Source organism: Solanum verrucosum, unplaced genomic scaffold (assembly GCF_900185275.1).
Source record: "Solanum verrucosum unplaced genomic scaffold, falcon-dt-bn FXZP01000230.1, whole genome shotgun sequence".
Lineage (NCBI taxonomy): Eukaryota > Viridiplantae > Streptophyta > Magnoliopsida > Solanales > Solanaceae > Solanum > Solanum verrucosum.
In genome coordinates this window covers 1,296,159-1,789,233 of record NW_026019954.1, presented here as the reverse complement: position 1 = coordinate 1,789,233, position 493,075 = coordinate 1,296,159, and the positions used below count along the sequence as shown (strand labels likewise).

Here is a 493,075-nt window from a genome sequence, read left to right as displayed (position 1 = left end):
GGTCTGTGCACACTCTATCCTTCCCAGATTCCACTTTGTGAGATTTCATTGGACATGTTGTTGTTGTTGTAAAGTAGATGGAAACTGGGAAGGATAGTATTTCTCATAAATCATTTTGCAATATTCATGTCTCTCTTCCTATTAACAAAAACACAACCTCCACATCTCTACTCCTTTTTTCCTTTTTTGGGTACAATGGAAAACTAAATACATTTCTTAATATCTTTCATAAGCTATATGGCTTAAAGTTTGTGAGTTGGGTTAACTCCATATCCTTGAGCACGTCTTCTTCATGTTTGTGACCTTCATTCGTCAGAAAATCTGCCCATTGATTTGCCTCCCTCTCTCATCCTTGAGCGCGTCTTCTTCATGTTTGTGACCTTCATTTGTCAGAAAATCTGCACATTGATTTGCCTCTCTCTCTCATCCTTGAGTGATTTTCTTCATGTTTGTGACCTCTGTCCGTCAGAAAATCTGCACATTGATTTGCCTCCCTCCGTCATTCGTGAGTGATATTCTTCATGTTTGTGACCTTTGTTCATCAGAAAATCTGCACATTGATTTGCCTCCCTCCGTCATCCTTGAGTGATCTTCTTCATGTTTGTAACTTTCGTTCGTCAAAAAATCTACATATTGATTTGTCTCCCTCCCTCCATGTGTGTATATGATAGTGATTTGTTCATTTTGTAATACATATTTGCAATCTTTAATAATAGCCCTAAGAGGATGACACTATTATCAAATTATGCTCAGCTGTGAAAGTCATTAGTAGACAACTTCAAAAACAAATTAGAGTGGATTACCTATCTACTAGGATCCTAATGTCTGTATATTGAAAGTGGCTTAAAATATAAAGAAATAAATAGATGAAAAAATATTAAATCAACCTATGGTAGGTATATCGATTGTGGGTGGAACTTTAATTATATATATATATATACATAAAATTGGAACGAAAAGTGTGCAACTCTCAATGGTATCATGCACAAATTAGGATAGAAGGTTTATAGGTTGCAAATGCATTGTCTTGTTATTGTCCATTTATCTTAGTAGTCTTAATATTGTAGTTTCTTAACCTTCGATTTTCTATTTGTTATTTCTTATACCACAATTATCATATTGTTTTATTATAGTTTTTGTTTTGTTGTTATGAGTTGTTTTTCTTGTTAATTTAAGCGTAATTGAGTTTAAATTTTTCGAGAAGAAAAAAAAGAAGATCGCCAATAATTTCTAAAAACTAATGAGATAGAGAATATCTCCCACGAAAAATATTTTTTTAGAAACTATTTTCTTAAAACAAGTTGATTTCTTATTTATTATCCAATGTTTGGTAAATATTTACTTATTTTTGATAAAATATTTTTCAAAAATTTTATACAACCAAACGTGGAATGAGAAATGTTTTTCTTCCATGCCAAACACACATAATTACAAAGTGATGGGCCTTTCTAACATAATAGAAACTTGAGGTAGTATTTTGCTATTATAATCAACAACAAGGCCTTTTTCATCAAAGGTGATTCATAAGAAAACCCTAGCCCCACCCCTTATAAATAATGGCCTCTGTATTCTGTTAAAACGAAAGAGAGAAAGCAGCTTCCACCAATGAAATCGATTGTTAATCTTAGAGTTTATAGTTTTATAAATTATTTATTTTTTATTTGTTATTAAAAATGCCTCTTCTTTCAGCTACAAGGGCAGAGATCTGAGATCGATTTCTTGTAGCTTTGTTCTGGAGGCATATATTTATTTCAATTCGAAGGTTTATTTATCCCCAGATTTTGTTTTTCTGGGTTACTTCGTCTTGGTACATTTTTTCTTTGAACTATTAACATTTTTATTTGATTGGCTTTTTTTGCTATTTCTAAGCTACCGCCGTAGATAATAATTTAAATAGATTGGTATTTTTTTATCATGAACGTTTTTTTTCATGGAATTAACAGTTTATACTGTCGACTGAATATGGTGTAAACCAATGCAAATATACAATATTTATGTTTGCATTTAACTTATGGCCATTTATTCTTGTGTTATATCGAATTTGAATTAGTCAGACTTCAAATAAAAATCAAAAGCTTAAATTGTAATGGCATAATCGTGTTCAAATTTCAGTAACAATATCATTTATCAAGTCTTAGTAATCAATTTGAAACAATAACTAAAAAAAAGTTCTCCAGTTTTTATTCTCAACAAAAACTTGTGATCTAGAATATCTATTAAACTATTATGATTCAAACCCAGAATTTATAAAGGGATAATGGTAAAAAAAATATACTTTCTTGGACTATTTGAGGGGTATTTTATTTTATTTTATTTTAAATTGAGGATATTTGCAATTAGGTGAATTGGTACTTTTGGTCTTTTTTGACTTATAAATATTTGTTTTCTATCTTCTAAACCTATTTCTCATCTTAAACATTTGGGTTTGGTTGAATGTATTATATATTGGAATTGGAATAAAAGAAAAAACTGATTAATTTTAAAGATTATGGAATTACACGTCCTAATGTGTGTATAATGTTCATTCTGTGCTAAAACAAAAATTAAGAGATACTAGTACCTCCATAAAAATAAAGTGTCACTAAACTTCAATTATAGCTCAAAAGATATCTATAGCTTTTCCCTTAATTCAATCATAGCTTTTTTTAACTTAAATTCATCTAGCATGTCATGACTCTATAAATATTTATCGGAACCTTTTTGTTGTTTTTTATTATTTGGTGTTTGATATTCGTACTAAAATATTTCTAGTTATTGGAGAAACAATTTCATCTATTGTACCACATCTTTGTTAATATAGGGAGAAACAATCTCATCTATTGCATCACATCTTTGTAAATGTAGGAAGAAATAATTTCATCTATTGTACCACATCTTCGTTAATATAGGGATAAACAATTTCATCTATTTTACCACATCTTCGTTAATATAGGTTGAGTAGAACGGTTGTTAACGAAATATTTCCACCATATGGCTTTTTTAGTCCTATTTAACTATTGTTTCCCGTTAGATTACAACAAAAAATAACACGTTAAACTAATTATACAATTAAAGTGTGAAAAAATATATATATAACGATTGACTTAACTTATATAGAATTCAAATAGTGATACCTGATTAGGGTGGGACATAAAATATCGAAAATCATATTATCATGTCGAACTGAAGTTTTTGAAGTTGATATTTGGTATGGTATTTGAGAGTAAAATTTTAATATTATGGTATTCGAGAAGTTGATATTTGGTATGGTATTTGAGAGTAAAATTTTAATATTATGGTATTCGAATTTGGGTTTGATATAAGACATTAGTAATATTTAACATTTATTATTTCTTAAAAATTATTTACTTAAAGGTCATATATCAACATGTCTATTACTCATGAGAATAAGTTCATAGCTAAAGTTAAAAGACTTTTTTCTATTATTATTGTTAAAACTAAACATAAACAACTCAATTACATGTTTTTTAGTTATGTTAATTTATTTTTTAAAATGTCATTTTACTTGTTGATCTTTAATCATATCATACCTCTATATTAAAAAAAAATAAAAAAAATAAAGCAACAATAATAACCTTGTGATACAATTGACTTCAACTTTAACACAACATTATCAAATGTCGTATCGAATCGAAATTTAAAAATCTGATATTTGATATCAACTTTAACTAACAACTACCAAATTACAAATCCAAAATTTAAAAATTTCGAACTGAATATAGAATGTCCACCCCTAATGATCTATTCCGCATAAAGAAACTGTGCTTTTAATTCATTTGACTTTTTCGCCGTCATTTAGGTTTCGAAACGGCACTTTGTTGACAAGTGACAATCTATAATGGCATGGCCATGAACAACTTCTCTACCTAACATCGTTTGAGTAATGTTTATGATGTATGAATTTATGTGTTGCTCAGTGGCGGAGCTAAATATTTTAATAAGAGAGTTCAAAATTTAAAAAAGTAAACACACTAACTAATTGAATGAATTCGATATCTACTAAATATACATAAAAAAAAATTAATCATATATAAATAGTAATACTTTTCATCGAAGGAAGGGGGTTCGGATGAACCCCTAATTATATGCTGACTCCGCTCCGCTCCTCATATTGCTAATTAAAACTTTATTAACTAAATTAATTTTATTAATTATATTTTAAAATCTAAATTTAACTATTGATACTTTATGTAGCTATTCAATAGTAAGATAAACTATCTTATAAAAAAATAGAAGAATTTTAATTACAAATCCTATCATATTTTTTACCTTAGATACATGTATCTATCGCGTCTAGATAAATGTATCTGAGATTCATGTTAGTTAGATACTCAGATACATATCATTAAACATATCTAATTAAGGATTGTATAGCCATAAATTAAGAAGGAATTCATGCTTAATTGTAACTGGAATATTTTGGGTTATTGCAACTTCTAAAAAGTGTAAATTTCATATATGACATATATTATATTAATATTTTTGAGTTATTGCAGTAGATTTAGACTTTCAAGTTATAACATTAAAAAAATTCAGGTTCTAACAAATTATGAAAAAAAAATGTTTTTAATAATTGAAAAAAGTTGTTTAAAAAAAATAAAAGAAAAATTAAAAAGAAAAATGGAAGTGATGGTAAAAACATAAAAAAAATTGAAATTGTGGTATTAATTTAATTTGAATTTAGTGTAGATAATTAATAATTGGCACGAAATAAGGGATCCAAACTAATTAAGATTATTCAGTATCCTTAATTCACTCAAATTAGTTAAAATCAAATAAAAATCAGATTTTATCTCTCTTTTTTTCAACGTTTCTCTCTCTTCATTGTTTCTTAATTGTTCTGCCAGAAAAAATTCCCAGTATCAAGTAATTGAAGTTTATTTTTAATATTTGAAAAAAATTGATTTTGTTGTGATGGACAACAACGTATCAATATTAATTAAACATGGGGGAAGATGGGATCCTTCAGGTTAGTAGTTATTATTGTTTATTGTTTGTTTTTAAATTACAGTGAAATGAAAAAAAAATGATAAAACTGTAAATCGTCAATATATTTAAGGTGATATCACTTTTTGTTAGCTGTTGTGAAATTTATAGTATTAGTGATTTTTTGTTTTTGTGGTTGTTTTGAATACTGTTTTTCTTCTTCTTAAAGTATAAATTAAATGTATATTTTTGAATGAATTTGAAAGAATAAATGGAAAGAAATTTGTATGAAAGTGTGTTCAGTAATCTATAAAAAAAAAGTTATTTAGAATTTTGACGAATTGTATGAAAAGTGATTTAAGTTGATAATGAATTTGATAGAATAAATGAATTGAAATTTGTATGAAAGTGTGTTCAGTAATCTGTAAAAAAAAATTATTTGAAATTTTGACGAATTATATGACAAGTGTTTTAAGTTGGTATTAAATTTGTAATTTTAGTGTTTATATTAGTTTTGTCATTTCTGTTTAAAGTTGTTTGATAGTAATGAAGTATTTGGTACGAGCGAAATGTATGTATTTTAGAATGAATGATGATTGTTGTATGAAATGTGTATTAACTGAGTATGAAATGTGTATTTAGTGAGTTTGAAATGTGTATTTAGTGAGTATGAAAAGTGTTTTGTAATGTACTGTCTGAATGATATTTGTATGAAAAAATAAAGATAAGTGGGTATAATTTTATTGTTATTATAATGATTTTTATATATGAACATCTCCCTTGCGATAGTCCAAAGAGAACGGTAGGAAGACCGCAACTTGAACGTTGGAAGCGGTTTGTTGAGTGAAATTTAAAAGGTCTAAAGTTACCTGCAGTAAATGTCGTCAAGTTGGCCACAACAGGAAGACATGTTCAAATTATCCTGTGCAAAACTAATGACTGGTTATTTTATTGGTTATATTAATATTTTGTTTTGATATGAAACATAATTGGTTTGAAGTGCATTATAGCTTAGTGTTTAATATATTGTTCATTCTTTATACACTGTTCATTCAGTAACCATACAGAATGCATACTGTTACAAATAAAATTTATTCTAGTTTAAAGATATTGTATATATTAGTGATAATTATAAGAAGGTAATTATGGAGTTCATTTGGTATCCGGAGTATTTAATGTAAGTTATCATGAATATTAATTTGATTTTCAATTGGTGTCATATTATAAATAAAATTGTAACAAACTGCATGCGAATTGTATTCATGTTTCATTCCAACTCTAGCTTAAGTTATGGTCATACACATATTAATCAAATTTAATTCAGTTTTCATTCAAACAACATGTGTAGAATAGAAAATAATCAAATGTGAAAACACAATTCATAACATTTGTATATAAAAATCATATCACGATTCATACAATATCCAAGATTTAATATTAAAGTCATAGTTATATACATATAAATTAGATTTCATTCATGTTTCATCCAATGAGTGTACAACTTAGAAACATACTGATACTTTAAAATAGTGTATCCGAAATGTACGAAGTCTATATAATACTGGTGTCCTGAAATTATAATAGTCAAACATTATAACAAACTGCATGATATCATTTTTAGAAAATATCACTAGTTTGACAATTGATATCATTTTCATACCAATTTAATCATTCATACCATATAAATATTCAAAAGAAAATCAGACAAATGTGAAAACACAATTCATAACATCTGTATATAAAAATCATATCACGATTCATACAATATTCAACCCATTATATTAAAATCATATTTATATACGTATAAATCAGTTTTCATACACGTTTCATCCAATGAGTTTACTACTTAGAAACACAATGATACTTTAAAATAGTGAATCCAATTTGTATGAAGTCTGTATAATACCAGTGTTCTGAAATTATAATAGCCAAATATTAATTCATGTGTAGATGGTATCTGAATAGAAGATAACATATGGTATTATATATCATCAAATACTTAAACAGAAAAAAATTATCCAAAAGTTAAAAAAAATAATATGTAATTCTTAAAAAGTAGAAGCTGCAATGAACTATTTCAAATTTCTTGTCGGTGGTCTTGGTGTAGGATAATTGGTGGTATCCAAAACATGTTCTTTTGCTATGTGAGGTCCACCAAATTTGCTAGCAACCGTACCAGTAGTGATAGTGTCATCCTCATTCTTTGTTTTTCCATAATGCCACAGGATTGTGGCATACCTTTCACGATGGTACTTTGCATCGATTTCAACAGCTCCCATGTCAAAAACACCATTATTGATAATTCATATGTTTATACACAATTAAGTTACAATAACATTAATGTTAATACATAATTCATATCATTTTATAGTCAAATTCATAAAACATTTTTTTCATAATTCATACAAAATACATCACCCAAATTTTATAGTCAAATCCATAAACATTTTTTTCAGATTTGGAACAAATTTCACACAAACAATTGTTTTGAAAACAATAATAAGAATAATGTGATATAAAAAAATAACTATTTTGAGTAATGTGAAAATAAATTAAATAAAGTACTTACCCTTACAATTTTTTTGGGGTTTTTGTATTTTGGTAATTCCGATTCCTTCTTCTTTGTTTTTCTTCTTGTAGATGGTTTTGATGTTTGAGCAACTTCAACATTTGTTGACTAACAAAATCCGAATCGAAATCGGAATCAGAATCAGAATCAGGAGGGGTTTCAACAAGTGTTTTCCCCTTCCTCTTCTTCCCTTTTTGATTTGCCGGAATCGCACTTTCCTTTGTTTCATTATTTTTATCTTTTTGATTCTTCAATCGAGAGGAATCACCAGTCGCCGAAATTTCAACAGTTTTAGGCGGGGGTATTTGGGATAACATATTGAACGATGGAGCATGAACATCATCAATTGAAGTTCCATCAAATCTGGGACTCTTTCGAGGAGTTTCAATGAGTTTCTTAAACATGATGATGAATAATCGTGGGGGAGGGGGTGGACTATTTTGAAGTTAGACTTGATGAGAAACAATGGTGAAAGTGGGATAGTGGGTTGTGGCATGTAGGAGTGAATAAGTGTGGGGGAGGGGAGTGGGATTGACGAATGGGGATGGTAACGGTAAACAAGGAAAGAAAATGTGTATGGAGAAAATCCCTAAAATTGAGTAACTGAAAATTTTAGTTCTAAAAAAAGGAAGTGAAATCAAATTAATTACCTATTATTAATTAATAATAAAAACCTTTAAATAGATTAATAATTTATTAAATAAATATACTTTGATTTTAGAATTAAATTAAATTTAATTGATATGTCATAACCCGTAAATAATCTGTTATAAGCAAGAATTTTTTAAAAGTAGATTTAAAAATCGTAATATTTACTCTTAAATGAGTATATGGGGTGATAATTAAAATGCAACCTGAAGGGAAGAGAGGTAATTATGTACTAAACTAGTGGGATTTGTGTTGTTTACCCTTAAAAAGAAATAAGAATGGTATTGAAATAAAATAATATTCTATGTATTTTAATTCATTTGTCCTATTTTAACTAGAAAAGTAATTTAAAAAATTAAATAGTATAATCTTAAATTAATATGTCGATCTATATATCTCGTAAAATATGCACGTAATTTATTACACAATAAATTTTTTAAAAGGAGAAAGCATGGAGCTCCACGAAGACACGATTCACATTAAAGTAAGCATGGACCATCTTTAATGTTTATTTATTTATAAAAATATCATAAAAAATACTCCTTTCATCACGTATTACTTCAATATTTCGTTCATAAAATATTTATTTTAAATTATTTATCAATTTATAAATCAAGCTAGAATTAATTAAAAAATCAATTTACCTTTTACATTGTTATTTTTAAAAGTATAAATATTACAAAGTTTTCAAAAAGTACCTAGTTGAGTAGTTGTTATATCTTGATATCAATGAATAGTATCCTTCTTATTTGTAATTGCTTAAAAGAGGTTCGAAAAGTGAAAAATGACAAATAATATGAGATCGGGGAAATATGTAGATGTAGTTTTGTTCTCCTTTAACGACAGCCACTCACTGAACCCATATCCGATTCCTTGCCCTTTCTTTAATTTTGTTTTCTTTCGTTTTTATTGCATTAAAATACTGAAAATTTTCTGCAACAATTATGTTGACATGATGATAACACTAAACTGTTTTTCTATTCCAAGTTGGAACAGCTGGTAAAACTTTGTTCTGAATAATCATATAAGTAACACTAATACTAGTAGAAAATATAAAATTAGATATGAAAGGTGTCGATAATTCTCAACTAATCTATTATTAAAAAATTCTGAATTTAATTGAATTGCTAATAGCTTATTACTAATCCATAATTAAATGAAATTAGCATAAGATTTTACCATGTAGCTATAAAATTTTGTCCGTTATTAATTTTTTAATTTTGTAGAGGTGTAAGTAACCAAACATTTAAAGATGGAAATTATGTGGCTGACGTGCCGACGCTTTTAATGCTTGAAAAATTCCCATCTGTTTTTCTCCGCACATTGGTATTATCAAATTAAAAATATGGTAACCTAATTGTTGTAACAAACTAAAATTTTACATTACAAGATTGCTCATCAACTTTTGTAACCAAAGATCAAAAGAAAAATATAGAATGACATAACTCTAAATCTCTAATGAGATGGTTTATATATAGGCATTTTTAGTGCACATCTTTATTTCTTTAATCAGGATATTAAATGTAATTATTTGATAGCATATTAATTGGGTTCTTCGTTGTGGATGGATAACAATTGTCATTTTTTTTATGAAAAAAAGAAATTTAAATATGATAAAAAAATCGAAACAAAATTAACATATATTGAAAGACGTATAAGTTTATCCACACCCAATATATTACCATGAACTAATTGCAAATGACTTTTACACATCATATAATAGAAAAACAATCATTTTACGAGGAAAAACAAGAAATTATAAAAAAAATATTTATCTCAATAGAACTAGTAAGATAAAATCTAACATCCGCTGCTTATATATTTCTTATTATTATTATATAAATAAAATAAGTTAGCCCCTAGACACCTAGCCTAGCAAGTGGATTTTTCTTAAGAAAAAAAAAACGAAGATATAAAAGTCCACGAAAAGAATTCAAATCAAAACACAAGAATATTCTTATGATGAAGACGTTAGATTACCATTGGAAAATGGAGAATTATTTTACGAAATAACTCCTTATAATTTCCACATTAAAAGTAAAAAGAATATGGTGCTCTATTTGTAATATCATTTTATATTTTTAATGACTTGTCAAGTCTTCAAGAAGTTTCGAATGCTAAACCACTTTATTCTAATACTTTTGAAAAGCCAAATTAGCTCAACAACATTGAATTGTATTCTATAATAATCCAATGCAATACTATAAAACGTGTAAAAGATAATATTTAAAAATTATTTTATGCCCAACTGAGAATTACTTTTCTCAGGTTTATTATCATTTCGAAGTCAATTAGATAGCTTTGGCCATGAAAGAGTTTTTTTTTTCTCCATCCAGTGTCCGGTGTCCACATTGGAACTCTGATTAATTTTGATAATTAATTTTGTTGTCCTTTTGGATTTTTCGAAAAAATTTATTACCCTTTTGACTCCAGACTCCTTAAAATACAACTTTAAGTTTGATTTGAAATTTTTATAGTCAAACACTAAGTTTTAAATAAAATAAAAAATTAATAACTTTATAATCAAACGGATATATATAATAATTAATAAGTATCACTTGATGTACTCTAACCAATTTGCATAGTATTTGTTTAGACACTCTTATATAGAAATTGCTTTTCGATGTCATTTTCTTATAATGATATTTTTAAAGTTAATGTTAAAAAAAATGAGAGAAAAAAAACAAAATTTCCTAAGAAAACAACTTGGTACCAAATTATTTGTCAACAAAGATTTCTAGAGCACTTATTTGGAGGAAACTTTTTATTGGTATAAGTTCATATTAAGTAAATTATTTAATGAGGTTGTTAATTATTTTAAATTTTTTATAAAATAGTTCAAAAAAAATAGCCTTTAATTTTTTTTCTTAAATATTTTTTTTAAAATTGTGTGTCAAATTCTAATAATTTACTTAATATTGACAAAATCTAATAATTTACTAATATTGACTAGAAGAACAATAATTAACATGATTATTTATCATTAAGCTGTGTTAAGCATTGGAAATGATTAGAAAAATAACTAATTAATACTAACGGTTTAACATGAAAAAAAAATACTCTTTCCATCCTATATTAGTTGATCATTTTTCATTTTGCATGATGCTTAAGAAATTATAAATGAGAAGACAAATTTATTAATTCACCCCTTAAAAAAATTTCTTGAGAATTTTACAAATAAACGTGAACACTTTAAAAAAAAAATTACTTGCAAGGGTAATATAAGAAAAATGTAATTAATGTTTTCTTAATTTAATAAAGTGGATAACTATTTTAGTATACTGATCAATTAATATGAGACGGAAGAAGTAAATTTCTTAATATGTTAAAATATCAAGAGTATCAAATTTTGTTTTAATAATAGAGTGAGAGAAATTAATTGATTTCCCCAAAATATTCATGCTTAAGACATGAAGAGGAGCCAACAACAAAAGAAATTTACTTATTCAATAGTATTCAAAACAAAAACACACATTCATCTATGTTTTTGACCATTCCTTTTGACCTCAAAATAATTCATATAAATATAGAAAATTCTTCATCCATTTTCCTTTTTCTTCATAACAATTCCCCATAAACCTCTAATTTTTCTTCTCAAACTCTGAAAACACACACAAAACTTTGTAATTTGCATTTTTCAGTGATGCCCAAGTGCTTTAGCTTCACCGCAACTCAAAACCGGTGCCTCAAATCCACTTTCAGCAGCCGTGGACTCCGATCTACTTTCACTGACCTCAAAGATGGTACCATCATGCATTGCTGGGTACCCAAATCCAAAAAACCGACCCGACCCGATTTGGTCCTAATCCACGGTTTCGGAGCCAATTCCATGTGGCAATGGAGCGAAACGGTTCGGATCCTTTCCCGTCACTTCAACGTCTACGTCCCTGACTTACTCTTCTTCGGCGACTCGTACACCACTCGGCCGGAACGGACTGAGTCGTTTCAAGCTCAGTGTGTGAAGCGAGTTATGGAGGCGAACTCGGTGACGAAGATGAGCGTTGTAGGGCTGAGCTACGGCGGATTTGTGGCGTATGATTTCGCGGCGCAATTTGGGGATTGTGTTGAGAAAGTGGTGATTTGCTGCGCCGGAGTTTGTCTGGAGGAGAAGGATTTGAAAGAAGGATTGTTTGCGGTGAGTAGTGTGGAGGATGCGGCCAATATTCTGCTGCCGCAGACGCCGGAGCAAATGAGAGAGCTTATGGGTTACACGTTTGTTAAAGCTCCGGCCAAAGTGTTGCCGTCTTGCTTGCTTACTGACTTCATTGATGTAAGTCTCTTCTTCTTTTTCTTTTTTTTTATTTACTTTCCTTTTTAGTCGTTTAAAAAATATATCCCTTTCACTTTTAGTGTTTAAAAGTTTACGAAATTAAAAAGATATTTTGATATTTTTCGCAAATCACATCAAAATCCCACAGTAAATTGAAATGATAAGAATGGTAACTTTGTGTTAATTATGATTTAGCACCACTTCATCCCTCCATTATTGGAGAATTAAAAATTGATTTTTCATTTTTAAAATAAATGTTGTCTGAATTAACGAAAATTTTGAATTATAATATTTTATATAATTAGGATATACTAATTTTACTTTAAAAATTGTATGCTCTAGTTCACGTAATATGGAGGGAGTAGTATTTTCTTCTTCTTAAATTCAACTGTATGTTGTTGAGAAGCAAAGACAGTGAATGCGTTCTGACGGGCCGTTGAAATAGATATACCAATTTAATGTTACAATAACTATTTGATCTAATTACAATTTTAAAAAAATACTGTATTAATTTATATAATAGGTGAAATCTTATAATAAGAAAGGATTATTTCACATCCGGAATTTATATTTACAACATGAATCAAGAAAGCAAATTATATACTAGCGTAAAATACAAGTATGGAATAAAAACTTTTTTTTTTCCTTGAGATAGGTTACATAAGGATCTTCTTCAATATTATTTTAATAAGGGATAATTTCAAAGATATATAGTAAGTTAGATTCTATTTGGATCGGCTTACTTTAGGCTTTTTAAAATATTTTTAAAATGTTTGGGTAAGATAATAAAAATTAAAATATTTATTCTAAGTTAAAATAATAAAAATAAATCAAAACTATAACTTATACTCCCTCTGTCTATAATTGACTTAAATGATAGGGGTAATTTTATCAAATCACATTTATTAAATATTACTCATCTAAATATTGAAAAATGAACAATATTTAATAGCAAAAGTAAAATAGATACGAAATAATAAATTATTCATTAATTTTATAAATTTGATAAGTATTATTACTATTAGATATCTCAAAAACAATAGAGTGGACAAATAAAAATAGACAAAAAATATTGTATATTACTATTAATACTAGACTCTTCTTGCATTTTCCAAAAAGTATCGAGGAAATTAAAGTGAATCATCCACTTGTGCAAAATGCCAAATCCTCACTTAATTAGGTTCTTTAATTTTTTTTCACGCCCTCAAGATCCTACCATGCGTAAATTAATGAAAAAAAATCAATTATGCCCACTAATAATTGCAATAGACAAAAATAATTTTATAAAAATCATTCATTTTTCATTTATTTATTTCATGTGTTAGTTTTACCATCTTTTATGAAATAGGTCATATAACTAAAATAATATTTAATTATTTAAAGGACTACAAAATTAAATTCCCCACGTCAATTTATGGTCGCTACGTAGCTCAAATTTTGTGTATAAAAATTAGGATTTAACCTATATTGTGTATAAACATCTTTTATATACCATTATACAGTTTGTTTCTCCCTCCGTCTCATTTTATATGTCATCCCTTTCTATAAATAGCTGGACCACAATACTTGTCATTTTATAAAGTTTCTGCATAAATTACCATATTTTGCCTATTATACCATTGATAGAATAATTAATTAATCTTGTCATTTATTAATAAAGTTGACTTAAGAAAACATTAAATAAGGGTAGAAGGGTAAAGTTACATCATTTCTTAATGCAAATACAAAGTAAAAAGATGACATATAAAATGGGACGGATGGAGTATATTATATATAATAATTTTTCCCAAGTATAATATTGGACTACTTAACGTAAATTTTTCAAAAGCAGTAAATACTTTTTAATATTTCCCTTTCCTGTTGGCCCTGCTATCGCAATTTCTGGCCGACTAGGTGCCTCCAATGAAACGTTTCATGTGTTGTTTACCTAAACCAATTTATGTTATATTATTGTTGATGAAAGATCTGAGTTTATTAAACAGGGAAACCAAATGAGGTTAAAGACATTGACGTCTTTTATCAAAAATAAATAAAAAATCGAAGATTAAACTAATGTATTAGAGGATAATAATAACTAACAATTCACAAGTGACGTATTAATAATGTGTTCCTCAATCCATATATTTATGTATCTTTATGGGTTTTAGGCACCCCTTACGAAAGATACTCATGTAATAGTCTCAATCATAGAGTATTAATCCGTAATTAATACTCCACTAATTGAGTATGCATATCTAAACACCATTACTTGTCTCTATCATCTTAATTGAATACTCCAACTTACAAAAATGATCATTTAAACCCATCCAACATTTATGTCATTATGTGTCACGTCAGCATTAAAATAGTGAGGAAAAATTAAGTAAATTTGATATATAAAAATCCCTTGTTTGTTTCTTCTTATACTGCTCCATATTGTAATGAAATAGTAAATGAGTATTTTGGGTGTGTTATATATGAGCAGGAAATGTTTACACAATATGTAGAGGAGAAGAAAGAATTGCTTCTTGCAATTGCAAAAGACAGAAAGCTTTCTGATCTACCTAAGATCACTCAGGTTTTTTCCCTTTTCCTTGTCTTCATTCGCTAGACATAAGTTTATATTTTCATCATAATATCCCACAAGTTATGTATCAAGAATTTTTCCTAATATTGCTCTTTATTTTGCAGCCAACATTAATAGTCTGGGGAGATCAAGACAAAATATTTCCTTTAGAACTAGGCCACAGATTGAAAAGGTTCATTTCCCCAACTGGGTTAGTTGAAATTTTGATTTGCACTTTGTCAAAATATTTACATCCCCTAGCTCGATAGACATAATTATACATGTTTACGCTCATACATCTCGATTAATTTTGTTGGATATATTGTGTGATAGAATCATGCTTGGTGACTGACTTTTTGAATATTTTTGGGCAGGCATTTAGGGGAGAATGCTCAGATGGTAGTCATTAAGAATGCAGGCCATGGTTTTCTTTATGAGAAACCAAAAGATTTCCATAAGCCTTTGAAAGCATTTCTCTTGGGTACCACAAAAACTGCTCCTTCTCAGGACCAAACATGATTCACATGCTACCTACCATAATGTAACTTGGTCATAATGTATCATCTCCATTTTTTGCTATTTTATTCATGTATTATTGCTCTACCACCATCCTAAGAAACATTTTAACTACTATTATAAAAGAATTTTAACAACTACCATAGTTGTTCTCAAATCTCGATTTCTTTCTGGGTTTCGTAAAATGAAAGGCCATTCAAAGCCACCACACTGTGACATGAAAATGTCACGATCCCTTGACGTATAGTAATCATTTGTCTGAATCACAAGCATTTCTGCAAATGAAATTTCAAATACCTGATGGATAGCCCTGTTTGGACTTTGGACCCAACCTGCTCAATTTCCACCTCTAAATTTAGCTATATTTCGAATAGAGCATTCACATCATGCAACAATAGCAGCAATTTTTTTTTACTGAAAATGAAAAGAACTCTGGGAATGTCTATGTATATGGAAGAAGAAAGTACAAAGCCAATAGGCATGAATCCCTGAACATTATATGAAAAACAAAGACTTTCCACAAGCAAACATGTCTCTGAGGAGCCAGCATCACAATGATTCGCCGACACCTCTTGAACTTCAACTAGTTCTGTAAACATGAAAAAGAAAAAGGCGATTAACGTGACAAGACAGGCTTCAATTGTCCAAGCTATACCTAGTTGTATATGGATCATTTCAACAAGAATATAACAGTGATATTGAAGTTGAACCAACGGTTAGAAATCATACCTCTCCCTGGAGCTCATCACCCTTAGAATGCTCACCTGACAAAATGATCACATATCAACGTCATTTCAATCGGTAACTATTTACTTCTTTATGTTTAATTTCAATAGATCCTATTCGTTGGTATGGATTCAAAATCAGCTCTTTGTTTTCTCTCGTCATATATCCCTTGTAAGTCGGGATCAATATATATTACAGTCAACAGAAATTAATTTTATGGAGCTATGCAGCATAAAAAGGCAAAAATTAATTGCAAAAGCAACACCTTTTCCCATATTTACCAAATGTAACAGGCATTTGAACCTAGCTCATAATTGTCCACAACCATAAGAAAGCGAATTAACTTAGAAAACATTGAAGCATCCCATAAGAAGTACGTACCTCCCTCTTCAAGATCTGATGTCCACAAAGTGAGATTATCCCTTAGAAGCTGCATGATAAGGGTGCTGTCCTTGTAGGATTCTTCACTTAGGCTATCAAGTTCGGCAATAGCTTCATCAAATGCCTGCTTGGCCAAGTGGCATGCCCTGGTAGGAGGTGGATTAAACAAAAGAGAAACAAATTAGGTAAGGGAAGTATTCTTGATAAAAGCAGATCACAAGTTAAATTACCTTCCCGAGGCACGATCACATGTACAAAGAAAAAGAAGAAATGTCAAATACTCAATACAACAACAACAAGGACATACCCAGTGTAGTCCTACAAGTGGGGTCTGGACAGAGTAGGATGTACGTAAACCTTACCCCTACCTTTGTGGGGTAGAGAGGTTGCGCCCGATAGACTCTCAACTCAAGAAGAAAAGATTTCAAAGCAGGAAGACAAATATGTCAAATACTCATAGATTACCAAAATTATCCGTTGAAACTCTGTGTAAATATATTTGAAAAGGCAACAGCTCAATATCATCAAATGATTCACAATTTCACAGTTTGATGAGAAAATCATTTTCAAAAGTTCCCCAGTTAGTATCTCCAAGCTCGTTTCATTATGAAATGGGGAACAAGAAACAAGGGGTGTACTTGATGGACAATGATAAGTTAAAATATCTTTTGTCTAGTCATAACATATTTAGCTTCTGTCCATACAGTTGTTATCTAACCTCTCGGGTGAATTTAGAATCTCATAGTAGAAAACTGAGAAGTTCAACGCGAGTCCAAGTCTGATTGGATGAGTAGGAGCAAGATCTGTACTAGCAGCGTTAGTAGCAGCCTACAAAAATAGAGCAATAACCTAAATTAGGAACAAGACATAAAACCAAAGAAAATATAAAAATAATGTGCAATCATGAACAACAAATATAAGAAACAAATGCTGCAGATCTTTTATATAGACGTAGAAGAACATCTGAGCCAAATTTGAAAGCGGTTGAACAAAAGAAACCTGATAAGCTTTAAGTGACTGTTCAGACGCCTCTTTACGATCATCCCCTGCTTTGAACTCTGCTAAATAGCGATAGTAATCTCCCTTCCTGGATGTGAAGTAAAAGGAGGTAAACTTGTAAGTTCATCAATCAATTTTTGGGGATAAAAGGGAAGAAAGACATCTAACTCAGATAAATTAAAAACAGGGTCACACGGGAAACAAAATGTATTAATCTCCATCACAAATAAGAGAAGAAAGCAAGTAAAAAGGTCAGCAACTTACATCTTATAGTAGAAGACAGTAGATTCTCCAGTAGTGGACGAAGGAACAAGGTGCTCATCGATCACTGACAAAATGTCGCTGCATATTTTTGTAAGCTCGTCTTCAACCCTCTGCCTGTAAGTCTTTATTCTCTTAACATTCTGCTCATGACCCTTACTCTCCTCCTTCTGTTCAATCGAAGACAGTATCCGCCATGAAGCCCTTCTTGCTCCAATTACATTCTTATACCCAACCGACACCAAATTCCTCTCTTCAACAGTCAGTTCGACATCCATCTTAGCAATCGCCTTCATTGCTTCAACCATTTCTGGGACAACAAATAGAAAATGCACGATCACATATTTATCAAACTTTAAGAAAACCGAACAGTAGTAGTAAGTTAAAGATTGCACAAACTTATTAATTATGAATAGTAAAGCTTCAAGTCTTCTCTCATTTGTATTGCCTGCCTGTATGCTCAACATCACTTCTTATCATCAATTTGAAAGCTTCAAGCTTTCTCTCTTTTATACTATTTGGCTCTACACACAATAGTTCTTTCGCCTCTAAAAAAAAGATTAGATAAGATAGACTAAAACCAACGGGATCAAGCCAAATGACCCTTTATCCACTCATCACTTTACGTTATAATGTTCATCCGAGATCATAATCAGAATGACTTTCATCTCTCAACATGACATCCGGTACCTTGAAACTTTGCCTTCTGTTATACTACCATATATCAATCATAAGATGTGTTTCTACCTCATATAATATTACCCCATTTGTCGCAAAACGACAGTGCATTCACATTAGCTTCCACGGTATTTTCCACCGCAGTACTACATACAACCTAACAAATATATGTCCGTCCTGCTGTGTAAAAAACTAGATTAACCTAGACAACAAATTATAAAGGCGAGTGATTTTCCTCCAAGTTCACTTTAGTTGACATCTGTGCTCATAGATATCTCAAATAAAAGCCAAATTATTCATCAATAGGTTTCATGTTCACTACACCTTGGTAAAAACTCTCTCAATTGATCTCAAGAAGTAACCACTACTCTTAGAGAAAATCATTCTCCTCTAAAGGGCATTTTAATTCAGTCCATATCTAGCGGAGATAAAAACACAAGGTGATTTCTTCCTATGTGTCCAAACTTCATGGATAGAATTACCCGGTATCAGTGTTGGTGGATCGTATAAACTACCCCATTGAATTAGTCGAGATGTCCGCAAACTGACTAGACACCATGGTTATAAAGAAGAAAAAAAACATCTTTTATAGAACATCAACAACTGTTCAAGGCAATTTCCAGTCTAATTTGTTAAAAAAGACAATCTAGCATAACAATCAGCAACTACATACTAAAGGGGTATAGAGAAACAAAGCAAATGAGCAAAAAAGATCACAACTTTATGAAATCCCAAAAGAACAAAAATCTAGAGACAAAAACAATAATTTTTTGCAACTAAAAAAATTAATTAAACCCCAAAAGAAATAAATCTAGAGATTTTGCAACCAAAAAACACCCAGTATTTTTTTCAAGATTTTGCAACCAAAAAAAATAATTAAAAAACCCCTTTTGAAATCAAAGAAAAAAACAAAGAACTGATACTAAATTTCTACAGCAGCATCAACAACAACAAAAATGAAAGAAATTTAAAATGAAAAATGTATACCATCATATCTCTCAGCTTGCTCAGCCAGCCTAGCCAAGTAAACCTGTTTCTCTCTTTCCTTCTCCATTTCTGCTCTCTCTCTCTCTCTCTCTCTCTCTCTCTCTCTTCTCTCTTTGCCTATTTTCTTTTGTTGAATTGAATTATATGATGATTCTCTTCTATATGTGAAGACTTTCACCTTTTCTTTGGACTATTCTTTTCCCCTTTTATTTGTCTTTAACACACAAAAAAATGACTAAATTAAGGCCCTCTTTTAACTTATTAAAATATTACTATCATGTTTTAATCCAACACTCCAATTCCTAATCAAGTTTTTTCAGTTTTAAAACAAAACTCACATATTAAACTGTTAAGTTAATCACAAAAACTATATCATCTCATATAATTATACGTATCACTCTCAAATAAAAAATATCTAGAATTTATGACTTATTAAAACAAGGATATAACTAAATGACGTATTTTATCTAATTAACTTAACTATCTATCAGAAAAATAAAAAGATATATAATATTTTTTAAATTGTGAGTCAAAAGTGTGAAAAACTAGAACACATTATTAGAATTAACAATTATAATCAATACCTTAATAAGTTGAAAATGTTGTTCAACTATTAAATAATTAAGTTATTTACCTAAAACATATTATTTCCTTAGTTATATCATATATGCATTAACCTTCATATGATTAATTTTTTTTACATACTTTATATAATTATATTAATTTAACTACCTATTAGACATACGAGAATATATATCATATTTTTATAATTAAGTGTATAGTTAAAACACTTTTTTAGAATTAAAGTTTATAATTGGAATTTTTTTTTCTTTTTAGATTATGCGGCATTTGGTAACTGCTTTCAAAGGGGATGTACTTGATACTGGTTTTAGTAGGAACAGTGGGCGCTTAAAACTACCTTGGATTTCTCAAATCGCCGGCGATCAAATCTGGACCGTTGATGATGGGGTTAGAGAGAATCTCAGCCGTTGATTGATCGTGCAGAGCACGATGTTAACAGGAAGCTGTCGGTCACATGGCTGTCGGATTGACTAAGATTTTACTGTAACTGTTTTGAATTTTGTCGGATGATAAAAAATAAAAATAACGCAAAAAAATTATTTATTTACTTATATAAAATATTTTTCAGTTTTTTTTTAAAATAAATAAATTATAGTTCTACGAAATTTAACTAAAATATTTTATATGGACTAACACCAATATTAAAACGGAAAGATGTTCAAAATTTTATACTAATATCTGTGATGCTTATAGAGTATATACATGTCTTTCTTAAAATCGAATCAAAATCAATAATTCAACTACAAAATCAATTCATAACTTATTAATATTGGACTATTGAATTATCCATTAGTAAACAGATTAAAATTTACAATTAACGACTTAACGATGCACAATACATATTACTCAACTTTTTTTATTAGACAAATCGCTTACACGTTAGGAATAATTATATTATGTTTATACCTTTTATATATATATAAAATTGGAATTTATATAAAGTTATAACGTAAGAGGGGTTCTGCTTAATTTGTTTGGAGTGTCTTTTCTAGTTTTTTTTTCATCTGGTGTCTGATATCTATATTGAAGCTCGATTGATTCGCATTGAAAGTCCCTCGTTGGGGGTAAAGTGTTTCCTAACAAAAAAAACTTCATGTTTAGGAGAATTCAAACTCAAAATCTCTGATTAAAGATAAATGAGTAACTATTACTCTACCACAATTCTTGTTGGTTCGTTATCTAGTTATAATGGTGGTCTTAGTAATATTGTTGTGTGCCTATTTGGTGAGAATAATTAGGTACGTTGTTAGTTTTGTTTTCTTTCGTTTAATAATGTTGGTACTCATGAAGTAAATGTTTGTGATAAATGGGTGTGATATGTTTTGAATAGTTTTTTTTTAACTAGGCATTGTGTTCGTCCTTCATAACTCTACCTTGATCTTTTGAATTTTGTTTTCTAAGATTTTGTGTTTGCTACTGTGTGTTCTTATTTAGCAATTGGCATAGAAGTAATAAATTTGACAGTCATATTTTTTTTACTTAATTTGCTTCACACTATTCATCGATAAACCTTTTGAATTTTACCTTTTCTTATCAGTTATTATTGATAAACAAATAAGTCAATCGAGAACTAATTAAATCAATCAATATCTTATCGATTAAATTATTCAATATATTTAAAAATCGACAAGTGAAATGTTAAGGGTAAATATTCAACTGAATAGCACCTGCCCTAAGCTATATTATTATATTTTGCTTTTAAAAATCTCTTGAACAATTAATAAAATATCAAATGTAGATCTTGCATAAACAATGGAAGTCACATCAAGGAAGATTTGAACTTAACATTTAGACATTTTTTATTGCTCAAGACGATACTTCAATTATTACATAATATTTACTTGACTTACAACATAGCTATTGGTAAATATCAAAAAGTACATGCTACAAATTTGATGTTAGCCTATCAAATCTCCCTAAAATAAAATTGTCTCTAATAAGATTAAAGTGATAGGATTTGAGACAGATCATAAAGTAAATGAATTTGATTTAGCATATGTTTTGTCCTAATTGTATGCATATACGTTATAATAATTAATTTGACCTAAGCACGATGAATAAAAAATAGCAAAGTGAGTGGTATAGAAGAACACTACAATTAGGAAAAGGACACGTTCAAATTTACTATAAAACTTGTTAAATGATTCAATTTGTTTTTTGTTAATGGTTGGGTCAACTATAGTATAATTATTATATTTTTATTTATTAAGGACTGAAGCTTTTCAATATATAATTTTTTTTAATAAGAAAAAAGGATCAAAATTATCATTCAACTATGTAAATTGTCTAAATTATCCCTTAAAAAGTGTTGTTGTTACTCAAGAGAAATATTTAGACTTCTTTTTAATTGTTTAGAATGCAAGACCTATCTTAACCGCAAGTGCATTCGTCATTTGATTCTATCCTAAATCCCACCAATTTCAAAATATGTATCGCTTATTTACTTTTAAGTAATAACTAATAAGGAGAGCGACAAAGGGTATATTTTCTTTTCTATATCGTCGTCTCATCAATGCGTGTAAATTAATAGACAAATCTATCCTTTTACGCTTGTTAATCTGTATCTCATTCTTCAGATATACAATAATAAAATAAAATATAACAGTATCAATAAATTAACAAAGAACGTATATAAGATAAATAACAAATATTACGAATATTTTTGAACCAAGTGGATCAAAAAATAGGTTTTCAGAAGACTAATTAGTGCCTTTAACCAAAAGCTAATCCTAAGACAGAATAATTTTTTTGAAAAGATCTCTTAATAAATCTTGTCCAAAAACTAAATCAAAAGTCAAAACTAATCTTTATCTCCTCAGTCCTCACATGCCCTTCTTCAGCAATCAGCACTAGTGCTTCTAAAGTACTTTGTCCATAAAGTTATGTATCTCGTTAGCACTGATGTTTGTTGCATTTGAGCGGAGAATAGTTTTTTGATCTTTATGAGGTAAGGATAAAATTTATATATACTCTATTTTCTCTAAATTTAACTTATGAAATATTACACTGAAATGTCGTTGTTGTTGTCACCAATGGTACAGCATCAAAGTTTTTTTTTTTGGGTGCATCAATATAACATTAAAGTACATGGGTGAATTAGAATCATAGCATTCAGGACACATATGTGTCCGTGACATATTACGAATTAGTTCGAGCGTATTTTATGCAAATTGTCATATAGGACATGTGTTTCTACTTATTCAATTTTATACAAATTTAAGCTAGCGTTTGGCCATAAATTCCCAAATATTTTTGGCAAATATTATTGGGGTGAAAGTTTGGATGAAATTTGGCTATAGTATTTGGAAACATATTTCATTTTTTTAAGAAATATGATTTATATACCCATAAGTTTAAAAACTATCATTACTTCCACAATAAATCTATTGGATCTTCGTTGCAACAAATAACAAGTAGTATCCATGACACTGGACCAATGTGGTAGTTCGGAGTGAGTGCAACAAGCATCATTCCATATATCGTGAAGTAGACGAAACACATGACTTTGTTACCCTGAACCGATTGTTCATCATTTTCATCAACAACCATATCATCACTTTCATATTCACTGAATATTTCATCACTGCTTTGGAGTTCACGTAAAAAATTATATAATATAACGTAAACAACTACTATAGAGAATGTTTTTGTAAAAGATAAAATTAGTTTGGTGTAGAATTTGAATTTTTAAAAGAAATAATGACAAATTGTATGGACAAACACAATGAAATCTATGACCAAACAGGTCCTAAGCAGCGGCGGAGCCATGATTTTCAATAAGGGGTTCAAAATCTGAAAATTTAGGCACACAAAGTAGTCAAAGGGGTTTTGACATCTACTATATCTACCTAAAAAATTATTCTAACCATGTATAAATCATATAATTTTCCGCCGAAGCCCTAATTGTAAGGTGGCTCTGCCACTGATCCTAAGTGTCTATTTGTACACACCCAAAGTTGAAGATTAACATAGACGACTTCAATTTTATATTATTATTATTATTTTTTTTATTTTTTTTTAATAGACGACTTCAATTAAGATCAAGTTAAAAAGCATATTTATATATTACTATATGTTTTCAAAAACTATGACCAACCACACGTTAAGCCTTGATTCCCAAAAATATTTGAGAATCTATAGCTAAATGATGTAACACTTGCTTGTAGATTCCAAAAGCAAAACCCGAAAAAGAAGCAAGTTGATTGCCAAAAATTGAATGATGAAAGAAGCAAGTTGATTGAATTGAAGGATGATGGTCCCAACTACCATTGAATGACCATTTCTTTCAAATTAGCTAAGACTAACGTGGTAGGTTGGCCCAGTCAAGTCATCAATTAGTATATGTTTGGTTGCCACTCAAATAACTGCTTTGTCAACGTCAACTTTTTCCTTATTTAACATCTTTCAATTGCAATCTCGACTTTGTCGTATGGTACATCATATAAGGATAATAGTTTCAAAATTTAATTGATCATGATTAACTCTATTCATGTTTGATTTAAGACATTAACAAATCCAATGTATCAAAAGATCCTTGAAGGTTGCTTTTCCTACTTCATTAGTTCGCAACTCACCACATTTTTGTAATTTTCACTTACAAAAAGTATGTGATATATATCAAAATCAGGAAGATCACTTTCTAAGAAAACTTAAAATTTTAGAGTAAAATGTTATTATAAAAGGATCTGATTACATATAATAAGCTTGTTAATCCATATGGGAATGAGGATTACCTAATCACGCCCTATTGTCGCACCTATCGATATATAAATATTGTAATACGCCTTAATGATCAATCATTAACAATGGATGTGATGAGTGATTTTGCTAGAATAAATGTTAACGAGATTATTGTTTTAATTTGGTAAATAATTCGGAGAAGGATATTAGAAATATTGATTCTCAAGAAGCAAAATAAATTCTTGAAATAGCGAAAGCTAATATGATAAAAGTTAGAAAGAGAAAGAGGCAAATCTAGCTCTAGAACGAAATAGAACACAACCTATATATTTGGTACACGTCCTAAACAAAACTATAGTAAATGTGATAATAATTGTTTTTGAGTGGATAAATCTTCATTTTTATTTTTCGCAGGTGGAAATTCATGTACTTGGCTACTACCTCAATTCAAGAAAAATAGGCCAAGTTTAGACAAATTTGTTCTTCTGATAGGGAAGTTTTTAATAACAATAACGAGGATTGTGTTGGAGTGATAAGTATTCTTTCATTCTTAATCAAGGTCTCACGTGGAAGTCTTCCTGGGAACATAATCATCTTTATTAGGGATTGTTCTACCCCTCAACATGGGAACTTTGAGACGAGAATTCATTTTAGCAGACTTTAATGTGACTATTGGACATCGGATAAAAAGTCAAAATAAATATATAAAAATAATAGTAATGGTAATAAAAATGGGGTCTTTATACATTGTCTTGAATGTTGAGGGAGAACTTTCCAGTTAAATGAAAAGGCCAACCTTTTAGAAGACCAAAACCAAAAGTGGGTCAAGTTTACTACCAATTGATAAAAAGAGTACTTGTTCTAACACACTAAGACCTTCTTTTTTATATTGATAAATCTAATTTATATTTATGCAACTTTCAAGAATTAAAAACTACTATATTAGACTAATCAAATTTAAGCTGTGATCTATATTTTTCTTTACACCAAATTTCATCGTAATATTTAACCGAGAAAATGATCATTAATGTAGTGGTTGAATGATTTTAGTTCTTTTATATATACCATGTATCTCAAATGGAGTGTAGGAGAAAATGATTATTTTAGTTCTTCTGTGCAAATTTAGAAAGACTTTTGGTTACTTGACATATATGAAGAACTAAAATGATTACCTCTTCTATTAGTAAGGACTATTTTGATATCATTTTTTCTATATACTTGGATCATTTTGGCTACGTGAATTGACTCTTGATTAGCGAAAAGTGACAATTTGAATATAAAGAACTATTATTATGAGCTTTATCTCTAAACAACCGTGTGCATTTACAAAGCCACTTCCATCAAACGCAAACGCTGACTAGATCAAATGTGTGCTTGATAAGAGCTTATGCCTTTTGGTGTTTTGATGATCTCCTCACAAGTGCAGGGACCTGGTCCTCTGCAGAGTATGCTCATCCAGTGTCAAAGTGCGGTACAGCTGTAAAAGTTGTCTGCGTCAGAAAGTTGGTGAAGCTGCAGAGTACTTCACCAATCAGAAGCAAGGAGGTTGCTTGTACGTTTGGTAATAACTTTTTATGGTATATACTAAACCAAATACAACAACATCATTCATTCATTAAAAGAGAGAAATATTTCAAGCTTCAAGAACAGCAAGGGATCTGATCGATTACTTCAAGAGCTTCAAGAACAACAAGGGATCTGATCGATTACTTCAAAAGCTCTTGTGCCAGCTGTTACTTTGTTTGCTTGTAATAGTGCTTACATTGTAGGATTCGTTTTGTGAAAAAAACGTTTTAAATTTGTGTGAATCATTGTAAGAACTAGGTTAAGGGTAACTTAGGGTCTTACTCTAAAGTCTATATTAATCGGTCGGGATTAGTATAGTGGGCGGTGTTGTACCCGCTTAGCAAAGTCTAAGTTATCTAGGGGTGATAGCTTAGTGGGCAGTGTTGTATCTGCTCTGGCTCATCTAAGTAATAGGAGGTATTGCTTAGAGTTGGGATTAGTAGGCTAATCTCGATTTGTAAACTTGTTTTTACTTTTGCTTGGAGAGGATTAGTGAAAGAAGTTTGAAAAGTGGTCAGGTCGTGGTTTTACTCCCTTGAGCAAGGAGGTTTCCACGTAAAGTTGTTGTGCATTCTTTACTTTCAGCACTTTGTTTATTTTCTGTTATTGTAACTATGCTGAGGACCTGGTCCCATAGAAAACGTGGACGCATACATTCCAACAAGTGGTATCAGAGCGGTACTTTTCGTTTTGGTTAACACCAAGAAAAGAAAAGATCCAAAAGGAATGGCTGCTCCACCTAATATGGAAGAAGGTCAGTCTTCTACTAGGCCACCGCGTTTTAATGGTCAATAATATGGCTGGTGGAAGAATCGAATGCATGACTACATCAACGCTGAGGACACTGAGTTGTGGGACATCATTCTTGATGGACCATATATTCCTACAAAGGAAGTGAAGGATGGAGAGCTCACCACTACAGTTGTCAAAACTAGAAAGGAGTACAATGAGATGGATAGGAAAAAGATAGAGAAGAACTATAAAGCAAAAAAGATTCTAGTGTGTGGGATTGGATCCGATGAGTACAACAGAATTTCTGCCTGTGAATCAGCCAAAGAGATATGGGACTGTCTCCAAACAGCCCATGAGGGAACACAACGAGTAAAAGAGTCTAAGGTCGATATGCTTACGACTCAATACGAGAATTTTTGTATGAAGGAAGGTGAAACTATCTTTGAAATGAACTCAAGATTCACTTCCATCACCAATGAACTAAGATGCTTAGGTGAGCCCATTCCCTTAAGTAAACAAGTTCGCAAGATTCTCAAGATTCTTCCCAAGTCATGGGAAAGCAAAGTTGATGCTATAACAGAGGCAAAAGATCTTAAGACACTTTCCATGGATGAGCTGATTGGAAATCTCCAGACCTACGAGTTGAACAAAAAGCAGGGGACAAACATGAAGGAGGGAAAGAAGGAGAAATTCATTGCTCTAAAAAACTCACAAAATGATGCGACTCAGGAGGAGGATGAAATGGCCTATGTTACTAAAAGGTTTTAGAAAATCATCAAGAAACATGACGTCTTTCAAAAGAAGGCTTCAACCAGCAGAGCAGCAAACGCAAATGACCTTTGTCATAAATATGGCAAACCTGGTCATTTTATGAGGGACTGTCCCAGCCAGAAGCAGGAAACTCAGAACTTCAAACCTCGTAAGAGGGACCTGGTCCCAGACAGTGCTCTGAGAAAGGCTCATGCTAATCAGTTGGTGAGAAAAGCCTTTGCTGTATGGGGAAATGATTCAAGTGAGTCAGAAGAAGATGCAGAAAGTTATGAAGATGTTTCAATGATGGCTATTAAAGAAGATGAAAATGTCTTCAATTTCATCTTCTCATTAATGGCAAATTCTGATTATGAAGAGGATTCAGATAAGGTAACTCTTTTTTATCTTAAAGATGATCTAGATAATCTGCCTATTGAAAATTTGAGGAAACTTGCTGCTCTGCTTATTGATTGTGTTGATGAACGAACCACTGAAAACTTAATGTGGAATAAAAAATTAAGTTTGTGTGAAGATAAGAATTCTGCTCTCATGTCTAAACTGAGTATCAGGATAGGCATCCTCGAGAATGATAGTCTGGAACCCAGTGAGGGACCTGGTACCTCAGTAGGTGGAAAGAGAAAGCTTAGCATCCTTGAGGAAGAACTGGAAGAAAAGCTCAAAATCCTTGAGTCCAAGTTAGTTGCTCTCTTGAAACAAATTCTCAACAGAGAAAGGATCTGAGTAAGGTCAAGGAGGAGTTAAGCCACTCTCTAAAATGGACTAACTCTTCTAAGATACTCTCTAATCTGTCTAATCATAGTTTCAATGGAAAGAAAAGGTTGGGACGTAGACCAATAGAACCTCCTTATAATCCTCATAGCAAATATGTGTATGTATCTGACAATCTGTTGTGCACTCACTGTGGGCGTAATGGTCATCTAAAAGAAAAGTGTGTGACTCTGAGAAAAGCAAAAGAAAAGCATGAGAAATTTGTCAGATCTAAAAACAATGATAAAAGGGAACTCAAGGGACCTGGTCCCCGTTATCGTTTCCGTAAGAACACTTTGCCCCCTGGACAGGAAGGTTTCTTATTAAGCCTTTTGATAGTTATTGGGAACTCCGTCTGAAGTGGGTTCCCAAGTCTAATAAGTGATTTTTGTGCAGAAGAGAGGGAGCAGTCGATGTTGGTACATGGATAGTGGATGCTCAAGGCATATGACTGGAAATACTCTAAACTTCCTCTCTTTGGAAGCACACCAAGGTGGTAGTGTGTCATTTGGCGGTGGAAAGAAAGGTTTTATTCTTGGTATTGGCAAGATAGGAAGAACTCCAGATCATTCCATAGACAGTGTACACTATGTGGACAGTTTGAAGTTTAATCTCTAAAGTGTGTATCATATTTGCGACAAGGAAAAATGAAGTCAAGTTCATATCTGAAGGGTGTGTGGTTACAAACTGTGCAATTAAGAAAATTGTAATGTCTGCAAAAAAAGTCAAGAATGTGTATGTTGTTGATCTTGATTCTACTGAAGAAGACAACTTGTCATGTCTAAGTTCTCAAACTGATGATGCAAATCTTTGGCATAGGCGACTGGGTCATGTAAGTACCTCTTTACTTAACAAGCTTGTTGCAGGGGACCTGGTCCGCGGACTACCAAAGCTGATGTTCTCAAATGACAAAATCTGTGATGCCTGTGCAAAAGGCAAACAAACAAGATTTTCTTTCAAGGCAAAGAAGGGTGTGAGCACTACCAGACCTTTGGAACTTCTCCACATGAATCTGTGTGAACCTGTTAGAATTCAAAGCTGAGGAGGAGTGATGAAGGGATACCATGAGATGGAGGAGCTGATCAAGGAAAGGGAAGACAAGGATATCCTAAATCCTGGAAACAAACAGGTTGCAAAGGAAATTGCTGCAGATCTCACAGGAACACCTGGTCCCTCTGATACTACCCAGAAGGTTCCATCTCAAAATCATGAAGCTGATGATGTTGAATCTGATGCTGAAATCGAAGAAGAGTTGATCATAAAGTCCGGATGGAAACATCAATTCTCATATCCATTGGACAATCTCATCTCTCCACTTGACTCTGGAATTCAAACTAGATCCAGGACAAGAAATCTAGTTGCATATTCAGCCTTTATGTCAAGAGAAATACATCAAGGAACTGCTTTGAAAGTTCAATTCGATTGAGACAAAAGTTCTTGACACTCCCATGAGCACAAGTGTGAAGCTTGACTTAGATGAAGATGGAGTTGAGGAATGAGTGCAAGATTTCAAGCAGCACCAAAGGAATCCCATCTAAAGATAGCTAAACGTATCCTGAGATACTTGAAGGGAACTCAGGACCTGGTCCTCCTCTACCTAACAGGTGACTCACTTGATCTAATTGGTTTTGCAGATGCTGACTATGCAGGCTTTCTTGTAGATCGAAAGAGTACATCAGGCATGACACATTTTCCTGGATCATCACTGATTTCCTGAGGGACAATGTTGAGAAGCAAAATGTGGTGATGAAGTTCTGTAAGACTGAGGACCAACTGACTGATATCTTTACAAAGTCATTGAGTAAAGAGTGTTTCATTAAAAGCAAGATAAGGCTGGGGATGCACAAAATTACCTGATTCCGTGACAAGTTTGCACAAAAATCTTCTATTTAGATTATGTTACGGAGGCCAGGTATCTATACTTGTTTTAATGCTTGTCACTTAAGAATTCACTTCTGGTACCTTAATGTAGGTATACACTCATGGTGTGTCTAGTTGAAGGGAAGATTAAATCATACTGACAGGGTTGCAAACTGAAAAAGGGACCTGGTCCTGCTGAGGTTAGTATCACTTAGACTACACTGTCTGTATGTCAACATCACTGCCACATGTCCCTCGCCCATTCATCGCGTCAGTTTCAGATGTCTTTTCGCTTTTAAACCAAAGGTTGCTACTGTTGAAGACTCGATATCTTTTTGGTTTTATATACTACTTCTCTTAGTGAATCAAATTACAAAATCTTATCAAACAATTCTTGTTGAAATTCACTAATCCCCTTTCCAAAAGCTTTTCTCTCTTTCTCAAAATGTCTAACTCTAATTCTTCTTCAAAGATCCCTATCTCCCAAGAAGTTGAAAATCTTAGTTCATTCAACTTCTCTTTTTTTACTCCAGAAGGCTGTAAAGAAATCTCATGTGAAAAGGGAGAAAGTTAGAAAACAGGTGGCTGAAAATTAAAACTCATAAAGGGACCAGGTTCTAGGGTGCAAAATCAAAGTGAAGAAAAGAAAATGACAAGGGAGAAGCGGATAACGGCAATGGAGAACCAAAAGGTTTTGAATGGCAGAGTCTTTGACCCTGACATTCTAACCAAATTTGGAATATCAAATCTTTTTTATGCACTTGCCACAAAACGTTGAGATGTCAAGAATGCAGGGTTATCGAAAAGGTTTCTCAAAGGGAAATATCAATTGCTTTTTGAGTTCATCAATAAGGTGTTAGTGCCCAAAACAAAAAAATAGTGGCATCTGCTGCTGATCTGTTTCTCATAGAGAAACTTGATGAACTTGAAGAGATCAATCTCTCTGCCATTATGCTGGAATGTTAGTGTGTTGAAGGAAAAACTAAGTGCAGATCTCAAATGACAGATGTTCTAGAGCAGCAGGCTACTCTTAAACGGGAAGTGACTGATCTTACTGAGATTCTGAATAAAAAAGAGATTGAAATTGCTTCATTGAGGTCTGAATTATAGAAGGCAGTTTCGAAGGGACCTGGTACCAGCGATGGAAATGAGCAGGTGTTGCAAAAGTTGAGGGATGAAAATGAAAGGTTACTGAAGACAAATGCATCACCCAGTGAGGAAGTTAAGACTCTCAACATGCAGCTTATCAAAGGCTCATGAGGATGCAAATGAGCATCTGTCTCTATTTATGTGCACCCTCAATCCCTTTCCCCTTCTGTCCTAAAAGTGTCTTGTTTCCTTAGTTTCCCTTTTTGTTCTTCAATCCTGATTAAAACTCTTGTGGCTTTGTGTTTGTTTTGCTTGACTACAGTGGTCAGTATTTGTGATCTAATGCTATTTATGTTTCTCCCCTGTTCATGTGTGGCTTAATATTCGCTTTATGCTTACATACACATGTTCTGTGTGGCCCAAGGTCCTGGATTCTTTATTGCCTTGCATTTAACTTGAATATGTTTACTGCTTCACCTTTTCAATGATGTCAAAAGGGGGAAGTTTTGTTGTAAAGTTGGTTGTGGAATAGGGGCACTGAACTAAAGAATAGGGGCATTGAACTAAGGGGGAACGAACTGTGGTTGTTAGGGGAATTGAACTAAGGGGGAACGAATTGTGGTTGTTAGGGGCATTGAACTAAGGGGGAACGAACTGTGGTTGTTACTGGTGCACTAACAAAGGGGGAATTTGTTATGTATTTGAATGAATGCTTGTTCCCTCACGTGAGGAGTTATGCAGGTTGTTTGTCATCATCAAAAAGGGGGGAAATGATAAGTGCTAATGCTCCTAGATGTTTTGATGATCTCCTCACAAGTGCAGGGACCTGGTCCTCTGCAGAGTATACTCGTCCAGTGTCAATATGTTGTACAACTGTAAAAGTTGTCTGCGTCAGAAAGTTGGTGACGCTTCAAAACACTTCACCAATCAGAAGCGACGAGGTTGCTTGTTCAATTAAGGGGGAAACTTGAGTCAATTGAATGAATGTCTGTTCACTCATGTGAGGAGTTATGCAGGTTGTTTGTCATCATCAAAAAGGGGGAAATTGATAAGAGCTTATGCCTTTTGGTGTTTTGATGATCTCCTCACAAGTGCAGGGACCTGGTCCTCTGCAGAGTATGCTCGTCCAGTGTCAAAGTGCGGTACAGCTGTAAAAGTTGTCTGCGTCAGAAAGTTGGTGAAGCTGCAGAGTACTTCACCAATCAGAATCAAGGAGGTTGCTTGTACGTTTGGTAATAACTTTTTATGGTATATACTAAACCAAATACAACAACATCATTCATTCATTAAAAGAGAGAAATATTTCAAGCTTCAAGAACAGCAAGGGATCTGATCGATTACTTCAAGAGCTTCAAGAACAACAAGGGATCTAATCGATTACTTCAAAAGCTTCTTGTACCAGCTGTTACTTTGTTTGCTTGTAATAGTGCTTACATTGTAGGATTCGTTTTGTGAAAAAAACGTTTCAAATTTGTGTGAATCATTGTAAGAACTAGGTTAAGGGTAACTTAGGGTCTTACTCTAAAGTCTATATTAATCGGTCGGGATTAGTATAGTGGGCGGTGTTGTACCCCCTTAGCAAAGTCTAAGTTATCTAGGGGTGATAGCTTAGTGGGCAGTGTTGTATCTGCTCTGGCTCATCTAAGTAATAGGAGGTATTACTTAGAGTTGGGATTAGTAGGCTAATCTCGATTTGTAAACTTGCTTTTACTTTTGCTTGGAGAGGATTAGTGAAAGAAGTTTGAAAAGTGGTCAGGTCGTGATTTTACTCCCTTGAGCAAGGAGGTTTCCACGTAAAGTTGTTGTGCATTCTTTACTTTCAGCACTTTGTTTATTTTCTGTTATTGTAACTATGCTGAGGACCTGGTCTCATAGAAAACGTGGACGCATACATTCCAACAGTGCTATTGGATTCTTTTTGCATATCTCAACTATTCAACCATACCTGTTACTGATGGGAAGTAGCATGCATAGTACTAGATTCTAAGCCATTAGGTGAGAATCACAAAAACTCGGCATTTCACCAACTAACACAATCAGATTGTGAAGCAAGACAAGGAGCACGGCGAGCAACAACTACCAGTGAATATAACTACATGAATCATCGCTGCTTCATTTAAGCTCAATCCGTGTCATCATCATAATAGTTTTTTTTTTACAGGACACACCTAAACTCTTCAAGTTAACGAGGGATTCGAGTGCCCAGAAAAGTGAACAAGGATTTTGCGAGGTGAAATCAAAGATAAGACAGCCTTATTCATGATTAAGATGCATACACTTTCTTTTTCATATTTTCTTTGATAAGGACCTTATTTTCACCTAATACTATGGTACAAGGTCAAAAGTGCATAGTTAGTGTGTCAATAATTCAAAAGTGACACAGTAAAGCAACAACCAAAAGGCAGAGTACCTAGTGATTTAAAAAAATCACTATTTGTCAGTTGCCAACCACTTTGAATGCCTAAAATAGGAAAAGGGGACAGTCTAATTATGTTTTATGCCTTACGAAATATGATCCTCTAGTTATTTTAACTATCCTAGAGTAAAACATGAGGCCGATTGCAGAGACTAACCATATCACATACAAAAGCTTCAACACTCAGTATAATAGGAAACGAGAATCCTCGAGTACGAGGCAGACCTCAGAACTTTGTTTAATTCAACAACTTTAAAAGTTAAAGCATTTCATGCTCACCATTTCTTGGGACCAACCGAACTCTTCCTGGATTGTGTATCGTTTCCCAGCAATTCATCAAAACAGATTTAATCACTTCTGCACTTTTTCTCATTAGACGCAGAGTGTTTAGAAATAGAAAGCAAAAACATGTGTACTGAGTTTCGATGAGTTACCTGAATTTTGTTTCACAAAGGATCTAAATCAAGACAACTTAGCATACAAAAGGAACTAGACAGTGTCTTGATTTAATTAAATAAACACGGATCTGAATTCAAAAGCTCTGCCTATTAGTTAAAGCTATATACAATGTGGTACATTATTTCTCTGACGGTGAGAAAAAAATTCTAATCTACATTACATCAAATTGAAGCAGATCGTTTCAAAAGCTTGATATTGCATAGCGCTGTGCCAATCAGATAAAACCAGCACCAATTATGGTGGCTAAAACAATTATAAAAGAGCACTATGATTTTAGATATGGCCATCAAAGCAATTAGTGAGTTGAACTTACTGGTTCCACCCGGCTAGCGCTAGACTCTCCAAATGAGACAGACGCTAAAGACTTAGAAGCCCATGCCTTGGCGTTCATAGCTCCTTCCTGCAAGTTGCTTCTTTTGCATGGCTCCTTCAGTGAATTACATAATTGTACAGCTCGGTTCAGATATAGCAGAGGAAGCTCCCACAAGCTTCTTATTCTTATTTGTAAAATGCAACCTCCCAAGCCAATTTGAGCAATCTTACGTAAAGCTGGAAATATCATATAAAGTACTTTCATTAGCACAAATGCAGTGGCCAAGGCCAAATATGTCTCTTGCTGAAAAAGGTTTTCAGGAGATCTGGCCCAGGAGAATGGACAGTTTTCCTGGTCACTTCCATGCAGTTTCAAAAGATTTGAGGAGCATCCCATTTTGCCAAGAGAAGTGGCATCCACCGAAGCACTATGAAAACCTGTTTCATATTTAAAAGAGGCTTAAGATAAAGAGGCAACTTAAGCAAGAGTCTTCCCATAGTAGTGGATGTCACACAAGAAACAACTTCGGAATACTTTGATAGCAGTAGAAAAGTCAAACAGCAGGGAGAAGAAGATCTGAACGATGGCCGAGCATAATAAGCTACATTCCTAAAAGATAAATAAATGGACACCATACTTCACAATTCTGATGTAACATGCATTAGCTTGAAACCTACTCGGAGCTACAAAATACAGTTAACTGCACATGCGCATGTATATCAAATAGATTAGACAGGCAATTTATGAGAGGGAAATGGAAGTTCTGAAAAGAAAAGGCAAGGCATAGAAAATGTAAAAATGCATGTGCATTATGCAAAACCACCTTAGCAAAAGCGAAAAAGTTACCACCAATGTCAATTCATTCTTACTTTCAAAACTCTCAGGATCCATCAGGCAATTCTCTTTTTGGAGAATTTGGGGGGTTGAATTGGGTAAGGTTTACTTAAATCTATACGGATTTTGTTTTTAGGGGCACTGAATTCAAACACCATAATACAATCTAACAGACACGCTTACCAGTAGTGCCACCATAGAATTCAATCACTGAATCAAGGGAGCGAGAGCCATGATACCGCATGCGCATTGTTGAGTTTAAAAGGAAGAGAGTAGGAAACCCGTGAACTCCATACTTTGAGAGAGTGCTGAAAGGACATTCTTAGTTGTCAGCACAATATAGAGAAAGCAATACGACGCATAACATTAGTTTCACACTAACCTTGGCTTAACAGCTGACTCTTCAATTGCGAAATGGGGAATTGAAGGATACAAAGAAGACATGATGGAAAATTTTGGCCTAAAACTTCTAGAGAAAGGACACCAGGATGCATAGAAAAGCAAAGCAACATAATCATGTGTATTTCGGTGAATCATATTTAGTGCCCTCTGCAATGACAGCTCATCTCCCTTCAAAATAAAATGCAGAACCATTAGAATTCCTCAAGAAATAAAAATGAAAAATAAAATCAATCCTCTGTGGGTGAGGGCAGGGGCAGATCCTATGTATGTTGACCTCACATCATAAGAAGACAGGGAAGAAGTTAAATGGAGATGGAGGAGGGCAGCAATTTCAAAAAGAATTTTGATATCTCAACATATGACACAGGGTGTACCCACTGGTAATTCACATTCAACAGCCAAAGTGATTCAACTTGGTGCACTCTAACTTCCCCTACATGTGGAATTTGATAATTGCAAGGCATCGACCTTGTAATGTCTTGACACGATACTCACGTACTCTTACATCTAAAAAGGTTCCATATTGTAACTCTAGATTCATGCGGAGCGGTACATAGATAAAAAAAATTGTAATATTTAGAATAATTGCAAGGTAAGGGCATGAGCAACTTTGCTCTTCATTTTTTTTTTCTTGTTTCACCAGTACAAATTGGGTTTATTGCTTCTCCTTTGGGCACCCTAGGGAAAATGCATGATGATCCAATGGCGTGGGATCCTCCTGCAGTGAATGAATGAAGACCTAAACCCCACACATGTCATGTATCTTTCACTTAGTACGAATCCTCTGGAAAAAATTAATGACCTAGACTAGCTCTTGCGTATCATTGGTCTCAGCTCTAAGCAAGCGCCCATGACACATTAACATTGCAGATGCACGGTTGAGCAAAACCTTGAACAAAAAAAGCATACAAATCTACAAATATATGAAGCATAATAACCACATTAACCACCAATACTAGATAAAGCCAACTTAAAAAATTAGGTGAAGGGCAAGGCTGACGCCAACATGACTATGCAAAATAATCTTCAACGCATTTTGATTTGGGTAGCTCAAGGTGCCACAAAACTGAAACATATCCACAGACTCTGCATTCCAAATATTTGGTTTCTCAAAGCACTACAGTCATTTAACAAAACTAGTAAATTCATTCTACACCGAATAAGATTTAGCTACACAAACCAACACATTTGAAGCTCAGACACACAGCCTAATGCAGCTTTCACTATTTCTTCGAGATTAACAAATAAACACGGCAGAAGCTCAGTTTGTTATATATATGACTTGAATACTCAAACATGAAACCAAGAGGGTTCATGAGTCTCATCTAAAAGCTCAAACTCATCAGAACAAGTTTGGTATAGGCCTTCTATCCTACTCTTGCTTCTTCATATGCTGATCCTACACACGGTCCAATTAGTCGAAATCCCTAACTATAAACAGAACTTAAAAAGTATGCAACAAAGTCACAAATATTTCAAAATTCTGGACTAGTTATCTCCAAGACAATTTTCACTCTCTAGAAACATGCAAATCATCCAAAAATAACGCCATAAAATAACTTACTTATTACTTTGCCATAATTCAACTCAAAAAGACAAGAATCATCACCACCTATTCACTAAACATCCAAAAAAAAACATAAATTTTACTGCATCTGCCAATTTGTACCCCACTAGTTAAGTAATTTTACCTTTTCTCCTTGCTAACAAGGTAAAACACCCAAAATCCAACAGATTCAAACAAAAAGGTGAAAATATTGTACAACATACAATACAAAGAAAAATTATATATACCTGAATAACGTCAGCCACATAAGAAGATTGGATCCCATCTAATGGACAAGTCAAATCTTGAAACCCCATAAAAACCGAATCTTTAACAGATTTCAAGGGGCAAACTGAACGAACCGACACATTAACAGTCTCCGGCGACGCCATCCCTTCAAAGACCATCAATAAAACCACAAACCCAGCTGCAAAAGCACTTAAAAGACCCATTTTTCAAGAACTAAGAGATTTCTCTGTTCTTATAAAATTGGATCAGAAATTTTCCGAAACCCACCAAGAGAGAAACCCTAGATCGACGAATCGACGGTGGCGGTGGCAGCGGCGGTGGAAAAGAGAGCCCAGCGCATGTTAGCGTTAAGGCTCCAGATTTTTGTTTGAGAGGAGAATATAGTAGTAGTAGAGATAGAATTTTTTTAATTTTTTTTTAAAAATTTATTAAACGATAAAAACAGTGTTTTTTTTTTTTTGGCTTTGTTGGGATTTGTTGGAACATCAAAATCCACTCTGTATAAATGGACCAGTGTGTTTCTGTAGTTGTACATTTTGCTGATTTTGTTATACTTTATTGGGAAAAGGGCATGATATATCCCTCAACTTTGTCATTTAGAGCTGATATGCCCCTCGTTATGAAAGTGGTTCATATATACTCTTACCGTTATACAAACGACTCACATATACCCCTACGTTACAAAATGAGCTCACATATACCCTTCATTTAACGGAAGTGAAAAACTTAGTTTTAAATTTATATTTTTGACTTACAATTTTCTTAAAAATTATTTAGGGGTATATATGATTCTTCTACCAAAGTTCAAGGTATATTTTAATTTTTTTCATACATAAATTATTTTTTGACTTCTTTTATTATAATTATTTGAGTTTCTTATTCTTATTTTATTTTTTTCTTTCATTCCTTAGTGTAAAGAAAAAAATTTAAAACTATTTTTTTTGGCTATATTATAATTTAAAACTATTTTTTTTGTCTATATTGTAATTTAACTTTTGTATTTGAAGAAAAAAATTTGGTCATCTATAATAAGTTTTACAAGAATATTAGTGAAATATAAATAAATTTGACCAGCAAAATAATAAATTTAAATAAGTCATTGAAACAAAAAAAAAGTTAAAAAAATATATATGTTTGAGGAGGATTAAATATACTCATACGGGATTATATTTTTAAAAATAAAAAAATAAAAAATTAACCTGAAATTAATTTTTTTCATTTCCGTTAGAGGAAAAGGGTATATGTGAGTCATTTATATATAAGTATGGGTATATATGAGTCACTTTCATAACGAGGAGTATATCAATTCTAAATAACAAAGTTGAAGGATATATCAAACCTTTTTTCCTACTTTGATTTTTTTTTTTTCTTTTTTATTATTATTATTATTATTTGTGATAATGATATGTGAGTCGTATTAGAAATTGAGGAACTGTTTTAGCAGAGTCCACACGTGTTATATCAAATGTAGAGTCAGTCCATACATACATACACCAAAAGAAACTAGAGAAAATTATCAAAATGGTTGTTTGTTTTCATCCAATATTCCATATAATGGTATCTACATAAAAGCTTGATTAAATTTATTTCGTATTAAAAAATCACAAATTAACAAGTAAAGAGCTTCCTAGTAAAAATAATATTTATTACTCTATTACAACTCTTATTGATACCTAAATGATTGTTACTATATAATTTTTAATCAGAATAATATACTAAGACGATAATAATTTTATTCAGTAATACTTCACGAAGTGAGATTTAAAAAAACATAAAGTATATGCAGACTTTATCAACTCAAATCAAAATCCATAGCATTAACTTGAAAAGAGTCGTTAGAACACCTTCAAGGAAGGGTAAATTAAAAGAAAAACTATAATTTTATGGTGCGTATATTTTATATGAAATTAAGCCTAGATATTTTTTATTGTGCTAAGCTGGTTATGCATTAAAATTATCGAAGCTCTCAACTTCTTTTGGACCAAAAAACTAATTATGATTTAATAAATCTTTATTTTAACAAATCCTATATATTTATAATGATAATGTAAATTTTATAGATGAGGTTTATAAAAAATGGTGTGTGTATAACTTTATCTTCTAATTTATGAGGATAAAAGAGATTGTTTATAATAGAAGTTTGACACAAATAAAGCACATCAAAATAGAAGAAAAAGAGAACACAAATAGAAAAACCCATAATTTGTGAAAATAATCCAAACTTCTTGACTCTTATATAATCTTATCGAATGAGCAAATTATAATTCATAAACAAAGTATCGAAATATCTTAAGTCGTCGCATTAGCAAATCATAAGGATGGCAATGAGGCGGATGCAGGGCAGAATGGGTTTAAGGCTATAAGGGATGGGGCGGGTCTAAGATTGTGTGGGGCGGGAGACTTGCGGGGCTAGTTGAAGTGGGTTTTTTAAAAATTATACGAGGCGGTTTGTAGTTTATGCGACTTTATGTGGGTTCAAACTTAATTTTAATTTTTTACATGTTATAGAGTGATAGAACATTATTTAGTAAGATAATTTCTCTAATGCTACTAAAATATTCAATATAGTAAATGAAAATGAATTTATTTTTATGAATTTTATTTTTAGCATCAAATTTAACTAGAAAAAGAAAATATTGAAAAAATTATGCGGGGTGCGTCTATGCAGGCGGGTTGAAAATAAAAAAAATTATGTGAACGGAGCGGGACGGATTAAAAATTTTACAGGTTAAGCTCAACCCGCCCCGCCCTGCACATCACTGCCCCATTGCCATCACATATCTCTATATTACTTTTATAAATAAATGATTGTGATTATATGTTATTACAAATTTTCAAATTCACATCTATTGGTCTAGAAAATCAACAATAGTAATAATTAGTTATTCGTTAATTATAATTATTATTTTTTAAATGGTACAAACAACTTTTTTTTTTTGGTAAGATTTACAATAATGAGCCTTTTTTTGTAAACTATAAATTTATGAATCAAATTTACATTATTTAAAAAAAAATGAACTCACAACTTAGTATTTGAAATCCTACTTTTAAAATAATTTGAGATTTTAAATTATAATTTGAAATTAAAATTAAAAGTAAAATTTTATTCATATTTTGTAAACAAAAGATAATATCAAATCAAACAAATACTATCATATACCTAATAATTCTAACACCAACCACATTCTAAATTCCATGAATCTTTTGCAAAAGAACAAAACAAAAAGGAAGCATATATATTACCTGCTCAATCATGAGATTATAGAGTTAAAAACAGAATGAAGAAATAAATTTAAAACTCAAATTCTAAAAATAAGAAATGTTACACAGCTAATTATTGGCCTACAAGACTATGATTGGTAGTTGACATCAATGATGAGCAACAAGTTGCTTGAGCTATATTATTATTATTAATTTATTGAAATTTTGGCAATAAAAAATACATGCAAGATTTAAAATTAATGGGGTAAAATAAGTGTAATCTTATTACAAATACATATTACTTTTTCAAGTTTATTTTTTTCCATATATATACAAAATATGAATTTAAGTAGTTGAACCTTATAGAATTCATTCAAACGAAGAGAGAAAGTTATTTGTAAATCTAAGCTTTTACTTAAGTTTTAGTGAGAAAATGAGTCACATTCCCAATAGAAAGTTTGGTCCCAAAACTATGTCAACTTGGAGGCCACCTTTAATTTATCTATGCTACACAAAAATAGATATGCAAAACACAATCATGTGCAATATACAAATATCTTTTTCTAACTGAATGAAACTTCATACACTATTTTTTTTTTTGGCCATACATTAACTAATTAGAAGAAGTTGATATAAGTGTTAGAAACTAGATATGAAGTTACGTGTTTAAATAGGAAGTGAAATTTATATTAGGTCATTACTCCATTAGTGTGTTTGATAAAAAGGTGTTGATAAGTACTTTGATGTTAAATCAACTAAAACTTCCTTAGAATTATTTATCAAAAAAATAAACAGAAAATTTATTTTATGTACTATATAGAACGCATCAAACTCCCCCCCCCCCCCTCCCTTTTTTACTCTCTAACTTACAGGAAGCCTATAGTACTTGTTTAATTGAGAGTTAACTGACTAAATTTGTTATTAAGGGGTGTGTTGTTTGGTAGGCCGCATTAAAATAAATAGGCCATGTATTATGTGTGGTATTATTTAAGGGAAAATTGTATAAAATAATAAATTATTAATTCAAATTGAATGTTATAGCCATAGTTTCTTTTATTTGTAATTCGCAACAAACATTTCATGTTTTTTGCCATCCCATTTGTATACCAAAATATACAAATGCAGGACCCATTTGTATACCGAAATATACAAATGCAAGACCCATTTGTATACCAAAATATACAAATAGACCAAAATATACAAATGCGGGACCTATTTGTAGTACCAAAATATACAAATGCAGGACCCATTTGTATATCGAAATATACAAATAGACCCAAATACATATTTTTTATGTATATGTATACCAAAATATACAGATTAATAGCCACAGCAAACATAAAGTTTGTTATGGATTGCAATTATACAAAATATACTTATAACATACAAATATGATTTTTATGTTTGCTAAACCTAAAATTTACTCATTATTAAAATACTATGTTTGGTAGGAAATTGGGCCTATGTATAAATAATCCATGGTTTAATTTTACCTCCTGCATGGTATTATAGGATGTATTACTAATACCTCTCATTTTGGAGGTATTAGTAATACATGTGATAAGTCTATGTAAAGACAAAAATATTCCTCAAATCATTTTATTATTATTTTTATTTTCTTGATTTTATGTTTTATATTTGTACTAGTAAATTTATTTAAATAAATTAGCTTACAAATTATTTAGAGAGAGTTGTTTGTTACTAAATAAATCCAATACAAATTAATACAATATTTGAAATGTGAGTTGTTTAATATTAACTAATTAAAAAGAAAAATATATCACCAAATGACGTTTGTGATCTTAATTAAATGTATAATTTGTTGATATATGTGTGTGTGTGTGTGTGATTTTCTAATTATTTGTGTTTTGAACAATTTATAAAATTGCATACATATTAAAATTACAACTTGCAATTTTTATGTGTAAATGTAGATGGTTTATTCAATTTTACTATTGTTTACCGTCTTTTCAATTTTAAAAGTTGATAGTTTATCTTTTTTAAATTAAAAATTGACATTTTGTAAGTGGATCAATTTACTAAGATGACAATTATTTATCTTCAAATAATTTAAGTGAAAAAAAAGAGGCAAACACGACAACAAAATTGTTCTTCTCATAGCTAGTTAGAAGGCCATAAAAAAATAATATCATCCGGCAATTATTTACCTTAACCCAATTACATAATAATTTAAGGGCATAATTAGAAAGAGTTTTTTTATAAAGTTTTAATCTAAACAAAAGATGAGGTGGAAAACAATGAACCAAACACTTGGTAGAAATAATCTTTGTACTATTAAATCCTGCATTACTAATCCCTACATTATTAATTACTAATCTTTGTACCAAACAAAATGTTAATCCTTGAACTTGACAAGCCAGCTATAAAGCAACCCCCAGCCCCCCACCCCAACACCCAATAAAATAACAAAAAGGGATACGAGTATTAGGCATTTTTAGTTGAAAATCAAAAGATCCACAAAACTTAATGTATTTTTGATTGATCTAAACCTAAAACTAAACCAAAAGTGGAACTTTCAAACCTAATAATATCCAAGCTTGTCAGTCAAGGGAGCATTGTATAGAATCACATTACTTGCTAAGCTGCATTACCTAAACAACTACTGTGTTTGCCTGTCTAATAAGTAAACAAAAGGCAAAAATACAAAACATAGAACACAGCTGCAAAAACCAACTTCTACCAGAAAACTTAAAAATGCCCAAAGTAGTAAACAGTAAGAGAATCACTTGAAAGAAGAATCTCAATGAGATACCGGTAGGGGAGGATATCATTGTCATCTCTGCAAACTGACCTCAAAAATAGCTTCTTCATCCATCCTCCATCATGCTGCTGCTAACCGATCAAAGTTGCTTCTTCATATTCTCCCATCCACAACTCAAATCGGAGACGCATTCAGCAACTACCTAATAATCTAAAAATCGTGAAATGTTTTGGTCCGACTGATGGATCCTGATCCTACCATGTTGTGTATAACAGAAAACTGGGACTACATTGATTCAAAAAAAAAAAAAAAAAAGACTAAAGAAGATAAAAATCTCATTATCTTCTCTAAGACACAGTTGGTGGTTTGACTTATTTCAGTCAAAAGAATAGGGAAGGTTACCTACTAATTTAACTAACATCAATCTGGAGTTTCTAATTGTTTTCCAGTTTTGGATGAGCAAAATACCTCCCTTTAACCTAATCCACTGTCTGAAATCTATGTTCAATAACAAGTGCTACATAAAGCTAAACTGCCCTGCAGTACTCCCACTGCAGGTTGGACACATTGCACCAATTGAACCAGCTTCTAACTGGTTAGAATCTTGATAAAACAGATTTCTGCACCAAACGCATACCATAGTCACCTGATTACTGCCAGCTAAATTTGGCATTAAATTGTCTTTTCCGAGCCAAAATGACGAATTAAATCCTTGTTCTATATCCACATCGTAGGGTAAAACTCGAGGCTCTTCTTGAAGGGAATTTGAACTTTGTGTACTCATGAAACTATATTCCACTGGTCCACTTCTGTCTGAGTTCAACCCATCAAAGCCAGTGTTGCCATCATACTTCTCATTCTCTCCAAAAAGATTGGGAACCTGTCCAAAATAGCAAGTTAAGAAATATATGATAAGTTATCGAATATAATGGTTAAAAAATTCACAACACTCTTCATAACTAAAAAAATATCTGCAAGTCTTTTCTGATCGTTTCTAATAGGAAAATTGGTTAATTAAGAGTATATGCAAAGAGAACTGCAACTACTACTTGACTAATATGCTATAGCATTTTTCTTCAAATGCATGGCAGTATGATATATTTCTCAAACTAAAATAGTCAGACACACATATTATATATATACAGAAAGAAAATTAGTCCAATATATTATATTGCATACCTTATCTGACAAAACATCATAAGTCTGGAAACAATTAGATGACTGCGCTACTGAGGTTGAATTGTCTGCTGAGCCACCTTGCATGACATTTTCTACACCCACTCTCCAAATACTTCCAGCCATGACATCCTCATTAGGTTTGGCATCTCCACAACCAAAACTAGTAATGATCTTCTTTCCAGAGTTATCAACTTCATCTAATTTGTGTTCATTCCACAATTGACTATGAAAATCGGTGTTGAAATTACTTCCAAAATCCCCTGCTTTTTCCTTGAAAGACGAATCCCTTAAATCAATCCCTACTTCTCCATGTTTATCGGTCTCCAATCTTTTCTGGAGATTATCCTGAACGCCATATGTTTCCTCCATGCCAAGTTGGAAAGTTGTGCAGTTCAAATTTACACCTAGATCCACATGAGAATTGTCGAAAACAACATTTAGATCATGATGTCTAGGGTTTTCTAGACAATCAAATTTAGATTCTTTCAAAGAGTTGTTATAGCTCCTGTGCATGGTATATTCCTTGGTAGAAGCTTCTGGTACATTGGTTGTAGAAAACAATGCACTTGCAGACCTTTGCAGATCATTACCTTCCAGTGTGCTTTGGTAAACTTTGGTATAGTCATCTTCTGCACATGATGCCCTTGCATTCATGGCCGGAAAAAGCGGGCAGAATGCAAGACTTTTTTCCTTCTCTATGTCACTGGCAGCAACTTTTTTCACAGCATGATTGTCACTATTACTTCTAACACTCTGCAGCTCACTAATCTTGGGCTCATCTGCACTTGTTTTCAAATCATTAAAAATCAGAGATTCAACCTCACTGTTCTTGTCACATGCCGGAGAAAGCAGACTACTCTCATCACCTTTCTTCTGTCCAAGCTCCTCTAGAACGCAAGCAGAAACATCAACCGCATCTCTTTCAGCTGTATTTACATGTTTATCTGGATGTGGAACAAATGCATAATTGTCCTCTTTCATAATCAGCTTATTGTCATTTGAATCAACAAGACTGCCACACTCCTTATTTTCCATATCAGACATCATGCTACTAGGTTTATGCTCACCTACGCAACCAGAAAGAACTCCGACATAATCTACAGTGGATCCTTCCTTGTCACAAGATGGGGTACCTGTGCTGCTCTTTAAATCTCTGTTTCCTTTAGATGTTTCTGCCAGAAAGGATACACCATTCAGATCATCAATGTTCTTCCCTGAGTGATCTTCAGTATGTGGAATTTGTCTGGCTTTTATCAAACTATTCCCACCCGGCAGACTGGCATTACTGCATAAAACAGTTGTTGACTCAGTATCTACAGACCTACCATCTACTTTGCTCTCATCCACTGTAGGGAAAAAATTGCCATCTTCCATACTAACACCACACGAATCAACAATGTCATTTGAACAAAGTAAACCTTCCTGTTCAGGTTCTTCTATGTTGGAGCCGACAATTACATTGCTTATATCCACACATGTTTTTTCATTCGATGAAATAGGGGAACGGCTCACAGAACTCCCTTCCTGGTTATGACAACCATTACTGGTTCCTTCAGCTGCAATATCAGCAAACAGTTAGTCACGTGGTGTTCCACAATAATTATTATCATTGTTATTGAATGTAAATGCTTCAAAACTTAAACACAAAGTAGTTTTATTACGGGCAGTATCCATAGCCTCACCCAGACCTTCTAGTCTATCGTCAGTCTCCATGTGATCCTCCTCCTGGATTTTACTAGTTGATGCAGGATTGTCACCAGCATCTGTAATTACACCAGCATTTTCTGTCGAGTTCCTTGGCAAAACAACTGAATCCTGCATAATGGGATCCCTCAGCATGGCTCTGCTAGACACCACAGGTTCAACACCCCCTCCCAATTTGATTGGAAGAGATCCATCCACAGTCTTTACCTGCTTCTTAACATGGTTCCCAACATGACCATTGTATCGATGCTTTTCTTCAAATGTCTTATGGCAGAATTGACATTCAAATTTTCCGTCTCTAATTATTACCCCGTCAGTAATGGATTGACCACCATTTCTAGATCTCCTTCTCTGATGGGAAAATAACTGGTGCTGCAATAAATCATCCTTATTATTAAACGTCACATTGCATTTGTCACAGTGCAAGAGATCTCCTACTTGGACCTCCGATAGTTCTCCAAAATTCACTAGAACTTGCAACTCCCCATGACCAACAGCAGGGGATGAGTTATGAAAAACAGAGTTTTCCTTTTTGCCACCATCTTGAATTCTGAGATCTGAAGTCTGAAACATATTTGATGCATCAAAGCTCCATGTAAGGGGAAAATAAAGCAGGACCAGAAAAAATGTATTATTTTTTTAAAAAAATGGTTAAGCTTACACTAACCAAAGCACATGCATTGGTGATCTCAACAGTTCCACTGCCATTCGCATATGTTGGAAGATTTTCCTTCCTTTCACCATGAAGAAAGAGCAAATATGAAGAGACTTCCTTGCATGTGCCAAATTGCCGTCCATTAGGGCTGAGAAATTCAAATGTCTTACGTCATCTAAATTGAACGCATATAAGAGAGAGAGAGGAGTAAACAAATATCACAATACTAATTCCAAATCATGTGTACACTGTTGGATAAGCTTGGGTTTTGTTCAAGCTACAAATGTCAGCAATTGCAAATTATGATAACAAGAAGAACCTATTGGAGAAAATGAAAGGAGATGGCTGGAAAAAGTAACCTTAAGGTGTTATGAATGTATAAACATGATGCAGGTTACCTCTCCTATGTGGTTTGCGAGCTATTGCATAGGAGCGGGGGTTTTACCATGTGCGCACCCAAAGGGTAGCTGGTTTCCCTTGTCATAAAAAAAAATACAATTTTTTGGTAAGGATGCTTTTGCCTCGAATAAGTAAATTTTATGCTTCTACTTTTTACAAGAAGCTGAAGTTTGTAACTTCTCCCACAACACCAAAAAACTACTTTTGCTTTCAAAAGCACTTCTCATTTTTTGCCAAATATCTCCAATCTCCAAAAAGAGTGTTTTCTTTCGGAATAAAAAAAAGGTTTTTAACTTGTCAAAAGCTTGGTCAAATAGGCTATAAATGTGCTTGAGGACATCAAAGAGACCAAACTGAACAAGGTTATTGCAGAAAAGGAAAAAAGCAAAGTCATATATATATATATATACACACACAATTTGCCTCACAAGAACAAGCTCTCTGGAAGGAAACAATAAAGGCTAGGTTTGGTGTGGAGAATTTGTGGATCACCAACCTGTCCACACAACCCTATGGATCTGGAGTATGGAGATCCATCAGAAATTTATGGATCAAATTCTTTAACAAATGCAAAATCAAGGTAGGGAATGGTGGAAGGACTTTGTTTTGGGAAGACAAATGGGTGGATCAGGTGACTTTGAGAAATAGGTTCCCTATTTTGTTCAACATGAGCCTTCATAAAGAGGCTACAATCAGAGAAATGAGAGATAATCAAGGGTGGGATCTAAGGTTTAGAAGACACCTAAATGATTGGGAGGTCAATAGAATAGTTGAGCTACTCAACATTCTAGAGCAATGCAAAGATCTAAACACAAATGAGGACAATCTTTTCTGGAATCCAGATAAGCAAGGCAAATTTTCAGTTGGCTTGGCTTATAGAAGCTCACAAAGACCTGGTACTCATATAGGTGGATGGCCTTGGAAGATGATTTGGAAAGTCAAGATACCATTCAAGATAGCATGTTTCACTTGGTTGTTAGCCAATCAGGCTGCACTCACTCAACACAACCTCATGAAAAGAGGTATGCAAATCTGTTCCAGGTGTTGGTTTTGTGAATGTGAGGTTGAGACAATAAATCATCTCTTTCTACTTTGTAGAGAGACTGCGAAGTTGTGGCAGATTTTCATCAACTCAAGGGGAATCTGTTGGACTATGCCGAGGAACATCAAAGAAGCTCTAGCTTGTTGGAACAAGACACAGGGAGAGATGGAAGATTGTCTCTGCCTGCATTTGGTGGTCTATACGGATGGAGAGGAACCAAAGATGTTTTAAAAACAAGAGCTGCTCTATGCAGAATCTGAAGCAGAATTGCCTGGTTCTTTTCTTTTTTTTGGAGTAAATATGAATATCCTCAAGATGCAGAGGATATTCCTAGTATTTTAGAGTTCTTATGACCTCCATAGGAGTTCTTTGCTTTTTGCAACTTTTGGGTGTAAGTATTACTAGAATACTCCTTATGTATTCTTTTGTTTATAATACAAGTTACCTTTCTCAAAAAATTTACATTCTATTCAAATATATTTGTAAGGACAAATTCTTCCAATAATTTTAACTGTAGTGATCCCCCTTTGGTAAATAAAATTCTTACTTACCAAAAGAATTCTAGAAATAATTTCATTTTTCTAATTTGTATACAAAATAGTAGCATCAACCTTTTTCAAAGCAAATATTCCCACTGTTACATTATACGTGTCTTACTTTCCTTTTTAGTTTGCTTCGTGAAGTACATCAACTTTCTAGGTTTAGTAATTTTTGAATTCCAACACAATCACTTTACCCTTAATGGCACTTCCTTGTAGAAATAATACTGCATGTTTAAAACACAAGATTCAAAGGGCACATTTCATATGTTATACACACCTTTAATTTAAGACCACGAGATTCAAAATCTTCTATACATTCTTTAAACTTTGAGCCTAGGCAAACAAAGACAATGAAATGAGGGAGTAACTTCTATAAAGTTGCAATAGAAACAAGTGAAGAAGTTTTAGGCATACAAACCTATGAATTGTATCGCCAAGAAAATCTAATCCCGATAAATGTGAAAAAGAATGGCCTAGGAAATTGATATGTAGGACTAAATTACCAACCAAAGTAGCTTGCTGCAGAAGAGAGGATTTATTCTTTGCATCAGGTGCTTTTATGTGAGAATGCTAGTGAAACGGTGGATTACATGCTACTATAGTAGCTTTCATGGCAGATTTGATCTATATTTTTATGCATTTTTGGAGTTCATTGGGTAATGTCATCAAATTTAAGAGAGCTACTCATATTTGGCAAACACAAAGAATTGTCAGGAGACAGAAGAAGCTTTGGAGGACAGTCCCCTTGTGCATAGCATGGACTATATAGCTAGAAAGGAATAAAAGATGCTATGGTGGGAATTGGGAATGAGTAGCTGTTACAAAATTTAAATGTATTCATAATTTTTTGTTTCGGAATAGAGGGTCTTTTGCAACTGATGTGTTGGATGTTCTGGACTTGCTAGAGTCTTGTCATAATTTGGACAAGTCCAGTTTGTGTTATCTTTTCAGACCATTTTGTTAGCAAGGACATGACCTTAGATAGAAGGATATGGAGGTCAACAACTGGGGTAGAAGATTAAGAGGTAGTCAAGCTTTGTCTATTTTCCCTCACCAGTTTTGCTATTATTACGCATATGCATGTTTTCCTTCAATTCTATTATTACTTATTGTTCCTCTGCTTCGATTATCGTATTATGTGTTATTGCTACTATTCTTTCTCCATTATCTTTCAGCATGGTTGCTTCACTACTATATTTTCCTTTCCATACTGGTTTTTATTATGCTTTACTTGAGTTGAGGGTTTATCGGAAACAACCTCTCTACATTCACAAGTAGGGGAAAGGTTGTGTACACACCACCACCCCTCCCCAAAGGATAACACTAGGTATGTTGTTGTTGCTGTTATCAAAACAAATAAATATGATAGGAAACAAAACGCTAGTTGTATAACTCAAACTCCCAATGAAAGAGTCACGACCAAATCACTTCATTTATTTCATTATCATCTATGTTAGGCTTTGATGAGAATCATGTCCCTAGAGACATCAAGATCCAGTTGCTTACCATAAATGATCAAAAAAATCAACTATGCATCAATCCTAAATTAGTTAAATTTAGTTCTATGAATCCTCTGTATCATTGCTTTCTGTTCAAGTGCATTTGCTCAATATTTATGGTTAAACTCTAAAGCCAAATTAGAGTTCTCTAATACCCTAACCATAAAACACTCATGGCAAGAAAATCAATAAAGGTAACAAAAGGCAATAAGAGAAACAAAAGCATTTCTAAAAACCTTATGTAGCGTCGACAATGCAACCATGAACGGCCTTCTTTCCTCTTAATAGAAAGCAAAAGCTTCCAACTTTTTGGCAGCACACTCCCAAACTCATCTGCATCCACAATCCTCCTCTTCTTTCGCGTACTCCCCCATTGCCCATTCAATCTCCCCAGAAACCCTAACAACTCCTCTGCACTCCCCAACCCCTCTGTCCTCCGCCTCAGTTCTAGGCCAAACGGATCCACCAATGCTCCTAGAACTGCCAAATCCACTAGTATACCATCCTTATTCATGATCTCTTTATCGCTATCATCCACATTTTGATAAACTACAATGTCCTTCACTACCTCATCCACTTTAACCTCAGCTACCCGGACACCATTCTCATTCTTCCTAGGCCGACCTCGTTTCCTTTTCTGCCCAACTGAACCCACATTGGCCAATTCGAGCCCGGGAACAGGCACATGCGAGGGTACAGATAAGGAATCGGAATAATCAACCCGGATAGGTACCAAATCGGTAGGGTTCTTTTGAGTACCCGAACCAAATAGTTGTTTAAGAAGGGTAACGATTTGGGAACTCTCCGAATTCGCTGGGCCATTGTTTGGAGATGGATTCTGAAGAGGGTGAGGAGAATTACGGAGGTGAGGTGTACGGCTACGGATGGCGGAGGAGGAAGCAGAGGCGGCAGCAGCGGGGGCAAGACGGAGACGGGAATAGGTTTGTTTGCGGGACCCAGCGGATTCATTGAAAACGGAACGGTCGATTTTAGGGATAATGACATCGTCGTCCCGGCAAGGGTTGAAAGCAGCGGTGGAACAGAGAGAGAGGGAGTAAAGTTCAGATTGAGAAAGGAGTCGGAGATCAACGGTTGGGATTGATTCTGCTTGAAGTGCGCCGTCAGGGACGGTGGCGGAAGAAGAATCGACGGTAACGGAAGCCATGAAAAAAGAATTGTATAAGTTTTGGGAGGGAAGATCGATTTGTTTTTACTTTTCAAGGAATTTTTAACTGTTGCTTGGTTTTGTGAACTTCTTTCTATTGGTAGAAGAAGAAGAAGCAGAGTGAGGTAATAGGTTATAGGCCTGTTTTATTTGGTTTGGATCGGTTACTGATCAAAATCCAAACCAAACCAATTTAATCGATTTTAAAATTATTAAAACCAAATCAAATCAAATATAATATATATTTATTGGTTTAGTTGTTATCGGTTTTGGTTCAGATTGATTCTGTTATTAACCATAGACAAAAATGAAAGAAATAACTCAGCAAAAAAGTAACAAAAATCAATTCAAAACAAAAATAGTTAGAATGACTGACATTACATAACTTTCAACCATTGAATTTACTATGACATTTTCAATCTCATAAAAAATTGTTATAGGCACTCATGTACATGAAATCGATAAGATAAATATTATCACCTTGGCATTGTTGCTTTCATAAGTAAATTATAAATAAATCTTGATGAAAACACATATAAGATCTTTAAAATTGTTTGTAAAAATAATATATTATGTATATATAATAATAAAATATATGTATATAATATCGTCGGTTCGGTTCGGTTATTTCTTTGGATTTTTTCGAACAAAACCATAATATCCCCAAATAATATCGATTTTTAAAAGTCTAAAACCAAACCACACCTAACCCAAATAAAATTGATTTATTTAATAAATTTGGTTCGGTTTGAATCGATTTTTATTCAAATCGTGAACACACCTAATCACCATTAAAAAAATTAGCACTCACATTTTTTTTTATTAAGAATTGAACCTAAGAAATTAAGATTGTTAATTTACTTCCTTGATTATAAGTAGATATGTAAAAATTGAATTAACTGATAAATCGAACTGAAAAAAATATTAGAGTATTAATTTATCGGTATTGAATTATTAGGCTAACAATTTTTAAATGGTTTTGTAAGTATTTTTGGAAAAAATGACTAATTAGATGTACAGTTATATCATATCTACTAATTCAATTTAAGCTTTTAAATAATTATTTATTAATGAGAAAAAAGATAAACATACCCTCGAACTATCGTAAATGGTACCCTCCGTCATACTTTAGGGACATTGGTGCCCCTGCCGTTCAAAAACTAGAGCATATATGTCATTCACTCTAACGAAAGACTAAATAGGGACATGTGGCGCAATCTTATCCGTCGATCTGATATTTAATAAATGTTGGGTCAGTGGATAAGATTATGACATGTGTATGCCCGTTAGTATAAATGGTATATATGCTCTGGTTTTTGGACGACAATGGCACAAATATCCCAAAAGTATGACGAAGGGTATCTGCATATCATTTACAATAGTTCGGGAGTATATTTGTCCTTTTCCCATTTATTAATTGTATATATCATATGGATTCAGATACATTAAAATACATCACTTCTTTAAAATAGCCTAAAGTAGAGTTTTTCCCACATAATTATCTCCCTAAAATAAAGTCCTCTCACTTAATTGTTTTTCTAAAATAGAGATTACCACTTAATTATTTTCCTAAAATAGAGTCTTAGCCGCTTAATTATCTTCCTAATTTATTCTTATTTCCATAAAATAAAGTCCTTCGACTTTATTATTTTCCTAAAATAGAATTCTACCACTTAATTATTTCCTAAAATAGAGTCTTACACACTTAATTATCTCCTTAGTTTATTATTTTCACTCAAATCAGCTCAATGTCTCTCCTTAGAGGTGGGTGTTCGGTTTTATCAAACTTCGGTTCGGTTTTTTGGTTTTCGGTTTTAGAAAAGTGTGCACCATATATTAAACCAAACTAAATCGGTTCGGTTTTTTGTACTTCGGTTCGGTTTAGTTCGGTATTTTAAAATCATTTTTTCGGTGTGAATGAAAAATAAAATAAGGATATAGTATAAGATACTTAGAAATTTAAAACTATGTTAAGGAATGATGCATATTACCGTGGAACACTTATTGTGCTAACTAAAAGACTATATTTGTCTTTAGCAAGAACATTGTGCCTCCAACAATTTATCAAGAAAAACAAGTATGAAGATGGTTCCTTTACATAATGTACATTGGTAGAAATATGTTTGAGTTTCTCTTGAAAATTAATAATTCAAGTTAACTATTGAATTGTACATTTGGTGTTACTTTGATTTGTTCATGAATGATTTAATTGTTGATTGAATTTTTAATTTTTAGTTAAGAGAATACCCATTTATATAAATATTTTAATTTTTAATTTTTAAAAAATAAAAGTTCGGTTTTTCGGTGCACCGAAGTTTTGAGACCCTTACACCGAAGAACCGAACTTCTAAAAAAATAACATCGACACCGAACCGAAAAATCAAAGAACCGAATTAGTTCGATTCAGTTCGGTTTTTGATATTTATGCCCACCCTTATCTCTCCTAATCTTTCTCCTCCCATGTTCTGACTCCAATAGGAGTGTGGAAAGGTCTCTTCCCATGTTCTAACTCCAATGTGCAAAAATCAAACCAATAAATCGAACTGAAAAAATGTTATTGGTTTATTATTGCTAGGTTAATGAGTTAATGAATTTTTAATGATTTTTATAATAAAAGTTCAAATTATCATTTGAATTTTGATATTTAATATTAGTTTATTGGGTGAACCGATAACCCATTAAGACTATAGTAATTTACTATTTTATTCCTATATAAATATAAAATATTAATCTTAGTACCTTAACTGATATTGTCTTTGTCCTTTAGCCTATAATTCACACTTCATAGTGACTTTGAGTTTGAGTTCACAACTTTGCATTATACAAAAGGTTAAAACCTAAAGTAAGAACCTTATTCCTCTTAATTTCTCGTGTTATCCTTGATTAGTAATATTCATGGTAGTTATTACTATTCTATTTTATGAGTGGTTGTAAAGTTATATAATTGTTTTGTCATGTCAAATTGTTGGAGGATATATATTTGTTCTATAAACATTTTCTTATTGGTTAAATAAAAAACCAAACCATTAAGGACGAAAATCGATAAATCGAAAACTGATAAAAAATATCTTATTACTTTGATTACTGGTTTATGGTAAAATGAAACGCTAGTTGTATAACTCAAACTCCCAATGAAAAAGTCACTACCAAATCACTCCAGGAACATTGGTGTGAAGGATAATATCAAATAGTCTTGGAATTAAACTTTCACATTCATGCATAATTACATTATTTTTAATAACATGTATAATAACATTCACAATCTTTACTACTCCATAATTTTTGATATTTTTTTATTAAAAAATTACATTATATAAATATAATTTTTATTTATAAATTTAATTGATTAATTCTTATGTTTATTTATATTTTGATTTCTCACCAAACATCTTTTACTTTAACAAACTTAAGGGAAAGTTCTATTTTTAATGTAAATAAAAAGAACGTTGTATTTTTAATTACATACAGTACCATCATAAAATGCAAACAGTAAAATATTTAAGCTAAATAAAATAAAATAAAATTATTTTTAAGAATAAATAACTAAGAGCCTGTTTGGATTGGAAGCTCTAAAGCTTCCCAAGAAAATAAAATAAAAAATAAAGTGAATGATATTTTTTTGTAAAGAAATAACTTAGTTTCAAAATTTACGTCATGTTAAATAGTAATATTCATGGTAGTTATTACTATTCTATTTTATGTGTGTTTGTAAAGTTATATTATTGTTTTGTCGTGTAAAATTGTTGAAGAAAATATATTTGTTCTATAAATATTTTTTTATTGGTTAAATAAAAAATCAAACGATCAAAATCGATAAATCAAAAACTGATAAAAAAATATCTTATTATTTTGATTATTGGTTTATGGTAAAACGAAACGCCAGTTGTATAACTCAAACTCCCAATGAAAAAGTCACTACCAAATCACTCCGGGATCATTTGGTGTGAAGGATAATATCAAATAGTTTTAGGATAAAACTAAAATGTCACTTTTCACATTCATGTATATATTTACATTATTTTTAATATCATATATAACAACATTCACAATCTTAACTACTCCTTATTTTTATGATAATTCTTCATATCTTTCTATTAAAAAATTACTCTATATAAATATAATTTTTATTTATAAATTTAATTGACTAATTCTTATGTTTATTTATATTTTGATTTCTCATAAAACCTCCTTTACTTTAACAAACTTAAGGTGAAAAATTCTATTTTTAATGTAAATAAAAAGAAAAATTTATTTTTAAATACATACATACCATCATGAAATGCACACAAAAAAATATTTAAGCTAAATAAAATTTAAAAAAAATATTTTTAAGAATAAATAACAAAAAGCCGGTTTGATTTGGGGGCTCTAAAGCTTGCCATTAAAAAATTTATATCATGCATATTATTCTGAATACAATCCATATTGGTATAACTTATCTTATTTGTATTCAAACCAAACGAGCCCTTCATTTATTTCATCATCATCATCCCATGCATCAATGATCAAAATCCAGTTGCCTACCATAAATGAACTACATTTTTAAACTACACTCTGCTTCACTACCTTATTCGCCCTGCCATTCTCGCTCTTCCGAGGGCGACCTCGATTCTTTTTCTGCCGAATTGAACCCACATTGGCCAATTCAAGCACATTCGTGGGAGCAGATAAGGAATCGGAATGATCAATCTGATTAGGTACTGAATCGGTAGGATACCCGAATAGCTGTTTAATAAGGTTAACGACTTGAGAATTCTCTGTGCCATTGTTAGGAGATGGAGGATGAGGTGTACGGCTACAGGTGGAGGAAGAGGGGGGAGCATAGGGGATACGGGAATAAGTTTGTTTGCGGGACGCAGCGGATTCATTGAAAACAGAACGGTCGATTTTAGGGATAATGAAATCGTCATCCCGGCAAGGATTGTAATCGGTGGTGGAACAGAGGGAGAGAGAGTAAAGTTCAGATTGAGAAAGGAGGCGGAGATCAACGGTTGGGATTGATTTTGATTGAAGTTCTCCGTCAGCTACGGTGGAGGAAGAAGAATCGTTGGTAACGGAAGCCATGAAAAAGATTTGTATAAGTTTGGGAGGGAAAATGGATTTTTATTTTTTTTACTTTTCAAGCTGTTGTTTGGTTTTGTGAACTTGTTTATATATAGGTTATTTGGTTTTGATTATTTATTAGATTACCATAATATCAGGTAATTGTGTCTACTAAAAAATTCATATTCACATTTCTCTTTTGGAATATCTTTTATTAAGATTTGAATCTAAAAACTCAAGATTGTAAATTTATTTTATTGAACATAATGTAGATATGGAAAATTAATAGATATAATAAAAATCTTACTTAATATATGTGAAATTATGAATATGTCAAAATCATTGTATCTTATTGAATTATGTATCATATTTATTGAATTCATTATACTTTAAGTATAATGTATGTATATGACTCATTGTAATATATTCTTTAGTTAAATGATTAATTGTAAGATGAATTAAACAATTCAATGATTCATTGTACACAGAAATTCATTATACATAATATTTTTTTTTTCTTAATAATCAAATATTATTCATTATTTATTTACTAAAAATATTCAATGTGTGATGGTAAGAGAATAAACTATATAAGCAACATAAGAAATTTCTTGAAACTATATTAAAAAATGGCTTCTCATTTAAAAGGTGTCACAAAATCAATAATGACAAATCAAATATGTAAAACATTATGTGTGTACAAAAGAGATCATTCCACATGCACTCAAAAAGATTTGTAGTCGTGACAATACTAAAACTTTTGAATGTAATGAGAAAAATTAGAGATGATCTTCAATTAGATTTAAATTTTAACAAAAACAAAACACAATTGAATCATATTTCACTAAATAGTCTTAGATATATTTGTACTTTTAAATAATTATTAATTTATAATATTAATGGAATCATATATTTATAGAGGGGTCTTTTGAAAATATATCATCTTATCGAAATGAGTGATTTTTCTCATTGACCTAAGTCGGGACCGATATCTTAGAGAGATTATTAATGTACCGAGTATTAATTTAGTGAGATTTTACTTTATATATGAATAGATGAGAATGTGATAAAGCAAGAATAAATAAATTAGATGAACATTTTTTATCGGTTAAATAAAATATTAAATTGTTAAGGATCAAAAATTGGTAATGGGTATCTTATTTTCTTGGTTATCGATTTAGCATATCTATAACATCGACAAATCGAATCGATAATAGATAAATTCGGACTTAACCAACCAATAAGCATCCAAAACCACTAGGTCACACCCTAAAATTCAAACTTATTGTAATTGTCATTTTTACTCTTTTTTTACGTCTATTAAGAAATAATATTCGAAAATAGTCTCTTTACATTCACGAGCTAATGATAAGATCTGTGTATACTCTACACTCCCCAAAATCAACTTGTGAGATTTTAATAGGTATGTTATTGTTGTATTTATCAGTTTCAAAACTTTTATTCAAATTCATAGTTACTTGTTTATAAGTAAAAAAATATTTTTCAACACTCAATATCAACTATGTTTAATTGGCTAACCTAAACGGGCTCTTACACTATTGAGTGTTTTTTAATTAATTTCTCTCATTGTGTTCGTTATATTCATTGGAATACAATTAAATGTGGATTAACGTCGGAAAAATTCACATTAAGAGGTAAAACTCCCACTAACAAATATGATCTCATACCCAGAAGACTCAAACTCGAATCGTTAATTAAAAATAAAGGAATACTTACTGCTCCATCATAACTCTTATTAGTACACAATTAACATCACTTGTAAGATTAGTCAATTTTATTCATAAACCAGAGAGAAATATTTAATTTTTTATAAGATAACATTTATTCAAAGTTCGCCACATTAATTATTGTGATTTTTTTTTGATTTTTTTTTTTACTTTCAAGGTCAAATGTCAAAACTATAGTCAGTGCGACACATTCATTATCATTTATCTTGTTAAACTTAATGTTTGCCCATAAAAAAATGGATTAAAAAAATTTAATATCTCTCATTTTTAAGTCAATCTTGTAAATCTAGTTTAAAGGGGAGATGTCATTGGGCCCAAGTATAGAGCACAAGCATATGGGCCGCCCTCTTCCAAGCTTTTTCTTTCCAGACCCTCAATTCTAAAGCCCATTGACCTGTTAATTCCGAGTGTGTCTTCTTGAAGAACACTAGGGCCCAAACTTCTTCCTCTTAAATTTGAGGATTCTACTTGTAGTTTCTGATAGCAGAGGCAAAGCAAGAATTTGAAGTTTATGACTCTTGGTTTTATTTCTAGAGTTATTTAGTTCTAAAAAATTATTTTGTATTGAAATAAGTATTGAAAACACCCCTAAACTTGGCGTGAATTATTACTTTAGTCCTCCAACTATTAACAGCCTTAAAAAACACCCTTCTACTTGATTAAGTGAATTTAAAAACACCCATCTTATGTCATATGTCATCCGCCTATGCGTATAGAGAATAGAGAGTTTTTTAGAGTGTGGTTTGTGACCCAATTTTAGGGGTGGGCATAAATACTGAAAAACCGAACCGAACCGAAAAAATTCGGTTCTTCGGTGTTTCGGTTCGGTGTCGGGTTTTTTTCCGGAACTTCGGTTCTTCGGTTCGGAGTTCGGTGTAAGGGTCCCGAAACTACGGTGCACCGAAGAACCAAAGTTTTATTAAATAAATTTAAAAGCATTTATTATATTACTTAATTTTTAACTTTACTTGGCCCATTTCAATTTTTATATTTAGATCCTAAACTTAAATAGCAAAAATCTTAATGACAAATTAGTAAACCCCAAAGACCTAAAGTCTAAACTAAACAAAACTCAATTTAATTCAAGTTTGAGCAGCAACTTGGTGTTTCTACTTTCGACTTTTTTTTATCATTTTATGTTGTCACTTTGAAGTGAGAACAACAAATTGATGTTCTTACCTTTTATTGTTAGACAGTTAGTTGTTACTTTGAAGTTTGAAGTGAATAACAATTGTTACTTTATCATATTCTCTCTTTATTTTTGTTGACACCGAAAAACCGATTTTAAAACACTGAACTAAACCAAACCGAAGTAGAAAAAACCGAACCGAACCGATCTAGTTTGGTTTGAAATATGGTGCACACTTTTCTAAAACCGAATACCAAAGAATCGAACCAAAATTTGATTAAACCGAACCGAAGAACCGAACGCCCACCCCTACCCAATTTAAGGGGAATTTTCGCATACATCCACTAAAAAATAGCTTAATTATGCTCCATAGTTATAGTTTGCTAATTACGATTTGTAGCTACATGTTAGAGGGTGGAGAGAGGCGAGGGAGATCGGGAGAGGGAGGAGAAAGGACAGAGAGTGGAGATAGGCGAATTGTATATGTATATCTGTCAAAATAATTGTATATGTATAACTGGAATACGTATGTATTTGTATATCTGGAAAGTGAGGTTGGGAGAGGGAGGAGAGAGATGAGCGGCTAATTGTATATATGGCATACAATTGTATATTTATATGTATAATTTGTATTTGATAATCTGTATTTGTATTTGTTTAAAAGAGGAGAGAGGTGAGAGAGAGGAAGAAAGGAGAGAGGCGACGAAAATATAGCTAAAAGTAAGTTGCGAGCCACAATTAATTCAAACTATAGGTATGTTAGATAATTAACTAGTTTATATTTGCTTATCCGCGTAATTTCCTATTCTCTATTTCACTTTCCAAATATAAAAAATGTAGGGTAAAATAGAGTGGGTTGGTTTTAGTAAATTGCACCTTTTTAGCGACCGAATTGGATGGTATGGAATGAGAGCCAATGCGGCTAATTATGTAATGAATTATTTTGGCTAATGGGGTTCAAAAGTACCTAAAGTTGGGCCAGGCCATATTTGCCTTTGAAGGGTTGCTAATCTAATCAGTTCACCAAATGTCCCAACTAATTATCATTAAAAGTAACTTTTCAAAATGACTATTATTGGAGATTAATTAAAAATTAATAGATAGTTGACTTAATTATGATTTATAGTTACATATATATTACGGGCGAAATTTGAGAGACATACAAGAGAGAGGTTGAATACATGTTGTATTCATTGTATCAAGTTGTATCACCAATACAATTAATTTATATAAATGAATATAATTGAATCAAAAACTAGGCGAGCGAAATTCAGGAGGAAGCAGAGAAACAAGAGAGATCTAGGAGAAAAAGGTTGAGTATATCAAGTTACATCATACCTATCTAAACTACCATACTTTTTGTATTAAAACATACTTCAATATTAAGTTTACAAATATTTATTTTCAATCAATAACGGACAAGTCTAGATCAAATTCATGTCCCCCGTTATTGTATTACAACATGCATTTTCAAAGTCTTCTTTTCATACCAGGTCAAACAATAGTAGCAACTTTGTGAAACATGAAAATGAATTACTGTTTTAAACAAGACAATGGTAACAAAAGGTGATTGTTTATATCAACGAAAAAAATATTCCCTCCGCCTTATTTTATGAGATATCATTTGATATGGTATGATGTTTTTAAAAAAAAAAGAAATTTTGACACTTATAATCTAAAATAATCATTAGATATTTGTGCGGTTATAAATAATTTCGTTAAGAGTAAATTTTTTTAAAAAAATTAAATTATTTCTAATTATAATAAGGTGACTTTTTTTTGGAACGGATTAAAAAGAACAAAAAGCAAAATGCATGTGGACCTATTCCTTACCTACGACAGACAAAGACCCTATAATAAGACCTTAATGTTTTTTCTTTATTAAAACAAAAAAACATCTTGTGGAAAATTTTCATACAACTTGATTGTTTACTTTTGACTTTTCCTTTATTATATTTAAAAAAGTGAAATCTTTTGACTAAACCAAATTGCACTTCAAAACAAGCACTTGGACGTTGGAAAGGATACCCTATTTCATTATTAAAATTTAAATTATCTGTCATTTCTATTATCTAACTGTTAGAATTTCATACACAGATACACACACTACCACCAGCTGCCTTCTATCGTTACGGTGTTTTGCTAGATTGTTGTTGAGATAATAATTTTTTATTTACTTATTAAATATTAAATAAAAAATAAAAAATTAACTTATTTATAAAAAAAAAAATGTATTATGAAAAATATTCTCGATCGTTCCAAACACACCCTTAAAAGAGGAAAAAATTCAGCAAAAAAAGAGAGATTAAAGGTTCAATTAGAACACGCCAACACGGCATGATTGGCAGGGCGGAAATTTCCAATATATTGAAGCCTTTTATTTGTTGTATTTTTTCTAATTATTTGGCTTGTTATGCCATAAAGTTCTTCATTTCGCGTATAAAAAACCAACAATAAATATATTTAATGTAATTTCACAAGTTTGGTCGCGAAATAATAGAGTGACGCATACCTTATTTCTATTTCTGAGGAGAGGTAGAAATTAAAAATATTATTTTTGATAAAATTTCAGTTCGAGTAACACATACCCCAAATCAAGTATAAAGCAAAATAATTATAAGAAAGTCATTCTGAAAACAATGAAGAAGAGAAACATAATATAATAACCAAAGTTAATGATATTCAATTTCACACAAAATAAAATGTTCCAAATTTGATTTATTATTTAAAAGGCGAACTAACAGTGCATGCTCCATGTGTATATTAATGTTAAAAAAGTTGAGCAAAGAAATCATTCAAATTTCATGCACAATAGTACTATCAATTTCAATTGCACGAAAACTGGTTGGTTATTGGCAGTGGTGGAGCCAGGATTTTCAGTAAGGGGTTCAAAATCTAAAAAAATAGACACACGAAGTAGCCAAAGGGGGTTTGACATCTACTATATATACCTAAAAAAATTATTTTAACCATTTATAAATCATATAATTTTCCGCCGAAGAGGGATCGGACCCCCTCATTGTAACGTGGCTCCGCCACTGGTTATTGGATTGTTTCAAATACTATACTGGAGGGGAAGTTAGAATTTAAATTTTATGGTACTAAATTTTTGAAACAATGATTTGAGTATTAATAATTAGATTCTAAATTTAGTATGAGGATATATTCAATGAATTTTTTTAGATAAATATATTATTTTAGCAAAAATTATTGAGTTCGGTCGAACCAATAATTGAGCTTTTACCTCCTTCACTGATTATATTTAGCATGCTCTATGCGTATATACGTTGTTTAAAGTTTTTTTTTAATATATACTCTCTCTGTAATTTAAAGTGTCTTTTTTCCTTTTTAACAACTCTTCAATACATGAATAATTCGCTTCGTGACAAACCACCAAACAAACTTTAAGATCGAGTATTCTCTTGTGAGGAAAACAAAGTCAAAATTATGTTATTCATCATTCACAAATCACAACATACTGTATTAGAATTCATCCGAATTTATATATTTTTTAAAATCAAACAATTTTAGCAGTCTTGAACAGCCAAAATTGTGGGTAAAAACATATAAATATTTAGCAGAATCTCCAAATTTTTAGTTATTGATTGAATTGTCATGTCTCGCCACTTTGCTATTCAAATTTTGCATCCAGATAGGGATGGAAGATTCTAGAGTTGTGGAGAGGCTTATGGAGAATTCTAGAACCTCTTAGATTTTTCAAGAAGACTATAGAAGATCCTAGAATATATAGAGAATTCTAGAGAGGGATCAAAGTGTAAATACTTTAAAAAATTGTAAAGTAATTTTAAATTACACTTTAGCCCCTAAATTGTAGTATAAATAGATGAGACATTCATTTGCAAGAAATCCAAGAAAGTTGTAAGCAATCTTCCAAGCAATATAAAGCCTTCTTCCAAAGCTTTCCAAATCTTTTAAAGTCTTTCTTTGCATTCTCTTAGCGGTCTAGCTTCAAAGGGCTTACTTGAGCTTACAAGATCGTGAAAGATTCGTGAGTAAGTTGTCAAGTGCCGCACGAAACATTACTGAGACACTAAGTCCGTGACAGATTGCTCCTGAAAAAATAGATAAGAATAAGATTTATAAAACAACTTCTCAAATATTTTAAAAGCTGCTCTTAACCTTTTGTCCCCATAAACGCCGTTTGTTTTTATTGTCATACACCGTTGGATTTTTCTTAATCACCGTACGAAACGGTATTTATTACTGCTAAGTAAATTATCCCACACCAACAGCTATATAAAAGAGTAGACCTTTCCTTTATAACTTCACTAGATTCAATTATATTCACCGAGCCTTGTCACAGAGGTTTGTGACCCGAGTGGGGTAATAAGGTGATGGACCTTTCATGGCGCAACCTCGACTGTTGATGGGGTTTGGACTCTTTCTCATAGTCCAAGATCGATCAATGTTGGCTAGCCATTGATTAAACTATCAATCTTTTTATTATTCACGATTTTTTTAATTACCTCTTTTAATTTTTTTGACGTACTCTACTCTACATTTGACAACTTATCATACCTCATCGTCAGTGACATTTTATCATACACAAAACAAAAGGTTTCAAAAAATTTAGATATTAAATTTTTTAAATGATGTTTTAAACATCAGTTATTAGATTCTAAATTTAATATGAGAATATATTCAATGAAATTTTCTAGATAAATATATTATTTGAACAAAAATTATTAAATTCGGCTGAACCCCTAATTTATATTTTTTTTAAAAAGCAAACCATTTTAGCAGTGTTGAACAGCTAAAATTATGGGTGAAAAAACATTATAATCTTATAAAGATTTAGCAGAATCTTCAAATTTTTAGTTATTGATTGATTGCTCCTAAAAAAATTGATAAGAATAAGATTTATAAAATAGTTCCTCAAATATGTTAAAAGCTGCTTTTGTCCTCATAAACGCCGTTTGTTTTTGTTGTTATACACTGTTGGATTTTTCTTAATCACACGAAACAATATTTATTACTACTAAGTAAATTATCCTACACCGGCAACTAAAAAAGTAAAACTTTCCTTTATAACTTCACTATATTGAATTATATTCACCGAGCCTTGTCACGGAGGTTTATGACCCAAGTGGGGTAATAAGGTAATGGACCTTTCATAGCGCAGCCTCGACTGTAGATGGGGTTTGGACTCTTCCTCATAATCCAAGATCGATCAATGTTGGCTAGCCATTGATTAAGCTATCAATCTTTTTATTATTCGCGACTTTTTTAATCATTTTTTAAAAATTCTTTTGACCTACAAGACTCCACCATTGACAACTTATCGTAACTTTTCTCAAATTTAAGGAAAATGACTTCCCTTAAAAAAAAAGGTAAGAAAAATTTAAGGAAAAATATTTTCATGTTTGGTTGACTTAAATGCTTTGAAAAATATTTTCTAATTCGACTTACATTTCTCAAATTTAAGGAAAATGACTTCCCTTAAAAAAATGATAAGAAAAACAATTTCCAAAATCATTTTGAATCTCACCAACCATACATTAGAAAATATTTTTCACTCACAACCAAGCATTAAAAAATAAGTTAGAAACTTACTTATTTTTCAAAAAAATATTTTCTTGGAAAAAATTTTCATACAAAAAATAGCGTGTTAATTCCAGCGCAAGTTTAGTCAATCGTACTATATTATCTATAAATAACATAGACCATATCACCTCATCCTAATGTAACCCCTGCACAATCTTATCTTGTGTCTTGAATTAGTGGTAGAAGTCCATAATTAATTGTCTTTAGTGGCGGATCCGAAATTTCCATTAAGAGGGTTAGGAAAAAAGAGTAGAGCTTAAGATTTGAAATTGGAACCTCTACGTGAGTTTTGAATCCTTCAACCACTAAGTCAACCTCTAATTTTACATTCAAGAGGTTCAAAATCAATATAAAGACATAAAAGTTATTAAAAATACCTTATATATAAAATGTAATATTTTTCCGATGGTGTTCATGAATCCCTTACTATCTCTAGGTCCGCCCCTGATTGCCTTGGTTTATGCCATGGGTACGCCTCTAGTTTCCGAGCACCTTTATAGAACCTTTCTTGAAACTTTATCATAATCTTTTTTTTAGGTCAAACACCATATGTAAATCTCTCTCCTATATATATCGATCCCCACCATTTTCCAAGTGACTTCTATATTAAAATGTTCCAACATAAATCTAAATTTGCTCATGAAAATAGACACTCTTCCTCACTATCATCTCCATCTTTGCCAAACTTTTATGGACAAATTACTTAACTACACTCATTTACTTACCTTAATATCCATTTATCCCTACTTATTTCAAAATTTTCAAAAATCCCTTATTTTACCTATGTATCCCGCATGTATCTCATGCATAACCCTATGTATCCCGCTATGTGGAATGTATCAAACGCTATGTATCCCGCTATGTGGAATGTATCAAACCTAATGTATCCTGTGCACAACGCTATGTATCCCGCTATGTGGAATGTATCAAACCTAATGTATCCCGTGCACAACGCTATGTATCCCGCTATGTGGAATGTATCAAACCTAATGTATCCCGTGCACAACGCTATGTATCCCGCAAACATCATTTTTAAGGGATTTTTGGTAAATAGAAAATTAGAAGGGATAGGATGTTATTTAGTACTTATAATATGTGGTTCCTATAATTTATACAACTTTTATTGCGTGGCTTAACAACCTGATTCTTATCACCCTTTTAATTGTATTATGTAGGAAGCTAAAAGGCACAAAGTTTAGTTTTCTCCCCTTCATTTTCATTTAAAGTTATTTGTAATTTGTAAACATGAAATAAACTCTTGTGTGGAGAAAATAGGATTATACATTTTGCAACAACAAAAAAGAAGAAGTATACGTGCTAAGTGGAAATTCATCTTTAATCTCCTATAAATAAAATTCGAACGAATAGGAAAAATCAAGGTATTCAATTACTATTTTGTTCATTACTTCCCAATAGTATAGTAAATGTAGCCCACAGGCCACATATACAAATAAATATAAGAAGTTAAAGATCCCTTTTCTTCTTATTTCTCAAAAAAATAATATTCTTACACAAAATAATATTAAACCCAGTATTTATATGTACTAGTACTCATTCAATTATATATATATTTTAACTATTTCATCTTCTACTAAACATAAAATAATCGACTTATAATTTATACACATTTAATTATATAAAATTGTAAATCAATAACCAAATATCATATAAAATACTATGATACATGAATAATTCGTTTCTTGACTAACCACCAAACGACCTCTATTAGACCATTCTCTTGTTATAAAAACACAGTCAAAATTATTTTATTCATCATTCACAAATAAATTGTATTAAATTCAACCTAAATTTAATGAAAACAAAAAACAAACAGCCAAATTGTTAGTTAAAAAACATGAGAATCAAATAAAGATTTAGCGGAATGTGTAGCTATCTCCAAATTTAATTATCAATAAGAATACGATTTAAAATGGCTCCTCAAATCTACTAAAAGCTGCTTTTAAAATTTGATCCTATTAAACGTCTTTTTATTTGGATTTTTCGCTATGTGTCAGATATTGAAATTCGATTATTTTAAATTAGTGTTATGTAAAGCTTTATTCGGGAAAACACTCTACTAACAATATTTTTATACCCTGGCTTGAATTTAAAATTTTTAACTAAGATAAAAACATCTTCATCTATTGTACCACATCCTTCACAGTGACGTTTTTTATTTTAATTTTGTTGTCGTACACCGTACGGAACGACACCGTTTCTGTTTTTCATGACATTAACGTTTTCAGCCGTGGGCACGTGGAACAGTAATGGAGTTGTTATTGTCAACTTGGTCCCAAAAACCGTACTACTTCGCCACGTGGTTATGGGACCCATTAAAAGTATTCTCATTAAAAGTTTTAAAGTGGAGTATTTGTTTCTAATTAATTAAAATAATAATAATAATAATTGTGATCTTTATTTTATTTCCTTTTTTGGGTTAGCTTCCGGAAGTATTGTCACCTTCTACATTGCACTATATTTTGCCTCTTTTTAATTTGTTTATTTTAAGAAATAAATGTCATTTAAAAAAAATTAAAATTCTTCTTTTATAATTATATAAATGGTTAAACGGAATTTAAATCTTTTTTTTAATGTTAAGTCAAACACGAAATTGAGATAGGGAGAATAATATTTTAGCTAATTTCATGAAAGTACTTTTCAATTTCACTAAAGTTTCTCATTTTTTTTTTACGTTAAATCAAACAGTTTCACAAAATTGAGATACGGAGAATAATATTTTAACTAATTTCATGAAAGTATCTTCTTCTTTTTTCCTGGTTTTTCGCCGGTGTCTGGAGCCCATATTGGAGCTCTGATTATATTCAGATCACACTCTGCAGGGCCCATTTAGGGATGACGCTCCCAACAAGATTTTCTCCATACCCAGAGCTCAAACCCGAGATATCTGATGAAGGATGAAGCACCCCTACCAGTACACCACAACCCATATTGGTCATGAAAGTACTTTCCAATTTCACTAAAGTTTGTCTTACTTCGAATTATATGAAAAGTTGAACAATATTGCTAGCATGCACCATGTGGACAGGGCGGATGTAAGGTAAAGGTTGAAACTTGAATCGAATCCGATATTTTTTTAGTGGGACTTTTTGTATGTGTATGTAAAATTATTAAAAAATTAATAAATATTGAATTCATAGTTTTTGACATGTTTTTGATTGAATTATTTAAAAGTCGAATTATATAAGTAGCATGCAACGTACCATCCATCAACTCAATTACATATATCGGTTTTTTAAAAATAAATAGAACTTTCATTAATAACTAATGAATTTTGAATTTATAATTTTTAAAATACAATAAATATTCAATGATACATCAAGGTCAAATTAAACCATCAAACTAACTATGCTTATGAATGTATGCAAATAATAAAAAATAAAATAATATATATATATATTACTACTTATTAGAAGTGAGAGTTGAGGTGTACCAACATTGCACTATTAAATTGTACAAAAGGGATCATGAATTGTACTATATATGTTTGGCCTACTTTATTGTTGAATCAACATATGGATTGCATGTGTTTCAATATTTTAGATACAAATAATTCCCTACAATTTTCAATGTCTTCACTATTCCAATTCTCTTTTTTTTTTTTTTTTTTTACTCCTATTTAGAAATGGGAGTTTGGGAGGACCAATATTGCACTAAAGAGTTGGACTAAAAGCTATAGAAATTGTACATTGAGTCCCACCAAAAAGATGAACTATTCTTTTTTTCTACTTTCCATTCTCCCCTTTTACTCTCTTTAGTTTATCTTTCATCTTAAATTTTTCATACATCTTTAAAATATTTTGAATTATTAATTATTATGAATTATAATGTTTTGATTTTTGCGTAGTTTACAAATATATAAATTTCATTTTTAAAAAATTGAAGATATCATATGCAAATTTATGGTCAAACTTAAACTATTTGATTCTTGAGAAATAAAAAGTGTCACATAAAATGGGACAGACGAAGGATAACTCTCAATTAAATTTATTTCACTTTTTAGTTTCCATTTTTAACATAATTTTTGAAGTTGGATTTGTAGGAATTCTATAGTAGACCCATTTAAATTTGACTTTTTTGTTTTAAATTAGAGAACTTGGCCGCACTTCGCACGATCATTAAAATTAAATATTTTTGATTAATTTTATATTTACTCTATTGTTTAATCGTAATATTATTATTTGTTTTAATAATATGAATATTGTGAAAAAAATAAAGCTTCACAAATTTTACATCTATTAAATGAGGAAGAATATATTTTTTATCAAATAAGTTAAAATATATTTGCTAATAACAAATTCTTCCATTGCATGAAGTTGATCCTTTAATATATAATATATAATATATAATCCGGTGTACCATTCTCCTTAAATGTCTAAGAAATATCTCATAATGTCAAATAGCATTGTAATACTCCCTCTGTCCCTAATTACTTGTCCACTTTTAAATTGACACATTTATTAAGAAATCAATTAATGACATAGTGAGTTTATCATTTTACCCCTATTAATTATGAAGTAGATGAAAAGTTCTGCAATTTTCAAAGTAATTAGTCATTTAATTGAGGGTATAATAGGTAAAAAAAATGTTCTTTCTTGATTTGTCAAAATGGACAAGTAATTAGAGACAACTATAAAAGGAAAAGTGAACAAGTAATTAGGGACAGAGGGAGTACTAAACAAATGCATCAGCAAATGAAATTTATATTAAAAATATATTGAATGATGACGTAATGATACCTTAATAGAATTTCCTATCCATTTAAAAAAAAAAAAAAAACTTCACCCTTTCAATTTTGTTATATCTTCTTATTTAGTAGAAGAATCATCATTTATTATATTCTACTCCACCTTAATTGTACCATCAGAGTTTTAAGAATAAACATTAAATTTTAAATCGAAATAAAAAATCATTGAAAAATGACAGAAAAATTAATAATAGTATATGAAAATTAAAATAAGGTGCAAGAAAAGCCTTTTCACGATAATTTTTTAAAATATATTGATAACAATTAAAATGAAGCTGTTATTTTATCTTTAAAATTAAGTTTGATTGAATTGAATTATTACAATGAGAAAAAAATATTAAACTAATAACTTTTTAATGTTATTAAATGCATTTTCTTTTTAATTGAGTAGTAGATTAAAAGTTCCGAATTAGGATATTAAAATAATATCTTACTCTCTCCTTAATTATTATGGTATTGCAAACATTTATTTTCCTTAAATGGTGATTCATTTTTCATTTACAGTTATATCCAATTAATTTCTAATGTATTGAATGTGGTTATGGGATATTGAAATAATATCTTTATCTTTCCTTAATCATAATAAAATTATAATTTAACATTTATTTTCTGAAATGATAATTTTGTTTTAATTCCTAGAACATATTGTTTACTATATTGAATGTAATTATAATAAAACATATTGTATTTAGTATGACAAAATAACTAAAAAATTTGAGAAATTAGATAAATAGTAATCTTAGCTTCTAAGAAATGTCACATCATCATTTACATATCCAACTTCATATATATAAAAGAGTTAAAATAAATAAATAAGTGATTTAAGAAAATTATATAAATAACATTAGTGATCAGATGAAGATTAAGAAAAAACGTCAAATAAATTAGTAGTATTGATGATGATAAAAGTTAAATAAATCATTTTTTCTATTATTTAAATTTTTAACATAAATTTTCCAATCTTTTAAAATTAAAAATTTTAAAAAAAAATCGAGGCAATAATTATTTTAAAGAAAAATATAACCAAAATTGTCAGAAAAAATTGATAAAAATAAATAAGTATCTATTACTAAGAATGGTGTCACTACATTTTCTATTTTAACTTTATTGTTACATATGGATAGAAACTTTTAGAAGAAGAAATGATTCAAAAATTTTTAAAAAATGATTCCTTAAATGGTGATTCCTTTTCCATTTACAGCTTTTCAATTAATTTTTAATGTATTATATATGGTTATGGATATTGGAATAATAATTTTAGCTTTCCTTAATCATAATAAATTATATTTTAACCTTTGTTTTTGTGAAATGATAATTTTCTTTTCATTCGTACAACATATTCATTAATATATTAAATGTAATTACAATAAAACATGTTGTATTTAGTATGACAAAAGAGTTCAAAATTTTAAAAAATTAAATAAATAATAATCCTAACTTCTAAGAAATGTCACAAATATATATCTAAGAAAATGATATAAATTACATTAATGATGAAATGAAGATTAAGAAAAGAAGTAAAACAAATTAATAATAATATTGATGATGATAGGAGTTAAATAAATCATTTTTTATTTTTTGTAAATTTTCAATATAAATTTTCCAGCCTTTTAAAATTAGAAAATGCTAAAAAAGAAGAAGCTAAAACTAAAAATCGAGGCAACAATTATTTTAAGGAAAAAATAACAAAAAATGTCAGAAACATTGATAAGAATAAATAAGTATCTATTGCTAAGAAGGTGTCATCCCACATTTTCTATTTTAGCTTTATGATTACATATGGATAGAAACTTTAAGATGAAGAATGATCCAAAAAAATTTAAAATAACAAATCAATTATGTAAAAATACATGTGTAATTCTTATAAAGTTATAATAACTAATTTCTTCAAATGAATAATTAAATGAAAGAAAAAAAGTAAATAAGAAAATAATATAAATAACACTAATTATGAGATTAATAGCATTGATGAGGAAATGAACTAAATATGATCATCTTTTTAAATTCTTTTTTAAGAAAATATATATAAACTTTAATTAAAGATAAATAAGAAAAAAAAACTTTAAAGATACAAAAAATCAAGACAAAATAAAAGAAGAAAGAAATTTGAAGAATAATGAGGTTGAAAGAAATAATATCTAATTTTCTCTCTTTTCAAATCACAAAATCAATTTTTGCTTGTTCTCCTCCTAATTTGATACGAATTTCATAAATAGAATGATTTTTTCTCCAAATAATTTTTCTTACCCTTTGAAACACTAATCAGCCTTCTTATAAATTTGTCAACCACAATGAATTTTCTCTCCTTGTAGGAGGAATAAACATTTTTTCAAAAAGTCTTTTATTTTGAAAAGAACTTTTTGTTACATAATCTCTTTCTTTACATCAATGTCTTCACAAGAATCATGAGATATTCTCTCTTTCTCTTATGTTAAAAAAGTCACATGACCTAGAAATTTAATGGACATCTTAACGACAGAAGTTGATACCATATATTGATCATCATCATCGTCAGAAGAAGAAGAGCCAAAGTGAAGAAATTTGTTCTTATTTGTTACAAATGGTCAACTATTTTTTTTATTTTATAGGCTAAATAATTATAAGCAGTTATGAAAAATGAATAGTTTTTATCTTTTCATCTTCCATTTTCATTTACTTAAATCTATATTAGTGTATTGGATGTTATAAAGGGCATAATTAATCGGGTATGATTTAAATATTTTTTTTAAAAAATACAAATAAGAAATACAAAACAAAGATAAAATGTCAAAAAAAGGAGAAAAAAGATGAATAGAAATACTGATCATAGAGAGATGCCACATCAGATTGTCTATATTCAGCTTTATATATACATATATAGGTTCATGCCCTTAGATATTATTTTATTACTTTAGCTGGCATCGACATTTTTGTAAATCTGATATCTACTTTGGAACATTTTATAATGTGACATAGGCTGACAATTGAGATCATAAATTTAAAAATAATAAAATTTAATTTAATATAATACTAATATCAATATCATAAAGATATATATATCATTTAAAAAATATATAAAAAGTATTATAAATTGTAATAATTAACCGCTTTATTTTTTAAAATCACATAACTAATCTGATTTACACTCCAAAATTCATAGGTGTCACATAATTTAGACATTAATTCTTCATTACTCAATATATGTAATTATATCAATGACATATAAATTGAAATTAAAAAATTACATATTTTATTTGAAAATCACATAATAGTACTATAAGGTATAATAATTAACAACTTAACATATTTTAAAAGTTTAGTTGACTCTCCAAATTCCATATGTCTCATGTAATTGAGACAGAGAAAAAACATATATTGGTTTAAAATTAATAAAAATATTATAAATTATAATAATTAACAACTTAAAATTTATAAAAAAAATCCTTTAAAAAAATTTAGTTGGCTCTCCAAATTCAATCGATATTACAATAATTAAAACATAGAAATTAACATAGATTGGACTCCTTCTAACATTTATGTTTCCTTTTTTAAAATTCTTTCTTTTATACTTTATATAAATAAATTTTTTATGTAAAAAGTATTATAAATTATAATAATTAATAGCTTAAAATATTTGAAAACATATAAAAAGTTTTTGTTAACTTTCAAAATTTCATCTATACTACATAAATTGGGAGAAATATAGATATATAGATATTTTAAGTTGCTAATTATTGTGAGTTATAGTACGTTTTATGTCATTTTCATATATATTACTCGCTTTGTCCTGATTTATGTGATACAAATGAAATTTCAAAAGTCAATGAATTTTTTATAATTTTTTTTAAAAATTAACTTGTTATTTATTGTGATTTATAATATATTTACGTAAAACATACTCTAAATAAAAATAATTAGCAACTTAAAATATATAAAAACATACTAAAAAATTGATTAACTTCAAAGTTCATATGTACCACATAAATTAAAACAGAAACAGTAACATATATTGGGCCCCATGCTGATACGGGTTCCCATATCTAGTATATATATATATATATATGACTATTTTAAAGTTGAGCTATTAATTATAAGTGCATGATCCATGTGTTATACTACATGTTAAAAGAAGTCAAAGAAAGAAATCATCTGGATTTTTGCACAAAAAAGTCATTAAATATTAGACTTTGAATTTATATTGCCACGTAAATAAAATAGTATACTCCTCTTACAATTAAATATTAAACAAACTGAATATTCTACTAATTTAATTATTAGATTAGTTCTACAAGACTACAACTAACAATATTTATTCAAATGTAACAACTTGTGCTGATTAACTAACAAAATTTACTGATGTTAATAACTAATAAGGGTGGTTGGATACAATTGAATAAAGTAGGTAATATTTGAGGAGGGTGGGACAAACATAATTAAAGATTTACGTTATCATTTGCCAGCAGATAACAAATTTAAGAAATCATTATGTTATTAAAAACATTGGACCACAATTTAATATTTTGTCTATAGATTAAATTATATACGAGACTTTGAATTTAACAATACATTAAGCAAATATATTTTTATATTATATTTAAAGCAATAATTATTTTAGGATATTTTTTTAAATATTAAAACTACTCTTATTTTAGAACGGCTGGAATACTTTTTAAAAACAATATTTCCAAGGTAAATGTTTTCCTCTTTTAAGGAAAAAGAAACGATTTTTAATGAAAGTCATTTTTCATCTATCCTGAACACAAATGAAAAATAAAAATAAAAATCCAAAATATATTATTTTTCTACTTTTGACTTGATATAGTGTTTAAAAAAAGAGTTTTAAAACTTGCAATTTATAATAATTCTTGGATATTTGTGTAGTTGAGATTCATTTATTAAGAATAAAAGAGGAATTTTAATATTAAATTATTTCTAATTATAGTAAGATGACTTTCTTTTTAAGACCGACTAAAAAAGAAATGATGTCACATAAAATAGGATAAAAGGAATATGAAATTTAAGAAATTAAAAAATTAAAAAAAATGAAATCTTAATTCTAAGATATGTTAAATATATTAAAATAATTTTAAATTTTAAATTTTATTATCTTAGATATATCATATATATATATAAATGAATTAAAAACAAAAATATGACAATAAATTAAAATTAACAGGATTATTTTATTTAAAGAACCTTTTTTTAAAAAAAAAAATTCTATCTCAAATCGGACACAAAATCCATTAAAATGACAATTCCCATTTGATATTCATAGCCTTCACTAAAGCTTTGATTATATTCAAATCAGACACAAAATCCATTAAAATGACAATTTCTATCCGATATTCATAGCCTTTATGGAAGCTCTGATTATATTCAAATTGGACACAAAATACATTAAAATGACATTCCGAATAGAATTTTCACCGTATTTAGGATTCGAACCCGATTTAAAGAAGTACTCAGCATGTTGTGTGGCGCAGGTGATGGTTGCCTCAGTCCGTGTATTTTGCGCGTACATATATATCGCTCTTTTGTAATAAAATTTATATTGCTATTTCTAGTCTCTTCTAACATCGCTTTTCCTTCTCTAATCTCACCTCTTCACAAAATACCGCTATTCCCTTCTTGACTTTCTTTTATCAAACAACAAAGACTCATTCTTTACTGCCAAAATTGAACCCCATTTCTTGATTCTTCTCGGATTTATCAGCAGCAGATATTCTGTTCTGTTTTTTCTTCTCTCAAAGTCACAGCCTGGCTTACTCTTTCTTTTCAGAGGTACAATTTTGATTGACAACACCTATGTATTCTGCTTGTAATGTACGCAAAAGTTTCTGAACTTTATAAAGATTCCAGCTTTTTTGTATTTACTTTCAGATTTCCAAGATTGTGGTAAGGATCTGTAGTTAGTTTGGAATTCTAATGGGTGTTTGTTTTGATTTTTGTGTGAGCAGGGGATTGATTTTTGGTGAGGCTTCTGGAGAGAAGCAGCAGTAGTTAACACTCTGGCCAACACTCCAGTGAAGGGCTCAACCCCTTGTGAATGGGATAGGGTTGAGGCTAGGAGGAGGATACTTCTTGGAGTTTCACTTTTAACTTACCTTTCTTCATCTCCATATTTGTCAAATTGGGCTCTTTCATTGCTTTGGCGTTTGCCTATTGATTACGGCTAATTTGACATCAAGATTTAATCTTTTTGAGATTTTTTGCTTGTTTGTTTGATATGTGAATTGGGAAGCTTCAAAGATCAAAACTTTTTTTTGTGGGGGTGGAGAGATTTGTTGGAAAGGAGTAGCTAACAGATTGAAGGAAAGAATTTGATTTGTAGCAGTGAAAGATATGGCAATTTGCAATTGCTTTTGTGGTCCAGTAGGGAGAAGAAGCAAGAAAGATAAGGTAGGTGTTTCAATTTTTAATACTGCCCTGCCTTTCTTTAGTTTGAACATGCATGTCAAAGTTCAGTAATTTTTTAGCTTATCTGTATGTTTTGTTGATTTAGGGGAGAAGGGAGCTCAAAAAACTACTGATGTGGCTGTACTAGTTGAAGGTTCTGTAAACTCTAGTGCTAAAACAGATGACTCCAAATTGTCTTCCTTTGTTGTTCCTTTACCTTTTGGGAGTTCTAGGAGCAATGTTAAGGTGATGAATCATGACAGTCCTGTTAAGGGAGATACAGAAGAGGTGGCTAATCATGAAAGTCCTGTTAAGGGAGATCTAGAAGAGGTGGCTTATGAAGGGGAAGATGAGCATGATGAAAGCTTGTCAATGAAAAGGGATAACTCTGATTTTGATCTTCAAGCACGTGTTCATAGCTCAGGGGGAGAATATGATCAATCATTCAATGAAGGAATTCGTCGTAATTGCTCATTTGAAAGTGAAATGAATGAACAGGATCATAACAAATCTGAGAAAGATGCAGAGGCTGTGGAGGTTGTGAAAAGTGGACACATTAGTGATCCGGGGTTTGGTAAAGTAGAATCTTGGGCTTCTCCGAAGCTGCAACGCTCTTGCTCCGATTTAGCAATGAGGGATATGGTTAATAAATTGAGTGAGCAGCTATCACTCTCTAAGTCCAAATCTTTTGATGAAATGCGGAGATTAGCTGAGAAAATGACTTTAGGAAGTCCGGCTTCTGTGTTGACGCATTGCAGTGCTGACAAAGTTATGTTGAAGAAACATTCTTCAAGCCAACTCCTACCATCCAGAAACCGAAAATTGTGGTGGAAACTGTTCCTATGGAGCCATAGGAATGTACAAGGAACAGGTGGTATCCAACAACTACCAATCCTTGCTAATACTGCTCTAAACCAGCAGGGTGGGTATTCCTCGGACACACTAGAACTAGGGAAAGGCATGGACTTGAGCAACTTGGGATCTCCTGGTTCGTTCACAGCAGAATCCTTGAACAAAGGGCGGAATGACAAGGGCAAGGAGGTTTTGGATGAATTCCGAGGAGTAAGCGGATTTTGGCCACAGAACCAGTGGGTTGCTTTCCCTGAAGAATCCTCTAGGTTTATGAGAATCAGTGAATGGGTGAATGAACTTCCCAGTCATCCACCATGCTTAATTGATGAACATGATCATGTTGAAGATGAGGTTAATATCTCGCCTTCGCCCGATGCTGGTAAATCACCTCTCATCAGCCCATATCCAAATATGAATGTCCCAGAAGAGGTTGCACATGCTAATACAGTCATCCGATCTCTCAATTCTTCCTCAACGGTTGCTCACATCGCGGGCGCTGGTCTGAAAGTTATCCCTGCTATATCACACTTATGTAGCCTTCGATCTGTCAATTTATCAGGCAACTTTATAGGTATGTAATCGAAGGACAACTAGTACTAAACTAATTTAGACTAAAGGAAATGGTCATAGAAAGCCCCATTAACATAATTTATGTTTCCTTGGACAATGCAGTTCAAATAACTCCGGGATCACTACCAAAGGGTCTTCATGTTCTCAATTTATCAAGGAACAAGATCCACACAATTGAAGGACTCAGGGAGTTGACACGTCTGCGCGTGCTTGACCTAAGTTACAACAGAATCTCTCGAATTGGACAAGGTATGTGGCTTCCTTTGACCTTCCACCAAAGATAAACTGTATTGTCTAGTGACTCACAAATATCCGAGTTTTACGTCCTTAAACAACCTCCTGAATATGTGAATTTGTCTTCAAATTGCATCAGGTTTGTCGAATTGTACTCTCATCAAAGAGCTCTACCTCGCTGGTAACAAAATAAGTGATATTGAAGGGCTGCACAGACTTCTGAAATTGACTGTTCTAGACTTGAGCTTCAACAAGATAACTACTACTAAAGCGCTTGGTCAGCTTGTGGCAAACTACAACTCTCTTCTGGCTCTAAATCTATTGGGAAATCCAATTCAGATCAATATAAGTGATGACCAGCTGCGAAAGGCAGCTTGCAGCCTGCTCCCAAAACTAGCCTACTTGAACAAACAGCCAATTAATTCCCAAAAGGCACGGGATGTAGGAACAGAAGCAGTTGCAAAAGCAGCACTGGGCAGTAGCACTCGGGGCACTCATAGAAGAGCAACCAGGAAGGTAACCACCGGAGCTTCTTCATCTGCAAGCGTGCATAGGAGCAGCACGAGTGTTTCTCAAAAGAGCAGGCATAGGCTAAGAAGCCGAACTCAACTTCAGTCTTCCAAGGCCAAGTGATCTATCTGCTCTAGTATCTCCTTGTTCCAAAATGCTTCATGCTTTTGGACAGTGTAATCCGAGAAAGCATGTTTTTTCAGTGTGTTTCGATTTTGTTTATCTGTTTTTAATTTGTTCATCAAAAGAGAGGAGTGATTTAGACATTCATGTTAAAAGTTGTGGAGGTTCTTCCTCATTCTGCATTTCATTCTGAAAAGTCTGTTTGAAAGCAAGGTAGTTATGGCTTTGTATGATTGTTCAATTTGGCATGTTTTCCAACATTGATTTGCACCTTTATAAATGAACTCCTATTCTGCTTCTGATTGATATTGAATTTTGTATTAGATCTTTTTAGTTTTCTATGAAGTAATACAACTATCAATAACCTGCTTTTTTCACTCATTCGCAAGTAAAGTACACTTCTGAGGAGTATCTTGCTGACAGATTGTGTAATATCTATGTTAGAAATGCATATCATAGACATAAGCTGTCCAAAGCAAATTGTGGTGTTTTGCTCCTTAAAGGATTGGTTGTAATTGGAAAGGCAATGGAAATGTGAAGTTAAATTTTTTGACTAATCCATTCCAATTTCTTTTTTCAGTTTAACCATGTCATTACTCGAATTTCTTGCATTCTTAGAGATCAAGTAAAGACTGTTTTCCTTGTTTCATACCTAGAGTTTAAACTTGAGACGCTCATTCATCCCCATCACATTTCTTGTAGTTAGTCATCCAATTTATCAAAGGTGAAATGACCGAAAAATCTTCAGTACAATTTAGGATAACAATAACATTAACATCCAATCTATAACAGTATAACATTCTTTTTTCTGTAGAATAACAAACAAGGTCCAAGGATGAATCTAACAATTTAGGAGGCCGCACCATCAGGTGGCCCCTGACCACAAGGTCAACAACCGTGGAGGACCCCACAAGGTCGCTATAACATTCTTTTTTGACACGATAACAAGGTCCAACGACGATGAGGCTTAGATGGCCCCTGACCACTTCTTATAGAGGGTGACTTTTCTCCCATTAAGTAAGCTGACCAGGAGATAGAAAACACTATATACCAAACAGTAGTAAATTTGAGGTTTAGCAGCTGAAGTTCAATACATTCATTTACTTTATAATAAAAAAAGGGGAAAAAAAAATATGTAAAAGGAGAGAAGAATCTTTGACTTAAAGAGGAGAGACAATCCAAAATATGCATTGTAAAAGGCGTAAATTACGTCAAAATCTCAAGGGTCGATATTTTATTTAATTTAGAGCCACAGAAGCATGATTCTTGGAGTCATTAAATTTCCAACTTTTTGTGGACTGTTTATTTCAACTATAACCACTAAAAAGAAGACGTATTAGATTGGAAAGTATAACAACTTTTTGACAAAATTGACCACTCATTAATAGTGCGGAAAGCATCAACAAACTAATAAATCATATGTTTTAAACTTTAAAGATGTGTTTTGTTTAAGACCACACCTTCTGTTTTTAGAATATTTAAGAGCGCTAAGCAGCTCACAGTGTTAATTCTGTCTATTTGGGCTATCCTTTTCCATTGAAAGAACGAATTGAACAAGTAATACCCACTAATTTTGACAGGTAAATAACCAGAAATCTTTCTTTAATACATATCGGCTATCGCCATTTCCTTGTGCTGGACCAATTGATTTTGTAGTCCTTTACAAATCCGTATTTAATTTTACACATAAGAAATCTGAAAGTAACACACGATATCTGGAAAAAAATCACGTCTTTCCTATTCAAATTGGCATGGAAGACTGTTTCCTCAAGCCTATGCTCTGGCTTCATAGCAATAACAAGGGCACTGAATTCCAGAGAAAAAGTTGGTTGTCACTGAAGTATATTTTTGTAAAAAAAGTGAAATTATTACCTTAGCAGCTAGTATGTTGTTTGGACTCTACGCAAATGTTGCTATCGGATCTCCAAGAATCTAATAGTTTTAGAGGATTTGACACGAACCCATCTACATTTTTGAAAAGCCTGAGTAGCATAGGTTAGATGTGTTGATAATTTATGAAAAGGGATATGATAAATTGATTGAACCACCATAATACTAAGACAAAGGAGGTCAATCCTAGGCTTGTCATCAAAGGTTAGGTAGGCCTAATAAAGGACAGTTTTATTTTCCTTGATGCATGTCTCTTCAAATAATGGTAGTGTCAAAACTAACTTGTGCACAAGTTCAATGTATGCATGTCTTCACAAAATATGCATATCATACCAGCTCAGAGCACCAGCATGTCAATGAAGATATTGCAATTGAATGACAATACAAGATAAACTGTGGAAGTTGGGCTATGCAAGGTTGTAACTTTCATGCAGATAGAGAGAACTAAAAAGAGATTTTACTCATAGAGTCATGGTTAAACTAAGGCTTAATACATAGCTAGCCCCTTAAGTAGAATACTGGATATTATCTTATAAAATCAAATGCAATGGTTGGCAACAAAGAATTTCTTCTTCTGATAAGTAAGATTTTACATTGTGAATGCAATAGTGCTCTACATTTTGTAGATGATAGAGTACAGGCATGATTACAATTTACAGCTGAAACAATAGGCAGCAGGAAAATGCTAAACAAGAGTTTGAAACAACTCTAGATACCTCAAGATTTATGTTGCTTTGATATATAATATAGGTGGATGAGGTCCACCATAATTCTTCTTTTGCATTCTTCGTGTAAATTCTGCTCTATGAAACTCCGGCATCACCATAAGTTACACTAGAAGTAAAAGCTACTTCAACCTTTTATGCCTCATAGACATCACTGCTTGGCTTCATTACTTTCATGTCTGCGTATCTATAATTGAACAGCACCTGCGGATCCTTATTTAGCAAAACCCCGCCTTCTCCATACACATCCTCCATGTAAATTCTGCTCTATGATGCTCCATCATCACCATAAGTTACACTAGACATCAAAAGCTAATTCAACCTTTCATGTTTCATAGACATCACTGCTTGGCTTCAATACTTTCATGTCTGCATATTTATAAAGTTTCTCATTGAACAGCACCTGTGGATCCTTATTTAGCAAAACCCCATCTTCCCCATAAGCATCCTTAAGAAACACAGACCAATTCATTTCGGTACCAGCCAAGTAAAACGTCCGAGGCTGTTTCAAGAGCATCTGATAAGTATGCTTCGTAAGACAAAACTCCTCCTTGAACTCCACAATGTTGTGTATATAAGCTCTCTTCTCCAATGTCAAGCTCAAGAACTCATGAATCAATCCCACCCTAAACTTCTCCGCCTCCACTGTCCACAAATCCAGCTTACTCCCATCAGAATAAGGCGAAACCAATGGCAATGTATACAACAAATTCAACTTCCTCTCATCACCTTCATCCAAATCCAATGCCTTCCCATGTTTTATTGGAAACTTAAACGCCTTCTTCACCTTATCCTCATCAACCATATACTCCTTCTCCAACGCGCTCACCGCCAATGTAGGATCCCATTTCAGAAGCTCAATTACCCTTTTCCCATCTTCCTCAACAACCACCTTAAAATAATCCTCATACTTCCTTATCCTATCCCTAAAATCTTCAGGTATACCAAATAAAAGCCTATTATGATAAATTTTACTCAAAGCAATCCTCTTATCTTTCGACATCATTAACAATTTCCTAACAACACTAACTCTATCACTTTCCATTTCATTCATTACTTTACCCTCCTCATCCAACAATTTTTCCATGAAATCAGTAAAACCAATCCACATCTTACCATCATTATGCCGATAAATTTCGAAGATTGAAGGGTGTCGTTGGAGGGATCGAACAACCTTTCTTCCACGTGGGAACCCCAGCTGCTGGTGGAGTTTTCCGGCATCGTCAAGGGGAAGTACATGATGGGGTTGTTTGGAGAGGAATTCTTTGGTTTTAGTGAGAAATCTGAAATGGGTATCACCAAAAAGAATGTTTTCGAAATGGGGATTGATGTTTGGTTGAGTTTGAACCAATTTGGTACGTGGGGATTCCTTTTTCTTTCGTTTCTTGCGGAATTTCTTTGGGATTTTGGTGACGAGGAAGGAGGTGGAAAATTGTCTGAAGTGGGAAGTGAATTGAGAGAAAGTTGAGTTAGGGTTTAAGGAGAAATGTGAAGTTTTTGAATTGGAAGAAATAGAGATGGATTTGGTACAAAAGAGACGCCAAATTGTCATTTGAGTATTGTTAGTTTCTGGTTTTTCAATGGTGGAATTAGGGTTTAAGAATGAAGAAGAAAGAGATAAAAAAAAAATTGAAGAAGAAAGAGATGAGTTTTAAAAAATAATAATCCGACCTGCCGGATTCGAACCAGCGACCTTAGGATTGCTATGAACACACTACAGTCCTCCGCTCTACCAACTGAGCTAAGGTCGGTTGTTGTTTTAGAGTGGAGGCATCACTAACTTGGGTAAAATATTTTGACTCACGCAATTAATATTGGTTACCAAAACTTTATTTTCAAGTGTTCTAATGAAATTTTTTTAGTATTGAATTGCGAAATCTGCAGTACTACAACCAATCTATAAAGATGATCCTTTTGGTGATCGAACAAGTTTAATAATAGTTTCTCACTTACTTGTTATGTTAATTTTGAACATTGTGAATCATGAGAAAGTCAATTATCCGTAAAGATGACTTTATATCATCATTCATATCTGAGTAATTGAAATTCTGCATATCTACCGTTAAAAATGCAACTTAAGGTTGTATCCCATTACTAAGACAATTTCCGGTTAATGATAGAAAAAACATTTGTATATAGTTTAGAACAAGTACTATGACTCTATGAGGTGTTGGAAGATGAAAAAGACAATTGGTGTAGAGCGTTTTTTGTTTTTCTAGTCATTTTCTTCATTTTTAAGGAACTTGTTTTTGTCGAGGAGAATATTTTCCGTAAAATATCACCAACAAAATATGAGAAAATGAACTGGAATCACTTGCCAGAGTATCAAGGATGAACTATCAAAAAAGGAAAAATGTGGAGGTAAAGGAGTCAAAAACAATTGAGATATGCTACAGCAGCTAGGATTGCCCTTATTCTATAATACCTTCACAATTTCAATCAACATATGGTTTTTGCTTGTATAGTTATAATAAAATGAGACATCACAAGGAAAAAACTATAGCCCTAAAACAATTCCCATTTGCACTGTGCCTCAAATGTGTAATTACATGGCCCTACGTACACCTTACGGCTACATAGGAGTTGTGGTTTTGGTCCCTTTGCAGAACCATTCTGTTGTCTTCTCTTCTTGTGCTCTCTTGCTTTTCTGACTGTCCAAAAAATTTCGTTACCGCCCTTTCTGTGTGAAATTTTTGCTGTTTAATAATATGATCCAACAAACAAATGACTATTATCATCTACAATCTTGAGATCCTTGCCAATTTTTAGCTAGCTTGTCTTCTTGAAAATGGTTTCTGGCAAATTAGTAGCTTCTCATCACTGCTTTCTACCTCTATAACTCTCGCGTCCCATTTCAACCGTGCTGCATGAGATCTTGCTAATTCAATAAGAGGGACAGTGTCGCGTAAAATCACCCAGCCCTGCAGCATGCAAATAGTGGTTAGCAGACAGAGAAAAAACCAGTCAAGAGTATGTTGATGTTGCTCAGCATTCAGGTACATTAAAAACAGCTGAAAGTGGGTGAACGTGTTTTGGCATACAAGATCAAAGGGTAAATGGCATGTTCAGGTAGAAATTATAGATATGCCATAAGTACGCATAGTATTCAGGTCGCAAAGAGCGAATACCATAATAACCTGTACGGCCTCATTCAAAGTTGCAATACAGTGCTTATGAGTGGGAGGAAGAAAAGGATGCTTATAACAAAAGACGAGAGGGAAAAGGGAGGAATAACTAGTGATAGGAAAGGATAAACTAAGAAAAAGAGCTGCTATTGGAGGGGGCATTATATGCTGCATCATCACACCACTATGTTCTGTACTCTTATGGAGCCCACTTCAATGCCTCTCTAGCTAAGAAAAAGACTTCCAGTGTAGCCACTTATGCGAGTGGAAAACAGGAGCTGAATCATACAACTCCTTTTGCAACCCAAATCCCACTAAGACTTTAAAGACCTCCCTCTGATTCCGAGAACCACATTTCGGTTGCTTGTAAAAAAGAAGTGGATGAATCATATGATAGAGTTATCTTAATTCTAGTCTTATTGCACCATTATATACATTAGAGCTTGACAAGTCACTACTTGTTGACTATCAAGAACTCCATCTAAGTGATGCATAATTACAAAATAAGAACTAGCAAAGTGTAGCAACAAATATACATACCTCCGGACGAAGAACACGATCCATCTCAATAAACAGGTCAAACATCAGACATCTGCTATGTTGGCCAAATTCCATTGACAGAAGTCCATTAGCATGTACCAGATCGTAAGTTCTTGGATATGTTGGAAATGCCTCACACCTGCAAAGGAAATAGAAAGCAAAATTAGTCACAGAATCCACCCAAAAGATATTAAATAAACAAATAAAACGAAGTTGTTTTTGATAAAGTTTATGAATCAAGATGAACTGCTTTTATGTGACTTGCAATCGACCTTGTTTCTTTAAGTCAACATTTTCATTACTGAAAACAAGTCGATGTTGAAAGCATTTAGAAGTTGGTCTAAGTGTGTTAACACGAGTCATCTACAAGCATGTATGATTCCTGCCAACTATCTATACAATACAGTATTCCCTTAACACCAGAAATACAATTGATCAAGCACAAACCAGTACCTACAAGTTCTTTCGAGTGGATAAAATGAAAGTCCCAGAAAGTCAATAGAAGTGCAAGAGTTTAGACTGGCAAACATGTTACTCAGTCATCAGTACTTTGCTCCTTATTTATGATATACATGCTCCCTCTTCATCTCAATCACAAAAAATGAGTTACTAGTGAGCATAAACTTCTCCAGCTTGTAAGTGTTTAAATCCAAAGCTAAAAATTATTTTCATGTAAATAGGGGCAAAGAAACTCTGCGGAAAGATGCTGTCTTGGAGAAGGAAATTTAGTCACTGAACCTAGTTACAACTTACAACCATATAGATCGTGGAACCAACGAGTAGTCATGGATCTAGAACACAATATATGGGTTCACGGAAACACAATAGCTTTTGCACAAAACCATGGATATATATTAAGAAATCCATTAAATATTTATAAATATTTGACTGTGAACTCAATTATACTGTATATTAATTTGAGATCATTATAAGAACCCACAAACTTCAAATTTTGGATCCACATCTGCCAACGGGTTGTGAAAAGTGATAAGTGTTGTTCAACCAAATAATATGAATTGTGAGGTATGGCAATTATTAGGAAACATAAAGAGTTAGGGCGATCAGAAGCTATCATCCAAATTCAATTTACAGACAGATTTATGCATCTAGAGTTCTTTATCATGTAACTAGAAAATGTTGCATGTATTAAGACTAGATATTTATCCAGTGGATTCCTTCACTAGAGAAAGAGAAGAGAAATTACCAATCATGCAAAACACCAACGAATCCCCTGTCGATAATTAGGGGAAGATAGTTAGACCCACTAGTGGGAATAACATTCATGACCCACACTGACTTTCTAGCATCCAGCAGAGCAGCATTCAAACCACCAAAATGGGCATTCATGTCTAGCACATTTCTAAGCATATTATAGGGAGGAGAAGGATCATCATCACCAGGTCGCTTCGGGTGATCGGAAAATATTAAAGGTGAAAGAAGTGACCAATAATTGTTAACTGCTGAATTCCAGTTAAGGGAATCCTCAGCAAGAGCTTCAGATAACAAACCTAATAAAACACAGAGCACTATCAATAGATGTTCAGAGGAAACTAAATAACATCATGTAACAAAGTGTTCCACATTTATAACTTTTGAAAATGAGGATACCCCATTACCATGAATCTTAAGTTCGCTGGAGTTTAATTTGGCCCTAGAAGGCCACTTTGTCCTTTCTTCAATAGGAATCCACCGGCGGCTTTGGGTTCCAGCAATGCATGCTTGTAGAGGTCGATAATATGGGGATTCAATGTCCTGTCCTTTACTGCAGATAGAAGGCCCAACACCTGGTCTCCTGTAAACAGAGGCAACTCTTTATAGTCCCACAATCATTGCTTACATGCCACTTGATCAAAGATATGACCTATTGAGGGTTGGGAAATAAAAATTGAAATGAAGATATGTGGACATGGTCTGCACACCTTGCAAAATAGCATTTCTTTAAACTTGTCTTTTTCCATACAACAGTTTCATCTTGTTGTGGTAACAGCTCCCAGCACATACTTTCAGCAAAATTCCGGACAAAGTTCCATTTTTTCAGGTTCACTTTGTTGCGGACGGAGCGCTGAGTATTCGTAACAGTTGAAGTCCAGACAAAATATCCACCAGGCCTTAACAATCGATCAACTTCAACAAGAAAAATACCATCTGCACCACAATTCAGTTATTATTAAGGCCTTAATAAATGATAGTATACAAGATTTAACTTGTACATTAGTAATACGAAGCAGAATTACAATAATGGTGAACTTACGGAAAACATCCCAATAGGAAGAACTAGTTATTAGCCGATCCTAATAGGAAAGAAGTGTTGCACCCAAGGGCCAAGGGTATGAACCGGTGGTCAATGAAGTGGGAGGAGAACCATGAACTCTTGGGTTCAAATTAAAGCAGAGGGCAAAAAAAAAACACTAGGTGATTTCAATTCTTACCATCAAGTAATAGTTATTAGCAGTTCCAAAGAGGGAAGAGAAGTGTTGCACCCAAGGGCCAAGGGTATGAACTGGTGGTCAATGAAGTGGGAGAAGAACCATGAGGTCGTGGGTTCAAATCAAAGCGGAGGCAAAAAAATACACTAGGTGATTTCATTTCTTACCATCGATCTAAGCCTTGGTTGGCAGACTTAGCTGATACCTGTGCTGGGAGGTCACAGGTATACAGTACAACAATAGAGGTGTGGCAAGTTGACCAGGACATCGGTCATAAAAAAGAAACAACCATTTAAAGGAAGCACCAACTTTCCTCCCCTTAGATTTGTTAGTCTTCAGTGAATAGTGATGTAACATTTGAAAGAACCTGTATAAACTCAGTTCTTCCCGAACTTTTGTTACAAATGGAAGTATGAGAACATACTGGACATCAAGATTACTTGCTATATGCTGATGTCTATGAACTTATGTCAGATACCTTTTCTTCAGGATACAAGCAGCGAAACCAAGGGAATGGCCTTGGAACTGCATCACAACTGATTTAAATAATTCAAGTATAGGAGCACAGTCATGTTGAGAAAAAAGACTACTTGTCAAGTTTTCACTTGTTCCAATTAAAATCCCCTGATGCAATGTCTTGTATGTTCCTAAATCCATGCATGAATTATGAAACATCACTTGGTAACTAGTTCATATGAAAGTGAGACCTAAACAAGGTTCTACCCATTTGCATATACAAAATTTTCCAGATAAAGAGAACTAAGAATATTAACAAAGTACATAATTCTGAAGAGTACCTTTCTGATCCCAGTCAACATGACATTCCGCACAATGTATCATATCAAAGGAAAGAGATGGATACGGCAATTGCTTTGAATTAAATGATCCAATCATTGCGGGAAGACCTCTTTCAAGTGTCAGCTGAACTTGACTGCCTGAAGCTTCATAGTTTGCAACACACATGGTCAATAGTTGGCTAGAAAAGAGATGTGCCCCAAAACTGCCATAACCACATCCAATATCCAAGATAGTTCGGACCTGAAAAGGAAGCAAGAGTATCAAGTAGTTAGAGTTTGATACAACTTTAATGGCACCGGACAAAAAGGAAAATAGAACTAACATTTCCAAATCTGACAGAAGCAGTCCTTCAAGAGCGGAAGAGAAATCTAAACGAAAATTCAATGAGATCTAGTTGTTGTAGAAGCTTTCTTAAGGACTACAGCAAAAATATACGGAAATAATATAAGTATACTATCCAGATATGCATATAGTAAGCAAAGGGAAACCGTATTTCACTGGTCAATGGAATTTTAGCACAAGATGGTTTTTTTAATCAAGTAGTAGGAAGTGATAAGGAATTCTGAATACAAGGATGAACTACGGAGCACAAGTGGAAGTACACCAGAAACCAGTCCCAACAATTAGAATCCACTTACCCCGGCTCGTACAAAGTTTGATTCATTCCGTAGCCCAATCATTTCTGCTATTTGATGTGAGTAGTCTTCAATGCTGTCAAACATGGCAGAGTCTGACCGAAAGGAAATCTGCTCTTCTTCCAACATCATCAACCTAACATTGCATGTTTTGAGGAGACAAATAAGCAAAGGAGCAGATAATACAATCATAGTTAAGCAAAAGAAACTTGCATTTTGCACTCACCTTTTTGTCATACTTCCAGAGGAGAGTACCTCTTGAGCAGTAATATTAACATTTGCATGCCAAATGACATCTCTACCGGTAGGCCACCTAAGAGGAATCTTGTAATTAACAGGGGGAAGTACCAAGCAATTTTGTCTTGAACCAGGTCCACAATGGCGGTCAACCTCCTCGCCTTTAGAAAGGCCCAAATCAAGATTTTCTGACACATTGAAACATGGAATAAAGTTCTCAGATTCAGGAGGACAGTATTCTATATCCTTCACATTTGCAGCACCAAGAGAGAGCTGTCCAATGTCTCTCAAATCCGATACTACTTGCTCCTGAAGCTGCCTGTATCCATGGTATATATGACCTCTCGACGAGGAGGTTATCGAAACTGTCCACCAAAAGGATCCAGTAAGGGCAAGAAGTACTATGCCAACTAAGCTCAGCCTGATCCAACCCAAAGCATACTTAAGTCTATTTCTTCCAGTTCCAGGGCTAAATGGATCAGAAAGTAAGCCATTTTCACCCAAATTATGTTTTGAAGGAGAATTATCTGGAAACAGAATCCGGCAAAGGAATTTGGTAGGTGAATAAGTCTGATCACCAGGCGAGCGATTACGCTCCAAATCTTCCTTTTCTATTTTATCTTTCATCTGAGAGTCATCCCAGAAATCAGGGCCATTAACTGATAACCTCCCCCCACCTGACACACCTCTATGGAGTGGCCTTGACATATTCCAACCTGATAATCCCCAAGCAGAACAAATTATAAAAAAGATATACCAAGAACAAAACTTTATTCACATAAATAAACAATAACATGAATAAATAAACTCTATCTCTAAGAACAAGATCAAATCACACTTTCCAACTAGATCCATGGACCCCCAAATGAACATCACAACAGTATTACTTACAAAAACAATCAAATGCTAAGAAACAGTAGAACAAAAGCAGATACATTCTACTAAAATATTAAATGCTTATGCCACTATAAACATTATGAACAAGTTCTTTCCTTATCCACCAAGTAAAATATGAGATTTAGTTGAGTAGAAATGGAAGTAAAGTCAGTTCAGTATACTACACAAACACGGAAATAAAAAACTAAAAAAACCCAAAACACCCCATTTCCCATTTTAGATCAATTCAATAAGTAGAAGCCAAAAATGGAATCTTTTTGCAAAACCCACCAAGGAAAAAAAAGAAAAAAAACCAGAAATAGTTACAATTTGCTAAGAAAGAAAGGTTTTGAATACCTTAAACCAAAAAATAAATGAAACCCAGTTTCTTAATAGCAAAAAAGCTTTCAACTTTCTATCAAATTCCCACAAATCAAGAATTCCCAGTCTTCTTCCTGAACTTGAGCTCCCACTCTTCTCTCACATTCGAAACAAATTTTGGATTGTTTAGAGAGAGAAAGAACAAAAAAATAGAGAGAGAAAGAAAAGGGGTTGAGAATATAATGCAGTAGAAGTATGGATCCAATCACTACAGGTGCTCACCCGTGAAAACGAAAGAAAAAAAAAAAGCACTCTTTCAATCTACTCTTCTTGGGAAGGCGTTTCATATATATGAGGTCTATGAAATAATTATTTTTTTTAATTAATACGTTGTAGTAGTTAATAGTACTACTAATTAAATAATTAATCAAGAAGCTATATGTTGTGAAATAGGTATACACAGTTCAGAATATAGTTAAAAGTAGAGAGAGAAAGTGATTAGTAGAGTAGAGAGTTCAAATAGCAACTGTAATTCTTAATTATTTAAAGATTTGTTGAAAGTGACGCAATTAGTAGGAACCGACTCACTCACTTACTCGTCTTAATTTCAACTGGTGGGTGAAGACCATTAGATCAATTATCACTAACTAATTTTTTTTCTTAATCCCTCAGTCCATTTTTATTTGTCCGATTTAACACAACATTTAAAAAGTAAATAATAAAATAATGAATTTACGAAATTAAATTTGATTGATAATAAGGGTGAATTCAGAATTATAATAAATTAGGGGAGTAAGAATTACGACTACATCTATTTTATTTTACATGATTCTTATATCAAAAATAGTACTCCTTTTAATTTACTTTTACTTGTCCATTTAAGTTTCACATGTGAAAAAATATGATTAATAAGAGTGTTTTACTATAATATACATATTAATTGATGTATAATCTTAGATCTTAAAAATAATTTGGGGAATAAATAATTAGTGTTGAGCGTAAAATAAAAATAAAATAAAAAATCTTGTTATATCAAAAGTGACAAGTAAAAAATGAATCTAATTTTGAAATAATGGACAATGAAAGTGAATGGAAAGAGAGTAAGTAAACACATTTATAATTCAAAAATATCTTTAATAAAATACATATTTAATTAAAAAATTCTTAAAGAATGTGTCAAAATAAGTAGTGTTTTTAATTTTGACACACTCACTCCTTAATAAACTATGTAAATTGAGAAGTATTTTACTTGATAAAAAATGTTAAGTACTCATTTATAACAAGTTAAAAATAGTAGTACCTAATTTGTAATACAAATAAAATTATATTTATAATGTAAAATAAATTATTGTACAACTTAAATTCTATAATTAACCATTATCAAAAGACTTTTGGGTATGAGAATTTAAGAGTAGATCTGGATTTTGATAGCAACTTGCGCCGGATTTGCAGCTTCCTATTGTCTCTTTACTTGCCTATCTATTTTTTATTTTTTGTCTATGCATAGATAATATGGGAGTAGAATGGACCATTTAGATACAATAATATTATAGATTATATGACATTAATTGATAAAAATTTCACCACAAAAGAAAAAAAGACAATAGTGTGTAGTTTATAAGGAGTAAGTTGTGGTACAGTATAAGCATGGTGACTCTAGGGTAAGATCACCGTACATCAATTTCTAATATCTATATTAAATTTCAATTTAATTTAAATTCGTGTCACGTAAGACTCATTTAAAAAAGTGATCTTTATAAAAAAAATATTCATATCTATAACTCAAAACTGAGACGTCTAATTAAGAAAAGAAACAACTCTAGCCACGGCAAAACATCTTTTGATGATGATAAAGGAACTACAAAAGTTTCATTTTGTTCTTATTGACATTTAAGAAATTTATTTGGATGAATATTTAAAGAATTGACTTTAAAAAAAAAAAAAAAAAAACATCCCTCTATAATTTATTTTCTTTTAGTTCTAGAATGTCTGAAGCCTACATTGGAGTCCTTACTAAATTTGGATCACACACTGCAAGGCTCAGCTACGCATTGCAGGGTTCATTTGGGGTGACGCACGAACATCATTCGGATCGCACACTGCAAGGCCTTGCACACTGCAGGGCTCATTTGGAAGTGACGCAAAATTTAAACCTGAGACCTGTTATAAAGAATAAAACAGTCTCACAAGTGCACTACGACTCAAGTTGATCTTCCTCTCTAAATTTACTAAAGCATGATAGCTATGAAGATGGGATGGAAGGAGGCAGTAGGCTCCACAAAATTAATGTTAAAATCGAGAAGATGATGAATATATATATAACAGCAGACTTTTTTGGTAAATACAAATTCCTATCCCCTTTGATAGGTAAGCAGATCAAATATCTTGTACTATATAAAAAAAAAAATGCACTTTTAAATCTTGAAGGGCTTTACTACCACTATATATTTATATTCTTGTACAACTATATATCCGTGAATCCTAGTCATACATGTCCCACCCCTTTTGTATCTTTTGTCATTTTAAGGTATGTTTCACCGCAAAATAATGATTAATATAAATATTTTTATCATAATATTTATATTAATTGATATATATTGATATTAAATTTTGAAATAAATAATTAATGTTAAGAGTGAAATAAAAATAATTTTTTTCCTTGATTTATTAAAAAATTATTTTTAAAATATTAAACTAGTAAAAATGAACACGGACGATATGATTTCATTTCAACCCAAAAAAGAGCCAAGAATTAAATTGATATAGATTGTAGTGTATATATTATAGAGACAATTAAGGGATTTACTTATTGCTGTCTATATCAAAAGAGTAAATTAGGAATAATTAGTTTAAAATGCTTATTTCTCTAACAAGATTGTCTTTTGTTGTACTTAATTAATCACAGCTAGCTGAATTTATGACGGTCGATTTAGTTCAATTTTATTGGCCGACAAACTTCTCCACATCTTAGCTAGGACTGGTTCATAAGTTTCCTCTAACTTGTTTTGGGGGAAAAAGGAAGAAATGGAAATATATATCAACGATTTGATGTAGCAAATGAAACTATTGTTGTCTATTATAAATCTTAATAACGAGTTTTAAATAAGAAAAAAAAATATTAGTAGGAATTTGAGTGCTTCCCCACATTATGCAATGCAAATACCAAACACCAGATAAATATAAAAAATAAAAAATAAAAAGAAAGGAAATATAATTAAAAGTGAAAAATTTGATTGTCGATTCAACAAAATAAACAACCAATTGAGATATACTTTGTTTGATTATTTTTACTTGTCTACTATATCATTACTATCGATAGTTCATAACAATTAAATTTTTAAGCCCTTTTACAATGTTCAAAATAAATTAATAGTGTAATAGGTGTACATTGCCTTGCAAATTTAATTATTATGAACTAAAGAGAATAAAATTTATATTTTAACTTTTACCTACAAATCACTTTTAGAATATCAAAAGTTTTTTTTTTATGTTTTACCTTAACGTTAATCTTTTTTCTCTAATTATTTTTAAAGATTGAATCAATTAATATGAATATTATGATAAAAATTCATAAGTACTAATCATTTTTTTCAAAGAACGTAAATTACAAAATGAACAACTAAAAATAAAGAAAGAAAATATTTTAAAAAAGGTTCCAACATCTTGGATATTAAATAATGATGCAGTATAATTTTTATTTTTCATCATGAAAAGCCAAAGAATTCAGTGGGACTAGTGAAAAAATATGCAAAATTAAAAGTGACCCCAATTTGCGGTCACATGAATGAACCATCTGATGGTCTTATTAGTGACATTAAATGGGAGAAAGAAAAGATAGGAGGTTAAAATAGAATAGTCGATCTCAAAGAGTTAAAAGGGAATTGATTGACCACTATGGTTGTACACTTTTCAATTTTATATTAGTTGTTCATTATGTTAAAAAATAGTATTCTAAATTATTTATAAGATAAAAAAAAGAATTAATTAAACTTTTCATTTTATTCTTATTATTAATTCATACATGTGTAAAGTTTCATAAAAAAATTGTCAAGAGAGGTAAACTAATAAAATTATACCCTTATTATTTAAATTACTCTGAACTGTGTAAACGAAAAAAAAAGACAATTAATATACTATAGTCAGAACATAGTAAGGCCTATTGTTACACTACATATAATTCACTTGAATGCTCGTAATATATACGATAACAATATATTCAATGTAATCTCAAATCTTAGGTACATTTTAACCAAATTGTGTGTTGTTTACATTTTAACCAAATTAAGCGAATATGTTGTTTTGCCCTGAAATTTAAACTTTAAGGCGCAATTATTGGAACTTTTAATAAGGAGGCTACAAGAGTATAATTCCCACCAGATTTTATTCTATTTTATTATATATTTAGACAAGATTAGTATTGAGAAGTGATTATTTTAACAAATAAGTACTACGTTTTCACAGTATTTTTTTATAAGGTAAGAAAAGAAAAAATTCAGATCAGAGATGTGTAGAAACAAAAGAATTTATTCAGTGGAGAAAATTTAATAATTAATTTATTCAGAAAAGTCACATGCATTCATAGAGAGACGGAATTTTCATATTTAATTCATAAATTCGTTGGTGGGGTCCATTTAAGCCAGCCGCGTTTGTTGTGTCGGTGACGCGCCGTAGCTAACGTGTCGGTTGGCTCTACAAAAAAGTTACAGTGGGGCGCGTCGTAGGTTATCAGCGCTCATTATTGAAATTTAAACTGACAATATAATTCACGGGTTTTAATTCTAATTAAAATCTTAGTTTATCGATAATCGAACTTGTTTAACTAATCTTCATTTCATTTTGTTGTTAATTCTTAGTATTCTAATATCTCGAAAATTGAACGATCGACAAAAGTAAAATTCCTTTTTGTACTACTCCATTTAATTATATAAACATTGTCGGTATTTTCACTTTCTTTGAATTTGAAAATAAATTAGTTGAATTTCTCTCCCCCAATCAAGGTTAACTGATTGATTGAATTAAATATTGGTAGCAAAGTGAGGGCCTAAACTAGATATGTTGCTTTCGGAAGATTTTTAAAAAATGATAAGGTAAGTGAATATTGAAATTAGAGGTGTCAAATAAATGAGTTGAACTAAATTTGGGTTGAGTCAAATGGACTGAGTTAATAAGTAGATGAGTTATTGATCTCGCCCAAAAATTACTTAGGTTGAAATGAGCTAAAATACAGATTTGGTTGAACGGGTAGGATTTGAAACCCCCCCCCCCCACCCAAATTGAAAACAAGTAAACTGAGAGTCGACCTCAAGCACCACTATGAAATTATGGAGCATCAAATAAGGACTAAAATTAGCAAGAGAATTGGATATAGAGATTTAGAAATGGAGTGAGACGGATTTCTTTATATTAGACTTATAAAAGAGGGGGATTTTACCCCTCTTAGGTCTATTATCAAAGATTATAAGTAAGTATTTGCAAGAAATCATTATTAGACACGACTCGAGAGAGATAAACAATTTTGCAGACTTACCAACAAATAAAGACCATAAACATTAAGAAGAGTTAATACGGAATGAAGCAATTTCTCATATAAATTTCTTGCTCTTTTGAAGAATGTCACATCAGATGAAAAAGAAATGAATGATTTCCTTATATGAACTTGAACAATCTTTATTCTTGTCGTAAACTAGTTTTGAGATTAAATTAGGCCAAGATCTATTTCTTTTTACCTGTTCTTGCATTTAAACAAGGGAAAGGGCCTGACATACCCCTTAACTTTTTCATTTGGAGTTGATATGCCCCTCGTTATGAAAGTGGCTCATATATACCCTTACCGTTATACAAACGACTCACATATACCCCTACCGTTAAAAAATGAGCTCACATATACCCTTCATTTAACGGAAGTGAAAAAAATAGTTTTAAATTTATATTTTTACTTTTAATTTTCTGAAAAATTATTTAGGGGTATATATGATTCTTCTAGCAAAGTTAAAGGTATATTTTAATCTTTTTCATACATAAGTTATTTTTTTACTTCTTTGATTATAATTGTTTGAGTTTCTTATTCTTATTTTATTTTTTTCTTTCATTCCTTAGTGTAAAAAAAATAAATTTAAAACTATTTTTTTTGTCTATATTATAATTTAAAACTATTTTTTTTTTGTCTTTATTGTAATTTAATTTTTGTATTTGAAGAAAAAAATTTGGTCATCTATAATAAGTTTTACAAGAATATTAGTGAAACATAAATAAATTTGACTATCAAAATAATAAATCTAAATTAATCTTTGAAACGAAAAAAAAGTCGAAAAAATATGTTTGAGGAGAATTAGATATACTCATATGGGGTTTTATTTTTTTAAAATAAAAAAATAAAAAATTAAACTAATTTTTTTTTTCCATTTCCGTTAAAGGAAAAGGGTATATGTGAGTCATTTGTATATAAGTAGGGGTATATATGAACCACTTTCATAACGAGGGATATATCAGCTCTAAATGACAAAGTTGAGGGGTATATCAGACTCTTTTCCCAATATAATAGCTCTTAGGAAAGATTTTTATTTTTATTTTTATTTTTAACAAGTTGGAGTAGTTGAATCTATATGTTTAATGAGGGAAATTTGATGGTCCTTTCACTCTTTCCATTAATGGAAAATAATAGGACACTTACAAAGTGTCCAGTAAATGTACTTTCGTTTTCATTCTTAACTTTTCAATATCAATGATAGAAATTGTGTTGCTACATTTTACCTAACATGAAGAGTCGTTATTTGTATTTCTCAAAGATATTGTTTGTGGCAATACGAATTAAATTAATTAAAAGGATAATTAGCAACTACAATTTACAACAAATATTAATACTAATAATATGTCTAAAAGCTTCCTCAAGATATTGTCAAATTTTGTCTAGATTGTCTACGTTAAATGAGGGGTCAACGTACGTAATTAAGACAAATAGTGTGAATTATGATTAAACCTATTATATTTTTTTGGGTGTGCAAAAATATTAAAAGACATGTATGATATGGACTTGAGATAACACGTTATTGAGTTCAAAAAAATTTGATGAGCTTCATTGACCAATAGGTGTGTATTCTATGACTTGCCATTAGGTGTGTTTTTTGGTTTGAAAAATCCAAGTCAAACTAGGCTTTGGAATGGTAGGACATACACCAATAATTAATGAATCTCATCAAAAATAGGAGTATAATTAATCTATATTAATGAAAAAATTACTCCATCCGTCCATCTTTTCTTATCCACTATACAATTTTGGGATATCCAACAATAATTGTCCAGTTTATAAAATTAATAAATAACTTATCACGTTGTGTCTATTTTACCATTACTATTAAATAATGTTGATGTAATATACCATAAATATAATAAATTACAGTTAAAAATAAAATGACAAAAAAAATAAAAAATATTCGACATGAATATCTCACTCTCTTTAAAATTTAACAAGTAAAAAATAGACGTAAAAAGTAAATAAATCTTCATTTTCGATAAGTATCTTTCTTGTATGTGAATAATCACCCTTTTATTTAATTGCGTTTAATGTCCACTGATCAACAAACTCGATTTATCACCGCGTCCATTAATTATACTGGACACTCAATTCTTGATGTTTCCTTGTTTCACTTTACATTACTATGTTATTATTTGGAAAGTCAAATAATTTATTTTTACTATAATTTTCTCAAATACATTTTAAATATATTTAATGGTTAAATAACTTTGATTTATTCCACTTTTTATATAGTTACCTCCGCACTTCTTTTTCTTGGTTTTCATTTTACATGCCCTTTGCACACCATTACCACTTTAAATATATAGAATTCACACCGAAAATGATTTAGTTTGACCTTCATATTCAGAATCGATAACTTCATTACTTAAAAAAGTTAGTAAAAGGAAAAAAAGAAGATGAAAGAACTCATTATGAATATTATTCTTTAACCAATGAAATAGTACTACTCAGGGTCATATAAATTGTTCCCATAAATGACATTTGGTGTAAATGAGCTTCATTAAAAACGGTAAACTAAAAAATAATAATTTTTTAAAAACTAATAGTATATGTACACCGACAAAAGTGGCCTACATTTCTAGTTTGGCAATGGAATGATATAAATTGTACAAATTCCATATCCAGACTGCAAGTTGTGGAGTACAATTTTCTTGTTGAAGAAAAAAAAATAGAGTATAATTTTCAGTTTATTGTTGAAAGGACTCGAACCAAATTATTAAAATAATGCACACATAAGTTGTATCCTATCTTCATTTTTTTATTTATCGTTTTCCCACATTCATAGCAATTTATTATGTACAAATTACATTGACATTTTATGGTCATTTGTCCATTCAAAAGTATAAATAGATGATAATTACAAATTCAAGAATTGAAAAAATTAACCAAAAATAAGACCCAAAAATAGTTAGTCTTGTAGGTCGCTTACATTTTCTTTTTTTAGTTTTACAGTTTTATTTTTTTTATCAGAAATGATCATTTTTACTCGATATAAAAGATTATCTTCTTCTATTTATTTTGTGAATTACCAAGAAATATCATTTCTTCCCAAAAATTAGTAAAGACAAAACAAACCTTTGGCCTCTGGGCTGTTATAATATCCCCTTCTTTTTTTTTCAATTACTAGTGGCTCTTTAATTAGTATACTGTCCACAATTGTTTGTCAGGATAAGGTCATGCACATCCCTCAAGGAAAATTTAATATAATGTGTAAATTGACTAATATAACCCTACTTTATCAAGAATACCAAAAGTCTACATAACTTTTCAATTGAACTACACAATCATTAAGGGCAGAATTGGAAAAAAGTGACTAATTATTTCTTGATTGTTTAAATTGACAATTAATCTTGGACATCTATTTTTAGTATAGCTGCCAAACAATTGTGGACGGAGGGAGTAAGTTTTAAAATATTTTTAGGTAGCCCAAGATTAAAAAGATTAAGTTTAGAAATAGAATGATTAAAAGAGACATAATAATTTTTAAAAATAGTGGAAAGTCAACAGTGAACTTTCAAGTGGATTTTTTTTTGCCACTCTGTATCTTTGACTGTTGAGGGAACATTTTATTTTTATAACAATCAAATCTAAGAAATTTAAAAATATTATTAGTAGGGAGCAAGATGGACAACCTAAGTATGGGTTTTCTTGTTTTGTAGTGATTAACTTAAAGTTTTTACGCGTCATTTCTCTCCTAATTATTTGCTTCTTTCATATGCATTTGAACTAAAAAATTAACACTCAATTATAAATATAATAATATTAATTATGAAAATAAAATCTTATCGAAGGGATAAATCTAATTGGATTAGTAGTACTAGTCAAGTCATTAAATTTGAATTGATCAGTATATTATATAGTTTAAATTGTGACCTCTTAATTAGTCGACAAACTATTTCACATGTACTGTAGGATCATTTCTTAATCGACAACTAATTTGAAATTTCTATTTGACATGATGTACGTACCAAAATCTACATGACATAAAATGGTACATTGGGGCAACTCATGTGTTTTGGTTTCGTTATGTTATGTAACATCGAAATGTTTACGAGTTGATTTTGATCGGTTATTGATCGAAATTAAAATTAATTTTTACATTATTAAAATCAAACTAAATATTCCATACATTTATTGATATGGTTGTTATCAATTTCAATTTGGTTCAATTTAATCATATACAAAAATAAAAAAAAATGATTCATTCAAACAAGAGAAAAAAAAAAATAATTCATTTCAAAAAGGAAATGAATTATCTACGTGCCATTTTGCATCTTATAATTCATACTACCAGAACTTCAATTATGTCTGCTTATATTGTTAGCGAATCCAATATACTAATCAACATTAGTCAACAATGCATAAGCTACCGATATCACTACACAAATAAATGATGCATCATATCTTTGCTCCTTTTCATTAAAGTGTTACATTTTTCGCATAAAAAAATATTCTTAAAAATAATATAATATGTATATATAATTATAAAAAATATGTATAAAATATTCAATATTTTTTGAACAAAATCAAAACAAATCAAACATTATCTATTTTTTAAAATGTAAAATTAAAAAAAAATCAATTTATTTAATAATTTTTTTTTATTTTATTTAAATCTATATTTATCAAAGTCGTCGATACCCCTAGTAACAACATTAGAAAGCTAAGTCGAGTACTTTACAAATACTTACTTTACTATATATAGAAAAACAAGATGTATGTCCTCCTTTAATGCTAACATGGCCAAGTTGTAAAATAAGTAAAAGAAAAAGGAACAAATCAATGTTTTCTTTATAAATAAATAATATATTTCTGATATATTATTATTATTATTATATATGCATGAAAAAGGACAAAATTAGTTACGTAAAAGTCAGCCATGATAACATTAGAATCATCGAAAGAATTGCTTTAATTTGTACGCGGTTTTACATATGCTATTTTGTCATTTCAACTATTTTTATTTTTAATTTTTCCTCATAAGAACTATGTAAACTTGTCTATCTGTATAGCACTAAATAAGAATCTTGGATCAATTTGTGACTTTTTAAAATATCTAAAAATAAAATAAATAATAAACCCCATTTGTTTTAATGTGATGAAATTATGGATCAACCATATATATAATGATTGTGCATTGGACCTAACCCTTGAAGCATGTTGAAACAATAATTCAGAAAGAGACCTTTAATTTGTGCTTTGTCGGTCCTATGGCTTTACGATTTTGAATTGCCAATTTTCTACAATTCACACAGCCAAAAATTATCGAATCGAAAATTTCAATATCGCACGTATTATTATTATGCACATCCCTATTCCCTACAAACTGGGGTGGTGATAATTGTGGGTAGTAGCTTAGCTTGTGGTTAATGACAATAGTTGACGGTTATAGTAATAACTAATAGTGATGATGAAAGATATAGCAATAATTGATGATTATAATGGTGATTGACAGTGATGATGGTGATTAATATTATTATAAATAATAGATGTTATGACTAACTGTGAATTGTGATGTTTGATAATAATAGTTGTCTCTGGTGGTAACTGATAATAATGAATGACAACGGTGACAGTTAACAACAGTGGGTGGTGACAAACAATTAGTAACAAAGTAATTACAGATTAGTCATTGTGAAATATCATTGATCATTACAGAAATCCTGAACGGGTAACAAATAAATGGTTTTAAAATTTTATTATAAGCCTTAACCTTATATATCTATTCAAATCTATTAAATGAGTGTGACATAAAAAAGCTACTCAATAATAAAATATAAAATCATTAAGATTTAAATCTAAAAGTAATCATACATAATAATTGAAATTTGACGAAGCCTAAGTCTTTCTAAGGAAAGAAGTAGCTAAGTAGGTCTTTAAAAAAAAATCAAGAAGAGATAAAAAAGTTAGTTAATTAATAAAAAGGCCATGTGAATGGTATTATGAGAAGGTTGAATCAACATCTATTTTGTTAGCAATGTGCCAATAACATTTAAGCATTATATTATATAGTAGAAGGGATGGAGATTCATCAAGTGATTTTGACTCGCACAACACCCATTACCACTCACTACTCATTTTATTTATTTTTATTTAAAAATGAGACATATTCTTGACTTTCTCATTTGGCCAATTCGTTAAAGACACTAATTAATAAGCTCTATCTATTTAGGAATGTGATGTTTCTGGCAACATTTTAAATTTATCTAAAATTTAAACCTCGACGATTTTGGTTTTACGAAACATTTAAAGAAGAAAGGGTAGGTGGGGTGGAAGGGACGTTACGCTACATCTAGCCCTAAAAGTGTGTATACTATGTGAACTTGAGTTATGTTTTATAAAACTCTTTACTTTCCTCTCTCATTCCGATGTGAGATTCATTTAAAATGTCACATGCACCTCGATTATCCAACCTAGAAGTGTGTCAGTCCTATTCGACCCGTCCTCCGTTAGAGGATTCATACATTATTGTTAGTTTTTTTAGTTACGTACCGACCTTTAGAATTTGTTCCTTTCACTCCCACTTGGAGATTTAATCAATCAAGTTACCTTTGGTTGAAAGAAGAATAACAATTGAGCCATAAGCTACAAGTACATTTTAATGATGCTTGATTTTCTATTTCTATCAAATTTAATTTAATTAAGTTTATAGTTCATAGTCATACTGAAGTTTCTACTCCATAAAAAAAATATGAGAAGTAGAGAATTTATGGTAATTTGTGTACTTCAAGTTACGTTCATAGTTCAAACTTCAAAGCATACTTTATTGACAAACATTACTCATTTATATTTTAGGTTATGAATTAATGTATTCCCTAATTGATGAAGATTTCTAACAGGTTATGCCAGTTATTGAACCTTTTTTTTTCTTTCTTAAAACGAAAGAATTTTATTTATATATTAAGGTTTGACCATAGACGTAAAAAAAACTGATTTAAACGAAATAGTTTCACAAGTATTTTTATCGATAGCATACGTTACCAAAAAAAAGGAAATGCTTAAAAAATACAAGGATATACAATATGTCTACTTACTTCTTGTGAATTTTCATAACCATATAGTGCAAAAGTGAAATTAAAATCGTAAATGATTTTTTTTAGGGATATTTGAATCCTAACTTCATTCTTTTACGATATCATGACATGTAAGCTAAGGTCTTTGTATTTCAACAAATCCAAATAGCCATTACTAAAAGTTCAACTTCTATGTACTCATAGTATCAGATAATTTTTACAATACTATTACGGTCTCCCCCCCCCCCCCCCCCCACCTCATTCAAAAACAAAAAAGTTTGAAATATGTCTTGCAATTACTAGTGACAATTACATTTTAACATTCTTTATAAATACCGCTAAAGCTTGTAAAGACATTGGATTAAATGACTATTAATTATACTGGTAAAGTCTTTAACATTTTTTTTATTAATGTGCATATTTATTGCTGTAGGTTTTTTTTCTCTTTTAGTGTAATAGTGTACTAATCCTTAAATATTATTAGTACATGTAAGTTAAAATTCATATGATTGAGAAATATGTAATGTCTTTCATGAATGAAACGTAGACATGGAAATAAAGGCCCATTGTCCACCCTATCATAGCCTCAAGGTCTGTTGCATGTGCAGTGTTTAATTTACAAGGCAAATTGTTTTCTTAGTGACAAAGAAGCTTGTGTATGTGTAGGCATGGGGGTCCCTAAAGGGTCTTAATTCCTATCCTTTTTTTAGTCATAGAAAACAATAATTCAAGTATACTACCCATGTGGTTTCTTTCTTTTGCATCATATATATCATATGTGTGACGTCTAATTAATGTAATAGAAATTAATTTTATGTGTACATTGAATAATATGGGCATTAACAAGCATGAGATCTTGACACTTTCCTCAAGAAATTAAACATGGTAAGTGATTGTTACATTTACTCTTTCCTCAACCAAGGACATGAAATTGATGAATCAAAATCATTATTTTGTATCGAAGATAATATTCTAACTTGTCATATGAGGTCACCATGAAAATTAGCAAATAAGCATGTCAATTATCTTTAAAATGGATTGGTCTTTAACTTTTGCCCCTCATATTTTATGTTTTTACATTTTTCCCTTTAGCGACTTAAGTTCTGCCTAATGGGATATACGTTCTTTAAAAATTGAAGTCATGCAAGACATAACCGTCCTGCGAAAAAATATTTTTTTTTGAATGGGTGATAAGTTAAAAGACCAACAAAAAACAAGGGCATAAGTGTCAATGACCCAAAAATTAGATGTGTCAAATTGATGAGTTGACTTGATTTAAGTAGGCCAAAATTGGTTTGACTCACCCAAAAGTTACTTGGGTTGAAATAAGATGTACCAAATAGTTTAGGTTCTTTGTTTGTTCTTTTATATTGTTTAGTATCTAATAAAACTATATTTTTTTCTTTATTATAACTATATATAACATATTAAACTTAAACAATTGTCTTTTTGAAATATTTGACAAGATTTTTCATGAATTAATTTAAGGTGCATATCAACCCAAATTTTAAAAGAATTTGACTAAAATAAGTGAGATTATCGACCCACCCAAACTTAAACAGGATGGAGCAGTCATGTTTTCGTGAACTAATTTTGCCACCCATAAAAAAATGTTCATTTTATTCACACCTTTGGTAGAGCAGAGTGGGATCGATTAACTAATAGTCTTGTTTCCATGTGCTTTTTATTCTTCATGACCAACATTCAATGTGTTTAGTTTAGCCCACAATGGTAAGTAGTCTTTGTCACATGATCAAACGGGTCATTACGTCTTTCTTTAAGGGTGTCTTGAAAATGTTTTTCAATTTTTTCATATTTGGTTGGCTAAATATTATAGAAAGTATTTTTTTTAGGAAAATAAGTTCCTTCAAAATGAGAAAAATGTATTTCCTAATGAAATTGTACATATTGCTTCGTCTATTAGATAGTTAATTAGTTAACCAAATGAAATACGTCATCTGCTTTAATTATACACATCGACCTCAAGTAGAACAAGCCTTGAGTTTTAAAACTAATTGAGGCAAATATGTGTAATTAATTGAGATAACATATTTTATGTGGTTAACTTAACAATATGAACGACACCACACACAAAAATAGTTTCAAAATTATCTAGTTGAAACACTTTATTAGTAGTTGATTAAATGTTCAATTGGAACAATGCTTAATTTGGATAGCTAAATAAAATATTCTCATCCGGTATTCGGTACCTATATTGGTGCGTGAATAAATTCGAATTTACGTCGGAAACTGGGAAGCCGCCCCACATTTGGAGGAAAGCGCTCCCTAACAAAAGCTACTCTATACTTGGAAACTCAAACTCGAGATCTCTGTTTAAGAATGAAGAAATACTTACCACTCCACCACAATCTTTGTTGGTTGAATATTTGATTTAATAATGAATCAAACCAAACGAATCCTAGGTTTTGACTTTGAGCATATATTGTAAGATCCTAAATATACTAACTAATCAATTCACTTCTCTCGAAGTTGATGATTATAAACAGACATGGGAAGTAATAAGTACTCAAAATCATGGGAGTTTAAAATATGAAAAAACAGGCAAAACATTTAAGAATACACCAACCAATATCAGATGGAACTCATAAAGAAACACAAGTAATTATAATAGTTACCATATTTGGAAAATGCCTGATGTCAAGGCTAAGGATAATGGATGAATTGTAGTCTTGCTCATCATATGCATGCAAGTACGCACTTATATGGGTGGAAAAAGTTATTTAGACGGGGCCGAGCTAGAGTATATCTTACGAGTAAAGCAGGACTTAATAAGTTAAGATCAAAAAGTTGTATGTGTTTGAAGAAATCTATTAAAATATATATCAATTATTAATTTAGAATTCAGTAACTTAAAAAAACTAGAAATCAAAATTCATAAAGTTCAAATTATTTTTTCCTCCTTGAAATCGTAGTATATATTTAAATCTCTTGTACAATAAAAAGGCCGGTTGGATTCATAGAGTGGATGGAACAAAATTTTGTAGTTGTTGTAACAAAAGTTGAGGAGATTTAATTTATAGCCAATTACAAATGTTACTTTAGTTATAAGAGAAAAAATGGTCTTCTAGGATCACTTACAATTTTAAATAGAAGAGATCTTTTCAAATTCCTTATTATTTTAGATATGGATACTAATGATTTCTCTAACGAGAATGGAACATTCAGCAACAAAAAATAGCTCACGATAACACTCAACCATCCGCTCATCTGCAATAACAATATCGTCACCGATGAATTACAGATCTTCCGGCCCACTGAAAATGGGAAAAAAAAGCTTGATGGGGTGAGAGAGGCTCGAACTCTCGACCTCAGGATTACTCAGAAGCTATGAGACCTACGCGCTAGCCAACTGCGCCACCACCCCTTTGTGATATTAATTAATAATATTATGTACTTAACCGGAAAAGGAAGCTATATGTTATTCTGTGAGATGGAGTAGTTATAATTCATTCTTGAACTTTTTAACTACAGATTGCACTATCATTTTAAGTAGACATAATGTTTATGTTGTATATAATATTCACAATCTAGATTATTAAATCCACTTGATGAAAATAGTCAAGTTATATATGCAGCAGCCAGCAACTGAAACTTATCTTATCATTTCGAGGTAAACAAAGTTGTTAAAAGAATTTCATCCTAATGAACAACATTTATATGAGGATTAACATGTAACATAATAAGTATAATCCTTTCATATTTTACGTCTAGTTACTTTTTTTGGCCTTGATAGTACTCAACTAATCCTTTTCTTTGGAAGATTACCACACAGATTGCATATAATGTCTACATGGAAGTGGAAAATGATTTTACAACTTCATATTGTAGTAACCAACAGGGAATGAAAATTTTAGCTCAATCTGCTCTAATTAATGTCAAATTGCGATATTCATTGAGCGATCATTATACCATATAACTAGGATATATATATATATATATATATATATATATATTCAACAATTTTATGGTTCAATCAACTGTACAAATGTAGTAACTAATGTGAGAGACAATAGAGTATTTAGAAGTACAAATATGAAATTCTGAAGAAATACAAGTGAAGTTGATCCTTGTTGGCAAAGTTACGTTGTGACATCTTACTTGTTGTCCAATAAAGTAGATTTTACCCAAACACTACAAAAGTGCTTCAGAACAGAAATCATCAACTTATCAATTGAAAAGGTACAACACAAAGCCTTCTCAAACAGAAAATTAATGAGAACATCGATGGCAACACTACATCTAGCATTAAAAGTGTGTATACCATGTGAAACTTGAGTTATGTTTTACAAAACTCTTTACTTTCTTCTCTTATTCCGATGTGAGATTTTTCTAAAACGTCATATGCACCTCAGTTTACCAACCTAGAAGTCTGTTAGTCCTACTCGACCTGTCCTCCGTCAGATGTTTCATATATACATTATTGTTAGTTTTTTCAATTACCGACCTTTACTCCCACTTGATCTATTTAATCAATCAAGTTAAAATGTTCTATATAATGTTACGTTGCGTGTTCCGTTTGGCTGAAAGAAGAATAACAATTGAGCCATAAGCTACAAGTACATTTTAATGATGCTTGGTTTTCTGTTTCTGTTTAATTTAATTTAATTAAGTTTATATTTCATAGTCATACTGAAGTTTCTACTCCATAACTTTTTTTTCTTTTTGAGAAATTAAGAATTTATGGTAATTTGTGTACTTCAAAATTACGTTCATAGTTCAAACTTCAAAGCATACTTTATTGACAAACATTACTCATTTTATATTTTTGGTTATGAATATTATTCTCTAATTGATGAAGATTTTCAACAGATCCTGCTAGTCACTGAATTATTTTTTTTTCTTCTTAAAACGAAATAATTTTATTTATATATTAAGGTTCATCCATGGACGTACAAAAAAAGAATTGATCTAAACAAAAACAGTATTTCTATCGATGGCATAAGTTACAAAAAAAAAGGAAATGGTTAAACAATACAAAAATAAACAATCTGTCTACTTACTTCTCGTGTGGATTTCATAACCTTACTATGCAAACGTGAAATTGAAATTTATTACACCTAACGAAAAGAGATTAATAATTGAGAAGCATGCTTAGGTGATGAAATAATCGTTACTTTGTCGACTTGGAAAAGTGATTCATATCTTATACGAAGGCATTTTACCTAATAAGATCGGTACTTCGGGTCATATCTTATACGAAGGGATTTTACCTATAAGGTTGGTTCACCATGAATAAGCTTTCTGTCACGGCAAACCTGCTCATATGTAGTTCAGATTACTCTCATTTCTGACCCTCTTCTGCATTTATATATTTGGTTTATTTGATTAGCTGTAAGCGATGCTTCAAATGCAATTTTGGATAAATAAGCACTCTAGATTAAAATGGATTGTCTCGTCAAATCAGGTAATATGATCGATACAATCGTTTTGCTAGAAAAAAATGATAATTCCAACTAAATGAAATAGCGAAAAACTAACTTGATGCCCAACACTCAGTGGCGGAGCCAGGAATCTTATCGAGGGGTTCAAAAAAAAATTAATCACACTAATAATAGCCATAAATAAACGGGTCGGGTCAGATCATATATGAACGGATTGAATAACAAACGGGTTGACAAAAAAATCCTTAGTTCAAATAATTTCTTACAATTCCAACTTATCATAAGAAATAAATTTAAAGTACATAGCTATAAAATGATAATAAAGTAGCACAACTCATTCAAAAATTCTACAAGTTCTTCAATTCCTTTAGAATTGTCTCTGGCTCCTGAAAGTGCAAATGGAGAGCAAGCACAATTTTAACATTAGAAAGACTGACAATAAACACAAATCAAAGCAAAAACTCACAAAAAATCTTTTTGGCACATTGCACATATAGAATTTTGATTTTTTTAAAATAAAAAATAAAAAATACAAGAACTTACAGAGGTTGCCATCAATGGTCGAATCACAAATGGAGGATAGAATGAAATGATCTGCGGAGATCGGAGGACCACCGCGGCAGCGAGCAGCGACAGCAAGCAGGAGCAGGCATCAGGCGAGCAGCAAAACGAGAGGCAGTATTCTAGTTGAAAGAGAAGACTAGGAGGAAAAAATAGAATATTGAAATCCCTAGAAAAGAGAGGGCTTTTTATTTGTTGACTTTTCAATTAAAGATTTAAAATATAAAATTTTAGTCATTAATGAAACACCGTTCTATTTATTTTTAATAAAAACACTTAAAATTTAAGCCATCAAAAACGCTTCAAAATTAGAAAAAAAAGGTTGCTGCTCGCTAGATTCGAACCCGCGACCAAGCCCACAAAACGCGCTTTCTTGAACCCAGTTTACCATTGAGCTACTCCTTTGACGTATGTTCAGGGGGTTCAATTTTAAATATATACACGTAAACAGAAAAATCAATAGTGTAATTTTTTTATCGATGAACCCCCTCGGCACACTGTACAACCCCCCTGCCAGCACTGTATATCATTCTAGACAAGAAGACTCATCACTATCTTCCGAGCAGCTTCAAGAAGTTTGTTGCGCACAATGAAAGTGAGATTAAGCTTTTAATGTTGCATCAACATGAAACATAATAAGCATGATCCTTCCATTTTCTACGTCTAGTTACTTTTTTGGGACTTGATAGTACTCAACTAATCTTTTTCTATGGAAGATTACCACACATAGATTGCACATAAAGTGTCTACAGACTACACGGAAGAGGAAGATGAGTGTAGAGCGAGCAGTTCAACTTAACCAACATGCTTTCTAGGAGTAGCCAGGGAACTGAATGAGCATTTTAGCTCTTCATGCTCTAATTAGTGTCAAGCAGAGATATTCATTGAGCAACAATATGATCATTATGCAATGTAACTAGGATATATCTAACAGTTTTGTGGTTCAATGAACTGTTAACATACTTTTTGCACCTTTTTTTCACCAGACCGCAAGAACAAATTTAACGCCAAAAGGAATCGTTTGTAACCTCAACATCAACTAATATTCTCTACTTCATTTTTATTACAGACAATTTGTAAATGGGATGTGAATTAAGATCCTTCTAAACCTCACTTCTTGCTCTCCTCCCCAAAGTTGCTCCCCATGTACTAATTAGTCTAGTTCTCTCATCTGCCCCCTTTGAGGCTAGCAGTAGCATTAGCTTCCACTGTACCTTCTATCCGATCAGCAGGAGCATCAACTTCCACTTTGCCTTCTTTCCGATCAGCAGCATCATCAACTTCCACTTTGCCTTCTTTCCAATCAGCAGTAGCATCAAATTACACTTTGCCTTCTTTTCGATCAGCAGCAGCAGTATCAACTTCCACTTTGCCTTCTTTCCGATCAGCAGCAGTATCAACTTTCACTTTGCCTTCTTCCTGATTGTTGGAAATAAACCCGCAACAGAAATAATATTTGCGGTAATAAAAGCAATAAAAGCGGAACACAACAATACGGTTAATCAACAAGAATAAAAACAGCAATAATGACACCAAAATTTTACGTGGAAACCCTCCTGAATAAGGGAAAAATCACGTCCCGAGAGGAGAAACTAATATCACTATAGTAAGAATTTTACACTTGTAGGTCTGAGTAAAAACTCCAAAGACTACTACACACTCAACAGAAATAATCCTTTTTTAATTTTCCCACCTCATTACTATATTGCTCACACTCTCTATTTTTCCTCACAGACTATTTTTCTCTGTGATGCCTCACTCTTCTTTTCTCTCCTTTGTTTTTTTGGTGCATTTTAGAATGAAGAATGACCCTCCCTTTTATAGAGAACAAATGCAGTAGCCTCCAAATATGCTACAGAAGAAAAACAATTTTTTTTCTTCTTCACATGTTACCAACATTCGACTTTTGAGGAAAGCTGAAAAATAAATCAACACATGTATATCCAAATCTGTCAACCTTTGAAATTGTGAGAATTGTTCAAAGTTTGGCACATGGGGATGGACCCCATAATCTCCCCCTCCAGACCCATTCACCTGAAGGAGGTAGCTCTAAGTTTCTAGCTTGAGTGCATGCCGACAAGTTCTTTGCATAGCTCGAACTTGTCTCTTGATACCACCTTGGTCAGCATATCTGAAGGGTATTCACTAGTAGGGATCTTCATGACCTGTAAGATCCGTCCTTTATCTTTTCACGAATCCAGTGATATCTCACGTCGATATGCTTTGTCCTTGCATGATACATGGTGTTCTTGCTCAAGTCTATTGCACTTTGACTGTCACAATAGACGACATACTCCTTCTGATGCAATCCAAGTTCTTGAAGAAATCGTTTCAGCCATACTATCTCTTTGCCAGCTTCAGTAGCTGCAATATACTCTACCTCGATTGTAGAGAGTGCGACACACTTCTGCAACTTTAATTACCATGATATAGCTCCCCCTGAAAATGTAAACAAATATCTAGTAGTGGATTTTCTGTTATGAGGTCACCTGCCATATCAGCATCTGTATAGCCCTTCAAGATTGGATCAGATCCTTCAAAACACAAGCAATCTTTTGTGGTACCTCTTAGGTACCTGAGTATCCACTTAACTACCTCCCAGTGTTCTTTTCCAGGATTTTCAAGGAATATGCTAACAACACCAACTGCATGAGCAGTATCAGGTCTTGTACACACCATTGCATACATCAAACTCCCCACTGTTGAAGAATAAGGAACTTTTGTAGGACACATCTATTTGCTCAACTTCAGATGACTCGCAAGAGGCGTGCTAACATGTTTAACACTCTTCATGTTAAAGCGTTCCAGTACACGTTCAATGTACTTCTCTTGAGATATCCACAACTTTCTTTTTGTTTGTTCTCGAACAATTTTCATCCCTAGAATTTGTTGTGCTGGGCCCAAGTCCTTCATGTCAAATGACTTGGACAAATCTCTCTTCATCCTTGCAATCAACTCTTTGTCTTGTCCTACAATTAACATGTCATCCACATACAACAATAAAATAATAAAATTATTGTCAAAAAATCTTTTGAAGTATACAAATGGATCAAAATAGGTTTTTGTGTACGTTTGACTTTTCATGAAAGAGTCAAACTTTTTGTACCATTGCCTTGATGCCTGTTTCAACCCATAAAGACTCTTATTCAATTTGCACACCATGTGTTTCTTTCCAGATACTTCAAATCCCTCTGGTTGATCCATATAAATCTCCTCTTCCAAATCTCCATGAAGAAATGCAGTTTCCACGTCCAATTGCTCCACTTCAAGATCTAGGCTAGCTGCTAGGCTCAAAATAGTTCGAATAGAAGTCATTTTGACAACAGGTGAAAAGCTTTCATCAAAATCAATACCTTTCTTTTATTCGAAGCCTTTTACAACCAATCAAGCTTTGTACCTGACCAACTTGCCATTTCCATCTTTCTTGAGTTTAAAGACCCATTGCACTTAAGCGGTCTTTTGCCTTTTGGAAGTTCAACTAGCTGGTATGTGCCATTTTTCTGTAGAGATTCCATCTCTTCTTACATGGCTTTCATCCATTGACTCTTTTCTGGATGAGACAATATCTTTTTAAGACTTTCTGGCTCCCCTCCATCATTGATGAGGACATACTCTGAGGAAGGGTACTTGGATGACTCTACCCTTTGTCTTTCTAATCTCCTCAGAGGTTGAGATTGCTCTTCTTCTTCCGAGTACTCCACTTGCTCGGTATTATCACCAAGTTGTTCCCCCTGCTCAACAATCTCATTAGGTTGTTCTTCATGTTCAGTAACTTCATCGATCGTACTTTCTGCACTTATGGGATGGTTAGAAGTAAAAGGAATGGTAACAAGATTAGGGACTGTACCATTCTTTTTCTTGACCTTCTTAGATAGATCATCAACAATTCCAACTTCACTTTCTCGGAAAATTACATCTCTGCTTCTGATGACTTTCTTCTTTACAGGATCCCACAGTTTGTACCCAAACTCTTCTTCTCCATATCCGATGAATATGCAGGGAACTAATTTATCTTCTAGCTTGGTTCTCTGCTCCTTCAGTACATGTGCAAAAGCTTTGCAGCCAAACACCTTTAGATGTGAGTATGACACCTCCTTATTGGTCTAAACTCTCTCTAGAATGTCAAACTCCAATGAAACTGATGGACTACGATTGATAAGATAACATGCTGTCCGAACTACTTCACCCCAGAATGACTTAAGTAATTTAGCCATTCTGAGCATGTTTCTCACCTTCTCAACAATGATGCGATTCATTCTCTCAGCTACACCATTGTGTTGTGGGGTTGTAGGAACTGTCTTTTCATGTCTGATTCTATGGTTTGAACAATACTCTTCAAATTCTCTTGAAGTGTACGCACCTTCATTGTCAGTTCAGAGACGTTTTAGTTTCTGACCCGTCTCTCTTTCTACCAGAGCATGAAACTTTTGAAATACTTGAAACACCTGATCTTTAGTTTTCAAGATATAAACCTACAATTTTTGTGAAACATTGTCACGCCCCGAGCCTACACCCTCGACGTGGCTGGCATTCGGAGACCATTGTTGGCTCCAAGAAAACCCTTGGCCTGGCTACTTAACTCAGCGGAAGACTTAATTCAACACAATATAAGTTCATAAAACAACTTAACTGATCAAATCTGGCCAAAATGACAACTTATGTCTCAAAATAGAATATCTGTAAATACAAAGATGAGAGACTTTACCTTCCAATTTTACAACTGTCTATGTTGCAGTAGCGTTAATAATGAGTTGCTTGATCTCATCAGTGCAATAATTATCCCACCAATGTTTCAACATTCCTGTGAAACCTACAATGATCATATTAGCAGCATCTCTGTCTGCTGACCCACACATTTTATATGCAGTAATAGCAACACCCATTTCATGGAGTTTATTGTAAACTTGATGCTCGGCCAGGCCATCAATATTCTATTCAGTGATGTTTCTTTCTTCGTAAGAGGAAGTGGATAAAAAGGCATTTTCCTCATACTGTAAGTCTGGAAAAGATGGTTTATTATGGTAGTTTTTCATATTGTGAAAACGACTACTGGCAAGCTTTTGGAGAAGATTGGATTTCTCTTAGGCTTTGGAATTGGGTTCTTCTTGGAGGGTAGAAACCTTTTTTGATGTTTTATCCTCCTTTACAGAGATGTTGAAGTTGTTGAGTTGTGCATTGATTTTCTCAATGATGTTTCCGGTTACTTCAAAAGTATCAGAAAGCTTTGGGAACTTTTCTTTGGAAAATCCAGGGATTTTGAATCCTGGATAGGTTTCTATACTATGGTTGGAAGAGGTAGAAGTCGGGGTTGGTCTTCCACTGAAGCTAGGTTTAGTATCTTCTATTTGTCTAGAGATAATATGAAGAATTTGGTTGGAGTAATTGTTTTGTTCAACTACCCGGTCAATGTTTGCAGATGTGAGTATTCCACCTGTCTTATCACTTTTCTCTTTAAAGGGAGAAACTTTGATTACTGTACCTGCAATAGGAATGTTAATTCCTTCTAGAGGAGGGGTGATAGATTCAACAACTTTATTAGAAGCAGTGTACCATTTGTTAATGATAACTTGTAATGACTCAGTACAATTTTCAATCATACCAGTCATTTCAAACCATTTGAAGAATTCAATTTCACAACCAATTCTTCTCATGTCCTTTATCCATAAATCTCTAAAGGATTCTCTTTGCTTAAGAGTATAAGAAGAAACATACCATTTTCTCTTTACTTGATTGTCAGGATGAGTCCATTGTTCTTGCAGGATGTCTGGGTTGGGTTCAAAGGTTTTATTTACCTTGAGCATTCCTAACCAAGATGGCTTTTCCTTAGGAGGTTCCATCTCACTTGCAGTAGGACTACCTGGAATATCTTGGTAAAATACTTTGGGTACATTACCTGAAAAGTCTACTCCTGTGACTTTACCTTTAATGTTGTCAGCAACAGAAATAATCTCATCATCATCTGCTTCTGCTTCCTTCGGGGTTTTTGAAGAAGAAGGTGGTTTGGGAACGGGTCTTGAGGTACACGAAGTAGAAGGGGACCAGGACGACCTTCGATTCGAAGAAGATCTTCTTGTCGGATTGTCTAAGAATTTGAGTTCTATTGACCCTTGTGGAAACTGAATAACTCTTTCGATCTGTGATCGCTCAGAGTGTGAAGCAAAGGGTTGAGTTATGTTTTCAAAACGCCAATCATTACTGGAGAGTATATCTTTCCATTGTAAAGTTCAAGGAACAAAGATGGAACTATGTTCATGGTTGGCTTCCATAAGCATAGTCTCACCTCTTATACTCGTATGACGAGCCTTAGGAGCAAGGTGAGTTTTCATGAGACGATAATAAACTCGGTAAATAATAGCTATTTCACGAGTATTGATTTTGTTGTTCAAGTTTTTGGTTTTGACATTGAGGGTCAAGGAATCCATGACATTAGGATCATTAATGTCAACTGAGAAGTTAGGATAACAATTAAAGTAAACTGGTCCATCAGCAAGATTACTCAGAAAACTCCTAACATAGAGTCATCAAAATTCAAAAACCTGCCATCTCTAAGGATGACACAAATAGGAATATCAAGACCTTTTCTAAAGAGAGGCTTAACTGCAACTTGCACTAAACCAATATGCAAATAATTGTAATCAGATTTATAATGATTTATATCATTATCTTTAAGGAAACGAATAATTTCTAAAGAATTATTAATGGCAATAGTAGACTCACAAGTCTTAATATTACGACGAGTAAGATAACTAAAATTACCTAAGTGGTAAATCTTTTTAATATGTTCTTCTGGTATGCTCCAGTTTTATAAATCATTTTCTAATTTAGCAATCTTTGTAGATTGCGAAGATAAGTTTATACTATTCAAAATATTTTGGTTATTTTCCATATGATTAAAAATACTGTCTAATGGACTTATAGAACAAAATGTATTCTAATAAGTATAGAAATAATAAAAGACATGGCTGCAAGTATATAAGGAATATTAAAATACATATCAAAGATCCAAATAGAGTTTCTAAGGGAGGTTCTCTTGGTTTTACAATAGTTCTTTTCCTACAGTCATCTTAGCTACGGGACCACCATCAAACATGTCTAAATGCCCTCCTAGCTACAACGACCTTACAGAATATGGCTGACCAACGTATGTTTCGGATATTAATCGGATACCTCATACACTTAGGAAAGAACGAATACCTCACACCAATTATAGAAACAATATATAGGAATATGATAAATATAAAAATAGACAATACATATACGAACAGTATGCCTAAAATTATTAAAATACAACATTAAAATAATTTTGCCATGCCTTAGACAGTATATGTAATTAGCTGCTCATAATACTAAATACGTATACTCTTAACAAAAATCCAATATCAATAATGATCATTTAGTTGAACCTTTTGTTACCAATACAGGTAATGACACTTCTACTTCTGCAGCACCAGGAGTAATGGTAATTTCTTCTATTAGACCTCAGAGTCATCATATACCTGTAAAAATAGTCGTTAGTAAACATTTTGTGATTAACAAAATTGCTTTGCTTGACAGTGGTGCAGATAGGAATTGCATTGTAAAAGGTATTGTTCCAACCAAGTATTTACAAAAAAGTACTTCAAAATTATACTCCGCTACAGGAGAACCTTTGAAAATAAATTATAAGCTTTCTAACGCTCATATTTGCAATAATAGCATTTGTCTAACAAATGATTTTGTTATTACTGAACATATCAATGAAGATATCATTCTTGGAATACCTTTTATCACTCAGATAAAACCTTATTTTACTAACCTTGATGGTATTAGTACTACTATTCTTGGAAAAGATTTACATTTGCCTTTTGTTAAAACCCTTTCACATGATGAAAGTAATTTTGTAAGAGAAAACACTGTTTTCAGAATTAATAACCTTTCACAACATATCACCTTTTTAAAGGATGAAATTCGTGTTAAGAGAATCGAACAGATTTAAAAAACCCCGGAGATAGTTACTAAGATAGCTAATCTTCAAGAAAAATTAGAAAAAGAAATATGTTTTGATTTTCCTAATGCTTTTGGGAACGTAAAAAACATATTGTTGATTTACCATACATTGAAGGATTTAATGAATAAACTATTTCCACTAAGGTGAGACCTATTCAGACAATGGACTTTTTGGTGATCTGGAATTCTGACCTCATTTTCGCCAAATTTTTCGTGGACGTCCATTAAGACCTTAGTTATGGAGCCAGTTGGCCCTCACGGCCAAAACGTCCCATTTTCAAGGTCCAACGGTCTCCGGATTAGGTAAACCCCCCATTTTGCCAATTTTCGTGTTCTAAAGTCCATGGATTTTATGGTGATCTGGAATTTCGACCTCATTTTTGACAACCTTTTTCGTACACATCCGTTAAGACCTTAGCTATGGAGCCAAAACGTCCCATTTTCAAAGTCAAACGGTCCCCGGAACAGGTAAACCCCCTATTTTGAAAATTTTTTAGTGTTATAGTCCATGGACTTTTTGGTGATCTGGAATTCCGACCTCATTTTTGCCAAATTTTTTCGTGGACGTCCGTTTAGACCTTTGCTATGGAGCCAAAAGGCCCTCAAGGCCAAAATGTCCCATTTTGAAGGTCAAACGAACACCAGAGCAGGTAAACCCCCTATTTTGCCGATTTTCGTGTACTATACTCCATGCACATTTTGGTGATCTGGAATTACGACCTCATTTTTACCAAAAATTTTTTTACTTCCGTTAAGACCTTAGGTATGGATCCAGTTGGCCCTCACCGCCAAAATGACCCATTTTCAAAGTCAAACGATGACCAATCAGCTAAACCCCCCATTTTGCCAATTTTCGTGTGTTATAGTGCATGGACTTTTTGGTGATCTGGAATTTCGATCTCATTTTTGCAAAAAATTTCGTGGACGTCCGTTAAAACCTTAGCTACGGAGCCAGTTGGCCCTCATGGCCAAAATGTCCCATTTTCAAGGTCAAACGATCCCCGAATTAGGTAAACCCCCTATTTTGTGAATTTTCGTGTGTTATAGTCTATGGACTTTTTGGTGATCTGGAATTTCGAGCTCATTTTTGCCAAATTTTTTTGTGGACGTCTGTTAAGACCTTAGATATGGAGCAAATTGGACCTCATGGCCAAAACGTCCCATTTTCAAAGTTAAACGGGCCTCGGAGCAGGTAAACCCCCCATTTTGCCAATTTTCGTGTGCTATAGTCCATAGACTTTTTAATGAACTGGAATTCGGACCTCATTTTTGCCAAACTTTTTCGTGGACATCCGTTTAGACCTTAGCTATAGAGCCAATTGGCCCTCAAGGCCAAAACGTCCCATTTTGAAGGTCAAACGAACACCAGAGCAGGTAAACCCCCCATTTTGCCAATTTTCGTGTGCTATAGTCCATGTACTTTTTGGTGATTTGGAATTCAGACATCATTTTTGCCAAAAAAAATTTGGACGTCCATTAAGACCTTAGGTATGGAGCCAGTTGGCCCTCACGGCCAAAACGTCCCATTTTCAAGGTCAAACGGTCCCCAATCAGGTAAACCCCCCTATTTTCTCAATTTTCGTATGCTATAGTCCATGGACCTTTTGGTCATCTGAAATTTTGACCTCATTTTTGCCAAATTTTTCTTGGACGTCCGTTAAGACCTTAGCTATGGAGCCAGTTGGCCTTCACGGCCAAAATGTCCCATTTTCAAGGTGAAACAGTCCACGGATTAGGTAAACCCCCCATTTTGCCGATTTTCGTGTTCTAAAGTCCAAGGACTTTTTGGTTATCTGGAATTTCGAGCTTATTTTTGCCAAATTTTTTGTGGACATCCGATAAGACTTTAGTTATGGATTCAGTTAACCCTCACGGACAAAACATCCCATTTTCTAGGTCAAACGACCCCCAGAGCAGGTAAACCCCCCATTTTGCCAATTTTCGGTTGCTATAGTCCATGGACATTTTGGTGATCTGGAATTCCGCGCTCATTCTTGCCAAAAATTTTCGTGGACGTCCGTTAAGATCTAACATGTGGAGCCAATTGGCCCTCACGACCAAAATATCCCATTTTCAAGGTCAAACAGTCCCCGGATCAGGGAAACCCCCCATTTTGCCGATTTTCATGTTCTAAAGTCCATGCACTTTTTGGTTATCTGGAATTCCGAGCTCATTTTTGCCAAATTTTTTTGTAGACGTCCGTTAAGTCCTTAGCTATGGAGCCAATAGGACCTCACGACCAAAACGTCCCAGTTTCAGAGTCAAACGGGCCCCGGAGAAGGTAAATCCCCCATTTAGCCAATTTCGTATGCTATAGTCCATGGACTTTTTGGTGATCTGGAATTCCGACCTAATTTTTGCCAAATATTTTCGTGGACGTTAGTTCAGACCTTAGCTATGGATCCAATTGGCCCTCAAGGCCAAAACATCCCTGTTTGAAGGTCAAACGAACACCAGAGCAGGTAAACCCCCCATTTTGCCGATTTTCGTATGGTATAGTCCATGGACTTTTTGGTGATCTGGAATTCCGACCTCATTTTTGCCAAAAAAATTTTGGACGTCCGTTAAGACCTTAGGTATGGAGCCAGTTGGCCCTCACCGCCAAAACATCCCATTTTCAAGGTCAAACAGTCCCCAATCAGGTAAACCACCCATTTTACCAATTTTCGTGTGCTATAGTCCATGGACTTTTAGGTGAACTGGAATTTTGACCTCTTTTTTGCAAATTTTTCTATGGACGTCCGTTTAGACCTTAGCTTTGGAGCCAATTGGCACTCAATGCCAAAACGTCCCATTTTGAAGGTTAAACGGTCCCCGGATCAGGTAAACCCCCAATTTTACCGATTTTTGTATTGTAAAGTCCATGAACTTTTTGGTGATGTCGAATTTCGAGCTCATTTTTGACAAAAATTTTCGTGGACGTCCGTTAAGACCTTAGCTATGGATTCAATTAGCCCTCACGGCCAAAACATCCCATTTTCAAGATCAAACAAGCCCCGGAGCAGGTAAACCCTCAATTTTGCCAATTTTCGTATGCTATAGTCTATGAACTTTTTCGTAATCTGGAATTCTGAGCTTATTTTTGCCAAAATTTGTCATGGATGTCCGTTTACACCCTAGCTATGGAGCCAATTGGCCCTCAAGGCAAAAACGTCCCATTTTGAAGGTCAAACGAACACCAGAGCAGGTTAACCCCCCATTTTGCCGTTTTTCGTGTGTTATAGTCAATGGTCTTTTTGGTAATCTGGAATTTCGACCTCATTTTTGTTAAAAAATTTTTGGACGTCCGTTAAGACCTTAGGTATGGAGCCAGTTGGCCCTCACGGCCAAAACGTCCCATTTTCAAGGTCAAACTGTCCCCAAGCAGGTAAACCCCCCATTTTCCTAAATTTTGTGTGCTATAGTCCATGGACTTTTTGGTGATCTGGAATTCCGACCTCATTTTTGCCAAATTTTTCGTGGACGTCCGTTAAGACTTTAATTATGGATTCAGTTAGCCCTCACGGCTAAAACATCCTATTTTCAAGGTTAAACGAGCCTCGAAGCAGGTAAACCACCCGTTTAGCCAATTTTCGTGTGCTATAGTCCATGGACTTTTTGGTGATCTGGAATTCTGCGCTCATATTTGCAAAAAAAATTCATGAACGTCCGTTAAGACATTAACTATGGAGCCAATTGGACCTCACGGCCAAAAGGTCCCTTTTTCAAAGTCAAACGGTCCCCGGAGCAGGTAAACCCCCCATTTTGCCAATTTTCGTGTGCTATAGTCCATGGACTTTTTGGTGATCTGAAATTCCGAGTTCATTTTTGCCAAATTTTTTCGTGGATGTCCATTTAGACCTTAGTTATGGAGCCAGTAGGCCCTAAAGGCCAAAACGTCCAATTTTGAAGGTCAAACGAACACCAGAGTAGGTAAACCACCCATTTTGCCGATTTTTGTGTGCTATAGTCCATTGATTTTTTGGTGATCTGGAATTCCGACCTCATTTTTGTCAAATTTTTCGTGACCGTCCATTAATACCTTAGCTATGGAGCCAGTTGACTCTCACGGCCAAAACGTTCCATTTTTATTGTCAAATGAACCCCGAAGCAGGTAAACCCCCAATTTTGCCAATATTCGTGTGCGATAGTCAATGGACTTTTTGGTGATCTAGAATTACGACCTCATTTTTGCCAATTTTTCATCGACGTCCGTTAAGACTTTAGCTATGGAGCCAGTTGGCTTTCACGGCCAAAACGTCCAATTTTCAAGGTCAAACGGTCCCCGGATCAGGTAAACCCCCCATTTTGCCGATTTTCGTGTTCTAAAGTCCATGGACATTTTGATGATCTGGAATTCCGAGCTCATTTTTGCCAAAAATTTTCGTGGACGTCCGTTAAGACCTTAGGTATGGAGTCAATTGGACCTCACAGCCAAAACGTCCCATTTTTAAAGTCAAACGGTCCCGAATCAGGTAAATCCCTCATTTTGCCATTTTTAGTGTGCTATAGTCCATGAACTTTTTGGTGATCTGAAATTCCACGCTCATATTTGCCAAAAAAATTCGTCGACTTCCGTTAAGACCTTAGTTATGGAGACAATTAGACCTCACGGCCAAAACGTCCCATTTTCAAGGCCAAATGGGCCCCGGAGCAGGTAAACCCCCCATTTTTCCAATTTTCGTGTGCTATAGTCCATAGACTTTTTGGTGATCTTGAATTTCGACCTCATTTTTTCCCAAATTTTTTGTGAACTTCCGTTAAGACCTTAACTATGGAGCCAGTTGGCCCTCACGGCCAAAGCGTCCCATTTTCAAGGTCAAACTAACCTCGGAGCAGGTAAACCCCCCATTTTTCCAATTTTCGTGTGCTATAGTCCATGGACATTTTTGTGATTTGGAATTCTAACCTCACTTTTGCCAAAAAAATTTGTGGACGTCCGCTAAGACCTTAACTATGGAGCCAGTTGACCCTCACGGCCAAAACGTCCCAAGTTCAAGGTCAATCGTCCCCCGGATCAGGTAAACCCCTCATTTTGCCGATTTTCATGCTATGGTCCATGAACTTTTTGGTGATCTGGAATTTCGAGCTAATTTTTGCCGAAATTTTTCGTGGACATCTGTTAAGACTTAGCTATGGATTCAATTAGCCCTCATGGCCAAAACATCACATTTTGAAGGTCAAATGAGCCCTAGAGCAGGTAAACCCTCCACTTTGCCAATTTTGATGAGCTATAGTTCACCATCTTTTTTGGTGATCTGGAATTTCGACCTCATTTTTGCCAAAATATTTTCGTGGTCGTCTGCTAAGACCTTAGCTATAGAGATAGTTTGCCCTCACGGCTAAAACGGCCATTTTCGAGTTCAAACCACCCCTGGAGCAGGTAAACCCCCCATTTTACCGATTTTCATTTGCTATAGTTCACCATCTTTTTTGGTGATCCTGAATTGCGACCTCATTTTTTGCCAATATTTTACATGAACGTCCGTTAAGACGTTATCTATGGAGACAGTTGGCCCTCAAGGCCCAAAAGTTCCATTTACAAGGTTAAACGAACCCTGGAGTAAGTAAACCCCCCATTTTGTCGTTTTTCGTGTGCTATAGTCAATGGTTTTTTTGGTGATCCAGAATTTCGACCTCATTTTTGCCATAATTTTTCGTGGACGCCTGTTAAGACCTTAGCTATGGAGCCAGTTGGCCCTCACGCCGAAACATCCTATTTTGAAGGTCAAATGAGCCCCGAATCAGGTAAACCTCGCATTTTGCCGATTTTCATGTGCTATAGTCCATGAAGTTTTTGGTGATCTGGAATTCCAATCTCATTTTTGCCAAAAAATTTCGTGGACTTCCGTTAAGCCCTTATCTATGGATTCAGTTAGCCTTCACAGCTAAAATATCTAATTTTCAAGGTCAAATGAGCCCCGGAGCAGGTAACCCCCAATTTTACCGATTTTCGTGTGCTATAGTCCATCAACTTTTTGGTGATCTGGAATTTCGACCTCATTTTTCCAAAAAAAATTCGTGCATGTCCGTTAAAACCTAAGCTATGGAGCCAGTTGGCCCTCACAGCTAAAACGTCCCATTTTGAAGGGTAAACAAGCACCAGAGCAGATAAACCCCCCATTTTGCCAATTTTTGTGTGCTAGTCCATGGACTTTTTGATGATTTGAAATTCTGACCTTATTTTTGCCAAATTTTTTTATGGACGTTCGTTATGACCTTAGTTATGGAGCCAGTTGACCCTCACTGTCAGAATGTCCCATTTTTAAGGTCAAACTAACCCCGTAGCTGGTAAACCCCTCATTCTACCAATTTTCGTGTGCTATTGTCCATGGACTTTTTGGTGATCTGGAATTCCGACCTCATTTTCCCCAAAATTTTGCGTGGACATCCGTTAAGACCTTAGCTATGGGCTAGTTGGCCCTTAAGGCCAAAATGTCTCATTTTCAAGGTCAAAAGACCCCCGGATCAGGTAAACCTCCCATTTTGCCAATTTTCGTGTGCTATAGTTCATGGACTTTTTGGTGATCTAGATTCCGATCTCATTTTTGCCAAAAAATTTCCTGGACATCTGTTAAGACTTAGCTATGGTTTCAGTTAGCCCTCACGACCAAATCATCACATTTTGAAGGTCAAATGAGCCCCAGAGCAGGTAAACCCGCCATTTTGCCAATTTTAATGTGTTATAATTCACCATCTTTTTTTGGTGATCTGGAATTCCGACCTCATTTTAGTCAAAATGTTTTCGTGAACGTTCGCTAAGACCTTAGCTATAGAGTCAGTTTACCCTCACGGCCAAAACAACCCATTAGCGAGGTCAAACCACCCCTGGAGCAGGTAAACCCCCCATTTTACCAATTTTCGTATGCTATATTCTATGGATTTTTTGGTGATCCGGAATTATGACCTCATTTTTGCTAAAATTTTACTTGGACGTCCGTAAAGACCTTAGCTATGGAGCCAGTTGTTCCTCACGGCCAAAATGACCCATTTTCAAGGTCAAAAGATCCCTAGAATGCAACCCCCCATTTTGCCGATTTTAGTGTTTAATAGTCCATGGATTTTCTGGTGTCCGAAATACCAACCTCATTTTTGCGGAAATTTTTTATGGACATCCGTTAAGACCTTTGCAATAGAGTCAGTTTTCCCTCACGGCCAAAACGACCCATTTTCAAAGTCAAATAAACCTCGGAGCAAGTAAACCCCCCATTTTATCAATTTTCGTGTGTTATAGTTCACCATCTTTTTTGATGATCTGGAATTCTGACCTCATTTTTTTCAAAATGTTTCTTGGACGTCTGTTAAGACCTTAACTATGGAGCCAGTTGTCCCTCACGGCCAAAATGACCCATTTTCAAAGTCAAACAAGCAGCAGGTAAACCCCACATTTTGCCATTTTCATGTGTTATATAGTCCATAGATTTTTGGTGATCCCACATTTTGCCATTTTCGTGTGTTATATAGTCCATAGCTATGGATCTAGTTGGCCCTCACGGCAAAAACGACCCATTTTCAACGAAAACGAGCCCTTGAGCAGGTAAACCCCCATTTTGGTAATTTTCGTATACTATATTCAATGGAATTTTTGGTAATTCGGATTCCGACCTCATTTTTGCAGAAATTTTTTATCGACATTTCTTAAGACCTTAGCTATGGAGCCAGTTTGCCCTCTCAAACAAAACGACCCATTTTCAAGGTCAAACAAACCCCGTAGCAAGTAAACCCCTCATTTTATCAGTTTTCGTGTGTTATTTCTCAACATCTTTTTTGATGATCCGGAATTTTGACCTCATTTTGCCAAAAATTTTCATGGACGTCTGTTAAAACCTTAGTTGTGGAGCCATTTGACCTTCACGGCCAAAACGGCCCATTTTCAAGGTCAAACGAGCCTCAGAGGTAAACCCCACATTATGTCAATTTTCGTGTGCTATAATCCATGAATTTTATGGTGATCCAGAATTTTGACCTCATTTTTGTCAAAATTTTACATGGACGTTCGTTAAAACCTTAGCTACGGAGCCATTTGGTCTTCACGGTAAAAATGGCCCATTTTCAAGGTCAAACGAGCCCCAGAGCAGGTAAACCCCCCATTTTGCCAATTTTCGTGTGCTATAGTCCATGAATTTTTTGGTGATTCGGAATTTCGACCTCATTTTTGTTGAAATTTTTTATGGACGTCCATTAAGACCTTAGCTATGGAGCCAGTGTTCCCTCACAGCCAAAACTACCCATTTTCAATGTCAAACGAACCCCAGAGCAAGTAAATCCTCCATTTTGTCGATTTTCATGTGCTATAATTCACTATCTTTTTTGGTGATCCGGAATTCCGACCTCATTTTTGTCAAAAATTTTCAGGGACGTCGATTATGAACTTATCTATGGAGCCAGATGGGCATCACGGCAAAAAGGGTCCATTTTCAAGGTCAAACGAATCTCAGTGCAAGTAAACCCCCCATTGTGCCGATTTTCTAGTGTTATAGTCCATTGATTTTTTGGTGATCCTGAATTTCGACCTCATTTTTGCTGAAATTTTTCATGGACGTCCATTAAGAGCTTAACTATGGAGCCAGAGTTCCCTCACGGCCAAAACAACGCATTTTCAAGGTCAAACGAGCTTCAGAGCATGTAAACCCCACATTTTTGCTGATTTTCGTGTGCTATAGTCCATGTATTTTTTGGTGATCCGGAATACCGACCTTATATTTGCCAAAATTTTACGTGGACGTCTGTTAAGACATTATCTATGGAGCCAGTTTGCCATCACGGCCAAAATGGCCCATTTTCTAGTTCAAACAAGCTTCAGAGCAGGAAAACCCCCCATTTTGCCGATTTTCGTGTGCTATATAGTCCATGAATTTTCTGGTGATCCAGAATTCCTATCCTTTTTTTGTCGAAGTTTTTCATGGACGTACGTTAAGACCTTAACTATGGAGTCAGTTGGCCCTCACTGCCAAAATGGCCCATTTTCAAGGTAAAACGATCCCCATAGCAGGTAAACCCCCATTTTGCCAATTTTCGCGTGCTATATTCCATGAATTTTTTGGTGATTCGGAATGCCGACCTCATTTTTGTCGAAATTTTAGATGGACGTCCGTTAAGACCTTAGTTATGGAGCCAGTTGGCCCTCACCGCCAAAATGGCCTATTTTCATGGTCAAACGATCCTCAGAGCAGGAAAACCCCCCATTTTGTCAATTTTCATGTGCTATAGTCTATGAATTTTTTGGTGCTCCGGAATTCCGACCTTATTTTTGCCGAAATTTTTTATGGACGTCCATTAAGTTTTTAGCTATGGAGTCAGTTAGCCCTCAACAAATCGGCAAAAATGAGGTCGATGAATTGTTTATTGGCTTTCTGAAAAGAGAGAGTCGATTTTGGCTTTCTGAAGAGAGAGAGGGGATTTTGGCGCCCAACAGAAAAGTTGAAAGAAAGATACCAGAAGCATCCACTGAAGTCTCTCTGTGTAAGTATGGTTTTTGCAGGGAGTAACTGTAACCGCCTAGCACGTGTATGAATAAGGGCTTGTATCCCACGTGTCAATTTCTAGGCTAAGTTTTAATTCTTATTGTAGGTCAAAAGTCACTAGATAAAGTAGGTGTTTGGGGGTGATATTTTGAAGAAGAAAAAATAGATTACTTTCTTGGACTCAATTTTGTATGACACAATTAGAATTTTAAATTGGTTTTTAGTTATCGTTTGTGATAATCTGTCTTTGTATTGCAATTATTGTAAGCACCAAGGTCATAATGAACGTAGTTGTCATTTGATCTTGAAAAGAAATCAAACTAACAAACAAATTATTGATACTATTAAAGCTGCTTTAAAAGGCATGAGCAATAGTGAAAAATATCAAGGTGATGCGAGGAAAATATTAAGTGAAAAAAAAGGGTTGTAGATGTCTATCAAAGTAAAACTACTATTTTATATCGATAATTCATTGCTGACATTTCTGAGCAAAGTCGTACAAACTCAATGAATGTTGATATAGGTAATAATGGCATCAAACAACTATTGAAAACAAAGGCATTTTAGAGATTTCAAATGATCCAGGATTAGCTCCAAGTCCTAAGTCTGTAGAGATATTACAACAAAAAAATGTAGATGCTACAGGTGATAGCAATAACCAACATGCTGCTATTAATAAGGTGCAATCAAGAAAATTTAGGCTGAATTTGATATCTAATGCAACTAAAAACACAAGGGGAGCAGCAAGAGTTGGGGTTGATGCGTTGCTAGTTGATTCAGGACCAAAACTAATTGATACAACTGTAGGATCATTTTTCAAATTGTGCATCTGACTCTTAACTTCCGAAACTTACAGTCCATTACAAACATGGTCCTTGGACTTGGACAGGAAAATCAGGTTTGTTCTGCAAGTCAAAAAAGAGGTGAAATACACCTATGTTGTCAATGAAAGCAACTGTTTGGAGTAAGAGAAGAGTATAACTCAACTTCAGTAATAAACTCTATGAATTTATTTCCACAAATGGATGTCAGCTCTTATAACGGAAGATAAAAACTACCCATTAGTGAAAAATGAAAAGATTTCAGAGTTGACTCAATGACTGAAATCGGATGTATGATTAAGCACTTAGCAGAAATTGGATCAATGATCTAAGGAAAGTGCTTAATTGATCAAACAGACAACAAGTTGACAGTCATTCCCCTCGAATAATTTGCTGCTGAATCTTGAGCGCAGAAAGTGAACTAGAGAATGATTTTTGCTCTAAGGTTGGTTCACCATGAATAAGCTTTCTGTCACGGCAAACCTGCTCATATGTAGTTCAGATTACTCTCATTTCTGACCCTCTTCTGCATTTATATATTTGGTTAATTTAATTAGCTGTAAGTGATGCTTCAAATGCAATTTTGGATAATAAGCACTCTAGATTAAAATGGATTGTCTCGTCAAATCAGGTAATATGATCGATACAATCATTTTGCTAGAAAAAATGATAATAATTAAATCTGAAATATGCAGGTCCAACTAAATATTGAAATAATGATTTGAATAATTAAATCCGTGTACTAATCAGTGTAGTTCTCTCCTCTGCCCCCTTCTGATCAGCAACAACATCAACTTCCACTTTGCCTTTATTCAACTCTTCAGCACTGTTCAACTGCAGTTTATACTCTTTGAATAACTGAAATATATATATAGTCTTTTAGTTTTATCAGTCAGTTAAAACACATGCTACATTGAAGGAGAATGCAGTGTAAATAAAGTAGACAATCTCGCAATTTCCCTATTTATTACTTGTTTCACTTGCATACAACAAACGAAATCCAACTCCCAATTCCATTCAAACTAATTTATTTCAAAATAGTTTCAATTAGATACCCAAATTTCACTTAATGGAATTGTTATGCTCAAATTTCTGACTGGAACGGAAAATCACCAAACTAACAATTGATAAAGGTAGAACAAAGCCTTCTCAAGCAGAAAATGAGAACATTTATGGTAACATATGAACTATAGAACGTTGCTCTTAGATAGACAAATAAATCAGAAAATCACCAATTACTTATCAATTAGAAAAGTTAGAACAAAGCCTTTTGACGTAGAAAAGCCCTTTCGCACATACATACACACGCAAATAGAAAAGAGAACATCTACGACATCATATGAACTTTAGAACGTCATAAATTGTTACTCAAACAAATAAATCAGAAAATCACCAACTAATCAAATAACAAAGCTTTTTGACGTAGAAAAACCTCTTTGTACATACACATACACGCAAACAGAAAATGAGAAGATATGAACTTTACAAATCCTTTTAAAACGTAGAAAAGCCTATTCGCACATACGAACACAAGCAAACAGAAAATGTAAGATATACCATCAATTTTCCGCCCTATCATCTTTCTGAATTTCAGCATCAGTCTTTGTCTCCCTATTCTCCTCTGAAACTGATAAACCAAAATAAAATTTGAAATATTTATACTTTGATGCCAATTAGTAATACTAAAATTGATACAAACAAACCATACATATTTTATCTTCACATCGCTCATGTGTATCCTTCATTTTCAGAATCTCGCCCAGGTTCTTCTTCATACTTTCAGCAACACCAAAAACGGTTGGATCAAACTTTGTTGTACATCTGGATTTAAGTAAATTGAGTTTAAATTCTAAATTGTTCAATATCCCTCGAAGAAGTTTGCCTTCCTTCGATTCATCATCATTTCGATGATACTGTTTGGATCTTTTTCTAGACAAATCATCCTGACCGATTTCATCATGATACATTTTTGTGACAAAATAACAGAGAATCTAAGCAAATCGATGTTAAAAAGGAATCAATTAAACCAAATTGTCTAAACTAAAGATGAATAATACCTGCAATTGTGTTATCCGCTCTCTAAAGAAAAAAGCGGAAAGAAATATAACAGAAACTCCGACTAAACTCTCTAGAGAAGTGTGATTTTGGAGGACAGTAGTTGTAACTGCGGAGAGTTATCAAGGTAATTGTCCGACTACAATTTAGGAATTTTAGTTTTATGGGTCTTCTATTTTTTTAAATTTTATTTTCGTATTTAATTTAAAGACAAATATGATTTATGTAAGTTATACTTTTTATTATTTAATTTATGAAAATTACCAAGGTAATTGTTTAACTACAAGAATTTTAATTCTATATTGCAAAAAGATAATAATCTTAAGTTCTTAACCATTACTTGAAATTCCAAATTTTTCTCTATAATCTCTTGATATATATATATACACACACGCACATGTGTTTGCTGAATTTATTACTTACGAGTTACTATGTAAGCAAGATTTTCAATCATGACTTCAATCCAGTATGACAATGGTATTAATATTATATTAAAACATGTTTTCAATTTTTCTTAAATTACTTGGTGATGTCTAAATTTTTTTAAAATTAGGTTACTTACATTTTATATAATACAAACAATATTCACACAAACATCATTTTTTATACACTTTTACTTAAAAGAAAATTATTGACAGTAAGCAATTTATATACATTTGTTGAAACCGAAAATATATCAATATCATAGATTGGTTTTATTTTTTAACATCACCGTAGACATTGAAAATTTGTAGGACTCTGCAAGTTGCATGACATGTTCAATTTTAGTTGAATTCTGCAAGATGTATTCAACTCCATTCATGATTCTTAGAGGCTACTCATGTAACACCCAAAAATTTCTAAGTTAAGACTCGAACCATTTTTCATTAGTGAATAAGATCGTACCGAGTGATTCTTAATTGTTCTTAGGTGTTAAGGTGGTCAATTCTTTAGGGTGGGAATGATTTTGGAGGTGAATTAAGGTCACTAGAATTCCCTTGCACAAAGTTGAGTCGAAAGTTTTCTTAACGATTGAGTTTCAATATGAGATATTACTTTAGTCAACTTCAAACGATCATATTTATCAGCACAAAATAAATTAGGTGGTCCATGATCTATCTAATTAAATGTTTTTGAGTCCTGAACATATATCAATACTATATAATTGACTAATTTTATTTTTTAACACTCCATATCATACCAAATTAATATAGAAGACCAGTTTTTCTGAAACCACAAATTAAATCAAAATTATATAGCATATTCCAATTATATACGTTTAATGAAACCTATATATATCAAATTGACGAGAAAGTAATTGAAACATTTGTTTGAAATCAATTAATGAACCAATTATATGCCATAGTTATAAGTACTTGAACCATTTGTTTGAGACCACAATACATTAGTTATGTACAAAATTTGGTGCAAAAAGTATTAAAATGCAAATTGACGGTTAAAAACATCAATACGCATATTTCATTAAAATTAAAGAAGACCAAAAAAATAATTCAATAGTTGGTTTTTTTTTAATAAAAAAAAGAGGACGATCACGGAAAAATGGAAAAGAATGAAATGGTGCAGATCGCAGAAAATAGAAAAAATACTGATTATGGGAAGTAGAAAATAAATTGAGAGACGAATAAAGAAATTAATTATATTGACAGTTACAAATCCTTTAATTATAGAATAAATATATTATCTCTTAATTACTATATTTATTATCTTATATAATCTTTTTTTTTAGGAAGTTGTTATGTTACATATTTTCAAAAGGAACATATTTCACATAGAACATATCTCGAATACGAGTATATAGAAGAGAAACATATCTTGGATACGTGTAACTGGAAGATGAACATATCTTAGATATTGGAAGAGGAAGGTCAATATTCAGAGAAACAAATTTGAATTTTTGAAAAGAAAAGTTACTTTGTTGTTGCTCGAAAATAAATGGAAGAAATTAGATTATATTTTTTTATTTTTTTAGAAGTTGTTAGACTAAATATACTCAAAAATTGTTAAAGAAGTGATTTTCTACTTAAATTAAGCATTTTAGTTACAATCTTAATTAAACATATATCATGCTTTTTCAAATATTACTTCTTGTAATATTTGAAATTATTTTGAATACTAGTAATTAGAACCTAAACTAGTGGATTTATGTTGTTTGCCCTTCAATTGTATTACCGTTACAAATCTTTTAATTTTAGAATATTATCTCTTACTTAGTATTGATTTATTATCTTATATTTTTCTCTGTTTATTTAATTATTTAGGGATAAGACACAAGAATACCTTATACTATGATTGAAATCACATATACACTTTAACTAAATTAAGGTCCTATTATCATTAAATCTATTTTTTAAGTAATTTTATACACTTTTTAACTTATGTGATACAGTCCGTAATTTTTTTAGGCGAAAATAAAGTAATTATAATATGCACAGGCTTTAATTTAGCTTTATAAGCACCAACTGGAATTGAAAGTTGCTTTGCAAAGAATGAGTAAAGGATAAGAGAAAAACCTAATTGTTTTTCTGAGGGGGAGGTTTAATAATTGAAAATGAACTATCAACCCATCATATCATCATATCATATCATATCATATATCATATTACTAAAAATAGAAAGAATTTAAGTCAAAAGTTAAATTACAAAAATATCCTTAAGTATTAATTTATTTTCTTAAAATCATTTTTAAAAATTGCTTTTTCATTTAATAAATAACACAATAATTTACTTTAAAGTAATTTTAAAAAAAATATATTTATATTTGTAACAATATTAAATGGCTCAATAATTAATACTTCACCTTTTCTGATAAAAAATAATAATAGTATAACCATAGGTTACAATAAAATTTAATAACCTGTAACTCTAAATTAATTACCAACGAAGAGTAGTAAATGCAGTAAAGAATTATGATAAATGGGGATAGTGAAGAGTCATAGGTTCATTGCATAAGGAGTCATTTTGTTCAAGATAAAGGTATCAATTTTCTAAAACTTTTGAGTCGCTGGTAGTCCAGCTTCAAAGGACTACGTTCTTCAAAAGATTTTTTTTCCCTATTTATTTTTAATATTTTACAAAAAATGCATGTGTCAATTGCTGCTCTTTTATTTATTTATATTATGTAATATAAAAATTTATTTGTCTTTATTTTCATCATTCACATAAATTTTGATTATCATAACTTCTAAATTATATTAATAGTCATGTTCATAATATCATTTGATATTTTATATTGTTATCCTATAAATAGCGATATTATAAAATTTTATTTAAAAAAATGATCAAATCAATATCTATGATAAAGCTAGGGATTAACTCGGTGAAGCGCACTCAAATTTTGTTGCAAGTGTGATATGCCATGATTTAGCTAAAATAAAGGTGTAAGTATTGCACAATTTAGTTTGACTTTGCTACTTCTCCACTATTTGTTATGAGGGTGACACATATTCCTAACTTGTGATCATTTATATGAGTTGGTTATTGGCAGAATCTAACGGATGAGATAAATTAACTCATTATCAATTTAAATAATTCTTAAGAGAGGTTAATAAATAAATTCAGTTACATAATTAATTTTTTAAGTCATTACTGGTCTCTTCAATCACCAGTCATTGCGATTCTAACTAAACGGCAGTAGAAGATCTAGGGATGGCAATGGAGCGGGGATTTTTTTTAAATTAATGTGAGGCGGGACAGGGTGGATTGCGGGTATATGTGATTTCATGTGAGTTCAAACTAAATTTTAACTTTTACATGTTATAAGAGTGATAGAGCATTATTTATTAAAATAATTTCTTTAAAACTATTAAAATATTCAAGATAGTAAATGAAAATGGTTCAATAAAAAATAATACAATTTCTTACATGTTTACAATTGACCTCTAAAAAGTAAAATTTTAAGTCACTATCCTATTAAATTAATATAACTTAATGAAAAAAATTCTTTTTATGAATTTTATTTGTATTATCAAACTTAACTAGAAAAAGAAAATATTAAAAAGTTATGTGGGGCGGGGTGGGTTGAAAATGAAAAAAAAATTGTTATGCAGGATAGGACGGGAGTACGGGACAAATTAAAAATTATGCGAATTAAGCTCAACCCGCCCCGCATCGCCCCATTGCCATCCGTAAAAAGACCCTTATTTTTTTTGTTAAACATAAGACCCTTGATTTGTCTTGAAATATGTACCATTCAATTGCTCATTTGAATTTGAACAAATGATTTATAAAACAGAATAACTTTAGCTAAATAATTGTAATGGATAAATGAATATAGTGTTTGATAAAATATGATAGTATTTATGCATTGCACGTTTATTTCTATTTTTTATTATAATAAATCATAAAAAGTACTTAAAAAGCTACACAATGTATAAAATTTATGGTCACCAAAGCAAGAATTATTATCAACCATACAAAGACTCAAATTATAAAATTTGAAGTCTTATCGTGTATAATATTTTTTTATTTGTAGTTATTTATTCGTCGAATAGGAATTATACTAGATGCATATTATACTTGTACATATAACCATATATTTGTTATCTCATTACACATAATACCTATTTAGCTAAATTTAATTGTTCAATTTCACAAGTTTACAGTACAATCTCTAATATTTTGTATGAATTGAACAATCAAGTCATTTGTGTAGACTAATTATTTATCAAATTGAACTTGTACTTCTTTCTTCTGATTTATATACTCATTATACACATGTTTTAATATTTTTTTATAATTTTTAAAAAAATCTATACAAATTGGGACACCTGTGCAACGCATGTGCCCAAAAACTAGTATTACTATAAGTGGGAACAACAAAAAAAAGTTAAAAGTTGAATTATGGTTTATCCCTACTATAATCATATCCTATCATATATATTACTATAAGTGGGAACAAAAAAAGTTAAAAGTCTAATTACGATTTTACCCTACTATAATCATATACTCCCTCTGTCCCATTTTATGTGGCACCAACTTATAAGTAATTATTATTAAGAAGACAAAAAGACTCCTAATTAAGTAGGAAACTGATAGACATCTTTTATTTATTTTTCTTTCATCTCCCCTCACCTAAGATTTTCCTATTTAAAGTCACCTAGAAAGGGAAATGAATTTGCAAATCTCATATTTGATCTTCTTACTAAAGTATGTTAATGTCAATTCTCTCTTATAAATTAAGGGTTATTTTCTCATATTTGGTATATCATCTCTTTCTTCTTTTTTGATTTCCTTTTTGGTCATAGTCATAGACCGCAGAAGAAAAGTTGTAATCAATCTTTGTAGAACTGTTAAGGGCAATAACATTATTGTAGTATTTGGATCAAAGACGTTATAATTGATTGATTGATTAATTGTTAAGAATGTTTGAAAGAACATAATTCTTTTTTTTTATTATGTTGTATGAATTACAACAAAATAATGAATTATTTGTACTTTTTTTTTAATGTAAAGTGCTTATAGTGATATGACCATTTGTAAGTGATTTTTGTTTCAGTTTTAAATGTTCTTTTATAATGTATTATTTTATTTTTCCTTTTTAGTTAAATATGTTCTCTGCTTATATAAAGAAATTTGTGTCTAGATTACAATTAAATAGATATTACTTATTTAGACTTTATATAATTATTGGCATGGAACATGTACAATATTATATTTCTTATTTCCAAATGAAATTAAAAATTATCTTAATGAAAGATTAGATATTTTATTATATGCATATCATTTGTGTTTTACATGGATAATATGAAATATTTGGCAAATATGTTAAATGACTATACATGCATTTTTAATCAGTTCATTATCTCATGAATCAATATATTGCCTCTTTAATTAATAATAAAGAGATCTAAAAGTATAAAGTTCATTATCAATGATTCATATAAAATTAGATAACTATTTTAATTTTCAAACAAACACTCTTACTCTAACAATTATATGTGTAACACTAATTGGTAAATATTCTTCCTATATCCACCATCATTTATACTTTTTAGTGCAACATAAATCCTATAAATACTTAATATTTACAAGTCAAACATTATAATAAGATGTCTAAGGACTTATGTGGAGCACGATTGTCAAATACTATAGTAATGAGTACACTTGACTACACGCATACCCAAAAACTAGTCTATATATAAGTGGATCTCCTTAAGGATCAATAATATCTAGTAATTTTACTTTATTTTCTCAAAACAACTCAACCATGGGGCTCTATATATGGCCTATGCTTACACATTTATTTGCAGCCTTCTGAGGGCACTCATTGGTGGGGTTTTAATTACTAGTGGGGGCGGAGGGATTCTCATCCTTTTAAATTGTTGAATTGATCGAAATTGATAATTAATATATATCAAATGAATTTCTTAAGACAAATATAGAATTTCAATCAAAATTACTGAGTTCAGTTGAATCCATATTTTGTCAATAGCAACAGAGAACTTTGTCAACCAAATGTGGATGACAAATGTGCTAGACCCACTAGCCCCCAATCTTGTTCCAAGTTTTCTTCAAACCATTCAAACACTGTGGAACCTACGACATCACCTAGTTCCATACCCAAACATGTACAAGTTAGTGCAAACTCCATTCTTCACTCCTCCGGAGTTGATCAATGCCAATCCACTCCTCTTTTCTTGGCAACCCTTTCATGTCCAGCAAGGGCGTCCAGTGTTTGTCCCTACGATGACACAAAGCATGGCCCCAATGAACTTTCCCCCTTCCCACAACTATGGACCTTCAAGACTCAGGAGAAACTCGGGCCTCGTTCACTGAAATATTAAGCTCACAAACTCAACCCTTATGGATAGTTTAGAGATTCAAACTGTAATTGTATCTCATCAAAGTAACAAGCAAATTCACAAACTAATTAGTATATCATTTCAAATGAACCAAATATGATGAGAGTTGCTCGGAAACTAAGGAGCCTTAGTTCTGACTCGAAGATTATAAACCAAATATCTGTCAATAAATGAACATTAAAAAAAAGGCCATTTTAGGACCATGGCATCTAATGACTTTTTATATTTGTTGAGTTATAATTGTGACACCTTAGGGTTTTTAACCGATTCACTCACAACTAGTTCACATTCTTGATGTCGATATATGTTTTAAAGGATATTCAATTATAAAATAAGAACAAAAAAAATTGAATACCTAATTTTAAGGACTAAACAATGTGAAATATGCCGTTAGGTTTCTAGGATATCTGTGAAAATTAATTTATATAATTGGAGTACAATTCTTCCTATTTTAATGAGGTGGAAAACAATTATATTCTTAGTATACTACTCAAATTAGTAAAAAGCATACTTAATTATTGCTTCTGTATTTTGTGGAAATTACTGGTGCACTTAGGCCACATAGGTGTTATCACGGTCATTATATTTAAGAATGAATATTTTATTCAATCAAATAACTTAATTTTAGAATGTATATTATTTTTAGTACAACAAATTAAATCGTCAATAAAAAATAATATCAATATAATTTGTATTCAAACCAAACGATGCTCTAGTAGACGAGTTAAATTAGGAAAAAGGATACTTATTCCTCAAAATGTCTGGTTTTTAATTAGGGAAAATTGTGCATAATGACAAACTATTAATTGAAAATAAATAATATAGCTACTGTTCCATTTATTTCCTTTGAGTAGCTACAATTTCGCATATCTTGCTACTGACGGGTCCCATAAATTTAGAAAAAAATGGAAGTCATTTCCTTTATACAATTCAGTTCATCTCTTTCCTCTCTCCCATACCCTTCAATTTCTCCTAAATTCTCTCCACAAAATTAGTTTAAATTTCAAATCTTCACTACTATGCGATTTCAAAAATTTCAGGTACCGCCAAAACCTCTAAATCGACTTTTTTTCCCCAATTTTTCCCATAATTCTTTAACTTTCATATGAAATCATAATCCATACATATTTTTCACTTATACAATGGATGAACATTTTCCTTGGGTCTAACTCAGAATTTTGGAGAGGTTGTAGGTTCAATAGACAAATTCAAAGAAATTAAAGACATCAGATCCAAATTTAAGAATGACCCAATCAGATTGGGTGAAATTAGTGCAAAATCGAAGAAATGTTGAAGGAGGTGACAAAGATCAGTACGATACTAGTTCAAGTAAGAAGAGGAAAGGAAAAGCAATTGTATATTAGTCATTAGGTTAATATACAAACTTATTGTATAAAGCAATTGTATATTAAAATTGTTTCTCGCTCATTGGAGCAAGATGAACATGAAGAAGTTCGGGTATTTGTATAATCATTAATTTGTATGTGTTACAATTGTATATTAGTCTCTGTAAAATTTTGCCCTATAGCTGTTTGTTTATACAAACTTATTGTATAAATAGCGGTAGTTATTATAACAATTTTACCATATATACAATATTAACAATTATACAATTGAAATGTTTTGTATAATATATAATATCCACATAAAACATGTTTATGTTATATTCAGATAAAATTAGTGTTATACAGAATGACTATATGTACTTTTTTATATGTTTATTTATACAAATTTGTATTTTTTTAGCCATTAGGTTTAATATACAAACTTTCTCCATTAATAAAAGTACAATAATCTCACTATATATATACAATACAAATGATTATACAATTGAAATGTGTTGTATAATGTATAATCTTATTTATAAAACTTGTATAGGATAAATTGAATTAAATATTATTTTATACAATTCGCTAACTGTATTTGTGTCATATTTATACACAATAAGTCATAGTTATGTATATATGTATATTTGAGTAAAACTGTATATGTATTATTTTTCAGGGTGTTAAATTTCTAGGCAAACGTGTACTGAGGGGTGTGCACTATTTGGATTAAACCGAAAAACCAAACCAAATCAAACCGAATTGTAATTTGGATTGGTTTTTTGGATTTTTGGTTTGGTTTTGGATTTATAAGTTACTTTGTTTGGTTTTTTGGTTTGGTTTCGGATTTAGAAAACTGAAAACCGAAATACCAAAAAAAACCGAATTTTATATATATATATATATATATATATAGACTAATAATTACACTTATACTATTTAGATTTACTATGTAGGCCGTAGAGTACTAGTAATTCAGAATTACCGTAATATTTAGGCCCATATCAAATTACTGCCATCCTATTTCACTAAATTTTAGGCATTATATTTTACATTATAACTATAAATATCACATATTACTTGCACTTTCATGAAAAAAAATTAGCTGAACTAGAATTAGCGGCGCTAGTCAACTTTTTTACTTTTGCAGTTTGCTCTTTTTTCTTGCTTTATTTTATTTGCGTGCTATTTGCTTTTGAAATTTTCATCTACTTCTTTCTAAAAAGTTTTTTCATCATATTTCAGGTTTAAGAGATCTTAATTGAAGACATGAGTTGAATTGCTGGTTCAACCTTGATGCGATTTGTGTTAAGTGATAGTACTTTAGAGTTTAGAGTTAGTTTCATTGAAATTATTGATAGTATTGTGTTTTAATGTTTTACTCGTGATTATAATGGAAAAGATATTTAAGAGATTCAATATTATTACTTTTCCTTACATGGAATTTTTATTTTTTAAGCATGCAAATATAACTTTGATTATGTTCTTAATTAGTTATGAAATAAGTTATAACCAAATAGCCAAACCGAAAAAAACCAAACCGAAAAGAGAAAAACCGAACCAAACCAATTTTTTTGGTTCGGATTGGGTTATACTTTTTCAAAACCAAAAACCGAAAAACCCAAACCGAATAACACAAAACCGAACCGAAAAACGAATGCACACCCCTACGTGTACTTAGTTACAATGGAGTCACTACTGATGAAGAAGTCGCAGAAGGAAAGAGATCTTTTTGCGTGAGTTTAGCGATTGTCTTCCTTTTTTGTAACAGAATTTACAGCCTTTTATTAATTTTATTTAGAAAATAAAATTATATATAGCTTTGAATGAATCCTGGAATATACAGATTAATAGTTTCATAGCAAAGATAAAATTTGCAATGAGACACAATTATGCAAACTATAACTATAAGATACAAATATGATTTTTGTATTTGCTATATGTGAAAGTTGTTCTTTTAATTATTTGGTTACTTTTTGCTAAAAATTGCAAACTATTATGGGCTTGTAGCATCATGGGCCAAACTTGCAGTTCCATATGGACTTGATTTCCCTCAAGCCCATTTTATGAAACCCTAGCTCCCTTATAAACCTAACAATCCGTTTTCTTCATCTTCTCACACACTCTCTCTAAACCCTAGCTGTAAATCTAATACCTTACAATCATGGCGGAGAGAGGAGGAGGGGAGAGAGGAGGATTCGGTCGTGGATTTGGAGGACGTGGTGGTAGAGGTGGAGACCGCGGTGGAAGAGGCCGTGGCGGCCGTCGTCCACGCCGTGAAACAGAGGAGGAGAAATGGGTTCCGGTGACAAAGCTAGGAAGGCTCGTGAAAGATGGAAAAATCAAGTCACTTGAGCAAATCTACCTTCACTCACTCCCAATCAAGGAGTTTCAAATCATTGATACTCTTATCGGACCATCTCTCAAGGATGAGGTGATGAAAATCATGCCAGTTCAGAAGCAGACCCGTGCCGGACAGAGAACCAGGTTTAAGGCGTTTGTTGTCGTCGGTGACGGTAATGGTCACGTTGGTTTGGGTGTTAAGTGCTCGAAGGAAGTGGCTACTGCTATTCGTGGAGGAATTATATTGGCTAAGCTATCAGTGATTCCAGTGAGGAGAGGTTACTGGGGTAACAAGATTGGGAAGCCACACACTGTGCCTTGCAAGGTTACAGGGAAATGTGGGTCTGTTACTGTGAGGATGGTGCCTGCTCCTCGTGGTGCTGGTATTGTTGCTGCTCGTGTCCCCAAGAAGGTCCTTCAGTTTGCTGGTATTGAAGATGTCTTCACATCTTCTCGTGGATCCACCAAAACCCTTGGAAACTTCGTTAAGGTTTGATCTTCTAACAGATCTTGCAAATATCATTATTGTTAATTGTGTCATGATTCTATTACATGTATGTTCTATTACTATAGCATAAGAATTGATGCGTATAACATTATAATTTAACATAAAAGTTAATTTGGCTATACATTTTGTTTAAAATAGCTAATATGGCACTAAATAGAACTTTTTGTAAATAGCCATGAATTTTTATGTTAATAAAAAAAATGGTCTTTTCTATAAGAAAGTTATATCTATATCAATATTTGGCTACAAAGTTCCCAAATATTAGAAAAAATTGCACTGGAACTTTGTAGATTATTACAGAGATAGTCACAATTGTTAGCCTTATAGTTCCAAATCTTGTCATTGTCCAGAACACGATTGTTTAGTTTAGTTCCGAAAGTATTGATGTATTGGTTAAATTGGGACAGTGTGTGTTGTGATTAAATACAGTGTTGAAATTGGGACAGTGTGTTTTGGGTTCAAATACAGTGTTGAGCAAGTCAAATTGTGGGATAGGAGCTGTACCATTATCAATTCTTACCATTTCCTGCAATACTTGTGCTGCAATGTGGGATAAGTACTTTGTTCTTAAAAAGCTATAAAATGACTCTATGTAGAGGGTGTTTGGATTGGCTTATCGTTGATCCAAACACCATCTTAGACCTTGTTTAAATGGAAGGGACTGCAGAATAACTCAACTTTTTGCTGTAACCAGCTAGAGTACTATTTTTATCCAAAACAGGGGTGACCATGCCTGTATATCATAAAACGTATTAGATTTCTTTGTTGCTCATTTACAATATATTTGCTGTTTGTGTGTTTTAGTCTGATGCCACTCATATTATGTATGCAGGCGACATTTGATTGTTTAATGAAGACCTACGGGTTCCTGACCCCAGATTTCTGGAAAGAGACTCGCTTCACCAAATCTCCATTCCAAGAGTACTTTGATATCCTGGCAAAACCTGCCAATAAGGTGATTGTCTACGCCACCGAAGAGGCAGCACCTGAGAGGGTTGAGGCTTGATTCATTAGATGTTATGTGCTCTGTTGTTTTGTTCTAGTAGTCTTCTTTATTATGAAATGTTAGTATTCTAAATTTTGACTTCTGTTCTTGAGGGATATTTTACGCAGATTTTCAAAAACATAATGTTCCTTGTTTTGGTTTGTTTTCAACAATATATATGAAGTTTCTTAATTGATCTCATCTTTTTGCTGGATTTGTTCTCTTATCAGCTGACATGATAGCATGTTTCATTTTATCAGAAGTATGATTATTGTGTGGTTTGTTAAATTCTACTTGAAGAATTTTGAAAACTCAATTTACTTTTTTATTTGTAGTTGAGAATTGGTTATGCTGTTTTGCACTATTGCTAAATATTTTGGATCTTAATGTCACATCATAATTCCATTGCTTATTTGTAATTGCAGGAATGTGATTCATAATTTTTTTCTGTTGTACTAGCTTCTTTTTTACAATTGAAATTTCTGATGTGATTAATAACTCTTTTAATTATGCTAAGTCATGTGTAAATCCCTGTCAGGTTCTATATAACAAATTATCATAAACATAAATTTCATTCCAACTTTAATTATTATGCTATGAATAATATACACGAATTTTAAAGAAGAGTCATATTTGTACTTCTATATTGAAAAAGGCTTAATATTATCTTTGTATTATTGGCTCTAATTATTCATGGAATATTTTTATTTCATTTTCTATTTTATATAGGTTCACTCCTTCCAAGAATAAAATTACTTCCCTTTACTCCATAGGCCTTTCTTGAAAGGAAAAAGCCTTCTATTTCTGTCAAATGACCTGGTTTATTCATTTTGGCGATTTTGATTTTTTTGTATATTGATTTAATATCAGTTGAGATATCTATTGTAATTATTTAGGGGCATCAATGTAGAGGTATATATTTATAATTAATTTATATATTTATGAGACGTTTGCTTAGTTTTCCCTTTATATTTTTAAACATGTTTTCAATCTATTTTAATTTACTCAAGTTATTCATTCGATTTCTAATCTTAGGTATCATTTTTTCTTTCTGCTACACTAATTTATTTTTAAAAATATGGAAGAGTTGTCTCATGAGTCACGTATATATTATTTTTAAATTTTCATTAAAAGAAAATTTGAAGTAATTTACTCACCATTTGTCTGGTCCCAACTTTGATCCTCTTATTGATTGATTTTCTTCTTTAGATTTATAAACTAAAAACATGTCAAAAGGCATCTTTAGTTTTTAACAAATATATTTTTGTATATTCAAAAACAAAATCATCTATAAAAGTGTGACAATGCTTATACACTCGATATATAATAGTGTATAAGAGGTGCTTATAACATTTTTATTCTGTAATACAAATTTATACAAAATTGTGTTACATCAGTAATTTTTCCTTATAAAAATGCAAAATAAAATTTTTTTTGGGGTGAGAGAGGCTCGAACTCTCCACCTCAGGATTACTCAGAAGCTATGAGACCTACGCGCTAGCCAACTGCGCCACCACCCCTTTATGCTAATAAATTGAAGGCTTAAGTCATCTACAGCCTCTTGAAGTTGTCCGTATATTTCACTTAGACACCTCAACTAGGGCTAGTACTTATTTAACACCTAAATTGTTCAAAATGTATACCTATTAAACACAAAATACTGATATGGCAGAAAAAGTGTTTTTCACTTTCCTTTGGCGCGTGAAGATTTCTAAAATCGTATTTTTTTTCAAGAAAACGTCACTTTTTCTTCTTCCATTGATTCTTATCATAGTAAATGACTTGAACGATTTTTTAAAAATATTTTTTAAATCAATAATTTTTTTAATCGCAAAAAGAAAAAGTCTCCCACCTCCGCTTTCAGTCGTCTTGTTCACCTCAAAGACACCTGCATTGGATCTTCAAAAACGAAAGAAGATTTTTTGGACATTGGAGTAAAAAATTTAGCTGATAGGTCCATTTCCGGCCATCTTCAAACAAACTCACCACTCAAAATTAAAATGTAAACCCATTTAACTTATAAAAAATAATATCAAAGAATTCAATAAAATTAATTTGAGCCCTCTTGATTTCTCTTTTGCAATCCATTTTGAAATGATTATCCGTCAACAAACTTCGTTTCTTCATCACTCTTGTATGTGTCTCTCTCTATATATTTCTCTCACGTATTAGGTATGAATTTCTTTTTAAAAAAAAACTGAATCGGTAAATAATTTGATAAGATATTGAGTTTCATTATGGTTTAGAAATGAAATGTTACAGGAATTAGGGAAGAAGATGAAGAAGAAAGGGGGGTGGGGTAGCATGGGGTTGGATAGTATGTGTTATTATTTTCAATATTTTTATATATAAGAAAAAAAGATTGAAATGTATTTGAAATAATTTTTATTTTTTAAACTTTAAAAATCATTTTTTATAATTTTTGGGGCCCACTTGTCACGTGTCATCTTTTCATTAAACATTTTACAATGTCATCGAGAGTGTGTCATACACACTTTACATTTTTTGCTGATTACCGAAAAGTGTCTAATAGGAATAAAGTTTAAATAGATAAAAATATTCAATAGATACTAGCCTCAATTGAGGTGTCTTAAGTGAATTATGCGGACAACTTTAAGGCGTCACAGATCACTTAAGCCTAAATTGAAATTTCGTTACTCTAGCAGTGACTTATATGTTTATCCTGACATGCTACATCCTTTAGTATTTCAATTTTTTTTAAAAAAGTTAATTGAAAAGAACGTAATACTCCAAGCATATTCTTATTTAGTTTCCTTTTAAATAGTTTTTGAATGTAAGGTGTATAAACTGAACTATATCAAATGTGTAGTTAGATACTATAATTTTATCAAATACTTCCAAATAGATGAAAGAGAAATTTGGATTCCTCTTTCAAACTGAAAGATTTACATATTTTAGGAAATGATTTTAGCTGAATTACCATATTTGAAAAGGGTAATGAGAGATTTAAATATTTTAGAGTGTGATTTTAGCTCAATTGCCATATTTGAAAAGATTATGTCACATGATTTACTCAAATTAGTTATTTTGTTTTTATAGTTTCTAGTCATATTTGTTGAAGATATGATTAATACATTATAGGAAAAATTGTATGAAATAACAAACTATTAATTCAAATTAAATGTTATAGCCATAGTTTATTTTATTTGTAATTCGCAGCAAACATCCCATTTTTTTGTCATCTGATTCGATATACAATTAGTCATTTTCGGTATACAATTATCCATTCGGTATACAAATGTATAAAATGTGTTTGTGTTTGTATAAAACGAGAGAAAAGTGTATATACAAATTTTTCGATTATATAGAAATGTGAAGCCCTAGACGACCAAGGGCAGTTTTGTCAATTTAATAAAATTTCAAGCTTAATGTAAGTGTACATTGTGCATTGAGAGTATTGAACATTCCAAAAATACAGCCAAAAGTTATGTAATTTCCAATGTATCCACCATTAAGTTGTGGATTCCAATTGTCACACATGTACCAACACATTGGGAGGAGTAAATGAAATCAATGCAAAGTTAAAACATGGACCCCATTTTTTGATTCACTTCAAAAGTCTATACATTCAAGACCACACATTTTTTTTAAAAAAAAATAATAATTTCTCATTTGATTTTGTATATACGTACTAGAGTGTTACTATTAATTTGAATTCTTATTTATTTTTTAATGTACTTATCACTTTTAATGAGACTTTTTTCATATTCAAAATTTAAATTTGAGGCTTTTTAATCATTTCCTTTTTTAATGTGGTTCGGTCATGAAAATATAATTTTTATTTTATTAAAAAAATATATAGTTAAAGTCATGTTTGGTCAAATTTTATATAAAAAATATAAATATATTTTTTTAAAAGGCATAATACATAAATATGTCATTTAACTTGGTTTCATTTGACATCAATGCCCTCCAATTTTGGATGTTCACAGTAGACGCGTAAATTTGTATAGAATTGAACAAGTAGACACATGTGTCCTACTTGACGTCCTACGCGGAGATATAATTCATGTCCTATGCGACATTCTATGTGGCGTCCTACGTGAATTATGTCTCGTAGTACACATGTGTCTACTTGTTTAACTTTATATAAGTTTAAATACTAACATGTGCACACTGGAAGTTAAATGTCATAGATGTTAAGTGAGGTCAAGTTAAATTATATATCATATCTTTTTAAATATGGTCTACATTCCTCATTTTCTAAAAAATACTTGACTAATTTACCTGAGACATACAACTAAATTGCACAAAAAGAGTAATATATCAAAATAAATAAACGTATAATGTCATAGATTATATCTCATATAAGAACTACTACACACTATTACAAAAAACAAATCCAATTTATTTTTTAAGAAAAATTAAGTTGAATTTGTGTTAAGTTGTTGATTTTGCAAATAATATTTGATTATTTGAATATGTTTTTTCTAAAAATAAAATAAAATATGAAAAAATTAAAATGGAGCCATTTTTATAAAAATTAATAATTTAGGATAAAATTTGATTAAAAAAATATAGTTAAAGTATTAAAAAAGTTTTGAATGTTTTTCAAATTTCATATACAATTTTAAGGTATGTTTGTAATTTTTATAATCCGACATTGATTTTCAAATAAATAAAGTGAAATAAAAAGATTATCTATTTCTTTGTGTTAATTTATTTTTCATATTTATAAAAAATAAATAATCAAATATAATATTTATTATCTTATGAAATAAGATACAATTTAATTTTCTTTTTCATGGTTATACTACTTTAAATGTGAAAAGTGATAATGTGGTTAAGAAAAAGTAGAACACAAATGAGTAAATAAGATTAATTCACTCAAATTGTTTGTTGAATTATTATCATTAGATGAGTAAAAAAACCATTAAATTTAAATTAACTTTTTAAATCGAATGTGTATGTTTGGCATTCTGTTAAAATAACCATTGGATCATATGATATTGTAGTGTTAATTAAAACAATTTAAATAAGTTATATTATTTGATAAAAATAACAATATTTTATTATAAAGTATGATTTTTATTATCATTTTACTAGCGTTTTTATTAAAAAAAATATTGATGACAATTTTTCTTTTCAAAAAACTAATTTAATACTTATAATACATTGGAACCGCTTATATATTGGGTAAATCACTTAGATATGCTATATTAAGAAAATATTTACCATTTATGACTATAATTTCTTTTTAACTAAATCTATCAGTTTCATGGAATTAAAATTGTACAAGTTCGGACCTATTTTCCTTCCTATTTATTCATCTCTTTCTCTACATATGATTTCTCCTTTTTTTTTCTTCTTCTTCTTCTTCAAATTTTTAATTCAAATAACTATCTTTAAATATTCATCTCTTCAAATCGATTTATATCCATGTTGCACGATTTACACCGAAAATATCACGAGGAGAAGAATACAAAGAACCAAAAATTGTACAAAATTGTGTGTGCAAATTGAGATTTCAAATCTCTAAAATTGCAGCAGCAAGCCATTGATGACCATTAAAAAGCTTCAAGCTTTGAATTCATTATTTGGATTTTACGAAAGTGTGATGCGTTTGTATAAGTTGTTCTTCCATATTATTGAAAATAACATTTTGGAGTTTATATCTTAATTTAAGGGAGATTCATTAACTTTAGCATTGATTTTATGAGAAATTTCAAATTAAAACTTGAAGAAGACGAAGAGTTTGGAATTTTCTTGCAACTGTATTAAAGTTGAATTAGATCTATTTCATAATTGTATTAAAATTGAATTAAAATCATGAACAATATATTTATATTACATATTTCAAATATATAATCTTCTTACATAATTCAAAATAATTTATAAGATACATATAATACATGTTTTATTCACGAATAATGATATATGTTCAATTCAGTTTATAGATCATTGTCTTGTCTTTTGTTAGTTACGTTTTCAATTCATTCTTAATTCTCTCTTCTAATTCAACTTTAATACTATGTAATACAATTTTAATTCAAATTTAATTCATTTTGAAGTTTTTTGATTTATTTGTTACTATTGGATACTTATTTAATTCATTATTGATATAACTTATAAGTTTAATTCAGTTTATAGATCATTGTCATGTCTTTCGTTAGTTACGTTTTTCATTCATTCTTAATTCTCTCTTTTAATTCAACTTTAATACTATGTAATACAATTTTAATGCAAATTTAATTCATTTCGCAGTTTTTTTTATTTATTTGGTACTATTGGATACTTCTTTAATTCATTATTGATATAAGTTTAATTAACTCTAGATATCATTGTCTTGTCTTTCGTTAGTTACGTTTTCCATTCATTCTTAATTCTCTCTTCTTATTCAACTTTAATACTGTGTAATACAATTTTAATTCATTTTGCAGTTTTTTTGATTTATTTGTTACTATTGGATACTTGTTTAATTCATTATTGATACAAGTTTAATTTACTAAATAGGTCAATGTCTGGTCTTTCATTAGTTACATGTTTTTATTCATGCGTAATTCTCTCTTCTAACTCAACTTTAATATTTGTGTAATACACTTTTAAATACAAGTTTAATTCATTTTGCAATTAATTGGTTGATTTGTTACGATTGGATTACTTGTTTAATTCATTATTGATACAAGTTTTTTCAATTTATATGCAGATCAAAGAATGCTCTTTTGTTTGCTACATTTTGCATTCATGTTTGATTCTCTTATAATAATTCAACTTTAATATGTTTGTAATATATTTTTAATTCAAGTTTAATTCATTTTGCAGTTTCTTATGTCTCTTTATTTGTTACGATTAAATTACTTGTCTAATTAATTATTGATACAAGTTTTATTCAGTCTAAAATCATTGACTACTCTACGAAAAAAAAGGAAAAAGAGCAATAGTAAGAAAGGGAGAAAGAGCAACAAAAAAGAAAGGAAGGGAGAATGAATAACAGAAAGAAAAAAAAGAAAGAAAGGAAGGGAGAAAGAGCGAGATAGAGAAAAGAGAGAAATTAAAGAAGTTGTTATAAATGGTAATAATTAAAGAGTATGTTTAAAATAAGTAATTATTTTTTAAAAGGAATCCACTCAAGTAATTAATCCTTATATATTTATGATTGTAAATTGTAATATTGGGCCCGTTAACGAGCCTTTTCATATCTAGTATAAATACATATATTTTTGTCCTATACACTTATAATTATACAAATATAAATCTTATTATACAAATTACAATGTATAAATGAATTTATACAAAACTGAATAATTTGTATAAAATTGGATATATCTAGCGAATTATATAAATCAAAAGCTGTATAGCAAACATAAAATTTGTTATGAAGCGCAATTATGCAAAATATAGCTATAACATACATTTATAATTTTTATATTTGCTATATGTGAAAGTTTGTATATCAAACGCAAATTATTGCTAGAGATTGTAAATAGAAAATTTGTCGCTAATGAGGTCTAATAATGGTCAAACGTGAGTTGTTTTTGAAAATTCCTCTATAAGTAATACTACAAGGACAAGTTACATATTTGGCCCATTGGCCAAAATATTTATTTTTCTAGTTAAATATATAAATTTTTATTTTAATTAGAAGTGTATATTTTATGTATATCACATTAGAATATGAATAAGAAAATTTTCAAAATGTCAATATTTTGACATTTAATAGGACCGCTTAGCCACTCTTTCAATATTTATTAAAAATGTCATATATATATATTTGTTGAATATTATTTTGATGGATGACTATACACTACAATAAAAGAGATATATAGTGACTATAGATTTTTCTTTTAGTGCAATTGAGTTAATGTTACAGCGTGTAGAGTCACCTAAGTGTTAAGCGGCATATATATATATAGTGCTAGTTATAAACACTCATATTTACTATTATTACAAAATATAATATAATGGTAATTATATTAGCATTACTAATTAAATACTTACTGCAAAGTTCTTTATTTGTTGTAGTGATATAATATAATTTTCCCCATTTTTTTAAAATTTTATTCAAACAGTGTAGTTTTCCCATACTAAAAGGCCAATGCCAAATAAAAAACGTTCTTGAGAAAAGTATATAGTACAAACAAGAACTATATTGTAGTATTGAACTATGATCTTGAAAACAAAAACAAAAAACTCTGTATTTTGTTGTCTTCATTGAGAGTTGTTTGGTTTTTGCCTAATAAAATATGTCCACATTAAACTTTTTTCCCCTCTCAACTCTAATTATTAATTAGTAACCTCGATAAATTAAAATATTTTTTCACGTTTAATTCATCCGTGACAATATATAGGTAGATTACGCACCTTCTACTCTTTTGTCATATGCATCGCAAGAGAACCTCCTTTATCGAAAAGTTTTAAAGTGAATAAAATAAATTAATCACAACTTTTTCTACATGTATATAATTTCATTTGAATCCCTTAATAAACTCCCTTCTTTTTTGGTATTTCTGAATTCTTTTTGAATCCTGATCTGTCTTGATTCTTATTAGTTACTTTTAATGATTTAGATATTTTTCATATTTATTGTTATGTTACAATATTATGTAAAAAAATGTTAAGAGATTGAATTTGAATATCTTCCATAGTATTTAAAGATAGATACAAAAATTCTCCTCTCTTCTTACTAAGAATAGTTCACATTACATATTATATTCACTTCTAGTCTATAATATATAGACAAATTATCACTACAAGAAAGGGGTGAATTATATGGGATTTTCCTGGGAATTAGTATGAAAATTTGCAGGAAAATAAGTTTCATGCGAATTTTCATACTAATCCCTAGAAAAATTCCCATGTAATTCACATTTTTCTTGTAGTATATGTAACACACGATTTGTTATAAATAAAAGAATCAAAATTCCTCAAACTCTTTTGTTGATATCAAGAGCACTTTCATTTCTTTGTCTGACGCACTATTGAATGGTCTTTTCATGTAATGACTAAATGTGTTGGATATTTCGATCAACGTCAGACATATTCGATGAAATACTACAATTATTTACTTCAATCGACAATAAATAAGCTAATAATTCTTGTTCTCTAGGCACTCTAGCATAATATAGTCAAGTAGCTTTAACGATGTTTCTTTGAGATATATACTACCAAAAATCCAAATCAATAATTAGTTTGAATTTTCTAACTTTAATTTAAATACAGTGTGTCGACAAGTATAGCAAAAAAAAATTGTACGTACCAAAAATGACAACTCAGTACTAATTAGATTGTCGTGGTCCAAAAACACTACAAAAAAACCCTAAATTGCCAACAGATTTTATTAACAACTTAAGTTGGTTAGTATTCTACTAACAAATTACCAACATATTTCTAACTGAATTATAATTTAAAACTTAACAACGAAATTCTCACAGATTACCAACCAAAATCTTACTAACTAAGTATTTTAGTTGGTAAATACGGCGGGAAAAAATGGCGCCAAATTTAGCAACATTTTATCAATGGATTACCAACTGAAATATTACTAATGCACACCTTTTGTTGGTAATATTACCAACGAAGTATATATCGGTTGGTAAATATGACAAAAAAATGTTTATATAATTTATTAACATATTACCAATGAATTACTAACCAAACATTTACCAACGGCAAGATTGTGTTGTTAAATTTACCAACCAAATATAAATGTGTTGGTAAATTAGTAATGAAATGTAATTTGTTGGTAAACTTGCCAACCAATATCCAATTAGTTGAAAATTTTGCCGACGAATAAAGATTGTAGTTAGTAAATTACTAACATCAAAATAGTTGGTAATATACCAACCGATCATTAATCCATTGGTAAAATTTACCAACATATTAATTATTAGTTGATAATATTACATATGAATGTTTAGTTGAATAGTAACTATTACCAACTGTGATAAAATTTATTGGTAAATTATTAATTACTAACTTATATTTGAATAGTTGGTAAATTTATCAATTGAAGTTAAACTTTTTGGTAAATCAACGTCTAGTGTTGATGCTTTCATATTTAGTTTGTGTCATTAGGCGCTTTAACTTTTAAATTTTAGCCAAAATTTGACTTTGGTCGATATTTTTGGTAAACGTGCTCAGATTAGTCTGTCAGTGTCATTAGCTTCGAAAGGTCATTTTTGATCTAACAAGAAGGTTGGTTCAAGTTTTGAGGCTTCCATTTTTTGTTTGTGTCGTTAGGTGTTTTAAATCTTATGTTTTGGTCAAAATTTGACTTTGGTCAATATTTTTGTGAACGTACTCAGATGAGAATTCCGTCAGCGTAATTTACTCCAAAGGTCATTTTTTATCTAATAGGATGGTTGGTTTGGGTTTTGAGACTTTCTTTTTTAGTGTGTGCCGTTAGGTGTTTTGACTTATAAATTTTGGCCAAAATTTAACTTCAGTCAATATATTTGATAAACGTGCTCAGATGAGAATTTCGTCAGTGCAGTTAGTTGCAGAAAGTCATTTTTGATGTAATAAGATAGAGGGCTCGGGTTTTGAGGCTTCCATTTTTAGTTTGTGCCGTTAGGTATTTTAACTTTTAACTTTTGGCCAAAATTTCACTTTAGTCAATATTTTTGGTAATTGTGCTCAAATTGAAATTTTGTCACGCGGTTAGCCATATAAGTTCAGTTTTGGTCTCATAGGATGGTTGGTTCGGGTTTTGAGACTTTTATTTTCAGTTTGTGTCGTTAAGCGTTTTAACTTTTAACTTTTGGCTAAAATTTGAACTAGGTCAATTTTTTTGGGAAACATGTTCAAATTTGAATTTTGTCAGCGCGGTTAGCTCTGGAAGGTCATTTCTCGTCTTATAGGATGGTTGATTTGGATTTTGAGGTTTTCATATTCAGTTTGTACCGTTAGACGTTTTAACTTTTAACTTTTGGTCAAAAATTGACTTTGCTTTACATTTTTTGTAAACGTGCTCTGATGAGAATTTCGTCAGCGCGATTAGCTTTGGAAGGTCATTTTTATATCTAATAGGATGGTTGGTTCAGGTTTTGAGGCTTCCATTTTCAGTTTGTGTTGTTAGACGTTTTAACTTTTAAATTTTGGCCAAAATTTAGATTTGGTCAATATTTTTGGTAAACCTGCTCAAATTAAAAATTTTGATATAATGATACGTGTCATATTGAGATTAATTTAACTCGTTATCATAGATTTTGCATTGTTTCATTCAAATATGATTAATAAAATTGATATTAGTATTTTTGGATTTATATTCGTGCTCTTAGATTTTTAAATGCAATAAATTAAAAAATATTTTGCTATTGGATAATCATTCAGTTAATAATATTTTAAACATATTGTCTTGAATGATATATTATCAACAAACTAACAATTAGTTAGTAAATTTATTAGAAAAACAAATAATCATACTAACGTATTTAAAATTTATTACCAACAAGGGTTGTGGTGGAGTGGTAAGTACTCTTACATCCTTAACCAAGAGGTCTCAGGTTCGATTCCCCTTGGGTACGGAGTCGCCTTGAATGATATATTACCAACAAACTAACAATCAATTATTAAATTTATTAGAAAAACAAATAATCATACTAACGTATTTAAAATTTATTACCAACAAGGGTTGTGGTGTAGTGGTAATTACTGCATCATTCTTAACCAAGAGGTCTCAGGTTCGATTCCCCTTGGGTACGGAGTCGGCTTTGTTAGGGAGCGCTTTACTCCCCAATGTGGGACTTCCCGGCGTGAATCCGGATTTTGTCGGGCTCCGGTGTGGGGTACCGGACACCGGATGGAAAACCAAAAAAAATAAAAGTATTTAAAATTTATTGGTAAATTACCAACAAAAATTTACTATAATTATCAACGTATTACCAATGGATTCGAATAATGAAGAAAAAAATTTACTAACTCCTTTTCAATTCTTTAGTAAAGGTACTAACGATATACTAATAAAAAATTAGTTGGTGAATTTACCAACGGAAATTTCAGGGCCGTGTTTCAAAATTTTGTAACATCTTTGAGTGTTTACCAACTGATTTTTGGTTGGTAAGTTTACCAACAAATTAAAATTGATTGGTAATATTTACCGACGAGCCTTTTAGCAACAAATTAATATAAGTTGGCATTTCGTTGGTAACTCAATTTGTCAACCAATTTGATCAATTTGCCAACCAATTTTTTTGTTGGTAACTGGGGTTCCTTTTGTAGTGAAATAAATAAACATATTTATATATCTTAGTTATTATATAGTACTTATTGTAGTAGTACTTTTGTGGTTTTGGTTTATGGCTTGGAAGTTCAATTAGGTCAGTACGATGGATGATTCTTGCTAGTCTGGAATGCATTAATCATTCACAATTAATGAGATCAAACATTTAATTTCTTTAAATAATAATAATAATAAAAAGACCTAGTACTGCAGGCCACATATTATTATGTGAAATTTAAGAAAATAAGTTTGAAATAGTGAATCAATCTATCACTTCATCTTACACTCTATCTTTTTCTTTATAACGTTAATTTGCTTAATTTACATATTTACATCGAATCTTGCATGTCGAAGTATGTATTTAAAAATTTACGTCGTCGAATAAAATAAATTTTTATTTACTTAATTATATTTTCAACACACCTTATCATTTGCGTTGCTGATTGTTTTTCCAAAAAAAAAAAACATGAGCCAAGTACGTGAAGATTATTTTTTATGATGATTGATGAGTAGCGATGATATTTGATCCTAATGTGCCTCTACCTGCTCTGATTCCATGTAAATAAATGACTTGCAGATAATGTAACTTCTAATTAAGTTTAGGACTCGTGCTTAGAGCTTGAATTCGTTAAGGGTTAAAATTATGTTTGATTAATAACTAAGTTGAGTCTTCAATCGTAATCAATTTAGCATGGACCAAATTGTCAGATAATAAATATGCGACATTAAATTATGTAATTATAGTAAAAAAATCATGTCGGTCTACCAATCCACACATTTTACACGCTTAATTAGTAAGAATGTTTTCCTGTATTAAAAACTGTTTATATAATTAATTAAATAAATAGAGGAAAGGTTTCAATTATACAACTTCATCAATAGTAACTCAAAATTAATATTATTTGATTTGAGTCTAGCTCGCACAATCTCAAAATATGTCAATAAAATCTAAGATTTTCTTATATTTTCAGTATCTTTTTTGTGTTTCAATGATTTGAACTTTGCCCAGAATATTACGTCTACTCACCCCTATTAGAGTTAATCTCTCAATATAAAAAAAATGCATTTTCAAATATTTTTAATTTTTGAAATATCGCATTAAATCTCTAACATATCAACTGTAGAAAGAACGTGCCAATGTTGAGTATCAATATCTTTTCATGAAATCTCTTAATCATTTGACGATTTTAATAAAGATGTTTATCCTAGGAATTACAAAAATCTGGAAACATAAATGATTTTAAAAATTGTAAAAACAGTTAAGTGATTTTGTCAAAAATTAAAAGTTGCTAATAATTAAAAGGCTTTTTCTCAAGTATTGTTAAAGCGTAGCTTAATTGTTAGTGACAACAATAATAACATATTTAGTGTAATTTCACAAGTTCAGTTTAGACATTTTCATTGACGTCGTGTCACATGAGCTAGCCTAACAATTGCACGACTAGGTCAAAACGAGCACGATCGTCATTAAAATTTCTTATTTCGTAGGCATGTTTTAGAACATTTTTGTTCGAAAAATGGCTTTTTAGTACTCAAAATGTTCTGAGAGTACTAAGTACCAACTTTAGAAGAATATATATATATATAGGACATATATAGAAGTTTCTAATGAATTTTAACCAATTAATTAAAGTTGAAGTGACTATAATCCAGTTATTTCGTGCCAACAATTTTATTCATGAACTTTTAATTATAATTTCAAGAAAGTGTTAAAAGTGGAAGACACGATCATTACTTGAGATTTCCATTTTATTTTCTAAATGTAGTCCAGCCAATATTACACCAGATATATAATTAACTACCCACATGGATAGCAATTAATTTATGTTTGGTAGATATATAACATAAATAATAATTGGAGCATTACTATAACAATAACATATTCATTGTAATCGCACAAATAATCAAATCTGACTTGGTAGTTGGTAGAGTGGTGTATATAAGACGATAAATTCAAGTAAAAAAAAAGGAAAATACAATTTTGAAGCAGTCATGTTGAACATAATTAATAATCAAGAAGAGATCAACAGTAGCAATAACACGTAATACAATATTGTATGATCGAAACAAAGAAAATAACATTTACGGATAAAAAAAAAAAAAAAAACCAAGAATATGAGTAATATAACAATATTGACAAGGAAAATTAGATAAGGCCCCACTGATTGTTAACTTTCAATTTTAATCCTTATTGATTGTTATATTCTTCTATCTAGGATTATGTCATCGATAAAAGATAGTTGAAAACATATTAACTATGATGAAGGAAATTAGTTTAGGTTTTTATGGGAGAAGTTTTTTTAGGTGAAAAATGAAGTAATTATAATATGCACAGGCTTTAATTTAGCTTTATAAGCACCAACTGGAATTGAAAGCTGCTTTGCAAAGAATGAGTAAAGATAAGAGAGAAACACAATTGTTTCTTTTGAGGTGGAGAATTAATAATTGAAAATGAAATATCAACCCCATCTATATATAAGTGGATCTCCTTGAGGAACAATAATATCTAGTAATTTTACTTTATTTGCTCAAAACAACTCAACCATGGGGCTCTATATATGGCCAATGCTTACACATTTATTTGCAGCCTTTTGAGGGCATTCATTTGTGGGGTTTTAATTACTACTGGGTATCAGAGGCAAAGTCGACTTTTGAAGTTTATGAATTTAAAACTTTTATCTTTTTAAATTGTTTAACTGATCGAGTATATATTAAATGATTTTTTTAAAACAGAAGTATAGAATTTCAATCAAAATTATTGAGTTCAGCTAAATCATATTTTGAAAGCTAGCTCAGCCCCTATGGGTACCTTTCATTGGCTCCCTTTGCTCGCCAAATTAAAATGTAATTTTAATTTTATACGTTGATAGTTTGTTTACAGTTATATTATGTTTTTTTTTAAAAGTCAGTTATATTAATACTTATATTGATGGTAATTGATTAAGTGGAATAGATACCTTGAAAAATAATAGTCGTTTAATTTTCTTCACAGCAATATTAAACGAAGTGCAGATCGTTTGTGAGAATTGTTATTTATTTCAAACATTTTGCTACTGTCAATGTAGCATGCAAGAATCAATATTCCTTCATTTGTTATGTCAAACTTCACCTCCATAGTCTGATACACGAAATACTATGAGATATCTCAAGTTAATTTTAATTTTAAATTTATACTATGTCAGTTAATGTTATAAATTTATCCAAAGATAAAATTATAATTTTAATTAAACACAGTATAAGTGTTATCCAAACTCAATTCTAAATATATCATTTTATATCATTCAATTTGATATTATTTTATTTCACCTACTGAACAGAGTATATTAATCCAAAAATTATAATCATAAGATAATTTAATATCCGAATCAAACAACCCTTAAGAGACATAAGTATTATACATGATACAAGATAAAACTAAATTATAGAGGAGACGAATGTTGATAGCACGTATTAAGGTCTGTCAGAACCATTTTTAATTATTGGGTAAATATGTCTTGCAGAAAAACAACAATAAATCAGTATTGCTATAGCTAGGGCCTCTGTTATAGTGATTTAGCTACTATTTTCTTTGTTACAATTGGTTTGTCTTTTATTATTTATTTTGTTCATTTAAAATATATATATATATATATATATATATATATTAACTTTTAAAATTTTAATTTTGCATATAGTATCTTTAGACCACTATATTAAACAATATTTTGATATATTTCTATATATCTTTAGACTAAAATTTTATTTTTTCTTAAATTCAATGTTGAATCAAATCAGAAAACAAATTGAAATAGAAAGAGTGTATTTAAATATATTAATTCATCTTTATTCTTAAGGGTACTCAATGTGGTGTATATACTGATAGATTGATATTATAAATTTATCTACACCATCAAATTAAATTGACATATAATAAGCTTAATAAGTTTTGATTATCACACTATTTTATTGTTATTTTTATTTTTTTGTTATAGACTTTGCAATATTTTTTCTTATTAACAACTATGTTCTCTTCATTATTTCCTTTAATCTGTTTTACTATTTGGTTGAGTAATTTTTTTATTTTATTTTTGAAAAAAGATATTGGTATTTAATTTTAGGAGGGAAAAAGAAAGAGGGGTTATTAGGGGTAAAACGGGGAGAAAGGTAGATGAAATCCAGCTCATAGGTGACAGGACCCCACGTGGAGTGACTGCCAGTTCACGGACTCGTACACTTGTCATAAACTATGAAGGACCCTTTAGCTGTCTCCTCGTCTCTAACGCTGGCAACAACCTTGGATTATGACTTCCTTCTCTTCTATCGGGAAGGGAGAAACTGACTAATCGTGTTCGATATTCACATAGAAGTCTGATTAAAGTCGAATTTATACTAAAAAATTTCAAGCGCTCTTTAATAAAGACGAGTTCGTACTTAGGAGGACTTGAACCCGAAAACCTTTCGTTAAAGACTTACCATTCCACCACAAATACCCGTTGGTTATTACATCTTCTTTTCTCTCTCTCTATATATCCATTGATTATTTAAACTAACTTTTCGTTGGGAATGTATGATTCTTTATAATTGAGTTGTTTAGATCATTTGTGTGATATCATTAAAGGAGGATAAATTGATAAGGGCGGATGATTAATAAACTTTCAAATGGGAAAGATTTTAAGGATGCGATTCATACGACACTTTAGATGATTCTTCCATTATAATAGGAGAAAAACGTAAACAATTTTATAAGATATAACTCAAGTTTTATATGCATGATATGCTTGTTTTTGAGATCAATGTGTAACGTAGTGCAAAAATGATAAATCTTGTAAGCGTCTATCTAAATCCAAAATGAACAATGCGTGTTATGAACTTGAAATATGACAATTTGTGCATACTTTAATTCATAGTACGAATAATAATTATCTTTTATCAACAAGCTAGTTGGTATCGAATAATTCTGTCTATCCAAAATAAATGAGATAATAATCAAAAAAGCATAATACAAGGACAAGTGTGTTTTATAGGATTATAAACCATGTAATAAAATGTCTTTTTTTTTAAAAAAAATGCACAGAAGAACAATTGCAAGAGTATACAGCAATAAATTGACAAAAGTATATAATTCCAATGCAGGTGATGAATTCTTCAAAGTCATCATCTACTCGTATTTGATGAATTCACCATATCACTGCGTGCATTTATATATATTATCATATATTATAAGTATGTTATAAAGAAAGAGAGAGAAAGGATGTGGAGAACATTATGGGCATCCATTAACATATTCCAGTAATATTTAAATACATTAACAAAATCAAGATTAGCCTGGTATAAAGATTAACTTTTTCTAAACTAGTTTGACTAATATAACTTTTGACTGTTTTAATCATTATACTAACGGTTTTGTTATACTTGTCTTTTTAAAGTTGAGTCCAGATACTTTCGGTTTTATCGCCAGCCCCTCATTTGGTAACAAATTATATACTCCCGCCGTTTCACTATTTTACGTGACATTCATTCTTTTTTAATTCGTTTTAAAAAATATCTTTTTACTATAACTAGAAACAATTCAATTTTGAAATCATACAAATATTTAAGGATTATTTTTTATCACAAATTTCAAAAATCCTCATTTTTTTCCTTAAATATCGTGTCAAGTCAAATGATGTCACATAAAATAGAACGAAGGGAGTACTATAATGAGAAAAAAGAATGATTTCTTTTCATCTTTTTTCCTCTAGTATGTGGAGTATTATTATACTCTCTCCGTTCTAATTTGTTTATCTTAATTACTACTATCATAAGTAACTTTTAGTACAATTAAAAATTGTATATCTAAGTTCACGTCGAATCAACTCATATAAATTGAAACAGAGCGGGTAATAGAAAAGAAGAAAATAGGCTACTAGGGTCAAAGGGATCTTAACTGGTCTCACGACATGTTTTTTTTTTCTGGGCTGTTAGGACAGTTGGCCATGTAACAGCTTACTATGAATATTGGAATCGTTAAGAGAACGTGGGGTGATGTGTAGGAATATTATTCTCTATTCTTTTTTGATAAGGGTCTTGAACTTTATATTAAATTGAACAATATTTTTATTTTGTGTATATTTATTTTAATAAATTGAACAATAGTCCTGAAGTGATCACGAAAACATCGGACCATTGTCACACAGACAGAATATTTACGTACGATTTCTATATATATGAAATTATACTACAAAGTTAAGATAGCTAGTCCGATCAATCATACTGTGAAGAAATGACTTGTCTGCTCCATAAAAAGCAATATAGAAGAGGCAAAATGTCTTCAAATAGGATTTAAGTTATATATTTATACTAATAATGCTAATACTTTTTAAACTTATAATATCAGGTTAGTTATCGTTTTACTAGATTATTAATTAGTGCAATATTTCGATTTAGCATGAAAATAGTTCGTATCAATCAATCCTATGATAACTTCTCAAAACTATTCTTGACTGAAAAATGACTATGAATATATGAGATATTCAGTTCAAGGGTTTCTAAGCACGAAAACTACTAGTTTCTCGAACTCTAAACCATTCAGAGTGAGGCATTTGATGAATACATGGAAGACTCTTGAATCAAAATATCAATATAGAGAACGATCTCAAAACAATGGCTAAAGGTTTGGTGATCTTTATTATTTTGCTACGATTTTAATATTGTATATCATCAATTAATACATAGGAGTAGTTAAACCGGATCAAAGTAAATGCTCAGAACCAAAAACATGGTAAAATTAATGATGAGGAGGGTGGACCATTGATTGTGAAGGTCTTAATTTAGTTAGTACACAATAAAAACCAAATGTGGGTGGTTCATTAGGGTTTAACTAAATAAGGGAATACGATTCTCCCAACTGGTCTTGCAACTAGTACAACGTCATCAATAATGATACTTAAAAAAAGTTGTATACAATCTTCAAAGTATGTGGACCCCCATTATCAAAATTCCACCTACATATTCAAGAAAATCTTGATTATTATATAGAATAACAACAATTATTATTCAATACAATAATGTAAACTAATGAAAAAATGAGAATGAGTTAGGGGTTAAGACAGTGGCCAAATTATACAAAAGAAAACATAAAGAAGAGAACGATAAAACTATAGGGTTTTGTCCTCATTTTCTTACCGTATTTGAAGTTTATTTTTTTCATTAAAGAAAAGATAAAACATTACAATAAATGTTTTTATTTTTTTCTGAAAGAAAAATATAATTTTCTTTCATATTTGGTTTATTCTTTTCTTAGATGAAAAGTTAGAAGATCTATAAATTGAAGACCCCTCTTCTCATATCAAAGAACACAATAGAATCCACAATGTAGTCGTTTAGAAAATTGTTTATGAGAAGATTTTCTCCTAGACTTATTTATGTTTTTTTCAATATTATATTAGTTTTATAATATATAGGTCGTTTGACCAAACTATATTAATAATATATTTTTAATATACTTTTATTTATCATCTGATTTACCATCATATAATTTACTAAAATTCCATATGACGCCCTAATCATCTTTCATAATCCAACAAAAACAACTTATAGAGATTAGAAAGAACAGAGTAGACTATTGATAGAGAGAAGAGTATTTTTAATGCTTAGACAGAGTGGACAGAGTCAAGTGCTTCTAGTCGCGCAGCTGTCATTCGTTGCCCCGTCCCTCAACATCAATTTATCTGAATTCAATACTTTTAATATTATTATAAAAGTAAAATTAGAATTTTAACAAGTTTTTAATATTATATCTATGATTTCAAGTGTTAATAACTAAATTTTGAAATTGATATTTATATTTTATTAGATAAATTTTTAAATATAAATATATTATTTAAGCATAAGCTACTGAATCGATTGAACAAAAATAATCCGTCAATTTGGTTTTGTGGGCCCAACACCCTATCTGCCTTAAGAGTTTGCAGCTGTCGAATCCCTCTCTCTCCTCCTATTTGTTAAACATCAGCAATAATTTATAAACATTTCCCACTAAGTTATATCTGTTCCTTCCCACCCTTTTTCTCTCTCCATGATCTTTTTCTGCTAGCTACAAGACTGAGAGAAAGGGAGAGAAGAAAAAAAAAAAGTAGACATTACAGGAGAAGAAGAAGAATAAGTACAAACAAGATATGCCATTGTCTATCCATTCCATATTATCGATCTTCTAATTGCTTGAATAACAAGTCTAGTTTAATTGGAAGTTTTTAGATGCATTAATGGCGTATCAACATTATCGATCACCATTTGGGGACACAACTTACACAAAAGTTTTCGTTGGCGGATTAGCATGGGAGACTCCAACGGATGTAATGCGCCGGTATTTCGAGCAATTTGGAGAGATTTTTGAAGCTGTCATTATCACTGATAAAAACACCGGCAAATCTAAAGGATATGGCTTCGTAAGTTGTATTCACATTTTGTTTTTTTAATTAATCGATCATTTACAATTTTGTGTGAATACAAGATGCTTTTGTTTTTGGTACGGCAGGTAACTTATCGTGATCCGGAATCTGCTAGACGGGCTTGTGATAACCCGAATCCGGTAATTGATGGTAGAAGAGCTAACTGTAACATCGCTTCTCTTGGACGGCCTCGTCCTTCACCACCTCGAGGTACTCATCTTTTTCTGTCTGTTTGATTGTCTAATTTGACTAGTCAAACTTCATTCCTCGATTATCCCAACACATTGTACGTATATACAATAACAACAATTATGTCACATGAATTGAAATAGAGAAATACATAGAATCTTAATAGCTTATTGAATCGATAAATAATTTACCGGCCTTCTTAATTCTTATTTTATTTTTAAAAAAAATAAAAAAATGGAGGGAGTAATTACGTTAATTATATTGTTATTATTAAAGGTAGGGGACAAGGAGGGAATCCTTATCAAGGAGGGGGGATTCCACAAGGAGCATCATCATCATCTTATAGTGGGGTGGCAGGAGCAGCAGCAGCACCATTGCCATTACATCCACCACCTGCAGCTCCTATGATATATTCACCATATGGGTAAGTATAATTAATTTGGTTTAATTTTTTTTTTTGGGCAATTATTAGTAAATTAAATGAGAAATAAATAAATATATATATGATGGTCCATGATCTGATAATATACTGCAGAAAGAAAAAGATGTGTGATAAAAATGGGCAGGCATTTGCCAGTGGTATAACAACTGAAAACCTCACATTGATGTTGTGTTGTCGTCATCGTATGTCTTAATTTTTTATAATCATACAAAAGGAAAGAAATAGTATATATATATATATCATGAAGTAATTTTATTGAATGCAGGTTGGTATAGGCAGATCAATAATAAATAAAATTGATAAATGGTGACTGCTATGCAATGAGTTGTCAGTTGCAGACAATGTGCAATGCTTTTCTTTTATGTGTTGAATTTTGGCCAGTCTAAACTTATTATATAATATATTAATTTTAAAATAAGATGATCATATATTTCAATGTTTTTTATAAATTTTAGTTTAAAAAGTTTTATATAGTTTGAAAATTACTACTAATATGAGTGATTGAAAAGAGAGTTTTGGAATTTATAAGGAAACTCCAATTAGCTTACTTTTTTCTTTTTTTTGGAAAAATTAAAGATGAAAATTAGGCTTGACCAGAGCTATTTTGACTTGCAGAAATTTTCTAACCAAATATATATTTTTTCTTCTTATCTGCTTGCTTTTGACTTGCAGAAATTTTCTAACCAAATATATATTTTTTCTTCTTATCTGCTTGCTTTTGACTTGCAGAAATTTTCTAACCAAATATATATTTTTTCTTCTTATTTTGGTATAGTTCGATACCTTTTCCTCTACTACTATTTCAACATTTTCTTGCAATATTTTTTTGTCACTTTTTACTGGCAAAGTATTCATTGTTAAATACTTAACTACTTAGTCCTTTCTTTTTTTGTGTTCCATTTATCTTAAAGCGTGTGACCAATCAGTATGGGTTATGGTGGTTAGAATTGCTTCATATTTAGAAGTTTCAAACTCGAGTTTTTGAGAATGAAATAAAAACTTTATTGGTAGTGGCACTCAAAAAATTGTACCTTACAATATACAAGTTCAAATTTAGTCAGATTTCAATTCAACACCACTCATCCAAAAGGCTATTGGAAAGAGCATATATATTTAATTTAGTGATCCGACCATCTTTACATGCCCACAACGAACTTGTTTTGTTTACTTTTGATAATTCTCTCTCCTCTCTCTTTCTCTCTTTTTTATGTGACACAAAAAAGGCTGAACAAACCTTGTGCTTTAGGTCAATTTTGCTTGTACTTTGATCAAAGGCGTGAATGTTATAGGTAGCACGAGTACTGGAACAAAGTAACTAGCAATATTATACCACTTACCATATGATATCTGACAATGTACATTGCACTCTTTCAATAACCCATTCCAAATAATAATACGTTACCTTGCTTTAATTTTAATCATCACCATGAATTAGCTTTTCATTCACCTTATTTTAATTTCTGTCTCCGTCATTGTCTCGTAAGTGTAAGTATATAATTCGTAAACCATAACTATATTTTGTTTGAAATACGACTACTAAAATATGTCGACTTATACAGTACAGGGTACCGTGTTGCATTTATGTATACGTAATTCCAACGTTTGGTACAGAGAGGTGCTTGTCGCTCCATTAATTGTTTTGTCTCACTTAACTTGTAACATGTTGAGAGTACTTAATACGTGAAAGCTACTTTCCAAGTTTCATTTTTGTACTATATATCTATATATCTTAAACATTTTAATGTAATTTTATGTATGTACGTATAATATGGTTGATTCAATTGTAGAAAATATGCACCTTTGAAGTTGTATTATAAATGGAGTACTTTTATCTCATATATTCCTTTGGTGACTCGAACACATAATCTTAGAGTTGAAATACTCGCCACTTGTAACTAAACATAATCATTTCTTTTAAATATATATTTTGCAGGTATGCAACTTACCCTCCTGATTATTACCATCAAGTAAGTTCCCTTGGTCTATCCAACATACTATCGTTGAGTGTGTCAAACTGGTAATTGAAAATGACAATAGAGTGAAATTGAATTGATGAACAGGCCGCGGGGATGTACAATCCAGGGACGTACCAGCAAGCAGCAGCAGCAGCGCATTATTATCAGCAAATGTATGGAAGTTCATCATCACCATCTCCTGCATATTATTACGGATATTCGATGCAGGGATCAAGGGGAGCATTTTCTGCAGCAGCTACTGGACATCATCATCAACGCTTTCAAGGCCCAACTGCTTCTTATCTTTATTATCCTACTACTACTACTACTGCTGCTACTGCTCATCACTTGCCAGCTGATGCTGCCTCTTTTACTCCGCCGCCTCCACCTCTACTCCAACACCCTCCTCCTCCTCATGCTGCACCTACAAGGCTTCAATTTCCTTCTCCTACTACTGGTTAGTACTCTTTCTCAATTTATATCTAGGTTACTAATCCACTTTAACTTATTATGAATGTTTATCTCTAATTATCTTTTGAGTGACGTGATAGAATAGAAATTCTCTAGTAAGGTGTATATAGGAGTTAAATTATTTAAGAAAACATTTAAATATCAGGAACAATATATTGTGTGTAACTTGATTGTTAAAACTACATAATAAGTTCTCACAATCAAGGGTGAAATTAGATACAGACGAATTTAATAGCTTTTTGCTTAGGCGATCGTATATTTGAATCAGAAAATGTAACATAGTAGTATAATTTATGAATTTAATAGTAATAAATTCAAAACATAAACTTTAAACTCTGAATTCTAACTCATTTACCTAAAGTTGGAGAAGAAACACTAAACAAGATGTGTTACAATTATTATAAATATATAATAAAAAGATGCAAAGTGATTATACTTTTAATCCAGAATAATTGTTGCAGTATGTTATAGTTGTAAACATTATAAAATGTGAAAAGGTATTAGTGTAAAGATAGAGAGGGGCATGTGGGGGAGCCTAAGCATGTGACATATGAGCTGTCTTGGGCAAGGTAGTGATGTATCAATGGGTCAAATGAAAATCATATGCCAGGGAAGCATGTGTGTGTATTTTCTTCTGATGAGTGTAAAATAACAGTAAATGCATGTGATTGGGTTATACAATTATCTAGGACTATATATATATAATGGATGGTTCTCAATAGGCAGTGAATCAAGTGGCTGAATATAATGCATATATATGAATCCCCCCACTATAATGTAAAATTATGCTATTTTAGGTACAACATGTAACTAGTCACCCTCCTCTTCTTTCAGTGTATGTCCTCATTTAGGAGATTCAATGGTTACCACTCTTTTATAATATAGTTTGGACAAGATTGATTATTTAATTTGGAAGGATTTATGCTTTTTTTTTTCTGACTAATAGCCTATTTGATCAAGTTTTTGAACGGTTAAAAGTGTGTTTTCAAAAAGTTAAGTGTTTAGCCAAGCTTTTGAGGAAAAACTATCTGTTTTTGAAGTGTAGTGGAAGTTATTTTTCAAAAGTTAAGCTTTTACCTAAAGAAATATTTTTTAAAAGTATTAAAAAAATATACTTTGAAGCACTTTTAAACAATTTTATCGAACACTGTTAAATTTATTGTTAAAAACGAATTGTTTTAGAACTCTTAATTAGCCGAATAATAGTATGGTGATGATTGATGAACATATATGAATTAAAAGGTTGTGATAATTAGGTAGCAGACTCCAATTAATATGTCACAAGAATTATCAGGTGCACCTATTGACGATTATGTTTAGCAGTTAGCAACTTAGTATAATTGAGATACTCCTTTGTCCATTTTTACCTGTTTTGTATATTAAAAATAAATATATTAAATTAAAAGATAATTTATCAATTTATACATATTTTATTCTTATTATTAGTAAATAATAAGAAATGATAAAAAAAAATTAAAAAATTAGAAATGATATAGTAAAAATATTATTTTATTTTATTATTTTTAAAGAATATGTCAAATAAAATATAGACAAATAAACATGAACGGAGCGAGGGAGAAAAACATAAGTTAAAATTCAAGAGAGTCCTAATTGGAGAAATGAAAAATAAATATTTTATTATACATTGATGGCCAAATAGGGAAGTACATGCTACAAATAGATTGGTGAAATAAATGATACTCCATAGATTATGATTTTAAATTTATTTTCCTATTTAATATTCTTTTTCGTGTATTTTCCAGCTGTAGCTATTAACTCATGAAATTAATACAAAAACAACTTACTCCGTGTAGACTTAGTAAATTACAGCATGATCACTGTTTCTATTTTATCAACTAGTTTTATACGCTAAATAATTTGATATACATAATGTGTAGCTAATGACAACAAGATCAATAAATAGAAAACTAAAGGAAATTATCTCTTATGATTACTTACGAATGATCTCTTTTAAAAAGTTGTACACATCTTTATCTTTACCTTCAACGGGTGGGGCTCGAATTCCAGCGTATCCCCTCCCCCACCCCCTAATTTTTTTTTGAAGATAGAGACAATTTTTTTTATATGTATTGGACTTTGTTAGGTAAATTGTCAAAATTGACTAATCTTTTGAGATATTAACTCTGATATTTTGTGTATAATTGTAAATGGCAGAATCTCAAATTCCTCAGCAAACCACAGCTGAAACAACAGAAGTTGGGGCAGTGACTACTGAGAGTCCAAATACATAAAAAGAGAGTACAATCAAGTTCATCATCATCAAAGCATATCTATCAAGTCATCAAGCATGGTGAAAATAATATTTTAAAAAAACTGTACAATCTTTAACAAAACAAAAAAAAAAAAGAATTAACGAGACTTTACTCTATTTTCAAAAAAGTCTATCCATTAATTTTTCTTAATTGGTCCATGCATCCCACAAGGCAAAATTGATTTCAACAACAAGAAGAAATGGCTGATTGGACTACTCAGAGATATTATTACATGGCCAATTCATCTTTTATTTATTTCTTTAATTTTCAATTGTTGTTCATTTATTTATTTTTCATTTTTACTAAACATGGATCGATCCTTTTATTTACTGTACCAACAGTAGGGCGGAAATATTAAGCTCTCAATAACGAATTTATGACATATTACCCCCTTTTTTATTTAATTTGTCCTATTATATATGTATTCTTTATTTGATGTTTCCTCATTCCTAATCCTATATATGTGTAGTAGGCTATGATCATTTACTGATTTCCTTGTTTATTTACCAAGTTAAAAGGATAGAAATGAAAAAAAAATAGTTTCTTAAAATGGTCTTTTTATTTGTTGAAGTGAAATTTACCTCTCGGGAGCTTTCAGCCTTTTTGTTTTCTTGGTAACTCGAACATAAAATCTTTTGATTGAAAGAGATGTATGCTTACCATCTGAGCAACTCCCTCTCGTTTTAGTATAATTAATAATGAAATTATACTTAACATTTAATAATACTTTGGAATAACGAAAATTGTAGTTGAGATGATCAAAGGCAACTACAACAAATGAGGAACATCATTACTCATATATTTAACATATATCAAGTATACTATTACTTGTAAGGTTCAACACTGCTATAGGTTAGCCAACCAAGTCGTAGATGCTTATCAAAATGGAGTATTACAAACGAGGATTTGAATATTTTTGTACATGCTCATCTTCTATCGATGGTTATTGAACCTTAAAGACTTGATCTCATAGAAATGAAGTCTCTATGACAAAAACAAATGAAAAATTATTTATATATGTATAGAAATAAATCAGTTAAAATGTTAAATTATTATTTTTGTCTATTATGCTAGACTTGTATTAAATTCTTAATTCCGTCATTGCTTACTAATTCTTGATTTCGTCATTGCTTACTAGGGATACAAAAAGTGATAATTTCTCTTGAAAATTAATACACCCCTAATTAAGATTTTCAATATATTAAAGACTTTTTTCCTTTTACTTCTTGTAAGTCAATAGGTCAGTAAATATTTCATATTCTATGAAACTTACATCCAAAAACTAAGAAGTTCAGGTCAATATGTAGCTAAGGGGATGTCACTGATGGACCTAAGTTACTATAATTAACTAAACACAGAGTTATTTCATGGTTGACCTATGTAAGTTTGTTACAACATTAATTAATCTTTCTAGTACTAATTAATTAATGCCTCCTATTTGTGATACCTGCATTTCTCAAAACTTTTCTTACTCACTATCTCTATTTTTGTAAATTCAATTTATTTTGGGACCAATTCTTATGAATCCACATCTAAAAATACAGTTGGTTAGTGTATTAAATTAACTTTAATATACTATAAAATTTATGATTGTCTCCCCGGCACACGCCTATCCCAAAATTGATTTTTCTTTTCAACGTTATTAAGAGAATCACTAATGAAAATGAGGATTAATACATGCATTAGTAAGGAGTTAATATCTCAAAATGTCACTCAACTTTGAGAAATTATTTAGCAAAATCATTAAACTTTGTTTTATATCAATAAAATCACTCAACTTAAAACTTTGTATCAATAAAATCACTCAACTTAGAACTTTGTTTCAAAAAAGCACTCAACTAAATTTATAATTAAAATATTTTTTATGTCATGTTCATTATTAAATAATAATAATAAAAATGTCTCAAAATTAATACTTCATTATAATTAATTTAACTAAGTACCCAAAAAGAATAATAATTAATCTAAATGATTTTATTTATGTAAAGAAATCCTATTATCTATGTAAATTAACTACTGTAATTTGTTCTGATTTTTTTAGATATTATTTATTAGAAGGAAAAAATAGGAGTAGTTAAATTACTAAAAAATAATCCATCAATGTGCGGACTTTCTGTAATGATCCATTTTGTTGGATGGATTTGTTGTACTGTATGAGAAGTTATGGGAAAGAGTATATTACAATATTTTTAATTCGTGAATTTATAATGATCGTCGTGTTCTGCATGCTGAATCTTCTACTATTCTATGTTCTTCCCGAAAGATCAGAGTCCGTAATAGTATATTGAATTATGACTCTGATTTTACGTTTTGAAATGGAAAGGCAAGGGCTTAATTTGTTTTTAATTATTTTTTAATCTTTAAAAGAATTTTTTAAAGTGAAATTAGCATGATATAAAAAATAATTTTGTCATGTCAAATTTATTTTAATACTAAATTTAATTGGATGATTTTAACAAATATACCAATAACAGATCCCACATTATAATAAGACCTATATGTAAGCAATAGTTTATCTTTTGCGTGACCTGATCGATGATATAATTTTTTTTACATTAATGTATATAACTAATTAAACTTTAAATTTAAATAATATTGGTGATTAAGATGTTGCCATAAATCTAAATCCCGCTGCAGTGAACCTCATGCAAATTATAGAAGCCATGGTCCACCACAATTAAGTCTTATTACATTGTATACCAAAAGGAGATAAAATTGACAAGCAGCTAAGATTAACTATCCTTTCCCTTAAAATAAATTACTAATTAATGTTGTTTACATTCAACGACCAACAACGTACCCCATTTTCTCCAGTGTCTTTTTTCTCACAATTTTTCCCTCTAAAAGATAACTTTTAAAATCAAACTTAAAGACAAACATTCTTCCTAGGCCTATAAAAACACCTTGAAATATCATAGGTTACTTCATTCTTTCACTCATACTAGGTTTTATCATTAAAAAAAACACAAAAAATGGAACACTCATATTTTGCTTCATCTTCTAGTACTGTTGAAAATCAAATTGAACCATTTGATTTTTTTGCAGATAAAACACAAAATGCATTTGAATTTCTTAGTTTGTCTCAACCATCTAATCAGAATATTGAAAAAATGTCAAATTATCAAGAAAACCCTAATTGGGAGAATGAAGATGATGTGACTGTTGCCTTACACATCGGTCTTCCAAATTCTAGCAATAATAATATTCCAATTGATCATAACAAAAGTGATGGAAATATTATTGGAGCAGCCACTCAATATTGGATACCAACTCCTTCACAAATTCTTGTTGGCTTCACCCATTTTTCATGTCACATTTGTCACAAAACTTTCAATCGTTACAACAATCTTCAGGTGCATTATTTATTTTTCGCGTATTATTTTTCATTACTATATTCTTTTTCTTTTGTTGAAGGAAAATATGAGGTGTCTGCTAGCATAGTCTAACAAAAGAAGTTCCTAATTTGTCTGTCTCAACTACATAGTAGACAAATATTGAACATCTTCTATACAACGATAAAAAACACATGATACTTAGTTCTCAACATTTCAACGTATATTTCTGAATAATCACAAAACTTTCAATCGTTACAACAATCTTCATGTGCATTATTTATTTTTCGCATATTATTTTTCATTACTATATTCTTTTTCTTTAGCTAAAAGGCAAATATAAGTTGCGTGGTAGCATCAACATTATTTGAATTAAGTCTAACAAAAGAAGTTCCTAATTTGTCTGTCTCAACTACATAGTAGACAAATATTCAACATCTTCTGTACACCAATAAAAAACACATGACTTAGTTCTCAACATTTGAACGTATATTTCTGAATAATCTTTTCAATTATTCAACTATTTCATTTTACAAAGCAGATGCACATGTGGGGTCATGGTTCACAATATCGAAAAGGACCAGAATCACTTAAAGGAACACAACCAAAAGCCATGTTGGGGATTCCATGCTACTGTTGTGAAGAAGGGTGCAAGAACAACATAAATCATTCTAGGGCTAAGCCATTGAAGGATTTTCGAACACTACAAACACATTACAAGAGGAAGCACGGGACAAAGCGATTCGTCTGCAGAAAATGTGGCAAGTGTTTGGCTGTTAAAGGAGACTGGAGAACACACGAAAAAAATTGTGGTAAACGTTGGCTTTGTATTTGTGGTTCTGATTTTAAACACAAGAGATCTTTGAAGGATCATATCGCGTCGTTTGGTCAAGGTCACGGGCCAAATAATTCATTTGATGGAATTGAACTTCAGAGATCAGGAAATTTTTTCGTTTGATATGCACATTGGAGTTTCTTTAGGATTTGAATTAAGAAGAATTATCAATAGGTATATTTGTGCGTTATGAATTGCAACTTATAGCACAAATTAGTAAACGTATCAAAATATATGCCCTTATTTTTGTCTTTTTAAAATAAGAGCCATCAAGGTCTTGTGCATGAAAATCTCCATATAATTCGCGCTTTTGTACGAAAATAGAAGAGATGTACTAATAAAAAAGTAGTCTCTAGACTATGATTTTTTCTAAATTGTTGAGAAGTGCTTCTCTATTTGAATATCTTTGCTATTTATTCAATCATCAAGGATCAACAAAATTGAATCTTGGGAATTAAATCAAATAGAATATATTTATTTTTAATTGAATGTATGTTTTTAAATTTGAATAGTTTTTGAGTTTCTAAATTTTAAAGTTTAACAATTGAATTAAAGTATTTGTTTTTATTTCTAAAAGTTGATCAAATTAACCTTCGATGAGCGAGATTGACATGTAAAAGAGTAAAAATTATTTTCCATTTTAGTTTTATGTAAAAGTTATTTTGGACCGAGTTGCAAACCCTTCTAAACTTTGTATATCACCAGTTTTTCGAATTCCATATACATCTAAAGTAACTTACTATACATAATGATTTTAATGAAGTTTTTCTTTACATTTCCTTAATGATTTTGGTGAGATTTGTTTCTTTTTAAGTTTTGTACTACATATACTTGTTTCAAATGTTTTGAACTGATGTCCCAAATCACTCATCTAATTACCGCTTGAATAAAAAATAGACAAATATATAATATATGTATAATTATATATAATTAGTGTCTAATTTTTGTATATTTATTTAAAAAGTATATAATAAATTTGTCTGATTATTTGTATAAAGATACGCCGTTTCATACATATGTTCCCATGTATTTGTGCTCTTGTGTAGACTATAACAACTTATTGTCCTCCAAAGTAAGTTTTAATGTTCTAACGGACTTTTTTGTTTGGGCTTCGAAAGATTGTAATAGGTTAGTTCGTAGATGATCCTTATAAAGGCCGATTTTGATATTTTGTCTTTCGTAAATAAGTTTTACAAAAATAATCTGTATTTATTTAATTTGATTTTTTGAATAAAAAATTGTTCTTCGAACGTAACAAATTATAGGGAGCCTAATGCTATATCATAATTTGTGTCTTCATAAAATTTCAAAAACAAATTTAATTTATTTCACAGTCAAATATAATACTAATTTTCAAATATAATTTTTTTTTCCATTTTGAAAATAAAAATACATTTTAAAATTCATAATTTTTGCTAAAAATTAAATATTATATCTATCTAAATGATAATAATTTCACATATAAAGGTAAAAAAGTTATTTTTAAAAACGTGAAACCTCTTTCTTTAATATTTTAACTTCTTTTAATTATTTATTTTTCTTGCCACGTTATATTGCCATGACAAAATTTCTAGAAAGTAAAATATATTCGAGCTATTAGATATTAAAAAAAAACGTGGGTTATGACAAATTTTAGGCCAAGTTCTACGGGGTAATATCTCAAAAAACCACTCAACTTTGAAAATTTATTTAGAAAAGTTATTAAACTTTACTTTGTATCAATAAAATAGCTCAACTTAAATCATTGTATCAATAAAATCATTCAACTTAAGTCTTTATATCAATAAAATCATTCAACTAAATATCTCATTAAATAAAATTTGTCATGACAAAATAAATTATTTTTTATCCCTAAAATTGAATGATATTAACTTCTAAAATAAATAAATAAATAAAATAAAATCTGTTTTGCGAATTAAGTTAAATGTTCATATATGAAATTAATTCTCATTTTTCCATTGTGTCCAATGTTTTAAAATCTATTTAATTTGAATTTTGCAAATCAAGATCTTCGTATCTTTTGAATATTGTGTGGCGGTAAGATTCACAACAATCCTCTGCTAACCACTAGGTGATTTTGATTCTGTTAAAAAATGGAGATAACATAGCTTGAGGTTTTCTAGACGTTATGTTATTTAGCATACATATAGGGATGGTAATGGGCGGGGCGGATGCGGGGTGGGGTGGGTTTAAGGCTATGCGGGGCAGGGCAGGTTTAAGGTTGTGTGGGGCGGGTGGAATGCGGGGCGGGTTGAAGTGGGTTTTTTTTAAATTAATGTGGGGTGGGGCGGGTTACGGTATATGTGATTTCATGTGAGTTCAAACTTAATTTTAACTTTTTACATGTTATAAGAGTGATAGAACATTATTTATTAAAATAATTTCTTTAAAACTACTAAAATATTCAAGATAGTAAATGAAAATGGTTCAATAAAAAATATTACAATTTCTTACATGTTTCCAATTGACCTCTAAAAAATAAATTTTAAGTCACTATCATATTAAATTAATACAACTTAATGAAAAAATGAATTTCTTTTTATGAATTCTATTTTTGTTATCAAACTTAACTAGAAAAAGAAAATATTAAAAAAGTTATGTGGGGCGGGTTCATGCGGGGCGGGTTGAAAATGAAAAAAGTTGTTATGCGAGGTGGATTAAAAATTATGCGGGTTAAACTCAATCCGCTCCATTGCCATCCCTACATACATATTTGGTTATAGGTGTGCTAATAAACCTAATTTATACTTCCTTTGTCCCTAATTATTTGTCTACTTTTCCTTTTTTAGTTGTTCCTAATTACTTGTCCATTTTGACAAATCAAGAAATGACAATTTTAATTTTTTAACCTATTATACCCTCAATTAATTGCTCTAAAAAATGTAGATCTTCTTATAATTCTTAAGTTTTTAATTCATCTACTTCATAATTAATAGGAGTAAAATGATAAAGTTACTATGTCAATAATTTTTTTTTTTTTTTACTTTTAACATTCCTTTTCTTCTTTCTCTTTAACGAAGAAACACCAACAACAACATGGGTTCCAGCGGTGGCGATACCATGTGAACTTCACTCATCCACCATCAAGTCTCCGTCTTTATCGGCCTAACATCATTAAGCCCCCTCTTACCTTCAAATCACATACGTCTCGCATTAGCTCAATTAAAAACACACCGAAAATAATTATTATTACTCCACTATGTGAGAACAGACCCATCAACCATCAATTTCGCTGTGAAACACCACTTAAACTAACATTGTCACTTCCTTTGTAGCTTCAAGATTTTTAAAGTAGGAGATGCAGATTCAAGCATAAATACAAAATTTAAATAGTTAGGTATTACATCTACCTTTCTTTTTCAGATCTGATAAAGCTTTGACTATCAAATCTACAATAAATATCGAATAGTACAAAAATCTTACAATATCTTCATTTTAAAGATTTCTACCCAACTAAACTAAACTAACTACATCTAAAAATTTAATCCCCAAAATTGATCGATTTTTTGGAGCATTGAATTGTTAATGATTTTGAATGAAATTTCATAAATATCGGGGAAAAAAGAGAAAATGGTGTAGAAATGGAGATTTTGAAGGGTAATTAGGCGATTATTGAATTTTTTTTGGGAATTTTTGAAGATTGAATCGAGAAAAATTTAGATGAAAATTGATGAAAAATTTTGGTCGATGAGAGAAGACTCCGGCCGGTGACTGATGCCATGCCTAGAGATAAAGAAAACAAAATAGTACTTAATTGATTTTTATACATTAAAAAAATATATATTACGTGGCGAGCGCGTGTCCATCACGATTTAATACTTATATGGGGTGAGTTATTAAGGAGTTATATATTCTACTTTTAAAATGTTCGGGGGTAATAGAACCACCGTAAAGTATGAGTGTATAGTTGCCAATCTAGTTATAGATTGGAAGGGCTTTTGACCATTTTCTCAAAATTAATAGCTTGAAAGGTCATTTAATTTTGAGAATAAATAATAATTTATGTTATCATGTTAAAATTTAGTTAATGATGAATTTAGTTGAATGATTTTTTTGCTATAAAAGTCTAAGTTGAGTGATTTTATTGATACAAAATAAAATTTAATGACTTTTCTAGATACATTCTCAAAGTTGAGTAACCTTTTGAGATGTTAACTCCAAGTTCTTACGACAAAATTCCTAATTTTCCTAACTTTATTTTCCATTAATAAGTAGTATATTGTGCAACCGTCCGTTGGCCCATCAATTTTGTTCTTTCACATACACCTTGGTCTTCGAAATATTCTTTAAATAGGCTGCATAAGACATTTACATAGTTTAAATCCACTTCGATTTTCTCTAATTAATTTCTTATTTTTTAGTAATCTCAATTATGTCAATTCTAATTAGAGTAATTTAAAAACCATTCTGTCATTGTCTAGAGATCATTAATTGTAATTTAGCGTCTTGTTCGTTTGTCGTGTGCAACGAAATGAAAGGACCCGATCCACCAACTTCCATATTTAATTCTCCGTCATCAACTTCAATTATTTTTAACCAACATTTTTAATTCATAATAATAATATCACTCTTTTGTTTTGTTAAGTTGTGCATTTGTAAATAAATTATTCTGACGCCAAGATGATTACGATTAAGGGTGTATTTGGCGTGGTGGAAAGAATTTCAATGGAAAATGTTTTCAGCTCAGTTGGTTGGTAATCGAACTCTTACCTTGTTTCCCGTCTCCCGTTATTCTTTAAAAAATAAAATTTCTTTTTTGAAAAAATAAGTGTTTTCTTTAAATTCTAATATTGATATGTAAACAAAAATATTATCCCAAAAACATATGTAATATATCATATTACGATAAAGGTGGGATAAGATGGGATGTGGGGGTTCACGAGTGATGGGTTGGGTGTTGTTGGGTGGATGGGAGGAAACTATGGACTTGAAATAGCACTTATGGATTAATAGGAAATATGTTCTATTGGAAAAATCATTTTACTCATTTTTTAGGAATTTGTTTTTCTAAAATATTTTAACAAATCAACATGAAAAATTGAAAAAACGTTTTCTCTTACTAGACATATACCAAACACAGCCTTAAGCTCAAACATTGTACAAAAAATTGACTTTTTCTTTGTTTTCCCGTAAAATTCCAAAAGATATGATGGTGGTAGAGTAGGTGGATGATGGAAGGGAGAAAGGGTCAAGAAAAAGGAGAAATAATTTTACTTTTGAAAAAATAGAAGCTTTTCACGTGCCTTGAGTTATTGCAATATATAATATGTCACGTCAATAAAAAATATCAAAATGATACGGGGTATCAATGTCTAACTAAAAATTGATATTAACTTTAAATGATCATCAATAAGTTCAGCTTAAAATAAACTCAGCTGATATGACCTCAAAATATCTTCTTCTTTTCTTTAGCTTGCTTAATATTATGAAAATTATAATATAAAAAGCCAATTTTATGTCATTGGCTATTGGTTCTTATTTTTTACGAACTATACCAGGTAACTTATAAACCTTTTTCAAGTTATCAATATATTGAGTCTAAACAATTTATTTTTTATGGTAATTAGTTTCCGCATAACATGATAGTTTAAAAAGCAATAATTTTAAAGAGGAGAGAGACAAATGAGATCAAGAGAGAGGAGAGAAGCGAGCAAAAGTTTTGAATGAGAGATAAGAGATGCTAGAAATATAGATTAAATATTACATATAATTTGTATCTGAATTTCAATTGAGATACACATATATATACATACACACACATTATCTTTCTCTTCACCAAATTTCACTCGCCTCTCTTTCGAAATCTCCCACATAGATTCAAATATTATTTTTTTGGTAAATAAGAATTTAATAAAAAGTTAAATCAGTGAATACATTACACAGTTAGAAGAGCATTCCCCACGGATAAGAGTATTAGCCGTGGTATGTTCCTTCAGAAATAGTAGGGTTTCTAGCATCTTCGCTACCCTGTTCTCTTTCTAAATACGTGATATAGCATTGCTCCTAGCTGTCGTATCAAAGACCTGCATTCAAAGATTATATTAATTAGCTTAACTCAAGGGGTACTTTGAAACTAAAATATAAATACACAGAGACACAAATATATATTGTATCACCCCTAAAATAGTTGTATCGATTTTTTTTTTGATACACAGATACAATACCATGGTAGTTGTATCAGTTTCTTCTTCTACACAAATACAATATTTTTCTAATACATAGATACATTTTTTCTAATAGAGAAATACAATTAGTTGTATCAATCGAAGAAGTAGAGAAGATTCAAAAGTGAAGAAGAATCTAATATAACTGATACTCTCTCCTAGGGGCGGACCTAGGTGGACTCCAGGGGGTTCACCCGAACGCCCTCATCAAAAAATTACACTATATATATAATGTTAAATTCTGATTTTATAGGTATATATATTAAAATGAACCACCTGAATATAAAGTACAAGCTTGGCTCAGTGGATAAGTGGTTCAAGATGTGCCCCTAAGTCACGGGTTCAAGTCCCTTGGGCAACATTTTCCCCCTATTTTTTTTAATGCTTTGGAAAATGTAACTTTTGGGCTTAGATCTTCTTCTTCTTTTTCATTATTTTTTCCTTTTATTCCATTTCTTCTTTTTAATTTGTTTTTGTTTAAATTTATTAGACACATTCTTTTTATTTTTATTTTTATTTTTTATTATTTTAATATCTATTATTCATGTTGTTTCAACATAACTCTTTTTCATAGACTAACTTGAAATTAAAAATCTTTTAAAAATGATAAATTATATTTAACTAGAAATTGAGATAAAATATATATTTTTTAAAAAAAAGGTAAATTAGATGAAATTTAATGAAGAAACTTAAATATCGTTAACACCCTTTTAAAAATGTTAATTTATAGAATTCATGAAATTATTTTATATTTTTAATTCTATTTTATAGGGATGAAAACTAAACTTATTTGATTTATTCGTTATTTGTCTTTTTACAAATTATGACTAACCTAGTAAATTGAACTATATGAACTAAAAAAATTGACGATGTTATTTATTTATCTTTTGAATATGCATTATATTATTAGTAACTCTATTCTTACACATTTTTAGAGAATCTTGATGATTTTCATAGTAATATGTGATTGAATGGATACAAATTTAAAATTTTTAAAAAGTGAAAACTAAAGTAAAACATTACAAAATAAATGTATAAAAACACAAGAAATTTTAAGAATGCTCGATGGAGCATGATAAAAGTAGAAAGAAATGTTTAATATGGTATAATAAAGTATGTTATATTTAGCATGATAAGGTAAATATCTTTCTTCCTCGTCTCGCTCCCTTTTTCATCAATTAATTTTCACGCATTTTAGGAATTATTTTATGTAATACAATTGATCCGCTAAAATTCTCATCAATGTATCTTTGTCCTCGATATTTTTGATTAGTTTAGTCTTTACTTTTATGAACCAATGAAATATTTATGATTCTTGTACAAAGAGCATGCCGAGGGGCTACTACGCTCACCACACACTTGCGTTACTACCTGAACTTCTTCTTTATACTTTGAACCACTCAGCAAAAATCCTGGGTCCGCCACTGCTCTCTCCGTCTCATTTTATATGTCATTACTTTCTAAAAATAGCTGGACCATAATGTATGTCATTTTATAAAATTTATGCATAAATTACCATATTTTGCCCATTATACCCTTGATAGATTAATTAATTAATCTTGAAAATGTATTTACTTTGACTAACCTAGAAAATCTACAAGTAGTTAATTTCATTGGGAGAGTACTTCATTCATTAATTAACTACTTTCTTTATTCACTACTTATTCTATAAAATTTGATTTTGAAAAAAAATATCAACAAACAAATTAAAAATAAAAGATGAAAAAAAATTCAAAAATAATCTTGAAAGTTGAAGCTTCAACAAATTTTATCAAAGAAGATGACATTTCAAAAAGTTCAAAGGAATTTTGTGATGTTGTCATGTTTGCTTTAAGAATTTATATATAAATATATAAAAAAACATTTTACACAAAATATATAGGAAAATTGAGGTGGGAAAAACTTGATTTTTAAATTTTTTTGGATCAATTGGTGAAAAAATTTGCCTCCAAAAATAAACTCTAAAATTTAAATAGTCAACCAAATGCATTTATATTTTTGAAACGGAAAAGGGCCAAAAATACCCTTGAACTATTGAAAAGGTTCAAATATACCCTTCATCTACCTATTGGGTTAAAAATACCCCTCAATTCACCTTTTTGGTCCATTTTTACCCTTAAAACTAACACCCTTTTATTTTTTAATTATTTTTATTAATGTTTATTATGTGGCATCTTCCTATTGGATAAAACCAAATTCCAACCCATTAGATTTTCCTCTACCCACTGACCCATATCCATAGCCCATAACCCAAAACCCAATTTAAAACCCATTAAAAATAAAGGATATATTAACCTCTCTTTCTCCATTAATCCTAATAGCTTCTTGCAGGAATGAAAATTGTGTACCAAAAAAATTTACATGAAAAACAATATACTACACTTAATATCAATGATCACCCACATGCCCTGCTACATAATTAATCAATTGATAAAAAAAGATTAGCTAACAACTGTATTTGGGCATAATATTATGATAGTTTACTTTCTCCCTGCACCACGGACCACCAAGAACACCACAACATCTTTTAAAAAATTGACAGAGACGTGGATTGCTGATACGTAGTTTTTAAGAAAGAAACATATACATCAAATTAAGGTGCTTGATTCTTTAACTTGGTCCTGAAATAGCTTCTTCTTTTTTTCACAATCTTCAAAAGACAAAATAAGTTGTTATTTCTTAGAAGAGTTATCATAAAGTCACCTTGAAACATTATCATTATAGAAAAGTTAGAAAAATACACAAAAATCAATCCTATTCAACTTCAAGCTTTCACACAGCAGTTGAAGTAGCTGAAAATGCTTCTTCTTGTAGTTGATGGGTGGTTCTGAAATAGCTTTAGTGAGAAAGAGAGATGTTTCTTTTCAATTGAGTTTGGGTCATGGGGCTATAGATATGGGTCGGGGCGGATGAAGGAAAATTTAATGGGTTAGAATTTAGTTTTATCCAATTAGAAGATGCCACGTAATAAATAATAATTAAAAAATAAAAGGGTATTAGTTTTAGGGAAAAGGGTCAAAAATGCCCTTTAACTATGCGAAAGGAACAAAAATGCCCCCGTTTATAGTTTGGCTCAAAAATGCCCTTACCGTCAATACTTTGGTCCAGAAATGCCCCTATAGTTACAAAATGGGTCAAAAATGCCCTTTTCCGAATAAATATTTTTTTTTCTTTTTAAACACACCTTCTTCCTAATTAAAATATTATTAAAGAACACTATTCTTGTTTTCTTTTTTGTAAAATCACTTTAACAAATAAAAATGTAGGAAATATTTTTTTTCTTCTTAATCTCATTATATCAATTAAAATAGAATAACTTCATGTACCATTTGGACATATAAGTTAGCTGTTTGTTGTGATTATCTTTTTTATTTTTTGATAGGACATAGTTAGCCTAAGCAGAGATGACTATACTCGCAAACCAGAGGATTTACTAAGTAAGGGTATGTATGGACCACCTTCAAGATAATAGGTCAAACAAAAAAATGGCAAGACAAAAATAGCATGCACTACCAGATGAGCATCCACAGGTGGTGGGTAATTTCCATCAATTGTGTCTATCCAACTAAATATTAGGTTGTGATAACCATAAGATTTTCCTGCCATGCTTCGTGCATATTCCCAAGCAGCAGTCTCGTTAAACTTGGCTCGGAGATCAGGGTGCAAAGGCAGCACTGCAATATGTGGATTGGTGTCAGCACTGCACCATTCTTTTGACCCTTTTCCCTATATTATATGTCCAAATGGTACATGAAGTTATTCTATTTTAATTGATATAATGAGATTAAGAAGAAAAAAAATATTTACTACATTTTTATTTGTTAAAGTGATTTTACAAAAAAGAAAACAAGAATAGTGTTCTTTAATAATATTTTAATTAGGAAGAAGGTGTGTTTAAAAAGAAAAAAAAATATTTATTCGGAAAAGGGCATTTTTGACCCATTTTGTAACTATAGGGGCATTTCTGGACCAAAGTATTGACGGTAAGGGCATTTTTGAGCTAAACTATAAACGGGGGGCATTTTTGTTCCTTTCACATAGTTAAAGGGCATTTTTGACCCTTTTCCCTTAGTTTTAAGGGTAAAAATGGACCAAAAAGATAAACTGAAGGGCATTTTTAACCCAATAGGTGGATGAGGGATATTTGAACCTTTCAAATAGTTCAAGGGTATTTTTGGCCCTTTTCCGTTTTTGAAATCTAACATATTCATCATTTATTATAAAATTGCCTTAAGAAAACATTAAATAAGGGCATAAGGGTAAAATTACCTCATTTCTTAATGCAAGTGCAAATGAAAAAGGTGACATATAAAATGGGACGGAGAGAGTATATGTTTTTAGTTTATAGATATTCACCCGATGATACAGGTTGATAATAATTGTATCAGCTTTTTTTATACTCAAATAAAAAAAAAAACATTAAGACAATGTTTGAATCATTGTATCACCCCTAAATAAATACATCTATATAATTTTTCTGATAGTCTTTTTCAATACGTAAATATAGTCTAATAATAGATGTATCAATTTTTTCTATTACACACATATATATTTTGATATATAATTATAATTTGCTGTATCAATATGTGTCAATCAAATAAGAAAAGAAGTTTCAAAAAGAGTGACACATTAAATACATATTTTGTGTCTAGTGATATTTTGTTTATACATATGTACAGTTTTAGTGACTATGACAAGATTTTTTTTTTATAGAAAAGTCGGTTTAGATAAATCTTATGTGAAAGAAAAAGGAGAGAGTGAGAGAGAGGAGAGACAGAGAGAGGAAGAGAAGCGAGAGAAAGTAGAGAGCGCGCTATAAAACATTAAGTCTATCTATGTTAGATAATATTGTGTTGAGTAGTCTATATAAGTGAGAAAATATATTCACAATTTCAGTAACAAACAAAAAAAAAACAGGGCAATATGAACCAAACAGAGGAATCCAAATTATCCAAGCCACATGCAGTATGCATTCCATTTCCAGCACAAGGTCATATTAACCCTATGCTCAAATTAGCCAAACTCCTCCATATCCGAGGCTTTCATATCACCTTTGTTAACACCGATTTCAATCACCGTCGATTGCTCAAATCCCGGGGTCTCAATTCCCTCGTTAGCGTACCTTCCTTTCGTTTCGAGTCCATCCCTGATGGACTCCCTCCCTCTAACGAGGATGCCACACAAGACGTTCCTTCTTTGTGTGAGGCATGTAAGAAGTCGTGTTTAGCCCCTTTCAGAGACCTCGTCACCAGACTAAATAATAATTCCAATTTCCCTTCTATTTCTTGCATAGTCTCTGATGCTGCCATGAGCTTCACTCAACAAGTTTCAGAGGAATTAGGTGTTCCTAATGTTGGCTTTTGGACTGCTAGTGGTTGTTCCTTGTGGGCTTTCACACAATATCCTAAACTTGTGGAACAAGGTTACGCTCCACTTAAAGGTATGAAAACCAACGTCTTATATTTATTTTAGACGATTAGGCGTAGTCAGGATTTGAAATTGTTAGATTGAGGATTCTAACTCAACTACCGTCTATAGATTTTTTAAAGTTACCTAAAAGGTTAATAAGTTCGTTGAGTGTCCATTTATAGATATTAAACTGTACTTGGTAACATCCCTAGTTAACCATTCCGAAATTAATTACAATTAACCGGTTGAATTTCAGATGAAAGTTATTTAGACACGATTATAGATTGGATACCGGGCATGGAAGGCATCCGTCTAAAACACTTGCCAAGCTTCATCAGAGCCACAGTTGATGAACCAAGCTATATTATAATCAAATATATAGTGGAAGAAATCATGGACAAAATTCCCAAATTCTCTGCACTCATTTTGAACACATTCGACATGCTAGAGAGTGATGTTTTGCAACAAATTGCAACCAAGTTCCCTGTAGTTAATTATACTATTGGACCATTGCATCGCTTTGTATTGAATAATCCAACTCAAGACGAAGACTTGAAATCAATCGGTTCTAATCTATGGAAAGAAGAAACTCACTGTCTTGAATGGCTGGACACGAAGAAACCAAATTCTGTTGTTTATGTGAATTTTGGAAGTGTTACAGTGATGAGCAATGAACAGTTAATTGAATTTGCGTGGGGACTTGCAAATACTAAAATGGATTTCTTATGGATCGTCAGATCCGATTTAGTCATGGGTGATTCAGCCATTTTGCCACATGAATTTCTCACGGAGACTAAGGAAAGAGGTTTATTAGGTGGTTGGTGTCCTCAAGAACAAGTTTTAAGTCATCCGTCAATTGGAGGATTTTTAACACACTGTGGATGGAATTCTACTTTTGAAAGCATATCATATGGTGTGCCAATGTTGTGTTGGCCTTTCTTTGCGGATCAACAAACAAATAGTTGGTTTAATTGTAATCGTTGGGGTATCGGGATGGAAATTGATAGCAATGTGAAGAGGGAAGTGATTGAGGAACTTGTGAGAGAGTTGATGGTTGGAGAAAAGGGTAAAGAGATGAAAGAAAATGCATTGAAGTGGAAAAAATTAGCAGAAAAAGCTATAAATTCTTCAGATGGATCATCTTACATGAATTTTGACAAGTTGGTTAGCCATGTACTATTAGGAAATTAAAGGGTCTTTCACCTTAAATTTCTTACATCAGATTGACAAGAGGTTCAAAGATTAAGTTTTGTGAATGTCATGTTTCTCCAAGGTTGTATTATGTACTTGCAATAATTGATGAAAATAAACTTTCCCATTCTTGCTAGAAAAACACCATTATTTTGGGTGGAAATGATCTCGTATGACCACTTACAAATTGAAGAGAAAAAGAAAATGACATTTTCATAATTTATACTAAACAAAATTGGCAGACCATGTCATTGTCTTATGAATATTTTTTCAAGCACAGGTGACATGCCTATACACATCCGGATGACATGCAGGCTGAGCAAATGACTTGAAAATACCATTTTCCCTTTTATTGGATCAAATTTTCCGTATCCTCCAAACCCTTTCCACCTATTAGATAAAAAAATATTCTAATGTATTAGAAATGACTCAAACATGCGCTTCTTCCACCTGTTGTCCCTCAATTAAAATACTGAGGCTTTGGGATTCTTGTTAAATTCCACCCAATTCCCAATTCATTGAATGAGGATGGCAACAATACCAATCAACCCAAGACAAACTTAATGTTCTGATATCGGCCTCTAGCTAAAAAAGAGTACTTTGTTGTTATCTTTCAATTATTCATCTATATAAAGCAGCAATCATCACTTAATCTACCCATTTGTTTGCGTGGTGGATTATCTATTAATTCATTTTCGGTGTTTAGGCACCTCAGCATGTGCTTGGAAAAGTCTTCATAAAATATTAACGGGGTGATTTACAAGAATGACCTTGACGGTGGGTGGTCTTGAATTTATGATACGCTCTTACTTCATGGACAAAACTTGAAACTACTGAACGTGACGAAAGTTTGTCCATGGGGGTAAACAGGAGTCTTCACTGGTTGCAATGGTGTCACTAGTATAACTGGACGTTGCCTGTTCCAAAAAAAATTAAGTTTCGTCGACTCTTCACTTTTGATGCCACATGGTGTCGGATTTTTCAAAAATACACTACTTAATACTATTTTTGGAGAATCCAACACACCCATTGACATTTTTGAAATGTTCTAACAACCTAGCCAATAAATCAGACTTTACTTATACATATCGATAAGTTCATGAATCAGGCAAAATTCTTGTAATTTGCAACATAAATACTATTAGAAACATTGTATCACTCCTAAATATATACACATATAGAGTTTTTAAATAATAAGTGTATCAATTTTTTTGATACACAAATATAATCTGATAATAGATGTATCAATTTTTTCAGATACACAATTTTTTTCTGACATATAAATACAATTGGCGGTATCAATAGATATCAATCGAAGAGGAAGAGTAAAAAAAAAAAAAAGAAGAGTTCAAGAATCAAGATCATTATAGAGAATATTATAAACTCTACGATGATCATAGAATACCTAGTTTTCTCTAGTTTTTTTTTTTTCATGCTTGTTAAGTAGTAGAGTTTTATTATTGCAATAAGATCGGTAAGGTAAGGTGTAACCCCCCTTGCTTGTACTCTTCTCTTCGAAGGTTCTTTTATTTATTAATGAAAATTTCTTAGTAAAATAAAAAATAAAAAATAAGTGATACACAAAATCCACACTTGTTCCTTCTCAAAAAAAATAAAAATCTATCTATATATAATAGGAGAAGAAAAACGACACGTGTCAGCACTACAATTTTTCTTGAATTTTATTCTCTTTAGTTAATTTAAATAATAAATTCAATTTAAATAGCTTAATTATATTTTGTTAATTTAAATAATATATTCAATTTAAAATAAAAATAAAAATATAAAACAGTTTTTTTTTTATAAAAAAAAAGCAGTTATATAAAATAGTTTAAAGTTATCGTTTATTAACTTTAAAAGCAATATTTATGCAATGTACAAAATTGTAAATAAATATATTATTATACAAACATAAAATTATAAGAATCTATCTATATATAATAGGAGAAGAAAAAATGACACATGTCAGCACTACATTTTTTCTTGAATTTTATTATCTTTAGTTAATTTAAATAATAAATTCAATTTAAATAGCTTAATTGTCTTTTGTTAATTTAAATAATATATTCAATTTTAAAAAAGAAAACAAAAATATAAAACAGTTTTTTTAAATAAAAAAAAACAGTTATATAAAATAGTTTAAAGTTACCGTTTATTAACTTTAAAAGCAATATTTATGCAATGTACAAAATTGTAAATAAATATATTATTATACAAACATAAAATTATAAGAATTTTTATGTTACCATTTCATTCGTTGAATAGTTTAAAACTTTAATTAATTTTTATTATATAAACATGTACTCTTTAAAAAAAATTCAACATATAAAAAACCTAAGTAACCAATTAGAAATTTTGATGCATTTTCTTATAAAATTATTTTTACTAATTAATAATTAAATTTAAATTTGCGGTTAAAAAACTGTTCAATACACACTCCCACTTCTACACAATCTCTAAATCTATCTAATTATCTATTCGTTTTTTTAAAAAAAATATTTAAAAAATAAAATTTTAACTACAAATAATTGTCCCTAAAATTCCTCACCCACTTGCTTAACTTCCTATTCCCAAAAATATCAACCGTATCATTAAGTAAACTTAACATTATAATTCAGTCAGTATTTTCTTTAGTTTTTCTGGTGAAAAAAAAAATGTAGCTCAATAAAGGAGAGTCAAAGCAATGATAATCCTTATCATTCATTCATGGAAAGGTACGTGTTTGCATAGTTCCTCTATTTTTCTTTTGTTTATGTTGCTACATTAACAATAACTGCACTTTATTTGGAAAGCTCTAGATCTTAAAGATGATCAGTTGATTTTTTTTAAAAAAAATAATCAAAGAAAGAGGATCATTTAATGAAGATGGGATCAAGCAATTTTGGTGTTGAATAGATGTAGTTGAAGAAGGAGAAATTTATATGCAGATGAGTGATGATCGTATTACAGATTGATATTTTTTTCTTATTGTCACCAAACTTGAATTCATTTTCTTCATTCTAATTTTATTCATTTTATTTTTAATATGAATTGAAAGTTTGAATTATAAATTGAAAGGTGATCTACATCGTCATGCAATTTATTTATTTATATAAATCCTTACTAACATTTGTTAAAAAAAATTGTTCTTTTCAATTTAACAAACAAATAAAAGAGAATTAAAGAAAGAAGGATAGAAAAGAAGATAAACAGAAAAAAAGGGAGAAAATAAATGCAGATAACAAATTCATAAGTAAGGAAGAATAACAAACTGATTCATATTTCATAACTTGAATTGTACTTTGTTTAAATTTAGAGAGTTTGATTCTAATTTATGTGTTGTTTTGAATCTTTGATATTGTTTATAATTGATGAGTTGCAATAAAATCTAATGACATATAGTTGGACTTCTTAGAATAAAGAAATATCAATCATATTCAAATTACAATAAAATAGAAAATTATTGAGGAAGAAAATTTGAGGTTGGAGAGGCAAAATTTTATATACTTTTGGCGAAGTTAAGATGAAAATCAGACATTCGAATATACTTCCGTATGTGTAAAGGTACTCATTTTCTTAACAGATTTATAATATTTTATTAATATAGAAAAAAAAAATTCAAATTTTGTAAATGTATAGGTACTCATTTTCTTTGTTTCTCACTCTTCTATATATAATAAAAAAATAATACTGTTTCATTTTCATACAAATATTTTTATTTTTAATAATGCGTAAAAGTTATTATTTTTAAAATCTTAATTAGTTATTATAATAAGTATACTTTTATTTTTTACAGTAAAAAGTATAAAGGAAAAGCATAATATTATTAATTATTAACCATTAAAAGGGAAAGAACGAAAAATTGTAAATAATGGAAACATTTGCCATTCATCCAAATAGTAATACATAATTAGATTAATTAATAATTAGTTATAATTTAAGATTCACAAATTTTTATTTATAAACAATCAATATTAATAATTGTTTTTATTGATTTCAAATGAAATTTAAGATATGTGGGTTGTGCAACGAGATTTTATTATAAAGGTGTTAAATTTTATTTGTCCATCTTGCAGATTTCCTCAACTAGATATTTAAGTTATATACATTTTACATCGTACGGACTCTATTTTGTGGGTAATTATCATTTTTTATATAAAATATTTAAACTAACGTTTCACAGCTAATTATCATTCTTTATAAATTGTTAAATAATAATAATAATAATAATAATAAATAATATATATGTGTGTGTGTGTGTGTGTATGTATGTATAATAGGAGAGGTTATAGAGTGTGTTATTTCTTCTTTTTTGGGGGAAGTTTTCATAGTTATATTAATAATTAATAAGAATTTATTTATTATTTTCAGTAATAAATAAAATTATTATTATTATTTATTAATAAACATGTGAAAACTTCCCAAAAATTATTATTATTAGTTTTTGGCAAATTTTATGTTCTTTATATAGTATATATTTAAATTCAAAGATAAAAATTCAAATTTGGACGTCAACCAATTTTTATACTTATTTTTTGGTATAGTTTTATATTGCAACTATAAAATATAAAAAAAGAATGAAAGATAAAGTTTATTAAAATTATTGTACAAATAAAGATAAATGTTACTAAATATAATTAATTTTTAAAATTTTGAATTTGAATGGGAAGTTACCATTGATCTTTTAAAATTTGAATCGAAAACTAACTCTATACTAGATAAAGCCAAATTTTAATCTATATTTTCCTATATAAACTAATTTTCCATCAAATTTTTTATTTTATTCTCTACATATAAAAATATATAAATTTTTTTTTGAAAGATAAAGTATTTTAAAATTAGTTTACAGGTAAAGATAAATTTTATTATATATAATTAATTTTTTTAATTTTGAAGTTGAATGGGAAGTTACCATTGATTTTTTAAAATTTGAATCGAAAACTAACTCTATATTAGATAAAGCCAAATTTCAATTTATTTTTTCCTTCCATCAAATATTTTAATTTTATTCTCTAAATATAAAAATATATATAAAAAATTGAAACATAAAGTTTATTAAAATTACCTTACTGATAAAGATAAATTTTACTAAATATAATTATTTTTTTGAATTTTGAATTTGAATCGGAAGTTACCATTGATTTTTTAAAATTTGAATCGTAAACTAACTCTATACTAGATAAAGCTAAATTTCAATCTATTTTTTCCTATATAAAGTAATTATCCATCAAATGTTTTTCATAAAAAAATCTAAAACAAAAAAATAACATAAAAAACTGATTTATAATAATTCAAAATACCGTCAAACATGCACAATATAACCAAAATTTTAATTGAAATCATATTGTCAGACTGATCCTAAATATTTGCTCCATTTTGCTCCTCCTTTATAGCAAACACGTTCATGCCTCCCTTTTTATAGCGTATATTATATTAAGAGGAAATAATTATAGGCAACTAAATCAATAGACTCTTTGACTTTCAATTTGAGTATTTCCTCAACCTACTAATAATTAATTATAATTAGTAGTCTTAAAATAAGTTTTAACACTACAATTTAACTATCACTTACTACACACAAAAAATAATTTATCATTGAATTAAAAAAAATTAAATTAAAATATAAAATAAAAATAAAAGAGATAATGTTAGTTCAGTTGAGGATTTTGAGTAGTCAAGTGCCTCCTTATTATTTCAAATTTTACTTTAAATTACTAAATCGATTGAGTGTATTTATTAGTTTTAATTTTGTGTAAAAAGAAAATATATGACTAAGGTTATTTAAGTGGAGTGATACTGAGAAAATGATCAACAAATATTTTATTATTATTTTCATTATATAAATTTTTTAATTTAATATTTTTTAAATGCTATGTTTTTAATTAAATTCCTATCATGCTTAAATTTTTTTATGTAATATTTTTATAATATTAATTTTAGATTTTAAAGTTGATGCATATTCTTTGCAACTTGAGAATTTTATGATAAATTTGTATCATATTTGATCTTTTTTCATAAATTATAAGTGTTTAAGATGTGTCAAGAAGTACAAAAACTTGCTTTGCAAATCATCTCATAAATATGCAATAATAACTCATACGTTAATAGGTTTCACTTATTGATATACTAATTTATATTAAAAAATTTGAACACATGATGTATAACATAATTACTTTCTTTAATATTATCCGCGCAACGCACAGGTACGTATACTAGAACTATATATCTATGCAGAATCAAACATCGCTTAAATTAAATCACAATTTTCATCAACTCTTTTTTCTCTCGAACTATATATCTATGCAGAATCAAACATCGCTTAAATTAAATTGGAAGTGATAGAAATTTTGTGTTTAGTGGTCTATATAAGTGAGCAAACCCCTTACGTCTAATATTCACAATTTCTGAGAGTAAAAAAAGAACAGGGCAATATGAATCAGCCTCATGCAGTATGCATTCCATTTCCAGCACAAGGCCATATATATTAACCCTATGCTCAAATTAGCCAAACTCCTCCATATCCGAGTCTTTGTTAACACAGATTTCAATCACCGTCGATTGCTCAAATCACGGGGTCCCAATTCCCTCGTTAGCCTACCTTCCTTTCGTTTCGAGTCCATCCCTCTAATGAGGATGCCACACAAGACGTTCCGTCTTTGTGTGAGGCATGTAAGAAGACGTGTTTGGCCCCTTTTAGAGACCTCGTCACCAGATCACTAAATCATAATTCCAATTCCCCTTCTATTACTTGCATAGTCTCTGATGTTGGTATGAGCTTCACTCAGCAAGTTTCTGAGGAATTGGGTGTTCCTAATGTTCGCTTTTGGACTGCTTGTGGGCTTTCACACAATATCCTAAACTTGTGGAACAAGGTTACACTCTAATAAAAGGTACGAAAATAACATGTCTTATTTACTATTCTCTCCGGTCCATATTAAATGAATTGTTAGGATATAACATACGGATTAAGAAAAATATTTAAGGAAGACCTAGAAAATGTAAAATAGTTAAGTTGGTAGTCTCATAGTTCTAGCTTAGACCTCTAAGTTCGTTGAGTATAGTTCATAGATATTATTAAGATCCATAAATTTTAGTACTTGGTACTAACGTTCCGAAATTAATTATTATTTCTTTTTACTGGTTGAATTTCAGATGAAAGTTATTTAGACACGATTATAGATTGGATACCTGGCATGGAAGGCATACGTCTAAAAAACATGCCTAAGTCTCACCAGAGCCACACCTGATGAATCAAGCTATACTGCAGTCAAATTTATAATAGAAGAAATCGTGGAAAAAATTTCCCAAATTCTCTGCACTCATTTTGAACACATTTGACACGCTACGTTTTGCAACAAATTGCAACCAAGTTCCCTGTAGTTAATTATACTATTGGACCCTTACATCGCTTTGTGTTGAATAATCCAACTCAAGACGAAGACTTGAAATCAATCGGTTCTAATCTATGGAAAGAAGAAACTCACTGTCTCGAATGGCTGGACACAAAGAAACCAAATTCTGTTGTTTATGTGAATTTTGGAAGTGTTACAGTGATGAGCAATGAACAGTTAATTGAATTTGCGTGGGGACTTGCAAATACTAAAATGGATTTCTTATGGATCGTTAGATCCGATTTAGTCATGGGTGATTCAGCCATTTTGCCACATGAATTTCTTGCGGAGACTAAGGAAAGAGGTTTATTAGGTGGTTGGTGTCCTCAAGAACAAGTTTTAAGTCATCCGTCAATTGGAGGATTTCTAACTCACTGTGGATGAAATTCAACTTTTGAAAGCATATCTTATGGTGTGCCAATGTTGTGTTGGCCTTTCTTTGCGGATCAACATACAAATAGTTGGTTTAATTGTAATCGTTGGGGTGTCGGGATGGAAATTGATAGCAATGTGAAGAGGGAAGTGATTGAGGAACTTGTGAGAGAGTTGATGGTTGGAGAAAAGGGTAAAGAGATGAAAGAAAATGCATTGAAGTGGAAAAAATTAGCAGAAAAAGCTATAAATTCATCAGATGGATCATCTTGTATGAATTTTGACAAGTTGGTTAGCCATGTACTATTAGGAAAAGGTCTTTCACCTTAAATTTCTTACATTTCATTGACATGTTAAGGTCCAATAGTTCGAAATTGTACTTTGCACATGCAATAATGGATGAAAATAAACGTTTCCACTCTTTCTAGAAAAACACTATAATCTCTTATGACCACTTACAAATTGAAAGAGAAAAAAAATGACATTTTCAAATTTTCAGACCAATTCATTGTCTTGTGAAGATTTTTTTCAAGTGCATGTGACATGCCTATATGGATCATGGATATGGAAGCGGAGCAACATAGGTTGAGGCCTAACCGGTAAATATTTCATTTTTAAAAGGGAAAACAATTAAAAATGCCCATAACGTATTAGAAATAACTTTAAAATACCATTGTTCCTTCTATTGGATCAAATCCCCCCCCTCCAACTTCAAAATCAATGGACTATAACACACGAAAAATGAAAAAAATCCATATTTCCCGTGTTTCTTATCTGAGGCTTTGAGATTCTTCTTAAATTCCACCCAATTACCAATTCTGGAAATGAAATTATTTATTGTCATTGAATAAGGTGGGCAACAATACCAATCAACCCCAAACAAACTTAATGCTCTAATGTTGGCCTCAAGCTAAAGAAAAATATATTTGCTGTCATCTTTCAATTATTTCATCTATATAAAGCAGCACTCATCCCTTAATCTACCAATTTGTTTGCGTGGTTGACTACTATCTATTAATTCATTTTTGGTATTTTGGCACCTCAGCACGTGCTTGGAAAAATCTTCATCAAGACATTGAAGGGTAAAGAGTGATTTACAAAATTGACCTTGAAGGTGTGTGGTCTTGAATTTTTGATACTCCCTTGCTTCATGGACAAAACTTTAAACTGACGAGGGTTTGTCAACAATCTTGGTAGATAATCAAAGAGCTTCTGCTGTCGGTGGGTGGTTATTATTCATATATGCCGCCCGTTTGGCCAATAATTATGTTAGCAAAAGTTGGGTCACTGTGTATCTTTCATATCTAATTTGCGTAGCATCGTGCATCTTTATGGTGACTACTCCATGGGACAGGCAGGGGTCAAAAGTTCAACACCAACCACTTTCAAGATCATTGGATTGTAATTTCCAAATGGTCTATATAAAGGGAGTAAGCTTGATTAAAACCTTGTACAGCCCATCCCAATATTCACAATATGAGCCAGGCAGAGGAATCCATATTGTCCAAGCCACATGCAGTATGCATTCCATTTCCAGCACAAGGCCATATAAACCCTATACTGAAATTGGCCAAACTCCTCCATGTCCGAGGCTTTCATATAACCTTTGTTAACACAGAGTTCAATCACCTGAGATTACTCAAATCCCGGGGTCCCAATGCCCTTGATGGCCTATCTTCCTTTCGTTTCGAGTTCATCCCTGATGGACTCCCTCCTCCCTCTAACGAGGATGCCACACAAGACATTCCGTCTTTGTGTGAGGCATGTAAGAAGTCGTGTTTGGTTCCTTTCAGAGACCTCATCACGAGACTAAACGCTAGTTCTAATTTCCCTTCTATTACTTGCATAGTTTCTGATGCTGGTATGAGCTTCACTCATCAAGTTTCTGAGGAATTAGGTATTCCCAATGTTGGATTTTGGACATGTAGTGGTGGTGCTTTGTTGGCTTACATCCAATATCCTAAACTTGTGCTGGAAGGTTATACTCCACTAAAAGGTACCAAATAAAGTTTAATTTCTTTTACAATTTCTAATCTAGTATATACTTACAATTTCTTTTTAACTGTTGAATTTCAGATGAAGGTTATTTGACCAATGGCCATTTAGACACGATTATAGATTGGATACCTGGCATGGAAGGCATCCGTCTAAACAACTTGCCAAGCTTCATCAGAGCCAAAGTCAATGAACCAAACTATATTGTACTCAAATTTATAGTAGAAGAAATCATGGACAAAATTCACAAATTCTCTGCACTCCTTTTGAACACTTTCGACACGTTAGAGAGTGATGTTATGAAACAAATTGCAACCAAGCACCCTGCAGTTAGTTATACTATTGGACCCTTTCACTCTTTGTTGAATAATCTAACTCAAGACAATGATTTGAAATCAATTGGTTCAAATCTGTGGGAAGAAGATACTCACTGTCTCGAATGGCTGGACACAAAGCAGCTAAATTCTGTTGTTTATGTGAATTTCGGAAGTATTACAGTGCTGAGCAATGATCAGTTAGTTGAATTTGCGTGGGGACTTTCAAATTCTAAAATGAATTTCTTGTGGATCGTTAGATCTGATTTAGTCATGGGTGATTCAGCCATTTTTCCACATGAATTTCTCGCAGAGACTAAGGAAAGAGGTTTATTAGGTGGTTGGTGTCCTCAAGAACAAGTTTTAAGTCATCCGTCAATTGGAGGATTTTTAACTCACTGTGGATGGAATTCGACTTTTGAGAGTATATCATATGGTGTGCCTGTTTTATTAGGAAAATATATTTTAAGACTGGTTTAGAGAGTCGCCACTTAATTTTTAAGAAAAAATTAAGAAAACTATTGTTTTCAAAAGACTAAAACAGTAAATCTATTGAAAACTATTAAGGGGGTTCGAGGTTCCTATTAATATTTTAGGAAGGTTTTTAAAGCACCTAGAATATCCGCTAATGCGGTTATCCGACAACTAATTTATTTGACTAAAATAATTTTAACTTAGCTTGACTTGCAAAATTGAACTATTTTGTTAGTTAGGACCATTTAAGGGAGAAAAATAGAATTATGAAATATTATCTAAACAAAATATTTTGTAAACTTATTCGTTAAGTTTTGTTAAGAGATGACCGATTTAGTTAAATTATTAAATCAAAATGAACGTCTCTCGAAATGCAAGGGAAGGAGGATAGGAGTTCATGAAGAACTCGGGCATATTTTGCATGCGAATAAACAAGGTAAAAGAAAACGAATTAGAGTTGGATAGTTTCTTAAATTTTAGTGCAATATTCGAATCATAAGTAAACAAATAAATGGAACAATCAACGTAATAAATACCAAATAATCCAACTTATTTTAGAAGATAGGGCCACTTCAATTAAGAAAAGAACATGGACATTTTTAGTCTATTTTTTTAATTTTATTTTTTAGCTAAACAAAAGCTACTGTATGAACATGCTTGTATGATGGATTTAGTAAAAAAAAAACAGAACTGCAGGCACATGACAAACACTTAATGAATTGAGGATAGACATTACGGGATAATTAATTAACAACACATAACGGGCAGACGACGAGACATAGCAATATCTCTCGTAATTTAGCACCATAAAGCACATCAATAATAACTAAAAAAAAGAAAGAAATAACACTGTCAAGACATTGCCCAAATTAAAAGCACGGATAACTGCTCATTTTATATGGACGACGGAACTAAGATTAAAACAACAAAAATGGGCCAATGTAAACAGAGGGAGCAACATTATATCAAGATGAATATATTCTCATACTTGAGTTATGATCTTAATCATAAATAAATCGCATTTTTAAATAACTACAAAAAAAACCTTTTTCACATCGATTCAACTATTGAAACAAGAAAAGATTTACCAATCCCATAGCACCGAAGCAAGTAATCTTAAATAAATCTACAAATGAAATCAATCTAGAACAGAATAGAGGATTAAACTTATACGAACATTCAAATTCAAAGGCATTGCCAGACCAATTTGTTCATAGTTATTGAAGGGTGGTTTGAGCTACTTCTTAACCGACAAGCATCAACACTTAACAAATTTGAGAAGAAGAGTAATACGGCAAGTTTCAAACAGAGAAACCGATAACCAACAGACGTTAAAATCGACTTGAGAAAATCGCCCAGGTGCGTAGATCGCATTAGAACATTACAAACCCAACTATACCGGACACTAGACAAACTATGGAACGAGACTTTCCGGCATCAGAAATATCACATAAAAAATAAAAGAGACGGGAAGAATGCTATAAAGGAGAGACGTTACCTTTTTTCGGGCAGTGAATCGAGACGAAACGAGCAAGAAGAAGCGCTATCTCCACCACTAGTGAGAAATTCCAACGAAAAATTTGGATTGCAAAGAAATAACCCAGAAACTTCAGCAATACTAACACTAACACTCTATTATGATTTTTCCTATTTATATTTTGTAGTTTCAGTTTTTCTTGCGTCCCTCTCTAACGATTGTCTCTAACACAAATTTTTCCAACTCCCAAAAGAATCCCCTTTACTTGACTGTAATTCTTTTTTTCAACTATAATCTCCTTCAAAATTTTCCCCTCTTTCCGACTCTCTCCCCACTACAGTGAATAAAAAGGAATACATATAGAGATTTTTAGGGCTGATTGGGGGGGAAATTATGGGTCCAAAATTTGGACAGAAAAGGACATATTTCAAAATTCAAACTTCCAAACCTTTCACCAATTTGGAGAGACACCTTTTCTTGCAATTTTCGCCCCATTCCGAAAGAGGAAAGGGGAGAAAATGTGTGCCTCTTTCTCTGCTGCCTGCTGCTGTACGAATTCTGGGTTTACTGATAATGCTGAAGGAAGCATCGTGGTGGATTGTTGTTGTTAACGTTGGAATAGAAAAGAAGAAAAAAAACAAAAAGTGTTGGGTATTGTTGGAGGTTTGGGTCGGTTGGAATGGGCTGGAAAATGATGGGGTTGGGTTGGAATTAATTGGTTGGGCTGATTTGGAGCATAATTTGGGTTGGAATTAAATGGCCCAATTTTAGTCTTTAAAAAGAATTGGATGCAAGGTGGGAAAATGGTTAGAATTATAATAAAATGGCTAGGTTTTGAATTGAGGATTTGGCCAAAAGAATTGTAATTATAACCGATTAGGATTACGAAATTAACCAAATCAGATTTGTTTGGAGAATGTGGCCGAAAAATATAAATAATAAATAAGATGAATTTAATATTAATTAATTAATGAGCTTCTTATTCTTAACGAAATAAAATAATTAACTTGATAATAATATAATTAATTTAAACATGAACTAATTAATTCAAAATCATAATTATGATTTAAATTAAACTAAGTTAGTAAAACACTTAGCTAAAAAGAAATAAAAATCTTTTAATATGATTTTTCAAATATTTATAAAATATACTAATTAGACACATAATTATATAATAATTAACTTAATTATAAACTAGTTAACTCGAAATATAAGTTAATTAATTTAAACCAAATAGCCAAATATTTAAATAAAACTAAAATCGTTTTGAGGCAATTTTCGAACATTCATAAAATATACTAATTAGACACATAACTATATAAAATATCATATTTATTATTTTGAAATTTATAAAAATGACAAAACTACTTAAAATGACTTGAAAATTATTTTGAATTTTATAAAGCCAATTATTTCAAATCGTTTAGAATTTAGAAAGCTCGATGATTAATTTATATTGGGGAGGGTCAAAATTGGGTGTCAACAGTGCCAATGTTGTGTTGGCCTTTCTTTGCAGATCAACAAACAAATAGTTGGTTTAATTGTAATCGTTGGGGTGTCGGGATGGAAATTGATAGCAATGTGAAGAGGGAAGTGATTGAAGAACTTGTGAGAGAGTTGATGATTGGAGAAAAGGGTAAAGAGATGAAAGAAAATGCATTGAAGTGGAAGAAGTTAGCAGAAGAAGCAGTCACTTCTCCAAATGGATCATCTTATATGAATTTTGACAAGTTGGTTAGGGAAGTGCTATCGCCAAAAGGTTCTTCACTTCTTCCAGTAGATTGACATGTTGAAATAATGTTGTACCTTTTTCTTCTCTGGTTTTTTGTGTTCTAAATAAACTTGATCCGGAGTCTCTAGATTAAAGAAAAAAACAACTTGCAGCAGATGGTACTTGGTAAAACATTTGTTGTATAGTTTATACTTTCGAATTTCTTATTTCAGCTTCCATAATCCGTCCCTCTGTAGCACACTTTACACATAGTTCTAGTCAAAGTGGTACAAACATTAGTCCTGTCTCTGGTATAGCTCGGTTGTATAATAGTAACTCGAAAAATAAAACAATAATCTGTTACAATCGATAAAATTATACTAGTGTAAGATCTTTTATAGTATCAACAATATACTGATAGAAGGAAACATACATTATCATATATCTCAACCAAGCTAAACTCAACAACCCATTAATGATGCATAGCGTTGCAATAATACAATATACTGAAAGAAATTGAAAAAACAAACAGTATATCTGTTTGCTAAAGAGAATGTTACTTTACGATCGCGTGTTTAGGAGAGAGAAGAATTTCATTGATCAATTTATCTATATTCACATAAGATGATCCTGCTGGTTTTGCAGCAGCTTCTTCAGCCAATATCTTCCATTCCATTGCCTTTTTCTTCATCTCTTTGCCTTTCTCCCCGGTCAACAGCTCTCTTACAAGGGCTTCAACTTCATCCCTCTTCACATTATTGTTAATCTCCATTCCAATCCCCAACTTGGTACAACAAAACCAACAGTTAGTTGGCTGCTCTGCGAAAAACGGCCAGCAAATCATTGGCACCCCACTGCTAATACTTTCTAGGGTCGAGTTCCATCCACTGTGAGTCAAGAACCCTCCAATTGCGGGGTGGTTAAGGACTTTTTCTTGTTGGCACCAGCTTGCTAGCATCCCTCTTTCTTTAGTTTCCTCCACTAATTCGGGTGGAAGAATTGCTTGTTCTCCTAATACAACATCAGGCCTTATAATCCACAAAAAATCCAGCTGGCTATTGGCAAGTCCCCAGGCGAATTCGATAAGATGGTTCATAGTCATAACAGTAATACTTCCAAAATTAACATAAACAACAGAATTTGGTTTCTTGGAATCCAACCATTCAAGACACTTTGGTTCTTCTTTCCAAAGATTGGATCCCAAATCCGCCAAATCCTTGTCGTCAACATGTTTCACAAGCAAATTTAATGGTCCAATTACATACACCGGAGGAACAAGTGTTTGAAGTGATTCAAGAACTTCCTTCTCTAATGCCTCAAATGAATTGACAACAATAGCAGAAGCATATTTTTTCGATCTCTCCGTTTCCCGTATGACAAAGTTAAGCATGAAATCATCTGGATTTGCAGTCCTAAGAAAACTTGGAAGATCCTTTAAACATACGTCTTTCATACCCGGTATCCAATCCAAAGTCGTCTTCTCTAAGTACCCATTTGTCAAGTAACTTTCATCTGAGGATAAAATAAAACTAAGTCAACAAGAAACAGGGGATACCTTTAAGAAGATAAAATTGAGGCAGAACATTTAAAAACAGGGAATACCTTTAAGTGGAATGTATCCTTTATCAACAAGGTTACAATAATGCATGTAACTTAAAGTCCCACAAGCAGCAAAAGTCCAAAAGAAAACTTGCGGGATACCCAATTCTTGGGCAGCAGTTACAGTGAAACTGATTGAACCATCGGAGATGATGCACGAGACAGGTGGCACCTTAGATGAACAAGTATTATTGAGCTTGGCTAGTAACTCTCTGAAAGGACCTAAACAAGTGGTATCTGTTGATTTACATAAAGCAATAATATCTTGTGTTGCATCAGCATCACATGGTGGAAGGCCATCAGGAATTGCCTCAAAACGGAACGATGGCAAGTTCTTGAGACCGTCAGGGCCTCGAGACTTAAGGAGACGCCTATGATTGTATTCAGTGTTGACAAAAGTGATGTGAAAGCCTTTGTGATTGAGGATTTTGGCTAATTTTAACATTGGGTTAATGTGGCCTTGGGCAGGATATGGTATGCAAACTGCATGAGGCTTATCAAGTTCAGCACCAGTGGAAGCCATTTTTTACCTTATCTTTTGCTTCTCTCAGAGTGATGGAAAACGAAGGCTATATATTGGCTATTTTGTTTTGGAAAGAGGAAGAGTCTGCTGAAACTTATAGATATTTAGTTAAGAAAGAAAACAAGTGCAACTTGTATGCAAGTAAAATCTGTGGTTTCTTATTTATTTTTACTGTTTGATGATTAAGCAAAAATATATATGATGGCCAAGCTAGAAATTTCGTTAGAGATGTTCAAGATTCAATATATATGTATGAGAATTATTTTTTGACATGTATACTTAGTACTAGTCTTTGGGAACATGCGTTGCACGTTTGTCCCAAACAATAATGTATTCATCACATCTTCCACATAATCAATAAATTTTGAGAGTTTAGAAATTGATATTATGCAATCTAAAAATTGTTGTAAAGAAAGAAGAGATTCTTACCAAACAAATATAATGAATCATCAGACTTCTCACATATAATCATAATAATTATATTTTGTCATGCAATTATGAAGTCATGAAATTTGAGAGAGGATAAAAATGAAAAACATAAATATAATTAAATGTGAAAATACATAGATGAAGAAGGACTAAGTTGCTCGGACTCGAGTGCGGATGTTCGATACGGGTGCGGATCTAGAGGTCGGATCCTTCATGATCTAATTTTTAAGATTTGGCGATATGGATCCATGCATGGATACGGATGCAGGGATTCGCCTAAAAATAATTAAAGTATCTAAAAATAGAGTTATAAAATCTAAATTATAAGATATTATATGGAGAACTTGAGGAGAAACATGGAAGGAGATAAAATGAAAAGGAGTGACATAGAAATTTCTATGTAAAAGGTATTCCATTTTCTTCAATTTCACCTTAGCTTTGTATTGATTATAGGAATCATTAAAATTGTCCAAACTTTCCCCATCGATTTTGGCAAAGTACCCAAAATCCGTTGACCAAATCGGACACGGATCCCACACCCACACCCACGCCGTGTTGACACGGTTGCTGCACCAAAAATAAAGAGTCCGAGCAACTTAGAAGAAGGAATCAAATAAAAGAAAGTTTGAAATCAACAATTGAACACTACTATTTCTTATGATTTATCTCATATTGTCCAATGTCTTAATTTATAAGTTTGCAAGACCAATGTTTTTCTTAATTCAATTTGAGAAAATGAAAAGATAAAGAGTTCAAAATTTAATTTTAGAAATGAAGGGTTTTGAAACCATGATTTATTCATTATCATACTTTCTTAATGTCTTTCTCATTTAAAAGTTGATTCAACTTTGGACTTAACACCTTCCCACTTTAAGTATTTAGTATAATATATATGATATTATTTAATATTTAATTAATTAGATATTTTATTTAGAATAGAGGTAAAATGGTAATCTAACTTTGAAGTTGGAAGCTTTCCACTTTTAATATAATATGATAATTTTTCAACCAAGGGTGTTTCGACTAGTCACTCTATACTATATGTGGCTACGCCACTATATATAATCTAACAAAATACTACAAAAATGAGATGGGATGGGAAGTGGGGATTCAAGGATGGCGGGGGTGGGTGAGCGGTCAAGGGTTGAGGGTTGGGATTGTTGGGTGGCTAGAGAGCAGAGACAATAAAACTTAAATATGTTACTTATGAAATTTGTTTCGCTACTTTTAGGAACTTGTTTTCCGAAAAAAATGTTTACCATTGTCGGCACAAAATCATTTATTGAATTGTACCTCCAAGTTACGTTTGTGTTCCTCATCAGTTTGAACATCTCAGTCATGGGTTCAATCAAAGTTTTCATTTATAAAATAAAAAGATATAAAAATGTGAAGTGAAAATTCAAGCATTAAAGTCCTTGAGTTGCCTTCAATATTATCCCTTTCCACAATAAAGAACTTTAGTAAACAAGTCCTGTAATTAGGCAGCTTTATGCTTTCACACAACCTGTTACTAAAAATTGAGTGATCATTCAAGTATTCAAACTTTAAATAAAAGAACATTCAATCTGTTTCATTTTTATTATATTCTTTTCTTTCTGTTATTTATTTCGATAAATATAGTACTATTTTACATTTGAAAATAATTAAATTTTAAACTTCTTATTTCATCATTCCATATCATGTTCAAACTCACAAATTTCATTTTTTTTTAAAAAATGCCGATCAAATATCTTCATATAAATTAAAATAAAAAGAATAAACATGTGTTGACTAGTCTTCTATATATAAGTGAACAAAACTTGCTTAAAGCCAACAAGCTACAATAACCTGTTACGTCCTAATATTCACATTTTCCTTATCTCAAAGTGCTGGGAAACGAAAGATATATATTGACTATTATTTTGGAAAGAGGAAGAGTATGCACAAACTTATAGATAATTATTTATACAATGTCGTGCAAAATATAAATTTATATAATGGGTCATCTGTTATGTAATTAGAGGTATATTTCTTGATAAACATTATATGATAAACTAGTAATAACCTGTTTATAATTACTTCATTTGTTTATTATAAAATTTGATTTTACATAAAAAATTTAAAAAATATAAAAGATTCTTAAATTTTATAGAAATGCCTTTTAATCTTGTGGTCATAGCCATATCATATGACAAATTTAAATTAAAGAATTGTTAAATTTATTAAAGCTCACACAAATAAATTGAAACTGAGGGAGTTCATTATTAAAGCTCACACACAAAAATTGAAGGAAACGTCTCACACAGCCACACATATTCTTTTCGAAAAGGGATAAGACATAAGTACCCTTCTAGACTATGGTCCTATTACACTCCCCCCCTCCCCCTTCTGAATCCTTTTATTTTTTTTTGTAATTTTGTACACCTTATGTAAAGATGGATTTTGGGTCTAACGCAACCTTAAAAGCTAACTTATGAGGAGAGGTTTGTCCAAGTCCATATAAGGAGACCAGTTCATATCATTCTACCGATGTGAGACTTCTTAACACTCGCCTACACGCCCAGACCTCAACTAGAGCGTAAACACTTCTAAATGGGCATGTAAAGATGGATTGGTCCGACTCTGATACCATGTAAAGATGGATCTTGGGCCTAACTCAACCTTGACTTATGTGGCATCTCCCACGCGTCTCAACTACGTGGAGTCATAGAGTGTGCCACGTATGCAAAAAATGTGCAAAACTACAAGAAAATGAGTTAGGAGATAATAAGACCTTAGTTTAATTAAAATATGTCTCTGAAATTTCAGTCTTAATTTAGAAGTTACTTATGTTTTATACCTTTCGAAAATAAATTTAGTTAGTACAATATTTCTGTTGCCTGTTATTTTGATGATTTGGATTTCTGACTTGAAACATGGGCATTATTATCTCCTGCTTATGTTGATAGTTCAGCAAAATTTTGGAATATTTGAAAGTCACAAGTTTTTGACTATTATTTTGGGCATTATCACAAACTAATAATATATGGGCCGATAAAGCATCTGTTGTAGTACAATTAGCTCAATTCAAATTTTTGATGCTAAGTAGGCGTTTCACTATAGAATATCTGATTTGAGATATGAAATTTGCACAAAATTTTAATTTTTTTAAAAAATAAAATTTGATTCATAAATTTATATTTTGCAAAAAAACAGATATTTTAAACTTTGCAAAAGAAAAAAGACTCATGCTTGATGTGAAAAAATTATCCTCATCATGTATAAAATTTATATTAAAGAATAACTAGTTACTAGTATTGTTAAATGATAAATCTTTGTAAGAGATAATAAACCTAAATTAGTTGTTGAATTAAAGAAGACCAAAAAAATTCACGTGTGAGAAAGATTAGTCAAAAATGGTATATATATATGGACTATTTGTGTAAAAATAACTATATATGTGTGTCATCTTTTTTAAAAAATATATCAACTCTAAATCTCAAAGTTGAGGGGACACAATACACGCTTTTAGACAATCGGTATTATATTCTTTGTCATGTCACCTTTTAGAGGTATTAAATTCACTTCAAACAAAATAGAGGGAACTACGTAGATTTTCTCATAGGTTTTCTATTAATTTTGTTAAAAAAACATGGATAAACTTGGCTTTCCCTTGATTTTTTGAGATCGACGGGCCATGCCCGTCGATATTTGCATCGTATTTAGTAGTGTGTATATATATTGTATCTGTTACTACCAAAAATTGAAAAAAGGACATTTTGAGGGTGCAAGAGAGCATTTTTATTTCATTTATTTTGTACAACATAACGAGAAAAAGGAAAACCAACTATTGATTAGTAATACTTTTGTCTAGTGGTTTCGGAGAGTAGAATTTCGTTGATCAATTTGTCTATGTTCACATAAGATGATCCTGTTGTTTTTGCAGCAGCTTCTTCAGCCAATTTCTTCCATTCCATTGCCTTTTTCTTCATATCTTTGCCTTTCTCACCAACCATCAACTCTCTCACAAGACTTTCAACTTCATCCCTTTTCACATTATTGTCAATTTCCATTCCAATTCCCCATTGAGTGCATTTGAACCAACAATTAGTCTGTTGTTCTGCGAAAAACGGCCAGCAGATCATTGGCACACCATTGCCGATACTTTCAAGGGTCGAATTCCATCCACTGTGAGTCAAGAACCCTCCAATAGTAGAGTGGCTAAGGACTTGTTCTTGCGGGCACCAACTTGTTAACATCCCTCTTTCTTTAGTTTCTTCCACGAATTCGGATGGAAGAATTTCTTTTTCCCCTGATACAATATCAGGTCTTATGATCCATAAAAATTCCATCTGACTATTAGCAAGTCCCCAAGCGAATTCAATAAGTTGGTTCGCGGTCATAACAGTGATGCTCCCAAAATTAACATAAACAACAGAATTTGGTTTCTTGGAATCAAGCCATTCTAGACACTTGGTTTCTTCTTTCCATAGATTAGATCCCAAGCCTTCCAAGTTCTTGTCATCGACAACATGTTCCATAAGAAGATTCAAGGGACCAACAACGTAGATTGGAGGAAGAAGTTTTTGAAGTGATTCAGCAACCTCTCCCTCTAATGTCTCGAACGTATTGATAATGATAGCAGAAGCATTTTTTGATCTCTCTGTTTCTTGGATGATGAGCTTGATCATGTATTCTTCGGGATTTGTAGTTCTTAGGAAACTTGGAAGATCCCTCAAACGTACTCCTTTCATGCCTGGTATCCAATCCAAACTTGTATCCAAATATCCATTTGTCAAGTAACTTTCATCTGCAATTCCCAAAGAAGATCAACCAAAGATGATATAAACCAAATTTAAAGCCACAAGATAGTTTAAAGAGTAAATTTTCGCATAGCTCAAGAGCATTTTTTTACTCTTTTCCGTGATACAGGGGATTGGACATGTATACCTTTAAGTGGAGTGTATCCTTTCTCAACAAGATCGCGGTAATACATGTAACATAATAAACCACAAGCACTTGGAGTCCAAAAGAGAACTTGAGGAATACCCAAATCTTGAGCAGCAGAGAGAGTGAAGCTCATTGAACCATCAGACACGATGCACGATACACGTGGTACGTTAGTATTTTTGAGCTTTGCAAGTAACTCTTTGAAAGGACCTAAACATGTAGTGGTTGTAGAATTACAAAGAGAAGAAATGTCTTGAGTGGCATCAGGGTCACATGGTGGGAGGCCATCAGGAATGGTCTCGAATCGAAAAGATGGCAAACCATTGAGGCTATGGGGGCCTCGAGACTTAAGGAGACGCTTATGGTTGTGTTCAGTGTTGACAAAGGTGATATGAAAGCCTTTGTGATTGAGGATTTTGGCCAATTTTAGCATTGGGCTAATGTGGCCTTGAGCAGGGTATGGTAAGCAAACTGCATGAGGTTTGTCTGAATTTTCAGCATTAATGGAACACATTTTTTTTTGGTTTCCTTATTTGAGTGAAATATTTTTGCAAGAGGAAGAGAGTGGGTACATTTTATAGACGACCTAGTTAAAACGAGTCAAAATCTTAGGTCATCGTTTGGTGTAATTAATTCTGCGATAAAATTAGTTATCCCGAGATTGTAAGATGAGATAATAATCATGGAATAACTAATTCCAGGATAATTAATTCCGAGATAACGTATTCCCCAACCTAACAAGCTCTTATTGTATTTTAACACTAGATGTTAACGTACTACCGACGTAATTGCCGGCCTTCTGATTTTATTCAAATATGCATTATATTACTAACGGCGCGGAACAAGGACAAAGTCACATTGAAATTTCTTAATGACATCATCAAAATATGTGGTGCATATGAGGTTGTTTCTTAAATTAATCATCAAAATATGTGGTGCATATGAGGTTGTTTCTTAAATTAATCATCAAATGTTTCGATTTTGAGTCTTGAATATAGAAAAATCTTTGATAGGAGGGCTACTTCCAAATGGCCCCACCTAGCGTGCAAATTTAAATTAGTTGGACTCTAATAATATGAATACCAAACACGAGAAACAAAAAATAAAACCTTAAATGAGGTATAATGCTTGCCAGAATTCGTATAGTATTTGCTAGAGGAAGAGGCTGCATATCTATCTATCTATGCTACCTTAAAAGCATGAATTTCCAAACATAAATGTTGAATTACTATAATACCTCCAATTAAAAATACTGAATTTATTTTATTATGTTATATTAAAAGTTGAAACCTTTTCACATTGATAGATTATGACTTTTGCGATGAGTTGTGACATTTCCAAAGGGTTGTGACTTTTTTGACGGGTTGTGACATTTTCAATGAGTTGTGACTTTTTCAAAGGATTGTGATTTTTTCAAAGGGTTGTGACTTTACCAAAGGGTTGTGCCTTATCCGTTGAGTTGTGACTTTTTCAAAGGGTTATGTCTTTTTCGATGAGCAGGGACTTTTTTGAAGGGTTGTGACTGATCTGATAAGGCACTATGAGAACATATTCATATTACTATTTGTTAGCTATAAACAGAGGAGTTTCCTCTCACTTTTAAACTATAATTCACTTTTAAACTACAATTTTTTTTTAGGTTTTCTATTCTTCTTCTTAAAAATCTCAACTGTTATTTGCAATAGTTGATCAAGTTCGAAAGCCAACAATATTAGAGGTACCACATAAGAAAGAGTCGGTGAACAAATTGAAGCAAATCATTCATCAATTCACACTCATATTTTCCTCTGATGATTTTCATCACATATATACATCAATATTATTTATATCATTTTAGAACATTAATACTCTTTCAATTAACCTACATGTTTTATTAATTAAAAAAACTAATTTCCTACGAATAGTCACAACAATTTCAACATTCATGTTTCTTCGGTCATAAATCACAATCATTCAGTCCTTATAAATTCTTGGGGATCTCTTTTCTATGACAATTTGAAATCATTTAAAATTTTCATAAATGATTCATCCACAATCCATTGATATGTTTCACAGAAGTTCTTAGCATTGGAATTTAGGTACTAACTTTCTATTAAAGAAGAAAAGAAGAGAACAAAGAAATATGCAATTATCCATGAATTTTGCTTCACACAAAAATCTTCTGGAATTTTCATTTATTTTTCTTAGGGATAAGGGTCTGAAGAATACCCCAACTTTGGTCGGATTTGTTGTTGCGATACTAAACTTTCATAAGGACCTATTACCTCCCTAGACTATTTAATACCGTATTTTTTACCCCTTGAACTATTTAATAGTGTATTTTAAATGTATATTTATGCCCACGTGGACACATTACTATTTATAATTTTGCATTATTTTTTATGTCCACATGGGCAAATATATATGTTTAAAATACGGTTTTAAATAGTCTAGGGAGGTAATAGGTCCTCATGAAAGTTTAGTATCGCAACAACAAATCCGACCAAAGTTGGGGTATTTTTCAGACCTTTATCCCTTTTTCTTATTTTGTTTCTTGAATAATTTTCTTTGTGTTTTCATTCGAGAGAGAATTTAAATACACACATTATGGATTATTTTTTTCAATAAATTAAATAGATAAAGATGTGGGAGAGACAATAATAATAAATAAATACAAAAAAGGCACATGATTGTAGTAAGATATTTCTTCGTTGTATTTTCATTTCTTATTCTTTTTACCTCAAATGAAGGAGTTTTCTTCCTAATTTTACTAAAACATCGGGCATCAATGTAGTCCATTGAATTAGTAGTTTTGATGTTAAGTCTACTATTTTAAAAATAGATTTCACTTTTACTTATAGTATGATAATATAACCATGATAATAATTATTTTTTAATAGATATGTAAGTAAAAATTAACGGAGAAAGTAAAATGTTGGTGGCAAGAGATTTCAATCAAATGGAACACTAGGGTGAATATAGCATGCACATATATTTTCGTCTTCCTTCTTCATTGTCTATGAATTGATCCACATATTTTTACTTTTTTATATTTATGTTGAGTATGATTTTTTAAGTATGAATTTCATGTTATTTTGTGTTCATTTTGATCTAAAAAAATGTTATGTCACAACATACACTCTTTGCTAGCTATATAAAATTAACAAGAAAATTGCGATTGATCATAAAATGATCTTAAATCAAATTAAAAATTCTATAAATAATACATTAAATTTTATTCATCTATTAATTTTTTAATTGAAAAAGTTTAATGTTTTATATCACGATACAACATCTATAAAATACTAGATACTCGGATTAGACAACAACTATATGATATGTATGCGGCTAAATAAAGGAGAAGACTACAATTTCGCAAAGATAAGGTAGAAATATAAAGAAATAAAATATTTTTTACCATAGGTGATGTTGTTCATATATTAATATTAAATTATATATATATATATATATATATATATATATATATATATATAACAAAAAATTGATCAAGATAAATATTTGGCATACACTCAAATCTCTATTTAACTATCATTCATTATAATAACATTTCATTGTTACGGCCTAATTTTCTTTAGAACTAATTTTTCACATAATATATTTTTCTCTATAACATTCTACTTATAAAAGTATTGACATTCACTATATAGGTACACTTTTGTTTTTGTAAAATTACATCTATATCATAACCTTACTCAAATATTAATTGAATAATAATATTTTGTAAAAGATATATCACATTTAAAGATAAAATATTAAAATATATATGATAATCATTCTTAGTGTAATGCACATATTAAATTTCAAGTATTAATATCTAAGAGAATAATTGTACTTAAATGGTGTCCATCATTTACAGGCATAGCCTCAAGAGGAAAAGTTATTGCTAGTCATTTTTTATCTTGATATTATTTTTCTGTTTGTTGGTTAAGTTTGTTTACCAAATTGAGTAAAGTAAAGAACAGTAATACTAAGAAATATCACTTTCTCCCCATATTAAATTTTTTTGAATGCATTTTGAAATGTTTCAATGATACTTGGTCATTTTTATCTAAAAAACAATTAACTTTATGAAAATATGTATTAATCATTTAAAGGACTTGTCCAATATTCTTTCATTTATAATTATTTACTAAAAAACTTTAATTTAGTAATATTAATTCTATTTTACAACATAGTATATTATATGATATGATACACACGTGCAACGCATGTACCGTAAAACTAGTATATATATATATAGATCATAGATGGTATTTATCAAAAAGAGTCAAAATCTTGAGATAAATATTTAAACATGAGATGTTAAATTTAGTACTATGACATTATGGCCTTACTATTAGTTTTGTCCAAATCTGCATGTTGCGACATCATAAATTATAATGACATATTACTAACGGATAAAAAAGACAAACTCCTACTGAAATTTCATAATGAGGTATAAAGCTTTTGGCCAGAATCCTTACCCCCCACCACGTGTTGCAAATTACTTGGCATTGTGCATCTCTAATCTTACATTTTATTTTATTCTCCGTATTTAGGAGATAACCATCTCCAACTTCATTCTCTATTTTATTCTTCAAAAAATAATTTTTTTTTCTCTCCTCAATATATATTATTATTTCTATTTTTATTTTATTTTCTTTTCACAATATAAATTCATACTTTCTTTTGTCAAAATAATTCTCTATATAATTTTTGTGTTATATTTTTTTTTTCAAATTATTTATTTCATATAAAATTATATTTATTCTACAATTATAAAGAAAAACTACAAATAATTGAAAAAAGAAACCAACAAGCACAACCGTAATCACAAGCACAATCTCTGGATCATACACTAACTTTTTTTTCGAATATTGTAAAATTTGAAAACGACCTACCGAATTACTAAATTTATTTTTGTGATTTTTAAAATTATTATGTTATGTATTATATTGTTAACTTATATTTAATTTATTATGTTATGTATTGTATCATTTAAAATTATAATTTTCATCTTATCAATTAAATTTTGTGCATTCTTTATAATAAAAATTAATAATAATATCAAATGATCAATTAAACTAACAAAAATTGAAAAAAAATATATTTGAAATATTGTTAATTCGGATGAAAGAAATATATATTAAATAATATTGTATTACATTTAAACAGAATTACGAATATCAGAAATTTAATTAATAGTCTTTTATAAAAAATTATATGTTAATTATAAAATAATAGAAATAATATTAATAAAATGAAAAAGTGAAATAGAGCGGATGAATAGTAGTTCTTCAAATTTGGAGAACTACTATTCAACTCTCTATAAATAGAGAATACAGAGTTTTTTAGAGTGTGGTTGGAGATTCAATTCTCTATTTTACGCTTCAAATATAATTAATGGAGAGTAAAGTAGAGTGGGATTGGAGATGATCTTATGTTGCAAAATTTTGGCCCAATGTTTCCAAAAAAATGTTGAATAATTGTTAGCTTTCAAATAAACATTAAGCTACACATCAACATCTTCTTAATGTCAAACACGGGGTTAAGGTGGCCTGGATCGAAATCATGATCAAACCTCATATTTTTTTGGTCAATTTAGTTAAATGATAAAATTGTGTTTTTGCTATCATTTATAGATTTTGGTATGATGATAAAAATTTGATCATAACAAATAATATCAGAGCTGAGGTTTTAGTTCAATTCTCAAGATCAACATGTTGCATGTGGTAAGTATTGGGTAACACCAACATCTTACCTATGGCAAAACGTATGACTTTGGTTGGAGTCATGATAGAACATAACGTTTGCTTGAGTCATGATAGAACATAACGTTTGCTTGAGTCTTAATAGACTTACTTAAGAAATAAAATTATGTTTTTGCTATCAGCTATAACTTTTGATATAATGATAAACATTTTATCCCTCATCACCATACATCATTATAAAAAAATTTACTTCCTTTTATCACTCTCAACAAATCTCTCTCTTCTTCCTTTTTCTTCTCATATTATCGCACTGTTCAGTCACCAATTTATCCAACCACATTCCAACAAACAGCATATGATGGAGAAGAAGAAAAATTGGGTTTGAGTGAGGGTGTAGAATTATTTTAATTTAATGCATTATATTGTCACATTATGTGCGTGTATATTATACACATTTTTATTTTTGACTGATAATCAGAAAAATATTAAATAAAAATATATTTAATAAAATTGGAGTATCTAATAGCAAAAATATATATTTTATTAAGATGTTAAAGTGAAATATGCCAACAAATATAGGAGTTATTTGTGACTCTAACCGATATATTATTCACAGTTCATCATGGACACACGTACCAATCCATTAACATGGCTGATGGCACGGCCAACCATTACGGTTAACACTACGTCTAGTTTAAGCAAAAAATAATTAAAAACTAGGTTATCATTTAGATTTGTCCTTATTTTTAAATTATGTAAATACGACCTTTGAGAGTTGAGACGGACAAAACATTTTTGTGTTTGTTAATTAAAATTTGGTTGTGTTTGAACGCGTACATCATTGAATAGTTATTGTTAAGACACATGTCTCTCATCTAGATGTGCACTTGACGAAATGGAGGAAAGTGGTAATGGAAGGGAGCCAAATCTTATAACTATGATATGTTCAATATACTATATGTTTGTCAATTATTACCAGACCTACATTGATTTACCAAAACTTCATTTATGATCTATAACTCTAACAAAAAAAGTGGTTTGATTTGATTTTGATTAAAAAATCGAACCAAATCAATTTATTACACCCTTACATACACTAGTCCTACATAAAATTGAAATCTTTTTGACCCAAAACATGTTTAGCAAAAACATATTTAAAAATATTGACATTAATTATGTAGTCAATCTTCTCTTAAAATCATACTGAGCATAATATTGGTTTCCCTAAAAATCACTATATAGGCATAGTAAAAAAAAATGTAATAATGTGGACAGAATCCAAAATTAGTTCGTATGTGATATTAATACATTGTATGATTTTGATGTATTTTGGTATACATAAAATAGTGTTCGTTTAATTAAATTAATAAATTAGGGTATAAAAAGAAATACTACAATATTTTGTATATTTATTTAAAAATAGCTTTACTCTATTTATACATATGTATGTGCGATATTGTATATGTTCATATCATTTGTAGACAAAACTGAAGATGATTCTTGACACAAATATAATATAATGTTTGAGAAAATGATCAAATGAGCCCCCAATCTATTGTCGGATTTCTAACTATACACTTATACTTTACAGGGGCTTTATTACCCCCTTAAACTATTTAAAAATGAAATTATTACCTCCTTAAAAAGTCACAACCACATTTATGTTGGTCAGTGAAATCCACGCGTTTGACACGTGTAATTTTTTATCTTTTTTATTCTCTTACCTTTTTGACTGACATTTCTTTCCTTTTTTTCTTTTCTTTCTCTTCCTCCTTTTCTTTAAATCCTTGAACACATCAATGCCATTTTTCTTTTCTTTTTTCCCTTTTTTAAATTCTTTTTTTTATCAAATCTAAAATTATTATTAAATTCATGGTCATGGAATAGGTGCATAAATGATAAAATTTAATGTCAATTTAATTGACCTAAAAAATAAATTGTCCATGTCAGAATCTTTTCCGATGAGGAAATTTTGAGAACTTTTTTTTTTAGAGATTTCCATCATTATTAAGTTGTTTGAATGGATTTTGTTGACTGAAAGTTTGTTACAATATCTTCAAAATGGTATTTCAATGGAGTTTTAATGACTAATAGTTGATTTTGAAATGGGTGTAAAGTAATTTACTTAATAGTTTTTGATTGTGGAGAGTGGGAAGGAGATTTCTATCTGTGATTTGTGGTGGTGTTGATAGATATTGTAATGGTGGTGATTTCCATATCGTGATGGTGAAATTTGATGGCTGACATTGTAACACCTCGCAATTTGAAATAACTAGGAAGAAGCTAATAATTGGAAATAGTCATTTTTGGAAAGAATGAAAATCTAGAAATTTTGTTAAGTTAGAATAAGTTGAGTTTTGGTCAATTTCAAACGGTCATAACTCCTATCTCAGGACGAGTTAGGTATATTTCCAGATATGGTTGGAAATCTCTTGGAATAACCTTTCCAACGCCGCCGAGTTTGCGCAATTCCGAGTTCATATGAGTGAGTTATGCCCTTTGGAAGTTGGGCTGTTTGAATAAGGAAAGTCCAATCCGGATTTTTAAAGAGTAGATTGGTCTTTTCCTTGCCCAATTGTTTTACTTCGTTTTTGGTAATTTAGTTAGGGTGTAATCAGAATTAGATCAGTTACTCTTTTACCAAAATACGCTAGGGCTTGGAGAAAAGAGAAAAGAAGAGAAGGGAGAAGAGGAAAAGAAAGATTCACCAAGAACGATCGATTTTGGTTGTGGATTTCGCCAAGGAATTAATCCTACAAGGTGTGTGAGTCTTTCATAGCGTTGGGTTCATTCACCCACGCGCCAAACATGTTTAGTTCAGCGAAATTCGTCCTAAAAGAGTTTGAAAGTTGATGTTCTTGATATGTATTCTTGAATTTGAATGTAGTTCTTGAATTGGGCTGAACTGAGGAGTTTCTGAGATCTTTACGTTGAGTTTTAGAGTTGCTTTGAGTTAGGTTCTTGAGTACATATGTTGGGTATCAGAATCTAAAATGAATTTGAGAACAATAATCGAGATTAGGTGAATTGGGGTTGGAAAACGAAGATGGGAGAAGTCGAGTGGGATTTGGCACACAAGTTCACGTCGCGGACTTGCTCCCCCAGTGAACAAAAATTAGCTCCACGTCGCGAACTTGTTCCAAGATGGTGATTTCTTGATCTTTTCTCATGTTTAGCTATCTACAAACACTCCTAAACATCATGAGATCTTTCCTATCACAATCACAATCCTTGAATCCATAATTCAATTCAAGGAAAGTTAAGAGTCAAGTCAAGTAAAGTGAAGAGTCAAGTCAACTTAAGTTATGTTTAGCATTCCAACTCGCATACTCGCACATTCAATGTACTGATGCCAGTTGGCCTGCATCTTATTATGACGCAGACGCAGGTAACTAGGATTAACATCCAGCGCCTCGTTGATCAGGTTCAACATTCAGAGTTAGTTGGTGAGCCTCATTGCTTTCCGGAGGGCTCCTTTTATCATTTGCTTTCTAATTTTCAGTTGTTAGGATGATCGGGGGTCCTGTCCCGACACCTCTGTTTGTTTTAGAGGCTTCATAGACAGTTAGTAGTTCAGTTGTCTTTACATTTTCATTTCATTTGTTAAGGCTTGAGTTGCCATTTTGGCCAAGTTGAATGTTTGACTTTTAAACATTCTTAAGTTATCTTATTATTCAAGTGAGTTTAGTAATTGATCATTATAACTATGCATACAATTTTCCGCTGAGTAAGTAAGCCAGGCCAAGGGTTCGCTTGGGGCCAACAATGGTTCTCGAGTGCCGACCACGTCCAGGGTGTAGGCTCGGGGCGTGACAAACATGAATGCTCAACTAAGTTTCTAAGAAGAAGAAAATAAATTAGAGATGAAATAGTTGTCTTGGATGAAATCTATCCAAACTTTTTGTACTATTTCCATGGCAGATATATGATGATGGGAGTTATATAGCTGACAATTTCATAGGAGTTTCAAGTTTGGTGTGATTGAGGTTGGCTTCAACTCTGTACCTCAATTTTCCAGTATCAATGCGGCGGTGCTCAGGCATCTGACCGTCGCTTGGAGCTCGAGAAAGAAAGGAACTTAGTTTTCAAATTGTTCTGTAGCTTTTTTTTTCATTTGATTTTGTTTGTTTTGATTTTTCAATTAATTTGGGTGTTTTAATTTGGCTTCCTTTTTAAAATTAAAAAAAAAAAGGAAAAAAATGAAAAGAATATTAAAAATGAAGTTTTAATATTTATTTTTGGTTTTCAGAAATACACTCACTCACTTTGCCACATAAGCATTTAGGGAGGTAATCATTTTAATTTTAAATAGTTTGGGGGGGGGGGGGAGGGGGGTAATAGGATCCCCGTAAAATATAAGTGTATAGTTGGAAATTCGATAATAGGTTGGGGGCTCATTTGGCCATTTTCTCTATAATGTTTCAAACAGAACTTTGCCACTAATTGAAACCAAATATCCAATCTCATATTCTTTCAAACCGAAGAAATTTGTATATATGCAACTACGATCACTACAACATTATATGGGAAAAAGAAGTCGACATAAAAAAAACCAAAGAAAACATCTTAAATTTGAAAGAAATTAGTAAACTAATTAATCTATGTTTAAAATATTTTTTAATGAGTTCGATCACTTATTTAATTTAACAATGGATATTATAGAGAATAACAAAAGAAAAGTATAATTGAGGAGACTCTTGCTAGTTAAAGATCGTTAACTAGCAAAGGCGAACCCAGGATTTGAAAACTTCGGGTGCACCAAATATGATCTCTAAGTAAAATTTAAAATAAAAACAATGAAATAGTGCTCTAGCTGGATTCGATATCTCATGGGTGGTTCCTTTGCCTTGTACCAATGGCACAAGAACACTCATATGTTTCTCATGGGTGCACTTAGGGGTGTACAAAATCGAACCGAAAACCGAACCAAATCGTAAATCGAGTCAAATCGGAAAAAAAATCCGACTAGTGGTTTGGTATTGAAAAAAAAAACCCGACTATATTTTGATTGTTTTGGTTTTAACTAGAAAAACCAACCCGACATTATATATATAACTTTGAAATTTTATTTTATACATAAAAATATTTACTTTGATATAATTTTTAAATATTTCTTATACTTTTTTATAGTTTTTATCTTTTAATATATTATTTCAAGTTTGAAACTTAGAATTCTGGATGGTCCAAAGATGTTGGTAATTATAATAAAGCTTAAATCAATATCAAATTAATACTAATGCAAAAAGAAATTCAATTCAACACTATGAATGACAATAATATTGAATATTTGTTATTTAGTTTTACATTGGTTTAGACATTTAAGATACATAATCTAATTTTAATTTCCTATAATATTTAGTCATGTAACTAATACTTATTGAACTTATTTTAGCATGATTTAGTACTTTTAAATTATGATCATTTTCATTATGACTTGTTAATTTGCAATGTTTGTTTTACGCGATTTCATTATTATTATTTTTGTTGGATAGTTTAGTGTAATTAAACATATCATATTTTGTGTTATTTTTTTAAGAAACGCATTAGATAGTTGTATTTTGGTAGGACTAAAGAAATATTTGAACTACAAGTAAATTATATGTTTGTATGAATACTTTACCGGAAAACCCGAAACAACCCAAAAAACCGAAAAACCTGAAAAAATCCGAAAAAACCCGAGGTTGAAAAACCCAACTTTTATTGGTTTGATTTGGTTTATAAATTTAAAAAATCCGACACAAATGGTTTTGTTTGATATTTGAAAAATCCGAACCAACCCGTTCATGAACACCCCTGGGTGAAATGCTAATTATATCCTAGTTTCTGTCAGTTTCTCAAGATAAATATACATATATAGACATGATTTTTTTCGAAGTTAACGAGTGCACGTGCACCCCGACTTATGAAGCTAGGTCCGCCTCTGTTAACTAGGATCTCAAGATTCAAAGAAAGAAGAGAAAACTATATTGGAAGGAAAAGGGAGATTTTGAATATGAGATTATAGAAATTATTTTAGATATATTTATAAGAAAAATCAAGACAATTTTATCTTTAAGCTATCTTAATAAGAATATAGAACTTCTAGATCTATCTGTAAGATACTAGTACAATAGATCATTTCAAAAACTTTCCTAAAAAATCTAATAATTTTTTGTAGTTTCAAAAAGTTTAACTTTTAAGTTTTTCTTTTTTACAAATATATTATTATGCATCAATGAAAGCTATCAATAGTTGTGGGACTCTATTTTGTCACGAGCGGAAATTACAAAGCATATAATAGTGTCACGTGCATGGGGGACCAATAGACATTTGAGGTAGCGAGTGATATTTTTGTTTATCGTTATTAGAATCTTATCATAGTAACAAGTTGCAGAGCCGATCCACGTGACGGAAGGAGTATCGAGCACACCTCTTCCTCCGTAAATTTTATCAAGTATATATATATTAATACTATGTATAAAGAGATATATTAAACAAAATGACCTTAGTTGACAAAAGTTTTCTAAACAAAAATTGAACTCAAGACCTCTTCCAACCTAAAACAAGTTTAAATTAAGGATATAACCTATTTACATTTCTCAAACCCATGAAAGTTAAAAATGAACCACCTATTATTTTTAATTAATTAATGCCTAATGTTTGAAGAAAATTTGGTTTGCCCCTTTAGTGGTAAGATTAGTTTAGTTTTTACTTAATTAAATTAGAGACTAGAGGTAGAGTATTCATTTTAAGAACAGTTTAACAAAACCAAGTATTAAAAAATCTAATGCCTAAGACATTAGTTATAGAAAATAACAAGATATTTTTATTTTTATTTTTGGATCATAGTATTTCTATTACAGTACCAAGTTAAAATATAACAGAAAATGGAAAAACAAGAATTGAAGGATCTGACAAGCTGATATCAACACAAGAAAAAATAGATAATGAACCACCTAATGTTTGAGTAGAATTTCATTGATCAACTTGTCAATGTTCACATAAGATGATCCTGTTGATTTTGCAGCAGCTTCTTCAGCCAATTTCTTCCACTCCATTGCCTTTTTCTTCATATCTTTACCTTTCTCGCCGACCATTAGATCCCTCACAAGACGTTCAACTTCATCCCTTTTCACATTATTGTCAATTTCCATTCCAATTCCCCATTGGGTGCATTTGAACCAACAGTTAGTCTGTTGTTCCGTGAAAAATGGCCAGCAGATCATTGGCACACCATTGCTGATACTTTCAAGGGTCGAATTCCATCCACTGTGAGTCAAGAACCCTCCAATAGCAGGGTGGCTAAGGACTTGTTCTTGTGCGCACCAACTTGTTAACATCCCTCTTTCTTTTGTTTCTTCCATGAATTCGGATGGCAGAGTTGCTTTTTCCCCTGATACAGTATCAGGCCTTATGATCCACAAAAAATCCATCTGACTATTGGCAAGTCCCCATGCGAATTCAGTAAGTTGGTTCGCGGTCATGACAGTGATGCTCCCAAAATTAACATAAACAACAGAATTTGGTTTCTTGGAATCAAGCCATTCTACGGTTTTTGGTTCCTCTTTCCAAAGATTGGATCCCAAGCACTCCAAATTCCTGTCCTCAATATGTTTTAAGAGAAAATGCAAGGGTCCAATTGTGTAGACTGGAGATAGAAGGGCCTGAAGTGTTTCAAGAACTTCCTTCTCTAATGGATCAAATGTATTGATAACAATAGCAGAAGCTAATTTGCTTCTATCTGTTTCTTGGATGAGGTAGTTGAACAAAAAATCATCTGGATTTGTACTTCTCAATAAAGTGGGTAAATCCCTCAGACGTATGCCTTTCATGCCCGGTATCCAATCCAAAGCCGTCTCCAAATACCCATTTGTTAAGTCACTTGCATCTACAATTTCCCCAAGAACAAAGGTTAAAACACAAATATATATAAAAATGGGCCATTTTAAAACAGGACAAATCAAACAGAGTATACCTTTAAGTGGAAAGTATCCTTTTTCAGCAAGGTCGCGGTAATGCATGTAACCTAATAAACCACAAGCACTTGGAGTCCAAAAGAAAATTTCAGGGATGCCCAATTCTTGAGCAGCAGCTAGAGTGAAGCTCATACATCCATCAGAAACGATGCACGAGACAGGTGGCACATTGGATGAACAAGTATTATTGAGCTTTGCAAGCAATTCCTTGAAAGGACCTAAACAAGTATTGGTAGTGGATTTACCAAGAGAAACAATATCTTGAGTTGAATCGGCATCAGATGGTGGAAGGCCATCAGGAATGGTCTCAAATCAAAAAGATGGAAAGCCTTTGAGGGAATCAGGGCCCCGAGACTTAAGTAGACGCCTATGATTGTATTCAGTGTGGACAAAAGTGATGTGAAAGCCTTTGTGATTGAAGATTTTGGCTAATTTTAACATTGGATTAATGTGACCTTGGGCTGGGTATGGGATGCAAACTGCATGAGGCTTGTCAAGTTCATGCATGCTTCTAATGGAATCCATTTCTAAAGGGGAAAGGATATTTTGGTCTGGTTAAGAATGTGCAAGTATTTATAGAGAAAAATAGTGAGATGAACTTGTAAGTTTTGAAAGTTAATGATTAACAAAATGAAGAGTTAATATCTTAAAAGGTCACTCAATTATGAGAATTTATGTGGTAAAGTCATTAAACTTTATTTTGTATCAATAAAATCACTCAACTATGTGAATTTATGTTGTAAAATCATTAAACTTTATCTTGTATCAATAAAATCACTCAACTTATGATTTTTTTTCTTCCAAAATCACTCAACCAAATCAAATAAACAAAATTAAAGAAAACTAATTTCTTTTATCCCATCCACACACTCCCAAATTAAAATAATGTATTTAAGTAGATCAGTAATATTGTATTTAGGTAGATCGGTAAGTAAATATTTTCAGCTAGCATTTTAGCGTGAGATCTGCCATTTTTAGCTCTTTTCTATGATTAATAATTGTAGTTAAATGATACTTACAAATTTATTTTTGAAACACGTATCAATTATCATACCGTATATACCAAATGCGTGTGCAATATTTATTTCTTTTTCGTTGACTTTAAATTTGTTTTATCAATAAGTTATTTATTTGATATCATATTTTAGAATATTTTGACTTTACTGTGATATTTTTTGCCAGGCCAACTTTTTCTTATTACTTTAGTAACAGTAATTTTTCTCTTATTTATAACATTAATAACATTTTCAGAGTTCAATTTCTTGCTAAAATGCGCGTTAAAAATATTTAATCATCTATTTGAATTCGTTATTTAATTTGTCAGTGGATTGGTATAAAAATGAATTTTGTGTATCTGTGGGATCCGTGTATAATATAAAAAGTTAATTATTTTGTCGTGTTAAATTTTTTTAAGTTAAATTAGGGCGAGTGATTTTGTAAGATAAAAGCTCTAAGTTGAATGATTTTGTAAGATAAAAACTCTAACTTGAGTGACTTTACTGATAAAAAATAAAGTTTAATGATTTTACTACATAAATTTTTATAGTTGAGTGACCTTTTGAGATATTAACTCCAAAATGAAGCATGAAATAGTAGAAAATGTCGTAAATGGTCTCTTATTTTTAGGAGTAGATTTGAAATGGTCCCTTAAATATACACTTACTTATCAATTTAGTCCTTTAACTATTTTAAAAACATCAGGTTTGGTCTCTGACTCTTTGCCCAATTTTTATACAAATAGCTTAGACATATCAAGGCAGCACTAGGACTGGTTTTGCTTATGAGTTCTAAGAAACAGGCCCAACTCACTGATTTCTGTGATGCAGACTGGGCTGCGTGCCCCAATACCACGAGGTCAGTCACTGGGTACTTATTGAAGTTTGGAAAGTCACTAATATCTTGGAAATCAAAAAAGCAAAGCTCCGGGAAGATCTCAGCATGAATGTTTTCAGTACATCTAGCTTGAGGGCAGATATTGGAGATAAAGGTTCAAGTAGTTAGTTTGTTAGTTGGTTCAAGAAGTTAGTTAGGCATCAATTAATTAATTGTAAAAGTTTGTTTATCAGTAGGAGTGGCAAATGGTTGGATTGGATCGGATTTGGATCGATTGAATATGGATTGAGCAAAAATGGTTTGGATTACAATCCACCCAAATAAAATATGGGTTAATATGGATTTGGTCAAATATGGTTTGGGTAAAATGGTTCTAACTCATTTTTAAAAATCTGTTTTTCAAAAAAAAAAATTACCTCCCACCCCCACCTTCCACCAACCTATCCCTAATTTTTTTTTGTTTTCCAAAAACAAAAAAAAAAATCTGTTTTTCAAAAAAAATAAAAATAATCTACACCCTCCCACCTTCCACCAATCGACCCCTAAATTTTTTTTGTTTTCAAAAACAAAAAAAAAATTTACCTCCTCCCCCGGGCACCCCCCACACCTTCCACCAACCTACCCCTAATTTTTTTTGTTTTCCAAAAACAAAAACAAATCAGTTTTTTCAAAAATAAAATAAAATTACCCCCTCCCCCGAGAACCCCCCCCCCCCCCCCACCTTCCACCAACCACCTCCTAATTTTTTTTTGTTTTCCAAAAACAAAAGAAAAACTGTTTTTTCAAAAAAAAAAAAAAAATTACCCCCTCCCCCAGGCACCCCCACCCTCCAGGGTGCCCCCCTTCCAGCAGCCTACCCCTAAATAGTTTTTGTTTTCCAAAAACAAAAAAAAAAAACTGTTTTTTCAATTAAGTTTAAAAATTAATATTAATTTTTTTTATTTTTTAGCACAATTAAGAATTTTGAGTGGAAGTGAAAAACTAACTGATCTATTATGGGTCAATATGGACACCCATATTTAATCCATTTTGACCATATTTGTAGAGACTTTTAAAAGGGAAAATCACATAAATCACATACTTTTAAGGTAAAATTACAATTTATCCCTTAAAAGTTTATAATTACAGAAATCCTTCAAACGGATACAATAATATAAGCGTTGATACATTAATCTAATGCGCGAGATACATTAATCGTTAAGTAAGATACATTACATTTTATACATGATATACTAATCTGATGTACATTTTATACATGATACACTAATCTGATGCGCGAGATACACTAATCTGATGCGCGAAATGAGGAATTTTGGATATTTGTAAAACTTATAGGGGATAATGGTAATAAGTAAATTAAAAGGTGAGATTTTTGTATTTTTTCCTTAAATCTATGTGATTCGTAAAATTTATACATTAAAATATGAATGATTCATGTCATTAAATATAGACAAAATGGACTCATTTCATTAATATGGGCTGAAATTGCCACCCCCTACTTATCAGTTAATTACGAGCTGATTAGTTAGTTGTTAGCATTTGTTGATTTGTATAAATAGGAGGTCCCCTGACTCATTGTATAATATGCTTGAGTAATAAAAAATCGAAATTTCCAAATTCCTTACTCAATTTCAACAGTACTATTAGCTGAAGTCAAATTGTTGATGCTAAGTAGGCGTTAAGATATGGGATCCAAATTTTAAGCTTAATTTCAAATCATAGTTTTAATTTTTTTTAATATATAACTTTACTCATAAGTTTATATTTAGGAAAAGACCCAAACATATTCATGCTCGACATGAAAAATTTGTTCACATGTATGTGAAAATATTATATTAAAAAATAACTAGTTACTACTATTATTGACTGATAAATCTTTGTAAGAGATGATAATTCCAAATTAGTCGTTGAATTAAAGAAGGCCAAAAAATTTCAAGGATGAGAATGATCAAATATACTGTTGAATTTTTCTAGAAAGGCCAAATATACCCTTGTATGGAAATTATTTTAATAAAAAATTAATTTTTTTACTTTCGTTAGCCGAAAATGGTAAAATTGGGTTATTTGTGCAACAGTAAGAGTATATGTGTGCCACTTTAAAAAAGAATGTATATCATTTCTAAATCACAAAATTAAGAGGCGTATATAATATGCAATTTAGGCAATTAATATCATATTTTTTGTCCGATCACCTCTTATGGGATATTAAATTCACTTTGACAAAAATAAGAAGGTAAAGAATTACTCATAAAGAGGTAAAAGATTTACTTAGAATATGTAACCGAGTTTTCAGGAAAAGTTTTGGGGAAAACTTATGTATCTTCCCATCATTATTAGATCATATCATGAAAGTTCAAAAAAATTTGGACAAGGACGGACCCATATAGGATATTTCTTGTGCTCGAGCACCCATTAATCTCGTATTGAAACTGTATATATTTAGATAGAAATTTGAAAAAATGGTATAAAATTTAAGGACGGACCCATATAGGATATTTCTTGTGCTCGAGCACCCATTAATCTCGTATTGAAACTGTATATATTTAGATAGAAATTTGAAAAAATGGTATAAAATTTAAGAGTGAGCGTTCAAATAATAAATAGACTGGTGCAGTGGTTGTCTGATTGTGTTTGTTATATCTCAAGATGATTCCCACTAGTTTTTCTTGAAAAAGTTTTTCGTTATTCAAAAAATTTTTTTTGTAGCTTTTCGTATTAAGTTTTCTTCAATTGTATTTAAATATGATTCTCTTTTTTATGACAAGTCATAAGACTGCTTACATATATTTTGTGATTGGTAGCCAAGGAGCATTCATAACCTTAAAATCCTGAATCCGTCAGTTCACCACTGACTTTGGAGTATTTGAAAATCACAAAGTTTTCTAGAGTCAATGGCCATATATTGCCCATAAACCATTTGTCTTTTTAGTTTGTTTCAAAAAGAATGACTACTTTCCTTTTTTGGCAATACTTTAACATTAAACTTTCGAGTAAATGGCACAACATGACATCCTATTTTACTAATGGGATAATACATATATTGGACCTTAAACTTGGCTTCAAATTTTAACTTTGACCTCCAACTTTCAAAGTGCACAAATAGACACTTTAACTATCCAACCTTTTAATAAATAAACATGCGTGTCTTACCTGGCAAAACGCGTGATGTGCACGCATTTGGCGCGAGTGAGAAGTAATTTTTGAGGCACACAACAGTGAAAACAATGCTGAAATGACAACTCTACCTTTAATTAATTTTATTTTTTTTTAGTTCTAAAATGGAGGTGTAAAGTGTTTAATTAGTTGGCAGCCATTGAGTGGCTCAATAATACACATGGCAGCGTGTGCATTTCACGCTCTTGGCTCCAAAAATCGCGTGTTTATTTATTAAAAGGTTGGATAGTTAAAGTGCTTGTTTGTGCACTATGAAAGTTGGAGGTCAAAGTTAAAATTTGAAGCCAAGTTGAAGGTCAAATATATGTATTATGCCTTTACTAATTGGCAACATATAGCCTTCTTTTATTTTTTTGACAAAAAAAAATTAAAAAAATTAAAATTTTCAATTAGTAGCCCACGTATTGGGAAGTTCTTTTTTAATTAAATTAAATAATTTTAGAAGATGGCAACATGGTGTCCTTTTTTATTGGGAAGTGGTTTTTTTCTCCCTTTTTTTTCTCTTCTTTTTCATATACACGATTCTTTTGAATTGTGCTTTTTTTTATTGATTATGTAAAATTCTTCTTCTTCATTACTTTGAATAAAAGATGATTTACTTTCTATTTATTAGTTTTACATATTGAGTTCTATAAAAATATTCGTCCATAGTGTCTATTTTTTCTCTTTCGCTTTTAAATTTTTGATGGTTTGTTGATGTCTACCCGTCAATTTCTCTAACTATTAGCCTATGTTTGACCCCCTCTTGTATTGTCGTTCAATTTTTTTTGGAGTTTTAATTTTTGAAATTGAAGGTTTTTTTTTTCACCCTCCCTAGGAGCTTCCACCCCGTTTGCTCCCTTGGTGACTCGAACTCGCAATCTTTGGGTTGGAAGTGAGGGGTGTTTACCATCCGAGCAACTCCCTCTCATCAAAATTGAATGTTATATCTAATTTAGGCAAAAAGTTATGCAATAGTAATTGATTGTAGGTATTAATTGTCATGTTTAAGAAAGTTATCCCTAGGATTATTCATAAAAAAGGGGATTCTGATTCTAATTTTGTGGATTCTCCATCCATAACTCTAAATTTTAGCCATGCAAATTCTTCTGGTTATTGAAAATATTTTTTAAAACCAAACTTAAATTTTTTTTGGAGGGGGTGGGGTGGGGTGAAAAAATAAAAAATTGGAGGGGGGGTAGGGTCGCAGGTAGGGGAGTGAGGGTGGGGTGGAAAAATAAAAATTTGAAATTGAAAATATTTTTTAAAAACAAACTTTGTTTTGGAGGGGGGTGGGGACTGATGTGAGGGGGGGGGGGGTGATCGCGAGTTGTGGTGAAAAAATAAAAATTTAAAATTTAAAATATTTTTTAAAAACAAACTTTTAAAAAAAAAATTGGAGGTGGGGGGTGGGCTGGTAAGGGGGATGGTCGGGGGGTGGGGTCGAGGGTAGGGTTGGGGGTGGGATGAAAATAAAATTTTGAAATTAGAATTATTTTTAAAAAACAAACTTAATTTTTTTTTTATTTTTTTTTGGGGGGGGGGGGGGGCGTAAAAAAAATTAAAAATTGAAGTTGAAAATATTTTTTTTTAAAAAAAGCTTTAAGTTTATTTTTTCAACAAAAAAAATTTGTAATTTAAAGTTGGAGGGAAGTTTTAGAAAATGTTTTCCTTAATTTTTGAAGGGAAGTCATTTTCCTTAAATTTAAAGAAAATGAGTTGATTTGGAAAACATTTTACCCAATCAAACGTGAGAAAATTGAAAAACATTTTCCGGAAAATATTTTCTTTCATACCAAACACACCATAAAAGTCAATATGATATCTTCATCAGAAGCAACTGCATATATTTTTCACATGTCAATAATAATTGTAAAAGTGTATATTATTGTTGTGACACTGAAAATTATGTAACCTTTACTTCAGGATCTATGGTTATCCAGAGTCTATCATGTATTAGTTATGCTTGCATTAATTATACATAGATTATTATAATGCATTATTTGGTTTGATACATTAAAAATAGTATGTATTGCATTAAGAAAATTATTTATAAAGATACCCTCCACTTTTATTATGGAAAAAATGTAATAAAGATTTTGAGGGGCAATTGGGTCTTTTATCATGTTAATGCATGCATTAAAACCATTGCATTGTTAATACCTAGAAATCCATGATATTGGCAATGCATACCTTAATACACAATAGAGTGTATATCAAACAAGATACTAGTGATTCAAAAGGCTAATAGATGCATTATTTTTGCTAATACACTCTACCAAACGGTCCCTAATAGAGTTTGAAAATTATTATATATAACTTAGGTAGCTATTACATTAGGGATACTACACACAATATATTATTTGTTACTAAAAAAAAAGGACATTTTGAGGGTGCAAGAGAGCATTTTTATTTCATTTATTTTGTACAACATAACGAGAAAAAGGAAAGCCGACCAACTATTGATTAGTACTACTTTTGCCTAGTGGTTTCGGAGGAGAGTAGAATTTCATTGATCAGCTTGTGTATGTTCAAATATGATGATCCTGTTGGTTTTTTAGCAGCTTCTTCAGCCAATCTCTTCCACTCCATTGCCTTTTTCCTCATATCTTTGCCTTTCTCACCAACCATCAACTCTCTCACAAGACTTTCAACTTCATCCCTTTTTACATTATTATCAATTTCCATTCTGATTCCCCATTGGGTGCATTTGAACAAACAATTAGTCTGTTGTTCTGCGAAAAAGGGCCAACACATCATTGGCACCCCATTGCTGATACTTTCAAGGGTCGAATTCCATCCACTGTGAGTCAAAAAACCTCCAATAGCAAGGTGGCTAAGGACTTGTTCTTGTGCGCACCAACTTATCAACATCCCTCTTTCTTTTGTTTCTTCCATGAATTCAGATGGCAGAGTTGCTTTTTCCCCTGATACACAATATCAGGCATTATGATCCACAAAAACTCCATCTGACTATTGGCAAGTTCCCATGCGAATTCAATAAGTTGGTTCGCAGTCATGACAGTGATGCTCCTAAAATTGACATAAACAACAGAATTTGGTTTCTTGGAATCAAGCCATTCTACGCTTTTTGAATCCTCTTTCCAAAGATTGGATCCCAAGCACTCCAAATTCTGGTCCTCAATATGTTTTAAAAGAAAATGCAAGGGTCCAATTGTGTAGACCGGAGGTAGAAGGGCCTGAAGTGATTCAAGAACTTCCTTCTCTAATGGATCAAATGTATTGATAACAATAGCAGAAGCTAATTTGCTTCTATCTGTTTCTTGGATGAAGTAGTTGAACAAAAAATCATCTCGATTTGTAATTTCTCAAGAAAGTTGGTAAATCCCTCAGACGTATGCCTTTCATGCTCGGTATCCAATCCAAAGTTGTCTCCAAATGCCCGTTTGTTAAGTCACTTGCATCTACGATCTCCCCAAAAACATAAAAGAACACAAGTTAAAACACACACACTAATTGAAAAGGGCCATTATAAAACAGGACAAATTAAACAGAGTATACCTTTAAGTGGAAAGTATCCTTTTTCAGCAAGGTCGCGGTAATGCATATAACCTAATAAACCACAAGCACTTGGAGTCCAAAAGAAAACTTGAGCAGCAACTAGAGTGAAGCTCATAAATCCATCAGAAACGATGCACGAGACAGGTGGCACATTGGATGAACACGTATTATTGAGCTTTGCAAGCAATTCCTTGAAAGGACCTAAGCAAGTATTGGTAGTGGATTCACCTAGAGAAGCAATATCTTGAGTTGAATCGGCATCAGATGGTGGAAGGCCATCAGGAATCAGGGAATCAGGGACACGAGACTTAAGTAGACGTCTATGATTGAATTCAGTGTTGACAAAGGTGATGTGAAAACCGTTGTGATTGAGGATTTTGGCTAATTTTAACATTGGATTAATGAGGCCTTGGGCAGGGTATGGTATGCAAACTGCATGAGGCTTGTCAAGTTCATGTGTGCTTCTAGTGGAATCCATATCTAAAGGGGAAAGCATATTGGTCTGATCTTGTCTAGTGGAAGAATGTGCAAGTATTTATAGAGAAAAATAGTGAGATGAACTTGTAAGTTTTGAAAGTTAAGCGATTAACAAAATGAAGATGAAGTAGCAGAAAATGTCATAAATGGTACCTTACCTACAGGTAGGGGTGTGCATCAGTCGGTTCGGTTCAATTTTATGTATTATTGGTTCGGTTTATCGGTTTTCGATTTTTAAATATGTTAAAGCAATAACCAAATCAATAAGATATTTTTTATTGGCTTTGGTCCTTAACAATTCGGTTTTCGATTTAACCAATAAGAAAATACTTATAAAACAAATATATGACTTTTCTAATAAATTTGATGCAAAAACACAATAATGTAACTTTACAAATGCTCAAAAAATAGAAACAATAATAACAAACGTGAAAAAACTATACAAGCGTAACACAAAGAGAAATTAAGAGGAATGAGATTCTTACTTTAGATTTTAGCGTTATTTATAATGTGAAATTGTGAACTCAAAGTCATTGTGAAGTGTGAATTGAAGGCTAAAGGACAAAGATAGTAACTACTAAGGTATTGAGATTAATATATAATATTTATGTACAAGTAAAAGTAGTAAATTACTAGTCTTAATGGGTTATCGATTTACCCAATAACCCAATATTAAAAATTAATACCGAACCGATAACCCAATATCTTTTTTAAAAAACCGTTAACTCAATAACCCAATAACAATAAACCAATAACATTTTATCGGTTCGGTTTTTGGACACCCCTACCTGCGGGAGTAGATCTGAAATAGTCTCTTAAATATACACTTACTTATCGATTTAGTCTTTAACTATTCAAAAAACTTCAGGTTTGACCTCTGACTCTTTGCCCAATTTTTATATAGAAATAGCTTAGTTTTTTATTAACGAATCCAATGCACTCGTGGAATTAAATATTTCACCCATTTTTTCAATTATTTCTCTCTTCCCGTTACTTTTTCTTCAAATTACTCTTATGAAAAGAATCATAATATCAACTATTCAAAATAAAATTAATGAGAAAATAAGATACTAGTCCTAATTTTATTCAATGGAGGATAAAAGGAAGCATTTTATTCGGCGCGAATTTTTTTCATACAAAAGAAAAATAAGAGATATGATTTTATTACTCAAATTCATCTAGGTAAAATAAAATGTACACAATAATAAAGTGGATCTATTTCAAAATAACAAAAATCTTTAAAAGAAGAAAGTTGCAAATCTGTTATTATATAAATTTCAACTTCTAAAAAATTAAACATACATACACGTTAATTTACTGTCTTCACTCCCCAAAACGTCACACACACACTTTATTTCAATGTATCACACTTGTATCTTATGAGATACACTTGTATGATCACTAGAAATCACAAAAAAAACGTGTGTTTCCCTGTATGAGACTTGTATTTCATGAAATACCCAGTTTGTACACGTACAACAAATACACTTTCGTTAAATTATTGCCCAATTAGGTCGGAGAAGAGAAAGAAATCGATGGCAAACAGATCTCGCGTGTATGTATTGATCTGTGTTCATAATGCTGAATTGTATGATTCATTATGAACCTCCCGTGCTGCTTGCAATGTTCCGTAGGGATGAGGTTTCGATGAATCTTGCTCTTACATGTCAAGGAAAATTTTCCCTTCAAATATTGACACAGATTTACCCAATGGACGCTATCTCCTACTTCTCTTGATATATGTATATATTTTAGACTATATATCTCTAATATTTGAGTAATTCAAAAGCTGTACAAGTTGGAAAATTTGCAAGGGACCAAAAGATTTTGATGTAGTAGTAAATGTTGGGAAAATGCGGACTAACACAAAAATATATATGGTCAAATGATAGAAATAAAATGGGAAAATAATGACACCAAGAATTTTACGTGGAAACACTTCTAAATAATGGAAAAACCACGGGCCAAGAGGAGCAACTGATATCACTATAGTAAGAAATTTTACATCGTGTAGTCACAAATACAATACTCAAACTGACTACTACACACTCAAAAGGAATAACACTCTTTTGATTTTTCACCTTACTAAAAATATCGCTCACACTCTATTTTTCTTCACAAACTATTTTCTTGTATAGTCTATGAAAACCTCACAACTCTCTATAGTTTTCTTTCTCTATGAATTAGTATCTTACAAATGAGCTAATAATCTCCTTTTATAGAAGAAATTTGCAACAGCAAATTTCAACACCATACACAATATGTCAAAGTTGCGCCACCGAAAGTTTATAATTATTGTGTTTCTCAACATTTGCTACCACTGCAATTTGCCAACCATTGACAATTGCATGCAACATTTGTTGAAGTCAATAATGGAACAATGGGGTTGGACCCCACAAATCTCCCCCTCCAGTCATTCACTGGAAGGAGGTATCTTCATCTTCTTTAAAGAGAGCTCATACCCACAAATTCTTTGCATAACTCGAACTTGTCTTTCGGTATCGTCTTGGTCAGCATATCTGTAGGATTTTCACTTGTGTGGATCTTTTTTATGTGAAATGATTCACTCTCCACTTCCTCATGAATCCAATGATATCTAACGTCGATGTGTTTTGTTCTTGCATGGTACATAGAGTTTTTGCTCAAGTCTATTGCACTCTGGCTGTCACAATAGACAATATACTCCATCGATGCAAACCAAGCTCTTGAAGAAATCGCTTTAGCCATATCATCTCTTTGCCGGCCCCAGTAGCCGCAATATACTCAGCTTCAGTTGTAGATAGTGCAACACATTTCTGCAACTTTGACTGCCATGATATAGCTCCCCCTGAAAAAGTAAGCAGATATCCAGTAGTGGATTTTCTATTATCAAGGTCACCTGTCATATCAGCATCTGTATAGCCCTTCAAGATTGGATTTGATGCTCCAAAACACAAGCATTCATCTGAGCTTCCTATAAGATACCTGAGTATCCACTTCACAGCTTCCCAATGCTCTTTTCTCGGATTGTCGAGAAATCTGCTGACAACACCAACTGCGTGAGCAATATCAGGTCTAGTGCTTACCATTGTATGCATTAGACTTTCGACGACGGAGGAATATGGAACTTTGGCCATGCTCTCTTTTTCCTCTCTAGCTGTAGGACACATCTTCTTGGTCAACTTCATATGACCAACAAGAGGTGTGCTAACAAGCTTAACATTCTTCATATTGAAACGCTCTAGTACACGTTCAATGTACTTCTTCTGTGACAAATAAATCTTCCTTTCATCTCTGAGACGAGTAATTCTCATGCCCAAAATTTGTTTGGCATGACCCAAGTCTTTCATAGCAAAAAACTTACACAACTCTTTCTTCAACTCATCAATCTTAGAAGTATTCTTGCCCACAATCAACATATCATCCACATACAGCAAAAGGATGATAAAATCATTGTCAGAAATTTTTTGTACAAATACACAATGATCTGAACAAGTTTTCTTATAGCCTTGCTCCCCCATAACAGATTCAAACTTCTTATACCACTGTCTAGGAGCTTGTTTTAAGACATAAAGACTCTTTTTGAGTTTGCACACAAAATTTTCTTTACCTTCTACTTTGAAGCCTTCTGGTTGTTCCATATAAATTTCTTCTTCTAGGTCACCGTGAAGGAAAGCCGTCTTCACATCCATCTGCTCAATCTCTAAATTAAGACTAGCAGTCAAACCCAGAACTGTACGAATCGAGGACATTTTGACAACATGAGAAAATATTTCGTCAAAGTCAATACCCTTCCTTTGACCAAATCCCTTAACAACCAATCTAGTTTTGTACTTGAGCTTCAGGTTGTGTTCTACAACTTTAACTTTGAACACCCACTTGTTCTTCAAAGCTCTCATGTCCTTGGGAAATTTTACCAACTCATAAGTGTAGTTCTCATGCAGAGACTTCATCTTATCTTGCATGGCTTCTATCCATTGATCCTTGTGCTCATCTTCCATGGCCTCATCATAGCATTCAGGTTCTCCCTCATCAGTGAGTAATACATACTCATTGGGTGAATAACGAGAGGAAGGAACCCGTTGTCTTATGGACCTCCTAAGCAGAATATTTGATTCGTCCACAACTTTATGAGCATGAGGATTATCAATAACAATATCATTGTTATTATCAACATCAACATATTGATTCGATACATGATTATGGGCGTCACCATGATCATCAAGCCCAACAACATCATGCATACTTGTGTGAGGAACTTCATCTAGATGAGCTATGCCATCAAAACTTGAAAATTCTAGCTTCTTTGCTTTGTCAATATCTTCAATTGTTTGATTCTTGATGAAAATAATATCACGGCTTCTCACGAGTTTCTTCTCAATTGGATCATATAACTTGTAACCAAATTCATCAAGGCCATATCTAATGAAGATGCATTGCCTTGTCTTGGCATCTAACTTTGACCTCTCATCTTTCGGCACATATACAAAAACTTTGCAACCAAATACTCTCAAATGATCATAGGAAACATCCTTTATATACCAAACACTATTTGGTACATCACTTTTCAAAGCAACAGCAGGAGATATATTAATAATATGTGCAGCGGTCAATAAAGCCTCACCCCAAAATGAGTTCGGCAGCTTTGCTTCAGAAAGCAAACATCTAACTCTTTCCATCAAGGTCCTATTCATCCTCTCAGCCAAACCATTAAGCTGAGGAGTTTTAGGAGAAGTCTTCTGGTGTCTAATACCTTGATGCTTGCAATATTCGTCAAATGGTCCATAATATTCACCACCATTATCAATACGAATACATTTCAGTTTCTTTCCAGTTTCTCATTCAACTGAAGCCTGAAACTGCTTGAAGACACCAAATACTTGGTCTTTAGTCTTCAAGACACAAACCCAAAGTTTTCTCGAGCGGTCGTCAATAAAAGTGACAAAGTAAATTGCACCACTTAATGTCCTTGTCTTCATTGGACCACATAAATCAGAGTGCACCAATTCAACCAACTCTGTCTTTCTTGAATGAGGGTAGGACTTAAAGAAAACTCTATTTTGTTTAGCATCCAAGCAGTGCTCACACTTTTCTAATTTAGGATTTTTGAAAATTGACAGTAATTTCTTCTTGGCTAAAACATTAAGTCCTTTCTCGCTAATATGGCTAAGCCTCTTGTGTCATAACACTGAAGAGTTATCGCTCTCAATCGCAGTTACCATATCAACACAAGCAGAGGTCGTAGTCCAGTATAGACCACGACATTTGTTACCACGAGCCACAACCAAGGAACCCTTAATGAGTTAAAATTTTCCATCGCCGTTGGTACTAACATATCCTCCATCATCCAAAACACCAACAGAAATCAGGTGCAGACGAACATCAGGAGCATGTTTCACTTTGTTTAAAAATAGTTTAGGTCCAACACTAGTTTCCAAACAAATTATACCAATACCAACCACCCAAGAAACAGCCTCATTACCCATACTCAAGGTTCCAAAATCACCAGGAGTATAGGACGATAAAAAGCCTTCTTTGATGTCACGTGCGATGCGGCACCAGTGTCCACAACCCAACTTGACTCATCACAAGCAATATTTATCATATCTGCATCAACGACGGTAATAAGATCTTCGATGGTGACGGTGGCAAGGCAATTTTCATTGCCATCTTCTTTAGTTTCCTCTTTATTTTTGTTCTCCCTCTTCAATTTCCTATAGAACTTCTTTGTGTGCTCTTTCATGCCACAATGATAGCACTCAATATCCTTAAGTCTGCCACTGGATTTGCTCCTATTTGGTTCTCTATTTTGAGAACCATGAGTTTTGTTTCTCCCCCTGGAGCCAGTTATCAAGACATTCGACGAAGAAGAACCTTGAGATTTTCTTCTCATCTCTTCGTTCAAGACACTACTCTTGGCAGAATCCATTGAGATCACACTATCCAGAGCAGAATTTGATAATAAAGTTCTAAATATTTCTCAAGAGTCTGGTAGGGATCTAAGTAGAAGCAAGTCTTGAATTTCTTCATCAAATTTAATGCCCATAGCAGATAACTGGTTCATGATCCCCTGAAAATTATTCAGATTGTCTGTTATCAGAGAACCATCATGATACTTTAAACTCAACATCTGCTTTATTAAGAACATTTTATTATTGCCAGTTTTCCGAGCATACAAACTTTCAAGATGCTCACATAGGGTTCGACCATGTGTTTCCCCAGAAATATGGTTCAACACATTATGGTCAACACATTGCCTAATGAATCCACACACCTGTCTATGCAACAGATTCCACTCTTCATCTGTTTTATTATCAGGTTTTACAGTGATAATAGTGGTTGATAAAATTCTTGACACAAAGCAGATTTTTCATTTTCCCCTTTCAAATGGCATAATTAACACCATTTAAAGTAACTATTCTACTTGTATTAATTTTCATCGTTTCCCCCAAAAAAATATAGTTATTGCAAACCAAAGTAAATCTTTTCTGATGTGGAAGTTCAGAATGTGCTGCAACCACAGAGCTTACTCAGATAAAACATTGGCTCTGATACTAGTTCGTTGGGTAAACGCGGACTAACACAAAAATATATATGGTCAAATGATAGAAATAAAATGGAAAAATAATGATACCAAGAATTTTACATGAAAATCCTTCTAAATAAGGGAAAAACCACGGGCCAAGAGGAGCAACTAATATCACTATAGTAAGGAATTTTACACCGTGTAGTCACGAATACAATACTCAAACTGACTACTACACACTCAAAAGGAATAACACTCTTTTGATTTTCCACCTTACTAAATATATCGCTCACACTCTATTTTTCTTCACAGATTATTTTCTTGTATAGTCTATGGAAACCTCACAACTCTCTATATTTATAGAAGAAATTTGTTGTTGCAAATTTCAACACCATACACAATATGTCAAAGTTGTGTTTTTGAGAGAAAATGAAAGAAGTGTTGGTATTTCCTAAAAGTAGTTAGTCTATAACTAACTCCAAGGTTAGTTAGATAGTAACGGTCATAAAGTACTTTATATAAGAGAGGCTTAGGTGTAATTGCAAAATTAGTTTTTTCCCTTCTCTGATTAAGTTCTTTGGTTAATAAAACAAATACATAATTTCTCTCTTCTTCTTCTTCTTCTCCTCTTCTCTTCTCCTCTCTTTAGTTCTGGAATTTACTTCCAAGAACAATTTCATGGTATCAGAGCGTTAGGCGAGAGTTTCTTGCTAGTTGTTCGATCCTATAGTCGGAGGTTTCAACTGTGGTGTCAAGTGTGATTCAAGATCTGGAGTGTGTAACAATGGTGAGTACAGAAACTGAAGTTACAGGGTCAACTAGCCATGGCAGATCTCAGCCCAGTGTGGTTGACTATAATCATCCTCTGTTTCTTAATCCTTCAGAGGTCAGTGGTGTCCAAATCATATCTTTTCAACTTACATGTATTGAAAATTACTCAGTTTGGTATAGATCCATGCGGGTAGCCCTTTTGGGTAGAAATAAGTTGGGTATGGTAGATGGGACTTGTGCTAAAGATAAGTTTCTAAATGAATTGGGGAACCATTGGGAGAGGGTGAATGCAATAGTATTGGCTTGGATAATGAACTTTGTTGCTAAAGAATTACTTGGGGGTATAATGTATGCCTTGATAGCTAAATCAGTGTGGGATGATCTATATGAAAGATTCCATAAAGTTGATGGTGTGAGAACTTTTAATCTGCACAAGAATATTGCTTCTTTGAGTCAAGAAAATATGTCTGTCTGTGTGAGTATTTCTCAAAACCTAAAGACTTATGAGATGAATTTGAGGCACTAGTTCCAACACCAGGGTGTGATTGTGATAAATCGAAAGACTTTGTGGTACATCTTCAGAAACTGAAGTTGTTTCAATTCTTGATGGGGTTGAATGACTCGTATGTTCAAGCAAGAAGTCAAATCTTGCTCATGAGCCCTTTGCCCTCAGTAAATCAAGCCTATGCCATGATTGTGAGTGATGAAAGTCATAGGGCTAGAGTTTCAAGTGCTGGGGTGTTGGGAGTAAGGCCAACAACTCATTTGAAAGAGTTTGAAGTGGCTTTGTACGCAAGAAGTCAGGGACAAAGGCCTAAGAAAAACTACAATGTTCAGTGTGATTTCTGCAAACTAAGGGGTCATAGTAGAGAGAATTGTTGGAAGTTGAATGGCTATCCTCCTGATTTTAAAACGAAGAGAAAACAAAAGTTGGAAGGAGGAGCTGCCTACAATGTGTTAACTGGTCAGTTTGATGAACAAGACACTCAGGCCAGTTCAAAGACAGGTGATCAAGGAAGGTCTAACGTACATATGTCTATGATAAGTCAAATGGGTAAAGCAGTCTTCACTCAGGAGCAATACAATCAGATTCTGCAGATGATTCACACAAGCAGTGTGTCACCTTCTCAAGAAACTGGTTCAGCAGATGTGGCAAATGTTGCAGGTATTAGCAGTGTTTCCTTCCCGTCTTCTGAGTCAAAACAGTGGATCATAGATACAGGGGCTACACATCACATAGTGTCTAAGTTAAGTTTGCTTGATGAGTCTTCTATAGTACAACCTGAAGTAGTAAAGAAGGCCTGTCTTCCTAATGGTGATACATCTGTAGTGACTAATGTGGGTAGAAGTTATTTGTCTGAGGGAAATAATGTCTCTAATGTTCTTCATATACCTCAGTTTAGTTATAATTTTCTCTCAGTGTCTAAAGTAACCAAAGAATGGCAGTGCTCAGTTAGTTTCTTTCCTGATTTCTGTGTGTTCCAGGATCTTTACACTGGGAAGGTGAGAGCAATTGGAATGATTAATGGTGGGCTATATTTTCTAGCTGATCAGAGTGTTAAGAAGTCCATCAAGGAAGGAGCAAATGAAGCATTAGTTGCAAATACTCTAGAGAAGAAGACTCAAGCAGAAGTGGACTTGTGACATAGAAGGCTTGGACATGTGTCTTCTAGTGTACTAAAAAAAGTTTTATCTATAGAGAAATATGTGGATATAGATAATAGACTAAAAAAGTGTTCTGTGTGTCCTAGTGAAAAACAGACTAGGTTGTATTTTCCTTCTAGCATTATTAAAACTACTTGTTGCTTTGAACTTGTGCACATGGACTTATGGGGTCCCTATAGAGTTCCAACTATGAATGGTAATAGGTACTTTTTCACAGTTGTTGATGATTTTTCGAGAGTAACTTGGGTGTTTTTGTTGAAATTATAGACTGATGTTTTTATCCAAGTTAAGTAGTTTGTCATTTATGTGCAGACACAGTTTCATAAGGTAGTAAAAATGATAAGAATAGATAATGGGTCTGAATTTGTGAATTCACTGTGCAGTAGCCTGTTCAAAAACCTTGGAATTATTCATCAGACAACATGTGCTTACACTCCTCAGCAAAATGAAGTGGCAGAAAGAAAGCACAGACACATTTTAGAAGTAACAAGAGCACTAAGGTTTCAAGGGGAAATTCCAATAGTGTTATGGGGGAATTGTGTGTTAGCAACTGTGTACATCATAAATAGGTTGCCAAGCTCAGTTGTACATTATCAAACTCCATATGAAAGGTTGTATGGGAAGAAGCCAAGCTATGATCATCTGAGAGTAGTGGGGTGTTTGTGTTATGCTAAGGTACTTAATGAGCATGACAAATTGTTGACTAGAACAAAGCCTACTGTGGTTATGGGGTTTTCTGATACTCAAAAAGGGTATGTCTTGTATGACATGAAAAATAAGTCCTTCTGTGTAAGCAGAGATGTCTCCTTTAGAGAAGATATTTTTACTTTTAAGGAACATAATAAGGCTGTTAAAGAGCCTCAGTGTGTGTTTCCTGTGAGTGATCAGTCAAAAAGGCTAAGTGACACAATTACAAATGATGAGACAATTCAAGTTACTCCTGAAATAGATGATGAGAGTCATGAATCTACAGGTTCACAAGATGTAGTCTTAGACTCTCAGAGTAACCAACATGAGGTGACACAAGAGGCTACTGATACAGACATATCTCACAAGGTGCAAGATCAGAGAAAGTCAACTAGAGACAGGAAAACACCAATCTGGATGACTGATTTTGTCTTTTTAAACATTCACAAAGATGTGCCTTATGCTCTGTCTAAGTATGTCTCTTATGAGAGGTTATCAAAAAAGTATTTGGCATGTGTAGCAGCCTATTCATTAGTGTCTGAACCAGCCTCCTACTTAGAGGCAAGTAGAGATTCAAGGTGGGTTCAGGCTATGAAAGAGGAAGTAGATGCCTTGAATCACAATCATACTTGGGATGTGGTTGATTTACCTGAAGGCATGAAACCTATTGGGTGCAGATGGGTGTACAAGGTAAAGTATAATGCCTCAGGTGAGGTAGAAAGATTTAAAGCTAGGCTTGTTGCAAAAGGGTACAATCAAAGAGAATGTATAGATTTTAAAGAGACTTTCTCTCCTGTAGTAAAAATGAAAACTGTAAGAACTGTGTTGGCAACAGCAGCAAGGAAAAAATGGTTTGTTCATCAGATGGATGTTTATAATGCCTTTTTGAATGGTGACCTGACTGATGAGATATATATGGACTTGCCTTAGGGATTTGCAAGCCAGGGCGAGAACAAGGTGTGTAGACTAGTCAAATCCCTATATGGTTTAAAACAGGCTTCTAGACAATGGAATACGAAGTTGTCAGAGGTGTTGTTGAGGTTCAGGTTTGTTCAAAGTCAATATGATCCCTCTTTGTATATTAAGAAGACGCCTGAATGAGTCATACTTGTATTAGTATATGTAGATGATATGTTGGTCACTGGTGATAGTCTGAAGCTGATAGAGGAAACCAAAAATACTTTGCGAAAAGCTTTCAAGATAAAAGATTTAGGAGAATTAAGATTTTTCCTTGGTATTAAGTTTGCAAGATCTGACAAAGGAATACTGATGCATCAGAGAAGATATGTATTAGAGCTATTGGATGACTTGGGGTTAGGAGCAGCGAAGCCAGTTGGAGCTCCCATGGACTATAACCTGAAACTCACCTCAAGACAGTTTGATGAACATGTCAAGCACATGAAATCAAGTAATGATCCTCCTACTGACCAAAGGGCATACCAAAGGTTAATTGGGAAACTGCTCTATCTAACAATGACCAGACCTGATATAGCATTTAGTGTACAAACTCTAAGTCAGTTTCTACAATGTCCTAAAAAGTCACACATGGAAACTGCAGTTAGAGTGGTAAGGTATGTCAAAAATCAGGCAGGGTTAGGAGTTCTTTTGTCTAGCAGTTCAGAAGAAAAGATCAGTGCTTATTGTGATGCTGATTGGGCATCTTGTCCACAGACTATCTAGTCTGTAACTGGTTATTTTGTGAAGCTGGGAAATTCAATAGTATCTTGGAAGTCAAAGAAACAGACTACAGTTTCCAGAAGTTCTGCAGAAGCAGAGTTCAGGAGTCTTGCAGCTATTATAGCGGAACTAGTATGGATACTAGGCTTGATGAAGGAAATTGGAAGTGAGGTAACACTCCCTGTGAGTGTCTTCAGTGATAGCAAGTCTGCAATGCAAATAGCAGCAAATCCTGTTTATCACGAGAGGACAAAATACATAGATGTTGATTGCTATTTCATCAGAGAAAAAATACTTCAAGGAATTATTACTACAAGTTACATTTCAACACAAGAACAACCAGCTGATATGTTGACTAAGGGGCTTACTAGAGTTCAACACAACTATCTTAATTCCAAGCTAGGACTGTGTGATATATTCTCCCCTTCCTAGCTTGAGGGGAAGTGTTGAGAGAAAATGAAAGAAGTGTTGGTATTTCCTAAAAGTAGTTAGTCTATAACTAACTCCAAGGTTAGTTAGATAGTAACGGTCATAAAGTACTTTATATAAGAGAGGCTTAGGTGTAATTGTAAAATTAGCTTTTTCCCTTCTCTGATTAAGTTCTTTGGTTAATAAAACAAATACATAATTTCTCTCTTCTTCTTCTTCTTCTTCTCCTCCTCTCTTTTCCTCTCTTTAGTTCTAGAATTTACTTCCAAGAACAATTTCATGTGCCACCGAAAGTTTATAATTGTTGTGTTTCTCAACATTTGCTGCCACTGCAATTTGCCAACCTTGCCAACCATTGACAATTGCATGCAGCAATTGTTGAAGTCAATAATGGAACAATGGGGCTGGACCCCACAGTATATAACAACAGTTGTTTCTCTTTTATCATTATTAGAACATATTACAACACCAAGTTACAACATAACAAAAAAGCAAAAGGGAAACAAGAATTAAAGGATGATGCCAACATAGGAAATAATGAAAATCAACCACCTAATGTTTGAGGAGAATTTCATTGATCAATTTGTCTATGTTCACATAAGATGATCCTGTTGGTTTTGCAGCCGCTTCTTCAGCCAATTTCTTCCACTCCATTGCCTTTTTCTTCATATCTTTACCTTTCTCGCCGACTGTTAACTCTCTCACAAGACTTTCAACTTCATCCCTTTTTACATTATTGTCAATTTCCATTCCAATTCCCCATTGGGTGCATTTGAACCAACAATTAGTCTGTTGTTCCGCGAAGAACGGCCAGCAGATCATTGGCACACCATTGCCAATACTTTCAAGGGTCGAATTCCATCCACTGTGAGTCAAGAAACCTCCAATAGCAGGGTGGCTAAGGACTTGTTCTTGCGGGCACCAACTTGTCAACATGCCTCTTTCTTTAGTTTCTTCCATGAATTCGGGTGGAAGAATTGCTTCTTCCCCTGATACAATATCAGGTCTTATGATCCATAAAAATTCCATTTGACTATTGGCAAGTCCCCACGCGAATTCAATAAGTTGGTTCGCAGTCATGACAGTAATGCTCCCAAAATTAACATAGACAACAGAATTTGGTTTCTTGGAATCAAGCCATTCTACACTTTTTGGATCCTCTTTCCAAAGATTGGATCCCAAGCGCTCCAAATTCTTGTCCTCAATATGTTTTACAAGAAAATGGAGGGGGCCAATCGTGTAGACCGGAGGAAGAAGTGTCTGAAGTGATTCAAGAACATCCTTCTCTAATGGATCAAATGTGTTGATTACAATAGCAGAAACCGATTTGCTTCTATCTGTTTCTTGGATGAGGAAGTTAAACAAAAAATCATCTGGATTTGTACTTCTCAAGAAACTTGGTAAATCCCTCAGACGTATGTCTTTCATGCCGGGTATCCAATCCAAAGCGGTCTCCAAATAGCCATTCGTTAAGTCACTTGCATCTACAATCTCCCCAAGAACAAAGGTTAAAACACAAACATATATAAAAATGGGGCCATTTTAAAACAGGACAAATGAAACAGAGTATACCTTTAAGTGGAAAGTATCCTTTTTTAGCAAGTTCGTGGTAATGCATGTAACCTAATAAACCACAAGCACTTGGAGTCCAAAAGAAAACTTCAGGAATGCCTAATTCTTGAGCAGCAGCTAGAGTGAAGCTCATAACACCATCGGAAATGATGCACGATACAGGTGGGACGTTAGATGAACAAGTGTCATTGAGCTTTGCAAGCAATTCCTTGAAAGGGCCTAAACAAGTTTTGGTAGTGGATTCACACAGAGCAGGAATATCTTGAGTTGAATCAGCATCACAAGGTGGGAGGCCATCAGGAATGGTCTCGAATTGAAAGGATGGCAAACCTTTGAGGGAATCAGGGCCGCGAGATTTAAGGAGACGTCTATGATTGTATTCATTGTTGACAAAAGTGATGTGAAAGCCTTTGTGATTGAGGATTTTGGCTAATTTTAACATTGGATTAATGTGGCCTTGGGCAGGGTATGGTATGCAAACTGCATGAGGCTTGTTATGATTTCCAATGGAACCCATAATAGCTTATTGTTTGTCTCAGAAGGGGAAATAGATTGGTTTGATTTTGGCTGGTTGAAGAATGTGCAGGTATGTATTTATAGAAGAGGTAGTGAGATGATAATTGTGAAGTGAAAGATCAAGCAAGAAAATTTGAAAGGGGAGAACAGTCAAAGTTGAATTCTAACACCTGGACAGTGAACACAATTAGCAGCACAAGCTTTTAATTTCTCACTGCCAATTAATGAAAAATTAAACCATCGTTTTTCATTCATTTCCTTCCTAACCAAAGATCATGACATATATATATCACAAGATTAAAAGATATTTTGATACATTTGATATATCCTTAATTTAAGATCACAAAATTCAAAAATTTATATTATCTTGTTAAACTCTGTTAAAGTGCGTGATCATCTCATGTAAAAGCTTAAGTTATTAGAGAGAGCACACTTTTATTAGTTAAATAATATTCTCAACACCACAACAAGTCAAAATAGATCAAACAAATAGAGAAGAAAGTACTATATTTTCTTTTCTCACTAACTCTATCAAAATATACATAGAAATAACGTTTAAACATTTTCTAATAAAAATATAGTACTAATATTTTAATAGTGTGTGTTGTTTCCTTCTTTTTCCTCCGTCGCTAGCTCCCAGCTTATTAAACTTACTTTTATTCTTTGCATTTTATTCGTCACTATTCCCACCCACCTACTGCAAAAGGAGATTCTCAAATGAAAAAAATATATATCATACAGTTAGCGTATCATATACACTTTTGAAAAATAATGATAATTATCTTGGTCGTTGCCCTCTGAAATGTATACGTAAAGGTCTTTGTCGATTCTTATCAACTATTAAACCATGACTAAGATAATGTTTATTAAAACAATTTATGCACAAAACTACTTGATTCTCTTGGTGGGATGTATTGATCTTGGAACAACCAAATTCACTAGTTTAAACAGTTATTTAATATATGATCTTATTGATTATTTAATATATATCATAATTTTTATTAAGGGTGTGCTATTTGGGATTTAAATTCGAAACTCCTTCATTCAAATGGACAACCATTATCACAGCATCAAAGGCATAGCTTTTGTCAAGGGTGTCCAACTTTAAATATATATTTTTCAAGTTTAAAATTTAACATATATATATAACGTAATTTTTCGACAAGAGTGTCCAGTTTGAACACCCTTGGTAGCTGTATGGGCTGTAGCTACGCCACTGTTTGCAATATTAATATGGTAAAAAAAAAAAAAAAAACATATTTTAAGTAGCTGTAGTTTTATGACCGGGAAGAAAGGGGTGCTTTTAGTGGTAATAGGCTTTTGTTTATTGATTTGAATCTTGGCACCTTATGAGACAAATGCTGCAAAAAAAAATTGTGATCTGTTAGAATTAATGGGGGAAATAAAGGAATCACAGAGTTTAAATTTTATACCATAATAATGTAAAAATTATTTAAACAAGATTACTTATTAGATAATTATAATTATTTTTCTTATAAATATGGAGTAATTAATAATCTTATAAAAATGTTGACCCGCCTGCCTGATAAAAATTTACTAATTAATAATATACACGACAATAAGAACCTAGAATGTACATTGATATTTCATTTTTCTGTGAAGATAGAAGGTTATTTCAGAGAGATTCTCATCTCAAATGCAGTTATTCCGAATAATATAAAACACTTCAACAAAAAACAGTTAAAAGTCTATTAAAAAAAAAGCAATAACAATAATAAAAGTAGTATACAACAATCAAAAACACATTAAAATTTAATATTCTCTGTCCCTAATTACTTGTCCACTTTTGAATTGACACACCTATTAAGAAAACATTTATTAACATAGTGAGTTTACAATTTTACCCCTATTAATTATGAAGTGCATTAATTAAAAACTTAAGATTTTCAAGAAGTTTTACCTTTTTCAAAGTAATTAATTGAGGGTATAATAGATAAAAAAAAATTATTTTTTCTTGATTTGTCAAAATATACAAGTAATTAGGAACAACTAAAAAAGAAAAAGTGGACAAATAATTAGGAACATAGAGGAGTAGATCAATGTTAAATCATTTTCAAGTTCAACGCAACATGTAATAATTGACATAAGATTATCTCATTTAAATTGATTGTTAATTGGTCCTATCTAGCATGGTTCATGTGACCTCGAGGGAGAGAAGAGTATATTGTGTTCTATATAAATGAATTGATGATATTTATTTTTATAAATTTAAAATAAATAAATTATTTAAATTTTAAGAATATATAAGTATAATAATTTATTTATTAGATTTATCCTTCTTTTTAATAGGGTTTTAATTTATTTTTAAATCTCAAATAGGGATTATCTCAAGTTTTAAGAAAAGTTTGGGAAAAGTCAAAAAGAATAATATTGACAAATTACTCTTCGATTTATGTTTTAAAATATTTATCTATATTAATTAACAAGACTAATTTAATAGCTCCCTCCCCTCCGGAATTTTGATGTTTTAGTTTTTAAAAGTTAATTCAAAATAATTGATGTTTCACAAGATCAAGGTATTTAATTTATTTAAAAAAAAAATATTCTTGACCCATTTCTAATTCAATTTTAATGAGAATTATATCAACTTAAAAAGGAAAAAAAATCTTAATTAAAGTTATTTTAATTTATATCCCTCTAATTTTAAAAAATAAGTGAATTTCTTAATTCATCCATTCAAAACTATGATAGCTAAAGCAAATAAAAAACCATCAATTGATTGAAGAGAAGAATTCAATACAACCAGAAGCCCTAAAACTTTTTAAAAAAAATTCCCCTCGAGAACGGCTAAGGAGGTGTAGGTTAATTAGCTACTACTCAAACTTATTTAAGGGACGGTGATCCGTATCTTTTTTCATGTTTTAGGCAGTGATTTGCTTATTTTTTAATCTAAAAAAATACTTTCTTCGTTCACTTTTATTCATTCAAGATAAAATGTATATTTATAATGATGTCCACTAATGTATAATTTTTAATTAATTTAAAATTAATACGTAATCCTAAGAATATAACAAGAAGGAGAATTATCTTTTATTTGATACGTAAAATTTACAAGTAATAAAATAAAATTTTATTTTAAATATAACGAACAAGTAAATAATATTGACTATAAATCCACCTCTCAATCCTCGACATGTTAATTAGACAATATCTTCCTACCATGCTATGCGTGCAAATCAACAAAATTGTACCATGCTATGCGTGCAAATCGACAAAATTGAAATGCACGAGGATATTATATTATATAGAACGATTTGGAATAAAGTTTAAAAAAATTAATTTTGTAAAGTATTTTTAAATTTTGTAGCCTTAAATCTATTACGTGAAAAACTAAAATTAAAATATTATTAAAAAAATAATTTTTTAAAATAGATTTAAAAAAACTAGATCATTATTTTTTTACGAAAAGAAATACTCCTAGCATATATAAGTATCAGATCCGTGGACCGTGGCATATATTCTCGATTACAGCAATGTAATACTTAGGATTATTATTTTAATTAAAGAAATAATTATTGGTGATTGGTCTCATCAGTCATGACTCATGAATCATGTGATTGCAAGTGGGACAACATTTGAGTTTTTTCTTTTTTTGATATTAACTCCAAATTTTATTCATAGTAAAAAATAAGGTTATAGATGATTTGAGGATTTTCATCTTCTTTTAAAAAAAGAAAGAAAATTACCAACCTGCATTGATCATTGATAAGTAAAAGGTATAGTTTAATTTGAGTTTGGCATACAAATTACATCGTGATCTAAGGGTAGGGTCAAAGTTAGCTTCGCTCTACTAAGTTAACACCAAAAATATAATTTTAGAGCATGTTTGAATTGTCTTTTGATTTTACTTGATTTTCTGAGTTGAAAGTTAGGTAATAGGTACTATCTCTTTTTATAAAGCGATATCAATTTTAATTTAATTTTAATTACAATGTAATTAACCAAATTAAACTCCTACTATGTTAATTAATATGAAAAATTGAAGTTTAGTTCACTGAAATTAGGCTTACTTAGAGTATTTGTGGATATGTACTAGCAATGTTATAGTTCTTCGGATAGATTTGTATGCACAAATTTAGATTCTTTTAATATTTTGTTGGTAGGTAAATGTGTACTAACAAACGAAAAATCAGAAATCTTGTTAAAACTGTTTTTTTTTTAATTTGGAATTTCAAAATAAATTCACAGCCGCTACAATTTCTACCACAACCTCTGCCCTTCGGATAGAGCTGTTAAAATGGGCTTGGCCCGCTAGGCCGGCCCAACTCAACCCATGAATTAAGTGGGGTTGAGCTTAATTTTGTAAGCCCATTTAGGAACGAGGCTTTTTAGCCCAGCCTCATTTGGCCCGTGATGAGTCCACAATTTGGACTCATTTAGGGCTTCATTTTAATATAATTAGTGTCCTCAAATGCATATTTTGTCTCAATAACTGATGTAAATCATTAAGTTTCAGGTATTTGGAGTTTGAGGCAAAGCATGGACACTACTTGGCAAAAAGGAACAAAACGGCTGAAAAGACGAAGAAAAGAAGGTCTGAGAATCGCCTAATGCATTAGGCGAGTCGCCGAATGGCCTCAACCTCGCCCAAAGTTCAAGAGTGTTGAGGCCTGAAGGAAAAGATCAAGTCGGCGATGAAAAAGAGTTGTCGACGCGTCGCCGAACAGTTCCGCGAAGCAGTACTATATCGCCCAATGATCCAGAACGTGAAGATGTTGAAGGCAAAAGCTGAAAGGCGATGAAGCAGACCAAAGGGCAGATCGCCGTGTGCATCGACGATCCCGACTAACTGCGCCGAGTGATCCTTCATAGCACATTTTTTTTACTACTATAAATATTAGTTTGAATTTTTATCGTAGTATGCAAATTCAGATACAACATTTTATTTTTCTAAGTTTTCAAGTAGAGAACATTTTTTCTTAGCCCTTGAAGACTTCCAATACCAAGAAATTGGAAGTGGGTGTTGAAGATTCTTCATCCTAGACTCGTTTAAAGTGAATATAAATCATACCCAGTTGATGTTACTTCGATTTGGTATCATTTTCTTCCTTTTTTTCTATGTCTAGCTAAAACCCCAATTCTTGGGGTGTGATTTTGAGAATATGAGTTAAATTTCATGTTGGGTATTGCTTATTGTTAGTCTATTTGCTGTTTAAATGTAATTTCGTTTAGTAGTTGTGTTTGAACTTAATGGGATTGTTGTTGCAAGTACGATTTCATCTTAGTGTTTTTGGCTTACGAGAGAGAGAGGTTTTAAAACTAAGACTACTAAATCGATAGCCGGTGGTTATTGGGTCGTCGTGGGTTCAGCTCGAGAGAGTGAATCTTAGGCCTTTTCCCACACATTCAGCTCGAGAAAGTGAATGGGCTAAGCGGAGGCTGTGCTTAAAAGCGACAACTCGGTGTTCGAGAGAAATCGAGTTAATTTGGGGTAAGTTGCTCAAGAGAGAATTTACCCCCACTAAAGTCTAGTATAGTTACAGATGTTCAGCAATTGACTATCAATAGCATTTACCCGATTGTGTAGTTTATCTCATATTCCTATCACATCCCAAGAATCCCGTCTCCCTATATTCACATCTTTATATTTTCACTATATTTGTTCACTAGTTAAATGCAAAACCCCCCTTGATAATTGACATTCGTGTCAACCCTTGATTTATCATGTTTTTATGCGATAATGTTTTTAGCTATGGTTAACTCTAGCATATTCACGCTTGACACTTAATTCTCAGAAACCGCTCCCTAGGGACTCGACCCCAAACCATTTGGTTTGGTTATATTACTATTGTACGATCATAGACACTCGAATTGAAAGTTGTGTCTTGATTACGCAAACATAAAAAAATAGCGCCGCTGCCGGGGAGTGGTGTTACTTCAGAATTTCGAGTTGAGTCAAATTTTTCTTTTGTTAGTCATAGTTTACTTTCTTAATTTTAGTTTAGTTTTGTTTGTTTGTGTGAATATTTCCGAAAGTATGAGTGTGAACGGCAGCAATGGCAGCCAAGTAGGCCATCAAGACTGTCACACCCCTATTTTCCCCAAATGAGGTGTTTGAAAAATAGAGTTTCTCCAATTAAAGTGACATTTTGAAAAGGGATTATTTTATTTCAGAGCCGCCACTTGGAATTGAGTTTTGATGTTCTAAGTCACCTAATTTTTACCCCTAATCAAAAGGAAGTTAACTCTAATTTTTAATGGTCTGCGAACTAGAAGTCTGGATAAGAAATTCTATTGACCAAGGGGAAGGTGTAAGGCACCCCTCGAGTCCCGTGTTTCTAGCACAGTTGCTTCATTGACTTATATCTTGGCTTGACTTAGTTTTTGGATATAGTATACTTATTAGCTATACATTTAGTTATGTCCACCTTCTTTGATTTATTGTAACTGTCTTGTTTAGATTTTTTGGAGTCCGGAGAATTTTAGTATTGTCGTTTTAGTGGGAGTCGATATTTGAATTATAATAGGAGGTAAACTTCTACGGGATTTAGGATTAATTTTAGAAAAAGAAAATGTTAAAGAGGTTAAGACCAATTTCTTGGAATTTTTTTTTCTTATTTTTTTCTATTTTTTTTGCACGTTATTTTTTTGTAGCTTTTACTTTCATTTTTTATTTTTTATTTTTTTTAACATTCTGTTTCTTCTTCTTCTTACTTTTATTTTATTTTATTTTTATTTTGTCTAACAAAATGTTTCTCTTCTTTTTTTTTCCATTTAAATAATTTTTGGTTAAGTTTTGTTTTCCCTTTTTTATTTTACCTATTCTTTAATTTTTACTATTATTACTTTTTATTCAATTTCATCTATTGTTTCTTCTGTTTCTGCCTTTTTTATAATAGATGTTTATTTATTTTTATTTTATTTTACTTTTACTCTTCTTTTTTTTACAATCCGTTCCTCTTCTTCTTCTTTTTTTAATCTTCTTTTTTCTCTATTCTACACTATTTTTTCTTTTCTTATTATATTTTTTTTTTTTGCTCACATTTTATTTTTTTAATTCTATATATTATTTTTTAATTAATTTTTTCCCTTTAAACTAATTGAGAGAAAATAATATACGTAGTGATATAATAATTTTCTTCACCAAATGATGATAGTGTGAAATTACTAATAAAAGAACTATCTCACGTTGATGAATTAATGACTCACTCAAATGAATTAATGTTCATCTCCTCCATTTTTAATATTTCGGATACGATAAAAATTATTCTAATAATTAATTGTCTCCATAAGTATGGCAATATTATTTATTTATTAAACTCCAGAAACTCTAAATGATAACTAATACAGAATCTCCAACCAATTTACATGTAATTAAATTAAAGTCATAAACGAAGTTGTCAATTTGTACCATCAAATAAATGTACATAAACATGTTGAAATAAAACTAGGAGTAAACAACAACCATCTTTGGATCAAATTAGTTGATTAAATTAACATCAGGTGTAAAAATAATTCGATGAGCAAATTTAAACAATAGCAATTCATGCAATCAACAATATGATATGCGTCATAAAATAGTGGCATATAACAATACATGTAATTTTAAGGACTACATAACATCATAATCGAATTCAGAACAATTATTTCATTGAACTATATAAGGAATTAGAATTACCTTTTCGTAAAACTTAATTCCAATAAAAGAAACCGCTATAATCTACTGATTTCCAAAGTTAATTATAATTAACTTTAAGGAGCCACGAACTTGAATCCACAAAAAAATCTTTCTGACTTAAACTGTATTGCTTCTTCTTTTTTGTGTATTGTTATTCCGTATAACTGATGATGCTTTATGATGGTGATGTATTGTGATATATTAGGAGTCCTCTTTTTTTTAGATACGTGGGGGTGTGAGTCTTTTTTGTTTTTTTTTTAATTTAATTTTTAGTCGTGTATAGGGGTTGTTAGTTGCTAATAGGTTTTTGTGGGAATATAGTAGTATAGGGGAGAGTATATGGGAGTGGTGGGGTATGGGAGGTTAGATTATTTAGGTTTTTTTTATTTTTCATTTTATTTTTTTAGTTTTAGTTTTACTTTACTCTTAAAAGAATTATAATAACATATCAACTAATTATTTAAAATTAATAAAAAATCTAAGAAAAAGTCAACTAGCTATATATATAAAATCAATTAAATAATACTAGCTTATTTATAAAAACTTAATTTCAAAAATAATATAGATTTTTTGTAATCTTTTATTTCTTTTTAAACAATTGAAAATAAAACTTACCTTAAAAAAAGATTCTATTTTTGTTGTTTTCAAATCTTTTAAAATAAACTTAATAAAATAAGAGAAAAGTCAAAATATTTAATTTATATTTATAAAAATATTTCATCTCTAAAAATGGTGTAAAATTTTAAGTTCGGTCAAAAATACGTGTCTACAGTTTGCCCCTCTTTGACTGGAAACACAAAGAGTTTTCAGACAAAGAAGTAGACAACGTGACAAGTTTTGATCGGACTCTTATTCGAAAAGAAAAATGTGCGACCGAGTCCTAGTTTTGGACATGCTACATATCCCGGGTTATAAGAGAATCAGGTCACGTGTAGTTCAAGGAGATGAAATGATGAGTTGGAAGTCAAGTGAGGTCCCCTTGAGGCTCCAATTCACGACTCATATTGTTACATGAATATAAAAGACGAAAAATTTAATGGAAATACAAGTACACGACCCTATCTATGTAGCTTCTCTTGAACCTTGACTTGAGTCTTCGTGCTTCTTGAGTTATGAGATATTGATTTTCATCTCAAATGAGTTCAAAGGTAAACGTCTTTCTCCAGGTAGGTCCCTTTTACTGGTACTTGGTTATTGACTGTTTTTTTTTTTTTAGAATGAGCTGCTGCTTCTTCAATCGAAATTGATCTTGAAAATTACACTCTTTTCCATCCAAGATCCTGAGCTGGAAATGTGGATTGACCCCATTCTATCACTAGATTCCTGAATTAAAACAAACAAAACTAATAACACAAAATTTTGCCCCAGTTTAATATAAGAAAATTTTGTGAGATAAATAAAAGATGGTGCTTAGCTTTAAATCGAGACTTTGAACGATTTGACTTTGTCGCGATGTACTCTTTAGAGGGCTTATGCGTGTTTACACCAACTCCATTCTTCATGATGAACCGGTTAAATAAAATTATGTTAGTCTAGTCCTATTATCCAGAAGGGTCCTTGCTATACTACGTCCCATTATTCAGGAGGGTCCTTGCTATACTACGTCCCATTATTCAGGAGGGTCCTTGCTATACTACGTCCATTATTCATGAGGGTCCTTGCTACACTACGTCCCATTATTCAGGAGGGTCTTTGCTATACTACGCTCCATTGTTCATGAGGTCCTTGTTATGCTACGTCCCATTATTCATGAGGGTCCTTGCTATACTACGTCCCATTGTTCATGAGGGTCCTGCTATCTACGTCCCATTATTCAGGAGGGTCTTGCTATACTACGTCCCATTGTTCAGGAGGGTCCTTGCTATACTACGTCCCATTGTTCAGGAGGGTCCTTGCTATACTATGTCCCATTATTCAGGAGGGTCCTTGCTATACTACGTCCCATTGTTCAGGAGGGTCATTGCTATACTACGTCCCATTATTCAGGAGGGTCCTTGCTACACTATGTTCCATAGACTAATAAGACAAACAAATACTTACCCAATATAGACTATAATTCTTGTGCAATGTTGCCATTTAGCTCTTCGTAAACTAAATTGAACATCTAGGTTTTTGGATCTTTGATCTCGAAAAAACTTGTGCCCCTGCTTCAACAAAGAAAATTTGTGAGTTTAAAAACGTGGTGATTGGTTTGTGGTTATGCCTTTTGACGAGGATTGCTCAAGTACTTATCGTGTTTTACATTTTTCCAACCGCCCAATGCTCGTTATTGATTGATTGTATTTTCACCCAAATTTGCTCATTTTGAGGGACTTAAATCCAATATCTCCCTTTATGTCACGACACTCATTGTTTACCCTTCATCAAATCATGGACTTCTTCTGAATCCAAAACTTGCCGACAGATGATAACTTATTGGCCTGATGCTTTGCCTTGTACAAATTTAGAGTTTGTAACAAGTCTTGAAATCCTTTCTTACTTTCTTGACATAAACTCGACTCAAGGACATATGAAACAAAGCAATGAAAAGTGGAAGAAAAATATATACTACACGAGAATAGCAGAAAATGATTCGATGAAAACTCTCTTTTGGAAAGAGGAAGAAAGAAAAACTTATCTGAGTGTGGTAGCCGACTCTACTGATCATGACATGCAATTTGAATTGATTACCCGATTTGTCCATCCAATCTATTCATCAACCATTATTAATCATCTAATCTTGATGTGGAGTTCCAACTATTTGACGAAGTCATAACTAATTTCAAACTCTTATTCGCCTTATGATGTCCACGAGGGTTTTTGCCACTAAAACTCTTTCACTTTGAATCATTCTACTCACATTCGCTTCATGGTGCCTGTTAGGGTTTTCACCAGTAAAACTCTCTCATTTTTATTTCTCTCAACTCATATTCGCCTTATGATACCCAGTTAGGGTTTTCACCAATAAAACTCTCTCATTTTTTTATTTTTTTATTTTATTTTTTTTTCACAGCTCACATTCGCCTTATAATGCCGAGTTAGGGTTTTCACCAATAAGACTCTCTCATTTTTGTTTCTCCCAACTCACATTTGCCTTATGGTGCCCAGTTAGGGTTTTCACCAATAAGACTCTCATTTTTGTTTCTCTCAACTCGCATTCGCCTTATAACGCCCAGTTAGGGTTTTCACCAATAAGACTCACTCATTTTTGTTTCTCTCAACTCGCATTCGCCTTATGATGCCCAGTTAGGGTTTTCACCGATAAGACTCTCTCATGGTTTCATCATTTGTACCTTTAACATACTTACTTTTGACACTTCAAAGGTTGATCCAAAGGTCTTTATCCAACTTTTGTACAAGGTTAGAAAGAAATGATAAGATGAAGTCTCAAATACGACTTTAAATGATGGGATCGACTTTAGCTTTGGGATAGAAAGAATAAAAATAAAAAAATAAAAAAATGACCTTTGCCCCAGTTTTTTACAAATATGGAATTTTGGATTTTTTATTTGGTTAGACCGAACCCCATACTAGGGTTGCCTACGTATCTTATCGAAATAAGAATCAGGTCAAATGTAGTTCATATTGATTGATTTTCTTTTTTTTTCATTTTTTTTCCTTCTTTTTTTATGGAAGAGCCAAGGAAGCAGAAGAACCAAGGAAGTAAATTAACTTTCAACAAGGGTGACAACATATGAATTAATACTTAGACGCAGAACCAAGAATTTCCATTACATCAACCTTTGAAATGTCAAGTCCAAACATAAGGGTTTCTAATATCGAAAAATCACATCATATATAATATCTCTTCACAGCATCAGCATTGATGACCATTTCTGTCATCTTGCCTTTATATCTGCTAAGTAAAGAGCATCATTGGATAATACCTTCTTTACAATGAATGGTCCTTTCCAATTCGGAGAAAATTTGCCTTTGACTTCAGCCTGGTGTGGCAGAATACGTCTCAGCACTAATTGACCCTCTTCAAAACGTCTGGGACGCACCTTTTTGTTGTATGCTCATGCCATTCTTCTCTAGTACAATTGTCCATGGCATACTGATGTCAATCGCTTCTCATCAATCAAACTTAATTGCTCCAAGCGTGTTCTGATCCACTCATCATCATCAATTTCAGCCTCTACAACAATTCGCAGGGATGGAATCTCAACCTCTGCAGGTATAACTGCCTTAGTCCCATATACCAACAAATATGGGGTGGCACCCACTGACGTACGAACTGTAGTGCGAAAACCCAACAAAGCAAAAGACAACCTTTCATGCCATTGTCGAGAACTTTGCACCATTTTACGAAGTATCTTTTTTATATTTTTGTTGGCGGCTTCTACAGCCCCATTTGCTTTTGGGCGATAAAGAGTCGAATTTCGATGTTCAATCTTAAATTGACGGCATACCTCTTGCATTAAGTGACTGTTGAGATTTGCAGCATTATCGGTAACACTTGCCTTTGGAATACCAAATCGACAGATGATGTTGAAATGAATGAAATCCACCACGACCTTCTTGGTCACAGACTTGAAAGTTACTGCTTCCACCCAGTTTGTAAAGTAATCAATGGCCACTAGGATGAACCTATGACCATTCGACGCTTTTGGTTCTATTGGTCCAATCACATCCATTCCCCATGCCACGAAAGGTCATGGAGCAGACATCGCATGCAACTCGGAGGGAGGAGAATGTATTAAATCACCGTGTATTTGACATTCATGACATTTACGAACAAACAGTATAGAATCCCGCTCCATGGTGAGCCAATAATAACCTGCTCGGAGCATCTTCTTTGCCAGAACATATCCATTCATGTGAGGTCCACAAACTCCTGAGTGTACTTCAATCATGATTGTTGAAGCCTCTTTAGCATTTACACATCTTAGAAGACCCAAATTAGGTGTTTTCTTGTACAATATGCCTCTGCTTAAGAAAAAACCGCTAGCTAGTCCCCGAATAGTCCTTTTTTGATTACTAGTGGCATTAGTAGGACATTCTCCGGACTGAAGATATGTTTTAATATCATGGAACCAAGGTTTACCGTCAAATTCTTCCTCCACCAAGTTGCAATAAGCATGTTGATCACGAATATGTATGTACAAAGGGTCGATATGAGCTTCGTCAGGATGTTGAAGCATCGAAGATAAAGTTGCCAATGCATCAGCAATCTCATTATGAACTCTGGGAATGTGTCTAAACTTTATTGACACAAACCGTTGACAAAGATCTTGTAAACAATGTTGATATGGTATGAGCTTTGGGTCACGAGTCTCCCATTCTCCTTGGATTTAATGGACCAGTAAGTCTGAGTCTCCTAGCACTAGCAACTCTTGGATACCCATGTCAGCAGCTAATCTCAAACCCAAGATGCAAGCCTCAAACTCTGACATATTATTGGTACAATAGAATCTAAGTTGGGCTGTTATAGGGAAATATTCCCCTGATTCAGACATAAGAACTGCTCCTATCCCAACTCCCTTCTTGTTAGCAGCACCGTCAAAGAACAACTTCCATCTTTGATCCTTATTATGAATAACTTCATCGATACATGATACCTCTTCGTCTGGAAAGTAGGTCTTAAGTGGTTCAGATTCATCATCAATAGGGTTCTCTGCCAAATGATCTGCCAAGGCTTGAGCCTTCATTGCGGTCCGCGTCACATAAATAATGTCAAACTCTATGAGTAATATTTGCCATTTCGCAAGCCTGCCCGTGGGCATGGGCTTTTGAAAAATATATTTTAACGGATCCATACGAGAAATGAGATAAGTAGTATAAGATGAAAGATAGTGCTTCAACTTTTGTGCTACCCAGGTTAGGGCACAACACGTTCTTTCGAGAAGGGTGTACTTCGATTCATAAACGGTAAATTTCTTGATGAGGTAATAAATGGCCTGCTCTTTCTTCCCAGTGCCATCATGCTGCCCCAATACACATCCAAAAGAATTATCCAGTACTGACATATATAATATCAATGGTCTGCCCGGCTCGGGAGGAACCAACACAGGGGGATTCAATAAGTAATTCTTAATCCTTTCAAAAGCCTCTTGACATTCTTTGGTCCATTCGACTGTGACATTCTTTTTTAACAACTTAAAAATGGGCTCGCAAGTTGTTGTGAGTTGAGCAATGAATCTACTGATGTAGTTTAACCTGCCGAGAAGGCTCATAACCTCAGTTCTATTCTTTGGAGGTGGCAGTTCCTGAATGGCTTTTATTTTTGAATGATGTAACTCGATACCTCGTCGACTGACTATAAACCCCAAAAGCTTTCCTGACGGTACCCTAAATACACATTTTGCAGGATTAAGCTTGAGATTATACCTGCGAAGCCTTTCGAAGAATGTTCTTAAATCTTGCACATGATTTGATTGTTTATTTTTATTTAATTATCACATCATCCACATAAACTTCGATTTCTTTATGCATCATGTCATGAAACATGGTTGCCATTGCCCTCATATAAGTTGCTTCCGCATTTTTTAACCCAAATGGCATGACTCAATAACAATATGTACCCCATTGAGTGATAAAAGACATTTTTTCTGCATCTTCATCATCCATAATAATCTGATGATAACCCGCATAGCAATCCACAAAAGATGCAATCTCATGTTTAGCACAATTATCCAACAAAATATGAATGTTGGGCAAAGGAAAATCATCTTTTGGACTTGCTTTGTTCAAATCACGATAATCAACACACATTCGAACTTTGCCGTCTTTCTTAGGGACAGGTACGATGTTTGCTAACCAAGAAGGATATTGAGCGACTCGAATGACTTTGGCCTCAAGTTGCTTTGTGATTTCCTCTTTAATTATTACACTCATGTCAGTTTTAAGCTTTCTCAACTTTTGCTTTACTGGAGGGAACTTAGGATCAATCGGCAACTTGTGAACCACCATGTCAGTGCTTAATCCAGACATGTCATCATAAGATGACGCAAAAACATCCTTGTAATCAAATAGAGCCTAGATTATATCCTTCTTTTGATGTCGAGCATGTACGTTTATCTTAGTCTCTTTAATATTTTCATGATTCCCTAAATTTATCTTCTCAGTTTCACTCATATTTGGGTTTGATTTATTCTCAAAAAATTTGAAATCCCTGCTTACTTCTTCAAATACTTCGTCTTTCTCATATTCGATTTCTTGACTTATTATTACAGGTTTAGGTCGAAGATTAGATTGGATTTTAAGATCCGATAAATAATTCTGCATGCATGTCATATCACTTGAATCGGCATAGAAAGAACTGTAAGAAGAAAACAAAATAAATATATTAGACTGAAATAAAAACACAATTATATCCTATTGAAAAGAAAAATAGAGAGTTTCAAATAAAACGACAAGACAAAATCCGAATTACAACCCTTGAATAAATTGGATGACAAAAGAAAAACAAGACAGACTACCAAGACTCATTCTTAATAGGGAGAGGAGTGGCCTCCCAATTGTTCAGCTGGACATCAAGACCAATGAATTGCACATCTCTGTCGCTAGTGCCTTCTCCGAGTTCAATCATATCAGCCTCGACAAATAAATCTTGAAAATAGTTGATCAATTCTTCGTGAACCTCCAGCACTGGCTCTGGAGTGGTGACTCAGAAGATTCTGTTGTGCGGACTTTGAGGAAAGATTTGTATATGGGTGGTATAGGGTTAGTAAGTGACCATACATCTCTCTTCTGATTCTTGGCCTTCATTTTGTCCTCGACTCTAGGCTTGTATCCTAAGCTAAAAGTACCCAGACTCTTTCGTGGACTCACTGGATAAGCTATCCCTTGCAAGAAGATCCCCAAGCCTTTATCTGGTTCAAACTCATGCTTCATCGTTTCATTTACCATCATCACGGATGCCATGGGTAGTTGTGGTTTTGAAATGAGATTCCCCTCGAGGATATGCTCAACAACCACTACCTCAAAAGCTTGATAAACCAGTGTCTCATTCTCATTATTTGCCTTGATAAAAGGGAGGGAAGAGTCTATGTAGACTGACAGATCCCCCTCACCATGAACGATCACTTCTTGTCGATCGTATCCAAACTTAACCATTTGATTCAACGTAGAGGGGACTGCCCCAACCCTATGCACCCATGGTCTTCCCAACAATAGATTGTAGGATGCATTAATATTTAGCACTTGAAAATTCACGGTGAAATCGACAGGCCCTATTTTTAGTATGAGTTCTAACTCCCCAATGGCATCTGTTTTGGACCCATCAAACGCCCTAACACATACGTTGTTAGGTCGTACCCTTTCAACATTAACATTCAATTTTTGTAGAGTTGACAATGGACAAATATTTGCCCCAGACCCTCCGTCAATTAGAACTCGAGTGACATATGAAAGCTCACACTTTACAGTGATATGGAGGCCTTGGTTATGAACCGTACCTTCCGCGGAAGGTTACCTCAAAGATTCTCCCAGCAATCTTCTCTAACTGACTCACTGTAACTTCATTAGGAACATGTGCCTCATTCAGAATCTTCATTACCGCTTTACGATGTTCATCTGAATGTATTAACACTGACAACAAAGAGATTTGGGCTGGAGTTTTCCTTAACTGTTCCACAATGGAGTAGTCTGACAATTTCATCTTACTTAAGAACTCCTCTGCCTCCCCTTCAGTGACTGGACTGTTAACTTGCATTTGATCATTTTTATTTTTCCTTAATTCAGTCGGGGCATAGCATCTTCCTGAACGAGTCATTCCTCCTATTTCATCTACTTCTTCATTGATTTATTTCCCCTTGTATGTCACGACGGCAGACTCATAATTCCAAGGGACACCCTTGGGATTAGTCATTGGAAGTTGGGACACTGGCCTAATTATCACAGGTGGAATATAGGCTCCTTGCACGATCAAGATAGGCTTGTCTGGCCCTCTTGGAACAACCAATCTTGCCTCTCTATGACTTGCCCAAACATCTTCAAGTGCTCCTGATATAGTTAGGATGGGTGCGCTTGATGGGGTCAACTTTTCAAACGTACTTTTCGCCCCTGAAGGAATCATTTTTGTTAAGTCAATGACATTTGCTGAACTTTCCATGCCAGTTTCAATCTTGAGGATTGGCTTGTATGGGACTGCAACTTCTTCGTGGTCATTCATCATCTCTAATATGTTTGTTTCAGTATGTCTGGGCAGTGGATTTTGATTGATGTTCGATCCATTTGGGCTTTCAACTATAATTCGACGAGTATTGATCGAATCTTGAATTGCCTTTTTCAAGTACCAACATTTTTCTATGTTGTGCCCTGGGGCATCAGAACAATATGCGCAGTGTTGGGAATAATCAAGATTTCTCGAAAGAGGATTCGACATCTTTCTTTCAATAGGACTCAAAACATTCAACGTTCTTAATTTTTGAAACAAGCTAGCATATGATTCTCCAATAGGGGTGAACTCATCCTTAGCTCCATTTCCCTTCTTGTATTCTTTTCTAGGACGAAAAGGAATTCTAGTTTTATTTTGGTGAATTTGTGGGGGTGATGGATGATTTTGAGGAAGTGGCGCACGCCATTGCAGATAAGAAGGGGGAACAATTGGTTGTGCGCTAAAAAGGGGGAACATTAAAACTCTTTCTCTTTCCTTTTTTTTTCTTTTACAAAAAAAACAAGCATGTTAGGGTTTAGTGTTTTGCAAACGATAATCACACGTTGTATGTTATGCACCTAAATTATTTATGTTTCTAAAATGAGTTTCGGAAGGCTTTTATGTTTCATCCCGGCTTTAGACGACTTGATTATGTCTCTTAGTCTTATATTTTACTTATTTGAATAATTTTGAAACGCATTTCGATCGAACCCATTGAGGGTTGCCTACGTATCATGTTGAACATGAATCAGATCATTACGTAGTTCGTGAAAGATAATAATATTATTTTATTTTATATTATATTTTTTATTTATTTATTATTATTATTATTATTTTATTTTTTTTAGAATGATAAATGTACATGAGTTGACCAAAAGTAAATCATTTTCATTCATTTTCAAATATTCTTAACACAATGATTTGAATAAAACATGAGAATAGAAGTAGCTAAGACTAAGATAGACTCAAAATGATTAGCGAAAATATAAATAAATAAAAGCAACAACTAATAACTAAGAAAAGAAAACAGACTCGGAAAGAAACTAAATCCTCAGATCTCAATCATCCCCAAGACCCTAATAAATCCTAGCCAAGGCTTTTGGTAGATGTGGAGCAAGAACATGTGCCTGGCGGCCCAACCTCTCATCATTCTGGTGGAGATAACCACCATAAACATCATTGAGTGCATCCCTGAGTTGAAGTACTCGATCTCTGGCTTCATTTATATTGTCATAACAATTCTGTAACCAATGTCGAGTAGTATTGACTTCATGCGTCAAATTCTCCCTCTGTTCTTGGAGCTCTTCAATTTGAAGGTGGAGTGCATCTCGCTCGGCTATCCTTTGACCTCTCTCAACCTCACATTCTGCCTGATATGCACTAAAACGCCTTGCTATTTCCTTTTCCCGTTCCATAGAAGCCTTAACTTGATTCTGGAGTATAGACTGTGTGCAAATGAGCTAGACCTTTTCTTTTTTATACTCCTCCTCTTGTTGCTCCATAGCGCCTGTGACAATGCCCAAGTCTTCTTGTAAGGTCAGAATGGTAGAACGATGTTTTCTAACTCTCACTTCAAATATCGCATCACGTTGGGCCAACTCCTCTTTAGCATTCTTCAGGTCATTACTCAAGACATCCAGAGTAGATCTATAGCTTCTTTCAACTTCGAGGCAAGCTTGCTTAATCCTAACCTCAATTTCTGCTTCTCGATCTACAGGTCCTTTCACCGATCCTTCTGGCAATACCTTAGGAGGGGGTTGATCATGAACCCATTCTAAGTATGCTTGGTCCACCTCACCCTTGGTGCGATCCTCCACCCTATCGTGGGGACTTGAGAGCATGCATCCCCCCAAATCTTGAATATCTCTGATTTCCTTAAAGGAATCTCGGGATGAAACTCATACATGAATTCCCGCATATCTTCATTAGGTGGTAAAAATTGGCGTCGACCAAGTTGTCGCATAACTCTAAGTGGCATGTAAGGTTGGACACCTCGAAGGCCCATTAGGACGATGAACGATCGAAAGGTAGACATGTATATCACCTCGGCTAATGGAAACTAATGATAATTCCACACAATCTTATCAGCAGTCAGATTATTGAGGTATTTCTTCCAAGCCTCAATACCCTTCGGAAAACTATGATCTTTGATTCTTTCCTCGTGGCCCCCAATGTAATCATTTCATTCTACTTTGAAGTCCACTATATAAGGGTGATGACGAATGTGCTCGATCATTCATAGTTGTAGTAACATATTGCATCCCTCAAAGTAATCTTCTCCATTCTTGCAAATTGTCAAAGCGTGGTAAATGTCTGCTAGAATCATGGGTACGAGGGTGATATTAGGCTTTTTCTCAAAAGCTGTAATGACTTCAGCCAAATTTATATTGATCTTTCCTCCCCTTTTCGGAAACACCATGATCCCCAAAAAAGCTACTGTGAAGGCATCATAACTGTGTGCTTCCCAGGTCAAACAACACCCGTTATTACGAAGTTTCTTTCCATATAACTCAAACCCATCCATTCGCCCATATCTTTTGTACAAAAATTCTAACGGAACCCATCTGTTATCAAGACAACCACCTATTTCATTCTCATTTATGTGCAATAACTCCAAAAACCTCCTACCACTGATATGTTTTGGTATCATAGGTTCTCCTTCGTGAAGAGTTTTACCCCTTCCTATGAATGCGTCTATCTCCTCTAGTGTGGGAGTGAGTTCAAAGTCAGAAAAGTGGAATACATTTTTTATTGGATCCCAAAAATGAACTAGTGCTTCTATCAAGTCCCGTCGTGGCTCAACAAACAAAAGGCTTAGTAGAAATCCCAAGCGTTTGAACACCACTCTTTTCCCATGATTCGTCATATTTTCATACCATGCCTTCAAAAGTGTCGGAGCCTTATCTAATATCATGACGCGAGGTGATTGATCTTCCATTGGCCTCTTAACTCCCTTTCCATATGGATTCATATTTTCCTATATTATGATAATGACAAATTAGGACTTAATAAAACACATTTTTATTTTTTATAAAATTAAAAATAAAGTAAAAATTATTATATATAATAGTAAAACATGATTGGACACTAAGGAAAACAAACCATCACATTTTTTATTTTATTTTATCTTTAAAAAAAATAAAATTTCTCCTATTAAATAATCTGAGTAGAGTTGAAAGGAGAAAACAAAATTAGTATAAATTTCTTATTTTTTCTTTTTTTTACTCTAAATAATTATTATTATAAGAAGAGTGATTGAAAAAATAAATAAAAAAAAAAAAAAAACACATAAGAAAAATAAGCACTCAAATCTTTTTGTTGTAGTCTAAACCCCTCTTATTAGATAATCCTGCTAGACTTTAAAAAAAAAATAGTATAGTTGGTTTTATTTTATTTTTTCTTAATTTATCTTTACCCCTTTTTCAAAATAAAATAAAAATGATAGTAATAATAATAATAAAAAAAATAATCTTATATTTATGAAAGAAGTACAAATTTTGACAAAGTAAAAGTGTTTAATAAAAGAAGGACACTAAGACATTTGAATATTTAGAATTTTCCTTCTCTTTTTTTTAATTAATTCATCCAAAGCCGGTCGACATTTTGTATAGCCTTCCTAATAGTGCAACAAGTAGAACAAAAAATGTACATGATGGTCTTAAGTGGGGATACCTATCCTAGAAGGACTCGACCCTTGTGTCGAGCCCCATTAGTTTAAAAATATGCATGATGCAGATAAATCGAATCCTATTATGGATAATCATCGCTGAGACTTATTTTACTAAGTTAGCAACCTAATGGAATGAGTGTCTAGACTGGTCGTAAAACGAGTGGACTACTCGAGTCGGGAAGGGATAGCTTACCGGTAGCAGGGCTTTCCGGCCTCACTATTAGTCATTCCCATCTTAAGACATGTGTTACTATAGAATCCTTCCCAGAAGTGTTGCCGCATCTCTGGTATCTCATGGCTCGGGAGCGTAATCGCATCTCCGAATAAAGTATCTCAGAAGACTCAGATGGGTGCGCGAGGAGAGACAGATATATAACAATTCACATAATATCAAAGCGATAAACAAGTAGAAAATAACACATTATACTAACAACACAATATCCAAAAAGAATAATAAAAATAAAGATCAAAGTCATACGCAAGTCAATATTTTGAAGCTCGAATTCTGGTTATCCCCAGCAGGAGTCGCCATCTGTCACACCCCTATTTTCCCCAAATGAGGTGTTTGAAAAATAGAGTTTCTCCAATTAAAGTGACATTTTGAAAAGGGATTATTTTATTTCAGAGTCGCCACTTGGAATTGAGTTTTGATGTTCTAAGTCACCTAATTTTTACCCCTAATCAAAAGGAAGTTGACTCTAATTTTTAATGGTCTGCAAACTAGAAGTCTGGATAAGAAATTCTATTGACCAAGGGGAAGGTGTAAGGCACCCCTCGAGTCCCGTGTTTCTAGCACAGTTGCTTCATTGACTTATATCTTGGCTTGACTTAGTTTTTGGATATAGTATACTTATTAGCTATACATTTAGTTATGTCCACCTTCTTTGATTTATTGTAACTATCTTGTTTAGATTTTTTGGAGTCCGGAGAATTTTAGTATTGTCGTTTTAGTGGGAGTCGATATTTGAATTATAATAGGAGGTAAACTTCTACGGGATTTAGGATTAATTTTAGAAAAAGAAAATGTTAAAGAGGTTAAGACCAATTTCTTGGAAATTTTTTTCTTATTTTTTTCAATTTTTTTTGCACGTTATTTTTTTATAGCTTTTACTTTCATTTTTTATTTTTTATTTTTTTTAACATTCTGTTTCTTCTTCTTCTTACTTTTATTTTATTTTATTTTTATTTTGTCTAACAAAATGTTTCTCTTCTTTTTTTTTCCATTTAAATAATTTTTGGTTAAGTTTTGTTTTCCCTTTTTTATTTTACCTATTCTTTAATTTTTACTATTATTACTTTTTATTCAATTTCATCTTTTGTTTCTTCTGTTTCTGCCTTTTTTATAATAGATGTTTATTTATTTTTATTTTACTTTTACTCTTCTTTTTTTTTACAATCCGTTCCTCTTCTTCTTTTTTTAATCTTCTTTTTTCTCTATTCTACACTATTTTTTCTTTTCTTATTATATTATTTTTTTTTGCTCACATTTTATTTTTTTTAATTCTATATATTATTTTTTAATTAATTTTTTCCCTTTAAACTAATTGAGAGAAAATAATATACGTAGTGATATAATAATTTTCTTCACCAAATGATGATAGTGTGAAATTACTAATAAAAGAACTATCTCACGTTGATGAATTAATGACTCACTCAAATGAATTAATGTTCATCTCCTCCATTTTTAATATTTCGGATACGATAAAAATTATTCTAATAATTAATTGTCTCCATAAGTATGGCAATATTATTTATTTATTAAATTCCAGAAACTCTAAATGATAACTAATACAGAATCTCCAACCAATTTACATGTAATTAAATTAAAGTCATAAACGAAGTTGTCAATTTGTACCATCAAATAAATGTACATAAACATGTTGAAATAAAACTAGGAGTAAACAACAACCATCTTTGGATCAAATTAGTTGATTAAATTAACATCAGGTGTAAAAATAATTCGATGAGCAAATTTAAACAGTAGCAATTCATGCAATCAACAATATGATATGCGTCATAAAATAGTGGCATATAACAATACATGTAATTTTAAGGACTAAATAACATCATAATCGAATTCAGAACAATTATTTCATTGAACTATATAAGGAATTAGAATTACCTTTTCGTAAAACTTAATTCCAATAAAAGAAACCGCTATAATCTACTGATTTCCAAAGTTAATTATAATTAACTTTAAGGAGCCACGAACTTGAATCCACAAAAAAATCTTTCTGACTTAAAGTGTATTGCTTCTTCTTTTTTTTGTACTGTTATTCCGTATAACTGATGATGCTTTATGATGGTGATGTATTGTGATATATATAGGAGTCCTCTTTTTTTAGATACGTGGGGGTGTGGCTCTTTTTTTGTTTTTTTTTTAATTTAATTTTTAGTCGTGTATAGGGGTTTGTTAGTTGCTGATAGGTTTTTCTGGGAATATAGTAGTATAGGGGCGAGTATATGGGAGTGGTGGGGTATGGGAGGTTAGATTATTTAGGTTTTTTTTCTTTTTCATTTTATTTTTTTAGTTTTAGTTTTACTTTACTCTTAAAAGAATTATAATAACATATCAACTAATTATTTAAAATTAATAAAAAATCTAAGAAAAAGTCAACTAGCTATATATGTAAAATCAATTAAATAATACTAGCTTATTTATAAAAACTTAATTTCAAAAATAATATAGATTTTTTGTAATCTTTTATTTCTTTTTAAACAATTGAAAATGAAACATACCTTAAAAAAAGATTCTATTTTTGTTGTTTTCAAATCTTTTAAAATAAACTTAATAAAATAAGAGAAAAGTCAAAATATTAATTTATATTTATAAAAATATTTCAGCTCTAAAAATGGTGTAAAATTTTAAGTTCGGTCAAAAATACATGTCTACAAAGACAACATCGAAAATCTTAACGATGTAAATGAGCCTCAATTGGTGCCATTCGCTTGCCTCCGGCCGAAGGGAATGATGTATTCCACATCACGAGTACTATGTCGCAACTCTTGCAACTAAATGGGCTTTTCAGTGGATTGGCTCATAAAGACCCTCATGAGCACATTTGAAATTTCGTGGATGTGTGCGGACCATTCTCCTTCAAAAATATATCCCAAGATTCGGTTCGTTTACGGTTGCTCCCATTCTCTTTGATGGGAGAAGTATGCAAGTGGCTAGCTGAATAGACACGCGACTCAATAACTTCGTGGGAAGAGTTGGTCACTGCATTTAATATGCAATTTTTCCCTCCTTCGAATATAATGACTCTTCGGGACAGTATCTAAAGCTTTAAGCGTTTGAAGGGCGACCCAATTCATGAGACTTGGCTGCGATTTAAGAAGTTGGAGCTCCAATGCCCAACTCATGGCTTGCCTGACAACGTTTTGCTGCAGTATTTCTATCGGAGCCTAAACTCAGTGAACAAGGGTGTTGCTGACTAACTTTCTCCAGGAGGTTTGATGAAACAGTCTTACGTGATAGCAGCTCAGCTATTGGATGGCATGACCACGATAAATTGTGTTTGGTACACCCGTGAAGACCAACTCTCCCCTCTTACATTCAAATTGACCAAGGATTAGATGGAAAAAGATCAAGAGAGAGACCAAAACATGACTAAAATCATGACACAACTTGATATTTTGTCCAAAAATGTCATGGGAGCTGGTGCTCGAGGTGTCAATGCTGTGGATATAGGGTGTGCAAATCCTGAAGAGGAAAAGTTTGATGTTTTGTACAATAAAGAGGTGAACTTCCTAGCCAACCAAGGCGGTGGTTATCATTTAAACTACCCAAGGCAGGGTGGTAACCAAGGTTGGGCTAGAGATGAAAGTTGGAAAGAGCGTGAATGGAGAGACAGTAATCCTAATTGGAAGGATGGGGAAAAGGATAGGTATGTGCCTCCCCACGAGCCCCAAAAGTCAAAGGATTCGGAGGGTGGTAGGTCTGAAGATATGTTTTCTCGTATCCTCAACAAAGTTGAGGAGTCAGATAAGATCTTGAAAGAAATAAAAGAAGACGTGTCGACCCTTAGCCAGACCGTTACCTCCTATTCAGAATCAATCAATCAGCTGGAGACCCAAATGGGTCAGATGTCGTCTCACCTAAATCCGAGACAAAAAGAGGGGTTGCCTAGTGACATTATGGTAAACCCCAAGAATGAAGTTTGAAGGTGGACTTGTATCGTGCCGCGACGTTAATTAAGGCGTTGTTTGGGAGACAACCCAAAACCCCTTTATTACTTTTATTTGTATTTTGGTAAAATAATGATGTGTTATTTGTACAGGTTGAAGTGTGGAAAGTGTTCAAAAATTGCAGGGTGGTGAGCAACAGGTCTAGTCGACGAGCCCGACCTAATCCACTGTTTGACTCAAGACATCTTCAAATTGGAGTCTGTAAAACTCGGCGAGCCTAGGAAATTATTGGCGAGTCGCTGACCATGACAGTAATCCCGACGGATACCGTCGTTGCGACCCCCGCACTAACTGGGGGTCCTGTAAAATTCAGCGAGAAAAATGAACACTCGACGTGTCGCCGAGTGGATAGGCGAGTTCGACTAATGTCGTCGAACGGGCGAAAAACTGGATGATTTTGCAAGTCAAAGGTTTAAAAGTTTCAAACTCATTCACTTTTCCTCACTTTTTATCTTCCCAAACTCACGCACGCACGCTAGTTCCTATACTTTCACATGTTTAGTGTTGATTTGTGCTCGGAGTTGGATTACATTACCGTCTAGCGTTTCAATCTTCTCTTAATCAACACCAAATGTTGCTTTTTTATACACTGAGTTTATTTTCTCAAAAGTTATACTCATTTGCAATAGCCTAATCTTGTTGAAGTATTATGATCCTGCCTGATAGGATTAGATTGTTTACATGCATGATTTAATTTGATAATCTTGCTCGAGTAGTAGTGACTATTGAATTCCCGTAATTGTATGCCTTAAACTGGATTAAAATTCAAGGGGTTGTGCTTAGGTATTATGGGTCCGACCTTAATTGTACTAGTGCATGCTTTGATTTTGTTTTCATGGGTTGCGGGGTTGAATTCGAGAAGTGGATTGAAAATAGGCATGTTCGGTCGTTTGGCGAGCTAGGTCGAGTTCGCCAAACCACTCGGCGGTTCACCTAATGTCCCCATTTCGCCTTTGATTTCATGCTCTATTTGATGATTGATTATGTAATTTTCGACGAGAAGCTTGATGTCGCTGAAAAGCTTCTATTTCGACCTTTGTCTGCACCCCTGAACCTTTGTGCACTGGCTCAAATGTGATTTCGTTTAGTTGTTATGTTTGAACTTAATGGGATTGTTGTTGCAAGTACGATTTCATCTTAGTATTTTTGGCTTGCTCGAGAGAGAGGTTTTAAAACTAAGACTACTAAATCGATAGCCTGTGATTATTGGGTCGTCGTGGGTTCAGCTCGAGAGAGAGTGAATCCTAGGTCTTTTCCCACACATTCAGCTCGAGAGAGTGAATGAGCTAAGGCGGAGGTTGTGCTTAAAAGTGGCAACTAGGTGTTCGAGAGAAACCGAGTTGATTCGGGGTAAGTTGCTCGAGAGAGAATTTACCCCTCACTAATGTCTAGCCTAGTTACAAATGTTCAGCAATTGACTATCAATAGCATTTATCCGATTGAGTAGTTTATCCCATATTCCTGTCACATCCCAAGAATCTCGTCTCCTTATATTCGCATCTTTATATTTTCACTGTTTTTGTTCACTAGTTGAATGCAAAACCCCCCTTGATAATTGACATTCGTGTCAACCCCTTGATTTATCATGTTTTTACTTGATAATATTTTTAGCTATGGTTAACTCTAGCATATTCGCGCTTGACTCTTAATTCTCAGAAACCGTTCCCTTGGGACTCAATCCCAACCCATTCGATTGGGTTATATTACTATTATACGATCGTAAACACTTGAATTGGAAGTTGTGTCTTGATTACGCAAACATCAATCCGCTAGCCTCGTATGCCTAACCCGCAAGCATAAGAGACAAGTCCATGGGCTATGAATTTTAAAAATATTTATTATATATATTTTATGCAATGTTTTATTTGTTAAGATTTTGTCAATAAATATTTTTAAAATATCAATATAAAATCAAGTCTAACTTTTTTGCACGTCTTTTACATTTTAGGGTCGTAAGCCCATTAAATTTTCTTATTAGCCCAAACTCATTACTCCATTATTACTATGAATCTTTGACATCTTCTACTTTTGTTTTTATGCCTTATTTTCCGCTATCCCTTTATTGTCTGGTTTATGAAAATAGTGATCATGTAATGTTTTTTGCTCGGATGAATCTTATTAATGTTGTATCTTGGCAGTTATATTTTTGTTTTGTAAGTATTCACTGAAGTATGTGTAATTCATGAATGAATTTCTGTATATTGATGTCGTGTTCATCAGACATCAACGTTCGATACTCTTTCTAAGAGGCCAATATTTTCCATTTTTTCGTTGAAGGATCAACCCGTCCCAACCCGTGGCCCGTTTAGGGATGAGTTGGACTGCTATTTTATACGCCCTTTAACTAAAAAGGTCAGCCCGTCCTAACTCATTTAATTCTCTAGCCTGTTAGGGTTGGGTTGGGTTGAGTCAACCCATTTTGACAGCTCTACCTTCGGATGAGCACTTTGTGTGCACCGAGTAAACCCAACTGTTTGATATATATGTTAAAAAAGATTGATTGGTATAGTTTTCTCTATATATAATATATACACAAAATCAAATGAAGACGAAAAAATGGCCATTATTTAATATTGATTTAATGAGATAACAAATTTTTCAAAATAATATTTTTTAAAAATCAAATTTTAAGTGTGGAAAAGAAAAAAAATAAGTGGAAAAAAATTAGGACCACTTTCAATAATTAGTTACTCCCTCCATTTGACCAAAGTATTGACTGCAAGTGCATTTCTTAATCAAAATATTATCGGCAAGAGCATTTTTTAGTCAAACTATAAACAAAGGACATTTGTGTTCCTTTCACATAGTTTAAAGACATTTTTGACCCTTTTCCCTTAAAACAATTACTGCTTTTGGCCATTTCCTTTAATTTCTTCATCTAATTTCCTTTACTCGCTTTAGAAGCGTCTATGGAATTATATTCCGATCATTAAATACACAATTCAAATTTGTTTCCCAAACGTGATTTGGTATTAAGAAAAATTAATAAATAACGTATTTAAAAGTTGCTATTACTAATCTTAACACGACTTTCTAGTTTTTGATTTATAACATTAGATTCTAACAATATGTAAAGAATACTAAAAAAATTAATTTAAAAATAAAATTAAAAGTCCTAATAATTAAATAACAAAATATTTTTCCATAAATATAGTAATTCAGTCCCTTGATTTTCTTTCAATTAATTGATTTTTATTTTTATTGTTATTGTTATCCTTCTTCATATTTCTTTCCTCCTCGTTATTCTCAATCATTTGGTAAAGATTTTTAAACTTTCATCACCAAAAGTAAAAGAGTTTATCCAAATCTTGATTCAACATGCAATTTTTAATCTGGTTCAATCAATTAATTATTTATTTACTTTTTCTTATTTTATAAGTTTTTTGTTTTGATCTTGTTTTTTTATTTTCTTAATCATTTTTGAAATTTTAATTTCGTTTTTTACTTTTTTTTATTATGATCTGGAACTTTATTTTTGAGAAATAAAAAATTACTTTTCTGAAAGTTTGATCTCATTTTTTGGTGTGCTTTATTGTATCTAAAATGCGTGTTTTTGTGTGTCAAATAAGTGTATTTATTAATTTTGAAATCTGTTGTAATTGCTTTTTCATTTATATATATTTTAGAATAAAAATCACTACAACACGAAAATATTATTACATAAAATATAAATTTCTCTATATTATATTAAGAAAAGTCCAAATCTTGGAGATGTCATACGCTCTTTTAGAATTATAATCCATTGATTTATTCATCTAATACAATTTAAAATTTCTCTATTATATATTAAGAGAAGTCCAATCTCGGAGATGTCATACACTCGTTTATTATTAAATGCTTTTTTTATAACAAATAAATAATAAAAATTTGAATATAATGACGGATAATTACTATTCTAGTAGAATAAAAAATATTGATTAGCGAGATATTCACAGTTTACATAACTAATTGGAGCTATAATTACATAGTGGACTAAACTTTTATCAGGATAACTTTTTATTTTGAAATGAAGATATATAAAAGTTGATATAAATTACTGGCGCAACAAGTAATAAGGAAAGAAAAGTAAAAATAATAATTAAAAAAAACTATATGATTACAAGCTAATTACTTACGAAGAGATTGTCATTCGAGAAAAAATCTTAAGAAGTTTAAGGAAAAACATAATTGGAATAATTGACTTTGTGATCTTTGCCCCACCTTTATAGATTTCGTTATATTTATATATTTATTTATTTTCGTAAGAGACATATATGAAATCCTAAGAAAATATGTGACTTCATTTTGTGATTTTTTAATCTTAAAGAAAACATGTTTTGTAGTTCTTTTTTTTTTTACATAAAATAATAAAGTAAAACAAATTAAATATTGAAAAGCAAAATAATTGGAAGGGGATGATACCCACAAGGCGTCCACAACATTAGGAATTAGGATCGCTTTGATTGATGGAATGGGGTAGATTAGGATATCCATGGACCATGAGATTAATTATAGGCCCTTAATTATATCACAATTTTATCACGAATGACAAGATAAAATAATTTTGAATTCAACTAACACTCATAACCAAATGCAGGATAAAATTATTCATATTTTATTGTAACATTATTATCCTTAATCTCATTAACCAAAAGAATCAATTTTTAAAAAAAAAAAAAGTAAGAAACTTTTTTTTTTAATTCATCGTTGAAACTTCCCTTACCATAAAATCATAGTTTTGAGATTTTTTCTTTTGTTATTCATTCGGTGTCCAGAGATCCTATTAGAGTCTCGATTAAATCCAGATTGCGCATTGCAAGACTCATTCAGAAATGACGCTCCCAACAAGATTTTCTCTATATCTAGGGCTCAAATTCGTAACTTCTGATTAATGATAAAATATTCTCACCACTAAACCACAATCCATGTTGGTTAGTTTTGAGCAATTGCTTTTTCGTCCTCATCTTCATCTTGATCAAAACCAAATAATATATATTTGGTAGGAGCTAGATAACTCAATATTGCTCATATATTTACTTATGTCATACTACCCTTAAATTGCAAGTGATTTTTTTGAGAATAAAATTGCAAGTGATTTTACACTATAAAGGTAGAGGAAAAAAGTACCCTGTATTTTATAATAGGAAGGTAACAATTCTCTTTTTAATTTCATGTTCCATAATATCTACTCATTAATAATACTCCTAATATAAAATTATCTTCCTTAAAGTTGAGTAAGTCTTCAATAATTCACTACTCTTGGAAATTTATTCAAACACCACCACCCAAGAAAAGAAGTGCAAAGAAAAGTGGGACAGGGCAATGTGAAAAGAGAGATTAGTTCACAAAATATGTATATCAAATAATGTAAATCATGTATATCAAATAATGTATATCTAATACTTTTTAATGTATCACATAAGTATTGCATCATTAGAATGAAATGGTCATATAATATATCACACTTTTCAGTATAACACATTATTAGAGCACAAAAAATCCTATATAGATGAGTATTATTGACTACACTATGTCAAAAATTTAAAAGAAGTTCTGTATTTGGGCTATCTGATGCCCAAAACTAATAAACGTGAGGTGGGAATATAGCCCAAGTTTTATTCTCATGTCCATTAACCAAGGCCAAGTTTTAACTATATATACAAAATTAACTAATTTGCAGCTAATGGGCCAAAACATCCCGGTCACTAATTTACCTGTATATGCAATGTATCTATATTGTATGAATAAAGTATAACTATGTATATGTAATATATAAATAATGTATCTACACTATTATACACAAAATCAAAGAGAGAAGGAAAAATGACCTATGATTCTTATATTAAAAAATTTAAAGGGATAGCCAATTAATCGGAAACAAATATAAAAAATAATAATCAAACTTTAAGAGTGGAAAAGAGAAAAATAAGATTAGAGACCGAAGCTCGGACTTATTTTAATCATTAGTTAAATGAAAAAATAGCCATTTTTGGTAAATTAATGATAATTAAGCCATTTTTAATTAATAACATAACTAAGTAGTCATTCTATTTAATTTTCTAATTTACAATATGCTTCTTCAGCGGCCCACTATTATATTCTCTCTATTTTCGACCTTAAACAATTATGATCATTTTATTAAACTTGTAGCAGGATTGTTTTCAACCATAGACAAAACAACTACATATTAAACAGACTTTTTATAGCCACAAAAATATCATGCCACGTTTATAGCTAACACCATACACCGTCGTATCAAAGGTAACAAAATATATATCAAGTACGACACACAGAAAATTACATTTTCCTAAAAGTAAATGTTAAAAAGCTACATATATAAACAAAATTTACATAACTAAAAGTAAAAATGTAGAGTGCTCAATCTTCGAATAGAATTGTCCTAGACGATAGTTGAACAAGCTGATTTATTTGGATCAAAAAGCCCAGGCAATAGATACTTCCTTCCGTTTGTACCATGTGCATTATAGCTTGCACCCGTTATCGAATCCACAAGCAGCTCACCCGCATAACCCGGATAAGCCCCTTTACCGTACAACCCGGCGCAAGCCGAAGCCGCCTCTAACGGGGCTTCAGCCGGGCCTTGGTAGTAACCGTTCCCATACGGGTTTGTTACTACTCCAGCCAAAAGACTCGCTATATTTACAACCATGCCATCCGCACCAACATCACCGTTTGGTGCACCCAACGGCTTGGCTTGGGGTCCGTAAATAGGTTGGTGAAACGGCCACGCACATTGACCCGGACATTGAGTCGCTGAATTACCCACCCATATGAAAACGGATCTTTTTCCTTGACCCGACCCGTGATACCCGCAATTGCCCATGCAGAAGCCTTCAACTGCAACATCTTGGGCTGTTAGGACCAAAATTAATTCACCTTTTTTCGAGTGAACCAATTCTGATATTTGGGATTTTTTTAGGGTTTTTCCAATTGAACAATTTTCGTCCGTGAATTGATTGGATAGAACTAAACGGGTCTCTTTTTTACCCGCTTTTGTCAAGTAGGTCTGAATAGTTTGCCCCCATTTTGTAACAGTAGGTGTGTCACGTGACCAAATTTTACTAGGAGAATTTAGAGATCGGAGAAAATCAACGATAATAGATTTTTGGGCAGGTGAAAATTTTCCATACCAAAGAATGGATATTTTTATTTCACTTTCTAATAAATCGCCATTATGGTACGTAAGACTCATTGAAGGTGGTTGATATAGTGAAAACAAGTTTCTTGCTCCATAAGTAATATGGAGCAAGCTGAGGAAAACAAGAACAAGAAGTGGATAAGGGGTTTTGGAATAGTCAAAGGAACTCATATTTGAGAAATGTATATAGAGTAAATGAAGTTTTTTTCTTAAAAAAAAGTTGGATTATGAATTTGGATATAGGTATGGGGTGAAGTGATGAGGGTATTTATAGATGATGAGATGCATGAATATGTTTGTAAAGTAGGGGATTCAATCTTCATATGTTGCTTTAATGAGCAGAAAGATTATAAATTGGCTCTCACGGTGTATATAATAATTCAAAATTGGGATGCGATGCAATTTAAACTAATGACTCATTCATTTATTAATTCATTTCATTTTAATCGTTCAAATTCAATTCAATCCAACTCATTTGACACGTTTGAATGGCGGATATAGGAATCTAATCAGATAGATTACATGTTGCAAAGAGGAATTGGTAGTGTGTCAAGTGGGCAATGAGCATGTGTTCTAAGCTCTTCCCAAGAAAAGTCGACGTAATTTTTCAATTTCTTTAGTAGTATCTCAAAAAGATCAATGTTTTGAATAGAGATTTAACATCTTAATTTAATTATTATTCCAAGAAGCTTTTGTTTTTAAATTATGTAGCTTGTGCATGCATGACGCTATGCAAGCAGTATTAAACAATTGTCCTAATTAAGAAACCTAAAATATGTACCATATACTCCCTCTGTTTCAAATTATAGTGATGTTTTTTATTTTCACATGCCCTTTAAAAAAACATTAATCATGAAAAATATTTGAGGATATAAGTTTATAGTCTTCAAGGCATCAATTATGAAAAATTTTGAACTTTTAAAATGACAAATATTTCGAAATGATTATAATTTTTAAAAATTATAACAGATAATTTGAGTCTGGAGTATAATCTTTAGCTAATATAGAGCTACAATTTCTTAATGCACGACTTTAGATTAAGGTTAGCAAGGGGCGGTGGACCTTGGAGTTGCTTATGGTGAAGGGGATATGCGTCTCGAATCTTGATATAATTAGCTTTGGGAAACTTAAAATAACTAATGAAGTTGGACGGATAAATACAATAATGAATTCTGGAAATATATCAGAACGATTCATTATTATTTTTGTGTATTAAAATAAGAATATCATAATCAAGTCATCGAGTGACATAAAACAACATATCGGAATTGAGATCTCTCTGTTCAATTTTACTTGTAGCATTTTGAGTTATGAGAGTCAAATAGGCTAATTTTCAAATCTAAATTGAATGAGATTAATTTACTATTAAAATTTAAAATTTAGCTAGTCGATAACTATACAGAAAATATTAGTATAAGTTAATAATTCTTCTCATATATTAATATAATGGCAAAAATATATCTTAAAATATTAATCAAAGTCTATACAATTATGTAAAAATGAAAAATGAGTATATAGAAGATTTAATTTGTATCAAGCTTTTACTGGATAAATGGAAAAAGATTAACCCACCTTAACGTCAGACAATTTAGAAATTAGGAAGCTCTTGAAAATATATTAGATGAAAAACTTTCACTAACTAAAACAATCAAGTTAAATTAAGTATTTCGCCCTCCATTTTAATGTAAGTGATGTTTTGGACACATCCCTTGAGAAACTAATTGTTCATGGAAAATAAGAATTGTTTTTAGTAACTTACCCTAAAATTAATAAATACTTTTGAAAGAAATGTAACTCTTTAGTAGTTCTTTGGATATATAAAACCCTCTTTATTTCAAATATGATAAAATTGGAAGAGCATTTCTCAATTATCTATACCACCGCTTATTTTAAAACAAAATAAAATACCATTTATTTTGAAACAAAAAAAAAATACTGCACAAAAAGAATCGTTTTATTGGGGGTAGTGGGGTTTTATGAGCCGATTACTTGTGTAAAATGTATGCTATGAGTGCATGCATGCAAAATTAACCTGGAATTGAATTTCTGATTCAATAAATCAAATATATTGTGTGAAATTTCAAATTTGAACTCATAAAGTTCAAATTATAGATTTTTTTATCTACAAATTATAGATAAAAAAACAAATTAGTCCCTCCATCTCTTTTTACTTGTCAAATTTTAACTTGACGGCTATTAAGAAAATAATGATTGGTAATGGTATAGTGTGTATACTATTTTACCCTTATTAATTGATACTCCCTCTGTCCACTTTTAATTGTCATGTTGTACTTTTCGAAAGTCAATTTGACTAATTTTCAAAGTTAAATTAGATTACATTAATTTGATATTTCAAATAAAAAAATTTGATATTAAAAAACTATACGAAAAGTACTATAAATTTCAATTTTTTGCATATCAATATGATGAAAAATACGTCGTAAAATGTAAGTCAAAGTCATTATCATTTGACTCTAAAAAATGAAACTATGACAATTAAAAGTGGACGGAGGTAGTAGTGTTTAAACATATTTAGAGCCCGTTTGGATTGGTTTAAAAAGAGTAGCTTTTAAGACAAAAATAAAAAGTCAAATTAAAATGACTTTTAAGTCAAAAAATAAAAAGTAGAGGGAGACCTACTTTTGGTTTTAACTTAATTAAATCATTTTAAACTTATTTTAAGTTATTTGTAACATTGTCATACACTTTCTAACTTATTTTAAGTCATTTTTGACTTATTTTAAATTATTTTTATATTTGTCAAACATTTTAAGAAGTCGAAAACTGACTTAAAAGTAAGTTTGACCAACTTTTAAGTCAATCCAAAAAACCTCTTACTCACTACATTTCTCAAAGACATTAACTCGATGTTAATAAAATGAGGGTATAATACCTTGATTTGTCAAAAATGAGAAGTAAAAAAAAATCAAATTAGGAAATATTTGACAAGTAAAAGTATTTTTTTGTTGAAAATCCCGAAAATTGAAAAAGGTCTGTTTTCTGTTTCTAAGTTAGAATAGCTATGCAAATGCAGTGAATCTAAGCGCGCATTATGGGCATTCCTGTACTTTGTGGGGAGAATAAATTAAATGAATTATGGGTCGTTGGCAAGGCCATACCACAACAAGTTTCGAAAATTATTGACAATGCATGCATGTACGTTCAACTAATATAGCATCGTGCTAGGTATATAATAAACGCGCAATTTATTTAATTATTTGCAGTAGTACTATTAAAGTAATTGAATTTGTGGTAGCATGTCAATTTAATCTCTCTTTATTTTGTTAATATACATTCATTCACCTGTTCCTAGATTTTGTTTGCTGATGTCGAAAATTAATACATTGGGTGTGTTCGGTTCGAAGGAAAATGTTTTTTTAAGGATAAGAGGTCGATTTTTATTTATTTATTGCGTTTGGTACGCTAGCAAAAATATTATCGTAAAAGTATTGTATCGATCTAGAAAAAATATTATGGGAGGTGATGGTTGGGTTGTGGGACGGGGGCTACCGGGTGATGTGAGATGATGTGTGTTGGAGGATAGATAAGACACAATCAATGCATAATGTCATTTTTAGGGCTTGTTTCGCTATTTCCATAAAGGAGTCATGTTTATTATTTTTAAGCAACTTGTTTTTCTCTATAAAATTTTATTTTCAATTTTTTAATGAATTAATTGAACATACATTTTTCATACGTCGTCACCTTTCTATTTTGCTCCCTTAATAACTCGAACTCATGATAACCTTAGAATTGAAAGTGAAAAATGTTAATCGTCTGAGCAACTCCCTCTTATCTACATAGTATCTTTAATCCATGCATGTATATGTTGAATATTTGAGATGACTAATCAACTTGTTCGGTTCTTATTAATTCTTTTTCAACATTTAATTTCAATAAAGATCCTTGCATGTAGTCAAATTTTTGGATAGGATCATAACTAATTAACTATTCTCTTCAATTCTTGAACGACCTACAGCCTCTACTCGAACTGCCATTGATTGAAGTATACAAAAAAGAAAAAAAAGAAAAGAAATAGAAAATAGAAGAATTTATACGTCAATTTCATGTACAACCAATAATTGCATTTTGCAATAAATTTATATGTAACACGTATTACTAAGGCAGAGGCTCACCTACCTTTAGGGATTTACTAAAACTCAGTATATATTGATTTAGATAGTGATATTTTTGACACTTTTTGATTCGTGGATCTGCCTCAAAATTAAAGGTTGAAGTAAGACTCCTATATAATTATTAAATTTTATATATTTGTATAAGTAAAATAATATTATATTAAGAAGCCCACTCGTGTACTAAATGTACATAAATCGATGTATAAGCCATTTATTATCCACGTTATGTTTGTTAATTGTAAAGGAAACCAGACAGCTTTGATTTGTATACCAACACATAAAAACACTCTTTAGACACTCACTGTGGTTTCTTCGAACTAGAGATTATTATTAGAATTTATAGAACATAATCATTTGTTTTTTCCCAATGTTTATTTGGTTCAAAACCTTTGATCTAATTTATATGGTACTTTTTGTTTCTCATTTGAATATATTTTTTTTAAAATTAACTCCTTAATTTAAAACTAAATGTTAATAAGTTGTAATTATTCTTATGTCAATATGATAAGATACTATATATTTAAAATATTGATGGAAATCTATATAATTTATATTAAAATAGGTGCGATATGTTTTTGTAGCTATAGAAATTTCGCACTCACTCCATCTCAGTTTAATTGTGTTAGTTTTATTGAGTATGAACTTATAAAATTAAATAAGGAGAGACTTTTGAATTTTCTCATTTTAAACTTGTCATATAAGATGTTGGATTTAAAAAACTTACTAAATGTAGGAAAATAAATTCGTTTTGAAATAAATTTTAAAAAATAAGACATTTAAACTGAGACGGAGGAAATAACATGTTGAAATACACCACCAATTTCACTATCCTTTTTTTAATTAAAAAATAATAGAATTCATGTTCACTTAATTAATAATGCTACACAAGTTGAAACAATTGAAGTAATACGTACCCAAGTATCTCGTAGACGAAAAGGTTTAACTACTTTCTAGACATGACCCAAAGCAATAGCCAATTAGAGGGAAAATATGTTAACTGGCAGGGGCAGCTATAGCCTTTAGCACTTGGTCCTATCTTATCTACTTCTCTTATTAATTTAATTTAATATGTAAAAAAGTCAAAATCTACACATGTGGCTAATGTAGTAGATGTGATTAATGAAACTTGAAGTCAAACATATGATATGAGTTATAATAATTTGTTAGCTATTATCTTCCCTTCTATGAACTTTCTCTTAAGATATATACATACATAAATATCAATATGGCTTGTGGTACAGTAATGAAATTACTTTATTTTTAATCTAATATTTTAAATTTGGGTTTCAATTTTAGGTATGTGAAAGTTTTATTGAGACCGTCACTCCAAAATAGGCCTTATAATGCATGCATGATTTAGATTTCATCGGAGCTCCAATATATACCGAGATCAACCACCGAATGTAAAACCAATTATATGAATTTCTTAATATATCACTTGAAAGCCTCATATTCCATCCTATAAAGATAGTGATAAGGTTTTTGTATATCTTAGTCTCTTCGAATTCTATTTGTGAGATTCCACTATATATGTTTATTTTTTAAAAGTTTCATATTACATGTTAGATCCATCTTTAATATATAATCTAAAAAAGGCAGTGTCGTGCAGGGCCTCTTTGCTTAGTCAAAATAAAAAAACATGTTATTAAATGCATGCATATCCAAATCTTACGTAGGAAATGAAGTTTCAAAAATCGACAAGCTGGCCAGTGGCCACTCGTGCAGTCTACATATCTAAGCTATAGAAATGGAGTATATTTCTAAGATAATATGTTTGCTAGGACAAAAGGAAACAGGGGAAATTTTATTTGGACAGAAGAAAAAAAGAAATTTTTATCTTAAGGTAGAGACAGAAACACACATTTAATTTGATTACACCATAGATTTAGCCATTGCAAGTGGAGAGACAACAAGATTTTGACTTCTAAGTTATAACATTAACGACTCATAAGATAAGGCACAACACTGTTGAAGTAATGTTTTAAAATATTTACTAGAGTATGATTTATGGGATGGATGTCTCAATTTATAGTTTAGTTTGAACACAAGTTACGCCAAAATTAGTATATTGAGAAGAGTTATTAAGATATTATTTTTTATTGATGGTGTTATTTGTTATATTAAGGGAAAAAGGTTCATAGGACCTCAAAATGTATTTGTTCTTTTATTTATAGATAATCAATATCAATATTATTATTCCTTGATCCGGCAAATATAAAATATTCCTTACTTTGGTGTTTACTATATACGAGAATTAGTAACCAAATAAGGAATAAAACAGTACTGAAATTTTAAAGTATTAGGCTAAAATCATCCTTGAAGTATCATGGTGTGCACAAAACTATTTGTGTTTATACATGCATCGTACCAAACATTCCATAAGAGTATTGTCATATATAACACAAGGTGCATTTGGTATGAAAGAAAATAATTAATTAATCTCAAAATCAATTTTAGGAAGAGTTTATCCTCTACTTGGTTGAGATAAAATTACCGAATAATTTTATTATGGACAAGTTATTTCGAGATTATAATGTTATTTTTATTCCACATTAAGATTGAGATAACTAATCCAAAATAATTAATTTTGAAATAGCTAATCATAGAATAACTTAGCTTGTTTCACAAACCAAACAAACCCTTACATTTATCTAGTCACTTCAAAGATAATTGAAGGTGGTAATATTTTTTGTAACAAATGGACTTAGCAACTTGAAAAATAAATTAAGTATATAAACTTTCTATCTGACTTTAGCATCTGTCGAACACATTTAAGTGAAACAATAGAAATAATTTTTTTTATCTGAATTTCAATTTTCTTTGTTCTAGTACAAGTCAAGTTAAATTTACAAAAAAAATTCAACAAGTTAAATTATACGTAGAAATAAAATAAAATTTAATTTATAGAAAGTAGTGTTGGTAGAACAATAAAAAAGAAGAGACAAATGGCAGAGATAAAATGTTTGGCAGGTAAGATGTAAGGCAGAGTAAATGATATTCCCTCGCATTGGATCCCTCTATAACTTCAAGCATGCATCAACTGCAAATATTCAATCTCACATTTTCTTGTATTTAATTCAATTAAGATTCTTTAGGGAAAAAAAATATTCAATTCGATTGACCATAGAAGGTCTTGTTCACGTGCTTAACTGGCATATTTAGTTGTATGTACAGTAAATTTTCGTTTGACCTGACCCGACCGCAAAAGCGTATTCAGGATTTTGAGATGATGGGTGCACTATTACGAAAAGGTGGATTTAAGATATAAATTTGATCGGTTTAACATTTAGGTTCTTATCACTAAACAATAGTTAAAATTTTAAAATTATAGGTCCAAAATTATTTTTACCTATCCAAACAGCCACTTAAAGAGGCGTTAAACAATTTTAGAAAGGAAAATAAAACGAGATAAATAAAAATATTCAAATTTCTAACCTCAGTTAGAGAGGTGCACCCAATCATAATCGCACGGTATGATACTTCAACTATGGGTTCACATATCTATATTTAAATATATTTTTAAAAAGTATAACACTACTATACATGATTTCGGGAGGGGAATATGGGTTCACGTGAACCCGATGACCCCCTCCTAGATACGCCCTGCCTGACCGTAGATTTTAAAGTTCAAAATTTGAAAATCGAGAATTTGAGTTTTTAAAAATAATTCCTTTTAAAACTGGTCCTAGTAAGTTTTGGAGAAATCAAAAATATTGTAAAGATAATCTTTTAAGATCGTATAAAAAGTTTATGATCAAACACTCGCTAACAAGCTATTCAACTAAGTTTATAAATTTGATCAACTTATAAACATTTTATAATTATCTACGTGTTCGGCACACATCATAAATGCTTAAAAGTCAAGTATTTATAAATCAATATCAACTAAAAGTCATAAGTCGAATATCTTAAATTATGAATTTTGCGTTTAAATAAGTACTTGTGGTTTGATCAAATCTTTTATTTTTTTGTATTTTTCTCAAATAAATTTTGTTACACCTTTTTTCATCATTAAGTGGTCCTTTTTTTGTGTAAAATTATTTTTATATTTATAATTTTTTAAAAACTACTTTAAGGACATTTTGGTTGTTTAAAATAAAATAATATTTATTAGCATCGTTTTTGTCAAATACACTGGCCGCTGATTATATATATTTAACACTTCTATATAAAATTAAAATACATATATTTTTTATTTATAAATTTTAATTCAACCTCTAAAACTATTTTTAAATATATATTTGATATTTATTTACTTCTTTTAATCAATTACCCCATACAACTAGTAAGTTATACATCTCAAACTAAAACACTTGCAAGGGATCGGAATAGTCTATATGAGGATAAAATATATTAGGAATAACGAAATCCAGTTGTTCACACTTCACACTAAGAAATCAGCTGTTTGGATGGTTATTACTATTGTGTTAGTTTAAATATATATTAATTTTGAATGTTAAGTAAATTTTATGTATTATACTATTAAATTCATCGTTATGTACTAACAGAAAATTATAATGTTGTGAAACGATTATATTATTGTGATCATATAATTACATTATTATTATTTTCATTTTTCTTTTTGCTCTTAATAGTTTTGTTATATACCTCATTTAACTTCTTTTTTATAATAAATATTTCTACGTTTATTTTTTGAATGACTGATATGTAAGTATTATATAACGACAAAAAAATATAAATATATTCAAATTCTATATTTATTTAAATTATGTGTGTTATTACATAATAAAACGCCAATACAATATTGTACCAGCTGCAAACTAACAAGGCGTTAGACCCATATAGTCAGAGTTTTCCAGAAGTTTTTTAAAATTTAGGTACATATAGACAAAAAGTTCCTAAATTGTTGGACCATTTACAGCTAAGATGATGCTGGATATCATAAGTAATTAGTTAAGCTCTAATTCAAAGTAGTACGTTCCTCGTAGACTTTTTAGTTTTTTATAGTTTCTCAACCATATATATAATATATATAATAATACTAAAGAATCTTATAAATAGGATTGTGGTACAATAATATGACTGTCCCGTTCTTAATTAGAGTTTTTTAATTTGAGTTTGAAATGAAAAAAAAAATCTTGTAGGGAGTGCTAACTTGAATGGATTTAAAGTGGATGATTTAAATTTAATCGAGATTCTAATACAGACTCTAAACACATGGTGAACAACATCAAAAAAAAATTAAAAAAAATATCATAGGTTCCCTCGTAATAATTAAAAAAAATAAAAAATAAATATGAGGTAAGCAATGTTTAGGAATAATGAAACATAGGGATTTTAAATAGTACTATTAGGATGGTGTATCCACAGCTGGAAATTATAATTTTGAGAAAAGAATATGAAACATCCGTGAGACACGCTCATTTCTTAGCTCCAAGTCACGGTTACCGGGGTTTTAGGGCATTGCAACTAGACCGCATAATAATAATAACAATAATAATAATAATAATAATAATAATAATAATAATATAGTTTTGCTTTTTAAATCTTTTGTACGGAGTAATACTTTTCGTTCTTGAGTGGACTTTAAAATTTCTGGCGTAACATATTTTTGTGGTTACAGATTTTTTCATTGGAGGCAAAGATTAATACTAAAAATTAGATTATTTTAAATATAGAATAATAGAAAGATAACATTTTCTTTTAAATAGATTAAAAAGAAAAAATTATGTCCCATACTTTATCTATTCTCTCATTTTCTGCTTTTCTGTTTATTTTTACTCATCTATTATACAAAAATAATATATTTTTTAAATTTTATTTTTTATATTAATCATTCATAGTATGAAATAACTTATATCCCAAAAGCTAGTTCAAAAGAAAGAAGATTGTCCAAATTTTATAAGGAGTCAATTCATCTCATTAACCACCAACATGAAATTGTCATTCTTTAACACTCTACCTCACGTCTAATGCTTAGCATCTGGTGCGAATTTTTTTTTGATTTTAGGGCCCCCAATATTGAGTGAGATGGATCCTGTTCTGATATCATGTTAGATTAGGTGTTAGACCTAACATACTCCAAAAGTTAGCTCAAAGGAAGAAGGATTACCCAAGCCTTTTAAAGAGTCCACTCATTTTGTTAATCATCAATGTGAGAGTTTTATCATTTTTTAACACATTGCCCAAATTATTTTTCAAGACTTTTTGAAATACTAATATTCATAAGTATTACTATCAAATATGGCATCAAGGTAACCAAGAGGTGGATGAAGAGGTTGAGAACTCAAAACTCCGAGGATTCTGATATTTTATTGTTGGTAAGAAATGGCAAGAATCTCGTAGAGTTAGTTGAAGTGCACGAAAATTAGCTCGAACACCACAATTATATAAAAAAATAATATTACCATCACATAAGATAAAATATATATACAATTTATATATTTTATTTCTTTAGCGGAGCGCATAAAATACATTCAAAACAAGTAAAAGTAAACACTATTATTAATTTTGGCTCGTGTATTTATGCAGAACTCCCATTCCTACACACCTTAACTATTTAATTCACATGTTCATATATCACTTTATCTTCAAAAATTAAATAACGTATATTTGTGATGTGAAATATTAGTACGTATATCTCTCCCTCTTCACAATTATCGGCTCATCCAATTGCCAAAAAAAAAAAAAAAAAGTTGAAAGGGAGAAAGTTAGCAAATCTTACATTATCCAATTGATATAAATAGTAAGTAATATTTATCTTATGAATTTAAGATTTTAAAAAAAAAATGTCCCGTGAACCTCATTTCTTGAACTTTAAACACTGCACGTGATACCTTTGAAAATGTCTCTAGTTTCCCCATGATGTTTTTTGATAATATGCTTCAAAACTATACATATATAATTGTTCAAACGTAGTGTGATGTCACCAAGGAAATTGCACTATTGTATCCGTGACTAATTTCATTAGCATTGATACTCCCTTAGTTTCGTATTAGTTATCAAGGTAATTAAAAATATTTGTCTCAAATACTTTTTAAATATTAAATATTCTGAAAATAAGATTAGCTTAATTTTATTCTTAAATAAAGTGTAACTTATAATAGTAAAATTTAAAGTTACTTAAGAAACATGGAAAAGAAAAATATAAAATATATGAGACAGAGGAAGTAGTTAATTTTTATCTCATCTAATATAAGCTGTATTTGTTCAATTGCCTAATTATAAGATATACTATCTTAGTGATGGAGTGTCATCTGACATATAGTGTGCAATGTACCGGACAACTAAGAATTGGTAAGTGTGAAAAATTAAAATTAAAATAAATTTAATTAGCATTCTTGATTACTGAGTTCATTGGATGCGCACATTTCTGGATACTCACTTACTGCACAAAAAAATTAACAGCTAGTTTATCCATTTTACATATATATATATATAGATATGCACAATATAATAATCTAATCCAGTTACATTATTGTGGGATTAGAGAATGGTTTCCTTGAGAACATACAATTAACATTATATAATTAATCTGGCAGCATTTTGTAATTCGATGAATAACTTGGGAGTGTTTATTTTCTTTTATGTATAATGAGTTTATTCAAGCAAAATATTTGTAATTATCTCTAGAGTTCATTTTCCTGGAGTTGTTTTTGTATGGAGGGTGGAATAGACAAAATTATTATACTATTCATTTAGATGTCTCATGGAATTACGTATCCCCTCATATATATATATAAAAAAATAACCTACTACAATTTGAGACAAACTTATACCCATAAACAAACACAAAATAAAATAATCATATATTTTATCTCGAAATTACTATCCTTCCTCCGTCGTACCAAACAATCACAAAGAACTAAATGGTTCTGAGTTCTGACTTCCATTAAGTTTTTGTAGTGGTCCTTTAATCTCATTTATTGTTTCAAATAAGATGGACGTGATCATAGGTACAATGTTAATTTCTAGTACTAGTTTTAGTAATTATAACAGAATTCTGAAGTTAATTTTTCATTTTCTCTCACTTCAAAATACTCCACTAATTTGTGAATTACTATATTTCAATTTTCTTATCTTGATCTGTATTGAAAACATATACTGTAATAATTGAAAAAAATTAAAAAGAGAAGTGCTAAAAAGCAAAAGAGCATAAAGCATAAAAGAGAAAGAAAAAGAAAGAAGTGGATAAAAGAAAGTAATTTACAAAATAGGAAATAACAGTTGTCACGTGATAGCTAGATCCAGCTGGATTATTCAATTTCACAGCTCGCTCAGCTCTAACTAGGCTGCTGCACTGCAGTCATATATGCATCTCACGAGACTTTTGTTGTGTCAACTAAACTAGCCAGTAGCCTCACCCAACTCCGATAGACTTTCTCCGTTCATTTTTACTTGTTCAATATATTAATATTGTCATTTAATTTTATATGTTTAACTTGTAAAATATGATGAAAATTTATCATTTTCTATTTATTATCTTGTAAAGAGCGTAATATATCAAATATGAACAAGTAAAAATGAACGGTAAACAAAAATGGTCAGTCACATTTCTCGATACTTCTTTTTTGCCAGCTAGACTCTTTTCCATTTCGTCATATTTCCACACACATTTCCCCATAACAATACCTCTTATTTTCCAGCCTGTGAATACCCTTTTATTCTTTTTCTTTTTTTGCTTAAAGCACCCAGTAGAGTCTCAACGTCTCAAATTCTGTACCTTTTAAATCCCCAATATACCCTTTGCTTTTTATTGTCACTGCTGTTATTCAATTATTATTATCCATATGATCCTGCAGGTTCAGGCACCACTTTTATGGACCAAAAGCAAATGATGTAAACTAAGCTGTATTGCTCTTTTTGATTTGTTCTGATATTATAAGTATTACTATTTTTCGTTTAAAAAAATGGCATCATTTTCTTTTTAGTTAATTTCAAAAAGATTGATATTTTTTTTTTATAACATTTTAATTTCAGCTATTCACGTGATATGATTAAAGACAATTTTATACATTTGACATAATTTTAATTTAAAATTATAAGATTTAAAAGTCTTTTTTATTTCTTAAACTTCGTATCAAGTTAAACTATACCATTCTTTTTAAAACGAGGAAGTATTACTATTATTTACCTATCTAGCTCGAAAACAAGCTAAAGCTAGTTTTTTCCATCCTCACCTAAAAGTGTATAGCGTTTGATTTTAGCAATTGTCACTTTCTTAGCAAGTTCCTCCATGAATTATTTTAATGCTTTCTTTAATTAAATAATTTAAATAATCTCACACCCAAATGACTCAATCTCACTGTTTTATATAAATACCCCTCATTCCTCATAACAATCTCATCTCATTCCACAGCTCCTCTTTTACACTGTTTTAATACTCTTCATAAGCTTCTAATAGAAAACCAGCAATGGCTGCTCATAACATTTTGAAACTCTTTCTTGTTATTTCCTTCTTTAATGTGTGCTTCGCTTCAAGAAAGCTCACTGCTTTAGTGCAAGACCCACAAATGCAGCTCTTGAAATACCACAAGGGTGCACTTCTTTCTGGCAAAATCTCAGTCAATCTGATTTGGTATGGCAAATTCAAGCCATCCCAAAGAGCTATTGTATCTGATTTTATCAACTCCCTTTCTTCTTCAACTCCATCTAAAACCAATCCTTCAGTAGCACAATGGTGGAAAACCACTGAAAAATACTACCATCTCGCTAATTCTAAGAACACTCTTTCCCTTAATTTGGGCAAACAAGTTCTCATAGAAAATTATTCCCTAGGAAAATCACTGACCCAGAAACAAATCGTGCAATTGGCATCAAAGGGTGAACAGAAAGACGCCATTAATGTTGTATTGACCGCCTCTGATGTTGCTGTTGATGGGTTCTGTGTCAATCGGTGTGGAACTCATGGGGCTTCTAAGGGTGCAGTTATTAACGGCAAAACTTACAAATTTGCTTATATTTGGGTGGGTAACTCAGAGACTTTTTGTCCTGGCTACTGTGCCTGGCCATTTCACCAACCCATTTACGGACCACAGAGCCCACCATTGGGTGCACCAAACAACGATGTGGGTGTTGATGGTATGGTGATTAACTTAGCTAGCTTATTAGCTGGAACCGCTACGAACCCATTTGGAAACGGTTACTACCAGGGCGAAGCAGATGCGCCATTGGAAGCTGCATCTGCTTGCCCTGGTGTGTACGCGAAAGGCGCTTACCCAGGCTATGCTGGAGATTTGTTGGTGGATAAAACAACAGGTGCAAGCTACAATGCACATGGTACAAACGGAAGGAAATACTTGGTTCCTGCTTTATATGATCCTGCTACATCTTCATGTTCAACTCTAGTCTAGAAAAAATAATCGTAGTAATGTAGTACCAGTTGTACACGAAGAAGAAGAAGAAGAAGCTAATCTAGCATAGTAAATACTGTAATTTTTGATTCATTTATTTGTTTGAGGTTGAAAATGGAAGAGCAAATTTCTTCGGTTTGCTTTCACAAATACTGTCCAATTCTTCATTACTTTAAGCAATTTTACTGTTTGCTAATATTAGTAATAATTGGTAATTTGTTTGGTAAACAGTAATCCTAAGTGCCATTTAAGATTTTGCCTAAAAGAAGATTATCCAAAGGAAAGTCTAACGGAGTATATTAGGCCCGTCAAATAAAATATAGATAGTTAAGGTGTTTGGATATACCCCATAGGCCATAAGCTAAGTTCTAAATTACACATTTCCCTTTTTTATTTCCACTCTTATTTTATATGCAATGTTAGGCTGAGGAAATAAAATACTATTAAGATTAGATAAATAAAAGAAAATATCGATTTTTTTGAAAAGAAAGATATAGTCACCTTTCCTTGTGACAACCTGGTGGCCTACGCAGAGTAAGTTAAGGGTCATTTGGCAGGTAGAAACTTTAGTAACGTAGAGATTGGTTAAGAAAAAAAAATTATGTATTCATTTATTTATACATGTATTAGTTATTAGTTATGTGTAATTTAGTTACATACTAAAAAAAATTGGACTAATTAGTTGTTGGGTGTTCCACATTGATGAATTTTATGCTTCATTAGTTTTTAGAGATTGAAACCACTTTCTCTGGCACATTAGGAAGTGTTATAATTTGATGAGAACAATATAATTCGGGAATTTTCAAAGATTTAAATATAAAACTTGTGATTTAATAATAGTTTTGATTTTCTTTTAACGATAAGAAAGCTTACTCAAGCAGTGAAGATCCTTCATTTCCAATTGTATAGTTGCGCATTTGATTAAATTAATTAAACTAAATAGGAATAACTATCCGGATACTATTCCTCCTTGAAAAATACTTTTAAGAGGAAAAACGAAAATATCAGGCTAAAAAGTACTCTACCAATTTGGCAACAGATTTTGAAATTTAAAATTTTAAATTGCTGAAGTTATAAATTTTTGGATCTTGAAATTATTCTTAGACAGTGGTGGAGCCACCTTATAGTTAGGGGTCCATCTGAATCTCTTTCAGCGGAAAATTATACTTTATACATAGTTAACATATAATTTTAGGTATAAATAGTAGAAGTCGAACCTCTTTCGGCTACGTCATGTATTTATTTTTTCAGATTTTGAACCTCATTATTGAAAATTCTAGCTACGCCATTGTTTTTGAATATGCATTTTGTTACTAGATTTTTTAAAAAAAAAAAATTTAACGAGTGAAAGTTTGAAAAACTATTCTGAATCCAATTTTTGAAGACAAATTGTCATAGTTTGATTTAAATATGTTACTATCAAATGTTAGCTGTCATGCAGCAATATTGTAATTTCAACTTTCCGAAATTGTTAGTGATAGTTTTGATGGGGTTATCTTTCTTTTGAAACAAGCTACTAGCATATCTACATTGGTTTGTGTTTCTCTTATTTTCTGTTAAGAAAGTTGTTGAGTGACTCAATAGAATAATGAGTCGTTTGATGTGAAGCATAAAATATAATAATCTATCATATGTTTGGTGGAAGGTATTACACAATCCTAAAATTATTTATAACACCATTTATACCATAATTATGAAAAAAGAGTATATCATATACATGTGAAATAACTTATTCCGAGATAACTAATTAATCCCAAGTCAATGATGAGCAGCGACCCGCGAGAGTAGTAATCGATAAGTCAAGAAGTAAAGATTGTATCTTTCTTGTGTTGCGTAGCAGCCAGTTAATGAAAATGACAACGCGCTTTGTTTAATTTCACTTTTCCACCTTTCTCAGCACCTTCATTACATACACAAACACACCCCCTTCTCCCCTCTCCCTCTGTATAAATAACCCTCCTCTATTCCCTTGTATTTCATCCAAACTACAATTCTTTTACTTAGAATTTCAATACAGTCTTCCTAGAGTAATAGTACTAAAAAGAAAAGAAAATGTCTTCTTCCCATTTCATTTTATCACTTTTTGTATTGATTTCTTTCATCAATGTGTGTTTTGCTTCAAGAAAGCTAACTGCATTAGAAGAACAACCTCAGCTGTTGCAGTACCACAAGGGTGCACTTCTTTCTGGCAAAATATCAGTCAATTTGATTTGGTATGGCAAATTCAAGCCATCCCAAAGAGCTATTGTATCCGATTTCATTAACTCCCTTTCTTCTTCAACTCCATCGAAAACCAATCCTTCAGTAGCACAATGGTGGAAAACCACTGAAAAATACTACCATCTTGCCAATTCTAAGAACACCCTTTCCCTCTCTTTGGGCAAACAAGTTCTCATCGAAAATTATTCCCTTGGAAAATCACTGACCCAAAAGCAAATCGTGCAATTAGCATCAAAGGGTGAACAGAAAGACGCTATTAACGTTGTTTTGACCGCTTCTGATGTTGCAGTTGATGGGTTCTGCGTCAATCGGTGTGGAACTCATGGGGCTTCTAAGGGTGCAGTAATTAAGGGCAAAACTTACAAATTTGCTTATATTTGGGTTGGTAACTCAGAGACTCTGTGTCCTGGTTACTGCGCCTGGCCATTCCACCAGCCCATCTACGGACCGCAGACCCCACCATTGGGTGCACCAAACAACGATGTTGGTGTTGACGGTATGGTTATTAACTTAGCTAGCTTATTAGCTGGAACTGCTACGAACCCATTTGGAAACGGTTACTATCAGGGCGAAGCAGATGCGCCATTGGAAGCTGCATCTGCTTGCCCTGGTGTCTACGCTAAGGGCGCTTACCCAGGCTATCCTGGAGATTTATTAGTGGACAAAACAACAGGGGCAAGCTACAATGCACATGGTACAAATGGAAGGAAATACTTGGTTCCTGCTTTGTATGATCCTGCTACATTCACATGCTCCACTTTGGTCTAGAAAATTAGTGCACTAATTTTGTTACTATCGATTCATTCATTCATTGTTCTGTTATGCAATATCCGAAAATTTACAATTACAAGAGTATTATTAACCAATATCCCAAATTTTAGAACAAATAAACATTCAAACTATTTGTTAAGAATTGTTTTTAAGTTACATCAAGATTAAAAGGATTGAATGTCACACTTTACAATTACAAGAGTATTATTAACCATAGATTTTCAAATATTTTTGGCAAATATTATTTGGATGAAATTTCACGATGTGTTTAGCCATAATATTTGAAAAACATATTTTACTTTTTTATAAAAATATGATTTATATCCGTAAGTTTTAAAAACTATCAAAACTAACCATAAGTTTATATTACAAATCAATTGGATCTTCGTTGTAACAAATAAGAAGTAGTGTCAATGACGCTGGAGCAATATGGTAGTTTGGAGTGAGTGCAACAAGCATCATTCCATACATCGTGAAGTAGACATAACACATGATTTTGTTACCCTGAGCCGATTGTTCATCATTTTCATCAATAACCATATCATCACTTTCATATTCATTGAATATTTCATCACTACTTTGGTGTTCACGTAAAAAAATATGTAATACAACGCAAACAACTACTATAGAGGGTGTTTTTGTAAAAGATAAAAGTTTGTGTAAAATTTCAACTTGACCCAAACACTAGAAAAAAACTAGTATTTGAAAATTTGGGACATTTGCCAAAAATATTTGTCAAATAATGACAAATTGTATGGACAAACACTATTTGCAAATTTTTCTCCAAATATTACTTGGGAAATCTATGGCCAAACAGGTCCTAAAGGATAATAATAATCACAAAAGAAGTGGTACATGTATAAACAACTACACATAATTCGCCGAAATTCAGCTCCTAGTTAGATGCTTTACATTATTTGGGAATTGAGCGCGACTGGTAAAGTAGCTGAAGAATTAGTTGCACCTAAGAAAATTATTAAGGAGTTTTAATAGCTCCATTGATTAGCTATTGAAATACTTATCTTGTTAGTTTCCTTTCCTAATCTCGCTATCCCTAACTAAAAAAAATAAAATAAAAAATCCAAGTAAGTTGTAAGGATACCATTTTATATGTAAAATTTGGAAAAAATTGGCGATAAGGCATATATTCCATCGAGAAGCCAATGATTTAGTGGGATCTATTGAAAAGTCGCAAAACAATATAATTACCCTGTTCCAATTACTCTAAATGGAACAACTTAAATAGGAGTACTTCATTCATTTTTATTGGTCCATAGCAGATTTTGCATATTCTTAAAAAGAGATGATAGATGAATTGCATATTTTATTATGATACTCGTTATTGGTGCTTTTTCATTAATAACTTGAAAAAATGATTAAGAATAAGTATTTAACGTAAGATTAAAACCAAAATAAAAAAACTAAACAAGTTAAAGTGATCGACAAAAGTACATAATAAGAGATGAAGAGGTAGTAACTAGAAATCTGGCATATGTCCCTTTTATCCCAACTTATTCTTCGTCCATGACAGTCGTTACTATTAGGTAATGCACAATGATGAGAGATGGGGGATTGTCGCTATTGCAATCAATGCTAATATTAATTCACACCGTACTCATCCCATTTACATTTCAACATGTAATTAAGTTACTCTCCTATGTTCTTAATTACTTGTCCATTTTTAAATTGATACACTTATTAAGAAAATAACTATTGACATCGTGTGTTTACTATTTCACCTTTATTAATTACTCCCTCCATTTCAAATTAATTGAATTGTTGAGGTGTTTCACATCCTTTAATAAAGAAGATTAAAATATAAATTAGGCATAACTTTCTATTTTTACCCTTATTAATTAGTGTCAAATTTATGATTAAAATAACTAAACTGTTATAAAACCATTGAATTGTGGATGTTTCTTTTCATCAACAACATAACGTAATGAACCTATTTAATGTAAAAGTTGTGCTAACGTATTTGATTGAAGGATGTAAAAGGGTGTTTTCTAAATCCTATAAAAGGGTAGTCTTTTCACCCTAATGAAATACATATTTAAAAAGTTCAAAGAATACTTCTACTTAATATTTCTATTTGTCTTACCTCCTTGTTTAGTATTACAGTATTTTTCTCTCATTTTACAACACGTTATCAGCACGAATCTCTAACCAATTAAGACCTAATTCGGAATTATCTTTTTCCCTAAAAAGTTAATCAATTTTCTTTTCGAGTCAGGTATACATTTATATGTTTATAACATATCTAATAGGACTTACATAAGTCTTTGATCAACGATTTAATTACTGCATATATAACTTGCTTTAGGTATTTGTATGATACTTTACTAGGCATAATAATCAATACGTTTCAGGTTTATATTTTTATGTTGTTTATATGCTAGTAACTTATAACTCTAAATTAAATACTAGGATATATGATAACATTCTAGTTAGAATAATCGTAAGTATTTTAATTTCTTGTCATAAATTTATGATAAATATTGGTGTGTCATAAAGAATAATAGTATTATATTAAATATGACTTAAAATCTTACGGTAGCTTTGGCGTTGTTAACTATTGAACTAGTAATAAATATAGTAAAATAATTAGAATATATACCGTTTCATACTTTATGAGTTTACATGCTTTTGTAACATCCCATATTCATGCATATGATATATTTTATACTAATTCTTAATCATTTGAAATATTAATTTATCTTTCATTATAAAGAAATCAAAATCATGCTATTAACTCAACTATTTTATGATAGTTTTCATCATGTCGAATTTATCAAAGCTTGAATTTGTGGCACTTGACATTTCTGGAAAGAACTATTTGTCATGGGTACTTGATGCTGAAATTCACCTTACCGCTAAGGGTCTTGGTGATTGTATAATCGAAAGAAATAAGGCATCAAGTCAGGATAAAGCGAAAGCTATGATTTTCCTTCGTCATCATCTTGATGAAAGCCTGAAGGTTGAATACTTAACAATGAAAGATCCACTTGAATTGTGGATAGGTTTGAAAGGGAGGTATGACCACCTCAAGGCAACGGTATTGCCAAGGGCTCGTTATGAGTGGATGCACTTACGGTTTCAAGATCATAAAACCGTAATTGAGTATAACTCTGCTGTATTTAGAATCACTTCCCAATTAAAATTATGTGGGGAAGTTATAAAAGATGAGGACATGTTGGAAAAGACGCTAACTACTTTCCATGCCTCTAATATGATATTACAGCAGCAATACCGTGAAAAGGGTTTTAAAAAATACTCTGAATTAATCTCATGCCTTCTGGTGGCTGAGCAGCATAATGACCTTTTAATGAAAAATCATGAAGTCCGTCCCACTGGAAGTGCTCCATTACCGGAGGCCCACGGGGTAGAAGCACACGGCCAGTCTGAAATAAGACAAAATAATCGGGGCCATGATAATGTGCGTGGACGTGGCAAAGGCAAAAGACGATATAATAATCGTCGAGGTGGTGGTCATAACAAAAGGGAGAACAATATGGGTTCTCAAAATAATCCTTTAAAAGGCAAGGGCGATCACTGTCATCGTTGTGGCCTTAAAGGTCACTGGAAAAATGAATGTCGGGCACCTGAGCATTTTGTCAGGCTGTATCAAAATTCCTTTAAAAGGAAAGGGAATAAAGGTGGTGCCTCCTCTTATAATGCCCGAGTGGAGTCACATTTGACTCTCAAAGATGATGCTCAGGCAGGGTCTTCTCAAAAATATGATGAGAATGTTGAGGCGAATTTAGCATTGAAAGATGATGCTTTTGATGGGCTCGATGATATTACTCATCTAGAAGCTGAGGACTTCTTCAGGGATCGCAACTGAAGATTGATAATTAAACTGGAAAATGAATAATGTTTTTTTTTTATGTCTTCATTAAAGTTTATGTACTTAAGATTTTTTTTTGTTAAATTTCGTACTTCTTATTATGTATTTTTATTTTTATGAAGATAAATAAATTTTTCCAGTCTTCAGTTGGATTCAATATGAGTAATGAAGATATGTGCCTTCTGGACAGTGCCACAACTCATACGATACTAAGAGAAAAGAAATATTTCTCTCATTTGGTAATGAAAAAGGCATATGTTAATACAATATCTGGTAGTACAAAATTGATTGAGGGTTCTGGAAGAGCAACCTTATTACTACCTGAAGGAACATTATTGGTAATTGATAATGCATTGTATTGTAGTAAGTCTCAAAGAAACTTGTTAAGTTTCAAGGTTATTCGCCAAAATGGCTATCATGTTGAGACTGCGAATGAAGGAAAGGTTGAATACCTTTATATTACTACAATAAATGCAGAGAAGAAAATTGTGCATGAAAAATTGTCTGCACTTTCTTCTGGGTTGTACCATACAAATATTGGTACAGTTGAATCACATGCCGTGGTAAACAAAAAGTTTACTGGTTCTAATGATTTTATCATTTGGCATGACCGGTTAGGCCATCCCGGTTATAATATGATGCGCAGAATAATTGAAAATTCACATGGACATACTTTGAAGAACCAAAATGTTCTCAAATCAAAGGAATTTTCTTGTGCTGCTTGTTCACAAGGAAAGTTGGTTATCAAACCATCAGTGGCTAAGGTTGGGATGGAATCCCCTGCATTTCTGGAACGGATACAGGGTGACATATGTGGACCTATTCACCCTGTTTGTGGACCATTTAAATATTATATGGTCTTGATAGATGCATCTACAAGATGGTCTCATGTATGCTTATTATCAACTCGCAATATGGCTTTTGCGAGGTTGTTGGCTCAAATAATAAGGTTAAAAGCACAATTTCCAGATTATGCAATAAAAACAATTCGTCTTAATAATGCTGGTGAATTTACATCTCAGGCATTTAATGATTATTGTTTGTCCACGGGAATAACAATTGAACATCCTATTGCACATGTTCATACTCAAAATGGTTTAGCAGAGTCATTGATTAAACGTCTTCAATTAATAGCTAGACCATTGTTGATGAGAATAAAGTTGCCCGTTTCTGTTTGGGGGCATGCTATTTTGCATGCAGCGGCACTTGTGCGCATAAGGCCAACCAGTTATCATGATATCTCCCCATTACAATTGGTTTTTGGTCAGGAGCCAAACATTTCCCATCTTAGAATATTTGGTTGTGCGGTATATGTTCCAATTGCTCCACCACAGCGCACAAAGATGGGTCCCCAAAGAAGGTTGGGGATATATGTTGGGTATGAATCTCGTTCTATTATAAAATATTTGGAACCTAGAACTGGAGATTTATTTACGGCAAGGTTTGTTGATTGTCATTTTGATGAATCAGTATACCCAACATTGGGGGGAGAACAAAAGCAGTTGGGAAATGAGATAGATTGGAATTCACTTTCACTGTCTCATTTAGACCCTCGAACAAATCAATGTGAGCTGGAAGTTCAAAAGATAATTTATTTGCAGAATATTGCAAATCAACTGCCGGATGCATTTACTAACCTTCCACGGGTTACTAAATCATATATCCCAGCTGCTAATGCTCAAGTTCGAGTTGATATCCCGATAGGACAAAATGTTAAGGCAAATGAGTCTGGACCACGCTTAAAGCGTGGTAGACCAATTGGTTCCAAGGATAAAAATCCTCGGAAAAGGAAAGGAATAAATGATCAAGATAATCATAATATGGAGGCAATTGCGCATGAAGAGCTCCGAGACATAATAAATGATGACACCAAAGAGGAGGTCCATGTACCAGAAAATAATGAGAATGAGGAAATCTCTATAAGTTATGTCTCGACGAGAAAAATATGGAATCGAAATAATATTGTGGTGGATAATATTTTTGCCTATAATGTTGCAGTTGAAATAATGCAACAAGATGAGGATTTAGAGCCAAGATTTGTCAATGAATGTAGACAGAGAAATGACTGGCCAAAATGGAAGGAAGCAATTCAAACAGAATTGGCTTCACTTGAAAAACGTGAAGTTTTTGGACCAATAGTCCGAACACCTGAAGGTGTCAAGCCAGTGGGGTACAAATGGGTTTTTGTGCGAAAATGCAATGAAAATGGTAAAGTCGTAAGATATAAAGCACGACTTGTGGCACAAGGATTTTTGCAAAGACCTGGCATTGATTATGAGGAGACATATTCTCCTGTGGTAGATGCAATTACCTTCAGGTATCTAATAAATATGACAGTTCATGAAAAGCTTGAAATGCATCTAATGGACGTTGTCACAACCTATTTATATGGCTCACTAGACCACGATATTTTTATGAAAATCCCTGAAGAACTCAAAGTGCCTGAAGCATATGAAAATTCAAAAGAAAGTTGTTCAATAAAGCTTCAGAAATCCTTATATGGATTGAAACAATCAGGGCGAATGTGGTATAATCGTCTTAGCAAATATTTGCTAAAAGAAGGGTATAAGAATGACCCTATTTGTCCTTGTATTTTTATACGAAGGTCAAAATCTGAATTTGTAATAATATCTGTTTATGTTGATGACTTGAACATCATTGGAACTCCGACAGAGCTTTCAGAAGCCGTTGAGTGTTTGAAAAAAGAATTTGAAATGAAAGATCTTGGAAAGACAAAATTTTGTCTTGGCCTTCAGATTGAACATTTGAAAAATGGAATATTTATCCATCAATCAACATATACTGAAAAGGTTTTGAAGCGATTTTACATGGATAAATCACACCCATTGAGTACCCCGATGGTTGTGAGATCTCTCGATATAAATAAAGATCCATTCCGACCTCAAGAAAAGGATGAAGAGATTCTTGGTGATGAAACACCATATCTTAGTGCTACTGGGGCACTAATGTACCTGGCCAACAATACCCGACCAGATATTTGTTTCGCAGTAAGTTTATTGGCGAGATTCAGCTCATGTCCAACAAGAAGACATTGGAAAGGTGTTAAGCATATATTCAGATATCTTCAAGGAACAATTGATATGGGATTGTTGTATTCTAATGCATCCAAGTCAGAATTGATCGGTTATGCAGATGCTGGCTATTTGTCTGATCCACATAAAGCTCGATCTCAGACAGGCTATTTATTCACATATGGAGGTACGGCTATATCATGGCGTTCGATGAAGCAAACAATAGTTGCTACTTCTTCAAATCATGCAGAGATAATTGCCATTCATGAAGCCAGTCGAGAGTGTGTATGGTTGAGATCAATGACTCAACACATTTTGCAATTATGCGGTCTTTCTGTGCAAACAAAGACTCCAACAATATTGTATGAAGATAATGCTGCTTGCATAGCTCAATTAAAGGGAGGATATATCAAAGGAGACCGAACAAAGCATATTTCACCTAAGTTCTTTTTCACACATGATCTTCAACAAAATGGTGAGATAAATGTTCAACAGATTCGTTCGAGTGATAATCTTGCAGATTTATTCACTAAGGCATTGCCAACGTCAACATTTGAGAAGCTAAGATATAAGATTGGAATGCGTCGTCTCCGAGATATCAAATAAAGTTTTCATCAGGGGGAGTAGTTGTACTCTTTTTTCCTTAGCCAAGGTTTTGTCCCATTGGGTTTTCCTGGTAAGGTTTTTAATGAGGCAACACTCAAGGCGTATTACAAGATGTGTGTACTCTTTTTCCTTCACTAGGCTTTTTCCCACTGGGTTTTCCCTAGTAAGGTTTTAACGAGGCACATTATCTATAAACATCCAAGGGGGAGTGTTATAAAACCATTGAATTGTGGATGTTTCTTTTCATCAACAACATAACGTAATGAACCTATTTAATGTAAAAGTTGTGCTAACGTATTTGATTGAAGGATGTAAAAGGGTGTTTTCTAAATCCTATAAAAGGGTAGTCTTTTCACCCTAATGAAATACATATTTAAAAAGTTCAAAGAATACTTCTACTTAATATTTCTATTTGTCTTACCTCCTTGTTTAGTATTATAGTATTTTGCTCTCATTTTACAACATAAACATTAATTAAGTAACTAATTTCAATACTAACTAATGAAGGGTAAAATTGGAAGAACATTCTAAAAGTAGTCTTAAAAATTGAACAATTAAGTTAATTTGAAAAATGAAAAATGTGTCAACAATTCAATTATTTTGAAATGGAGGGAGTATGAAGTGGATGAAAAAATTATTCCTTCTAAATTTGTCAAAATGGACAAGTAATTAGAGACAACTAAAAAAAAAAAAGTGAACAAGTAATTAGAGATATAAAGAGTATTTGCATGTTCGTTTTGTGTTCATAAGAGTTACAGTATTATACTTCCTCTCTTCAAGACTCCAACAATAATTTCACTTGGCACACACCTCAACAAATAATTAATAATAGGATTAATATTATTCGTTATGTCCCTAGTTACTTATCCATTTTGACAAATCAAGAAAATATAATTTTTTCATACACTCAATTAATTACTTTGAAAAAGGTAGAACATCTTAAAAATTTGAAATATTTAATTCATCCATTTCATAATTAATAGAGAAAAAATGGTAAACTCACTATATATGACAATCATTGATTTCTTAATATGTGTGTCAATTAAAAAATGATCAAGTAATAAGAAACAAATGGAGTATTATATTACCTTTTGAATATATTAAATTTAATTCTTTGATTTTTCAAACTCAACAACTATTTTTTGTATGATGAATAAATAAAGAGATGGACACAGAGAGTGTTATCTTTAAAAGATAGTTATAGATAATTATTCATGACAAGTAAAAAGAAGCAACTTTTACGGGAAAAGTATGGTGGAAATTAGAGAATTCTTTACCATGGGCACGTAGAATTTAATTATTTTTGAAATATATTTTATAGAAAATTTGACTACTCCCTATCCATCGTACTTATGATTTGTCATGTGCACATGTCTCATCTGTCTCCATATATATCTACTAATAAATACTAAGGAGAGAGATAGATTATGGTAAGATGGTTCAATTGAATCTCGTTTATGCAAAGACAAAAATAACTCTTTTGTTATACATTAATCAGCTACTGATTAGCCTTGTATACAGAGAAGATATTAGTACTATTATGTCAAAAATGTGATTTAAAAATGACTTAGCAAAGAGAAGCAAAACACAAAAAAGTGGGAGGCAGGAGCAGGTGAAGGTGTAAAGGGGCACCTACCTGCTCCACTAGGCGTTAATATAATGAAAATGGTACATTGTGTTGAGTAGCAACAAGTTGAACTGGCTGTTGTAATAGTGACTTTAGTATCAAGTACCATTAACTTAAGAGTAGAGCATTTATGAGAAAAGGGGCAAAATCTAGAACATCCAAAGTATGTGGCACATGTATAAGGTTGTTAAGTTAGCATTATTGTTTTAACAGAGGCTGAGCTAGGTGGAATTCATGGGTTCGGACGAATCTACTAGCTTTATCATAGACCCTATATTTATATTAGAAAATTAAAATTTTTTATGTATATTAACTTGTGAACCTCCAAACAAATTGAATTAGAATCTCAAACTCTTAATCTTAGCTCCGCCTCTGAATTTGTTTATTATAAAGTTGTGGGTCTAAATTCTAATTAGGTTTGGAAATATTGCATGAGAGAATTTAATAGAAGTTGTCGATAACGTAAAGGTTAAGACGCGCATTGGTTTTATGTGGGCACGGATTGTAGATGCGAGCGCCAGCTGCGACTTCTGCCGCCGAAAGGTTCTCTTCTGTAGTCTTGTCTGCCATACTGTTTCATAGTCCCCACAAAAAACTCCATTTCATTAATTAATGTAACACCTTGTTTACTTTGTCCCATTCTCTTATCCTTTTCTTTTTGGCAGAAACCAATACTATCCGATGTACAAGATAAAGAAGCTCGTGAAGAGCAAAAACAATTAATATATGATGATAAGAAAATGGATGTCGGATCTAACAAATGGTAAGGAGTCGTTTGATTTGAATATAAGTTATGATGAAATAAATTATACTGAGATTATTTATTATAGAGTGTTTGATTTGTTGTATGTATTGTATGAATTTTAAGAACAAGTTATTTATTTATAAAAATACCTTTCATTAATGTGAAAAGTGATGTATATAAAAAGGATTTAAAGGGATATCTTTGTCATTTAACTGCTCGCCTAAAAGGAGAGGTACGAAGTCACTCGACGGAAAGGAGAGGAAGAAAAACCAATGTGGATTTTGGAGTTTTCACTGATCAGATTGCGCTACACCTCGTCTCACCACCCCGAAGCATATAGATCCACCCGATCGATGAACACTCAAATCGAACTCGTCCATCCTTTTGGGGGGATGCGAGAATCAATCCGAGTAATCAACCGTTTTTTTTTTAATCTGCCTCAAGCACCTCAACACAACAACCCTACCATCAAAAAGCCGTCTGTATAGTGAAGGAGGGCTCATTTTTTTGCTTACTCTTTAGGGGCGGGATAACTTATTCTAATATTAATTATTACTCCCGGAATAAGTTATTCCGAACTTGTCAGCCTAACAACAAATTAAGTGACACTAAAATTTAATCTCAGGACTATTTGGTGTTATCCTTAAAAGTCAACTTTAACCAATTGAGAATTGTTAAAGATCCTTCCGTACCTGGTGCAGATCCGACTCGAAACCATTTTTTTATTGAACAAAAGAGGAGTTGAATTTTTTTCAATTGGGTCGGTCTAAAGTTAAAAAAAAATGGATGAGAAAACTTCTTAAAGCCACAAAACATTTTTTGAATTAAAAAAAATCAAAATTAAGATTTTTAAAAAAAATGTTCATTGTAATTATATGTTTGTTTCTCAAAAGGAGGGTATATATGCAATATTTGTTAGATGATTATGGTATGTATAAACCAATTTTTAAATAAAGATTTAACCGCTCTAAAAACAAAGTTACGGGTTATATTTTGGCCCACCCATCCAATGTCCTTCAATACTAACCCTTGACCATTTAACACCTATCACCTTCAATGCCTCACTATTCACTAGATTACATATAAATGTTTTATAGATTACTTTTTTTTCTTATTTATCAAGGGTTGAATCCATCGGTGACCCCCTAAAGTTGACACTAATTTTTACTTAGACATTTTAACTAAGCTTTGTTCATTTTAGACGCTTCATGTTGAGTCCTGCTGTGTCATTTTGACACTTTCTATTGACTTGACACATTGGGTGTGCTGCACCCATTTTGAGCGTGTGAGGAGTGTTTTTTTTTTATTCTTATTTTATTTTTTCCTTCTTCTTCTTCACTTTTTATCCCTACCACTTATTCCACCTTCCACCATGAAAAATCATGATGAAAAACCTTACAAAATATGAAAAAATAAAATAAAATAATTATCACACTAATTTTAAAAACATTTACAAGAACAATTTTTTAACAAATCATCACACTAATTTTGAAAACATTTATTCGAAAAAAATACACATTTTTTTAAAAAAATAAATAAATAGAAGAAGAATGTCATATTTGTCAGAACCTCACCTCACTATCGATAAAATGGTTCTTAAAATCAAATTTAAAATGAAAAAAGAAAAAAAGAATTAAAATCTAATGATTTTTTTTTAATAAAAAATCGAAGAATAACCAAAAATGGTGGGAGGTTTGGGAAAGCAAAAATGACGGAAGTAAGGTTGATGGGATGTGGGCGGGGTGATGTAAGGTGGGGGTGGGAGTGGTGGAAAATAGGTAATTTTATTTATTTGTTTTATTGAAAATTAGTTGTTATTTTTAATAATTTATTTTATAATTATTATATTTTACGGTCAAATGACACATGTCAACTTCTAATTAGTCATCATGTCATGTCATGTCATCCGCAAGTGTATTACACACACTTTGTAATTTGCTGATTGTCAGAAAAGGATCAAAATGAAATAACGGGGCCCTACTTGAGATATTTAAAATGAACAAAGCCTATTTGAGGTGTCTAAGTGAAAATTGGTGCCAATTTTAAGAGTCTGTCGATGAATTCCACGTTTATCAAATACACAAAAAATACATTTATTTTTTATGAAAAATAATTTCCTCAATACCAAACACACCCTTCGTTTCGGCTGATTTTCCAAACAAAAAGTATGTCTGGAAAGTCAAATAGCTTTCTTTCGATTTTATGCAAAATCATGTCTTTTATTAATTCCCTTTTATTATTATTTTTTATTAAATGTCGATACCTGCTTAATTTTTACCATTACATAATGTTGAGTTGCATTACTTTTTTGTTAGAAAAATAAGAACTCTTAAATCAATTGGGGGAGGAAACCAAGAAGATTAACAGGAATATAGAACTAGCAAAGTGTATATATTATCATATCTCAAACAAATGAATGAATCAAGAAATCATATACTAGAATATGTTACTATAACTCTATACTCGATTATAGTATTTCTAAGGTCTAAACCAAAGTGGAACATGAAGATGTAGCAGGATCATATAGAGCAGGAACCAAGTATTTCCTTCCATTTGTACCATGTGCATTGTAGCTTGCACCTGTAGTCTTGTCAACCAATAAATCACCAGCATAGCCTGGGTAAGAGCCCTTGGCGTAGACACCAGGGCAAGCAGATGCAGCTTCTAATGGCGCATCTGCTTCGCCCTGATAGTAACCGTTTCCAAATGGGTTCGTTGCCGTTCCAGCTAATAAGCTAGCTAAGTTGATCACCATACCATCAGCACCCACATCGTTGTTTGGTGCACCCAATGGTGCGCTCTGTGGTCCGTAGATGGGTTGGTGGAATGGCCAGGCACAGTAGCCAGGACACAGAGTCTCTGAGTTACCAACCCAAATATAAGCAAATTTGTAAGTCTTGCCATTAATAACAGCACCTTTAGAAGCACCATGAGTTCCACACCGATTGACACAGAACCCATCAACAGCAACATCAGAGGCGGTCAAAACAACGTTAATGGAGTCTTTCTGTTCACCCTTTGATGCTAATTGCACGATTTGCTTTTGGGTCAGTGATTTTCCAAGGGAATAATTTTCAATGAGAAGTTGTTTACCCAAAGAGAGGGAAAGGGTGTTCTTAGAATTAGCTAGATGGTAGTATTTTTCAGTGACTTTCCACCATTGTGCTACTGAAGGATTAGTTTTAGATGGAACTGAAGAAGAAAGGGAGGTGATGAAATCGGATACAATAGCTCTTTGGGATGGCTTGAATTTGCCATACCAAATCAAATTGACAGATATTTTACCAGAAAGAAGTGCACCCTTGTGGTACTTCAAGAGCTGCATTTGTGGATCTTGGACTAAAGCACTGAGCTTTCTTGAAGCAAAACACACATTGATGAAAGAAATCAATACAAAAAGTGATAAAATGAAATGAGTCGAATTGGAACAGAGAAGAGACATTTTTTTTAATGGTGAGTGAGAAGTAAAAGACTTGAATGAATTAAGTTTGGATAGAATGTAGGAAAAGAGAGGCAGAAGAATGAATATATAAGGGAATGAAGGGTGTAATTATTGGGAAGGTGCTGAGAAAGAAGGTTACAGTGACTTTAACTAAAAACGCGTTGGCAATTAAATTAAGTGGAGCTAGCTGCAAGTGCAACACATGCATAAGGAATAAGAAAAAACTTAACTGTCAACTTATAAGCAGCAGTTACTACTACAGCGGCTCAACTATTCACATCACTATTCCAATTCATGACTTTATTGATCATTCATTAGTGTTTAATTGATATTTTAATTGTTATAATTGGGCAAAACAGAGCAATACCAACTTGTTTCAAAAGAAAGCTAAATCCCCCTCCCCCAACTAAACCTATTACCAATTGCAACCTATTTTTTCCTCCTCATACATGCTAGTAGCCTAGTATTGGGTACGTAAATTCTACGCCTCTTTACTCAGAGCGTCATATCCATGTTTATTAATGCGTAATGAAGTACGTAGCTGCCACTTTTCACAGATTCACTCCATATTCATCTAAATTTCTGTGGAAGATGGAAAAAACAGCAGTATTTGATGAATTACAATTGCAAAAAAGATATGTTCAAGTGTTAAACAGTTTGGGAATACAGGAAATATTGCACCTTACTATTCCCTCTATCTTTCTGTGTGACAATTTTCATTTACTGGGAGTCAAACTTCCTAATTTCGACCTTGACATTGGAAGTACATGAGATCTTTACAAAACTTGAGTTAAAATTTACACAATAATTAGCAATTCAAAAATATTTAAAAAACATGGTCAAAGAAAGTTCCATTTTACTCTCAAAATTTGACATTACGGATCTTATAAATTGGGACGAAGAGCTCTATTTAATTTGAAGTTCATTTCAGTATTTTTTTTTTCTTCATATTGTCAGGACCGCCACTTTGCCAATAAAACCACGGAGCTTTATGTGAGTCTAAGTCCGTGACAATATGCTGTCTTTGTTCTTTTTGTATACAAACTACATATCTAATTTCTAAAAGTAATCCTATGAGCACCAGGCTAATTCAGTGTAAGGGATTTTTTTTTTTTTAATTATGCTGAATAGTAAAAGAAATTTATTATTATTATTTAGTACAACACAACATTCCTCCCAGCTTGTTCATCATTGAGCATTATCAATTCCTATAATGGTTGTCAACTGGTCATGACATCCAAGCCCTACCAAAGAACAAAACAATACAAGTTAGATATGACTGATTTCTAGTCATATCAAACCTCTTGTCTTATGCAATTTGTGTTGATTCATTTATTAAATAAAACTTGGAGACATGCCAGCTATCTATAGTGTTATTTTGCCTAGTCGAAACAGAAAAAGAGACACTAAATTATTGGCTTCTCAATTAGTCTAACATAGAAAATGTATGAATTGATCAATAATCAATTGATCTGAATTCCCAAGATAGTCGTCAAACTGTAGAGGCAAATTTTGCACTATGATACAATTATGGAACAAGGCCTATACACGGAATGTAATTGAGAACAATATTGAAATGACAAATTATAATAGTCTTAGATGAAAATAGGCCTTAGCCAAGCATGACTTACAAATGTATGAATGGTAGAAGTACAAGTTATGCTCATCAAAGGGTGGCTAACAAATGGGAGATATAATGCTTATTATAAAGTTAACTTGTATTAGGTGTTAATAAAGTTTTTCACTATCATCTTTCATTCCGATTTAAGAATAAACTGTTCATTAAGGTTATAAAGCTAAGACCTTAGGAGAGGTTTGTAAGATTATCCATGATAATAAAGAACTACTAAGGCATTTACTCTCCTTGTTTGCCTTTGTATTTTGTTCAATTTGTAGAAAAACATATTATCACAACTCTAGAGAATGCATATCTTGAAATATTTTGTGAGCAAGTTATAATGCTATACGCGATTAGTAAAAGTTAAATATTATCAAATGAACGAATCAATAAATCATATATTACAATGCTATGCTCGATTATAGTATATCCTATTTTGTAAATACTGCTTCTCTCTAGACTAGAGTTGAACATGAAGAAGTAGCAGGATCATATAGAGCAGGAACCAAGTATTTCCTTCCATTTGTACCATGTGCATTGTAGCTTGCACCTGTTGTTTTATCCACCAATAAATCTCCAGCGTAGCCTGGGTAAGCGCCCTTCGCATAGACACCAGGGCAAGCAGATGCAGCTTCCAATGGCGCATCTGCTTCGCCCTGGTAGTAACCGTTTCCAAATGGGTTTGTGGCGGTTCCAGCTAATAAGCTAGCTAAGTTGATCACCATACCGTCAACACCCACATCGTTGTTTGGTGCACCCAATGGTGGGCTTTGTGGTCCGTAGATGGGCTGGTGGAATGGCCAGGCACAGTAGCCAGGACACAGAGTCTCTGAGTTACCAACCCAAATATAAGCAAATTTATAAGTTTTGCCGTTAATAACAGCACCCTTAGAAGCCCCATGAGTTCCACACCGATTAACACAGAACCCATCAACAGCAACATCAGATGCGGTCAATACAACGTTAATGGCGTCTCTCTGTTCACCCTTTGATGCCAATTGAACGATTTGTTTCTGGGTTAGTGATTTTCCTAGGGAATAATTTTCGATGAGAACTTGTTTGCCCAAATTAAGGGAAAGAGTGTTCTTAGAATTAGCGAGATGGTAGTATTTTTCAGTGGTTTTCCACCATTGTGCTACTGAAGGATTGGTTTTAGATGGAGTTGAAGAAGAAAGGGAGGTGATGAAATCAGATACAATAGCTCTTTGAGATGGCTTGAATTTACCATACCAAATCAGATTAACAGAGATTTTTCCAGAAAGAAGTGCACCCTTGGGGTATTTCAAAAGCTGCATTTGTGGGTCTTGTACTAACGCAGTGAGCTTTCTTGAAGCAAAGCACACATTAAAGAAGGAAATAACAAGAAAGAATTTCAAAATGAAATGGGTCGAATTGGAAGTGAGAGAAGACATATTTTGTATTTATTTGTAAGTATTTGATGGAAATTTGAGTGTGTAAGTAGTATGGATGTTGGAGAAGAGAGGCGGATTATATATAGCGCAAGCAATTGAAAGAGTGCGTTTTGCTTGTTACGAATGTGCGAAGAAGGAAAAAAGTTGACTTTAAAATAAAACGCGTTTAGCATTAACGTGCAACATAATGAAGATCAAAATAACTTTAAAGCGATTTCTATTTCCGCGGCCCTACTATGGGCATTGCTCACTGCTATAATTGACTTCATTTGTGTTGCTTTCGTGAAAGTCAAAATATTGGAAGAAATGTGCAAAACAAAGTAAAGTAAATATACTAACCCACATCCCCATTCCCCAAAATAACCTATTACCAACTACTCTGAAAAATTGATAACTACTTCATCTGTTTCCAATTTTAGGTAATTCATTTTATTTTTTTCATTGTTAGTTTATTTGAGGAAGAGCTATTTTAAGTTTTAGATTAATTTTGTAGCTATAATAGGAACTTGCAACTAATTTTCCGGTGACCTTTTAATGAAAACAGAGTTATTTTAGGGTTAGAAAAAACAGTTTGATAAATCTCCTGCATTAATATTAGTCCTTCCATTTCAAAATACTAGTATCGAATTAATCTAATCAAATTAGTCAAATTGATTATCAAAAAATGACACGTCACAACTAGTTTGGAATGGAGGGATCACAAAACATAAATTTGACCACCTTATGTAAAATTATTCCTTAATAGGAATGGAGAGGGTATGTCCAAAATATTGTATAAAAAGTAAGAGAAACCGCTCAGTTAATATTTCTAAATTTTGAATTTGGTAATGATAGTTAACAGTAGATATCAAATATTAAATCTTTAAATATTTATTCGGTAATCGGTAAATCAAACTTATTCGGTAATACCGCATTGAATTTGTAGTCGATTATATCACAAAGTTAATATTATTGCATTTATATTTTTCTATGTGGAGGCACAATATAATAGAAGATCAACAAGTAAAAAGACATAAAAAAAGAGAGTAAATTGACACAACTAAAAGACATGTATTTGGGTCATTTATGTTTAGTATTAAGCTTTCTCTTTAAATTTGTACTAATGAGTTATTAACTACTTGATATATGTCCTTCATTAAGTAACTAATTTGGTATTCGTGGAAATACCGAATACCAAATGATTCTAATGTCTCATACACCCATACTCAAACACCGTAATTCTAAAATTTTACTCCCGAATACCATACTAAATACTGAATTACCAAATACCAAATTTAATTCGGTATTATATGTCCAACCCTACATAATTTGTCAAATGGTGGTGAATTCGATGTTACATACATGCCGCGTCTTAGACATGTTGTAGATTACCACTTTCTGATACCTGCCCTGTCTAGTTAATACTCCTCAATCCTCATACCCTGCCTTGTGAGTGAAGTAATTAATACATACTAGGTACGTACTATTATATTCAGGCACTCACCACTTAAATTATGCGCCGTTTCCATTATAGTTACTTAACGCGTTATGGACCAGATGTCACTTTAGGGACCATTGGTATGAGGGATACAGATAAGTAGTTCTGGAATAATATTTTGGTGTCTTGTTTGGTTGTCAAGTTTGAAATAATTTATTCTACAATTTATACTATAGTGATGGAATTAGTTATTTCATACACATGGTGGGTTAAATTATTTCAGGATAATTAAAACAACCTCTCGTCTTATTCTATTTGGTACTGTCGATACATTTATTTGATAATTGTAACTTGGAAGATATAGATACTTCTTCATCTGCCTTGTCAAAAAGGAAAACAGAGCCTACTAAATAATTGGCTTCTCCATGTTTATGCTTAATCGACCTTCTTCCATGTAATTTTTTTAGGTGCGCAACTAATAAGCCTTGGCCTAATTGAACATCACTAATTAATTAAGCTGAATATTCAAAATATTGTTGAATTGCATTACCTGTCTTTGTTTGTGATGAATTATAGAGTAATGAAATAGTAGACTGAGTATTCAAGATAGAAAGAAGAGAAAGAGGAGGAGAAGAAGAAGAAGCAGAGAAGATGGAGATTGATCCTTTATTGTATTATTCAAGTTACTTCAATAATGAACAAGAGATCCTTTATATAGTAAACTAACTATCTGCCTTAACAACTAACCTACTAACAAAATTAGTAACTAACTTACTATACACATGTATAACAGAATATTCTAGATCATTGTATATCCTCAACACTCCCCCTCAAACTTGGTACTGCAAGGAGATTAGCCAGTCCAAGTTTGGATATCAAATAGACATGTTGAACTCTGTTTAGACTCTTAGTTAGAACATCATCAGATTGATCATGTGTCGATATATACTGAGTCTTTATGAGACCATGTTGAATCTTTTCCCTAATGAAATGACAGCTATTTCTATGTGCTTGGTCCGTTCATGGTACACTGGATTAGCAGTCATTTGAATGGTTGTTGTGCTGTCACTAAATACTGTAACTAGTAGTTGAACTTGAACTCCAAGATCTGTAATAAGGCCTACAATCCAAGTTAACTCAGCTATTGTGGAAGCTAGACTCCTATTTTCTGATTCAGCTAAACTTCTAGATACAGTGGACTGTTTCTTTGACTTCCATGAGATCAATGAGTCCCCAAGCTGAATAGTGAATCCTGAAACAGATTTTCTGAAAAAGGTACAAGCAGCCCAGTCTGCATCACAATAGGCTGTGAGAATATCTTTCTTGTTGCTCAATAGTAACAACCCTTGTACTGGTTTTCCTTTTATATAGTTGACTATTCTAAGTGCTGCATCCATGTGAGTCTGTTTTGGTGTCTGCAAAAACTGACTAAGTGTTTGAACACTATAGGATATGTCTGGTCTGGTTACTGTAAGATATAAAAGTTTTCCAATAAGTCTTTGATATGCCCCTTGATCAGCTAGTGCTTCATTACTTGAACTTGGACCTTCTTTGATATGCTGATTATATATTTAGTGGTAGTTAGTTTTGTAGTTGTGTCCATAGAAGTGGATGATGGTTTTGCTGCACTCAGTCCAGTTTCTGATATAAGCTCAAGGGCATACTTCCTTTGATGCATTATAATACCTTGCAAATTCTATGCCCAAAAAATACTTTAATTCACCAAGATCCTTCATTTTAAAGTTCTTGTGTAATGCTTCCTTGGTTGCTAGGATTTGATCCAAACTATCTCCAGTGACAAGTATGTCATCTACATATACCAACACAACAATTATTCCTTAATTTATTTTCTTGATATATAAGGAGTGATCAAACTGACTTTGTCTGAAACCACAATTGATTAATGTTTTGGATAGCTTTGCATTCCACTGTCTTGGTGCTTGCTTTAATCCATATAAGGATTTTGAGAGTCTACATACACTCTCCCCCTAACTCTGAAATCCTTGAGGAAGGGACATGTAGATTTCATCCTCCAAGTCACCTTGTAAAAAAACATTAAAAACATCTATTTGGTGAACATGCAATGTATGGATACTGCAACAGATAACACCGTCCTTAGTATGACCATTTTAACCACTGGACTTAATGTTTCTTGATAGTCAATGCCCTTCTTTTGGCTATAACCTTTTGCTACAAGCCTTGCTTTGAACCTCTCAACCTCACTAGTGGATTTGTACTTTACTTTGTATATCCACTTACATCCAATTGGCCTCTTGCCTTCAGATAGAGATACCACTGTCCAGGTGTTGTTGCTTTCAAGAGCAGACACTTCAGCTTTCATTGCCTCTACCTACCTAGGATCCTTCACAGCTTCTTCATAGGTTGTAGGTTCCACTATGTTAGAGAACTGAGACAAATAACATTGGTATTTAGTAGAGATATTAACATAGGATAGATAGTTGGATAGTGCATGAGGCACATTCTCACTGATACTTAAGGACACAAAATCATTCATCCATGTATGGGGTTGTTTGCCCCTACATGACTTTCTTCCAGGTACAAGCTGAATATTCCTAGAGGCAGTTACTGTTGCAGGCACAACTGGAATATCATCATTTAGAGGATCTACACCCTGTGAGGTTTCCTCAACAGTCTGATTAGAATGTATAGTAGGAACTTGAAAGGTTTCTAATGCATTGTCTTTAATCAGCTCCTGAGACACTAGAGGAAATAACTGATACTGAGTATCCATAGTAGCTTTGAAAGGGAACATGTCTTCTCTAAAAGTTACTTCCCTATGAACAATTTTTTTTTTTGTTAGTTAGATCAAATAAAATGTAACCTTTCTTTGTTTCTGAATATCCCATATGCACTGTATGCTTAGTTCTAGACATTAGTTTATCTTGTTCATGTAGTATCTTTACATGACATAAACAACCTAGCACTTTTAAGTGTGTAAGAGATGGTTTTCTATTATGAAGCCTTTCATATGGAGACATGTTATGTAATATAGTAGAAGACATTCTATTAATCAAGTAAGTTGCAACTTTTACACAGTAACCCCAAAATTTGAGAGGAATATTAGCTTGCAATCTTATTGCTCTAGTTATTTCTAATATATGTCTGTGTTTTCTTTCAGGAATTCCATTTTGTTGAGGAGTATAAGAGCAAGATGTTTAATGTATGATGCCTAACTTAGCTAGTAACTCAGCACTCAATTGATTCACAAATTCAGTTACATTATCAGTTCTTATCATTTTTATGTATGTGTCAAATTGTGTTTTAACATAAGCAATAAAATGTTGAATAACAACAAGAGTATCAGATTTAAGCTTAAGTAAGAACACCCAAGTCATTCTTGAAAAATCATCCACTATAGTTAAGAACCATTTTTTACCATCACAAGTAGGCACTTTATAAGGCCCCCACACATCAATATGCACAAGATCAAAAGGATTCGTACTAAAACTAGGTGATTTTATTGGAAAAGGCAACCTAGTTTGTCTAGCACATGGACATATAGAACACTTTCCAATAATATCTTCTACGTAAGATTTTTTACTAGGAAACAAATGACACAACACTCTAGATGACACATGACCAAGCCTATTATGCCACAATTTTATAGTAGCTTGATCAGTAGTAGCTTGACTTCTCTTAACAGAAAACACATATGCATTTTTGCTCTGTCCAGTCACATTTTGATGACTCAGTAGATAGTAAAGGCCAGCTCTTTCTCTACCAATCTCCTTCACCTTTCCACTGTAGAGATCCTGAAAAACACAGAAGTTAGGATAAAAGGTAGCTGAACAATTGAGTTGCTTAGTTGCCTTTGAAACAGATAAGAGATTATACTTAAATTGTGGCAGATGATACACATCAAGAATAGTATTGTTAGGTGAGATATGACTAGAACCAGTGTGTGACCACAGCTACATCCCCATTTGGCAATGCCACTCCTTAGGAACTCACAGAATCAAATATAGAGTCTTTATTAAGAAGCTTTATATCTGAAGTCATGTGGTTGGTAGCCCTTGTGTCAATGATCCATTCAGGTGGACCGGAGTTTTTTTCAAGAGTATAATTCATACCTGACATGTTAGCTGCTGACACTGGCTAAGTTTATTGTTCCAGCATTCTGCAAATTTGCTCATATTGCTCAGAAGTGAACATTGGTTCAGAGGTGAACCTTGGAGGCATATGTTGCCCTGTAGAGTCAAGTGTGTCTGATTCTTCAGAAATAGCAGCATTATGTGCACTTGCCCTTCTTGGTTTGTATCTGTTATCATAAGAGTTGTACAACTTATTCTCAACCCCTCCTTTCACTTCACCATGTCTTGGATGCCCTGGTGGATACCCAACCAATCCGTAACAATCCACCTTGAAGTGACCCTTTAACTTACAGTGATCACATACTACATTAGGATTATAATTGGATGTATATGTTTTTTTTTCCTTTCTGGTAACTATTTTGATAGTTTTGATTAGTAGACTTGGAGTACATAGCTACATCAGAATTCCCAGGCATTGCACCCAATAATCCTAAGGCATTAATAGCTTGAGCTACACTCTTCTGACTCTCATCACTCATCACCATTGAGTAGGCTGCATTTACTGATAGTAGAGGTACCATTACCAAGATTTGACTTCTTGCTTGAGAATATGTATCATTCAAGCCCATAAGGAATTGATAGAGCTTTTGCCTCTGTAGGTACATTATAAAATCCTTGGATCGTTCATAATTACATGCAGGGAAGGGAACCATAGACTCAAACTCATCCCATAGTTCATTTAGCTTAGTGAAATAGACTGATACAGAATGAACTCATTGTGACATAGTAGCTATTTCTTGATGGATATTAAACGTTCTAGACCGATCTATCTTATCAAATCTTTCTTTTAAATCTTGCCAAACACCTTGAGCAGTAGTGGCATACACTACCCCACCAAGAAGACTACTTGAGACAGAATTCATCTGCCAAGATAGGACTATGGCATTCACCCTTTCCCATTGACCCCACAGTTCAACAGGGAACCTTTCTTTATTCCAAGATCTATCGACCAAACCCACCTTGTTTCTTCCTAATAGCGCAATCCTAATAGACTTACTCCAAACCCCATAGTTTTCACTTCCTTTTAATTGAAACAAAATGATAGTCATACCTGAAACATCTGAATTGGACAGGTAAAGGGGATGATTGAAGTCTACCGGAGCCTGCAATCCTTGAATCATTGGAGGAACTCCATTTGCAGCTGTTGAGTTCAGTTGATTTGCAGCATCATTGACTGTTGTATTTACCACTTTTTACTGATTTTTTAGTAGATAAATGCAAAAACACTAAGAATCACGATTTAGAGATCACAAATTCACACTTCAGAGTATACAATTCCTTCAAGATCGATTACAGCTTAACTCTGTTGGCTAAGCTCTGATACCATGATGAATCATAGAGTAATGAAATAATAGACTGAGTATTCAAGATAGAAAGAGGAGGAGAAGAAGAATAAGAAGCAGAGAAGATGGAGATTGATCATTTATTGTATTATTCAAGTTACTTCAATATTGATCAAGAGATCCTTTATATAGTAAACTAACTAACTGCCTTAACAACTAACCTACTAACAGAATTAGTAACTAACTTACTATACACATGTATAACAGAATATTCTAGATCATTGTATATCCTCAACAGTTTGAAAACTAAATCAATTGAGCAAGGAAAACAAAATTAGAAGGTAATATAGACATCAAAATAATTTTATCGTATATTATCATAATCTGAAACAAATGAATGAATCAACAAATTGTATCTTACAAATCTATGCTCAATTATATTATAAATATCCTATTATGTAAATTCTGTTTGTCTCTCTAGACCAAAGTGGAGCATGAAGATGTAGCAGGATCATATAGAGCAGGAACCAAATATTTCCTTCCGTTTGTACCATGCGCATTGTAGCTTGCACCTGTTGTTTTATCCACCAATAAATCTCCAGCGTAGCCTGGGTAAGCGCCTTTGGCGTAGACACCAGGGCAAGCAGAGGCAGCTTCCAATGGCGCATCTACTTCGCCCTGGTAGTAACCGTTTCCAAATGGGTTTGTAGCGGTTCCAGCTAATAAGCTAGCTAAGTTAATCACCATACCGTCAACACCCACGTCGTTGTTTGGTGCACCCAATGGTGAGCTTTGTGGACCGTAGATGGGCTGGTGGAAAGGCCAAGCACAATAGCCAGGACAAAAAGTCTCTGAGTTACCAACCCAAATATAAGCAAATTTGTAAGTTTTGCCGTTAATAACAGCACCCTTAGAAGCCCCATGAGTTCCACACCGATTAACACAGAACCCATCAACGGCGACATCAGAGGCGGTCAAAACAACGTTAATGGCGTCTTGCTGTTCACCCTTTGATGCCAATTGCACAATTTGCTTCTGGGTCAGTGATTTTCCTAGGGAATAATTTTCGATGAGAATTTGTTTGCCCAAATTAAGGGAAAGGGTGTTCTTAGAATTAGCGAGATGGTAGTATTTTTCAGTGGTTTTCCACCATTGTGCTACTGAAGGATTGGTTTTAGATGGAGTCGAAGAAGAAAGAGAGGTGATGAAATCAGATACAATAGCTCTTTGAGACGGCTTGAATTTACCATACCAGATCAGATTAACAGAGATTTTGCCAGAAAGAAGTGCACCCTTGTGGTAATTCAAGAGCTGCATTTGTGGGTCTTGTACTAAAGCAGTGAGCTTTCTTGAAGCAAAGCACACATTAAAGAAGGAAATAACAAGAAAGATTTTCAAAATGAAATGGGTCGAATTGGAACTGAAAGAAGACATATTTTGTTCCTTTTGTATTTCTTTGTAAAAATAGAAGCTCTAAGTTTTGATGGAAATTTGAGTGTGTGAGTAGTTTGGATGTTGGAGAAGAGAGGCGGATTATATATAGCGCAAGCAATTGAAAGAGTGCATTTTGCTTGTTACGAAGGTGCGAAGAAGTAGAAAAGTTGACTTTAATATAAAATGCGTTTGGCATTAAGTGTTAGTAGCTGTGTAAAATAAGGAAGAGAACAACTTTACTGCCAACTAATAGCGGTTTCTATTTCCACGGCCCTACTATGGGTATCGCTCACTGCTATAATTGACTTCATTAGTGTTGCTGCACCACCACTTTCGTGATAGTCAAAATATTGAAAGAAATGTGCAAAACATAGCAATGTAAATATACTAACCCACATCCCCACAACTACTTCATACATTTTTATTTTCATTGTTAGTTTATTTGAGGAAAAGATATTTTAAGTTTTAGATCAATTTTGGTAACTATTTTAAGTTTTAGATCAATTTTGGTAACTATTATTCCTTAATAGGAATGGAGAGGGTATGTCCAAAATATGTTTTAAAAAGTAAAGGGAATCAATCCGCTCCTTCGAAGTACACAATTTATCAAATGGTGGTGAATTCGATCTTCATGGATAAGCTTACATACATGCCGCGTCTTAGACATGTTGTAGATTGCCCATTTCTCATACCGCCCTGTCTAGTTAATACTCCCTTGCCCACTCCTCAATCCTCATACCTGCCTTGTGAGTGAAGTAATTAATACATACTAGGTTAGTACTAAAGTCACCATTATATTCACGCACTCACCAGAAAAGAGATATATTGCAAAACATGCTTCTTCTTCTTCTTTTTTAAGAATTTTTTTTTTTGTTGATGATAGTGGAGTTCTTTTGATGAACACTAGCGTGAGAAGCATTTTCACGACCCATTCTTTATCACTGAGCTTTCAATCGGTTTTGTTAAATGTTCACAAATTAGTGTACATGCATATTTATTTAATTTTCTAACAGTGGCGGTTCAACGCAATCGGAAGCCTAAAGCGAAATTTCAACTAGAGGACTAAAATCTAAATAAACTTTATATCCATTATTTTTTTTTAAAAAAAAGTTCTTACATTTTCAAATGCAAAGTATATATACTTAATAATTTTTTTATAAATGATTTATTCGATTTCTTTTTCAATTATTAGCTTTAGACAAGATTTTATCTATTCAACGTTGAAAACATATTTTTACTCATGCAATTATTATATCAATTGCTAACATACTTGTATAAGTAATAAGTTGGCAAATTTCAAGATAAGAGTTAGAACATAGAATTTGATTCAAGAAGTTGATAATTTGTATACTCCATATTTTACTATGTTTGTTATAATGCTTGAAAATCTAAGAAAAAATAGAACAAGAATTTACAATTCGCTTTGTTCAACACTTTTTGACTATTGATTCATATTTTTAACAGAGTACTACTCTAACTTATCAAAAATTTAAAGAAGAGAGTGTAATAGGAGTTAAAAGAATAATGTGAATATTAGTGTAGAGAGTGTAAGAAAATAAAATATTTCTTCTTAATTTCTTCTATTTAAATGGGATTAAAGAGAATAAAATAGTATTTATAATATATATATACATTATAAATAATTATTTTTTTCTATAAAAAAATAAGCACATAATTTATTCTTAGTAAAAATTTAAGTTCCCTAAAATTGGGGGACCTAAGGCAAATGCCTTATTCAAATAAGCATAGAGCTGACCCTGTTTTCTAATACAAATATATAGTCTACGAGAAAGTGGGTTCGTCATTCTCCTAGTTATGTCCCTGCCACCACTTAAATTATATTATGTGCCTCTACTCAAAGCGTCGTGTCCATTATAATTACTAACGCGCTATGGACTAGCTGTCACTTTGCAGTTTACACAGCTTCACTCCAAGTTTTTAGGCATTTGTACATTATTTCAGTTCAACTTGGAAAAGAGTAAAATTTTAAATTACGGTCATACAAAATAATATGTACAGGTTTTAAATTTGTGAAAATAACCGGAAATGCACCTTCAAATCATATTATATTTCAATTGAAACTCATTTCAGTGTATATTTTCATATGGTGTCGTATTTCTTTTTGTTTACCCTTTATACTTGTAATTTCAAAAAGCAAATTATATCCTATAACACCTAGCGGGGGAATAAGTGAAAAATCCTTGAAAACAATTTGCTTGCATATTCCAATTAAATATATTGGCAGCTCCTTCAATTATACATTATTATTAGCATTTAGTAAAACACGAAAACAGAGCCTACTAAATAATTGGCTTCTCCATGTTTATGCTTAATAGACGTTCTTCCAAGTCTTATACAGTATATAAAATGTAAAGCTAATAATTTTCTTAGGTGCGCAACTAATAAGCCTTGGCCTAATTGAACATCTCTAATTAATTAAGCTGAATTCCCAAAATATTGTTGATTTGCATTACCTGTTTTTGTTTGAAAACTAAATCAATTGAGCAAGGAAAACAAAATTAGAAGGTAATATAGACATAGCAAAATAATTTTATCGTATATTATCATAATCTGAAACAAATGAATGAATCAACAAATTGTATCTTACAAATCTATGCTCAACTATATTATAAATATCCTATTATGTAAATACTGTTCGTCTCTCTAGACCAAAGTGGAGCATGAAGATGTAGCAGGATCATATAAAGCAGGAACCAAATATTTCCTTCCGTTTGTACCATGTGCATTGTAGCTTGCACCTGTTGTTTTGTCCACCAATAAATCTCCAGCGTAGCCTGGGTAAGCACCCTTCGCGTAGACACCAGGACAAGCAGATGCAGCTTCCAACGGCGCATCTGCTTCGCCCTGATAATAACCTTTTCCAAATGGGTTTGTGGCGGTTCCAGCTAATAAGCTAGCTAAGTTGATCACCATACCGTCAACACCCACATCGTTGTTTGGTGCACCCAATGGTCGGCTTTGTGGTCCGTAGATAGGCTGGTGGAATGGCCAGGCGCAGTAACCAGGACACAGAGTCTCTGAGTTACCGACCCAGATATAAGCAAATTTGTAAGTTTTGCCCTTAATAACTGCACCCTTAGAAGACCCATGAGTTCCACACCGATTGACACAGAACCCATCAACAGCAACATCAGAGGCGGTCAAAACAACGTTAATGGCGTCTCTCTGTTCACCCTTTGATGCCAATTGCACGATTTGTTTCTGGGTCAGTGATTTTCCAAGGGAATAATTTTCGATGAGAACTTGTTTCCCCAAAGAGAGGGTAAGTGTGTTCTTAGAATTGGCGAGATGGTAGTATTTTTCAGTGGTTTTCCACCATTGTGCTACTGAAGGATTGGTTTTAGATGGAGTTGAAGAAGAAAGAGAGGTGATGAAATCAGATACAATAGCTCTTTGAGATGGTTTGAATTTACCATACCAAATCAGATTAACAGAGATTTTGCCTGATAGAAGTGCACCTTTGTGGTACTCCAGGAGCTGCATTTGTGGGTCTTGGACTAAAGCGCTGAGCTTTCTTGAAGCAAAACACACATTGATGAAAGAAATCAATACAAAAAGTGATAAAATGAAATGGGAAGAAGACATTTTCTTTTTCTCTTCTTAAAAACAATAAGGAGATGTTGAAAACTTTGATGGAAGTTTAGAGTAGTTTACTAGTTTGGATGGAATTTAGGAGAAGAGAAGGGGAATATATATAGTATAGTAGTACTACAATTGAGAGAGAGAGAGAGAGAGAGGAAAAGTGAGTTAAAGTAAAACGCGTTGCCATGATTGATTAACTGGTGCTAGCTGCACAACTTAACAAAACTTTACTCCTATTTAAGTTATAGCGGTTACTACTTCCGCGGCTCAACAGTTCACAATTGACTTCACTGCTACAACTTACAATTAACTTCATTCATTAGTGTTCCTATTCCAGTCTCCTCGGAGTAAAATATACTCAGTCAATTTTAAATTTATTTTGATTTGACATAGAAATCGAAATAGTTGAAAGACTTTTAAATTTTATAATCTTAAATTCAGATGAACCCCTTGCTCCCACTTGGCTCTGTCATAATTGTTGATGGATGAGCTAACATGTATAACATGCAAATGTTAGATCCACCAAACTGTAACTATAAATAATAATTATAACCATGTGTATCAATTGCCACCTATTTTTGTGTTCTAGATTGTACCCTCTTAATACCTGCCCTGTCAAGTTATTACTTTTACAAGTCAAAACTTAAATTCTACCCTTAACGCGTTATGGAGTAGCTAATACTTTACAGCTTCACTTCAAAATCTTTAGTTATTTCGACTATATTTCTGTGGAAATTCACAAAAGAAGTATCTCAAGTTTTCTTTTTCTCTGCATTGAAGTTGGACTAATCCGAATCCGTACCACATAGGGCTCCATTTAGGGGAAGTGCTCCTTGCGCAACCTTATTCACTACACTACAATCATTGGTGGTAAGTATTTGAAGTTCTATTTTCACCAACAAAAAGAGGTTTTTTCCTTACCCAATGGCAAAAGTTCAAGAAAATCTTTGTATAATACATTTCTCTAAATAATTGGATGACTCTTCAATTATTTGCATTTATTAAAATACAACAATATTCCTTCCCATTTTTCATAATAATTGTGCATTATTTAAAAACCATCAATCTTATAATATAGTAGTTGTCATGACAATTGACATCCAAGCCCTACAAAAAAAAGAAAATGATAGAATTAAGTTGGACAAAAAAACCAGAGAGGGCAAAGTAACATATATACTTGCTTGATTTCTAATTCATTGATCCTTTCAGAGAAGTTTGGAAGAATGCCAGAGATGTATATTGTTCTTTTGCCTGGTCGAAACTGGAAACATAGCCCACCAAATTATTGGCTTCTCTAAGGCTATTTTCGTAAAATTTCCACATGTTATTCACCATTACAAGGATAATGCTAAATGGCCAGAAATTAAAAAAATCTTTAATATTTTTTTAATTTTAAAATAAACTGATTTTTTTCCATTTTTTAATAAAAAAGTATTAAAGTTAAAAGGATAAAAATGTTCAAAAAGGTAAAATACCATTCTGGCCAAAAGGACTTTTCCCCATTATAATTTGCTTAGGCGCAACTAATCCTTTAATTTGCCTAGTTAATTGATCTGAATTAATAATGCTAAGATATACACTAAATTAAATTGCCTATCATTGTATTATTGGCCTCTAATTAGTAGAGTTCAACGTAACAAATGTTGGGCATTATTTTCCTCCTTTGTTTGGCTTGGAACTAAAAAGGAGAAGGAAAACGGTTTTACTTCCTCAAAATGGTGGTTAGCTTATTCCTTCATTTGCTTAATAGCAAAACATTAGGACTTTAAGTAAGCAACGTGCCGGAACATGTAGTATGAGATTAATAAATGAATTTTACTTAATTATACTCATTTTATCTCATATTACTTATCCGCTTTTTCTTTGATCAAAACCTTGTATTTGTATAAGAAATTTATTGGACGTACAAATTATTATTCTGATAATTTTTATTTTTATTTTGAAAAAAATGAAATTTCAAACTCATAAACTTTAACTTCTGATTTCGCCTTTGTCCTTAAGAAACCATAATTAAGAACCGCACAGTTAAAATTTCAAGAGTCAATCAATTTTTTATTTATTGATATTTCTGTAAATAACTTTTATTTTAAATTATTATTATGATATATAATACCATAATTTTCAAATATCTAAATTTTATTTGAAATAACTTAAAAATTTCTAAATTCAAATTTAAAATTTCAAAATATCAGTAAATCGAAGCGTAGTACATTCTTAATAAATCTCAATTGTGAGTAGTGAGTACTCTATATTATATTTAAATTTGAAAAAAGAAAACCTGATATAAGCGCGCGATATGCCGTGGTTTGACAGTTATCACTTTTGTCATTTTCGATTCTTTCCACAAAGATGACCGACCAAACACAACTTCATTTTTGTTATTTTGCTGTGACAGTTGGCTCTCTTAAAACCCTCTTCAATCTTAGCTGTAACTTTGCTGTGATCTATGTGCACATTCACTCCTAATCTCTTATTATTAAAATACACTCTTTTCTATTTAATTATATATATTCATCTTCATTAGTTAACCCCTATATATACTTAACACAGTTAACACCCTCTCCTCACTCACTCACTCACACACCAATTCTCAACTATTTTTCCTTCATAATTACCTAAATAAAATGGCTTCTCTCATCAATACAACTCTTTCTTTTTTACTTCAACTTTCAATTGTTCTTTCTTTCTTTCATTTCTGTGTAGCAACCAGGAAACTTGAAGAACAAACTGATCTGTATAAGTTCCATTACCATAATGGCCCTCTTCTTACTGGTAAAATCTCAATTAACCTTATTTGGTATGGCAAGTTCAAGCCCAATCAACGTGCAATTATCTCAGATTTCATCACCTCTTTATCCTCTTCTTCAACAAAAATCTCTCCCAACCAACCATCTGTAGCCACGTGGTGGAAATCGACTGATAAATATTTCAGTTTACTAAAATCCAAAAAATCATCTCCTTTATTTCTATCACTTGGTAATCAAATATTCGACGAGAGTTATTCTCTTGGAAAATCACTTAAAGATGAACATATTAAACAATTAGCAGCTAAAGGCGATCAAAAAAATGCAATTAACATTGTGTTAACGGCGTCTGACGTAGCCGTTGATCGGTTCTGTACCAGCCGATGTGGGACACATGGATCTTCTTTGAGTCCCAACAATACCCCTCCCAAGGGGAAGATTTACAAATTTGCCTATATTTGGGTTGGTAATTCGGAGACGCAATGTCCAGATCAATGCGCATGGCCGTTTCACCAACCCATCTACGGACCACAGGGTCCAGCCCTGGTCGCACCCAACAATGATGTGGGCTCGGATGGGATGGTGATAAACTTGGCTAGCTTATTGGCTGGGACCGTGACGAACCCTTTTGGAAATGGTTACTATCAAGGATTAGCTGACGCGCCACTAGAGGCAGCGTCAGCTTGTCCTGGAGTTTATGGGAGTGGGGCCTACCCGGGATACGCTGGCAATTTGTTGGTGGATCCTACTACTGGTGCTAGCTACAATGCGCATGGTGCTAATGGGAGGAAGTTCTTGCTACCGGCGTTATTTAACCCTTCCACATCCTCATGTTCTACTTTGGTTTGAAGAAATTATGTTTTTAATTAATTAGTGGGTTAGTTATAAAGAGAGTTGTACTAAGGGAAATTTAGTTAATAGGAAATTCTTTGATTCTATGTAATTCATATTCTTTCGTATCGATTGATAAATAAAATTATTCCTGATTTTTTGTTACATGTATTCTACTATTTCATAGCAAATTGGTATTGATTACAAAAGAAGAAAAAAAATTTGTAGTCTTTCTAGAAAAGAAACTCTTTTTGACAAGGATAATAAGAATTTGGGATGTATATTGCAATAGAAAATGACCATTTATTAATTGATGTTGAAAGGTGTGATCATCTCTACTAAAATGTTGTCAGAGAGAACATTTTTATTATTTAATTATATTCTCAGCACGCCACGTGCGGGCCTGATTTTTTTTCATGAGCCAATCACGTGAAAATTCTTTTTAATTTTAGGTAGCGGTGAGATTCGATGTCAGGACTTTTGCCTGCTCTGATACCATGTTGAAATGTGTGACCATCTCATCTAAAAGTTTAAGCTTTTAGAGAAAGTACACTTTTATTATTTAATGATATTCTCAACCATTGATAAAAAAAAAACCAAAAGATTTGCAATCGATTCTAATGGCTTCAACTGAGACATTGTAATAATTAAGACCTGATCACATATAAAAGTAACTTCCTTTTGTAATCACTCTTAGATGTGAATCAAAATTCTGTAGAAAATATGGGTTTATTATTATTTTCGTACAAATCATTGAACTAAAGATTGTGCTCTTATACGTCGTGCTAACTAGTTGGGCCTTTTCATTGAAATTTGCCTAAAATATGTTGATGGCCCAGGCCTGTCACAAGAAAGTATTGTGAAAGGAAAAATTATCTAAATACATATCTTATTTTATCATAATCTTTTTAAAATTCTCTATTATTTAAAAAAAATTCAAATATTCCCTCTATGATACATCACTCCCCTCTCGATGATACATCTCTACCTCTCGAATACATCCCTCCCCTCTTTGATACATTTTTTCCCTCTATGATATATCCCTCCCCTCTCGGATACATCCCTCCCCTATGTATCCAAATGTTCTATCCCCTCTCGGATACATCTCTTCTCTTTCGGATACATCCTTCCCCTATGTATCCAGATGTCTCCTGATGTATGAGATTTATGTATCCGAAATTCCAGTATGGGATTTATGTATTTAGCTCTTAATATTATGTGATTTATGTAAATTATACATTGGCAAATGTTGGCCCTGACTCCTTCTTTCTTAAATATAAGGACCGTTTTGCCATTATTTTTTATTTTTTATTTTTTTTGATAAACTACCTGATTAGACATACATGCATACCGCGTATACTAATCATATATATTCTTTCAAATAATTATGTATCTTACCACTTTTTCAGAGTTTTCTCTCATATATTGAGGAAGATATCTACACATAGATACGTGTATTTTGCTACTAGATACACTAAAATAGAAAAAGAGGCGAGCGAGATAGACATGTATCTCAGATGCATGCGAATCACATTAGATACATATATGCCAGATACAAAGGAGAGTGGCGAGCGAGATGGAAGGGAGATAATCGGCATTTGTTATGTATACCAGATACATGCAAATTCACTTGGCTACAATGTATCTACAATAAATTACACCTAATTTTGATCCCATGTATCTCGATATATATGTATCTAAACGTATTTGAATGCACAAAAATATGAAAAGATTCATAATATTGCAAACTAGTGTGTATCTCAGTAATTAGTTCCTAAACTAGTGGAATTTCTATTAATTTCCCTCCCATCTTTTTTGGGAAAATTACATGGTTAAGTAAACATATACTAGCTAATTAGTCATCATAGCTATAGTTTTAGTTAATTATCACTCGCGACCAACATTCAGTGATAATAATGTAGGTTGAAGTTTCGAGTTTGTATAATTCGTACATTTATATATTTTTGAATTTGTATAATATAATTTGTATAACTTTTGTATAATGTAATTTTGTATAATATAATTTGTATAACTATTTATAGTTCAGATGTTTGAGTTTGTATAAATTCGTTATTTCGAGTTTATACGAAAACAACTTAATTATATAAACGTACCCGTGAATTATACAAACGAGATAGCTTAAACTATAGTTACAGCCCGAAAAAATGCAAACTATAGCTTTGAAGCATAATTAAATTTATTATAGTGACTATTTGCGAAAATTCTTTTTTTTTTTTTTTTTTGAAATATCACTTTATTGAAGAATTAGTAGTCATTTGTCCATATTTTATTGTGAAAAATAAAAAAGTAGCTTTTGTTCTCAAAATAAAAAATTAAATTTGAAAATTGTTGTGTTATGCTATTAATACAATTGTTTTTCAATTCTTGTGAATAATATAAAGTAAACATATTTTTTGATGTTTTTCAAATTCTGAAAATAAATTAAAATTTAACTTCAACTTCAAAATTTTACGATCAAACATATTTTTCGATTCAACCCCTAAAAAGAAAAATCGACATTGTGTTCAACTAATGCACATACGAATCATAATGGAAGTAGACGTAAGTAGTCAACAGATACCAAACCAGTATTTAAATTTTTGGTTGAGAGATTGAAGATTTGATGGAAATGAACGTACAAACAAACGGCTCAATAAGTTTGATGCCTTCTACCCACCGTTTAATTGTGGATGACTGGATGCTACCTTACTTTGTCTCTCTTCTCCGTAACAAAAATTAATAATTTCTCGTTTCAACTTCTTTATCTAATTTTAACTTGACATGTTATTAAGAAATGAAATAAGACTTGTGAAATTTATGGTTTTAAATTAAAATTTTTGGTGTGTTTGGTACGAAGGAAAATATTTTATTGAAAAATAAGTTAATTTCTTACTTATTTTCTAGTGTTAAATTAAAAAATGTCCCAAGAACGTTTATATGTTATCTAGCAAAATATTATAAAAGTAAGATGAGATGGGAATGGGGATAGGGGTATGGTCAAGGGGTGTGAGGGTGAGCTGTATAGTTAAGGGATAGGGGTTGGGTGTGAGGGTGAGCGGGAGGAGACAATAAATTTGGAATGTCACTTATTCAATTAGTTTTTCCTACTTTCATTAGGAAAGTCATTTTCTCATTGTTAAAAAAATTGTTTTCCAGAGTAATATTTGTCAAAATCATACATAGGAATATTGAAGAATATTTTTTGAAAAATATTTTCCTCCATACCAAACACATTGTAACATGTCATGTCTAAAATTAAAACTGAAAATTAACAAAAGAATGAGTTTAACATTCAATTTTAAACGAACCAAAAAAATAAATTAAAACAGAGAGTATATATCATATACTCATGTCTATGTAACTCAATCGAGTTGTTGTCACGACCCAAACTGTCGTGATTGGCACCCACACTAACTCTTCAGTGGGAGAACCACCTACAAATCAAACCAAGCAACTAAACCAAAATTAAGGCATTTAAGTTACGAAAACAAGTTAAATACTAAGGAAATTAATAAGGAGTTCTCATAAACTCCAACAAAAGTCTAACAAGAACTAAACAATGCGGAAGAAATAATCTAGAACCTGAAAGTCAATGTACCAAAACATCTAACAATGAACCAAGTCTAAACAAGAAGGGATGCGATCCCCAACTAATGTACTAATAACTAATAGAACATAGTCTAGGTCTGGAAATGGTGGACATAGACGAAAGAGAACTCATGGTAGCCCGAAAGAATTGACTCACCCTTGAATTCGAAAAGTGCCAAATAAGATCATTTAAGGGTTTATTTATGACTTTAAGTCGCGTCTGGCCCGCTACAGCAGTCACCACCCCGCTACAATGGCCCCGCCAAGGCGGGTTGAACGAAACAGAGAGCTATTTAAAGAATTCCAAAATCTTTATTTCACTACCTCTAACCAACGATGCTCAGAAAATACCTTTTACGCTAAGATCGATTTCGGGAGTTCTACTCGCCCGAATTCAATTCCGTAAAGTCATACGGATTCCTTAACGAGTTATCTAACCACTCATGTAATCAAAATCATAAATAATTCACCCGATTGTTACCAGATTTCCCTACAGCTCAATGACTCCGATTTCGTCCAAATCTGGATAAGGTTGGCAACATCCAAATACTACGAAAAAGTTTTCCGGCCCCAAATTTTTCCCCATTGGCATTTCTATAACGACAGGAACAGGTCGTTACAGTTGTCGACTCAATAGTCATTCAGTGCCTTGATTGGTGTTTGACCAAGCTTTAATTACTCATGAATTATGAATAGCTATCTAGATATACTACAGTATTATTAAGAGAGTTTGTCAATGTCTAATTCAATGTTCGTTTAACCCTCTTCTTAAATATTAAGGCATGCTTGAAAATCTAAGGTACTACTATTAGGTTCTATAATTCCTAGGCTAGTAATTATAATGACTTACTAATTTATTTACCATAACATAATTATATATTTAGTTGCACATCAAGTAATGTTGAATTCAAGAGTGTACTTAAAATTCAATTAGTTGCACATCCAAGTAATGTTGAATTCAGAAATTTGATTAAGGGTGTACTTAAAATTCTATATATATGTATACATAAGATTTTGATTTATATACACGATACAATTTCCTAGATATGCATTATAATGTTTCAAAAAAAATTGCATGCATCTTGCCGTGGATAGATGTCTCATGCCATCTTTTGTGAACAGGTATGCCCGAGAATAAATTATAATGTAACTCTAAATAAGCCACTACTCTTGCTCCAACTAGTAATCCATAAAGGACTTTAACAAATATAAAATCGGAGGCCTATACCATACATCTTGCTGCCTTGAGATGACTGCATCTCAACAACATGACCAAATGGAGGTGGAAAACTCTTATATAAATTGGACGATAACTATCACCTTCTCTATACTGATATACACTCTAAAGAAGTAATAGAGAATATGACACATAATAAAATTTAGGTAACAATTAAAATAAGTATTTTTTTTATCTTTTATTTTATTTTACACCCGGTGTTCAAAACCCATATTGGAGCTCCGACTAAATTCGGATCGCACTCTGCCGTTCCCATTCAAGGGTGGCGCTCCCAACATAATTTTCTCCATACCCAGAATTCGAACCCGAGACCTCTGGTTAAGGGTGAAACACTCCCACCAGTGCATCACAACCCATATTGGTAATTAAAATAAGTATTCTATTTAAAGTAAACATGTAACAATCATCCAAACAAGCTAGGGTAAGTTAATAAAATCACTTCTTTCGTCGTTTTAGAAATGGGTAAATTAAATTTCTTTAGAAATATGGACGTTGCTTCATGCTATCTTCAATTTGTTGCCGGGCCCTCCTCGCTTCCTTTTTGACATTTGTTAACTACTCCCTACTCTTAATTAAGGTTGCAAATTGTATAGTATGAAAACGTGTTGGGTTAATTAATACTTTCTCCGTCCTATTTGATGTGAGTTAGTTTGATTCAGTATAGAATTTAAGAAAGAAAGAAAGCGTTTTAAAATTTGTGATCTAAAATGAGTGACAAAAATTTGTGTGACTATAAATCATTGGGAAAATTGTATATAATAGCAAACTATTAATTCAAATTAAATGCTATAAATATAGTTTGATTTAATTGTACCTCATAGCAAACTGTTACTATTTCACCTCTCTCCTGGTGAATCTCGCTCGCCACTCTCGTTCTCTCCCTCGCCTCTTTCATTTTTTATACAAACGCAAGTGGATAAAGTGCGTTTGTGTTTGTATAAAGCAAGAGAAAATTGTATATATACATATATTTTCATTCCCCTCTCTCCCCTCTCCCAGATCTCGCTTGCCACTCTCCCAGATCTCGCTCTCTCACTCGTCTCTCTCACTTTATACAAAAAACGCAAATTGTATAAAATGCGTTTGTGTTTGTATAAAGTGAGAGAAAATTGTATATATACATATATTTTCGTTTCCGTCTCTCCCCTCTCCCAGATCTCGCTCGCCACTCTCCCAGATCTCGCTCTCTCACTCGCCTCTCTCACTCACCTCTCTCACTTTATACAAAAACGTAAATGTATAAAATGCGTGAAAATTGTATATATATACATATATTTTCGCTCCCCTCTCCCAGATCTCGCTCGCTCACTCGTCTCTCTCACTTTATACAATTAATCTTTTTGTATATGTATACCAAAGCTGATTATACAACTGTTTTTTTTTTGTATATGTATAGCAAAATATACATATTTATGTTTGCTATGGAGCACAATTATGCAAACTTTGCTATAGCATACAAATATGAATTTTGTATTTGCTATATACATGTGAAAGTTGCTCTAAATCATTTCATTAAGGGTAAAATAGATATTTTAAAGTTAAATTGTAACTTAATATAGAAATGTGTCATTCTTTATAGGATGGATTAAAAAGGAAAGTAAGTCACAACCAATTTTACATTAATTAATGCATCTCCTACAATTGGAAGCCACCGAAAGGGATACACTTTATGAGCAACGACTAACTTGATTCATTGCATGGACCAAGCATCATTCATTTTAATTGAGTTTTCTTCAAGAGTTTCGAAGTTTTAATTTTATTTGTTCAGTTTGAACTTTTCACACCTCTAAATAACAATAATGATTGAAATAACTATTAATTTATCATAATAATCATGTTAATAGACGTTTAGTCTTAGATCTTAAAAATTTATTTAAAGAATAAGTAATTAATATTAAGAATATAAAATAAGAAAATATTTTTTTTATTATACTGAAAATAATAAGTAAAAATAAAAATATATTTTTAATATCATAGACGGATAAAAGTAAACGAAAGAGTAATAGATTAATCTTTTTATGTTTTCATCGATCAAGTCAAGATGATCTATCATAATTAATAACATGGAGTATATGCAAAGGCTAATAGCTAGAAACGGTGTAGAGTAGTATATCATATTATCGATTAAATTTAAAATTTATATTATATGAGAGTATATATAATTTAAATGCTTTATTCAAATTGAAATGGGGTGTCAATTATTTACTATAAGCAAAGTGGGAGTAATAAACTCCAGAAGATCAATAGCCTCAAAAGTCAAGCGCTCATCCAGAAAGTTCAGACCACCTTATTTAGTAGCTAGCTAACAGTTTTTAATTAGTACTTAATCAGATGATCAACAACCTAGATTACGCAAACTAAGCTGTACATTTGGATAAACCAAAAGGAGATTAGTGACACTGATCAGGTGAATTTCTATGGATTAATGGATAATCACAGCAGTCTTCTATATCTTCAAATTTAATTTTCCTCAATTTCTCAATTCATACTACGTACCAGGGGCGGATCTACGAGGTCGGGTCGAATTCCGTCAATAAAAAAAATACTATATATATATATATATATGGATTTTGAATCCGATAAACATAAGGCATAATTAAGATTGATTTAGTGATTTAGGGGATTTGAAATTTACTTTGAGATTTCAAAGTTAAAATCTTTGACACTATATTTTTATATTCTAAGTCTCTAAGTTAAAATCCTAGATTGACATATCAGAGTAGACAATATGTTCCTAAATACATTTTTATATATAATATATATAGGAATTGGGGAGAATTGACTAATTAATCTGAAATGTTCTCCCTTACCCAAAAAATACCTTCACCTGTTGCCATTTTTCCAAACTAGCTATTGTATATTTATATTTGTAATTAGTATACTAGCTACTATCCCACGGTTTCAACCTAAAAATATGCAATTTGCTCATTAATATTCTTTAGGTCAACTATTCAATCGTCATTTTTTTTCATACTTATTTCATCAGGCCCCCAACATGCTCATCACCTATTCAACAATACCAAATCTTCCTTTTTTATTTTATCTACTTTCTCAACACTTTCCCAACTATCTTCCCTCATATATATAGAGAGAGACATAATTCAATATAATTGTCAAACTCACAACACAAAACAATTCTCTTACAATATTCTTATCAATGGGATCCACTAAGCCTATGATAACCATTTTCATCTTACTATTTTCACTCTTTGTTCTTGTTCCTATTCCTTCTTTAGCCAATTCAAGAATACTTGCTCTAGTTAAAGAAAAACCCCTTGTCCTAAAATACCATAAAGGGGCTCTATTAAAAGGAAACGTTACGATTAATCTTATATGGTACGGAAAATTTACTCCTGCTCAACGTTTGATTATCGTCGATTTCATCCAATCTCTTAACCCTAAAAGTAAGAAAATTACGTCACCACCTTCTGTCGCTTCGTGGTGGAGCACCACCGAGGCGTACAAAGGTGGTGCTTCGGTTTTATCCCTAGGAAAACAAATTTTCGACGAAAAATATTCCCTTGGAAAATATCTGAAAGACCCTCAACTCGAATCTTTGGCTTCTAAAGCTACTCGGGTCAACTCCATCGCTGTCATATTGACAGCAACGGATGTGGGGGTCGACGACTTCTGCATGAACCGATGTGGCATGCACGGGTCGACCCGGTTGAAGAAAGCGGGTAAATTTGCGTATGCATGGGTGGGTAACTCGGCGAGTCAGTGTCCGGGTCAATGCGCGTGGCCATTCCAAAAGCCGATTGTGGGACCACAGATTACGCCGTTAGTTGCACCAAACGGAGACGTGGGAGTTGACGGAATGATTATTAACTTGGCGACTGTTTTGGCGGGTACCGTTACGAACCCGTTTGATGGCGGGTATTTTCAAGGCCCAGCTAACGCGCCTTTAGAAGCTGTGTCTGCTTGCACCGGGATATTCGGGTCGGGTGCATTTCCTGGATATCCGGGTAAGGTTTTGCTGGATAAAAAAACGGGTGCTAGCTATAATGCGCCGGGTGTGAATGGGAGAAAGTATTTGCTTCCTGCTATGTGGGACCCAAAAACGTCAAAATGCAAGACACTCGTGTGAAATTATATATATTTGCCATAAAAGAAAAAGAAAAGGAAAGATATTGTAATATTATTTTGTAATATTTATTTGTTTATTCGATTTGGAAATTGTTTGTTTTACAATACTATATTGATATAAAATTATAAAATTTTATCGAATATGTTTAAGAAAAAAAGAGAAGTACAAGATAAATGGATATCTTTGGGTACCCAAAATAGAGCATATTGGATCCGTAGGATCTTACCCGTTTGTCTATATATATATATATATATATATTCAAAATAAATAAATTGGAGATTGCTTCGGATATTATTTAAATTTTAAACTTGAAATGTAAAATATGAAATCTGAAATAAGTTGGAGTAAACTTTGATTACATTATTGTGTCTCGTACAATTTCAACCTCTAAATACCTTAATTAATATATGGACCGAAAAAATTATCAACCAATTCATGTCCAGACTCATACTTAAGTCCTATTTGTGTTGAACTTTATTGAGACAATAACCTTCCTATACCATTAAATCTACCCATAAATGAAAACCAAATAGATGATGTAAGGGGGAAAAACAAGAAAAATGAAAAATGTCTGAGCCCGGGTTCGAACCGGGGACCTCTAGTGTGTGAGACTAGCGTGATAACCGACTACACCACCCAGACATCTGTAATAAAATTGGCAAACAACTTTTCAGACTTAACAATCAAGCAAATAAAAAGAAAAGAATGAACTATATGTTAAAACTTATTAAGTAAAAGATTATTCATATTCCAATTTGCTTTGCTTTATATGAGTGGAGTCTATCGAAAACAACTTCTTTACATTCACATAGTAGGAATAAGATTGCATACACATCAATCACCATCATCTTCAGATCACACTTGTAAAATTACACTAAGTATATTATTATATATTCTATTTTTCTCGGTTAATTAGTCATTTAACAATGAATTTACAACTGATACATTCTACCTAATATTAGTTAATCAAATCATATTACTCGAAAAATATACCTATAATGCTATATTATTTTCCAACTATTGAATAAATGCAAACTATTCATGTGGTATTAATTCTAGCTGACCAACCAAACAATCATCTAAAATGACACAAGAGTAAAGTTTGCACAAGTGAAAAAAAATGTGCAAAAAATACTAGTCTTTGTATTAATTTACACAAGAGTCTAATAAATTACACTCTTTATCTCAATTTACATGAGATTATTTCATTTTAAAATTCTTTCTTTTATTCTAATTAAATTCTGAAATCAGTCAAATCTCATCATATAATAATTTGGGATGGAGAGTACTGCCTAGGAAATCAAACAATTTTTTCATATATTGTTTAGATAACAAACAACAATTGACACTTGTATCACAATCATAAATAAGTTGTGATCGACTATATGAATCTTCTCTAATCATTTTTTTATATTTAAATTACAATTATATATTATTTAAATAATTGAAATTAAATACTGTGATTTCTGAAACTTTTGTGGTGATTCTAATTATCTAAACATTATTTTATTAAAAAATAAATCAACCTTCGATTTATGATTAAAAATTGAAAGATTAAGTCATCATAGTTGGAAGTTCATTATTTAAGAACAAAGCGTCAAGTATATGACTTTGGGCTTCGAAATCCCAAAAAGTTCATAACAATGGGCCATAATGGGCATGTCCATTGGACGATTGTCTAAGATCCGGTATTGGGCCATTTCTACTTTTGCTCTTATTTTGTGTGATCTTTAATTTTTGTTTCTCAATGTACAATGTTTTCGCGGGATATAAGTTTATATTTCCATATTATAATATATCACAGGGTATGGATCCACATTCTTAAAGAACATATGTCCACCTAGGCATAAGTTCCATCGCTAAGTAAGGCTGCTTAGACGGACTGGGCGGATAATTTTGCTTAACGGTATGGTCTATATGATATCAGTTTTTAGATTTACTAATCCACTAGCCAATCTATAAGTTATCAGTTGGTTCGATAATGGATTAGCGGTTATCAGGCAGTTATCAGATGGTGTATCGGTCAATCTCTACCCTTTTTTCTCCATGAACGTACCTTAAAAAATGACTTATTTTCACTATTTTAAATGGAATTAAATTATAAAATTCTTCTATATTACAAAAAAATATATAGATTAATAGTAATATAATAGTTGATAATGGAAAAGTAAATAGGCTTTCAAATTTTTGGTTTTAAGACTTTAGGACTAACAGTATATAATTATTTATGGAAAATATTAAATGATGTTAATATACCTAAGTTAGAATTGTAAGAATGGTAACTCTTAACGGGTTAATGGTTTATCCGATAAGGAAATTGAATAATCCGCCCCACACTAATAAGCCATTAAATATAAAATTTTAATCCTTTCATCGACCGTTTATTCAATAATCCAATACCAATAAATCAATAAAATAATTTTGCGATTGACTTATCGATTACGGTTCGATTTTGAGCATCCCTATTGCTAAGGGCGAAAAATAAAGAACAACTTAAAGAGAAAACCATGAATATTAAGTACTAGGAATTAGCTTACGTGAATAGTCGATAATGGGCTTATGCTAGTTGAGATATTGTTTTTCAATTGATCGTTGGTAAGTTTGGTCTAGCACTATAAAATATCTATCGTACTGTTTGTATCTACGGAGCCATTAAAGAGAAAAAGACTTCTTGTTAGCCTTTTTATCTCTGATTTTCAGTCAATCTTGTACTGGACCATCAAAATAGGAATGGTGTTAATTTACATGTTTTTCTTTTTACTTAAAACACATTATACTCTTAAAAGGGAGAATTTTAATAGCTCAATTGATTGCCTGAACTATCACCTTGTTAATGAGAGCTCAATTCACCATGTTCTAATCCCCTTCCCTTATCCGTAAATTTTTTTAAGAAATAAAACCTTAAAACTTTTACATTAACTTTTTCTAGACCTTTCTTTGCGGGAATCCTTTATACCTCTTAACTTGTTAAGATTGAGTATCGCCCTATAATACAACACGACATGCACATATTTTTTTTAAAAAAAAATAATCTAGCACGTGAACAATAAAAAAAACTTGTATTTTCCCTTTCCGGTCACATTTTCAATATTTGCAAATTACAGCGATGGTGTGCACAAAATGTTGGAACTGCTATTGGCCAAATAATGTCAGTTGACATAGTCGCTCATAAATTTTAGTGTAAATAGGTTCGACGCATGACCCCACCCTTTGTGTGATCGATATTTAATATTTATAGTGGAGTCCGGATATTTTGCACACAATATTACTATATATAATAAGTGGGAATATCTACTACTTAGCACATGACAAGTGTTGGATCATATGTGATTGATAGTGTTATACATTCTTCTTTTATGGTTATACTTTTAAAATTTATATTATTGGACAATTTAACATCATTAATTACCTACTACTTTATTAGCCAAAAAGTTTGACCTCATTTGGGCCCATTTATTATTTATATGTTTTCAATTTTCAATATATGTTGTCTATCTAATTATTTTTTTCAACTTTTTATTTTAAACTTCTTGAAATTTAATTATCTATTTATTACTCTCTCTATGCACTTTTATACGGAGAGCGTATATTTTAGCTACAAAATATATTAGAGGTACAACCTTTTTAAAAATTTAAATTTTTATTGCGTTGACTCTTGAAATCTTATCATTGTCATATGAATTTGAACAAATTATATATTATTAAAAGTTACATAAAAGATGCTATAAATCACAATAATTAGCAATTAAAAATATTTTTAAATCAATAAGAAATTTGGTCAACTAATTGGAATAGAATAAGTAACATGTACTATTTGAAAATAACGTCGAAATTTCTAGAATTCACAATAAATTAACTACTGAAAATATTTATGATTATTCACGTGAATTGAAACATGAATAACCTATATTATTCAAAACTAACGCAAAAATACTATAAATGACAACAATTTAATAACTTCAAATATATTTTTAAGAAAACATATAAAAAATTGACTGATCTTCAAATTCCATTTATATCACATAAATTAAAACAAAAAAAATTAATATTAATTGGGCCCGTGCTGGCACGGGCACCAAATATCTATATATATGTGTCACAAATGGAAAAGTCCCAATCAAGGAAACAATATATATCATTTACAAATGACTTAAAAAACATTAAAAATTACAATAATTACCAATTTAAAATATTTAAAAGCTATATAATGAAAAACGTTGACTCTCAGAATTCTATCAGGCCCACATATATTAGGACAGAAAAAATAACAAATATCATTTTAAAATTACCAAAAAAGTATTATAAATAATAATAACTAACAACTTAAAATATCTGAAAGACATTTTAAAAGGGTTAATTTTGTAATTTTATCCATATCACATAAATTAGGACAAAGTGACCAGTAATGTACGTTATTTGAAAGTTACATAAAAATATTATAAATCACAATAATTAATAACTTAAAACATTTTTTAAAAAAATATGAAAATTTGGATGACTCTCCAAATTTCACTTGTGTCACATAAATTGAGACAACAAAAATAACATATATTGGGTCCATTTTAATTTATTTTTCTTATTTTTAATTTTTTTTATATTTAAAAATTGCGTAAAAATACTATAAATCATGATAATTGACAATATAAAATATGTTTTGAAAAAAATACAAAAAACTTCCACTGATTCTTGAAGTGAATCTATCGTAAAAATACTATAAATCATGATAATTAACAACATAAAATATTTCAAAAATGTTGTATGTAGGTAGTCTTATTATGCCTTAAATAGCGTCAAAGAAACTACAGGTTTGTGATAAAAAAAACTTATTCCTTTATCCACGCAAACAATCGCTTCCAAAACTCGATTATTAGCCCCAAAACATATCATTTATAGCACGGGCCACATTATCAAGTATATATATAAAGCAGTATGTTGATACTTTTAATTAGAAACAGAGCTTTTAAAATTAAATAGTTCAATCAATTTTTCAATAAAAATAAGGCAGTCTTTCCTGAACAAAACAAGGAACAGAACTAGTAAAGAGTCTCGTGAGTCGTGGGGCTACAGAATTAAAAGAAGGGAAAAAGGATAAATGTACTCTCGAACTATCGTAAATAGTATGTAGATACCCTCCGTCATATTTTTGGGACATTAATGTCCCTGTCGTCCAAACTAGAGCATATATGTCCTTCACTCTAACAGAAGACTAAATATGGACATGTGGCACAATCTTATTCGTCGATCCGATATTTAATAAATGCCGGATCTGTGAATAAGATTATGGCACGTGTATGTCTGTTAGTATAAATGGTATATATGCTCTAATTTTAGACGGCAGGGGCACCAATGTCCCAAAAGTATGACGAAGGGTATCTGCATACTATTTACGATAGTTTGAGGGTATATTTACCCTTTTTCCCTTAAAAGAATGAGTTTGGTTCTAGCTTCTATTACAATGTTGTTGAAGGGGACGTTTGTCTGTAAATTTTGGATTAAATTTTAAAATTTTATTTTTGAATATCTATTTGATATGAAACTTGATCATATTCTTAAAATATGATCTTCAAATATTTTCAAATTTTCAAAAAATTAGTCCACATAAGTTTTTGCGTTAAATTGATTTCCACCATAAAAACATCAAATTTTCCTCAAGTGAAATACATGTTTAAACGTAAGTTAAAAAATTCAAAGTTTCAATTTCAACTTTAAAATTTATGACGAAACTGGAGCTATCCGTCCACTCTTCTAGGTTTGATGTTACATTCTTAGCACCTTCTTTTGATATTTTTGTTTCTTTTCAATTTTTTAAAAGGAAAAATTGTATGAAATAGCAAACCATTAATTCAAATTAAATGTTATAGTCATAGTTTATTTTAATTGTAATTCGTAGCTAACATCCCCTTTTTTTCCCATATGATTCGGTATACAATTAGTCATTTTATACATTTCGATATAAAATGTACAAAATGTGTTTTGTGTTTGTATAAAGCGAGAGAAAAGTGTATATACAAATACATATATTTTCGTTCTATACACTTATAATTATACAAATACAAATCTTATTATACAAATTATAATGTATAAATGAATTTATACAAAACTGAATAATTTGTATAAAATTGGATGTTTGTAGCGAATTATACAAATCAAAAGCTCCATAGCAAACATAAAATTTGTTATGGAGCGCAATTATACAAACTATAACTATAACATACAAATATAATAATAGTATGGTTATAATTTTTTTTGGGAAAATGCATAAGTACCCCCCCAGTCTATGCCCAACATCCCTGAGACACACCTAACCTTTACTAAGGTCCTACTACCCCCCCAAACTTATTTTTTAATTAATTTTTTACCACTTTTGGCTTACGTGGAAATATAAACCAAATAGGTTGAAAACTTTGTTCAACACGCGCCGGGTCTCATTTTTTCAACTTTCTAAAAAGTAGCTTTTACACTTCCCAAAATTTCAAAAAGTTATCCTATTATTTATAATCTACTTTGTTAATATATTTTTAGTTAGTTTATAGATTTTAATGTTTATATATTTTATTTCAAATTTGGGCATGTAAAATTTTGTAAATATTATATATATAATTTTATTTTATTTATAGATAAAAAAATTTATTTATAATCTACTTTGTTAATATATTTTTAGTTAGTTTATAGTTTTCAATGCTTATATTTTTTATTTTAAATTTGGGCTTGTAAAATTTTGTAAATATTATATATATAATTTTATTTTATTTATAGATAAAAAAATATTACTTATAATCTACTTTGTGAATATATTTTTAGTTAGTTTATAGCTTTCAATGTTTATATATTTTATTTCAAATTTGGGCTTGTAAAATTTTGTAAATATTAAATATATAATTTTATTTTATTTATAGATAGTTACACTTTTCCAACTTTATCATAATTGTAGGATACTTATAAGACTAGAAGGTACTCTCTAATAGTGCATATAATTATTTTGTTTGTTCAAACATGTTTTTATTTGTATGCAACCTCAATTTTTATATCAATTATGTAGAAACTTTAATAGTGAATAATTTCGATCATTATTATTAATAGAACATAAGAAGAATTATTACTCAAAATCTTTACGTTAATAAAAATATAAATTGTTGTAACTATTATTTATAGATGATTAAAAAAATAAAATTGGGAAGAAAATAGTAAGTAAAAATTACACGTTATATTAAATTATCTTTACATTAATAAAAAAAGAAATTGTTGTTAGTATTATTTGTAATATAATTAAACAAAAATAACAATGGGAAGAAAATAATAAGTAAAGATTACATGTTGTATTAAAATAATAAGTATTAAAAATCATGATAAATTTTATAATAGTCATAACAGGAATTTACGCAATAATTACTATATTAGAATACTAGAAAAATTGATAAGTTCCTCGACATCTAATCATTGATTAAAATTTAAATTATTATTTTCTTCTGCGAAAGTTTAAGAGATTAAATTAATGTTTTAAAAAATAATATAACAAACTGATTAATTAATTATTTTCAATGATTAATAAGAAAATGTATATAGCAAGTACATGTGTTATTATTACATTATTTATATCCACTCTATATTAAATCATTTTTCTATTATAGTTTGACGCAAATTTCAGAATGTAAAGAATGTTTTGGATTCGAAAAATAAATATTCAAAATATACTAACATGTCATTTAATCTTATGATATTTTACATTTCATGTGAAAAAAAATTAAATATTTAATATGAAAAATATTAGTTTATTAATACAACATAAAAGTAATAAAGGAAAATATATAAAAATATTTGAAGTATTTGATATTTTATTAAATTAAAATAATTTTAAATTAATATATAGCCGCGCAACGCGTGGGTACGTATACTAGTGAAGAACAATAATAAAGAAGAAGACAATTGAGTTAATATTTATTTTTTCCAAGTTTATTTTAACACATGACCAATTTTTATTGGTCAGTGACGTCTAAAAGCTGCACCCACGCGCTTAACATAGGTGAAATCACGGACTCAGCCACGTAGGCCGAAAAGTGGTAAACAATTAACTAAAAAATAAGTTCAGGGGGGTAATAGGACCTTAGTAAAGGTTATGTGTGTCTCAGGGATTTTGGGCATAGACTGGGGGGGTACTTATGCATTTTCCCATTTTTTTTTACTAAGTATAAATCGACAAAGGCAAAACTAATTATCTTACAAATTTAGAAATACATTATTATTTTTTTAAAACGATTAAAAAGAAAAACATGTCATAATTAAACTAAAAAAACAGAAAGTAATAAGTGCATATGTTGATATTATTATTTTTAGGTGTGTGTAAAAATCAAATCGAACAAAATACTATTGATTCATTGCTATTGAGTTAACAATTTTTAATAATTTTATTAAAAAATTATCAGGTAATCAATTCAATTTTACTTTTTAATAATGAATTATTGGATAAAGTATCTCTAATAGATTCGAACAATTTGAACGGTATGAAAATAGTTTTGTTTCCTTATTTAGTTATAAAAGTCTCACGCCTCAATTTGTAATCGAGTCATGCTCAACATTCAATGATTTAACTTGACCGAGTATTTAATTTTCTCTTGCATCTTAAAATAAATAAATTATGTGCACCCCCCCAATGCAAAAAAAAATTCTTAAAAAAGAAACTTAAATATAATTTGATAAAAGTATAAAATAATTCTAAAACTGCTCAACCTCTCTTTTATGAAATGATAACAATTTATGTCAAGATAAAGTTTTTTTTTTAAAGTAAAATTTAGAAATAGAAAACATAATAGATATAATAAGACTTTATATTTATAGTTTCGATAATTATCCTTCATAGCTATAGGTTCGTTTACTATGGAGGCCCTGATTTGTATATTTCACGCCATTTGTACAAATAGAATAAGTAAATAAATTTCGTATATACATTTAGGGATTTTTCAGAACGTTGTTTGTATATTTCACTTGCCCGTTTGTATATTTTGCTTGTGGATATACAAATTGAATAAGTAAATAAATTCCATATATACATTTAGGAATTTTTCAGAACTATGTTTGTATATTTCGCTTGCCAATATACAAACAAGATAATTTATTGTGATTTTTTCATAAATCCTATACAAATAGCTAGGGTAAGCATATACGAATTAAAATTAGAGATTTATACAATCAGATATCGGATTATACAAAATTCTAATTTATACAATCAGACGAATTGTACAAATTAAACAAATAGCAAAATTTAAGAAAATTATAACTACAAATCATAATTTTCCAAAATAATAGCTATAACATTTAATATCATTTAAATATCTTTCCATTCTTTTTTTTTTTGGGCAAAATTTATTACAAACATGGAAATCATAATTCAATTGGCACTTACCTATAAAGTCTTTAGCAAGAAAATGATAGACACATTAAATACATTATCCGTTGATAATTGTCATGGATCTTTCATATTCAGTTTTTTTAATTATTTTTTAAAAAAAAATTCTCAGCCGATGCTTAGTATTCCCTCTGTTCGAATTTATTTGTTAAATTTTAATTTGATACATCAATTAAGAAATTAATAATTAGTATAGTAAGTTTACCATTTTATCCTTATTAACTAATAGGGCTCCAACATATTTACTTACTATATTTTTCAAATACATTAAATTAATGTAAATAAATTGAGGGTATAATAAGAAAAATAAATATACTTTCTTAATTTGTCAAAAATAACAAATAAAAGTATGAAATCAAATTAGAAAATATTTTACAAGTAAAACTGAACGGAAAGAGTAAACAAAAAATTAGTTACACTAGGGCTCAAGTCCTACATTGTGTGAAAAAATGTTTTTGTACAAAAACAATTTCGTACTCAAAACTCATAACTAAAAAATGATTTTTTTTTTTTATTTCTCATCCAGTGTTCGATACCCACATTGGAGCCCGACTAAATCCAGATTCACTCCGGAATGAAAAAATGTTTACTGCTACCTCAGAACTACCACAACTCTTTTAATTGATAATTCTCTTCTTCATGCCATTGACTAGGAAATTACAAGTGGACGGATATGTCATAGAATATACCAGCTCAAAAAAGTTTTAAGACGATTTTCATTTTTCCACATATCTCTTTCTTTATTTAGCACATAAATGTGGTTCTATTCATTTACAATTCCTAATACTCCACGGTCCAACTTATACAATTCACTTTTCTTTTAATCAATTAAAAAAAATAGTACATTTCTATTGATTTTAAAATATTTATTTTATACTTAATGAAATAATTTATAGTCATATAAATAGTTATAACTTAGTCCATCTGTTTACTTTTACTTGCCTCTTAAATATTTTTTTTCATGTTATATCCTCAACATTAAATACTTATTTTCCAAGACATCATTTAATAGTGAATAATTTGGTAAAATACCTATATCATTAATTATTTTTTAATGGGTGTGTCAAGTCAAATTGTGACAAATAAAAGTGAACGGAAGGAGTATTTAAGATCACAATTTTTTTTTAAAAAATCTTTCTTAATTTTTATGTCAAATCAAACTAAGTCATATAAATTGAAACAAAAAATAAAATAAAATTTCACTGCATATGACAAAAAGGCTTTGCTTATATTGACTTGTACAAGAGGCTTTTGTAACACCTTAACAAATGATACAATTCTCTTTAGGGTAGCTCCCCCACCCCTCACCCCACCCCCATCCACACACTACCTATTTGTAATATCTCTTATTAGACTCTAGAAATCATCTTGGTAATGTCACTTATTATGCATGGCCAAAGCTAGTAGCACACATGCGTCAAGTTCTATAGATTTTGTTCAAATAGCGTATTTGTATTGAAAAATTCATTAAATATGTATAAATATCTAATTTAAAACTCAATTTGAATTGTTTAAACTCATATTTATAAAATTTCAAACCTATAAAATCAAAATTTTAATTCGCCTTTGCTCTTATGCAAAGTTTGGAAACGAGTTCAATATAGTTTTGAAATTTGACCAGTTATTTAATATGGAGAAGATAAGCTATATATCTCATTAGAAAGAGGACCAACAAATGGTTGGTAAAGTTGCCAAAATATAATGGATATTATATATTACTACTCCATTACTTTACTACTAATAATAAGGGAAGATATAATATAATATAAAGAAAATGGGGTTGGTGAATTGAAGACTGTAGATCCTTTTGTTGTTGTTAGTCAAGAGATTCATAAGTTGGTGAAGTTGATGAAGACATTGTGACATCAACAATTTACCAAAATATAATTATGTACAAGAATAGTGACATCGCAAGAAAAATATTTCTTTTCTTTCAAAAATAAAGGGAGGTTCAACGTATATGAGGTTGGTCAAAATTTTCGACTTCCTGTGTCACTTTGGACATTAATATCTTAAGCATAAAACTTTAAAGATCATTATTATAAAAAAGTTTAGGCAAAGCAAAAAAATTTAACTCACTAAATAATAGTCTATATATATAGTGTACACATAAAGTGGAGCACTATGGTGAAAACTAAAAAAATTATAAAAAAAATAACAAACAGGTTTTGGGTATCCTATCCACAAGAAGGAAGAAAAAAGTTGAAAAGTAGAGGAAATACATATAGACTAGAGTTCTAAAAAAAGCTGTATAAAATAGAGTTGGTAAATCATTAAATTACCAACTTTGATTACAATTTTTTTTTGGTAAACAAAGATAATATATTAGTTTAACTTAATATGCGTTATTACATAAAATGAATAAGCACGGCTAGGCGCTAGCTTTGTTCACATTAAATTATCAACTTTAATTACATATGACTAAGTTTCAAATTTTAAGTGCATATTTATATTGCGTGAGTTAGTGCTTATTCACCTAATAAACTCACAATGGGCTCTTATGGTTTTTTAAGTAAATTAAATCATAAGCTGGCATTCAAATATTGATTACTCCTCTAATCCTCTTAGTTAAACATATATGTTAAGGGCCGACAACCCCCACCCCACCCCTTTTAAATTCAAAGGGTGGGACACACACTATACATATATACAAATTATAAACAAAACAAGTAAAGCAAGAAGTATAATATGGTTCATTTGAAATTCATTCGATTAAATGCAAACACCCACTCTCACACAGAGGCAGATCTAGGTGGGTTTATGGGTTCGAACGAACTCACTAGCTTTTCATAGACCCTATATTTGTATTAGAAAATTAAATAAATATATGTATATTAACATGTGAACCTCCCAAAAAAATTAATTTAGAACCTCCAAACTCATAATCTTGGCTCCACCTCTGCTCTCACAAGCACCCACTATCTTTTCTTTTGATTTGCGTAGTTTAATTTGGAGAAAAATTAATATAATTTATATAAAAAGTACTTAAGTCACAATTTTAATATTATAAATATATATTAAAAAATTATAATTTAAAAAATATTTTTTGATCTTCAAATAATAGTAACTAAAACACATTATAGGCAAAAACAAACATAAATATTTGAACTCCTTTAGCTCTTTCATATTTTTAGATTTTCTTATGTATTAACGATTTTTATTGAAAATTCTAGCTCCACATGATGTGATTGGGTTGGGTTGGTGAGCATGGTGTTAAGTTTGCTTCTTTCCTTTTTTTTTTTTTTTTTCTTTGTTTTCACCTTTTTTTTTGTTTTTAGCTTTGGTCAAAATTATTTGACGATTTCAAGTATTCAGAAAGATGGCAATTATTATTGTAGTGCATGTTTTTCTTCTCAAGGTAAATGGTAATTCGAGTTCAGTCTCCTTGGATAGAAGTTTTATATATTTTTTATTTTAATATTTGAATTTATTTTCTCATTTCCTTTCGTTCAGATGTGATTTTAGGTACAGTAAATCCTAAAGTTAGAGCCCTTATTTTTTTAGGATTCCATTTTCTATCAATAGGCTATATTTTTTTATTTATCTTTTTTGGTTAATTATCACTAAAAGAAAATAGTTAACTAATTGATCAGAAAGAATGCCCCTAAATTAGTAAGTAAATTTTAGAACAAATACTGAATCACTTTTTAGTACTTAGATCGAACAAATATTCAATCTACTATCAACTTTTAAAATCATGCTATTTTATTTCAAAATTTAATATTGTTTTTGTTTAAAACCCACTTGTTTAGACATTTTCTACAACGTAATATATGTCTTTTTAACAATTTATTATATAAAATATGTCAACTAAAATATATAAAATTGATTATTCAAAACTCAAAAAGAGAAGAGTTGAAAATTTGATACAATGGTAAAAAAAAAAAAAAAAAACCTCTTGATCATATTAGTGAGACATTCAAATCTTGATCTCATTTATATATATGAAATTTATATATTTTTTCTTTTGACAAAAAAAATAAAATAACCAAGGCTTCTCGTTAAAACTTAACTTTAGACCCCCAATAATATAAGGCTGCCACGCTTCCGCTTGCTCTAAATAAACACTTCTGAATATTTTTAAATTTCTTGTAATTTAAAATTAAAATTTGAATATAAAGAAAAAAACATATTTAGAATAATTTTGAAATCATTTTTCAAAAATTCAAAACCTAAAACAAGAAAACAAAAGATGAGAAATTTTTCACCATCTATTTGTTTGTTTCACCTTTCCTCTCGAAGCAATTGTATTAATATTGCACCTTCTAATATTTTGAGTTTAAAATTCTTCTTTATGTTTTGAGATTTTCTTTGTGAGAACACTCGTTTCATCGATTTTTTTTCTCATTTTTTTGTCTTGAACATTGAAATTTATGCAAAGCACTTTAATTATTGATTAACATCATGAGGAAGGTATCATATTGACTTTTAGTTGTTATGAATTTATTTTTACATCGATTGTGGGCTTCTTTTCTACATTTGAATGATCGTTCCTTGCTATGACGAATGCTCGATCGATCTAGCCAAAACCATCTCGTTAGCTTTTTTAGTCACCCCAAGATCTTTGACATTTTACACTTTGACTTTTTTCTTTTTCCAACATCAGAAACTGGTTGAAGTCCTTTTCTTATGCTGCAACATTCACAATTCCACTTCTCCTCAAATTAGACTAGTCTACATTGTCTTACCTTCATATCTTTGATGCCCTACTAAAATCGAATTTCTTAATTGATTTCATTTTTTGTCATGTTTTAAATTTCAATACAGATAAGTAAATATACTTTTAATTATGGATTGAAACGTAAAAGAGTGAGCATAATTATAGAAAAAGAAAATTTCATCATGAAAAAATAAATCCAAAATAACAAAAGACCGTTAATCAAAAAGAAAACATTCTCTTTCAAGAAATACAATTCAATTTTTCTTTTTTCCATTTCTTTTTTTCATAAAAGTGAAAGAAAAGAAAGCCGGAGCTCTAATCAATTTGAACACATATATAATTGTTTTCATAGAAAGAAATATAAAATTTCGTAAGTAGCTAAGCGAGTGTTTTATAAGAAAGTATTGAAAGAAGAAAATACTTATTTTAAAGGATGGTATTTCACTTTGTTAAGTTTAATTAGTATATTTTAAATGAAAATGAGATTTTTAAGTAGGTGTACATAGACTTTGTAGCAGTCGAAATTGAGTAACATATATTTTTCCTAAAATACCCTTTACCTAACTAATGTCCACTTGTACCATTCTCTCCTTCCTCCTTCCAACCACTTCCCCATACACAAAAACCTCCTTATAAAACCCCATTCCATTTGCTCTCTCTTCTTCAGGTACCCATCCATTCATCTCTCTCCATAACAAAAGGTGCCCAAAAAGAGAAAATTACGCTTCATAAACTCTCACATTTGTATTTTTCACAAAATAGCAATGGCTCTTTCAACTACTAGCACTACCAACTCTCTTCTCCCCAACAAATCTTTGGTTCAAAATCAACCCCTTTTGCCTTCTCCTTTAAAGAATGCATTTTTCTCCAACAACTCAACCAAAACCGTTAGATTTGTTCAACCTATCTCAGCTGTTCATTCATCTGATTCTAACAAAAACCCCATTGTTTCCGATAAGCCCTCCAAGTCTTCTCCACCGGCGGCCACTGCCACCACGGCTCCGGCTCCGGCTGTGACCAAAACTGAATGGGCTGTGGATAGCTGGAAATCTAAGAAGGCGCTTCAACTACCGGAATACCCAAATCAAGAGGAGCTTAGATCTGTTCTTAAGACGATCGATGAGTTCCCTCCTATCGTATTTGCTGGTGAGGCTAGGAGCCTTGAAGAACGCCTTGGTGAGGCTGCTATGGGAAGGGCGTTTTTGTTACAAGGAGGAGATTGTGCTGAGAGTTTCAAGGAATTCAATGCTAATAATATTAGGGATACTTTCAGAATCCTCCTTCAAATGGGTGCTGTTCTTATGTTTGGCGGTCAGATGCCTGTGATCAAGGTTAAATCTTTTTTTCTCTTCTACCATTGTTTTGGCTTTTGTGTCTCTCTCTCTGTGTTTTAATTTGATACCCTATTTAAAATATTTCTATTAGATTCTTGCTTGTTTGTTGTTCCTGTAAGCTTTTAACTTTATATGTACTTTTTAGGCTATTAGATTGCTTAGATTAAGTGGGATTTTGGTAAAATGAATATATATGGTAAGGTACCTTTTACAATTGTACCACATATGGATCTAATTTAAAATCTTGCTGGAAATGAATCTTACTTGATTCCTGGCATGACTGTTTTTATCATACTCTGTTTTAATAGTTTACTTATTTGTCGATTTCCATGTTTTAAAGTGATTTATGTTCAAGTATATGCCTGTATTAAGCAAGATCCTTCCTTGGGAATTTTGGTATAGGTTGGAAGAATGGCTGGGCAATTTGCAAAGCCAAGATCAGATTCATTTGAGGAGAAGGATGGTGTAAAGCTGCCGAGTTACAGGGGAGACAATGTCAACGGTGATGCATTTGATGTCAAGTCCAGGACTCCTGACCCCCAGAGGCTGATCAGGGCCTATTGCCAATCTGCAGCTACTTTGAATCTGTTGAGGGCTTTCGCTACTGGAGGATATGCTGCCATGCAGAGGATCAATCAGTGGAACTTGGATTTCACAGAGCATAGTGAGCAGGGTGATAGGTATGCACCAACTTGTATCACTTCTATTATGCACTTGATTAGGGAATTACTGAATTTTTCCTATCACTTACAAAATACATCATAAATGCGAAGAAGTTTTCTAAAGAGCTTAGTACCATATTGGATATAAAAGGTGCTCTTTTGTGCATGCTATACAGGACTAGCTAATAAGTGATCTCCATTTGCTAACTAAGATAGTTCTTGTTGAGTGGTTAGTTTTGTGGGTTAATAGTGCAACTTTTGACATGGTAGGTACCGTGAACTAGCTAGTAGAGTGGATGAGGCCCTTGGTTTCATGACTGCAGCTGGACTTACAATGGACCATCCTATTATGAAAACCACTGAGTTCTGGACATCTCATGAGTGCTTACTTTTGCCCTATGAGCAGTCACTAACACGTCGGGATTCAACTTCTGGCCTTTACTATGATTGCTCTGCTCATTTCCTTTGGGTTGGAGAGAGAACCAGGCAGTTGGATGGTGCCCATGTTGAGTTCTTGAGAGGAATTGCCAACCCTCTCGGTATTAAGGTGACTGCAGTGCTGTACTTTAAATTTCTCTTTTTTCTTTCTGTGAATGTTGAATTTGGGGGCTTACGAGAATTTGTGTTGCAGGTGAGTGACAAGATGGACCCAAGTGCATTGGTCAAGCTCATTGAGATTTTGAACCCACAAAACAAAGCTGGAAGGATTACAATAATTACCAGAATGGGAGCAGAAAACATGAGGGTTAAACTTCCTCATCTTATCAGGGCAGTCCGAAGAGCAGGACAAATTGTGACTTGGGTATCTGATCCTATGCACGGAAATACCATCAAGGCTCCTTGTGGTCTAAAAACTCGACCTTTTGATTCCATCAGGGTAAGTATTCGCGCCAGGTTCAGAAATACCTTAATTTGTCATATCCTTGTATCAATTTTCTTAAGTAAGCATAGTTTACTAGGCAACTCATATTGGACAACCCTTAAATTCGTAAAATAGTTCTTAAAGTAAATTGCATAGTTTGCCTGCACTGATCAATAATTGCACCCAATAAAGTGATGCACTCTCATAATTCATTGAAAGGGTCACTCAGAAAATCAAAGTATAAGTTCTAGTATGATACATTCATTGCACTTGGGGGTTGCTCAATGGGTCCACTCCCTTGAACTACTCTCATCATTTGATAAGCTGAATGATATGGATCTTCCAACCAATGCAAGACTAGGACTAAAAACTAATAACAACAAACAAAAACTCTATAATCCCACATGTGGGGTCTAGACTAAAAACTAGTAGTCATTTAATAAGGTTTTTTCATTGTGATACAAAATGGACCAGTTGACCATCAATGATGAGAACATGGGTAGCTGTTAGGAAGAAGTGTTGTTATTTCTTGGCAAGATCATGATTAAGAAAGTGAGCATGGTGGGTTGGTGGAGCTTGGAAAGTTTTTCTTCAGTGAATCAGTCAACAGAATATATATATTTTCTATACTGATGGTGGATTTAGAAAATGTATGCAACTACTTTAGTAGGTTTGGTTGTTGTGTGTCCCTTTCGATGAGTTTGATTATCGGGCCCAATTTTTTTTACAATGAAAAGCTTTTTCATTGCTATGTCCCTCCAAAAAATTGATTGGAAGTTTGAGATCCTATGTTACAGTTGCGAATACAGTAAAACAAAGCAGATATCTCACATGACTCTTTCTTGCAACAGGCCGAGGTAAGAGCATTCTTTGATGTTCATGATCAAGAAGGAAGCCACCCAGGAGGAGTTCATCTGGAGATGACAGGCCAAAACGTCACAGAGTGCATCGGTGGATCACGAACTGTGACCTTTGATGATCTGAGCTCACGTTACCACACCCACTGTGATCCTAGGCTCAATGCATCTCAATCCCTTGAGCTCTCATTCATTATCGCAGAACGTTTGAGGAAAAGGAGGCTCGGATCGCAAAGCGTTTTAGGGCAATAGATATTTGGAAATGTTCAAGTACTGCCTTTTTCTATTTACTTCTTCACTTATATTATGAATGTTTGTATTAAAAATTGTATTTTCTTAAATCCTATTTGGAGGATATATGTTATGTTTGCGCTACGTGCATACTGAAATTGTTTTAATGTAATGAGAGTTTGGTGAGACTAAGCAATAAAGCAAGGAAGTTACTCTTATATCTATCTACTAAATTTATTTTTATTTGACAAGTGTGTGCATAGTGTATAGTACCATCAACTTGATATTCTTTTAGTACTTTTTTTTTCTCTAATAAGTGATTTTTTTTTCTATTTTTTGTTGGTGGGTTTGGTTGTTGGCATAGGCAGATCAAATGAGAATATGCCTTTCAATTATATGTTGGATTTGGCCACCTACTACTCAATCAAACATGTTATATATTGAGATATATAGTGGTATTAATCAATTTTATATATTAACCTATAGATTCTTTCCACATATTCCTTACCTGTTTACCAAGTTTGCAAGTCTTAGATTTCAGATGTGAAAATTGAATTTAAGTTTAAGTTTCTTTTTTTACCCCTCCTTAACAACTATCACTCCTTTTATTCTTTTCTTTTGGTGGTTCGAATTCACAATCTCAATGTTAGAGATAAAGTATGAGTTACCATCTAAGCAATCCCTTTGTCAATTTAAATGAGTGGAAAAACACTATTAGAGTACCTATTTTTTTCAATTAGAAGTTAAGGCAAAAAAGTTGACTATAAATTAGGAGCAAGATGTCTTACATCAAATTATCAAATACAAAACACTCGTATAAATAAAGTTGTGAATAATATACATCATTTACAGAAGATGTTATAATTTACTTGTCCGGTATATATGAATAAATTCTCACTATTACTTGTTATTTTTAGCATAATAAGAAAATATAAATTTTTTCTTGTTTTACCTTCAATATTAACAACTTATTGTCTAAATTATTTCTCAAAACGTAAAACTACATATTAATTAATATGTAAATTGTAGTAAAACATTCATATTAATCATTATTTCTTAATAAGAATTTAAAGTGAACAAATAAAAATTAAATAAACATGAGGAATAAAAAACAACATTTATTAGCAGATATCCCAGAATCTATATATATATTTAAGGCTTAAGTCATCGATAGCCACTTAAAGTTGTCCGCAAATTTCACTTAGACACCTCATCTTAGGCTTGTTCCAATTGAACACCTCGACTAATTAAAAATTTTACCCATCGAACACTTTATAGACAATCAGCTGAAATAAGAGAGTGTATGTTATACACTCGCGAATGATGTGGCATAGTAACTAACCAAAAGAAGACACATGGTATTGGGCCTAAAATAACTAATAAAAAATAAATTATAAGGAAAAATTATACGTAGTATTTTTTAGAAAGAAAAGAAAAAAGAAAACCATCCTTATCCCTTTTCTCTTTCGCCTGAACCTTTCCCAAAACACCATACATGGCCATTCTTTAATCGTACTCTTATCCTCAAACATCAATTTAGATTTATTGATATTCTTTCTTCTTCTTGAGTTGTGAGTTTTTTAGAATTTGAATACATTAATAATGTCAAAGAATAATTTCAAATTCGTATTATTCTTGCCGGAAAAAATGGAGTTTCGCCGGAAATAATGAACACTAAAGTAAGATGACGATCGATCACTGATTGCTTGTTATTTTTTTTGTGTGTCTTTATGTAATGACATTTGCTTAACAAACCATGTCAATGAAATGGAATCTCCACTTCATCGTTTTTTTTTTTGTATTTCTTTTGTTTTAAGATTTATATTTAATTTATGTTTGTGTTTAATTTGACAAAAGAGATGAACAAGGGATAAATATTTTTGGTGGCAACAGAGATAACATTTTTTCCAACGAAAAACTTAAGGTGGCCGATTTGAATGTGTGGTTGGCTGTTTGAAAGGCTAAGGTCGTTTGACGATGGTAGACTTGTGGATGGTAACAACCAATTTGGTAAGCTGGTGTATTGGAGAAAGAGAACGGCTGAAAATCGAAAAAGAAGAAGAAAGAATTGTGAGTGGTGATGGCTGCAACTTGCAATGGAAAAATGGTGAGGGCAGCTTTCTCAAAGAAGAAGAAGATATAAAATCTTTTCTTTTTTTTTGCTAAAGAATTATGCTTTCACGCTCCTCTCTTTGTGTGTAGTACAAATACTTTGTCATGTCAGCAAAAAGGGTTTAATAGGTAAAATTTCTTGTTGTCTAGGTGTTCAATAGGTACAGGTCTTAGTTGAAGTGTTCAAGTGAAATATGTGGACAACTTTAAGTAGCTATCGATGACTTAAAGCTATATTTAAGCATTTAAAACACATGAGACACCTACATCCACTCTGCCACACACATGGAATAAATATCTATATGTACCATCTACAAGTATAACAATAATGTCACATGTTTTCTCAATCAATTAAATTCTGAAAAATTCGAATTATTTATTTTCTTAATACTTGAGAAAATAATTAACTAATATATGCTTAAAGTGATTTTTTTTTTCAAATAGAGGGGTAATAATTAATCATCTTTCAACTTACTGTAAATATATGTGTCAAATGCAATACATTGTTTAAGATATACAATTGAGAAAAGAAATAAAGTGACAAATGAAGTTGTTCCAAATTTTCAAAAAAACACGTTAATTATGGGGTGTTTTGTTGCTCTTGTAATTATGGGAGTGTTTTGTTCATATGTCATAGAGAGTGTATGCACTCTTTTAAAGAGCGTGAACAACCTAAACTAATTAATATAATTTTAATTTTACAAGTATTTTGTTATAAAATATATTTTCTTGTTTTTCTTATTATTTTAACCTTTTTTCCCTTATTATTTTCCCTTTTTCTTTCATATTTCTTCTTCAAAAATTCATTGTCATCTCCATTGAAACTCTTCGTTTTTAATGTCAATTTTTACCACAACTTCATCCTCCTTCTTTTACTATTATTAGTTTAACTCTCTTCAATTTTAAAAACTTTATCTAATATTTTTTTTTTACATTTTGAACTATTTGATAAACCCATTAGATTTCAAGATGATTAAAATGTATCATTTATTTTTTTTTATCCGAATTTCAATCAATTAATCACGATACAAAATGAGAATCGTATGGATACGATTTTGCACTTCTCAACAAATATCATCTGGTTTGGTATTCTAAGCGGGTATTCAATTTTGGGTAAGGAAAAACTTGTTATTCTTAACTCTTGGGCTCAGGAATTCCTATATAACTTAAGTGACACAACAAAAGCTTTGTGTCTTCTTCTAGTAACTGAGTTCAAGCTTCTTTCAATTTTTGGAGAATTCACTGATTCTGTCAAAATTATCATTTTCTAATTTTGAAGTTACATGAAAAGGAGATAAATTAATTGATGATAACTTCAAAATTTTAAATTTATTTAGAAAAAATAATTAGATTTGTTATCAATAACTCAACAAGGTCTAGAAAATAGTATTGTATTAAAGAAATAATCTTACTATTAAGAACGGATGTTTGCTAAAGAAAAAGGAAGAAAAAAAAGGGAAAAAATGTGGGAGGGGCTCAGCTTGAATGTGAGTGGAGGTGAGGTTGGTATGTGAAGGAGAAGAAGAAAGAGATAAAGAAAAAGGACGGAGGGGGTCAGCTTGAGCATCGGAGTGGGGGTGGGAGGTGAAGTGAAATTTAAAAATATTTTTTTGAAAAAAATTAAAAAGTAACAAAGAAAAAAATTGATAAAAAAAATTAAAATGAAATATATATATATATATATATATTTTAAATTAAATTAACATGTATCACGTAATAATTGGTGTGTGATAATATTTATTTTTTAAAATTTAAGATTAGTCGAAAAATAATGTAATAATATCAATTCAAATTATTTAAGAATAATAAGACACTTACATAATTAACATGTCTTTTTAAAAATTTTGAACAACTTCAAATGTTACTTTATGTCTTTTCTATATACAATTCCTTTTGAAACAAAACAAGATATCCAATTCAACAGGATGTAAAACACATAAGATACATAAGGTAAAAGAGAAAAAGATATACATTATTAGTTGGTGTGTTCGTGACATGAATATATTATAAGAGAATTTAATGAATTATATACATTGACAAAAAAAACGTAAGAAACTTTTGCATTACCAAATATATTTTAATTTGTTATTATCTTCGTCTATTTTTAATTTTCATAGTTTAAATTTTTTGACTAACATCATATTGATATACAAAAAAATTGCAATTTTTAATACTTTTTGTATAATTTTGAATATCTAAATTTTTTCATTAATATATCGAATTAATGTAATCTAATTTAACTTTGAAAATTAGTAAAATTGACCTTCAAAAAACGTAACATGACAAATAAAAGTGGACGAAGGGAGTATGTCCTTAATTAAAAATAATAACATATTATCAATGCACTGAATTCGTAATTATTTATTTCATTCTGCCAAATCTTATTCAAAAGCTTTATAGGTTGGAATTCTTGCCGTTTCAGAAACTTAAGACAATCCATAAGGCTTTTTTTTTTTTTTTTTTTTATAAAGCATATTGTAAAATTTTCAAATTACTAAAATTGGATAACACAACAATTTTGTTGAATGTGACACGTTTTTGCCACGCCTAAGAAATCTAAAAGAGAGGATAAAATAAATAAATTTAGCAAAAAGGAGAAAGGAATAATCCAACGCGCTCGGCTTGTTGCTTAAGTTTTACGCGGCAGATTTAACAAACTATTGTATCGAATTCTGGAAATCTGAGTAGAAGAAAAATCCCCAATTGCAAATGCGACCAGAGTCATCGCCGATGGAAATTGACCAAACTGATCGGAGGCCGGCGGCTCTCGGTGACCTCCGCATTCTTCCCGACGAAATTCTGTGTTCCATACTGACTTATCTCACTCCTCGCGATGTCGCTCGACTTTCCTGTGTTAGCAGGTTCGTTCAATTCTCCAACTGATATTTTTTGCCAAAAACTTAGTCTTGTGTATTTTTTTTTATGTTTTTGAATGTGCTATTTGTAATATAGTTTTCAATATAGGGTTGCTCAATAACTTTTGGATTAGAGCTCAATTTCTGCTAATTATATATAGATAGGGACGAGTGTTAATTTTGAATTTAGCTAAGCTTTAATTCATTCAATTGCATGATTCGTTGCTTCTTCTAAATTATCGGTTTTTGTTTAGTTTTTATTTGATTCCTCTGAATTAGTGGAATATTGATCTTGTGTGTGCGATTCATTTCTTTTTTGCATACTAAATTAGTTTAGGAGAGAATTTTGGTTATAGCATTAGAGACTTGCTAAATTTAACTAGTAGATGACAAAAAGGACAGGTGTTTTTTCCTTGTTCTTACATAGGTGTGTTCAATATTTATTTGATTTCTATGATATAGTAGAATGTGCATTTTGTGTTGTTTTCGTGCAGCAGCTTAGGCTTCTCGATGTGTTTGTGTGTGCGTATTTCTTTTTCTAGCACAAAATCAGTCCAATAGGGATTGTTGGTAACAAACAGTAGGAAATTTTCAAACTTTAAATAATAGATGATAAATGACTGATTATGCTGTTTCTTTTTTATCGTTTTCGGTTATCACTGGTCTATGGACGGGTAGATGCAAATAGTTTGCTTATTTCTTGTTGTGTGATCAAATTACCGTGGATTTACTTGTAAGCATGTTTGTAGAAATATGATTTAATACTTGGATTATCTGCTTAACAAAGTTGCGGATGATAATGACGAAGTTACTACTTCTAATGGTTGTGCCACCTATACCTGTTAATCACTCTTAGAGTCAATAGGCCGAGCTTTTTGATTGGATATGATTTTCTGAGATACAGCTCCTTATTTGAAGTCAGTGTCTTCCATTTTTCAGAGTAAGCCTAAGGGAAACCTCAGTGCCCACTTTTTCCCATACCTTCTTCAAATACTTACTGTTTTGCAGTGTGATGTATATACTATGCAACGAGGAGCCCCTATGGATGAGCTTATGCATTGATATTGCTGATCGTCAGCTTCAGTATAAAGGCTCCTGGAAAAGAACAGCCCTGGATCAGTATGGTTATTCATAGTATTTTCTTCTGCAATGTAGTTACCCTTCATTGACTAGATTCAAGTTCTCTGACAGTCAGCTCATTGTATTTTCCCCGTTGATGTAGATTGAATGTGACTTTCGAAAATAATGAATCCTGCCAGAAACCGCTACACTTCAATGGTAATATATATTGCTATTGGTTTGTTGGATATTCTTCAACTCCGCAATGCTACTGTACATAATATGCTAATGGAAGCTTAACTTTGCAGGATTCAACTCTTTATTCCTTTATCGTAGATTATACCGGTGCTATACATCATTGAATGGATTTTATTATGATACCGGAAATGTTGAAAGAGCGAAGAACCTTTCTATAGATGAGTTTCGTGATAAGTATGATGGACAGAAACCGGTATGGTGTTTGCAACTTATAAATGCTTTTGAAGCACATGGAGTAGTCGTTAGATTGTTGATAATTTGTTAGATTGTCTTTGTATTTGCTATCTTTGTCAAATAAAAGCTGTGATAAAATTATGTTTCAGTGTGCATCATTTCAAGTCATTTTACCTCCTTCCCTTTATACTGTCTTTGTCAAACTATGTCATATATTCTCTTCTCTAAGTCGCGCCACAATTGTGTCTACTTTGCTTAAAGGGACACCTTTACTCTATTATCTTTAGCACTGATTGAATCTCTTAGTATCAGAAATCAATGTAGTAAACACTCGAAAACTAACTTAGTTTTATGCTAAGTTGCACGGATTCTTCACTTTCGATGCCGCACCCGTGTCGGATTCTCCATAAATACACAAAAAATTTGGAGAATTCAACACGCACCCGTTGGCATTTTTTAAAAGTCCGAGCAACATAGGTTTTATGCCACTTTTGGACCCATTTCTACTTAACTACTTTAACATGTCAAGTGTTACTTATAGTTGTTCCCAAGTCAAAGCAGAGATTTGAATAGATGAAGGTAGAATCTACTGTCTTGTAATTATTAGTTTTACATGTGTACCAGAAAACAAATCACTTGCTTATTCTTACTTATCAAAAGAAAATTATATAGTGATTCTTGCTGCTACTTCTTGTTGTTTTTTCTCTTCTCCTTTATTTTTGCTCCGTCTTTCCCTTCCTTTTCTTTCTTATATACATTGAGTTCATCAACTTATCCCGAGGATTCTTATAGCTAGACGCCAACTAGCTTAGGGTTGAGGGTTAGTTGATTGATTGATATAAACTGGATCTTTCTCTTTAAGTCTACTTGGCATTTCTAGCATTTGACCAATGCTGTTCACGTGTCATTCTTGAAAAAGGGGCAAAGAAATGGCCTTAATCTGTCTGAACCTTTTTTATGTGCTGATAGCTTATGCATGGTTTTCTTGATAGACATGTCATATGAATATGTCATGATCTTTTTCTCAAAAATGAATATGTTATGATCTTCACCAAGCTTATTGCTTACACTATAACAGGTTTTAATTGGTGGATTAGCCGACACTTGGCCTGCAAGGACTACATGGACAACAGAGGAGCTTTTAAAAAAATATGGAGATACAGCATTTAAATTATCTCAAAGAAGTCGTCACAAAATTAGGATGAAACTGAAGGACTATGTGTCATATATGAAAGTTCAGCATGATGAGGATCCTCTTTACATTTTCGACGAGAAGGTTCCTTTCCAATCCTGCTGTCTTCTCTGTACAGTTCTCCGACAACAGTTTGTTCTAATTTGAATTACTTTCTCTCAGTTTGGGGAAGCTGCACCAGAGTTGTTGAAGGAGTACACTGTTCCAAATATGTTCAAAGAGGACTTCTTTGATGTGCTGGACATGGACCAGCGACCTTCCTTCAGATGGCTCATTATGGGACCAGAGAGGTCTGGTGCCTCTTGGCATGTTGATCCATCCCTAACTAGTGCTTGGAATACACTTTTATGTGGCCGTAAAAGGTATGTTATGAGAACCAGTCTATCACTTGCCAGTCATCTTGTCTCAGGATCTTGCTGAATGCTTCACTTGATGCATGCTTTGTGTGATAATTTGACCAATCAAACTCGTACTCATTACTGCCTGAGTGCTTGCTGATAAACTCCCTGATCGATGATGAAGTTGTGGTAGAAAGCAATGGAAGCACTTTTGGTTCACTCAGTTGTGGGTGGAGATAGTTGGGTTGATCAGAAAATTGCTGCCAGAGTGTTGAAGAAAAGAAGTCAAAGATAGAAAAGAAAAACCTAAATAAGAATTTCATTTAGAAAACATACTTTTGAACGACGCTTTCTTAAGCTCTCTCTTCCCTTCTGGGTCTATAAGCAGATTATACTTTCTGCATTTTATGGTAGGTTCATGGGTATATGCAGAAGGGGCAAGTTTTACAGAAAATCTTAGTTAAATCAGCTTTCCACTTTTTTCCTCAAAGTTATTTCATGAAATGTGCACTTGAATATATATATATATATATATATATATATATATGATAGCTTGGAGCGGGAATGAGCTAAAAAGAAACTCACCAAAGAAGTGGATGGTGACAAACTATAGATTTTGGTTTGCTGCTGCTAGTCTTGCTTATAGAACTAGATTGATGTTGTTTGCTCAAAGTTCTCCAATGTTAAGACATGGTGCTAAGTTCTCCACTTCTTGAGTTGTGACGCTCCTTTGTCCTCCCACCAAAGGAGGAAAGCAAAGAAGGAAAAAAATTTGGAGGCTTTTAAATTTCAGAAGTAGATTTGAGCTTGTTTATAGCATGTAATAAATATCATTTGGAGCTTTTGAAATATTTTGGTGTATTCTCATTTTACACTGTCCAAGAATTTTTCTTCTCCTGTAGTTTGAAAGTAGTGGATTAATCACCATTGTGATACTTGTTGGGAGACAAAAAAAAGGCCCTTATTAATATTTATTTTGCAGGTGGGCATTATATCCCCCTGGAAGAGTACCTTTAGGAGTAACAGTGCATGTAAATGAAGAAGATGGTGATGTCAATATTGACAGCCCATCATCTTTGCAGGTATTAATGATTTTGAGATGCAAATAATTTGCTTCTACATTGCCAAATATTGTGATTGGTTTTCATTTACTTGAGCCATGTGTTGTTTTCTGTCGTGTTCATCCAGTGGTGGCTGGACTTCTACCCTCTTCTTGCTGAGGAAGACAAACCAATAGAGTGCACTCAACTGCCTGGGGAAACAATATTTGTCCCAAGTGGATGGTGGCATTGCGTGCTAAATTTAGAGACTACTGTTGCTGTGACACAGAATTTTGTGAACTCCAAGAACTTTGAATTTGTGTGTCTGGATATGGCGCCTGGTTATAGACATAAAGGAGTATGTCGTGCTGGGCTTCTTGCTTTAGATGACATTAGTATTGAGGATGTCAGGAAAAATATGTTGTCCTTAGAAAGTGGTTTGAGCTGCTCTGACCTGTCAAGAAAAGATAAGAGGATTAGAGTTGACCAGCCTAGAAGTTCAGAAGATGGAAGTACTATAGATGGTGTCTCTAAAGGCATAGATTTGACAGAGGTGGAATTTTCTTATGACATAAATTTCCTAGCTATGTTTTTGGATAAAGAGCAAGATCACTACACTTCGTTATGGAGCTCAAGCAACTCTATAGGGCAGCGAGAGATGAGAGAGTGGTTATCAAAGCTCTGGGTTGAAAAAACAGAGACTAGAGACCTTATATGGAAGGTATTTATATGTTCACTTCTCTGCTTGTTTATGGTTAGTGTTTTTTTCTCTTTTTTTAATCAAATCAAACCTTTTGTCTTAACTCATGGCTCTAATTACATGTAAAAGGAAATCCTGTTATTTGTATCAACCATTATATGATGTAGAGCGGGATAGGGATATCAAGAATTATAGTAAAACGATAAGGAATTTAGAATAGACCCAACTAGAAAGCAATTATTAGAACATTCAGTATCAAATAAACACTCTATTATGCAAACAAGAAAAACCTAAACTATAGAGATACTTCAAGTGGAAAATTTTTACTTGGAAGCACCCCTTGCAAGTTCAGATCAACTATGGCATACAACCATCACCTCTAAAGAGAAATCTCATGTTCAGAGTTAGCTACCTAAAAATGGGAAGGAAGGAACTATTTACACTAGGTCTTTTCTTAGTATTATAAATACCTTAAGAGTCCCTAGACATAAGGGTAGAACGGAATTCGGATGAAATTGCAGAAATTGGCCAAATGCAGAATATAACTTATAGGACATGATATTGATCTGGGACCCACGATCGCGGCCTTCATGATGCTGCCTTCTTCATGATTGGGTCTTCACTGTAGCAAAAATCTGCAGCTTCTATGTTTTTGGCCTTCTAATTGCTTTGGTGCTTGGCACCCTTCCTTCAAATATCCACTTGAGCACCACTTGAACATACGTTAGACCTTGAGGCCATGCTTCCTCTAAATCCTCCAATCTCATGGTGGATGGAAGAATGCTCCAAAATCCTTGGATCTACATCATATGAGACATTACGGCTGATGAATTTATATATGCTTATGTAGCTGCATAGCAGGAACCTTGACCTTTTTCATCTGCACAGCTGATCACATGTAGTCGCAGGTTATAAATGTTCTGCATAATGAGGCGTTAGATCAATAATTGGTCATCTCTCATCGGGGTCACCTTTTGTGTAATTTAAGCTTCAGTTATTGCTTATGACCTTAGAATCACTTCTGCTAGGGAGCCTGTCTGGCGCTGAATGCTGATAGATGGTACGCACACGCGACAGAAATTTGTACCTTCCATGGGTTGCCGTTGCCTACAGATGATGAGAGGCTTCCTGTTGGAACAGGCAGCAATCCGGTAAGTCTTTGTGCTTAGTGGATCTTCTACTTATGTGGTTATTTCATTAGTGTCACTTTTTTATCTAGACTGAAGTTGAAGGAAACTTTTAGTTATTATTGGCGCCTGACACCATTACCTTTGTGAAAGTGTTGAAGTTTTTATTCATCAATACTCAAGTAGGCTTTTTTCATCTCAATGAATTAATGCTAAAGTTGAGATGCTTAAGAAAGGGTGGAAGATCAATTTTTCTATTACAAAGATGTTTTGTAACCATTAACCTAACAAGTGGTAATACCTTTGTACAGGTTTATCTAGTTGGGGACAATGTTATAAAAATACTTGTTGAAGAGGGATTAGAAGCTTGTCTTCATTCTTTGGGCACTGAGGTATATCTGTACTTCTGGCAGTTATTTTTCCAGCTGATATATTTCTTTGTACTTTATTCATTCAGTTTGGTTTGATCTTTTGTAGCTCGAGTTTTACAGTTCACTCCAGAAAATGAACTCCCCTTTGAGGAATCACATTCCTAATGTTTTATCCAGTGGGATTCTCTTTATTGAAAATGGCTTGTGTAAGGTTCAGTGTTGGGATGGCAAAGGAATTCCAAAGGTGATTGCTAATTTTAGACCCCTTGTGGAACATGAGCAAGCTGATTATCCATTTGGCTTATGGAGTAAAAGGCAGCTTGATTATAGAAAAGCCGGGATGTCATTAGCCGAACTAGTAAGCACTGGCAGTGGCACAACAATATGTCCATATGTCATAACACAGAGATGCAAAGGGAAAATATATGCTCAAATGTTAGTGAAATCGATTTCTACAGTTGCCTGTATCATTTATATGAAGTACTTGCAGTTGTTTTTTGATGTTCCTCCCCTTTTCATTTAGTTTGTGTTTGCTTGCAGAAGAGATTCCATCTCATGGGAAGACACTCTAAATTTGGCCTCGTTCCTGGGAGAACAAATGCGCAACCTTCATCTTGTGCCGTGCCCAGCTTTGAATGATTTAACATTGTTGGAAACCCAGCAGAAAGCAGTACCCACTGCTAATGGGAATCTCGAGGATGACGAGGACAAGATTTGTGTCCCTGCAGAGTGGAGTTTATTCCTGAAAACACTGAACAGAAAAAAGAAGGATGTTTGTGATCGCTTGACCAAATGGTAAACATTTAACAACAGAATACTTTGTTGATCATAAAGCAGCATTCTAAAGTCTCAATATTATGTAGCAAATGTTCTCCTTATTTTCTTGCTTCTGCTCGCATGGCTTTGTGCCTTTGACTGTGATGCTTGAGACCATGTGTCTCAAGGACCGTTTGGTATGCTGGACAAGCATAGATGGTCCTGGGATAAGTTATATTAGGATTAGTAATTAGTACCAGGATAAGTTATCCCTGCCGCAGGGGAATCTTAGTAGCTCAATTGGTTGAATATTTGAATTTTCACCTTGTTGGTGAGTGTTCTAATCCCCTTCCCCTTCCCCTACCCCCAATTTTGAAAAGAAAAAAAAAGTTATCCCTGCTAGAGGGTGGAATAATAGTACCGGAACTAGTTATGCCAGGATTAAACATTGAAAATGACAAAAATTACCCCTCTGGTCCCTCAAACCTAAATAAGGTGGAGGGTATTTTTGTAAGCAAACAACTTCTTTCTTAGAAATTTTGCAATGCATGTTATTTTTAATACAACAAACCGAACAGTCAATAAGAAATAATACCAACATTACTTGTCTTCAAACCAAACGACTCATTAGAGAATTTCTTGGGTTGATTAGTGTTACATCAGTGTAAATGCTATGTCAGGGATTATATATGATTATTTTTTGTTGGGGGGGGGGGGGGGGGGAGGGGGGTTGTTCTTGGTTGTCTCTTCATTTGGTGTCAGATCAGCCTACATGTTACTGTGTGACCAGAGCCGTAGCTTGAGATCCACTTTTATTTCAGATAATGTTCAAAGTCTCGAAAAAGTCAATTTTCTTTCTTGTTTGACTAATTTTGATTGAAATATAGTAAGTTCCAACTCTATTGATAATACACACACACATATGTATACACTATACACACAAAAATATAATTCAACTCTTCCCTTAATAGTTGTGGTGAAATAATTTATAAAGATGAACTCAATTTGAAATTCCGTGAGATACCTAAATTTGGACAAAGAAAGTACCTTGTAAAGTCATTTCTTGATTTGAGAAATCCTTAACGACTTCTTTACTACTTATATATTGCATCACCAAGATGGTAGAGGAGGCATATTACCGTAGCTTAACTCTCCTCTACACCACATTAAGGACGTGATATATTCAGTTCTTATTTAGAATTGGGAAAGAATTATATTTAGACAAACACTTCCTATTAATTTGTGTGTTGGATTTTGGGCTGCTTGTTTTCTACTGGATTAATGTTCAACTCTCTTGTTAAGCTCCTCAAAAAATTTCTTTGTTCCTTATTAGAACAAATTCTGTTCAGACAGTTCTTTTGCCTGTTAATGTGTATGTGTTGGGTACTGCTGTATTACTCTATTGCAGTGTGAGGTACCTATACATGAGTTTTTTCCTGTGCATTTACATATGCTGGCACAAGCACCGTAGATTTGAGCTGCTACTGCATAGTTGTATCTGAGACTTTTCTATTTCAATCTGTAGGGGTGATCCAATTCCTAGAGAGCTGATTGAGAAAGTCAAGGAATACATCCCTGATGACCTCCAAAAGGTTCTTATATTTAAAGATGAAGTTGATTAGACTTCCTTCAATTGGCTAAGACACTTCATTGTTTCTTGTCCCTTTTTCCTTCCTGCTAGTGACAATGGCACTTATGTTCATTCTCTGATGAAAATGCATTTCTCTGATTCTTGTTTATGGTCTCCTATTTAAGGTTGACATGGGAGTCAGATCTTGTACCTGGATACACTCCGATGTGATGGATGACAATATCCACATGGAACCGTGTTCCCTTACTTCTCGCTCTGGAGGGACTACTGATGATCCCGAGTTAATTGACAATGTTTCTGCAAATGGATCTAATTTGAGTGAGCCTATACGTACATGGAGACCTACTCATATACTCGATTTCAGTGGTCTATCTGTTGGTGAGTTATTGAGCAACTATTAACTTGCTTTTTGGGCTTGGTCTGCTGGTTGTTTTTTATTTCCTTTCCAGATGGATGAACCATGTTCCTATATGTACTGTATTAGTCCTCTACTACTTGTCCCTTAATAATATATAATTTGTAGAAGTTAAGATATGTCTATGAAAGGAACTGTTTTATTATTGTTCATGTCATATGAATCTGGTTAAGTTTATGGTGCATATTAGATTGTCAATGATTATTTAGCACAAAAAGAAATAGCTAAAGAAAAGAAAATGGAAATTAATATGGAACTGAATTGGATCTTAGAGTTTGGCACCAGTTTAAGAGGCAGGTTTTGCCTATTTAAACAAATAAGTAAATAAACAAAAAGAAAAGTTTCAGAGTCATATTCGTAGGTACTCCAAAGTTACTGCTTAGTAAGTATAATTTGTGAACTATTTTCTTTTATTTTAATGTTACCAATTCTCAAAAAAAAAAAAAAAAAAAAAAAACTATTTTCTTTTATTTTCTTGTATGTTTTGGCACACCGATTCTAATGTACAATTGAATATTGCCCTCCTTGAATTTTGAAGATTAGCTTTACTTATTTTAACGTGAGAGCTAATCAACAAATCTCAGTGGGTCTATTTTAAAAAAAGAAAAGGTTTTACCTTATTTTGGGTGGTTTCTCTGACTTTTGACAAGAGAAGCTTTTTGGTGCATATTTAATTGGCAGTTTCGTGTGAAAATACTACACCCGCCATCACTTAACTACAAGTAGATCACTCGAGTTCGCACAGTAATCCTTGCATCACTAAAAACCTCATATGCGAAAAGTTGTAAAATGCTGATTCCTTGCATTTTATTTTTAAACATTTGAGTTTCTGTGATTAGTAACCAGTTATTTTTTCTCAGGGGACCCAATTGCTGACTTAATCCCAATACACCTGGATATCTTTAGAGGAGATCCACATTTACTGAAGCAGTTTCTGGATAGCTATAAACTTCCATTTGTTAAAACAGGAGTGAATGCATCAGCTAAAAGCAATGGATTTCAGAGACTTTCTTACCGAGCCATGTGAGTAATATGTTCTCATGTCATATTTCTTCTATACTGTTGTCATTGGTTTTCATTAAACAATTGGAGACATTTTTTTCTTCAAAGTTAAATTGCACTACCAGAGCTTATACAATATCCGACCATATGAAGATAGTAAGACGTGTTTTGATAACATATAAACCCATGCCTTAGAATTCATAACCCTCGACCTTCACCAAATCAATGCATGATTTGTCATTTTTAGAATTGTTGATTCTCCACCAATATCATATTCTCAATCAGACCCCTAAATCACTTTCAAAGTCATTAGATACGCCGCATTACTGTTTAACATGCTGAATACACTAGAAGTTTGAACTTGACATCATTCAGTGGAGGTTTTAGTCAATTATTAGAACTAGAGTCTCCGGATGTTCTCTATGTTAGCCAACATGAGCTTTGTGGATGAAGATAGAACAGATTGGAACCGCATCCTCCTTGACTCCTTACAACCGTTGTTTCTATCTACTATTATCTAATCAAGTTATTTATGACTGGATGAAACCAAGAAATAACCCCTCACGTGCAATTAATGCAAACAATTAATTGGTAAGTAAGAGGCGTGCTTTTAATGCTCCAAGCTACCAACAAATGAACTATATACCATTTGATCCCTAATTTAGCCAAAAAAATATTAATTGTGATAAAATATGTCATCAATGGGCTTTACTTTTTCATGAATCCATTGATTCTATATGACTTATTACTACTCCCCTGTCGCACATTATTCGTACATGGAGTAGTGGTTTAAACTCACTTTCAATGAATTCTATCTGTACAGGTGTTACTGTATTTTGCATGATGAAAATGTTCTGGGAGCTATTTTCAGTACTTGGAAGAAACTGAAGATGGCAAAATCATGGGAAGAAGTCGAGGAAGCTGTATGGGGAGATCTTAATAGTTATACAGGCTCCTGTTGAACTTCTTTTGTTCTTTTTAATTTTTATCTTTCAGTTTTATTGATGAATGCTGAATAAGTTCAATCGTGTGTACACTAACATTTGTTTGAGGTAATTTATTGATATTTTTTTCCCTTTTTCCTACTGATCATTTCTTCAAAACTTTGCCAAAATTTATTATCTACCATAAACTTGAAACAATGATTGTGGAGTCGGTACACAGGCTTAGGCTTGGTGGTTGACCGGTTGTTCTTACGACCTCTTATTAATTTCATTTGACGTCCTGCTTTCAAAAACAGCTCATCTATGCAACTAAACTGAGAACTGGGTGCTAATAGCAACTTCAGTCAATCCCTCTGTATTCACCTGTATGAATGTTATATACGCTAAAATATCACCCGCTAAAACTCTACATTGTGTAAAAAAAAAATTAAACGATCTAATTCCAGAAATCTAAACAAAACTGTGTAATCTTGGGGTAAAAGTGTGTTTCTAAGATGTCAAAAGTAGTAAACACATTTAGTCAAAAGGAAAAAGAAAAAAAAAACTATCAGCAAATTATAGGGTGAACTCTTGAGTGTCTACTCAGGATATTACAGCAGTTACCAGTTGCTCTTTTCTTTCACCCTAATGGTAATTACAGCATTGTGTAACACATCACAGTAGACCAGCAAAATCAGCACTAGTTTCGATCACATCTTCAATATCAGCTTCATCCAATTCATCAAGTTCCATACTGCCCCCATAAGAATGTGCTCCAACCAGCAAAGGAACTCTAGCCTCTTGTATTATCGCCAAAACTTCTTCCATGCTCTGGGAAGGGTTATTTACATCGGCACATTGGTAACTTCCTCCTTCCATCAGTTCCACTGGTAAGTTCTTTAAAAACCAGGGATGCATTTTAATTTCTGGAATGGTTATTCTCTGCAAAAGTATAATCAGCATGCATTTATGGTTTTCGCACATTATATTCGCAATATAACATGAAACAAGAAACAAGAAAGCTAGTTTATGGAAGGCCTTTGGTGGGAACGAACCTTGCACCTAAGCAGAATACATATATATATCGAGACAATGAGTTAATTACTGATAATGATATTTCACTTGGACACAACGCATGAACTATTCTATGATCCGCAGAAGACCATATGATTTTATTACCTTCTCAGGGTCTGCCACAAAAATCCTGGCTATGAGATGGCGGCATTCAAGGGAAATTTGGATTTGCTCAGGAATTGAGTAGCGAGCGGTGAGTATTTTCTGTCATGGAAACTAGCCAATCATAATGTTGCAGTAAATTTTTCAATGCTTCACACTTGCATGAACAATAAATGCAGCAAACTGATAAACTAAATTCAGAGTAAAGCATGCTTCTTTTTCATCTACTAGAAATCTGATTATGTTGTCATCACTCACAGAAATAGTCTTTGTAAAGTTTTTGGGATCACTTGAATCTTGAAATGGATAAGCTCCAACCAGCATTACATATAAGGTGACTCCACAGGACCAAACATCTGCAAGCTATAGTTTCAAGAATTAACAGGAGGAGACATGAGTGTATACGACAAATATTATGACAAAGAAGAAAGATGTAGCACCTCTCCATCATATTCTTTCCTTGTTAGGACCTCTGGTGCTACATAAGCAGGTGTCCCCACTGTGGACTTAGGTTGAGAATGAAACACGGATGACTGCAAACAAGTGCAGCAATTTTATATGAGCTTAAATCTTGAATAGATGTAAGAATTACTAAAACCTCGAGAAAAGATCAGTAACCTTGGAGTACCCAAAATCACATATTTTGACACGTGGTGCAGCACTTCCGTCAAGTAGTGTGTTTTCCAATTTGAGATCTCTATGACAGATTTGCTGCAACGGAAGACCAAAGATATACTAAGTCCCAAAAGGAGGACTGAAGGAAGTTCACAGCAAGAGAAGTATTGATGTTGTACCATGAAATGGCAGTAGCTAACCCCTGATATCAGTTGTTGAAAAAAGAACCTTGCCTGAGTAAAAAATAAACATAATCAAGCCACTGAGATGATTTAAACTAGAAGAGAGTCTGCTCGGAAGAGCTGACATAAACACAAGGAGATAGTCAAGTGATAACATATTTAAAGGGACACTTCTCATTGCATATCACTCTGTGCTTTCAACTTATAAGATGTCATTCTTGGAAATTAAGAGTTTAGTTTCACTCATCAACAGAGCCCATGACATGGTAGACTACTACCCAGCGGACTTCCCACATCAAAGGACCGTATGAATGTCATGGTAGACTACTACTTTACCATGGATGTGACAGGCATATTACCCAACCCAACCAAGTAAAGAGGCAGCAAAGATCTGACTACCATACGCAAAGGTTATAAAATCAAATGAAAAATACACAGTTTGTTTGTTCTAAGCCAAGACTAATTGCAGTATCTGGTGTAAGTATCGTCCTTACCTCATCTTCATTAAATCTTCCAGCATTACAGATCCTCGCAAAGAGCTCTCCTCCCGCAGCATACTCCATTACTATTGCTAGATGAGTAGGTGTAAGCAAGACCTGGAGATGTTAAGTCCATTCATGTAAAAAAACAAACTATAAACAAAATTGATAAGTCTGTTTGCCATTTAGCTACAATTTTGAACAGCCACTGTAATCCTGGCTATCATCAACAATCCCAAACACAAAATAATATGCAAATCATTGAATTAGAGCTACTATCAAAAAAAGTTGATTGCTTTCAATCCAATCAATAAGATACGATTGCATTTAATTGCGAGCAATAGAGTTCTTCAAAAAGAAATCATATCATAACATAACATAGTTGGTATAGACCAAACAGGAGAGGCCAACCAAAAAGACTAGTCTGATAGGTGGGGAGCTCATTTGGCCTATACACTCATTAGCATTTCTCATTTCTCTTTTATCCGATGAGGGACAATTGGCACATAACAATAAGAATCTTGTTACTGTTATTACCAACCAGATCTTCTGTTCTAGTAATTAGATCCATTACCACTTTTGATCATATCATAATGTGAAGCTATCTCCATTCTTCAAGAAATTTTTTTTAAAAAAGATCTTTAACTTAATGAAAGTTCCTTGTAAGCCTGATGACAGCAATAACCAGAACCCCCATAGGAATCAAAGCAGATTATTAGAAAAAAGATAAAAGAAGATTCATTCCATTAGTAAGAAGCAGAACATATACCTCTTTAAACCTCACTATATTTGGATGTTTCAATGATCTATGATTCATAATTTCCCTTTGCACATGTTCATCTATCTGCAAACAACCTCAAAACACAAACAAACAAATAAATAAAATACCCTAGATGGAGTAAAAACATCAAATTTAAGGTTATAAAAGAGGGGAAACCTTTTGGCCTCTTTCAATAAACTTAACAGCAAAGAGTTCTTTAGTGTTCTTGTCACAAACAAGCTTTGCTACTCCAAAATTACCAGAACCCAACTCCTTCACTATCTCATAACGCTCCATCATCAAGATTAAAAAACAAAAGGGGTTTCAGATTCTTCAGAAAGAATCAAACTTTTTTTCTCCACTACTGTTATTGACTTACAGAATTGACAATATTCAACAGTAAGAGCAAAAGGGGTTCAAAATATTCAGAGGTTTACTAGCTGAGAGTTTATTGGACACACATTCTTGGCAGGTACTACGTTGTTCAACTATTGTCGGATCAAGTGGGTAGGAAGAATTTTTACTTTAATCTTTAATTGGTGAATTTCAATAAGAATTTACCCATAGGAATCTAAAACTTAGTCCAGGTACATATTTTTATTATTATATGTAAAAAAGAGAAGAAAAGTTTGGTCACGTCTGTAAAATCTGCAGAAAAGTTGCCACTAGTTGTGATTAGATTGGTGGATAAATTGATTGGAGTTCTTCATGTTGGTCCTGCTCCTTTGAATTTGGGCTCTTTGATCAAACTGGAACACAATTTTAGACCGTACAACGATATAGGACCTTTAATTACCAATGGTATCTTTTTTTTGGGAAAAAAACATAAGTAGACACTTTTTTATAAATAATTACATATATATGGCCATATTCAGTGAATAACAATTATGACATATTTAATATTTACTTCTATAGCCTTTTTACATTCTGAATAGATCATGGGTAAAATAAAGTAGTGATTCAAGCTACCACAAACTCTTCAGTTCCTTTAATTCTAATACATCGATGATCTCTTCCTTCTACATATAAAGCGAACGAGACTACGAGTTTGTTTTTCTTTCTCAAACTGAAAAATACTCATATTAACCAATCTAAATTTCTGTCATGGAAGAAGAAACTGTAATTTTGGTTCAACACAGCGGTGGATGGGATAATGAACACAATTTCAACAATATCATAGTTGGTGGCTTGACACTAAAAGAGAGTTCGAATTTTGATACCATTCTTGATGAAACAATGAAGATACTTGGTATTTATGCTTTCATGGATACAATTGAAATTAAATATTCCGTGAAGCAGAATTATACTCCAATGAAGATATACAACGATAGGAGTTTGAGATGGTACTTGGATTTGAAGAGAAAAAGTTGCTTCACTGATTTTTCCTCTATGTATAACATTGAAGGAGAAATTGTGACGAAATTTTGTCAAATTCGATTCCTAATAATTCAACTTCAAATTCTAGCCAAGATATGCAATTGGTACAACGTGTTGAACTCACTCAATCACTTATGCCAATACATGGAAACTACTCCCGTGATGAAATAGAAATTAACGAGGATGGTCTAATTGACAACAAATTTCATAAATACATTAGAGAAGGTCAGTTGTATATGAAAAAGGAGATACTCCAAGATTTGTAAATCACATTGCCATCAAGGAGAATTTTCAGTTCAAAGTTAAGCGTTCAAGTTCGACAAGGTAATATATGAACTTCAACTAATGGTAACAAGTGTTTTTATAAGTTGGTGTCAAATTCATATTATAAAATTCCTACCTGAACTATGAGGAAAAACAATAATGTAAGCTTATATCAGAAGAAATGTAAAATTTGATACCCAATAGTGGGAACCAACCGTACAAAATTTGATAACTACCCATTAGTGGGAACCAACCGTACTCTTTTTTATTTAATAATTAATATATCTATATATATATTAATAATAATCATTATTATCTTTTCAACTTCTTTAAACTGCTATATATGTAAAAAAAACCTACATATTTGTAATATTGAAAAAGTACTATTATTTATGTAGTTAAGTCTTAAGGATGGTCTTTCCATGTAATTTTCCCCTTTTTTTTGTATAAATACAATCTTAGAGCCCGTTTGGATTAACTTAAAAAAAGTAACTTTTTAAAGTGCTGGAACTTATTTTTAAAATAAGTAGTTATGTGTTTGGATAAAAGTGTTGCTGTTGGAAAAAAAGTTGTTGATGTGTTTGGCAAATAAGTGCTGGTAAACAATTTTTTTTATCAAAATGTCTGAAATACCCTTTAAGCTGTTAACATGATAAAAAGTTGATTAATTTAAGGTTTTTATACTTTAAAAAAAATTAAAACAAAATTAATTTATGTTTTACATCCATAAGTAATAATATTTTTCTATCATTCACATATTTCTTTACCACCTTATAAGAGGAATATAAATTCATATTTCAGAAATAATAATAATAATAAAATAATAAAATAATAATAATAATAATAATAATAGTAATAGTAATAATAATAAAATAATAATAGTAATAGTAATAGTAATAGTAATAATAATAATAATAATATTTATAATTATAATAATAATAATATAATAATAATAATAAAATAATAATAATATAATAATAATAATAATAGTAATAGTAATAGTAATAGTAATAATAATAATAATAATAGTAATAGTAATAGTAATAATAATTATTATAATAATAATAGACATAATAATAATAATATAATAATAATAATAATTTAATAATAATAATAATAAAAATAATAATAGTAATAGTAATAATAATAATAATAATAATAATAATAATAATTCAATATGGGCAATTTGGAAATTGTATAAAAGAATTAAGGGCAAAAAGGTAATATACTTGGTCAACATAAAAGGGTTTTTAAGTTAAAAAAAAAAAAAGAAGCTCCCCTCCCCTAGCTTTTAGCTTTTGGCTTTTGGCTTAAAATAAGTCATTTTTGACTTAAAATAAGCCACTTTGATAATTGTCAAACACTCTAATAAGTCAAAAACTGGCTTTTAAGCCAGTTTGACTAGCTTAAAAGCCCATCCAAACAGGCTCTTAGTCATTTGTAATCAATCCAAATAAAATGAGAAAATCTCATTCTCCTTTCTAATTTTATTTTCTTTAGTTGAATCTTTCAATCTTGCATAACAATCTTGAGCTAACCGAAAATCTCCCCAATAGCAATTGTCTACTGTAATAATAGTTTGAGTAGTAATTGTATAAGGTGATTTATAAATGGATGGTTGTGGTATTTTCAGGTGGTGATCTAGTGGTAAATTATTAAATATCATATGTATGTCACTATTTATCATATTTATCTTGTGCATATGTCAATTTTATGTCACATGAATTACTGTACAAGTGTACATATAGTAAAATATATATGATATACACATGACATACAAATGATACATGATATATATGTCAATACATATAATTGTATATTCACGTAAAAGAATGCTAAAATTGTCAACCACTTATGAAACTAGTGCAAATTCATTTACAGTCACAATTTTTTCTTGTGGAAAGTTGAGACTAAAGAACTACTCATTATGTAAATGGAAAATGACATTTTTCTTAGATGTACTAAAAATTAAAGTAAACAATAATACTCCATTGAAATGGAGGAGCTACTATTTAGGACCTAAATGAGACCCTCTAAAACATGGGTCAGCCCACCAAAAACAATGGAGGAGGCCCATAATAATGGGCTGATTGAATTAGGATACGAACAAGGAAAAATTACGCGAAATAACAAATATCTAGAGTATATTATGTAATACAACTATGGTTTCAATTATTTCTAATCCTTAAATATAGTACGCAAAATTTTGCTATTCGGTATCCTGATGATTGTATAAATCCATAATTTGTATATGCTTACCCTAGTTATTTGTATACGAAACTAGCGTTTGGCCATAGATTTCCAAATAATTTTGGCAAATATTATTTGGGTGAAATTTCGCCATGTGTTTGGCCATAGTATTTGGGAAACATATTTCACTTTTTTAGAAAAATATGATTTATACCCATAAGTTTTAAAAACTATCAAAACTAACCATAAGTTTGTATTACAAGTCAATTGGATCTTCGTTGCAACAAATAACAAGTAGTGTCCATGACACTGGAGCAATGTGGTAGTTTGGAGTGAGTGCAACAAGCATCATTCCATACATCATGAAGTAAACAAAACACATAACTTTGTTACCATGAGCCGATTGTTCATCATTTTCATCAACAACCATATCATCACTTTCATATTCACTATTTCATCACTACTTTGGTATTCACGTAAAATATTATGTAATACAACGCAAACAACTATATAGAGGGTGTTTTTGTAAAAGATAAAAGTTTGGTGTAAAATTTCAATTTTTAAAAGATCTCAAATAATGAGATTTGGCCCAAATACTAGAAAAAACTAATATTTGGAAATTTGGGATATTTGCCAAAAAAAAATGCCAAATAATGGCAAATTGTATGGACAAACATTATTTGTCAAATTTTTCTCTAAATATTACTTGGGAAATCTATGGCCGAAGTATGAAAAACTCATAATAAATTACTCTTGTTTGTATATTGGCAAGCAAAATATGCAAATAGTGTTCTAAAAAAAATCATAAATGTATAAATACAGAATTTATACATACTTACCTTGTTTGTGTATTCGCAAGCGCAATATACAAACGGGCAAGCAAAATTTACAAACTGCAACCTTCATTTGTAAATATTTATCATGTATATTTGCAAGCGAAATATACAAATGAACAAGTAAAATATACAAGTTGCAGCCTCCATAGCAAATAATATAACTATAACTATGGAGCACAATTATCGAAACTATATCTATAAAGCCTTATTATATCTATTATCTTTGCTATTTCTGAAATTTTTTCGATGAACAATTGAACATATACTAATACGATAGGCATACAATTATTTTGTACAGTGGTACTAACATGGTCATATCACAACAGGGTGGGTGAGAAGCCGGTAAGGTTTCACCTAGGGGTGTACATGGTTGGGTTGATTCGGGTTTTTCAAATATCAAATCAAATTATTTGTGTCGGATTTTTAAATCTATAAACCAAATCAAACCAATAAAACTCGGGTTTTTTGAATTTTTTCGGATTTTTTGAGTTTTCTGGTTTTTTCCGCTAAAGTATTCATACAAACATATAATTTACTTGTACTTCAAATATTTCTTCAGTCATACCAAAATATAACTATCTAAGGTGTTTCTTAAGAATACAACACAAACAATGATATGATTAATGACACTAAAATATTCAAAAAAAAATAATAATAAAGGAATCACGTAAAACAAATATTGCAGATTAACAAGTCACAACGAAAATGATCATAATTTAAAAGTACTAAATCAAAGCTAAAATAAGTTTAATAAGTATTAGTTACATGACTAAATATTAAAGGAAATTAAAATTAAATTATGTACTTTAATTGTCTAAACCAATGTAAAATCAAAGAACAAATATTCAATATTATTGTCATTCTTAGTGTTAAATTGATTTTCTTTTTGCATTAGTATTAATTTGATTTTGATTTAAGTTTTATTATAATTACCAACATCTATGTACTATAATCTTTATGGAACCATTCAAAATTCTAAGTTTCAAACTTGAAATAATATATTAAAAGATAAAAACTATGAAAAAGTATAAGAAATATTTAAAAATTATATCAAAGTAAATATTTTTATATATGAATTAAAATTTTAAAATTATATATATAATGTCGAGTTAGTTTGGTCTCGGGTTGGTTTTTTTTAGTTAAAACCAAACTAACCCAAATATAGTCGGATTTTTTTTCAACACCAAACCAAGTCAAACCAACCACTAGTCCAATTTTTTTTTTTCGATTTTCGATTCGATTTTGTACATCCCTAAACTTTCACCTTATTCGATTAGTGTGGTGTTGGACATGTCTGGAGAGTCTTGCTTAAAAATATCATCTAAGTTCATATGATATGACTATCCTCCATTTGATTTGTGGATTTTCAAAAGCAATTATCCCCATTCTTTCCTAGGCATCTTGTCTAAAGATAAAATTAGGAAGTACACTTTATATATAGCTTTATACTTCTTTTTACTTTTTTTAAAGGGCTGGGAGTGTATCAAAAATTGCTTAAATTGATTGAATTCATTTAGACAATTAAGTATGATTTGACTTTTAGATACACAATAAAATTATTTTTGATTTAAAATTTTTAAATCTATGCCTAAAATATCTCATATTCATATTATATATAATTCAAAAAAAATATTAAAAAAATATAAGACGTAGACAGTTTACCTCAATACATATTAAAATTCAGCAAAAATATAGGAACCGCATGTAGTGGACCACGGTAACGAACAAACTCGCACCGTCCATGCCCATCACCCACTACATTCGCCTAAAATGGCGGGGACCTTTCCATTTGACCCCCCACTCCACTTTTTTTTCTTCTTCTAATATAAAAATATGAAAAGTAAATTCCTACATACTACGTGGGTGCATTATATGCATCATATTAATATATTACTATATATGATTATCACTTAACTAATATTATATAATATATTAAAATAGTAGTGTATAAGATGGATTCTTATGAATGAGGTTTCCGAACTATCTTGATAGCTATTATTTTCCAACAACTTAATATAAAGTAATTTTGTCCATAAAAAATTGAACGTATAAAGCAATGTATAGGATGTATCCTTTTATAGCTGTGGCGTTTGCATTAATTTAAATCAACCCACATACACTCTAATTAATTTCATGTGATATCTTCTATTAACACAATGTAATTTTATCAGACAATGATCTAAAATATAATATATAAATGTGTCATTTACCTTGATTTCATTTCACATATATAATATCCTCCAATTGTGGGTGTGCGTGCACAAGTTGACATTTAAAACTTGTATAAAGTTGATTGACATAATACTCATAGGATGCAAATTGTCATATACAATGTGTGTATCTATTTGTTCAACTTTACACAAGTTTAAATGTTTGCTTGTGCACACCAAAAATTGAAGAATATAAATATAAATTGAGGCAAAGTTAAAAGAAGATATTTATGTATTATGCAAAAATTTAAATATATAAAAAAGAAATCACCTCATTCATGAATGTGTTTTTTTTTAGCAAAGTTATAGTATCACTCAACATAATTTCATGCACGAATAGGCATGTTTCAGGGACACTAACATTCCCCATTTCTTTCTTCAACCCCTTTAATTTTTCTAGTATAGCTATAACAGAGGCGAAACCAATATTAAGAGTTTGGGAGTTCTAAATTTTCTTTCCTTTCCTTATCATTGAGCTGTCGATCAGTTTTTGTTGGGGTTCACAAATTACTCTACTACAAAAAAATTACTAGATTCATCCGAACCCACAAAATTCCACCTAGCTCCGCTCCTGACTATAAGCCTATAAAGCTGGAGGCACATGAATATGATATAAATATTCAATTCGAATAAATATTTATCGAAAATTTGTTGATAACATTGAGAGTAGGCAAACTTGGCCACTTAGAAACAAAAGTTTTATTCCATGCCCTCAATATTCCCGCTGAATAAATTAGAATTTCGTCGGGAACTTCACTAATACTGTTCTAGAAAGCTAGTAGTAGTGTCTACTTCATTTTTGTTTTGTTTTTTTTTTCAATTCAAACTTTAGAATTAGATTTCTAGAATATCTTTTGGAACATACAAAACGAATGAGAATTTCGAATTGCAAGGACTTCATTGGATTACCACTTACAAGGCCGTACACCGATTCCAAATATCTTCATTTTATTTGAACTTTATAAAGTCGATGTTAAAATTGAGTTATGTTTGATTATACTTCTTGTAGTAATATATCGAACGAAATTACATTCATGTTATAAATTGTTTTTAAATTTGAATTTCGTGACCAAACATGAATTTTTAAATAATGTGAAAATTAAATTAAAAAATGAATAATTTTTATTGCCAAAGTGTAGTTAAAAACAACATACACAATTTTGTTTTTTTAAAAAAGTTGTTAAAAGCAACAAAAGCTAAATGTTACAAATGGTGGTAAAAACAATGGGCCAGACGTGATAATCAATGTAAGCCCAATTATGGCCCAAGAACAACTGGCCTAGGCCCAAGCCCAAGTCAGCCCCACTTACGCCTTTAAATACAGCTCAAATCCCTGCTGTCAATCACTTTACCAATTCAACGGTCTAGATTCACTCTAAAAATAAAAGTAAAAACAAAATCCTAAAATCTCTCTACTCCTCTCAATTCAAAAAAAGCCCTCTTTCTCTCAATTTTAAATTCAATTCAGAAAATCGAAAAACTCTCTCATTTCATTCAGATCTCAAAAAACTTATTTCCGAGCACACAGAAAAAAAATCTAAACATGGCGGTGGCACCGACGGCGCGTGAGGAGAACGTATACATGGCAAAGCTGGCGGAGCAGGCCGAGAGGTATGAAGAGATGGTTGAATTCATGGAGAAGGTCTCCAACTCCCTTGGCTCGGAAGAACTAACCGTGGAGGAGAGAAACCTTCTCTCCGTCGCGTATAAGAATGTGATCGGAGCGCGTAGGGCATCGTGGCGTATCATTTCATCGATCGAGCAAAAGGAAGAGTCTAGAGGAAATGAGGAACATGTTAACTCTATCCGCGAGTACAGATCTAAGATTGAGAACGAGCTCTCTAAGATCTGTGATGGCATTCTCAAATTGCTTGATTCTAAGCTTATTCCTTCTGCAACATCTGGTGATTCTAAGGTGTTTTACCTGAAAATGAAAGGAGATTACCACCGCTATTTGGCTGAGTTCAAGACCGGTGCTGAACGTAAGGAGGCTGCTGAGAGTACTCTCACTGCCTACAAAGCTGCTCAGGTTTGTTTTTTAATTTGCTTTATTTAGATAATGTTTGATCTGTTTATCGATTTGATTAGATTTTACGGATCTGCTTGCTGCAGATTTGAGCCTCCTAATTTGTATATTTCTCAGTAGATCTTCTATTTATGAGACTTTTCGCATAACAATAATATTATGACTTATGGTATAATATAATTTGGAGTTAATTAATGAAGGAGCAACATAATATAATGAAATGCTCCTCCATAGTGAGTAATTGACCTATTGCTGATTCACAACTGCAGGGTACTTGTATATAGATAACATTTCAGCCCTTAATATTTTTTTTGCTCGCAGTATATGTTAATTGATGTTGTTTGGGATATGTATGTGGTTATGGATTTTCTCCTCATGTAGACTGGGTTATTAGTTTAAATATGTTTCTGGCAGAGAAAATTGCTGAATTTGTTTGTTTGTGTTTGTGAGTAATTGACCTTTTGCTGATTCGAGAGTTGGAAATAAATTGTGGCCTGATGTTATTTAATTAGCCATGATTTCTTGTTTATGGTATGAACAATCTTGTTTTGTTCATGTTCAGTTTTTCTCATTTTCTACAATGCTTGTAGGATATCGCATCTGCTGAACTTGCCCCAACACATCCCATCCGACTTGGACTGGCTCTTAACTTCTCTGTGTTTTATTATGAGATCTTGAACTCTCCCGACCGTGCTTGCAATCTTGCCAAACAGGTAAGAAAATCTCCATATAGATCAGATGTTTTTAACTTCCAGGTTATCTTAGATTTGTCGATACCTTTTGTTCTCTCAGCAAAAAGCTGCGAAAAAAAGTGTCTTCCTTTTGATATCATGTTCTTCCATTGAAACAGGCCTTTGATGAAGCAATTGCTGAGTTGGACACATTGGGAGAGGAGTCTTACAAGGATAGCACTTTGATCATGCAACTTCTTCGTGACAATCTCACTCTCTGGACCTCCGATATGCAGGTAATAATCATATGATCTTACAAATATTTTTATATCATGCTTGTTTTTTTGACAAGGGGTGTTTGTGGTGTTGATGTTATTCATGATTCTATCTACTTTTGGTTTGCAGGATGATGGAGCTGATGAAATCAAGGAAGATCCCAAACCTGAAGAAAAAATTTGAGGGGAATTGAAACCCTCTAATTTGCTTTTCACTTCTCCCCCAGTTGTTTTAATTGGGAGAAGCTGATTATCATAATTTCCTTGCTAGTATTTTGGTTTTCCATTAAGAGGTTCTCTTATTGGCAACAAACAACTTTTATATTGATGTTTTAAAAGTTCCATCTTTTAATTTAATGTGGTTGTTGAGGTTAAGAGGTTTCTTTTTTTCAATGTGGTTCCATCTTGATGTTTTCCATTAAGAGGTTCTCTTAATGGTAACTAAAGCTTTTGAATTGTTATTGTGTACTTCACATATCAAATACAACAGAAGTGAAACGCAACAATCTGTTTTTGAAAGTAATAAAGCTTTATTTTTGTCTTATCATCCTTTTTCACAAGTAGTTTGCTGTGAAATCAACGGATTTGAGCTTCTGACTGTCGATTTAAACATTAATACAAGCAACAAAATCACTATCAAGAAAAATTCCCAAGAATCATTGGGTAAGTCATGGTTAGGGGTGAAATATCACTTTCAGATCTAAATATCTTCATTAGTGTCATAGTTGACCTTGAGTTATTTTAACAACTAGAGGCACATTTGCACATAGGCCTTAGAAATTTCAATTTTGTTGGTGAAGTTGTTAATTATTTGATCTCCATTTTAGGCTTGGGGATAGGGACGATGTTATTGGAGGTTTAATACCAATGTTGTTGCCAGCAGAACAATTAGGGACACATCTTAGATAATTTCACGTAGTTCAAAAAGCATATCGACCATTTCTCTTAGTAAAGAATAAAGAACAACTTTCACATATAACAAACAAAAAAATCGTATTTGTATGTTATAGCGAAGTTTGCATAATTGCGCTCTATAACAAACATATATATGTATAATTCGCTATACATATACAATTGAAAACTATGTCTATTTCGCTATACATATATACAAAAAGAAGCAGTTGTATAATTCGTTGGCTCCTCTTCAGATTTGTATAATTTCGCTGGTAGACCATTTGTATAAATTGTTGTTAGCCTCTCGTTGGCAGGGGAATATTTTTATTGTATAATTATAAGTGTATATGACGAATATATATGTATTTGCATGTGTATATACAATTTTCTTTTGCTTTATACAAACAGAAACACAATTTATACAATTTTGTTGTATAAAGCGAGAGAGGCGAGCACAGAGGGAGCGAGCGAGAGAGGGAGAGTGGCGAGCGAGAGTTTGAGGGAGAGAGGCGACTGACAAACAGTTTGCTACAGGACACAATTAAATCAAAGTGTGGTTATACCATTTAATTTGAATTAATAGTTTGTCATTATGTACAATTTTCCCAAGAATAAATAAGCCCTTCTGTAGAATAGCTTACACCCATGTGAGCACACATAGGGTGGCGTTTGGTCATGAAATTGTGAGTAATTGAAAAAAAAAATTGTTTTCAAAGTAATTTTTTTTTTTTGTAAATTTTATGGCTATTGGAGTTGTTTGGCGATTACTATAAATTGGAGTTGTTTTCGAATTTTTGTGAATAGTGGAAGTAAAAAATATGCAAACAAACTTTTTAGTATATTTCAAATTTCTGAATGAATTCCAAAATTTCATGGCCAAACATATATTCGAAGAAGAGTTTTTAATCAAACAAAACAGGGCCTAAAGAGTAATTTGTCGTGATGATTAAGTTTTATCTAACATGCAGAATTATATTAGTCCCGGCTCTTGAGTTAAGAACGGATCATTTTCTCTCTTACTGATTTTGGTGTCATAAAATATACAACTTAACAAAGAGTGCCAATATTTATATATACATCATCAAGTAACCATCCAGTAATTACTAATCTGATACTAAATCAACCGATATCTTATCAATTAGCCAGTAAATTTTTCCTTCAGTGATGTATATACTTCTTCAATTAGCTTACTTTATCATCATCCATTTTCCTTGGCTTGAGCTCCATATGCGTTGCCTGCAACAATTATAGTAACATGTATGCCATCAAACTTATGGGTTTTTGTTCTTTTGAACGATGACAATATACAACAAGATGGAATTAACATTATCATCTACGCTAACAACTAATAATAATAAGAGTGTCTCAAATGCTTCTTTGGACTGGCTAGACACACAAAGGGTACAATACCTGATTTACCTTACCTCTCATGTTCTGCCGGAAGTGATATTTTTGCATCATAAGGCTTTGCGGGACGGGGAGGGTTTGAAATATGCAGGGCACGGCATCATATGCGAGGCGAGTTGAAATAGATTTTTGAGAAATTGATGTGGGACGGATTGTGGATTCTTCATACTTAACTTCGCTGAAAAGGCCAAAACAAACTTGTTTTTATTTCTTTTTGCTTATGTGAGAGGCCAAAATAACAAATTCTAACACTCATTAATTAAAAATAGTAGTATATTACCAACAAATGAATTGGATATAGATCTATATTACGATGAGTGGTAATGGGTATACTCGAGAGAAAGGGTTTGGACTCGACCTGGCCCGGTCGCCCTACGCGACTGGCGCTTCAAAAGGCGAAACTCTCGGTCGTAGTTTGGCGACCTATCTTCAGTAGGGGTTGCGGTCTCACACACTAATCCCTACAGGTGCCCGTAGTAGGCCGGCCGCCCTACCTAAACCAATCATCATATCGGTCCCTAGGCCCCATTGCTAGAAAGGCTCGGCTTCAAAACCGTACGTGGTAGCTTGCTTCCAAGCCGGCCCGGCCGCGAGGAATCAAGAGATCTTTGTAAACAAAACATTCTAATAGGGTAGATCCGCCCCTGTCCACTCCCCAATCAATCTCACTCATGGATCCAAAAATTGCTTTCAAAATCAATAACCAAATGGATTCTTTCATTTTTGAGGCATTGCTTAGTTGCATTCAATCTAATTCAAACTTTTATATTTAATTTAAAAAAATCATCTATTTATGATCACAATCAATTTCTATGTAGTAAAGAGATTGTTTCTTCACTTGTGAATTTTCGTAACTAATTGTGTTATTTATAATTTATCAAAATATGTTGCTATGTACTTATGTAAGATTTAGGATAATACATAATCTATCATTTTAAAAATGATAATTTTATGTCAAATTTATAAGTATTTTTTAAAGTTCTCAAAACATACGAGTTTGAAATCAAAAATTATAATTGAACACACATTCTCAAAAGAAATTCAAAATCTATACTCAAATGCTAGCAAAAAGAAGTGTAGTCCAACCTCAATTATACCTCAATCTCAAACTAGTCAAAATCAACTATGTTATATTCTCACTGCTCATTTCGCTCCATTTAAACTCGTCTCGATCTTACACAACTGAGGTCATGAAACTTTTTCCATTAAAAAAATGGCATTTAGATGTGGTTGCTCTTCCTTCTTAAAGCAAAGGTCTAATCCATCGGTGACCCCTTAAAGTTGACACAAAGTTGACACGAAGTTTCACTTAGGCACCTCAAGTGGGCGATGTTCATTTTAGACACTTCATATAGGGTCTTGTTGTGTCATTTTGACACTCTTTTGCCAATCAACAAAAATATATGAGGTGTGTGTTACACTTGCGAATGACGTGTAAAGTGGCGAATTAAATGACGACATTTGTCAAAAACAATTTGTAGATAATGAATTTTGATTAAAAATATAAAGTAACCAATGACTCAATGACACGTGGATTTTTTCCCAAATATTTTTTTTAAAACAAATTAAATCAATAAAATCCCCACATGACCCCCCCCCCCCCCCCAACCCAATTGTCTTCTCCAAAAACCCATACCCATTTGCAGAAACACCTGCCCCCTCCCCCCGCCTTCTCCAAATACCCCTACTCATTTGCAGAAAAATCTGCACATACCCGGTCCCCCACCCCATTGTCTTCTCTAAATACCCCATCTCTTTTTTGCTAAAACATCTGGGCACCTACATACTCTTTCTTTTTTATTAGTGTCTTCTTCAAATATATCTTTTTTCTTTTTTACCCTAATTAGGAGGTTTATAATTCACCAAAAATTAAACTTACTCCTCTTTAAATATTTAATTCTTTCAAGAAAAAGAATATCATGAATAATTTAATATTTAATCTTGAAATGGATCTATTCCTAAATTTCTAAAATAGTTCCTGGAACTATTTTTATTCACCATGTTGGATATTTAAGTTTGCAAAAATGGGAAAGAAGAAGAAAAAATAATTAAAAAATCGACTAAATAGGTTTTTCAGGCGCGCTCAACAAGTATATTACACTCACTAAGTCATATAAGCAAAAAGTGTCAAAATGACATAGTGAAACCCGACCTAAGGTGTCTAAAATGAACCTTGCCCAGTTAAAGTGTCTAAGTGAAAATTAATGTCAACTTTAAAGAGCCACCAATGGGCAATGGGTTAGGCCTAAAGCAGATAATTGATTGAAATTGGCTCATGGGAGTCATTAGTCATAACCTTGAGTGGGAATAGACCATCTGAAGAGCCCCACAACAATGTCTCCAACCACACAAAAAATAAGTTCTCCTTGAAATCAACCAGTCAAAAGGAGGTTCAAAATTAATAGAGCAACACACAGGTCCACATATTCTACTCTTTCCATAAAAAAATCATCAACCAAAAGAACTACTCCAATTTCTCCACGTCACTAACTTTTTATCTTTTCAATTGAACTAGTACTTCAAAAACAACGTTCATGCTACAGGTGATGTTTAATAAAGCTCACCATTACACTTCAAATCACAATCTTTGAAGGGATGGTGATGAAATTTTCTACCGAAAATCCTGTCTACGCCACTCTATACGACTGTCACTCTGTACAACTGGCAGAGAGTCTCAAGTGACCATGATCATCAAGTATGAACTTTCCTTGGAGTAAAATATTGAACTAAACAAAGGAGAAGTAAGTGTGCCTGCCATCTAATTCTATGTTGTAATTTCAAAAAAAACTGCACTGGAATGGGGAGAGTAGCATGAACCAATAAAACACAATTGAGAAACCAAGCAAACATTATCGCTAACCACCATTTTACACCAACCACATCCAACGCCAACAACGAATAGGGTCTATGGCATGAAACAATGCTAGTGATAAACTCACAAACGCTAGAAATAAGGCCTCAATTCCTGCCCCTTAAAGTTGGAAAATGAAATAATCAAGTTCTTAAAAACTTAACCCGTTACTTTAAAAGGCATACCACATTGTAGGCTTAGTAATATGGAAGTATCTGAGTGAAATACCTCAAATAAAGAGAAACAACAAGTACCCTACTAAAGGCAAATCAAAACAACACAGAATCAGTACAGAAGCAAATGTATAATATAATTTGAACTTGTTGCTCTATTAAATACCACTCCCCTGCTCTCCTCCCCTTAATTGAGATAGCTCAGAGAAACTTGGATAAAGAAGTGTTCAAACCAGTTTGCACACACCTTGCCAATGGAAAGAAATACATTTGATAAAGTCCGGATAAGCACGAGCTGCTTGAATACCACGGTATCACAAAGAAAGAATGTCTTTGATAGAGTCAAGACTAACACAAGCTGACCCAAACATCACCATTATATCCCATCGGCAAGTACATACAATTTAGTTCACATTCTAAATCAATGGAACTTAAAGATCGAATTAAGTTGATCACAAAGAATTCAGTATTTTACTATTTTATCAATGAAGATGATAAGAAGAGATGAATGAACAAACAAAAAATTATCTCTTTTAACATTCATGTACAACAAAACAAACCCCTAATTAGCCATTTAATAGCTAGCTACATCATATTTGGGCATAAAAGACTCTACTCTTCAATATAATCCAATGATTCCCCCAAAATGTACAAATTATAAACTATATTCCTATTATAAAAAACAAAACAATTTTTTTTTGAAAAACTCCTAAAAGACTTACCTTTTTAATGTTTCTATGAAATTCCTCAAATACCCTTCCACTTCGGGCTTGCCACTGGAAGTGTCGGCGACAAAGGGAGCTGCTGAAACCCTAGTTGACGGGACGGTGAAAGCAGAAGACCGGGAGATAGCAAACCGTACGGCGACCTTGGCGACGGCAAACACCCAAACGGAAGTGGCGATGAGGGAAAAGCAGGAAACGGTGGTAAAACAAAGGAGGAGTTTGTCGGTGGCGGAGGAATGTTCTGTTGATGCGGCTGAGGAGGCGGAAATGGTGGCTGCTGCTGCGGTGCACCGAAGTTGTTCCACCGCGGAGCTAGTGGTGATAGCCCAGTAGAGAATCGCTTGGAATCGGAATCAGTCGAAGCAGAAGCGATTGAGCTCTGTAGAAACCTCATGTAAGCGGAGATCGGCGATTCCGCCGACGCATGCACCGCCGGAAACGGTGGGAGAGGAGATAACGGCTGTACCTGAACAGGCCGTTGACCGCCAACAAACCCACCGATACCTCCACCAGCAACGGCGTTATTAGAACCATTCACAAACGGAGGTGGGCGGTTGCTTATCTGAGCAAGCGGCGGAGGACGAATCCTCTGCAACCGTGAACTTGCAGCCTTGGGTTGTTGAATAGGCGGAGGAGTCGAAATCCTTTCATGAGCAGGGGAACCCGTAAGCTTCTGAACAACATCCCTAAAATCACTCTTGTTAATATTATACACCGGCGGTTGTTGCTGTGGCTGAGGGTGCAAATTTTGCTGCCCAGCTGGAGGAGGCGGAGGAGGAGGAGGAGGAGGAAGAGGCGGTGGAGCGTGTTGGGTCTGCGCCTGCGGAGGATTCTGGTTTTCAAAAAACATAGGTTTTCTAATGGGTTTCGAGATCTTATGAGAGATTTTGTTTAGGTGCTTCAAATACATATCTCTATTACCACTGCTACTACTACTTGCTGAAGTAGCAGTAGAATCACCCTCACCAGAAGAATTACAGCTTTTATCCATTAAACAATAGAGCAGCAGAGCTTCCCCAAACCACTCTTTCTCTCTCTAGAAATGGGGTTATTATATAAAAACAGAGTATCTATTATTATTTTCCACTAAAAACAGAGCAACAAATTAAAATTATACTATATTCCCTTTTTTTATATTACCAAAAAAGTCGTAGTAATGAAGATTACAAAGATTCAAACTTGATACAGTAAGTAAAGAAAGTGAATGAAAAGAAGAAAAAGATGGAACTAAGGGGGTCGGGGGCAGATTTGTATTGCTTTAACCTTTGGGAAATGGGGATTTTAGCTTAAAAGAAGAGAATGGGGCTTTGTAAATGAAAGGGTTTTAATTAAAGAGTATAAAATGGAGCCTGGTGGGGGAGGGGAGGATACACCGTAGATTCGTGAGTTGCATAGAGGAAGAAGATGATGATGATTGTGATGAGAAAAGATGCGTGTGATATCAGTTTTTGCTAAGATAAGAATGGGCTTTATGTGAGTGATTACGTTTTATTTTTGTCTGCTTCTCTAGTTTAACTTCGCCTGTTTAAACACCTCAACTCGTTTTTTACGTGAAAATATCTTTTTAACACCTTATAAATCATGTGTCGTTATCGTAAGTGTCCATCGAACATAGTAAAAATGAATTAAGATTAAATTAAAATGTTTAAATATACACTTTCAAATTAAAATTAAATTTGAATAATTGTTATGTATTATGTCTATCTAAAACTACCTATGAGCTTGAACATTTTATTTGATGCAAATCAATTTTGCGTTATCTTAATTTTTTTTCTGGACTTGATTATTTGTGGGAGTATCCCCTACAATTTTAATATGGCAAACAGGCAAAAAGCGTAAAAATATAGTCTTTTGTAGATAATTATAAATCGTTAATAGCATAATTACACAAAAATCATTTATTTATTTTAAATATGTATGTTTTACTTGCTTCCTCTTAATAATAAATAATAATAATATATATTTTAACCCCAAATTTGTCGTATTTTATCTCTTTTCTAATTATATAACTACTTATTTTAACTTATTCTATTTTTTCTTTTCTCATACAAACTTTGTAACAAAAAAAGAGAAAAAATTATTGAAACTCCGTTATGTTCTAATGTTAGTCAATACATTTTAAAATGTTACTTCAATTCCATGAATGACTAAACGGGGTCCACCGTTATCATATGGGTGATACTTTGATTAATTTTATCCCCTCATCTTAAACAAAAAAAATTAGTATCTCATACTCATATTGAAGTTCGACTATATTCAGATTGTGTCAAAAAATTTTATATTGTAGTAAAGTATTTTCTAAAAAATGAATGTGTATTCGAAGAGACTCAAATCCAAGACCTCTAAAATAATACTTAAAGTTACAACTACACCATAATCGTTGTTGGTGATTAATTACACAAGTATTTAAGTAGGTACCAAATGTTGTGTTCGTTTTTATGGACGGTTTGGACAAAGCCATATATATCTTATATTATAAAGTTTATATCTTTTTAGAAATTCAAGTGACATGATATATGTCATTATATTCGATTTGAACAGGACATCTAATTATCTTCAAACCAACTTTTCTTTGTTTATCTTCTGTGTAATAGAGATCATTGGGAAAAAAATTATTTACACAACTAGATTAGTTTTATAAAGAAACTGCAGCCAATATTCTTTAAATCATTTTTAAAAAAATAAAATGAACCTTAAAATAATAAATAACTCATTAAATTATAGTATGACTAGTGTAGAAAAAATAATTTGCCGTGTATATAACTTAATTCAATTGAAATTAAATGTAATCAATTCTTACCATCTGAACGGTCTTATTATGCTCATTCGATATTATTGATTTATGGTACAATTTGGTTGGGCTTTAAAGAGCAAAATAAAGTTAATACTTTACTTAATTCCGAGGCAATAAATGGTTTTCCATTATTTTTAGATTAACCGTTGAAATTAATTTTATTTTAGCTTTATGAACGATATTCTCTCTGCTCCATTTTAACTTTCATTTAAGCCTTTTTAATGTCTATTAAAAAATAAAAATACAAATTGTAGTTTACTAACTTATTCCTATGTAATAAAAGTAGATTGATTTTTAAAAAAATATTGTGCATATTTTAATAATATTTTATCAATTTTAAATTTAAAATTTTTAAATAGCACTTTTTTTTTTATAGCTAAAATGATAGTTAAAAAGACGTAGCCAGTAGTAGTTTAGTAATAATAATGACCCTTTGGAGTGGATTTGTTTCCAATACGACATGTAATTACAGAAACCTAATTAAGATTACTTTCATTTGCATTGGTTAATTTACCAAAGGTTACAAGCCCAATGACTCTAATTAGCTATCCTAATTTGATTAGATTCACTATTTTTACATTAAAGCAAGTTTTGACTGAGTCAAATTTATTTTTGACCGAATTATGTTTGACCATTTTCAAAATATTATGGAAACAGCAATAAAGCATAAAAGTATTGTGTTCAAAGGATTTTCATTTCACAATTAATCCTATATCTGTGATATTGAGCAAAAATAATTCTGGTTTATTATTCAAATTATATTTTAACAATCTTTGAGAGACACATCACTAGATGAATTTTCAAGACATGTCAATTTAGTATTTAGTACAATATAGAATGTATTTTCAAAAAATATTTCTGTGATAAAATTGTTTTTCGATGTTTGATCATCTTATATGTTGAATTAACTTTTTCAAAAATACATTTTTAAATAGAAAAATATAATATATTTTTTTGTGCAAGTCGAAATTATTCAATTAGTAATACTTGCTTCAGTTAACACGTAAATATTTGTCTAACATTTTGTGTCTCATTCCCCATATTTTTACTATTAGAATTGTGGTGGAGTCTTTTCCAAATACTATACCATAATAGAATCAATCCTTCATTATAAAAAGAGATGAAACAGTAGTTCCAATGTTATTTATTAAAATTTTCCCTATCAAGTAAAATAATTAAACAACCAGTCAAAATTCAATAATAGAAGTATAGTACTACTAGTAATAATAATGTGACCATACCTTCTTCTTTTTTCCCTCAACACAAATACCAAAACAAGTTTAATATTAATTTCATCAAAATATTAATCAGATGCTTTATTTTGCTTTCTCAAATGATGTTCAATATTGATATAGAGATCCTTGATAAATTCGAATTCACCTGCATTTTCATTTTGATTTTTGAGGGATCAAATCTGAAACTTAAGATTTAAGAGTAGAGGCAATCATATTCAACCTATAAAATCTTCGTGGATATAAACCAATGTGAACTCGAAATTCTGTAATTGTTTAATACAATGCACAAAACCTTTTGTTTTGTGGATTATTTACGACTTCACAAGCACACAACTTTTATAGGGTGACGAATATTATAGGATATTAGGATGGTGGGAATTTAAAAGAGCTAGCACTTTTTTTCTTAATTATCTTTGAGTATTGCTTTTGAATTTGTGTCCTCGATATTTCTTTTAAAATCTATAATGATGAAGTGAAATTTTGTCGGTTTTTCGTTTTTGGGATAACTATATACTCCCTCCGTCCCATTTTATATGTCACTTTTTTACTTTGTTTGCATTAAGAAATGATGTAATTTTACCCTTCTACCCTTAGTTATTTATTTTGGAACTCAAGTTTTCAATCAATAAATATAAATTAATTTATTTTGATTAATTAATTTAACCAATGAACATGAATAATTTACTTAACTTTTCTAAGTTGGTCAAATGTATGTTTTCAATGCTAATAACTCACAAGGGTAAAAAAAGGAACAATATGCTAATTCATGCATTGATTTTATGAAATGACAAGTATTATGGACCAATTATTTATAAAAAGGGATGACATATAAAATGGGACGGAGGGAGTGGTAAATATGATTCTCATTTTATTTCTCTTCCAATTTATGAATATTAGATCATGATCCACAATTTTTTATAACAAATTAAAAATCTTATAAGAAGACATTAGATCACAATTATGAAAAAGTTTTTAAGAAATACTCACTAATTGCAATATATATACTTTTTTTTTTAAAATGGTATATTTAATGTTTGTTATTAATTTAATTTTTGTTGGACGTTTTCAGTTAAAATCAAACCAAATCAATTATGATTGTATTTTTTTCTTTCAACTCCAAATCGAATCAAATCAATTCATAAGTCGTCTCTTTTCCGGTTTAACACTGCTTTGTTAGTTTGGTACTTTGGTATTATTGATTGATTTTGTTTGAACAACTCCTAATTTACACTACTATTTAAATATAAGGACGATATCTACGTGATGATCCAAAAAAATAACATTTCCATAAATGATACAATGATAAAATTTTAATTTCAAGGAACTATAAATCAAGATATAATGGATCATTGAGAAATGTGATGTAGTGGATGAGATTGTTGTTATCTTCATCAGAGGTTTGGAACTCGAGCCTCGAATATCGAAAAATCTTTGATAGGGAGCATTTTCATCCAAATGGGACCTACACAATGCGAATACAAATTAATTAAACTTCAATGCAGATATCGGACACCCAAATAATGGAGAAAAAAACATCAAACGGGTTGCTAAGTCATTGTCAATGGACCAGAAGATTGATTCTTACCTGATTCTTTTAAGATGGTAAAAAAAATATTCACAACTCTTTTAGCGTTGAGGTATAAAAATAAAAAAAAGTTCCATTTAGAAACTTACGTATCTTTTTGTTCTTTTCCCCCCCACTTGTTGTGTATAAGTTATTGAGTCTTTAGACCCCAATAATTGGTATTTAACTGTCAATTTCAATAAAGAATTAACCAATGTTTCCTCAAGGATGTGGCAAGCAACTTTATAAGCTTATTTTCCTTTTGCATATATAATTCATATTCACCCCACTCCCCACCAATTGAGAAATGAAAATTATAAAGAAAAAAACAAACAAAGAAAATAACCAATATGAAAGTGCTTAAGATAACATTTTCATTTTTATAAGAAGAATGCAATATTTATTTGTTCATTTATCACATATTTTTAGTGTATTTTATTTAAAATTTCTTCATAAATATATTTGTCTTTATTTTAGAATAGTTAAAAGGTTTAAAATTATCTATGTCTTGAATATTTGTACGTGAACTAGGGGATAAATGCATAGAAAGAAGTTGTACATGTTTGTCAAGTCTCGAGAGAGGAAGACTCGAGATCTGGATCAAGTAAAGTGCATCATAGACGCGGGAGGCAAAGTGTTGATTAAATGGACACTCACTAAAGAAGATGACAAATATACTTCTATAAACTCTTGAAAAAGCTTATTAGACTTCAATAAACCAATATATGTTACTATTACTATTCAAGGAGTGAAATTGTTTTAATGATCTTTTCATAAAATTTTATGAATGATTAACACTTCAATTTCATTTATAAGTTTGAAATTTCTAATTGAAGTGTTCTAATTCCATTTATAAGTTTGAATTTTCTTGATCTCAACATTGCAAATTCAATTGTTGGGTTAATATTTAGTGTACTGATGAAGACATTAATTATGTTGATAAGCTTGACAAATATGTGATAAAGTTTTATATTGAGACTTAGAGTGGGCTTGAGATGCTTCTATGGAGCCCATACCCAAAATTAGCCCAACAATGTAAGTGACCTTAGCCTCCTTCCATTGGTGTAGATGTCTGGACTCTGGTTCATATCTTTGGTCCCTTATTTTGTAAATGGGTCGTTTGGTAGAGTGTATTAGCAAAAATAATGAATATACTAGCTCTGTGTATAGTAATATATTATCTGGTACTTTATGTTATGTATAACCAATGTTCTAGTGTGTATTACTATTATCATGGATTTTTAGGTAATAGTAATGTAAATGGACTTAATGCATGCATTAGTATGGTTAAAGACCCAATTACACCTTGAAATTCTTTTAACATCTTTTCCATCATAATTGTGTAGGATATTTTTGTAAATAAATATTTGTTAATCAGATTTTATTTTTTTTGTTCAATTTTACTTGTCCAGTATTTTAAAAATGAACTTTTCACTTTTAATACATCAAGAAAAAATAATTAATTGTTTCCCCTATTTATCTTCAACATTAATTACTTATCCTACAAATCAATTTTACCTAAATTACCCATCAATAATATAAATATTATGGTAAAATATTCATATTAATCATCAAATTAACTTACGTTGCTTCATGAGAATTCTTTTATATATATATATATTTAAGAACTTGAAAATTGACTTTTCAGAAAAAAGTTTTTAAATAGATGTGTCTGTTTAATTATTATTTTTTAAAAATATATTAAAAAATTAACACAAACAATATTACTCCACCTATGAATGCATGGTTGAAAATGAAATTCGAATTTTTTTCTAAAACAATGCATAAGGAAGAAAAAGCAGCAAATAGTATAATTTCTCCAAATGTAGTTTGAGGAGGTTAAAATATAGGTAAATTTTATCATTATCTTGGAATAGAAAATTATTTTAAATAGACAGTCAGCTGAAAAATAATCTAAAGCAGTACAAATAAAAAGTTAGCGGAAATAGAGTCAATCATTAAAAACAAAAACACAACAACAAGTTGTGAATATATTCATGTGTTTTTGTCTTGTTTAAAAATGACTCTAAATACTTTCATTATCGAGATTAGAAATTCTTAGTTACTTGATTTATGAGGAAACGTGTCTCACATGATTGATACTATTTTATTAAAGTTAATCATGTAATTGAGATTATAATTTCGATCATTATTTTAAAGGTTGAAGATAAAAATAATATATCTATTCACACTATTTACGGAAAAGTCTTTTTGAAAATATCTTTTACGAATAGATACAAAATTTTGAAAAAATTTAATAGATCACTTTATTAAGTATTTAAACTTTTACTTCATTAGTGAAAAATTAGATTTTCTCCCTTTTCATTTTCTCTTCCTCTACCCCTTTTTTTTTTTTAAGAAACCCTTTTTTTTTTTAAGAAAAAAAAGACAATATCCAATTCAGGATAAGTAAAAGGAATTCAAAACACAATAATTTAAAAAAGATCCTTTATTTACTTAAAAATGGCTTTGTGAAGGAACCCACTAATAACAAAAGAGTGAAGCACTCTAACTTCCAAGAACGTTGCTTTCTTTTTACTATTTTAATCTTATTTATATTCTAAGATATAATCTATAATAATTTAATATGTACTTCACATATGTGCCATCTCTTTCAAATTGAGTTGTTTATTCATTTTTGAAGATGTATCATTTTACAATTAAGGTTAGAATATAAAAATAATAAGTAATTAATTTTGTCATGAATTTTTGAAATGATAAATAGTTTCAAAGAATTATTTTTAAAAATCACGTTACATCATTTGAGATGAAGGAAATATATCTACAAGGACATTGACTTTGAGAGAAATTTTGAAAACACTTTGGATTTGACGCAAATTATTAGTTTCATTTTCGAATTATTGAAAATCTTATTAAAAATCTCAATTTTTTATTGAAAGTTTCTTGCTACTATAAGAATTTGAGATCACTTACTACGTCATATGATGGATCGAACTTTAGAGTGTATCTGAGTTTAGTTAGTCAAGTAATTTTAATAGGGAAAATTACGTATATAATCAAACATATACTAGTTAATTGCTTAACATAGCTATAGTTTGCCTTAATTACAATTTGCGACCTACTTTTAGCTATAATTACGCGTCTCAGCTTTTTAGTTTTGTATAATTCGAAATTTGTATAACTTTTCTATAATGTAATTTTTGTATAATATAATTTGTATAACTGTTTACACTTCAGGTGTTTATAATTGTATAAATTCGTTATTTCTAGTTTATATAAAAATAACTGAATTATACAAATATACTCGTGAATTATACAAATCTGTGAATTATACAAACCCACAAATTATACAAATAAGGTAGCTTAAACTATAATTATAGTCTATAAATATACAAACTATAGTTATGGAGCATAAGTAAATTTATTATAGTAATTATTTGCTAAAATTTCCTTTTTTTAATATTATCAATAATTTTAAAACGAAACTAATAACTTTCACCATATTCAGAAATGTTACTCTCTGTTTTTGACTTTTTGATAAAAAGTAGTGGCAACAGAAAAATTATTTAAGTAATATATAATAAAGAAGTTTGATGAGAACAAGAACATTACTCACAATTATGGGGTCGAATTCTGCATCAGCGACAGCAGGAAAACCCATTAGATGCCAAGGTTTTCTCTTTCTTGTTTTTTTTCTTCGTATTAATTACATACGAATCACGCTTGAATATCATGTTAATGGTCTGTTCTTGAAATAAACAGCTGCAGTGTGCAGAAAAGCAGGGGAACCTCTGATTATTGAAGAAATTGAGGTTGCTCCTCCTACTTCTTGGGAGGTTCGGATTAAGATTCTTTGTACTTCCCTATGCCATAGTGATGTTACTTTTTGGAAATTATCAGCTGTAAGTTTATCAATAATACTTTAAATTAATCTCTATGTTCTTCATAATTTACTGCTAAATTGTAATTAATTTCCCCAGGGACCAGTTTCAGCTTTCCCCAGAATTCTTGGTCATGAAGCAGCTGGGTAATTAGCTTAATTTCTTTATCAAAAATTGCTAATTTTGCTTCTATATATAGTTTCTTTTTTAATTAAATTAGAAATATGATTATGCATATTGTTGAGTAAAATGCTTAATTCCTCTCGTCTCCATTATATTCATACTCTGAACATCTCGTACCCTTATGATTTTCAGTTCATAACCTCATTAGAAATGGTAAGGTAAGCTAAAGTTTAGCCCTCGTTGCTTGTACTTATTCGTATGCAGGATTTTTATTTTATTATTAGTGAAAAACACCGCTAGACAGACTGTCTAATGGTATAAATTCACCCATATGAGTTAAATTTCTTCTTCTTCTTTTTTGTTTAGTGTGGTGGAGAGTGTAGGAGAAAATGTGGAGGAAGTGAAAGAAGGGGACATCGTAATACCAGTATTTCAAAGAAACTGTGGAGAATGTAGAGATTGCAAGTGTCCAAAGGGAAATATTTGTTCAAAATTCCCTGAGGATTTTTACTGTGGAATGCCAAGAGATGGAAGCAGCAGGTTCAAGGACAAAAATGGAGAAAAATTGTACCATACATTATGTGTTTCCAGCTTTACTGAGTATACTGTTGTGGATGTCACACATGTGGTGAAGATGAATCCTGATTTTCCTATTGATAAAGCTTCTTTACTTTCTTGTGGGGTTTCTACAGGTTTGTTTCAATCCATTTCCTTCTAAACAAATATGTTTTTTTAATACTACATATTTGCAAAGTGTGGCCTTTTGATCAATGAAAAGGTCAATCACTTTTTTGTGTATCATAACATATATATAAAAGTGTTGCCCTTAATTAATGAGTTAAACAAAAAGCGTGCATCATCTTAAAGCAAGAGTTATCCATATTTTATGTTGAGTTGTGATTTTAATCAAATATCACACTTAATTTTTTAATAGTTTAGACTATACTTTTCAGGCGCTTATTTTTTTCTATTTTTGTAGGACTGGGAGCTGCATGGAGAGTTGCAGATATTGAAGAAGGTTCCACCGTAGCAATATTTGGACTAGGAGCCGTGGGACTAGCGGTAATTCCATTTATGTGTTGACAATAAAGTTCAACAAATAATTATGCTTTTTCTACATGAATTTTATTTCACTAGGGAAAAAAATTAACTACAGCTAATTTTTATCGCCAAACAATATACTAATATTATTTAACAGTAAGTTTGTAATTAATGATTAAAAATTACTACGACATATTAGCAACGAATAGCTAATTGTTATTTTTGGTGTAGTGGTTTGTTTTTAAGTATATTGTAAGTAAAATTTGAAATTTTTATACTAACTTACTCATGAGGTTGTGTTTCCATAGTAGTAATACAAACGCACCTCTCAGTCATTTTCAATTTAGTTATTAATATACTTTAATTAACGATCATCACATTGTATAGACGATCTCTTTTACAAAATGATTAATCACGTTTTACTACTTTTGGCCCTCTCTTTTTTCTGTCCCCTCTCTCTTTCAAAGACAGATATTAACGCATTATATGTTTGTATTTTTTTTTTCAAATAAGGAATGATTTATATTATATGAGATTACTCAATAAAACAAAGTGAATCCTCTCCTTTTCAAATTTGAGGTCCCATCTAGATGATTTGAGTCAAGAAGGAATCAAATTGGGGTCCATAAGGATAAAATCTTGTAAATCAGGTCTGCTATTTAACTTGCTTTAATTAATTGACTATTCATCGCATATATTAATAGATCCAATAAAATGTCTTTATTTGTTGGATTTGTGTTATATCCAACAAATAAAGAAACATGTAGGTTGTAGCCTATGAAAGTTGTAATTTGATCACCTTATTATAACATTTTGAAGTTAGTAAATTATTCTTGTACGTAATAAACAATTTAACAGGTCGTACAAGGAGCTAAGTTACGTGGAGCTGCAAAAATAATAGGTGTCGATTTAAATCCAGAAAAATTTGAAATTGGTACGTATTATTATTTGCTTAATCATTCTTACAAAAAACTAAAATAAAAATAAAATATTAGTAATTGTTATTGAAAAATGAATTTCAATTTTCAAATGTATGATGACTAGGGAAGAAGTTTGGACTAACAGATTTTATTAACCCTACAACATGTGGTGAGAAATCGACTAGCCAGGTTTGTTTAACTTTTTTGTTTTTTCATTCTTTAATTTCTGCTAGAAAAAAAGAATAATTACCAATTAATTTGAGTTATTAAATTATTAATTAAGTTTAGTGATAACAGATAATAAAAGAGATGAGTGATGGTGGAGCTGACTACTGCTTTGAATGTATTGGATTGGCCTCCTTAATGCAAGAGGCTTTTACTAGTTCTCGCAAGGTTTACTTCCCTTCTTATAATTAATCTTTTTAAGGGTTTGATCGATTTTAATAGTTTTGATTTAAATTAAATTTTGTCTTTGTCTTTGTCTTAAAAATCTATTAAATATTTATGGATTATTAATTTATAATTCAGTAAATTAAAGATTAAAATTCAAAATTCATAAACTTTAAATCATAACTCTGATTCTAAATGTCCTAATTTGAAACAAGTTGATTCATGATATATAAATTAAATCCCCACTAGTCTTATTGTTTTCATCAAGCTTATTTTAAATTTCAATGTTATACAAATATAAATAAAATATTTGTAATTATATTATAATTTGTGCAATTTTCAAAGTTATAATATACAAATTTTGAACATGAACTTTTATACTCTCTATCCTAAAAATAGTGTGATGACCTTTTGAATTCAAAACAAAAATATATTTTTTTCATCTTCATTTTTTTAATAGTGTGCATCACAAAAGATATATATTACTATATCAAACAAGTATAATTTAACAAACTACACATTATATTTATTGATTCCTTTGTTATAAATAGATGTGATTTTTATTAAGATGACACTTATTTTGAGACGAAAGATCGAATTATATATATCTCCTAAACATTCATGTTGATATATAATGGTAGGGTACTGGAAAGACTGTAATTATTGGAATAGAGATGCACGGCACACCGTTAAGCATTAACCCTTATGAATTGGCGGCCGGAAAAACTATCACAGGATCCATGTTTGGTGGTGTCAAAGCTAAAGTTGACATTCCCTTATTTGCTAATCAATATTTGAATAATGTAAGTTTTCTTGTTATTTTATTACACATTTTCAATACAAATAATTCTAAATTTAGTTTATCGTTGTGAATATTATATACTAAAAAGGTCTAACGAACCTAGCTACCACATAAATAATTCCAAAAGGTTCATTGTACTTTTGGTAGTTCGATTATTAATAAACTCTGATTTAATTAATCCTTGTCATGACATTTAATTGATTAACAATATCTAACCTTTTTCAATTAATTGAATGTGCATTTTATCTGTTTGCCGTTTGTGAATATTCACATAAATTTATTTTAATTACCAATGTTTTATATATGTTATGATGGTATTGTAGTCGTCATGTATCATAAGGATCAAAATTTAGAATTTACTAACGAGGGACCAAAAGTATTATTATTCCTATGCCAAATTAATTTATAAGTAGTTGATGCTTTGTTTTTGGGAATATTGGGCAGGAGTTGAACTTGGAGGGATATATAACACATGAAGTTAACTTTGAAGATATTAACAAAGCATTTGACTTACTTGAAGCTGGCAAAACGCTGCGTTGTATCATTTGGATGGGAAAATAATCCTGTTATTTTAATAACCTTTCTATCTTGTTTGTGCTTTGGGATATTTATTAAATTGATGTTTGTTCTACTTATTGCTATTATTTAATTTACTAAAAAGGAGTTAAATACTTTTGTATCTATCTCGTTTCGTTTCAGAGATTTGAATCTGGAAAAAAAGTATCTTTAATTTAATTCTAGTTCTATGAATGAGAGTTATGCTTGTTTGGATGGTTGTTACCTTTTTCTAGTATATTTACTAAGTTCAACAACAATGTATACTTTTCTTTTTTAAAAATATATAAATAAATTAGGATAGATGAGGGAAAATGAAAGAGGGGATTATAGGTGGAATTGAATTCTCACTAATAAAATTAAATTCAGATAGTCAATCAACTGATTTATTGCGATTCTCAACAATAATATACTTGGGGATAGTTTGATATGAGGAATAAACAATAATAATTCAGAGATAAATGAATGATTATTTTATCATGTGCGTGATTAAAGATATTAATTAATCTCAAATTATTTATCTCACTATTTATACTATAATATATATAATATATAATGAGGTATCATAACTTATTAAATACCTTCATTTATTTCATAATCATACCAAACAACTTCCTAATTCGTATTTTATAAAGCTTTTCACTTTTTCTTTCTTTTAAAATATGAAATTCACTTAACATATTAGGTGTACTTTATTTTATTATGGCCAATCACATGAACCTCCCCTACGCCTCACACGCAGATGTTGAATTTTCTATATTTTCTACAAAGATTCTAAATCTTTTATAAAATATAAAATTCCCACGATCAAACCTCATACTTATTTCTTTTAGTTGCCTATAGTACTTTTGAATATGTAAATTTAAATTATAAAATATTGTGTTGAACTTATTCGATTGAACTTTAAAAATTAGTTAAATGACTTTCGAGAAATGAAGTAACAAATGATTTAAAATACCAAATTGTCTTATTTATTGAAGAAGTTGAATTAGAGAAAATCACAAAAAAGTCATGGGCTCAAATTTTGCATCACAAACAGCAGGAAAACCCATAAGATGCAAAGGTTTTCTCTTTCTCAACATTAATTACATCCAATTTGGTACCTAATTAATCTGTAATTATTATATTGTCTAATTGTATGTTTCTTTAATTAAACAGCTGCAGTATGCAGAAAAGCAGGGGAACCTCTGATCATTGAAGAAATTGAGGTTGCTCCTCCCAGTTCTTGGGAGGTTAGGATTAAGATTCTTTGCACATCCCTCTGTCAGTCTGATCTTAGTTTCTGGAAATTATCAACTGTAAGTCCACTTTGGAAAAAGCAAATTATTTTTAATTAGACTAATTAATCTCTATGTTCTTCATAATTTATTGTTAATTAACTTCCTCAGGGACCAGCTTCTGCTTTCCCTAGAATTCTTGGTCATGAAGCAGCTGGGTAATTTACTTTCTCTATCAACAAATGACTCCAAGCTTCCAATTATAGTCAATCAATCACATCGTCGTTCGTTTGGATATTTTTTATTTCGTATAATATTTATATTATTGTAAAGAATATATGATATAATCAACCTAAATCTACTTAAACAATCTAAAGGTTTGGCTGGTCTGAAAGTAATCCGATAGAAAAGCGAATAGAAAAGATAGCCTATGAAAACTAATTAACCCCATATTGGATGAGTGTCAGTTGACTTTGATTAGACCAAACCGCCCAAGAGAGGAACGTGCCTTGTGTTAAAGAACGACAAAAGGTCTCACATTGATAGTTAATGAGATGAGTGAACTCCTTGTAAGGCTTAAACAATCTTCATTCCTTTGAGTTAGCTTTTGAGGTGTGAGTTAAACCCAAAATTTAATTTAACATGGTATCAGAGCAAGGCCCATCTCACCTATGTTGGGGGCCCCAAAATTAAAATTGCCCACGCACCAGATGCTAAGCATTGGGCGTGAGGTGGGGTGTTAAAAAATGACAAAAAGTCTCATATGATAGTTAATGAGATGGGTGGACTCCTTATAAGGCTTGGACAACCCTCCTCCCTTTGAGCTAGCTTTTGGGGTGTGAGTTAGGCTCAAAACCTAATTTAGCACCTTGTTTAACGATTTTCTAATAGTTGATGCATATGAGATTAATTTATTTATTTTCTATGGTTCAGTGTGGTGGAAAGTGTAGGGGAAAATGTAGAGGAAGTGAAAACAGGGGACATAGTGGTGCCAGTATTTAAAAGGAACTGTGGAGAATGCAGAGATTGCAAGTCCCAAAAAGGGAATGGTTGTTCTAAATTTTCAGTTGAATATCCATGTGGGATGCCAAGGGATGGAAGCAGCAGATTCAAAGATAAAAATGGAGAAAATTTGCATCATACACTCAGGGTATCCAGCTTCTCTGAGTATACTGTTGTGGATGTCACACATGTAGTGAAGATGAGCCCTGATCTTCCCATTGATAAAGCTTCTTTACTTTCATGTGGAGTTTCTACGGGTTCGTTTTATTGTTTAGATTTCTTAAAAATGTTTGTTTGACGTGTGTGTCAAATCCTTCTAAAGTAGGTAACTTTGGAAGATCTTATACAAATACAATAACATTTTTAAAGAATCGAAGTAACATAAGGTTCATTAAGGGAAAAACTCTTACTACTAGTAACATTTTTTTTAAAGTGCTCGAATCCAAGATTTTCATACATTTTGTCATATCCATGAGTTATTTTTTCTCAGTTGTATCTATATGTTATTGGTTTTTATCCAAAGATTCTAGGAAATCAACTTTCTACATGTCATGTTTAAAATCATAAGATAAAAGGATATTTTGGTACATTCTACACATCTTTAGGGTAAGATCACATGATTCAGAAGTCTTCTTTACTTTCTTAAACTGTGTATCAAGTCAAAAAATAAACAAATTGAAACGATAGAGTACCTCTATTCACTAACGTGAGTTTCAAATGTATTATGTCGTCATAATTTTAAATTGAAAAAACCGCGATTTCATAAATAAAAATCATCCTTCATAATTTGTTATTAGCAGGACTGGGAGCGGCATGGAAGGTTGCAGAAGTTGAAGAAGGTTCAACTGTGGCAATATTTGGTCTTGGAGCTGTGGGACTAGCGGTAACTATATTAGAATAGTTTAATAGACATCTCTACTTGTTCGATTTCACATCTCGAGACATACAAAATTTCAACCAGACACTTTAACTCAATTAATACCACATGTTATAATGTGTAACAGGTTGCGGAAGGAGCAAGGTTACGTGGAGCTTCAAAAATTATAGGTGTTGATTTAAATCCAGAAAAATTTGAAATTGGTACGTATTATATTACTTGCTTAATCATATATACTTCATATATCCCACATATAAAACTAAAATAAGAAAATAAAAGAAGAGATTGTTAATTGTTATTGAAAGGGATTTCAAATGTATGTATTATAATGATCAGGGAAGAAGTTTGGAGTAACAGATTTTATTAACCCTACAACTTGTGGTGAGAAATCCACTAGCCAGGTTTGTTTAATTATATATTTATATATTCAATAAGTAATTGATTTACGAATTAATTTGTATTATTCAATAATTAATTGATTAATTGTGACAGGTAATAAAAGAGATGACTGATGATGGAGCTGACTATTGCTTTGAGTGTATTGGATTGACCTCCTTAATGCAAGATGCTTTTACTAGTTCTCGCAAGGTTTAATTTTCTTCAAACTTTCGGCTTCACAAAAATTATTTGTCGATTCAAATTATCTCTCGTGTTTTCTAAAATAGTTATCTAAAATTATTTATCATTTTAAAAGTTTGAACAAAAGTCATCATTGATCTTTTTCTCATTTTACCCTTAGTGATAGTTTTTGAAGACTACAAACACATCAATTAAGAGAAGATGACACAGATAGTGTAAATATCAAATAAAGAGAAATTTATCTTTAGACATAAATAAGGCTAATAAAGTCGAAACTCTTCTTAATTACGTAATATTTTATGTGATTTACTTACCTACATATAAATTGATATTTGAGAACACACACAAAAAAAAATTCAAAATTTGAGCGAAAAGTGTTTAGTAAGAACACTTTATCATGTATTCAGGTGAGAATATACCGTATTTCAAGCATTTAAATGAAATATGTACACAATATTGTAGGATACTGGAAAAACTATATTACTTGGAATTGAGATGCATGGTACACCATTAAGCATTAGCCCTCTTGAGCTGGTGGCGGCTGGAAAAACTATCACAGGATCCATGTTTGGTGGTGTCAAAGCTAAAGTTGACATTCCCATCTTTGCTAATCAATATTTGAATAATGTAAGTTTCCTTAATTATGATTGGGCTGGGAGGCCCGAAGTAGACAATCAACATTGGATGTCACTTATGGAACTTGTTTTTTATACTTTACAATGGAAGTTATTTTCTTGATTTTTAAGAAACTTATTTTCTTAGAAAAGATATTTTCTAAAATATTCTAACTAATAAAATTAACATGGAAAATTGAAAAATATTAGTATAAGGTAATATTTTATTCCATACTAGATACGCCCTATGACATGTGATGCTTTTGTTTTTTTGGTATGTTGGGCAGGAATTGAACTTGGATGGATTCATAACGCATGAAGTAAGCTTTGAGGATATTAACAAAGCATTTGACTTACTTGAAACAAGGAAATCACTGCGTTGTATAATTTGGATGGACAAATGATACATGTCATCCTCTATTATATATATAAACTCTTTATTTACTGCAAGGGAAAATTAATAATGTATTCATGGGATATTTTACTGTCCAATTACTGAATATTTGTACAAAAACTCATTTTCTGATTTATGAAGATTCATTACTTATACACTAGTCATACATTCCTTAACAAATGTTACAAATCCTCGGACTAATTAGAAGTTTTTATTTTTCAACATTATAGAGAATTAAACTCTATAGGAATTGAGCTTCAATGAAATTGTTGATATGATTAAAGGTTTGTCCCATGGAGTAAGTGATAGTCAAAAGTTCAATGGGTAAATTTCCTAATTTCTTGAACGAGGGAACAATAGACCTAGTTTTAAATAGAGTTGGATTGAATGATTTACAACAAAATGTCTCATTTTTAAGTCACCATTTGAATTGTATTTTTTTTATTTTAAAAAGTTGTGTAAATATAGTGTTTGAAAAATAACCTTTTTAGACAACATTAGACTAGAAAATTCTATAATATTTGCTCATATATTATTCAGTTTTACAGTAACAATATCAAGAGACTATTGGTCAATTTTTGCATTAATTTACTTTTTTCATAATTGTTTTTAATTTTCAAATAAATTTTAAAAAATTCATAAGTTACTAGCGCGAGAGAGAAAAGGTCATCTACTAAACAGATTTCAGACGAGACAAATTAGGCTGATTTGCTGTGCCCACTCATTGGGTCATACAGCCCAATAACGACAGAGACTTCAAGGCCCATGGGCTTCACCTCGAGATGTGAGCCTTTTCAAACGGCAGATCAGATGCTTCCCCATTTTCTCTCGCCATCGCTCCCATAGACTCAATACTGACGAACTGAACATTCTACCAGAAAACCTACATTAGCTATTGTCTTGGTCTAAGTTTAGCCCATCGGCCGCCGTCGCAGCTGAGTTCAGCCATGGCCGCAGTCGAAACCTCAAATGTTGCATCCTTATCTGAGGTAAATAGCAACTACTACTCCAATTTTCATCTTTCGATTTGGTTTGCGTTTTCTTATTATAATTGATTATCTTTGTTCGTAATTTGTTTTTTGAAATACTTGTGATGTATTTGTATTCATTATGATGTTTTGAATCTGGCAAAAAGAGGATCGCACGAGCTCGATCTTCAATTTGGCTTTAGTTTTGTGAATGAGAATTTATTTATTTATTATTGAATAAAGGCGTCAGTTTTGGAGAAAGAAAATAGGAGAAATATAAGGAAGATGTTATTCTCCAGTATTGTGATTTTACTAGGAGTAGTTCTGATTTATAAGAATTTCATTATGTTGAGAATTGCTTGAGTCGTTTCTTATCTGTTAATGAGATTTTGATTTACACGAGCAGTTGATGGAACTTGAAAGGTGTAAGGAGTTAAAGATCTGTGTGTAACCAATTTGTTTGAGCATATTGTAAGTTAAATTTCCATAATAAAGTTGTGTTTACTTTTGCTTTGAATTTCTTCACCAAAGGATAATTTTGATCAGAAGTGATTGAATTACTATTGAAGTCAAATCCTGAAGTAAAGCATTAGTGAATACATAGGATTGTGCTTAAACTAAGTAATGAACAACCTTATCAGCTCCTGCTTCCTGCTGCGGGGCGTCTAGCTTGCTCTGGTTGGGTTAAGAGGTACACATTGCTTGGTAATATGTATCCTCTACTGCCAGGATGTTGGACCTTAAAAAGGACAACAAGGAGAACTGAAGCATACTAGAGAAGAGTCCTACTAACAAAAAGCAAAAGGACCCATCTTTATCCACATGTTTTCTCTCTTTTCCATCTTTTAATTTAGATTCATAAAATGTGATCCTTCTCGCATGGTTCCCTTAATGGCTCACCCTACAAAGTGCACACCTTTTTGAAATTGCTTGCCCCTCGCGTCATTGTTTTGTTGGAGCAGCTCTTAGCATTGATCCTCAGGTAGAGAAATGTGTTCTAACATCTTTTTTTCACCTAGTTGGGAGCTTGTATTTCTTTAACTCTTCCATATTGACATGAGGATTTAATGCTATAATCACGTCGTTGACTTTCTTATCTAAAAATTTCAGGGCATTATACTAGTCTTTGGATTACTATTTTGCATTGAGTTTTTCTTTGCCTTTGATAGAGTTTTTTTCCTACAAATGACAAATTTTACCCTATTCATGGATTTGCAGCAATACTTACTGAAAGACCACGAAGAGAAATCCCCCATGACTGAAAAACCGGTGGAAGAAACTGAGGTTAAGACCCCTTCAGCTGCTCCAGCTGAAGAAGTTATTTCCAAAACTGAGGAGACTCCAGTGGTTGAGAGCATCAAAATTGCCCCTGCACCTGAGGAAAGCAGTGAAGCTGTAACTGAATCAGCTGAAGCCTCTCCTCCTGTGGAGGCTTCCAGTGAGGAAAGCAGTGAAAGTACTGAAGATGAGACCTCAGGAGATCAGGAGTCTGCTGTTGAAACCCCTGAGATTAAGGTTAGATTTAGTTAACCATCAATCTTGACTCCATCTTACTAGCCAATAGCATATGCATTGACTGTCTTCTGTTGTTTATATTATGATTGGCAATCAGCTTGAGACAGCACCTGCTGACTTCCGCTTTCCTACTACAAATCAGACGAGGCACTGCTTTACAAGATATGTTGAGTATCATCGGTCAGTATTCACAGCTATTTACAATCTATTCCTCTTTTCTGTTTCTTTCTGTGTATTATTTTAATCAAATAAGAAAATCTCACTTACGTATCACTGGTTTGTCTTTCAGGTGCACAGCTGCAAAGGGTGAAGGTGCACCTGAGTGTGACAAGTTTGCCAAGTACTACCGATCCCTTTGCCCTGGTGAATGGGTATGTTTGTTTTAAAGTTTTAGACCATATTTATATGCTTTTGCTAGTATGCTAAGTAATCTTGATTTCCATGTTTTACTAAGCTTTTGGCAAACGTGGGATATATTACATTGTGGACATCCACTAATGAGACGGAATTCATGTTTAGTATTGGATGGATAGATTCAAGAATAATATGGGTTTGAGCCTATGAATTTAAAATTGATAGAAATTATTATCACTGGGGTCGTTTGGCTAATGAACAAGTAATATTGGAATTGTAATGCAGAGGATCATATGATTTTTTAGTGCAAAATACATTACTTTTTAATGCTCGCTTCATCGTATTAAAATTAGATATATGGTGTATAAGTAGAAAGTGTGTTTAGTTTTAAACTGAATAAAATTGTTTACAGTCATATCCTTGGCCTTCTTAATAGTTTGTGTAGCAAATGGATAATGTTACAAGATCCAGTCAGATATACTTACCTAACATGAGTACAAATTTAAATTTCAAAATTAAAAAGAAAATTAGGAAAAGGATTGACATCAGTGTAAGCTGAAGTTCTGTAAATTAACGGCAGAGCCACTACAACATGTGAAAGCGAAGTAATACTCCTAGTTAATAGGAGGGCATGGTAAAGTTGATTGATGCTAGGTTGGTAGCGAGGGAGGGAGTTGACAAAATAAAGAAAAACACGAGAGACAATTGACTTATGCTAAAATTGAGCAAAAGAGATGTCTATCGTGAATTAGAGACAACAAAACAAGTGAATCTGGGGAATAAAGGAGAGCATGATTGACACTTGTTACAGACTGTTGGCAAAATCCAAATTGGGAGGGGGTCGAAAGGAAGGAGGAAGCAGTTATAGACCTGCTCACATTATCTCTGTATAGAGGAAGATGGATACTCTTCTATCTTTGTTATCAAAGGGAGCCAAGCTGTGCCAATATCTGGGTTCATGATTGGAGATTATTTCATATAGCATGAAATGGGAACCTACATCCATTGGCATTTGAGTTTACTCTTACAATCTTTTTGTTTAAACTGTAGGAAAAGACTAGGACTTGTGGATTTGAAATCCCTATGGCCATCCAAAGAGGCCCAATATGTCATCCTAGTTAAAAATGTTAGGAGGCAATCAGGTAATATGCCAGCAAAATGACATCCTAACCACAGCCACACAATATTACTTGAAAAAGACGTTTTTGTCTCGATCAAATATACATTCTGGAAGCTAGTGGTGAAGAGTGGGGATTACATGATGTTAGCAGTGGTTTCTGGTGTTTATTATTGCTGGGGCATTGTTGTCAGCAATTGATAGTCATGAAATTACTAGTAGAACTTGATCTGTCTTGGTTGCTAGTTCGTTTAATGGTTCAACTGCTCAGGGGTAGCAGAGTAGTGAAACAGTATATGATTGTTCCGATCTAGACACACAATGAAGCAGTATTTGGTTGGTTGTTTCCACAACTTTTTCACAAAGGAATCATCTACTACATAATGATAATCCCCTCTTCTGTATACCATCTTGTGGTAAACAAGCACCTTTAGTTGTCACATGTAAGTGAAGTTAGCAATTTGTGTATCCTCCGGGGTAGTGATTGTATTGTGATGGACATGGCTGAAATGTGCTTGAAAAGCTTACAGCTATGATCTTAAGTACAAATCAAATCAGAGCCAGGATCAAATGTTTGAGTGTGGACTAGTAAGGACTAGCCAAAAGAAAAACCAGCTGTGTGTATGTGTGTTTTCCAGGAGACCAAATCAGTCCTTAAGACTGTTTTAATGGTTAGCATGTGATATCTTCGTAACTCATTAACTTTCTGGTGGTGATTCTTTTTTTATTACATGACGTTAACACTTTCATGTTGTCAGCTTCATGTGCTCTTCGTTGCTTTTGAATATGACTGCAGGTTGACAGATGGAATGAGCAGAGAGAGAATGGAACCTTCCCTGGACCATTATAAATTGCAGTACCCAAATTGTTCTCGTCCTTGCTGCATCTGAATTCTCAAATGAATGGGGGCTCCATTTTTGTTACTAATAAAATTTGGCGTTCTTATTGGATCTAGCTCAAGCCTTCAATGAGTTTGCCGTTACAACAAAGTTATTTTGGATCATCACTTGAGTTATCCTCTTCCTAAATACAATTTTATGCATCGAATTTGTGTAGCTTATCAGTGATGAATCATCTAGTGGAATGCTGTTGACATTTTTATAAATGATGTGAACTGATCATTACACAAATAAATGCTTATTTCCCTCCTATTTAGCTCCTTCCAAGGGGCATCTGCAGCCACCTAGCTCATACCAAATATTTGCTCATCGGGTTTATAGTCATTGTCTTCCTGGTTATACGAATAAGTCTATTGTTTCAATGTTTAACCAACGAATGAAACCTGCATTTCTGAACGTGAAGTATGCTCGATTCAGTGTTAAGCTTTTTTACAATTACTTCAGTTATCACCATTAGTACATGCACTCAGTGCTGCTCCCTCGTGATTTTAGAGAACTCTTGAGAATCATTGCGTAAGTACCCTCAACATGATTAGACTCGTGTCTTTCCTTGACGTTTGAGTAGGAGTAGAGAGGATAACAGTACCTCACCAAACGATGTAAACTTACAATAGTTAATTGATTATTGGGTGAGAATGCATGTTAATGAGTCATGTTAAGTATTAAAAGTTTGTGCAAATACATATCATGCATATATCAACTTGGTATAAACACTGAGTATGAGTAAGTTTTACTTGGGATAATTCCCTCGGCAAATAACTGATTGCCCCTGAGCTTTGCCTCTATGGGCAGCAATCTTGGTTTATGCAACACATTAGTCCGCCAAGTCTTCAAGCATTTCGGAATTAGCAAGAACCAGAAAATTCTTAGTGGGTAAACAAAATGATCAAGAATTACCAGGATAGTATCACCAGAGGAACACGTAACTAGCAGAAAAACATGATGAAATTGGGGATACGGTGTGATGATACAGGTTAAAGTAAATGTCATAATTAGACTGAACACACACAGAATAGACAACCAAATTGGTGTGCAAACAGAAGGAACTCAAGATACCAGAACGGCAGGACTTAATGAAGGCATTACATTTCTGAATTCAAAACTAATTAGAATCAGGGACAGCAATTGAAGCAAGAAGGTGCAGGTAGAAGTTTCTCACAAAGATAGTTGCCACTCATTATTTTCAAATTTACTGACGAAGAGGGAGAGAGATGACCATCATCTCTTTCCAGATATATGATCATAGCTTCATTCATTCGTTGAACCTTGAGAATCACCATTAGCATTGAGGTCTATGAATACAAGCTCAATGTCATTTGCGTTTAGAGTTAAACCCTGCCACATCCTTAATTTTACATCAATCTTCATAAAGGGCACCAAGTATTCTTGAATGGAGCCCTGAAGTGCTCTGTGAGTTCAATCTGTTGAACGTGGACCCTCCGTTATAGAACAGAAAGAGAGTGGTATAGAGATCCACTAAGTATGCTCATACTAGAGGACATTGTGGGTTAAATCTATAAAATCCAAGAGATCTTCTAAAAGCCAACTCAAACATAGTCTCCCATAACAGCCTGAATAAGATCTTGCTAAGTTCCACTCCAGAGGTAATTCCTTACCTCTGAGTCGAAGCTACTCTGCACTATTTTTTGCAGATAACATCAAATAACATAGTTAACTCAGGAGGAGCGGTTTGCGCGTCCGACCTAGTTGAAGAAGAGCTACTAAAGGAAAGGAAAATAATCAAGGAACCATAAACTATCTCACCCCAAAACTCAATTCCACCAAATCCTTCCTTTTAAGCTACAAGTCTCAGCAACAGTCCAATGAACTCATAGTAACATGACAGAGGAAGCAGTAAATGCTAACCAATCTTATGGAGCAAGATATTGAAATAAAAAATCCAAAGATGATGATACAAAATAAATTTCCAGTACCTAACATTCATCAAGATCTACTTATCTATATCCTCGTCTCGGAAACAACCAAGATGAAAGAACTTCCTAGTTGCAGTTGCAGAATTCTTTCCATCAAGACTACAGAGTGACAAAGCAGGAACAACCCTATCCCCTCAGCTAGCCAAATGTACATTGGACTTTTGCTCGCAGAGCTAGAATCCTTGAAATTCTTAAAAACAAGCCAGTAAAATACAGTAGCATTTATCAAAAATCTTTGTATGCATTACAATGGCATTTTAGACAACCTCCATTGCTCCAACACTTATTATTACTGTTAAGTGTCTTCACGAAAGTATTTTTTTCCAATTTCCTCCCTCAAGTAAAGAACACTATCTTCTAAGAAACTCTTCTGTTCTAGAAGCAGATTAAAAATCTACAAAGTCTAAGAAACTGATGTGAGGAGGAAAGAACTACATCCAACTAAAGTATTGGTTGAGAGGCTGAGAAAATAGCTACATCCAAATGCTCTAACGGTGTTCTTTTCTGACATCCCTAGTCATACAAGGAAACCAATATGTTTGTGGCCATATTGCACAGAAAGATGCATGGAATTCAACCTTAATAAAACTTCTATACATAAGCTGATCCAAGAAGGAAGTTCACTCAAAGCTAATTCATATATCCTCACATACCAACATATATGACAGCATCAAACTAGAAGCCCTTGAGTAACACCAACTATGATTCTGTTAACCCATGAATCAGCAAACTTAACAGGCAAACATTCAAATGCTAAATAAGCAGCTGTAATTACTAGAGAGTGAGACAAATATGGTTTATATCCAAATAGCAAATCACACATAACAAGCTCCAAAATATGCTACTTGTAAAGACAATGAGCTGAAACTACACAAAATGAGAAATTAACAGAACTACAAGCAGAAACAAACCTAAAAAGGAAGTTTGCCTTAAAATAGTTTACTCTTTCTAGATATCAATCCCAGAAGCATTCATAGCTTTGCGCATCAGCTCCCCCTGCTCAGCAATTAGATTCACCCTCCTCAAGCACAAGCCAGCCTCAGCTACCTGCAAGGATGTCGACTTTTTCTTAATCTCATCCAACTTCTCAATGCTAAGCAACCCAGAATACTCTTCAAGCCACTTCTCCAGAGCAGCAACACTTCCCCCACACGATGTCAAATTCAAATTAGGTGTAACCTCCACAGTCTTCTCCACCTCCGCACTCAGTTTCTCCTCCTTCACTACATCCAAAACCCCATTATCTTCATCTCCACTGTTGCTTCGTCCCTTACTTGCAGTTACATTCTCCACTTTAACAACTTCAACTGGAACTTTGTCAGTTTTCTCTTTACCCCAAACCTTTTGAGACAATTCATAGGCTTTTTGCTCGTGGGGCTTGGAGAAAGTCCTTTCCTTTCCCTTCTTCTCTTTCCCAGCATTGTTTTCATACTTCTTCTTCAATCTCCTAATCTTGTCTTGCAACTGGGCCTTAGACACATCTACGTGCAAAGACTTTTTGATGAATTCATGAAATGCACTCAAATCCGCAACTGGGTCGGCTTTTTTCTTCGACCTGTAATCAGTCATGCCTTTCAGGATAGCAATTTCGTCATCTTCACTCCACAATCGCTGAAACAACTGCCTTTTCACGTCATCAGTGGGTGTTTTCGACACTGGAGTTTCAATCTGTTTCTCTGGTTTCTTCTTAGACCTCTTCGATTCCTTAGCTTCACCGTCATCCACCGGGCGTTTAGCTCCGACAACGGCAGTGGACTTCTTCGGAGAAGTGAGTTTTGCAGTAGCATCTGCTTTCGATTTAGGTTTCTTCTCAACGATAGGCGCAGCTTTTTTCGGCTCATCCATGGGTTTGGAAGCTATGGGTTTAACAACCGGGTTTGGTTTCTGTGTTTCGGGATCCGGTTCGGACTCGGAATCAGATTCCTCTTCAGTAGAAGATGAAGAATCATCCTGAGGTTGTGGCTTCTTTGGAGCGGCAACTGGTGGTTTTTTCGGGGGTTGCTCTTGTTCAGGTTCCGATTCCGATTCTGATTCTGATCCCGATCCCGATCCCGATTCAGTATCCGCGTTCCCCGGCGAAGAAACTTCCATCTCCTCGCCGGATTCTTCTTCTTCTTCTTTCTCGGGACGATTCTTAGCCATTGGAGAGTGTAAGCGATTAGGGCAAAAGAGTGTAGCTGCCTCCCTCTTTTCTATTTTTTCTTTTAAATCAAGTTCAAGTATAAAGATGGTGATAAATTAAAAGTTAAATAATTAATAAGTGGGGAGGCCATTGAGAATTAAACACTTAGGGGTCGTTTGGTACAAAAATGAGTAATGCAGGGATTAGTAACGCAGGGATTAATAATGCAGGGATTAGTAATGCAGGGATTAGCAATGCAGGGATTATTTTTTATCCAGTGTTTGGTTTATTGCTTATTCAAATCTTGTGTTTGGCTTAGAACTCTTAAAAAAGAACTTTTTTCCAATTTTACCCTTGAATTATTATGTTATCTATTTCATGTAATTACCATATTTATTACGTTTAAAACTTGAATACGAAGTGCTTAACAAATTTAATTCACTTGAGGAAGTCTCAAGTCATAAACGAGAAGACGTTATTTTAAGTACCCCGACCAAGGCATACCTCCCTCCTCTCTTAAGAAAACAAGAAAATATAAAATAAAACTAAAGTTCAAGTAGTGTGGACAGCAGCAGAAGTTTCTAATGTTAAAAGAAATATAGTTTGATCACAGCTTCATATAAAGTTAGTAAAATTAAGCAACATGAGCAAGCCACCTTAAGCTTTCCTGCTACATTGTCTCTATCCCAAATATTGAACATTGTAAAACTTCAAACATTTTCTTTGCCAATCTATCATAGACAATGCTGCATAATCCAAAGACGAACCCCTTTATTGCAGGTTTGAGGTTTCTTTCAACTGTTTCAAGCGAATCCAAAGTCTATTTTTAGCTGCTGCCAGTTTTGTCCGAAAGGACTGTATGAACCTACCCCAACTCCTCATTTAAGTTTAAAGTATGAGCTTGAGCAGGAGTTCCTGTCTCATCATCGTACATACTGATATCCTGATTTATGAATGATGCATGTAGGACTTCCGCGACTTCAATAAAGATATAGAGCGATATGGAAATTAAATAACCACACAAAATAAGTGCAGTGAGCAAATACAGAAGGCCAGACAACTCAGTCTCACTTATATCAGCTTGACTTTGAAGTGAAGCACAACAAAGGAAAAGAAGCAAAAGAAAGAATATACGTATCGAAAATCCATTCATTTCACATTTCAGTATATACTGAGAAAAGGAGAAGCGAGAATCATGTACATCAATTGACAAAAGCAAGCCAAATAAACACATTTACATACATCATTTGAGTTTATCACAAGTGACACCACATTCAAGTTTTTCCATAGATTCTAGTTACACAAAAGCTATTGTCCTCGTGTCCGTCTTACGCCAATCATTTTCAATATAGGACATAATCTGAGGTATCAGAAAGTGACACTACACTCAAATATTTAAAGGTCTTCAATTAAGCAAAACTAGCAAAATGAACTTTCCACTTATCTTGCAGTCTACCATACTTTAAAGTTTATCATTGATGATCATAAACATCATAGTTTGACGCTCAAGTTCACCCATGCGTATAAATAATTCCATCTTTTTGACGTCATCACAAAGAACCATTGTTGCTTTGATGCGTTGCTCTGTGGAGTACAAGTCAAATATAGGGGATTCAATGATGGAATAAATTTGATCACGAAGATCAGATTGGTCACGATTTCCAATCTTGTCAATCAAGGCACCCATTCGTTTGTCTTGACTGTCAGTAAAGTTTTTTATAACCTCAACCATACCCTTAAGAAATATCTCAGAATCATTCTCCGGGATCTTTTTTCTTTTCTTGCATTTATCCTTTTCATTGACATTAGACGACCTTTTGGTATACTCACCTTGTTTATTGGTTTGTTGAAATCCAGCTTCTTCAGGTTCAAATGTTCCAGCATTTTCATTTTGAGATGCTTCAGGAAATGTAGCAGCTCCAGTAGCATTTCCAGCTTCTCCCGTAGTCACATTAGGTCTATGACTAGAACCAGCTTCTTCATCGCCATCAAGATCAATAGGAAATTCCAAACTCATATCGTTAAACAGTACTGAGGATTGACTCCTTTGAATTTCCTCAACAGCATCTAATAGGCCTTCTGCAAACTCCCCTGTTGCTCTATCCTTGCCAAAGATTTCCTCCCAATCCACAAACATCGGCCATTTTTTCTTATTCATGTTTTTGGCATTTGGATCAACCTAGTAAATAATCACAAAATAAAATAAAGTGATATAATATTACTCAGTTAATAACTCTTTCAGAGAACACATATATAAATACATAACTATAATCATGAACAACTAAAAAGCTCTCTAAGTTGTGCAATCGATATCTTTGAAATCTAAATTTATTGGACACAACTTTTCAGTATTCAAGCTAAAAGACTTATTAATGCTCACTGTAGCAGCTATGTTTGGGTTGACACTAATTCATATCGAGAAAGGCTTTGGTGGCCCGGGACAGGGTGTGCACTCCCAAAGCAGTAGTTGACTTAAACCTTACCAACATTCAACTCTGGAACAAGACAAATATAGACGAGATTGGTGGTTAGTTATCCCCTATCAATGTTTATAGTTGAGGGCAAATCGAGGATTACCCGCAACTTTTGTCCATAAATTTAGAACACAAGGAACGTAAAGTCTGAAACAAGATCATTCATTTGTTTATCCGTGAGAACACGAGGCTAGTATGATGGATATTATTGAAGTGGATGCAGAAGCACGCTTACTTTTCTAGTGATAGTCGTGGACAGTCCACATGAAACATATTCAACAAATTCACTCCCTAGTGAAGAAGTGCAGATCTAAACAATTAAAAGCATCAGGCAGATAGTGTAAAAAATTATAATAACTTTAATAAAGTATTAATTACCTTTAGGAAGTCATCCCAAAATTTGGGATCATCAACTATTATAGCTCCATCACCGTATTGAAATCCCAATCCACTTCGACTCTTTAGCATAGCTATACTTGCATAACATCTCTTCCAATATCTTATTCTAGATAAGACATGTGGTTCACCTTTCAATCCGTTGTTAGGATGATGTTCACATAAATAACATTTTAATTCCTTTAGGTATCCCGGCTCGAAGGTTCCATTATCACCTCTCCAACCATTAACACATAACTCTTTTAATCCATCTATAAGAGTTTGTTCTTATGCTGCAGTCCATGTCCTTCTAGTCGAAGGAGTTGAATTTCTTGATCTTTTTGATGCGTGGGAAGATGTTTGACTGCTCATTTTGCCTTTATATTCTTGTGGAATAGATTATAAAAATAAATATGAAGAAAATTATAATGATAATAACAATAATGCACACATTAAATAGTTGAATAAATCTATAACCTTATCATGAACTTAAGAACTGATTATAGAAACACTTTATATAAATAAAAAAATGTAGGAGAAACTGATATATTCAGGAAGTAGTTGGCTCTCCAGATTAGTAGCTTAAAAGATATTGCATTCAACAGGTGGTCGTGCAAACATTCACAAGTGGAATTATGTCAAGAAACTGACTAGCTTCATGTGGATACATTGTCTACAATACATAGGTAAATTCCTTTCTCTATATCCTTTTATGTAGACGTTATCAATTTGTTCCTTTCTCTAATGACCATCTTCATGGTTGCTGGAAATCAAATATATGAAGAGCAATACTAATTCCTTTCTCTCTATATGCATACTTATCATTTAGTTTTCTTTTCCTCTATCAACTTTCAAAAATTATAATCTGCACTAGTGTTGCAGGGTTCTTTTAGTTTTAGGAGATTGGAGTTGTAAAATAAAGTCAAAATTTACTAGTGATGAAGAGTAATAATTATAACATATTAAGAAAACCACAAATTTCATAATAACATATGCCAAAAGTTACAAAAAGGATTCAAGACTCCCAATTAACTTGTATAAGATCACTAGATCACTGAAACAGAGGAGAGATTCTAACTTTTGATATAAGGCTGACCTTAAAAGCCCAAGTTAGCTAAATTCATCGCAAAAAAAAAAACTTAACATGTCATCACTGATTAGATCTTGCATTCCACATTGATTGAGCCAACTCATCCCTCCAAGTGGTCCACTCTTCAGACGATTCAACAACATCAATATGTTCAGGTTGATTCTCAACCTGTTCTTCCATATCCATGTCTAAAGGATCCACATCCATCTCTCTACGGATATAGTTGTGAATCAAACAACAAGCACTTATTATTCTGTTATGAACTTTAACAGAGTACCACGAAAAGCTCCTAAGAATTCCCCAACGTCCTTTCAAGAGACCAAACGCCCTTTCGATAACATTACGAGCCCTAGCATGCTTCATATTAAAAAGTTCTTCTCGACATCGAGGTGGGGGGTTGTCACCTTGCCAATCCCTTAACCAATATCTATACCCTCGGTAAGGTGAAAGAAAACCTTTTCCATTTGTATATCCTCCATCACATAAATAATAATTACCTATAATATAAACATAAAATTTAGTTACCTTTCTATTCTTTTCATGTACAGTTACCTTTTCAAAAAAATAAATACATCATTCTTTTTGTGTTCTTATATGCATATATACATGGCATACCCTCAGGAATTTTTAAACCATTGCGCCGCACTACAGCGTCTCGTAATACACGACCATCAGCAGCTGATCCTTCCCAACCAGGTAACACATAAGTAAAATTGAGATTTCTATCACAAACTCCCAATACATTAGTAGTTATATCTCCCTTCCTTGTCCTGTATCTTGGTTTGTACTCAGATGGAACTCTAATGTGAATGTAAGTACCATCTAGTGCACCTAAACAACCCTATAAAAAATATAGAGTTATCTCGCACTAAAACGAAGTCTTAGTAAAATTACCTTATTTAGTCATATACAAATGCTAAAATTAAAAATCTCACCTACCTTAAACCATTTCCATCGATCTTCAATCTCATCTTCAAGGATCGGTTTAGGATTGACAAGGAACAATGAAGTTAGTTTGAGTATAGCTCTCAAGCATTCATTAAAAGCTTGACTTACGCTCCATCCAGATCTAATATAATCGACCTTGATAGATCTATTCTTCTCGTGATGAGCCAAGATGTTTAAGAACATTGCTAGCTTTTCACTACTTGACATATATTTACCATCAGTCAAACCTCCGACATCCTTAGTAAATAGAACTAAATTAGGAAAGGCATTTCTATCCATTCTTAACTTGTCGATACATACAATGTCACTATCATTTATGATACAATTTAAGTGAGAAATAACTTTTGGTATTCGGACACTCATACGGTACCTAATCTCATGCACATTTCTGTATTGCCTTCTTAGTGAATGACCATGAATAGCCATAAAAAGGCAAATAAGGACTACAAGAAATTGTTGGCACATTATCTCCTCAAGAATAATATAATCAGTACTCGAAAGATGTTGAAGATCCATAATAACACCTAAGTTTTTCATAAAAATTAGACAAAATCAATACACACAATATGAACAGAAATCTATAAATTTTAAGCATAAATACTAATAGTGACGATGTTGTTCAGAAACTTTCAACCCACAAAATACTAATTAATTTGCAAGCACATTTCAATTCACCTATTTACAACCATTTGGGAACAAGAACGAAAGAAAAGAAGAAAAGAAAAAAGTTCAAACCTGTATAAACCCTACACGGCTAATAGTGACGATGTTGTTCAGAAATTAACCCTACACGCTACGCCTTCTCCATAGCCATAGAAGAGAAAAGACCGCGAGAGAAAAAGGAAAGGCGCCAAAAAGCAGAATAGCGTGAATTCTTTACCAATTCTGAAGGATGTATATAGAAATTGAGGGGCAATTCAGTCATTTCGTTTCCTTGTCCAAGTATTAGTAAACCTGGGATTAGTAATCCCTAGATATCCTTGGTATTAGATAAGACCACATATGATGTATTAAGTTATCCATGTATTAGGTATGTTTGAGTTGAATTGTGTAACCAAACATTGTATTAGGGGGATTAAATTTTAATCCAAGGACTATTTTAATTAATACATCCTACCAAACGGCTCCTTAGGGCCTGTTTGGAAGGACACCCTGGTAATTGGATTTGGTGTAATTGGTGTAATTACACTGTCTTGTCCTATTTGGAAGGATAGGTAATTACTTGGTCAGGTAATTGATGTAATTGGCAGGGGGTAATTACACTCTACAATTCACAAGCAGATGCTGTGAATTACTGGTAATTACATGGTGTAATTACCACCTGATTACTTTTTCATTTTTTTTAATTTCTACTTTTATTTTTTTACTTCTATTATTTTTATTTTTATTATTCTAAAAATTTGTAAAAGTCTATTTTTTTATTTTGTATTATTATATTTCATTTTATTCTTGTTCTCAACCTTACTTTACGTGACTCAATGTAATTTTCTCGTATTATCTATTTCTTTATGTCATGTTTATTTTCTCATTAGCATAATTTTATTAGTATTCTAATTTTAAATTAAAATATAATTTATTGTTAAGTAAGGTTATAGACTTACGTTTTCTTTATTATGAAGAAATAAAAACAAATCATATTTATTGTTATGTTGAAATTTGTTATAAGAGTATTATGTTAAGTTTTTTGTTTTGAATTTATTACTTATGTTATATTTTCAGTTTCATTTGTTTTAGTAATATTGAATTTACATTGCACGTCATTTTTTAATTAGACTTGATAGATTATATTTTTGTCAAACATTTAATAATTTATGATATTTTATTTATATATTACTATTCTTTTTATCAAATATGCATTTCACAATGTTCATAGAAACTTCATACTTTTAGTTGTTACGATCAATTCAATTGAAATATATTAATTTGAAAAAATATAAATCAATTATTTTTTCATAATATTAGTTACAATAAATATGTTTATTAATTAATATATTTTCAAAAAAGAATATGTATCTTAAATGTTTAATTTAATGTCATTTAGAAACCTTCTTATTTGTCTAGTATAAATTTTAAATGATTAATTTTTATTTTAAAATTTTATTATAATTTTATTATTGCAATTGTGTATCCAAACAGAACATGTGTAATTACAGTGTAATTACACTGTGGCAACCAAACATGTCAGTGTAATTACTAGACTGTGTAATTACTAGGCTGATAATTACTACCCTAGTAATTACACCAATTCAAATTACCTGGTGACTTTCCAAACAGACCCTTATATTTTCAAGGTTAGTCAAATTAAAATTAGTTCAAAATTTAAAAAAATACTATTCCCTCCATCCAAACCTTTTTTTATAAGAGATGTACCCATTCCATTCATTTTATTTGTCATATGTTTTTCACAATCCTTGAAGATAGGGGAAATTAAGTCAATACCTCATAAAAGTAAAATAATTACAAACATATACTCATTTATATTCATATCCCACTAAATAATTATATTATATACCCCTAACGGATTTCGCTTAACTGAATCAGTATCATATATTGTATTGGTATCATTAGGACTGATAATTTTGTTTAACTGGTACTAAATCAATATCATATAATGTATTGATATTATTAAGGATAATAATTTCACTTAATTGATACTAAAGCAGTATATATATATATATATATATATATATATATTGTATTGAAATCATTAAGGAATTTCTCATTCAGAAATTTCTCATTTATAGTATCATTGACTAATGAGCAATTTTTGAACAAGAAACCTTAATGATACCTAAAATATATGTATACTCTTATAGTATCATTGATGAATGAGTAATTTCTGAAGAAGAAACTTTAATGATACCACAACAATATATATATATATATATATATATATATATATGATATTGAGTATCAGTCAAGCGAAAATTATCAATTTTAATGAATGAGGGGTATGGGTTGTAGTTATTTATGAGATAATAGGTATTTCATAAATTACTTTGGATTTGGGTATGAACTTGTAACTATTTTAGACTTTATGACTCATTTATGTAGTTTTTCCTTGAAAATATGCTTCCTCTTTTTCATAGTAGTTGATTATTATATTAACCATAAATATCTCATAATAAGTTGACCACCTTATTAAATCAAAGAATCATTAGTTATTTTTTTGCCTATATTATCCTTATAATTAATTTTTTTTAAAGTGTATTTGTAAAATTCTCAAAAAGTTTTTTATTATTTGTGATTTCTTAAGTACCATGTCAAATGGAAAATGATCAACTAATATGGGACCAGAGGAAGTAGTTTCTTTTATTCAAATTTTAGTCATGTTTCTTTTACCTGTTTATCAAAAAAATATTAGCTATGAGATTATTTTATCGTTAATTATATTTAAAATATTTTTTTTATCATTGAATATTTGTTTTATTTGAATAAGAGGTGCTTGTAGTACAAAAATAATTACTCCAGAGGATAAAATAAAAATAATAATTAACTTTATCTTAAATTTTGTAAGTGATAACTAATTTGAGATAATTATTACTTAAAGATCACAATAGACAATTTGAGCGAAAATAAAATTACTTAAAGGAATAATTTGACTAAATTATCCTTTGATCTCAAATTAATATTATTGCTATCTTTTCCACACTTATCGATTAAAAAGATAGGAAAAATAGTAATGTTGGTCCTCGAATAATTATCTTATTGTGATTTTGATCCTTCTATTATACAACTTAACAAATTTGACCTTCAACTAATAATTGCTAAAGTTTATAGATTTGATGATAACTGTCTAAAGCAACATATATATGTTCATTCTCACCTATCCTTTTACTTCTACCACTACTCAAGTGTTATCTTTAAGGACTGAATATTTAATTTACTTTCACAATTGTTTTATTGATGACTGGCAATGTCGTAATGTACCTATTTTACATCTTCTTTGTACACGTCTATTTAACTCTTCGTTTATGAATCTGTTAAATACTTTGTATTCCTAATCAAAAAATTTAACATTCATTAGCTTTAAAGACCAATTAACATATTTTAATTAATTAAAAGCTAAATGCGCTAAGTCATGTAATAAGAAGATTCAAATCACAATAATATGCCAATATTTAAGGACTAAAATTGTTATTCCCCCCCAAGTATAATACTTAGTGAATACAAAGAGTAATTATATTTAATTTTCCAAAATGACTATTTTAGACCACGTATCTTCAATAGGGCAGTTCTGTTGACTAGTTGAATTACTCCTATTTATTTAGGATTGATGGACGAACTAAAATAATTAAGGACTGTACGAATCATAAAATTTCAAATAAGCCATCATTCAATTAAAAAACACGATTAAATTACATGTTTTTAGTATTGACTAGCATAACTTTTTTGTTATTTATTCCAACCACAAAACAATTCAAATCCGTTTGGTTTTCCCAAGAGTAGAACAGATAAGATGTAATTTTTTATTTTTCAGACTCGTTAATCGATAACGTTTTGAACATTTCAAATTTTAACAAGTCTCGATTAGCTTTAGAAGTGCTCATCTCGCAACAACTTTTGGCATTCTCAATTAAAAAAAAGTTGTAATTAACAAAACAGTCAATTTAAGAAGCGTTCGATTGAACAGTGCTTGGAAAAAAAGTTAAAGGGGTACGACACCAGAAAATCAAGCACAATAAGCAAACCCTAGAGCATAGCATCAACAAAGCGGAGTAATTGAAAGGTTCTAATGACATCAAATTGATATCCCAAAACAGAAATCCATCGAGCATTGCTATTATAGCCGGTAGGGTTTCATGCAACTTGCTGAAACCATAATCAGGAGGAACATTGAATGTATATTGACAAGAGAAATACGAATAAAAAGGACCATATATTGTCAAATAGCCAGTAATCCACAACCATCCATATCTATTAACCTATCAAATACGAATATCCTAAAGAACAAAGAAAAAAAAAACAGAATTGCAAAAGAGGCTTTAGCAATCTAAGCAACGACAAAGCAGGGCATTCTAAGCCCTTTCTCCCCTAATCCTTCTGGCAAGCTGGATGTCCTTGGGCATGATTGTAACACGCTTGGCGTGAATGGCACACAGATTTGTATCTTCAAAGAGCCCAACAAGGTAAGCCTCAGCTGCCTCTTGCAAGGCCAACACAGCATGGCTCTGGAAACGCAAATCAGTCTTGAAGTCTTGAGCAATTTCACGAACAAGCCTCTGGAATGGCAATTTCCTGATCAAAAGCTCAGTACTCTTCTGGTACTTGCGGATTTCACGAAGAGCAACGGTTCCAGGCCTGTATCTGTGAGGCTTCTTGACTCCTCCAGTGGTTGGGGCAGATTTCCTAGCGGCCTTGGTGGCAAGTTGCTTCCTTGGAGCCTTTCCTCCAGTAGATTTACGGGCAGTTTGCTTCGTACGAGCCATCTGATTTTCTGCAAATAATAATTATCTTCGGTTAATATTCATGAATTTGAGCATATGAAATTAAATCACGAATCCTAGGGTTCCTGTGCTCTAGATTTGGATCGACATACAAATTCAACACACAAAAAGAGAACAATTCATCATAATTTCAGATCTTAGAAGAACAAGAAAAAAGAAACCCAGTTATACGAAGCGGTAGTCCCAAGAATCCCCAAATCAAAACCCTAGGATTTCAAACTTAAAATAAAAAAGAAAAGAGAGAAATTATCGCAATCGAAACGAAGAAATCATGACTAAAATTCAAAATTAAACTAACTTTGATGAATAAAGAAGAGAAACAAGAACTCGAACCTTAAATTTGCTTGAAGTTGAAGGCTTCTAAAAAGCTTGAAAATTCTGGTAGACGAAGAACTTTTCTGTTTAGAGCAAACGTGGATTGAGATCTATTGTGTTGATGGTATTTATAGAACGTGTGAAAGCCGGGGTTGGTTAGGATTTCTTTCACCGTGTGTGCTTTTTAGAAGTACGGTTCGACGGTTGATAGTAGCTCTTTTTGTGTTTTCTTAGTATCAAATGAACGGTTGCGATCTGGAGTTACTTTTCTACACGATCCGCGAGGACATATACTCGCTCTCTGATTGGTTCTTATTGTGTCACGAGGATTGAAGGTTCATTAAGTCGGTAAATTTTCTCATTTCGTTTTACAAACATCCGGATCCGGACCTTTTGGAGTATCGGGTCTACAGCATTATTTTTAGTAAAACTATGCAAATCACATAGTGTAAAACAAAAATTACCTCTTATCCCTATTCTTTCACAAATTACAAAAATCTCATCTTTTTAATAAGTATCGGATACATCATTACGCCGTGTGATACATTATATTGGATGTATGATTATCAGTTTGTTGCGTGAGGTAAGGAATTAGAAACTGAAAATTTAATTACATCCCCCAAATACACTACCGTTATTAAGTCCCTCAAAATATGGCTAAATTTATTTGTTTCAAACATTCAGTTTCAGTCTATATGAAACACTAAAATAATTAGAAAATACAAGTTTTGAATTGTTTATCTCTGTTCGTCCAAAAAAAGCTTCAGAAATGTGGTGCATAATTTTTCAGTCACAAAATTTCATTAATGTAATTATTATCATACTTATCAGATAAAAAATGTCATTATCATCACACGTAACAGATAGATAATTTCTGAAGTCCTAACTGAACTAAACATAAAATTAAAAGCGAAAATAAACATTTTTAAACCTCAAAACTCTTCCAAAATCAAAACTATATTATTATAAGGGCAATAAATACTCCAAAACACTAATTAATATATCTTAAAAAACAAAAAGCATTGCATATGTCTGTGAACAATAACATAGAAAACTAACTAGCCTACATTAACAAGTTCATTTTCTGCTACTGGGTTTAAGACACTCTTCAACCTTGGAGGGTCATCATTGTCGATAACATATCCAGCATTGGCCTTGTCGAGACCATACTTCATAACAGCGTTGCATATTTTTGCGAAGATAATCACTTCGAAAGCTATCATATGACATGTTGATTTTGTCACTCAAGAATTCAGCAAATGCAACTACGAACATTCCTCAATCACTAAAAAAAGAAGATACATAATGATGTTGATACTTAATAGAAACAAGGGTGCCCTGGAAACAATAAGCTTACAGATGATACATAAGAATGTAAAAGTGTACTTGATACGTAATTCTAACTACAGATTATAAATATGATGTTGATACTTAATAAAAACAATAAGCTTTCAGATGATACATAGGAAGGTAAAATTGTACTTGAAACATAATTCTAACTACAAATTATGAATTAGTCAACTTGATACTTAATAGAAATAATAAGCTTTCAGATGATACATAAGAATGTAAAATTGTACTTGATACATAATATTAACTACAGATTATGAATTAGTCAACTTGATACTTTATAGAAACAATAAGCTTTCAGATGATACATAAAAATGTAAAATTATACTTGATACATAATACTAACTACGGATTATGAATTAGTCAACTTGATACTTAATAGAAACAATAAACCAAATTATGAAACATTATGTTGTTCTGCAACATACATGTAATCCTCTAATTTGAACTTTAAACTTTCATACACTTTTGAAAACAAAAAAAATGACCAATAATGCCTTTTCTGGTAAAATGAATAAATGACACACAAAACAACCATTTGATAAATTAATAATAACTATCAACAGTTCTATCTCATTATTTGAATTTTAACTTTTTGATACATTAGTCGTAATAAATAAACAAATATATCAAAAATTAGGGTTTTGTGTAACAAATGAAGAATTTAATCAATATACATAATAATTTTTAATTAACAATAATGTATTTACTCTTACACAAAACTCATTACATGTTAATACAAAAAATTACAAAAAAAAATAAAAAAAATTAAAATACATACCGTTGGTAGTGCAGATCTGGATATGGCAAAGGCGACCTTTCTACCCCTTTTCTTGAGCCTTTTTGCATGTGCCTCCTTTTTAGTTTTTGACTATTTAGGTAATCCCCAAACTAAAATACGGATGATCCATGAATTATTAGAAAATTAAAAAAAACGAAAGAAAAAAGTTGAAGATGAAGAGACTGCCTATTTCAAATTCTGAAATTAGTTGAATGGAGTGCGAAATAGTTTGAAATTCAAACTTGGAATATGAATCTGTTGAGAAGATGGAGGAGAATCTTTTGGAAGGGAAGTGTTTGTGAACAGTAAAGTGGGAGAAATTAGAGGAGAGTAAATTTAGGGGTGGTAACTAATGGTTTGGAATTTTTAATAATAATATATCTACTGTAGTTTAGTTTTTGGGAAAATAGGGATTTTTGAAATTTTTTAAAATAGTAGAGAGTTATTGTGAATATATTAACTAAGGTTGTGTATTCTAGTTATTTTTCCTTATATTTATGATTAATAATAATAATTTAGTTTGTCTTGAATATTACATAATTAATCTAGGTAACTATAGCTAATTTGACCTGAATTAATAATCATGCACTATGAAGAAAATTTCACTCATAAAGAGTAGAAAAAATTGTATGAAATAACAAATTATTAATTCAAATTAAATGTTATAGTCATAGTTTATTTTAATTGTAATTCGCAACAAACATCCCCTTTTTTGTCATCTGATTTGATATATAATTAGTCATTTTCGGTATACAATTAGCCATTTTATACATTTCAATATAAATGTATAAAATGCGTTTGTGTTTGTATAAAGCGAGAGAAAAGTGTATATACAAATACAAATACACATATTTTCATCTATACACTTATAATTATACAAATACAGATCTTATTATACACATTACAATGTATAAATTCATTTATACAAAACTGAACAATTTGTATAAAATTGGATGTTTGTAGCGAATTATACAAATCAAAAGCTCCATAACAAACATAAAATTTGCTACAAAGCGCAATTATGCAAACTATAGCTATAACATACAAATAAGATTTTTATGTTTGTTATATGTGAAAGTTGCTCTAAAGAGTATTTGAATGGATTATGGATTCATTCATTTATTGTATACTTCTACATAGGGTGTTTACGATTTGGATAAATATCGATCCAAACCGAAAAATCGAACCAAATTGATAAAATAAATCGATTTTATTTGGGTTGGGTTTGGTTTGATTTGATTTTAGATTTTTGAAAATCGATAGTATTTGGCTTGGTTATGATTTTATTCAAAAAAATTCTAAGGAATAACTGAACTGAACCGACAAATTATATACATATATTTTATTATTATACATACATAATTTATTATTTTTATGATCAACTTTGAAGATGTTATATATGTTTTTATCAAAATTTCTTTATAATTTACTTATGAAAGTAAAAATATCTAAGGTGAGAACATCTATCTTATTGGTTTCATGTATATGAGTGTCTATGATACTTTATTTGTAAGATTGAAAATGTCACTATCTCTTCAATCTAGGTCAAAATAATGAATTTTGAAGCTTTATTCATAGTAAATTTAATGATCAAAAGTTATGTAATGTCAGTCTTTCTAACTATTTTTCGTTTTGAATGAATTATTGTCATTTTTTTACGTTTTGACTTAATTGTTTCTTTTATTTTTGTCTATGATTAATAACCGAATAAAATCAAACCGAAACCGATAACAAATATATAGAGAATTATATTGGATTTGGATAATTTTAAAACCGATTAAATTGATTTGATTTTAATTTTCACTAATAACCAATTCAAATCGACCCGTGAACACCCCTACTCCTAAACATATAATTCATTAATTAGTCTTGATATGTGACATTCACATGAGATTAAAAAGATAATCCTGACACGATTATGCATGTATATACAAATTTAAAATTTAAAATGATTTGAAATGGCGAAAGATAATTAAAATATATCAGATGATTTGTCTTGCACGTCAACAACGATTACATATTTGGGCGATATCACTTGAATGTTACATTACGTGTATAATGTATCTTGAAATTTATTCAAATTTAAATGTTTAATTAGTGATTCAGTGAATCCTACAAATAGTGTTGATTTGTCCAAAATTACATGTCTATAAGATGTATGTTGTATAGACAAAGATAATAAGGTGGATGTATGGTTATACTAGGAATGATAAGATTAGAAAAAAGATAGTTGTAATAAGATGGGAGTAGCGTTTGTGGTGGACAAAATGATTGAGAAAAGTGAGTGTAAGATGATTTAGACATATGAAGAAGAGATGTGTAGACGCTTCAGTGCGAGAGGTTGGTTATAAGTGTATGAGGAGAGGCTGAGGTATGTTGAAGAAATATTTGGGAGAGGTGATAAGAAATAATATGACCCGGGTTCAAGTTATCATGGACATAACCTTAAATAGGATAGAGGACACGTATTAGGACAAATTATTAGTAGGTAGTGTAGTGTTGTCTTGCTTAGGGTGGTTGGTGTTTGTCATTGTACTAGTTATATTATTGTAGTTACAATAATCTATCTTAGTATGTTATTTAGTGAGCTTCGGTTATCGCACTATTTTATTGTTACTTTCTATATTTTCTTCGCTGTCACTTTTTTCTTTGTACTTGAATTTGTTGCACTTGAGCCGATTACCTTTCAAAAACAATCTTTATACCTTTACGAGATAGTGATAATATTTGCATATATTTTATCCTCCGCAAGTTTTGTTTATGAGATTTCAGTAGGTATTGTTATTGTTGAACCCTACAAATAGTGCTTGAAAATGGATTATTTGGTAATTAAAAATGATAAATAAGTAATGAATTGACAAATTTACCGTTTTGACTTGCTAAAATTGCTCTTGAATTTTGAAAAGGGTGGTCATTATTCTGATAAATAATACTACCGTATTCTTCAAAATCAAGAATCTTTACCAATTACCATTAATATATGCATCTATCCTCTTAAGCTCAAATTAAGTAATTCCTAAGCCTTAAATCATCTCAAATAGAGTTGAATTTTCACTTCCACTGATCTTTTATCCACACAACTTCATTTTCAATCCTTCTCAAACCATCAATAATAATGTCAAAACTTCATAATTAAAGGAACGTTATTTAAGGATGTTGAAACCAATCTTAAAAATATTATTTATTTTTTAAATTGTTTGCATCAATATTTTCATAATTAAAGGAACGTTATTTAAGGATGACTGTTTTATCTATGATAGAGATAATGAGAATATATAAAATAATATATTAGAAATCATTCAAATGATAGCTTTTTGATGAAATTCTAATGTGTCTTTTCGTGAGTAGTGTCATAATGGTAAAGTGGTGACACAGTAACAATAATTTTCAACTAGTGTTTTTGAAAGTGAGAACAAATAATTGTTAACAATAATGATTGATTTAGAGCAATGTTGGATGGTAGTTGAGAAAATGAACCCGACACAGTTTGAAAAAATTCATGGTGTGAGAGGCACAAGTATGACTTGGTATGTGAGGCATTATTTTTGAATTAAAAAATACATGGATCCAATCACTCCTATCCTTCTCATTCTATATTGTTATTTCTCTCTCCAACCTTTACTTCTCACCCCTCCTTTTTCTCATTTCTTTCCTTTCACCTTTTTATTTTTCTAATTTCTTAATCAGTTTTTTCAGTGGTTAATTTTATTTATCCAATTTTCTTATATCATTTTATATTTATATATGTTCTCCATTTGATAAATATCACGTTGATTATTTTAAAAATATATATATACTTGAGAATACAAGAAAAAAATATGGGAGGAAATTGCAAATAAAAATTAGAATTTTCATCTATGAAATGAATATTTAGATAGTTAATCAACTAAGCTATTAAAATAGTTTATTTGATATGTATATATACATTTGATTGGTTAGTTTTTTTTTCACTGTCAAATCACAATGAATCAATAAAATCAAGTTTTTCAATTTTCTCAGTTTTTTTTTAAGTTCTATTTGAAACATGTTACACTGAAATTAAATTATTTTTTATGAAATATGACACAAATGTCACACTATTTCATACAATTATATCTACTTCAATTTATTATATAAACACTATCAGCTTTAACGCATGAAAAAGGAAAACAATATTTTGTATATACAAATATTAATATATATAATATATTTCCCCTTTTTGTGGCATTATGGTTGATAGTTTTTTATATAACGGTTTACAATGAGTTATATTAAATAAATAATAATGGTACAAAATAGTATGATATTTACATTATATTTCATAAAAATAAAACTCATTTTATTGTAAGATGTTTCAAATCAAGATAAAAATAATTAAGAAAATCGAAAAATCTAATTTCATTAATTTGGTATGGTTTATTAATATAAAAATTGATGAAATAATTCAATTTGATAAGTGAAAAATTAATCAATCATGCTTAAATACATGTACCAAATGAGAGATATTAATAGTTTAGTTGATTGACTATCTAGACTTTTATTTCGTAAATGAAGGTTTTATTCTTCATTTTGTAATTTTCTCCACCATTTTTTATTCTCATATTTTTATGTAATTTAATTTTTTTTAAATAATATATTTGTTAATTATCAAATATGAAAAAAAAAAATATACAAATGATATAAAAAAATTGACTAAATAAAATTCATACCTTAAAATTGATCTGAAATATTAGAGGAAAGAAGAATAAAAGATTTTTTTTATAAAAAAAAAGGGGCAAAGAAAAGAAAATGGACAAGTGAACGAATGTGGAGTAAAATGTATGGGAAAAAGAATAACAATGTCAAATAAAACGAATAGGATCCACATAATTTTTTATTCATAAATTAAGTAAGACAGGAGAGAGAAGCAATAATATTAAATAGGAAAAGTGAGACCTACAAATTTTTTAATTCAAAAATAATACCTCACATACCAAGTCATACTTGTGCCTCTCCCACCATACAATTTTTCGACACAGTTTAACAAATTTTACTAGCGTATTTGGATCATTTCAGACCGTTTAACGACAAATATCTTTTTTTCATTGAATAGTTGGACATGTGTTAAAAATTATTTGTCGTTACAGCAAGTACGTCGTATTTGAACATACTCAATAGGGACAAACATATATTTAACCTCAATTACTAATGATTTCAAATTCAAGCCATTTCACAATATTGTTTTTTCCTTCTTTTTTTTTTTATAATAGTAAAAAAAATAAAAAAACAAACAACTATAATTTGGAGCATAATTATCCTTAGTAGCCATACTTTTTAAAATTATGACTTATAGCTAATGGCTTAAAACTATATCTGGTGCATAAATTTATTGTTCTGTTGCTCAAATTTCTCGTATTTGTTCACTTAATTTTGATATACATATTCACTCAATTATATTGATCGCTTAATTCCATTAGATATTATTTTCTGCTCAAACCAAATTGTAAAACATATAATTTTGTTAGATGCACTGAATTTGTACTTTAATCAATGAATGTGATTTTTAGTGTAGTGCATTGTGTATGTATCGTAAACAGATTTGTGGTACATGTATATACCATTCATGTACATTGTTGGATGCATACATCTTTTCGTTTTAACTATATTTCATTGAGTATATCATTATTGATGTAAAGACATATTTTATGTACACTTTTGACTGTATACATTTTTTTTTAACTTTATTTCAATAAATATATCACTATTAACTGTTGATATCAACACATGACCCAATTAAGGCAAAATATAAAAATATAATAGATACATGTATCGATAGTTGAACTCATATATAAAAATATGAAATGTGTGTTACGCATCACTATATTCACGACATCTGATCGATTGTATTTTGTATCAATGCATTCATTACTATATTTCCAATTATATAAAGCAACATAAAGTGGTAAAGAGAAAATTCGCAACATTATTGCCGTTAGTTGTGATTTCAAGATACAAGAACATAAGTATGTTTTTAAGCTCATGAGTACAGGTTGATTGTTGATAGAGTTTCGTTGGACAACTTCAATTGTTCATCTTCAATCTTGTTTTTTTTTTTTAAAAAAAAAATCACATTCAACTAAAATTTACGTCAATCCTCAAATCTGAAATATGAATTTATCGTGATAAACCCAATCTTTTAAAAGAACACTTATTAATCACTAATAACAATTTTAAAATCGTTAAATGTGAAACTTAACTTCAAATTTTAGGATTTTAAAACTTTCTCTTTGCCAATTGATGAGTTTCCTTTACAAGTTTCTCATAGAATAATTCCAATCTTTATATCATGATTCCAAGTTCATACTCCAATTCTGAAATCTCAATTTTATCTATTTTCCTTCAGTTGGGCTATTCCCAAATCTCTCTAAAAAAAACAACAAAAAACATTTTTAACTATAACAAAAATGACACAAACAAACTCAAAAGACATCAATGAAATCTAGGATAAATTATTTATATACACACCTTTTTTCCCCCCATAATTTCCATTATTTCCTATCAGTTGTAAAAAATTTCAAAATCTCTTATTTTTCTCCCAAACCCCCAAACGTTGGATACATAAATCCTAACTCCCAAAACCAACATTTATCCCTTCTTTATTTCACTTCACAAATCTCTCCTTATTTTTAGTCACGGAATCTTGGTAGTTATTTTCTCATTCACGTTTGAAATTCAAAATCAGTCTCTTTTCTGTAGGTTAAGGATATTTTTAGAAAAAAAAGTTTCAAAAAGATATTTATGAGTCTTTTACCTATTTTTTAAAATACTCCAAAATTTGTAATAAAATAAACTATGTCAACTTCAATTTTTTTACACTAAAACGTAAATTAGGAAAAAAAAAAAGTAGTACTCCGTAGTTGTTATTATTTGTTAATAATTAATATAATATTTGTAGAAGTTCGTGCCTTTTCTGTCATCTTTTCTTTTTATTTTGTCTTTTTCATTCTTTTTCCTTTTTTGATTTAGTAGTTGTTTTGTTTTTCTATTATTTCCAAATCACTGTTGGGTTTGGTATTTGTATTTGGTTTCTTTATTTTTGGTTAGTAAAACTCACCTCGGGTGTTTGATTAAAAAAAGAATATAATATTTATTATTTTTTCATTTGAGTTGGTTACGGACTCTAACAACTAATTATTCATTAAAACGGATTATGATTCTTATATTATTACTTAATCTTCTAATTTTCCCATAATAATATTAGTTTCAATTTCACCAAAATTTCATACAATCTAATATTTTCCTCTTTTTTCTGGTGTTTTTCATAATCAAATTTCTTTAATGGATTGTGTTTGTTCATGTATTTAATTGATAACTTAATTTTTATTTATTGTGATACATTTATAGATACACTTTATTTCAGCTTACATACATCCTTATTTCACAACCTTATTATATCATATACATTATTATCATCTACAAAATGATACATTACGTTATAAATATCTTTCAAGGCAAAAAATACAATACTTATCAATTTAAACGAGATACATAAATAGTAATGTATCATGCACTAATTTTTTAGCTATGATACGTAAATTCGAAGTTATACTAAATGTATCAATTACATAGCAACTACCACACGGTAATGTATCGATCTCAAATCTAACATCTTATGGACAATAATTACTTATTTAATGTATCTAGTATAAATATAATACTTATCAATTTAAGCGAGATACATAAATAGTAATGTATCATGCACTAATTTTTTTTAGATATGATACGTAAATTTGAATTTATACTAAATGTATCAATTACATAGCAACTACCACACATTAATGTATTGATTTCAAATCTAACATCTTATGGGCAATAATTATTTATTTAATGTATCTAGTATAAATGCAATACTTATCAATTTAAACAAGATACACAAATAGTAAACTGCTAAGTAGCAAAGATATTCATGATGTATCTTCTCAATTTTTTCGACAATTTTGAATCAAAATTGAAAGGATCTTCAATAAACTAGAAGAAGAGTTTTGAATCTCAAAATTGAAAGGATCTTCGCTGAACTGGGAGAAGAAAGAATCTTGAATCAAAATTGAAAGGATCTTCGATGAACTTGAAGATTCAAAAGGATATTGTTTGTCCAACAACAATTTCATCACTTTTGTATCCTTTATAACTCACATTGCTTACCCAAAATTTCGACAAAAGTTTTTGAATCAAATCTGAAAGGTTTATTCATTGAACGGGGGAGCAATTTGAAATTTTGAATTTCTTTGTTCTATTAGGATTTTCCTCTGTCTGATTGAGGGTAAGAAGAAACATAAGCGTAATTTATAAGATTTAATTAATTTTCAGATTTTATTCCTTTTTAGTGCAACAAAAAGAATTTTCTTGTATTAGAATTAATGTATCCGGATGGTGAGTTAATGTCCGGATGGTGACTTATGTATTCGGAAGGTACAAAATTTAAGGGATTATTGTAATTAAAAAAAATTAAGGATAAAATGTAATTTACTCTTTACACTATGAGATTTATGTAAGTTATACTAAAATCTATATGCCATGAATTTTTTGACCAAGAACCAAAGTGAGTGATAAAATATGACAAATATAGACGTGGTCCAAACTTGAAATAAAAAGCATGCTTATATTTATCACTAAACTAAAAATATAATACATATTATGATTTTGATAAACAATAGCTATGTATATTGATACATATGTTTGCAATTTATTCATCAATATTCTTCTATATGAATATATTTGTTACTCCATTAAACTAAAAATATAATACATATTGTGATTTTGATAAATAATAGATATGTATATTGATTTATGAGACACAAAGCCAATTTTTTTTTTAATTAGAAATGTATAAAACACAAAACTAAAAATAAAAATGTATGAGACACAAAGCTAGTTTTTTATTTGAAAATTCTTTTTTTTTTTCGCTCATATAATATTTAACTAGAATTTATAATATAAACGAGTATTTCAACATAAAATTCTGCTCGACACAAACACATTTCTTGATTTTTCTTTTCCAGAAACCTTCTTCTCCACATCTCTTGTTATTTATTCATATTATTAAAATTTTTATCTTAAATTATTTCTTAATTTATAAAATTAAGATAGATTTTTTTAAAACTTTATATATATATATATATTTAAAAAATACAAATATTGTAAAGTTTTTAAAAAGTTTTTCTATTTTTAATTTTGATATGCCATATAAAACATGTATTAAAAAAGAGTTAAATAATAAATTAATAATTATGATATTTTTTCTTCAAAAATAGTAGGATAAGTAGAATATAATTTTGAAAAAGAAAAGAAAAAAAGGGATGATAAATTAGCGAAAGAAAACCAGTCACACCTTTCCCCTTACCAGGACCAACGAAGCAGACAGCGGGAGCTATGGTACTGCACTGCTGCTTCACCGGAACTACCCTCCACTCCCTCAAACTTGCTGCAATTCCTTACTTCTCCAGAACCCTAACCTCTCGTCTAACGCCCTACTATCCAAGGCCGCTGTTCCCTCTTGCCGTTAGATCCCTTTCTGCCGCCGTCGTCCAAACTGCCTCCTCCTCCGCCGCCACCTCCACAGACGAGTATCAAGGTAATTTTATATTGACGTTTTTTTAGTTTAGTTTAGTTTTATTAAAATACTAAATTTTGCGGCGGTGAATATAGTTGTGAAGCCCCAATGGAAAGCTGCAATTGATTTCAAGTGGATAAGAGATAATAAGGAGTCAGTTGCGGTTAATATTAAGAATAGGAACTCCAATGCTAATCTGGAGATTGTTCTCGAGCTCTACGAGAAGTTGCTCAGTGTTCAGAAGGTCAATTTTCTATCTCAGTTGTTCACTCTTTTGAAGATAATGTCTCAACCTTTCGATATTTTGCATTTATATTCAAAATTCATAATTCAGTTGTGCTGTTAGTGAAACTTGTTAACTTGAGCAGTAGCTACTGCATCACTGTATAATCTTCGTGAACATTTAACATTTTACGGACATATATACATACTGTAATGGAATTAATGGAAAATGGGATTCAGAAGAAGACACCTGTATGTGACTCTATAATGTGGATAACCAGAGACATGATATAAGTTTGAAAATCCTTTATGAGGAGTATGAACATTTCTCTTATGTTTCTCTCCTGTTTTCTTATGGCTGGTCTGGGAAAGTTCCAGCCTCCCTCCTGCTAACTGTCTAAATTGTGTTTCAAAGAAGTTCAGAATTAGTTTTTCTCCCTCTCGCCAACTGTGTAAATTGCATGATAAAGAAGTTTAGAATTAGTGTTTCTCTCTCATGGCAACTGTAATTGCATTTTAAAGAAGTTCAGCGTTAGTGTTTCGTACTTTTGGCAAAAATGATTGCGGATATAGGTATCAGGTGGCTGTTAATTGATTAATGGATGTGTTCTGCTGTGTACTTCTTGTTTTTTTTTTTTTTTTTTTTTTTTAAAGTTTAAGCCATCACCTTAGGTTGTGGGGGGTTTGGCTTGGACCCCTACCATGTTAGTTAAGTAGCAAAAATATGTATAATGACAAGAGGGGGACATGGAACCTTGCCTCAAGTCTACAAAAAAAGATTGCACAAAAATCTTGCTAGGAAAGGAAGTAGCCCATGGACAATCCTTTCCAAATATCCAAAAAGAACTTTAACTAACAAAGAAGTTACATTTTTCATATCTTCTCCTAAAAGTAGGAGTTTGCCATTTATCAAGTTGAAGTAGACCCTTTGCCTCTCTATGAAGTTCTTTAAGTGAGTGATATAAGGTTCTAGTTCCACTTGTAGAGGCCATTTTAGCAAGGTGGTCTGCAGTTTGATTTGTTTCCCTGTAGCAATGAGAAATGGCATACTGGATACCAGTGAGATGATTTACGATGCCACTCACAATGTGTTTGAGCTTTAGATTGTTGGTATCCTTGTTGATCAACATGTTGGAGATGACGAGAGAGTCCAATTCGATGTCTAATAATGTGAATTGCTGTTGCATGCACCATTGTACACCAAACTTGACTGCTAAAGCTTCAGTCTGGTTGTTGCTTTGACTGTGAACCGGGACAGAATAAGTCATGATGAAATCTCCTCTTTCATTCCTTACCACACCCGCTATACCAGCCTTGTTTGTATCCTTGTAGAAACTGCCATCAGTATTGAGCTTTATCCTTCCAGCAATTGGTTTCTTCCGGCTAACAACAGTGCTTCTAACAAGTGGTCTAATCTTTTCCACATTATTGCAAATATTGACCCAGCTTTCTTCAATAGCTATGTCGGGAAAGGCTTCATTAATTACAGCTTTCATATTCCAAATGCACTGTTTGATCATTTGATATAGATAGAATTTACCATTCTCTCCATATCTACAACTAGCCCAAGATTTCCATATTTCCCAACATATCATAATGGGTGTTGCTTGTAAAATCATCTTGTGCACCATATTTCTTGGTTTAAGGCTCCACCATTTGTTGAATACTCCTCTAATTGGCATTGTATCATGTCTAATAGCCAGAGGCGCACCCATTATTTTCCACACATGTTCAGCAACCTTACCTTCGACAAATGTATGTTGTATACTATCATTTTGTGGTACCAAACAACACACACAATCCGCATCTTCATTGTTCCCAAACCTTGATAAAGCTCCTCTAAAAGGCAAATGTCCAAAAAATATCCTCCAACTGATAAAAGAGTGTTTGAAAGGAATTGATTTGTGCCACAGATTAGAGACTAAAGTGTTGATCTGTCTGTGGTTCCTAATCAAGTTCCAAGCAGAGCTATTAGAATAGTGACCATCTTCTGTATCATTCCAGATAGCATAATCTTTATTTTCATCATTTCCAAGTCCAGTAGATGTGATATGTAAAGCTACATGACTAGGAAATGTGTTATAGAGCTTCTGGACATTCCACCTGTTATTTCTCAAGAAGTCTTTTACGTCTGCTTTAGCATTGTCTCTTGTCATAAAGTTTGGACAGATGTTGGCAAGAGCACCCATTTCTGTCCAGTTATCCCACCATAAACTGCATTTACCATTGTTAATTTTTCACCGAATGCATTTTCACTCATATCTCTTGCTCAGTGTTGTGAAAGGCGCTCGCCTTTCGCCAAAGGCGATAAGGCGAGGCCCTCACGCCTTTTCACAGTGTGGCGAGGCGAAGTCAGAAAGGCGACGTAAGGCGCCAATATGGCGATGGTGATGGCGAGGCGGCGCCTTTTTTTAAATTTTTTTAAATAAGGTCTGACTTGATAATATTAGTCAAAATTAGGGTTTTTTTCAAACTTTCATCAGTCTCCTGTAGCGACTTCTTCTCCTCTTCTCCAGTCGAGCGTCTTCTTCTCCTTCGCGCGAGTCTGCTGCCAGGTATGACCTGTTTTTTTTCTTCTTCTTTTTAGTTTTTCTCGAATCTCGACCTCTTCTTCTTCTTCAGTTCTCTTCTCGACTTCTTCTTCTTCTCTTCTTTTCTTCTTTTCTTCTCTTCAGTTCTCTTTTTTTCTTCTTTTCTTCAGTTTCTTGTTGCTGAACCCAGGATTGTGAATCGAGCTGAAACTGCTGCTCACTGCTCTGTTTTTTATGCTCTGTTTTGTTCACTGTCACTGCTGACTGCTGTCTCTATTTAAAAAAAATAAAAATTTAATCCTTCTATAATTATTTCTTCCCTACTTAATTTAGTTTTATAGTAATTAATATAGTATTTATTTGTCCATAAATAAGTGAATTCAATTGTCTTTTGAATTATTGGGTCTTTAAAGCTCTAGACTTTTAGTATCTAGCCGTAATAGTTTTTGAATTGAATTATTTGCTAATATATGTTATTGCTATTGAGATTTTAGATATTTATATATGCAATTAAATATTTTTAATTTTTGGTATTAATTGGCGCCTCATTTCAAAAAGGCGAGCGCCTCAAGGCAGGCCCTTGTCGCCTTTCGTCGTCCAAAGCACTGCTCTTGCTAGCAGAAGGTGTTTCCAAGCTTGTGAGTTGCCAGCATACCAGTTTTTTGCCCACGACATGGATTATAGAACAATATTTAGAGATTTCAAATAGAAAATATAAAGGAAAATCTCTAGAAGTGTTGTCTTATATTTTCTATCATGTCCCTTATATGTTGTATACTCAATAATATCAAATTATATAAAAAAAGTTGTTGTGAGAATTTTTTGCTTCAAGTAATTTCTTTCTTCATGTGGTCTATTGAACTCTACAATTTTCTAGAAATAAACTACCACAAATGTATGAAGCTTATCTTCTAGCAATATACTACTACCATTTTTTTTGCATAAAAATAATGCTAAATTTTTTATAATTAACTATACAAGACAAAGAATAGAAATAAATAAAAAAAAAGACTTATTAAAATTGTGTAATGCAACTTGATATTCTAATTGAATTGTGTGGGCCACTCAACCTAAAATTGTTTCAGTGTCATTTGAGAAAAAAGAACATGGTAGGGTCAAAATAACATTAACAAAAACATGGTGGCTTATTAAAAATTATCAATGCGCCTTTCAAGAAATAAAAAATGAAATAATTTTTTTTAATGTAGCCGCAAAATGCAGATTTAGTGCGCCTTACAAGGCGCAACCGCCATGCGCCTTGCAAGGCTCTGACAGCCTACGCCTTGTAAGGCGCATTGAAACCTGCGCTTTGCGGCTGCCACCCTAATTTAGACGATGTTAATTTGATCGTTAGAAAGTTTCCCTTTTGGAATTTTTGACAAATTTTCTTGCCCTTTCGGTTCCAGACTCTGATTTTAGCCATACTCGGCCTAGTACGCCCATTAGTGGCAGCATCCAGAGTAGGAGGAGTTCCAACAAAGTTCAATAATTGTTTAATATAATGCCAAGTATGTAAGTGAAAGGGCAAACCTGGTAAAAGAACCCATGCTGGAGCTATTGGTAGATCTTCTTCTGGTTTGAAGTCAGGAGACCATTTTTGTAACCACATTTGTGCCTCATCAATCTCAGTTACACACTTAAACCAAACTGATTTGAAGTCCTCTTCATTTGTCAGGTCAATGAAAACATTGTACTTGTCGTAAACACCAATTTTTGAAGAACCCTTAATTATAATCTTCTCCTTAAATTGGGATCTGATTTGTCAATTTGGGGTCGGGTTTTGGAGAATCTACCCACAATTTTGTATCGACACTCATCAGCCATTACTCCATAATCCTCAGAAGCTTTGAAGATCACAACCGGCATTCCATCATGGACGGAGTGTCGAGCTTGGACCTTTTCCCTTTCCTGTCGAATTGAAGTCGAAGGATGAGTAGGATTTGTTGCTGGAGCAGGAATTGTACAAGCATATGATGGTTTCTCTGAGATTCCTTCTGTCATAGCATTTACCCCACAAATATGGTGATTCCCTCCTTGCGGATGTGCCGGAAGATGGCCTCCCGGAGGCTCCATCAAAGGTGGACCGTGTTAGGACACACTTCTATTAGCCGTTAATGAACGTTAGAAAAGAGGAGCGAGAAGAGAGGATTGATTGATATATCTTACGCAATGAAGTCAATAGATGTGATATGTAAAGCTACATGTCTAGGAAAGGTGTTATAGAGCTACTTCTTGTAAATTGCATTTATATTCCAGATATGACCCTGTACTCTGTAGAGATTCCTTCCTCCTGTCATCTTTCCCTCTCCTTTGCATTATAGGATAATGATACATGACAAAAGGAACAGGATTTCTGCTCATTACCATCGTCTTGATTATTACAAAGTTTTTTAGTGCTTTGTGTTGCATTCTTAGAGCTTCGATTTGTTCATAGAAGTAACACATTTACATGTTTGAATGATTTTTTGTAGAACTGGTTGTTCTCAATATTAGCTAATTGTTACTCACAGATAACAGGAGGTTGAAAAGTTACGAGCAGAGAGAAATGCAGTTGCAAACAAGATGAAAGGAAAACTAGAACCCTCAGAACGCCAGAAGCTCATTGAAGAAGGTTCATTTCTTATTTTATGTCCACCTTGAAGTTTTTGGTGGCTAGGTTATTCATTGTGTGAATTGTATTTTTCATCAGGAAAGAATCTGAAGGAAGAACTTGTTACTTTGGAAGAAGACCTACTAAAACTTACAGATGAGCTGCAGCAAGAAGCCCAATCCATACCTAATATGACACATCCAGATGTTCCATTAGGAGGGGAAGATTCTTCAACAGTCAGGAAAATGGTACTTCTTATTTGATATACACAGGTGTGCAGACCACATTGTTTTGGTCCTTCTCAAGCCTCATTTACATTCCTTGTATTTCAGGTTGGTAAGCCTGCTGAGTTTAGCTTTGCTGTTAAGGACCACGTCCAGCTGGGAAAAGAGCTAGATCTGTTTGATTTTGATGCTGCAGCTGAGGTATTCTTTCTCACCCAAGGCATTTGTTTTGTAACCTAGAACTAACTTAGTGGCTGTATATATTATCAATACAATCCATTTGTTTTGAAAGAAAAACCAGTCTCTTCCTCACCATGTTACCTTTTGCATACTGGACCATGTTCTTCCCAAACTCTTTCTGCTATCAAGTTATCAAACCTAATGTTGTAGCCGCCATTGGCTTTCATACAGTTACGCCAAGCTGGTAGTAAATTGTGTTTGCTGGTTGAACGTTGGTCTTCCACTACTTTGTTTTTTAGCAGAGTGCTTGCATCCAAAGATCGTTGGACACGATTAAGTTTGTATACCACATAGGCAAATTGACCTGCTACCACTGCTTACTTTCAGAAGATGAGTTGGTTATAGGAAATCTTGATTTAGCTTGCTTATGGTTAAGTTAAATTTGTTTTTCAGGTCAGTGGGTCGAAATTCTATTACTTGAAGAATGAAGCAGTTATTTTAGAGATGGGTCTTGTAAACTGGGCAGTTTCCGAGGCCATGAAAAGAGGTTTTACACCTCTGACAACTCCTGAGATTGTACGGTCATCTGTGGTGGAAAAATGCGGATTTCAACCCCGTGGAACAAACACTCAGGTTTGTCTTTCATTAATGTTGATGCCATTTGGATGATTTTGTCCACAATCTGTGATGTGTCCTTTTCAACTTCTGTTTGTGAACATTGCCATTGTGTCTGTAGATAGGTGTTATTACTTTGCTTGAAAATCAGATTGAGAGATAACCACAACAGCCAATTTATGGTTTATCTTGTATTTTTTTTTGAAGAGCATAATATCTTCTCTTTTTTGAACTGATTTTTGATGGTGACGTGAAGTTTTTACTCGAACCAAACCTTTAGCTACCAAGGTAACCCTGGTTTACTGAAAGAAGAGTTTAATGATCTTGACATTGTTATTTGAAGCTAGAGACTTATTTTCCTCCATAGTTTGGGTTTTTAACTTCATATGCAGATTTATTAATTGATAATAGAGCAAGCTCTTTACATGAATCATAGTCATATTCTGGACCTCTTACTTGCGACATGTTAGTCTTTAGTTAAATGTATAACTATGTATATTTTACTTTTCTTTTTCATTCTTGGCATGTTTGTCATTGTTTTGGGTAGGCTTTGTGATTTTTTCACTTTTTTTTTTTTGGGGTGGGGGAAGGAGAAGCTGAAGCAATATCATTCATTGAAATGAATTGGTTAAATTGATTTAGCTGATGAGTGATATTTTACTAAATGACTGGTAGGTGTACTCCATCGAAAATAGTGATCAGTGCCTGATTGGCACCGCTGAAATTCCAGTAGGCGGAATACATATGGACTCCATTCTGTCTGAGTCTTCATTACCATTGAAATATGTGGCGTTCTCGCATTGCTTCCGGACGGAGGCTGGTGCTGCAGGAGCTGCAACTAGGTTTCTTGTGATTTCTTATCTTCCTGTCATTCTTTTCTTTTCCTGTCTTCCTTTTTAAAAAAATACTTTCTTTCTTCACATAATATATGATGACATATGCTATAAAGAGATAATACATATCCACGTTTTGCAACTTTCATACTTAAACTACGGGGTGTTGTATTACCCCCTAAACTACTATGTTTCCAATTTAAACCCCCCCTGGAATGCCAAGTGGCATCGAAGAATGATTTTACTCTCTTTGTGACATGTGAGAACTAAAATTAGGCAAAAAACTGCAGCCACATTGCATTTTCCCTCCACTTTTCGTATTAATTAGTCTTATTCCCCATTTGTTCCTTTTTCGTATTCAACTTTCTTGGTTTCTTTTTTCTTAAGCTGAAATGTGTATGGCGCGAGAAATGCACACATTAACTTAGTTTCATTCAAGATGTTATTTCGGAGGAAACATTGTAGTACAGGGGGTAATAATGACATCCAACAATTTAAGTATGGAAGTTGCTAAATATTGAAAAGTTCAGGTTCTATTAATTTATTATCTCATATATAAATTCCATGAGCCCACTAAATGTATTATTTACTTTAATATCTGGTTGTTCTGTGACCGTTTGTACTTTAAGTTCCTAGTTTCATCACTGAGTGTCCATCAAAAATGGAAAATCTGCTGAAAATTATATATGTGAGCACATACACAGTCATACATATATTTTTTTTCTGCATCAAGTAATTAATTACAGTGATTGGCTGCAGGGGACTTTATCGAGTTCACCAGTTCAGCAAGGTGGAGATGTTCATACTATGCCGGCCAGATGAAAGTGATTCATACCATGAAGAACTCATTGAAATTGAAGAAGAGCTCTTCTCATCGCTTGGATTTCATTTCAAGTGCGAATCTTAATTTCATATATACGAGGACCAATTTATGCATGTTTAGTTAATTAGTTGATCAGTTTTGTGCACCACACATACAGTTGTTTTTCTTTCTCCATTTCTTATAAGCAAAGCATACTGTGTGCAGGACACTGGACATGGCATCTGAGGATCTAGGTGCACCAGCATATCGTAAATTTGATGTGGAGGCGTGGATGCCAGGATTGGGCCGTTATGGTGAGGTAGGCAATGACACCATGTCTATTTTTTTCCAGATGTACAATTATCACATATTTAACGTGGAGCTGCACTGTCCATAATTTCTGCAACTATTGGATCGTTTGGATGAGCGGTTCGACAAAGCTAGTACAACTGAATCACTGCTCTACCTTAACTTGATTCTTTATTTTCTTTTAACAATATTCTAATCTGCTACATTCTTTGTTCAACAGATATCAAGTGCATCAAATTGTACAGATTATCAAAGCCGGCGGCTGGGAATAAGATATCGCCCCGAATCATCATCAGCAAGTCCTAAAAAGGGCAAAAATGCAGCTCCGACACAGTTCGTTCACACACTAAATGCTACAGCATGTGCAGTTCCTCGAATGATAGTTTCCTTGCTTGAGAATTTCCAGCAAGAAGATGGCTCAGTTATTATTCCAGAGCCACTGAGACCATTCATGGGTGGGCTTCAGATTATTAAACCAAAACATATACAGAACTGAAACAGGAAGCACATTTAATATTAGATTCTGTATCTTTCATCATACTTTTTTCCCATCATCTTTTTCAGTAGTTTTCATGTTCAATTCGGCAGTAGATTGGACAGACGTTTAAGATGAGTTTAAGTTTATATAAAAGTTGAATATTTATCGTCATTGGAAATTGCAGATTCGCTGTTTGCTTTGAGGTTATGGCATTCTGACATAAGGTGTTTGTTTATATATCATTTTCTACTTAGATACTAGACTTGTTTACAAAAGGATTTGAACCCATGCGCGTCTATTTTTTCAGTAAAGATTGATAGCATGTTTCGTCAAGCTTTGGGAGGTCAAAAATACTTGTTTTTAAAAAGTGAGGTGTTTGGCCAAACTTTTGAAAATAAATAAGTGTTTATGTGAGTATAGAAAATTGTTTTTCATAAGTTAAATATGTAGCTTTTTCCTAAAAGCACTTGTGGAAAAAATACATTTTAGAAGATTGGCCAGGTTGTGAGTCATGTTGTATTCGATACTTGTCTTCGACCCCTTAATCTCTTGTTTTCACTTGCGCTGTAAGGCATTGAAAAGAAACACGAAAGAATAAACAGACACTACATATTATGCTCTTCTAATGAAATATGCTGTTGATTAAAGCATGAATTATCTTGAAAGATAATCCTGTGGACAATAATAATCCTGTTCCTGCTGGGGGACAATATGTATAGAGGCTCTACATATACAACATATATTAATGTGACTGAAAGATCTTATTGTAAATATAGTTCAAACTAAACAGTTCCTATCCCCTCTTGTGAGAAAAAAAATAATTCTCAAACCTCTCAGTTACTAATCTGCCAGTAAGCATATTTATCTCTGTTGTGCGCGGTGCATTCATAGTGCAAAAACTGCAGCTTCCACCTTTCTACAACTTGAGTTTGGTAACATCAATTTTCCTGGGAGGATAAGTATATGCCTCATAGTTTATTACTTGTCCCAAACTGCTTAATTTTGTAACAGTAGTAATCAAGTCAACCTGAAATTAAACAGATTTGCTGTTAAGGTTTAGCATTAAGCATGTATTATTTTAACATTATACAATCAATAACGTGTGACTAATCACGTGTACGGAAACCAAAGGGAAAGAGAGATAATGAAGAGGAGGCAATGGCACGTCTTTGTGCAAATATTCCAGGTAGTTAGTTGCTTTAATATGAGTTGTTGAACTGTTATGATGGTGGTGCATTCACACGAATAGATAGCCTCTTATTATTTATCCTTGATTTGATTATCCATAGATATTGTAAAGGTCTTTTATAAATTTAAGTAGGGAGAATCTACTAGCCTCATAATCAGTTCGAGACACTGTTTCCCTGCTCCTTTGGTACTTCTGAATCCAAGGAAGAACTTCTGGATCACTGGCGAGTAGGGTCTCTGTTGCAGCTTGATCAGGACCCAAGAATGCAGACATTACTGCTAACTGCAGACATTGAAATTATAGTTAGTTACTCTTATTCATTCACTATAAAGATATTATAACGGGAAGAGAAAACATTACCAATTGATCTTGTTGGTAAATGCAAAACTACTTATTGACAACTGACAAAAGACATGCATAGAAAATATAATGCATTTGTAAATTGTTTAGCTCTTTGTTCAGACTTCAGAGTATCATTAGCTAAATGCTGGAATGATGGATTGAACCTTAATGTTTTGTTTTTCGGTTACTTCAGGTGGAAACATTACAAATAGATATCGTACCTTTTGCCAAAACTAAGAAGGAAAATATGTCAATTACCAAATTGATTTTTTTCAATAAGTTGCAGAACTATTTTTTGGCACCTAACAAGGACACACATAAAAGTAATGTTTTTTTTTTCTGTAAATTGTTCTACAGTTTGTCTAGAGTATCAGCTATATTATCTTTGTAATTGTGGATGAACATTAATGTTTTTATTTTCTTTAAGCAAGCAGGACGTGCATGCCCGGAGACTTTTTAACTTTCAGTTGATACATCATTCTTATCTGGTTATGAAAAATTAGGGGAACATGTTTTTTCTGTCCTTGCTTTTGAAATTTGGCAGTCTACTGACTGCACATAGACACAAAGTTCAATGTGGATTACAAGCTAATGGAGGAATGCTTATGGCAGTATTCTGCAGCAGTAGCAAAGCTGAGGGTCTACTCCATCTAGTCAAGGTCATTCCTCCTATCTTTCCCATTTTTAGTATTTACATGGAAGTGATACTACTTGAAAGAATTGCTAAAGGGATCCCAATTATTTATCCTCCAAAAGGAGATGTTACCATAACTAGGTCCAAAATGTACAAATATGCTGTCCCAAGTAGTAACTACTCTTTTACCTGACGAGGGCCCAAGCCAACAGCTTTGAACTTGTCTTTCATTTCCTGCACACTTGCTTTATCCCACTGAGGCACCCTTCCCTCTGGATCAGGCTCCTGGGCATCTGACCTCCCAAATATCCTATCAAATTGGCCCCACTGTGGACAGAGAAAAATACACAATCAATCTTAAGCGACAACTTCCTTTTTTGGAGATAAATAACCTGAAGGAACTACTTAATCGAATAACCATACAGGTACTAAATGATCGACATTTCTCTTCATTTTGCTCAAAGTGTTTTTACAAGTGAAGTTTCACAAGTCATGATATATAATTGACGTTTCTATTGTAACTTTAAGAATCAGAAACTGAGGTTATATTATACTGTGCATTATTCAGATGTGGAAAGAACATAAATTAGTTTGAGCACCCTTTTAATTGCCTCTCCTCTACTGTGTTCATGGCCTCTCTCTCACGACATTTTCTGTTATCTTGTTTTATCAGTTCAGAATAGGATCTTCAAGACATTAAGTAATATAAAGGGGAAATCCATGGAGTTCAAAGATAACAATGTTTCTGCACTAATCAGGGAAATTAAATACATCCAAAGAAAGCTAACCTGTCCATTAGAACCATATGCAGAGTACAACAAAGTTCCCTTCTCTACATTACCACCACATTTGCTAATTGCAGAAGCGATAAAGGTCGATTTGACTGCACTTTGTGCTGCATCAAGCAAAAAAAACGTAAGTGACAAAATTTGCCAGCTAGGTGCTAAAATTAACTGAGGGAATTATGACATTCAAAAGAATCCTAAAGTTATCTATCTAGGCTTATGATATTCATTAGTTTTTCTTATCAGTGCAATTTTAGCTTGGGACTATATGTGGACACTAAATAACGCTATACTTGGAAATGCAGCAGAAAACAGGTAGGATAGAAGAGATTGTAGAAGATAACAGTCAATGCTAGATTTCGGTAATTGTTATATTTGAGAGGCTGCTTATAGGTGGGTACATGAGTAAATCCATCAGACCACCTCCCATCAATTTTATAAATTAAGCAAGAACATGAATTTGTTGGTAAAACTCCTCTAACGTGTATTCATATTAATGATGCTTGTTTAACAGAAGCATAAAGCTAAACATATAACAAAACTAGCATCGATCTAAAATCACTTACCGGCAAATTGGATGAGATCTGCATATGAGATTGGTCCACCTTTGGAAACTGAATCTATAACCTTCTTTGATTCCTCCAATAAATTCAAAGCAGCAACAAGCCCCTTATTTTCTGGTCTGCTGATCTCTGAGCTTCACATAGGGAATAAGGGTACAAGAAAGATGAATAAAAGGCAAGGTAATATCTCAATGGTCAATCAACTTTCAGCAAAAAGTGAGATCTCATCCTATAACATGACACTTGATGCAGATAATTAGCCAAGCTAATGAACACAGTTCATATATCCATAACATTTCCATCAAGTTTGAGTCTATGAGAGTAGAAGTCCTGAAACCTAACAGAGAACTTAAATGCATTTGGATTGAAGAAAACATGACCAGACAATGGCGAAAGCAAGATTTTCATTGAGAGATTCATAAAGTAAATAAAATAGACACACGAAATTCAACATCTAGTATACATATATAAATTTTCTTTGGCGAAGGGTATTCGATGAACCCCCTTCTAGAGACGGATTCATGATTTTTTATGAGTTCCTACAACGACCTCAAGTTAATACTCAATAAGAACTGTTTTAACAGTCAAATATTTACGATTATTTAATAGATTTCATTATATATATATATATATATGTGTGTGTGTGTGTGTGTGTGTGTGTGTGAGCAAAAATACTGGGTTCACATGAACCCATAGTTAGGCCTCTACATCCGCCCCTACCCCCTTCCACCCCCTAGCTCCGCCACTGTGACCAGAGTCTTTTTTATCCAGTTTCAACTTAAAAAACAGGAGATACAAAAATGGTACATCTGACTTCATGGGAGTATAACACTTTATCCAAGGCAATAGGTTGATGAAAAGAAAGTACCTGAAACGTATGGATCCATTGGGACCCCCGGTTTTTGTTGCCTGCAAAATATTCCTCAATTACACAAGTCTTTTATTTTCTCAGTCAAGATAAAGGAGATAATGGTCTCTGACCTTATCATATGTTATGGCATCGTTAAGTGCTAAAGTTAGTAAGGATGGAATTATATCCGGATTTGCCTGGAAGAAAACAAAGACAAATAAGGTATAGAAAACTTTTAGAATTTGTATGTTCAACTTGAGTTATTAGCATCTGTTATTAAAGATTCACCTTTATAGCATCATAAAGAGTCAGTTTGATCTTTGCTGTAAATAACGAAAAAAGGAATCTCAGTTCACTAAAATGAAGCATGCCAGATTTGCTTGTGAGAAGAAAATGAAGACTTTGCCAAGCTTACATTGAAAATCTGACCGCTGTCTGCGTTGTATCAAATCAGCAGCATTAGCTACTTCGATGAATGTACTGGATCTTGCTATCAAGTCCTAACAGAAATTACAGCTGAAAGTAATCATCACCTCAACACTCTTATATTGTTAGATGAGATAGCAGTCCATAATGTAAATTTGTAAAATTTATAACTGCATATACATTTGACCACAATATAAATTTGTTAATTTATAGCTACATATGCATTTGAATAGTTTTTTCAACAATCACTTTATCTCTAGTTGTACAATTTTCCATCTATCTTACGTAGACTACTTTGAGTTTATCTGCATGTAAGCACTTTCTTTTTTCTTCCAAAAGATAACTTGTACTAAAATGATAAGTTCTTAAAAAAAAAGGTGCTGGAGAAGTTTGTGCCTCCTTGAATTCTGAAAATAGAGAAGAAACTAGTATAGTTACCTTCAGTCAGAGAAAGAAAAGCAGACAAGTATAACCTGTTAGTACTAATAGTTACTCACTCCGTCCTAATTTATATGATGTAGTTTGAATTTTTCTGTTGGAGGGTTGAGAGAGCGAATGACCTTAGAGCCTTTGACAGTAATCATGTGTTACAGAATTTGGATCTTTAATAGGATGCATATAAGCAAAGATCCTAGATAGTAGTGAACATTATTTTTCAGCACTAAGTTAGTTGGTTTTTAATTGGAAATTAGACATTTTTACTCATTGTTAGACACAACGTACGTGCTCACAGTGCATATTGGATTGCACTACATGACAACATGTTGAAGTTCAACTCATTTCTTCTGTTGAAAGTTAATGTTAACATGTTAGACACAATTAATGTGTTCAAGATGCACATTGGATGATCACAATACACTACATTGTTGAAGTTTAACTCATTTCTTTCAACAAAGAAATCCTGCTTAAATGGAAATAAGGGACTCACCATGCCTACTGCTGCTCCAACAGATTGAAGAATATCACGTCTATGAAAGCGATCCTCATTATTAAGCTCTGATCCAAACTTGCAACAAATCATACCCTGCATTGCTCACAAACAAAAAAAGAAAATAAAAAACAGTCAATACCACTTTGGAGAAAAAATTAAATTCACTTAGTACAATGGGGGTTGATTTCTTAGACCACTCAATTAATAGTTATTATCTCAGAAAATCATCATTCTTCTTGATTTCAATTTTCTTCAACAACAACAAATATAAAAAGAGTGATCATCTAAGAAATCAACTCGTACAATGGGCAACATTCATCCCAACCTCTCAACTTTCCATCCATTCCATGACTTGTACTAACAAAATAACTCATAAAGTTACAATCTTTATTATGTTAGTGGCAAGAGAAACAAATGTAAGTGATCATGAATAGAATAGCATGCAAGTAAAGATTTTAAAAAAACCCAATAGCAATAATTTCAAGAAAACATGAGGTAAAGCACATAGAAGTTCAGCATTACAAAGAAGTATGAAAAAGAGAGAGGATTACAGGTTGAGGAGGGTGTCTTGAGGCATTGCTAATGGAAGATGGTGAAGGAATCAATGAAATCAAAGAGGGAAGTGTTGAAGCAAAAGAGACCATTCCTTCTGTGTTGCTATTAATTTCAAGATTCTGTGTGTGCAGCACAGGGGAGAAGAAGAAATTGAAAGATAGAAATGGTTGGAAGGAGTAGTGAAGGAGAGAGGATAGTGATGAGTGAGTAGGGCCTTCAAAATCTTTAGTTGTGTTGTGTTGAAGACAATTGTGTTATCCTATCCAAACTCCAAGTTAGATTCTAAATTTAAAAATACTTATAATGTCTTTTTTTAACCCTTTCTTTATAATTTAAATAAAATACTTTTTCCTTTTCTTTGCAAAAATATATAACTAAACATAATTCCTTCTTAAAAAATTTCAAATAAAATGCGAATATATTTTATTTCTATGACCAATTGCCTACTAAAAAGAAAAATATCAATTTATAACATGTTTTGCCAAATTTATGGGAGACCCAAAAATATTTATTTATGGTAATAGAAACAACTTTCGCCGAAATTTGCCCTTTTTTTTCCGTCTCTCTCAAATTCACTATTGATAATAATTTGATATCTTGAGCCATTTATCTTTGTTCGTCATCTCCGCCTGCTTGATCTTCAGGTCAGTATTATATCTCTCTGCTCTATTTACCTTTTTTTTTTTCTTCAGTTCGGAGTATTTGATTTGGACCTAGGGTTATAAACTGGTGAATTTGTGTATTTTCCAATTTGTACTTATGGTAATTGAACATAACTTCTTATAGGGTTCTTTCTGATATATCGAAGGAGTAGGGCTTCAATTTAGTTTGTTTTGATCTTTCGAGCAACCTCTCTGCATTCAATGGTTGGTTAAATGATTTGATTTGTTGGAGCTGCAGCATCATAAGCAAATTATATTGTTAGATTTTGGATTTCAGACTGCAAACAGATAGTTTGTTGTTTGAGTTTGATGTCTACCTTTCGGCTACATTTTGGTATTTATACCGTTCTATAGTAGCATAAAGAGGGAAGAATAACGTCTTTCATTTACTACATTTTCTTAGCTAAAAAGACTGGAATTTTACAATATTCTTACTCTTCTTTGCTTCATGATTAACGACTCCAAGCATTAGTTATATGGTGTAGTTGTTACAAATTACCAACTTCTTACTACAGCTGAATGTTTCACAAAACACTTCTTATTTTGATTAATAAATGAACAGATATTGAAGCTGTGCAAGTTGCTCAAAAGAGTTCGGTTACTCTGTGTTTTACCTGTCTGAATTTTATTTGTGATTTGTAGATGATTTGGGAAATTTAGGAAATCTTATGGCGGATGGGGCTTATGAAAGGCACTCAGCTGACTAATGTCTGTGTGTGTTAAAAAGGGTATTTCACGGTTGTACCTCCAGTTTGTGCAACTTCTATGTTTGTTGAACTTGAGTCTGTGGTTGTGGGTAGCCTTAGAGATTATGAAGAATGAAAAGAATTGGAGGAGGGACAGAAGGTAGGGTCTATTGTTGCGGAGTAGAGAGGCCTGACGACTAAGTACATTAACCTTAAAGATGACTGAACCTAATACTAAAAGTTTTCAAACAATCATACAGCCTCACCTAATCTTCAAAATAAAGCTTGCAATTGCTTAATAATGAGGTGGATAGTTAATACAGGATCAGCATACCTATATTGTGGAACTTGGAACAAACAGTCAGGAACTTGACTGGCAAGACAAATAAAGCAAGCTGGCAAGACCAATTAAAGCGTGTTGCTTGTGAACTGATAGAGTCTCGCATTTCTTTTTCTCCTATCAGAAAAACTTATTATACTTCAAATAGTCCAAGAAAAGTTGAGTTGTGAGACAATTGGTGCAGAACCAATGAATGTACATGCTTCATGTGCTGAGTTCATTTCCCTAGCCTGTGGAAATGCAATCTGCTTTATAGAAACAGATATATAGATTTTCTAATTTGTTAATATTAGTTGCTTCATATTCAATTTGTTGCTGCGGCTTCATATATTGTATTCTGGCCACAAAGTAACACAAAAATTTAAAAGGAAAAATAAAGACTAAAGCTTTGATGGTAAACTGGAGTAATATATATATAATAGCTGCACAAATCTAACTACTAGGTCCTATCCTGCGGGGAATACGAGCAATTAGTTGGTGATTTGAGACAGATAGTTGAAATATTGATGCCTTCTCATGTGGAATCAGTCAAACCTAAGGTCCAGTCCTTCCTAGCAATCCCGTAAGATATTAATGGGTCTAAATCAAAAAGGTAACAATGTTAAATGAAGAGACAGCTTAGAGTATTTGCATACACCTTGTAGTTATTCTTATCCAACAATATATCAAAAGATATCAGGATATAAAAGACAAGCCCTTCACACTTTTTCCACAATGTTGTAGAGTTGAGAGTGGTATAGATGTCAAAGTGATAATTAGGATATTAATTCGGGGATCCAAAATAAGCAAATAATATTCTGGAGATTCTCTTTAATGATGAATTGGAAAACAGTTTGAGTCCATGCTGCCTTGGTACACACAAGGCGTTTCTTTTTGTTAGAACTATTTTACTTAAGAGATATATCACATAATCAAAAAGGTAAGATAGGAACCCTATTTTGAAGAGGAGTCCTACTGTGAATGCTAGGAAACTTGGTAGACGAAAGAATTGCTAACATATATGTAAAGCACATGACTCTCAAAACTTTTTATATATCAAAACACTTTTTTTTTGAGACAGCAACAATAGACCACTTACTTCTTTTTGATCAGGTAAAAGATTTTGTTAACAATAGCAGGGCCAACTTGGCCATATACATGAGGTATACCCAAAAAAAAAAAAGGGAAACGTACAAAATATGGTTCTCTCCAATAGACACCCAATTCTTTATACAAACAGGAACTTCATTGGTGCACCAAAAGAAAATAAGGGATTGGAGAGTACTCCTCAAATGAGCAAAGCTCGTCTCCACCCCTTCAAAAGCTCCCCTATTTCTCTCCCTCCAAACGACCCACATAAAAACTAGAGGAGTAACATTCCAATCCTTGTGTCTTCTTCTCCTAGCTCCACTCTTCCAGCTGAACATCAACATCTCCACGGATCTTGGCAGTACCCAAGAACACCAAACCATCTAAAGATATCCTCCCATAACCTTGTAGCGAATTTGCAATGTAACAGAATGTGGTCCGCATCCTCACCCGCCTCCATTCAAAGAAAACACTAGCTCGTAAATGCAACCTTCTGTTTCCTAAGATTCTGTGCTAGAAAAATCGTCCCTCTAGTATCTAAGCGAAGAAGCACACGTTTCTGGGCATCTTAGGACCCAGCCCGAGGCATGTGGAAAACTAACCTCTGCCCTGACCAGAAGCTTCTCATAGAAGGACTTAACTGAGAGCGAATTGTTATTCCCAACTCCAACTCCCAGTATCGGGTCTGTCAATCAGCTGGAAGACCTTTAATGATACAAGTTAAAGTAAAGTTTCAGTGGGATATTGCGTATTCAGTTGAATGTATACAAAGATATATTATTACAATATACGTTTGTATGCATTTCTTTGCTTTCCAGGACTATCTACATAATATGGTTCTTCGTTTTTAAGAGTTCAAGAAATTTGCTACTTCATCAAAAATATATTTTTTTGGGATCCGATGCGGACACAGTTGAGATTCAGACATGTTGCATATTATTCTAGTTTATGTTTTGTTTTCAGCATTTCTATAGATTATTCTAACCAACAGTTAATACACATTATTAGCAGCATATAGTTACTTATTGCTTTTATTTTTGAGAAAATAGCCAAAATCCCCCTCAACCTATTAGCCAATTCTCAACTACACACTTATTCTATTACCTCCCTAAACTTTTTAAATATGGAATAATCACCTCCCTAAAAAGTCAAAATCAGTTTTATGTCAAAGGTGTGCAGCACACGCGATAAATCACTGTACATTCATTTTTTTTTATTCTTTTTCTTTTTTTTCTTGTAAAATATAAACCTAATCAAAATATTAATTTAATCATCCCCTGTAAGATTATGTAAAGTTTCCATTTTTATCAAAGGTAGAAATTAAAATTTACAAAAAATGCTTTCAAATAGAGATTGTTTTTCCAAAATACTAATGATTTCTTTAGAGAATAATAAGAGAAAATGAGGAAAAAAATCTCTACACCAAATTAAAGAAGAAGAACAACTCCATAGCTAGTCTACATAAACTTTCAATTTGAAATCGAACCCAAAAACAAAAATCCACAAATAAGAATTCACAAATGTGAGAGTGAAAAACAAATTTGGTAGAATGGAATTAGAAAGTGAAATTTCAAATTCACCATTGTTGGTTCATTTTGGTTAGACTTCTTTTTATTATTTTATTTTTTTGCTGAAATTATGAGGGGTTTAAGAAAAAACTTGAACTCCATTTTATTTTTTTTGATAACCGAGAAATCCGTCTGTGACCCGCCCTTTGGACCAATCACAGCCTTCTAAACTCGGTGGATAATGGGCCCGCCCCTCTACCCTTCTCCACTTAACTTGAACTCCATTTTTGAGCTTCATATATGAAAGTTTCTTATGAGTTAGGTGATTGTTGTTGCTAAAACGGTTGATGTATGATTAACTAAGCATAAATCAGTAGCTACAAACTGATTTGGAGTTCCTAGAGGCAAAATTTAGAAGACCACCATTGAAGGACTTTGAGAAAACTTGAAGAAATCATGAAATGGGTATAACAATTTTTTGATATAAGAAAAGGGAAAGAATTAAAAAGAAATGAATTAATTAGATAATCTCCAATGAGAGACTGCCAAATGGCCTATTTAATTCAATTTTAGTCATTTTATGTCTTTTTGTTGAACCCTTACGCGCGCGCCTACAAGAGGTGTATTCACCTTCTTGGACAGGTCAGCGTTTAAGGGTCACAAAATATCGAAAATAAAAAGTTCAGGGGGGTAATAGGACCCCCGTGAAATATAAGTGTGTAGTTGAAAATTGGTCCATAGGTTAGGGAGGCATTTGGCTATTTTCTCTTTATTTTTAGATATACTAGACCATATGCACTATCCTTGTGGAAGTAAAAGTTGTCATATCATATTTGTTTTTATTTTACTCCATTACTCGACTAATATTCAAATTGTTTCATCTATTTCTTCAAATAATGATGTTGCAAAAGTTCTTTTTCAATTTACTCTAAATTCGAACTTTAAATAGTTTTAACCATATCAATTGGCCATCTGATAATCACCACCTCCTGTTAGCATATGTATAGTTGAACCTCTGTGAAAGAGTGAGAAGTTGCTACTAACTTTGAAATCATGTATTTTACTAGATTGGTTATTTCAAGTATACTAATGCAGACTTGAGTGTATTACGTTGTGTAAGAATATTTAAACTAACTTTTTTGGCGCTCTAAAAGGAAAATGGTTATAGTGATACAACGACCACTACCTTTACCATAATAATCAGGTTTTGAGATCTGTGACTTTGTGCCAAAATTTGCTTTACACTTCCTTGCATCCGGTATGATTGCATGAAAGCAGATGAGCCACACAATCACTTGTTAAGTGCCTCTGCTGGTAAGAGCTGTTTTAATCTGGCTTTTGACTCTGTGTACTTGAACTTCAAAAACTAATTAAAATTTAGAACACTATGATAAACGTGTTTATCTGGTAATGTTCATTTTCAAAACAGAAAACTATGATAAACTAGCATATTATCTACATGTTTAATTTTTGTTAATTTATATGGATTTTTCTTTAACGAAGTTGGTGAGAATATCTCAATCATGCCCCTCAATTGGTAACACTACTTAGTGATTGTCGAGTGCTGGTAACTGTGCTACCTCTATGTCTTTCTTTCCCTTGTAATGGACTTTGCTGATACTTTTTATTCTTCTTGTTTGTTAGCTTTCTGACTGGATTAATTACTTTTGCAGGAAGTTGTGGATACCTTACCATACGACAAAACTATTGATTTTCTGAGGTTTCTCATAGAACTCAACCAACTTACGGATATCAAGAAACTTGTAAAGCAAAGCAACGTAGAGAAAACCTTGCTTTGCAGTCTTTAATGTGGATTAAATCCTAAACCTTTGACGTCCTCATTTTTTAAAGATATAAACAGGGAGATTTCACACACCGTTCAGAAATAATGGCTTCGTTTGGATCTCTTAAGCAGGCTATCTTTGATAGACAAACAAGAAAACAGCAATACCAAGATCACATACGAGGCCTGAATGCTTATGATCGCCACAAGAAATTCCTCAATGATTATGTTGGATTTTATGGAAGAGAGAGATCCACACAAGAAAAGTTGCCTGTTAGAACAGATCAGGATACTCTTAAAGAAGGATACCGATTCATACGAACTGAGGAAGATGATATGAATCCATCTTGGGAGCAAAGGCTGGTGAAGCGCTACTATGACAAGCTATTCAAAGAATATTGTATAGCTGATATGACACACTATAAGAGTGGCAAGATTGGTCTGAGATGGAGGACCGAAAAGGAAGTGACATCTGGTAAAGGGCATTTTGTCTGTGGTAACAAACACTGCAATGAGAGAGATGGTCTAGCAAGTTACGAGGTGAATTTTTCATATGTTGAAGCAGAAGAAAACAAACAAGCCCTGGTGAAATTGGTAGCCTGTGAGAGATGTGCAGAAAAGCTTCTTTATAAAAAGAGGAAAGAGAAGGATCAATCTAGAGAAGACCTGAAAGATAAGCATCGAAGGAAAAGGGGAAGATCTGTGAGTGATGATGAACATAAGGATGATAATTACGAACGAAGGAAAATGGGAAGATCTGTGAGTGATGATGAAAATAAGGATGATAATTACAAACGAAGGAAAAATGAAAGATCTGTAAGTGATGATGATACTGAGGATGATAATTACGAACGAAGGAAAGGAAGGAGTAGAGGGTCAAAGGCTCCAACTTCATCTGATAATCCGGATAATGAGAATATGGATGAGTATCTGGAGGGAATGTTTCCTTGACAGGAGGCTACTGATGTTTTTGTAGAGATTTTGAAGTTTTCATTAAATTTGTTTAGATTGCAACTAGGTATTTTTGTTTGGACAATGGAGAGGAAATTTGGTTGGAAAAGCTGGAGTAAGGTCGTATTTTTGAAAGGCTAGACTGGTTAAGAAATACATGAAGGAACCTGGAAACGCTGGAAGTGGGGAGCTCAAGTTTTCTATTGGGTTGTCTGATCATCCATGTAAAATCAAGAAGTGTAGCAAGTGATGTTTCTACTTAGTTTTCAACAGTTTTTTTGCTAATAAGTAGCTCCTCGGAATGTAAATATATGATCCATGTACACTTATGTTGGTTATGAAGTTCACTCCTTTGACCTAATGGATGTCTCATCTTCAATATTGTAGATCAATTCAACGCACAAGTTCATTGAAAACGTAAGCCTGTATTGTTTGTGTAATTTTAGTAGGCAGTGAAATTCATGATAGTTTGCTGCTTGTCAAGTACCCGCTGGGCTTCATTGGTTATCAAAAAGGATGAAAATGGACTTCACCTTTGGTATTTGTGAAAATAGTTATTCAGTTAAATATGCACTGCTATTTTAATGGACTGCTATTTCAATCATGTGTTTCAACTCTTGAGTAACTGTATTTAAGCCAAAAGTAGCAGTCATAAATTGCTCAATTCCAAGTACCATGTACAAAGAGACTAATTAGGGGGAGAGTTGAATTGATTAACTTTCTTTTGTTGAGAATGTTAAGAATAAACAGATACACCCAAAAAAGAAGGAAATAAAGAGCTAAATGTAAATAAGAAAACAGACATCTCCATAATGAGACCCTCCATCTGTACAAGTGTGACAATTTATACTCTTAATTTTGACTTGATCAACTTCCCCCTCATGGAAAGCCTCATCTCAATCAAACTCCTGTCTCTGCTGAATGGAGACACCTATTTTCTTCAATCATCTACACCAATAAAGTCACTTGGAACAATCTCTTCTCATTGTATATGTACATTTCGCATGCTAATCAGCTCATTGCCTGCTCCAGCGTCAATAAAATAAGACTGAAACAGCAGCACTAATGCAACACATGGATCTTGTGTTGTCATCTTAACTACCTGATACTTTGAGAATTATTCATGTATGACGATTCCTTTCGACATAAACAGTCTGGTAGAGGATTTACATAGAATGCCTCCTCTGAACGAAACCTATCCGTCCCCTTTGTACCTGAAATTGGCCCTTTCCTCTTTCTTGGCGATCCTTGCCTGCACAATCAAAAATAATAATTAAAAAAAAAATAGATCAGATACCATTGTATAGTTTCTTGGCAAAAGTTCTCATATCTTCAATCTAATGACCATAAGAAAAATGAGTTTATGCAATGCAGATGGAACAACATACTTGCACCGAGATCCAACAGGCACTCTAATTGTCACAAGATTTCAAAGATCTACTGAAGAAGTAGTAAAGAGCAAACAATACTCAAAATTGTAATTTCAGTTTTCATCTCTACAAATGGAAACGAAAAAGATAACACTCATTACTGGCCAGGGCAAGGAAAAAACTTCTACATCCAGTTGCAAGCCTTTCCCAAACACACAACAAAGAATACATCATCAGACTCCGGAAAGATAGGACAAGAATAATTGCAAGCAGATAACTGTTAGAATTCATATAGAAATATAACCACTACATCGGCAGGACCATCATCAGCACCTTGATTATATTTCACAAACAGAAAAATATCTCTACATTTGACATACCGCCTCCTGTGGGTTTCAATAATGCGATTGGACAGATTTTTTCCTTCTTTCATCGTACCCTGGTCAATTTTGTCAAAAAGCCGGACAAGAGTTCTCCTGGTGATTACAATGAAAGTATTAGCAGGAGATAGTTATAATCCTCCAAGCAGACTAAATACTAAGTGGGAACTAAAAGATACTGATATAGCATGTGTAGAAAGGAGGTCTTGCCTATCAGGAGATATTGTTTTCCTATGCCCCAGAAATCGACGATGCCCCTCAACTGCTCTTGCCATATTTCCCGAGTACGTTGGAATGAATATGTCACTCTCAACAGACACGATATAGTCTAGGGCAGCCAATTGAGATGCATGATTGACAAATGGCTCAAGCTCCTCAATAGAAGCCAACTTTTCCTGCAAGAAAGATGCAAATCACTCTTTAAGTAAGCGGAGCCTATCACATAGATCAGAAGTACTTTGTTTTGAGATTATATGGCTTCCATGGAAATCTGCTACATACATAGGGGATCGAGAACAGAAGGAACACGCCTTGGCAGATTGAAATCACGATATCGATATTCAATTAAACTTCATAAGCGAAAAAAGGTAAATAAACAATTGGTTCATGCCAATATTGATGCTGCAGGTTCAGCACCTGAACAGACTAACCAAATAAGTTCTCTTTGGGATCTCAAGAAGCATCAAACAAGAAGATGGACTCCCTGACTGAAAAACAATGAATTTAATTTGGTCCGGATAGCTGAAGTTTTTTAGAGACTTCGCTCATCTCAATGGGGACACCACAATTGCCATTTCAAATATTGACAGAGCTTGAAATGGATAACCAAGTGACCCGATTTCTTTATGACAGATTACGGTTAAAATTTTACGAATCTTTCAAAAGATCCAAAACAAATTCTATTATCTTTTCCCTGTTCTGTTCTATTCACTTGCTGATGAGCACAAACTGTTTTTGCATAACACAAAAACAAAGATCCACACATACTGCTATAAAGAATGACAATATCAATATTTAGCAAAATTGTTGGATGCTTCTATTCTAATTCACTCTAAGGAAATGTTCAGATTATTATGCTGACTGGACCAACTTAAGTTGTACTAGCTATGTTTTTCAAATGCATATACAGACATTGAGGCCAAGAATTGAGCACATCGAGTTTTTGAATTAGTTTCATGTGATCCCCCCACTAGTCTACGTGGAACTATTTTTATCTTTTATTTTAGTTTAATTTGAATGTAAAATAACTCTAGAGTTGTGTACTAAATGGACTTGACTCAATGTACTTACAGTTAAGTCTTGGTTATTGTTTTCATCATCATGTTTAAGTTGTTGAGACACTATTGCTTGTTTAAACATATTAAGTATTGCCTTGAGATTCATGAACGAGTCCATCAGGTTCTGGGTCATGTGCCCAATTTTGCGTGTTTCTTTTTTTTTTTTGGATCAATTCGGGTGGTGATATGATGTGTTCGATAGCACCCACAATAAAATTATTTCATCGTGTTGAAACTATCTACAGGCTCATTTCAAATTCTTCAATTTTTTACCACTTATCATAACTTTTGAGTTCATGGGCATGACATTCATAAAATCCACAATCATGTGAGATATCTAACTAACAAAAATCATCCAAGACATTTTAAGCAACAATGCAAGGAAGGTTTGCATACCTTATTCATTAATAAGGGGTAGCGCAACAACAGATCAGACATATGGGAATCACCCCCATATATCTCTCCAGCAGCAATATATATAGGAGTGTTTGATGGAAATCCAAGACCGGAAAGGAATAGTCCAACTTCTCTTGGAGTTAATGGACAATAGCCTTTACTTCTCTGTTCTACAGGATCAATTTCTTTCACCTTCCACCATGTAGTGTTTTCCCTACAAATGATCAAGATAATGAAATGACCATCATCGGATTACAAATTCAAACAATCTAGTCAATGGCATGCTACTAATTCAAATAAAAGGAGAGAACATTTCTAAAAGCTTGGTGGATGTGACAGGGGAAGGGCCCCAATTCAGGCCAATCACTACACATAGAAACAAACAAGCACCAACATCATAGATTTCTTTTTAGAAGAAATGTACCAATCAGTATTGCATCCAGAGATCCTTTTCTTTGTGAATGTACCTTTTTCTTTTAACTAACTTATTGAAATTGGTGATTTTAAAGTTTGTATACTATACAGTTGAACCCCACAGGAACCAAAATAGGAGGCCAGTGAGCTAGGCATCTCACACGTGTCTAATAACCAAGCAAAATGAAAGCATATGGTTGATGTTCAACCTGTTAAAAACTGTTCTTGCTTCTTAGCAGACAAACTTTTGTTTGCAGAGGTCAGATTTTACCCAACAATTAATCACAAGCACATGCTCTGTCTATCAAATAACTATACGTCATAACAATCTACCTAATTGCCTTCAGTTCCTCGGCTTCTTCTGGGGATAGATCATGCGTGCATCCACTAAAAGCAAGCATGTCCTTTTCAAATCGCAAATGTAAAGCAATGTACGGGCCATATGATCTCATCCGATCAACCAACATCTGTAAATAGAAGTTGAATCAATGAAATAGATCAGGCAAAGAAACACTTGAACATGTTTTTGAACTAAGCATCAATAAGTGGTGACCTTTCCCATTGCTTCAATCTTGGGAGCAAATCGAAGGGCTTCATAACAAGCTCGACACCGCAGCTTCTGAATATCAGGAGGCAGGTTATTATTCGCCAATCTTGAATCAGACTTGGCGGCTCGAATGATCTAAAGAGATTAGACTGCATCCATTAGTTACAAATGAACATTATTGCTTGCTTGGTACACAGATTAGTTTTATGTACCTGGTATTCATCCCACAGTCGTGCAATCTCTTCCTCATAGTAATCCACACCAGACCAACTCCTAAAATGTTTAACTGCTTTAGTTGCAGATGCCAGTTCCTTCGGTAGCTTTTTGACAACATTTACATCGTTTTTCAAAGAATTAATAAAATAGTCTTCATCAAAGACATCGGAGAAGTTGCTGCAATTCAGGCATAGAAGATTAAATTTTCCCAGTTTATGCAGCAAGTATAATACACTCAATCCTTAAGGATGAAAAGGATGTTGATCCCCTTGCAACTAACAGTTCAAAATGAGCATGAAACCACAAAAAGAAATTGCTAACTAAGGACATTACGCACCTAGAGTCCTGCCAAAATGAGCGCTTATCAAGCTCAGGGATCACAAGGGTAGCATTTATGATACGAGCAACAGCAACCATGTCACATATCTGCAACATAACAACCTTTTCTTTCAGCAGAAAGCCACGAAACAATGACAATTAAATGTTTTATGCATACATTGTGTGAACTTTACACAGACGACATAATTTTCATGAATCCACAAATCCACAAATCCACAAAAAAAATATTCATTAACGACCAATCACCTTATAAAGAAACGAATTAACATGTATACTGGTTTAGGGGAGATGAATTGTCTTCTAGAAGATTTGAAATGTAAACCAAATGCTAGAAATAAGGGACACAAGACATATCCATTGAAGAAACTCATACTGAGTTAGAGTATGAGTAATTAAAGATGCATATTTGACATAACAGACTTCCACTCATCCTCCTCCCACCAAAACACAACTTCATTTTCTCAGAGTAAAAGTAATCCCTGGTGATAGATGGCTTGGGTTATGATCACCAGTCATCAGTTATTCAAAAAAAAATGAATGAAATAAGTTAACTCATAGCACTAAACTTTTTGAGTAAGTTCTTTCCTTCAAAAGACCAAATCCTAACTTCTAATAATTAGTAAAGGATTAATTCCAAAACTTATGTTTTAGTCATTTGGATCTTTAAATAAAGAGAGACCTCAACAGTCTGAAACATACTTCAAATTTAGTATATTGTCCAACAACATAAATATTCCAGTGGAGCATGATACTGAAAGAAAAAAAGGAAATAATAATCCTGAAATTTAAGAGAAACAGACATCATTTATATGTGAAAAGGAAAAGAGATGCAAAGAATACAGACCCCAGCTCTCATCTGATTGAGCCCACCATTGGCATGAACCAGCAGGTAGCCTCGAGACTCTGGAGGAGCTGGAGGTAAATTGCAAATAAAGATAAGCAACATAGAAAAATCATATACAATTGATTCAAGAAAGCACAAAGCTACTCTCTAATATTGGATTGTATCCTGTTACTTTTATCAAAAAAAAAATATTGGATTGTATGGGAACAAGGAATTGCTTACGTGTATATAATGGACTTGCAGCAACACAAGGAACATGGTCGCGATTTGGGGGTGGTTTCCATAACTTTTCCAAACTCCCATTCCGACTTGCAACATCTAACTGTCAAATCTAAAGGAGTGAACATGAAATATGCATAACTACATATTTACATAGTCCTATGTCGAATGTCTACAAACATATGTCAAATCATACCAGACCAAACACTAATGCCATCATAAACTCAATTTACTTAAAGAAAGAATATTTTTTCCCTAACCCCATAAAGTGGGATTACACAGGGTAAGCTGTTGAAAGATAAATCGAAATATTTTTTTTTGAGGGAGTATAAAACCTTGCGAGCAGCGAGAGGAGCCTTTGGCAAATGGGGTGGGGCAAGTTCTTGAATCCAGCTTCGTTCTCTACTCAGCTTTTGGGATGAAAATTCATGTTGCTATAACAATAAAACACCCCAGATCAGTACCTAAACCTTGAAGGACAACCATAACCACGAACAAATGTCAAAATGAAAGAAATACTGAAAAAGTATTTTCAGCATCAACCATCACCACAAAACAGGAAAAAATTGACAAAATCGGGAAAATTAATGATACAATTGAATTTCTAGTTAGCATTGATAGTTACAGCTTATTTTAGATCAACAAATAAACCCACTTGAAATCCCTTATCTATCTTTTAAAAATTGAAATAGCCCTAGTTTCTAGCTTAGCTCATAATTTCACCCTGTTTTCGCCTTCCCTGCATTATGTTTTCTTCAAGTTCAGTTAAGTTCCGTTAACATATTGCATCAATTAATCAACAATTTAGTCAAATAAACCTAAAAAAATACAAATTTTATCAGACCCAATATTATAAATCATAACAAGAAATTACACCTCAACACCAACTCAGCTGATTTCAGGTATATGAATCTTCAATATCCATTTCGTTCTATGTGACACCGTTTCCATTAGTAAAAGAAAGAAAGTCATAACGAGCAAAAATAGAGAAAACCCAATATAGTTCAAGAAATGTACCGTGGGAAGTTTATCAGGCAACTTGGTAACTTCTGAAGCAGGAAATTCGATATGAACATATAGAAGAGCCATAAGGGCTATTGCAGCGATTGCAAAAGTTAACATCTTGCGCACAATAGACACTTTTCTCCATCTTTTCTTCTGCATCTTCAACAACACTACCCTTTTCTTTCAAGAACCCAAAATACACAAAATCCCAGACACCCTTTTGCTATGTATGGCTGATTTTGATTCTTTGTTGCGTGGAATTCGTAACTGTGTTTGATTCTTGAAAGTTGAAATCTCTGAGCTTGGTGGGGGTTAAGCTTTTGGCTTTTTTAATGGCATTTATATGCAGTAATTAGTTTCCATTATTATTCATAGTTGGGGGTTTTGGGTACTAAGCAAAGAGTGAGAATAAAATATCCGGATTGAGGTGGATCAGTAAGTACTACTATTTCATCCTTAATTAATTTTCGAGTTCAAGCCTCCTAAGTTACGAATTCACCTTTGTTAGAAAGCCCTATGTTGGACTTTCGTGTATAAATTTAAATTTAATCGAAATATAAATACAGGATAACGAATCAAAAAATTAAAAAAGAAAAAAGAGTGAGATAGGGATGAGAATAATGGACCCATTACAATGAGACACACCAAGTAAAAAGGGTCAAAACAGGATTAGTAGATCTCTTTGTAACCTAATCATTCATGTTTATTCATCACTAAAAATCAAACACTTTAAATTTCAAAATCCTAATTACATATTTAGTAGGTGTTTGACTTGGCATAATATCACTTTTAATTATTATAAATCATTTAAATGTTAAGAAATAAAAGGAGTAATATTTAAAAATAGACATTTGTTTTAAGTAAAATAAACAATTAAAACTGAACGAGAAATAGTAATTTACTACTAATACTACTATTTAGATTGAATCGATCAGCTCTAAGAAAATCAAAATCCAATTTTAAGAAATTAATAAATAAGGATATGCGTAAACTAAATTTCTTTTCCTTCCAATGTAAATAGTTGAGAATTAGCAAGCTGTCAAATTTGAAAATTTTACACAAAATATAACAAATAAACGTGCCAATTTTAAGATAAATTTCCACAGAAAATCTTGATTATAAGTTTTCTAAGTTAAGAAAATCTTGATTATACTTAGATCCAGAGGTGTAGAAATTAACATACGTGAAATGTACAATTATTTGAATTAACGATGATAATATTTTGCGTAATTCATTATATACGCAAGTAAAATCATATTAAAAATTGATGAATATGAAATACTATCACATAATTAGATTAGTTACACTTTGCCGTTGTAATAGATAAAAGTTTAGTGATTCTATGTTAAATCAACTTGTGACATTCATAATCTATTTAAAAAAAGTCGCATTTAAAACTTTCATTTGTTTCATCTATTTTTTTTTACGTCTAAATAAAAATTAGAATGCTTAAAGCCAAATTACAATAAGAGTCATTAAATATAAACACATGCACACAATATCAATCATAATTTAGAGTTGCTTGTTTCTGTCTTTGACTTTCTATAAGTATTTTTATATTAGCCTCCCTCAAATGGTAATAAAATATTTGAAAATAAAAACGAATATTTAAGGGGGGGCAGAATAAAAACAGATCTCAAGATGACCTAAGCTATTAGTTGCATTTAATATCCATCTTAGTAATTGACATGATGTATGCCTTAGAATACGTCTATGTTTTCACAAGAAAAATTGGCATTATCCTTTCTATTTTATATCCAACAAGGAAACTATATATGTGTATATATATATTTAAAAAAAATCCACTAGTAATGGAACTATGTAAGAAGTTATTTTACACCTATAAGAGGTAAGAATCCTGTAAATATTTTGTATGAAATAATACACAAGTTGTAAAGTCTTTCCAAAAATATAGACACATAACGGAATCATGACACACAATAATATTTTCTTTTTATTTATTTATCTTCGTGGTGAATATATAAGAATGACATAGAAATGTTTATAATTAATATATATGTTGTTATTAAGGAATTGAAGTTAGATAGGGACCAAAAAACTGAAAATCTTAAAAATTAATAGCATGATATAATTATAAATATTAGCTATATCAAAGCTATTGCGTCTAAATGCGCTCATACATACGTAATATTTTGCGTGAGTCATTATCAATAATTAGAATTTATATAAAAAGAGCAATAACGTAGATTTATCGTTTTGGTGTGTATATATATTTTTTTCATTATATTATGTGCAAAATGTGAAGTCCAAAAGCAATGTATGTACTAAGCATGGGAAGCCTATGTGCACTAGACTTGCTATTTGTTTTCACATATGCTTATAATTATGATTTTTGTATAATGGTATGGACCATTTATCAATTTTAATATCTATCTATCTAATGTCATCAAAGTTGGACTATTATTAATAATAAAAACAATTGTTTACATACTTGCAGGATTTTTCTCCTTTATTTGTAAGAAACCATTAATGCCTCTAAATTTGTAATTAATTACGTACCTGTAATCTCATAATTGGTTTTGCTTGGCTTGATCTGTCACCATTATCATTTAGATCAATTCCAAGTATGGACTCAGCTTTAGCTATAGCTATAACAGCCTAAAAACATCTTTTTTCAGTTCGAATATTATTATTTTTAATTTAAGGAGTAAGTATTTTGTGAAAGTTTATTTTATAATACGAATTAATTAGAAGCAGTGTAACTGTTTCTAAATATATATTAAACTCACACCTATTATGTGGAAGACTCGTACTGATATTATTTATTAGAAGAAAAAAAGGTGGTATTACATAGTTGCATCTTTTCACAAGAGAGTACAAAATAGCAAGGAAAAAAGCAACCTTCTTTGCATTCTTTACTTCAACTATTCTCTTTGAGTTCCCGTGACTCTTGGGCCCTCTTTTAAAAAAAAAAAAAAAAAAAAATACTTTATACCTTTTCATCTGCAAGACGTCAAAGCTTGAGTGACCTTGTTGTGGAAATAAAATTATTTGTATTTTGCGTTTGTATTAAATAATTAATGTGACGTTCATGATAGAGGAGGACCAACGAGGGTAGCGAGTTAAGAGGAAGGACTAACAAGTTTTTAGGCTAATATATTTTTGAAGAAACTGGAGAACATATGATGATACTTTAGACGAATCTCACATCATAATATAAAAGAAAATGTGAAAGGCTTTATAAAAAATAACGAAGTTTAAAAGATATTATTGATGATCTAGAGAAATGCGAATATGAAGCAAAATCATATTTTTTCATTTTCTATTTACACTTTGTAGCTCCAACATTATGCCAAAGCACATGCATAGCCGTGTCTCGCACTCTCAAACATAGAGAAGCACAATAAATTTATTGATCGCATGTTTTTTTAAAAATAATTCATGTGATATCATAATCATCTTGTGTATATCTCGACTAATTCAATAAATTACTTGTTATTTTTTACTAGCACGTGTATCAGATAATTATTATCTGAGCTTGGTGGGGGTTAAGCTTTTGGCTTTTTGAATGGCATTTATATGCTGTAATTAGTTTCCATTATTATTAATAGTTGGGGGTTTTGGGTACTAAGCTCTAGCAATACTAGTCCCGTATCCAAAGAAAAAAAAAGGAGAAGAAAGGACAGAGAAAACCACAAAACTTTAATACTAATATATAGGGATAAGGGTCTGAAAAATATCCCAACTTTGGTCAAATTAACTGTTGCGATACTAAACTTTCATGAGCACCTATTACCTCCCTAGACTATTTAATACCGTATTTTTTACCCCCTGAACTATTTAATAGTGTATTTTAAAGGTATATATGTGCCCACGTAGACACATTACTATTTATAATTTTGCATTATTTTTTATGTCCACGTGGGCAAATATATATGTTTAAAATACGGTATTAAATAGTCTAGAGAGGTAATAAGTCCTCATGAAAGTTTAGTATCGCAACAACAAATTCGACCAAAGTTAGAGTATTTTTCAGACCCTTACCCCTTATATTAATACTTCCCTCAATAGTGCCAGTATAAGTGAGCTACGTGTCTCCCATTATTACAGAAGAAATTTAATTCGACATATGGTACTCATTTATGCCTAAGTTTTAACAAATCTTGAAATTAGTAAAGAACATGAAGTAATAAAACTAATAAAGGAAATGACAACCACTACAAGGGAATATAATTAGCACCACTGTGTGATATTGTTTGGTTTTTTTCATACTATCAATACAAGACTTCTTTGAGAAGAATCTTGAAGCAACAATAAAGTTATCTTTGTGTGACCTATAGTCTTCAATTTGTGAAAGTAATTACTAATCACTAATGTCTGAATTGGGTAGACGGTCTACATCACATTCCTTAAAATACGGCCATTCTTTAAATTTTGCTAACACAAAATGCTTTATTCATCGAAATGCTCTTTACCATCCATGTGAGACCTTGTTCTCATAGTTAACATAAACTACTTTAATTCATTAAATAACATTTTGATTTAATAAGCACCAATAAATTTATATATTGATAATTTAGTTTGTATCTTGCATTTTGTTTTGATAATTTATATATACTGATCAGAGTTAGTTTCTATATACAGTAATTAATACTCAATAAAAACCTACTAGGCACAAGTCATTGCTCACATAAGGACGTTGGGGATAATATGGCACATCATATTGTATTACTTGTCAAATTAAGTTTTAAGGCATAATTCACGTTCTAAAAGCTAGTTAAAAAATAAATAAAAAAATTGTCCAAATCTTATAATTAAAGATTAAAGAGCCCATGATTCTTGCCTCAATCCGGACATTCTTTATTCGGAGTTTCACTATATGGTATGGAGTGTGACATTCAAGGACCGGGCATATACTTACAACCCCCACATGGTCCAAGGCCCCACATACCGGACCTAATGTGTTTGACTTTGATATCATGTATTAAATTAAATCTTGAGTCTAACTCGCTTTTTAAAAACTAACTCAAAGGGTTTTGAATTGTCCAAATATTATAAAGAGCACAGGATTCTCATCCTGATCCAATATAAGATCATTTTCATCAACAATATCCTTTGATTCATTAAAATCAACGAACTACATATTGTAGCTAGATGTTGCATTTCAAATAAATAATACATAAAAAACAAGTCTTTGACATTCAAAATTAACTTTAATAATTAAGGAGAAATAGATAGATAATTAAGGAACATAATAATCAAAATACAAATTGAAGATTTACTCTAAACGTGGGTAAGGGGAAAAACTCAAAAGCATATTGTCTACTAAATTGTGAAGAAAAGAACAAATGCACATGGGGAAATTAAGACCCTTGTCTAAGATTTCTTGTACTTCGCTTCAATGAGAGATTCATTAAGTAGTGTCTTTAATTTCATGTGATCAGTGAGTGTAACAATTAAATTTGCCTCAAATTTAGCTGCTTAATTTAAGGCACAAGCAATGAAATTAAGTTCGTTCATCGATATTAATCTCTAGCTATAATACCAAATATAATAGCACAACCTAGCTATGATATTGATCTCTTTAATTCTGTGTCTAGACTTGTATAATTTTAAAATGTGTCACTACGATCTAAATTTTATGCCTTCTAAGTTTAAATACCATACATATCTTCCATGTTTTGCCAATATTATACATGTTATTTGTCTAAAGTACTGTAGTTGATAAGAGCATTAAAATATACCTAATTACATAAGAATTTTAATAGGAACAATATGTTGAATTATTGTTTTTACAAACAAAAAAAAAACTAAAAACTAAAAAAATACTACCTATCTAGAATGTTGAACTAGTAAAAAGTCAATGAAACCTCTATCGTGACATTCCATTAGTCGTTGAAACGTGATAAAAACTTCTAAACTCTACCATCTATTTTGTAATGGATATTACTGGTGCTATTCTTGTAATGGGTTATTAAACATTTGATTTGACCGAAACGGATTGTGGTGTTGGTTAGACTGCTTCCTTCTTAATTAGAGATCTCGAATTTCAAGGGAGAAAATCTTATTGGGAGAGTCACCCATTTGAATAGACCTTGCAGACTGCAGTGCGCGATTAGTTGGGGTTCCAATACGGACTTCAAACATCAAGTGGAAAATAGAAAAAACATTTTATTTGTCTAGCACACACATTTTCATTTTCCGGTCCCAAAAAAAAGAACTATTTGTTTAATTAAAAATAAAAAATTGAGAAGTCTTTTGATATGCAAATTGTTTTATTATACGTAATGAATTACGTTATTTCAATTGTCGTGGGGAGGAAAAATGAATGTCATGGGCTAAAATTAGTAATAAAAAAAGAGGGATATACACATTATATTATTCGTGTGTTGCCAAGTTTATCAAAGAAGATGACATACAATATTATTTTCTTAGAGTACTAATTGAACAATTTAAATATTTATTAGAAGCAAATAAAACCTAACATTAAACATATTTGGATAGAGACGAATCAATATTCAGATTTTCTAGGTCCCAACCACGATAATGATTTGCTAATCCAGGAGAATGTACTAAAATAAATGAAATTTCTTCTAGCTCATATGTGTTGTGTGGCTTAAAAAGAAATTAAGATTTTTATTTAGTTATTTTCCAAATATAAAGAGTAATTATCCCCAATTAACTGTTTTTTTTTTCAGACCCACCAAAAATTATACGTTTTTTAGAATTTTTCTTGAGATTTACTCAGTCTCAACTTAAAATATCCAAAAAAAAGAGAGTGTATTTTTGGTTTACCGTGTGTTTAAGACTTCAATTAATTCAAAAGTCAATTGCAAATTAGACAATTACTCATAAAGAATCTATTGACTTGGCTAAAGGTAATATTTTCTAAGCCTTACATGACTTGGTAAAATTATGATATAATTAGGTGGAGTAGAAATTGGGGAACAAACTGAGTCAATAAACATGTAAATTATTGCATACGATCTTTATAGAAATATCAGGATTTACCTTTTACTTTTTTTAAAAACCGATATACATAAATTATATATTGTTTATATATAATTATACACATATTATATATGAATTATAAATATATTACACCCTTCTAATATTTTTTAGACAGTTATTTACATTAATTCTTCTTTTTTAAGGACAAAAAAGAAAGAGAACCCTTCTTCATTTTTTCTTAATTGGCATCATTAGTGCTTGTTTGGAAGGTAGAATAACACTAAAATCTCCAAATGACCTAACTAGGAAAAGCACCAAAATTGAAAAATAATGTGATAGCACCAAATGGAACTTAGTCTATTGAGTGACAATTAATTGTGTGCAGAGGCGAAGCCAATATTTTAATTTTATGAATTTTGAATTTTATAATTACAATTTCAAGTGTTAATAAATGGGTTCCAAACTTAATATTTGTACATGTTTAATAAACTTCTTGATACAAATATACTATTTGATCAAAAGTTATTGAGTTCTAAAAAGTCGTACTCGGACTTCTAGCTCTGTCCTTGATTGTGGGGCGAGTAGTTTGTTCTTTTTCCACTAAAAACTTTCACAATATTGAATTGACTAATCCAAAAGAAAACAAAAATTTTCCATATTGGATTTGCTTAGAGGAGATGTCTTTTTCACTCTATAATGGTTGAGAATTAGTTGACTTACACCAAAATATGGAACCAATCCTTTTATTTCTGTTGGACCATAAATATATAAATAAATCTAGTAATTGTATTAGGCTGCTAAATATAAGTATAAGTTTCTTTGTCTAGTTGATTAGGTATAAACAAACAACATTATCAAGTAACTATGCAAGAAGGAAATAAACAATAATGTCATTTTTCTAAGAACTGTTAGGCAGGTTGATCACTTAACATAACCATTTGATTAAATTACTACCCAAGGTTTATTAAATAGGAAATATTTTAAGAGCGTCATAAAACAAAATCTATTTAAATTTTATTGCTATCTCATAAATAAGATTTTGATCTGAACAATATAAAGTTGGTCCTACATTTTTCATTTGGGCTATTACAAAACTTAAAAGAGCAGGCATTCCCAAGAAATGACCCATTTTGAGGCTACTATTTAAATTATGTCCATGTTAGCTTAGTGGATTAAATTCAATAATTTGAAACTTAAGCCCACTGTGTAACGGACACAAAAAATAAAGAGTGGCCCTACACAGGTCATACTTTACGGTAAAGGACAAAAATTAAGGGTAATTACAAAAATCACATATTTTTAAGGCAAAATTACAATCTATCCCTTAAAAGTTTATAATTACAAAAATCCCTCAAACGGATACAATAATATAAGCGTTGATACATTGATCTGATGCGCGAGATACATTAATCGTTAAGTAAGATACATTACATTTTATACATGATACACTAATATGATGTACATTTTTATAAATGATACACTAATTTGATGCGCTGATACATTAATCTGATTCGCGAGATACACTAATCTGATGCGTGAAAATGAGGGATTTTGGAGATTTGTAAAACTTATAGGGGATAATGGTAATAAGTAAACTAAAAGGTGAGATTTCTGTAATTAATCCAAAAATTAAAAACCAAAAAATATAAAAATAATTTAGTTCCTATAAACTTATGTCATTTTAGAACCCATAAAGCTATGCCTTAATTCCTACAAAAGTTTTCCTGGACAAAACAAAATTTCTGTAAACTTATGCCTTGTGAATTAGATATTACACAGCTTATGTCGGATGAGGTAACAATTCTCTGAGTTTATGTTTTTCGAATTAGATAGATATTACATAATTTATGTCGGACAAAAAAGTTTCATAAGCCTTGGTCTTGCAAAATTAGGTCATATAGTTTAAATATACTTTGACCCACAATTATTTGTTAAAAAAGAAGAAGAAATAAGAACAAAAATAAAAGACTAATAAATGGCACAGCATGACAACCTATAGACTAAATTGGCAAAAAATAGTCCATTTATAATTTATTGGCAAAAAAAGGACTTTCTTTTATTTATTTGGCATTCAATAGTTATTTTGCTTTTTCTTAAAAAATGTATTTTTATTTCCCTTATTTTTCTCTAAACACGTTTGATTGCTCCTTTTTTTTTCTTGAAAAGGTAAAATTTATTGTTTTATTATTCCTTTTTTATCTCTCCTTTTTGTTTGTCAACCGTTTTAAAATAGATTTCTTCTCTTTTTTATCTCCTTTATTTTCTTTCTAGAATTCTTTTTATACGTATATTTGTTTCTCTCCCAAATTTTCTATTATTCTCCTTAATTCACTTTGTTTATGAAAATCAAATATAACAATATATTTATTCATGGATACTTCTAATAAGAATCTTTTATATATAATTTTGTTCTTGTCCAATTAATTGTTGAATTTCATGATTTGTGAAATTGAAGTTTTTTCAATTTTGTTTTTGTGAAAATTAGGGTTATTAATCCTTTTTTTTATTATTTTCATTGTAAAATCTTTTTCATATGTATATTTGTTGTTCTTCTAATTTTTTTCTTATTCTCCTTAATTTACTTTGTTTATGCAAATCGGATGTATGTTTATCCATTGATCCTCCCAAAATCTTCTTTTAATATATAATTATGTAGTGTTTTTTTCCACTTAATTTTGAAATTTTGTGATTTGTGAAATTAAAAAAAAATTAACTTTTTTTGGTAAAAGTTCAAGTTATAGTATTTGGAATTTTTGTTTTCAATTTCATGGGTAATAAATGTTCTCATAAGATCCTCGTAAAAAAATAAAATGTTGATTTTGATAAATACAAACCAATGTATATCAATAAATGTCAATCTCAATTTGAATAAATGTATATAAATTTATTAGGTGAATACAGACCAATGAATACATAGATGAATACAAACCAATGTATACATAGTGCAGTTACCATATACATAACAAAAATCACATGTACAATTTATGAATAAAATTTAATTTGTACATTTATCATATCAACTTCGTTCTTGTATTCATTATAGTTATAACCTATAATTGTTGGTAACATTCTTTTGTATACATTATAAGTTTATGTATACATGCTACAGTTATGGTATACATCAATAAAATTTACACTCCTATTTTTATGAATGATTTTTTGTGTTTACATATGGATTTTTTTTATGTATACATTATGTAATTGCAACTTTAATTATTGTATTATTTTTGCATACGTGTTATTACAGTTTCTAATAAAAACAATTGCCTCTTATATTATTTGATTAATTATTGTCAATTATTTGATAATTATACACGTTAATTGAACACTAATAATATTTTTTTTACCTTAAAAGTAGTCTTCGTCTTTTGATAAGTTAATTAAAGAATTTAAAAAATCCTTCCTTAAAAGTTGATATAACCTTTTTTTTGGGTTAATTAATAATATTATTTTTTTCATTTCTTAAAAATAGGCAACCGTTTTTTCATAAACTAATTACTATCGGTTGATAAAAAAATAAATTATAAAATTACAATCAAATATATATTTATGTTGTTGTAAACTATGTTTAGTATTTTTTTTGAAAAATAGAGTGATAAAAAGTTGAGTTTGAGAATTTAAAGAAACTGAAAAGCTAATTTCCTTAATTATAGGAGTTAAAAATAAGGAAGAAAAAATAATCCCACATCTTTTTAACTAATGCTAGTTGGCTGCACATAGTTAAAAAAAACTATAAAAAGTTGTTATATTCCTTTTAGGCTATTACGTGCTTCCTTTTTTTGGACTATTAATTGCTAATTAATATTAGGCTATATGTTGCCAATTGTATATAGTAGTTGTATGTCTGTGTCAATTCCTCAAATTTAAAATACAAAAATAAAAAACATTCAATTAGACCCAGCCATTTGCTTCTCCCAGAAACATTTAAACAAGAGCAGGGGCAAGGCCCAAAACAAGTAATTACATGTTCTTACACCTAATCAATTAATATAAAAATATGTATTTTTCATATACAAATTTATAATTTAATTATAATTAACAATATAAAATTTTAAACAACACATATATTATTACTTCAATTTTTAATTAGCTAAGGTTAAAATGATTCAAACACGTGCAAGTATATACCAAACAAGTAGTATTGAAATATACACTTATTATTGAGTTATTAAAGGAGCTTAAATAGTACTGTTTGATGTGATTTATTCAATTATTTAAAAGTTTAAAGGTGATAATTAAACTCATTGACTAAATACTTTGAGGATATTTCTAGTTAATGACCTGAAGTCTTCTGAGTAAGTTTCATCATAATTATATTCCAAAGAGAAAATACATTTTTCTAGCTTGTCCCATCAATGAAAAGTTGAATTGAATTAGTCTAATTGTAGACTAATATGAGGCCCAATTAGAACAAGATCCTCAGTCAACCAAACAAATCTAGTTTTTTCACTTAGTTACATTCAAAGTCCTCCTTTGTGATGTGTTGAGTGATTCATTTGAATTCTAAGCAAATAGTACCTGAGCTAAAAAATTTAATTTATAAATTTTAAATCATAAATATGAAGTTCAAATTAACGTTACTGAGTTTTATCGAACTTGTATTCATTATTGTGGCTTCGCCTCGTCTACAAAACCACTCCCTAACTCCCAATTTTTTATTTAATACATTAATAAAGTCATTGTATGAGCTGGCATAATTGTAATAGTTTCAATGCAAATAAATCTTTTCCATGGAAAATATAGTGTAAATGTCGACAGAAAAAAAATGGGGTGGACCAAACTTGGCCTTACCTAAGTAGTTGGCATGGCAATTATGGTCCTTTTTCTTTGGACACAAGATAAAGTAAAGTAAAAGAGACAAAGGAAGAAGACCAGGGCGGATTCAACAAGATTAGGGCCTAAAGCCAAATCTTAAAAAAGGGACCCTAATATTTTATTTTATTTTTTTCAAAAAAAATAATAATAATGTATATATCTATTTAAAATCTATTTTTCTTGCCTTTTTAGATGTGAAATCATTAATTACTATTTTCTAATCGATTTGTTTTAGTAATTCCTTTTCAATTGATTATATAGCTATTGCATTCAATCTCACATTGTTGATCTCAGATAAGATTTTATCAATTTTAGTTTCGAAAAACTTCTTTCGACCGAGGCAATAGTTACATGAATTGTTAACATTATTCTATAAACAATATACACATTAGGAAAAGAATCAAGTCTTTTTATTTAATTGAGTATTTTCATTAAATCATAATCTTCTACTTGTATTATTTCTCTTAATAATAACTAAAACGAGAATATATATACTTACTAACTAAGAATATTAACAAAATCAAAAGTTCAAGAAAAATAATAAAATAAAGTTAGAATAATAAAACATGGCTCACGAATTCGATAAGTTGATATAATAATGTTGAAATAGTGTCGCGTTCTTTCAATATAATGATTGCTTGTTGCACTTTTTAAGATATTGGAGAAGACACTCAAAAGTAAATTTTGTTCTTTTTTAACTTGTAAGCAACAATAAATCATTTTTTTTAGGAGAGAGTTCAATATTGAGAATAAAAATAATAAAATGGAGAATAAAAAAGATGAGTATAAAATAAATAATAATATAAGGTCAAATTTTTAGGAGATAAATAAGGAAACACAATTTCCCACTTAAGGAAATTATTTTCAAAAAATGTTTCATTCCTTAGAATGAGGAAAATTTACAACTATTTTGTTGTTTTTCTATACTTTTTACATGTTTTTTTTTTAAATTTAAAAATACATATAATTTTAAGTAATATGTATAAGTATATTTATTTAAATTGGGGCCCCAAAAATATGAGGCCCCAAGCGATGGCTTTAGTGGCCTAGTGGTTAAGACGACCCTGAAGAAGACTATGTGCTAACTTACGACTGTGATGAAGTTAGAAATTTAAATAAGTTATTTAAGAAGAAAATAAAAAAAAATCATGATTTAAATTTATGTCAAGAGAAATAAAAAATAATTATATACACATTTATTCAATTTTTTAATACAATGTAATTTTTCGATTAACAAAATTTCATCTGCTAATTAAAAAGGTAGCTACATACGTAACGTTCTTAGACACAAGATCAGAAAGCAAATTTGCCAACTATAAACCTGCCCTATTTGTTTCTTTATGTTCCCATTTAGTTTTTGTATACAGGATAATTCTATAAAATTGGAATATACGATTATAATATAATATACTTTAATACATTTTCTCAACAACTTTAAAAAGAAAACATATTATATATATTTAAACGTGTAAAAATATTATGTATGAAACTAAGCAACTTTACTGCGCACTCAAATTCTTTAATCTTCCGTTCAGTATATTATATAATATTCAACTTTTAATAAATAAAAAATGTAGAGGAAATTGCTGAGAACTTTACAGTAGCTAGGGTTCATAATATCTCTCTCTTAGCTGTCATGGAAAATGTTAAAACTTTTGATTAATTTTAAATTTACAAGAAAAAGTAATATATAAGTGATGAAAAAGGGAAAAATAAAAATTAACTTTCTTGTCAACTAACCCATTCAGATGATTTATTTAAATAGTGTTAGCTTTTATATTCTATTACGCTAACAATATTTTATATGCTACGATGTATCTTATATTTTAATTATCGTTTAATATTTATATATACTGTTTATGTACGTATTTTTCTTTTATCATAGTTTTTACTCTTGCATTTTCCCCTTCACTTCTAAAAAACGATTTCGCAGGGTCTATCGAAAACAAGCTCCTATCCTACAAAGGCAATGGTAATTAGGATATGTGTCCCAACTTATAAATCACTATTTTCCTATTGAAATTTGAATATTTTTTTATTGAATTAATGAGAAGGAAAAATAGTAGTGTTTTCACATGGAAAAATTAGAAAGCTTTCCGGTATCTCAATAATAATTTGTTTTCCATTATGTGTTTTCCTAGTGATCTGGTTCATGAGAAATGAGTGGAAAAATTATATTTTGTAACATAAACTTCTCACTTATTTGTGGTGGGAGAAAATCTCTATTTCTAGTAGTACATGTATACCCAACCCTCTGTCTTAACTTTATTTGTGAAATTATACTGAATATGTTATCGTTGTTTTATTATTGCAGTGGTAGCTTTTATAATTAGGATGAAGTTTCTTGGAGAGATCTTTTTGACACATTCACCAGCATGATAACAGCCTAGCAACAGTACATACAAGCTAAGTTTGGACTTTGGTGTTATGTGAGGAATATTGTGTCTCATCATTAACCTCATATATAATAAAAATGTATTCTACTAATTTACTGATCTGAACTACATAACTACAAATGTATAAGATCTCTATAATGATCTGGCTAATTAATTTTTGGGTTAAGTACAATGATTTGCCAATCTTTTTTTTCCCATTTTTCTACTGCTACTTGCATGTGTCTAGCTAGCTAGCTCCATTGTGTACTGTAATTTAGAGGTGGCAAAATCAGTGGATTAATTAAATTCTTAATTATAAAAGGGACACGTCTCGTAATTAATATTTATTTTTCTACTATAAATAAATATTGGAGTTCATTTCGAATAACTAGATGCATGAATTGAGTAGTTTAAGAGGTCAAGTTTCCCCAACATACATGCATTGATATCGAAAACAAATTACGTAAAACTTTAAATTTAGAAACTGTGTGCAGCTGTACTTTATGGGCTCGAGAAAGAAATAAAAAAAAGGTTGAACAGAAAGATTTGGTTTTGTGATCTTTTAGTTTACTTTATAGCTAGCTAGTTGTTCGCTGATTTTAGTACAAGAGAATTTTGAAATGAATAATTTCTCATATGGATAGGCTATATTATATGGTAGTGAATGCATGCTGGTTTGTTAAAGTCCAATAAATATATTATAATACGAGTGTTGTGAAGATGCTAAAATAAATGTGTGGACATATTAAGTTAGATAAATATTAAAAATGATTATATTCGTAGAAGGTTTAAGTGTAGCTAGTACACATTGAGAATAAAATGTGAGAAAGTCGTTACGTTGGAGATGATTTGAACATATTTTTTATCAATCTATCGAGGTATCGATCCGTAAGTATGAAACTATGGTACTAAGTGAAGGTGCTGAAAATTGGGGATGGGATAGTCGATAAACTTAAAATTACATAGAAGGAAATAGTCTTAAAAGACCTGGAATTGTGTGGTATCTGTTAAAGATGATTCTCAATTGTATTCAATTCATCGCCTGAATACATCAATATATATACATGAGTTTCTTGAAGAATAAGACTTCAAAGTTGTCACGGCTCAGGACTCATAATCTGAATACAATTACACGACTTCTTCTAAATTAATTCCTAATAATCAGTAAATAAATACAAATAGACTTCCACTCAAACTCCTACGTGACATTATCTTTACACTTCCCCTCAAGTTGAGCAGAGAGTGGAACGACTGTCAACTTGCTCTTCAACTCCAGAAATCGGACCTTGGACAAAGGCTTGGTAAGAGCATTGGCCACTTGATCATGGGAACTCACATATCTGACTGATAAGGTCTTCGCACGAACCTTGTCATAGACAAAATGAAAATCTATTTCCATATGTTTCGTTCGGGAATGAAAAATGGGATTAGTCGTTAAGTAGGTAGCACTGAGATTATCACACCAGAGAATGGGAAGAGAGGTGCTGTAGCAACCAATCTCTCGAAGGAGATGTTCGACCCATGTCATTTCAGAGGTAGCAACAACTAATGCACGATATTCTGCCTCTGTGCTCGACCGTGATACAACTCTTTGCTTGCGAGAAGCCCATGAAATCAAATGAGAACCAAGAAAAATAGTGAATCCAATGGTAGACTTGCAATCATCAACATCACATCCCCAATCCGAATCACTATAACCATGAAGTAAGGTGGATGACCCATGAGAAAAAAAATAAACCATGAGATGTTGTAGCCTTGACATAACGGAGAATATGTTTGACGGCAACCCAATAAGAATCCATAGGATAATGCATAAATTGTGATACTTTATTTACCGCATACGCTATATCAGGACTAGTAAACGTCAAGTATTGTAGAGCTCCAACAGTACTTCTATATAGAGTTTGATCATGGAATGGACATCCACCGGTATTGGAGAGTTTAGATGAAGATGAAGCTGGTGTGGAGACAGGACCACACGACCCCATTTGCACACGATTAAGGAGGTCTGTGACATACTTACCTTGTGATAAATGCAATCCTTCAGGTTTCCAGTTGGCTTGAATTCCCAAGAAATAAGACAATTTTCCCAAGTCTCTAACAACAAAATGAGTTTTTAAATTCGTAATTAGAGCTGCAATATGATCAGAATTAGATCCCACAACTAGAATATCGTCAACATAGACTAAACAAAACAACTTTACATTGGCATTCAGCAAATATAACAGAGAAGAATCAGTTTTGGATCCCACAAAGCCTAGAGAAAGAAGCATATCAGCTAAACATTTGTTCCACATACGCGGAGCTTGTTTGGGACGACAGAGAGATCGTTTAAGTAAACAAACATGATCCGGACGAGTAGGATCAACAAACCCGAGAGGTTGAGACATGTATACAATCTCATCTAATTTCCCATGAAGAAATGCATTGGATACATCTAGTTGAGTGACATGCCATTGATGAGACACTGCCAAGGACAACAACAATCGTATGGTAGCCGGCTTAACCATTGGACTAAACGTATCATCAAAGTCGAGACCCGATCGTTGATGATATCCTTTAGCCACAAGCCTTGCTTTATAGCGATCCAATGAACCATCTGACTTTAATTTCCTCTTAAACACCCATTTACAACCAATTATATTTTGAGACAGGGATGGTGGAACTAGTTCCCAAGTACCATTTTGAATAAGTGCATTATACTCCTCCGACATGGCGTGACGCCAATGAACATCCTTAATAGCCTGTGAATGGCAAGAAGGTTCCACTATTGCCGATGTTGGTGTCGTAGTGGACATGGAGAATGGTTTCTTTGGCTTCAAGAAGCCTGTTTGTGTTCGTGTGACCATTTTTTGCAAAGAAGGGGCTGCTGGACAGACCATACCGACGACAGAAGTGTTTCCAAAATCAGCAGAGTGACTCGTATTAGAAGAATGAGGATTTTCTGCAACTACACTTGGTGAAATCAAGGCTACACCATGAGAAACGTCATCTTGTGAAGGAGGGTCAATAGCATGTGTGTGTCCAGTAATAGGATCAACATATGTCAAATATCTGGGATTTGTCAAGGATTCTATAGATGGAGAGGGAGAAGGCTGATTTGATGTGCACGTTGGTACTGAAGATTGTGGCATCATTGGTGGAACATTGGAAGGAGAAACAAAATTTTGAAATGGCAAGGTAACATTGAGAGGGTCTGATTTAGCATTGGTTATAGATGGAGGCACCACAACATCCTGTGAAACAAAAGGAAAAATATTTTCATCAAAGATGACATGACGAGAAACATAAAATTTTGAGGAAACAGGGTCAAAACATTTGTATCTTTTGTGTAACTTACTCTAGCCCAAAAACACACATGATTTAGATCGATGAGACAATTTATCCTTTGTATAAGGACGCAACCACGGAAAACAAAGGCAACCAAAAACACGCAACAAAGAGTAATCTGGATCAGTGTTGAATAACATATGAAATAGAGTTTTATTGTTTAAGCGTGGGGTTGGTAAACGATTTATAGTATATACAGCGGTATCAAATGCATTTTTCCAGAATTTATGTGGGACATTGGCATGATGTAGCAATGTTCGACCAGTTTCAACAATATGCCTATGTTTTCTTTCGGCACAACCATTTTGTTCAGGGGTGTATGGACAAGAGGAACGCTGCACAATTCCATTATCTCTCAAGTAATTTATCAATACTTGATATTCTCCTACCCAATCTGCTTGAAAATTTTTAATGGGACGACCAAGATATTTTTCCTCAATTGTACGAAATTGCATAAGTATTGAAAGGACTTAAGATTTAAGACGAAGGAATAAATCCATGTATATTTGCTAAAGTGATCAAAGAAAATCACATAATATTGATACCCTTCGTTTGAAACAACTGGAGCAGGACCCCAAACATCTGAACAAACTAGGTCTAAAGGCCCGGAGGCTTGAAAACTAGAATCACGAAAAGGAACTTTATGACTTTTACTGACAACACATGTAGAACATAAACTAGAAGATTTAAAGGAAGGGACAATGACGCTAGACGACAATGCTTGATGAACGGTAAGAAGTGATGTATGAGCCAAATGAGCATGCCAACCCCTAGAGATGCAGCATAAGATGCAGGTGTAGATGACTTCAACACATGAAGAGAATACAATCCATCTTCACTCGGGCCTGTGTGCAGTATGTCCCTCGTCGCCAAGTCCTTAATCAAAAAATGGTAAGGAAAAAATTCAATTGAAACTTGGTTAAACTTAGCAAAAGAACTAATAGACAATAAATTTTGAGCAGCAGTTGGAACATGTAGGATATCATCAAGATCGAAACTTTTTCCAGATATAACAACTGAACTCTTACTAATGTGTGAAATAGGAATTTTAGAACCATTACCTATAGTAACTTCCTCAGGACCTTGGTATTCAGAATGAATACCCAAGTTTTCAAGATCAACTGTAAGATGATGTGTGGTGCCGCTATCCATTAACCAATTTTAAGGAGAAGAAGTTCGTGCTAAATTGGAAATTGGTTGTCCAGAAACTTTATTGCTAGTGTTACCCCTAGGAGATGGACACACACATGCAATATGACCTTTACATTCACAGTTATGACAAATAATTGCAGACATATCTGAAGCTTGAGATGATGTAGAATTGGTATGTGCATAGTTATGAGACCCACGATTTTGAGACGGTTGGAAGATGTGATTGGAGGAACCCCCACGACCTCGGCCTCTACCACGTCTACGGGTGGTAGAAAAGGAACTCTGAGTATATTGTGCCGTAGGCGCAATGACTGTAAGAGCTTCATCCCTTTTCAATTGTAGTTCTTCGTTCAACAACAATCTATATAATGCATCAAAAGTAATTTTCTCGTGACATGATTCAAGCTAAGTGACCTGGAAAAAGGACAATAGGAAGGTCCAAGTCCAGCAAGAACGAATTCTACCAGATCATCATTCGAAATCGAATGCTGCAGTGCAACCAACTTATCTGTTATTCCCTTTGCCTTTTGTACATATAACTCAATATTGACATTGTCACAACGCAAAGTGTGCAACTGCGATTTGAGTTCACGAATGTATAGCATTAATCCAGATGCATATGCAGCAACAAGTTTGTCCCAAACTGCACGAGCAGTCGTCGCTCCGAGCAACTGAGGTAAAATACTTTCTAAAACAGAAACAACAATCCAACTTAGAACAAGCTGGTCTTCACGTAACCAAACCGTGTATGCTGGATTGGATTTGGTATTGGTAACGTCCAAAAATTGTGTTGGCATTTGAGTAGTACCATCAATATGATGATTCAAGCCACATGCGAATATCATAGGCATAAACTATGTCTTCCACAGTAAATAGTTCGAAGATGTGAGTTTCATAGGCAATTGATGTGCGAGGTTTGGAGAAGACGAGGGCATCATGGAAGAGCTGTTGGTTTCACCCATGAAATCTATTTTCCTCGATGAAAAAAAAATATAAAAAAAAATAGTGGGTTGGTTTAACCTTTAATGGCTCTTGATACTATGTTAAAGATGATTTTCAATTGTATTCAATTCTTCGCCTGAATACATCAATATATATACATGAGTTTCTTGAAGAATAGGACTTCAAAGTTGTCACGGCTAAGGACTCCTAATCTGAATACAATTACACGACTTCTTCTAAATTGATTCCTAATAATCAGTAAATAAATACAAATAGACTTCCACTCAAACTCCTACGTGACATTATCTTTACAGTATCAATATATACTTAACTAAAAATAAGATACAATGAATTAAAGAAAATTTTCATCGTGATCGCGATTATTATTGTGAAACTTTAATTCATTGTATCTTATTTAAATAATCTATATAGCTAGGGAATTGCTTTTAACATACTTTTATTATTAATGATGATAATAATATGATACCTGCTTAAATATCGAAATAAGAATTTAGCCGATCCTAATTTATTTGAAACGATCAAGACATAGTTGTTGTAATAGTTTCCCACATGATCACTACATCAAAATCATTTCTCTTTTGCTTTGCAAATACACGAACAAGAAACATCTCGTTTTGATGAAAAATAACCTTTTTTTTTCATTTACTTGGTGAAGTTACAAATTATCGTAGCACACCAATGAATTCCAATAGTATCATACATATGTATACTTCATATATATTTTTCTTAATTTTGTGTAATTAATCTACCTAGCTAAACTAGAATTAAAAAAACAACAGATCTCATAAAAAAAAAATTAAATATAAAAATATCATGCTGCAGTAATTCTAAATCTTGTTATTACCCTTTCTCTCATTGTTCTTGAATGTGTCAATCCTTCATCCTTTCTATTTCTCTTAGGATTTAATAATTTTGACAAAAACCCTTCTTTTTTCTTCTTCTTCCCAATACTATTATCTTCCAATATAATTCCACCTTCTTTTCTTCTCATAATCAAAGCCAATGATCTACTCTTCATGAGCACATTAGTGTTTGGAGATGAACATGAGGACACGTCTGAAGATGAAGACAAAGAAGATAAGGAAGAAGAAGAAGAACATGAAGAAGTAAGAGTTGTCGTGTTACTTCTTGATGTTTTTGAAAGCAGAGAGAGTTTTTCATTAAGACAGACAGAACAAACCCCGGGATTTTGCTTGTGCTTAGGATGCTTCTTGCATAATATAATAGAATTCGATTTTGATTTGCTTTTGTTGATTTGCATTTGATTATCTCTAAAGTTCTTGAAAAATCTCCTTCTATTATTTTCCATTTTTTTTAGTTAGATGTTCTTCGAAATGAAGGGGCTGTGTGGGTATTTATAATAATGTTAAATAGGATGAGAAAGGTTGGCAAATGAGGCTTCTATGATATTTCATGTGAGGTTCCTAATGAGGTTCATTAAAATGACTTTTTTGACCTGTTATATGACATTTTTTTTTTTTTTTGAAAAGTCTGGTTCATGGCCCAATATGCACGGCTGGAAAATTTGTAACTAGTTGAAAATTAGGAAAATGTGTAAGAGAAGTGTTTGATTCCGTTCAACTCATTTCATTAACTATTAATACACACCCTTATAGACACATACATTAATGTTATAACTGATTAAATTACGATAACATTGCACAGACAAAGTCAAAATTTTTATCTTATAAATTTTGAATTTTATAACGATGATTTCAAGTGTTATGAGTATTTAATATACTATTTTTTAATATATATACGCTATTTGAACAAAAGCTAATATTGGATGCTTCTAACTCCACCCCCTACACAATCTAAAAAATTCTAACTTAAATTCACAAAATAATATTTTATTAAATTAGTTAAAAGATTATTACTAATAATTATTCGAATATTAGTAACTTAAAAAACAAAATATATTATTATTATTATTATTATTATAATACATTAAAATGCATTGATCGAAATAGTAAGAAATTATACTACCATCAATGCCGGATGAATATAAATCACCTAAAATTGAATTATCGAGTCAAATCGAGAATTTAAATACTCGATTCAACACCCAATTCTTACAACGAGTATACAACTTTGTAAGTAAATCCATAACTGACGGGGGATTTGATGAGTCGGTGACTAAAAGACATAAATCCATGAAGCTTTCTTACGTGGGACAAGCGTGGAAATTGACTCTCTTAATTCTACTTTGATTTTAGTAATAGTTAATACTATAGTCTATAGTACTAGTAATAAATTATATTTAGACGATTATCCTTCTTGTACGACCATAATAACAGACTACCAAAATTCCTCAACTTGTTATGCTAGTATATCTTTTAATCATATTTTTATTTTGATTTCATAATTACTAGTATGATATATGATTTTTTTTAAATTTTGCACGTTTAATCATGTCTTCTGTTATTGTTGTTGTTGTCATTTTTTGTTTTAAAAATATTTTAGAATTCAAATTGTTAATCATCATTTACTGGGCCAGATATGATTCGAGATTTTAAATCCGTTGGTTATATATTTTTATTTCATTCTTATTAGCAAATTATCTCATATTTGACCTAGTTCATAGCTTTCCGAATGAAATGGATGACCTCCACGTGTCCATATTTTTGGATAAAACATGTCCAAATTTGCAAGTGCCTTTGTCTATATTTCAAGAAAATATATACATTGAGGATTTCAGATTAAAACTCATACTATTTCATTCTCTAGTGTTATTTTCAATAAAATAATACATTGGTTTAAATGGAATATTTGTAAAAGAAGAGCACAAGACAGTTAGTGCACCTACCATATCACGCCTTGTATCTTTTTTTTGCAGAAAAGGTTGTGCCTTTAAGTATCTTATTTGATGTAATCTAATCAGCAAAGATACTTTTGTTTAAACTTAAGCTTTGAAGCTGCAAAAATTATTCCCATCCTAACAACCTCGCCGTTTTCTGGTCCAAGGGGGTATTAGTTAATCTACAAAGGCATCAAACAAGAGTGATCATGTCACCCATGACATGTTTAGATGAAAAAGATGAGTACCTAAAAAGGGAAAAGGAAAAAGACAACTTTTTTATCCCAACAAAAGTAGACGTTGTAACGGATCAAACAAGTCGTTATCTTCATGTTAAGCTAGAAAATGAACACAGAAAACCTAAATATCCTTGAAGTGTTCATCATTTTTCTCCTTTCTTTCTTATTTTGCAGTTTTGTTTGCCTCCGTACTTGCACTTGTAGTTCCTATCGGGCATTGGGATACATATGGCTTCAGCTGAAAAAGAAAGAGAAAAGAGAGGGATTATTCAATCGCGAGGTTTTATCAACTTCACAGAAATCAAGTAAATGAAAAAGTCACGATCTAGTGAACACTTGAAACTTTTTCCAACACTCTAGATAGAGTGAGTAGTTTCTTTTACCTAAATTATAGACTATGTTTTTTTCTTTATGGGATTCTGTATATTCAACTATAATTTCCAGAGAAGCTGAGACGAGGAGCACTATCTTGGAAAATAGTGGAAAGTGAACTCCCTCCAATATTGAATGCTAAGAGGAGAGAAAGCAGCTGCACCACAGAACACAACAAAGTGCAATCTGATCACTGAAAATTAAGCTCATTTTGGGGTATGCTGAAAAGTCCATGCCCTAATCCATTGGCTAGAAATTGCTAGTTCTAACCTACCTCAAGCACTATCTGTTTCAAAATTTTAAAAGACTTGGAGGAAAAGATCAACGTGATGGAATTACCCAAAGAATGTATAAATATTTGATACTTTTTGGACAAAAAGAAAGTGCATGGATGTAAATACAAATCAGAAGAAGGTGGTGATCTAAGCAAGTGCTGGGCTGGTGGGCCCAACGGAAATCACAAGTATTTCCTGGAAGAGACTGAAAGTTATATACAACTTTCTTTAGATAAATCAAAAAGAGTTCATTAATAATACACCAAGATAGTGTTATCTTAACAGAGTGTCTTGTAAAACTGGCAACCTCTAGCTGACCAATGTATTTAGCATTTATATCATTATCTACTCTTTTAAGGCTCTTGGCTCATCTAAGATACGACAAAAGAATAAAGGTAGAATGAATGAAATAGAACAGCTGTTACTTTATAACCTGATTCCCTATTGACTATAATCTAGCTCCAAATTTATATACTTCCCTTAATCATCGCTTGGATAGAAATAAAGTTGGAAGTGAGTGATTTCGGTCACTATGTGAACAATAGAAATTATAATTAGTAAAACATCTATATCATATCTACTCTGTAAGGCTTTTAGCTCATCCAAGATGCATCATGGAAAAAGAATAAAGGTAGGAACGAGTGAAATAACACATCTATTGCTTTGATAACCAGATTCCAAATTGACTACAATCAAGTTTTAACTTCATATACTTTTCTTAATCATCTCTTGGATAGAAATAAAGCTCAAAATGAGTGATTCCAGTACTGTGTGAACAACAGAAATGATAATTAGTTCTTATACATGACTGATCTTTTATATACTGGTTTGTATAATATCACTAAGGCCTTCTGTGCAGAAACAAGATAATTGCTTCTCCAAAATTTTAAAAATAAAAAAAGGAAGGAAAACTAGACGAGCAATGAACGAAATTGCAACATACAGGTCCAGCATAACATAAAGGATTGTTTACACACAGAGATATTCTACACAAGATGTTTTGAGGATAGGAGGAGTTTAGTACAGGATATTAAGCTAAAATGCATTTTGCTTTTCTGTTTTTGGTGCGCTAAACTGTATTCTAGTGACACTGAATCAATCCTAGATGTCCTAGGCACCATTTAGGATTGGTTTCATATCTGGTATATTCTGTACCTATTCCATTTGTAAATTGTTTTTTCAGTACACCTATGTACTGGTTTTAATACAAAGTTACCTTACTCTAAAAAAAGATATTCTACACAATTCCATCTCATCACCATAAACAGAACAAGCTGCAAGAATTAGGATATCACCCATCCAAAAGTTCGAGACTAAGAGACATAAGAACTCCTAGGTGTCCTAAGAAGAAACACAGTTTGTGGCACTGTCAGTAGAATGTAGCAGTACTTACAGAAGTTGTTATCCTTCAGAATATATATTTATGCTACATAACAACCTTTTACCTTTCTCTCTCCCACAAATTGAAAAGAACAAAAGAAGGTGAGTAAAGTTTCTACATGACATCTTTTAGATTATGAAAGACACGATAAAACTAGGTTTGAGCCTGATAGAAACATATGTTTAATATAGCAAGTATTTGGGAAAATTACTGATAGCACTTTTTTTTCATTGGCAAAGGCAGATCTTGATCCCCGCAAAGTAGGGGTAAGGTCTGCGAGAGCACACACACCCTTCCCATTTGAGACCCCATTTGTGGGATCACACTAGGTATGCTATTGTTGATGTAAAGGAAGATCATAATCCAGGAGGTACAGTCAGTGTATTCGGAGTGTTAGCTGGGTTGGGAGAAAATACACTGGGTAAATGCTTACCCGCACCGAGTGTTTACACCAAACCAATAAATGCAAGACGCATGTCTTTCACATACATATTTAACACTTAACCATGTTTAATGTATTTTCCCTTAATTGTTAACTGATAAGATTAACTTTATTGGTTTGATGTAAACACCCGACACGGATAAATTTTTACCAATACACCGCACCCATTGCTCCCAAAATGATTGGCGCTCTGCCCCTACTTGTGGGCTGCACTTTTAAGACCTATTACAACTCATAGGAGTAGTTTGGTAGATAACAAGTTATCTCGGAATAATAATATGGAGATTAAATAATACAGGATTATTCAGTGGGTATACTTCTATTGTTGGATGTTTAGTTCATTGGAATAAAAATGGGATATTGGGGAGGTGCAGTCTGTGTATTCGGAGTGTTCGTTGGGTTGGGAGAAAACCCAGTGGTATATACTTACCTGCACCAAGTGTTTACACCAAATCAATAAATGCAAGACACATGTCTTTCACATACATATTTAACACTTAACCATGGTTAAGTGAATGTATTTTCCCTTAATTGTTAACTGATAAGGTTAACTTTATTGATTTGATGTAAACATTCGACGCGGATAAATTTTTACCAATACACTGCACACATTGCTCCCTGCAAGCATAGGTTCTCCAGATACTTGTATAGACTTAGCACCAGCTTGTTGTTGGAAAATTTCTCCTTTCAATATACTAGCTACTTACATTGTCCAAAAAAAGTACTATTATCATTATCATAAACAGCCTTTTCAAACTATAGACTATTTTAAGCTAGGTGGTCTGATAGCCAATTACTAATTTAAGACAGCATTGGAACAAAATATAATTAATAGAATTCAGGCATAGTTACGAAAGAATTGGGAGGAATCCGACTTGTTGGACCCCAAAACTTTGAATAGGACTTGAAGTCCATTAAAGGGAGATAGGACTTATGTACAAACCTATTCCAGTTGGTTCTGCAAGGATGAAACTTGATGCTGTACATTTGGGCAAGCATTGAATTGAAAGAAATAAGGGGAAAGAAAAGCACATTGGACCCATTTCTCTTCAGTTTCCTAGATCTTTTATTTGTCAAGAACTACTTAAACTATAGATGATCAAATCCAAAAGCAAGACATCCTAAGAACATATGAACACAGAGGCAACTGCTTTCAAATACTAAAATCAGAGATTCCCTCCTTAAACAAGGGTGGGAATGGGATGAGGAGGAAAGCGGTTTGTTTGCTCTCTTTCTGTCTGCTTGATTTCCCTTGCAGAAGAAAGAATCTTGGAATGGCAAAAAGGATAAAGAGATCAAAAGAATACAATCAACTTGCTAAGTTCTAGCAGAACTGTCTAACGTAAAATGGGCTAAGACCAGAGGTGGAAACACGGGTAAAAAAAGAAATGAAAGCACATGGCCCTCTTTTAATTTTAGCAAATTATTTACAGAAAACTCCAAACATGTTTGGATTGGCTTAAAAGTTGGTCAAACCTACTTTTAAGTCATTTTTAGTTTTTGAGAGTGTTTGACAAGGTTAAAAATAACTTAAAATAAGTTTAAAATGACTTAAAAAAGTTAAAAACCAAAAGTACGACTTTCCCTACTTTTTATTTTTTGACTTAAAAAGTCATTTAAGTTTGACTTTTTATTTTTTGACTTAAAAACTACTTTTTTTTAAAGCCAATCCAAACGGGCTCTCACTCTTGATCAGTGTTATCAAAAGTGAAAAGCACAAAAAAGCTACAAGGTCCTTTGGGGATTTAAACAAAAATGAGTGTGGCCTCTGATGAAAAAATGCACAAATGGAGAAAAACTTCAAATCTGTATGCCTCGTCCAAGGTTAATAATCATAAGCATGAAATAACAAGTATATGGACTAAAAATTTGGAAGAAAATATGATGAAGTGAAATATCAGTTGTTTAGTGTCCCATCTTCAAGATTACACTCATTATCAAGGTAAAGTATGTCTTCGAGCCTTGATGACGACAACAAAGTGCCCATAAAGTGAGGTGAACCGCTCAACATGTAGTGAGACTCACTTTATGGCTTAAGTGCGCCTTTGACAACACTGCTCTTTATGAATGTAAATGGGAACAGTGAATTATTATAATTTTAAATTTGATTGCCCTTCATCAAGCTGAAAGGCTAGAAGGTGAGCAATCGAAAAGTACATTGATCAGAGAAAATATGATTAGTCAAGAGTTCAGTCAATGTTAAGTACCTTGAAGTCGGTCAAATCTGGAACTACGTAGTTAGGCAGCTTCTCTTGCACAATAACATAACCACCTGGAACAAGAAAGAACGATCTAATATTATTAATAAACTTAGATGTCTGTGTGTTTCTATGTGACTTAATTGTTGATTTTCAGCGTCAAAAAATGCTGGAATATTTAGCTTTCAAAGAGAAGGAATTCGGTAATTCTACTTCTTTATCATGGGTAAATTATGAACTTAGACAAACATGGTCTGGGCCAAGCGAACAAGAAATATAAATCCCCTAAGCTGTAGCCTAATAACTTGTCAGATGTTAATACTACAACCACATAATCTTTTTACATAAAGCTATAGAAAACCTGTTTCAAACAGGGAGAAAAGACAAAAGAATAGCACTCCTAGTTCACAATACTTGAATAGAGATGTCAAACCTTTGCGAGTGTGAAAACCAGTAGGCTTGCAATTTTTTCCCTTGTAGAAGCCCCGAGGAACCTTTTTTGTAGTAAGAATATCAAGAGATGAAGTACGCTTTCTTCTGAAAGATCTCCCTAAACCTAATAACAGTCCCAGCGGCATTGTATGGTCTTCCAATTAAAAGAATTGTGCCTAGAGACAACAAAATACAAAGAAAAAAGGATATTATATATTTGCATAAGATCAAGATTTAATCTTTGAAGTTATAAGCAACTTTTGCTTTTTAACCCTTAATCACTGGTTTTCTAAATTTATTTATTATTGTGGAAAAAGGACATTCTATCTTTAAATATGATCAAGATTTAATTTCGAAGTCGTGATCAACATTGACTTTTTAACCCATTAGTACCGTCACAGCAATCTATTCCTCCAATGATCACCCCAATATCCTAAGGCAAAGATAATTAGCATGTCACGAGGATATATGGAAACAAGGCAAATCCAGAGGCAATGCCAGGAATTCTAACAAAGGGATTAAAAAAAATTTGTATACCTAGAAGCTTCTCTTTTGTTAAGGGTATAAATTTGTTTTTGCCCTACTTATACCATGTATTTTCGGATGAAGGGGATATAATTGACCCCCCTTACTTATCTTTAGCTCCTTCAGTGGGAAAATCCCTGGTGCTAAACACACCGCTTAGAAAAAAATGTGAAACCAAACCAAATTGAAATAAATTCGGTTCAGTTCGGTTATTACAATTTCGGTTTGGTTTACCAAATTTAATAAATAATGGTACATTTTCCAATATGTGGAAAATCGAGTCTGCCAACCAAACCTAGGTAACTGCTTCACGATTACGCCCATTCACAGTAGTAGACAACTTAGAATCAGAAAGATTCATCCTTTCACTCTATGCACATATTCATTACAAATACACAGCCCTTTCTTTCCTTTTCTTAAGTGCAGTTGGAGGATCATTTTTCTGCTATACTAGACATTGGCAGAACAATACTACACCCCTTCATGTACCGGTAACTCATAGTGGACACCGAAAAAAACGTCGTGCTCACTCAAGAATAAATTAGGTAGACCAATACAAATACAAGTTTGAAGGAGAGCAGTGGTCAGTGGTCACTGGTCATTAGGGGAATAAAAACATGCATGTGATAAAAAGAGTTACAAACTAAAGTCCAGCTGCCAGCAGGAAGCATTGCAATTTGCAGCAACCAGCAGGCACTGGCAGCATTGCAAATTGAATTTGCATTAACCAGTGTCCATGAGACAGCAGCAGAAAGAAACAAATTTGAGATTCCATGAAGTTTCAAATATGATCTGGTTTTAAATGTCTTGTGGTCTGTATTTTAAGGTATGAGGTTGACTAATTCAATATAAGTATTCAACATGAGAGTTGGGACGCGATGAGCACTGACCTTCGAGGCGCGACTCGCGAGCGAGCACTAAGCAGTGGCCAATGAGAAGCGGCTTGCAGTTGCGGGCTGCGAGCACTCAGCCAAGACGACTGAGCAGTGGGCAACGGCTGGCCTGAACTTAAGAGACGACGGACGACGAGCTGAGAGATGAGAGTTGAGAGACAACTGATGAGAGTTAGGGATTTCAATTCTGATTGGAATTTGGGCCACGTTTCTGGGCTATGGGTAATGGGCCGGCTGGAGCATGGTCTAAAGACTGAAGTAATTATATCTAATTTAATTAAGATTTAATCGAGTTTCCTTAGCTAAAAATCGAAAATCGAACCGAATAACAAAAATATTGAAATTTGAAACCAAAACCAACCGAAAAAACTGAAACCGAAATTTCATAAAATTCGGTTCAGTCGATTTTTTCGATTTTAACGTTTTATTCTAATAGAACTAATTTTAACTATTTAGTATCCTTCAAACAATACTATGAACATCGCTATATTTTGCGCATTACACAGACCGCATATCTTGAGTTTTCTAAGTTAGACTCCTTACTTCAAAAGAAAAATACATAAACCTAAACAAACCGTATAGAATTTGACGAAAAAAGAAAAAATCCAGACATTTCTTGCTTACAAAACACTATATATATCAGTAATCAACCATTATTTCAAGCACAACAGCATATAAAAATGGAAACCAAGTAAAATAATTACCAGTATCTGCTGAGGATGCTTGCCCAGTGGAAGAACCGAGAGGAAGACAGCTCCAAAGGGATTGAAGTAGGCGCTATCGGGCTTTAAAACTGTGGGCTATTGAGAGAAAAAAGCCCAAAAATGGGAATGTCACATGTTTTGTTTTGAGTGTAAGCGAATTATACAAACGTAACTGCAAATTATATAGATGAGCTGCAAATTATACAAACGAGTAAGCTATAACTATAACCCAAAAATATGCAAATTGTAGCTAAAAATCATAATTAAGTTTATTATAGTGGTTATTTATGAAATTTCCCATAAAAGGACCTAGTAGAGAGGCCCAACAGAAATAATGCCAGCCCAGTAACACTTTTACTTGGGCCGTTGAGGCCCTGTACATTATCATGTGTGATGTCTTAGAAAATATTTTGTGTCTTAAAATTTAGAATTTTTTGTGCAAAAACTCTTCAACTTTTTTTGGAAAACTACCTAATTATAATTGAAGTATTTAAATGTGTTTGAATCATGCTGCTAAGGGCTTGTTTGGTAGGTATAGTTAGAGTTATGCAGGTA

At 32.0% G+C, this 493,075-nt stretch overlaps 40 protein-coding genes, 4 non-coding genes and 3 pseudogenes across 47 annotated transcripts; 21 read left to right on the top strand and 26 right to left on the bottom strand.

The window, feature by feature from the left end:
* Positions 1-11,753: 11,753 nt before the first annotated feature.
* LOC125814181 (uncharacterized) lies at positions 11,754-15,611 on the top strand. Of its 2 annotated transcripts, none has more exons than XM_049493637.1 (4): positions 11,754-12,413; positions 14,878-14,970; positions 15,084-15,151; positions 15,333-15,611. In XM_049493637.1, the coding sequence occupies exons 1-4, from the start codon at positions 11,787-11,789 to the stop codon at positions 15,475-15,477; spliced, it is 933 nt and encodes a 310-aa protein (XP_049349594.1). In that variant the 5' UTR covers positions 11,754-11,786; the 3' UTR covers positions 15,478-15,611. The 2 variants fall into 2 exon arrangements, with proteins under 2 accessions (XP_049349594.1, XP_049349593.1); XM_049493636.1 differs by having other exon boundaries at positions 15,084-15,169.
* A 249-nt stretch (positions 15,612-15,860) lies between these two features.
* LOC125814193 (14-3-3 protein 7) lies at positions 15,861-346,857 on the bottom strand. Its single transcript, XM_049493648.1, has 8 exons — positions 346,852-346,857; positions 19,507-19,588; positions 17,845-18,151; positions 17,581-17,668; positions 17,300-17,409; positions 16,582-16,727; positions 16,204-16,238; positions 15,861-16,063 (listed from the first exon to the last, which is right to left on the bottom strand). Exons 2-8 carry the CDS (start codon positions 19,571-19,573, stop codon positions 16,058-16,060), a joined length of 759 nt encoding a protein of 252 aa, XP_049349605.1. The 5' UTR covers positions 19,574-19,588; positions 346,852-346,857; the 3' UTR covers positions 15,861-16,057.
* On the top strand, positions 27,151-29,626 carry LOC125814108 (uncharacterized). Its single transcript, XM_049493562.1, has 4 exons — positions 27,151-27,827; positions 27,954-28,511; positions 28,637-28,899; positions 29,205-29,626. Exons 1-4 carry the CDS (start codon positions 27,151-27,153, stop codon positions 29,624-29,626), a joined length of 1,920 nt encoding a protein of 639 aa, XP_049349519.1.
* Positions 34,428-38,160, bottom strand: LOC125814178 (5'-adenylylsulfate reductase-like 4). The gene is made up of 4 exons (XM_049493632.1): positions 37,752-38,160; positions 35,938-36,125; positions 35,739-35,863; positions 34,428-35,158 (listed from the first exon to the last, which is right to left on the bottom strand). The coding sequence occupies exons 1-4, from the start codon at positions 37,953-37,955 to the stop codon at positions 34,704-34,706; spliced, it is 972 nt and encodes a 323-aa protein (XP_049349589.1). The 5' UTR covers positions 37,956-38,160; the 3' UTR covers positions 34,428-34,703.
* Positions 43,529-51,970, bottom strand: LOC125814169 (uncharacterized). Its single transcript, XM_049493624.1, has 5 exons — positions 50,932-51,970; positions 47,226-47,361; positions 46,537-47,122; positions 44,855-46,410; positions 43,529-44,555 (listed from the first exon to the last, which is right to left on the bottom strand). The coding sequence occupies exons 1-5, from the start codon at positions 51,858-51,860 to the stop codon at positions 44,193-44,195; spliced, it is 3,570 nt and encodes a 1,189-aa protein (XP_049349581.1). The 5' UTR covers positions 51,861-51,970; the 3' UTR covers positions 43,529-44,192.
* Positions 76,014-78,990, top strand: LOC125814194 (uncharacterized). Its single transcript, XM_049493649.1, has 4 exons — positions 76,014-76,492; positions 76,592-77,908; positions 78,010-78,156; positions 78,281-78,990. Exons 1-4 carry the CDS (start codon positions 76,432-76,434, stop codon positions 78,772-78,774), a joined length of 2,019 nt encoding a protein of 672 aa, XP_049349606.1. The 5' UTR covers positions 76,014-76,431; the 3' UTR covers positions 78,775-78,990.
* LOC125814192 (protein WHAT'S THIS FACTOR 1 homolog, chloroplastic) lies at positions 81,241-83,114 on the bottom strand. The gene is made up of 2 exons (XM_049493647.1): positions 81,645-83,114; positions 81,241-81,455 (listed from the first exon to the last, which is right to left on the bottom strand). The coding sequence occupies exon 1, from the start codon at positions 82,939-82,941 to the stop codon at positions 81,715-81,717; it is 1,227 nt and encodes a 408-aa protein (XP_049349604.1). The 5' UTR covers positions 82,942-83,114; the 3' UTR covers positions 81,241-81,455; positions 81,645-81,714.
* Positions 83,055-83,140, bottom strand: TRNAY-GUA (transfer RNA tyrosine (anticodon GUA)). Its single transcript is given in 2 exon segments — positions 83,055-83,090; positions 83,104-83,140. It is a non-coding gene; the product is annotated as a tRNA-Tyr (tRNA).
* LOC125814170 (probable pectin methyltransferase QUA2) lies at positions 83,727-90,669 on the bottom strand. Its single transcript, XM_049493626.1, has 9 exons — positions 90,384-90,669; positions 89,140-89,866; positions 88,917-89,049; positions 88,278-88,518; positions 86,974-87,199; positions 86,671-86,846; positions 86,259-86,562; positions 85,055-85,193; positions 83,727-84,310 (listed from the first exon to the last, which is right to left on the bottom strand). Exons 2-9 carry the CDS (start codon positions 89,856-89,858, stop codon positions 84,155-84,157), a joined length of 2,094 nt encoding a protein of 697 aa, XP_049349583.1. The 5' UTR covers positions 89,859-89,866; positions 90,384-90,669; the 3' UTR covers positions 83,727-84,154.
* TRNAM-CAU (transfer RNA methionine (anticodon CAU)) lies at positions 106,194-106,278 on the bottom strand. The gene is given in 2 exon segments: positions 106,194-106,229; positions 106,241-106,278. It is a non-coding gene; the product is annotated as a tRNA-Met (tRNA).
* LOC125814189 (40S ribosomal protein S2-3-like) lies at positions 139,361-141,327 on the top strand. The gene is made up of 2 exons (XM_049493644.1): positions 139,361-140,119; positions 140,970-141,327. The coding sequence occupies exons 1-2, from the start codon at positions 139,451-139,453 to the stop codon at positions 141,141-141,143; spliced, it is 843 nt and encodes a 280-aa protein (XP_049349601.1). The 5' UTR covers positions 139,361-139,450; the 3' UTR covers positions 141,144-141,327.
* TRNAM-CAU (transfer RNA methionine (anticodon CAU)) lies at positions 142,558-142,642 on the bottom strand. The gene is given in 2 exon segments: positions 142,558-142,593; positions 142,605-142,642. It is a non-coding gene; the product is annotated as a tRNA-Met (tRNA).
* On the top strand, positions 161,265-167,436 carry LOC125814188 (uncharacterized). Its single transcript, XM_049493643.1, has 6 exons — positions 161,265-161,708; positions 161,798-161,921; positions 162,177-162,324; positions 164,276-164,309; positions 164,403-164,754; positions 166,944-167,436. The coding sequence occupies exons 1-6, from the start codon at positions 161,526-161,528 to the stop codon at positions 167,018-167,020; spliced, it is 918 nt and encodes a 305-aa protein (XP_049349600.1). The 5' UTR covers positions 161,265-161,525; the 3' UTR covers positions 167,021-167,436.
* LOC125814191 (protein TRANSPARENT TESTA 1-like) lies at positions 170,014-171,331 on the top strand. The gene is made up of 2 exons (XM_049493646.1): positions 170,014-170,394; positions 170,915-171,331. The coding sequence occupies exons 1-2, from the start codon at positions 170,014-170,016 to the stop codon at positions 171,329-171,331; spliced, it is 798 nt and encodes a 265-aa protein (XP_049349603.1).
* LOC125814174 (7-deoxyloganetin glucosyltransferase-like) lies at positions 182,284-184,103 on the top strand. Its single transcript, XM_049493630.1, has 2 exons — positions 182,284-182,812; positions 183,038-184,103. The coding sequence occupies exons 1-2, from the start codon at positions 182,296-182,298 to the stop codon at positions 183,970-183,972; spliced, it is 1,452 nt and encodes a 483-aa protein (XP_049349587.1). The 5' UTR covers positions 182,284-182,295; the 3' UTR covers positions 183,973-184,103.
* On the top strand, positions 193,175-198,032 carry LOC125814172 (7-deoxyloganetin glucosyltransferase-like). Its single transcript, XM_049493628.1, has 3 exons — positions 193,175-193,710; positions 193,791-194,465; positions 197,464-198,032. Exons 1-3 carry the CDS (start codon positions 193,191-193,193, stop codon positions 197,757-197,759), a joined length of 1,491 nt encoding a protein of 496 aa, XP_049349585.1. The 5' UTR covers positions 193,175-193,190; the 3' UTR covers positions 197,760-198,032.
* On the bottom strand, positions 198,031-199,855 carry LOC125814173 (7-deoxyloganetin glucosyltransferase-like). The gene is made up of 2 exons (XM_049493629.1): positions 199,288-199,855; positions 198,031-199,197 (listed from the first exon to the last, which is right to left on the bottom strand). The coding sequence occupies exons 1-2, from the start codon at positions 199,805-199,807 to the stop codon at positions 198,242-198,244; spliced, it is 1,476 nt and encodes a 491-aa protein (XP_049349586.1). The 5' UTR covers positions 199,808-199,855; the 3' UTR covers positions 198,031-198,241.
* LOC125814107 (7-deoxyloganetin glucosyltransferase-like) lies at positions 204,049-205,694 on the bottom strand. Its single transcript, XM_049493561.1, has 2 exons — positions 205,145-205,694; positions 204,049-205,004 (listed from the first exon to the last, which is right to left on the bottom strand). Exons 1-2 carry the CDS (start codon positions 205,656-205,658, stop codon positions 204,049-204,051), a joined length of 1,470 nt encoding a protein of 489 aa, XP_049349518.1. The 5' UTR covers positions 205,659-205,694.
* On the bottom strand, positions 217,770-219,314 carry LOC125814176 (7-deoxyloganetin glucosyltransferase-like; annotated as a pseudogene).
* On the bottom strand, positions 226,248-227,775 carry LOC125814106 (7-deoxyloganetin glucosyltransferase-like; annotated as a pseudogene).
* Positions 239,973-241,597, bottom strand: LOC125814175 (7-deoxyloganetin glucosyltransferase-like). Its single transcript, XM_049493631.1, has 2 exons — positions 241,081-241,597; positions 239,973-240,992 (listed from the first exon to the last, which is right to left on the bottom strand). Exons 1-2 carry the CDS (start codon positions 241,595-241,597, stop codon positions 240,061-240,063), a joined length of 1,449 nt encoding a protein of 482 aa, XP_049349588.1. The 3' UTR covers positions 239,973-240,060.
* LOC125814168 (uncharacterized) lies at positions 253,007-258,329 on the bottom strand (annotated as a pseudogene).
* On the bottom strand, positions 272,541-273,481 carry LOC125814187 (protein PHOSPHATE-INDUCED 1-like). Its single transcript, XM_049493642.1, has one exon. The coding sequence runs from the start codon at positions 273,479-273,481 to the stop codon at positions 272,552-272,554; it is 930 nt and encodes a 309-aa protein (XP_049349599.1). The 3' UTR covers positions 272,541-272,551.
* Positions 286,770-287,909, top strand: LOC125814183 (protein PHOSPHATE-INDUCED 1-like). Its single transcript, XM_049493639.1, has one exon. The coding sequence runs from the start codon at positions 286,821-286,823 to the stop codon at positions 287,757-287,759; it is 939 nt and encodes a 312-aa protein (XP_049349596.1). The 5' UTR covers positions 286,770-286,820; the 3' UTR covers positions 287,760-287,909.
* Positions 289,754-290,854, top strand: LOC125814184 (protein PHOSPHATE-INDUCED 1-like). Its single transcript, XM_049493640.1, has one exon. The coding sequence runs from the start codon at positions 289,812-289,814 to the stop codon at positions 290,745-290,747; it is 936 nt and encodes a 311-aa protein (XP_049349597.1). The 5' UTR covers positions 289,754-289,811; the 3' UTR covers positions 290,748-290,854.
* LOC125814104 (uncharacterized) lies at positions 293,530-294,594 on the top strand. The gene has a single exon (XM_049493559.1). The coding sequence runs from the start codon at positions 293,530-293,532 to the stop codon at positions 294,592-294,594; it is 1,065 nt and encodes a 354-aa protein (XP_049349516.1).
* LOC125814103 (protein PHOSPHATE-INDUCED 1) lies at positions 303,055-315,208 on the bottom strand. The gene is made up of 2 exons (XM_049493558.1): positions 314,464-315,208; positions 303,055-303,187 (listed from the first exon to the last, which is right to left on the bottom strand). The coding sequence occupies exons 1-2, from the start codon at positions 315,206-315,208 to the stop codon at positions 303,093-303,095; spliced, it is 840 nt and encodes a 279-aa protein (XP_049349515.1). The 3' UTR covers positions 303,055-303,092.
* Positions 306,035-307,098, bottom strand: LOC125814180 (protein PHOSPHATE-INDUCED 1-like). The gene has a single exon (XM_049493635.1). It carries the CDS (start codon positions 307,077-307,079, stop codon positions 306,123-306,125), a length of 957 nt encoding a protein of 318 aa, XP_049349592.1. The 5' UTR covers positions 307,080-307,098; the 3' UTR covers positions 306,035-306,122.
* Positions 317,858-318,986, bottom strand: LOC125814182 (protein PHOSPHATE-INDUCED 1-like). Its single transcript, XM_049493638.1, has one exon. It carries the CDS (start codon positions 318,929-318,931, stop codon positions 317,990-317,992), a length of 942 nt encoding a protein of 313 aa, XP_049349595.1. The 5' UTR covers positions 318,932-318,986; the 3' UTR covers positions 317,858-317,989.
* Positions 321,515-322,611, top strand: LOC125814179 (protein PHOSPHATE-INDUCED 1-like). Its single transcript, XM_049493633.1, has one exon. It carries the CDS (start codon positions 321,553-321,555, stop codon positions 322,519-322,521), a length of 969 nt encoding a protein of 322 aa, XP_049349590.1. The 5' UTR covers positions 321,515-321,552; the 3' UTR covers positions 322,522-322,611.
* Positions 330,450-331,552, top strand: LOC125814185 (protein EXORDIUM-like 2). The gene has a single exon (XM_049493641.1). It carries the CDS (start codon positions 330,486-330,488, stop codon positions 331,413-331,415), a length of 930 nt encoding a protein of 309 aa, XP_049349598.1. The 5' UTR covers positions 330,450-330,485; the 3' UTR covers positions 331,416-331,552.
* Positions 331,984-332,057, bottom strand: TRNAV-CAC (transfer RNA valine (anticodon CAC)). The gene has a single exon. It is a non-coding gene; the product is annotated as a tRNA-Val (tRNA).
* On the top strand, positions 346,132-349,639 carry LOC125814171 (phospho-2-dehydro-3-deoxyheptonate aldolase 1, chloroplastic). Its single transcript, XM_049493627.1, has 5 exons — positions 346,132-346,806; positions 347,212-347,489; positions 347,742-348,018; positions 348,103-348,348; positions 349,185-349,639. The coding sequence occupies exons 1-5, from the start codon at positions 346,240-346,242 to the stop codon at positions 349,440-349,442; spliced, it is 1,626 nt and encodes a 541-aa protein (XP_049349584.1). The 5' UTR covers positions 346,132-346,239; the 3' UTR covers positions 349,443-349,639.
* A 4,477-nt stretch (positions 349,640-354,116) lies between these two features.
* Positions 354,117-365,496, top strand: LOC125814165 (F-box protein At1g78280). Its single transcript, XM_049493622.1, has 16 exons — positions 354,117-354,394; positions 355,397-355,507; positions 355,611-355,666; positions 355,756-355,898; positions 356,958-357,155; positions 357,234-357,433; positions 358,392-358,491; positions 358,598-359,170; positions 360,178-360,300; positions 360,588-360,668; positions 360,754-361,082; positions 361,188-361,442; positions 362,929-362,995; positions 363,159-363,372; positions 364,270-364,432; positions 365,235-365,496. The coding sequence occupies exons 1-16, from the start codon at positions 354,243-354,245 to the stop codon at positions 365,371-365,373; spliced, it is 2,904 nt and encodes a 967-aa protein (XP_049349579.1). The 5' UTR covers positions 354,117-354,242; the 3' UTR covers positions 365,374-365,496.
* Positions 365,497-365,882: 386 nt separating this feature from the next.
* Positions 365,883-369,037, bottom strand: LOC125814251 (serine/threonine-protein kinase SAPK1-like). Its single transcript, XM_049493714.1, has 9 exons — positions 368,724-369,037; positions 368,556-368,630; positions 367,802-367,903; positions 367,305-367,358; positions 367,129-367,221; positions 366,951-367,043; positions 366,769-366,873; positions 366,514-366,612; positions 365,883-366,276 (listed from the first exon to the last, which is right to left on the bottom strand). The coding sequence occupies exons 1-9, from the start codon at positions 368,844-368,846 to the stop codon at positions 366,010-366,012; spliced, it is 1,011 nt and encodes a 336-aa protein (XP_049349671.1). The 5' UTR covers positions 368,847-369,037; the 3' UTR covers positions 365,883-366,009.
* Positions 369,038-376,800: 7,763 nt separating this feature from the next.
* Positions 376,801-378,939, top strand: LOC125814132 (14-3-3-like protein C). Its single transcript, XM_049493581.1, has 4 exons — positions 376,801-377,452; positions 378,040-378,162; positions 378,300-378,416; positions 378,526-378,939. The coding sequence occupies exons 1-4, from the start codon at positions 376,967-376,969 to the stop codon at positions 378,577-378,579; spliced, it is 780 nt and encodes a 259-aa protein (XP_049349538.1). The 5' UTR covers positions 376,801-376,966; the 3' UTR covers positions 378,580-378,939.
* Positions 378,940-384,250: 5,311 nt separating this feature from the next.
* LOC125814309 (VQ motif-containing protein 9) lies at positions 384,251-385,870 on the bottom strand. The gene has a single exon (XM_049493780.1). It carries the CDS (start codon positions 385,434-385,436, stop codon positions 384,468-384,470), a length of 969 nt encoding a protein of 322 aa, XP_049349737.1. The 5' UTR covers positions 385,437-385,870; the 3' UTR covers positions 384,251-384,467.
* Positions 385,871-393,614: 7,744 nt separating this feature from the next.
* LOC125814249 (alcohol dehydrogenase-like 1) lies at positions 393,615-397,740 on the top strand. 2 transcript variants are annotated; one of them, XM_049493711.1, is made up of 10 exons: positions 393,615-393,671; positions 393,762-393,901; positions 393,980-394,026; positions 394,370-394,695; positions 394,983-395,065; positions 395,903-395,978; positions 396,089-396,153; positions 396,262-396,357; positions 396,996-397,157; positions 397,601-397,740. In XM_049493711.1, the coding sequence occupies exons 1-10, from the start codon at positions 393,620-393,622 to the stop codon at positions 397,715-397,717; spliced, it is 1,164 nt and encodes a 387-aa protein (XP_049349668.1). In that variant the 5' UTR covers positions 393,615-393,619; the 3' UTR covers positions 397,718-397,740. The 2 variants fall into 2 exon arrangements, with proteins under 2 accessions (XP_049349668.1, XP_049349669.1); XM_049493712.1 differs by lacking the exon at positions 396,262-396,357.
* Positions 397,741-398,666: 926 nt separating this feature from the next.
* Positions 398,667-402,404, top strand: LOC125814250 (alcohol dehydrogenase-like 1). The gene is made up of 10 exons (XM_049493713.1): positions 398,667-398,774; positions 398,870-399,009; positions 399,100-399,146; positions 399,862-400,187; positions 400,731-400,813; positions 400,935-401,010; positions 401,144-401,208; positions 401,300-401,395; positions 401,849-402,013; positions 402,288-402,404. The coding sequence occupies exons 1-10, from the start codon at positions 398,723-398,725 to the stop codon at positions 402,402-402,404; spliced, it is 1,167 nt and encodes a 388-aa protein (XP_049349670.1). The 5' UTR covers positions 398,667-398,722.
* A 739-nt stretch (positions 402,405-403,143) lies between these two features.
* Positions 403,144-407,432, top strand: LOC125814239 (cytochrome c oxidase subunit 6b-1-like). Its single transcript, XM_049493698.1, has 5 exons — positions 403,144-403,383; positions 404,581-404,877; positions 404,975-405,057; positions 405,167-405,248; positions 407,145-407,432. Exons 1-5 carry the CDS (start codon positions 403,342-403,344, stop codon positions 407,196-407,198), a joined length of 558 nt encoding a protein of 185 aa, XP_049349655.1. The 5' UTR covers positions 403,144-403,341; the 3' UTR covers positions 407,199-407,432.
* A 2,533-nt stretch (positions 407,433-409,965) lies between these two features.
* Positions 409,966-411,371, bottom strand: LOC125814199 (GLABROUS1 enhancer-binding protein-like). The gene has a single exon (XM_049493654.1). It carries the CDS (start codon positions 411,321-411,323, stop codon positions 410,130-410,132), a length of 1,194 nt encoding a protein of 397 aa, XP_049349611.1. The 5' UTR covers positions 411,324-411,371; the 3' UTR covers positions 409,966-410,129.
* A 9,679-nt stretch (positions 411,372-421,050) lies between these two features.
* LOC125814164 (histone H3.3) lies at positions 421,051-422,052 on the bottom strand. The gene is made up of 2 exons (XM_049493621.1): positions 421,971-422,052; positions 421,051-421,627 (listed from the first exon to the last, which is right to left on the bottom strand). The coding sequence occupies exon 2, from the start codon at positions 421,617-421,619 to the stop codon at positions 421,209-421,211; it is 411 nt and encodes a 136-aa protein (XP_049349578.1). The 5' UTR covers positions 421,620-421,627; positions 421,971-422,052; the 3' UTR covers positions 421,051-421,208.
* Positions 422,053-433,385: 11,333 nt separating this feature from the next.
* Positions 433,386-442,608, top strand: LOC125814241 (serine--tRNA ligase, chloroplastic/mitochondrial-like). Of its 2 annotated transcripts, XM_049493701.1 has the most exons (10): positions 433,386-433,672; positions 433,747-433,895; positions 438,922-439,015; positions 439,094-439,242; positions 439,327-439,419; positions 439,852-440,031; positions 440,689-440,855; positions 441,606-441,740; positions 441,874-441,967; positions 442,178-442,608. In XM_049493701.1, the coding sequence occupies exons 1-10, from the start codon at positions 433,471-433,473 to the stop codon at positions 442,451-442,453; spliced, it is 1,539 nt and encodes a 512-aa protein (XP_049349658.1). In that variant the 5' UTR covers positions 433,386-433,470; the 3' UTR covers positions 442,454-442,608. The 2 variants fall into 2 exon arrangements, with proteins under 2 accessions (XP_049349658.1, XP_049349659.1); XM_049493702.1 differs by lacking the exon at positions 433,386-433,672 and having other exon boundaries at positions 433,745-433,895; positions 438,915-439,015.
* A 447-nt stretch (positions 442,609-443,055) lies between these two features.
* Positions 443,056-448,930, bottom strand: LOC125814234 (thylakoid lumenal 29 kDa protein, chloroplastic). The gene is made up of 11 exons (XM_049493693.1): positions 448,707-448,930; positions 448,153-448,248; positions 447,214-447,298; positions 447,087-447,121; positions 446,930-446,995; positions 446,817-446,857; positions 445,952-446,082; positions 445,389-445,495; positions 444,790-444,927; positions 443,772-443,906; positions 443,056-443,462 (listed from the first exon to the last, which is right to left on the bottom strand). Exons 1-11 carry the CDS (start codon positions 448,797-448,799, stop codon positions 443,352-443,354), a joined length of 1,038 nt encoding a protein of 345 aa, XP_049349650.1. The 5' UTR covers positions 448,800-448,930; the 3' UTR covers positions 443,056-443,351.
* A 5,845-nt stretch (positions 448,931-454,775) lies between these two features.
* Positions 454,776-456,106, top strand: LOC125814200 (uncharacterized). The gene has a single exon (XM_049493655.1). It carries the CDS (start codon positions 454,863-454,865, stop codon positions 455,706-455,708), a length of 846 nt encoding a protein of 281 aa, XP_049349612.1. The 5' UTR covers positions 454,776-454,862; the 3' UTR covers positions 455,709-456,106.
* A 303-nt stretch (positions 456,107-456,409) lies between these two features.
* Positions 456,410-463,054, bottom strand: LOC125814229 (O-fucosyltransferase 7-like). The gene is made up of 12 exons (XM_049493688.1): positions 462,728-463,054; positions 462,046-462,144; positions 461,714-461,813; positions 461,492-461,559; positions 460,646-460,734; positions 460,305-460,485; positions 460,099-460,227; positions 459,879-460,012; positions 459,132-459,345; positions 457,669-457,853; positions 457,459-457,554; positions 456,410-456,960 (listed from the first exon to the last, which is right to left on the bottom strand). Exons 1-12 carry the CDS (start codon positions 462,872-462,874, stop codon positions 456,807-456,809), a joined length of 1,596 nt encoding a protein of 531 aa, XP_049349645.1. The 5' UTR covers positions 462,875-463,054; the 3' UTR covers positions 456,410-456,806.
* A 22,187-nt stretch (positions 463,055-485,241) lies between these two features.
* On the bottom strand, positions 485,242-492,561 carry LOC125814303 (uncharacterized). The gene is made up of 4 exons (XM_049493773.1): positions 492,521-492,561; positions 490,400-490,574; positions 489,976-490,040; positions 485,242-485,536 (listed from the first exon to the last, which is right to left on the bottom strand). Exons 2-4 carry the CDS (start codon positions 490,542-490,544, stop codon positions 485,462-485,464), a joined length of 285 nt encoding a protein of 94 aa, XP_049349730.1. The 5' UTR covers positions 490,545-490,574; positions 492,521-492,561; the 3' UTR covers positions 485,242-485,461.
* Positions 492,562-493,075: the final 514 nt, after the last annotated feature.

Coding starts and splice junctions, on each gene's coding strand:
- LOC125814181 (XM_049493636.1), top strand. CDS start 11,787: ATGCCCAAGTGCTTTAGCTTCACCGCAACTCAAAACCGGTGCCTCAAA. Junction 12,414..14,877: donor TGCTTACTGACTTCATTGAT/GTAAGTCTCTTC, acceptor ATATATGAGCAG/GAAATGTTTACACAATATGT. Junction 14,971..15,083: donor ATCTACCTAAGATCACTCAG/GTTTTTTCCCTT, acceptor TTTATTTTGCAG/CCAACATTAATAGTCTGGGG.
- LOC125814193 (XM_049493648.1), bottom strand. CDS start 19,573: ATGGAGAAGGAAAGAGAGAAACAGGTTTACTTGGCTAGGCTGGCTGAG. Junction 18,152..19,506: donor GCAAGCTGAGAGATATGATG/GTATACATTTTT, acceptor TTGTTGTCCCAG/AAATGGTTGAAGCAATGAAG. Junction 17,669..17,844: donor ACTGTCTTCTACTATAAGAT/GTAAGTTGCTGA, acceptor CTTCACATCCAG/GAAGGGAGATTACTATCGCT.
- LOC125814108 (XM_049493562.1), top strand. CDS start 27,151: ATGCATGACTACATCAACGCTGAGGACACTGAGTTGTGGGACATCATT. Junction 27,828..27,953: donor ATGGCCTATGTTACTAAAAG/GTTTTAGAAAAT, acceptor GGACTGTCCCAG/CCAGAAGCAGGAAACTCAGA. Junction 28,900..29,204: donor TTTGCCCCCTGGACAGGAAG/GTTTCTTATTAA, acceptor TAATCTCTAAAG/TGTGTATCATATTTGCGACA.
- LOC125814178 (XM_049493632.1), bottom strand. CDS start 37,955: ATGGGTCTTTTAAGTGCTTTTGCAGCTGGGTTTGTGGTTTTATTGATG. Junction 35,864..35,937: donor GAGTCAGCTGTTAAGCCAAG/GTTAGTGTGAAA, acceptor ATGTCCTTTCAG/CACTCTCTCAAAGTATGGAG. Junction 35,159..35,738: donor ATTCTATGGTGGCACTACTG/GTAAGCGTGTCT, acceptor AATATGAAACAG/GTTTTCATAGTGCTTCGGTG.
- LOC125814169 (XM_049493624.1), bottom strand. CDS start 51,860: ATGGCTTCCGTTACCGTCGATTCTTCTTCCGCCACCGTCCCTGACGGC. Junction 47,123..47,225: donor TCACCAATGCATGTGCTTTG/GTTAGTGTAAGC, acceptor AATATGTTTCAG/ACTTCAGATCTCAGAATTCA. Junction 44,556..44,854: donor ATGATGTTTTGTCAGATAAG/GTATGCAATATA, acceptor TATTTTGGACAG/GTTCCCAATCTTTTTGGAGA.
- LOC125814194 (XM_049493649.1), top strand. CDS start 76,432: ATGGCAATTTGCAATTGCTTTTGTGGTCCAGTAGGGAGAAGAAGCAAG. Junction 77,909..78,009: donor TTTATCAGGCAACTTTATAG/GTATGTAATCGA, acceptor TGGACAATGCAG/TTCAAATAACTCCGGGATCA. Junction 78,157..78,280: donor AATCTCTCGAATTGGACAAG/GTATGTGGCTTC, acceptor AAATTGCATCAG/GTTTGTCGAATTGTACTCTC.
- LOC125814192 (XM_049493647.1), bottom strand. CDS start 82,941: ATGACAATTTGGCGTCTCTTTTGTACCAAATCCATCTCTATTTCTTCC.
- LOC125814170 (XM_049493626.1), bottom strand. CDS start 89,858: ATGTCAAGGCCACTCCATAGAGGTGTGTCAGGTGGGGGGAGGTTATCA. Junction 89,050..89,139: donor TCTGGAAGTATGACAAAAAG/GTGAGTGCAAAA, acceptor ATGCAATGTTAG/GTTGATGATGTTGGAAGAAG. Junction 85,194..86,258: donor GTTGGTGTTTTGCATGATTG/GTAATTTCTCTT, acceptor TTTCCTTTGCAG/GTGTGAGGCATTTCCAACAT.
- LOC125814189 (XM_049493644.1), top strand. CDS start 139,451: ATGGCGGAGAGAGGAGGAGGGGAGAGAGGAGGATTCGGTCGTGGATTT. Junction 140,120..140,969: donor CCCTTGGAAACTTCGTTAAG/GTTTGATCTTCT, acceptor TTATGTATGCAG/GCGACATTTGATTGTTTAAT.
- LOC125814188 (XM_049493643.1), top strand. CDS start 161,526: ATGGCGTATCAACATTATCGATCACCATTTGGGGACACAACTTACACA. Junction 161,922..162,176: donor TCGTCCTTCACCACCTCGAG/GTACTCATCTTT, acceptor TTATTATTAAAG/GTAGGGGACAAGGAGGGAAT. Junction 162,325..164,275: donor ATGATATATTCACCATATGG/GTAAGTATAATT, acceptor TATATTTTGCAG/GTATGCAACTTACCCTCCTG.
- LOC125814191 (XM_049493646.1), top strand. CDS start 170,014: ATGGAACACTCATATTTTGCTTCATCTTCTAGTACTGTTGAAAATCAA. Junction 170,395..170,914: donor ATCGTTACAACAATCTTCAG/GTGCATTATTTA, acceptor TTTACAAAGCAG/ATGCACATGTGGGGTCATGG.
- LOC125814174 (XM_049493630.1), top strand. CDS start 182,296: ATGAACCAAACAGAGGAATCCAAATTATCCAAGCCACATGCAGTATGC. Junction 182,813..183,037: donor AGGTTACGCTCCACTTAAAG/GTATGAAAACCA, acceptor GTTGAATTTCAG/ATGAAAGTTATTTAGACACG.
- LOC125814172 (XM_049493628.1), top strand. CDS start 193,191: ATGAGCCAGGCAGAGGAATCCATATTGTCCAAGCCACATGCAGTATGC. Junction 193,711..193,790: donor AGGTTATACTCCACTAAAAG/GTACCAAATAAA, acceptor GTTGAATTTCAG/ATGAAGGTTATTTGACCAAT. Junction 194,466..197,463: donor GAGTATATCATATGGTGTGC/CTGTTTTATTAG, acceptor TGTCAACAGTGC/CAATGTTGTGTTGGCCTTTC.
- LOC125814173 (XM_049493629.1), bottom strand. CDS start 199,807: ATGGCTTCCACTGGTGCTGAACTTGATAAGCCTCATGCAGTTTGCATA. Junction 199,198..199,287: donor AGGATACATTCCACTTAAAG/GTATTCCCTGTT, acceptor TTTTATCCTCAG/ATGAAAGTTACTTGACAAAT.
- LOC125814107 (XM_049493561.1), bottom strand. CDS start 205,658: ATGTGTTCCATTAATGCTGAAAATTCAGACAAACCTCATGCAGTTTGC. Junction 205,005..205,144: donor AGGATACACTCCACTTAAAG/GTATACATGTCC, acceptor TGGGAATTGCAG/ATGAAAGTTACTTGACAAAT.
- LOC125814175 (XM_049493631.1), bottom strand. CDS start 241,597: ATGGGTTCCATTGGAAATCATAACAAGCCTCATGCAGTTTGCATACCA. Junction 240,993..241,080: donor AGGATACTTTCCACTTAAAG/GTATACTCTGTT, acceptor GGGAGATTGTAG/ATGCAAGTGACTTAACGAAT.
- LOC125814187 (XM_049493642.1), bottom strand. CDS start 273,481: ATGAGTTCCTTTGACTATTCCAAAACCCCTTATCCACTTCTTGTTCTT.
- LOC125814183 (XM_049493639.1), top strand. CDS start 286,821: ATGGCTGCTCATAACATTTTGAAACTCTTTCTTGTTATTTCCTTCTTT.
- LOC125814184 (XM_049493640.1), top strand. CDS start 289,812: ATGTCTTCTTCCCATTTCATTTTATCACTTTTTGTATTGATTTCTTTC.
- LOC125814104 (XM_049493559.1), top strand. CDS start 293,530: ATGTCGAATTTATCAAAGCTTGAATTTGTGGCACTTGACATTTCTGGA.
- LOC125814180 (XM_049493635.1), bottom strand. CDS start 307,079: ATGTCTTCTCTCACTTCCAATTCGACCCATTTCATTTTGAAATTCTTT.
- LOC125814103 (XM_049493558.1), bottom strand. CDS start 315,208: ATGCAGCTCTTGAATTACCACAAGGGTGCACTTCTTTCTGGCAAAATC. Junction 303,188..314,463: donor ATTGGTGGATAAAACAACAG/GTGCAAGCTACA, acceptor ACAAGACTACAG/GTGCAAGCTACAATGCACAT.
- LOC125814182 (XM_049493638.1), bottom strand. CDS start 318,931: ATGTCTTCTTCCCATTTCATTTTATCACTTTTTGTATTGATTTCTTTC.
- LOC125814179 (XM_049493633.1), top strand. CDS start 321,553: ATGGCTTCTCTCATCAATACAACTCTTTCTTTTTTACTTCAACTTTCA.
- LOC125814185 (XM_049493641.1), top strand. CDS start 330,486: ATGGGATCCACTAAGCCTATGATAACCATTTTCATCTTACTATTTTCA.
- LOC125814171 (XM_049493627.1), top strand. CDS start 346,240: ATGGCTCTTTCAACTACTAGCACTACCAACTCTCTTCTCCCCAACAAA. Junction 346,807..347,211: donor GTCAGATGCCTGTGATCAAG/GTTAAATCTTTT, acceptor ATTTTGGTATAG/GTTGGAAGAATGGCTGGGCA. Junction 347,490..347,741: donor CATAGTGAGCAGGGTGATAG/GTATGCACCAAC, acceptor TTGACATGGTAG/GTACCGTGAACTAGCTAGTA.
- LOC125814165 (XM_049493622.1), top strand. CDS start 354,243: ATGCGACCAGAGTCATCGCCGATGGAAATTGACCAAACTGATCGGAGG. Junction 358,492..358,597: donor ACAGCCCATCATCTTTGCAG/GTATTAATGATT, acceptor GTGTTCATCCAG/TGGTGGCTGGACTTCTACCC. Junction 362,996..363,158: donor TCCCTGATGACCTCCAAAAG/GTTCTTATATTT, acceptor CTCCTATTTAAG/GTTGACATGGGAGTCAGATC.
- LOC125814251 (XM_049493714.1), bottom strand. CDS start 368,846: ATGATGGAGCGTTATGAGATAGTGAAGGAGTTGGGTTCTGGTAATTTT. Junction 368,631..368,723: donor TTATTGAAAGAGGCCAAAAG/GTTTCCCCTCTT, acceptor GGTTGTTTGCAG/ATAGATGAACATGTGCAAAG. Junction 367,359..367,801: donor GAAGATTTAATGAAGATGAG/GTAAGGACGATA, acceptor TTTTTTACTCAG/GCAAGGTTCTTTTTTCAACA.
- LOC125814132 (XM_049493581.1), top strand. CDS start 376,967: ATGGCGGTGGCACCGACGGCGCGTGAGGAGAACGTATACATGGCAAAG. Junction 378,163..378,299: donor CTTGCAATCTTGCCAAACAG/GTAAGAAAATCT, acceptor CCATTGAAACAG/GCCTTTGATGAAGCAATTGC. Junction 378,417..378,525: donor TCTGGACCTCCGATATGCAG/GTAATAATCATA, acceptor TTTGGTTTGCAG/GATGATGGAGCTGATGAAAT.
- LOC125814309 (XM_049493780.1), bottom strand. CDS start 385,436: ATGGATAAAAGCTGTAATTCTTCTGGTGAGGGTGATTCTACTGCTACT.
- LOC125814249 (XM_049493711.1), top strand. CDS start 393,620: ATGGGGTCGAATTCTGCATCAGCGACAGCAGGAAAACCCATTAGATGC. Junction 394,696..394,982: donor TTCTTGTGGGGTTTCTACAG/GTTTGTTTCAAT, acceptor CTATTTTTGTAG/GACTGGGAGCTGCATGGAGA. Junction 397,158..397,600: donor CTAATCAATATTTGAATAAT/GTAAGTTTTCTT, acceptor AATATTGGGCAG/GAGTTGAACTTGGAGGGATA.
- LOC125814250 (XM_049493713.1), top strand. CDS start 398,723: ATGGGCTCAAATTTTGCATCACAAACAGCAGGAAAACCCATAAGATGC. Junction 398,775..398,869: donor AAAACCCATAAGATGCAAAG/GTTTTCTCTTTC, acceptor TTAATTAAACAG/CTGCAGTATGCAGAAAAGCA. Junction 399,147..399,861: donor CTTGGTCATGAAGCAGCTGG/GTAATTTACTTT, acceptor TCTATGGTTCAG/TGTGGTGGAAAGTGTAGGGG.
- LOC125814239 (XM_049493698.1), top strand. CDS start 403,342: ATGGCCGCAGTCGAAACCTCAAATGTTGCATCCTTATCTGAG. Junction 405,058..405,166: donor AGATATGTTGAGTATCATCG/GTCAGTATTCAC, acceptor TTTGTCTTTCAG/GTGCACAGCTGCAAAGGGTG. Junction 405,249..407,144: donor CCCTTTGCCCTGGTGAATGG/GTATGTTTGTTT, acceptor ATATGACTGCAG/GTTGACAGATGGAATGAGCA.
- LOC125814199 (XM_049493654.1), bottom strand. CDS start 411,323: ATGGCTAAGAATCGTCCCGAGAAAGAAGAAGAAGAAGAATCCGGCGAG.
- LOC125814164 (XM_049493621.1), bottom strand. CDS start 421,619: ATGGCTCGTACGAAGCAAACTGCCCGTAAATCTACTGGAGGAAAGGCT.
- LOC125814241 (XM_049493701.1), top strand. CDS start 433,471: ATGGTACTGCACTGCTGCTTCACCGGAACTACCCTCCACTCCCTCAAA. Junction 439,243..439,326: donor CTTCAACAGTCAGGAAAATG/GTACTTCTTATT, acceptor CTTGTATTTCAG/GTTGGTAAGCCTGCTGAGTT. Junction 439,420..439,851: donor ATTTTGATGCTGCAGCTGAG/GTATTCTTTCTC, acceptor TTTGTTTTTCAG/GTCAGTGGGTCGAAATTCTA.
- LOC125814234 (XM_049493693.1), bottom strand. CDS start 448,799: ATGGTCTCTTTTGCTTCAACACTTCCCTCTTTGATTTCATTGATTCCT. Junction 447,122..447,213: donor ACAGCGGTCAGATTTTCAAT/GTAAGCTTGGCA, acceptor CGTTATTTACAG/CAAAGATCAAACTGACTCTT. Junction 446,996..447,086: donor CTCTTTATGATGCTATAAAG/GTGAATCTTTAA, acceptor GTTTTCTTCCAG/GCAAATCCGGATATAATTCC.
- LOC125814200 (XM_049493655.1), top strand. CDS start 454,863: ATGGCTTCGTTTGGATCTCTTAAGCAGGCTATCTTTGATAGACAAACA.
- LOC125814229 (XM_049493688.1), bottom strand. CDS start 462,874: ATGCAGAAGAAAAGATGGAGAAAAGTGTCTATTGTGCGCAAGATGTTA. Junction 461,560..461,713: donor TGCAAGTCCATTATATACAC/GTAAGCAATTCC, acceptor ATTTACCTCCAG/CTCCTCCAGAGTCTCGAGGC. Junction 460,228..460,304: donor GACTGTGGGATGAATACCAG/GTACATAAAACT, acceptor TAATCTCTTTAG/ATCATTCGAGCCGCCAAGTC.
- LOC125814303 (XM_049493773.1), bottom strand. CDS start 490,544: ATGCCGCTGGGACTGTTATTAGGTTTAGGGAGATCTTTCAGAAGAAAG. Junction 490,041..490,399: donor TGGTTTTCACACTCGCAAAG/GTTTGACATCTC, acceptor TTCTTGTTCCAG/GTGGTTATGTTATTGTGCAA. Junction 485,537..489,975: donor CAGATTTGACCGACTTCAAG/GTACTTAACATT, acceptor TTTCTTTTTCAG/CTGAAGCCATATGTATCCCA.